General features: G+C 48.0%; 35 protein-coding genes, 5 long non-coding RNA genes, 4 other non-coding genes and 2 pseudogenes across 112 annotated transcripts; 22 read left to right on the top strand and 24 right to left on the bottom strand.

Moving 5' to 3' along the window:
• Positions 1–842: 842 nt before the first annotated feature.
• LOC105065076 (uncharacterized) lies at positions 843–34,871 on the bottom strand (annotated as a pseudogene).
• Positions 34,872–35,008: 137 nt separating this feature from the next.
• LOC105082456 (uncharacterized) lies at positions 35,009–35,846 on the top strand (annotated as a pseudogene).
• Positions 35,847–48,095: 12,249 nt separating this feature from the next.
• Positions 48,096–68,092, bottom strand: ZNF146 (zinc finger protein 146). Its single transcript, XM_010950163.3, has 3 exons — positions 67,946–68,092; positions 59,340–59,576; positions 48,096–50,516 (listed from the first exon to the last, which is right to left on the bottom strand). The coding sequence occupies exon 3, from the start codon at positions 50,387–50,389 to the stop codon at positions 49,511–49,513; it is 879 nt and encodes a 292-aa protein (XP_010948465.2). The 5' UTR covers positions 50,390–50,516; positions 59,340–59,576; positions 67,946–68,092; the 3' UTR covers positions 48,096–49,510.
• A 143-nt stretch (positions 68,093–68,235) lies between these two features.
• Positions 68,236–94,147, top strand: ZNF565 (zinc finger protein 565). 2 transcript variants are annotated; one of them, XM_045512893.2, is made up of 6 exons: positions 68,236–68,510; positions 70,627–70,824; positions 78,775–78,847; positions 82,597–82,723; positions 83,366–83,461; positions 89,521–94,147. In XM_045512893.2, exons 3-6 carry the CDS (start codon positions 78,839–78,841, stop codon positions 90,789–90,791), a joined length of 1,503 nt encoding a protein of 500 aa, XP_045368849.2. In that variant the 5' UTR covers positions 68,236–68,510; positions 70,627–70,824; positions 78,775–78,838; the 3' UTR covers positions 90,792–94,147. The 2 variants fall into 2 exon arrangements, with proteins under 2 accessions (XP_045368849.2, XP_010948439.2); XM_010950137.3 differs by lacking the exon at positions 70,627–70,824.
• TRNAN-AUU (transfer RNA asparagine (anticodon AUU)) lies at positions 89,172–89,247 on the top strand. Its single transcript is given in 2 exon segments — positions 89,172–89,208; positions 89,212–89,247. It is a non-coding gene; the product is annotated as a tRNA-Asn (tRNA).
• Positions 94,148–110,899: 16,752 nt separating the features above from the next.
• On the top strand, positions 110,900–117,492 carry LOC141578733 (uncharacterized). The gene is made up of 3 exons (XR_012509397.1): positions 110,900–112,559; positions 115,028–115,162; positions 117,410–117,492. It is a non-coding gene; the product is annotated as an uncharacterized LOC141578733 (long non-coding RNA).
• Positions 117,493–117,695: 203 nt separating this feature from the next.
• COX7A1 (cytochrome c oxidase subunit 7A1) lies at positions 117,696–119,062 on the top strand. The gene is made up of 4 exons (XM_010950136.3): positions 117,696–117,751; positions 118,259–118,345; positions 118,471–118,555; positions 118,947–119,062. The coding sequence occupies exons 1-4, from the start codon at positions 117,737–117,739 to the stop codon at positions 119,000–119,002; spliced, it is 243 nt and encodes an 80-aa protein (XP_010948438.1). The 5' UTR covers positions 117,696–117,736; the 3' UTR covers positions 119,003–119,062.
• Positions 119,063–119,716: 654 nt separating this feature from the next.
• On the bottom strand, positions 119,717–127,919 carry CAPNS1 (calpain small subunit 1). The gene is made up of 11 exons (XM_074371177.1): positions 127,567–127,919; positions 126,663–126,880; positions 125,634–125,667; positions 125,259–125,348; positions 125,033–125,090; positions 124,876–124,940; positions 122,581–122,649; positions 122,401–122,479; positions 122,145–122,261; positions 120,406–120,464; positions 119,717–120,221 (listed from the first exon to the last, which is right to left on the bottom strand). Exons 2-11 carry the CDS (start codon positions 126,860–126,862, stop codon positions 120,195–120,197), a joined length of 798 nt encoding a protein of 265 aa, XP_074227278.1. The 5' UTR covers positions 126,863–126,880; positions 127,567–127,919; the 3' UTR covers positions 119,717–120,194.
• A 12,986-nt stretch (positions 127,920–140,905) lies between these two features.
• Positions 140,906–142,689, top strand: LOC141578735 (uncharacterized). The gene is made up of 2 exons (XR_012509399.1): positions 140,906–141,036; positions 142,477–142,689. It is a non-coding gene; the product is annotated as an uncharacterized LOC141578735 (long non-coding RNA).
• Positions 142,690–144,467: 1,778 nt separating this feature from the next.
• Positions 144,468–152,697, bottom strand: TBCB (tubulin folding cofactor B). The gene is made up of 6 exons (XM_010950133.3): positions 152,442–152,697; positions 151,906–152,049; positions 148,782–148,878; positions 147,888–148,079; positions 144,918–144,990; positions 144,468–144,742 (listed from the first exon to the last, which is right to left on the bottom strand). The coding sequence occupies exons 1-6, from the start codon at positions 152,553–152,555 to the stop codon at positions 144,628–144,630; spliced, it is 735 nt and encodes a 244-aa protein (XP_010948435.2). The 5' UTR covers positions 152,556–152,697; the 3' UTR covers positions 144,468–144,627.
• TRNAT-GGU (transfer RNA threonine (anticodon GGU)) lies at positions 145,237–145,308 on the top strand. The gene has a single exon. It is a non-coding gene; the product is annotated as a tRNA-Thr (tRNA).
• A 132-nt stretch (positions 152,698–152,829) lies between the features above and the next one.
• POLR2I (RNA polymerase II subunit I) lies at positions 152,830–154,446 on the top strand. Of its 2 annotated transcripts, none has more exons than XM_010950129.3 (6): positions 152,830–153,294; positions 153,373–153,427; positions 153,731–153,804; positions 153,892–153,966; positions 154,068–154,119; positions 154,344–154,446. In XM_010950129.3, the coding sequence occupies exons 1-6, from the start codon at positions 153,236–153,238 to the stop codon at positions 154,404–154,406; spliced, it is 378 nt and encodes a 125-aa protein (XP_010948431.1). In that variant the 5' UTR covers positions 152,830–153,235; the 3' UTR covers positions 154,407–154,446. The 2 variants fall into 2 exon arrangements, with proteins under 2 accessions (XP_010948431.1, XP_010948432.1); XM_010950130.3 differs by having other exon boundaries at positions 152,830–153,225.
• A 53-nt stretch (positions 154,447–154,499) lies between these two features.
• On the bottom strand, positions 154,500–158,778 carry OVOL3 (ovo like zinc finger 3). Its single transcript, XM_045512927.2, has 4 exons — positions 156,182–158,778; positions 156,043–156,107; positions 155,152–155,353; positions 154,500–154,708 (listed from the first exon to the last, which is right to left on the bottom strand). Exons 1-4 carry the CDS (start codon positions 156,273–156,275, stop codon positions 154,500–154,502), a joined length of 570 nt encoding a protein of 189 aa, XP_045368883.2. The 5' UTR covers positions 156,276–158,778.
• Positions 158,779–160,622: 1,844 nt separating this feature from the next.
• On the bottom strand, positions 160,623–203,016 carry WDR62 (WD repeat domain 62). Of its 4 annotated transcripts, none has more exons than XM_074371070.1 (32): positions 202,454–203,015; positions 199,512–199,603; positions 198,505–198,567; positions 193,706–193,763; positions 193,304–193,474; positions 192,296–192,433; positions 191,700–191,882; positions 190,203–190,363; positions 188,592–188,781; positions 179,055–179,192; positions 177,372–177,550; positions 175,844–175,935; positions 174,114–174,239; positions 172,713–172,780; positions 172,510–172,631; positions 171,604–171,679; positions 170,717–170,828; positions 170,558–170,621; positions 169,875–170,003; positions 168,716–168,849; positions 167,979–168,031; positions 165,893–166,111; positions 164,711–164,784; positions 164,294–164,397; positions 163,831–163,941; positions 163,402–163,536; positions 163,022–163,136; positions 162,776–162,917; positions 162,634–162,694; positions 161,770–162,450; positions 161,065–161,222; positions 160,623–160,971 (listed from the first exon to the last, which is right to left on the bottom strand). In XM_074371070.1, the coding sequence occupies exons 1-32, from the start codon at positions 202,628–202,630 to the stop codon at positions 160,708–160,710; spliced, it is 4,590 nt and encodes a 1,529-aa protein (XP_074227171.1). In that variant the 5' UTR covers positions 202,631–203,015; the 3' UTR covers positions 160,623–160,707. The 4 variants fall into 4 exon arrangements, with proteins under 4 accessions (XP_074227171.1, XP_074227169.1, XP_074227172.1 ...); XM_074371068.1 differs by having other exon boundaries at positions 164,711–164,838; positions 202,454–203,014; XM_074371071.1 differs by lacking the exon at positions 161,770–162,450 and having other exon boundaries at positions 164,711–164,838; positions 202,454–203,016.
• A 221-nt stretch (positions 203,017–203,237) lies between these two features.
• On the top strand, positions 203,238–213,862 carry THAP8 (THAP domain containing 8). 6 transcript variants are annotated; one of them, XR_012509365.1, is made up of 5 exons: positions 203,238–203,454; positions 210,996–211,188; positions 211,426–211,809; positions 212,112–212,245; positions 213,256–213,390. XR_012509365.1 is itself a non-coding variant. In XM_074371172.1 (5 exons), the coding sequence occupies exons 1-5, from the start codon at positions 203,372–203,374 to the stop codon at positions 213,394–213,396; spliced, it is 921 nt and encodes a 306-aa protein (XP_074227273.1). In that variant the 5' UTR covers positions 203,238–203,371; the 3' UTR covers positions 213,397–213,862. The 6 variants fall into 6 exon arrangements, 5 of the variants coding, with proteins under 5 accessions (XP_074227273.1, XP_074227274.1, XP_074227275.1 ...); XM_074371172.1 differs by having other exon boundaries at positions 203,238–203,440; positions 213,256–213,862; XM_074371173.1 differs by lacking the exon at positions 212,112–212,245 and having other exon boundaries at positions 213,256–213,862.
• On the bottom strand, positions 206,671–227,719 carry LOC123615357 (uncharacterized). 4 transcript variants are annotated; one of them, XR_012509376.1, is made up of 4 exons: positions 227,540–227,719; positions 225,861–226,033; positions 225,467–225,615; positions 206,671–206,851 (listed from the first exon to the last, which is right to left on the bottom strand). It is a non-coding gene; the product is annotated as an uncharacterized LOC123615357 (long non-coding RNA). The 4 variants fall into 4 exon arrangements; XR_012509374.1 differs by having other exon boundaries at positions 225,861–225,964; positions 227,540–227,709; XR_012509375.1 differs by having other exon boundaries at positions 225,861–225,935; positions 227,540–227,706.
• CLIP3 (CAP-Gly domain containing linker protein 3) lies at positions 214,851–227,456 on the top strand. Of its 2 annotated transcripts, none has more exons than XM_010950126.3 (14): positions 214,851–215,540; positions 215,856–216,077; positions 218,846–218,985; positions 219,071–219,164; positions 219,346–219,507; positions 219,928–220,046; positions 220,915–221,151; positions 223,359–223,494; positions 223,636–223,764; positions 224,412–224,555; positions 224,624–224,747; positions 224,890–225,035; positions 225,448–225,520; positions 225,905–227,456. In XM_010950126.3, exons 2-14 carry the CDS (start codon positions 215,915–215,917, stop codon positions 225,957–225,959), a joined length of 1,722 nt encoding a protein of 573 aa, XP_010948428.1. In that variant the 5' UTR covers positions 214,851–215,540; positions 215,856–215,914; the 3' UTR covers positions 225,960–227,456. The 2 variants fall into 2 exon arrangements, with proteins under 2 accessions (XP_010948428.1, XP_010948429.1); XM_010950127.3 differs by having other exon boundaries at positions 214,859–215,540; positions 224,971–225,035.
• A 147-nt stretch (positions 227,720–227,866) lies between the features above and the next one.
• ALKBH6 (alkB homolog 6) lies at positions 227,867–233,500 on the top strand. Of its 6 annotated transcripts, XM_074369756.1 has the most exons (8): positions 227,867–227,947; positions 228,714–228,796; positions 229,095–229,163; positions 230,424–230,484; positions 230,838–230,989; positions 231,195–231,311; positions 232,492–232,761; positions 233,364–233,500. In XM_074369756.1, the coding sequence occupies exons 2-7, from the start codon at positions 228,743–228,745 to the stop codon at positions 232,753–232,755; spliced, it is 717 nt and encodes a 238-aa protein (XP_074225857.1). In that variant the 5' UTR covers positions 227,867–227,947; positions 228,714–228,742; the 3' UTR covers positions 232,756–232,761; positions 233,364–233,500. The 6 variants fall into 6 exon arrangements, with proteins under 6 accessions (XP_074225857.1, XP_010948426.2, XP_045368872.2 ...); XM_010950124.3 differs by lacking the exon at positions 233,364–233,500 and having other exon boundaries at positions 232,492–232,939; XM_045512916.2 differs by lacking the exons at positions 230,838–230,989; positions 233,364–233,500 and having other exon boundaries at positions 229,095–229,183; positions 231,117–231,311; positions 232,492–232,939.
• On the top strand, positions 233,371–237,150 carry SYNE4 (spectrin repeat containing nuclear envelope family member 4). 7 transcript variants are annotated; one of them, XM_045512901.2, is made up of 7 exons: positions 233,371–233,501; positions 233,674–233,824; positions 234,331–234,474; positions 234,959–235,207; positions 236,001–236,078; positions 236,781–236,839; positions 236,934–237,150. In XM_045512901.2, exons 1-7 carry the CDS (start codon positions 233,374–233,376, stop codon positions 237,109–237,111), a joined length of 987 nt encoding a protein of 328 aa, XP_045368857.2. In that variant the 5' UTR covers positions 233,371–233,373; the 3' UTR covers positions 237,112–237,150. The 7 variants fall into 7 exon arrangements, 5 of the variants coding, with proteins under 5 accessions (XP_045368857.2, XP_045368854.2, XP_045368855.2 ...); XR_012509044.1 differs by adding an exon at positions 234,693–234,887 and having other exon boundaries at positions 234,959–236,078; positions 236,273–237,150; XR_012509043.1 differs by adding an exon at positions 234,693–234,887 and having other exon boundaries at positions 234,959–236,839; positions 236,934–237,023.
• A 5,556-nt stretch (positions 237,151–242,706) lies between these two features.
• Positions 242,707–243,833, bottom strand: SDHAF1 (succinate dehydrogenase complex assembly factor 1). The gene has a single exon (XM_010950123.3). It carries the CDS (start codon positions 243,731–243,733, stop codon positions 243,377–243,379), a length of 357 nt encoding a protein of 118 aa, XP_010948425.1. The 5' UTR covers positions 243,734–243,833; the 3' UTR covers positions 242,707–243,376.
• Positions 243,834–244,068: 235 nt separating this feature from the next.
• Positions 244,069–259,967, bottom strand: LOC141578597 (uncharacterized). The gene is made up of 4 exons (XR_012509045.1): positions 259,675–259,967; positions 256,073–256,949; positions 251,306–251,782; positions 244,069–250,328 (listed from the first exon to the last, which is right to left on the bottom strand). It is a non-coding gene; the product is annotated as an uncharacterized LOC141578597 (long non-coding RNA).
• An 8,317-nt stretch (positions 259,968–268,284) lies between these two features.
• LRFN3 (leucine rich repeat and fibronectin type III domain containing 3) lies at positions 268,285–275,388 on the bottom strand. Its single transcript, XM_074369758.1, has 3 exons — positions 274,246–275,388; positions 271,282–272,724; positions 268,285–268,912 (listed from the first exon to the last, which is right to left on the bottom strand). Exons 2-3 carry the CDS (start codon positions 272,706–272,708, stop codon positions 268,447–268,449), a joined length of 1,893 nt encoding a protein of 630 aa, XP_074225859.1. The 5' UTR covers positions 272,709–272,724; positions 274,246–275,388; the 3' UTR covers positions 268,285–268,446.
• A 23,020-nt stretch (positions 275,389–298,408) lies between these two features.
• On the top strand, positions 298,409–301,408 carry TYROBP (transmembrane immune signaling adaptor TYROBP). The gene is made up of 5 exons (XM_010950122.3): positions 298,409–298,543; positions 298,931–298,957; positions 299,123–299,257; positions 299,438–299,481; positions 301,180–301,408. Exons 1-5 carry the CDS (start codon positions 298,489–298,491, stop codon positions 301,243–301,245), a joined length of 327 nt encoding a protein of 108 aa, XP_010948424.1. The 5' UTR covers positions 298,409–298,488; the 3' UTR covers positions 301,246–301,408.
• A 140-nt stretch (positions 301,409–301,548) lies between these two features.
• Positions 301,549–303,047, bottom strand: HCST (hematopoietic cell signal transducer). Of its 3 annotated transcripts, none has more exons than XM_045512915.2 (4): positions 302,858–303,047; positions 302,454–302,477; positions 301,921–302,052; positions 301,549–301,705 (listed from the first exon to the last, which is right to left on the bottom strand). In XM_045512915.2, the coding sequence occupies exons 1-4, from the start codon at positions 302,898–302,900 to the stop codon at positions 301,668–301,670; spliced, it is 237 nt and encodes a 78-aa protein (XP_045368871.1). In that variant the 5' UTR covers positions 302,901–303,047; the 3' UTR covers positions 301,549–301,667. The 3 variants fall into 3 exon arrangements, with proteins under 3 accessions (XP_045368871.1, XP_010948421.1, XP_010948422.1); XM_010950119.3 differs by having other exon boundaries at positions 301,549–301,708; positions 302,858–303,031; XM_010950120.3 differs by having other exon boundaries at positions 301,549–301,708; positions 302,888–303,024.
• A 962-nt stretch (positions 303,048–304,009) lies between these two features.
• NFKBID (NFKB inhibitor delta) lies at positions 304,010–311,662 on the top strand. The gene is made up of 12 exons (XM_010950118.3): positions 304,010–304,427; positions 305,805–305,905; positions 306,085–306,145; positions 306,546–306,763; positions 307,026–307,216; positions 307,298–307,403; positions 307,530–307,676; positions 307,792–307,843; positions 307,936–308,084; positions 309,764–309,880; positions 310,191–310,355; positions 310,999–311,662. Exons 1-12 carry the CDS (start codon positions 304,010–304,012, stop codon positions 311,050–311,052), a joined length of 1,779 nt encoding a protein of 592 aa, XP_010948420.2. The 3' UTR covers positions 311,053–311,662.
• A 3,154-nt stretch (positions 311,663–314,816) lies between these two features.
• APLP1 (amyloid beta precursor like protein 1) lies at positions 314,817–323,777 on the bottom strand. 7 transcript variants are annotated; one of them, XM_074369759.1, is made up of 18 exons: positions 323,531–323,668; positions 322,744–323,214; positions 322,478–322,621; positions 321,523–321,655; positions 321,198–321,310; positions 320,835–320,968; positions 320,540–320,724; positions 319,949–320,079; positions 319,514–319,588; positions 318,486–318,644; positions 318,279–318,407; positions 317,283–317,382; positions 316,486–316,593; positions 316,201–316,227; positions 315,947–316,017; positions 315,661–315,723; positions 315,386–315,529; positions 314,817–315,268 (listed from the first exon to the last, which is right to left on the bottom strand). In XM_074369759.1, the coding sequence occupies exons 4-18, from the start codon at positions 321,653–321,655 to the stop codon at positions 315,170–315,172; spliced, it is 1,671 nt and encodes a 556-aa protein (XP_074225860.1). In that variant the 5' UTR covers positions 322,478–322,621; positions 322,744–323,214; positions 323,531–323,668; the 3' UTR covers positions 314,817–315,169. The 7 variants fall into 7 exon arrangements, with proteins under 7 accessions (XP_074225860.1, XP_010948419.1, XP_045368844.1 ...); XM_010950117.2 differs by lacking the exon at positions 322,744–323,214 and having other exon boundaries at positions 316,201–316,224; positions 323,531–323,777; XM_045512888.2 differs by lacking the exon at positions 322,744–323,214 and having other exon boundaries at positions 323,531–323,777.
• A 976-nt stretch (positions 323,778–324,753) lies between these two features.
• KIRREL2 (kirre like nephrin family adhesion molecule 2) lies at positions 324,754–334,290 on the bottom strand. Of its 9 annotated transcripts, XM_010950116.3 has the most exons (16): positions 332,303–334,290; positions 331,923–332,072; positions 331,206–331,355; positions 330,885–331,045; positions 330,331–330,481; positions 329,953–330,058; positions 329,683–329,831; positions 329,218–329,345; positions 328,996–329,128; positions 328,595–328,695; positions 328,210–328,429; positions 327,631–327,735; positions 327,226–327,329; positions 326,861–326,926; positions 325,688–325,726; positions 324,754–325,418 (listed from the first exon to the last, which is right to left on the bottom strand). In XM_010950116.3, exons 1-16 carry the CDS (start codon positions 332,352–332,354, stop codon positions 325,347–325,349), a joined length of 1,887 nt encoding a protein of 628 aa, XP_010948418.1. In that variant the 5' UTR covers positions 332,355–334,290; the 3' UTR covers positions 324,754–325,346. The 9 variants fall into 9 exon arrangements, with proteins under 9 accessions (XP_010948418.1, XP_045368830.1, XP_045368831.1 ...); XM_045512874.2 differs by having other exon boundaries at positions 324,754–325,726; positions 328,387–328,429; positions 332,303–334,279; XM_045512875.2 differs by having other exon boundaries at positions 324,754–325,726; positions 327,226–327,290; positions 328,387–328,429; positions 332,303–334,278.
• A 1,203-nt stretch (positions 334,291–335,493) lies between these two features.
• NPHS1 (NPHS1 adhesion molecule, nephrin) lies at positions 335,494–355,894 on the top strand. Of its 2 annotated transcripts, XM_010950160.3 has the most exons (29): positions 335,494–336,066; positions 336,173–336,388; positions 336,465–336,587; positions 336,786–336,914; positions 337,427–337,508; positions 337,892–337,995; positions 338,184–338,311; positions 338,400–338,571; positions 338,759–338,916; positions 339,175–339,319; positions 339,422–339,546; positions 340,764–340,950; positions 341,200–341,329; positions 341,486–341,658; positions 342,095–342,235; positions 342,317–342,457; positions 342,954–343,075; positions 344,041–344,212; positions 344,308–344,464; positions 344,560–344,711; positions 346,124–346,235; positions 346,319–346,500; positions 348,088–348,144; positions 350,049–350,168; positions 350,309–350,333; positions 350,440–350,515; positions 350,676–350,769; positions 350,866–350,981; positions 352,990–355,894. In XM_010950160.3, exons 1-29 carry the CDS (start codon positions 335,916–335,918, stop codon positions 353,119–353,121), a joined length of 3,822 nt encoding a protein of 1,273 aa, XP_010948462.3. In that variant the 5' UTR covers positions 335,494–335,915; the 3' UTR covers positions 353,122–355,894. The 2 variants fall into 2 exon arrangements, with proteins under 2 accessions (XP_010948462.3, XP_074225863.1); XM_074369762.1 differs by lacking the exon at positions 336,173–336,388.
• Positions 355,895–362,635: 6,741 nt separating this feature from the next.
• On the top strand, positions 362,636–374,579 carry PRODH2 (proline dehydrogenase 2). 2 transcript variants are annotated; one of them, XM_045512896.2, is made up of 10 exons: positions 362,636–362,905; positions 362,982–363,178; positions 363,269–363,407; positions 363,487–363,573; positions 368,392–368,463; positions 368,552–368,707; positions 368,786–368,952; positions 372,796–372,906; positions 373,293–373,378; positions 374,333–374,579. In XM_045512896.2, exons 1-10 carry the CDS (start codon positions 362,732–362,734, stop codon positions 374,515–374,517), a joined length of 1,374 nt encoding a protein of 457 aa, XP_045368852.1. In that variant the 5' UTR covers positions 362,636–362,731; the 3' UTR covers positions 374,518–374,579. The 2 variants fall into 2 exon arrangements, with proteins under 2 accessions (XP_045368852.1, XP_010948417.1); XM_010950115.3 differs by having other exon boundaries at positions 362,637–362,905; positions 368,392–368,472.
• A 149-nt stretch (positions 374,580–374,728) lies between these two features.
• On the top strand, positions 374,729–383,634 carry LOC105065103 (inactive serine/threonine-protein kinase TEX14). 9 transcript variants are annotated; one of them, XM_074369767.1, is made up of 16 exons: positions 374,729–377,127; positions 379,423–379,537; positions 379,938–380,103; positions 380,183–380,340; positions 380,422–380,482; positions 380,558–380,682; positions 380,818–380,910; positions 381,360–381,495; positions 381,586–381,707; positions 381,785–381,942; positions 382,018–382,211; positions 382,295–382,367; positions 382,458–382,546; positions 382,636–382,791; positions 383,293–383,342; positions 383,440–383,634. In XM_074369767.1, exons 1-16 carry the CDS (start codon positions 376,995–376,997, stop codon positions 383,624–383,626), a joined length of 2,016 nt encoding a protein of 671 aa, XP_074225868.1. In that variant the 5' UTR covers positions 374,729–376,994; the 3' UTR covers positions 383,627–383,634. The 9 variants fall into 9 exon arrangements, 7 of the variants coding, with proteins under 7 accessions (XP_074225868.1, XP_074225866.1, XP_074225867.1 ...); XM_074369765.1 differs by having other exon boundaries at positions 374,729–376,326; positions 376,910–377,127; positions 381,360–381,707; XM_074369766.1 differs by having other exon boundaries at positions 374,729–376,142; positions 376,910–377,127; positions 381,360–381,707.
• Positions 383,635–383,691: 57 nt separating this feature from the next.
• ARHGAP33 (Rho GTPase activating protein 33) lies at positions 383,692–396,762 on the bottom strand. Of its 2 annotated transcripts, none has more exons than XM_074369763.1 (21): positions 396,602–396,762; positions 394,474–394,571; positions 394,308–394,392; positions 393,871–393,951; positions 393,623–393,760; positions 393,110–393,202; positions 392,413–392,535; positions 392,247–392,324; positions 392,096–392,162; positions 391,953–392,012; positions 391,709–391,861; positions 391,523–391,625; positions 390,195–390,339; positions 390,032–390,114; positions 389,840–389,947; positions 388,290–388,435; positions 387,500–387,653; positions 387,270–387,415; positions 387,123–387,197; positions 385,424–386,095; positions 383,692–385,334 (listed from the first exon to the last, which is right to left on the bottom strand). In XM_074369763.1, the coding sequence occupies exons 1-21, from the start codon at positions 396,605–396,607 to the stop codon at positions 384,076–384,078; spliced, it is 3,873 nt and encodes a 1,290-aa protein (XP_074225864.1). In that variant the 5' UTR covers positions 396,608–396,762; the 3' UTR covers positions 383,692–384,075. The 2 variants fall into 2 exon arrangements, with proteins under 2 accessions (XP_074225864.1, XP_074225865.1); XM_074369764.1 differs by lacking the exon at positions 396,602–396,762 and having other exon boundaries at positions 383,692–384,858; positions 384,943–385,334; positions 394,474–394,589.
• Positions 396,763–397,753: 991 nt separating this feature from the next.
• On the top strand, positions 397,754–397,826 carry TRNAS-AGA (transfer RNA serine (anticodon AGA)). The gene has a single exon. It is a non-coding gene; the product is annotated as a tRNA-Ser (tRNA).
• Positions 397,827–398,130: 304 nt separating this feature from the next.
• PROSER3 (proline and serine rich 3) lies at positions 398,131–409,313 on the bottom strand. 3 transcript variants are annotated; one of them, XM_074369769.1, is made up of 11 exons: positions 408,753–409,054; positions 407,810–407,918; positions 407,300–407,502; positions 406,354–406,481; positions 406,139–406,248; positions 405,399–405,481; positions 405,157–405,296; positions 399,749–399,924; positions 398,646–399,633; positions 398,467–398,548; positions 398,131–398,318 (listed from the first exon to the last, which is right to left on the bottom strand). In XM_074369769.1, exons 1-11 carry the CDS (start codon positions 408,761–408,763, stop codon positions 398,261–398,263), a joined length of 2,088 nt encoding a protein of 695 aa, XP_074225870.1. In that variant the 5' UTR covers positions 408,764–409,054; the 3' UTR covers positions 398,131–398,260. The 3 variants fall into 3 exon arrangements, 2 of the variants coding, with proteins under 2 accessions (XP_074225870.1, XP_074225871.1); XR_012509048.1 differs by lacking the exons at positions 398,131–398,318; positions 398,467–398,548 and adding an exon at positions 400,004–400,068 and having other exon boundaries at positions 399,471–399,609; positions 399,749–399,874; positions 408,753–409,313; XM_074369770.1 differs by lacking the exons at positions 398,131–398,318; positions 398,467–398,548; positions 398,646–399,633; positions 399,749–399,924 and adding an exon at positions 399,985–400,068 and having other exon boundaries at positions 408,753–409,313.
• A 584-nt stretch (positions 409,314–409,897) lies between these two features.
• HSPB6 (heat shock protein family B (small) member 6) lies at positions 409,898–412,516 on the top strand. 2 transcript variants are annotated; one of them, XM_074369772.1, is made up of 3 exons: positions 409,898–410,157; positions 411,161–411,283; positions 411,379–412,516. In XM_074369772.1, the coding sequence occupies exons 1-3, from the start codon at positions 409,960–409,962 to the stop codon at positions 411,562–411,564; spliced, it is 507 nt and encodes a 168-aa protein (XP_074225873.1). In that variant the 5' UTR covers positions 409,898–409,959; the 3' UTR covers positions 411,565–412,516. The 2 variants fall into 2 exon arrangements, with proteins under 2 accessions (XP_074225873.1, XP_074225874.1); XM_074369773.1 differs by having other exon boundaries at positions 409,901–410,157; positions 411,394–412,516.
• A 47-nt stretch (positions 412,517–412,563) lies between these two features.
• LIN37 (lin-37 DREAM MuvB core complex component) lies at positions 412,564–417,442 on the bottom strand. 2 transcript variants are annotated; one of them, XM_010950111.3, is made up of 9 exons: positions 417,156–417,417; positions 414,598–414,673; positions 414,364–414,414; positions 414,016–414,045; positions 413,849–413,934; positions 413,597–413,763; positions 412,932–413,072; positions 412,771–412,844; positions 412,564–412,686 (listed from the first exon to the last, which is right to left on the bottom strand). In XM_010950111.3, exons 1-9 carry the CDS (start codon positions 417,187–417,189, stop codon positions 412,605–412,607), a joined length of 741 nt encoding a protein of 246 aa, XP_010948413.1. In that variant the 5' UTR covers positions 417,190–417,417; the 3' UTR covers positions 412,564–412,604. The 2 variants fall into 2 exon arrangements, with proteins under 2 accessions (XP_010948413.1, XP_045368862.1); XM_045512906.2 differs by lacking the exon at positions 414,364–414,414 and having other exon boundaries at positions 417,156–417,442.
• A 1,059-nt stretch (positions 417,443–418,501) lies between these two features.
• Positions 418,502–419,922, bottom strand: PSENEN (presenilin enhancer, gamma-secretase subunit). Of its 3 annotated transcripts, none has more exons than XM_010950107.3 (4): positions 419,769–419,922; positions 419,478–419,595; positions 418,962–419,066; positions 418,502–418,774 (listed from the first exon to the last, which is right to left on the bottom strand). In XM_010950107.3, exons 2-4 carry the CDS (start codon positions 419,536–419,538, stop codon positions 418,635–418,637), a joined length of 306 nt encoding a protein of 101 aa, XP_010948409.1. In that variant the 5' UTR covers positions 419,539–419,595; positions 419,769–419,922; the 3' UTR covers positions 418,502–418,634. The 3 variants fall into 3 exon arrangements, with proteins under 3 accessions (XP_010948409.1, XP_010948408.1, XP_010948410.1); XM_010950106.3 differs by having other exon boundaries at positions 419,478–419,632; positions 419,769–419,918; XM_010950108.3 differs by having other exon boundaries at positions 419,478–419,568; positions 419,769–419,900.
• A 29-nt stretch (positions 419,923–419,951) lies between these two features.
• On the top strand, positions 419,952–422,261 carry U2AF1L4 (U2 small nuclear RNA auxiliary factor 1 like 4). Of its 2 annotated transcripts, XM_010950109.3 has the most exons (8): positions 419,952–420,108; positions 420,254–420,341; positions 420,721–420,787; positions 420,871–420,920; positions 420,995–421,093; positions 421,271–421,404; positions 421,517–421,612; positions 421,991–422,261. In XM_010950109.3, the coding sequence occupies exons 1-8, from the start codon at positions 420,065–420,067 to the stop codon at positions 422,073–422,075; spliced, it is 663 nt and encodes a 220-aa protein (XP_010948411.1). In that variant the 5' UTR covers positions 419,952–420,064; the 3' UTR covers positions 422,076–422,261. The 2 variants fall into 2 exon arrangements, with proteins under 2 accessions (XP_010948411.1, XP_010948412.1); XM_010950110.3 differs by lacking the exon at positions 420,995–421,093.
• A 144-nt stretch (positions 422,262–422,405) lies between these two features.
• On the top strand, positions 422,406–425,016 carry IGFLR1 (IGF like family receptor 1). Of its 2 annotated transcripts, none has more exons than XM_045512904.2 (5): positions 422,406–422,558; positions 422,954–423,176; positions 423,668–423,852; positions 424,173–424,557; positions 424,643–425,016. In XM_045512904.2, the coding sequence occupies exons 2-5, from the start codon at positions 422,990–422,992 to the stop codon at positions 424,966–424,968; spliced, it is 1,083 nt and encodes a 360-aa protein (XP_045368860.2). In that variant the 5' UTR covers positions 422,406–422,558; positions 422,954–422,989; the 3' UTR covers positions 424,969–425,016. The 2 variants fall into 2 exon arrangements, with proteins under 2 accessions (XP_045368860.2, XP_074225872.1); XM_074369771.1 differs by having other exon boundaries at positions 423,002–423,176.
• Positions 425,017–425,425: 409 nt separating this feature from the next.
• Positions 425,426–446,441, bottom strand: KMT2B (lysine methyltransferase 2B). 2 transcript variants are annotated; one of them, XM_074371067.1, is made up of 38 exons: positions 445,313–446,441; positions 444,122–444,194; positions 443,684–443,878; positions 441,849–443,539; positions 441,500–441,613; positions 441,255–441,405; positions 440,695–440,974; positions 440,478–440,533; positions 439,950–440,228; positions 439,562–439,656; positions 439,201–439,299; positions 438,957–439,070; positions 438,670–438,816; positions 438,471–438,566; positions 437,882–437,999; positions 437,233–437,346; positions 436,878–437,062; positions 436,714–436,803; positions 436,518–436,622; positions 436,318–436,391; positions 435,624–435,739; positions 435,437–435,528; positions 435,217–435,354; positions 434,324–434,482; positions 433,963–434,083; positions 433,807–433,885; positions 433,545–433,705; positions 432,210–432,437; positions 430,819–432,115; positions 430,642–430,731; positions 430,455–430,564; positions 427,383–427,520; positions 427,226–427,300; positions 426,944–427,121; positions 426,534–426,641; positions 426,342–426,425; positions 426,095–426,224; positions 425,426–426,004 (listed from the first exon to the last, which is right to left on the bottom strand). In XM_074371067.1, the coding sequence occupies exons 1-38, from the start codon at positions 446,084–446,086 to the stop codon at positions 425,729–425,731; spliced, it is 8,430 nt and encodes a 2,809-aa protein (XP_074227168.1). In that variant the 5' UTR covers positions 446,087–446,441; the 3' UTR covers positions 425,426–425,728. The 2 variants fall into 2 exon arrangements, with proteins under 2 accessions (XP_074227168.1, XP_074227167.1); XM_074371066.1 differs by having other exon boundaries at positions 441,849–443,878.
• Positions 446,442–446,672: 231 nt separating this feature from the next.
• ZBTB32 (zinc finger and BTB domain containing 32) lies at positions 446,673–455,491 on the bottom strand. Of its 3 annotated transcripts, none has more exons than XM_045512894.2 (7): positions 455,202–455,491; positions 450,728–450,841; positions 448,240–448,287; positions 447,919–447,992; positions 447,732–447,800; positions 447,444–447,608; positions 446,673–447,260 (listed from the first exon to the last, which is right to left on the bottom strand). In XM_045512894.2, exons 2-7 carry the CDS (start codon positions 450,730–450,732, stop codon positions 446,977–446,979), a joined length of 645 nt encoding a protein of 214 aa, XP_045368850.1. In that variant the 5' UTR covers positions 450,733–450,841; positions 455,202–455,491; the 3' UTR covers positions 446,673–446,976. The 3 variants fall into 3 exon arrangements, with proteins under 3 accessions (XP_045368850.1, XP_010948405.1, XP_010948404.1); XM_010950103.3 differs by having other exon boundaries at positions 448,240–449,225; positions 455,202–455,485; XM_010950102.3 differs by lacking the exons at positions 450,728–450,841; positions 455,202–455,491 and adding an exon at positions 450,313–450,440 and having other exon boundaries at positions 448,240–449,225.
• Positions 455,492–472,219: 16,728 nt separating this feature from the next.
• Positions 472,220–475,819, top strand: LOC141578598 (uncharacterized). Its single transcript, XR_012509049.1, has 3 exons — positions 472,220–474,012; positions 475,003–475,083; positions 475,682–475,819. It is a non-coding gene; the product is annotated as an uncharacterized LOC141578598 (long non-coding RNA).
• Positions 475,820–477,678: 1,859 nt separating this feature from the next.
• UPK1A (uroplakin 1A) lies at positions 477,679–492,064 on the bottom strand. 3 transcript variants are annotated; one of them, XM_074369776.1, is made up of 9 exons: positions 486,097–492,064; positions 485,909–485,990; positions 485,519–485,607; positions 483,859–484,086; positions 481,512–481,586; positions 481,277–481,384; positions 480,072–480,251; positions 478,323–478,406; positions 477,679–478,240 (listed from the first exon to the last, which is right to left on the bottom strand). In XM_074369776.1, exons 3-9 carry the CDS (start codon positions 485,597–485,599, stop codon positions 478,196–478,198), a joined length of 801 nt encoding a protein of 266 aa, XP_074225877.1. In that variant the 5' UTR covers positions 485,600–485,607; positions 485,909–485,990; positions 486,097–492,064; the 3' UTR covers positions 477,679–478,195. The 3 variants fall into 3 exon arrangements, with proteins under 3 accessions (XP_074225877.1, XP_074225876.1, XP_074225875.1); XM_074369775.1 differs by having other exon boundaries at positions 483,859–484,059; positions 485,909–486,009; XM_074369774.1 differs by having other exon boundaries at positions 485,909–486,009.
• TRNAS-GCU (transfer RNA serine (anticodon GCU)) lies at positions 478,807–478,879 on the bottom strand. Its single transcript has one exon. It is a non-coding gene; the product is annotated as a tRNA-Ser (tRNA).
• A 152-nt stretch (positions 492,065–492,216) lies between the features above and the next one.
• Positions 492,217–500,415, bottom strand: COX6B1 (cytochrome c oxidase subunit 6B1). 2 transcript variants are annotated; one of them, XM_010950099.3, is made up of 4 exons: positions 500,258–500,415; positions 498,559–498,675; positions 497,483–497,583; positions 492,217–492,405 (listed from the first exon to the last, which is right to left on the bottom strand). In XM_010950099.3, exons 2-4 carry the CDS (start codon positions 498,662–498,664, stop codon positions 492,352–492,354), a joined length of 261 nt encoding a protein of 86 aa, XP_010948401.2. In that variant the 5' UTR covers positions 498,665–498,675; positions 500,258–500,415; the 3' UTR covers positions 492,217–492,351. The 2 variants fall into 2 exon arrangements, with proteins under 2 accessions (XP_010948401.2, XP_045368880.1); XM_045512924.2 differs by having other exon boundaries at positions 500,179–500,307.
• A 1,462-nt stretch (positions 500,416–501,877) lies between these two features.
• On the bottom strand, positions 501,878–504,140 carry ETV2 (ETS variant transcription factor 2). Its single transcript, XM_074371218.1, is given in 6 exon segments — positions 501,878–502,092; positions 502,331–502,443; positions 502,805–503,263; positions 503,521–503,580; positions 503,848–504,004; positions 504,006–504,140. Coding segments are annotated over 6 exon segments (1,110 nt in total). The 5' UTR covers positions 504,126–504,140; the 3' UTR covers positions 501,878–501,891.
• A 3,689-nt stretch (positions 504,141–507,829) lies between these two features.
• On the bottom strand, positions 507,830–515,939 carry RBM42 (RNA binding motif protein 42). Of its 3 annotated transcripts, XM_010950097.3 has the most exons (10): positions 515,700–515,939; positions 515,314–515,458; positions 513,212–513,296; positions 513,038–513,112; positions 511,373–511,438; positions 511,120–511,295; positions 510,326–510,658; positions 509,998–510,115; positions 508,167–508,361; positions 507,830–508,074 (listed from the first exon to the last, which is right to left on the bottom strand). In XM_010950097.3, the coding sequence occupies exons 1-10, from the start codon at positions 515,825–515,827 to the stop codon at positions 507,962–507,964; spliced, it is 1,434 nt and encodes a 477-aa protein (XP_010948399.1). In that variant the 5' UTR covers positions 515,828–515,939; the 3' UTR covers positions 507,830–507,961. The 3 variants fall into 3 exon arrangements, with proteins under 3 accessions (XP_010948399.1, XP_045368851.1, XP_010948400.1); XM_045512895.2 differs by lacking the exon at positions 511,373–511,438; XM_010950098.3 differs by lacking the exon at positions 511,373–511,438 and having other exon boundaries at positions 511,120–511,274; positions 515,700–515,938.
• Between the last annotated feature and the right edge of the window lie 2,986 nt (positions 515,940–518,925).

Here is a 518,925-nt window from a genome sequence, read left to right on the forward strand (position 1 = left end):
CATTGTGGGTGGTCACAGATTCCAAGAAGTATAACAGGGGGTTGCCAGAGCTTCCACCATGAAGGAGTCTCCAGGAGGCAGTAAAGGAAGTAATGTTATATGGTCATCTGGACTGACTCTGGTGCCTTCTGTTATAAAGGGCCCCCATTCACAGTGGTTTGCAAATGAAGCCATAAATAAGCTAGCAAATAAGTTACTAATATTGGTAAACAGGAATATGTTGCTTCTAGAAGCCAGAGAGACCTAATAGGTGTTGGGCTTGGTTGAGAGTGGTTGGGACTGATAAAGTTAGAAGTTGCCTTTTAACTGCATCAGGATTGGAGTTACCTTCAGCAGACCAGATGAGCCCTAAAAATCTAACTGAGGTGACAGGCCTCTGATTCTATGTGGGGCAAAAGCCATCCCCTCCCAGTAAGCGCAGTGGTAAATGTTTGTTTGTCCTGTGTCCATGTCTGGTGAGTATCCTAACCTGAGAATGTTGCCACACCTGGGAACATAGGGATTCCTGGATCCAACTGAGGTCTTACCAGCAGAGATTATGTACAACAGCCAGGCTACTTAGGTACCCTATGGGCAACTGAGTCAAAATATATAGCATCCTTTCAAGGCTGAATTTGAACAGAAAGGTTGTTGAAATTGGTACTGAATGGAATGTATTAGTCTAATCTATAACAGCAAAGTGTTTGGTATTGGAAGATTGAATGATGTTGGTCATTTCTTCTCCCTACCCCAGCTTTATTAAGGTATAATTGACAAGTAAAATTGTATATATTTAAATATATATTTAAAGTATACAACATGATTATATATATACATATGGTTATATATATATACTTATACACACACACATATATATATAGAGAGAGAGAGAGATACATAGAAATGGTCCCCACAACCAGGTTAACACATACATCATCACATATAGTTATCTTTTTGTGTGTGTATGTGGTGAGAACACTTATGATTTAGTGTCTTAGTGAATTTCAGGTATACAATACAATATTACTAACTTTGGTCACCATGCTATACATTAGATCCCCACAACTCACTCATCTTATAACTGAGAGCTTGTACCTTTGGTCATTTCAGTTTTGTTAGGTCCTATTTTAATGACTGGGGCATTAAGGTTGTAATAATTCACTGTAATGTACCATTCATTCTTTCCAGGTTTAAGACAGGCCAGACTGGGCTGTAAAATGGAGACAGTAGAGATAATCACCTCTTTTCTTAATAGATCATGTTTAATGGACCTCAACCTATAAAGGCCCTGTTTCAGTTTATATTGGCCATATCAACAATTGTAATGGGTTGGGACAGATCCACAAGGTCCCATTTGATAAGACCAACACTAAGGGCCAAGGTTTTAATTTTATTCTAATGGCCACTCAACAGGTAAGAGCATCCATCCTGAAAATGGAAAATCCAAAGAGGGTGTGAGATATGGCCACTGGAAAATGAGGCAGAGTTACTGTGCTCTGAACATTTCTATAGAGCAGAGGCCAATGCCTAGTAGAGACACATGACCAGCAGTCCCAGGCTGAGTCATTTCCCTGAGCCTAGCATCAGTCACAGCTTACGTTGGAACTGAGACACACAATTCTAAGACCCATAGAGATGTATCCAGGCCAAGAGCCTCCTTAGGGAGGGTCCCCATCATGCTACCCCATCTCTAAAAAATTATTATCAGAACTTTTGACTTAAGTTGATTAAATGTATAACCAGGGCTCCGTAGGACACAGCAGATGTAGCACAGAGCAGCACAACTCAAGAGCAGCAGAACCATCTCCCACACTATTTAAAGTGGTTTGTACCCAGTTAGTAAGCAAAGAGCAAGAGAAGAAAGATCTCAAGACAGTGGTGATCACAGCCTAGAGACTGTGCTGCCAGCTACACAAACTTGTGGTCACTCCATGGAGTTGGGATTAACCTCCCTCTCAATTTTACCTTGAATGTTGAGGCTGACACCACACATCAACAGATTTTGAAAGTTTGTTCCAAAAGGGCCTCCTGGGCGGAGTGAGCTCTGTCTGCACAAGCAGGTCTGGAGGGGCTTGAGCAAGACAGAGAGAACAGATCGGCGTTTCAACAATGGGTAGGACTGGATGTAGGATGGAATTTGCAAAATTTAAATTTCCCACTGGCCCCAAAGGATGAGGTACACATAGGCTTTCTTGTCAGCCTTTTTAGATGTAGGGCCAAAGTGGATAGGGAAGATGAGGCTCGAAAGAAATCAGTGGTCATCCAAATGTCAAAACTTGAGTCAGGCTCTTTATTACAGATAGATACTATTACCATCAATAGTTTACCATTTAGTAAAATTAAGCACAAGGAAGTTAAGTAGTTTGCCTAATGTCACATAAATAGTAAATTTTCTCATTCACTACATTCTCTTGTATGAATCTGTAGAATTTTAATAAGGTTTGAGTCATGATAGAAAACTCTTCTACATTATCAGTTTTTTTTCAGTATCAATTTTCTGGTTCTGAACAAATTGAACATCAGGTAAAAGGAACTGGCACATCCACTGTATTTTACTCATGATCCATGACAAATAAGTAGCAAAATGATATTAGATTCTGAATTCTCTGATGTTGAGTAAGGTGTGCAGTCTGTCTGAAGGTCTCCCCAGTTTCCTGACATTCATGGGGTTTCTCACCAGTATGAATGCTATGATGTCAGGTAAGCTCTGAGACACAGATAAAGGCTTTCCCACATTCCTTGCATTTATAGGGCTTCTTGGCAGTATGAATTTGCTGATGTTGAGTAAGTTGTGAGGCACAAATAAAGGCCTTCCCACATTGTGAGCTTTCACAGGATTTCTCACCAGTATGAATTTGATGATATTGGAAAAGTTGGAAACCACCAATAAAGGACTTCCCACATTCTTTACATTCATAGTGTTACATACCAGGATGAATTCTGTGGTGTTCAGTAAGTTGGGAGCCACGAAGAAAGGCCTTTCCCACATTCCCTACACTGATAAGTTTTCTCACCAGTATGAAGTCGCTGATGTTGATCAAGTTGTGAACGCAGTCTGAAGGCCTTCCCACACTCCTTACAACCATAGGGTTTCTCACCGGTATGAATTCTCTCATGTCAAGTGAGTTCTGAGCCACAAATAAAAGATTTCCCACATTCCTTACATTTATAAGGTTTGTCACCAGTATGAATTCTATCATGTCGAGTAAGGTGTGCAGATTGTCTAAAGGCCTTCCCACATTCCTGACATTCATAGGGTTTCTCATCTGTATGAATTCTCTGATGTTGAATAAGATGTGAGCCATGAATAAAAGCCTTTTCACATTCCTTACATTCATAGTGTTTCTCATCAGTATGAATTCTCTGATGTTCAGTAAGATAGGAAAAATGACTAAAGACCTTCCCACATTCCTTACATTTACAGGATTTCTCACCAATATGAATTCCTTGCTGTCCCATAAGTCCTGAGCTACGGCTCATGTGACATTTATGAATGAAGGCCTTGCCACATTCTTTGAATTTATAGAATTTCTCTCCAGGATAAATTTGCTGATGCAGAGTAAGACATATTTGCAGGCTGAAAGTTGGTATTTTTTCATAAGTCATTAACGCTTGCCCCAAATATCCCTCCTGATTTATCTGTTGTGTCTCAAACTACCTTTGCACTCCCAGTCATCTCTGATACTGGAGCCCACAAGGCTATGACTTTTTCCCATAATCATCCATTGGGATGATGTTTCTTCATAGATTTCTTTTTGCCAACACAGTTCATTGGTTTTACATCTGAAATCCAAGTCTGAAAGATAACCAGAAAGTAAACACATGTTGTTTCCCCTTTGGGGAGAAATGAAACTTCTGTGGTAGAAATGGGGGGAAAACTGAAAATAATGTCCATAAGAAGTAAAGATGGTATACATGGCTTTCGATTTGAAAAAGAAGTCAAGAGCATAAACACTTAAGGTGAGGGAGTTTGTTAGGAAAACAGGTTAAGTCAGTAGTTTCCAAATTCAGGTGTAGACAAGAATCACCTGAACGGTCTATTAAAAGATTGGATGTCAGTGTGCCACCTCACATCAAGTAAATAAGAATTTACACCAATATGTCTTGGGTTTCTTATTTTTAAGACATTCAACCAGCCAATTCTAACGTTGTACAAAAGTTAACAACCCTCCCTAAAACTTTGCAGTGGTTTCCAGCTGCACCAGAATAAAATCCAGGACTCCTAATCACAGTTTATGAGATTCTCCATAATCTTTTCTTTGACGTATCTCAACCAAAATCCTATCCAACATCTTCTCAACCCACTTTTCTCCACTGTTCATTATGTGTGAAATATTCATCACTTCAGAGCGTCTGAAATAAGCCCAGTCCGTTACCTTTTCAAAATTTTCCAGACTGTTCAATCTTCTAGAAATTCTCTAAATTTAGTTCTTTGCATGGCTGGCTTCATATCATACTGTAAGTCCCAGGTAAAACTTTACTTCCTTAAAAAGTGTGAGCTAGACAACACTATTTAAATTCACTTCATTCTCTGTCTCATCATAGTATTTTCTCACTTTCAGGTTTTTAGAATTATACAATCACTTACTTAGTCATATGTAATCTTTTTTTTTTTTTTACTGTCAAAGCTCTTAAGGGGCAGGAACAATGGCTGTTTCATTCAACACAAAATAACCAACATTTACTCATAAAAGTTGTTCCATAGATAACTGTTTAATGAATGAGTCACTGGATTAATGAAAAAAGATTACTATAAGGATGATAGGAAATACTATGCAGACATGGAAGTAGGGAGGCACTTAAGAATAGTAATGATCATTTGTGCTTATAGTTATAGAGTAGTTCTACACATCTGTCCCTGATTTTAATATCTCACATCTCTAAAGGATATGTCCCTTACTTCATCACTTCCTTCAGAAACTAAAACAAAATCACAACCAAAACTAGATTATTACATTGTGCAAATAGAAAAATGATACTATATATACCTAACCACCCATCCATCCAGTTGTTTCTCCCTTTACTTCTACCAGTGCTCACTGCCGTTTATGTGTAGTTATGACTGTCTTTTCCTTTTTCTCTATTTCAATTACTATAACGTGGTGCCTATTTTCTTAATCTTCACTTGAATTTGTAGTATTACTCAGCCTTTCTTCCAATACTCAATCTATTTTGTCCCTCCAGGCCCTTTCACAGGACTTCCCTTCCCTCCTTTATGTCCAAGACCACTGTATTTGTACTTACCAGAAAACTGTATTTTTTTTTTTTCTCCAGGCATCATCACAGGACTGAAGGATAACAAAAGGGCTACATAATGTTAAGCAAAGGGACTTGAGAATGTTGGGAGACTAGGATCACCAACTCTTTGGTAGAATAAGGCAGGTAGATTGGAGCGCTAGGAACTATAACAAAGGGTATGCTGGATGGAAACTGAAGGAAATGGAGGACTTTGAATATATCTTGCCACTCCCTTCTGGCCTGTAGTGTTTGTGTAGAGAAATCAGCTGAAAGCCTTATGGGGGTTCCCTTGTAACTCACTCTTTGTTTTTCTCTTGCTGCCTTTAGGATCATTTCTTTATCCTTGACTCTGGCCATCTTGATTATGATATGTCTTGGTGTTCGTCTGTTTGGGTTCTTCCTGTTTGGGACCCTCTGAGCCTCCTGTACTTGGGTATCTGATTCCTTCTTTAGGTTTGGGAAGTTTTCAGTCATGATTTCTTCAAATACGTTTTCAATCCCCTTTGTTCTTTCTTCCCCTTCTGGAACCCCTAGTATGTGTAGATTGGCACACTTTATATTATCCCATAGGTCACTTACATTGTTTTCATTGCTTTTTATTTGTTTTTCTCTCAGCTGTTCTGATTGGGTGCTTTCTGTTGTCCTGTCTTCTAGGTCACTTACTCATTCCTCTGCATTATCTAGTCTGCTTTGCACAGCCTTTAGGTCAGTTCTCATCTCAGCAAATGAGTTTACTAATTCTACTTGGTTCTTCTTTATAGCTTCTATTTTATTTTTGACAAATTTTATATCTCTAAACACTATTTCTTTTAATTCCTTCAGTACTTTGATCACTCCTTTTTTGAAATCTTGATTTAATAGGCCATCAATATCTATTTCCTTGATCATGCTTTCAGGAGATTTCTCTTGATCTTTTAATTGGGAGTGGTTCCTCTGCTTCTTCATATTGCTCATATCTCTCTGTCACTGTGGCCGGTGGGTGGGCGGGTCACTGCCCCTCCCGGTTTTGCAGTCAGATGCTGTGCTCGGGCAAGGCAGGTGGGCAGATCGCGCCCCCTCCAAGCACCGTGGTCAGGTGCTGCGTTCCTGCCAGGAAGGCAGGTGGCCACCTGCCCTCTCCTGGCATCAGTCGCTCCACTGCTCTGTGCAGCTGCCCACTCCGCCTCGGGTTGGCACTCCGTAGGCGGGCTCGGGGAAGACCGCGGAACAGCCCCACCCCTGCTCTGTGCCAAATCTCAGCTCCTTGTTTGTCGTGGCAACGCGAGTTCTCTGAGGTGCCAGGGCAGAAAGATCTTATCTGCCTCAGGCTGTAAACAAGTCTCAGTCCTGCCTAGGAGGTTGCGGAGCCCCTGGGTGTGGATTCAGGGCTCGGCCCCGCCCCCGCCTGGGCACTGCGCACAGGAGGAGATGGCGGCTGTGGCTGAGCCCCACCTCTCTTCTTGAGAGAAGTGCCAGCAATAGCGCTGCAGGTCTGAGGAGACAAAGGCTACGGTGCCCCTCCTCCCAGGGCACACCAGCCTTGTTGCTTTGCTTTTTTCGCAATTTATGGGGGACCGAGGTTGTTCTGCTCCGTATCCTCTCCCAGCCACAGCACGCAGCACCCTGCAGTCTCCGGGGCTGCCTCAGTGCTGCCGCCCCAGTCCTCCACCCGGCTCAGGCAGCCTGTCCTGGCCCCCACCTGCCGGCTCGCATCTCGGGCTCGGTGTCGCAGGGAGTCTTTGTGCCCATTTAACTGAGTTCTGTTGGTCAAGGGGTGCTCGAGGCAGATCTGAGCCTTGGAGGCTCCCCCCCACCCCGTCCCACTGGCCTCTCCGTTGGAGGGGGGAGACCCAGTGAACGAGCGCTATTCATCCTTTGCTGCTCCCTCCCTGTGGGACCGGTCCCACACTGTTTTGTTTTTTCTTCTTTTTTCCTTTTCTCCTACCAGAGTTTTGGCATCTTTGTCTTTCGAAGAGGGCGATGTTCTGTCGGAGTTCAGCAGGTGCTCTGGTTGGCTGAGTGGGTCCGTAGATGTGAGTTTTGGTGTATTTGTGGGAGAGGATGAGCTACAAGCGTCCTTATGCTCCGTCATCTTGCTTCTCTCTTGCTTTCCTTTTTTTTTTTTTTTTTGCATTAAAATAGTTTGCCATAGAAAAATGTAAACTTAAGAAAGTGAAAAAATGTGCCTGATATGACAGTCACTCAGTTTCAACAATTCTCAACTTACAATCTTGTTTATCCACCCACTTCTCATAGCTAGCTCCATAGATTAATTTGAGGCATCTTATAATTTTATCTGTAGGTATTTCCACATGAATCTCTAAGACCAGGACATTTTTGCAAAAACATAACAATGCAGCAGTCACACCTAGAATTTAACAGTAATTCTCTAAGGTCAAATATCCTATTTCCCCAATTGTCTAATTATAAATGTGTATTTTTTAGTTTGAATCAGGATCCATGTGAGGACTACATATGAGACTGGTTGCTATCTGTAAGACTCTTAATTTATAAGATATATAACTAAAGATAAAATACAGCTTGAGTTCAAAGTAATCCTTCCAATTCATCTTCAAGACTGCAGGGTTTTTACTTAATGTTATCAATCTTACATCTATTTCCTTTTTCCCATACTGGAAGTCTCAGTTTTCAAGACTCCAACTAAATTTCTCATTTATTTTATGCCACAGTCTCAGAATAACAATATCAACACTGCGACCACTAATATGTTACTAAAAACAATGTTAGGGTGTTTTTTGTAGTGTCTTTTTCTTAGGATGTATAACCAATGGATACACATTTAGATTGAATTGTTTCCTTTTTCTTTGGGGATTTTTCTAAAGTTAATATTGTTTTATAATTGTGTATGATATTTATACAGTTCCCAACTCAAATCTACCAAAAAGTATAGTGAAAGAAGTACTCTTCATTCTATTCCTTTCCCTCTGCTTGTAGATAACAATTAAACACTTTATCTCTATTTCATTTCCTCTCTGATCTTTATTATTTCCTTCCTTCTGCTGACTTTAGATTTTGTTTGTTCTTCTTTTTCTGTTCTTCTAGGTGATAGTACATTAGGTTGTTGAATTGAGGTTTTTCTTATTTTGTGAGGAAAGCCTGTATCACTATGACTGTATCACTTAGGACTGCTTTTGCTGTAGCCTATAGATTTTGTATGGCTGTGTTTTCATTGTCATTTGTCTCAAGGTACTTTCTGATTTCCTCATTGACACATTGGGTTTTTTGTAGCATGTTGTTTAGTCTCCATGTAATCATTTTTTCCTCTAATTTTTCTTTCTGTGGTTGATTTCTAGTTTCATGTCATTTGAAAAGATCAATCAATGATGCTTGAAATAATTTCTATCCTCTTAAATTTTTTGAGTCTTATTCTGTGTCCTAGTATATGGTCAATTCTAGAGAATGTTCCATGCATGCTTGAGAAGAATGTGTATTCTAGTTTTTTTTTTTTTTTAGATGTAGTGTCCTATAGATAATTAAATCTAACTGTTCTATTTTTCATTTAGAATATTTATTGCCTTATTTTTAAAAACTGTTTAGATAAATAACAGCATATTTTAATATAATAATCAGTGTTTAGCCTTAGTTCTCTAATTTTGATTTATGATACATAAACACTCGAACATGCACACATCCATATGTTTTATCTACACAGTCTTTCACTATGTATACCATTTAAATTATTCTCTACTTGGGGACATATCTTTTCATATTTAGACAAGTTTATATTTTTACCTAATGGTTAGTTTTAGCCTAATATATTTATATAATAACAGTTGTCTTCCTCCTCTTTTGCTATTACCTATTGGTTTCCTAATATGAGAAATATAAAAAATAATTATTAACCTCTCTTTCCTTCCTCTGATTTGAAAGACTTACTCCCTGTTAATATCTGTAAGGCAATTTACAAGCTTATTGTACCTTCCGTATACCCCCCATTCTCATCCTGCTTGGATAATTGTAACTACATATATCTACTAAACAATGTAAGTAATAATACTATACTCTCTCCCTTAATACCACTACTTGGTATTAGAGATACAGGTTATTATATACTTAATGCTAACTCCAGTCCTAGGTTGATGTCTCTCTACTTCCATTGTCTGAAGCTTGTTTTCTGGTTGAGTCCTTGGGAAAAGGTTAGGGGAATAATACTCCCTGAGCCTCTGCATATATATAACAACTTGGCTAGGTATCAAATTCTTAGTTCAAAATGTATATCTTTGTATAACTTAAATAGAAAAATAGACATTGTCTTCCAGAATAAAGCTTTGTGGTAGAAAGGCCAGATAATCTGATTTTCCTTTCAAGTGACTTGGTCTTTATGCTTGCATGACAAAGTTAAGATTTTCCTGGACACATGGTGTTCTTTTTTAAAATACAGCGTCAGTCCTTTGTTCTTAGTTTTAGTTCTCTTTCATCATTTTTGGCAATTGTTCTGTTTCATTGCACTCTTGTTGGACCTCTTTAATGAAGATCTTGGTCTTCCCTGCCTATCTTCTATATCTATCATTCTCTCTAACCCCTTTTCTCTCCTCCTTCCTTTCTTCTTGATTTTGAAATTTTTTCCTTTCCATCTCCTATTTCTCCCAAGGCATTATCTGTCACACATTTTAATTTTTATTTTCCTTCTAGTTTGGTCTTCACCTCTGAAATTTTTTGTTTTATTTCTAATTGTTTCCTGATTCTGTCACCATCTTTTCAAACTTCTTCTCCAATTGCCTCATATCTGAGTTTTTCTAATTCTGTTGTATTGCTCTTTTAGAGTATCTACCGTTCTCTGAAATTTTTAGCTAGTTTTGAAACATCATGACAGTTTGTTGATATGGCTTGCTGGTGTGCCTTTCACTGTTTATAGGAATGTTTTATTCTTTACTCTCTTTTAAGTCTGTGTAAGGTTAAACTAGTATTTTCCTATTACTTATATTTAAGCTGTTTAAATTAACATACAACAAAGTTTTCTTGTGCACAGTTCTATGAATTTTAATGCATGTAGAGATTCACATGACTACAATAATGATTCAGAATAGTTCTGTCACCCTCCAAAAATTCCCGTGGCTATCATTTTATACTCCCTTCCTCCCTTAGTCCGTAATCTCTGGTAAACACTGATCTGTTCTCCATCTCTACAATCTTTTTTTCATTTTCAGATTGTTATATAAATGAAATCACAAAGTATGTAACCTTTAGAGATTTTTTTCCCATTCAGCTTAATGCCCTTGAGATCCACGCCAAGTTCCTTCATGTACTTATAGTTTGTTCCCTTTTATTGCTGAGTACTGTTCCACTGTGTGGGTATGCCATTCATATGTTGAAGGACATTTGGGCTGTTTTCAATTTTGGGCAATCATAAACAGAGCTACCACAAATGTCCATGTATAGGCTTTTGTGTGAATATAAGTTACCATTTCTATAGAGTAAATAGAAGTAGGACTGTTGTTTAACTTCGTAAGAAATTGCCAAACTCTTTTCCAAAGTGTCTGTACAATTTTGCATCCCTTCCAACAAAGTATGAGAGTTCCAGTTGCTCAGTATCCTTGACAGCACCTGGCACTGGCAATATATTTTATTTTAGCCATTCTAATAGGTGTGTAATAGTATCTCATCATGGTTTTAATACACATTTTCCCAATGGTGAGTAATGTTGAACACCTTTTCATGTGTTATTTGCCATCCTTGCATCCTCTTTGATGAAGTTCTGTTCAAGTCTTCCTCTGACTTACAGGTTATCTAGAGGTGTGCTGTTTCATTTTGAAGTGTTTGGAGGTTTTCCTCTTTGTAAATTGATTTCTTGTCTAATCCCATTACGTCAAAGAAATTATATGGTTTCAGTTCTTTTAAAGTTTGTTTTATGCTCCACGATATGGTCTGTTTTGGTGAATGTTCTTTGTACATTTGAAAAGACAGTGTATTCTAGTACTGTTGGCTAAAGTATACTATAAATGTTGATTATATCCTTTTGCATAATTGTGTTATTTAGTTCTTCCATATACTTGCTAATTTTCTGTCTACTAATTCTATCAATTACTGAGAAAGTCATGTTGAAGTCTATATAAAATTGTGGATTTACCTATTTCTCCTTTCATCTCTGTCAGTTTTTGTTTCATGTATCTTGGAGCTCTCTTGTTAGGTACATACACATTGAGGATTAGGTCTTCTCAGTGAATTGACGCTTTCATCACTATATAATATCCTTCTTTATCTCTGGAATTTTCTTTGCTCTCTAGCCTTTGTTTCCTGTTAATATAACCATTCAAGTTTTTTTTTTATTACTGTTTGCATAGTATATTTTTCTATCCTTTTACTTTTAATCTACCTATATTTGAAGTGAGTTTCTCATAGATAGCATATCCTTCAGTCATGTATTTTTATCCATTTGGACATTCTGTGTCTTTTAATTGGTGTACTTATTAGTCTATTTGCATTTAATGTAATTATTGATATGTTTGGATTCAGGTGCACTATTTTGTTACTTATTTTCTATGTGTATCCTGTTTTTCATTCCTCTTTCCAATTTCCTGCCTTCATCTGCACTGACACCTTTTTTTGGCCCATTACCCTTTTCTTTTTAATGGTGGTAAAATATACATAACATAAATTTCACTATCTTAACCACTTTTAAGTGTACATTCACAGTTTTAAGTATACATTCACATTGTCTTGCAACCAGTCTCCAGAACTTTTTCATCTTGCAAAACTGAAACTCCATACTCATTAAACAAACAACTTCCCATTTCCTTCTCCCCACAAGCCCTGGCAACCACCATTCTACTTTCTATCTCTGAGTCTAACTATTCTATATACCCTAGAAAATAAAATTATTCAGTTTGTCTTTTTTTGTTACTGGCTTATTTCACTTAGCATAATGGCCTCAAGTTTCATCCATGTTGTAGTATATGTCAACATTCCTTCCTTTGTAAGGCTGAATAATATTTCATTGTATGTTTATACTACATTTTTATTCATTCATTTGTTGACAGACATCGGGGTTGCACCCACACGTTAGCTATTGTGAATACTGCCGCTGTGAACGTGGTTGTACAATACCTGTTTGGGTCCCTGCTTTCAGTTCTTTTGGGTATATACCAAAAAATAGTATTCCTGGATTATATGGTAACTGAACACTTTTTAGTGTTCCATTTTAATTCTCTTACTCATTTTTAATTGTAATTAGTGTTATTCTATACTTAGGAGGAAGAGTTGGGCCAGGGTAGATTTTATAGCTTCATATAGCGTTAGATCTCCCTCTCTGTGGTTTTCTATGAGTGCTCAAAACTGTAGTCTTAAATTTTAACATCTTGAAATCTCCTCTGCTCCCCTCTCCCACTTTTAGACTACCTTCTTCCTTTGCCTGTATCATCCCTGTCCTGTTCTTCAATTTGGATTCCACTACCAGAAATGTCTCCTGAGTAGTAGGTGTTGTCCTAAAAGGCACCTGTGGTTTGGTTTCTAGAGTTTGTGGGGCCCAGGCTGCTCTAACACCTTTAGCTGTGCTGTGTTTATGTTGCATTTACCTGCCTCCGGGAGGATGCCTTCTGGTCCCAGCTGCTGCTCTCAGAACTGGCCTGCTGTACTTTCTAGTGAGTAAATTTACAAGTTGAGGGTTCTCTTCTAAGAGCTATCAGACAGTCCCTTGCTTTGCTTCTACTTCATTCCACAAAGCTGCAGACACCAAAAGGGTCTTAGGGCTGTCAGTTTATTCCCAATTAATCTCCTTTTAGGGTTTGAGGGGAAGACTTGTCACTTACCTTTGATGTAGATGTTACTGTGGATTTGTATTTTGCTCTCTTAATTTCTCTTCTTTGGTTTGTTTGTTTTGTTTGGTGGGAGATGGGAAGGATTGAAGGAAAGCAAAGACATTATACATCCACTTCCACCATTTTCCCGGAATTCTCTTCCACTTTTGAAAAAGCCATCTCAATCAGGAATAGTTTTTACTTCATAACGCCACTGAAAAACCACTCTTTCTAAGACTACCAAAACCCTCCCATTTGTTAAGTCTGCTGGTCAGTTACTGTTGTTGATCTACTGTTACATCCACAGGTACCTTGGTCATTTTCCTACTTTGCTCACCAGTCTTTCTCATTCTCCTTTAAGATACCATCTAGGGTAATCAACCATCTCAGTTTGCCTGGGATTTTCCCGGTTTTAGCACTGAAAAGCCCCACATCCTGGAAAACTCCAGACTTGGGCCAACCAGGACATCGGTCAACCTAATGTGCCATCCTCCTTTCCTGACTTCTAAGTGGAGGAAGGTCTCAGAGCACAGTCTTCGACCCTCTTCTCCTCTCAGTATTTAACTCATTTATTAAGTGATCTCATAGCTTAATGAACTATCCGTATGCTGACGATTCCCAGCTCTACCCTCTCCACCCTGCCAGAAGCTCACATATCCAACTACTATTGATCCAGTTGGCTCAATCTTCTAAAAAATAAAATGCTGAATCTAATAATTTCTCAAGATTTCTACTGTTAACATCATTAAGTGTCAGCAAATTTTTTCTTAAAGGGCCAGAGAGTAATAAGTATTTTAGGCCTGCAAGCCACAGTCTCCATCGCAACTACTCAACTTGGCTACTGTAGCACAAAAGCAGCCAAGGACAACATATAAATGAATAGGTGTGGCTATGGTCCTTTGAAACTTTACTTACAAAAAACAGGCAGCTGGCTCACAGGCCATACATAGTTTGCTGACCCCTAGTCTAACCTATCATCATCGCACGTGTGAATTACTAACCCAGCATCCTAACTGGTCACCTTCTTCCTACTTTTAGCTTCATTAGTAGTCAAAGTATTTTTTTGTTAAATACATACAAAAGCGCGTGTTTTTGTGCATTTGTATATTCATATATTAAAAAGGTATGAAGAATAATGTACACCATATATCCATTACTAAGCTTAAAAAAAATGAAAATGAATATATGCATATTCATGTATGAATGACGCATTGTGCTGTATACCAGAAATAGACACAACATTGTAGACTGACCATACCTCAATAAAAATTTTTTTAATAAAAACTAAAACATTACAAATATTATTGATGCTTCCTGAATATCCCTCCTAAAACAAACTGTTCTCACTTTCCTGTATAGGCAACCACTATTTTGAATTTTGTATTTCTAATTCCCTTTCGATTACTGTTTTACTATATATATGTGAATTCTTATGTAAAATACTACGTAGTATAACCAAATATGAACACTATATAAATAGCATCATACTACTGGTATTCTATGACTTTTATGCTCAACCTGATATATTAGCTATAATTTGTTCATTTCATGATACTGTGGTTATTTTGGCATACAATAGAAATTGTATGATTTATTGATATATTCTGCTGTTGATAGACATTTAGATTATTTATAGTATTTTGCAAAACATCACTGGTTTGCAAAATACTGATATTCTTACTAGTCTCCCATTGTAACCTCTGCTTTTAGCAGTATGCTACACTATTTCTATTATGAAAAGTAGTCTTGTGTTGCAAAACCCCTAAAGGCTGGATATGTCAAAATAAACATATCTTTAAACTTACCGCTGAGTTTTCAAGAAAGTGAGGGAAAGTCCCTAGAGACAAAAGCAATATAAACAGACAAAACACAGAAAGGAAAACTGAAACTGGAGTGGCAAGCAAATCTGAAAACTGAAACTTTCTTGGGGAGAAATCCCAACAGAAACCAAGAGCTCTGTGGGTTAATATCCACATGAGGGAACAAGGTTAAGCTTCAGAACTGTGCAAGGTGAAGAGCAAAACTTGAGACCACAGCATAAAACCCAGATCTTAAAAACAGTGATATGGGGGAAAAGTCTTCTGCTAGATAAGGGACTAACAGGTAAATCTGCTTTCCTTGGCCATGGTTCTAGATTTGACCACCACCAAAAAAAGTCTCACCTGCAAATTAATATTTAAGATCTGCCCTCACATAGGACTGGGGTTCAAATTTACGCTCCCTGTGATGGACACCTCAAGCTGAGATATTAAAGAGTAGCCCTGGTCTCTGGTAGAAACAAGTAAATAATCTTCTAGAGGAATGCTTCGAACCCAGATCCGTCAGTACTCCCACCTATCAAATTAAGACACAAAGAAATTCACAATCAAAAGTAACCAAGGACTAGCAGAAATAAGTCACCATGTATGAGCATTAGCAGAGGTAACAAAACAGAAGATTTAGGCCACCAGCCACTTAAGATACTGAGAGAGATAACAGAAACTCACTAAATATATACATATATTGTTTTGTTTGTTTTTAAGATGGAGTCAAAAAAGTGAGAAAATACCCAAGTATCAACAGGTATACCAAGTACCCAGATCTTGATTTCTAATAATATTCTCCAATAAATGGAACCAGGGCTATTTCAAGAAATTGTTGATTCTAGGGCTGGAAGAGTAAATACACAGGAGGAGTCTGGAGCATCTTGTATATCAGAAGTAAGGAAACCCACAATGATAGGGTACATCAAAGGGACACTGAAATCCCTTGAAAGAGCTCCCAGTGGTCAAAACTGGAACAATCTGAGCAACAAATAATAAAGTAGCATTAAAATTGTAACTCAAAACATAAAACAAATATTCACGAGTCCATACTGAAAAAAATAAAATATTGAATAAATAAACGGAGAAGAATAGACAAATCTCCTGTGTAAAAGAATTCTAAATAACTTATGTAGATACTCTGCCCCAAGGAGGTGGAACATAATTCCCATTCCTTAAGTGTGGATTGTGCATAGTGTCTTCCTTCCAAAAAGTGTAATATGGAAAGGGGGGGAAAAGTAACTTTACAGCGGAGAAACCTGACAAACACTACCTCGGCCAGGTGAGCAAGGTTAACGTCATCAGTGTTATGTTACCATGTATGGAACCATGATATTACGTGATGAGAATGGCACTTTACCTCTGTGGTTTTCCTCCCAAAAAACCCATAACCCCAGTCTAATCATGCAGAAAGTACCAGACAGGTCTCAATGAGAGACAGTCTATAAAATACTTGACCAGTACTCCTCAAAACTGTCAAGGTCATCACAAACAAGGGAAGTCTGAGAAACTGTCACAGCCAAGAGGAGCCTAAGGAGACATGATAACTAGATGTGTGTGGTATCCTGGATGGGATCCTGGAACAGAAAAAAAAAGGACATTAGATAAAAACTAAGGAAATCTGAGTAAAGTATGGGCTTTCATTAGTAATAATGGATCAATATTGGTTCATTATGACAAATGTACAAATGAAAGATGTTAATAATAGGGGGAACAGTGTGGGGTATATGGGGACTCTCAGTACTTTCTTTACAGCTTTTCTGTAAATTAAAACTAAAAGTTTATTTTTTTTTTAAATGAGAAGGTAACAACTGATTGGCAAAATGACCAGGCAAAATTTTTTTTAAAGATCCAAATGGAACTTCTGAAAATAAAAAGAAAAAAAAATGAAATAACTGAAATTTAAAAGTCAGTGGATGAAAAATGTGACAATGAATATATATATATGTTCATGTATAACTGAAAAATTGTGTTCTACACTGGAATTTGACACAACATTGTAAAATGACTATAACTCAATAAAAAAATGTTAAAAAAAAAAGTCAGTGGATGAATTGGAAATACGAGAATGGAGTCATAACATGTTTCTTAAAAATACTTCCTAGTCTCATCCACTGAAGACTTCCTAGTCTCATCCACTGAAGTCTTAGAAACAGTGACCAGCCCAGCAGCTTGAGCAGGCTAATGACTAGTCTGCTGTCTCTAAGTACCATTTCCCACTCCAAAGAATTAGGGCTCCTTGGAGCATCTCTGGGACAGGGCAAAAAATGTATATTATGAGCTTGGAGCAAAGTGCCATATTAGAAAAACAAAAAAGCTATCAAAACTTCCTAGGATCATGTCAAAAGGACTCAGAAACCAATTTGAAGAGGTTCCCACTGGTCAAAGATGGGACATTTTGAGTATAAGTTTGATAACTGATGAAGCACAAAATATTTGTTAAATCTATGAGTTTATAATGATAATTTTTAAATTATTTGGTAATTTTTAGAGGATGAAATCAAGAATGGCTGCTAACACTACAAGAGAAACAATTGGACATAAGCTTCCTGATAAAACACACAATACTAATACAGCTTGTTTATAGAAGTAAAGGGAATGAAGTGGAGAGAAGTACATGTTAAATAACAGGAAAATGATCCAGTTTCTTTAGCACATAAATTACAGGAAAGAGAAAGAAAAGAATCAACAACAAAATCTCACTGGACTGATGAAGTAGCAAATCAGATACAACTCATGAGAGAATCAGTGACTAGATGACGGCTCTGAAGAAGTTTCATATCACATAATATATAGAGAAAAAGAGACTGGAACTATGAAAGTGAGGTTCAGAAGCGTGAAGAAAAGACAAAGATCTTATCAGTCTTCCAAAAAAGAACAGGAATGAAACTATAGTCAAAGATGTAAAAGCTAAAATTTATTCAGAACTGACGAATTTTTCTTTCTGGAATCATTTGAATTTTTTTCTAAAGTATATGCTTAGAAGTTTCTTTCTGTTCATGGTTAATTCTTAATTCTGTTCATCTGAAAATGTCTTTATTTTACCTTGGATCATTTTCAGATAAACAGAATTATAAGAGTTTCTCAAGAACAAAAAGAAACTTCTAAGGATTTACTTTAGAAAAAAATGAAAATGATCCCCGAAAGAGTAACTAAGAAGAAAATGTAAGAGATTGGAAAATGTAAAGAGTCAATGTGTGTAATAAAACAGTAATGTTTACCTAATAACATTAAAATTCTGAATAATAGCAGCATATGAGCCAGAAAATGGGGGACTGAAATTATAACATTTCTTAAATCTATAATTGCTTGAGAATAGTATGATAAAGATACTGATTTACACTTTAATTACGTATGATGAAATTTCAAGAATAAGAACTAAAAGAAAAGGGAAAAGACTAACAAACTGTGCTTGCCATGGGCCAGGAACTGCTTTACACATATGAACTAATTTTAATTTTTTTTATTGAAGTATACTCAATTTATAATGTTGTGTCAATTTCTGGTGTACGGCACAATACTTCAGTCATATAGGAATACAACATATATTTATTTTCACATTCTTTTTCACCATAAATTACTACAAGATATTGAACATAGTTCCCTGTGCTATACAGTATAAACTTGTTTATTGAACTAATTTTAATAAATCTCAAGAATCCTATGAGTAGGTATCACTACCATCTATGTTTAGAATGAGAAAGCAGAAGCCCAGAGAGGATAAGTGAGTCGCCAAAAATCATAGCTATTAAATGGCAGAGCCAATGACACAAGCAAAGGCAACAAAAGCAAAAATAAACAAATGGGACTACACCAAACTAAAAGGATTCTGCACAGCAAAGGAAACCATCAACAAAATGAAAGGCAATCTACTGAATAGTGGAAAATATGTAAATCATATGTCTGAGGTTAATATCCAATTAACCCAGGACCTTGTGCATGCAAAGCAGTAGCTCTACCACGGAGCTATATCCTCTCCACCCTCCAAAAAATATATTAAAAAAAAAATGACACAGCCAGGATTTGAATACAAGCAGTCTGGCTCCAGAGTCTGTGCTTTCAACTTCCTAATCAGTAGAGTAAAAATAAACACTGGAATAAATTTTATTTTTTAAACTTCAAATCCAAATCAACCCAAAACAGTACAAAATGAAACAAACAACAAAAAATAAAAACAGAAGAAGTACGATAAATAGCACAAAGTAAAATGGTTAACAAGTTCAAATACATCAGTAATTTGAATAAACGAAACAGTTAAGGAAAGAGAATACTCCAGTCTCATCAAAAGAAAAAATAAATACATGAAGACAGAAAGTTGAAGTTAAAAAAAAAAAAAAAGCAACAACAGCTACTCCTAGAGGGATCAGAGGTGATGTACTTACTATATTATATGAAATGAGTTTTCAACAAAAATCTTAAGACACACAAAAAACCAGTAAGTAGGACCTATTCATAAGGGGGAAAAGCAGTCACTTGAAATTGTCTCTCAGGAAGCCAAGAAGAGGACTTCAAAGCAGCTATTATAACAAAAGTCCAAAAAAACTAAAGGAAATCATATTTAAGAAGTAAGGAACAATGACTCATTAATTAGAGAATATCAATAAAAATTATACAAACAAACCAAATGGAAATCCCAGAATTGAAAAATTCACTAACTGAAATGAAAAATTCACTAGAGGAGATCAACAGTAGATGTGAGTTGATGGAAAAAAAATTCAGTGAACTTGAAGGTAGAGTAACAGAAATTGTACAATCCGAAAAACAGAAAAAAGAGACCTGTGAGACATGACCAAGTATAGCAACATGCATGTAATGGGAGTCCCAGAAAAGGAAGAGAGAAAAGGGCAGAAATGACATTTGAAGAAACATACCACGTTAGATGAAAAACAATCTACATTTCCAAGTTCAGTGAACTCCAAATGGGATAAATACAAACAGATCCACACTAAGTCACATCCTAGCCAAACAGTTAAATACAAAGAGAAAACTTTGAAAGCAACAGGAAAAAAAAAAAAAATACTCAACATGTATATGGTGAAATGACAATAAAATTAACAGCTAATTTCTCATCAATAATAATAGAAGCCAGAAAACAGTAGAATGAAATACTTGAAGTGCTGAAAGAGAAGTGTCAACCAAGAATCCTCCATCAAACAAAACTATCCTTCAAATATAAAAGTGAAATAAAAACATTTCCAGATAAAAACTGAAAAAAATGTGTTGTTAGTAGGCCTGCCTTGCAAGAAATAATAAAAGAAGTTCTTGAGGCTTCTTGAGAAGAGACCAAATGGTAACTTGAATCTAGATGAAGAAATGAACATCCCTGGTAATCATGTAGGTCAGTATAAAATGCAGTATAAATATGTAATATTTTCTCTTAACTAATTTAAAAGGCAACTGCATAAAACAATTAGAGAATTGTATCACTGGGCTTATGGCATATAAGATGTAATATATATGACAAAAATAATACAAAGGGTAGAGGAGGAGGAGGAACCTATATTTGGAGCAAGGAGATGACAACAGAAAGTAACTTGAATCCACAGGAAAAAAATGAAGAGTACCAGAAATGGTACTCTTGTGCATGCAGAATTAAATGTTTTATTTTAATTACTTTATGAAGTTCAATTTAAATAGCCACATGTAGCCAGTGGCTACTGCATAGAACAGCACAGCCCCAGAGGATTTTCTATTCACAGTGGGTGGCAACAATCTGTTAATCCCTTCATGTAAAAAATTTAAAGCTTAAATTATGATTCATGCCTTCTGGGTTTATTATGGATGAACAGTAAGGCAGATCTCCAAATAGGAGACCCATTTTCAAAGAAAATGCCTGGCCCTGACATCAGAAAATGGGTGGAAAAAAATCCATAATTAAATGATTTCAGTTAAAATAAAATGGTTGTGGTATATCACACTTTTTCACTTTGCCCTTAACTTTTAGGTAAGGCGACAGTTAATACCTGGCTGAATTGATTGATTAAATCAGCTTCCCTGGATCATGCATTTCTGTGATAGAATGTCAGGAGCTTTAAAAGGTTTAAACTTTTTTGGCCCAGAAATCTCACATCTTAGAATCAAATATGAAAATACTCATCTAAATAAAGATACATCAGAGTAGTAATTTTAAATGGAAGAAACTGTGAAAAGCAACGTATACATTTAATAGTACTTAAATGTATGAAGTCTGGTACTTGCTTTAAAATACTTCAGGGGTGGGGGATGCAGAGGTCAATGGGGATAGCTGAAGTGAGAGCAAAAACATGTTGATAATTGTTGAAGCTAGGAAATGAATTCATGGGATGTCCACTCCACTGTCCGTAAAAAAGTAAAAAAGTGTTAAAACACATTTGTAATATTCTGTGAAAAAAACTAAAAATCATCTATATCCTACAATTAGAACACTTTTTAAAATGGATAGTGTTCCCGTTACTTAAAAGCACATTTTTAAAAAATAAAAAGCCTTATCTTTTCTCATATTGCAAAAGAAAATTCCCATCAGCCTTTGCTACTTACAACCCAGTCTCTGCCCACTTTAGAATGTCACCAAGTTATTTGAAAATGGATGTCTCGCTTTTCCTGGACATCTAAATCTTCTACAGTTACTATCTTCAATCACTTCTGTGTGCTTTTTCCTCCTAAAAGCAGGCATATCCTTTTCTCCCAGCACTCTCCCATATTTATATCTTTAGCTCTTTATTCTCAGCACCATGTTAGAAGTCTTATAGTTGAGTCTATTTTCAGGAATTTATTTATGGCCATATTCTAGACCCTTTATTAGACTATCTCTTAATAGTATATATATGAAAAAAAATTTTTTTAATTTATGTATTTATTATTTGTTTACTTGTCTCTTGTTTTTTTGGGGGGAGGTAGTAATTAGGTTTTGGGTTTTTGTTTTTTTTTCATCGAGGTGCTAGATTAAACCCAGGACCTTGTGCAAGCTAGGCATGCACCCTACCACTGAGCTGTACCCTCCCCCACAATAGTTTATATACTTTAACTCCCACCTACCAAGAAAAGAAGACACATGAATTTTTTTAAGTTAACAGATGCTGATTAAAAGTCAATGAATATCCATTAATGCACAGAATTGCTGCATCAAAGCAAAACTAGTCAGGAAAAAAAAGGTCAGTTATCAGTAGGAAAAATGAATAGTAGGCCTTAGAAATGCACTTTAGGAGATTTAAAAAAAAACACACACACAAGTTTAAATTTAAAAGGGAAAGAAGTGGATCCAAGTTATGTGATATAGGATGGCTCTTAAAGAAAAAGGGCTTTGAAATGGGAGGGAATTATGACAGATGAATCGCACAGAGGGTACAGGTGGGGTAAAAGGGGAGGACTTCACTTTTTTCCATGTGTCTTAAGCCTTTTCTTCACAGCCCTTGGATGGGCCTTCAAGGGAGAGATTCCTCAGTCAATACCTTTAAAGTGCTGACCTCCCTCACCAGCTGGGCTCTTAACTGCAGCGCCTTTCCCCGTCTGTTCAATCTGCTCACCTGGGCGCCATCCTCCCGCCAAGCTCCTCAAAACCATCCAGGGCTCCTTCCCTTGCTCCAGTAAGAAAATCACATCAGGCTTAGGAATAGAGAGTCCTGTTTGTAAGAAAAATAATGAGACATAATCATGCTGTTCCTGAATTCAAACCCAGTCCTCAAGAAAACTGGCAGCTACATGAAGGACAAGAGGAAGGTATAAAGCAAGGAGATAAAGGTACCACAAAGAGCTGCTCATCTCCTTATCTGCAAAGTGCAAAATAATTCCCAAGAGAAGAGGTGAAAGTCCACCCAGACAATTGAAAGATACACCCAAAACTCACAACTTATTTGGGGACAGAAATCCATACCCAGTAAGACCAGGTTGCTGTAATTCTCCATCATCACATCTCTGTATAAACCCCTCTGAGTAGAGTCCAGGCCCTCCCACTCCTCCGTCCACAGCCACGTCCCTGAACATCACCAACCCCTGAAATGACAAAACCACGTAGTGCTGTTGAAATTAAAGGAAATGTTTTTCAGATGAAAGAAGACCTGGAAGAGGACACTGACGGATGGAGAAAATACACTGAGCAACTGGGCGAGGCCAAGGATGGGGCAGAGTGAAAAAAAATGAGTGTAACTAGAACAAAGTACCTCCATCTTCTTGAATATTCTTGTTGCTATAGACAAAGCTTCGTACAGTGAGACATTCTCATTATCCCACGCCTCGGCTAGGAATGAACAAAACACACAGTTGTCTGCAGTCTCCCAAATAAATGAAATAGAGTAGGAAAACACACAGCAACCTGCAGGCCTGGCAGATTACTATTTATCTTATGAACATCCATGACTTACCAATATTTTTATTGTGGAGATTTTCAAACATACAGAAAACTGAAAGAATTTTGTAGTGAACATCTGACATGCTAATTACTACTTAAAATCAAGTCTTAAGTATGACCTCCTCCCTTCTGTTTTGTTTTTTTTTTTTTTACTTTGTAAAGGAAGAAGTCAGAATCTTTCTAAAATACTTACCAAATAAAGAAAACCTCTACTGTACATAATAGGACTTTGATATAGTTAAAGTGTACACCAAATACTAAGGATCTTCATTTTTAGACAAAATCGTAAGTATTTTTCCTTATAATGCAAGTTCTTTTTTTAATATCATCAAATATTTAATCTCTATTCAAGTTTTCCAGTTTGTTTCAAGAATTTTTTATAGTAGCATACATATATTCATTTTCATATTCTTTTTAGCAAAATTTTTAATAAACTTTAACTGAATGTATCTTTCATCTTAGGAAGGCGAGACGTAACCATTCCATTATTTCAGATATTGACACTGAACAAGATCTCTAAGTTACTTCACAGCTTTGAAAGAATAAAATTCTCAAAAACGTATACATCTAGCTAATCTTACTTGTTAAAAAGTTCAAAACTATGGAAAACCTAACAGCATATTGTTTAGGGATATACAGTAAAACAATTGTGAAAAGCAAGAGAATGATGACTGAAAAATTTTCTTTACAGGTTACTCCTGAGAGAGCAGGTATGAAACGGGCTTCAATAGTCCTTCCTGTTCTAGCTTCTGTTATTTTTTTGTACTTCATGAAATACTTCATTTTTTTAAAAGGGGAACTCAAAAATTAAGGAAAAATAAACAGGCTTGTGAAGATGAGTTATTCCACTCAACAATCATTTCCACTTCATTAAACCACACTTCTGATGTGGGAGGCTCAATGGAATGTATTTAGGCTCCATTGTAGAGCACTGCACATAAATGGGAACACTGTTAGAAAAGATCTGGTATACCAGAACAGAGAGCTCAGAAATAAACCCACACACTTATGGTCAATTAACCTATGACAAAGGAGGCAAGAATATACAATGGGGAAAAGACAGTCTCTTCAATAAGTAGTGCTGGGAAAACTGGACAGCTACATGTAAAAGACTGAAACTAGAACATTCTCTAACACCATATATAAAAATAAACATAAAATGAATCAAAGACTAAATGTAAGGCCAGAAACCATAACATTCCTAGAGGAAAACATAGGCAAAACACTCTGACATAAATCACAGCAATGTTTTTTTGGATCTGTCTCCTAAAGCAAAGGAAATTAAAGCAAAAATAAACAAATGAGACCTAATTAAATTTAAAATCTCAGGGAACTATGCTTAATATCTTGTAATAATGTAATAATGAAAATAATAATGAGACATAATGAAAAAAATATGAAAACGAATATATATATGTATATGCAAGATGGGGACATTGTGCTGTACACCAGAAATTGACACATTGTAATTGACTGTACTTAAATTAAAAAAAAAACTTTTGCACAGCAAAGGAAACCATCAAAACAAAAAAAAACAACCTACAGAATGGGAGAATATATTTGCAAATGATTATGACCAACAGGGTGTTAATATTCAATATTTATAAACAGCTCATACAACTCAACATCAAAAGAAAAAAAACCCAATTAAAAAATGGGCAGAAGATTGGAGAGGGTATAGCTCAGTGATAGTGTGTGTGCTAGTGTGTTCATGAAGTCCTGGGTTCAATCCACAGTACCTCCATTAAAAACTAAATAATAAAAAAACCTAATTACCTCCCCTCCTCACCAAGAAAAAAAAATTTTTTTAATGGGCAGAAGACTTGAATAGATATTTTTCCAAAGAGGACATGAATATGGCCAACAGGCACATGAAAAGATGCTCAGCATCACTAATCATCAGGGAAATGCAAATCAAAATCACAATGAGATATCACCTCATACTTGTCACAATGGCTATCATCAAAAATCACAAATAACAAACGTTGACAAGGATGCAAAGAAAAGGGAACCCTCATACACTGTTAGTGGGAATGTAAATTGTTGTGGCCACTCTGGAAAACATTATGAAGGTTCCTCAAAAAGCTAAAAATAGAATTATGTTATGACCTAGCAATTCCACTCCTCGGTATATATCCAAAATAAACAAAAACACTAATTCGAAAAGATACATGCACCCCAATGTTCACAGCAGCATTATTTACAATTGCCAAGGTATGGAAGCAACTTAAGCGTCCATCAGCAGATGAATGGATAAAGAAGTTATGGTGTATATATACACAGTGGAATACTACTCAGCCACAAAAGAATGAAATCTTGCCATCTGCAACAACACAGATGGACTTGGAAGGTATTATGCTAAGTGAAGTAAGTCAAAGACAAATACTGTATGATATCACTTACATGTGGAGTCTAAAAAATACAACAAACTAGTGAATATAACAAAAACAGACTCCCAGATATAGAGAATAAACTAGTGGTTACCAGTGGGGAGAGAAGGGGTGTAGGGAATTAAGAGGTGCAAACTGTTATGTATAAAGTAAGCTACAAGGATACAACACAGAGAATACAGCCAATATTTTATAATAACTATAAATGAAGTATAAACTTTAAAAATTGTGAATCACTATGTTGTACACCTGTAAATTATATGGTATTGTCCATCAGCTATACTTCAGTTAAAAAAGAGAAGAAAGGAAAAGAGTGGGACACTAAGGGACAAGACCCTGCTGGGGGCCATCACTCACTCCCTGACAGAATGGGAGGATCTGGGGTGGGTTCATAGATAAAGCTCAGCTGGGCAAGAAAGTCTAGATGAAGAAATGTTCATGTAAATTAAAAAAAAAAAAAACCAAGAGACAGGATTTCAAAATAAATAAGTTATGGGATGTAACATATAGCATGGTGAGTATAGTTAACAAAACTGTACTGTAGACTTGAAAGGTGCTAAGAGAGTAGATCTTAAAACTTCTCATCACAACGAAAAACATTTGTAGCTATATATGGACATGTTAACTAGACTTATTGTGGCAATCACTCTGTGATACATACAAATATCTAATCATTATGTTGTATGCCTTAAACTATGTAATATGTCAATTACACCTCAATTTAAAAAATAGTTTTAAAAAAGACATTGTATTTCAAGGGAGAAGAAATAACTCACCTGGTGCATGGCTTTTAAAATTGTAAACCTGAGTTGTATTTCTCTGGAGTCCTCTCCTGGAAAAGTACAGCATGGCAAGAAAGCAGCTGTGGAGAAGGAAAAAATAACTCCCAGATATGCCCCCAGATAACGCCACACTCCCCTTCCCATTTCCTTGCTATGCTGCCCACCCAGCTTCCCCCACCCCAACACTTTCCCTCTCTCCATCTCTCTCTCTCTCATAGGAACTGAAAGGGGTACATACAAACCTCAGCCCTTCCCTAAGCCATGGAACTCAGGAACAACAGGATGGATTCAGAGCAGATAGGCTGCAGCACTGAGAAAGGCACAGGTGCCTCTGCAGAAGGGATTCAGAAGGACCATTACCTTAATCGCAAGATGTTACTCTGGACCTCAGGTGGGTGTAATAATAACACAGCCCCGTGCAGTTCCCCCTTTGCAGGTGCAACTGGATTTCTCAAGCCGAGTTACCCAAGTAACAGCTGAAGTCAAAGATAGCGTCCTCAAGCTAGAAAACCAGTATGTTTGCACGTGTTCACCACCTAGACAAAGACTTCCAGAGGCTTCTAGTATACACCAGGCCAAAAGATATAAAAATCACTTGGCTTCTCCCTGGCTATATTTTGAACCACCAAATTGAAGAAGGAGCTGCCCAGCCCATGCCAGAGACCACAGGCACTGAGTACCTGGCCACACAAACTAGAAAGGAAGCAAGACAAGGGTACAGACACAGCTGGTGATGGACACGTGGTATGAATGAGAAATAAGCCTGTCATGTTAAAAGACTGATAATGGGTGTTGTTAACACTGCATGGCCTAGCCTATCCTGCCGCTGCTACAGTAATAAACACCCTGTCCTTAGGACGCCACAGAGATACACTTCAGTTTTGTTGTAGATGGGGGACACAAACATGTATGTATTTTCAAAATGGTATGCAAATCAAAACCACAATGAGATATCACCTCACACCTTTTAGAATGGCTGTTATCAAAAAGACAATAAAAAACAAGTGTTGGCAAGGATATGGAGAAAAGGGAACCCTTGTACACTATTGATGAGGATGTAAATTGGTGCAGCCACTATGGAAAACAGTATGGAGGTGCCTCAAAAAACTAAAAATAGAACTACTGTATGATTCAGGGATTTCACTTCTGGGTATTTATTCGAAGAAAAAAACACTAACTTGAAAAGATATATGCACCCACATGTTCACTGCGGCATTATTTACAGTAGCCAAGACATGGAAGCAACCTAAGTGTCCATCAGTGAATCAATGAATAAAGAAAATGTGGGACACACACACACACACACACACACACACACAGAGGAATGTTATTCAGCCATAATAAAGAATGAAATTTTGCCATTTGCAACAACCATGGATGGACCTTGAGGGCATTACACTAAATGAAATAAGACAGAGAAAGACAAATATCATATGATCTCACTTATATTTGGGATCTAAATAAATAAATAAATTCATAGATACAGAGACTAGACTAGATTGGTGATTGCCAGAGGTGGTGGGTAGAGGGCGGGCGAAATAAATGACGGTAATCAAGAAGTACAAACTTGCAGTTATAAAAGAAAGAAGTCCTGGGGATGTAATGCAAAGCATGGTAACTATAGTTAATAATGTAGTATTATACACTGAAAGTTGCTAAGAGATTAAATCTTAAAAAGTTCTCTCATCACAAGGAACTTTGTAACTGTGGTGACGGATGTGAACTAGACTTATTGAGGTGATCGTTTCACAGCATATGCATCTATTGCATCATTATGTTGTACACCTGGAACTAATACAATGTTTTATGTCAATTATATCAGTAAGAAAAAAAAGGTACTAAGAGCTATGGAAAAAATAAAATAGGATAACAGTGATAGGAAGTGTATTGGTTGAGATGTTATTTTATTCAGAGTGGTCAAAGAGGGCTTTTCCAGTTTGGTGGCAGGTGAGGAAAGCTCTTGAAGAAGTGAAGAGTAAGTGCTGCAGACATCAGGAGTGAGAAGACTCCAGGCAAGGGAATCAGCAAACTCAAAAGCAGAGGGGGCAGAAGTAAGTTATGAAAAATATAGAAAATCAAGTCAGAGGGATAAGTGGGAGTCAGATCACACAGGGCTATGGAAGCCACTGTAGAAATACTGGTTTTTATTCTAAGATGGGAAGCCACAGAAAGTTTTAAGCCAGGGAGCGATATAACCTGACTTACATTTTGGAAGAATCACCCTGGCCACTCTGTGTTAAGAAGTAATGTCAGGCAGGCAGTGAAAGAAGTAGGAAGACCAGTAATAGGCTATTGCAACAGATTAAATGAGAGAGGACTATGGCCTAGATGTGGACCAGCTGAACTTCCACATGATTGACAGAAAAGTGGGTCTTTGAGTCTAACCCCAAGGCCCCCATTATGTATTCAAGTAGGAAGTACGAATCCCCAGCTCTCCTGAATGGGCTTTTGGTAGTCAGGAACTGTCATAAAGGGGGCGAAAAATAAGATTTTAGAGAAGAAAGAAAAAACCTCAGAGCACCTTGATCTTGGCCTTCGGATGTTCAATAACCATGCTTTCCTCTTCCTCTTAGTGACAGAACTGAGGAAAGAAATTGATCAGCCACTTGGCTTTTTTTGGAAACCCACACTTCCTCCAGTCCCCTCCCCATCCACACACACAGAAAGGTCAGGGAAGAGTGAAGAGTTCAGCCCAATGCAGTTACAGGAAAGAGCTGCAATCTATCCTGAGCTCACAGCTGACTCCTAGGTAGAGTGAAGTCACATCTGCACAATCACAACACTGCCACCATGTGTACACATAGTGCTGTATGTACCACATCAGCCGGCTACATACAATCCCACATACATGCCTAGGGGACACACAATCCCTGTCGCAGTCACAGGAGTCTCCGCACCCACACACCAAGGTCACACTAGTCGCACCTGCACAGACACAGACGCCTACCACCACACAGTCACAGACCTCCAACTCCCACACACACCCCGGGACCCACAGTCCCAACTGCACAATCACTGGCCCTCTGCATCCCCATGGCGCACGATGCAGTCACAATCACGTACCCATTCCAGGAACACGTAAGAGTCACAAGCATCCTACTCCATCCATCACCCAGTTATCATCACTTACAGTTATAGTCACACAGCACGAATACACACAGTCACACACACTCACACGATCTCCATTCTTCAGCTCGTTCTGAACACGAAAGGCCCGGATCCACACTCCTCACCTTAGTCCTTCCCCGGTTCCGGTCCGGTCCGGTCCAAACTGGCGGAGTGGTACAGGATTCTAAAGGTCCCAGAGCAGGTAACTCCGCGCAGCCAAGGCACAGCCACTCAATAAAGGAGCGGCTAAGTTTCGCGGGACACAACGTCGGCCTGCGGGGTCCTCTGGGAAATGTAGTCCAGAGGCGGACAACAGCGCCTCCGTTCCCCGAGTCCATCCACCGCACCAAACAAAACTGCGAGGCCTTCACGCCGAGCAGTTCGCAGATAGAACCCGTCGGCCTGTTGGAGTTGTCAGTCCTCCTCGTCCCTGGCAGCCCAGTGAGCGCCGGGGCGCACTGGTCGGAACGACCAGTTCGCGGAGGAAGTAGCTCCGAGCCACAAGTCCTATGGAAAATGTAGTCCCGGCCAGAAAGCAGGCGAACTGATTCTTCTCAGCTCCGAGGTCGGTCTTGGCAACCGTTACAATGCCCGCCGCGCCCGGAAGATTTCTATAGGTTCTGGTTCGCCCTCGGAATGCAGAGAGGTTGAGACATTGACTTGACATTTCATCTTTGTCGGTGGGTGAGTCCAGGCCTCGGTGCACGCAGCGCTCAGGGTGAGAGTTAAGGTGGCACCTGATGGTCCTCAGGTGAGGAAGAGGGCGCGGCAGAGGATGCTGAAGATGCTGAGTTGTGGCCGCAGGTGTGACTGGGTGTTGTGTATGTGTGAATGTGGATCACCTGCTTGGGAGATCTGGCTTGCATCTGTGTATCAGAAATTAACCTCTGAGCCTCATGTTGGGCGTTTGTAAAATGGTAAGAAGAGGGCATCTTTCTGGGGCATCAATTTAATTTGAGGGTTGACAGAAGAAAAATACCTATTATATGATAAAGAACATTAACTGATTTCTGTGTTTAAATAGGCATGTTTATTGTGGATTAGAATGCAAATTCAACATGCTTTTAAAGCAAGAAGGAATACTGCAAAATAATTTGTTAACAGATGCGTGGTCTCATCTGTCCCAGACCCCCAAGTATAGACACATACTCTCCTCTACATTAAATGAAACTACTAAAATATTTGGGTTTAAATCTACCACCTTACTATTTGCTGTTTATTCCACCTGTTCACAATCTTAACACTTTCAGAGAGTTCAGGTTACTTATTTTGTGTAATGTTCTTCACTTTGGGTTTATCTGATGTGTCGTCATCATTTAACATTTTGGGGAGGAAAACTCCATCAGGAATACTGTTCTATTCTCAGTTTCATCAGGAGACGCACAATGTCAATATGTCCCATTACTGATGATGTTAACTTTTATTACTTAATTTAAATGGTGTCCATAAGGTTTCTCCACTCTAGAGATAATTAATGGGTATGTTGGGTTTGTCAGTGAATAAATAAAAAGAAGCCAACTGGTAAAGGAGCCTGGGAAATGTAGTATGCAGACTCCCAGTCCCAGCATTACAGACAAGCATATAGAAGGCTCAGTGTGGGACTGAAAAAAATAAACAACCAGCACATGTTCATCTTGGGAATTTCCTTCACCTCTTAAGTTGGAGTACTGGTTTCCTGGAACTTATGCCTTCTCTTTTTTTCTTGGTTTAGTCCCTCATTTTTGTTTAAAAACAAACAGAGTCTTCTGTTAGCACTTTTAGAAAGGTTAACTTGGAATAAAATTGGGGGCCCTTACAAGTCTAAAATCATCCTTATTCTACCTCTTTTGGATGATAGCTTAACTAGGTTGGAATCTTCGGTTGGATATAATTTTCCCTTAGAATTTCTAGAGAATTATATATACCTTTGTCTTCTAGCTTACAGTTTTCATCTTAAAGTATGATGACAGTTTGATCTGTATTTTGTTGTTTTTATTTTTCCTCTTTGCAAGCATTCTTAAATGCTACTCTTCTTTCTGAAACTTCACAAAGGTGTAGTTTGGTATGTTCTTTATTTATTGTACAGGGTACTCAATGGACCTCATTATTAGAAGAATCATGATCTATATTTCTAGGAATCTTTTATTTGTCCTCTGAAATTTTCCTCCATTCAGTTTTCTCTTCTTTCTTTCTGGGACCTTCTCTTACTGGGTGTTGAAATTCTTGATGTCATTTTTTTTTTTTTACTCTTTTTTCCCCCCTATAATTGAGTGATTTCCACTACTCTTTACCATATCTGCTATAAAAATTTTAACAATATTTTATTTTTCACTTCCAAGAGCAGTTTTTATATAGTACATGTTGTTTCCTTGATATGACATCTGCTCTTTTCTCTTTGTGTTATTGTAGGGGACTTCTGGTGATTTTGGGGTGGGGGAGATGTCTTTTCCTTAGCTGTATCCATTTCCTTAGAAGTTCTTTTTTAAATTGTTTTTATCTGTCTTTCATATTACTAGGTTTACTTTTATATTATATTCACATATTGTTAGATTTTCCTAGCTTGTTGATTAATATTAATCTTTTATTAATAATGCACTAAAAAGATGACTATTGTTGGGGCTTAAAGCAGGCCACCCCCAAATATGCCACAATGGCATATTGATTATTTTGAATTAATGTTACCTGAGAAACAGCTAGTGAGAAAAATGATATAAGAAAACACTGTGACCTCCTTTCCCCCCTTGAAAATAGGAAGTAAATATCTCATGTAAAAGTATCCTTCCTATACCAGGAGGATAAAAAGCATCCTCATCACCAGAGTGAAGGGATTCAAGGCTAAGAAAGCTGTATAGACTTTTACTTCTTCATAGTCTGCTACCCTAAGCACAAGCCCCTTTGTTAAATCTTCACAAATAATTGTTGGTCTAAAATTGATATATAAACAGCTGCTTTGGTCATTTCAGGGGTCCCATTTCTATCAGGCTTTCACACATACGAATTAAACTGGATTTTTTTCCTGCTGTTAATCTGTCTTATGTCAACTTAGACCAGCCAAAAGAGCTCAAGGGGTAGGGGGAAATGTAATGTAATAATGATAGATAGATAGATAGATAGATAGATAGATAGATAGATAGATAGATAGATAGACAGACAGACAGACAGACAGATCTGTTGACTTGTCAACTCTTGGTCAAGATTTCAGACATTTGTCAGCCCCAAAATGTTAGTATTACAGGTTTTCTCCTGGGCTATTTCATTTCTCCAGAGAGTCTTCTCATTTCTTAACTACCAGAATTTTGGGGGTCCAACAGTGATGAAGTCCCACTATTTATTTTTACGATAATTTTTATTAAAGTTTAGTTGATTTACATCCCACCATTTAATCTTTTTGATTTCAGCTTGGTGCCTCTCCCTGCCATCTGTTCTTCACATCCTTGTGTCTGAAGCATCTGATTCAATTTCTCTAAAGAATAAATTTCTCTAAAGAATAAATATTCTTTTCTTTGCCAGTGGGATGTGGTAGTGTATTAGTTATCTGTTTCTGCATAACAAATCGTCCTACAACTCAGCAGCTTAAAACAACAAATATTTATTCTCTCAAATAGTTTCTGAGGGTCAGTTTCTGAGGGAGATAGCTTAGCTGGGTGATTGCTGCACAAGCTCTCTTGGGAGGTTGCAGTCAACCTGCTGGCTTGACTGGGACTGGAACATCTACTTCCAAGGTGGATGGCTCACTTCACATGGCTTTTAGTAGTTCCTTGCTGGCTGTTGTCAGAAAGCTTCAGTTCCTTGTTACATGGGCCTCTGCACAGGCTGCCTGACAACTGGCTTAATAGTCCCTCCCCCCCATCCCACCCCCAGATCAAGTGATACAGGAAGGAGAGAGAACATAGTCAGGAAACCACAGTACCTTTTATGATCTAGGTTCAGAGGTCACATCCCATCACTTCCACCATAATCTGTTCATTAGAAATGAGTTACTAAGTCCAGCCCATACTCAAGGCAGGGGCCAGGGAGAGTATAAAACATGTGTGGACGTAGTTGAGACTTAGCACAGGTGCTAATCACTTGGCGTGAATGGAGGTGGTGGAGGTGGTGGAGGTGCTGAGTTTCAAACTACTTAATCCTTTTTTGAGCTCCATGCTTTATCACCACCTTTTGGGGCATTTGGTTCCTCCAGTCCACGAGTTGTCGCAGTGATTTGTTTATACCTTGTTTTCATTGGCATTCTTTTCTGTGGGCACTTTTATTGAGGTACCTGGTCAGCTAACAGTCTTCTTTCTGCTGCCATCTTATGTGTTGACATAACTCATCAACTATCAATTCTCTTTTAAACTTTTTTGTGGGGAGGGGGAGGTAATTAGGTTTCCTTATTTATTTTTAGAGGGGATGCTGGGGTTTGAACCCAGGACCTCCTGCATGCTAAGCGTACCCTCTACCACTTGAGCTATACCCTTACCCCCCACCAATTCTTTTTTCCTGTAAGTTTATATTGTCCCACCTTCCCATTTACATAACTTTGATGAAGTTGCTGGAGGAATCAAAAATAAATGCATGTGTCAGTCTACTGTGTTTAATACACTGTGTCCTCTGTGTATGTTTATCCCTCTGGTCATTCTCTCCTCTTGTCTAGTCTTTTAAATAGATTCTTTTTATAAACTTACTCTTTCATCCTGTTGTTACTTATTTTGTGATCACTTCATTTTGCTGATTTCTGAGTTATGGAAGGTTAATTTAAAAACATTCAAAGCTGTACATACTAATCAAACGTCAGTGTCCTACCCAAAGTTCCTCAGGAAGTTTCCTCCTCAAAATTAGAGGCCAGTGGATATTAGCACTTGTAACTTCCTTCATATTGGGTGATTCTTTAGGCCTGAAACTGGAGAGTCTACCTTATAATAGCAAATATCTGAAATTTTATTAATAATATAGTAGTGGGAAAAATTTTAAGTGGTGATGATGATGATTACAATAATAAGTTTTTTTGCATACTTAGTACATACTAAACAGTGTTTTAAGCAATTTTCACATATTAATTTTTAATGCTTCCTCTCTTTGTACTCCATTTTAGAAGAAATCTTAGAAGTTATAAAGCAGATAGAAAGGCAGCTGAAAGACTTGTGAGTCAAACTGTATGCATCTCCAAGAAAATAGAGTTTGAAAAAAGGCAGTGAATTTGAGTGAATCAGAAAGACATCCTCTCTGAATTCAGCCATTATTTCTTTAAGACAAGGCCTGTATCAATGTGACTCACTTGGAAAGAGCTGAAAACTTATTTAGATTTAACATATCATGAAGGAATCTATGTAAGAAAGAAATGCCATGACTGTATGTAGTATATTATAATTCATCTTGTCTTATAGTAACCCCCATTAAGTGAAATCTGTATAAACAAGGATTCAGCAATAAACCTCATCAAATACCTGAGAATTACACAGTGAGGAGAAATCCTACAAACCTTGTCCATGTGGGATCCTTATAGTCACAAGCCTAATCTTACTATAGCCACCAGGGAAATAATGCAGCAGAGGAAAGCTGTACATGTAAGGACTGTTGGAAAACCTTCAACCAGTTACTCAAACTAATTGAATATGAGAAAATTTAAACTGTGGAGAAACTCAACGAATGTAATGAATTTGGAGAACTGTTTTTCCAGTAGCAAAACTTCATAGAAATGAGAAAATTTAAACCTTATGAATATGAGAAAGCTTCCATTCAGATGTCAAACCTCATAAGTCACCAGAGAATTCATATTGGAAAGAAATCTTATTCATGTAAGAAATGTGGGAAAGCCTTCAGCCACAAATCAGGTATCACTGACTGTGAGAAAATCCATAAGGGAGAGAGTCCTTTGAATATAATGAATGTGGGAAAACTTCATCCAGAAGCAATACCTCACCGAGCATCGCAGTGCTCACTATAAAGAGAAAACCTACTAACGTAAGGAATGTGGAAAATCCTTCAGTCAGAAAGAAAATCTCATTACCTATCAGAAGATTCATACTAGAGAGAAACCATTTGGATGTAATTACTGTGAAAAGGTTTTTATACAGAAGTCAAGCTTCATTAAACACCAGAAAATGTGTAATGGAGAAAAATCCTATATGTGTAACAAATGTGGGAAAACCTTCAGCGGCAAATCAAATCTGACAAAGCACAAGAAAATTCATATTGGAGAAAAACCCTTTAAATGTAATAAATGTGGAACAGCCTTTAGCCAAAAGCAGTACCTCATTAAACATCACAATATTCATACAGGAAAGAAACCCTTTGAATGTAATAAATGTGGAAAAGCCTTCTCTCAAATCACATCACTCATTGCACAAGTGAGAACACATGCAGGTGATGAGCCTTTTATGAAGGTAAGGTATGTGGGAAACTCTTCTCTCAATTCTCAGCTCTTGCTTTATACAGGTGAGAAGCCTAATCAGTGTAGCAAATGTGGGAAAGCTTTCAGCCAGAAATCACACCACATTAGGCATCGAAATCCCTACTCATTAAAGGTAACATGAATGCCCTGAATATAGCAAAACCTTCAGTAGGAATATGCACCCACACATCAGAGAATTCGTTCTGGGGTAAAACATTATGAGTTTAGGAAAGCCTTTAGCAGGAACTCAAAACATCTGGGACACAGGACATTCTTAGGAAGAGAACAATAAAATAAAAAGCCAACAGAGTTTCAGTAAACATCACAGTTAATGCTGAATCCTTGGAAACATTCCCATTGAAGTCAGAGACAAGACACGATGCCTGATAGCAATACAACAATTCAGTTAATCTGCAGACAAGAACCAGTGCAGTAAGATGAGGAAGAGGTATAGGATAAAGGGATAAATCTTTTCAGACAATATGATTTTTCTATATAGTTATTATTATTAAAACTTTGAAATGGTATGCATTAATAGAGTTGAATACGAAGCCTAGATGCCTAGATACAGCCCAATTCAGTAAAGAAATGATGACCTATTTAAATGGTATTTGGGTGATAATTAGCCTTCCCTGAAGAGAGAGGTTCCTGCCTTATATCTTACATTAAAGAAAGAAGAATCCAAATTGAAAAAAAAAAATCTAAAACTTTAGGAAGATGACTCAATAAACTGGGATAGAGAGGTTTTCCTAAGGTGCCCCAAAACTTCTTTTAGTATTATTATACCTCAGAGAAACTCTGAGACATACACCCAGGGATGTGTGTACCTTGATGTTCTGTGCAGTGTGATTTCTGGTGGTCAAAAACAATTAGCATGCTTTCCACAGCCAGATATTGGGGGTGGGGGAACTGGAAATGCCTATCATTAGGGAACTGGTTGAATAAAATGCATTATATTTACACTATGGAATAATGTACAGCAGTTGACTGAAACAAATGGTATCTATGTATTAATAGGGAAAGATCTCAAAAACATGATGTTGAAAAAAAGGGCAGATGATGCAAATAATATAATCATCTTTTTTTGGTAGGACAATTCTCTTTATGCGTGTAATGTAGCTTTTTGTATATATATTTTTTCGAAGTTAATTGTATTTTTAATTGGAATAAAAGCAACATTGATATTGTATATTGGTTTTGAGTATAGATGTGTATGTAAAAGTATAGAAAAGGATTGGAAATTTGTTTGCTAAGTTCATGATGGTAATTGCCTTTGGAGACAAGTTAGGAGGGAGAAGAATGGGAGAAGGGTGATGGGCAAAGGAGATTTTTGCTTCACATCTAAATGTATGTTATTTTAAAACTACAAAGATTACTGTAGCTCTGTAGTATTGTCTTACAAGAGGCATAAAATGTGACTTTTGGACAATCTACACCATTTGTACCCTACATCAGGTCCAGGCCCTGATTAATTCTAAGGGAACTGAATGGCTGTCGCCTGGGAAATCCATTCAAGTTCAGGCCAAGTTGTTGGACAACCTTGTCGTAACCATAAAAACTGGCCAAACCCTGAACCCTGTGAGTCAAGCAGAGTCGGGAAATCTAGAGAATTGTATAAAGACAATAGCCACAGTTTATTCCAGCAGCCTGACCTGAAGGCTGAGCTAATCCCCTAGGTGGAAGAAGAGTAGATTACAGACGGTATTAGCTTTATAAAGGAAGGGAAGAGACATGCAGGTTATGCCACTGACACTTTGGGAGAAGTAAGAGAAGCAAGTGCCCTTCCCCTGGGGACCTCTGGTCAAAAGGCTGAGTTAATAGCTCTACCCAGATGCTAGAGCTGGGGAAAGGGAAGGGGAAAGGGAAGCGCCTCGACATTTATACCGACTCTTGGTGTGCCCGGGCCAGTGTACGTGCCCATGGCACAATCTGGGAAGAAAGCGGTATGCTGCCACAAGCAGGTTAAACGCGGAGCAGAGATCCTAAGGCATTCACAAGCTGCCATACCGCCCGGAGAGGTGGCAGGTGTTAGTCACTGCAGAGGCCACCAAAATGGAGCTGGGGAGGTAGTAAAAGAGCACAGAGCAAATGCAGCAGCTTAGGAAGCTGCCCTGAGATCTGACTCCCCTGTGGTCCTGCCCTTAATGCCAATAAAACCTGACCCGCTCCATTACACCCCGGTCTATGGAGAGGAAGAGCCCGGAAGCCTTCCCAGGGTGAGTGGCTGACCACCCAACAGGGACAGCACTTCTTCCCCAAACCCGCAGCCCACCAGGCAGCGAGAGAAGCCTATCAGGGAGCCCAGGGAAGGAGGCCCTCCATAACTGGCTCGTAAGGATGCTGGTGACACCCAGCCTGAGAGACCTGACAGAACGAGAGGTCAAGTCCTGTTCCAGGCCCGAACACTGGGCCTCTGCCCGGGCCCAGTATCCAGGCAGGCCAGGTAAGGGGTAACTACCCTGGGGAAGACTGGCAGATACATTTCACTGTCACACCCCGAGTGACAGGAAATTTCAGGTACCTCTTGGCGTTAGTGGACACTTTCTCTGGGTGGACAGAGGCTATTCCCACCAGAAAAGAGATGTCCAGAGAGATCTCCAAGATATTATTAAAGGAAACAATCCCAAGGTTTGGGCTCCCCAGTTCTCTTCAGAGTGACAACAGGCCTGCCTTTGTGTCCCCAGGTCAGCACACATCCTGCCCAGGCTCCTGATGTGAAGTGGAGGTTGCACTCAGCAGGGAGACCTCAGTCTTCTGGAAAGGTTGAAAGGACAAATCAAACCCTTAAGAGGACACTGGCTAAACTGTGCCAGGAAGCCCACGAAAGCTAGATTAAGCTTTTGCCCATGGCCTTGCTTCGCTTACACCTGGCCCCACAGGGAAAGTTAAAATGAAGTGCCTTGAGCTAATGTATGGTAGGTACGCCGATTCCCTGTGTGGAAAAAGAGGGGCTCTGGAGTCCTCATGAAGTGGGACAACTCCGATACAACGCCTCTCCAGGTGGGAGAAGCTATGAAGGCCGTTACTGCCTATGGAAACCAGGGGGCTCCTGCCCCCAGATTTCATGCTACACCCATTGCAGCCAGGGGACTGGGTTTTTCTAAAAACTTGGAAAATTGGGAGACCTCAGGACCAATTATCACCTAACTGGAAGGGACCATATCAAGTAATTTTGACAGCTCATTCTGCCCCAAAGCTGTATGGCATTACTCCGCGGATACACTACAGCAGAGGGAAGGGCACCCCTAAACTCAAGACAGGAGAATCGCCCTCACAGTATCCCGTGAACCCCTTTCGGACCTGACGCTGAGTAGGTATACTCCTCATCTGAATCTGTCCATGTTTTCACTCATGATCCTGTCCCCTGCACCCACGGCAGGTCCATCATTGAGATATGAGGGGAACTAGATTACTTGTATTTGGAACAGTAACCCTCGTCAGAACCTTGATTGGTCCGGCTGGGGGGGGCTGTTTATACAATAATGTGGTTGCCAAGAACCTCACCGGTGTGGTGGCAACCAGAGCTCAGGAAGCTAGGCAAGACTTTAAGATCACACAAAAATCCCTAGCTTATCTGGCCCGGATGGTGACTGTCCAGCCCATTGCTCTGGATTATCTCTTGGTTGAACAAGTCTGTGGATGTGCACTGGCCAACACTTCTTGCTGTTTCTATATTAATGTAACAGGTGAAATCGAGGTTAGTGCAGATAACATTCTGCAACAAGCCACCTGGCTGGGGAAGATCAAACTGCCTCAACCATTTGGGAAACAATGAAGAAGGCAATTCCAGGCTGAACTTGGTTCGTCCCTTTTCTGGGACCCTTAGCGGCCATTATTCTTCTGTTCCCTTTTAGATGCTGCCTTCTTAACTGCCTGTGTCTTTTGTCAGCAAGAGGCTGGACTCCAGCTTCAAGTGGTGGTAGCTCAGGGATATGAGCAGTTGGGCCTTCAGCCTGGTGGCAACCGAATCTGTCTGAGTTGGCTAGGGAAAGGTTCTGCTCCTCCACTGGGCCCTAGACCTCACCAATGTTTCAGCAGGAAGCAGTTACAGAAGTTGGGACGTCGCCCCTCAGCATCCCTCAAGACTGAGTAGCAGGACACAGAGGAGGGATTTTGTCACTGGAAAGAGACCCCCACCTGTGCAGAGACTAACCTACTTTATTTTCCCCCCACACCACAATCCGTTAGTCATGCCCACAGCTGTGCTTGCTTAACAGAAACTAAGGCAGATGCTACATAAGCAAAATCACAGAACCAGCCAGAGCCAGAAAGGGCCCAGATGGCAACAGTCAACTGCCCCGAACCCGTTCCCACCTGACCGCAGGGGCAGCGCCTGCTCAGATGAGACCCAAAGGGTCTGAAAGTTGTCTCTGCCTCATTACCATGCTAAGCTCTCTGCCCAGAGGAGGGCCTTACGCTTTGCCAGGCACAATTAGTGACGGGCAGAGGAGCCCAAAGGACTGCACATGCCCCAGCTACTTCTGGAAATCGCCGCCCCTCTCCCAGAATTCTGATGGCTTCCCCATTTCTTACCCCTAAAAGCTTCCCCACTTCCTCCCCACAGGGAGAGCATGAGCTCTCCCTTCGCCATTTGTTTATCTACATGTAAAGTTTCTGCTCTTGGCTGAACTTGGTCTCGTTCAATTGGCACGAGTGGCACTGGGCAAGGAAAGGACCCAGCTCAGGGCCCACTTGATCCAAGATCGGTAACACCTGGAAGGGCCTTTGCTCCTAAACCTTTACTCTGGGTTCATGTTCCTCTGGCCATTTCTAGGAAACCGAGGCCTTTGTCATAATAAAGTGAGAACACAGAGGAGCAGCAGAAACCCCACGGTCACAAGCTCCTAGAAACTCCAGCACGCACAGCTAGCCTCAGGGTGCCCATCACTCCCCTACCGATCTGTATCAGCTCCTCGCAGGACACAGGAGTAGGAGATACCAAGAAAAACTCTACAGGATCTGCTCCCATGAGGGTGTGGAGGCACTACTGTGAAAATAGGGGACAGGCCCTGAGAAAAAAAACAGCAGAACACAGACACTAGTACCAATCCCAGAAGTACAGAAAGGAGAATCTGTGCCCATCCCCTGCCGGTTACATTCCTAGAGTCAACATCGACCAATGGTCAAATGCTCCAACTTCCTTTAGAGTCTCAGAGATCCCCCAAAGTACCATAGCACAGCCAACAGAGGTCTCAGAAACACTGAGATGAAGACAGGAACCTCCCACACCCACTCAATTCACAGCCAGACCCCTACATCACTACACAAAGTAACAACCATACTCACAGAGACACAACAGCACCACTACAAACCACAAATCCACCATTAGAAACACTGAGATACGTACACCCTCCTCCATACTCTCAGCCCGTTCACAGCCAAATTCCCACCCAGTCAGTAACACAAATGGTGACATACAGCCACACAAATGATGCTCACCATTCTCAAAGGTCCACAAAAGCACTGTAACACTGCCACAATTCCAGCCAATATAAATCCCAGTGACACAAGAATGACGAGTCACTCTATCTCCACCTCCCTTCATCGCCAAACTTAGTAGAGCCAATAACACAAACAGGCGCAAGCACATAAAATTACATTCACACAGTCGTACTGTCACACTCACAACCTGGACAACACAGATAGAATGACAGTCCCTCCACATGACACCAAGGACTAGATCCATTAAACTATAACTTGCTTATCTAATAAACAGTGAATTGTAACTTGCCTTCACTTACCAAGCTCGCTTTAATTGTTCTTGCAAATTGCGTACCCTCCAAGCTTCACGCAGCTTAGACAATATCACAAGACTCTTCTAACCGCTCCCTATGGATAAAACCTCTGAGTATGGGTCACTATGGTTAACAGTTGCCTAAGTTGTTTTTCAGGAACCTGGAGCTAGTTCTTGCCCAGCTTAAGCCGGTAGAGACCACCAACCACTCAAATGGGCCTGTATGAGTGTCAGATGGATGGCCTTTTGATGACCTTTTGACGTCAGAGGGCCAAAAAAGCCACTTTCTGAACACGCATCCTATGAAGAAGCCTGAAGCTCAGTTACGCCTGCACGGAAGAATGATTACCTCACCTTTTCCTGCACCCAATCACTCTCCCCTGCGCCTGTGACCACCCATAAATATCTCAAGCTCCTAGCTTTACAGGAGTCAGATTTGAGGCTTATTCTCCTATGCCCTCTCTTGGCTTCCCCTTGAATAAACCCTTTCTCTGCTACAAACCTGAGTGTCAGGCACCTCAGCATTTGGCTCGCTGCAGGTGGGGCAAATGAACCTGGTTGGGTAGCACACATACATAGTCAATAACATAAACAAGAGGCACACACAGCCATGGAAACCCCATTCACATCGTTGCAAACGGCGACAAACATAAACCTGCAGTCACAATCATGCACAATGTTACATAACCTGCACACACTCCTCCCCTTCCCCAGCTCCAGCACCCGCAGCCTTCAGATCCCCGCCAGGGCTCCCGGCTTCCTCACGAACCACCGGGTAGGTTTAGTCCGGATCGGCCTCAGCTGAACCCTCCACTCAAGCGGACCTCCAACCGCTGACCCGAGACATCGACCCGGGGACGCCGGCTGCCGGGCCGAGCGCTCCAAGGCGAAGGAACTGAGAGAGTAGCCCCGAGCACAGAGGCCTCCGGGGAATGTGGCCCAGAGTCCAGAATTGCGGGACTTCGGGAGACAATGAATTCACTCACGTCGTGTACCAGAGATTTAGCTGAAGCACCAGCTTGCGCAGGTGGTTGCCTAGAGGCGGAGAGAGTTCTGGGAAATGTAGTCCAGGACGAGACGTCACAGAGGGGCGCGGTGGACCCTGGGAAATGTAGCCCCATCCCCATGGTCCGAACTTCTCTCCGCACGGACCTGCTGCGTTGCAGTGGCTTTCGGAGCGCGGAGAGGTCCAGGGCTGCCGTTAGAAAACCTGGACCGAGACTCTTCTCCCGGAACTGAGCTTCCTTTGTTGGCTGTGGTCAGTTCACGCCCTCTGGGAGCGAGTCAGTGCGTCCCTGAGATGGGTGGGAGTCGCCGGGAAGGGAGAAAAACTTGCAGCTCTAAACCGAGGGAGGCTCTGGTATGGGGAGTGGAGGGAGGCAGTTGCCGAAGGGATTCAGAGGAGAATGTGGGATCCTGAGTGACATGAGCGTGTGATTCTGTGCAAATGTGATACATCGCTCCTGTAGTGGGCATTGTGGGAGGCTGCATATTTGAGACCGTGGGACATAAAATCAAAAGAAACTGTTTTTAAAATGTCAAATGATAAGAGAATTAGAGTTTCAAGTCTTCTAGACACTGAATAGAATAATAGGAATCCGAGAAGAGAGAACAGAGAAAATAAAATGGTGAAAATTATCAAATATTCTGAGAAAATTTCTCAAAAGTAACACACATGGTTCGAGATGAAAGTCCATCAAGTTAAGCACCAATGGATGAAAAAGAGCCATTGTAAGGCATATAATGGACAATTTCAAAGTATCTGGGTTGGCAGACATCGACTGCTAGCCAACAAGGAATAAGTCTGTTACAGCATGTCTCTTCCACTAATTAAAACTTAACACTCTGGACCAAAACCAAAAAGCAACTACCCTATGGCTCAGAAGTGTAAATAACAGCAAGTAGAAGAGAAAAGAAATAAAAACTGAAGAATGAACAATATGGAGGCATGTTTACTGGGATATTTACCTCCTTTATTTCCTGGCTTTGACTGGACGTGGGCATGTCCCAGAACCGTGCAGTGGGTGCAAACAGCAAAAGCTATGAGAGAAAACCCTTCTTTCTAGACAGATGACTAGAAAAAGAGGCTCCTGGAAGGGGTGAGGAATCCCCCTCCCTTTTTCTCTTTTCTTCTTTATTCTCTACTGACTTTGCACTAACACCGGCCCCAGTCTGAGGCTGCACTGCCACTACAGTAACTGTCAGCAGAACTAAGAGACTGGTAGGGTCCAAAAAGGGTGTATTACTGTTTCTCTTTCTCTCTCTTGCTACTCTTACCTCACCCCAAAGTGAGTTGTCTGACAGCATAGAGAGGGGAAGCAGACAAAATTCTGACAGAAACTCACTCTTTCTAACCAGAGGACTAGCAGAAGGAGCTCCTGGAAGATGTAGAATGTGGAGGAAATCCTGGATAAGAGACCTACAGGAGGACCCCCTAATTCTGTGAATGAACTGACACAAGACCCACACTTACCTGCAAGCTGTACATGAGTGACAGACCCAAAGAAGCATAATAAAGGCTCTGAGAACTGAACTGTGATACAGACCACTGTATAAGTCCTAGTCTAACAGAGTGGGACATGTGCAGGCATTCTCAAAGTAGCACAGCAAAACCTTTGAAAACTGAATTGATGGCTCCACTGCCTACAGAAGGTTAAACAGAACTTTCAGTCTGGATCTAAGTGGGTATATTGCCTACTAAAATTAAAAAAAATAATTATACAGCTGCTTTTAACAGAAAACAGACTCTCAGAAAATATGTTAAATGTCCAGTATACAATCCAAAAATAATATACAAACAACCAGTAAAAGTAATCAATTATCAAAGGAAAGGAAAATCAACAGGTACCAAAGTAAAGATGATTCAAATGTTAGAATTATCAGACAAAAGCTTTAAGGCAGTTATGACTATGCTACATTTCACTCTTTAATTGAATGGAAATACAGAATTTCTCAGACATAAACACTATAAAAAATCCAAATGGTAATATTAAGACTGAAATGGGCTCACTGCAGAATGAAGATAACAGAAGAAAAGAGTCAGTGAATTTGAAGGTTGATCAATAAAATTTACCCAAGCTGAGGAACGGAGAGAAGATTGGCAGGGGGCTAGGGGGAACAAAGAACAGATCCTTAGCAATTTGTGGGACAATATCAAATACTCAAAAATTTATGCCATTGATCCAAATTGGAAATGGACTGTATTTTTTAATTAAGTTATGTACATTATTTTTTTAGACATATTGCTGTTGTACCTTTAATAAACTACAGTATAGTATAAACGTACCTTTTATATACACTGGGAAACCAAAAATTTGTGTGACTCGCTTTATTGCGATACTCGCTTTATTGCAGTGGTCTGGAACGGAACTCAGTATCTCCAAGGTATGCCTGTATTGATTTTTACTCGTTGAGATTTTCCTGTTTCTGTGAAATTTCCTAGATTTCCTGTAATTTTTCTATTTTTGGTTTTATATTATAATACTAGATCTTACTTAAACCTTCAGTTTTAGCTGGCTTCCTCTGACACTGTCATGGCTGGGAGAGCTGGAGACACTACCTTGTTTCTTCCAGCTGTGGGTACAAGTCTAGGTTCCCCACTCAGCCTCCTTTGACTCCTGAGGAGGGGAAGGCTTCCTTGTTCCTGCTGAACAGGGAGGGAAGTTCCAGCTCCCCATTAGACGTCCACTGGTGACCACCCCGGCTAAGAGGGGTAAGACTGTGTATCATAACCATGCCCTGGGCAGTCTCCACTGACGCTACAAGGGTGTGGTCTCATTAACGCTGAGCAGCGGTGAATGTCCTGACATTCCAGTTGGCCTCCCTGAGACCACCCAGTAAGGCTGAGGGATACAGGTGCCTCATTACTGCTGCGCAGAATTCCCAGCTCCGCAAACGGTCTACACTGACAACACGGGTGGGAGGGCTGTCTCACTACCACCCAGTGGAGATAACAGTCCCAACCCCCTAGTCATCCTTTTCTGAAGGGGACGTAGGGCTGGAGCACCTTTTCACAGCCTGGCAATGGTGGAAATCTAAGCCCCCAACACAGCCTTTGCTGGTACAGGTGTAGCCAATCTTTTCTATGGTGTTTGGCTAGAAGAGAGCAGCTATTATCTAAAATTCTTCTCTCAGGGGAAGGGTCGTAGCTTAGCGGTAGTGTGTGCTTAGTATGCACAGGGTCCTGGGTTCAATCCCCAGTATCTCCACCTAAATAAATTGTATTCAAGTTTTTTTTCTAATTAAAAAAATAAAAATTTTGTTTTACTAGGCTGTCCCTTTACTTGTTCTCTGGTTAGAGAGCAAGCTTGTTGGGGCTTTACTGTCCTAATTGGCATTTCTGGGTTGCCAGCTTCTTCAGCTCCAGATCTTGGATATTCAAGGCAAAAAGAAAACCGAGCACTAACCACCATGTTATTCCTTAGGTCCCATGGTCCCAACCCTGCCTTCTTTTTTCCACCTTTCAGTCTTATGTTTGTTCTCTGTAAACATCCAGGGTTTTTATTTGTACTCAGTCAGGGAAATAGGGAAAAGTACATTTATTCAACCTTCCCTGAAGCATTAGTCCCTCTTCTATTATTTTTAAATTACTTCTACCTTATACATCTGTTCTTTTCTTGCCCTTTAAGATGTCTATTGTACATATAGAGGTATTCTAGCAATACTTCTTTCATAATTTCAGTGTCATTTTCCTTGGTCCTGTGAACTCATCAAGCTGTTAAGGCTGACTGACTTGGTACTCTGCCATATCCATTCTGCTAATTATAGTTCCTGAGTCCAACTGCTCCATTTTATTGTTCACTTCTAAAGGGATTGGACTGAATAGTCTTTAGCCTCCCAATTTATCTCTGAAGATGTACTATTATCAATCCAATAATGGTTTGAGAACTAATGGTTAATTCCTAGCCATGTAAATTTCTCTCATCTGTAAGATGAAAATGATTTACTAGCTATGTTAATTCTATTTTCATCTGTAAAATGGAAATAAATGACACACTTCAGAGACTTGATGTGAGTATTGACACATTATAAGACTCAATTATTGGTAGTTATTATTCAAAACCCTATGATTCCTGAGGAAAAAACGCAGAAAGGAAAAGGAAAGTGTCAGTGGAAGAGGGACAACGGATCTCTACCTCTGATGAATACATTTGGATAGCTGGTAGTTAAGAGTTATAATGGATGGACATTCCGAGCAGAGGAAAAGGCAATAAAGGAAGATGTTTTATGGTCCCTCACATGGTAGGGTACAATATAAGGTAGCTATTAATATGTATCCAGGCAACACAGGCAATGTGGGGTTAACCATGACTAATAAATCTTGACTAACAATGACTCAGGTTTCCAACAGTCAGGTCACTTATATCTACACTCTATTAGGATGGAGTAAGACGTACTCAGGGAGTTCAGGTCATCTGCCTCCTGATACACTGAGTAAAACGACAATTTTGAATTTCAGACTCAACTTCCCTCTAAGGGTCAACACTACCAGCCTTGCTGGGGGTGGTGCAGGCAGGTACCTTAAAGGATGGCCAACAGACACATGAAGGTATTCACCTGGTTTTGTTTTAGCAACAGGCTTTACTCGGTTGATGCCAAAGCTGCAAAAGCACAGGAACATAGTTAAGAGCTAAGTAAAACATAAGAGATGAAGGAGAAAAAAAGTAGTTCAGGAAAATTTCTTCCAACAGAAATCCTTACAGAGAATCTTTTTCCTACTGTGGGTGATAAGTGGAGGCAATTTTAAATGGTGTACAAACATCTGGTGCAATTCCTTAGTAGATTTACTATGTAACATCCTTTTTTAAAAACGGGTTGGGAACTTCGTATCAGAAAGGATCAAGACTCACAAAGACATTTAAGTATATAAGTCATGGTCATTCTTCCAAAAAGGCTAGTAAAAGATATACAGTGATGCTGTGGTGTTTAACTGAGTTTAAGAGTTTTTTAAAAAGGTTTTTAAAAAATCAACCTCAAATGCTGTATCACTGATGTTCATCATTCAAGAAAACCTTTAATAACATTATTTATATCAAGTTACATTGTGATGAGGGACTAAATAAAAAATACCTTCAGGAAAGATCGGCTTACACAGCAGAAGTCTGTCCAGTGTGAACCACTTTTTTCATACCTATCCCATCCTCTCCACTTTGTAAACAGTCACTTGATGGTGAGAATCCCTTCATAATGTGTATGTATATCAAATCCTCATGTTGTACCCTTCAAATATCTTACAATTTTGTCTATTATACCTTAATAAAGCTGGAAAAAACAAACAAAAAACTATTTGTGTCAAAGCAGTGAGAAGAAGGAAATAATCTGCAGGTTAAAACAGATCCAAGTGTTGGCATATAACTCAAACTGTGGAAGTTCTGGGAAGCTAAAAGGTTTTCTCTTTTTAAAAGTGAAACAATCAAAAACTTAATTTTTAATGCATATGCCGTTACCATGGAAATTTACAGAGCAGGAAAATGAACATTCCAAAATCAGTTTATTGGAAAAAGACAAACTATATGAAGTCTGTCCATGTATCCTTATTTAACTAAATGTTCTTAAAAATTCCTAAGCTCAAATGACATATCACAAAAGTGTCAGAAATGTGAAGGCAGAGCATATAGTGTACACTATAATGTAAAAATAAAATAGAACAAATTTGGATTATGCTGTCATTTTTAATTTTAATAAAATAGATATTCATACTACATAGAGAGCAAGTCCATCCACTCGATAAAATTTTAGAAATATCTTCTATAAAAAGTTTAGTAGCTGATTGGGAATGAATCCATCAGAACGTGGTTTCCATTGGTATAGTGTTCCCATCCTCACACCCATTCTTATTAATTTTGAGAAAATTTAAAAATACAGAAAAGTACAAAAAATAAGACAAGATATCCATATACCACAGTCCAGAATTAACCAGTATTTCGATATATTTACTTACAGTCCTTTTTTTTTCTTTAAAGAGAAATGGATGTTTATATATAAAACTGAAGCCCCCTCAAGCCAACCCCTCCCCTCCCCCACACGCATCCCCCTCCCTTCTTCACTCTTTACAGGCAACCACTACCAAGAGTTTGGTCTGTATCCTTCCGATCATTTCAAAAACAATTAAAAAACATACATACAGAAGGTATTCATTACCAATATATAATAGCACTGAATTTTGTGAGAACTTTTACTTCAAATTTACAAAAATGTCATCGTATTATATGTCATTCTGCAACTTTCTTTCCCCTTAATGTGATATTTGAGATCTTTCTCTGTAATACACATAGATCTCATTTATTACATTTTTACAGATATACAGTATTCCATCTTAAGTATTTCCCATTTTGTTCCTGATGGGCATTTAAGTTGTTTCCAATTTATGACTACTACAGATCATGCCACAGTAAAAAGCCTGGTACGTATTTTCTGAGCACACAAACTCAAGAGTAGAACTGCTACGTACTTTTCAATTTGCTGTTTAAGGAATGTTCCCCAACTCCCAAGGTCATAACCATTTTAGTATATAGCATTTTCATATTCCTCTTTTTAATCCCCTTGGCTCTTACCTTTGTGTGTAAGTTCAGCATCTACTTTTCTTTTTCCCTGGAGAAGAAATTACCTCCAAATCATTTTTAAAATAGTCCCATAATCTTCTCATCTCCTGATGCCGTTTCTATCGTATTATAAATTCTAATAAATGCATAGGTGTTTCCAAGAGCTCTTCTGTTCTGCTAAACCAATACTATAAGTCTCTTCCTTTCTAATACTTCCAACTTATTTTTATTACGTTGGTGAAGATCTCCAAATCTATGCAGATAGCAATGATAAGCGTGTTTTCCATTTCCAGTTTTAGTGGAAATGTACCTAAAGTTTCAGCATCACTTCTGCTGTAGGTATTTTGTTGGATACAGGGTTTTTATCATACAAGTGTCTCTCTTCAGGCTGAGTTCTCTGGTGTCCTTTTAAGTTTTTAGCTTTTGTTTCCCTCATTTGTGATGTTTTCCTTCAGAATGATTATTTCTCATGTGTTAGGAGGTGTAAATTCCTCATGAACACTTATCAATTTTCATGATATCCACAGGTTTTTAATGAGTATGAATTTTCTGGTGTCTAATGTGGTGTGACTTCTGGCTGAAAGCTTTCCCACATTCACTGCATTGATAAGGCTTCTTACCTGTGTGAATTCTCAAATGCAGAGCAAGGGTTGAGAACTGAGAGAAAGCTTTCCCACATTCATTACAACCATAGGGCTTCTCACCTGTATGGCTTCTCACATGCACCGTAAGAGATGAGCTTTGAGAGAAGGCTTTTCCACATACATTGCATTCATAAGGCTTGTCACCTGAATGAATTCTCACATGTACAATAAGTGATGTTCGCTGAGAGAAGGCTTTTCCACATTCATTACATTCATATGGTTTCTCTCCAGTGTGAATATTTTGATGTTTTATGAGGTACTTCTTCTGACCGAAAGCTGTTCCACATTCACTACACTTAAAGGGTTTCTCTCCAATATGAATTTTCTCATGCTCGGTAAGGTTTGATTTGCCACTGAAGGTTTTCCCACACTCCTTACATACAAAGGGCTTCTCTCCCGTGTGAGTCCTCTGGTGTCTGATGAGGTTTGACTTCTGAATGAAAGCTTTCCCACAATCCTTACACTCAAAAGGTTTCTCTCCAGTGTGAATTTTCTGATGGGTAAGAAGGTTTTCCTTTTGGCTGAAGGATTTTCCACATTCGTTACATTCAAAAAGCTTCTCTCCAGTATGGGTGTTCTGATGTTTAATGACATACTGCTTCTGGCTGAAGGCTTTTCCACATTCATTACATTCAAAAGGTTTCTCTCTATTATGAAAATGCTCATGCTCAGTGAGATTCGATTTGTGGCTGAAGGCTTTCCCACATACCTTACAGGCAAAGGGGTTTGCCCCACTACAAATTCTCTGCTGACTGAGGTGTGACATCTGAATGGAAGCTTTCCCACATTCACAAGGTTCCTCTCCAGTATGAATTTTTTGATGAATGAGAATTTACTTTTGGCTGAAGGTATTTCCACATTTCTTACATTTGTAGGGCTTCTCTGTGTATCACCTTTCAAATGTAGAGTAAGAGATAAGGTTCAAGAGAAAACTTTATCATACTCAGTACATTCAAAGCTTTCTCTCCAACTATAAATTTTCTAATACTCAATGAAGCTTTGTTACATTCGCTGGTTTCTCTCCAGTATGAATTTTCTCCTGCTCAATGAGATCTGTCATCTAGCTAAATAAACACTTCTCAATACTCCTTAAAAGCACAGGGTTTCTCTCTAGCCTGACTTCTACATTTAATGATGTGTGACATGAGTAAAAGTTTTCCCACAATTCAGTAAATTCATAGGATTTCTCTCCAGTATTAATATTCTGATATCAGATGGGGTTCAAATTTTTTTTAAACGAGGCATTTCCCCACTGATTTACACCTAAAGGGGATTATTACCATAAGGAGTAAGCTGTGGCAGAATTTCCAAGTTAATTAAATTGATGATTCTTTCCTACATAGCTAAGTCTAAATTGTGTTTCAAAACCCTTTCTAGGTTAAGCTGAAAAAGCTGTTGCCTTAAAAAGATATACTGTTCGAAATCAGAGGAAGTATTTTTCCAATTTTCTTAGATTCACTGCTTTTTTCATTAGTCTGTACTTTACTGGAGCTGGATGCAACTTGCCTCCCAAGTTTTGCTGCCTCTCTATCTGCTCATTATCTCCTCAGGCTTCTTCTAAAATGGAGTACAAAGAATCATCATTTAAAGGAGTTACTGTATAAGGTGCTTGGAACTGCGGCTGACACATGGTAAGCACTCAAATGATAGCTTTCAGTTAGCAGCATCACTTATGAATTTTCCCATTACTAGTAATTTCAGACTCTGCTTTTGGGGGATAAACTCTGGTAGCCCATCTCATAGTATGAAAGAATGCTCATGACCAATGTTTCCAACTAAATTTTGAGAAGAGGACCCCTGGTTGAAAATTAACCTTCATAGGTACACGAAGTTTAGATTACTCTTGAAAAATAACCTAATTTCAAAATCCAGCAAGTTGAATGTAACAAAAAGTGAGGAATTAACAAATAGGATAAAGAGATGAGCACATAACACTAAGAAAGTCTACCTGGAATTCCTAAGAAAGGGAAAGAAAATACTAACTACTTCCTTCTAAAACTCCATTAAAATGACAAGAAAAGGGAAAACGGCACAAACCAACAAGAAAAAAAGAATATGATAGGAGACATCAACACACAGAAATATTAACAAAATTTCCGATACCAAAGTACATGGAAGATTTCCAACACAGAGAATAGCTGAGCAAGTTCAAATAACATAAAGGTAGTGCAAAAGAGGACACCACTGTCAAGCAAGCCAATTTGTGCCACAAAATAACAGAAAGATTCAGGAAATGGAGGGAAATCAAGTACTTCAAAAGACGGAATAAAGGATGATGGCTGGAAAAAAAAGGATTGTCTGAGGTGCAGCTGAACCTCTACTGTCAGTCAGGAGGCCAAAGGACCACTCCTCTGTATGAAATGGAAATTATTCTTTGCAGAAATTTAATCAGTGAAGCTCCAGTCTCAGGAACACTCAACAAATGACAGGAGAGAGGTGCTGTAAACTGAAATCAGTGGGAGCTATATGTAATGTGGTGAGACCTCCAGGTCTGTCCGCAGCTGAGGCCAAAAAAAGTTGGCAACTTGTGAGCAGGATATGAAAGAATTCTCTGGACAAACTGAAAGGCCCGTGAAAAACTTAAATAGGATGTCCTCCCTCCAAAATGATATTTGTCTGTACTCATATTTTTGCCTAAACAAAGGGGCTGGCCACATGCAAGTTCATGAGAGGAAGGCAGTATAACCCTTCTGCAGGGAGGAGACCCTGAGTCCATGAGGCAGTCCACTTTTCACCCACTGAAGTCTACCAGAGACTAGAAGCACCCAGGCGCAAAAGAGCTTACCTTTCAGTCAATCACCCTTAAATATGATTGTGCAGCCAATATTCCACACATATTTGAGGAACCCCACTAAAATGAAAGATCAACATTAAGAGGAAAAAAGACTACAGAAATAAAGGTAAGGCACAGCGAACAACCCTAAAACCAATCACAGACAGTTATGAGAAGATGTTTTATCAGTGAAACAATAACAGAATTTTGTAATCAAGAAATGGAGAGAAAAGGATCCCACAGAAATTAAAACGTTGGGGTGGGGGGTGAGAGGGAAGGTGAGGCAGACTGTGTTACCATTCACCAGTAACAGGGTCTCCTTAGCGCAGGATTATATTGCTTCACTCTAGCACACTCACACATGGCCAGGCACCTCATCTGGCCAATGAAATATGAGCAGAGGCGCAGCGGTCATTTCCTGGTAGAAGCTTTAAGAAGACAGTTCGGATAATAAGCCAACGTAATAGCTGAGTAAAAGAAGTCCCAGAAAACACAAGGAGAAAACTGATTAGAGGAAATATTAAAAGAACAAAAAAAATTCCCTCTCCTCTAAGTCATGACCCTCTAGACTTCTTTGCTGGTACCCTGCGCAATGAATGTAAGATGCATACCTGGAAACATTACTATGACATTTCAAAACAGAAAAGAGGCCATAAATGCTTTCAGAAAAAAGAACATATGTCAAAGAGGAATCAGAATCAAATTTCTCAACAGAAAGACAAGAAGTTAGAAGACAAAATTCTTAGGGAAAAATTTTAAGCTTAGCTTATCAGTCTAATGAGATAGTCAGATGAAGGCATTTTTCAAATATGCAAAAGCCCAAAAATGCACCTTTTCTCCCAGGTTACTAGTAGAAGATGTGTTCCACCAAAATTAGTAGACAGAGAAGGCAAAAGGTACAGAATCCAAAAAGGAGGAGATGCATGGGGGGAAAAAATGAAGAAAATTTCTACGGTAACTATGATGAAAGCTGCAACGTAAGAGCTGACTATCAGGTCAGAGTACAGCCAGTCTAGACTGAAAGAGCAGGACAAAAATTCTAGAAGTAATACCTCCAAGAGGAGAAATGTAAAGAGATTTCCCAGTGCATTTGACCACGTGGAAACTAGCACCGAGAGGGCTTTGATCTAGTCTGAAGAAAGTCCAAGGGAGCCTGTGCTAAATACAGGAAACCAAGCAAGCAAACAAAAAGTATGGTAAATATCAGTTATTTACATATGTAAAGAAATATAATTTCATACATATGCACATATACTTCTGTTGTACACCAGAAGAAGACAGTCATCTCAAGGAAAAGCACTTGGGCAGATCATTTAAGTTGTGAGCTAAATTTAGCCACTTTTTTCATGGGGCACCATTTTTACTTTATTTCACAGAGCACCATTAATTTGCTTTAAATAAATTAATAAATGCCTCACAAGCTATGGTTATTAAGATTTGGGTATTGTTTGCTGAGAACTTTCTTCAGACAGAATAAAGTAAGATAATCATCTCAAGGGAAACAACTGACAGCCCATGTTGCCAATGATTGAATTTGAGTTTTCAAGCAAAAATCGGAATTTTGGAAAACCTGTATCCTCTACCATGAGACTGATAGTTTCCCAGTACTTTAAAGATTTTTCTAGTAAGATTGGTGATGTTAACAAAATACGATGTTTTGATATTATGAGATATGTCAACATTTGAAAGATCTGCATAATTCAGTTGACCAATGTGTGATGTTACAAAATCATGCATGAGTAAGAGATCCATTCAAAGTTTAAGACAAACCAATGGATTTTATGTAAGAGAACAAAAATATAGTTTAAAATTTCACATTACAGCTAATCTTGAAAAAACTACCACTTGTCAAGTGTTGGTATAGTACCAAAGGCTATTCACAGTTATCTGAAAAGGCTACTAAATCACTTCTCCCTTTTCCAACTACATCTGTGTGAAGCCACAATTTTTTAATACACTTCAACCAAAACAACAGGTTACAACAGGAGAAATGAGAATTGGCTGTCTTCTATTAATCCAGACAGTAAAGATATTTACAAATATGCAAAACAATACCATTCTTCTCACTAAACTTTTTTATTGTGGAAAACTGTTTATTTAGAAATGTAACTTAAGTTTATATGTAATTAGATTATTATTTGCAGTATTTGTTAAATTAATAAATGTTTTTAGAAGTTTCTCAATTTTACTTTAATGAAAGTAAACGCCACAGAAGTCCACAGAAACCAAAGCTCTCTGGGGGTCCTCAAGTTTTAGGAATACAAATGTTATTGCTAATGGGCTCCAGGTTTCCTTTTATGGTGATGAAAATGTTCTGGAAATAGATAATGGTGATGATTGCACAACTTTGTTAATATACTAAAAAATCACTGAATTGTATACCCTGAAAGGGTGGATTTTATGTTATCTGAATTATATCTTAATAAAGCTGTTATTAAAACAACAACAAAACATGAAGAGATCCTAAGGCCAAGAAGTTTTAGAGAACGGATACTCAAAACATTTCTCATTATTCATTCAAGAAATACCTTCTTCTCCCCCTTACTATGTGCCTGGCACAGGTCTAAACTTCAGGGGTAAACAGTATTGAACAAGACTGACAAAATTCCCTGCCCCCATCAAGTTTACACTCTAGTGGACAGAGAAAAATAATAAACAAACTAATAAAGGAGGTTTGCTATCAAGTTTTAAGTGCTATGGGAAAAAATTAGGGAAGGGATAAAGAGTTTCAGTTTCAGATGGAGTGGCCCCTGAGAAGGCAAGATGCAAGACATGAAGAGTGATCCTTACAGTATCTGGAGGAAGAGCATTCTAAGCAGTAAAGTAGTTCAGGGCCCTAAGGAAAGCCTGCCAAGCATGTTAAGGATGCAGTCAATTAGTCACAATTACACACACTATGTTCCTCATGTCCTTTGGCTTAACCTGATCCCCTCCTACTTTTTACACTTCTTAGAAGCTAAAGAACCTCCTGGAAGCAGCTCCAGTAACGTGCTCCTAAAAAGACTTCTCCAGTCTTGTCTCTTACTTTCCCTTAACTTCTAACCACAATCACATTCACTTTTCCTAAAATATTTCACATGCAGTATTTTTAAACACAAATTCATACTTAGCTAAGTCTTAACATGTATGCTATAACCTGAGGGGCTGAACTGTAGTGACAGCGCTACTCTTCTCTTTGAATGGCTGACAGGAAGTATTTTTTAAATGCTGAGGGCAATGTCAAGGGGGGAAAAAAGGAGGAGAGGACAGTTTTAGAGTTTAAAAACTAAAAAGCCTTAAACCTAGACTGGATTCTGGCATTTGGGGAAAAAAACGTTATAGAAGGTATTTTGGAAGTAAGTGGGGAACCCTGAACATGGACTATTCCATAATGTTAGCACACTATGACTAATCATCGAAGGTGTGATAATGGTGTTTTTGTTATGTAGGGGGAGGCCACTACCTCTAGAAAATCCACACTTAATTTTTTAGGATTCATGTTCCGGTACACACAATATGCGTGCACTGGGACAGACACATCAAACATGGCAAAACACTAATTACTGAATATATGTGATGGGTATACAGAAGATCGGTGAACTCTTCTTTCAATGTTTTTAATGTTTGAAGATGTTAAGAACTGATTTTTTAAAAATCCTACCACAACAATAATTCAAGATTATTTAACAAGTTACCACAAGATTATTTAACAAGCTTGTGTAATCAAAACTGCAGACAGAAAGAATAAAAGAGGCCTCCCTTTCAATAGGTTCATAAGACAGATTCCAGACATAAAAATTTAAAAACATGTAAGATGTTATTTACTGAGGACTTTTGAATTTCTATGGAAAATGTGAAGGATGGAGAGGGGTAACAGGTTTAAATGATAAGCAGGAACTGGATGGGTGGGGCATTTCATAATCAAAGGCCAAGATTCAAAAAACTTTACAGAAAAAGGAAATAGGTTCACATTTATATTCACAAGGTTAACATGTCATCTCTTAATTAGAGCAAAGTATACCTTTTAAAAGGTTTGACTGACCATATCACAAGGACCATGAGAAAAGAAATAATCCAGATATAATCTGAAAATGCTCTGAAGTGATGTCTGGACCTGAAAATAATGAGCTGAAATCTCTAGTTTGGGTGGGATAATGATTTCACTCTCTGACACAATGAAAATGAAGCCAGTTGGACAGCTGTTTATTCTGTAAACAGGTGAAATTATGGTGGGCAAGACGGAAAGCCTACGGGTGCCAAAATAAAAACGGGTATTTACAGAAAGCATTACTTCTGACTTCAGAATGGATGAATCCTTTTTGGAAATTAATTTATAAAAGGCAGGAGGAAAGGCAGACTGCAGACTTCCAGCAGCCACCTCCAGTAAGAGGACAGAGAAAAGGGGCAGGGGGAGCAGAAGATGAGGAAACACTTAGATCGGTAAAGCAACATCTCAGGTCTTCAAAGATACCAATCAAGCCAAAGAGGGAGAGAATTCCTAGAGGGATGACTCAAACATAAATAGGTCCTTTCTTCTAAAATGGTAAAATAAAGACACCTCTGCTCATTTTATGTCTGGGAAGAAGAAAGAGGAAAAAAAAAGGGGGGGGAAATTGCATTGCTGGTAAGAGTAGTAGGTAGCTATAATTCTAATGTCTTATGAGGAAGGATATGAGCTGGCAGCTGCCATTGCTGTTTTTAGAAGACATATCACACAGTGCTCTCCAAAAACACAAGGCACAGCTCCAAGGGCCACATCACTACCTCCTTGTTAACAACAGAACCCAGGAATGGAGGCTGGATGCAGGAGACCAGGTGGACCCACTACCCTCCCTGAGTGGTAAGAAAAGTAGGACTGAGCGAGGAAATGCAGAGACACCATGCCGAATAAAGCAGCTTGTCAGTATAGCAGAACAGAAGAGCTCACAACTTTCTAGCTCCCTGAATTCCTGACTTGTGTATCCAAACTGCCTACCTACATGTGTATGCACTGACATGATGGATCAGTAGACATGTCACAGTTAACAAGTCCAAAAGAAAACTCTTGATCTGTCTCCCAAAATTCTTGAAGCCCCTCCCATCTCAGGAAATGGTAACTCATCCTCTTCCAGTTAGAGAGTCACCAGTGACTCCTCTTTCTCTCATAACTGACATAAAATCTAACAGTCAGCTATTCCTTTAAAATACCTTAAGAATCTGACTACCTGTCACTAACTACAACTACTACCGATTACTGCGGGAGCCTCCCATTATCCCCCCAGCCTCTGTCCCCTACACCGTACTTTATAGCAGCCAAAATGTAATTCTGATCTTTTCATGCCTCACCTCAAAACCTTTTGACGGCCTCCCAAATCACTCAGAACAAAGGCCAAGTCTGTGATCTGGCCTGTTACTGAACCACGCCTACTCTTACTCCCTTTTGCTCCCTCTGCCCCAGCCCACTGCCCTGATTACTATTTCTTGAACAGGAAGCTCCAGCCTTAGGGTTTTTAACAATTTTAGTTCCTTGTAGCTGAATGCTCTTTGCCAAATGCCGGCATGCCCCACTCTCGTACTCTTCAGCTCTTTTTTCAAATGTCATCCTCTTACTGAGACCTTTCTGTAACCAACTTTTTTAAAATTATAATCCCCAAATGGCCCTCTATGCCAGTTTTCCTTACTTCATTTTTCTCCATAGCACTCAGCACCATCTGACAATATATTTTTTACCTATTTACTTATAGTCTGTTTTTCCTAACCAGAATGTAAGCCTCAGGAGGGAGGAATTTTTGACTGCTATGATCACCTACATCTCCCTAGTACCTGAAATGGTGCCAAATACAAATCGTTCAATACTTACTGAATACATAAATATACTATGTTGGTAGCAATGTAAATTGATTTATTTCTTTTGAGAACTATGTGCCTATTTTTATCAAATCTATAAACGTAACTTTGATCCAGCATTTCCACTTAGAGTAAACTATAACGTGACTGTATCTGCACATCTCTGCAAAGCAATACAGACAAGTATACACACTTGTACCTTCAATCCCATAAGCCTGGAAACAACCTAAATGTCCATTAGTAGGAGACATGTTAAACAAATTAAGTGTTGATAGAGAAAAAAAGAAAATTCTGGACACAATAGAATACATACCACCATTTATATGAAAAGGAAAACTGAAGGCTTATATATATTCATATTTGCAGCACAGACACATAATATATGCTGGTTTATACACAGACTACCTCAAGAAGGATACACATGAAACTCTTAAAAGTGACCGCATCTTTGAAAAAGAACTACAGGACTGAGGGACAGAGATAAGAGACTTTCTCACTGAATATCTTGATGTTCAAAAGTTGTTAGTAATTCATGTATCATATTAAAAAATACAGACTCGTACACTCATACATACATACACGCACACAGCAGAAAGGCAGAACTGATTTCTAAGGCAAAAACTTCTGAAAGAGGGGTGGCAGGGAGGGAGGCAGGAGTTTGTTGATGTAAAATGGGGCACTGGGTAAGAAGACAACAGAAAGGATGATCACAGATGTGAAACATAATGCCAAGGCATGTAACCACTGAGAATGAGAGGAACTGGTAAGTAATAAAAAGGAAACTAAATACCAGACGACACGTAAAGATCTAAGACATATAAAAGACAACGCACGAGGAAAGGAGTCTACACACATCAGGAGAGGTGAGACTGAGGGTGTCGTGAAAGAACCATCACACAGAGGCAGCACAAATGAGTGCGAAGTGTTGACATGCAGAATAGAGATGAGGGGGCACGTGGCCCTCGGGAATCTACTAAGAAGTAGACTACTGAAAGAAAAAATGTCCTTCAGGTATCCAAAGAATTCATACCAACTGATACTCTAGGACTAGGGCCTCTAAGAAAACATCCTTAAAAGCATTTCAGAGGTGGCAATGCTGACTGCACAACTGTGACCTGCCTGGCTGTGATTCACTCACCTGCACAAATTTCTGTTCTACCTCTTCCTCCACCATCCAGAGTTCGTCTTCTTGCTTCAACAAAGGATCACACACAGCTTGGGCAGTTTATAACCTGCTACTGGGGAAATGACACAGCACTAGAAGGTTAATGCTGGAGCCAGAGTCCTGTCCTAGAACTCGGGCTGAGCCCTGGGCCGCCGGGCCTTCTGAAGGATGAGGAGGCTGCGGTTCCCAGGACTTCACGAGGAAGAGGCCCTGTGAAAAAGAACAAAGTAGTGACTTTCTGCCTTAGAGATTAAAGCACACACACAACTATACGAGCAAAGAGACTAAGACTATTTGGATTCCTGAATCTCAAAGCCATACTCATTAAACCACTTTAGGCTCCACAGATCCAGAACGGAGGAAGAAAGAGGGAATTTATTTTCAGAATTTTACTTACATAGGGAAAGCTGCCCACACCTTACACGACTGGTTCCTACAGTTCTCTAGCACCACACTCCCACACAGCTTCCTGAGCGGATTACCTGGCAACTTCTTCCTGCATGAATTCAATACTCTGATCTATGACTATAACAACATAAGCCTATCAGAACCAAGCCACATGGATGCAGTGCGTAGGAAGTTTTTCTTGACAGTATTCAGGAAAAAAAACAGCCAAAGTTTTCGTAGAGTCCTAATATTTACTTTGTTTGCAATATACCCTGAATGAAACTACATATTTAAAGTGTCCTGTAAATATATGTTCATCCATACATTCAAAAAGATGTTTTTAAGGACATTATTAGGACAATGGACAGAATTTGAATGTGGACTTTGGATTAAATAATAGTATTGTACACTTTCTGGTTTTGATTACTATACCGTGGTTAAGAATGTCCTCGTTCTTAGAAAAACGAATGCTGTAATTACAGCTATTACAGTATTATAGTACATTAGATATTACAGATATTACAGTATTCACAGATAAAGGGATAATGTATACAACTTAGTCTTATAGTTCAGTAAAGAAATTAAACACATATTTGGAGAGAGAGAAGGAAAAATAAAGAAAAAAAATACCAGTGTAAATGGTAAATTTGGGTAAAGGGTATATGGGACTTCTCTGTATAGAGACACCCTTCTCTAGAAAGGGTATATGCAAATTTTCTATAAAGCTGAAATCATTTTAAAAAAAAAAAGCAAAACCCTAAAAAAGCATAAGTTACTACTCATACACTCTATCTACTATGTGTGTTGAAAAAGCTTGGTCACCAATTTGTACTAGGGTGGCAGGTGGAAGGCTTAGAGCTGATTTAAACAGTAATGCACACAGAGATAAACACGAGAGGGCGAGTTGCCTAGAAACCACCTGCAAGAGGAAGGAGATCAAGTTTGATCTGGACATTCAGAGTGTCAGGTTTCTGAGGAACATGCAGGCAAATGTATCCAACAGACAATTGCATATATAAACAAGGAGCTCAGAATAGGCCTAGAATGGAAGCAGGAATTTGTCAGTTGTCAGAATATCATTGCTGCTGAAGACCAGGGAGTAATGTTGCTGTGAGTGTGGAGACAAGGAAAGGTTTCAAAGAAGGATGGAGGCTGCTTAGTTTGAATCTTCCAAGTACTTCTGAAAACCATATAGAACATCAAGAATAACAGGGTGACGGGTGCGTAGCAAGCAGCTAATCCATACACTACAATTTTAGTGAAATTAGTAGAGAGAATTTACACTAACTCTAAATTATACATAAGTATGGCTCAAAATACTCAAAATGGCATAAGTGGTGCAGGAACCACAACAGCGTGATAGGTGTAGTAAGAAAGACTAGACAATGGTGAGAAGTCTTTGAGGTAACAGATCCCAGAAGTAACCAGCAAATATTCATTCTCCGAACTGGGGATTCACCCTGATAAAAATTATTGTAATCAAGTCTAATAATGAACAAAACTGGTGACCAAAACCCCTCCCAGACTCCACGTGTCTCTGTGAAAGGGAAATTCAAACAGGAGGCCTAAACAGGAAGTTGCAAAGAAGCCCAGGAAGAACTGGGAATGCTGAGGGAGAGTCTGAGGACTTAGGGAGTTCAGAAATCTGCAGCTAATACTTCCTTACAGAATGAGTAGGCCTCACCTAAGAGGGAACTGATGAAAGCCAGACCTAGATTAAACCGAAAGAGATTGCAAGGGAAGCAGAAAAAGTAGGCTTAAAAAGTACTTGGGAGTGGGGTGACCCCAGATTTAGCAACTTCTAAAAGTGAATGCATCATCCTAGAAGGCAAGTTCCACGAAGATTGATGGGAGGTGGAGATAGAAGTCAACCTCAACCAGGTTAGGGTCATGGAGCCAGAGTGGTGCGGCAGTCCTTTGCTATTAGACACCAGAAGAGGCATGTGAGCTTTGAAGCACAGAATACTACTATGTACTGCATACTAGGAGAATCTACCTCAAACAAACAGGAGTAACAAAATATTTTGTTTGTTTATACTGTTTGAAGAGTATAATTTTCCAAGTTAAACTCATCTGAAAAATACTGTCACAAGCAGATAAAAAATGAAACAGAATGTAACAAAACTCATTTTTTAAAAAGACATAAAAACTTTTAATACGCAAGCAAAGCTATAAAAAGAACACAAAGATAAATGAAGGAACTGAGTTAAGAAATGGTCACCAAAAGGAGGAAATGGAAAGAAAACAAAATAGGAATGGACATCTTACTTTTGTTCTGTTTGACTTTTTAAAAAACAGCATTTATCAGAGTTTAGAGGGATTTGTGTTTTCTTGATTAATGTGATCTTTCGTGGTTGTTGCATCTGACGCACAGCTGTGGCCTCTGCCTTAAACTTTTTGTCTCTACTCACATCCCCAGAGACACAGGCAGCACTGGCACATATATATATTGATAGTCATAATCTATATCTCATCACCAAAGCCAGCATCTTATATAAAGCACAAACACTGGCAAAGGCATTTCTATTAAATTCTAAATAAAGATAAGGATGCCCACTGCCTCATTATTTAATATAAGTAATAATTCAGTAAGTTAAGCAAGGAATAAAATCAATTTATAGAAATCAACAAGCTTTATATGTATCACAACAATAACTCTATTCATACCAGCAATATAAAAGATAAAGTACCTAGAAATAAACTTAGCAAAAAGTGTCTAAAACTTTAATGAAGAAAATTTTAAAACACTCTTAGGACCCAAAAGGAAACTGGAATATATAAAAGACATGTCATGTACATGGACAGGACTATTTAACATGACAAAGAGCTAATGTCCCTTTCCCTAAATTATTTCATAAATTTAATACAGTATCAGTAAGTTTTCTTCCTAGCAAGCTGATTCTAAAGTTTACATAGAAAAAAAAAGCAATAGCTAGGTAACCAAAAAAGACAAGAAATAGGAGGAAATTAACTACACTAGATATTAAAACAAAATTATAAAGCATATTTAATAAAAAGATAAATATTGGTATGTGAATATAGACCAGAAGATGGATGAATATAGTCCAGAAATAGACAAAATACATGAGAATTTAGTATATGATCAAAATGGAATCTTAAAATAGTGTTTAGGCCTTTTAATAAACAGTGTTGGAAGAACTAGGTTTCCTAATAGAAAAATATAAACCTGGATGCATACCCAATATCATATGCCAGGATAAACTCCAAATGGATTAAAAATATAAATTGAAAATGAAGTCCTAAAAAATTATAACTGTGTGAGGATCTGAAAGTATAGGTGAAACCTGGAGTGGAAAAGGCTTTCTATGACCATAAATGAAGACTGATAAATCTAACTACATAAAAATAAAAACTTCATGATTCTGCATGGTTTAAAAAAAAAAGAAATGAACAATGTGAACAAGGTCAAAATTTAAAACTTAGAAAAAAACTGCAACTCATTTCACATAGGGCTAACGTTTCTAATGTAATGTAACAGCTCCTAGAAAAAGCACCCCATAGTACAATGGGAAAAAGGATATGAACAGACAGTTCCCAGATAAATACATGTGGTCCTCAAACATATGAAGATACTCAACCTTACTCATAAAAGAGATGTAAATTAAACCCACACCGAGATACCAATTTTCACTCATACCTTTAGCAAAAAAATCAAATATTCAGCACTACAGTTTGATGGTAAGGTCCTAGGAGGAAAGGTGTTCTTGTGGACTGCTAATGGAAATGAAAGTACTTAGCTCCACAGGCAATTCCACTTGTAGCAACCTACTCTGGAGATAATCTTGCATAAGTACAGATGACAACAGAAAAAAATTATTCACTACAGTAACAGCAAAAGATTGGAAACAACCCAAGTATCCAACAGCAGAATCAACTACAGCACACACACACAATGGCATCTTATTTATACAGCAATTAAAAAACAAGAGAGATGACTAAAAAAAGATCTCCAGGACATATTGTTAAGTGAAGAAAGTGAGGAATACAAATGTACACAGTACACCTTTTATGTAAGGAAGGTGGGGAAATAGGAGGGAAGAACAAATATACATTAATGACCTAACAAACAAAAAAATACACTTGAAGGATAAACAAGAAACAAACAAACAAAAAAACCCTGGAAACTATATTTAATTGCGAAAGAGAAGAATGTGATGAGGGAGGGGAGCAGAATGAGATTATCTCTGAGATACCGTTTTCGTTGCATCATAAAAATGCATTACTTATTTTTTATATAATCAAATTCATTTTCTAAAAGCAGTCCTTGAACTTGAAAACAAATTGAAACAAATGACTCAACTGTACATTAACTTGGTAATACAATTCCTCAAAGAATTTATTTCAAATCACTTTAGAACAGAGAACTTTGACTAAACATCTTTACTGGGATGCATTCTAAGGACAAAAATAACTATAAAGAAAATTTTCAACAAGGTCCTACTGAACAGCACAGAGAACTATATTCAGTATCTGATAATAACCTATAATGAAAAAGAATATGAAGAATATATACATATAACTGAATCACTATGCTGTACACCAGAAATTAACATAACATTGTAAATCAACTATACTTCAATTAAAACAACAAATTAAAAAACTTTTTTTCACATGATATAGTATGTTTATAGTTACTATTACTATCAATATTGTTATTTTCAAACCGTTTTCCTTATACTGCAGGATAAAAGAAATAAGTACATATTTATGTGAAGCCATTTAAAATTTTTTTACTATAAAATACTGTTAGGAGCTAATTATGAGGTAAAAGTATTAAACCATTTAAACCGAATTAGAAATACTAATATGAACTCATGTTTTTTAAAAATGGATTTTCTACCTCGGTCTCTGAAATGGCCTTGAAACAACGTTACCTCTGCAGCCATGAGAACATCAAACACCCAGATCTTGGTCTCCAACACCATTCTCCAGAGAAAGGAACCAGAGAAACCTGGAGAAATGGCTGATCCCAAGTCTGGGAGGGAAGGAGCAAGGTGGGCTTTTAGTGCAAGAAAGCTTTCAAAGTTAAATGGTGGCAAAGTTAAATGAGACGAGGAGTCAGCATGAAGGAGCCTCTTTTAGCTAAAACTATGACAATATGACTACCAGAAATAAAACTAGTTGTAGTTATTAGAATGTAGCTTTAAAATGATGCCTAAACAAGAAAAAGCCAGGACAAATTTGACACGATTTGAGGTAGCAATCAAATAAATGTAAAAGAAATGAAAAAATTAGAAAATCATCACTTTGCTACCCTGAAAAAAATCATTGATTCAGCTAAGGATTATTTATTGGTGTCAAAATCTTCTATTAAATGACTGATGGGGAATGGACATTTGTATGGTGCCAAATTATGAAACCATGCAGATTACATTTTTGTTATAAAGGGAAAAATACAATCACTAAAGGTGGACCAGTCATACAGTACTTCTCTCCTGATGTTCTGCAATTTGAAGATCATCTCTGATATAGTCTGGCCCAAATTAAGTCACAACTGGGATTATAAAAAAAAATCTCCAAGGGAGGAGGGGTATAGCTCAAGTGGTAGAGCACATGGCTAGCATGCCTGAGGTCCTGGGTTCAATCCCCAGTACCTCCACTGAAAAATCAAATAAATAAGTAAACCTAATTACCTCCCCCCTGCAAAAAAACAAAACAAAACAAAACAAAAAAAGAAAAAAAAATCTCCAGCGGGGAGAATGTAGCTCAGTAGTAGAGGGGCCTAGCATGCACGAGGTCCTGGGTTCAATCCCCAGTCCTCCATTAAAAAAAAATGAAATAAATAAGTAAAAAACCTAATTACCTCCTCCCCCCAAAAATTTTTTTAAAAAAAAATCTCTGAATTAGAATCACGAGAAAATAACCATCATAGAAATCAAAGAACAAAGCTCATGAAGGAGGTAGTGGAGTTTCTAAAGGTGAGTGTAACTTGAACACAGAAGCTTAACTTCCTCATTTCAGTTACAAAAAGAAATGTCAAAAAAAGGATTTAAACCTGAAAATTGGAGCATCTAAATATCTGAATCTTTCAGAAATTTTTACCAGAAACAGTACCATTTTTGAGGAAATATTATTTTGCCAATAATAGTAATAACCGCCCTGTGAATCAGATACTGTTATTTCCCTTAAAATACTATGAGAAACTGAAGCAGCACAAGGTTTAAGTACCTAAGGTCACCAAGGTACAAAGTGGCAGAAGGGGTCTGGCTCCACGGCCTATGTCCTCCTTTTAAAAAAAATAACTACTTTGACTTTTAAATATATACTAAATTCATAAAGTTAGGGAAAAAAAGCATAAAAAAGTATTTGCCTTTGTTCTATATATGCCAGTACCTCTACCCTCACCAGAATATGATAGCCACTTTTATGTTTCCTGTGGATCTTTTGAGTTTTTTAAGAGAAACAAACACAAGTATATTTATCTATTCTTATCTCTCCTATTTCTGACTCCAAATGAAGCATACCATGCATTCTGCATCCTGCATTTCTCACTTAACACATGTTTAAAGTTATTTCAGTGTCAGTATATAAAAAGCTTCCACTTCATTCTTTTGCTCAGCTGCAAATCATTCTATTGTATACATATACTACAATTTTATCAAACCAATCTCCTACCGATGGGCATGAATTGTTCTAACCTTTTTCTCCATGAAACATTGTTGGCAGGAGCAATCTCCTACCTGTACCATTTCATGCAAATTCAGGTACATTTGTAGAATGAATTTTCATATGTAAAATAATTAGATCAAAAAGAAAATACATATACAGATACTATCGAACTGCTCTTCATAGGCCTGCTTCCTAATAATAGTAATACTATTTCAATTTCTGAGAATTTAAAGTGTTACTGATGGGCTCTCAATCTCCCCACACCCGAACTGCTTTCCTTTTGCATTTTAGATGCAAATAAATGGCCACTCCATTTAGATGCAAATAGATGTCTATTCTAGCCCGTCTTATTTTTCCATATGAACTGCAGAATGAGCTTACCTAGTTAAAAAACAAAACAAAAAAAACCCCTGCAAATACTTTCATTGGGATAACATTAAAATAAGGTTACTTAAATTTGCCCACATTTGTTTTCCTATTGAAAAAGATACATCTATTTGTTCACATCTTATGTTATGCCCTCTACCAGTATTTTAAGATTCTTTTCCAATAGTTTGCACATTTCTTGTTTATTCCTCAATTTTTTTAAACTGTCCTTGTAAATAGTGGTTTTCTTCTATAATATATTCTAACTGGCTGTTGTTTGTCTATTTAAAGGTTACTGATTTATAGCTACTGATTCGGTACCCAATTATTTAACTCTTACATAAAATGTGAAGGATGACTATACGTAGATTCCTTAGAAAAAACTATCCTCGTTACTTCACAAAATCCATACAACCTGGGAACACTTCGATGCATCTAGGAGTTAGGTCACCGAAAATCTAGTCCAGATTCATGGATAAACATTGCAAGAACCAAGTTTTTTTTTAATAGAACGAGGATAACTGTCTAATATAGAACCCCAAACCCTTGACTCCCTAACTCTCGGCTTTCTATGCTATATAACACTGCTTCTCAAAGTGTAACGCTGCTGTTTACCCCACGACTTAATAGCAGCCCTATTAAAGTAGCCTAAAGATCAGGATATTTGATACCGTTTGAGACTGGCTACCCCTAACAAAAAGTTCATTTGAATATTCTTGCTTGTTAAAAAAAAACAAACAGTGATTTGTATTCTATCCCAATTTTTAAAATGCGCTTTTATATAACTGTCCATCTTTAAATTATTTACCACTTAGCTTTTAACCTCCTTCAAATCTGCAAGTAAATTAGATGTTTCAGGAACATGGCACCGTTATTACCAGCACTTTCGACAAGGGAAGGGCGGCTCGGATGTTATTATCTCAACGCTGGTCTCTTACATCTCTCTCTCAGACGCAATCATACACAACCCTGCATCCACAGTTTCTCACTCAAAAATCTTAAAACACCCGGTCAAACTTGCGGTCAAACTCTGGGTCACGCACGCTCGAACCCTCCTCAGAGGCCCCCACCCCCACCCGACACGTAGGCCAGAAGCACTTAAACCCACTCCCGATCTTCACGCCGCACCCCAATAGATCCGGAATCCTCCCCTTCAACCTCCCCGACCCCATCAGCCCAAGACGCCCACATCCCACCTCCTATTTTCGCGCCACGTGGACCCAGGGGCCGGACTGACCCGCGGACAAAGACCAAAATGTCCACTCGGTGCGCTGCGCCTGCGCACTCTGAGGCCGAACGAGCACTCCCAGAAATCTCCGCGACGCGGCCCGCACGGTCACAGCGGCCAAGCCCAGGCTGGTATCTGATTACCTTCTATCAACAGCCACGCCTTTTTCCGGCCTTGGACTACATTTCCCTTAAGGCTTTGCCGGTCGACACCCTGTCTCCCACGCGAATTTGGCGGCCTCTTCCTGTGATTATGAGGCTATTGGGGTGAGGAGTCCTGCCTTGGAGGAAGATCAACCCAAGCCTGGTAGGAGGTTTGAAGCGGATACTCCCCTCTTTGAAATTTCTCGGGGGCAGTGTCAAACGGGCCAAGACCAGACCCTGAAGTAAGAGAACGCCATCTTGTTGGTGGCTAGTCTGGCCCAGGACTACATTTCCCAGAGTTCACGGCGGCCCAGCTTTACGTCTCACTTGACGTCGTGGCGAGATCGTTAATTCCGCAGAGACCCGGACGCGACCAAGGGGAGGCAGAAGGTGAGGGGTCTGGGAGTCCGGGGCGGGGACGGGGCGTGTCCAGAGCCTTGGGTTTGTGCGCGTTGGCGGGAGCGGGCTGAGAATGCGCGATTCTGAATGTGTCTTTGTTGTGTCATGGTGGTGAGCAGATTGTGTGTGTGTGTGCCTTAGTAGGTGTGAGACTGTGACTGTGTATAAGGGTGTGGAGGTGTCTATGATTGTGTGATTGTATCCTTATGTGTCTTAAAAGTGGATATGTGGTTATGTTTATGTGACACTGACCATTTGCGCAGCCCCAAGTGTGGGTGTGAGGTGCCTGTGACTTAAGTGCTCTGGCATATTGTGGCCTTGGACAGTGATAACCTCACCCTTTTCCTGTAACACCTGGCTTGGGCATAATGTCGTTTCCTCTACCTTTCCTCCCTGGTGTGGGAGGATTGGGCGATAATCCTTTGAAAATGCCTTGGTCCCGCATGATTGCTTTTTTTTTTTTTTTTTTTTTGACTCTTCTCCAAGAAACATGTTGGGAGGAGAAGGAAAGAATTGCTGTCGAACATCCAAAATTCAAGTTCCCCGTGCATCACGTTTTCTTCTTTCCCTGAAATCAGTATTGTTTTTCGTGATGTATGTTTTTAAAAAGCAAAAACTTCAGCCAAATAAATTTGAAGATTAATTGGCTTTATTCAACAATTCATGAATCAGGCGACATCCTGTCCAGCAAGTAGAGAGGTATTCACTCCAAAGAGTTGTACAAAATGGGAGGTTTTTGTAGGAATTAGGAGAGTGGGGCAAGGAAATTATTAGCAAAAGAAAGGATTGTTTTAGGCCTGGATATCTTCTTTTAGGGGAACGGAATGGCAGGGGGCTTATCATGCAGATTACCTCACTAATGCTAATCAAGAAATTTCACATTGTTAGTTTAAAAATCACATTCTTGAGAGAGACTGAAACTGGAATTAAGTTTCAGTTCGCTGTTGTAGGGGCAAATGACTTCATTTTGGGTTTGTTATTTCTAGACGTGCTTTTCTTTCCTTCTTCTGAAACTTCTTGCCTAACAAAGACACCACCCCACCCCCTCTCCAGTATTTGCCATAGGAGTAAATTACTGGGTGCCCTGGAGGTGAATTGAAAGGCTTATACCCTCCATGCTCCCAGCACAGCTAATGTTTATCCAAAATTTTTCAAAGTTTTCATCTTGAATTAGCTTTAGACTTAAAACTGTTGCGAAAGTAGAATTCCCAAATACTCTTAACCCAACTTCTTCATATGTTACCATCTTACATAATTACAGTACATGATCAAAACCAAGAGATTAAGACTGATACAATATTTATAACTAATCTACAAACCTTATTCCAATTTCATCAGTGTCCTTTAGTGTCCTTTTTCTAGACAAGGATACAGTCCAGGATCATGTGTTGCAGTTAGTTGGTAACTCTCCTTAATCTTTGATCTGGCACAGTTAATCTTTGTCTTTCATGAGCTTGACACTCTTGAAGAGAACTGGTCATTTATTTTGTAAATTCTGCAATGTAGAATGTTCCCCAATTTGAGATTGTCTGATACTTACTCATAATTAAATTCAGATTATGCAGTTGAGGGCCGAATACCCCAAAAGTGATGTGTTAGTGCATCTAATTGGGAGACCCATTAGATCAATTTGTGTCATTGTTAGTGGTGTTAACTTTAATTTGCCAGGTTTCTCCACTGCAAAATCACTCTATTATAATTAATGTGTCTTATGGAGAAATATTTTAAGTCTTTATAGATATATTGTTTGTCATCCTACTTCCACAATTATCCATTGATAATTCTTGCCTGAAAATTTATTACCAGGTATTTGCCAAATGGTGATTTTGTTTTGGTGTCTGTTATTCCGTCTACACTTAGTAATTAGAATCCTCTCAGAAGTAGATTTACCTTCTCCCCATTTATTTATTTACTAAATTACGTAAATATAGTCTGAATTTTTTTACATACTATAGATTATAATCCATTACTGCCAACTATTTTATTGCTCAAATTGTCCCAAATTTGGCCATTGGGAATCCCTTCGGGTTGACTCCTGTGTCCTTTCAGTGTGTCCCCTTTATTTACTTTTTTTTTCTTAGTACTTCCTTATTTTCTTGAATCACAGGAGGTTCCAGTTTGATACTATACCTTTTCAGCCCCAGTCCTGGAATCAGCAAATTGCCCAGGGATCATTGACTCCTTTTATTAGAAAATTGTATTTGGAAACCAAGATTAGATGTGCTCATTGCTACTGGGATGTAATTGCCAGTTGACTTGACCAGACGTGAAATATATGCATCTGTATCGACACATCTGTATCTATGTATGTATACCTGTATAGATAATCTGTGATTTTATACGATATCTCCAATTCCAGTTCAATCATTTGAACTGGGTTCTTCTAGCCTTCTCCATCTCCTTTTCTGTAACTCCTCTCTCTGACAGTGAAAAACTTGGCTCTCATTAACTACAATATTTTTATTTGCTCAGTCTTGAGTAGAAAGTAGTTTAAGAATTGCTAACCCAAATACACATACAGTTCTTTTTGCCTTTAGTTTTACAGTTCATAGTAAAAATACAGTCCCCCCCCCAAAAAAATGAAAAATACAGTTTTTCTTACATCTTTCTGTATGATAATGTTACTCATTTATAATATACATAGGTTCAACATCCTGGTTGATTTTAATTATTTTTTGAGTATGTGAGACATTAACATATTTCTGAAAGTCAGAATTAGATCAGTACTCAGTAACTCCTCCATCATTCCTTCTCTCCCAATCCCATTTCCTCATTCTTTCCACAGTGTTCTCAATCACCCATTGTAGGTAACCAATCTCAGTTTGTTGGAGGTTTTTATGATTAAATATACATAACAAAATTTACCATTTTATCTATGCTGTTCAGTAGCATCAAGTCCATTGACATTGTTGTGCAGCCATTACCATCATTCATCTCCAGAACTTTTTTCATCTTCAGAATCTAAAACTCAGTGGAGGAGGACATAGCTCAGTGGTAGAGCTCGTCCCTAGCGTGTACAAGGTCCTGGGTTCAATCCCCAGTACCTCCATTAGACATAAATAAACAAACCTAATTAACTTCCCCCCAACAAAAATTTTTTTTAATTAAAGATAAATAAAAATAAGTATTTTTTAAAAGAATTTTTAAAACCCTGAAACTATACCCATTAAACAGTAACTCCCTTTTCCTCCCCTTCCTCCAGCCCCTAGAAACCACCATTATGCTTTTTTATCTCTGAATTAGACTTTCTAGGTACTTCACTTAATTGGAATCATACAGTATTTGTCCTTTTGTGACTAACTTATTTCACTTAGCATTATAGCTTCAAGATTCATCCATATTGTAGCATGTGTCAGAATTTCCTTTTTAAGTCTGAATAATTTTCCATTGTACATGTATTACTACATTCTATTTACTGGTATCAATGAACACTTGGGTTACTAACATCTTTTGTCTATTGTGAATAATGCTGCTATGAACATGGGTTTACAAATATCTGTTCAAGTCCCTGTTTTCACTTTTGGGTATGTATCCAGAAGTTGAATTGCTGGATCACATGGTATGTTTACTTTTTTGAAGAATCACCATACCGTTTTCCACAACTGCCCTATTTTACATTCCCACTGGCAGTGCACAAGAGTTCTCTGCATCCTTGCCAACACTTGTTATTTTCTGCTTTTTAAAATAATAACCATCCTATTGAGTGTGAAGTAGTATCTTATGTTGTGGTAGAAAAACACTCCTGAGTCTCAGAGGTTTACAAAATAACTTTTTATTTCTCGCTCATGCTGTGTGTCCAGTGTGCATCAGCATAGGCAGGGTCCCAGCCCAAAGGAGGCTCCATCGTCCTGAGCTGTACCATCTGACAGGCACAGCCTCCTCTAACAAAGATTAGAGAATTGTGCAGTCTTTCCAGTGCCTGAGGCTGAAGTGACACCCATCACCGCAGCTCATGTTCCCATTGGTCAGAACCAGTTTACGGTTCTGCCTAACTGCAGGGGGCTGGAAAATGTCCAAAAGGAAAGACAGACAGCACAATGGCGAAACGTTAGTAATTAAATCAGCGGTGTCTACCACACTGGCTAAGACCTCTTTCTTCTTCAATGTGTAGGAAGTTGCTTCTGCTTCTGTAAATTAGGTGTGAATTACAACTATTTTTGGAGCAAGAAGACATCTTGAATGGTGGAGAGAGGTTGACAAGAGGCGCGTGCACAAGTGAGTGAGGAGACCAAGGACACAGGAAGCCTTTTGTATGAAAACTCACCTCCTCGGTGGGAAGTTAGGAACTTTAAGTTATTATTTGAGAACACACTCCTCAAAGGCTCTAGAACCATGGAGAAAATAAAGCTCCTTCAGCATAAAAGTTCCCAAAGGCACCTCACTGTTCCTCATATCACTCCATTCATACTTCCTTTTATAATCTATCCGCACCCAGAAGGATGGGGTTACTTGTATTATTTATGATTGTAAAACATATGCTTAAGGTAAAACTTGAAAATATAGAAAAATAAAGATTCCCCCATAATTGTACACCTAGAGACAAATCTAAAAATTTAATTGAAAATCCTTTCAGTCCACTTTCTGTGCATATACACATGCATATAGATATTTTTCCCATAAAAATAAGTTTACACTACACATACCATTTTATTACCTACCTTATTCACCCAGAGTTGCTTGTTTAACATCTTAACATTGACAAAGATAGGTATCATTCTTTTTATGGCAAGTGTTTCCATGGTGTGAATATGTTATCATTTATCACGTATCACTGACCTTCTGTAGAATATTTAAATTCTCTCCATGTTGTTTCCATCGTCAACTATCTCCATCGCATTCTCCATACTCACCTTTTAGATAGAGTCTCAGATACAGAATTACTTCATCAGAGGATATACAAGGCTTAATTTCTGCTAAGTTGCCTGGTTGCAAGTACGTGCCAGCTCTAGTCTACTATATGCTATGTCTGTTTCCTCACATCATGCTATTATGAAGTGTCATCATATCTTTTAAATCTTTGCCAAACTGGTAACTGTAAAATGTTTTTTCCTTATTGCTTTAACATGCATTCCCTTCATTACTAGTGAAGTTTAAAAACTTGTTTTAAAATCAATATTTCTTTTTTTTTTTAATATTGTTTGTGGGGCAGGGGGAGGTAATTAGGTTTATTTATTTTTAGAAGAGGTGCCAGGGATTGAACTCAGGACCTTGTGCATACTAAGCATGCGCTCTACCACTTGAGCTACACCCTCCGCACTGAAGTTTAGAAACTCTTGATTGGTTGATAAGCCACTTTATCATCTAGTGAATGACCCATGCATATCCTTTGCTCATTTATCTAAAATCACTGCTTTTTTCCTGAAAATTTAATTTGAAAAGCACTATCCAATAAGTATTTTTGTCGTTTATCTGTGAGTTAAAGACATTTTTTTTCCCATTTTATCATTTGCCTTTCATTTTGATTTTAGTATTTGGGGGTAGAATTTCTTAAATCTTCTCAAATAGATTTTTTTTTTTTCTTTTTGATTTTCTGCCTTGTATGTTATGTGCCCACAAAATATAAATATATTATATTTGTTTGAAATACTTCTACAGCAATTTAATTTTTATATTAACTGTTTATCAAATTAGAACTTTTTGACTTAAGACCACAAAAAATAGGGTGAGAAATTGCTACTTTGATAAATTCTTAAAGTTTTTGTTGTGATCTTGCACATTCATTGCAGAGTTTGAGTGCCTCCCATGCAGTATTTTATGTCCTGAGGGATTAATAATGAACAAAACCAGCAAGATTTCTGCTTTGAAGTTTAGTGGGAAGAGTCAAATAATTGACAAGCAAATATAAAATGTAATGTTTAGTAGCACTGAGTGCTATAAGGAAAAATAAAGCAGAGAAGGCTAGAGTGGATGGCAAAGAGTAGTATTTTAATAGTTCGGTCATAGAGGTGACATTTCAGAGGAAATCTTCATGAAGGGAGAAAGTGAGCTCTGTAGCTGTCTAGAGGAGCATTCCAGAAAGAACACAGAAAGCCTCCAAAGGGAACATTGCCTGGTGTTGTATGATGAGTTCTGAATAATCCATGGACATTTCAGAGTAACGAAGAATTTCAGGATCGTTACCAGGATACCTTTAGGGGTGGCCCTTTGTGAATTTTTATAAGCGCTCATGGATTCTTTTGAATTTAAAGATTCAAGTATTTAATTTCCTCTGGAAAATCTTCTTTTATTCACTTTTCTTCCTTGTTTTCCTGCAGCTGTTCTGTTTTATTCTCCACTTTTATACATGTTTTAGGGCTTCTGAATCTCTCTTCCATATCACTGACCTTTATTTTCGGATTTCATTTCTTCTGTGTCTTTTTCCCTCTGAATTCTGAGATGTTCTTTTAGGCTCCCCCCCTCCCCGATTTCTAACACATCTGGTTCCTTCTTGTCTAATAATTCTTAGAAGAAATTACTACTTGTCAGAATTGTGTCCTGTGGCAAAGCGCTTACAAAAGGTTCCATTTTCTTTCTCCCGTTAACCCCTGACTCTCTTAATTGGTCCCTTTCTATTTAGGGATTTATTGTTCCTTCCCCCATTGATGGCAGTAACCACAGGGAGGCAATTTACTCTGATGGAAACTTCTCTGGGCAGTAAAATAGAACACTTGGGTTCTTGTCCCACCCAGTGTGGCCTTGGGTGAATCTCCTAACCTCTCAAGTATTTTAGCTCCTCTTCTGTATAATGTGGGGAATAAAGTCAACTTTATTTAACTGACAGGGTGGCTATAAGAATAAAACTACATGTAAGTGTATATGAATGGCACCACACACTAGAATCCTGGGGCTCATTCCTGTACCTCGGTACTAGGCCTTCCCTAGGGATGAACTAACTATCTGAAGTTCTGTAATTCAGCTCCCAATTCAGCGTCAATTCAGTTGGGTGCTGGATCCCATCCGCTCCCTCCTACTCAAGATCTCTGCTCCTGTGCAGTTGTCTCCTGTGTCCCTGCCTTACTCATTTTTCTCCATCACTATAAAACACACTGTAATTTCTCCCACATTCAGAATAACCCTACCTGGATTCCGTATCCACTTCTAGCTCCATTTCTCTCTTCTTTTCAGCAAAACTCTTTGAAAGGACTGGCTGTTCTGTCTCTACTTCCTTTTCTTCCATAATCTATTGAACCCACTCCAGCCAAGCTTTTGTGTCCTCTGCTCTAGAGAATCAGCTTTCGTCAAGACTTCTAAGGATCTCTAATGCCAGATCCAGCAGACAGTTCTCATTCCGCATACCACTCGACCTTTCAGTAGCACCTGACTGTTGTCCTCACCTTCCTTCTTGGTATCCTTTTCTCATTGGAGCCCCCCCCAGGCTCAAGTCTTGGACCTCTCCTCTTCCTTACCTTCACTCCCTCTGTGGGCAGTCTTATCTAGTATCAGAGCTTTCAATATCAGCTGTACATCAGTAACTTCCACTTTTACATTCCGACATTTGGACTTTCCCCTGAACTCCAGGATCAAATGTCTAATGGACACTTGGCACTTCCACTTGGATGTATAATAATCATCTCAAGTATTAAGGTGAAACAGAACTCATAATTGGTCCATCAAACCTGCTGCTCTCACAGTCCATTGTGTTAAAAAACGGCAGCTTCATATTTCTAGTCGCTCAAGGCAGAACCCTTAGCATCCTCTTGTTCTCTTTTTTTTCTTTTATACCTAAAATCAGCAAATCCTGTCAACCCTACCTTCAGAGAATATCTAGAATCTGATTTTGGCTCGTGTTACCTCCCCTGCCACCATCCCACCCTAATGCGAGCCCTCCTCACCCCTTGCCAGGATTCCTGCAGTAACCTCACTGGTCTCCCTGCTTCCCCCTTGTCCTCCTAGTCCATTTCCCTTGAGTGATCCCTTTAAAGGTAAATCAGATTATGCCATTCCTTGGCTTAAAATGTTTCAGTGGCTTCCTGTCTTACTCAAGAGTTTTTACCAAAGTTCTCACAATGGCCGACAAGCCCCCTGTGACCCAACTTCCATCTCCCTTGTTGACCCTCTTTTTCCTGCAAACCCCATTCCAGCCTCTCTAGTCTCCTTCCACTTTGTCGTCAAAGAAAGCCTGTTCTTGCCTTGAGGACCGAGGACTTTGTAGTTATTGTTCCCTTGGCTAGGACTGCGCTTCCCATAGACACCTGTGTAGCTCACACCCTCCATTCTGTCTGTGCTTACACATCACCTTCCCAATGAAAAGCCTTCTCAGGCTGCCCTCCACTCCCCCAACGCTCCCCATCCCCTTGATCTTTTTTTCTCCATGAGAATTTGGCCACTTGACATATAAATAGGAATATCAGGGTTACTATATCAATATTTGTTATTGTCTCTTTCCATTAGAACATGAGAGCCACTGGGACAGGGACTGGATTTGTTAACTTCCTTACATGTAGAACCATGCCAGTTGAGGTGGGAACTCAGTAAATGTGAAAGAATTCCTGACTCCTCTTTCTTTCTCTGTGTCCATATCCAGTTAGATGCCAGAGCCTGTTGATTTTACTTCTCTGCACCTTGAATTCATCCTCTTCCTCCTCATTTCCACTGTCACTGTCCTGGCTGAGGCCCTTTGTTGACTTGGGAAAGTACAAGCACCATTCAGCTGATCTCCCTGACTCCAGTTCCACTCCTCCCCAATAAAATAATCTGGCCATATGGGCCCTGTCACTTCCTTCTTTAAATTCTTCAGTGGCCTTCCATTCATTAATGGGTGAAAACCAAATTCAAATGTATTCAGTCAGTATTCGTTGCTCACCTTTATCCTTCAGTTACTGTGGCAGGTGCCAGTTACAGAGATGATGAGACCTGGTCCTTTCCCTCATAGTTGCTAATTTCATTCATACATCTTCGTTTTCCAACCCTTAGTGTCATCAGCATTTTCTTTCTCTAGATTTTAGAGTTAATTAAACTTAAATTAATTAAAGTTAAATTAAAAATTCAGTTCCTCGGTCATACTGGCCACACTGCAAATGCTTAGTAGCCACATGTGGCTCATGGCTATGTAATTGACAGTACCGGATAAAGAGAGTTTCACTATCACGGGAAGTTCTGTTGGACAGCACGGTTTAGACCTTTCCCTAAACTCTACAAGTCATTCCCACTTACTCTGTGCTCTCCAAATCCACCGTTTACTTTTGGTTCTCTGTTTTTGCCACTGCTCTTCACTGTGCTCAGAATGCTTTTCTCTCCCTTTTCTGTTTAAATTCTCTGATTTTTAGATCTCAAATCGTATTCTATAATGTAGAGGAAATTTTCCTTGACACCACCCCACCAGTGATTAAACTAGTCTTCCTTCAGACCCCCCACCATGGGTAGCTGCTTGCACCTCTAACTAGAACCAGCTTTACTGCCCTCCTTAAAACCCCTGAGTTCTCATTACCTTGAGGTAGGCCGAACTCCACACAACTCCAGCCTCAGCAGCTGCCAGCCAGTGAGGAAGTGCTGTTCTGCAGGGAAGCAGCAGTGGGGGGCTTAGAAGGAAAGTAAAGAGTTTAGGGCCATGAGGCTTCCAGAAATCAAGTTTCCCCTTGGGTCAATACTCTGGATGTGCAGGTATTCTTGTAAGATGCCTTTATTACTGTGGTTTTCTTGCTCCTGTCTGGTGAGTACAGCTAGGGGCTTTGATGGAGCCTCTGGTGTGGACAGCCTGGCCCCTTTTTGGACTTTGAAGAGGCAAGTAGAGGTGCCCAAGAGGTTTTGCCAGTTGAGCCCAGAGAAGCTGGAAGACTTTACTTAAGGATGTCTTTTCGGCCAGGTTTGGCCTGCACACATATGCTGTTCTCCTAGCCTGTAGGCACTGTCCTTGTCCTTAAGGTGTAAAGTCTGAGTGAATCTGAGTTGTGATCCTTCCTGTTGCAGCTGCAAAGGAAGGCCTACTTGGAACAGGTAGGAGATGTCCAGGCCCCATCTAGGGTATAGATTAGCATCAACAAATGGGGGGCTGTCCAGGCCAGAATCCCTCCTGCTGAGGTGCTTGGATTCTGTGTCAGTGCTGGAGCACATCCCTGCCTTGGAGCCATCTTTCAGTTCCCTAGGGTTTGGAGAGGGGCTGGGTTTTGTTAACTCTGAAGTCTTAGTATTGGTGTCATGTGTTGGGACAAGGGGAGGGGAGAGGGAGCAGAGCAGGGACACTGGAGGTACAGTTGTTTTAAGCTCATCTGTTTAGGCGTGCTGTGGCAAGCTGGTTTATGTGAGATCTGTCCCTTCTCCCCCAACTCTGCTTTTTCAGGACTCTGCCTTGTTCAAGAGAAGAAGCTCAAGAAATCCAAGCGGGTTAGGTAGTTCTAAAAGCCATGACCCAGGTAAGTTGAAATTTCCTCTATCCTTGAAATAACGTCTTATCAACATTTGTGTTCTTTATCCTGAAACTTCCCTGTCTTGCTGAGCCCCATTCAGTAACCTGCTCCCAGTGCCTCTATTCCAGGGAATGAGGGATGGTGCCCCACCGCCCTTGGTGGCCCTCTCTTCTCCAACGGTTTCCACATATGTGCTCAGTGCTCTTTCCAGAGCACGGATGAAGCAGAAAAATGTTCTTTTTTAATAGAGGTACTGGGGATTAAACCCAGGACCCTGTGCATGCTAATCACACACTCTACCACTGAGCTATACCCTCCCCACCAGAAATATGTTCTCTTGAGAGAAATGTAAGAGCCACCTTTATAAGAACCATGGTTGAACAGAGCTGCAGATAAGATAACTTTGATCTTTTCCATTAACCCAGGTAGTTTCCTTTTTTCTTCTATTTTTAAATGTCACCCCCTCTTTAAAAATCGTAAAACATTTCACACTATCAAAGAATATAAACAAAAAAAATCTATGACGTATATATGGTATAAAGAATAATAAAATGAGTATTGATATATTCATCACCCAGATTAACATACCATCTAAGCCACCTTTACACCTTCCCACAGCCCTTCCCATATTGCATTACCATTCTTGCCAGTGTTAATGACTGCTTTTAATTTTGTCTATTGGTACTTTGAGTCTTACAGTACTTTTACCATATATGAATGCATACTAAACAGTATACTGTTGAGTTTTCTGTTTTTAAATTCGATTTACAGTTATTACACTCTATATTTTTTACCAGATTTTTTTCACTCAACACAATGTGTTTTCAAATCATTCACGTTAAATTGTATAGCACTCGATCAGCAGGTCTTAAAGTGTGGTATAGGAAGACTTTGAGATCCTTTCAGGAAGTCCGGGGGTCAAAATTACTTTTATAATAGTATTAACATGTTATCTGCCTTTTTCACTCAACTCTAAACAGTGTATAGTGGAGTTTCCCAAAAGCTACATGACATGTGTTATCCCAACAGATTGAACACCAAAGTTGTGAAAATCTAACTCTTTCATTCAGCCTGTCATTAAAGAGATTTGCAAAAATGTAAAACAATGCTACTAAATTCTTCTTTATTTTGATGTTATTTTTCATAAAATGTATATTATTTATGTTACTATATAACAGGTTTATTATTGGTTGTCAAATAAATTAATATTCTTTAAATTTATCACTTTTAATTTCTAATATGGTATATATTGATAGATATAACCAGCATTCACAAAAGTTCTTTGAGGTCCTCAGTAATTTTAAAAGCTTTATTTATTGTGTATATATAATTCACATACAATGAAATTCACCCATATAGGTGTATAGTTCAGTGGTTTTTAGTGTATTTGCAGAGTTGTGCAACCATCAGCACAATCCATTTTAGAACATTTACATCACCACCCAAAAAAAAATCCTGTTTGTGTTAACTGTCACTCCCAAATCCCCCTCATCCGCTGGCAACCACTAATTTACTTCCTGACTTTAGGGATTTGCTGATTCTGGACTTTTCATGTAAAGGGAATCATATACTATTTGATCTTTTGTGTGTGATTTTTTTTTTTACTTAGCATAATGTTTTCAAGTTTCATCCATGTGTTAGCATGCATCATACTTGGTTCATTTTTATACCAATCAATTTACCGTGAATACGTATAGACCACATTTTGTTCATCAATTTATCAGTCTATGGACATTTGAGTTGTTCTGTTTTTGGCTGTCATGAATAACGCTGCTATGAACATTGGCGTATAACAGTGTTTTTAAGTGGACATATGTTTTCACTTCTCTGTGCCTGGGAGTGGAATTTCTGGGTAACATGATAACTCTGTGTTTAACATTTTGAAGAACTGTCAAAACTTTTCCAGAGTGGCTGCCCCATTTTACATTCCTACCAGCAGTGTAAGAGGATTCCTTCTAGTTTCTCCTCATCTTCATCACTATGTATTATTTTGGTTTTTTGATAATAGCCATCCTAATGGGTATGAAGTGGCATCTTATGGTGGTTTTGATTTGCATTAGTGATTTGATTAGTGATGCTGAGCATCTTTTCATATGTTTATTGGCCATTTGTATATCTACTTTGGAGAAATGTCTCTTCAGATTTTTTGCCTAGTTTATAATTGGGTTGTCTTCTTATTACTGCGTCATAAAAGTTCTTTATATATCTCTGGATTCAAGTCCCTTATCAAGTATACAATTTGCAAATATTTTCTCCCAATTGTGGGTTGGATTTTCACTTTCTTGATGGAGTTATTTGTAGCACAAAAGTTTTTAATTTTGATGAAGTTTAATTTATCTTTTAGTTCTTTTTTGTGTTGGTGCCACACCTAAGAAACCATTGCCTGAGCAAGGTCATGAAGTATACTCCTATGTTTCCTTCTAAGAGTTTTATGGTTGTAGCTTTTACATTTAGATCTATGATCTATTTTGAGTTAATTTTTATATATGGCTTGAGGTGGGGTCCACCTTCTTTGCATGTGGGTAGCCACTTGTCCCAGCACTATTTGTTAAAAAGACTAATCTTTCCCCATTAAATTATCTTAGTTGATTTAACATGTAGTAGTCCTTAGGGAGCTGGTAGAGACGATGCCGTTCTTCCGAGAGGTTTTGCACCTAGGAGTGTTCTCAAATTCAGCACACTTTAACTTTTCTCCTGGGGTTTCCCCCAACTGCATGAATGATGTTACTTTGAATTCCAGACTTACTTGAGAGTAGGCCTTTCGTTATAGACTGGCAGAGGCAAGATTATTGGTAGTGATAGTACTATCATCAGTAATAATCCTTTTTTTTGTAACTGGAGTGCAGCAGGTTCCTTGTCCCTCTTTTCCAGCCAGGTTTTTGTTGGAACCCACCATTTCACTGAGGGATTAGCTCTTCTAGGATGCCAGCTTTAAGTGAGGGTCACGGGTTCACATCGCAGTTGGTATGTGTCCCATTTCCCAAAGCATTTCCTAACATATTTGCTTATCTCTCTGGGTTCAACTGTGTGCATGTGTGTTAAAGGGTCTGTGGGGGCTGTTAGAGATTTGAGAGACTTTAGGAAATCTATCAGCTAAGTTGTGTGGACTTTGTTTGAATCCTGATCTGAACAAACCAACTGGAAAAAAAAATTTCTTTTGAGAAAATTGGGATTTTCTGAAATTTGAAACTTGATCTGGAAATTATTGTTAATTATATTAAGTATGATAATAATATTCTGGTTATTATGGCTTTTTTAAAAAGTAATCTGTTAGATACTAAAGTATTTGTGGGTGAAATAGTACAATGTTTGATATGTGGGATTTTCCTCAAAATACACCAGGAGCAAAAAACAGAAAGGAAGAAATGAAACAAGATTTGCAAAGTCTTTTCTTTATTTTTAATTTAAGTATAGTCAGTTACAATGTGTCAGTTTCTGGTGTACAGCATAATATCCCAGTCATGCATATGTATATACATATATTCATTTTCATATTCTTTTTCATTAAAGGTTATTATAAGATATTGAATATAATTCCCTGTGCTCTACAGAATAAATTTGTTTTTTATCTGTTTTTATATATGGTGGTTAACATTTGCAGATCTGCTAAGTCTTGTTAAACTGTTGAAGCACAGTGTTGGATTCATGGGGGTTGTGAGACTATGCTCTGTACTTTGTGTATTTTGAAAACTTTTTGTAACGAATTTAAAAAATAAAAGTCATTTCGTTTACTAGTAATTCACGGGCTCTTTCAGGGATTGGTGACCTTCAGGGATGTGGCCGTAGAGTTTTCTCAGGAAGAATGGAAGTGCCTAGAACCCGCCCAGAGGGACTTGTACAGGGATGTGACTTTGGAGAACTTCAGTAACTTGGTCTCACTAGGTAAGGCCATTGTATAATACAGGAGCAGCCAGGAAACAAAGCCTCCAGGGGCTACCTTTAGATGGAAAGGGTAAAAGGAGGAAGCACTACCACCGGAAGGGGGTGAGAGCTGGAGTCACGAAGGGCCAGCTGGCAGCAGCCCTAGAAACCAGGGTGCCTGGGCCAGAGGAGGGGTGAGAGGTTAAGAGATGTCCTGAACTCTGTCTCTTCCTGCCCGCTGACCTCCTACTGATGCTTTCCATCTACCAAACCCAGTGAGAAATGACAGGGCCAGGGTAATACAGTCCTTACAGGTAAGCTGTCTGAAGCACAGAGCCGGGCACGGAGCAGGGCCAGGAATAGCGAGGAATGGCTTAGGGGGATGGAGAGGGCAAATGAAAAATAAAATTTCTGGTTGCTTCATGGTGAATTTCTAGGGAGACTTTAAGTTTCTGGCTAGGTTTCTGCTCTCTGTTTCCAAGGGAACTGTTTTGTGCTTTGTGGAAGCGGAAATGGGTAGTTCCATTGGCACCGCCATTTCCCATCCTTTGGGCAACCTTCACAGCTTCCTTCATGTAGTTGTCTCTCTTCCTTGGTGACCAAAGGACTGGGTTTGAATTTTGGAACAGCACATTAATGCCCCATTTCTTTTCCTATAAACAGGACTTTCCATCTCTAAGCCCGATGTCATCTCCTTACTGGAGCAAGGAAAGGAACCCTGGTTGATTGCAAACGACATGACAGGACCATGGTGCCCGGGTGAGTGAGGCAATGGCAGGAGGTCATTGGGAATAACAGCCAGCGAGTCAGTCAACTCATAGCAGTAACCTTAGTTGTTGTCAGGAAACTCTCTTCAAAGCCCTTCCAAAAACTGAGGAATAAAAGCCTAAGACATGAAGACATGAAAAGCAAAGACCTTGCAAACATCAGCTTCCAAGGGAACCTTGCCCTCATCCCCATTAATTCCTCTCTGTTCTTCTCTCATATTTTCCTCCCCTTTCAAACAGAGACGTGCCCCCTTCTTGCCCAGTCGCAGCCGTTTTACCTGGGCTTTGGATCCTTTTTTTCTACAAGTGTCTTAATTCCTTTAAAAAATACTTATTTTCTTAAAACAGCTTCTCACTTTACCTAATTCATTTACTCTCTTAACTTTTGAGAGGTGAGGATGTGTGGTGGCTGAGGGAAGACTCTGGAATCAGATTTTCTGAGTTCACAACCAGGCTCTGCCACTTACTAGATCTGTAAGTTTAGGTAAATTTCTTAAATTCTCTGTGCTTCAGTTTTCTCCTCTGCAAATGGGATAAAAATAGCACCTTCCATGTACAGTTATTGTGCCTTTTCATGACTTAATATGTGAAAATGCCCAGTACAATGCAGGCAATATTGACCACCAAATAAATGTTAGCAAGTGTCAGTAATTGGCACTTGCTGGACCAAATTAGAGCCTTTGAATACATAGTTATCAGTTACCCCCTCCTGACTTCTCTGTATTGTTGTCATTTATTTTCATCTGGGATCACTTTTTTCTCTATCTGAAGAACACCCTTAAGTGTTCCTTTTGTGTGGGTCTGCTGTTGACGGAATTCTCTGTTTTCGATCACATGAAAATGTCTTTATCCTGCCTTCTTTCTTGGATAGGCAGGATATTTTTACTGAGTATGGAGTTCAGTGTAGCCCAAAGAAGAACTCATTCCACTGCCTTTTCTCTTCCAGTGTTGTCAACAAGTCAAGTTGTTCCAGTTCTGGAAAATGTTCCACATATATTTAAAACTAGTGTTCTTTGGATGGGGGTGCTCACCTCTTTATAACCCTGTTGATGATATGATTTAGAGTCTGCTTATCCTTTTAACTTTCTCTGTACTTGTGCTATCAAATCTGAGAGCTGTTTCTTGTGTTATGTATTTTGCTACATTTTACATTTTTATAAAGGTGAAAAATAGATCCTTGTTTCAAATTGTGTTCTTACCAGTACAGTCCATCCTTCATTTTCACACTTAGTACTTTTAACCTTGAATTCTATTTTTTTCTGATATTAATATCAAATGCCCTGTTTGTGTTAGTTTAAAAAACTACGATGTATCTTTGCTTATCCTTTTAAAAAAGTGATTGCCATTTTAAGTGTGTCCATTGTAATCAGAATTAGTTGCCTTTCTTAATCAAGCTGAGATTCCTTGACTTAGATAGAATTTAATCCATTCTCATTTATTGTGATAATTAATGTGTTTTGATCCTGCCATTTTATTTTACATTTTCTGTTCCTAATTCTTCTTACCTTTTCTACCCTCAAGCAATTTTGAAGTTGTACTTCCTATTGCTTTATAATAGTCTTTGACTTTAAGAAACATGCTTAAACCTGTATTTCTCTTCCCAAGACTGAAATAGAATTTTTTTCTTTTTAGTAAAGTTTTTTAAGAAATATTTTTATTTTGAAACAACTTTAGGTTTATAGAAAATTTACAAAATTATTACAGAGAATTCCCATGTACTCTTCACTCAGCTTTCAAAGGTTAACATTTTACATAACCATCGTACAGTTATCAAAAACAGGAAATTAACACTGGCACACTGTTAATAACTAATCTACAGATCTCATTAGAATATTATTGGGTTTTCCCCAGTGTCTTTCTTCTATCCCAGGATCCAGTCCAGGATTCCACACTGGATTTAGTTGTTGTGTCTCCTTAGCATCCTCCCATCTGTGATGGTTCCTTTCATGACCTTGAACCTTTTGATGAGTACTTTTTTGGAGACTGTCTCTTACTTGCCTGATAGTTTCTCACAATTAGATGGAGATTCTGCATCTTTGGCAGGAATACCACAGGAGTGATGTTGTATCCTTCTCTGGGCATCACACCAGGGTTTACCTCAGGTTGATATGGCTTATTACTGGTAGTGTTAACCTTGATCACCTTGGTTAAGGTGTCTCTCATGTTTCTCCCTTTTCCAATTGTAATTGTATCTTGGAGGGAGATACTTTGAGACTGTATAGATTTACCATTTCTCCTCATTTTGCCCACTGGTTTTAGCATCCACTGGTGGATCTTATCTGTAACAGTTAATGCAGTAGTGCTGCCTAGTGTTGATTTTCTATGTCCCTTATTGCTTCTACATTTATTAACTGGAATTTTTCTGTAAGAAAGGGCTGACCATTTACTCAGTGATTTGTTTCTATCAGTATGGGCTACTTATTTATTCTTGTATTCTATGAATTACAGTCCAAATTTATCATTGCTTATTTTGTTGTTCATATTGTTCAAGCTTTGGCCATTGGGAACACCTACAGGTTGGCTCCTGGGTTCTTTTGGCATGCCCTCATCCTTTTTTGACTACTTCCTTATTTTCTGGTACTTAACATTTTCTGGGCTCGTGTTGTATTCTTCATGCCTCATCCCTGAAATCAGCTATTCCTCAAAGGACTCCTGGTTTCTTTTATTGGATTAATAGTGTGAAAATAGTATTTTTGAATGTCTTTTTCTGAGCAAAGACAGACCTGAAGACTTTACTGTATATAGTATGACTCCACTGAACTTCTTTATTTTGTTGCTAGTAGGCCCATTACTGTTTATTCCAAAACAAGTATTAGGATCGTTCACAGAATATTTGGTTGGTGTGTTTTCTAAGTCCTTGTAGTTCTTGGTGGGAGAGTAGGGGACTTTTAAAATTAGATTTTTAAAACTTGTGATAAACATTACACAAAATTTACCTGTTTGACTATTTTTAAGTATACAATTCACTGGCATTAATTACATTCAGTGTTGTGCAGCCATCATCACTGTCCATTTCCAGAACCTATTCATCCTCCCAAACAGTAACTCTGTACCCATTAAACAGTAACTCTCCATTTCCCCCACCCTCCTGTCCCTGGTAACCTCTTTTCTTTATGTCTCTATGAACTTAACAATTCTAGGTACCTCGTGTAAATGTAGTCATGCACTTGTGTATCTGACTTCTTTCACTTAGCATAGTATCTTCAAGTTTCATCCATGTCGTAGCGTTTATCAGAATTTCATTACTTCTAAAGGCTGAGTAACATCCCATTGTATGTATGTACCACATTTTGCTTATTCATTCCTCTGTTGATAGATACTTGGGTTCTTTCTACCTTTTGGCTGCTCTAAGCATTGCTGTATAAGTATCTGAGTCCCCGTTTTCACTTCTTCTGGGTATGTACTAGGAATGAAATTGCTGGATCAGCTGGTAATTGTATGTTTAACTTTTTGAGGACATTTCTCAGTTTTTAAGAGCCTTTTATATACTGTGAAGATCATCCCATTATCTGTGATATAAGTTTCAAATACTTTCTCTGTCATTTGTCTTTTCACTTGGCCTTTGGTGTTTTTTGTTGACATTGCACGTTTTTTGTTTTGTTTTTCACCTTTACACAGTGGGATTGATCAGCCTTTTCTTTTGGTGCTTTTGGATTTTGAGTCATTGTTTCATTGTTAGAAGGCTTCCCTAAACCTAGTTTATAATCTAGTAATTAGATGATTATTATTAAAAATAACCTAGTAATCTACATGTTTCCTTATAGTATTTGTCTGGTTTCTATTTTCTTTTAACATTAAAACTCTATTCAGAGTTTATTCTGGTATATGGTAGCATAACATATGGATCCAATTTTATTTTTTTCCAAATGACTATCTAGTTGTCCCAAATTATTTATTATAAAAACTATCCTTTTCTCAATACTACTCAGTGATAAAAAAGAATAAAATGCCATTTGCAGCAACATGGATGGACTTTCACTTCATTCTAAGTGAAGTAAGCCAGAAAGAGAGAGAAAAATACCATATGATATCACTCATATGTGGAATCTAAAAGTAAAAATAGAGGGAGGAAGGTGTAGCTCAAGTGGTAGAGGTGCATGCTTAGCATGCACAAGGTCCTGGGTTCGATCCCCTGTACCTCCTCTAAAATAAATAAATTACGCCCCCTCCAAAAACTAAAAAAACAGGACACTAATGAACTCATCTACAAAACAGAAACAGACTCGCAGACATAGTAAACAGTCTTATGGTTACTGGGGGAAAGGGGGTGGGAAGGAATGAATCTGGGAGTTTGAGACTTGCAAATGATAACCATTATCTATAAAAATAAATTAATAAACAAATTTCTTCTGTATAGCACAAGGAACTATATTCAGCATCTTATAGTGGCCTTGAATGAAAAAGAATATGAAAATGAACATACGTATATGTGTGTGTGTGTGTGTGTGTGTGTGTGAGGGAATGGGACACTGTGCTGTACACCAGAAATTGACACGTTGTAACTGACTATACTTCAGTAAAGGAAAGGGAGGGGAAAAAAACTGTCCTTTTCTCCTTTGAGATACCACCCTTATAATACATTCAGTTTCCGTATAAACTTTAGTCTTATTTCTGGCCTTTTTATTGTGTTGCGTTGGTCTGTCTTTAGAATCCAATATTTATTCATCTAACAATCCATAATTAAAAGCCTACTGTGTGCTAGGGTTTGGTGACCATGGCTAGTGAGAAAGGCATTACTTCTGCCATCAGGGAGATAAGAAACCAAATAATCAACAGATAAGTAAGTAAATGGAACTCTTAAGTGCAACTGAGAGAAGTGTTATGACAATAGGACCCATATGATGTGGGAGAGAGAATCCAGGTGTACGCTTAGGGTTGTCAGTCTGAGAGCTGTTGTGAAAGTGTGAGTTTTAACCGGAGACCTGAAGAGAAAAGTAGCTGTACAAAGAGCCCCGGGCAGGATTCCTGATAGACAGAAGAGGCTGATGAGCGGCCTGAGATGGAAAACACCTAGACTGATTCTAGATGCTCAGAGGAGGCCTGTGGTTCGTTACATGGGGAGGAAAGGGGAAAGTGCTCCCAATGAAAATGCACTGTCCTTGGTTGAGCTAGAGCGACAGAGTGACAACAGAGACAAGCAGGGGACCCTCTTTTCCAAGAACCGGTGAACTGTGGCATTGAATTAGGATTTATTCAAAGTGCGATGGGGAGGCTGTGAAAAAGAGATTTTCATTTTGATTGGCAGCAGCATCAAAATGTTAAAAATATAGATGCCTTATTTATATGAAATGCCCTGAACAGGCAAATTCAGAGACAGAATTAGTGGTTCTCTGCCACTGGTGATTGCCAGGGGCGGGAGGGAGTGGGGAGTGGCTGCTTAATGGGCGGCCAGGTTTCCATCTGGAGTGATGAGAGTGTTCTGGAACTAGACAGTGGCGATGCCTGCGGGACACTGGGAATGTACGGCAGACCACTGAGCTGTATACTTTAAAATGGCCAAATGGGAAATCTTATGTGAATCTTACCTCAATTAAAATGCATGTATTACTTTTAAAATATGTATGTAGAAATGTCTGTACACACGTTCCTTGACCCTCTTCTTGTACGTTCTGACTCAGTGTGGGGTGGTTCTTGGACATTTGTTTTGTTAAAAGGCTTCCTGGATGATTCTGATCTCTCCTAATTGAGAACCACTGGTTTGGGGAGGGTGTAGCTCAGTGGTAGAGCGCATGCTTATTAGCATGCACGAGGTCCTGGGTTCAATCCCCAGTACCTCCTCTAAGAATAAATAAATAAACCTAATTACCTCCCCCAACCAAAAGAAAAAAGAACCACTGGCTTAACTTGTTTTCTTTCTCCTTTCTGGCACCATATGAGCCATCATATTTGTGCTTTTGTGTGCTTTTAGAAGTTGAATGGCAATATTTGAGACTTACACAAGCAATTCATCTATTGTGGTTATAATTTTCACTTTGTCTCTCTAATCTGCTGTAGAATTTCTTTATTTCTCTTAAAAGAGAACAAGTTGCATGTACTTTTTTTCCCCCCCAGATTTGGAGTCCAGGTGTGAGAAATTTCTACAAAAAGGTATCTTTGAAGTAGAGTCATTCAATTGGGAGCTAATGGAAAACCTTAAATGCTGTGATTTTGAGGGCTCCAGTTTCGGAGATGACTGGGCATACAGAGGCCAGTTTGAAAGACAACAAGTAAATCATGAGTGCTGTTTCAAGCAAGTGAAAATCGCCTATGAGAACATGCCCACTTTTGAGCATCATATGTCCCTCCCCCTACGGCACAGCAACAAGACTGGCGAGAAGCTGATAGAATGTCATGAATGCGGGAAAGCCTTCAGCCGTGGCTCACACCTTATTCAACATCAGAAAACTCACACTGGTGAAAAGCCCTTTGAATGCAAAGACTGCGGGAAGGCCTTTAGTCGTACCTCCCACCTTGTTCAACATCAGCGAATTCATACAGGTGAGAAACCTTATGACTGTAAGGACTGTGGGAAGGCCTTTGGTCGCACTTCAGAACTCATTCTGCATCAGAGACTTCATACGGGAGTCAAACCCTACGAGTGTAAAGAATGCGGAAAGGCCTTCAGACAGCACTCACAACTTATTCTGCACTGTAGAACTCATACAGGTGAGAAACCCTATGTATGCAAAGACTGCGGCAAGGCTTTTATTCGTGGTTCACAACTTACTGTTCATCGGAGAATTCACACAGGGGCTAGACCCTATCAGTGTCAGGAATGTGGGAAGGCCTTTAGACAGCATTCACAGCTTACTGTCCATCAGAGGATTCATACTGGGGAGAAACCCTATGAATGTAAGGAATGTGGAAAGGGCTTTATTCATAGCTCAGAAGTTACTCGACATCAAAGAATTCATTCTGGGGAGAAACCTTACGAATGTAAGGAATGTGGGAAGGCCTTCCGACAGCACGCACAGCTTACACGACATCAGAGAGTTCACACTGGTGACAGACCCTACGAGTGTAAGGACTGTGGGAAGGCCTTTAGTCGTAGTTCATACCTTATTCAACATCAGAGAATTCATACAGGAGACAAGCCCTACGAATGTAAGGAATGTGGGAAAGCCTTTATTCGTGTTTCACAGCTGACTCACCATCAGCGAATCCATACCTGTGAGAAACCCTATCAGTGTAGGGAATGTGGAATGGCCTTTATTCGTAGTTCACAACTTACAGAACATCAGAGAATTCATCCTGGTATCAAACCTTATGAATGTAGAGATTGTGGGCAGGCCTTTATCCTTGGCTCACAGCTCATTGAACACTACAGAATTCATACTGGTTAGAAAGCCTTCATATGGAATCCACGCCTGACTCAGTATTAGATAATGCTTAATGTAATGTGATTATTGGCAGAGAACCTTCATTTGTCACTTCCATTATGGAACATCAGATAACCCTGATGAACGCAGAAGAAAATTCAATAAATGTGGGAATTTTTTTTTGCCTCACACTCACTGTTTACTAAGCATCAGAGAGTTTATATGGAAAAAAAAGTAATATGAATATAGAAAAGCCTCCTGTTACCACTTAAAGTGTGTTAAACTTCTGAGAACTCCCAATAGAAAATGACCCTCTTAAAATATTTTGTGAATGTGCCTTTCGCCATACACCTTACTTAACATTATCTCATTTCCACCAACTACTGACTGTATAGCATTGGGCAAATTACGCAATGTCTCTGTTCCTCAGTTTACTTATTTTTAAGCAGTAATAATTATACCTACCTAATAGAGTTTTCACGAGGACTGTCAGATATTTTATATAAAGCCTATGCTCAATAAATATTAGTTATTGTCAATAACAGTATTACTTAATAGTAATATTTAAGTAGTAATAAACTTAAGGCGTGTGAGGAGAGCCTTATGAATGTATCAAATATCAAAAAGCCTTGTTAGGATGATTCATTCTGAAGAACAGTAATAAAGTGTCATTATCATGAGAAGGTCTTCATTTTTAAAACATTAAAAAAAATTTTTTTAATGTTATAAATTTTGAAGATTAGAAATTAACAAAAGAGTAGCAAAAAGAAATCTGCCCATTTAGAAATCTAAAAACACCTCCAAATATAACTACATCTCAAGAGAATCAAAACTAAAATTACAAACTAGAAATGAACAGGGGTGAATTCTGCATTTCAAAACCAGTTCAGTGTAGCCAAAGCTAAACTCTTGTCAGAACCCAAGGACTGAAGGTAGGGCCTTTGTTCTACAAATACAGATCTCCAGAACCTACTCATTGCCAGTAACGTGCTAAACACATTAAATGAATGAGTAGTCAACTCTAAAAGTTAGGGGAGGGGGGGTATATAGCTCAATGGTAGAGCACATGCTTAGCATGCATGAGGTCCATTTAAAAGTTAGTTAATTAATTAGCCTAATTACCCCCAAAAAAAAACAAACAAAAAAAGAAATTACCACATAAACCCAAGTCAACAGTAAGAATGATTATTAAAATAGAAAAGGAAGTGGGGGACGGTAATAGCCCAGTGGTAGAGTGCATGCTTAGCATGCACGAGGTCCTGGGTTCAATCCCCAGTACCTCCATCAAAAAAATAATAAAAATAAATAAATAAGGAAACCTAATTACCTCCCCCAGAAAAAAAATTTTAATAATAATAAAAATTAAAAATTAATTTAAAAACCCAGCAAACTTAATCTAAAGGTTGTTTACTTAACAATATAATAGACAATTGACAACTCTGATATAAAAAAGGTATTTAGGATTATGAATGAGGAAGGGGTGGATTTTTATTTTAATAGCTACTATGCATGACTTTATTCTAATATATTTAGGAATCTAGAGAAAAAATGGATTTTTACAAAAATATCAAAGTTGATTCAAGAAGATGTGGGATTTCTGGAAAATCAATGGTTATAGAAGGACATGAAAAGTCATCAAAGCTCTGTCCCTTTAAAGAAAACAATTTAACCTACAAAAACTTTAGGGAATAGATAATCCCTGAGAGGAGCTTACCAGTTCATCTTCAAGGCTAAATAAAATTATTATTAAAAACTCAACATGGATAGCTCCTGAAAATCAAATCATAGGTGATTATCACTTGTGAAGATAAATATAAATGAAATTTCTGCTACTTTAATCCAATCTATTAAGATTAATTTTAGATGAACAGTCTGGAATTGCGTCCAGCGCAGCTCGGGACCCTGTCTGAGGACGGGCGACACAAGACTTAAGAGACAAAGTAAAGAGCAAAGATGGGACCAGGCGACTCAAGATCTCATGGATCCAGAGTGCCGAAAGCCTGGTGGACATCATATTTACTAGGAGTATAGAGCTCAGAAAAAAATGTGATCAAAGAGGTGGGGTTTAGATATTCCATGCGATAAGCACTAAATTCTGCTTGCTGGTTAACTGATTAATTTCAGGCCCATCCCTTCCAGGAACAGTCACCCTCCTGGGGGTATGCAAAATTTCTGAGTCTATCCTGTTATTGCCTCCAGGACATCTCAAGATAGCAAGTACTTCCCCTAGGTTCAACCACATGCTTTCATGCCTGAACAGAGTTCTGTTAATGGATGATCTGGCTTCCAAGACTGTCCATTGTTTCACCCTAAGGAAATATCTGCCCTCCTTCGTGCCCTTATGGTCAGTCTCAGGATCGCTCACCACAAATTTTCTTTAGCATAATCCGTGCTATAGATCATCTACTGCGCAAAACATAAAAACAAAGCAAGCATGTGCATTTTAAGCAAGCAAGTGTGAATATAATATTTTAAGCTCATGGAAATTTAGGAGTGGCTTCTTTTCTAGCTGCTTGTAGTCTAGCAGCTTGTTTTCTGGCAGCTTGTTTCCCAGCGTGGAATGTCATCTATTTTGGATTAAATATCTTTTCAGAATTTTGATACTGTAACTCCAGGACGAGACAATGATGGGGAAAAGAGCCTTGGTCCAGCTCCAGGGATATCCAGATCAGGGCTTGTGAATGAATCTGAGAAATCTTAAAAAAAAAAAAACAAAAAAAAAAAAACAGATCCCCTCAGCCCTTGTGGCAGGCAGTCAGCATCTGGGGCAGAGGACATACTGCACCCATATGCCGCTCAGTCATCCTGAGTGTTCAGTAAAAGCACCTGCATTTTCTGCACATGCCACAGCCTCCAAAGGGTGAAAGCAATGTTCTGGATGTGCTTTTTTTTTCTTTTAATGGTTTAACGATTAGAATCTACCGCTGGAGGGGCTTAAAGCTATGAAATTAAAAATTACCACTCTGAATAGTTAAACCATAGGTACAAGGTAAAAACTTTCAAGTTAAATTTTGTTTACAGGCATAAGTGAACCTCCACACCATCTCTGCCCCTTCCCACCCTGTTACCCTTTATTTAGCAATTACTGCTATCAAGTTCTTATATATACTTCCTGATTTCTCTGCTTAAGTACAGATGTAGACGTAACACTCTATAAAAATGTTTTACGTAAGTGGTAGCAAATTCCTATACATTGCTATTTTTGCTTATCCGTACACATTAAAGACTGGACCATATCAATACATATAAACTGCCTTATTCTTTTTAACAGATGCATAGTATTCCATATGTGTGTTTCATAATTTATTTAACCTTATCAATTTAGTTTTTTATTATTTTTGCTCTTTCAAACAATCCTATAATAAATATCCTTGCCCATACATTATTTTGTATATGTGTGCTGTATCTTTAAGATGAATTTCTAAATGTGAAAATGTTAGATCAAAATATGTACACTTTTAAAAAACTTTCTATTCTCACAGAATCATACAGTGTACCCCAGGGCCTGTGTGACCGGCTTCAATAATTTATCAGCTCATGGCCAGGCTTGTTTTATCTGTATTTCCAGCCACTCTCCAACCTCCATGTTATTTTTGAAGTAAACCCCAGATACATCATTTCATCTATAAAAATTTGTATATACCTGTAAAATATATCACAACTTTAGAAAAGACGTTCCACCTTTAAAAAATTGACAATACTGCCTTAATGCCATTACATATCTGACAGCCAGTGTTCCAATTACTAATTGTTTATTAAATGTCAATATTTTAAAAAGTTTTCAGGATCCGAATGTCCACAAATTGCAGTTGCTTGTTAATGTTTCTTAAGTCTCAATCTATGCATTCTCTTTCATCCTTTTTTTTTCCCCCACTGGCAATTTTTTGAAGAGACTAGTTTGTTTGCCTTGTAGAGTTTCTCAGAGCTTTGTTTTTGCTGGCTGCATCCCCTCGGGTAGTTTAACCTGCTCCTCTTCCCTTGGTATATCTTATAAGTTGGTCATTATCTACAGGCACGATCAACTTTGTTGTTGTTGTTAACACTGAGAGACATACTATTCAGATGCCTTTGTTATGGTGTTAGCAGCCATTGATGTTCAATTGATAAATCTGTTTATTAGGGGTTGCAAAATGATATATTATCTCTTCCTTTATTAACAAATATTTTTATGAAGAAAAACTTCTTTCAACTACTCTTTGGTTACCCATGTTACAATAAGGAAAAGCAGGATAAATGCTTCTTTCTTTCTCTTTATTGGTTTGCAAAATAATGACTTGGTTCCCGAGCATTCTGGCATGGTAACCAGTGAGCTTGGGGGACTGTGTGTGTGAAGCATGTGCAGTATGTTTAAGTCCGTTTAAGCTGTACTTTCACTGATGCTCGAATTGTTCCGTGCTTAGTATGTGGCATCCTCTTCCAGTTGCTCCTCTGTTCTTTTTTTTTTTTTTTTTTTAATGGAGCTACTAGAGATTGAACCCAGGACCTTGTGTATGCTAAGCATGTGCTCTACCACTAAGCTATACCCTCCCCACTCCTGTGTCCTTTTGATATGACCCCACTAGTCTGATCACTGTCTGCCACAACAGGATGTTCCAGGCTCATCTTGTTCATTTCCTACCTCCCACCTTGAAGTAGCCATTTTCCAAGGAGTCCTCTTTCCTTTTGGGATTTTGGTACTTTCCAAAATGGTATTTGCAAACCACAGTTGGGTCACTAGGACTGCTTCATTCTCCTGGTTGGACATTTTTTAGATAAACATACATTTTAAGCCATTTTATACACATTGCTCAAGTGCCTTCAGGAAGATTATGCATCTGAGTGTCTGCCCACTTTAGAAGAGATCCCAAAGCACCACATTCATCTAACCTTGAGAAAACATCACTGATGGGTGAAAAGTTGCTTTTGTTTTCATTTGCATTCCTTTGATTGATTTGTTCACGTATTTGTTGACCATTGGTGTTGCTTTCAGCATGGTACCTAAAATATAGTAGGTGCTCAATAAATATTGTGAGTTGAATAAGTCCATTGTAAGTTCATATCCTTTATTCATTTAATATTGAGGTAGTCATATTTTTCTTACTTAAAAGAGCTATTTTTGAAAGGAATAAATATGTATAAAGTTCCTAGTACAACGTCTGAAACTCACCAAGTGTTAGTTCCCTGCCTTGTTACTTGCCTGCATCGTCATTCATGTCTGACTTGGCTTATTTTTCTACTTTAAGATAAAGGAATTGAGAGTCAAAGAGATTAAGTAGTTTGTGCAAGGTGTCTTAAGTGGCGAATCCTAATTTCAAAGACAAGGGCAAGACAGGATAGGATAAAGGTCCATGTGTACAACTTTCAGAGTGTATGACTGAAAAGGATAAAAGTCGGTGTTTCTTCAGATAATCTGTAAAATGCAGTCAGTTCATGGTCCAAACACAGAAAGTGGCAATGCTAGGAACTAAGGTATGAAAGAGATTAATAAGGATCATTTTTAAGCTTTTTTTTGGCCTTACAAAAAAGTAAAAATGCTCAAATAGAATACAGAGAATATAGAAAAATGGGAGGGAAAAACACTTTTATCATACCTTACCCATAAATGTTATCATTTTTGCATATTTCCTCCCAGCTTCTACTTCTGAAAATACACGTTTTGTCTTTATTATGGAAAACTTCAAACATACACAAAACTAAGTATAGTACAGTGAACCCTCACATTCTCATCACCCTGTATAAAAACCACCAACTGATGGCCAGTAGTATTTGTCTGAAGCCACATCTACTAATTCTTTCACTGGATTCTTTCCAAAGTTGAACTCAGATGTTATATGATGACATCTGAAAATATTTCATTAATTATCTTTTTTTCTTTGTTATGGAACTATAGTCAGTTTACAATGTTGTGTCAGTTTTTGGTGTACAGCATGTTTCAGACATACATGTGCATACATATATTCATTTTCATATTCTGTTTCATTATAGGTTACTACAAGATACTAAATATAGTTCCCTGTGCTATACAGAATAAACTTTTTAATCTATTTTATATATAGTTTTTAGTATCTGCAAGTCTCAAACTCCCAATGTATCTCTTCCCACCCCCTTTCAGGAATTATTTCTTAATGGGACTTAAAAATATCAGTAAGAATTTATAATCCTGAGCCATTAGTAGGGAGAACAATAAAATTTTCTACCAAATCCAGTTTAAGCTGATTCTCATTGTGTTGGCAGAGAACGTTGTTTCATATGTATTCGGAGAATTAGGAATTTAGGAAAAGGTTTTCCTAGAAACAACATTCTTTTCCAAAGTTCTCTCTTTTCTTTTCAAAAAAGAAAAAATTTCAGACACAATTGTGGAATGTGAAGGGGTTTTTTTGTTTGTATTAAAAAATATTGACTAACTTGGTACAACTTTTAGTATAATTCTTAATCTTTGATGTGTTGAGAATTGTATCTGTTTCTTTGCTTGTAGGAGGCAGTCAGGTATTTGTTGGATGACTGAGTTAATAAATTAGGTTAATGATAGAGTATTTTTATGAGGAGAAGATGTAAGTGGAGAACCTTCCTTTCACAAAAAAATAATAAAAAAAAAGATATAGATGTGAAATTCCACACTTAGAGGTCACCATGCCTTAAACCCTGGCTAAAGAAGAATTTCATACGTCATTCCAAAGACTTCATATATTTTAATTTTGGAAATAAAGTTTGATATTTCATCTTTGTTAGATTCGTAAGCAACATTAATGATGGACCACGTTGCTTCACGACTCCAGCTAGAAATCCCACAGGCATCTCAAATGTAGTATCTAAAACCAGGTCTATCATTTCACTACCCTCACCTTATAGCCCCCAGATCCTCTTTTTCTTCCATGTTTCTAATACGTCTTATCTAATGATGTCACAGTCTCCCTAGTCTTCCCCGTCAGAAATAGGCTGTCAACTATGACTTCTGGTACCTTATCTTCCATATTGAAAATATTAGCTTTAGAATTGGGTCTGGACTCTATCACTAGCTAGATGATGATAACCTAGCATCCCTAAGCTTCAATTTGGGGCTCAAGATAGTACTTCAGGAAGTTACCATGAAAGCTTAAAACTGAAGAAACTGGCAGAGTTTCCAGTACATAATAAGCCTAAAACCAGAAAGGAAAGTTTGATATTACATAACAACTCAAAAGTTTCATAAGTTACAGAAATAACTGCAGACATACCTAAACAACTGAGCCATTCCTAGTCATAAGTAAGTTCCTCTAACTCGGTCCTTTCAGCGAATGGCCCCCCCATTGCCCACCTGGTTCCCCAAGCCAGACACTCAGGAACCATCCTCGGCCTCCCTCTCCCTGATGATTACGAAATCTCTTTTGCTTCTACTGCTAGGACATTTCTGGAACACACACCCCTTTCCTGAGTACCACAAAGAGGTACTTTAGGGTGACGGGTCCTGCAGCCAGAATTCCTGAGTTCAGATTCAAGTACTGCAGCGTTACTTGCCTAGTGGCCTTGAACCGGTTTCATAATTTGTACCTAGATGGTAATTTTCACGTGAGGAGATAAATGATCAATGCTTTGAACATGCCTGGGCCATAGTGAAGGTTGAGGACATTCACTTTTACTGCAATTCAGTTCAACAATATTTATTGAGGGGGGAGGGTATAGCTCAAATGGTAGAGCACATGCTTAGCATGCACGAGATCCTGGGTTCAATCCCTTATCTAAAATAAGTAAATAAATAGACTTAATTACCTCCCTCTCTCCCCCAAAAAAATTTTTAAAAAATTTTAAACCAATATTTATTGAGCACCTACTATATGCCAGGCACTCTTCTAGGCACTGGGGATACAGCAGTGAAAACAAACAAAAAGCCCCACCTTCATGGAGGCTGTATCCCAATGGGGGAAGAAGGACCACCATAAGGAATACATTTTGTAGCGTGTTGGAAGGTGTTGTGCATTAAGGTGCAAAAAGATCAGGGTAAAGATCAGGAAGGGGAGGGAGGTTGCAGTTACAGTGATTACTATTTACTATCATTACCAAGTATTTGATAATTTATTTAGATACATTCATACTTACACATGTTTTTTCTTTATTAATTAATGAACTGGTATTGTTACCATTTATAATGACTAAGTGCTAATTATTATGGAGTAAAATCAGCTCCCTCTTCCCTTCATGCCCACATTGCCGGGGGATGTGTAACAGCCCCATTTTACAAAGGAAGAAACAGACATGGGGTGGTTAAAGCTAAGCAAGCAGCAGGACCAGGATCTGAATCCACATTGGGATTCTTAGCAAGCCCAGTAAGATACCTCCAAAAGATAGTCAGAATATTAACAGGCAGTGGGAAAAAGCAAAACTGAAGTGATTTAAAGCCAGAACAGTCCTCAAGGCTAGCACCATTTAAGCACTTGCCGGGCCAGTCCCTGTGCCAGGCCTCCATTTTCAGTCATGCTCAACCACAGGGTTACAGACAGGACCAAACCAAAGCAGCTGGCTGTTAGGCTGAACCATGGCTTCCCAAAGATGACCACATCTTAATCCCTAGAATCTTATATGGCAAAAGGGACTTTGCAGATAGGATTAAGGGAAGGGTGTTGAGATGGGGAGATTGTCCTGGATTATCGAGGTGGGCCCACTGTAATCACAAGGGCTCTTAAAAAAAGGAGTCAGGACATCAGAGTGAGTATTAGGAGATGTGACAATGCAAGCAAGAGGCTGGAGTGGTTCAAGAAGAGGTCACAAGCGAAGGAATGCAGGAGGCCTCTGAATGCTGGAAAAGACAAGGAAAAGGACTACCCCTTCCAGAACCAGCCCTGCCAACATCTTAACTTTTGCCCAGTGAAACTGACTTTGGACTTTTATCTCCATAACTAGAGAATAAATTTGCATTGCTTTAAGCCAATCTGGTAGCAGAAAACTGATACAACAGCCAAAATTTGAAGGATATTTGTTTGGACAAAATTTCAGGAAGTTATTCCTTAATAAGTAACTATATTATAAAAATAAAATATTATATACTAAAAACAATACATTATAAAAGTATATTTTATATATTATACATTATATTATGATTTCTATAATAGTAGGCTGTGATGTTTAATAATATGTAAATAATAATTATGTTATCAAGAGATAACAAAATGATATATTGTTTTTGGGATAGTCTTGGGAAGCAAACTTGAAAAATATGTCTTAAGTCCTATTTATATGCTCACAAATGCTAGTGTAAAGTTAGGTACATTCGATATGTTTTCAAAATACAGAATAAGAAAACAAAGAAAAAGCTGAAAGGAATCAAATTTTCACTCTCCAAAATGCATAAGTAAAAGTAGAAATCTTGCCTTTAGGAAATAGTAACATTATCTTGGAAAAGCATCAGAAAGGCTTTAAAAGCATACATTATCAGAAATATAAACCTAGTTTACAAAACACTGGGACCATTTTTAAAAAGATGATTCTCTCTCTCATTGGATGCTCTTGGCACTATACACTTGTTTATCATCTTATTTTTGACCACAAGGTTCACAACTGTCTCTGGGTATGAGGAGGAAAGGAAGGAAGGAATGGTGACTACTAAAAGGCTTTTTGGAAATTTTCAGAAAAGTCTGCCCCTTTAGTCAAAGTTCTGAGTTTAATTTCATACTGGCACTTCCACTTAGTTATGAAATGAAATTCAAGAGAATTTTATCTACTGCTAGCAAAGTAAGTGTTCAACTGAATTTCAGTTACAAACTTTCAGAGCATTTTTTGGAAAGGAGGTTATCAAATGAGACTTTTAAAAAATCCAGATGTGCATCTTATTTGAACTAATATTAATTGTCCTTAGAATGGATGGGTTTATTATTAGAAGAAAAAGAATGATGACATGAAGAGATGTGTTCAAGTTCCACTGCTTGTGGAGGCATAAATGATGGAAATACTGAGAGACATGATTGATTCAGCAGACTTCTTGGAGCCACATTATAAAAGGAAATCAATGCAAGACTTTATAATGAATATTAGTTTAATGGTTTTATCAAATGTATAAAATTCAGTGAAAATGTCATGCCCTGGTATATTTCTCTGTAATTATATTATTGCAAAAAATTTTCATTAAAGATACATGAACAGACAGCAACCACCTGTTGATATGTCCAGAGGATGCTGTAATATGCTGCCCAGGTCACTGTTTCAGGACCAAAGCACTCAGTCCTTCATCTGCCTGGAGCATTGGCTAGCGATGCTTTGCAACCGGGTTCCTCTCAGTGAATGCTCTCAGCTAAAGAAAGATTTCCGTGTAATATCCCCTTCCCAGAGATCGCTTATACATGCATACATCAGACACTGTGAGTTCGGTTCCAGACCACCACAGTAAAGTGAATACTGCAATAAAGTGAGTCACACACATTCTTAGTTTCCCAGTGCATATGAAAGTTACATTTATACTGCAGTCTATTAAGTGTGTAATAGCACTATATCTTGTTTTTAAGTACATATCTTAATTTTAAAATACTTTATTGCTGAAAAGTGCTAAGCTTCATCTGACAACACAGGGTTGCCATAAACCTTTCATTTGTAAAAACCACAATAGCTACAAAGCTCCATAAAGTGAAGCACAATGAAACAAGGCATGCCTATATCCAATTACTAGTTGATGCTGGGGATTCCAGACCCATTGTCCCAACTTGGAAAACTCTGTGGGGCCATCCAGGTTCCACAGCTCACCTAGGCCTGATACAGAACACTCCAGGAAGAGGCCCTCCCAGGGCTGAGGTCCAGATGTTGTTGGAGAGGACATGGCATAGCTCACCGAATGGCAGAGAAGTGCTGGTGGATCTTGCTGGAAATCTGCCCTTTGGAACTTGTTGGAAATCCACCTCCAGTGTGTCAAGGAAAGCTGTTTGAGGGGAAGTGTCTCACCTGGGCACTCTGCTATAAAACCACCCAAGGGCCATACTAAGGAAAGCTGCTGGCCACCAGGTGTTGCTTGGCGGACATGCCCTGTGGTACAGAACCCGGGTGCTGGAGAAGCTGGGAACGCTGTCAGAACCTGGTGCTAGAGAAACTGCCCACACTGCAGGAGCTGGGCACTAGGGAAGCCAAGCACGCTGTAGGAGCCTGACAATTGAACACACTAGAACCAGGACACAAACCCTTTTTCACCCTGCAGTCTCTCTCCATCAACCTCTACGGGTGAAGCTTATCAACACACCAGCTGGCAAAGGAAAAACAGTTTTTCAGTGGGCCCATATTCACTTTCACAGAGCAGACAAAAGGGCAAATTTAGAGCTAAAAGGCAATAAATCAACAATCAGCACAATCGACCCCTTAGACTAATTAACATCGATATGCACCCTCTGCACACGTGCGAACCCCTATCCAACAGCAGCAAGAACTTCTTGTCTCTAACAAGCTATAGCTGTCCTCCTTCCAAATGAAGAAATTATCACTCTCTCCAAATGAGGAGATGCATGGACCCAAGAGTCACTGTATCCATCACTGGCTATATTCACTACTCCTCAAATTCTGTCAAAGTCTGACAGAATGCTACTCTAAGGCCCAATTGTAAATTAAGTTCCAACAACTTGCTTATAAAATAAAAATGAATGAAGGAGGCAGTGCGATCAGCGGTCCTGCAGATCTGTCTCTTGCTTCAATAGTGTTTGGACAAATAGACCCAGGAATGCCACTTGCTCAGCCGTTTTTTCCAGTCGCAACCTTCACAACCAGCCACTCTGCTGTCCTCGGCCTCCGGGACCAGCCAACACCATTTTTAGAGCTTAACTTCTTATTACCCATCAACCATGAGCTCCCAGATTCGTCAGAATTATTCCACCACGGTGAAATCCACCGTCAACCAGCTGGTCAACATGCATCTCTCTGCAGGCCTCCCACACCTACCTCTCTCTGGGTGTCTATTTCGGCCGCAATGATGTGGCTCTGGAGTGCGTGGGCCACTTCTGTGAACCGGCCGAGGAGAAGTGCAAGGGCGCTTGAAAATGCAAAACCAGCACGTCAGCCACACTCTCTTCCAGGACGTGCAGAAGCCATCCCAAGATGAATGGGGTAAAAACCAGGACGCTATGGAAGCTGTCATTGTCCTGGAGAAGAACCTGAACCAGGCCCTTTTGGATCTGCATGCCCTAGGTTCTGCCCACGCAGACCCACACCTCTGTGACTTCCGGGAGGGCCACTTCCTGGATGAGCAGGTGAAACTCATCAAGAAGAAGGGCGACCACCTGACTCACCTCCGCAGGCTTTCTGGTTTCCAGGCTGGGCTGGGTGAGCATCTCTCCCAAAGGCTCACCCTCAAGCACGGCCAGGAGCCTCTGCAACCCCGCGGCCTTTGTGGAGCCCCTCTGGTGTCAGGGCTTCTGCCTGAAGCCTCTCTCTGCAGTCACCAGGCCGCTTTTTAACCATCCTGGAGCCCTCTCCCAAGCCTCGGACCAACTAGAACAATAAAGCTTTTGCAGAAAAAAAAAAAAGGAAAGAGAAGAAAATATTAACATAAACAAATAAATACACACATATAATAGGGAAATAGAAAATAGCAAAGCCACTACAATCCTCACTTTTGTAACTGATCACAAGGCTGCAATTGATTTCTTCCACAGCCCATTCTGTATTTCCACCACCCTCAGCCAGAACCTCAGCTCCTCTAGGTTCGTCACCTGAGGAATGATCTGTTTTGATTGCTCCCAATAATGAACAGATGAAATTCAATAGCATGTTTATTGATCAAACATACTCATAGCCCCAGAGGAGGACACAGAATGCCATGCAGGGCCCCGAGGGGTGGCACTAAGGAATAGAGTGAGCAAACAGTGGCTGTGGACGGCAGGTTGTGTGGTAACCAGAGGATGGAGTGACCCCCAGGTACCCATGGGAGGATATGATTGGCACTCAAAGAGATTCTTCTGACTCTTACTAAAAGTGTTCAAAAATGCAGCAAGAATTGCTCAAATGAAGTTCATCAAAGAACTGAATTTTTGAAATAATATATTTTGCTCGAAGATTGGAGCTGTCATACTGAAATTTGTTGATTGTCTTGAGGGGCAATACTAAGTAGGTTAACTGAACTCAGTAATGAGACGCACATTTTTCTGCTTGAAAAGTAATTTCACTTGGGAAGTATTTTCAAAGCTGCTGATTTGACAAACAAAATTGACACGTTTAACTGTTACTCTGGGCATTCTTAACAGACTGCGTTGAAAGTACAGGGGAAATTATATGTTTCAACATGAGGAACATATTCAAGGACTCTAGAGAAAATTATTATGATAAGCAAAACTTAAAAGTAATCATCAACATTGTTGCAATATATTGGCAAGAATAGTGTTAAGATGGTTTGAATGAAATAAAACAGCAAATATTGTTTAAAATCCTGTCTGTTATATCTCATTTCTGTTTCAAACTTTAATCATTACCTTCCAGAAGAGAATTTTAAACATCAGAGAAAAATGTTTAGATAAAAGATTATTTTGCTTTACAAAATCCATACTCAATAATTATGTTAAACTTGCTGCCACATGAAGAGAATGAATATTATAACAAGTTTAGTTTGTATTGAAGAATGATTCATCTGTATTGAAGAATAATTGAAAGGCATGAAGTGTCACCATTTTAAGTAATATTAAAGAATAATATCAAGATACATGAAAAGTGTGTTGCTATTATTACATTTATGGCCAATTATTTGTGTGGCCCAGTATTTTCATCTTTGCACAAATTAAAAATAAAGGACCTGTTGATGGATGGATGGATAAACAAAATATGGTATAATGGACTATTCAGCCTTAGGGAAGAAAGAAATTCTGACACATACTTTAACATGGATGAACTTGTAAGACATTATGCTTAGTGAAATAAGTCAATACAAAAGGATGAATATTGTATGATTCCACTTTACATAAAGAACCTAGAGAAATCAAATTCATACGAACAGAAAGCAGAACAGTCCAGTGACGTCAGGGAAGATGGCAGAGTCAGAAGTGCCAGGAGTCCACTGCATAGACAATTGTACTTGCAAAATCTTTCTGCTGTAACTATTCTGGAATTCTGGAGTCTATTTGAAGGCTCATAGCTTCCAGAGGAAGGCTTGGCTGGCAAACTGTGGGAAATGTTCGTGTATTTCAGCTTAGTTGCTATGGTAGCAGCTACCCATCCCCTGTCTCCTAGCCCCGTGGCAGGCAGCCAAACCTGCATTTTTAGAGTGGCTTGAGGGAGCCAGTGGGGCAATGAGGACCTTGTCCTCCAAATATCAGGGCTCTGCATTTCTATTGCCAATTAGTGCTTCAGATCATGGAAATGCAGACGCAGAAGCAGGCCACCATTGTTGCAAACCCATGAGCTGAAGAAGCTTCCAAGAGTTTTAAAGTGACAGTACCTGTTTTGTTTTGTTTTTGTTTTTTCCCTTCATTTTGTCCCTTTTTCCCCTTCCAAAAGCTATACATTTAAAGAGCAGGGTATTCAACATCAAACCAATATACGAGGGGATTTAGAAAGTCACTGCATGTGCCCAGGGGAAAACACAAGCTCAGAAAAGACCTGAGAAGAACCTAAGCTTGTTGCTGAACCTGGACTTAGGTCTGCTCCCCACCAAGCCAATCTACTGGCACCAGGTTGTGGTGAAGGGAAGCTCTGAGTTTATCTGCAGGGCACCAAGCAAGGAGAATGGCCAACTTGCACTCGAAAGATCAAACTCCCCAATGGTTTTCAGTGAAGAGTTTTTAAAGGGAGTATGAGGGAAGGGCTTGCAGAGTATGCGATCAGCTTGTGCTCAGTTCTTGGATTGATTGTCATCAAGGTGAAGTTTCGAGCATCATCAATCTTCTGGCTTCAAGCAATCTGGGGTCTTCATGCTTGTGATGGGCAGTTTTCATCTGGTGGGGGTCTGGTTTCTGTACAAACAACTTAGGAATGTGTGTCAGACCTTTGTGTCTTTCAGGGAACTTGGAGTTCAGTGACTCTGCTATGTGGCTGATTTACAGTGTAAACTGCTACCAGTTTCCTGGCGCAAAAGCTGTCCTTTGTTTCTACATCTTCACATTTCCTAATTATTAACTCTTGAGCCAGGCTTTGACATTCAGGGGAGGCCTGGGAGACTAAAGCAAAAGCCTTTTACTTCAAAAGACAGGGACATGGGGGCTTGTGTACCGTTTCAAGCTCCATATCACCCCTAAAAAAAAAAACCATTAATTTCTTCATAGAATAAAATATCCAGTCAGTGTTCACATTTATCTATTGGGTCATATATTTTTTATATTTTTTCGTTTGTTCAAAACATACATATTTGTTTGTTCAAACCAGGACCAATAAATATTGTTGAATGAATTTGCTGATTTCAGGAACAAATTATCCTTTTGTGACTAGAGAAGGCTGGGTTTATTTTTGTGGTTTTGTTGTTGTTGCTGTATTTGGGGGTTTGGTGTTTTTGGTTTGTTTGTTTTTTGTACATACATAAAATAACATAGAATAGTTTCCCCGGAAAGGAACTCAGAGGTTCCTCGGGGAAAGAATTCTCTTCTTCCTGTTCACCTTTATGAAATTTAAACCATGTGAATTATTTATGATCTATTCAGTAACTGGGTGGACGAAAGTTTAAAGTTTTTTAAAAGCAAGTCCTAAAACATCAAACAGAATGTGGGAAGGTCCCTGTAGGAGAGGCTGGGGTTTGAGATCTGCCACAAGATGGCAGCAGAGTGACACCAAAGCTTGGTCTGGACTCTAGAAGGCTGCCTGGCTGGGAGCAGTCTCCCTCCCCACACACAACAGGCAAATCCTGGTGGGTTCCTGCCCACCGCTAACCCAAGCTGTGTGTAGCTGGGCTAAACCATGCCCGGATTCCTGACCTACAGAAACCATGAGATAATGTTTATTGTTGTTTTAAGCTGCTACATTTTGGGGTAATTTGTTATTTGGCAGTCATACCTTAGACCTCATACCATTCCATTCCACCAAAAACTATTTGGGTATGTATTTCTAAAATATAGGGACTCATTTTTTTTAAGAACACAACCACAATATCAATATCATATATAAAAATTTTAAATTATTTAATATAATCAAATATTCCAAGCAGTCTAGTCAATGCTACATGCTGAAGTATTTGGAGTAAGAACATTGATATCTGCAATCTACTTTGAAATGGATCAAAAGACAGTATGGATTGATGGACTGATAGAGGCATAGGTGGCTGGTTATGGGATACAGCAAATGTAGCAAAATGTTTATAGAATCTGGGTGGTGGGTACATGAGTGTTTACTAAAAGATTCCTTCACCTTTCCTGTATCTTTGAAATTTTTCATAATAAAATGTTGGAAAAGTCAATCATTGTTCAAATTTCCAAATGTCTCAAAAATGTCATAATTTTTTTTTGTTTATTCATATCAAGATCCGAATAAGGTCCAAATACTGACGTTGGTTGGTATGTCAGTTCCATGTGCTTTAAACCACAGTATTTTGGTGCCTTTCTATTACAGCCGTAAGTGTTTATGCCAATAAAGGGCGGAAGAGCTTACACCCCCAGTTGGCTCTGTAGCCTGAGTTTGAGCCCTTTTGTCCTTAAAGTTGAGGAATCCCTTCCTAAAGGAGACCTGAGGGATGGCAGCAGCAGCTTCTTGACCAGGGCTTCCTGACCAAGGTCAGTGCTGCAGGGTGTGTTCTCAACTCCACCCCTGCAGGGCAGACTCAGAACAGCTTTCCCAAGTCAGTGTTTAGAAGTCCTGGGAGTCATTCCCGCAGGACTAGCCTAGAAGCAAGAGCATGCAGCTAGTGCTGCTGCACAGAGCCCACCCTCAGGAGTGTGGGGTTTAATGCTCTGCGGTTGCCATCTGAAGATTCTTAATAATGTTATCTTTGCATTTGTGCTTTTGAAGTGAAGTCTGCTGGGACAATGGAGCAGGCACCAGGGACTTGGAGTCTGACCTGTATGCATTCTCTCCTCCCCCCACTCTCCCTCTCCCTGAGACAGGCACTTAGCTGCCTATTCTTCTGCCTGCTGGGGGCCTGGGCATAGGGAGGGTCAAGGTCCACCACACACATGGCCTCTGAGATCAGGGCAGGGTGGCAGCTACCCCCTCCTCAGCTGTCACTCTGTGGCACATTTAGCAGGTGACCCAGCAGGGACAAGTGTGCTGCCCACCTATTGTACTTAGTCCAAACTCATTCTGCTTGCCCAACAACAGGCCAGTAAATCTGGAGACAAGGAGTTGGGACAAGGAATAATGACTTTATTCGGAAAACCAGCCAACTGAGAAGATGGGGGACTGATGTCCTAAAAGGCCATCTTCCCCAAGTCAGAATTCAGGCTCCTTTTGTACTAAAAAGGGGAGGGGTTGTGCTTGGTTGTTGCAAACTTCTTGGTGTCAGAATCCTTTGGAAAAGTGTCAGAGCCCTGAGAATGAGCTATCCTGTAAATTTCAGGCTATAGGCAACATTCTTTTACAAAAGGTGCAGAACCAGTCTGACAATGCATAGGAGACAGAGCACAGGGTTACAAAGGAACAGCTCTAATATGGAGTCAGATTTGTTCTTCCCTCTCACACTTTGATCCAGGTTCCTGACTCTTCTTGGCAGGGAAGTTGCGTTACCCTGTAGGGAGCAAGCGTGTGTGGAAAGGAGAGATGCCTTGTTCGACTTCTCCACTTCTGGCCAGGGCACAACGAGTTGGTCCAGTGGCTGGTGGGAGGGGAGGAGGCCAAGGCCCAGCGTTGTAAGCACACACAAAGTTGCAGGGCAGGTCCCCCAGGTGACTGTGGGAGGGCATACTCACCCCTGGGTATCCCTTGCTCTAGAGAGCACGACACTGAATAGTAAATTAAAAACGCCATGACAGGTTAAGGGCAACCATGGAAGAAAGAAATCAGCTTTCTATTTTAGTATTTTTAATGGCGATTTTTGTCCCATGCCATTTGAATGAGGGTTCCCACGTTTTCATTTTGCACACAGCCCCATACATTAGGTAGCAGGCCTGCTTAGAAGGCACTCCTTCAGCCTTTCCAACCTTTCTGGTATCCAGTCTCCAAAGCGATTTCTACTTTCTTCCCTGAACACTTACCGCTGCAGATTACGGGGGTCAGCTGGGTGACTGGGCACATGTGCAGTCATTTCCTGGGGATGACCAGAAATAGCTAGATGGCTAGAATCCAGGAAAAGCACTGAGGTCCTGCTTTATTAAGTGGGTGGGAGGGACCAAGTTAGAGAACATTTGGATTATACTGTATTTCCTTAAACAAACACTGGTCAAGTCCACCCACGTACCGGGTGCTGGGGATGCAGCGGCATCCAGAGTCAACAACAGACAGATAAATAGAGCAGCTATGCTGTTCTCCAGGGGGGAGAACTGAGCGTGGAGGTGGGGTAAGACAGGAAGAAGCAAAGGCAGTTTCTATGCAGCGGAGTCATTTTGCACACATGTTTAACTTATGCAGAGCCAGCTCTGTGGATTCACAATAAACCAAAAGAGATCATGAAAAGTATTTATTTAAACAGAGAAAATTATCTTGCCCTTCGTTCCAGAAAGTCAGCAGCACACGCTCCCAAGTAGGTACGAGATGTGGGTATAATCAACTCCTTCCTTGGTTCCCATCTCTTACCTGGATGAGTGAGGTGAGTGCATTTTTCATACAACACGGTCCCTAAACCCAAAATGAACATCAATATTTAGCCAAAGCCGCAGTCATCTGTTTCAACATGGGAGGAAAAAGGACTGTTCTTGATGTTAATGAAAAATGGTATCTCACCTTCCAATGTGGTGCTGTCTCAGGGGACTTACATGGGAAGTTTTAACTACACGCTATTTTCACCTCAGGCACCTAACCCAGGTAAAAGGAGATGCCACAGCCCTGAAGCAGCCATCTGTTGCTGGTTCTGGCCACCCCCGCCCCTACCCACCACTGTTTCTGCTGCCTAGTCGTCCTGAAGTCCTCAGTCAGTGCTGACTGGACTTGGCCACTCGTGCCACACAGACCAACGACATGGCCAAGCACAGAAAGAGGATCTGAACCAATCAAGCTCGCGCATGCGCACACACACTGTCTCTCTCTCTCTCTCTCTCTCTCAGCATTCTGAACAAAAGCTATAGAAAAGTTGGTCAATAAGCTATTATCATCTGAAATGTAAAGATTGTGCCAAGTGGGAGGGGTAGCTCAGTGGTAGAGTGCCTGCTTAGCATGCACAACGTCCTGGGTTCAATCCCCAGTGCCTCCATTAAGAAATAAATCAATAAACAAACATAATTACCTCCTCCGCCCAAAGTTTTTTAAAATAAAATTAAAAAAAAATAACGATCATGCCATAAGGGTCACTAAAGAGATCATGGCAAGCCAACCTCATAGGGGAGCAGAAATGATAAATAAGCAGAACTTGATGGCTTCAGGACAGAAAGAAGCCGACAGCGTGGAATGTGACTGAATCACATGGTTAGGTTATTAATATTCACCTTCATTTACTTCATCGTGAAGGGGGACATGAGGTGTAATGGATCAGAGACAGATTTCTTGTGAAATGCCTCGAGGTAAATACTAAGTCCACCTTCGCCCTAGTCCTTCCTTAGTGTGATGTGATGAGATCAGGTCAACTGGTCTATGCTAGGAGCTGGCAGCCCCATAGCAAGAAATAAAGAAAGATCATTTTTCTCTGCTTGAAAAGGAGGAGGCAACTGTCCCACCTCCCTCATGAAAGTCCTCCTTATACCAGCTCTTCCATATATAAACAAAATCTCTCCAGCAGCCCAATAGCCTCAGGCATCCTAGCTTTTAGGACCTAGAGATGCCTCTCAGGTCTGGGGCGTCACTGTCTTTAACAGGTAGATACTGTTCCAGACTTCCTGGTACCTTGGGGCTTAATCTAGGCACATTGCCTGGGCCATAACCATTGCCCTCTTGTTGAAGTAAGTTTTATTACCCTCTTGAGTCACAGCTGATTGCTAGATAATGGTACAGATCTCGGCAGGGAGACCAGAAAGGAGACTGGTTCAATGAACCTGGAGAAGATCAGGTGGTCTGGACCAGGGTCAAGGTGCTGCAGAGGCCGGGAAGTGCACAGAAGTGACAGACCCAGGATTCCTCCTCAGAAATGAGGGACGGGAGAGTAGGGAGCAATGCTGAAGTTGGGCGCGTGCTTCCTATTCCATGAGTGGTGCAATCAAATGCCTACAAGGCAGGGAATATAAATGAGTGAAATAGATCTGAAATATTAGGGGTTGGTGGGGGCTTTGGTGAAGTGGAGTGTCATGTCCCCATGTCCTTATGTCAATTAGTTTCTGTTGGATAACAAGCCACCCAAAACTTAGGGACTTTAAATAATACATATCTACTATTTCTCAGGATTCTACAGGTTGGTTGGGCAATTCTGACCTGACTCAGCTGGGGCTTGGTGGTCTAGGATGCCCTCACTCCTGTCTAGTGATTGGCTTGATCTCAGCTAGAGCAGTGGGGAGTGCTGGGCCTGGCGCCACTTGTCACCCAGCAGGCTAGCCTGGGCTTTTTCACATGTTGTTGGTCCCAGAGTTCCCAAGAATATCAGCACAAGAGGGCAAGTCTCAATGCATAAACATCTTTTTTTTATACCCCATTAGTGTCAGAATGGATAATGTGTGATTGTTTTTGGCCAGGGCAAGTTATACGGCCAAGCTCGGGTTCAAGGGATCGCAAAATTGGGATGAGCTGCAAAATCATATTGCAAAAGGACATCGGGGTCGTTTCCCAATCTGCCACCCCCATTTAAAAGGGCAGTTGACTCTGCAGCTACAGCTGATTGTTGGCCTACAGGCCTGTGTTTATTTTTATATAGCTATTTGATAAATTGGCAATTCCTTGTTAGAAAGGTTGGTTCTAATTAACACTCCTTTCAGCCACATAGGATAGTCCTCATTTCCATGGCTTCACACATCCTGAAGGTCAAGTTAATGATGCTGTCTAGTTAATAAAGTATTTGGGGAAGGAAACTGGTATCTGCAATTTATTTCAAAATGTATCAAAAATAATATCTTGGAGAATGACTGTGCGGTACCGTAAACTTAATCAGGTGGTTACTCCAACTGCAGCTGCTGTTCCCGAGGTAGTAACTTTGCTGGAGCAAATCAACAGACTGGTACTTGGTATGCAGATACGGACCTGGCTAGTGCCTTTTGATCCATACCAATTTCAAGGATCACCAGAAGAAGTTTACTTTTACCTGACAGGCCCAGCAATATACCTTCACTGTGCTGCCTTGGGGCTGCATGAATTCTCCTGCTCTTTGCCATAATATTGTCCTGCCAAGATCTCAATTATCTTGACATTCCGCAAACCATCAGAATGGTCCATTATAAGAAAGACATTATGCTGATTAGTCCTGATGAGCAGAAAGTAGCAAGTACTTTAGATGCTTCAGTAAGGCATATACTCTATGAATGAGAGAATGGGGGAAAAAACACCACTGAAATTCAGGGATCCCCCTTCAGTGAAGTCTTGGTGGTTCAGCGCTCTAAAGCATATAAAGATATCCCTTATGAGGTGAAGGACAAGTTGCTGCAACTTGCACCACCTGCCACAAAAAAAGAAGCACAGTGCTTGGTAGGGTTTTGCGGGTTTGTTTGTTTGTTTGTCTTTTTGGTGGGGGTTAAAAATTGAATAATAGTCAGTTACAATGTGTCCATTTCTGGCATACAGCGTATTGTTTCATTTTTGTTTGATTTTTTTTTCTTTGGAGGCAACACATACCTCAATTAAGTGTGTTACTTTGACCCATCTTCAGAGTCACCCATAAGGTGGTTGGCGTTGAATGAGGACCAGAACAAGAGACGGTTATGGAGGCAGTTCAGGCTGCAGTACACGCTGCTCTACCTCCAGGTCAGACTCCTTCAACACTAACTCCTGTTGCATTTCCTCCTCTCCCTGAATCCAAGTCTGTTGTCCTCTGGCGTGTCCCTTATGATCAACTGAGGAAGCACAAACTTGAACCTAGTTTACAGACAGTCTGCACAGTACGCGGGTACCAGGCAAAAGTGGACAGCTGCGGCATTATAGCCTCTCAGGGATGAACCTGAAGGACAGCGGTCAAAACTTGAAGCAGTGCATCTGGTTGTCCACTATGTCTGGAGTGAGAGGTGGCCAGGAGTATGGATCTGTACTAGTTTATGGTGTGGGCAGACGGTGAAGGGCTTGGAAGAGCCAAGTGTGAAAGACTAGTGACAAGGAAATTTAGGGAGGAAGTATGTGAATGAACTTCTCAGAACATGCAGATCGTGTCTTGTGTGAATGCCCACTGAAAGGAATCCACTGCAGAGATGATTCTTTAGAATCAGGCAGACAAAATGACACTTCCGTGGATGACAGTCAGCCTCTTTCCCAAACCACCCCAATACTTGCTCAATGGGTCCACAAACAAAACAGCCATGGTGGCAGGGATGAGGTCAACAAGGACATCCCATCACCAAGGCTGGCCTGGCTACTGTTAAAGAAAGAACTGTCCTGACACTTGTTAAAATGGTCAGGCAGACTTTATTCAGGACAATCACAACAGGAATAGGGAGTACTACACGGAGTGTTTTTTGCAGGAGTGGAGAGGGATTGGGCTCAACTCTTGAACACAACAAGGGAAAGTGGGAGTTAGAGACAAGGAACAGGGGACGGAAAATTAACAAGAGGGTAAGAGTAATTTGTTGCTAAACTGATCTAATGGGATTCTGGCTGAAGGCAGGTCAGGGTGATCAGGTATTATGTGGGGGTATATGGTTGCGCGGGGCCAGGGTGGGTAAGGAATTTGGACAGATGTCAAGGATGAGCAGATATCAAGGGTGGGAGATTTTGGCTATACTGACTTAGCAGGATTCTTGCTACAACTGGATTCTATAAGGATGGAGACAGAAGTCCAAGGTCATCCTTAGCCAGGCAGAGGGCTCGGAGGAGTCAGACTCAGGTTTAGTCCAGAAAAGAATCTTTGTCACTACCACTACTGTCCAGTGCCTGATCTTCCAACAGCAGAGACCAATATTGAGTCCCAAATGTCACCATTCCCTGGAGAATCAGCCTGCTACCTGGTGGCAAGATGATTACATTGGACTTCCTCCATTATGAGAGGGGAAGAGATGGGTCCTTGCTGGAATCGACAGATATTCAGGATAAGGACTTTCCCTGCCAGTAATGCTTTTGCTACTGTCACCACATGTGGACTCAAAGAATGCTGATCCACGATCATGGCATTCTTCACAGCATCAGGTCAGATTAAGCCTCATTTCAAAGTGAAGGAAGTGCAGCAATAGGCCCAGGACCACAGAACAAACTGGTCTTCCCATGTACCTCATCATCCAGATGCAAATGAAAGGTACAATGGCTTATTAATGACTCAGTTCCAGCGTCTACAGTGCCAGCTGGGAAGCACCACCCTGAGAGGGTGGGATTCCGTCTTACAGGATGCACTGCATGCTTTGAATCAGAGATCACAGTATGATGCTGTTCTTCCCAGAGCTGGAATTTATGAATCAAAGGGAAGAAGTGAGTGGGAATGGCCCCCCTCACTATTATACCCAATAGCTCGGGGAGACAGTGGGCAAGACTGCCGTGGCGCCCTCTCCTTCACAGGTCCTCGCCTTGCCCGGACATCCAATACTGTGGAAAGTCCAGTCAGAGGCAGCGGGCAGACACGCATGATTTTCAGTCTCTGATCCCCAGTGATGCCACAGTATGACCCCTCGAGGGGGCACAGTCTGGATTACGCTGGGGGCTGCGTGTACAGCACACCCGGGTATTGGGCTGCTGGGCAGAGTTGCGCTGAATTCAGCCAAAGGCTGCTGCCGCTCCACCTCGTCAGAATGTACTCCAAACCCAGGGTCAATCATCCTCACGCTAACCTCCCAAAGCCTCTGCCATCAGCCTGCTGGAGCTGGGGCAGGCCTGGAGCCTGGTGGAGAGATGCGAGCGAAAAGGCCACGGTCCATTCCATCTGGGTCGCCAAAATTTGTTACTGATCCTTTCCAGTCGAGCCCCAACAAGGGTCTTTCTGCCTGATGTCACTGGCACCAACAGATCAAAGCTGAGGTTGGTTCTGAAGCAAGGGAAAGTTTTATTCTTTGATCAGAGTGGAGAGGTGTGAGCTCACGCTCTGGAGTACACACTCTCCCCACGACAGGCTGTTGGCAGGGTTGCTTTATTGGGACCTCCTCTGCGGAGGGAGGAAGGGCGGAGCCCTTGCGAGTAGGGCTCTGGCCAGCTGCTCACCGCCTCTGCACACGGCCCTCTATAGGCTGGTAAAACTCAACTAAGCACAAAAGAAGAGATTACACTGTTATCACCTAGATTCCATCTTATTTTCCCCACAGACTCCAGTGGTCTTTGCCGGTGATACTTCCACGCTCAAGAGTAAAGGTTAATGTAAAACTACAACAACTGAGAAAAAGCAGGATGCCTGAGGATTTGAACCCTTTGAGAACGAAGGAGTGAGTCAGCTCTATCAGGTAAAGAACTTAGAGCAGTTCAAGTGATGGCTGAGGGCGAGGGAACAAAGGAAAGGGTGTTTAAAGAAGGAAGCCTCAGATATCAACTCTGACCTCCTGACCAATCACAGAAAAAAAGACTGCATATTTCCTCTACACTTGTTACCTGCAGGGGTTTATTTGTATATATCAACCATTCTCTTCTTTCTCTTTCCTTTGTTTTTTTCACTTTTATACATGAGTTACTATACTGGAGGTTAACGTTACAATTTAGTCTTTAGGTAATGGAATATTCAGTGAGACTGACTAAATCTGAGAAGTAATACAATACTCCTATGAGTATAATACAGACTGTGATGGACACAATGGCTGTTGGGACTCTGAGTCTTCTCATTCCGGGAAAAAGTAAAACTTCTTCACTTGTAAGAAGGCTAGGTAAAAATAGAAAGTTTTTTTTGTTATTTTAAGGGGGTCCAAATGTGTGTAGACGGGTGCAGATGGGAGCTGAGTAGTCAACGAGGTGGACTGTGTCCATCATCTGTTGCCTCTCAGCTCCAAATGCTCCCTTCAATATGGGTTCTGTGATAAACAAGAGAACTCTTTTAGGTATGTCTCTTTTAAAGGCAGTACATTGTTAAGCTTTCTCAGTGGAGGGCACTGGAGTGACCACTGCAGGAGAAAGAGGCTTCTTCCAAGTTCCAGGGCCGGCAGGGGTGCAGTGTCAGTGGGGTGAGTGTGAGGACTTCCCACAGAACCTGCCCCCACCTCAGCTTGCCAATAATCTTTCCAGGGCCACCTACCCAGACTCCCTCGACAAGCCCCCCAAGCTGCACACAGCCACCTTCCTGGGCTCCCTCAGAAGCCCCTGTGCCCCCTGCAGGATGTCACCTGCTGAATTCCCTTGGCAAGCCCTTTGTGGCCTGCACCCAGCCACCTGTGTCCAGAGAGTCCGATAGCAAGCAGTCATTCCTTCTGCAAACACCCTCCATGACCTGCCCTAAAGGCCTCTGCCCTTGCTGGCACCCAGATGTCCACTGCATGACCATCAGTGGCTAACTGCCTGCTCCCTGACTGCTCTCCAGTAATTTGTCCAGCAACTTCAGACCTGGCTAAACTAGCAAACTTCTCTGTGATCCAGTGGTCAAACCATACCTTCCCCAACAAGGTCTAAACCCTTTCAGCTCTCTCCTTCCTTGGGTACCCTCCCTCGACTCTAGGGTACCATATAGGGTTTCCTTATATCTTATAGTTGCTCTTTTATCATAGTCAATAATTCTTGTTCTTAACTCCCTGTTTAACCTATTGGGTGATTTCTATCCCCTGACTGGACCCAGATTGCCACAGTGGCTGCACCAGTTTGCATTTTTACCATCAGTGTGTGACAGTTACAGTTGACAGGGTTGAGACAGCTCAACTCTACTGTACACAAGAATCATTTAGAATTAGATAGATATGGATATAGATATATCATTTTTTCTTAACCATTTTAGGGGAAGTTACAGGATAGGATACCCTTTTTACTCCCAAATACTTCAGCATGTATTTCCTAAAAACAAGGACATTCTGTTACAAAACCACTGTACAATCATCAAAACCAAGAAATTAACACTGTTGACTGTTACTGTCTAATCTACAGATTTTTAAATTTGCCCGTTGTACCACAAACCAAAAGAAGAAAACTTTTAAATGATTTTTTTCTAACCCAAGATTCAATCCATAAATTTTGGGTTGTTAGGTTTTTCCTTTTAAAGTCCTTATCTGTTAGAGATATATATTTAAATATGACATATGATGTTGGAATTTGCTTTAAAATACACCAATTAAGAAAAAGAGCTGAGTAGGGGAGATACATGAAAAACATGATAAGGATGACAATTATTGAAGCAGGTGATGGGTCCAAGATGGAGGTCCATGATACTTTTCTGCTTTTCTCTCAAGTTTTCCATGATAAAATGAAAATTAACTAAATATAAAAATATTTGATATATGAAACTTACCGTGGTAGAAATAAGGGCTTTTTTCCCCCTGCGAAATAACTGTTAGCTCGGTCATACTCTCACATGAGCTCATTTAATGCTTTCAACGAAACTCTGAGGAAGATCCTGCCTTAGTCCCGTTACAGACAGGAAACTTAAGGCTCAGAGATGCAATCACCCAGTCTATGTGGACAGAACAAGGAGTTCGAACCCCAGTTTATCTGAGCTCTCCAAAACCAACCGGGTAGGGAGAGACCCGAAGGGCCTGACTGAGGAATTGCACTTACCCCAGGCAGATGCCTCTTCGGGAACAACTCGAAAATTTATTCTCTGGGACCGCTTGCCTCTCCACTTGGACCAATAGAATTCCAAGGTGAGTTAACAGATGGGTGCTCTAACCATTTGGCGCGGGGGCGCGGGGGCGCGGGGGTGCGGGGGCGCGGGGAAGGGGTTGCAGCGTCGTCTCCGCCGGCCTATTGGACGAACCCGAGCGCGCCGCCGGGACAGCGCAGCCGTGAGGCCCGCTGAGGGCGTGGCCTGGGATTCCCCGGGAGGGGAGGGCACCGTCTGTCCTTGGGCGGAGAGGGGAGGTGACTCAGGCCGAAGAGGAGGACTCAGGATGAGGGCCCTGCGGGTGAGGGCCCCCATGGGTCGGGCTGTGGCCCCCAACCCGGAAGCCCTCTCCCCCATACCAGACTCCCCAAACATCCTGGGATCTTCAAGGCTCGGGACTCCGTCCTAAAAAGCCTAGGAACCCTCCTCCCGGCTCCCAATCCAAGAGTTTGAGACAGCCGGGGACTGTTAACTTGGCCCAAAGCCTTGGGTTTGAACTTACTCCCCTCATTCAGGGGTCCCTGAACACCTTGGGATCTAGGCACTGGGAACTTAACACCTCTTCCCCTCCGGACTTTTTAGACAGCCGGGAAACCCCCTAGGTGCCCCCTATCAAGTTCTGACGTTCCCAGGTTCTGAGTTCCCCAACTCGTGCTGACTTTTCGGAACCTCGCCTTTGAGACGCTCCCAAGGGACGGGACTATCCCCAAATCAGAGCCTCGGAGAGTCCGATACCCACCCCTCAGCGGAACCCCCTACGGGACGCCCCTCCAAGTGCCTCCAATACCCATTCACCCCCTCCCCACAGGTCTCCCAGGCACTGGTACGCTCCTTTAGCTCTACCGCCCGGAAACGCTTTGAGAACCGAGTGCCTGAGAAACAGAAACTCTTCCAGGTAGGCGGGGCGAGGGGAAGACCCCCGGCCAATGGCTGGCACCTGAAGAGAAGTTGGGGGTGGCGGGAGCTTTTCATCTACGGAGCAGGCAGCGCCCCTTTCTCATCGCATGCTCCAACATCCAGGAGGACAATGACCTCCCCGTGCACTTGAAGGGCGGTGCGACCGACAACATCCTGTACCGAGTGACCATGACCCTGTGTCTGGGGGGTGAGTGCAATGCCGGGCTCAGGCCGTAACTGCAGGAGGAGAGGGGCTCCAGCTGGAGTGGAGGGGCTGGTTCCAGGGCTGGGGTTTCCGGAGGGGACTGGGTCCTGAGCTTGCCAGGTGTGGGATGGTAGGGGATTCCGGGCTGGCATAAAGGGAAAGAGCACCCTGGGGCTTGGGCTTCTGTCCCAGGAGGGGGCCTGGGCTAGTGATGGGTCTAGGGAGAAAGCCTGAGGCCTAGTCTGGATAAGGGTCCAAGATTTCCCACTGGATACGCAAGTGGGGCTGGGATCCAGGCTGGTGACTGGGGAGTCTGCAGAGGGGCTCAGAAGCCTGAGATGGGGTTCAGGGAGGGGATCAGATTCATTGTATATTCCCCACACTCCTTCCCTAGGCACTCTCTACAGCCTGTACTGTCTTGGCTGGGCCTCCTTCCCTCACAAGAAGTGAGACCAAGTCTGCAAGACCTGAAAAAGCATCAATAAATGTGCTGGCTTCTTGGGGAACCCAGCCCAGTTCTGGCCTCTGTGTGTGTGCCCCCCGCCCCAGCCCTTCTTCCCACCAGCAAGTGACCTCTGCCCTGTGGACAGCCCATTACCCCAGCCCTGAGTCCCTCATGCTAGACCAGGGCAATTCCTAGGATGTTGCTGCCTCTCAGCCCTCCCAGAGGGGCTGGGAGCCCCAAACAACATACCTCTGGGCTGCCCTTCAGGGCCTGGGGACTTGGAGTGGGACTGTGTATCCCGGGATGGCAGCGCCTCCCCTTGCAGAGGCCCAAGGGTGTGAAGGAAGATGCTAAGCATGGTTCATGACACCACAGAAGTAGAGGCAATGGAGGGCAGACTCACTCCAGCACCAAAGCTGAGAGGGACAAACATGGCCTTGGGGGACAGAGCCAGGAGTGGCAATGAAACCTCCCAGCAGCCCAGCTCTTGCAGCAGAAGCAGAGATGGCCCAGGCTTCCAGGTCCCGGTCTTGGTCTTCACAGGACCTGTGAAATCTCAGCAAGAATGAGACTACAGCTTAACTGGGATCCAGAATGAGGAAAAAAACCAGGACTAGAAGACCTGCAGAGACAAACCCACCTCACTCCCCAGATCTAGAATCCCTCTGCCCCAGACAGAGCCAGAGTCATCCCCCAACTCTCAGAACAGGAGGCAGACCTCAGAGAGAACAGCAACTGGGGTGCGTTTATTTCCTCCTGGGCCTGGCAGGCTGGGAGCAGAATACAGACAAAGGCACTGGGGCATGTGGGCCTGTTAATGGCCTGGAGTTCTGCTGCCTAGGTGGTAACTGGGTGTAGCGACCGGAGTGATACTCTCAGAACTGAGAGAAGGGCCCTTGGGGTGTGGAAGCAACACAAGTACTGGGCTTGGCACAGGTGCAAGAGAGGGGTTACGGAGTGGGTGTGAGATGGGTGTGCCAGGGCTGGGGTAACCCTCGGGGCAGGGCATGTTGGGGCACGTTGGGCTCTGGCTTTTGACTGAGAGCCGGGTATTGAGGGCTGGGAGAACGGAAAGGCCTGTGGGTCAGTGGGACCCGAGAAGATGTGACTGCAGACAGGATCAGCCCTGGGAGAGACTGAAGAGTCCAAGCTGACTCCTACAGCGAGGCGATGAGGGGGCAGGTCTGGGGCTCCCCTTCAGGAATACATGGTCAGCTGCAGCCACTGGGGAGAGGAAGGCACCGAGAGTGAGGAGCAGGGCACCTAGCAATACCAGCAGCCCTTCTCTGTCCTCACCCAGGGCCTGCTGGGAAAACAGGAGGGAGGGAGCCCCAGCCCAGAGCTGGCACACGGGGCTGAGGGGAGAGTCCCCTGATGGGCCCCCACATCCCAGGATTGGGGTTCTTACCTCCTGGATGTTCACCTGGATTTGTCCAGTACCATCTTTGTCAAGAGATTTGAAGGCACCTGGAGAAACGAAGAGTTGGGATTGGCTTTTAGGATAAAAATATACTAACATGTGGAATAATGATAATAATGGCTAGTACTCTGTGCCAAGCACATAAAGTGCCTCCCATATATTAACTCATTTAATCCAGTTCTGTGAGATGTGTCATTTTTAAAAAGGCACAGAGAAGTGAAGTGATGGGCCCCATGTCATCTAGCGAGAAAGAGGAAAGGGATTGGAACCCGGCTGTTACCCACCTCAGTGATGGCCTCCTTAGACTGACCTGCACGCCCCTCCCCCTTCACCCTCTGCCCGAGCCTGGAGCGCCAGCCTCCCATCGTGCTCTAAGCTCCACACCCTCCAGTTCCAGCCTAAGCAAGCTACTGGAAGCAGGCTCTGCACTTCCCGCTCCTAACAGTCTGGTGTGGTCCCTGCTCCTGTCCTGAAACTCGGCTCCATGTTCCCCATTCACAGCCAAACCTAGGCAAAGGGTGCCCACACTGTCCTGCTGCTTCTGTCTCACCCGCTGCTCAGTTACCACTCTCAAGTGTCCACATGCGTGATGTCCCGGACACTGCACTCACTAGTTACTCCTGGCCCCCCAGCTGGTAAGTCTGAGGCCATTTCTTGGGCTGAGAAGAATACATGACTCATACATGACTTGTGGCATCAACTGCCCTATTGTCCACTTCCATCTTCCGTTTGTGTCCCTGACATACCTGCCCCTTTTCCTCTACCCAAGCTCCTCATGCATTGTCCTCCCTGGGCTCTTGGGAAGCCAGGAGATCTTCCTAAAGCTCAACCTGAGACCCTATCCTCCCCCTGCCTAGAACCTGCTGTGGCTCTCCATTGACCCCAGCAGTGTCAGAGCACCCCTGAACTCGGCATTCACAGCTGGGCATGGCCTGAGCACGCCCACTGCTCCTGCCTCCCTTCACTCAACTCTCTCAGGCAAATCTGAGTTCAAATTCTAGCTCTGCAGCTTCCTAGCTGAGTGGCTGTGAGCAAGAAATTTTAATAAATGTTGCCTCCTTGAACCCCAGGTTCCTCCTCCAGAAAATGGGGACAATAATTCCCACTCCTCAAGGCAGTCTTAAGGATTCAGTGCATTAATGTTCACAAGGACCCTCGTGATCCAGCCCCTACCGGCCTTGTGTCTCCCCATCACCCCTTTCCTTTTCAGCACTCTGAACTGAGTCCAACAAGAAACACCCAAAGCACCATCTTCTCTTTCCTTTCTAGGCCTCCACATAGGCTGTTCCCACTGCAACACTCGTCCCCACCCTCTTGCTGGGGTCACTCCTCATCATCCTTTGGTCTCAACGCACATGTGCCCTGCCCTCCCCTCTCCAGGAAGCCCCCCCTTGACCCCGTAAGCTGCACCAGGTGTCTTGTTAAGTCTGAATAGCTGTTAGAGCTCCCCTAGTCCCAAATCTAAACCCACTCTACCCTGAGCTTGTCCTCACAGCCCCCATCACTGTCTAGGCCTCCCCTATCCCAGACATAACCATTCTGAGCCGCCCTGTCGGGCAACTTGCCTCCTGCTCTGGACTGTGAGCGACATGAGGGCAGGAACTACAGGTGTTTTAGTCTCTTCTGTGCCCCTGACATTGCCCACCTCAGGGTCAGGCTCAGAGGAGACTTGGCCAATGGAGGTTGGACAAATCCCCACCCAGGAAGAGAGGTGAGGTGTCACTCACGGAACATGGCATCCAGTCTGACCAGGCAGCTGATGAAATTGTCAAAATCCATGTTCCCTGCCTCGTCCGAGTAGCGTCGGATGATCATATTGTAGAGATGCTCATTCAGGTGGAACCCTGAGAATGTTAGTCTCTCAGGCATGGCGGCCTCAGGGCCCAACCCACTCCCAGCCCCAGGACTCAAGCTCAGACCAGCTCAGTGGGGGCTGCCTCACCAGTCCCACCCTCAGCCCCACCATGTTCCCACCAGCCACACCTGCTGCCTCAAAGGCTCCTGGGAGTTCACTGCTGCCAATGGTCCCTGAACGGTCAAAGTCAAACTGTTTGTATACGGACTGTGGGGACAGAGAGGTCAGGGTTCAAGTGAGCATCGTGGGGCATGGCATTTCCATGGCTTGGGGGTCCTCATGCTAGGAGTTTCAGAGGTTGCACATACCTGCCACTTTTTGATGTTGTTCCACAAGTACTTGAATTCCTCAAAACCCAGCTTGCCAGTCGTGTCACTCTAGCAGGAGGGTGTTAAGAATAACTACCCAGATGTGTGCACTGTGCACCCTGCATATGTGATGATGATCACAGCCAAGCAGGGGAACCTGGGCTAAAACCTCAGCTCTCATTCCCACCCCCACCCCCAGTCATGTCACCTGGGGTGTGGCTTCATTTTTCATTTCACCCATACCTATTTTAACTTACATTTCTAAATAATAAGGACTCCCTTTTGAACATAACCACATGGAATTCCTCATTTATAAAATTCCTTGATAGTAATTCAGCTTTATAAATGTAAGGACATGTAAAAAACAAGGGTATCAGAACTCCAAGGAAATAAGGTGGTGACTAAATACCTATTGGGCTTGTGATAAAAAGTGAATGATGCAAAAATACATGCACCCCAGTGTGCACAGCAGCACTATTTACAATGGCCAAGACATGGAAACAACCTAAATGTCCACTGACAGATAAAGAAGTTGTGGTGTATTTATACAATGGAATACTACTCAGCCATAAAAAAGAATAAAACAATGCCATTTGCAGCAACAGGGATGGACCTGGAGATCATCATTCTAAGTGAAGTAAGCCAGAAAGAGAGAAAAATACCATATGATATCACTTATACGTGGAATCTGAAAGAAAGACACAAATGAATTTATTTACAAAACAGAAACAGACTCACAGACTTAGAAAACAAACTTATAGTTACCAGGGGGCAAATGGGGTGGGGAGGGATAAATTGGGAGTTTAAGATTTGCCAAAAAAGAAAGAAAGAAAGAAAGAAAGAAAGAAAGAAAGAAAGAAAGAAAGAAAGAAAGAAAGAAAGAAAGAAAGAAAGAAAGAAAGAAAGAAAGAAAGAAAGAAAGAAAGAAAGAAAGAAAGAAAGAAAGAAAGAAAGAAAGAAAGAAAGAAAGAAAGAAAGAAAGAAAGAAAGAAAGAAAGAAAGAAAGAAAGAAAGAAAGAAAGAAAGAAAGAAAGAAAGAAAGAAAGAAAGAAAGAAAGAAAGAAAGAAAGAAAGAGAAAGAAAGAGAAAGAAAGAGAAAGAAAGAAAGAAAGAAAGAAAGAAAGAAAGAAAGAAAGAAAGAAAGAAAGAAAGAAAGAAGGAAAGAAGGAAAGAAAGGAGGGAGGGAGGGAGGGAGGGAGGGTTGGAAGGAAGGAAGGAAGGAAGGAAGGAAGGGAGAAAGGAAGGGAGAAAGAAAGAAAAATGAATGAGATATTGGTATAAAGCCCTTAGCAAAGGGGCTGGCATTTGATAAATTCTCAATAAATAGCAATGATGGCCAAGTGGCCAAGGCTTATCAAACGACCTAGTACACATCAGATAGTTCTATTTCTCAGGAGCATTTGTCTCACTAACTCCTCAAGACGCCAGCCCCACCAGTGTTATTCCCTAGTGACAGAGAAACAGATTCAGAGCTGAAAAATCTACCTGGATGAGATCATGTAACAGCTAGTGTGTACAGACCACTTACTATGTGCTATGCACTATGTGAAACCACTTGCAGGTAACTCCAATTTGTTATCACCCTTATGGTTCACCCAATTTTACAGGGAGGCAAATTGAGGCAGAGAGGCTCAGTAACCTTGCTGAGGGGCAGAGCTGGAACTGTTTAACCCTATGCAACACATGTGTGTGATCATGTGATACATACATACATATATATAAATATATAGGTGTGCAATGCTGTGCTGAGTGTGCATGTATCCAAAATCAGTGAATGATGGGCCTATGTGTGTTCCCATGCACATGCCTTCACATATCTTCATGTATGTGGTGTGACCTTGTCAACGTGTGTGCACGAGGCAGTTTTAAGCTGAAATTCTCAAGCTCAAAAGACCTGAGTCCAAATTCCTAATCTGCCACATACTTTTTTTTTTTATTGCGGTATAAATTGATTTACAATGTTATGTAAGTTTCAGGAGTACAATATAGTGTTACACAATTTTTAAAGATTATACTCCCACTTATGATGTATAACTTCAGACAGGTGATTGCCTCTCTCTGAGTCTCTTCACCTATAAAATGGAGTATAATAATTGTGCCTAACAGGGTGGCTGTGAAGTAAATGTAAGTAAGTCACCAGCTGTGGACAGCTGATATTATTATTTATTGCCACATGGCCATGGGTGGGTGTGTGTTTTGATGTATACATGTCCACATCTACACCCTGTCTGCTCATCATGCCCTCAGAAAATCCCCTCTTTGCCAAGGCCTCCCCTAGACTGCCCTCAAGGATACATCCATCACGGCCACCATGCTGCGACAGGTGTCGATGCCAAAACCATCAGTCTTCAGATCAGGATCTGTGGGAAACAGGTTGAAAGTCAGAGGCCAGAGATCACAGTGAACGCCATGCCTCTGAACCTGCCCTGTATGTTGACCCCTGGTCACTCACGTCTGGTCACGACTTTGTTGAGAATATTCATGAGTTCTGTGGCACTGACCTCCATGTCCTGGGGGGAGAAGTTAGGGATGGGTCAGGGGTGACTTGAAAGGGTCTGGGCATGTCATGAAGGAGAATGGGAACTCTGGGATTGCTGTGGTAGGGTGGGTATGTAAAGGGCAGCCCAAGGGAAGGCATGGAAGGGTCAGGACGGGTCTGGGGGCCCCATGTTACTTACGTCTCCAGCCAGCTGGGCAAAGAGCCTCCGGAACTGGCGGACCTCCTCGCTCTCATTGGCTTCGATGTTGGAGTAATGGGTGCGAGGGGGCTGCAGAGGGAGGAGATCTCAGAGCAGGTAGGGGGAGGGGTGCCCTGGCCAGGACAGCCCTAGGTGGGAAAGTCACAGTGGGCTGGGCGGCTGAGTGACAAAAGAATGAGAGGTAGTCGGTGAATTGGGAGTGGGGTAGAGCTAAGTTTAAGGACATGACGAGGGAGAGAATTAATGAGGAATTTCATAAGGAGAGGTGTGGGGCTTCTCCAAAGGGATATGAATGGGTGCTGGAAAAGGCCTTGGAGTGAGAAGAGGGGCCTCTGGTTGCAAAGGGAGGCTTACCGGGGGCTCTGGGTTGTACTGCGCAGCCGCCTCACTGAAAGGATCCATGAAGGGAAACATGGCGGCAGTTAGCGCCAGGGGGCGGGGCCTCCAAACGGCAGCACCAGCCCCCGTGCCCCAGCCCCTAACCCCCACCCCGCCACCCTACCTACCTGCTCCCTCCGCCTCATTCGTCCTCCTCGCCTGTCCCTACCCTTGCTGCCCTGGTTGCGCCCCCACGGTAGTTTTCTCTTGCCAGGGCACACCTACCCAATGGCAGACTCAAAACACCTAGTCCCTCCGAGGGCTTGCTTCATAGAACCTCGGCCCCAACCTTCCCTCGACTCCACCCTTCTCAGGTCCCACCTGTCTAGGAACCTACTTCATCTCCATGACTTCTGAACAGTTGTGTCGTCCTAGCATCCCACCCCAGCTCCAATAGTTCTCACCCCTTCAAAGGATCACACTCTATGCTGTACTCCAGAAATTAACACAACATTGTAAACCGACTATACTGCAATTAAAAAAAAGTTCACATTCAGTGGCCAAGACTAATTAGGCCCTTATGGACCACATGCCCTACCTCCACCTGGACATTATTCTATTTTAATCCAGCCGGTTCCCAGCCAGGCTCTGCCCCTTCAAGGTCATTTCCTTACCTCATTAGGCCTAGACCTCTTCTAGGTACACCTCCTCATTAACCCACCTATATGGAAAGCCTTGCCCCCATTAAGTGATACTCAGCATCATTAGCTCCGCCCCCTTAACGTTTATCTCAGGTTAGCGGAAGTTAGCCATGTGAGACCCATTAAGCCCCACCTCCCAAAGCCCCGCCGGGTCCCATCAGATTGTGTCCCCTCAACAGTCAGACTAAGTCCCTGTCAAGCCCCGCCCCCATGAACTCATTAGGGCCAGCCCCCTCAAGGCCAGTCTCCTAGCCCAGGCCCGGCCCAGCCTAAAGTTACTGGTCAGGGTCCAGGTTGCCCCATTCTATTCTTGCTGGACAAGCCTTCTCCTCCAGGCTTCGCCCCTCATCAGGCCCCGCCTTACCTGATGGCGCTAATGACCCCGCCCAGGATGCGCATGGCAGTTCCGCCACCACCACCGCCGCCGCCGCCGCCTCCGCCTCCTCCGCCGCCTCCTCCGGCCCCGCTGATCAGGCCTCCAAGCACATTCCCCAGGCCCCCGCCCAGGCCCCCGCCTCCCCCGCCGCCGCCGCCACCCTTCAAGAACGAGTTAACCAGGAACATGGCTGTGATTCCAGATTCCTGTAGGGGAGAAAAAGGGGTCAAGTCCTTGTCCCGTCCGTCAGCCCGCCCCCTTCCCCACAAAAATACGCATTTCTGGCTGCTGGACGTGGAGGGGAGTAATATGAAGCCTCTAGGAGGAGACCTATCCTCCAGCTGGGGCTTGAGGATCCTTTCGGAATGGGGTCTGGGCTTCTAGGGGAAGGTTGTTCTCGGGTGGATGGCATAGGGACGGATGATCAGATTTGAAACCTCCTCCTGGTCCAAAGTGTCAGCGTCTGGCTTGGAGGACCCTGGACTGAATCTACGCATAACCATCACTAAGCACCAGACACCAGCCAAGTCAACTGGAGTTTTAAAGATGGGGGCCCTACGTTGGCACTCGAATCTGAGATCCAGAGCCTCAGAACTGATTTAGGGGTCTTGGGCGGGTCAGGGGCGAGGATCGGAAATTCTCCTCCTGGAGGCCCCTGGAGCATACTTTCAGAAATCCAGAATGTGGGCTTGAGAGTTTAGATACAACGAACAGCGAGATCACAGTGTTATCGTTGGGTCTGTGGGTTCGGGTCTAAGATTGTGGGTGTGAGCCATGGGGCCCGAGATAACGGAGTCTCTATTAGAACTGAGAGCACGGATCTAGAATAGTGCTTCTGGAGGCCGCACCCAGGGCTGAATTTACAAGACCTCTCAAGTCTATGAGCTCGTACTTTAGATCCTGAGAGAGAAGGTGGAAGAGTCCGGGGCGGGATAACTGAGGCCGGACAGGTCTGGGAGTTCGAATCTGAGATCACGGGTCGGGGGGTACCCCCGTGCCCAAGATTTTAGAATCTCTTCGGATCTGAAGGCCGCCAGGGCCGGGATCAAGGAGTGCAGGGGGAATCCGGACTGGGCGCTCACCGCCTTGCTCACACGTCCGCCGGTCCGCTGGTATCTGCTGCTCCGGGGCCTCCGGCTGCGTCCGGCTGCTTAGGGCGGGGCTGATGACTCAGGAGGCCGCAGCAGGGTTAGGCACAGCGGAGTGGCCCAGTCGGCATCCGCGCGGTCCTAGCGCCAACATTGGAACTGCGCATGAGCATGCCGGCCCGCCTCCTGCAGCGGGCCGCGGCCGCCGAGGCTCCGCCCTGCGTTTCCGGTGCCGAGCGGTCCGACTCCGCCCTGACTTTATAGAGCTGCGGTCTTCCCCTGCAACCTCTCGAGTTCAGGTGCAGGCACCCCGAGGTGACCTGGGCAGTCACCGTGCCCAAGGTCACCCCCGCTAATGTTGTAGTGTGAATTTTCTTCCCAAAGCCAGCCTCCACCCGCCCACGGATGTGGTTTTCTGTCCTCTTGGAACTTGTCCCCTGACCTAGCCTTGTCTCGATAAACACCGACAAGTCTGGAGGCCCCGACTTTTGTCTGGCCCACAGTCCGAGGACAAGCGCCCGCATATGTGGCGGGGACACTGCAGGCACAGTCCGGGTGGCGTTCCAATTCCGCCTCCGAAATCCGCCTCGTGCCTCCTCCATCCGCACCCCTTTACCCCCCAATTCAGGGTCACCAGAATCATTTTCCCTGGATGGGCCCAAACTGTAGTCTCAATCTTCCAGTCTCTAAAGAGGGCCCCTGACACAGTAAGAGTTCGCTGGCCACAGCCCAGTTTCTGAGGCTAGATGTTCCCAAGGTCGGGTGGTGGGCTGGGTGGGGAATGCAGCTGAGAGGGACATTGGCGACTGAAGCCACCTTTGAAGCCCTTTCGCTTACTCTCTGGTTCCAACCTCCAACCTGTGAGCGCCCAGTACTTCTTCAGGGCTCCTCGGATGAAGTTAAATCTGGCTCCCGCAAGCAATCTGGCTGTCTAGCCCTTAGCCTCTTTCCAGGAAGCTGACTCAGCTTGAGTTTGAATCCTGGTTCTGCCCCTTAATAACTTGGGATCCCAAAACAGTGACTTGAGCAATGGTTTTTGAATCTGTACAATGCGAACAAGGGTTCCCATGGCCCACTTTCTAGGCCCCTACCAGAATTAAGTGATAAACACTTAGTAAATAGTAGGTATTATCCTCTGGGTCTGTAGCTGTGCTGTTCCCTCTGCCTGGATCCCACCCCGAGGTTCCTCAGGTGGTTGACTCTCGCTCATCCTTAGAAAATACTGATTAAAACAACAGCAACAACTGCCAAGCACTCCCTTAAGTACTTTACATATATTAGCTCAAATGTCCTCAAAACAGTCCATCAGGATGTATGCTCTATATTATCTCTATTTTACAAATAAGTAAACTGAGTAAACTACCTAGTTTGTATTCTTAAGCACTCCTCTAATGCTGAGTCTTCCATAATATAATAGCTCAAATAACAAGATCACAACAGTCAAAACCCCAGTCACAGCTATGCTTCCTGAGGGCTTGCTGCGGCCACTACACAAGCCTTGTCTGTGAGGCAGAAACTAGCAGGAGAGAAAATGGAGGCTCTGAAGGCAGAGGTCACAGTGGGTGGCAGGACCAGGTCTGTACTTGGGCTTGGCTAATGCCAAAACTTTTGGTGATGACTAATCTGGATTCCCTTCTCACCACACCCTTCCCTGCCAGACTGTTAACTTCCTTCTCTGTCCTCTCTGGGGCTCACTAGCTGCATGTGCTGTGCCCTCTACCTGGAACACTCCTTCTGCCTTTATTTTTTTGGCCTGGTTTTGTAGTGTCTCTACCTCTGGATGTCAGCTCAGGAGTCAGCTCTTCTAGGAACCCCTCCCATTCTGAACCTGAGATTAGGCGAAGCGTGCAGTTACAATCTTGTGAATTTCTCAAAGCACTCACTGCCAATTACAATCATACTGTCATTCAGGTCTGTCTCCCTGAACTCTTAACCCTGGCCAGCTCCAAATCTTAGCCTTGGTTCTCCTCTCTAGCCCACACCGGCCACAGTGGATCTCCCCACATGCATGGCTTAAATTCTACCTTGAGGCTATCAACACCGCAGTTTCTATCTTCAGCCCAGATATTTCTCTCTCCAGGTTCCTACATTCTCCATCCTGCTCACTATCTCCATGGGGATCTGAGAGATGTCTCAAGCTTGACACATCCTAAACTGAGCTCCTGACCTTCGTCCTAAACCTGCTGTCTCCTCACCTTCCCATCTATGTTAATGGCACCTCAGTCCTTCTAGTGACTGACACCAAATACCCTAGGTTTGTCCTTGACGTCTCTTTCAGACCCACTCCAGCCTGTCAACAAACCTTGGTGACTCTACCTACAGAATCTCAATGCTCTCCACCTCCCCCGCCCTCAACCTGGTCCCTCACCTTTCCTGAACCATTAGAATAGCCTCTTCCCTGATCTCTGCTCCTGTGCCTGCCCTGGAAGTCTTTTCCTCAAATGCAGCCAGGGGGAGCCTGTGAGCACCTGGGTCAGATCAAGAGCATCCTGGCTGAGATTATATGTAGCATCCATCCCATAGGACTGTTATGAGGACATTTGAAGACGTATGTAAAGTACTTAAGGGAGTGCTTGGCTGAGCTCTCCCTTGCCTGCACCCGCCCTCAGATGAGACGAAGTCCTCACCATGGTCACCAAGTCCCTAGTGATCTGTCCTGTCACCTCTCTGCCCTCATCTCCTCCTCCTTAAGAAAGTAAGTGGCAGCGCAACCTGGATTTTTCTCAGTTGAACACAGACAAGACACAGATAAAGAGGCCCTGCAAACCCAGTGACATTCAAAGAGCCCCTCTCTGGGCATACTTGTCGCCAACACTCCATTACAAAGGCATCTCTAGACCCTCCTTAGTGCCTCATCTCTTTTTTTTTTTTTTTAACATTTTTTATTGATTTATAATCATTTTACAATGTTGTGTCAAATTCCAGTGTTCAGCACAATTTTTCAGTTATTCATGGACATATACACACTCATTGTCACATTTTTTTCTCTGTGAGTTATCATAACATTTTGTGTATATTTCCCTGTGCTATACAGTGTAGTCTATTCTACAGTTTTGAAATCCCAGTCTATCCCTTCCCACCCTCCACCCTCCTGGTAACCACAAGTCTGTATTCTCTGTCTGTGAGTCTATTTCTGTCCTTTATTTATGCTTTGTTTTTGTTTGTTTTTGTTTTTGTTTTTTAGATTCCACATATGAGCGATCTCATATGGTATTTTTCTTTCTCTTTCTGGCTTACTTCACTTAGAATGACATTCTCCAGGAGCACCCATGTTGCTGCAAATGGCATTATGTTGTCGGTTTTTATGGCTGAGTAGTATTCCATTGTATAAATATACCACTTCTTCTTTATCCAGTCACCTGTTGATGGACATTTAGGCTGTTTCCATGTTTTGGCTATTGTAAATAGTGCTGCTATGAACATTGGGGTGCAGGTGTCATCCTGAAGTAGATTTCCTTCTGGGTACAAGCCTAGGAGTGGGATTCCTGGGTCATATGGTAAGTCTATTCCTAGTCTTTTGAGGAATCTCCACACTGTTTTCCATAGTGGCTGCACCAAACTGCATTCCCACCAGCAGTGTAGGAGGGTTCCCTTTTCTCCACAGCCTCTCCAGCATTTGTCATTTGTGGATTTTTGAATGACGGCCATTCTGACTGGTGTGAGGTGGTAACTCATTGTAGTTTTGATTTGCATTTCTCTGATAATTAGTGATATTGAGCATTTTTTCATGTGCTTTTTGATCATTTGTATGTCTTCCTTGGAGAATTGCTTGTTTAGGTCTTCTGCCCATTTTTGGATTGGGTTGTTAATTTTTTTCTTATTGAGTCGTATGAGCTGCTTATATATTCTGGAGATCAAGCCTTTGTTGGTTTCACTTGCAAAAATTTTCTCCCATTCCGTAGGTTTTCTTCTTGTTTTATTTCTGGTTTCCTTTGCTGTGCAGCAGCTTGTAAGTTTCATTAGGTCCCATTTGTTTATTCTTGCTTTTATTTCTTCTAGGAGAAAATTTTTGAAATGTATGTCAGATAATGTTTTGCCTATGTTTTCCTCTAGGAGGTTTATTGTATCTTGTCTTATGTTTAAGTCTTTGATCCATTTTGAGTTGATTTTTGTATATGGTGTAAGGGAGTGTTCTAGCTTCATTGTTTTACATGCTGCTGTCCAGTTTTCCCAACACCATTTGCTGAAGAGACTGTCTTTATTCCAATGTATATTCTTGCCTCCTTTGTCAAAGATGAGTTGACCAAAAGTTTGTGGGTTCATTTCTGGGCTCTCTATTCTGTTCCATTGGTCTATATGTCTGTTTTGGTACCAATACCATGCTGTCTTGATGACTGTAGCTCTATAGTATTGTCTGAAGTCTGGGAGAGTTATTCCTCCAGCCTTTCTTTCTCTTCAGTAATGCTTTGGCAATTCTAGGTCTTTGATGGTTCCATATGAATTTTATTATGATTTTTTCTAGTTCTGTGAAATATGTCCTGGGTAATTGGATAGGGATTGCATTAAATCTGTAGATTGCCTTGGCCAGTGTGACCATTTTAACAATATTGATTCTTCCAATCCAAGAGCATGGAATATCTTTCCATTTTTTTAAGTCTTCTTTAATTTCCTTCATCAATGGTTTATAGTTTTCTGTGTATAATTCTTTCACCTCCTTGGTTAGATTTATTCCCAGATATTTTATTACTTTGGGTGCTATTTTAAAGGGGATTGTTTCTTTACTTTCTCCTTCTGTTGATTTATCATTAGTGTAAAGAAATGCAACTGATTTTTGAACGTTAATTTTGTAACCTGCTACCTTGCTGAATTCTTCAATCAGCTCTAGTAGCTTTTGTGTGGACCTTTTAGGGTTTTCTATATATAGTAACATGTCATCAGCATATAATGACACTTTTACCTCTTCTTTTCCAATCTGGATCCCTTTTATTTCTTTCTCTTGCCTGACTGCTGTGGCTAGGACTTCCAGGACTATGTTGAATAGGAGTGGTGATAGTAGGCATCCTTGTCTTGTCCCAGATTTTAGTGGGAAGCTTTTGAGTTTTTCACCGTTGAGTACTATGCTGGCTGTAGGTAGTGCCTCATCTCTTAATGCCTCAAGTCTACACACCTAGCGATCTCAGGAGGGGCCTCTCATGTCTCCACTTTAGCCCCCACGTTCCCCATCCCACCTGAAACTGCTCTTAACCATTTATCACCTGCTAACCTACTGTAGAGTTCACTTATTTATTCAGTTTCTTGTCTGTCTCCCCCTTGGAATGTGAGTTCCTTGAGGGCAGGGATTTCTGTCTGTCTTGTTCACTGCTCTGTACCCAGTTCCTAGAGCAGTGCCTGGCACATACTAGGTACTCAAATATTTGCTGAACGAAGGAAATGTTTTGTGTGGATTTTCTCATTGAATTTCCAGCATCATCACTGAGATAGTAGAGCAAGCATTACTAAAATCTTCCACCATCTTCCAGATCCCTTTGAACTCAGACAGGGTTATGTGACTTGCTTTGGTCAATAAAATGTGAATGAAAGTGTTGGGTGTGTCACTTCCGAGTAGCAGCATTTGAAAGCCAGTATAGGACGCTCTATGCGCTAATTCCCTGCCTAGGCAACCCTGGTAGTTATGCAAGCATAGAGATGCCACATGAAGGATGCCAGCTGGATCAATGAACCATGGCATGGAGGACATCTGCCACTTCTGTGGGCAAGAAATAAATTTTGAGGTGTTAGTCCACTAGGGCTAGAGCTCATTTGTTACATCAGCATAACCTAGCCTGTTCTGACTGATGCAGATAGAAGTTTTTACAATGCCACCAGATAACCAGAGAGATGAGATTGCTTGCCCAAAATCACACCGCTAGTAAGTGCCAGAATCAAGATTTGAACCCAGGAGATGGACTTTGCAACACATGCTTTAAATCCTCACAATTTGTTGCCTCAATGATGTTAATGTTACAACGCCACCAATTAATAAACTCAAAATAGTCATTACTACCCTAGCTAATGCCTCCCGAGGGTTTGATGGAGTAACTGCATTACAGGCGTGTCCTGCAAGGCCTCTCACAACCCTCGGAGAAAGGAACTAACATGAAAGGAAGTGGAGATTCAGAGGGGTGGAGTCACTTGCCTGAAGGGATGGCAGAGCCGGGTATAAACCCAAGCATGATTGATGCCAAATAGTCCTGTGATGACTAACCCAGTTTACTGTATCTTCACTGCCTTCCCTTCACTGGTATATTAGTCAGGGTTCTCCAGAGAAACAGAACCATAGGCTATATGGAGAGACAGAGAAAGAAAAAGATTTACTATAAGGAAATGGCTCTTATGACTATGGAGGCTGGGAAGTCACATGATCTGCCACCTGCAAGCTGGAGGCCCAGGAAAGCCAATGGTTTATGTTCAGGTACAAGTCTGAAGGCTGGAGAACCAGGGGAGCCAGTGGTGTAAGTCCCAGTCTGAGCGCAGAAGACTAATTTCCCATCTCGGTAGTCAGGCACCGCGTGAATTATTCCTTCTGAAACCGAGCAGAACCCAGCAGGGCCTTCCCAGGGACAGACCCCTCCCCCAACCCCCGTGTCCCTTGCCTCTTGTTTGTAGAAAAGCTTTAGCCTCCTCTGTCTTCCCTGGGTTCCAAAGAGCAAACTTAATCAGAGAAGCGAGAACACGCAGAAACAAAGGAAAACATTCAAGCAAGACAGAATAGTTAACAGTTTAGCCATAAAACAAAGTCAAGGACCTTTAGTTCCTCCTCAAGGGCTACAGATAATATCCTTGAGTTGTTTTGCAGATACCAAAACCCTCATCAGGCAGAAGACAACCATGTGCAGGGAGCCCCCTGACTGGCGGGAGCCTGAGAATTGATAATGCTGACCCCTGTGACCTCATGTGTTACCTCACTACCCACCAATAAGAGAATTGTGCATGAGTTGATCACCTACCCTGCAACCCTCTCCCTCACTTTGTCTTTTGTTTTTCATTTTTCAGTTTTATTAGGTAGAATTGTTATAATTTGACTGCACATATACAATATATGGCATGTAAATACATATACACAATATACTGCACATTTTAAAAAAATACACATATATGTACTGTTCATTGTTTCTAAGAACGTTTAGAGCTTTAGCTTTTTAAACTTACACAGTTATCAAAGAAATAAAGCCAACAAAAAAATAAGAATTAATTTAAAAAGATACATACACCCTGCTATTAACAGCCACATTATTTATAACTGCCAAGATATGCAAGCATCCTAAGTGCACATCAATAGATGAATGGATAAAGAAGATGCAGCATATATATGTAATGGAATATAACTCACCCATAAGAAAGATATTTTGCCATTTGCAGCCCTTCATTCACTTTTTTTTTCCACTTCAAAAACCAGAATTTTATAACTGACATAAACATTTCCATTGCATCAAAAAGAACAACAACAAAAGAACAAAAATACCTAGAAATAAACTTAACTAAGGAGGTTACTTATACTCTGTAAACTGTAAAACACTGACGAAGGAAATTGAAGATGATACAAAAAAATTGGAAAGGTATCTTGTGCTCTTGGATTGGAAAAATCAACATTATCAAAATGGCTGTATTACCCAAAGCAATCCACAGATCCAACGCAACCCCTGCCAAAGTACTCACAATATTTCTCACAGAACTAGAACAAACAATTTCAAAATTTATATGGAACCATAAAAGACCCCAAACTGCCAAAGCAATCTTTTGTAGGTCTTTTTGTTTCTTTCTTCTTTTTATTCTTTTTTCTTATGGCTTGATGACTATAGAAGTTCCTTTAACATTTGTTATAAAGCTGGTTTCGTGGTGCTAAATTCTTTTAGCTTTTGTTCATCTGTGAAACTTTTGATTTCTCCATCAGATCTGAATGAGATCCTTGCTGGATAGAGTGTTCCTGGTTGCAGGTTTTTCCCTTTCATTACTTTAAATAGTTCTTGCCACTCCCTTCTGGCCTGTAGAGTTTTTGCTGAAAAATTAGCTGATAACCTTATGGGAGTTCCTTGTATGTTATTTGTTGTTTTTCTCTTGCTAATTTAAAATTTTCTCCTTATCCTTAATTTTTGTCAATTTGATGACTATGTGCCTTGGTGTGTTTCTCTTTGGGTTGATTCTGTGTGGAACTCTCTTCCTGGACTTGGGTGACTGTTTCCTTTCCTAAGTTGGGGAAGTTTTCAGTTATTATCTCTCCATAATTTTTCTCAGGTTCTTTCTCTCTCTCTTCTCTTTCTGGGACCCCTATAATGCAAATATTAGTGTGCTTCCTGTTGTCCCAGAGTTCTCTTAAACTATCCTTATTTCTTTTTTCTGCAGTAGTGATTTCCACTAATCTGACTTCTAGCTCATTGATCCATTCTTCTGCCTCATTTAGTCGATTCTTGGTTCTTTCTAGTGTGTTATTTATTTCAGTGATTTTATTTTTCAACTCTGGATATTCTTTGTATTTTCCAACTCTTTGCTAAAAACTTCACTCTGGGCATCTATACTCCTCTTGATTTCTCTGAACATCTTCGCTATCATTACTTTAAACTCTTTCTCAGATAAATTGCCTATCTCCTCATCACTTATTTCTTCTGGGATTTTATCTTGTGCCCTGGCCTGGGAGATAGTCCTCTGCTGCCTCATACTATCTATTTGCATTTCTAGGTAGGTTGGTTACATTTCTCGACCTTGGAGAGGTGGCCCTTTGTGGGAGATGTCCTATGTGTCCCAGCAGTACACTCCTCTCATCACCCAAGGGCTAGGGTCCAGCTAGTCCTAACACAGAGTCTGGCCTGTGTTTGTGGATTCCTTCCACAGGCTTTGGGATTGTTGTTTTCTTATTTCCAGTATCTGCCCCTGGTGGATGAGGTTGGACTAGAAGCTTATGCAGGTTTCCCGACAGGAGTCGGTTCCTGCCCACTGCTGGGTGAAGCTTGGTCCTGGACCTCTGGTGGGTCGGGCAGTGTCTAGAGGCCTTTGTGGCTTAGGAAGTCTGCTGATGGGTGGGCTGTGTTCCCACCCTGTACATTGCTTGGCCTGAGGCTTCCCCATTCCTTCCTGAGGCTGTTGCGTGGGGGCTAGGTCTTACTGCTAATGATCCAATCAAGATGTCAGCCTCCAGGAAAGCTCATGTAAATGGACACTCCCAGAATGTCTGCCAACAGCTTTTATGTCCCCTGGGTGAGCCGCAGCCATCCCCCATGTCCCCAAGAGACCCTCCAAATTCAGCAGGCAGGCCTGGCCCAGGATCCTATGAAATCACTGCACTGACTTTGTACTTGGTGCGCCCAAGATTCTGGGTATGTTTCCCAAGAAAGTGAAGTCTCTGTATCCCCCAGGCCATGGGGGTCCTGGAGCTAGGCCCCAGTGGCCTTCAAAACCAGATGTCCTGGGGTCTCCTCCTCCTCCCAATGCCAGAACCCTAAGCCAAGGAGCCTGACATGGAGCTTAGAGCTCTCACTCCTGTGGGAGGGCCTCTGTGACTTAATTATTTTTCAGCTTGTGGGTCTCCCACCCCGGGGGGTATGGGGCCCAATCATATAGTAAGCACGCCCCTCCTACCATCTTGCTGTGGTTCCCTCTTTATGTTTCCAGGTGAAGACGGTCTTCTTTGCTAGGTTCCAGTCTTTTTTTTCAATGGTTGTCTAGCAGTCAGTTGTGGTTTCGTTGTAGCCTCGCGAAGAGGTGAGCTTGTGGCCCTACCACTCTGCCATCTTGACCTCACTTTGTCTTTAGAAACACTTCCTTGAAGGAGTTCAGGTCTGTGACCTGCCTGTTCTCCTTGCCTGGCCCTACAATAAACCCTGTATTTTCATTCACCACAACTCCATGTCCATAGATTAGCTTTGCTGTGCTTAGGATCAAGTTTGGTTCAGTAACAATCCTTCAGTCTTTTTATTCTATTCAGGCCCTCCAAGGACTGGGTGACATCTCCCAGGTTGGGGAGGGCAATCTGCTTTGCTCAGTCTACCAATTCCAATGCTAATCTCATCCAGAAACATCCCCACAGACACACCCAGAAATAATATTTAGCCAAACAAATATCTGGGCAGCCTATATCTCAATGAAGTTGACACACAAAATTAACTCAACAGAGGGGACTCTGAGGACCTACAGGTGGGCAAAGCTCAAGATGGAAGGAACTTGGGTCTCTGAAAGACTCTGTGGAGCTGAATGACCCCACTGACTTGACTATGGTGTGAATTAAAAAATAGATTTATTAAGCTACTGAGTTTTGGGAGGTTTTTCAGTTAACAGCAGCTAGCATTATTTACTTTAGGTAATACACTCCATGAGGAAAGGGCTCTGTGGGAAGACTGCAAAAATAGCCCTATTTTCCACCCCTCCATGTATACTTGCCTTGTACAATCTGATTTTGCAGCTTCTCACATCAAGGGGTGGAGTCTATTTCCCAACCCCTTAAAACCAGATTGGCTTTGTCATTAACCAGTGGAACACCTAGATGTACCTCTGTAGTACCTAGAAAGATGCCCAGCGCATGACTGGATCTCAGTAAGTATCTGTTGAATGTATGAGTGGAAGGATGGGTGAATGAATACAATATTCCAGGCCCTGCACTGGAATTGTGATTGTTTATCTTGTGAAAAACATGTGATCCCTTCTTCTGCAAAGCCCACAGGTAGCCAGAAAACATTCCCTTAATCCTGCCTCAGTTAGATTTTGCCCCTAACAAACTATGCCAAAATTAGTAGCTTAAAGCAACAATGATTTTTATTATTCTTCGTGATTCTGTGGCTCAGGAATTTAAACAGGCACAGCTTGGTCTCTGAGGTATCTAAGCAACACTGAAGACAGGAGCAGGGAGCTATCCAGTTGGCAACCAATGTGTTCGGCAAGAAAGGGTCTGAGCTGGAAACAGGGCTGGGAATCACATGTAGCTGGTGATTAAGTCACAAGAATGGGGGGGGGAGGGCGATGTAGCTTGGCGGTAGAGTGCCGTGCTTAGCATGTGGGAGGTCCTGAGTTCAATCCCCAGTAACTCCATTTAAAAGACTGGGGGGAGGGATTAGGTTCATTTATTTATTATTATTATTATTTTTTAATGGAGGTACTGAGAATTGAACCCACAACCTCGTGCATGCTAAGCAGGAACTCTACTGCTGAGCTATACCCTCCCCTGCCAAATTTTTTTTTAATAAACAAATAAACTTAATTCTCTCTCACTGACCAAAAAAAAAAAAAAAACCTTACAAAAACAGTCACAAGAATAGATCAGAGGACAATGTGTAGAATGAGGACAGAGAAGGACTCAAGTTAATACTTTAAAGAATGTTCTTTACAGCAAAGTGGAACTGTTTTAAAAATGACCACCAGGGCTCTGATTCCTTGCATCAAGAATTTGGATCCACGCGGTCTCCTCTTAAATCTGGGTAGGTTTGTAATCACTTTCATCAACAGACAGCAGCAGAAGTGATACCATGTGACTTCTGAGGCTGGGGCGGAAAAGGCTACGTGGCTTTTGGCTAGTTCTCCTAGAACACTTGCTTTGGAGAAAGCCAGATATCACGTAAAAATTCCGGCCACCCTGGGACTACCACGATGGAAAGAACATGTGAGGTGCTCTACTTACAGTCACTGCTGAGCTGCCAGCCAACAGCCAATGTCACTGCCAGCTAAGCTGCTGAGTCACTTTAGACATCCAGCCTGGTCAAGCCTTGAGATGACTCCTGCCCCAGCCAACTTCTGACTCAAACACAGGAGAGATTCCAGGCCAAGCCCGTCCCAAATTCCTGATGTACAAAAACAGGAAATCAGGGAAAATAAACTGGCTGTTTTAACTTGCTGAGGTTGAGATAAAATTTAATGCAGTTATAGATAACTGGAACACAAGTCGTGAGGTAGCTATTGCTGCTAACAAATTAAATCCAAAATCTAATCTCTTGAAACAATATTTATTATCCCACAATATTCTATGGGCCGGGAGCTCAGGAGTTCCCACTCTTACTGGCCGCCTCCTCCTGCATGGACAGCGGGCTTCTCTCAGAGCAAGTGGGCCAAGAGAGAGAGCAGGAAGAAGATATAATGTCTTTTATGACTTGGTCTTAGAAGCCCCTCTTACTTCTGCCAAGTTCTATTCCTTAGAAGCAAGGCACAAAGTCCAGGCTACACTCAAAAACAGGGCTCTTAAAGAGAGAAGTGTCAAAGAATTTGTGGACGTATTTTAAAAATTTATTTATCTGTTTATGTTCTCTTTTTTAAATTGAAATATAACTGACATACAATATTATGTTAGTTTCAGGTGTGCCGTGGACATAACCAGAACAGGGGTTATAAATTCAGTCTCTAACTCTAATCCTAAAGCAGCCAGGCATGCCATGTAAATCAGTGAGCAGGGCCTGGTGTAGAATAACAGGTCATGGGGAGAAACTCCGGTGCAGGGTGGAACCTGCCTGAATCTGACTCAGTTTTTGGATCTCCCAGTTTGTAGAACATATGGGGAAAGAGGAATATATTAAAGGTCAGCACAAGGTACAACCAGCTGAACCAAACTCTGGGAAATCCCAAAGGAAAACTGAGAGGAGGGAGAACTGTTATAGAATAAAAGACCCAGAGTAACAGCAACCAAATGCGGGCATGTACACTATTTAGCTTTTGATCTGAACAAACCAACAGTAAAAAAAACATTTTATGAAACAGTCGAAGACCTTAATACCGATTATATCAGATAATCCCAAAGAATTGTTGCAATTTTTGTTAGGTATGAAGACCTCCTATAATTTAGAAATACTTACAGACACAGAAACTTTTCTGGGTAAGATGATACGTTGCTTGAGATCCGCTTTAAAATAATGGCGGGGGGGGTGGTGCAGTGGAGAAATAGGGGGAAGGCCAGAAAAATTGAACACAACTGGCCATATGTTGACAATTACTGAAGCTGGGTGACAGATAAGAGGGGAAAAGGGATTTTTTTCTTTTTCTTTTTTTTTTTTTACCTTTAAGATGAGAGCGCCCTGACCCAGCTTGAGAGTTGACCAGGAGCTCGGGAGAGTGGCAGGCTGAGATGCAGAAAAGCGGAGGGAGGGAAGACAGGCCAGCCGGCTATGGGTCAGTAAGAGCAGTCGTCTCTGTTCTTCCACTGCAGCCAGAAAGTCAGCTCTGGCGCCCCCTCCAGGGCGTCGGTTCTTACTCTGATTAAACCAAGGCGGGTCCCGCAGGCCGTTAGCGCCTGCGCAACCCCGCCCTCCCCATGGGAGCCAAATCCCCCCACGCTACATTTCCCGCGCCGCAGGGAGGGAGCGAGACCTCCGCTTCCAGACTTGAAATGGGTGAGTACAGTCCGCGCTTTGGGCTGGGAGACACCGCCCAACGCCAGTGAGACTACGCGCCCCAGAACGCGCCGCGCGCGGTGCGCAGAGCAGCGCGCTGCTGCCCCCACGCGGCGGCTCAGCGATTATTGCCCGCGTCTGGGGCCCTGTGGAGGCTGGGGGCGCTGAGGCTGCGGGGACTTCGGGAAGGGTGGCCCCAGATTTGAGCCAGGAAAGATGGGATGGGGAGGGGAAAACGGTGAAGAAATCGAGGACAGGACCCGCTGTGAGGATTAAATGAAGCCAGCATAGAAACTGCTGACTGTATATAGGCGTTTTTATACCTACAGCTAATACAGCATTTACCTGCGTGCCTGGCTCTGAATTTAAGTGCTTTACATGTATTAGCTCATTTAATGCTCACAACAGTCATTTGGGGGAGGTACTGTTATCGGCCCCAATTTACAGAAATGAAGCTGAAACCCAGAGAAAAGGAACACAAATAATTCAGTGTCCCAGCTGGTGAGTGACAGGACTGGGGTTTGAACCTAGGCCGCCCGGCTTTAAAGTCTGTGCTCTAAGGTTACACCACCTCTTGACCTACTGAATGATTCCAAGTTTGTAACTGGTACACGAATGAACGCAACTGGGCCATTAGCGCGTTGAGTTAGCAGTTTAGCCCAGCTCCAGGTCAACGGTTCCCCGTATTCAGCCTAAATTTGTGTTTAGCGCTGGGATCAGGTTTCTGATCAGCATGAATCACCGAAGGGACTACTTCAGGCCCTGCCCCCTTTTGTTTGGGTCTCCTGTTCAATCTCCTCCATCGCATCCTTTCCCTCATACCAGCACCACTTGGTGGATTCAGTGGTTGTGTTCTCCCTTTCCCTACTGCCAGCAACCTCATTCATAGTATCACAGTCCAGAAAAAAAAGAAATACTTGGTAATCCTGTTTGTCTGCTTTCAACTCCCAAGCAAGTACTGTGTTCCATTCATGAGTGTGTTCCCAGCATCAAGCCTGACATACAATGTGGGTAGGGAAGGCTCGAAAATTGAGAGGAAAGGGTGTTGGACGTTCACTGTCTTCCATTTGCAATGACCTGAGGATTAAGGAGGGTGGTAGATGTGGCAGGTCAGCCATGGGCAGTTGTGCCGGGAACAGGACGATTTGATGGGTCTGGTGGACCCGACAGCCCCTTCCTGCTGCTTCCCCTGGGGTTATGGATCTGGTGTCTCGGTACAGATTGGTCAGTGTTGAAGCCGCCAAAATCCGTGGTCCCTTTTCATTGTAGTGGCTGGGACAAAGTTGCTCAGCCCAGGAGTATGTTCCAAAGCCCCCTCTGCATCTAGGGTAGCTGCAAGACTGACAGATTCTCACCCATACAAGCAGAAGTGAAACGTGTAGATCAGGTTTTTAAAGAAAATGGTGAAACTTCCCGACGCTACCTTCTCCTGTTTGCCAGCTGGAAGCAGATAATTCCGAGCACACGGAAAGGATGGAGCCCCAAGATGGAGTCTGAGTGTGCGAATCATGGACATTGCTGCCAATCAGCCAGAGCCTCTGCATCAGACTGTAGTGGGTATTTGTTACAACAGCTGGTATTACCTTAACACATTGACCACCGTCCCCCTTTCCCTTCTGGGTCCCTTGATATTAAAGCTTATGTACCAGGTCATTCTAGTTTCCAATCTGTAATTGTGGTTGACTTGCACATAGCAAGTGGAGGTTTCCTATTTAGAAATTACCAGCATGGTCCCTTCCATTGCCATCAAAAACTTAAATGTTTCCCCATGTTGTGATGGGGAGAGCTTCTTCCATGCTGACAGCTGGACAGCATTCCAGCACACCCTGCCAGTTTGTGTTTAGATCCCCCACTGCAGTTTGGCAGATCCTCATATACAGTGATGCTGTGACCCTTGCTTGGAGCTCAAAGGTACGATCTAGGGTGACCAGTGTGTCTCGGAGAGCACGTGATCATCTTCCTGCCCCTTTCCTTTGGCCTCATCACATGGAGGTGCACACGGGGCCTAATCTTAAAGTGAGCCTCAGGTCCTCAACACTGATCCATTAGCTGAGCTCATTCTGCTGAACTTTGGCTGATCTTAGGTTGGTAGGTGCTGGGTGAGAATGTGGGGATATCCCCGCTGACGCTCTTCATTCTGACAACTCTGTCCCATGGAAGGACCTAAGCCTTGGGGTCCTTTTATAAAGTAACCAGTTTTGTTTTGTTTTGTAGGTTGACAGCTTCATTGATTTGTATGTGTGTGTGTATCTAGCCCTGGTAGGTGTTTGATGTGAATCTCTGTGTTTGTGTGGCTCCCCTGTGTGTGAGGGAGAGACTCTGTGCATATGTGACCTCTAGCGCCTGTGTTTTGGATGTGTCTCTAGTGTCTGAGCGTGAGTCCAGTGTGCGGATGATCTGTATACCTGAGTGTGTCCATGTACATTACGCTGGGCATCAGATATGTACACATCAGGCTGCCTGTGGATGTGAGCAGCTTCCTCAAGGATCCCTTCCGCTCTCAGGCATTTCAACCTCACGCTGCTTCCTGTGGTTGTTCCCATCACTGCCAGCAACTCCAGAAGTTGTAATTAAGTAACTGCAAAAATCAGGTAGAATCCCACAGATAGTCACCCCATCAGGAATCCCTTCAAGTTGCTAATGAGGGGGTACTGCACACGCAGACACGTATGTGGTGGATCAGGCTCCCTAGAACGCACGGGCCACATGTGCACACATCACATACCTGAGGGCACAGGGCTCTCTGCCTAGCTTTGCAATGTCTGAAGGACCTCATGCTACTTCTAAAGACTTGAGCTTTCTGTCTTCTTTCAAGTATTAAGTGAACGGTAAGGTCCCCCATACACAGGGACAGTGAGAACCACCTGCTGACCCCTCGATATCCCTTTCCCTCAGCTTCTGTAGTACAGGAACTTCTGAGAGGTGTCTAGGCGATGGCCACCCAGAATAAAAACTACATTTCCCAGCCCTCTTTGTGACCACAAGTGGTCATGTGACAGAACACTGCCCAATTAAATAGGAACAAGCTTTGAGTTGTTGGTACAGATTCCTTAAAAGCAAGAGTCTCCCCTCTCCCTCCTCTCTTCCTGGCGCCTGGAGCAGCGAGGGTGGGAGTCAGGAGCGGGAGATCCGTGGAGATGGAGGCTGGCCTCTGACATGGAGGGGTCACCATATTAGATCTTAGTGATTACATGAGAAAGAAAGAAACTTCAATCTTGTTTAAGCCACTATCATTTTGGGCTTCTTTATCATAACTGCACATTACATTAACTGATAAAGGACAAAGGAGAGCCTCATGGGCCTCCAGCTACTAGCTAAGGGATAAAGCCTCACCCTGCCCAACCTTGATTTCGCCCAGCCTCCTAGTTCACCTTCACCTACCCAGCTGTCCCCCAGCCCCTCTTATAATCATCAAGTCCTCCAAACACCTCCCAGGTTTCTGGCAGATTTAATACACAGGTCTCAAAAGTCAATGGCAACGGTGATGAGAATAAAATAAAAACAGGGTCGGGAGAGAGGGCCATGGGCACACATACGGAAGGGCAGTGAGTAGCAAGTCAGCTAGAGCAGGGGGATGCCCTTCCTTGGGCGTCACATCTCGTCCAACCCGTAGTCCTCCTCGGGGAAGTCCCCCACTGTCACAACGGATGGCTTGATGAAGGCGCCGTACTTGGCCTGGCATTCGAAGTAGCGTTTCCCATTCACGCTGCAGAGCACGATGAGGGAGGCGGTGTCAGGGGGCTCGTACACCGGATGCAAGTACAGGCGGGTTCGCCCAGCAGCACGCGCACGCACTTACACATCAATGCACACATATTCGTGTGCAGGCAGACACACACACACACTCACTCACCCGCTCACTCCTCAGTGGGCATCTTTACCTGCCATCGTTCTTCCCGAGTGGCTCATCATAGCGGACGCCAATCCAGTAGCCAGGCTTGAAATCTGTGAGTCCTGCCCAGGGGAGAAATGCCATTGAAACCTCTGGACATAGCTGCCCCCAGACTCGTGCCTGCCTGCTGAGTGTAAAGTCTGTCCTGGCACAAACACTCCCTGCTGCCACCCAGGACAACCGCCGTCTCCCGCCCACACCAATATGGTAGCCCCCTTCACTGGTCTCCCCATTCCTACCCCTGACCCCCTAGTCACTCAACACCCCCAGCCAAATGGGGCTTTGTAAAAATCAAAGCGAAGGGGGCAGGGGGTATAGCTCAGTGGTAGAGCACATGCTTGGTGTGCACGAGGTCCTGGGTTCAATCCCCAGTGCCTCCGTTAAGGGGGTAAAAAAAAATTTTTTTTTTAATTTAAGGGAAATAGTACCACGGCCTTGCCCCCACATTCCTCAAGGGCTGCCCATCCCACTCAGCATAAAATCCACACTGCTTATGGTCAAATGATTTCTGACAAGGGTGCCAAGATAGTTCAATGAGGGAAAAACAGTCTTCAACACAACACATCGGGACAAGTAGATATCCACGTGCAAGAGAGTGAAGTTGGACTCCTATGTCACTCCATACGCAACAAACAACTCAAAATGGGTCAAAGACCTAAAGGCACAATGCAACACTATAAAACCCTTAGAAGAAAATACAGGTATAACTCTTTGTGACCTTGGTTTAGGCATTGGTTTCTTAGCTATAATACCATAGGCACAAGTGAGAAAAGAAAAAATAAACTGGACTTCCTAACAGTTTAAAACTTTTGTGCTTCAAAGGACACTATCAAGAAAGTAGAAAGACACCAACCCACAGAATAAGAGAAAATATTTGCAAATCATATACTTGCTAAGGGCACTGTATCTAGAATATATAAACATCTCTTACTAGTTGTTATGGGCTGAGTTGTTTCCCCTCAGATTCACATGTTGAAGCCCTAACCTCCAGAACCTCAGAGTGTAACTGTATTTGGAGACAGGGCCTTTAGAGAGATGATTAAGTTAAAATGAGGTGGGATCTAATCCAAGCTCACTGGTGTCTTCCTAAGAGGAAATCTGGACAGACTCCAGGGATGTGCTCACATACAGAGGAAAAGCCTCTGTCCTTCTGAGGACACAAGCCGTGGTGAGGGGCGTCAGAAGAAACCAAACCTGCCAAGGCCTTGATCTTGGACTTCCATCCTCCAGAACTGTGAGAAATAGATTTCTGTTGTTTAAGCCACCCACTGTATGGTACTTTGTAATGGCAGCCCCAAGAAACAGCAGCAAAAAGATGAACCACCCAATTAAAAAATGGGCAAAGGATCGGAATAGCTATTTCTTTAAAGAAGATGGCCGTTAAGCACCTAAAAAGAGGCTCAGTATCATGAGCCATCATAGAAATGCAAACCCAAACCGTAATGCTCTCCCACTTCACATCCATTAGAATGGCTATGATCAGGAGGGAGGGTAGAGCTCAGTGGTAGAGTGTGTGCTTAGCATGCAGGAGGTCCTGGGTTCAAGCCCCAGTACCACCATTAAAAAATAATAATAATGAAAAATAAATAAATGAACCTAATCCCCCTCCCCAAAAAACAAAACCTAGAATAACAATTATAAATTATTAAAAAAAATAAAAAAGAATGGCTATGATCAAGAAGAGAGTAATAAGTGTTGGTGAAGATGCAGAGAAATTGGAACCCTCATTATTGCTACTGGGAACGTTAAATGGTGCAGCCACTGTGAGAAACAGTGTGGCGGTTCCTCAAAAGGTTAAACACAGAGTTGCTATGGGATCTAGCAAGTCACTCCTAGGCAGAGAGAAAGGAAAACACCTGTCCACCTAAAAATTTACACAAGGATATTCATAGCAGCATCATTTATAATAGTCAAAAAGTGGAAAGGACCCATCCTTCAGCTGATGAATGAATAAATAAAACGTGGTACTGCATACAATGCAACATTATTTGGTAATAAAAAGAAATACTGCTAAATGCTACAACATGGATGAACAAAAGGCCACATATTACGTGAGTCCATTTATATGAAACTTCCAGAGTAGATAAATCTAGAGAGACTGGACGTAGATTAGTGTCCACCTATGTGGACTGGGGGAGCTGGCCTTTCAGAAATGGGGAGTAGCTGCTAATGGTTATAGGGTTTCTTTTTAGGGTGATGAAAATGTGAATTGACTGTGGTGATGGCCGCACAATTTGGTGAATATACTAAAAACTAATGAATGGTACACTTTCAATGGGTGAGTTTTATGGTATATAAACTATATCTCAATAAAGCTGTTATTTGAAAAAAAAAAAAAAAAGATCCACATTGCTCTCCACTATCTCCGAGGCCCAGGATGGCCCAGCCTCACCCAGGCCCTGGATCTGACATCTTACCTCTCCCCTCATTCCCTCCCAACTAGCCATGCTGACTTCCTTTCTCGGCCTCAAACAGGCCAAGCTTGTTCCTGCTTGTGGAACAAGCCTTTCCATGAGGAAATGGCCTTTGCACTCTCTGCTCCCTCTGGCTGGGATGCTCTTCCTTCCTTTTCTCCTCCACTTATCCCTTTCTTTCAGTCCTTCCTCCAGGAAGCCTTCCTGGATTACTCTCAAGGTGGGTATTTCCCCTCAGCCCACAAAGTCCCCTGAGATTCCCTCACCCCTGTCCTGGTCACTTCAGCCTGTGCTCCCCCCATCACAGACCTAATAATCCTGTCTGTTTCCCCATCTCAGCTCTGATCATTGTGCGCCAGGCTTTCATCTCAGAACCGATCACTCTGGCCTCTGCTTCCGCCATCACAACCCAGGTCACTCTGCTTCTGCATCCCACCTGCCTGCCGTGAATGTACTGGGTGTCAGTCAGCCCCTGGGTCCGTCTCCCCTGCTGCAGGTCTCCTGCAGAGCTGGGTCCCCCGACTGCCCACCCCAGGGCTGCGTACCTACATACATGACGGTGCCCCGGCGAGGGGGCTGCCCGGGCGCCCGCACCTCACAGCGGCTGCCCACGGCGATGGCCCGGGCCTGGGCCTCCTCCTCGCTGAGGCGCTGGGCGCTCTCGGCCTCCTGCTGTGCCCGTTCTTCTTCGTTGTATCGGCCCAGCTTGTTGCGCTTCAGGAAGGAGCGGACTGAGTCTGTGGGGGGAGGGGGAACGGGAGTCAGATACGGTCTCCCAGGGGCGGGGTGGGGCGCTCTGGTCTGATGAGATAACCTGCCAGCCCCACCTGGCCAACATTCAGAGAGAAACTCTTCCATTCTGGGTGTCGAAGGGCTGTCGCCCAAGCCCTCCAAGTCTCCCACCATAGCCCTGGCCTCTCCCCAGGACCCCTGGGGTCCCCACAACTGAGAAACTAAAGGGAAGATGCCTGTAGTCTTTCACATTTACTCCCTCTTCCCACATCCCTTCAGTATCATAGTCTCCTCCATCCAGCCCAAAACCCTCATCTGCCCCACTACACATTCTGATGTGTCCCCACACGCCTGCACTGACCACCGCACGGCCCTGTCCTCCGCATACTCTGCGTGCTCTGTCCCCTTCACCACGCCCTCAATGTGACCCTGACCATCCCACCGCCCACTAGACCTTCCTCTCCACTTTCCCATGGCCCTGCCTGCTCACACCCCCTCACACCTCCCAGCCCCGATTAGCACCCCACGCCCACCTACCCCCTACTGCTCTGAGACCCATCTGTCCCCAAATCAACCTCACCCCAACCCCTCCACTCTCTCATGCCTACCTGCCCCCACTGCCTCCGCCACTGACTTCCTCTCGATGTCCCTGCCTATCCTATTTGCCCCCCACAACTCTGCCCCCCACCCCCGTGTGCACCCCGTACCTTGCCTCTGGTCATAGGCTTCTTGTGAGATCTTGTATTTCTCCACCTTGGACATGTCCTCATACTCCCCAAGGCGGGCACCACTGTGGTCAATGACCTGCAGAGAGGGGAGGGAGGTCAGTGGGGATCAGGGTCTGGCCAGGGAGGCCAGGATGCTGTGGGGGGTGAGTGTGGCTGTACACTGGAGTGTTTTGTAGATTTAAGTCTCTCCTGTCTTGGAAAAACTGCATTCCTCTACCCTCACCCTTACTCCAGCCTTCTCTCCTCCCCTGAGCCCAGCCGAAGGGGTGAGAGCAGGTGTCTACAAATGGCCAACTTCCCTTCGGCGCCTGCCTCCAGATGACCCCTACATGCTGGCATCCACATCCCTAATGGCCCCGGGACACTGGAACTGGAGGGCAGAGCTCGGGCCTTGCTCATGAGCCCTGCGGGCAGCGTGTCTATCCCCTCTGGGCCTCTGTGATCCACTTAGGCTGGCCCCAACTTCCAGGTCCTGGAGCATCTCTTCCTGTACCCTCCCCAACATTCATTCACTCATTGCCTGCTGAGCTCCTCCAAGGCGCACAGCTGGGCCTTGGGCTGGGTACCATGGACACAGTGCAAAACAGATCAACCCCTGCCCTCAAGGAGTACTCATTCTGCTGGGAGATCCATCACAAACAAATGCACAAAGATGTGTATTAAACCCTAGATGATAACAAGGTTCTATGCAGAAAGATACAACAAAGAGGCTTCTGAAAGGAGGGCATTTCTGAGACAAGGCCTGAAGGAACAACAGGCACAAAGTCTCAAATGCAGAAACTTCCTTAGCCCTTTGAGGAGCAGCAGGGCCAGTGTGGCAGGAGTAGCGTGAGCCGTGGGGAGGTGGGGAGACACAACAGATCATTGTAGACTCTGGCTTTTACCCAGAATGAGATGGAGCGACACAACAGATCATTGTAGACTCTGGCTTTTACCCAGAATGAGATGGAGCCAGGGAACGGCTCAGCCAGGAGTGCACTGATCTGACTCAGGGGTTCACAGGCTCCTTCAGCTGAGTGTGGAAAGCAGATGGAGGGGCATAGGGACAGGAGCCGGCAGACCAGGGAAGAGGCTGTGTGATGGTCCAGGAGGGAGAGGATGGAGGCTGGGCTTGGGTGGGGGCAGTGAGGAGAGGAGAGTTTAGATTCTGGATAGTTTTTGTGGGTGGAGCCCACAGGGTCTACAGAGATGGGATGCGGGTGTGAGGAAAAGAGGGGGGTCACAAAAACTCTGAAGTTTCTGGCCTGAATCACTGGGCTAATGTGGCAAAACAGAAACGACCCTTATCTCTGGTCAAGGATTTTTAAGAATTTCTACTTTCTATATTAGGGATTTTTGTCAGTTTGAAATTGCTGTCATTCATTGCTGCAAGAAATATAAGTGATATGTATAAATAGAAAAACAATTTTAGAAAAATTACAAATTCTCCAGAGGCCCCACCTCTGGGAAACCTTCCTTGTATGGCCTCAGTAGTCAGCAGCCTGTCGATACCTGAATCCATGTGTGAAACCTTCCTGTTTGAGGATGCCACTGCCCATGCCTGACCCACCAGTATCCCTAGGCTGAGACTGCCCAGTTTAGCTCAAAGGTAGTCCTATGGGCTCAGCACAATCCTGACCTGCTCCCACTATGGTCCAGGACGCATCACCTTATCTGGGCTATGGAAGCAGCCTCCTCCCAGGCCTCCCTATTTCTCTTGTCCTCCATAATCTGCTCTCCACACACAGTCAAAAGGAGCCCATGAACAACTGAATCAGACCAGGATTCCCAAGTTCAGAGCCCTCCCCTCACTCCCACTTTCTTCCCACAATAGGAGAGGTCACTTTTCAGCCTCTAAGCCCACTGTGCCCCTTCCCACCTCAGAATGTTTGCACATGCTGTGCCCTCTTAGAGTACCCTTTCCCCTTCTTCAGTTAACTCTTCCTATTCTTCAGGCAGCACCTCCTCCAGGAAGTCCTCCTAGATCTCATTGCTGGGTCAGGTCCCCTAGTATAGAATTTCCTGGCTCTGTGATCTCCTCCTGCATGGCCCTCATCTCACTGACTCTTCACATTTGTTCCAGTGAGTATTTAGCTAACACTGACCTCACGCTGGACAGAGCTGAAACAGAGACCTCATCAGACTTGGTTCACAGCTATATCCCTGACATAACACATGTTCAATGAACAGTTACTGAATAAATGAAACAGATAAAAAAGAACCAGTTCTCTGGGTACACTGACTTCTAGAGCCATGCAGAGTGAGGTAAAAATTCTAGCTATAGTTCCTCCTTAGGAAAGTAAATTCCATCCCGAAACTAAGTTTCCTCTTCTGCAAAACAGGGTTAATTATACTATCTTCCAACTCTTATTTAATGGACTCAACTCATGATTCAACAACAATTTGCTGAGCATCCTCTCTGTGCCAGGAACTGTTCCAGGAAAATGCGCAGTATGTCACAGTGATTAGTATGAAGGACAAAAATCAAAGTGCAAAAGGGAGGAGGTTTAAATTTTATACTGAGGGCAATGAAGCCCTCACACTCAAAAAGTGACATTTAAATAAAGACTAGAAGGAAGGAGTGAGGCATGTGGGCACCGAAAAAAGAGCCATTCAGGCACAGGGAATAGCACATGTAAAGCTTACTTGTCTGAGTTTTTTGGGGGGAGGCTGAGGATAGAGAGGATGATGTGAGCTGATGCATGCAGAGGTCCTCTGTGTCCTGGCTTCTCCCAACTTGTTCAGCCTCATTGCTCACCCTGACCCGCCTCACACTCTGTTCCCCCTGCCTGGCATGCCCCCTCACCTCTTCTCTTGGGTTGCCCTTTCCTCATCCTTCAGGTCTCAGCTCAGGCATCCCTCCCTTCGGGAAGCCCCTCCTGATACTCCCAGAGGGAGTCAGGCACCTCTTCTGGATGCCTCTAGACACCCTAGGTTTTCCTCAGCCCAGTCCAGACCACTCTGGCTGCCAGTGTCTGGTGATGTGTCGGTCTCTCTCCCTGCTAGACTGGGAGCTCCGTTAGGTTAAGGCCTATTGTGGTTATCACATGGTGCAAAGCACAGCAAGCAGCGGTTGAATAAATAGAAGAATGGAGGGGAAGGATCCCAGATAGGAAGGCCTCACATGGATGCGACAGCCATCATCTACGGGGTAAGAGCCCAGCAGTGCATCTTCCTGATCCAGCTTGCTGTAGAACTTGTCGTCAGGTCCATACAGTTCCAGTTCCATGCAAGAAGCAGGGCAGCCCACAATCAGCTGTAGTTTACCCTGTGGGGGTACGAGATACGGAGGAGAGAGGAAGAGGTGGAAGGCTGTCAGTGGACCCGCCCATTGCCATGAGGCTCTGCCCTTTGTATCAAGAACCATCCTTGCTCCCCCAAGAGACACACCATTTTGGACCCACCTGGTTACCCCTGGCCCCGTCCCCTTGGGTCTCGCCCCCTCACCCCGGAATATCTGATGTTCCCTGGCTCCGCAACCATTCTCTGGAACTTCAAGTTCCCTCTGGCCCCGCCCGGCTAAGGTCGCGTTCCCCAAACTCCGAAACCTCGGTTCGTCTCTGGCTCTCTTCCGGCGTAGGGGAAGACCCCCTATTTCTCCTTGGCCCCACCCCTAAACACTACGCCCCGCCCCTCCGTACCCCGCCCCCACGGCCACACCTTGAACTCAGCTATGGTGAGGCTGCGACTGTACCGCTTCTGGGAGCGGAAGCTGTTGAGGGAACTGCTGATGAAAACGGTCACTGTGGGCGCCGACAAGCCCGTCACCTCCATCTCGCCGCGCCCTGCCGGGGCCCGCAGCCCGATCAGCCGCCTCACACCAGCTCCGCAGCAGCCGCCGCCGCCGCCGCCGCTTCTGGGATATTAGCTCCGCCCCCTCCTCCCGGGCCTGGCCAATCCACGCTCTCAATCCAGGAGGGTCCGCCAGTAGCCGCATCTCTTTTCCGCCCAGGAAGCGGGCTCTCCCGTGGTCTTGGGTAGGCCCAGCCAATCCTGAGAGAGCTTCCACGGTGCGCAGTTTTCCCAACAGCCACAAGGGAAACAGCCGGGGCGGACGAAGGCTGAAGCCGAGAAGGACTGGCAAGCGCTACCCGAGTCCCCGAAGGGTAAACTCGCGCATGTGCACTGGCCTTCAGCCTGCAGAGTAACGGCTTCTTCATTTTCGCCCAGCGCTTTGCCGATTACGTGACGCATGCTGTTGGCCCGGCTCTGGTATCACTCTATTCTGTAAACTGGAGAAGCCCAGAAGGTGGAAGCAATTATTATGATATATCAAAAGACTGAAACAAGTAATTAATCAAACCTCAGGTCAGGGAGCCAAGCGCAAACCCGCCGGGAGCCAGTACGTGTGCGCAGCTCCGCCCCTCTTTTGGCGAAGCTACGAGGTCTGATCCTTCCCGCGACCTGTCGCGCGGCGGAGCAAGCGCGGAAGGCCGTGAGGGCGGTGAGTTGCAATGGAACCCGACGGGACCTACGAGCCGGGCTTCGTGGGTATTCGATTCTGCCAGGAATGGTGAGGCCCGGCCAGCACGTGTGGAAGGGGAACAAGTAATGGCCCCAGAACTGACCTCTGACCTCCCCTTCCCCACAGTAACAACATGCTTTACCCCAAGGAGGACAAGGAGAACCGCATTCTACTCTACGCGGTGAGCACGAGCCCGCCTGGCGCCCGGATCTTCCTTTACCCGGCAACGCGTTGCCAACGTGGCCCCGCCCCACTCCCTGTACCGCCCCCGATGCGCCGTTGTCTAGCCTCCCGACTGTACCCCTAGAGAACCCGACCCTCTTGTCTTGACCATCCGCGAAGTGATTCTCGAGTACACTCCATAATCCCAACCTCGAGACTCCATCCCCTAGTCTTCCTCTCCGGGGAAGACCCTGCCCTCCCTTCCAAACCCCATCAGGGATCTCTCCGTGACCCTCTTCCCGCCACATTCGCCCTCTGGCAGTGCCGGAATTGTGATTACCAGCAGGAAGCCGACAACAGCTGCATCTACGTGAACAAAATCACGCACGAAGTGGAGTAAGTGGCAGGACCGGAGCTTGGGGACGGGGTTGTTTACTTGGGAGGCCTGGTCCAAGCGTAATTATTCACCCTCTATTCCCTCAGCGAATTGACTCAAATCATCGCTGACGTGTCCCAGGACCCCACGTTGCCGCGGACCGAAGACCACCCGTGCCAAAAGTGAGCGCGCCGCTGGTACTGGGGAGGGAAAGTGGCTCGTCCTCACCAGTCGGAGAAGGGAGGAGGGAAGGGTATGGCGGGCTGAGTGGCTGTTCCCTTAGGTGCGGCCACAAGGAGGCGGTGTTCTTCCAGTCACACAGTGCCCGGGCCGAGGTGAGTGGCGCGGGCCGGGCTTTCTGGGTGATCTGGGTCTGGTCCTTCCCGGCGGTAGGGATACCAGTATTGGGGGGACCCTGCCCTTCCTGGCAACCTGAGGTGGACCTTTAGCAGTGGGGAAAGCCTCCTGGTCGGTTCTTCTGGGGTGAGGCTCCTCTGCATGGAGGTGTTGTACTTTCCTGAGGGTCCAGACCCTTCCTAACTGTGCATCCTTCTACCAGGACGCCATGCGCTTGTACTACGTGTGCACGGCCCCACACTGCGGCCACCGCTGGACCGAGTGAACCATCCTCCCCCTGTGTAATAAAAGCAGTGTTCTGTGTGCGCATGTCTTCTGTTTATTTGCCTCTCATGGGTTGGATGCGAGATGCACCGTGTCAAGCAGCGCGGTGCAGGGCGCGATGCTGCGCATAGGCGTCGGGCCTCGAGCTGGTGAAGCCGCAGTCCTCGCACACGTGCAACTTCTCACGCCGCTCACGGTAAGCGTAGCTGGCTGGCTGCCCATGCACCTTGGCAAGATGTGCTTCAAGCGAGCAGCGCTGCGTAAATGCTTTCCCACAAGCTCCACAACGGAATGGTCGGATCCCTGCGCAGGTGGGCAGGGAGAGAGGACAGACAGGGCAATGGCCTCCAGACCAGAGCCTCCTCCTCTGTGAGCATTCCCTCCTTCCTCTTCCAGGGTCGCCAGACCTCTGCCTGCATCCCACTATCTGCTACTTCACAGATGCAAACATAGACCTGTATCCCCACCCTCCTCACCGGGATGTTCCTTCCCCTGGAAGAGAGGCTTTCTCTCACACCTTTCTATCTGGGACCTGAATCCTGTAACCAGTCCCTGTTTCACTCTATATCCCTCAGCAGGCCACTGCCTTGGCACCATCTTACACCTACAGGTTGGCAGCTGAGGTGGGTGGTATTCCCAGCCTCCTGATGGCGGAATCTCTGCCCCATGAACACAGGTGTCACCAGAAACTCCACATCCCACTCCATCCCCGCCCAGTAGGCCCCCCAGTCCCTGCCACTGCTCACCTGTGTGAGTCCTCATGTGGCGCTTGAGGTCGAAGGCATCGTGAAAGCCCTTGCCACAACAGCGGCACACGTGGCGGCGCGAGGGGCTGTGGCACTTGAGGTGCCGGGTCAGCATGCGCTGCAGCGGGAAGGCCTTGGGGCAGAGCGGGCAGCCAAGTGTCCCAGGGCCCCTGGGAGTGGTGGTCAGAGCGCCTTGGGAAGGCTATGGGAGGGACATGGAGTCAGGATCCCCACCCCCCACCTCCCGCACTGGAGCAAATGGAGTGCCTAGAACTGGGAACTATGGAGGTCTGGGAAGGCCAGAGACTATGATTTGTGCCTGCAAATGCCACCCCTTCTCCAAGGTCTTCCCTGACCACCCCCATCGCCCTTACCTTGTTTTTTATTTCTCCATAGTACATATCACTTTTCCAACATAATATATATTTTTCTAATTTTATTGTCTATACCTGCAGCCCCCACCAGATTATAAACTCCAGGAAGAAATGAGTTTTTGTCTTACTCCTAAATACCCATTGCCTAGAACAGTTCTGTTTCTCAATAAAAACTGAAATAATCTCCAGCACATTTACATCCCATCTAGGGCTTACCCTCTTCCAGTGGGTGCACAGCTGAGTATCCTCTCTGAGACGCCCCAGGCTCCTCCCTCATCCCCCATCCCTGGGGGCAGGGGCTGTGGCTGCCCACCCTGTGGAAACGGTGCTTGGGTTGCAACCTAATGGTGAACTCACTGCTAAGAAAGGAAAGTCATTCCCAGCAGAGAGAACACTGGAGGGAAAGGTCCTGAGGCTGGAGGAGCATGAGGGAGTGAGGGGCAGTCAGGTTTTCCTGAGGCTGAGAGCAGGCAGGGGTGGAACTGAATAGGGTCTTGTGGACCAGCTGCAGACTCACCGCCACCCAAGAGTCCCCGAGGCCAGAAGTCTGGTGTGCTGGTGGCCCCCCCAGGCTGCTGCAGTCTGAGGAGAGAAGCCAGATGGTGATGCTTTGTGTCTCCCCTGCCCCCCAACTCCAGGCCCAGTGAGGGGCCCACCTGGGACATAGGCATCTCCCCGGAGCTGGTCAGGCAGGTGGCCCCAGTCGGGTGGCTGTGGACGCCGACTCCTGACCAGGAAGACACGGGGCATCACCTCCGGGAATAGTGAGACAGCTCCACGTACACGGCTGCCTTCTCCACCTGCTGTCAGACCTCAGGCCCAGGATGACTCTCCCAGGTGGGAAGGGAGGGGACAGCCTCGGAGGAGCCTCATTCTCTCCATGCAAATTTCGTGACAGGCCCAGGAAGCAGACTCCACTGGCTCCAGTTACCTCTGCCTTGGGCGCTGCCATTTCTCTCCCTTTTCCTCTGCCAGGATCCTGAAGGCAGTCTCCAGTCCCCACCAGTGCTAGGGCCCCCAGCAGAGCAAGCAAGGGCAAGACTAGAGCCTAGGTGGCTCTTGAGGGGTAGGGAGAGAAAACAGAGACCCCAGTGGGGCTGAGTGTCCTCCCATAGTACTAGTAGGGCTAAGGACCTGAGAATCTGTTTGCCAAGCAAATCAGTCACCACCGGACATCCAGCAGCCTGCTTGGTTATTCAAATCACAGGAGCTGTCTGAGGAAGCAGGGGAGGGGCTGGCTGTGATTGCCTGCTTCAGAGGGTAGAGGGACAGCAGGGTCTAACTGGTATGGTCAAAGTGAGGATCCAGGCTGTGCATCTTCAAGGAGGAAGCTCCACCTCTCTGATCCTCATGCCCAGAACTGATGTCCAACCAGAAGCAATGTTCAGGGGTACAGGGCATTTAAAATACAGGCCTGTTAATAGTTGGGCTCCCAGTAACGGCCTGGAACACCACTGCCCCACTCTCTCATGGTCTAGGAACTAAAGGGGGTCACCTGACACAGCCAGCAGCTCCCAGGACCCTTAACCCAGCACTTTGGCCAGGCTGTGTTCTAGACTGGTCATTGGCCTCTTAGTCAGGGGTTAAGGATTTTGAATATTCTCCATGCAGTTACTTTTTCTCATTTATTCACCCAACAATTTTCAGAGCTCCAATTACAGGCCACGCCTAGCTCAGCACTGAAAATGAAGACATAACTTAGTCCAAGGCTAAGGTGGGGACACACAGGCAGAGTGACCCAGGCTTCAATGGGGAGAAGTGGTGAGCTCAGGAGACCCAGAAGAGGCTCCTGGTCCAGCCTAAGGGTTCCAGGACGACTTCCTAGGTGTGAGCCCCGAAGGAAGAAGAGGTTTCTGGTAAAAAGGGTTTTCCAGCCAGAGTAACAGTCTACGGAAAGGCTTGGTGGTGAGAGAAGCAATATTATTCATTTCTTCACATTCCCTGAGAGTCAATCCTGCTGCTTCCTTCGGGGAAGCAAGCGAGGCAGTGCTGAGAGTCTGTTGGCCTAGAGCTTTGCCACATCTCCGCAGGACCTGGGGCAAGTCACGTTTTGCAGAGTCTCAGTTTATCTGGAAATGGGACTAATGAATCTCCTTACCGCTGGTTTGTGTTGAAAATCTGTGTGGATCACATGGGGAGAAAGCTTCACATTGGAGCTGGCATGAGGCAGAGATACAAACAGGGGGCTGTTAGAAAATCTTGAAATGTTGAGTGGCTAGGCAAGCATTTGAGTTTCAATCAGCCCATGTGAAAATGGGGTTTTAAGTGTCTCCATCTCCCAACTGTTGGATTTTATGCAGCTGTGACCAGTGTGCCCGGCCCGGGTCTGGTGGGCCAGTACCTAGGACCCATCTGATGTGGAGTGCGGGGCGAGTTGCACTGGACTGAGAGCTGGTGAACGGGTTATGGGAGCCATCTTGTTTCTCTCAGGTACCCAGTTCTCCATGCCCAAGACCGCGTCTCTTGGGGCAACTGGTTCCCAAGTTGTTGCTGAAAACACATTGGGAAGAACTCTGGGCCTGGGTATCTTTATTTGCCCCCAGGTCCCTTCTCTGTCCTGTTCTGCTCTGCTGTGTCCTGGGAGGCTGACCTGGGTGAGCAGCATCATCTGAGCTCCTGTGCCCTCCAGCTTCTAGGAGGGTTTGGATAATGAGGAGCCCTGCAGAAGATGGGGGAGGGGGCTCCCCCAACTCCCTCCCTGTGGGGTTGCCTGGAACACAGCTTCCCTCAGGGCAGCCCTCTCTCAAGGATTTGCTCTTCTGGGTTCCACTTTGTTCCCTTGTGTCTTGTGGCCTGAGGGGGGAGTAACAGCTCTTCTCTGGTTCAAGCCCAGGGGACTGGACTGGACTGGTCCTGAGGTTTCCCTAGTCCCTGCCCACCCCTTTGCAAATGATCCCTTTGCTAAACTCTCTTTGAAATATTCCACATGAGCCTGCTGCCCTCTCCCTGCTGAGACACTGTGTCATGCACACACATTCATCAGTGGTAGTTTCTTAACAAGAAGTCTGGTCCTTCCAGGGCTGAAGAGCTCAGCATTAGGAGGACATAGAGTGGCAGACACACTGGATCCTCTCTACCAGCTCACCCTCCTTTTGTGCTGAGAGAATCCAATTTTCTTGGAACAGCACATGCCCAGAACAGGAAGAATGGCTGGTCTAAGCATATGAAAGCCATCTCCATTCCTGTTGCCTGCTTTGAGAGGTGAGGCATCTAGGAAGGCTTTGCACTATTTTCCCACTATCCTGGTGGCTGCCCTGCTTTTGCTCCTGGTTGGGTGAGGGTGTACTGCTGGAGCTACGGCAGCCACGTTGCCACTGTGAGGGCCTAAGGCAGACAGTGAAACTCAGAGAGAGTGAAATAGGGCAGGAACGGAATCAATAATAACATGTCCCTATAGCTTGGACCCCCTTAAGCCAGGTGTTGGCTACCTGCAGCCTTCACTATGATACGGGGTGTGAGGAGGGGTAAAATCCACGAGACGGAGGCTCAGGGTGGTCCCAGAGTGTCATTGCATCAGAGATCTTAGGCATCTGTCGCCAAGCTAAGCAGCCTGTGGGCCTGGGCAGGGAGCCTGGCAGAGGTGCTGCCTACCTACCTGGACCACCTAGGTTTCCTAAGGCGGGGAGAGGGAGCCCTGAGAAATAAGCAATACTGGGCATCTCCCCAAACACCAAGATCAGTGATTTTTATTTAGGGAAATAAATTGTGCTGTGAACGTTTCCTGGATTGATATGTCATGAAGCAACAAGGCCCTGCCCAGTGGGACCCATTCCTCCTCCCACCTTGTCGCCTACCCTCACCCTGAGCTCACTCCATTCCAGCCTCCTGGCTTCATTGCTATTCCTGTCATGTATGTTTGGTCCACCATGAGGCCTTCACGCTGGCTACTCTGTCTGCCTGGATGCTTTCCTGAGTGTCCACATGGCCTGTGCCCTCTAGAAAGCCTCAGCTCCAATGTCACCTAGGCAAGGCCTTCCCTGACCCTTCAACAAGCACAGGGAATTCCCTCAGCTCACCTGCAGTTAAGACAGTTATCAACTCCTATTGTGTTTTGCTCTCTAGAAGGTAGCATACCACGAGGACAGTGGCTTTGCTTGTCCTGTTCCTCACTCTACTCCTAATACATAGAACAGTGACAGGCCCCTGGGGGCCAGCAGGATTTTTTCAACCGCACGACTGGTTCTGATGTGTATCAGCATTTAGAGGGGCAGCAGAGGGCCACGTCCTTGTGTGGAAGGGTCTGGCTCTACCACCAGGCGAGCCAGGGTTTGAATCTCAGCCCTATGGGACCCCAGGCAAGACACTGGATCTCTCTGAGCCCTTTTCTGGTGGGCCACCCTCACCGAACAGAGCAGGGAGGAACTCACAGGCAAGCAGGGGTTCCGCATGGTAGGACTGAGCTTCAGCAGAGGGCCCTGCTCCTGCTGGCTTCCTTTTTATAGACTTGGGATGGTGAGGGCTTTTGTGGTCACAAGGGTGGCCTTCTTAGTAGATGTGCCATGTGGCTAGATGCCTGCTGCCTGGGGAGGCTGGTACCAGTGCTGGGAGCTCAGGGGATGTTGAAGCTGGACATAGTCCTGCTGGGGAAGGAATGATTGGTCCTGGCCACTGGGCGTGCTGCCTGGATTGTCCAGTGGGTGAGCCTGTCTGTCTTTCCTCAATTTCCTGTGCTGCAAATGGGAACAAGAGCCTGGCCCTCAGAGGATCCAGCAGAGGCCCAGGGGCCATAAGCCAGTCATTTGGCAACATGTGTACTGGTGGCCCGGGTCTGGCACGTGGTCATCACAGCGGCTCCAGTGGGTTCTTGGGATCAGCGGGGGGCAAGGAAGAAGGGCTGGCCCCTCCCTGGGGTATGGCTGAGCCCCACTGGGCAAGGACCACAGGTGACTCCACAGCAGCACAGTGGGGACAGGAGACTTGGGGGCCAGGTGCTGGGTGACCATTACCGCAGTTCCCAAATAGTCCTGTGTGCCCCACAACGGGGTCCTGGAACAGGGCCCGGCACTGGGGCATCTGTGAGTTCCCTAGGCTCTCTACCCTCTCTCCCTGCATCCACCTGAAGGGCTTGGTGGATGCGCCAGGACAGGCACCAGGAACCACTCCTCCAAGCTGTCAGTTTATTTGCTTAAGACACCTATTTCTTCGGAAGCAGCAGGGCTGCGGTGGAGGGGGCTGCAGGCCCTCAGTCCCCCCGTGCCTTCCTCCGCACAGCCTGCACCAGCAGCTCCGAGTAGTGTTCCAGCAGGGCACGCAAATCTGGGCTGGCTAGGGGGCACAGTGTGGGTGGGGAGGGGGTACCCAGGCTGGGCAGGGCCTGGGCTGAGGCCACGTCAGTCCCCACCAGCCAGTCGTTGGCCTCTAACTGGCTGTGGATCCAAAGGAAAGTGGAGGCCAGCTCAGTCCTTGCCTGCTGCCGCTCAGCGCTCACCTCGTCACTGGAGACCATCTGCAAGGGTGCCCACCTTGTTAGGGGCCACCGAGGCCAGGCGGCGCCAGGGAGCCCCTCAGCCCTTTCCCCTGACCCTGGGGCTTGGCTCACCAAGTGGTAAAGGTCCAGGGCTTCTTGGAAGGCAGCCTGCAGTCTGTGCACGACAGTCCCCACGTTGCTCAGCTCAAGGGGATCTGGGGGCAGGACCCCGGCTGGTGCCCTGGGTTCCCCACAGTGTCCAGGACAGCCCTGGTCCAGACTGAGTGCATCTGGGGGTGGAGGGGAGAGAATGAGAAAGACGCCTCCACTTTCTAGCTGGTCTAAGAGAGGCCAGGGTGGCTGGGCTGATCCCAAATGTAGTCCCTCTGCCTGGAGCACTTCCCTCAGTCCCCAGGGCTCCCTTCCCATCTCTCCTACTCAGGTCTTTGCTCAAATGCCACCTGCTCCCTGAAGCCTTTCCTTATCATCCTGTTTAAAATGAACCATTCTCTCCACTTGTCACCCCAAGCCTTTTCTTTCTCTCCTTAGCACACATCACTTGATGATCCACTTAACACCTTCCTTATGGATTCAGTCTGAGCATCTCCCCCTGTTCAGGTGTCAATTCTATGTAATCTTGTTTGCCACCAGGTCCCATGTCCCCAGGGCCTAGAACACAGCCCAACACATATGAGGTGCTCCCTAAATATTTAAGGGAATGAATGAATGAAGGGTGCGGCACCTGGGGCCTGATCAAGTGCCCATCTTTGGAGCTGAGCCAGCTGTTACATGGGATGAGCTTAGGGGACAATCCCTTGTCCCAAGGGTGGTACTCACCAGGGGCGGGCTCCAGGAGGGAGGTGATGCTGCCAGGGACCTCAGGCCGGGCCTCTGGAAGCGGGGGGCTATTGGGATGGGTAGGGGTATTGAGGGGCTCAGGGGCCAGGAACCTTGGGAGAAAAGTGGAGTTGTGGAGCCTTGGGGAGCTCACATCCACGGGGCTGGGGGCTGGGAAGCTGGCTGTTGTGACCGTGACATTGGGCTGCGTGGCCACAGGCTCCTGGGACCAGACACATGTGGTGGGAGGCTCCAGCTGGGGTGGGGGCAGTAAGAGCCTGTCACAGATGCTTGACAGGGTGAGTTTCAGGCTGGCCCGGGCCTCATGGTTGCCCCGGGAGGGCAGGGCAGGTTCTTGGCCCTTGTTGCCAGAGCTGGGTGTCGCTGTGGTGCTGATGGCCTGGAGTTCCTGCCCTAGTGAGGCCAGTTCCCCCAGGGATGAGGGCCTGCAGGGAGGCCTGGCCAGCTCAGCCAGGACAGGGCCCTCACTGTCCTCAAGGGAGATGCTGCGTGACATCTTGGCACGGGAACTGGCAGTGGCTTCCATGTAGGAGCGGGTGGCAGGGGTGGGGACACCCTGAACCAGGCCTGGAGTGGGTAAGGCTGTGGGTGTCGGAGGCTTCTTGTCTGTGGGCAGCACTGAGGAGGGGACACAGGGCACCAGGCCTGTGAGGTAGGGGGCTGCAAAGGAAGCGGACAGCTTACTCTCACACCCCAGCTGCAGAGCTGCTGGACAGGGCCGCCCACCCAGGGTGGCTGCAGGGTCTGAGTGGACCCTGTCCATCCCCACCCTGGCTCAGCTGGGTCCCCAGGGCAGCTTGCTGAGAAGCCCAAGGCTATTCATCTGGGGATGGAGACACTCACTCAGTGGCGATTGGGCCTCCAGGGTCTCGAGGGGATCCTCAACCTTCTCCCCGGAGAGAACCTGCAAGCACAGCCTTGAGGTGAGCACAGGGCCTCCCGGCTCCCAGCCCTATGTCTTGAGGGAGGTGACCCCAGTACTCACGTTGGTCCTGCCTGGGGAGGTGTAGCCAGTACCTGCTCTCAGGGACTCTGCTCTGGGCTGGCTCCCCGCAAGGTCCATGAGTTTGACCTCCGGGGACTTCACGAGGTGCAGGGGCAGCCGGGAGGGGAAAGTGTGGGTGAATCTGTAGGGAGGAAAAACAGGTGGTTGTGGCTTCCCTGGGGGTGCCTGAGGGGGAAACAGAGAGCTGGAGGTGGGGTGGAGGGTCACTTATTCTCCAGCTCCCACCTGGATGTCTTCTGGAGGCGTGAGAGGAACTGGGCTGAGATGCTCAGCCGGGGATTGAAGAAGTCGTCCTCGGACTCGGAGGCCTTCAGGTCTTTCAGGGATCTGTGGAAGAGCTCTAGGGCAAGATGCCGAGGGAGCCCTCAGAATCCCTCCAGACAACCAGCCCTGGGCCCAGGCAGACCCACAGACCAGCAGACAGATCCTCAGAAACCCCCAGCAACAGACAACACCCCCACCTTGGGCACAAATGAAGCAGAGGAAACTGTGCAGCCAGGTCACTAAGCAAGACGTATGCCCTGTCACCACCCTCAGCAGCCCTGCCGGGGAAAGCCCTCCCCGCGCCGGGCCCAGCCCTGATGGCCCGCCCAGGCAGGGCCTACCCTCAGGGTGGGCGTCAGTGAGCGTCTCAAAGTGGTGTCGGAGGAACTTCTCTTGCTCAGGGGTTTGGGGCAGGGAGCTGCTGGATACGCCTGGCACCTCAGGCCGGGACAACTCTTCTGTGGTACCTGGGCATCCTAGGGAGAGACGGAGAGGGTAGGGGAGAGGGAGTGGGCAGGAGAGAACCATCAACACCATGAGTCATAGCAGACACCAGACGCTTAACAATGGAGAAAGCTGGAGTCGCCCATCACACACCCTGCCGCAACCAGTTAGAGAAGGGAGGGCTAATGGCTCTGTCTTCTAGGGGAGGAAACTGGGGCTCAGTGGCCACAAAGTACAGGACTGAAGTCAGGCCAGTGGTTACACATCACGACCAGCCCCTGGCCAGGCCCACGCACTGGCCTGGCCCGCGTCTGGCCCCTGCTCACCTGGTGTGGGGGGCACCGGCACGTCACACTGAGGGTCTGGGTCTGGCCGTGGAGGGGAGGAATGGACGGTGGTGAAGCTGCACTCCAAGTCGGCCTCCGGCTCCCCCGAGTCTGGAGGAGCAGAGCAGGGGTCAGGAGCCCAAAGCTGGGCCCTGACTGGGTGAGCCAGGTATGGGGCTCAGGTTCTCAGGGCTTCCATTTCCTCATCTGGAGAAAGGAGACAATAATACCTGCCCCCTTATTTTTATGGACTAGCAGGGCTATGCTTTGAGGAAGTGTGGAGCTGGGCTCCCACCAGTAGGCACCTGGGCTCCAGAATCCTTGGGTAACAGCAGGGACTGTGTCTGTCTCTGTGTGACACTCTGAGCTTCAGGAAGACTGTGTCAAGGTCACATCAGTGCCCAGAAAGGGGCCCGGCCGGACTGACAGACTACTGCAGGACCCTCGCCTGGTGCTCACTCACCCTCTGGTGGGCTCTGATCCTTAAAGCTGGTGGAGGGGACCCTGAGGTAGGAGTCATCTTGCTGGTCTCTGGGCGCCCTCTCTACCTCCTCCGCACAGTAGTTCCTGCAGTGCCCAAAGGGGTGGGGCGAGGGAATGATAAAATCCTCATTAGTAAACAACCAGCCGCCACCCAGAAGCCCCAGGCACCTGCACCTGCTCCTACTGGGAGTACGGCCTCGCCTCTCCTGCCTCCTCCAAAGGCTCCCTGCGCCTCCACCTGGAACCTGGGAAACAGGCTGCAGCAGAGGCTGTCCAGCCTCACCCCCTCTGCCTCCCTCCCACGGGCCACCCCGGGAGAGCGGAGAGCAGTTCTTCCTGCCCATCAGCTGAGGCTTCCTCTCTCCAACGGAGGTTCCGTGGCGAAAAGGATTCCCACCTGTCTGTCCCTGTGACTGTCATTTCCGCCTCCAGGGAGTAGATGATGAGCTGGCTGGCCTCAGAAGACTCCCCCTGTAGGCGAGGTGAGGAAGGATGCCTGCAGCCATCCTCCTGGGGACTCTCTGACTGCGAGCGAGGAGAGCACAGCCATCAGAGGCAGCCGTGGCCACCGCAGCCCTGGAAAGCTGCTAGGTGTTCCACCAGCACCGATGGTCAAAGAAAAGGCATCGGTGGCGATGGCAGCCTTCGCTGCTGGCTGCTCCCCATGAGCCAGGGCCCAGGCCATCATGCGCTCCCTCTCTGCCTCCTGCATTATCACCAGCCCCTGACAGATGAGGAAGAGGCACGACTCCAACCCTCATATGAAGTTCAAGATCAGGCAAACCAGTCCATGGCGAGTGAGGTCAGAACGCTGGTTGCCTTGGTCGGGGCGATGACTGAGAGGGGCACATGGGGATCTTCCAAGAGGTAGAAAATGCTCTATATTTTGACTTGGGTGGTGGATGCCTAGGTAACAATTCGTCAAACTGTATATTTATGATCTGTGCACATAATTGTATGTGCATTATGCCACGTAAAAAGGAAAACTTATATAATACAATAAAAAAGACTTCTGTTTGGAAAATAACAGAATAAGAGCTAAAGTTGCTTCAGCACCTCCAAGGGCCCAGGCCCTGTTTTTACCACTGGATTCCTGTAAATGCCTTCCCAGGGCATTTTTTAATGGCCATTTTAATAAATGACTATTTTTTTAGAAATCTTGTTTCTTGGTCATCTTTCTTTTTTTTTTCTTCTTTCTTTTTTCTTTTTATGAAATGACCATATTTTTGAAAACCAAAGCCTAGCGGGGCAAACCTTGCTGCAAGTCACACAGCTGGGAAGGGGTAGGGCCAGGGCTCCACCTGCTCCAGTGCTCACTCAGGCACAGGCCTGCCCCCCTGGGCCCAAGCTCTTAACCCCCAAGCAACCGCCTCCCGGACTCCTGGTCTGAATGGGAAGTTGCACTGCGCACCAGGCCTGGGGCTCACCCTCCTGCCCTCCACCATCTCACGTAACCCTCTCGCACCCCTGGAGTGGGACAGTGAGCCTTATTTTCAAAACGAGAGGGCTAAGGGCCCAGGTCCTACTGTGGCAGGCGTGCTGCAGGGGCTGCAGGCCGGGCTGGGCAGGCAGTCCCTACCTCGTTCAGCAGGCCCGCCAGTCTCTGTGACTCCACCGTATCCAGAACCAAGTCCTCCAGGCTCTCGGGCTTCATGGGGGTGAAGTAGCAATCGAGGTCCCGGGCATCCAGGATAGTCTTGAGAGGCTCCTGATCAGCCCGCTCCGCCCAGCGGCCATGTGGCTGGTAGCTGCGCTTGGTGCGGAAGGCCGAGCCGTCTGCCACGTCATCATCTCCTAGCTGAGGGTGACAGGGATGGTCAGGCAGCTAACCAAGGGTTCAGCAAGTCCAGTCAGGGTCAGGACACTGCACAGACCCTCATCCAGCCTCTCAGCTTTAAACACCACACAGAGACAATTTCCAGCTATTTGTCTCCAGCCTGAACCTTGCTCTTAAACTTCAGAAGCACACACGCAACTGCTCCACATCTCCGCATGGGTGCTTAGTGATATTTCAAGGTGAACATGTTGATGACAACTGACCTTCCCCTTCGACCTACTCCTAAGACCTTCCCTATCTCAGCTGTTCAGGCCCCAAACCTTGCGGTCCTCATGGATTCCTTTTATTCTGCCCCTCATACTCCTTGTTTTATTTCTTCAGCTCTGCCATCCAAACACGTCCAAGATATGGCCACTTCTCTTTCACCGCCCCCTACCCTGGTCCTGCCCATCACAGCCTCCCACCAAGATTGTTGCTGGAGAGACAGTGGAGGGTGGGTGCTTGAGAACTCCAGCTCTGGAGCCAGGCTTCCAGGGTCGATCTCACCTCCTCTAATTTCTAGCTGTGTGACCCTGGACTAGTTACTTAACCTCTCTGGGCCTCAGTTCCCTATCTATGAAATAACGGGATGTGAAAAACCCATACAGCAATGAAGATTAAATGAAAACCCATACAGAGTAAGTGTGCTGTGACTATCTGTTGGATGTAATTCCAACTGTAATATGCACTGAGGAGGGGAAGCTTGGGGGCCTGAGAAAGCACAACCAGATGCCCTGATTTGGTCTGGAGGGCTGGGGACGATGGCAGGGAGGATTTCCCAGAGGAGCTGACATTTAGGCTTTGATTTGAGGCCTGACATTGTTCCTAAAATAAATGTCTCAACCTGGGGTTTAGGATTCTGCTGCCAGCTTCCAACACACTAGCTCCTGGCCGACCCTTCCCCAACGTTAATGATCCCTCGTTCAATCCTAACTTCATCTTGGTCCCTCTCTCTCCCTCACATCTGTTTGGCTCCACCTTTAAAATCCATCCAGAATCCAACCCTTTCTCACCACAGGTCCAGCCTCCAACCTCTCCTGCCTGGATTATCACTGTGGTCTCCCCCCCTGGTCCCACAGGCAGCCCCAGGGACCAGTTCACTCCTGAGTTAGAACATGGCCTTCCTCAGCCCAGAGCCCTCCATCCAGTCCACCTCACTCAGCGCTACCCGGGAGAAAGTAAGAGGAGGAGGACGATGAGGGGCCCTCACCACCAGGCCCCACTGCCTCCCCCAGCCCTTCTCCCACCCTCATTCACCTCAGCCCAGGCCCCCGGCCTCCCTGCACCTCCTTGACCACGCTAAACTAAGCACAACCCTGCCTCGTGGCCTTTGCCCTTACAGACTGGTCTCTCTGCCTGGAACATCCCTTTCCAGGATTTGCATTTCTCACTTGCTCCCACTCTGTTCAAATATGATCTTCCAAGTGAAGCCTCTGCCTTTTACTCTAAAATTGTTACCCCTCCCCCATCACTTCCTTCTCAACTTGTTTTCCCTCCATAGCAGCAATCATCAGTTCCCCAAAACCATACAGTTGACCTGTTTAATGTGGATACTTCCACCTCCCACACTAGAAAATGAGCCTGTGAAGGCAGACTTCGTCTGCCCTGCTGGCTACTGTATCCAAGGGCCAGAAGGAGGCCTAGCACAGGGTGGGCGCACGGTAACTGCATGAATGAACGTGTTGCATGAATGAAGGGCTGCCTAAGCAGAGACTGGAAGGATGATACGGGTTATCCAGGGAGAGGAGAGATGTGGAGGGGGAAAGGGTTCCCAGAAGAACGAGGAGCATGGAGGAGGGCGCAATTACTTTGGCAACCCCAGGTGTCCCACTCTCCAGGGCCCACTCACCAGCCGCTTTGCCCAGAGTGGCAGCTTGCCGTTGGTCAGCAGGCACCGAGGATCTAGAGAAACACACAGAATCCATGAAAAGAGAACGAACCCAACAGACAACGGGCAACATCAACAGGCAGCTCTCCAGAGACAATGCAGGAAACGACAGACATCAAAAGATTGTCAGCCTCGCTAATACACCCCGGGCCTTTGGTCATATGGTTAGAATGGAACTGGTTAAAGTCTCTGCCCTCGGGGATGACCACTTGGCTCAAGCCTGGCCAATCACAGAGACTGGCTCAGAAGCGGGCACGAGACTCATACCAGGAACGGGAGCCATGAAGCCAGGACTTTGCTTGAGCTACTGGGAAAGAGATACTCCCTTCTCTACTGAGTGTTATAACCATGAGCTGCCGGGGGACACTTTGCCCCTTGTACAGGGAGAGTCTGCCTGAGAGCAGAGCCAACACAGAGAAAAGCAGAGCCAAGAGATGGAGAAACACCTACTTTAACATCACCTGACTACCTGGATCCAGCTATGCCTGAACCAACACTCTCCAATTTTAATTTACAAGAACCAACAAATTCTCTTTCCAGCTTAAGCCAGCGAGAGTCTAGTTGCTATTACGCTGTAAGAGTCGTGGCTGATGTGGTCATTGAGCTTCAGTGTGTGCCAGGCTGTGAAAACAAAGTGGTTGCCAAAACCCAGCAATGATCCCTCCACTGAGAGTCCGAAATAGGGCCCCTTTCCCAACCTGGATCCAAGCTCTCTTTGGATGGGGTCTTTAGCAACTCCTCAGGTTCACACTCGTCCTCCAGCTCATCCTCTGTCTGCTCTCCAGGGCTTAGGGAGCAAATCTCGCTGGGCATCGATGCATATGTCTCCTGCCTGCAGCCAGGAATGAAGACAGCAAGGAGTGAAGTGTAGGTGAGTGGGGTGGCAGAGGGGACCTGCCAAGGGCTTGGCCCTGCGCTAGGTTCCATATGAACATACTCTTGGCTTTTGGTTAAGATGGTGCTGGGAGGTCCCACCTGCCACACCCCCTCTGCTGGAGACATTCTGCCAATAAATGAGATGCAACAAAGGCTGGGCTCAAAAAGTAAGACAAACTCTTCAAGGGCCACAGCAATGGAACAGAAAGCAAAGCAGATAGTGGGGCGAGAGTCCTGAGCTGCTGGGTTCTGTTCTGGGAAGCGAGGTTAGCAATGAGATTTCAGCTCCCAGGGCCAAAGAACTGCCCACTTCCTCGGTGCCTAGATCTGTTACCTCCAATACCACTGAAGGACAGGTGGCCCATGTCAGGCCTGGCCCAAGCCAGGGAGGAAATGACCAAGCCTCAAGACAGGGAGAGAGAGACAGGGACTTCTCCAAAGGCAGGAGAGAGAAAATCTGAAACCTTTCACTCAAATTCAAACCTCCAAACCAAAATCCCAAATGAAAAACTAGGACAGGAATTCAAATTCAATTCCAAATAAAACTGGTCTTGCAGCATAAAGACTTGAAAGAAATATGTTTTAGAAAACTCAAAGACATGAGTGAAGGAATAACTTTCACTTAAAGATGAAGAAGACATCTCAGCTCCACTGGATCCTTCCCTGACCACCGCCCGCCCCACCTTGGGCTGGGTTGGGGGCCCTCTCTGGTCCCTACTGACCTCCGCGGCTTCCCCATCAGTGTATTCACGGGTTCTCCAAGCACTTTGGCTTTTCCACTTCAAAACCCTTCTCGTGTGCATTACTGCAACTTCGCATTCAAAGTCCACCTCCCCTACCGGGCCCTGAGTGCACAAAGGGCAGGGCCCAGGGCTGTCTGGGCCATGGCTGGGTCCCTGCCTCACGCCTCACGGGGCCCATGGCAGGAAGACATCCCTCTGGTGAATGGACAGATGGGGGTGGACAGGCGGCTGCCAGGACCTGGGGCGGCTGCTCCACTCCCCGTCGTTCGTGCTCTGCTGCTGCTGCTGCTCCCGGTGGTTGATCTCCAGCAAGTGCTGCTTCATGCAGTTGGTGATCTCCGGGCCCAGGTGCCAGATGAACACGCAGCTGCAGAGGCCAAGGAGGGATGTGGAAGAGGGAGAACAGTGAACGGGGAAGCCATCTGACTCTGGAGCCACCTGGGTCATCACAGCCAGGACTCCATTCCCTGGCCCAGAAAACACACCCCATGAGTTTAGTGCAGGGGCTCCGGACCAAGTCTGGGCTACACCCCAGGTGGGGTCCAGGCATCCCAGCAAACCAGGGCTGCACTGAAGGCCTTGAGACCCAAAGAAGGTGGCTGTGAGGAGGGACTGTAGTAAATCAAAGAGAGTGACAAAAGGGACTTCCTTGAGTACCAACCACGTGCTAAGGAACTTATTTTAAATGTCACCTCATTTGATTCTCACTGTACAATTTTCAAGGCAGTCAGGGTCATCTCTCTTTTACAGAGGCTCAGAGAGGGGAAATGTCCTGCTCAGGGTCACAAGCAAGCAAGTGGCAGATCTGGAATTTGAACTCCCGGCGCTCCCGGTGTCTGAGCCCTTGCTCTCCCCAACAGGACAGGCCCACCCTCTCCCAGAAGAAGGCACAGCCAGGGGCAGCCTCCAGGCCTTTCCCACCTGTCTCCAGATACTGTGATCAAGTGACGACAATCGTAGGTGAACTTCATGCCAGTGACGATTTCTGCAAGCAGAGCAGAGAAGTTGCGCTGGCCTTCCGAACCAGAAGGCTACGTGGGGGCAGGTGGGGAGGTGTCCCAAGCAGGAAGGTACACTCACCTGAGTGGCCAAACATCTTGGCAACACACTCGCCCGAGTAAAAATCAATCACTGAGATGCTTTTGTCAGAGCAGCTTGTGGCCAGGAAGGTGCCTGATGGGTCCACATGGACCTGTGAGCAGAGGAGTCATGTGACACTTGGGCCGCCTCCCTCCCCTGACCCAGAGGCCTGGGTCAAATATCACAGCCCCACTGACCGAGGACCCCTCAGCTGGGTGCTTGGCACGTGGTCCCGGGTAGCCGTCACAACAGATACCGTGGTCGGCTGAAGCCCCTGCTCCATTTCACAGGGGAAGAAATTAATTACCACCACAGTGGTGCTATCGGCGACCAGGCCCTGTGCTAAGCACTGCACGTGTATGGACTTATTTCCTCCACAGAATGCTGTGATAGAGGCTTTTTAAATTTGCATTTTACAGATGATGAAACAGGCTCGAGAGGAGATAACATCTGCCCAAGGTCACAGTCAGCTCCAGGCAAAGCTGTAGGAGGGTCTGACCCCAGAGCCCAAACTCATAAAAACTCCCTCAGGCCAGAGGCTCCTGAGAAGGTTCCCACCTTGTTCTGGAAAACATAGGCAGGGGGCAAACCTGGAGAGGGGACCCCAGGCCTCTCTAATTCTTCCCACCATACTTCATTGCCACTCAAAATGGAAACCCCTGCAATGTCCCCGCTTGGGGAAGGGCTCAGTAAATATGGTAGAGCAGCGGGAGGCCATCCCCAGCTCCCGAGCATCCTTGGTCAGCCAGGCCTGAGTGGATGCTGGCCAGTGTGTGACCCTTTGATCAGGTGCCAAGGGAGACACAGGTCTCAGGTGGCCCAACAGGGCAGGAGACAGATGGGGGGGCCTTGTGTGTGGTTTTCACCCGGGGGCCCCAGCTCCTCACCTTCAGCAGGGACCCTTCGTCCCCCTGGGAGCCCTTGTAGCACTTCTTCTGCTTCCCGTTCACTGTGTTGTAGACTCTGGGAAGGTGGGGACACAAGTGGCCAACACGGCCCTGGCCACCTGCGTTCTCTTGCCCACTGGTTCCAGCCTTATCTGCTGCCCCCCTCCCCTGGAAGCCCCCCACTTCCTCTTGTCTCCCATCCGATGCCTGGTCTGAAACCCACATCAGGGAGTGAGACCCCGTCTCAGGCTGAGGTCACAGAGGTCATGTACTGAGGTGTGTGTTGAGTTAATGTCTGTCTCCCGGCCACACAGCAAGCTCAGTGCCTGCCACCCAATTTGAATGAGCAAATGAAGGAGGTGGAGAACCTTTTTGCACATGCTCATTGCTCTACATCCTTCCCAGTCTAAGCTCAGCTGTCTCTTCCGGTAAGTCCTGTTTGAGCCCCAGGTGGGGTTGGGATCTCCCCAGGGTCCCCCAAAGCCCCTGGGCTCCCCTCGTCCCAGCCCTGACCACTCTGTACTGTCACTGTCTGGTGAGGTGTCTGTCTCTCCTCCACTGCAGTGAAGGCAGGCCTCGGGCTGCCCCGTCACTACTGTGCCTCCCCCACTGTCCCTCCCCGACAGGTGCTCAGGGAACGAGGGTGAATGAATGGGTTTGTGAGCCACATTAGCACCCCTCAGTCACCCCACACAGGCAGGCCCCTGAGAGCCAGGGGAGCCCTCTGCTGACCTGGAGGCTAGGCCCAGCTCCTAAGAAACACCCAGTGGGTCCCTCCACTCCACCTAGCTTCTCAGGCACCAGACGAGCAGAGGAAGAAGGCAGACAGCTCAGTAGAAGACAGACCCAACTGGGCCCCATACAGGCCCCCCGCAGAAACCAGCCCGGGCCTGGGCAGCTCCTCACCTTACGTTGCGGTCCTGGCAGGCCACGGCCACGTACTTCTGGGTGATGTCAATGTCCATGTCATACAGGGTGGTCTTCTCTGCCACATGGTGGGTACGGACAAAGTGTAGTCCATCTGAGGCCTGGCAGGGCAGGCAGGGCCTTCAGAGGACACCCCTGTCAAACCCCCAACCCCAGCCCCCAAGGAGGCCACCGCACCCTACCCGCTGGGCACTGCGGAAGTAGATGCTCTTGTCAGCCCCGCAGCTGATCATCTGGATGTCTCTGTTGCCTGGAGGAGGAGGCAGTGCATTAGGCAGGGCTGGGCCACTGCTGGGCCCATCTGGGGCCAGGGATCCTAGCCAGGGAACTCTACCACGAGGGAGATCTCCTGGGGGTCAGAGAGGGCTTCCCGGAGGAGATGAAGTGAGTGCTGGGCGCCAGTAGAACTCTGTAAGCTGTGAGCTGTGTGTGTGAGGGGCACAGATGGAGCAGTCGGCAGGGCAGGCCTCTACAGACAGGGAGGCAGAGGCCAGGGACACAGCGGGGCACCATGTTTAATCTGGGATTGGGAAGGTGACTGGGGCAGCAAAATGGAGGCAGGACTGAAGCAGGGAACAAGAGGAAACAGGCGGTCTTCATCAAGACATAGCAAACACTGTTAACTGGTTTTTGCCCAGCTCCTGGCTACCTTGGTTAGAGAGAGACAGGGCAGAAAGTGGGGAAGGCCAAGGGACAGTAACACATTCAGTCATAAGATTGTATGTTCAAAACTCTTCATAGTCAAGAACTTAGAGTACATGAATGTGTTCTTCTTGAATATAGTTTTGAACGTGTTTCTGGGTTCTGATCAGTTAAAACCCCACAGGGCCTACTTCTTCTCTTGGAATCCTTCACGGCCAGGGATCTCAACACAGAATCTTTCCAGTCTTGGAAGGAATGCCTTCAATTGCCTGGCTGAGTGTGGGCTTTGGAGAAGGGCAGCCTGAGGCAAAATACTGGGCCTGCAACCTACTGGCTGTGACTCTGGCTATAAAATGGGGTAAGGAGGGGATAACTGCTGGGACAGTGCAAGGATCATCACCTGGCACAGAATTAGCCTCCAGCAATTGTCGCTGTCACTTATTTTTCTGCCAAGGTCACCAGCACCCATTCCACCCTGGACTGACACCCTGATTTCTTTCTGGGGACGTGCACTCGCCTAATGTCAGTCCTACGGGATTGGGGTGGAGGCAGGTGGGGGCTGGGGGCACATGAGTCAGACTTGGCCCAAGAGAATGCCCCAAAGCCCTGGCACCAGTAACTGTTCAAGCCAGCATAAGGAAAGTCAGCTCCCAATTTCTGCCATAAATGAGAGGAAGAGGGGAAGGGGAAATCTCTTTCCAGTGGCACAGTGACCACTGAGACCCCGCCCACCAGAGAAAGGCACAGTTGACAGGGGGAGAGGGCCTTGATAATTTTTAAAATTTCAACCTCTGGACCCAGCTGTGCCTGAATCCAGAGCTTGCTTCTCCCTTTTTTGTTTAAGCTGAAGTTTTGGGTTTTTTGGGGTTTTTTTTTGCTATTCCACGTGGCCAAAGGAGCCCATCTAATGAGGCGCAGGACTTGGGAAGGAACGGGCTCACCAGCAAACTTGATGGCCGTGATGGAGGAGGAGTGGTCGTCCAGGGTCTGCTCCAGGTTGTAGTTCTTCTCCACGTTCAGCACGTGAATCAGTCGGTCCCGACTGGCCGAGGCCAGCAAGGTCAGCCCTGTGGGTGGAGAGGGTGGCCCTGGGTTCCCGGGAGGCTGCTTGAAGCCTTGGCCTCCCAGAGAGTAGTGTGACCAAGCTTTCCTGGCCTTGAAGAAAGGGTCTTTGGTTCCATAACTGCAGCCAACTTGTCTCAAAGCCAGAAAGGGGACATTCCCCCTTCTGTGGGCTCTTTCCTCAAAGCCCCAAACCGTGGCATTTTACCTCCTTGGCCACCAGTCTGGGTGGGAAGAATCCTGACGTTCACATGGACGCTCCTCCACCTGCGCCCATGGCAGACATGCCAGCAGAGCCCAGCGTGCCTTCCTGCCAAGGCCAGCTACTTGGCATGCCCTGTGAAGCCCTGCAACTTCTCAGCCTCCCCTAAACACTGCCCCACCCCTGAACTCCTGCCCCATGGGCCTCATCGAGGCCCTATTGACCACCTGAGGCCTTGCTTCCTTCAGCCACTGGGCCTTCCGTGCGGGCCCCTCAGACAGTGCCTGCCCTGGGCACCTGCCATGTCTGAGGCCTGGGGTGGAGGGGAGCTCAGGAAAAGTGGACTGAATGAAGAGAGATTTAAAGAAAACCTGGTGGGGCAGAGGGTGAGTGGGGAGGAAGAAGGAAAGAAAAGCATGGAAAAATCATTAACCTATCAGGATGTAACTCCATCTCTGTTATATTTCTGCCAGAAACGTACCATGAGTCAAATCATGAGGAAGACAGACAGACAAATTCGAATTAATTGAAATTCTATAAAATGACTGGTCTATACTCTGTAGAAAGCCACCGTCACGAAGACAAATTAAATAAGACTGTGGAAATATTCCAGAATAAAGGTGACCAAAGAGCCATGGTAACTGAAGTGTGAACCTGGGCTGGAAAAACAGAAGTGCTATAAAGGACAACATTGGGACAACTGGCAAAATGTGAAGAAGCAGCCCGAGACAGATGACAGTACAGTATCGAAGGGAAATTCCCACATTTGAGAAGCACACTGCGGTCATGTAAGTGGATGGCCTGGCTCCCAGGAAACACTCAAAGAAGCATTTAAGGGTGAAAGGGCAGCATGTCTGCAACTTACTTTCAAATAGTTTAGCAAAAGAAAAAAACAACGTATGTGCTGTTATTTTATTCCATGCGTCTATGTACACACATGCACAAACACAGAGAACGGGAAAGAGGGGAAGCAGATAAAGTCATAGGTACAGTCACAGGGTCAGACAGGATTTAAAAGAAACAAACTTGGGGAACCTGGGAGAAGAAGATACAGGTATTCATTATAATATTCTTGCATTTTTCTGTAGGCATCAAACTTTTTCAAAAGAGTGTGTCTGACTGTCGATCTAGCTTCTCCGGCAAAGGATGAGCTCATTCACACATTCACTCATTCAACATTCATCTCTTCGGCCCGAGCACGGTTCGGGGTGCTAAGGACGGGAAAGCAAGTCGAGTCCTGCCTGCTGGGGTCTTGCTTTGTGGAGTCTCAGCCACCCTGGTCCCAGGGTCAGGCAACAGGGGTCCTTATTAAATACAGTACCCTCATCTGTCATTTTCAGTCCCACCAGACCCCCAGCTACTCCTCTCTGTGACTCTGTCAGGCAGGCTGCCCTGCCGTGGGCTCACCGGTCTCCGGCTTGGAGTACTCCAGGCACAGCACCTCTGCGTCATGGGCCTCCACCTTGACCAGCTCGTCCATGAAATGCAGCTCGTGGATCCTAGGAGACAGATACAGTGCTGTACCCCATCCCGAGCCCCCACCCCTCGGCTCCAGCTGCTTCGCCACTACTAGGAGAGGTCAGAGCAGCCAGATAGGTGCCATGGGGAACACCCTACCCTGGCCAACTGGTTTAGAGGTCCCCCATCACTCTCCATCTAGAAAGCTGCCAACTTAAAGGAAGCAGTGCCAAGTTTGGGAGCACCTTGGCGGGCACACAGCCCTGCGTAGTTCCACAGGTAAGACTCAGGCTAGGTCTCAGGGGAAACAAGGCTCAGGGTGGGGTTCCATCACAGGTGATCCATGCCGAGGTCATACTCAAGGGTAAGACTTATGGGTGGGAACATTTGATTCCGATTTCTCATTCTTAGGGTCTCAAATCTGGACTTTCCTCATGTTCTTGCCAATGAAATCAGTGAACAGGTCACCCAGGACTGAAATAAGAAGCAGTCACCCCAGCTTCCCGACTCTCCACCCGTATGATCTTAGAGCCACTGGTCTCTCTTCCCTCAGTTCACCCACCTGGAAGTGGAGCGATGCCAGCACTCACAACAGAGGGGCTGTGAGAGGACTAACTCAGTCCCTGCAAGTGGCACTCAGGCCAGGGGCTGGCCTGGGGGAGGGGGACATGCCCGAGTCAGCGCTCCTTACTGTCCTTGCCACTCACAGTGCTGCCAGCGGGAGCAGCCCCTTGACGTGCTCTCTTTCCCTCAAGCAGTGGCTGACATCAAAACAGTTGCCAGCATTTAAAAACCACAGAATTTCAGAGAAACAAAACAAAACTACACTTTTTGGTTTTCCTGGATAACAGGAAGACATGACAACTTGGAGCCTGTATTCCTCATGCTGCGTAGTGGCTGCCCGTTTACGGGGCACACGCTCTCCAGTTCCCTGTGGCCCCTTTCATCCCTCAACAGTGCCAGCACCTAGGTAGTCAGGGCTGTCATTCAGGATATTAAACCCGACCCCTGTGTCAGGGTGCATATCCTGGCAGCACCTATTGGGCTTGTTGCATCCTGAAAAGCCTCTGCAGTGCGGTAAACAGCCTGAGCCCTCAAATGTCCCATCCTCTTAGCCCTCTCCCAGGGCCACCAGGAACCCCATAGCTCCAGCTGGCATCTTCTCTGATGGTTCAGCCATGGTACCATGCGGCTGAGAAGGTGTCAACCTGCCCTAAAGTCATGCAAGTTTGCCTGTCCACTCTGGAGGCAAAGTTCACACACCCCAGCTGCTGAGGTCCCGGTAGCTACCCTGATCTCAGCCTTTCTGGAAGCTCCTCAGCTTAAGTCCCAGGGGCAGGCTGATTACCAGATTGCTACTCACAGTCCCTCATTCCCAATGGGTGGCTGAGGTACCAAGGCCAGAGCTGCTCCCCACCACCCTGTGTACTGGAGCCCAAGCTGGGAGGTGTACACTAGACACCACCAGGCCACTTGCCTCAGATTTCCACTTCGGTCGCCTGAAGCCAAGTGTTGGCCATCAGGACTGACCTGCATGACTCGCACCCCAGCTTTCATGTCCATAGGCATCCCGTTTTCACTCCCTCGGTCTGGGAAGTGTGACATGTCCTGCAGGTGCTGGATGTCATTCTCCACGTACACGACCTTCAGCAGGGTCTGCAGGAAGGAAAGAGCTGAGGTCAGTGCTATGAGAAGCTCTGAAGCATTTCTGCAGTGTTGTCTCCTAATAGCCAGCCTCCTATTCGTTACTAACAGAACTCCAATTCTGACCTGGGAGATTCCCCACTCAGGATAATAAATATTCCCCAGCCTTCCTTGCATCTAGATGAAGCTGTCTAAAAAAATTCTGGTCAATGAGACGTAAAGCAATTGAAAACTCTTCTGCTTCCTTCCTTCTGTCCTGCTGCCTGGAATGTGGATGTGATGACTGGAGCTCCAGCAGCCAGACTGAGTCATGAAGACAAGAGTCACTCTTTCAAAATGGCAGAGTGGAGAGCTAGAAGACTCTTGGGTCTCTTAGGGCTTCCTGCAGCTGCCGAAACAGCGTGGACTGGTTACCTCTAGACACCTTTTATGAGTCAGAAAACCAAACTTTCACCTCTTGTTTTTGGATTTTCTATTGTGTGCAGACAAATGTAACATGTATATCACAGGTGCAGAAGAGAACATGGTAGTATGGGGATGGGAAGTAAGGGGAGTAGTAAAAAAGCATCTGCTCCACACATGCTGCATTACAGGGCTTTTTTGTTCCAGCCACACTGAAATCTTTCAGGTTTTCCAACTCTTGAAACTCTTTCCAACCACAAGGCCTTTGTCCCTTGGTGTGGGACACTCTCCCCTCCCCTCTTTACACCTCCCAATCCTCCATATTTCAATTCAGTTATCTCCTCCTCCAAGAGGCTGCCCTAATGCCATAGATAAAAATCATATGATTCTGTTAATACATCCTACTCACATCTTACAATTTTCCTTCATGGTGTCTATTGTGTTTGTGACTATATCACAATTTACGCAGTTACTGACTCACTGCCTCCCTCCACTAGACTGTGGGGACAGGAGAAGGGTCTGTCTTAGCCACTGAGGGGGCCCCAGCATGCAGCACAGCACTAAGCACAGAACTTAGTAAGTATCTGCAGAATGAGTGAATGCGTGATTCAGGTCCCAGCTCCTCAGAGAAGCTCCCACACTGACCTAGCAATACCAACCATTTCTTCAGCAAAGTGTCTCCCCCCAGCCTCTCATCACGGCTCTCTTTGGGATCCTGCCTGCACCCCCATCTCAGGCCTCACTGCGGGGCAGCTGGTTAGACAAGGGACTCTCCTGCCAGGTTTGGCCCAGTAGGTGGTCTCCCAGGGAGTTCTAAGTCAAGACTTGGGGAGCAATTTCATTTTTGTTGAGTATGTCAGGTTGCCTGGAGTGGCTGTGTCCACACGCACCTGGAGAGCAGGAGCTGACTGGTAAAGAAAAGCAGAGAGCACAGACCATGTCTCCTCAGAAAGAAAGAGAGAGAGAGAAACAGAGAGGAGACATAGTGACCTGCCTTGGTTGCTGGTTCCTGCCCCTAGTGAAGCCTAACACTAAGGTTCTATAAAGCTCCCTCCGGCCCCTGTATCCTAGCTTTTGTTCCTCCTAAAACATAGCTCACAGTGAAGGCACTCACATTACTGAAGATGTTCTTCTGCCAGTGAGAGTCGGGGCTGCGATCCATGTTCCAGAAGCGGATGGTGTTGTCTGAGGAACAAGTCAGAAAAGATCCTGATGGCAGACAAGCTCTCTGATCTTCAAACTCAGGATACACCTACAGTTCCCAGAGAACAAGGCAAAGGGCCATTCATTACAACCACTTCACTGACAGCTCGATGATATACTATTGCATTTTGGCGAACAAAAAGCAAGGTGCAGATAAACAGCCCTAGTGCAATGCCTTACAAGGAAAAAAGGACACAGAATGTGACCATATAACACCCATGCCCCATCTTTAGCTCTGTCCATAAAACATCCCAGCAAATAAATTTCTAAGGAAAATGGGCAGCTCAGTCAAAAATTACTAAGCACGAAAGGAAACAAGGTATCATGAGCAAGAAGCAGCAGAAACAACATAGTCTAGCTTCAAATATTGGAATTATCCAACAGAATATAAAATAACTATGTTTAATATGTTTAAAGAAATAAAAGAAAGGAACCCTCCTACACTGTTGGTGGGAATGCAGTTTGGTGCAGCCACTGTGGAAAACAGTATGGAGATTTCTCAAAAGACTAGGAATCGGCTTACCACATGACCCAGCAATCCCACTCCTGGGCATATATCCAGAAGGAACCCTAATTCAAAAAGACACCTGCACCCCAAAGTTCATAGCAGCACTGTTTACAATAGCCAAGACATGGAAACAACCTAAATGTTCATTGACAGATGACTGGATAAAGAAGCTGTGGTATATTTATACAATGGAATACTATTCAGCCATAAAAATGACAACATAATGCCATTTGTAGCAACATGGATGTCCCTGGAGAATGTCATTCTAAGTGAGGTAAGCCAGAAAGAGAAAGAAAAATACCATATGAGATTGCTCATATGTGGAATCTAAAAAAAGAAAAAAGAAAAAAAAAACAGAAGACAAATGAACTTAAATATAAAACAGAAAACACTCAGAGATATAGAATACAAACTTGTGGTTGCCAGAGGGGGAAGTGGGGTTGGTAGGGACAGACTGGGAGTTCGAGATTTATAGATACTGACAGGTTTATACAGAATAGATGAATAAGTTTATACTGTATAGCACAGGGAAATATAGTCAAGATCTTGTAGTGGCTTACGGTGAAGAGTATGAGGGCGAATATATGTATATCCATGGATGACTGAAAAAATGCTGCACACCAGAAATTGACACATTGTAAACTGACTATAACTCAATTAAAAAAAAAAAGAAATAAAAGAACTTTGGCAAGATTAAAAGTATGTGTAGCCAGCCAGAAACTATAAAGAATAACCAAGTAGAACAGAAAAAGAACAAAATTACTTCTAGAAATGAAGAATAAAACATATTAAAAACCAAAGATTTGACCCAGAAAAAGAAAGAGAACAAAAGAAGAGAAAAAAAATAGAAACCACCCCCACCCCAAACCCAAAGATTCGACACAGTTGAAAACAAGATTAAGTGAACTGAAAGACAGAACTAAAGACATTATTCAGAATGCAGCTCAGGGAGACAAAGAGACAACTTATATAGAAAGTTCCAGATATTGAAGACTGGGCTCTGAGAAGATGATGATAGAAGCAGCAGAGATTTTTAATCCCAAATCGCCACATGAAAAAGAGGAACCTGATAGCAAAACCAAAACCCCATGGCAACATTTATTACAAAAGTAGGTAAACAAGATATTCTCCTAAATCCCAAAATACAAACAGATAAAAAGCAAATGACCTCTAGTCATAAGACCTACATGTTCTGAACATGTATATATGGGAGAAAGCAGAGAGAAGCAATGAGGAATCCTAACCTCAAAGCAGCCAGCAGATGTTCACTGGAAAGCACAATTGGCCAAAATGAACAGTAGTTGACACTGGGGGGCGGGGACAGGGTGGGTGTTGGGTGGGTATTCACTTCAATAGTGGTTGAGTGCAAGGGCTTGCTGTTAAGGTCTGAAGGCTGGAGCAGTCGAGGTCCTGAGAACTCTCAAAACTAACCTGCCAAGGCTCCCTTCAGGACAAAGATCTGCACTGAGGGGAAACTGCTGGGAGAAGAAATAAAACTGATCAGGATAGGGACAAGAGAGACCAAGTAAAGAGGAGGTGCAGATAAAAGCAGGGATGTAACACATAAATAGGAACATAATAAGGAAATACCAGAAAGCAAACTGCCACATTTTTAAACATTTTGGGATGTTAGCTGCCCTGAACCACACCAACTTCTAAAAATTCAGAAAATCTAGTATCACATAAAAATGAACAACAAAAAAGGGACCAAGGCCAACCAAGACCAAACAAAGTTATTCTTAAAAATAAAAGGGAAAAAAAAAAAAAAAGGAAAAGAAAAAAGCACACCCTGAAACACATTTCCCTAAAACAGACCAAAACAGTAATTTCTATTTCAAAATATATTAACAAAATGATCTCAGGTATGAAAAACAACTTAAATCATAATTAGAAAAACCCAGAGATTAAGATGACAGCATTCAAAGAGTTAGAAATAAATGAAGAAATAATTTCAGAAATAAAGGCCAAATGAGAAAGAACCCCAGAGTAAAAAAAAAAAAAAACACACAAAAGAGAAGGCATTAAGAAATAGGTGAAGAGGAGGAAATTATTGAAAATCAAAAAGAAATGATGAAAGAGCTAATAGGATTTGAGGAAAAGTGACAAATATTGAACTTAAGCAAAGAAGATCCAACATACAGGTAACAGAAATCCACAAAGAACAAACCAAGGACATAGGAAAAAAAACTAAAATATGTAATTCAAGAACATGTCTACTATAAAAACTAATACCAAGATACCCTCTTGAGTAAAATTATCAGTCTTAAAAAAAAAAAAAGAAAAAATTTTGGGCTGCTAGGCAAAAACATCAAATGACTTAAAAGGGAAAAGAAAGACATCAGACACTTCAATAACCGTAAGAAAATGGAGTAACATTTAAAACACACACGGAAAGAAAATGTGAGCCAAGCATTTGTGATCCAGCAAAAGCGATTTCCAAGTATAAAGGGCACAAACTATTATCAACATGCAAAAGCTCAGGAAATATTGTCCCCATAAACTGTTCCTGACAATCTTCTGAAGAATGCGCTTCAGACAATAAAAATAACTAGAGACATCAACATAAAGATTCAATAGAGAGTTACATGTAGAATGTAATAAATAAGGGTCAAGTGACATCACAGAGTAGGGAACTCCAAAAAGCCGTCTCTCCACCAAAGCAAACTTAAGCTGGCATAAACTGTCAGAAGCAACTATTTCAGAACTCTGGAAGCTAATTTACAACAACCAAGAGAGTGCTTAAGGAAGAAAGCTGCTGAATTTTGACATTTAAGGAAATTGCTGTCAAATCACTAACTGACCACTGAGAGAGTGGAATGGAGACTCCAGTGACCACACATGAAAAATAACACAATCTTTATAAACATAGTTCAGAAAAGTCACTAAACAATTACAATCCACAACAAGAAAACTGGGAGAGGGAGAGAATTTGATTTCCAGAGTTACTACATTATAATAGTCAAAATATCCAGTTTTCAACAAAAAGACTATGAGACAGGAACGTAAGAAAAGAAGAAAGTATAGTCCATTAATAGAAAAAAGAAATTAAGAAGATTGGACTTATTAAAGAAAGACTTTAAATCAACTATTTTAAAATACTGAAAGAGATAAAAGAAACTGGACAAAGAACAAAAGGAAACCAGGAGAGTGAGGTCTCATCAAATAGAGAATATTAATAAAGAGACAGAAATTATAAAAAGGAAACAAATAGAAACCTGGAGCCAAAAAGTATCATAATAAAATGAAAATTCACTAGGGTTCAACAGCCAATTTGACAAGCAAAAGAAAAGACTCAGTGAACCCGAAAATAGGTCAACTGAAATTGCCCAGTATAAGGAACAGAAAGAAAAAAGTATAAAGGAAATGAATAGAAAGGAGAGTGGGAACTGGCAGAAAAAAATTTGAAAAAAGATATGAATCATTACCTTCAAGAAGCTTAAAAAACTCCAAGTAGGATAAACAAACAAAAAGAGATCCACAAAAAGACACACCACAAATTACTCAAAGCCAAAGCCAAGAGAGAGAAAATCTTAAAAGCACCGAGAGACAAGTGATTTATCCCACACAAAGGATCCTCAATGAAATTTACAGTTCGTGTCTTATCATGGAAACCAGAAAGCAATGGGACAACATATTTAAAGTCCTATAGGGAAAAACTGTCAACCAAGAATTCCACATCAAGCAAAACTATCCTTCAAAAATGGAGAAACTGGACATTTTCATGGATAACAAAAGTTGAGGGAATCTGTGGCCAGAGAACTGCCTTAAAAAAATGCTAAAGGGAGTCTTTCAGGGTTAAGTGAAGGGCCATGAGACCTTCATATGACCTGAAGTCATATGAAGAAATAATGAACACTGGTAAAGGTAACTATATGAATAAATATAAAAGCCACATTATTGTATTTTTGGTTTGCAATTTGTCTTTCTTTTCCTTTTATGAGACAAAGGCATAAGACAAAAATTAAAAATCAGTGGTAATGAGAAAATGTAATTTGTGACAATAGCAACATAGAGGGGGAGAGACAGAGCTATATAAGGAACACATTCTTTGTATACTACTGAGGCTAAGTTGGTATTCAACTAGTTTGTTAAAAGTTTAAAATGTCACTTGAATCTTCCAGTAAGAAAATAAAATATACAAAAGAGGAAATGAGAAGGAAATCAAAACAGAACACTACAAAAAAAATCAATTAAACACAAAAGTAGGCAGAGATAAAAGAATTAAGGAACATTAAAGATATCATACAGAAAACAAACAGCAAAATGGCAAGAATAAATCCTACCTTATGAACAATTATTTTAAATATAAATGAATTAAACTCTGATCAAAAGGAAATAGATGGCAGAATGCATTAAGAAAAGATCCAACTATATGTTGTCCACAAGAGATTCACTTTATATCCAAAGATACATACAGGTTGAAAGTGAAGATATGAGAAAAGATAATCCATATAAATAGTAACTAAAAGGGAGCTTTGCATGTCTATAGTAATGTCAGACAAAACAGACTTTAAGTAAAAAATTATTACAAGTGACAAAAAAGGGTCAATCATCAAGAAGATATAATAAATATAAACATATATATACCTAACAGAGACCCAAAATACATGAAGCAAAAATTGACAGAACTGAAGGAGGAAATATACAGTTCTACAATAATAGTGGGGAACTTCAATATTCTATTTTCAGTAAAAGATAGGTCTAGAGAGGATATCAATCAGGAGACAGAGGACTTGAAAAACATTATAAACCAACCAGACCTAACAGATATATAAAGAATACTCCACCCAGTAAAATAGAAACACACATTTTTCTCAAATGAACATGGAACATTCTCCAGAATAGACTACATACTGGCCACAAAATATGTCTCAATAAATTTAAAAGACTCTAATCATACAATCTTTTCTGACCACAACGGAATAAAACTACAAATGAATAACAAAAGAAATTTGGAGAAGTAACAAATATGCGCATATTAAACAACATACACTTACATAACCAGTGGGTCGAAGTAGAAATTAAAAGAAAAATTAGAAAGTACTTTGAGACAAATAAAAATGAAAACATAATATACCAAAACCTACAGTATACAGCAAATGCAATGCTCAGAGGAGAATTTATAGTTGTTACTTGCCTACATTAAAAAAGAAGATCTCAAATCGATTAACTTCTCACCTTAAGGAACTAGAAAAAGAGCAAACAAAACCAAAAGCTGATAGAAGGAAAGAAAGAAAGATGACAATGGAGATAAACAGACTTTTCTTGTAGAAATGGAAAAGCTGACCCTGAAATTCATATAGAATTGCAAGGGATCCCCAGATAGCCAAACCAATATTTATAAAGAAGAACAAAGTTATAGGACACACACATCCCAACTTCAAAATTTACCACAAGGCTACAGTAATCAAAACAATGTGGTACTGGCATAAAGATAGACATACATCAATAAAATAAAACTGAGAGTCCAAAATTAAACCCATATATCTATGGTCAGCTGATTTTCAAATGTGTCAAGATCACCCAGTGAGGAAATAGTCTGTTCAACAAATAGAGCTGGGACTATATACCCATATGCAAAATAAAGAAGTTGGATCCTCACTCACACCATATACAAAAATTAACTCAAAAGAGATCAAATACGTAAGTGGAAGAGCTAAAATAATAAAACTCTTAGAAGAAAACATAGAGGTAAATCTTCACGACTGTGGATCTGGTGATGGTTTTTGAGAGGACACCAAAGGCACGAGCTACAAAACAAAAAATAGAAAAATTCAACTTTATCAAAATTAAAAACTTTTGTTCATCATCAAGGAAGTGAAAAGATAACATAAGAAATGGGAGAAAATATTTGCAAATCATGTACCTGTTAAGGGGCTCATTTCCAGAATATTTAAGAACTCTTACAACTCAACAGCAAAAAGACAAACAACCCAATTAAGAAACGGGCAAAAATCTTGAATAGACATTTTTCCAAAGAGAATATACAAATGACCAACAAGCACACGAAAAGAGGCTCAAAATCATTAATCATTAGGGAAAATATAAGTCATAACCACAATATGGTACCACCTTGCAAATACTATACCACCTTGCAAACACTAAGATAGCTATAATTTTTTAAAAATCAAAGAGAAAAATACCCAGTGTTGTCAAGGATGTGGAGAAACTGGAACTCTAATACATTGCTGGTGAGTATATAAAATGGTGCAGCTGCTATGGAAAAGTCTGGTGGTGGTTCCTCAAAAAGTTAAATATGGAATGATCAAACGACCCAGTAATTCCACTTCTGGTATACACCCAAAAGAAATGAAAACAGATGTTCAAACAAAGCTTGTACATGAATGTTCACAATAGCACTATTCACAATAGTCAAAGGGTTATTTTGGCTATTGTGAATAGGAAATAAACCAAAAGGAAACAACTCAATGTCTATCAACCGATGAGTGCCTAACAAAATATATTATCCATAAAACAGAATATTATTATTCAAACTTAAAAAGGAATAAAGTACTGAAGTATGCTACAACATGGATGAACCTTGAAAACATTATGTTAAATGAAAGAAATCAGACACAAAGTTCACATATTCTGTGATTCCATTTACTTGAAATATTCAGAACAGGAAAACCCATAGCAACAGAAAGCAGATTCGCTGCTGCCATGGGCTGGGGAGAGTGAGAATGGAAAGTGATTGCTTAATGGGTACAGATTCCTTTTGCAGGGATGAAAAAGTTCCAGAACTAGATAGTAATGATGGTTGCACAACATTGTGAATGTACTAAATGACACTGAATTGTGTATTTTAAATGATTTAAATGATAAGTTTTATGTTATGTGTATTTTACCACAAAATATTGTACACTTAGACTCCCTTCCAAATAAATGGGTCAAGAGGAGAGAATATAGTATATAATGGCTATATGATCAGATCATATAGATACAGTACAATTATTTTAAAAATTGGGGGAGAATGGAGAGAACATATGGAAAAAAATTGTTTTAACTATTTTCAGAATTGAATGATTATCATTCTTGGACTGTTGTATTAAAAAAAATTCAGGAACAAGGAAATGATTAACTGTGGATATTCTAATTCCATCATCCCCTATGACTTTGAGAATTAGGATTCTGGAAGGATCAGTCCAATAGCTATGAGCATCCACAGCACCCAGAATGTGATTCTGAAATACTGATTCACACTGAAAAAAACAATACAAAACAAAAAACAGGGCTGCTTCAAGAAATGGCTAATTCCAGGTCTGGGGCAGGAAATGTACAAGATGACACTGGAGCATCTTGTTATCCCAGACAGCAAGGTAGCTTTCAAAGACTACTGGGGTCATGTCCAAAGGACTCAGGAGCCAACTTGAAGAGGGTTCCACTGGCCGAAGATGGGACAATCTGAGCTCCAATAATGTTAGTAACTGCAATGGATTAAAATATGTCCAATATATTTAAATATATGAGTTTATAATGATATTAAGTAAATAAAAACAACTAGTTACCTTTAGAGGACAAAGAACCAATTCATTATCTTGAAAACTGGTAAATAAAGAGAAAGAATCTAGCATTTACCCTGCCTTTCCTATAGGAAGTGTACCATTGGGTGACCAAATGGAAGTGAGGGGAAGTTTCTCTTCATGTAAGTAGTCCAACTAATAAAAGAAATGGTGGAATTAGAGTATCACCACATTGCAACCCCCAGTGAATAAATGGATCCAGGCACTGAGCATCAACAGCTGCTAACAGCAATCAATAAATCTGTTTTTTTTTAAATATGAAAGATAGAGAAAGATAGGACATTAGAGTAACAGAAAAAGAGAGAATGGGGGAGAGGCAATTCTTAAATCCACATTGGCTGAGAACGCTCCAGAACTGATAAAAAGATCCCTTCACAGATATTTCTGTTAAGAACACATATACACATATAAATAACAGGCAGATGCCAAGAAAATGGACTGAAAAAACATAATAAACTGATAACAAGAGTGAGGGTGAGAGAGATAGCCGGGTTGCAGGGTGGGGAGGGGACCAAAATAGACTTTAGATTTATCTGTAATATTTCACCTTTTTAAAGAGGAGAATATATGTAAATATAAATTTTAAAAATTATTTTTAAAATATTCTCGTTAAGTGAGAAAAGTGCTACCAACAGAAATGTCAGATCCACGAAGGCAGATGTATTCAAGCAAGGGGCTGAATAATGTTTATTCAACAGAATAAAGTTATTTCTCACAATCCTGAATTGGGCCATGGAAAATGTAATTTCTCTAGAATAAACACTCCTGGCAGTAAGAAATTTTTGGCCAAAAAAAAAAAAAAGAAGTAGAATACAATTCTTTCTCTACCAATTGTCTTATCTGCAAGGAGTTCTTAAAACAGCTTCAACTTCAGAGAATGAAAAAACCTCACAGATTCATTCTCAGAAAATAAAAACTTCAACACACATACAAAAAGCAATAAACTACACAAATGTCCTCCACAGACAGCTTTCTGAGGTTCACATGAGGACTGTACCCCCAGTGATGGTGGGCCTCACCCCTCACTTCCTGCAGGTCTCTGCTCAAATGTCACGTTCGCAGAGAGGCCTTCCCTGACCACTCTCCTCTCTAGAGTATCACCCTTGATCCCCTTTCCCCCTAGGCTGCTTTGTTTTTCTTCAGAGAGGCATTGCACTTGGCATGTTCTATACTGATGTTAGCAAGTTTTCTCTACTACCTGGATGTGAGCTCCCTGAGACCAGGAAGGACTTTTGTCAGTTTCCTGCCCAGCTGTGTCCCCAGCACCCAGAACAGCATCTGGCACACAGCAGGGCATCCGTGAGTATTTTTTTTGAAGGTATGGCTGAATGGGTTCCCCAAACTCTGTAGAAGCTTCCTCAGCTGAGCCCCCAGAGGGAGGCTGAGCAAGGCCAGGCGGAGGGAGAGAGGGCCTCACCTCCACGTTCCAGACGTAGGAGCTGTGGAAGAGCTCTGACCAAATCTTGCCTACTTTGTTGATGTCTCTGACATCCCAGATGTAGATGCTGTGGTCCTTATAGACGCAGGACAGCCACTGGTGGACGGGGTCGAAGGTCAGTGCCACTGTATCTGGGTAGATGGCTTCTGCCTTCCTGCGGAAGAGGAAGCTAACAAGGCCACATGAGTCATCAATCACCGTCAATGTCACTGTCAGTAGTGACAACTGCCTCTGGTGACACTTGACTGCCTCCTGTCTGGCAATGCCACCCCTTAGATATTTGGGGTGACCCATCTCTCCCACTCCAACTCTAGTTCTCCTTCCTCCATCTTGCTTTGCTTTGCTTTGCTTTGCTTTGCTTCTAATACAGAGGAGGTTGCAAACTGGAAGCTTCTGTCTGGCCCCTGAGAGTGTTTGAATTTTCAACTCCTGTTAACATTTCTCTCCCCTCATTTCACTTGGTCCAAGCTCCGTCCTTTCTCTCTGATCACAGAAGGATAATGGGCACGAAGCTCAGGCCTTCTCTCTTGGCCTCACCAACACAGATCAAAAATCCCCATGGAAGGGGACTGGGGCCTTCCCACCAAGGCTACAGTTTACTGAACACTTACTGTGTGCTGAGCCGAGAGCTTTAGCTGTACTGAATGCCCACAGCCTCCCTGAAAGGTAGCTACTATATTTTACAGAGGAGGACACTGAAATTGAGGTTGACACAGAGACCTGCCTGAGGCCACACAGCACACAGCAGAAGGTGGCAGAGCTGGGTACCCCAGCCATTACTACACATTGCTGTCTGTAGGCTGCTTACCCACCTTCTCTCTCCTTTGCGATGTAGTCACTCCCTCCAGGAGCTCTCTCAGAAAAGGCACCCAGGAGGTAACATCCAGGCAGCTCCAGTTACCCAGCATCTCCTGGTTAACTAGCCCCCGACCCCCGCAAAAGGGAAGATACACCACAGCTCAGCCCTTCTCTCTCATGGCACTCAATCCGCTTTCAGCACAGCAGCTAAAGGGATCTCTGCTCAAGGCCTGATCATAACACCAGTAACACCAGTGCTTGAAGTCCCAGTGGCTGCCCACTGACCTCAGAATAGACCACAAGCTCCCCTCACCAGCTACTATAGATGCTCACACCGGTCTCCTGCCATCCTCCCCCGGCACACTGGGCTCCGGCCGCACAGCCCCAGCTGTTCCTGTGACACGCCAAGCCCAGCGCGCTGTCCTCCTAAGACCTTTACACTCGCTGTCGGGACCCAGCCCTCCACACAGCTGGCTTCTTCTCGTCAGAGGCCACCCCTGGCCACCCACTCAGCCCAGTCCCACCCCCTCTCCCCAGACACTCTCTTTCTTGAGTCCCTGCTTAATTTCACCAAAGCATTTCTGACCAACTGAAATGATCTTGCTCATATACTGGTTTATCATCAAGCACCCTCACTAGACTGCAGACTTCAGGAGATTCTGTGGCCTCATTAGAGCCCGCAACCTGCTACCGGCCCGGGACTGGCCACAGGTAGACGGATCTGGAAACACGGACGGACACCAGCAGACAGATGCTAGGTAAGGCCCTCTCCCTCCCCGTGCCGGGTAGTACCTGGGCTCCAGGCCCTGGGCCACATCCACCCCGAGGTAGTGCGGCTTGGGCAGGTTGGCGAGGTAGTGCAGGCTGTGGGCTTGGAAGATGCGGACTATCCCATCTGTGCAGCCACAGAAGATGAGGTCCTGGCTGACACAGAGGCAGGAAGACAGGGAGACCTGTGGGTGCAAAGGGGATCCAAGTGAACTTGGTGCTTCATGTGGCCCAGTTTAGGGACACAGGGGCTGACAGGACAGCTTTGCCTCCAGAGAAGCAGTTTCTTGGGTCTAAGAAGCCCAGTTTTGCAAATTTTAAGATATTTGAAATCAGGATATAGTGTACAGTCACTATTGAAGGAGAGGTAGCAACAGGCCGACAGAGACACCAAATGGGGTGGAGTTGTCATTGTTACAGAGGCCTCAGCTGTGTGGGGAACATATCTCCATAGCTGAGTGTGACTTCACATAGGCAGTAACAGCGCTGAACTCTAGACTTCAATTTTATTCCCCATTGCTTACAAATAACTTCACAGGGATTACACTTCGAAGCAGCACAGAAAAAGAAGTTATTACATGCAGGAAGGACTGTCTATCCTGCCAGGACACACAGAGAGAAGGGGCAGGAAGTGTCAGACCTCTGGATACAGCTTAGAGGAGTTTTTCCAGATCGAGAAGGACTTAATTTATGGTCATTTAAGACAACTGCTCAGGGGCTAAACAGCTGTTTGTCGAGAGCATCTGACTTGCTTAGAAACTGCATGGGTTGTAGCAAGAGGATTCAAATGAGAAAAATAAATGATGTTTAAGCAAGTGGGAAAGACAGATAAAACTCGGAATTCTCCCACACGCCAGACGCCATGCCATCAGTCCTGAAGCTGAGCTCTGGCGGGGAGGCGTGGGAGCAGGAGCAGGAAGAGGAGGAAGAGCTGGATGCTCCTGCCAACAGCCACATATCTGGCCCCGGCGTGGGGAGAAGCCTGGAACAAACCCTCAGATCCTGAGAAAACGTGGTTCTGCAACTTATGAATGTATCACTCATTAGTTTAAAATTTTATGTATTTTTGTATAGTTTTTTTTTTGACTGAAAAATCATTAAGTCAATGATACCTTAGATTAAAAAGAAAAAGAAAAGTAGACCTCCCACCAGTCAGGAGTGCCCAGTGAGGAAAAGAAATGTGAACTGGATCAAAGAGTGATGGGAAAGCAACTGTAACCTTGACCCCCATCATAGGGGTACCAGGTACTGTGCTGAGTGTCTTACATGTGTTATTTCATGTGACTCCCTTGTCAACTCTGAGGTGGTTGTTCTGCCTGGCAGTAGTTCCATTTTACAGATGAGAAAACTGAGGCTCAGAGAGGGAAAGTCATTCACCCAGAGTCGAACAGGCAGAACAAGAAGTCAGACCCAGAGCTGGTGCGACCGACTAAGACGCAGGGGCACTGCTGAGTGTCCCTGGAGACGCGTGTCTTGGGAAGAATGCTTCCCCCACTGATGGCAAGAGGGAGGCTGGGGTACCTTCAGGTTGATCCACTTCTCCAGCACCCTCTTCTCGTTGAACTGGCAGAGGAGGCCCGAGTAGGACACACAGAAGGTGCTGCCTGCCATCTGGCCCTGGCCACAGGCCACACCGCAGAACACGTTGTCATGCAGTTCCCCCAGGATGCCCGAGCGCCCGACGAGGGGCACCGTGCCCGTCACCTGGAGGAACAGCAAGGCACAGTGAGATGCTGGCCGCACGGCCTAGCCCCCAGCAAGGCCACGAGGGGGCCCCTCATGCCCAGTGGATATAACACAGCGAAACAGGAGAACTCGAAGAAACCCCTCCAAATGGAGAAGACCCAACAGAAAACACACTTCCAGGCAGGGTGGTGGGAGGCAGCGGGCCAGGAAGGAGGTCTGGCCCCGGGGTCTGGCGGGGGAGAAGAGGTTTCCGAGCAGGGCCTGCCAGTCAGCCACACCCGGAGAGCAGGCCCAGAAGCGGGAGCCGCACCCTGAGAGGCTGGACAGCCTCTGAGACCACTGCCTCCAAATCTGAGGTAGAAACAGGGGTCCCTACTGCCCCTGACAGTTCCTCCCCTGGGCCTGGCAGAGGGCCGAGGACAGAACCTCACCTTTGCTTCAGTGGAGACTTCCAAGAACCAGAACCTCACATGCCGATTCCCAACAGTGACGAAATAGCTGCTGTCCTCTGAGAAGGAGAGGGCGATGACTCGGCACGATACCTTGTTGGAGGCGACCACGATGTCTTTCTAGAAGAATCAGAGCTGAGAAGTTCACGCCGGCACCCACCCCTTCGGACTGCTTGAGCCTTTGCCCTGAGCTCTGCGCCTCCCGGCCCTCCCCTGCTCCAAGTCTGTTTCCCTCGGGCCCCTCTTCACGGGGAAACCTACGTGTGGCACTCTTTACACTCCCGATACAGAGGAGCCTGAGGCTCGGGGGGTTCCCACGTGACAGTGAGCTCCAGTGCTCTCCTCAAGAGTCCAAGCCCGGCAGCCCACACAGGGTGGTGAGGACAGCCACAGCTGGAAGGTAAGGACGACACAACCCGCGCTGCCGGAGCTCGGGCTCTCATTCCGGGCCCCATGCAGCCCTTGACAGGGTAACTCACGGAATCCCCTCAACAGGCCTATAGGGAAGGTGCTTCTCCCCCGCCCCGTCATGCTCAGAGGGGACTGTCGCATGCGCAGGGTCATAGAGCAGGGTATGAACAGAGCCAGGACTGGGTACCCACTTCTGCTGACTCCAAGTCCTCCCCAAGCTGTTCCAAAGTCCAGCCTTCCAGTGCATACCAACTCACTGAATTCTCACAACTGAACGAAGCAGATACTGTTATATCCATTTTACAGATGAGGAAACACACTCACAGAGAGGTGAGGTCACTTGCTCAAGGTCACAGCTGGTCAATATAAAAAGAATAAGGTATTCCACTAGTGGAGAGCTTGTCATAGGCCCTACAGTAAGTGCCTTGAACAGGGATCAGCATGTAGTAGGTATCAATAAATGCTTGCTGGCTAGATGAGCACCTTCACCGAGTTTTCTCAGCCCGTGCTCCCCATGCCCGAGACTCAGGGGTTCTGGCAGCAGGCCGCCCACCCACACACCCACCAGTCAGCAGTTACCTTCCAGTCCCAGACGTTGAGGACCATGTCATGCTGGTAGCCCATGGACACGATATGCTTCATGTTGGGGGAGAAGGCCACGCAGGCCACGCCGTACTTGTGGCCCAGCATCTCCGCCACCTGACTCTTCTCCTCCACGTCCCAGATGCGCACAGCAGGCCTGTGCCCGTTCTGGGGAAGAAGGGGCCGTTACTGCTGCTGGGTTCTGCACCAGGCAGGGCTAGAGGGGCTGTCAGGGCTGAAGCTGGCACTGTCCAGGGGTGTGCCCCAAAGCCACCTCCCCCATCTGCCACCGGGCTTTTCCAGCCCAGGAAGGAGCCATTCCAGATTCCTCAGCACTGCTAGGGGCATACAGAGTGGCCCCAAGTCCCCTCCCCACCCACTCAAATGATCATGACTCACCTCCCCCGTCACTATGTACTTCCCATCAGGGGAGAAGGCCAGAGCACTCAGAGACTTCCTGGGGGCAAGGAAAGGGTTGATCAGTGAGTCCACTGATGGTGGCAGGCAGACCCCTGCCCTGGTTGTGCTCACAACACTCCATCCAATCCTCGCTCCCAAGCCTTGAAGGGGCCAGGAGAGATGAGCAGCGGCAGCTCCCATAGGGCCAGTGTGGCGTGTGTGCCTGGCACTGTGAAATGAGGTTTTGTAAAAGCAGAGGCCCCTTCGTCCCTAAAACCCCAAACCCTGATGGGGTGGACACTGTATGGAGACCCTCCTTCCCTTTCCCTTGGCAGCAGTGGGCTCCTTAAGACCCCAGTGACCTACCCTATAACCCTGAGAAATTCAGATGCAGGAAATGGCCCAGATCTGGCCTAACTATGGAGGTGGTGCTGACTGGAGGACCCTGGCAGACATCACACTGGGACAGCCTGCAGCGTGTGCTCCACTGCTAAAAGCTGATGAAGGCGTCCTGGAAAACCCGCAGACAACCGACACGCTTCTCTCTGATGCTCCCAGCTAGCCTGCATGAGCACCGGATGACTGGTCTAGTTTGCATGTTTTACCAAGTTTCACTGTTGCTATACTGTGTTGTTTTTTCCTCTCCCTTTTAATCTTGTTTTTACTTCTGTTTCTTATCAGTCTAGTAACTGTCCCCCTCATATGAGTAAACTGGTGTGCAGATAACTAAGTCAGTGCCTCTCAGTGAGTCACTGACAATCTCAAAGAACATTTTTCATCATCAAATCAACCCTCTGGCGGCTTCCTATCGCTCCTTAAAGTCGCAGACCAGGGGCGCTGCCTGTCCAACATCCATACCCCTCCTCCCGCCCTGACAAAATCCAGTTTTAATAGGGATGCCATGCTCCAGCTGGAGTACATTTTCTCACCTCACCTACTACACAGGCACAGCTATGTGACGTAGTCTGGCCAGGGAGAGGTGAGGTGAAGTGCTGGGGGACTTCCAGAGAAGTTTCTCAAAGGGAACTCTTTGCCCTGATCCCCACTCAGTCCCCTTCTGAAACAAGGATGTGACAAGCCAGAACTCCACCTTGGGCCATGAGGTGACCTTAAGAACAAAAGTCTCCCCGGGGAAAGGGGATGGGAGGGGATAAATTTGGAAGTTTGAGATTTACAAATGTCAGCCACTATATATAAAAATAGACTTTTCAAAAAAATTTCTTTTGTATAGCACAGGGAACTATGTTCAATATCTTGTAAAAACCTTTAGTGGAAAAAAATATGAAAAGGAATATATGTACGTGTATGCCTGACTGGGATGTTGTGTTGTACACCAGAGATTGACACATTGTAATTGACTGTACTTCAATTAAAAAAAAAAATAAAGAACAGAAGCCTCCCCAAAAGCCTGTAGATCGGAAAGACAGAAGACGTGGGGCCCCTGATGCTCGCAGACACCAGCCCCCTAAATGCCTACTTCCAGATTTCTCATGTGCAGGAAGAGTAGTCCCCTGTGTTTTAAGTCATGCCTGTTGGTGGGTTTCTGTTGTCTGCAGCTCTCCCAGCCTGACTGCAGCATGCCGGAGCCCAGCCTGGCCCTCTGCCAAATGCCTTTGGGCATCACTGTACTGATCCCTCACACATGCCCTGTGAAGTCAAGGCTCTTATTAGCCAATTTTGAGATGAGGAGACCTCAACACAAGGGAGTCTTGCCAAGGTGATCTAACCATATAGAGCACACGAGAATTCCCTTGGGAGATTCTGAAAAATGTCAAAGCCATGCTAAGACAAGTGAGTGAGTTTGGTGAGGAACAGGATAATCTATGCACAATTTCAGAGAAGCTTCCCACAAGATACCCACTAACTACAAAGAGAAAAAGAGAGGTTTCGCGGTGGAGAAGCCTGGTAGACACCACTCTAACCAAGGGCACACGGTGATCACCACCAGCCAGGGAAAGAGCAACGTCACACATTTCCCGATAAAATGCGCTGAGAAGAACGCAGCATTCCTTCTGAGGTGTTCCTGCAGAACCTGAATCTACCCATGAGGAAAGAGCAGACAAACCCGAATATTGGGACATTCTATCCAGCCTGCAGTCATCAAAGGCGTCAAAGCCATGGAAGTCAAGAAAGATGGGGGAAACCACTTTAGACTGAAGGAGACTGAAGAGAAAACTCAAGGCAATGGGTGACTCTGGACAGAATCCTTTTCACTATAAAGAACATTCCTGGGACAAATGGTAAATCTTGAATGACCGGTAGATGGTAGTGATGTACCAATTTTAACCAGATTTTGCTCAAAATATTGTGGTTTTGAAAGATCATATCTTTTTTCTTTCCTTCTTTGTGCAGTAAATTCATGCTGCAGTATTTAGAGTTACAAGGGCTTCGTGTCTGCAACTTACTCTCAGATGGTTCAGAAAAAAATTACTATGTATGTAGACAAAGAATGATAAAGCAAATGTAGGAAAACGTTAGCATGTGAGAAATATGGGTGAAACGTGTATAGGTGCTTTGTACTGTTCTTAATAGGTCTGAAATTATTTCAAAATAAAAAGTTAAGCGGGGATGGTAAAGCTCAGAGGTATAGCGCATGCTTAGCATGCATGAGGTCCTGGGTTCAATCCCCAGTGCCTCCATTAAAAAAAAAAAAAAAGACCAAATAAATAAATAAACCTAATTACCTCCCCTACCCCCCAAAAAAATTAGCTAAAAAAAAAAAGTTTAAAAATTGCCAGTGCTTAGGCCTTACTGATTCAGTCTTCTCTGAAGGTGAGGCCCGGGGATCAAGTGACTCTGAAATGCAGCCAGGGTTGCATTTCAACGTCTGCTCCAGCCACACTATCTCCTAAGACAGACAGACCCACCAGTGGTTGAGAGTGGACACTTCTATGCCATCCGCTTCAGGTCAAGGTTACCTCCTCCACCGCCTACAGGAACCAGGGAGGCAACAGGGACGATGGGAGGAACTGGCCAACGGGAGCTCTGACAAATGCCACCTAACTCTAGCCTGTTGCTGTCGTTAAGGGAATGTGGGCCCCTCACTCTTTCAAAATGAGAGGGCATCTGGATTTTTGTGTAGAAAACTTTAAATGTTGTCAACAAAGCCCAATACTTAAAACAGACTGCCAGACACGTCTGTGGGCCTCTAGTTTGTGACTATTGCCAAGGAGTGTTTCACCTGAGATCAGATAGTGAATAAATGCTTAAGCGAGGATTAGAACCCACCTCTTCCCTCACCACCAATGACACAGTCAGAAGCCAAGGGTCCAAGAAGCGCCTTCCAAGAGGGAATCTGTATCTCCTAAACCGTATCTTAAGGACGATGTTTTAGGGACCATAAGGGAAGAAGAAAACCCACGTCTTATCCATCCACCTGGAGAACCAGGCCAAAGGAGCTAAGCTTGAGCTATCTGTGCAGTATTTGTGGAATAAAAAGATGTGGTGGGGTGCCTCTCAAAGGTCACAGCCCAGCTGGGACGAAAGCCCCAGGATGACACAGTGATCAATCAGCCCCAAGGCAGACCCCTAGGCACTGACTTGGGCCGAAGGCCTTCCCAATAAACTAGTGGCTGGAGTAATCTTTCTACAACCCAAATCACACTCATTCATTCTGGAAACAGTAAGTGCCATCAATGTGCTGGACACTGATCTAAGGTACAGGCACATAGAAATTAACTAAGAAAAAGTCCTGACCTCAGAGAGCTCACAGTGTGGAAAGAGACAGTAAATATCATCAATGAGGAAATCAGACAGCGTATCAAAAAGGAGCACATTTTGTGGAGAAAAGTAAAGCAGGGAAGGGAAACAGAGCATGTTGGAAGGCTGCGGTGTGGGAAGCACATCCTTAGCCTCTAAACGCCCTCTAGTGGCTTCTCTTTGCAACAGCATGATGTCCAACCGCTCTCCAAGGCAGGTGAGATGTGGCTTCTGCTGGTTCCAGCCTCGTCTCCCCCTTACCTACCGAACCCTGACTGCTTCTCAAACGACCTGTGATTCTTAGCCACTGCAGGGCCTTTGCTCCTCCTATTCTCTCTGCCTGGAAAGCTCTCCCCACACCTCACTTTCTTCAGGTCTCAGCCTCAGGGAAGCCTTATCACTCCTCTGATCAGAGTCCTCTGATATGGCTTCCCCTTCACCCTCTGCCTATGAACCTGCCCTAACTCATTTCCATCATTTCTTCCATAGCAACAGTTATGGTTGGCTAGTAATTTGCCAACTGGTTTAGTCTGTCTCCCCGCCACTGAGCTGTCAGCATCACGAGAGCAGAGCCTCGTCTCTTCTTTTCTCTTCTTCACTGCTGTGTCCCCAACGCCTGGAATAGTACCTAGCACAGAGCAGACCCTTGGTGACTGTCACTGAACCACGGGGTAAGTGAATGAATGAGTCACCCACCCACAAGCACTTCCGGGCAATGTGGGGAAGGAGGGACCTGCCAGGTGTTCAGTATCTTGTAATAACCTTTAATGGAAAAAAATATGAAAAGGAATATATGTATATATATGCCTGACTGGGACATTGTGCTGTACACCAGAGATTGACACATTGTAATTGACTGTACTTCAATTAAAAAAAAAAAGAGAAGAACAGAAGTCTCCCAAAATGCCTGGTGATCGGAAAGACAGAAGACATGGGGTTACTGATGCTCATAGACACCAACCCCCTAAGTGCCCACTTCCAGATTTCCCACGTGCAGGAAGAGTATTCCCCTGTGTTTTAAGTCATGCCTGTTGGTGGGTTTCTGTTGTCTGCAGCTCTCCCAGCCCTCCACCCCCACCCCATGCCCATGCCCAGCTTACCTGGCAGTATTAAAAATGTGCTGCTGCTTGTTCTCCTTGGGGTTCAAAATCACCACCACACAGCTGGGGAGAAAGAGGAAAATGTGCCCAAACTGAGGGGAGTACTGGGGTCCAGGGATGACTCTATTCCCAACACAAGAGCCCACAGAGAAACAAGGCTCTTTCTGAACAGATGATTCTCTCTTTGGTCTCCTCCTCCTCCAGGTATCTATGCTGAGAATTCTAGGGCACTTAACATCATTGCTAATATTAATATATTCTTAAAGAGAAGCCAACACTTGCTCTGTGGTCACTATTCTGTCAGGCTCTGGGCTAATAAAGACCTACTGTGCACAATCTCTTTAAATCCTCACAATCACCAGGTGAGGTGAGGAATCCCATTTCATAGATGATGAAACTGAAGCCCAGAGAAGGAAGTCCTTTCCCCAGGACTACCCAGCAGGCCAGGGGCAGGGTGGGGATGTGAATCCAAACCTGTCAGATTCAAGAGCCCACCCTTGTCTTCTATTCTGGCTGTTTCCCAAAGACTCAATAACAGGTACTGCTCATTGGGAATTACTATGGCCCTGCCCTGCCCTGCAGGGGTGAGGGGGTCCCTTCAGTGCCTAGAAAAATGCCAGGCTAGACCTGTATTTGTGAAATAAATGGTTGCAGATGTCCTTCAGTCCTCTCAACTAACTACGCTGTTTTATAGAAGCAGAGGCTTGGGGAGGGACATACATGGCGGAGCTGGGACACAAATCCAGGTTGCCTGACACCAACTTAACCACCTGTCTTTCCCAGAATCACTGTCACCTCCCACCCACAGTCACAATATGACTTTCATAGCACTCACACATGCCAGGTGCTGTGCTGCCCACAGAGGGGCCTGTGGGATCCTTCCCACAGCCCTCAGAGGTCGGCAGCATTATGTGCATTCTACAGAGGGAAAAGCGAGGCCCAGAGAAGACTTCAGGCTCCAAATTCAGGACCAGTGATTAGAGGGCGAGGCCCAACCACTCACTCACCCTGCCAGGTAGGCCACATTGCCCGTGCTGGGGTCACAGGTTAGGCCACTGCTGTTCTGGGCTGTGATGCCAAGCACCTTCTCGAGTGATACCTGCAGGGAAAAGGCCTGAATCAGAACCACCTGCCCCAGCAGGCGTCAAGTGGCACAGCCACCTCAGCCACCCATTCAGTCCCTGTTACTTCCCACATGCCCACTGAGCTTCTGCAGTCATCAACCAGCAGCCACTGCTTATTCTCCTCAATGTCATTGACAAATACAGTGCTAGGTGAAGGGCACAGAATGGTGGGGAAGACAGACAAAAATCTCTGCCCTCCCGGAGCTCACATTCTGGTGGTGATGGAAAATGAACCGAAGAAATATATAAAACAGACGTCAAGTGACGATAGGAGCATTTGAGAAAAACTCAGCAGGGAAAGAGACTAGGAGTGCAGAGGAAGGAGAGATGGCGTCACTGAGGTGACCTCTAAGTCTCTAAGCATTTTATTTGGATGAAAGAGAACCCACAACAAGCCAAGGAAGATGGTGTTATCACCCCTCTTTTACAGATGAGGACACTGAGGCCGAAGGTCCCACACCTGGGGAGTGGCAAGGCTGGGATACAAACCCAGGCAGTCTCTGGCTTCAAAGCCAGCACTCTGTGCAGGGCAGACACAGTGAGCAAAAATGGACACTGCCCATTCCCTCGCTAAATTCACAGTCTAGAGCTTCAACAAGTAAAGAAACAAGTGAATAATCACACTTGAAATCTGAAAACTCTCTAAGCAAAGTCAGTCAAATGAGCCAGTCCCCATCATGGTTGATTCAACACTTCAGAATTGTGGTATTTGCATATTTTGAAGAGACTAGTTTCTAATTGTTATAAAGTAAAATATTCTCAAGCAAGGTGTTGGCCTCAGAAATGAGAGGCAAACATAGGCTAGTAATAACTAATGTTTACTGAGCACCCAACCAGGAGCCAGGCACTCTCTGAATCCCTATAACTGTATTAACTTGTTTAATGCTTACAATAACCTTGTAATGTGGTCATTATCATCATCGTTATCTCCACCTTACAGATGAGGAAACAGAGGCCCAGAGGGGTAACCCATCTGGAAGGAGTGGTGCCAGGACTAACCCAGGCAATCAGGCAATGGCAGGCACTCACGCTGTTTTTTTAATCTGTTAATCAGCATTATTGGACATTAGCAATAGCTGGTCATTTTTAGACTAGGTCTTTTGCAAGCCAGATGGACCCTGCACTGCCAACCAAGAAAAATAAATAAATGACATCAGTCACCCAAAATACACAATCCTAACACCAACAGAGTGTTTGCAATGTGCCAGGTGTTCTTCTAAGTAATTAAGATACGTGAGCTTACTTAACCGTCACAAATACTCTATAAGGCAACACTGACATTATTATCCTCATTTTACAGATGAAAAACTGAGGCACAGAAAAGTTCAGAAAAGGAGGAACAGAATTAAGATTAAACCCCAGGCAGTGTGAGGGAATAACTCAGTGGTAGAGTGCATGCCTAGCATGCACCATGCCCTGGGTTCAATCCCCAGTACTTCCTCTAAAAATAATTAAGTAAACCTAATTAACTACTCCCTCCACAAAAATAAATAAATACATAAAGCCCAGGCAGTCTGGGTACAGAGGTGGTGCTCTTAACCACCTGGCTATACTGCTTCTCTGAAATGACTACTGTTTTCCTCTTCTTTATACAGTTTAGACCTCACAAGGCACTTTCAGAAACATACAAGATAAGGGCTATGAAGTAGAGGGTGCTGGGTCAGAGGTTAAGGTGGGTGTCTGCTTGCGGCTGGGGTTCAAGGCCTCTCAGGGTAGGGATATTCAGGCTGAGACTCCGGGGATGAGGAGTCAGCCCGGTAAACTGCAGGAAAAAGCCCTGGTGAAAGAAGGCTCACCAGACACAAAGGCTAGGAGGTGGAAAAGAGCCTGGAGCCTCCGGAAAACAGAAAGCAGGCTAGTGTGAACCTTGGTGAGAGGGAGGAGCAGGGAAGTATGGCCAGAGAGCTGGGCAGAGGCCACCCGTCTAGCACCTTGCAGTCAGGTGTGGGTGATATAATCAGAGTGCAGCAGGAAGCCACAGAGCAGGAATGAAATTCACCAACAGTTACCACTTATCGACCCTTTATCTGGACTTTGTGCCAAGTAGGTCATATTCACAATTTCATTTCATCTCCCTGCAACACCATGGTTACTGTTTATCTCCATTTTATAAAAACAGACTTTGTTGCTCAGGGAGTTGGAGAAAGTTTTTTAAATTATTGCTGTGCTACTGGAATTTCTTCTACCTACTCTAAAATCTGTTTCTGAGTCTCAGGATTTAGGGAGATGTTCTATACGCCGCCCCCCACCCCCACCCGGGGCCGTGCTGCTGAGATTTTACAAATATTACTCACATATTTTCCATAATTTAGGGTGGCAATACGGAATAAGAATCCCACCTTGGTAAGGAAGAAGGAAAGAGAAAGCAGGGGTGAGAGAAGGCAAGATAGAGCTGAGGGAGAGTTGGAATAGGTTGGACTAGGGACTGAACGCTGGTAGGGATACGAAAGACCCAGTAGGGGGTGAGATCAACGAAGGTGGAAGGGCCCAGAGAGACGTCTAATGGTGACGCAGGAAGGTTGGACTCAGAGGTGATTAGCAAAACTAAAGTGCCCTCCGAGGTACAGAGCCAGGTAGGAACCCCGGGAATACTCCAGGGGCTGAGGGTGGGGCCAGGAATGATGAGCAGTACCCCAAAGAGGAGGAGACGGGACAGGAGGAGGAGCCTGGGCTCAGGGGGCGGGGCTCAGGGGACCAGGCGGGCCAGAGAGCAGCTTGAAGGGTACTAGCTGGGGGCTGATGGGCGGGGCCAAAGATCTAAGGGCGGGACCAAGGAAGGCCAAGGGAACCTGGAACTGGGATGGGTAGGGCAAGCAGCTCCTCACCCGGTTCTGCACCGTATCCTCGGGCGCCGCCAAGAGTCGCGTCCGCCGCCGGAGGCAGACCGGTGGAGCGGGGGGCGGGGAGGACTGGGCCCTCCGCGCCGGAACTCCCGCCATGACGGATGGCAGCTTCTCGACTACATCGTTCCGTGCGTAACCTCCAGGCCCCAAGGCCGCCATCGTCGCGCCGGAGTCAGGCGACCGTTACACTCCTCAACCGCCGCCGCCGCCGCCACGGCTCACTCGAATAGCGAATGTCCGCGGGAAAGCCGGCTCCGCCGCCCATTGGACGCAGCGGGCCGCTGGTCTAACCAATCTCAGGGTTACCGGGCAGCTGTTTTGACCAATGAGGGCTAAGGGGCGGAGCAGAGTGTCTGGCAAGGTGGCGCCACCGTCCGTCAACTTGATGCTTGATCGAGCGTTGTAGGTTATTTTTTATCCCGTCTGTGTTTTCATCATTCACTAAATATACAGGTCTTTCGACGCTAAGGCCAAAGCCGTCTCACCTCTCTTTTTGCTGACCTCCACTCCACCCCAGAGTGACTAGCCCCACAGTGGCAATCGCCCGGATGTAAGAGTAGGGTGGAGCTGAAAGAGACTTAAGAGTTGGCGCAGACTCAGAAACGCCGTGACGCTGCCCTCCCTCGACACGTGATAAGGTCCGGTTGGCTAAGAGCTGGCTTTGCGCAGACGTGCTGGCGTTTCACCATCTGCCAAGTGACAAGGGCGTAGCTGTTGTAGCGCGGCAGGGTGCGTAGTACGCAGGCGCTCCCTACCCTTCCCCCACGGCACGTGACGAGGCACTACGAGCCGTCACGTGAGGCAGGCAGAGAGCACGCGGGCGGGGTAGGGTTTGGCGGCGCTCGGCGAGGACCAAAGTAAGGCTGCAGACCCGGCAAAACCCAATTGGGTTGGACAGCCATGCCCAAGTACTGCCGGGCTCCGAACTGCTCCAACACTGCGGGCCAGCTGGGCGCGGACAACCGCCCGGTGAGCTTCTACAAGTGAGCACAAGCGAGGGGCGGGGCTTGCAGGGAGGCGGGGCCCTGTGGGGGCGGGGCCCGAGGATAAATGCGCTGTGCGGGGCACCTGGCCCAGCTTGCAGGCGTCTAGTAAACAAGGTGGAAATATGGTATTCCCGGCGTTTCACTAGCAGTAAACACGGTACCTGTAAAGGTGCAGATGTGTGAAACAGCAGGGGTAGACGATTAACTGCAGGTGGTGAACGGGGCGAGCGGAAGAAGGGGAGGGTTGTGTAGAGAAGTGAGTATGGTCCAGGCTCGGTAAGAGCCTACAACTGCCCATTCACCATCTCTACTAATTAGAGTCATCTCAAACTCAAAACACCCGAAACCAAGCTCCTGATTTTGTCTCTCCCAAAACCTTCCATAACGTTTCCTATCTTAGTTAATAGCTTTCCATTTTTCATGTTGTTCAGGCTAGAAACCCTTAGCGTCATGCTTATCTCTTACCTTTCCTCAAACCTGAGAAAGCAAAAATTAGCCTGAACTGTTAAAAAAAAAAAAAAAGGCACACCCCCATCATTTATTTAACAGACACGGGAAAAGCCAGCTGAAGAGTTAATAGGAAAAAAATATTGTTATATTTTTCTCAGGGACGTTGCTGCACATGTAAAGTGAAGAAACTCCCCATCTTTGAATGACTACTGCTTTCTTACTAGGAAGCTTTGTTCTCTAAAGTCATAGGTTATCGCAGACTTTGCTGTTTGAAATTACATCAGTAAGAATGAAACATCTTACCTAGGGCCTGGAAAAGTTGTCACTTTGACACAGAATAGCAACCTTGATTTACAATCCAGGTGCTGAGCTTTGCGTAAAGGGGTTTCTGGACACAGTATTTCACATCTATCCAAACTTTATCGCTTCCAAGGAGACAGGCCCCTGAGCCCACTTTGCCATCTAGACCTGATTTTGATCCCACAGTTCTCTTTGCTTTGAACCTATCTAAACTCTATTTCACTTACACCTCACCTGAATTTCACTCATCTCCCAAACTCAAAAACTCTTTTCCTCTGTTTGGCAAGACTTCCTCACAGGACCTCTGGTGTGCAGTCTCCCTTATTGCCCTGGTAAATAAACCGATTTCTTGGACTGCACCTTCCAGTTGCGCTATTTTATTGGCCTCTTCATTCGTCAGCCTGCTCCCACAGTCTGTCCCCCACACACAGTCACAGGGAAACTGTGAACACCAGAGTCATATCAGGGCCCTCCTTATCTCAGATCCCTCCTCTGACTCCCACTTGACTCTGTAAAAGCCAAGACAGTGAGGCTGGCACAGGCACAGAACAGGCCTACAAAGTATTACAGGAGCTGATCCCCTCATCTCCCTTCTGCCCCTCCGTCAGTCTGCCTGTTGGATATTCCGCTAGCTCATCAGGCACATTATTGCTCCAGGGCCTTTGCCTGTGCCATTTCCTCAGCCTGGAAAGTTCTTCCCTTTATGACCACCACTCTGTAAAATGATAGCCCTCTCCCAGTCCTACATATTCTCCCTACTTGCCTCCTGTTTTATTTTTCCCTTTAACACAACTGTCCGGCATACCACATACTAGATATATTCATTTATTGCCTCCTCCACTAGAATGTCAGCTCCAGGAAGGCAGGGATTTTTGTCTGTCTGACTCCCTGGAGTGTCCTCAGCACTTATAACAGTGCCTGGCACATAGTGGATATTTGGTAAATTCTTTTTGGATGGAATAAATGAATGCATTTCAGATGGGCTCCCCAGGAAACCCAGCACTGTGTCCCAGCTATCCCGTGAGGGACCCTGGTTCAGGGAAGGAGGAGTGCAGAGGAGTCTTTGAACATGAATCAGTATGCCCAGACCTGCTTTTAAAAATCTATCACTCTGGCACTGTTTATTAATTCAGCAACTCTAGGCGTCTCCTGGAGTAAGTAAGCCCCTGCTGGACACTGGGACCCTGACAGATCTTGCTCTTGCTCTTGCTCACGAGTAGGTGAGGGGTCAAACACTGAAGAACTGAGTACACAACTTGATTCTTTCTTTTCCTCAGCACTACTGCTCCCAATCTAGTCCCTTAACCCATCCATTGACTCTACCTACCAGTGCATCCCCAACCTGCAGCAAGCACAGCAAAACACCTAACACCTTGGCTATACAGTTATAAATGCAAATGGCAGGCTCCTAACTAAACTATTAGGAAATAAGAGGGAAAAACCCACAATCCAGGTCTGACCACTTCTTAATCACCTCCGCTGTCGCAGCGTAGTCCAGGCTACCATCATCTCTTAGCGGGACACTGTGATAGCTGCCTGCTAGTCTCCCTGTTTCCCATGCTTGCCTCCCTTACAGCGACAATAGCTTACTTAGAGAACACTTATTGTTTGCCAGGTACTGTTCTCAGTGCTTCACATATAATAATGAGAACAGTGACAACTCTACTTAGCAGCCAGTAACCATATAAAAAGCAGTTCCTGTCTGTTTAAATCCCACCAGGCTGTTCCTCACCCAGGCTAAGCCATTCCCACCTCAAGGCCCCTCCCTGAATCACTCTTGCAGAAGCCATTTTGATAAGAGTTGAGTGAGAAGCAGTTTTCAAAGGAGATTCAAGAGCAGGCGTAGATGCTAGCCCAGAACAAGGTGAAACATTGAAGGAAGTGACTGCTAGGAAATAACTGGAAAGTCCTGCCTGGGTGCCAGAGGAAGCGTTCATTAGCTGTGTTTTAGGCTCTTTCAGGAACAACTGACAGTCATCTCTCATGGGGGAGCCTGTCATGCAGGAATTGCATCTGTCTGGCAGTTCACAAAGTCCTGAAAATGATAGCAGCTTAACCAAATTATGGGGTCTGTAGGAATCAGTATGGTTACGTTATGCCACAGTAACAAACTCACAAAATCTCAGTGGCTTACTGCAACAGAGATTTATTTCTCACTCACACTAGTATCCTTTGCAGGCCATGTGTGGCCCTGCTCTGCTGTATCTTAATTGGGGACTCTGGCTGTAGAAGCTGCTCCTACATAGAACATTGCTGGTCTTTTTGTGTGTGTATGTGGAGGGGTGGATAGGAAGAGAAAATAGGGAGAATCACCCCATGGCTCCTGGTAAACTGTATGTTTAGAAGTGGCCCATGTCACTTTTACTGCTCTGGCCAAAGCAAGTCTATGGCAGGCCTCAGGTCAGTGGAGTGGAAAATGTGTATCTTAGTGTGGGGCAGGGTAGCAAATGTTTTCAACAATAGTACAGTCTACCATAAGGTTTATTTTTCTCTCATATGCAACAAGTAGAGAGGTTGGCAGACCAGCACTGGTGTGGCAGCTTCACAGTCATCAGGGACGCGGTCCCATCTTTCATGTCATCCTTGGCATGAGCTTCTGCCCAAGATGGCTGCCGGGTGTCCCAGCCATCAGGCTGTACGATTCCTGTTAGAGAGAAAAGGGAAGGGAGGAAGAGCAAAAGGGGCTCAACTCTACGCTGAGCCAGTCCCCTTACAAAGCCAACCCAGCAAGCCAACCTGAGGGTGAGTTCTTCATCATTGGTTACACCCAACTGCAAAGGAGGCTGGGAAATGTAGTCTTTTAGCTGGGCATTTAACCACCCTGAAGACATTTTGAGTTAGGTTAGTAAGGAAGAAAAGAACTAGCAGTGCTCTAGATGGGATGACCAGCAAGACTGAAATATTCTACAAAAGAGGAGGACACTGGTTGTCCACTTAAGGTAGATTTTTAGAGCAGGACATTTTCCACTATAAATGTTAACATCCGGAGAAACAAAAGAGAATGAAAACAAGATCAAATTAGGAAGAGTTGTTTGGTTTTTTAAAAAATGATACTCGCTTTCCTCCTTTGCCCCTTGAGCTACTTCTGATTCCATTTGAGAACCCCTTCACGTTCAAGGTACCAACCCAGATGTCCCACACAACACGCAAGTATTCACTGGCCAGAACTTAGTTACAGGGCCCCACCGATGGCAGAGGAACCTAGGAAACAGTTGTTCAGCAGGGCACCACATTGTGGCCTCGGGAAAAGTTGCAGAAGTTGCAGTTTGTTAGTTAAGGAAGAAGACGAGCATGCATACGGAGTAATCAGTTGGCAGTCTCTGCCCAGGAGCGGGTGGGAAGTGCTGCTACAAGGGATTTTTATATGCCCGTCCAGGCAGAATGAGGCCGGTGAAAGCACTTGGATCTCAGATTGAGGCTGAAGGAACTGCAGCAGCCAGAGTCCCTGGCTCTGTGCCTGGGGGTTCTGCTCTTTGGATGCTGCGGCTCTTCTCTGAGTCAGCCCTTGCCTCCCCCCCCCCCCCAGCTTCCCTCTCTTCTGCCTTTTGCCAGAGAAGTCTTACTTTTCTCCCCCTGCCACCAACCTCTGCCCACCCGATCCACCTCCTCCCCAAGAATGGCCTCTTTAGTTTCTTATGTGTCTTTCCCAGTGTTTCTCCATGCAAATACAAGCAAATCTGAATATATGTTCTTATTTCCCCCTTCATTCGTTTTCTGTAGCTGCTGTTACAAACATGGTGACTGAATAGGAATTATTCTCTCACAATCCAGATCAGTTTTACTAGGCCAAAATCAAAGGGTCAGCTTTACACACACGTATGTGCATATAAAACTGGCAAAATCTGAGTACGATTTGTGTATTTGTACCAACGGCAATTTCCTGGTTTTGTTTTTGTTGTTAAGACGTTACTATTGGGGGAGACTGACTGAAGAGTACACAGGACTTCTTTGTACTTCTTTTTAAGCTTACTGTGAATCTATTTCAAAATAAAACAATAATAATAAAAAAAGAAATCTTGTGAAATCAAGGTGTCAGCAAGGCTGCATTCGCTGGGAGGCTCAAGGGGAAAATCTGTCCCTTGTATCTTCCAGTTTCTAGTGTCAGGCATTCCCTGGCTCGTGGCCATCACTCCAATCTCTGCTTCCGTGGTCACATTGCCTTCCCCTCTTTCATCTGTGGTAATATATTCTTCTGCCTCCCTCTTATAAGAATACTTGTGATTGCATTTAGGGCCAACCGGGATGATCTAGGATAATTTCCCCATCTCAAGATCCTTAACTTAATTACATCTTTTGTCATGAGTTGTAATATTCACAGGTTCCAGGGATTAGGATGTGGATATCTTTTTTGGTGGGGGGCATGACTCAGCCTACCACAACTGCTAAATGCTGATATATTACTATATTTGGAACCTTGCTTTTTTCACATAATATTTGCCAAAACAGTAGCATGTCAGTTCATACAGTGCCTTCATAGTCTGTTTCACAGCTGTATAGTATTCCTTTGTGTTCACATGCCAGAGTTTATTTTTCTCCTATGGATGGTGCTGTTCCCCACTCTCTAACACTCCTTACTCTTCCTTTTTAACAAAGAGAGAACAGCCAGTAAAGGTATCCAGGTGTTTTTATGGTTAACTCCTATTTATGGAATTGATACTGGTTTTCCATTTTCAGTTGGGGTATAAAGTTTCTAAAAGGTATCCTTGTTTAATACTTAAAGTTGGTCCATTTTAAGAAAAATCTTAAGTAATGTCACAGATATGGAAGACACTATGAAGGTGGAATGTGGATGACGGACTGTATTAGTTACCTAATGCTACGTACAAACTATCCCCAAAATTAGCAGCTTAAAATAAACCTTTTCTCACAGTTTCTGGCAGCTGCCATAAAACAGACTTGCCCAGCCTTAATCATGTGGCCATCCCTAGCTGCAAATGAACCTGAGAAATGAGCTCTTTATTGTGGGCAGCCTTGAGCCCAGGTCTAAACAGAAAGTATATTGCTATAAAAGAGGGCAAAAACAGATGTTGGGGACAATGGCACCAAGTCACAGGAGTAGTGGGACACCTGTAGAGGGTGCCTTATCAGATAATCCCCACCCACTCCCACTGGGAAAGCTTTTATTTAGTTCATTTTATAAAAAATTTTTAATTAAAAAAATTTTTAATTGTGGAAAGAAATATAAAATCTACCATATTAACCATTTTAAAGTCCATTAGTATTAAGCATATTCACGTTGTTGTGCAACCCATCTCCAGAACTTTTTCATCTTGCAAAACTGAAACTCTGTACCCACTGAACGAGAACAGCCCCTGGCAACTACCATCCTACCTTCTGTGAATCTGACTACTCTAGATAACTCATACAAGTGGAGTCATACAGTATTTGGGGGTTTTGTGACTGGTTTATTTCGCTTACCATAATGTACTGAAGGTTCATCCACATTATAGCATGTGTCAAAACTACGTTCTTTTTAACGCTGAATAATATTTCATTGAATGTATATACCACATTTTGCTAATCTATTCATTTGTTGATGGACCCTTAGGTTTCTTCCTACCTTTTGGCTATTGTAAATAATGCTATTAACACGAGTGTGCAAATATCTCTTCAAGAAAGACCCTGCTTTCAGTTTGGGGGGCCTATATCCAGAACTGGGATAGTTGGATCCTAAGGTAATTCTATTTTCAATTTTTTGAGGAACCATCATACTACTTTTCAGAGGCTGCTCCATTTTAGATTCCCACCAACAGTGCCCAGGGTTCCAGTTTCTGCACATCTTTGCCAACATTTGTTATTTTGTTTTTTTTAAATAGTAGCCATTCTAATGGTTATGAGGTGATATCTGTGGTTTTGATTGGCATTTTCCTAATGGTAAATGATGTTGAGCATCTTTTCATATGCTAGTTTGCCATTGTATCATTGGAGAAATATCTATTCAAGTCCTTTTCCCCATTTTTTAATTGGGTTATTGTTTTTGTTGTTGTTGTTAAGTTGCTTAAAAACCTTTTAAGATGTGTTTTCAAGCATACACAAAAAATAGAGTTGTTTAAATGAATCCTCATGTATCCATTACTCAATTACACCAGTTGTCAACATTTTGCTAATCTTTTTCATATACCTTCCTCCCACATATACCTTTAATGCAATATTTTAAAGTAAATTCCAGACATTAGGTATTTTATCCATAATTATTTCAGAATATTTTCCCAACAGATGACTATTTTAGAAGCTTAAACCAATACAATTATCATGCATAGCAAAATCAATTTCTTGCAATTATCTAATACCCAGTTCATGTTCAGTTTCCCCCAACTGTGTTAAAATGTCTTTTTGCAGAATAGTTTTTTGCAACCCCTGCCTTTGGGTTGATGTTTCTGAAATCTCTTTTAATCCATAATCCTACCCCTACTGCCATGAATGTGGAGTCTTCCACATTCTAGATTTGTCCAATTTTGTAAACTGCTCCCTTAGGTTCATGTGGAGGAGCAGATTGGGGGCCCAGGGGTGGGAGGGAGAGTGGCAGTGGATAGGGAAACTAGGAAGGGACTGTTGCAAAAACCCACCCAGGAGAGGGACAGCCAGGGTGGGAGAGGTAGGCTGATGCCGGGTGTTTAAAAGATGGAGAGCCTAAGGAGTGGATGTGGGTAGGAGGTAAAGAGCCTGGTTGGGAAGCTGGGCCAGATTCTGGCCCAGGGGAGGCCGAGATTTGGAGTCCATGGACCTCTGGTGTTTGTGGGGCGTGTCCGCAGCGAGGACCTGATATCGCTGACCCCGCCCCCCGGCAGGTTCCCACTGAAGGATGGCCCCCGGCTGCAGGCCTGGTTGAGGCACATGGGCCGGGAGCACTGGGTGCCCAGTTGCCATCAGCACCTGTGCAGCGAGCACTTCGCCCCCTCCTGCTTCCAGTGGCGCTGGGGTGTGCGCTACCTACGGCCAGATGCTGTGCCCTCCATTTTCTCCCGGGCGCCGCCCGCCAAGGTGAGTTCAGGGAGGTCCCGCTGCTGGAGTCTGATCCCCAGGCCTCCCCTCCTGCGGAAGTCCCTCCTGGAGTCTGACTCTCAGCCCTCCCTCCTAAGAGAAGTTCTTCCCTGAGGTCTAGCCTTACCGAGGGAAGTCCTTCCTGGAGTCTGACCCCGAACCCTCCTCTCCTGAGGAAATCTCCCCTGGAGCCCGGCTCTGATGTCCCCCACCCCCACCCCGTGCTTTGTCTTCCAGAGGCAGCAGAATGCTCGGAGCGCCGAGAAACCAGTCCTGCCTGCGCCTCCGCAGGAGGCCACGTCCAAGTCCCCTGGCTCAGCGGTCCCAGCGTCTGGCCCTGTACACCTTGTGGTGCTGGGGCCAGCATCCGGAGGCCCCGAGGCCCCCGCCACCGTGTTCCTGACGCCCCTGCCGGCTCCCAAGGGGCCGCGCCCTGGAGTCTCGGCCCAGCACCCCCGGGCGGGGCTGGGCGCGGCGCTGGGAGCGCTGCAGCGGCGGGTGCGGCGGCTCCAGCGGCGCCACGAGCGGCACCAGGCGCAGCTGCGGGCTCTGGAACAGCTGGCGCAGCAGCTGCGCGCCGAGAGCCTGCTGGCGCGCGCGCGCCGGGGCCTGCTGTGCGCGGTGAGTGCCCCCGCCTGGCCCACCCGCCTGCGGTCCCCTTTAAACCAGTACTTAGAACATTTCACTCGTCTTTCCAAATTTCACTCGTCTTTAGAACATTTAGAACATTTCACTCGTCTTTCCAAATTTCGGGCTTGAAAAAACCAATCTGGCAATGGCAAGCAACTATCGGTAGGAGCTGAGTAGTGGCCGCCCCGTTTATTAATAATAATATTTAAGAAGCCTTTATTTCTCTGGCCACAGTTAATAACTCATTGAAAGCTCTCCATGACCTTGATGTTGCTCTTGTGCCCATTTTCCAGATGAAAAAACCAAAGCACAGAGTGGTCCAGTAATTTGCCCAAAGTCAGTAAGTGGCAGAGCAGGGATTCAAACCCTGGTGTCTGGCTCCAGAGGAGGCCTGTGCTTTTCTCTTGGAGCGCTCCCTGCCTGGCAGGTAAAGAACTTGAGTTTGCAACTCTATCCTAGTCTTCCAGGCCAGATCTAAGGCCCCTTTGCCCCTATATTTTACTGCTGAGTATTTTCCAGGGCTGGGGGTTGGGGGGATCATGTGTTTAAAAATCAAAGTTTAACCAGGCATGTTCCCTGCTTCAAACTCCAGGGTCAAGCTTGAGGTCCCAGGTCCCAGGTCCCAGGTTCCTGCCGGGACAAGGGAGGTGGGAGGGGGTTTCAGAAAGCCCCTGAGGTCCCTTGGTAGCTGACACCAGTGGGTTGGACCTAGCCCACAGACATGAATTATTTGGCCTCTACAATGCTTTAAAATATTTTCTGGTCTTTCCTGAAGGCTCAGCAGACCTAGCAGCAGGGGGTTCCTATCCCCAGATAGTAGCAGTCAGCTGGAGCTGCAGTGGCTGCCCCTGGAGACCGGGGCCTGAACCATGCTGGGGCACAAGAGGGACACACAGTGGGGCGAGGACAGAACTCAGACCCAGGCCTGGGGCTCTTCACCGAGCCTGCTGGGGCCCCTGGGCTGACAGCGTCTTTCTCTGCCTCCCCTGCCCCCATTCCATCCCTGTCTCCCCAATCTCTTCCTCTCTCCCCCACATTCACCTTTGTCTTTCTGCCCCCCCATCTCTCTGTCATCCATTTATCTTCCCCCTTCCCCATGTCTCTCTTCTTCTGTATCTTTGTCTCATATCTATGTCCCTGTCTCTCTGTGCCTACATTTCTCCCATGCCCCATATCTCTCTCTCCCTGTCTTTGTCCCCCCACATCTCTCTCCCTGTTTTCCCACACCCCTTAATTCCCTCCTGAGTGTCTCTCTGATTCTCACATCTCTTTCCTCACATCTCTTCTGTTTCCTGACACCCTCCCTTCCACCTCTACCTCTCTGTTTCTCACCACTTCTCCCCCTGCCAAACCTTTTCCTTCCCTCCTTCCCTCCTCTCACTCCCCTCGTTCCCCTGTGTCCTCCATCTCTACCACTTCTTTGCCTGGACGGCCTAGCACCCTGGACCTGAGGAATCCGAAGCCTTCACCATCATCTGTGGAGGGCCCGACATAGCTGTGGTCCTTGCCCAAGGTCCTGCACCTCCCACACTGGACACCAAGCTTGAGCTCCTGGACACTCAGACTCCCAGTGTATAAGCACCAGGACAGAGAATGTCGTGGGACAGATGATAGAAGAGAGAGGAAGAGAGACGTGTCACACATGGAATTGGCCCAGTCCCACCACCCATGCCGGGGGCATAGTAGTGCCTCCCTCCAGGGCCTGGCTCCCACCACCTCCTCTTATGAACCCCTTGCACCTACCTTAGGGCCAACCTGGGCCTAAGACCCGACCCCTGACAGCAGCGATTACATGGGTACCAGGTCCCTGCCAACCCCAGCTGGAATCTTTGCAGTCAGTAAAACATCCTCCCAGCAGAACAAGGGTTGAGTGTTTGGGGAGAGTTGTACCTGGTTTTGAAGAGCACCTCATAACCTTTGCTGAGCCTGGTGCCAAGCTGGGGATACAGCAGTGAACACAGCTGACAAAAATCCTGTTCTCATGGTGCTCACATTCTGCTTGAGTAGAAGATGAACTAGTAAACTAATAAACAAGACAATTTCAGATTGCGATAAGTGCTATAAAGATGAATGAAAATATGGGCTGGGGGAGGGGGAGGACTGTCTAAGGAGACAGTGTTTGAGCGGAGACCGGGATGATGAGAAGGAACTGGCCTAGAAGTTCCAGGGAGAAGAACCCCTGCACATGCCCCAACATCTACGGTGTAAACTGGGGAAGGGCAGCATTGCTATGGAGAACACTAAAGCAGGGAACGAAGTGAGTGTGTCGGGGGGAGAGGGGGAGTTGGGATGCAATTTTTGATGGAGCAGAGAAGGTCTCATTGAAAAGGCACCAATAAGCAAAAACCTGAGAGGAGAAAAGGAACCAGGTATCTGGGGGCAGCACATTCCAGCAGAAGGAAGAGCCGGTGTGAAGGTACTGGGGTGAGGAGGAGCAAGTGAGGTCAGCGTGGTTAGAGTGGAGTGAGAGGAGGTGAGATTGGAGAGATAATGGGAAAGTTCATATAGGGTCTTGTGGGTTGTTGTTGGGAACATTGACTTTCACCTGGAGTAGGGTCCAGTAAGCAGATGCCTCAAGGAGGACGCTGATGTAAAAGGTGTTCCTAGGTACCTATAGCTGCATATAGGGTGGGCGTGGTGAGGAGGGAGCAGGGAGAACAGAGGAGGCTGCTGCCATAGTCCAGGTGGTAGAGGATGAAGGAAAGACCAGGATGAGGGCCTGGGGTTAGGGGTGAGGGATGAAATTCTGGAAATATTTTTGGTGGAGCTACTGGGCCTGCCCATTAGAAGGATGAGGGGTGGAAGGCAAAGTCAGCTGTTCTTGTTCAGTTTGGGAAGATTGTGGGCAGTCCAGGCTACAGACAGCCAGATATGATAGCTAAGCCATGATGATGGAAACAAGAAAGCCTGGGCCCTGGGCTAGCTCCTGGAGGGCCTTCTAGGGGAGGGGTCCACTGGCAGATCGATCTATCCCCTAGACACCGCCAAAGCCATGTAGCATGGGGATTAAAAGCCCAGACTCTACAGCTAGGCCCCTTGGATTCAAGTCTTAACTCCATCACCTACTTGCTGTGTGCCCTTGGGCAAGTGGCTTAACTTCTCTGGGCCTGGTAAGTGCTGTGTGGGCACTATGCGATGATAATGACGATGAAGCTGATTAGAGGAATCTCTACAGAATCATCTGAGACATCCCTTGTATAGGGCGAGCACGGAGAGGGGATCAGGTCTGATATGTGAGGGAGATAAAATACCCATCACCATCACACACTTAGACCTCTACCCTAACTGGCCTGGTTCGGGGGCCCGCGGGAAGGCGCTATAACAGCGGGATGGGCAAAACGAACTGTACCCATTTTCCCATCCCTCTCTTTGCGCTCTGGCCCCTGCTTCATCTTTCTCCTGTCTCCATGTCTCACATCCTTCTTCGTGGCCATTGCTTCTTCCTCTCCCCATCCTAGGTGTCTATCCCCTTTGCATCGCTGCCTCCAGCCCTTTCATCAATGCGACCAGCCTGGCGGTATCTCCGCCCCCGCGCCTGGTTGGGGGTGACATAGCGCATGCGCCTTCAGCGCCCCTCCCTCTCCACCCCCACCCCTCTTCGGCGTCTGGGCCTCGTCCCCTTCTCTCTGTCTCCTTCTCCCCCATCACTTCTCCCGGCACTGACACCCCATTACTCCAATTCCCCGGGTCTCAGCTTTGGTCTCCAGCCCCATCCACCCGAGGTAAGCTGGGTAGAGGGAGGCCTGCGGAGAAGGGGAGGGGCAAAGCATCCTGCATCCTGAGATAAACAAACCCGGGGAGGGGGCGGCCTATACTGAGGGGCCTGACGCGGGAGAAGAATGGGAGACAGGACCGGGTAATGGAAGTGGTAGGCGTTGGACCCATATACCAGGGTCCTCTGATGGATGACTGGCGTCTCTGTGATGCCCCCAAATCCAGAGCTGGGGGCGTGGGAGCCATCCGGAGCCCTGGAAGCGTCTGGGGTCTCAGATTCCGGAGACCGTGGGGCACCCTCTCTAGCTAACCTCTGCCCCTAGGATTTGCCTGACGGCTGCCCCCAACTCTGCTCCTGCCCCCCTGAGGGCCACCAAGGACCATGACTAAGACAGATCCCGCCCCGATGGCCCCGCCGCTCAGGGCGGAGGAAGAAGAGGAGGAGGAGGATGAGCCTGTCCCGGAGCCCCCCAGCCCCACCCAGGAGCGCCGGCAGAAGCCTGTTGTGCACCCCTCGGCACCTGCCCCCCTCCCCAAGGACTATGGTAACCACCCTCCCCACCCTGCAATATGGCCTGGAGCCTTGGGTGGCCAGGGAGGTTTGGCTGAACTCTGCTGGTGGAGATGGTGGGAGGATTCTGGAGCATTTGATGGTGGTCTGGAGGAGTCATGGCCCTTGGATCCCCACCCCCTTCATTAATTCATTGATTCACCCATTGGAGAATAGAATTGGGATAATCCTAATCTTTGATTCATGACACATCATTCAGTCATTTAGTCATTCAACATTTTTGAACGCCTGCTGTGGACCTCGGAGCTGGGGGCACAGCATGGAGCATGACAGACCCAGTCTTTGCCTGAGAGAACTCACAGGTGGCCTCAATAATGACTGCACAAATAAGTATAACGATATAAGTATATAATTACAAGACGTGATGAGAATTGTGTTTGCCAAGAACAGGATTCTACAAGAGCTTTTTAAGATATGGTTTCCCTGAGGAAATAACATTTAAGGGAGACCTAAGGATGAGTTGGGGGTTAACAAGGGAAAGGCTCAGGGGAAGGGGGTTACCCAGGAGAGATTACCACAGGAGTAAAGTCTCCAAGAATGTAGCGCTGAGAGGGTGGCCTCTTGGAGAAACTGAAAGTGTCTACTCATTCACCAAGCAATATTTATCCATCATGACTACTCTGTGACAAGTCTTGTGTTGGGAGATGGAGATTTAATGGTGAGCAATCCAGGCATGATCCCTGCTCTCAGGAGAGAAGGTGAGACTAAACAAGTAACAAATGAATCAGATAAGTTCAGACGAGTGAATGATATGAAAGAAATTAAAAGGTGGAGATATAATAGAAAATGGCTAGGGAGCAGCATCTTGAGGCAGAGTGGTCAGGGTGGGTCTTTCTGATGAGGTGGCATTTGGGTTGAGACCCAGAGCACGAGGAGGAATCAGCCATATAAGAGCTAGGGAAAGAGAGTTCCAGGCTGTAAGTGGCAAGTGCAAAAGCCCTGAGGCAGGATTGAACTTGGAACAGAGAAAATCATGGTGCTACCCTTAGGGAGTGAAGGGAGTTAAGGTCAGAGGTTGGCAGTGCCTAGATCTGGAAGGACCTTAAAGGCTAGTATGAGGACTTTAGATTTATCCTGAGTGTGATGAGGGGAGAGCAGTTGTAGGGGATGGGTATTTGAAAGCAGACAGGTGGTAGGTCTGATTTATATTTTTAACAGCTCCTTCTGGCTACTGAGCAGGAAAGGTGGAGCTCAGCCAGGATTGAATACAGGAAGGGCTTTTAGAAGATGTTGGCTGGGAATCCCCAGCAGCTGTAAGTTCAGAAACTAGATTCCAAGTTTTGAGAGTAGGCATCACCAAGATAGTGCAGGAGGGATGACATCTGTGGACATGTCACCCACTAGAGGTGGGTCGGGGTCAGGGAGGCCACAAGTTGCCCTCAGTCTGATAGAAAAATAAGAACTTTATCTGGGTGTCCGGGGTTGGATATTCACCCCAGGAAACTGGAAAATCTTCTCTGGAAATGTGGCTGGGGCCTGTGGGCCAGAGGGAAGTCTTAAAGAGTCTAGGGTGCCTGTCCCCTGCCCCCAGAATCCTGCCTGTAGAACAAGGAGGGTTTGGTTACAGAATGCAAAGGAATCTGAAAATATGATCTAGGACAGAGAGAAGGCTAAGGTGGATTCCAAAAGAAACTTGTGTATTTATTTAAGAAATTTGTACATTAATACCGTCAAGACTGACTGAGCACCTAGTGCCTGCCAGGTGCTGTGCTGGGCCCTGCGAATAAGGGAGTGAACACGGCAGCATGGAAACAGCCAAGTGACATTTTTAAAGAAATAAAGAAGGGCAGAGGTGCTGATTTAGCCAAGATGGTCTGGGGAGGCCTCTCTGAAGCCTTCAGAAGATCTGAGGGAAGACTGGCCCAGGCAAGAAAAACAGCAAGCACAAAGCCCTGAGACAGGAATTTGTCGGGCGAGTTGGAAGGACAGAAGGAGGCCAGTGTGGCTCGAGGGGAATGAGTGAAGGGGGAGAGGGCAGAGAACAGAGGAGGCCAGTTTGTGCAGGGCCTGCGGGCTGGCATGAGGACTTTGGTTTGTAATCTGAGTGTGATGGGAGCCAGGGTTCCCAGCCAAGGAGCGCTGTGCTGTGACTGGGGTTTTAATAGGCTGATTCCTGGAGAACCCTCCTCCGCAGCTCTTCTCTGGGCTCTGTATCATCTGGTCATTCATTTGCTCATCCATTCAACGTGCGCTGCACTCCTGCCCTGTGCCAGGCCCTGTGTTGGGTGCTGACGTTACTACAGAGTCTAAGAGGGGAGATGCAGTTCCTCGGGGCACCACCCTGGCTAGTCACAGCTTGGACCCTGCTCATGGATATGTTTTGAAAAATTGGGGGAGATTTTTCATAAAAACTGTGATCTCTGGCTTTTTAATTTTCTTTACTCTGGAGATCTGGCCAACCTGTGCCCATGCTCTGACAGGGCAACAGGGGCCAGAGCAGCAGCAGCCACTGTTGGGCATGCTGGGCACCCCCTCATTTCAAGGGGTGGAGTTTGCTGCTACATAGGAATTGCCTGATCTTCCAGTTTTTCCAGACATGCTGGGCACCCACATTTTTAGGTGAAACCCTCCCAATTTTGAAACCCCGTGCTGGCCACACAGAAAATGCCTGTGGCCCATGTGCCACCAGTTTGAGACCCTGCATTAGAAGGTCTTAAAGGCAAAGACCTAGAACTCCCCTGCCTCAGGATGGAAGGAGGGGGTCACTTTGCCTGGGTGACCTCGGACCTCTCACTACCCCAGCCTTCACCTTCTTCGACCCCAACGACCCTGCCTGCCAGGAGATTCTGTTTGACCCGCAGACTACCATCCCTGAGCTGTTCGCCATTGTGCGCCAGTGGGTGCCCCAAGTCCAGCACAAAATCGATGTCATTGGCAATGAGGTAAGAACGCTGGGGAAGCCAGGGAGGAGACAGTGGGGTCCTTCACGTGTTTGGGTAACCCTGCTTGGTCCCCTGGTACTCCCAGATTCTGCGCCGAGGCTGCCACGTGAATGATCGTGATGGGCTGACTGACATGACACTGCTCCATTATGCTTGCAAGGCTGGGGCTCACGGAGTCGGTGAGGGTCCCAACCCCCAAACGACAAACCCAAAACCTAGGCTCCCACACCCGACACCTTCAGAACCCTGCCCGTGGACCCCCAACTTGAACCCGCAGCCTAAGATCCCAAAGGGTCTTCCCCATGCGCTGGGTCCACACTCTAGAGGAAGGGACCCAAGCTGACCCGGGCTGTCGCGCAGGGGACCCCGCGGCGGCTGTGCGCCTCTCTCAGCAGCTGCTCGCGCTGGGCGCGGACGTGACCCTGCGGAGCCGCTGGACCAACATGAACGCGCTTCACTACGCGGCCTATTTCGATGTGCCCGACCTCGTGCGCGTGCTGCTGAAGGGCGCGCGGCCCAGAGGTGAGGAGGAGGGGCTGGGCTGGGAGGGGACAGGACCTAGACGAGGAAGGGGATCTGGAAGCAGAAGGAGGGTGCCCGGATGTGGGGAAAGGAGACGTGATGTGAAGCAGGCAGGGCAGGTGAGTGATGGGGCCTGGTGGGAGATACGGGTGGGAGGGGAGGCTGCAGGCAGAAGGTTGGCGAGATGGGGCTCAGTGGTCCATAACCCCATGGCCTGGCAGGAGCTGGTCAGGAGGGGAGTGGCCAAGGAGGGCAGGGCTCTGCGGTGGGGCGGGGCTCTAAGGCAGAGGCTGCGAGAGGCACTGAAGCCTGCGGTTTAAGAGATGGATGAAGAGATGGACTTCCGGAGGCTGGAAGGTACCAGGAGGGCTGGGGTGCCAAGGGCGCTCACCCGGAACCCTCCTCTCACCCACTTCCCAGTGGTGAACTCCACGTGCAGTGACTTCAACCACGGCTCAGCCCTGCACATCGCTGCCTCCAACCTGTGCCTGGGCGCGGCCAAATGCTTGCTGGAGCACGGCGCCAACCCAGCTCTTCGGGTACTGCCACCCTGGCCCAGCCCTGTTGTCTTCCTTCTCCTTCTTCCCCAATCCCTTTCCCGGCCAGCAGGCCTATGGTGGGGAGGGAGCAGGACCACTTCAGTTTCTTGAAGCTCTCAAAATATGGCAAAAATCATCTATACATTCAACAAATGTAACAGCTGACATTTACTTAGTGTTCATGATATGTCAGGTGAACCCTGTTTTGAGCCCTATTTTACAATGGAGAAACTGAGGCAGAAAGAGTGATTTGTCCAGGGTCACCCTGCAAGGAGTATCTTCTTTAAATCTGGGCTGGACCCATGGCTGTGTGTACACAGAGACCCTTGGCCCCCCATAAGCCCTCAATATGATCTTTGACCCCTGACCCATCCATTTCCAGGTCCTATCCCCAACATCAGTTTCTCTGCAGCATCCCAGGCACAGATATCGCAGGGGGACATGGCCTGCGCCCCTGAGGTTCTGCCTTTCCCCATTCTGCATTGGCCTAGCTGGACCCCTGAGCCAGTACCACACAGTACCATTTTCAGTGTTTGACCTTCACATGGTCCCATTCCAGGCTTGGGGTCTTGGCCTTGAGGCCGGACCTACAGCTCCGAAGTGGGACCTTCATTCCCTATTGGCTCCACCCCAGTCTGACCCTCAATTATTTGACATCCCCAGCCTGAGGTCTTGAGTGGACTTCCCTGGGGACCGTGGTCTACACCTTAATGTCACACCCCTTCTATTTCCATGTTGGTCCAGGGTATGACCTAGGCCCACCTCTGCTTCACCTAGACCTGGGGTCTCTTGGTGGGGGGAAGGGGCTCAGTGGGGGTGTGGATTACATCACTGAGTTTTCACCCTCTCTCTTCATGTTGATGCCCAGAACCGAAAGGGACAGGTGCCAGCGGAGGTGGTCCCAGACCCCATGGACATGTCCCTGGACAAGGCAGAGGCGGCACTGGTGGCCAAGGAGCTGCGGACACTGTTGGAGGAGGCTGTGCCACTCTCCTGTGCCCTCCCCAAGGTCACACTACCCAACTATGACAACGTCCCAGGCAATCTCATGCTCAGTGCACTGGGCCTGCGCCTGGGAGACCGCGTGCTACTGGATGGCCAGAAGGTCAGGGACTGGAGCAGGGATGGGAGGGCCGGGCTCAGCCCTCATCCCTCAGAGATGGGTCCTTGGGCAGAGTGCAGCCTCTCCCCTTTGTCTGCCCACCCTCCTGATCATTCACACAGTATTGATTTCACCTCACAGTTGCTCTGTGAGTGCCTCCTTTGTGACCCACCCTAGGCTGAGCTCTCAGTCCATGTTGGAAGACAGATCCAACACCTGACAGTGACAGCCCAGAGCAGCCATGGCTATCATGAGGAAGCACAAGCAGAGTGATCAGTGCAGCTCTGCCCCATTTGGGTCCCCCGGGCCTTTTAGTCCCCATGCAGGGCCCACTTGTGCTCCCAGGGTGATCAATACTTTGATTAGGAAAAAAGTATAAGTCAGAGTGATCAAGGGTGTGATGGGGAAGACACACTTGAAGATGCAGATGAGTGAGCCAGGAGAAGAAAGGAAGGGGGGGGTCTAAGGGAAAGGGAGCAGGTCTAAAGGCCCAGAGGACAGAGAGAATCTTCACTCATCCAGGAATTCCAAGTTTTATTCATTTACCTGGTGTCCCTCAGGCTCCATGCTGGACCCAGCCCATCCTTGGGATAAAGGGCTGTGTTGGCCCCAGCCCTGCTCTCAGAGTTCCCTTTCTATTGAAGAAGAGACAGTCAATAAAGTAAGCCCATAGTTAAGATAATTTCTGGTAGCAACAAGGGCCTTGAAAACCATTAAATACTTGGATTTAGTAAATTGTCCCTGGCTGAGGGCAGAGGTTGTTTTTAGCTAGGGTGTTCTGAGACGGCTTCTCTGAAAAGCTAGGGTGGTATCTGATTGGAAGGAGCTCATCTTGCAAAAATATGGAGACACAGGAAACAGTAGGTACAAAGGCCTGGAGGAGGGAAGGGGTAGTGTAACAGGGGAGTTACCAAGGGAGGGTGAGGTGGAGAGGTTAGCAGAGGTTAGCAGATGACACCAGACCTGCAGGCCACTGAAATGAATTTGCATTTTGTTTCTTTGCACAGAGAGAAACCCTAAAAGTCACATTTTATTTCCTAATCAAGAGTTTTGCATGAATTAACCCCATCTAGAAAGCTTCTATACATGATCTGATCAAATCCACGTGTGACAATTTTGAAAGCAGGATGGGTTGACTTTTCCCATTTTACAACACAGAAGACTGTACGAGGCTCAGAGAGGTGAAACCCTTTGTCTGAAGACATCACAATCTCTGCCCATAGAGGAGCAGCAGAGCACAATGGTTATAAGCTCAGGCTCAGGGATTTGCTCAGCCAAATCTTAGCTTTGCCACATACTAGCTGTGGGGCTTGGGGCCAGTGATTTCACCTCTCTGGACATCAGTTTCTTCATCTGTAAAATGGAGCTAACAGTAGCCACTTCAGCAGGTCATATGAGGTTTAAATGAGTTAAAATGTGTAAAGCCCTTAGAACAGGGCTTGATGCACACTAAGTGCCCTTTGTGTGTCAGGCAGTGCTCTGATCCCCACACCACTTCTCCAAAGTAGGCATTATTATTTAGCCCATTTTACAGACAAAGAGCTGAGGCTTAGAGAGGTGAGGGAACCTCACACAATGATATTAGTCACACTCAGTGCAGCTAAGCAACTTTGTGTATATCAAAGATGTTTCAACCAGACAACCAGCCTATGAAGTGGATTGTTTTCCCCATTTTCCAGATGAAACTGAGGCCTGTGAGTTATCAAAGTCACAGGATAATAAGAGTCAACACTTACTGATCCCTTACTCAGTAGCAGATCCTATTCTGAGGGTGTTAATTTCACTATAGCATTCATGTCCAATAGACCTTGTGATGATGGAAATGTTCTGTGTCTGTGTTATCCAATGCAGTAACTACAAGCCACCTGTGGCTATTAAGCACTTGAAATGTGGCCAGTGTGATTGGGGAAATGATATTTTAATTTAATTTTAGTTAATTTAATTTGCCATATGTGGCCAGTGGCTATTTACTGCTTCCGACAGGGCAGCTTTGTAATGATCCTATAAGGTGGGTGTGAATTCTGTTCCCATTTTGCAGATGAGGATGTTGAGGCACAGTATGGTTAAGTCATATGGCCAGTGAATGGTGATGTCCAAGCTGAGATTTGAGCCTGGGGCTTCCTCACCTGCCCCACCAGCTGCCTGTGTATCAGTGATCTGTGATGGCCTCCCAAGGCCCACCCAAACTATACCCTCCCTTGTTTCTGCAGACGGGCACACTGCGGTTCTGCGGGACCACCGAGTTCGCCAGTGGTCAGTGGGTGGGCGTGGAGCTGGATGAACCTGAGGGCAAGAATGATGGCAGTGTTGGGGGTGTCCGGTACTTCATCTGCCCTCCCAAGCAGGGTGAGTCCCACAGGGGCTCAAAAGGGTGGTGATGGTTTCCACTCAGTAGTTCTGATGCTGCCAGCTGAGGGGGTTGGGGGGTGATGGTGGGGCAGAGGGCAGAGGCTTGGACAACTCCCAGCCCAGGCTATGTCCCCCCAGGTCTCTTTGCCTCTGTGTCCAAGATCTCCAAGGCAGTGGACGCACCTCCCTCATCTGTTACCTCCACACCTCGGACTCCCCGGATGGACTTCTCCCGCGTCACTGGCAAAGGCCGCAGGGAACACAAAGGTCAGAGCGGGAGCCCTGGGGCTGAGGAGAGCCAGTCTTGAGCATCTTCTGTGGGTAGCCCAGCTTCTGTGACTCAGTTTCTCCTCAGGCCCAAAGTCCCATTTTAGAGGACGATCTCTGAGTCCCTGACTTCTATGACTTAGTGTCTCCTTTGACTCAGTACTGGCCCCACCCGGTTCTTGAAAGGACCTGTGGGTTCCCTGCCCACTGTGACACAGTTTCTCGTCAGACCCAAAGGTTTTCTCCCAGTTTCAGGGAAGAATCTATGGGGTTCCTGGCTTTAGTGACTTGATTTATTCTCAGACCCAGTAGCCACTTCATTGTGAAAGGATAGTTTCTGGGTTCCTGACTTCTGAGACTCAGTTTTTCCTTTGGCTTAAGTAGCCTCAACTTTGAGAAGGAGTTTTGGAATTCTCCAGGTTCTTGACTCAGTTTTCCCTCCGGCCTAAAGCCCCCAGCCCCAGTTATCTGACAACTGGGGATGTTTCCTTTCAAGCCCACCCACCCCCCAATTTGGAGGAAGGCTCTGCTTTTCCTCTGATTGGAACCAGGCAAGAGCTTCTACCTTGTGGCTTTCTGGTGACACAGGGTCCCCAGGGCTGGCATTTAGAGGCCTCTCCCTCACCCCTTGTACCCTCCAACCCCAGGCAAGAAGAAGCCCCCGTCATCCCCATCTCTGGGCAGCCTGCAGCAGCGCGACGGAGCCAAGGCTGAGGTTGGAGACCAGGTCCTCGTTGCAGGCCAGAAGCAAGGGATTGTGCGCTTCTATGGGAAGACAGACTTTGCCCCAGGTGAGGACAGATATCTGGGCTGGGGAGCAGGCAGGACCTTGAGGCATCCTGACACCCTCCTGCCGCAGGTTACTGGTACGGCATCGAGCTAGACCAGCCCACCGGGAAGCACGATGGCTCTGTCTTTGGCGTCCGGTACTTTACCTGCCCCCCAAAGCATGGAGTCTTTGCTCCAGCATCTCGAATTCAGAGGTGAGTCCAAACTCTGATCCCAAAACAGGGCGCCACCCAGAGCCCTGATTTCTCCCTCAGGTGCCCTGGAGGGGTGTTCCTCCTCGTGGACCAGGAGGACAGTGTGTATACCCACCCCCACGCCCTAGCTCTTTCCTTGTAGGCTCCCTGGCGCACAGCTCCTGGCCAGACCCTGCCTGACCTCTTGTGGCTCTGACTCCTCCCACCCCTCGTGTCTCCCTAGGATTGGTGGATCCACCGATCCCCCTGGCGACAATGTTGGAGCCAAAAAAGTACATCAAGTGACAAGTGAGTTGGGGGCTGGGTATGAGGAGGAGTGTGGGTTTGGGGATAGGAGGGAAGGTCATGGGTTCTCAGGTCTATGCTGGAGCAGAATCTCCAGTGTTCATTTGGGACACAGGATCTGGGAAAATGATGAGACAGGATCCCCCAAAGGGTGGGTGCTATGGGGATGGGGATGTTAATGACAAGGCTCTGGGCAGGCACTGGAGACATGGGCAGGTCTTGGAAGACACAGGAAATATTATTGACGACAGGTCTAGATGGCTGTTGGGAATGCCAGCCCACCGGTAAGCATGATGGCTTTATCTTTGGTGTCTAGTGGGATGTGGATAAGTATTAATGACAAGGAGTCTGGGTGGGTGTTGATAGACAGGTGGGTCTGCCATCCCCTCACCTGAGACCTTGCCCTTCCCTTCAGTGTCGCAGCCCAAACGCACCTTCACAACAGTCCGGACTCCAAAGGACATTGCGTCAGAGAACTCCATCTCCAGGTGCGTAGCAACCCTTGGCCCCCTCTCCTGCGGGATATTCAGGAAAAGGCAATCACCAGGCCATTGGACACAGGGGTCTGGAGCTCTGGGTGGGGCTGGAAGTAGAGGTTAGGAAAACTTATGGTGAGTTAGCTTAGCCAGACACAGTCTTTACAGAGTGAGGCCCCACACTGAATTCTGGTGACTTCAGCTTTTTAGGGGCAGGTAGAGGAGGCAGAACATCCTCCGCCCCATGGGAGCCTGAGAAGGCACAGCCAGAGAGGCAGAGGCAGAATCCAGAAAGGCCAAATCCCAGACACGTGGGGAAGAGCTGGGGGGTGATGGGTCCAGATGCTCTCACCTGCTGCACCCTGCACCAGGGTGTGACACAGTTCTCTTCCCCAGGTTGCTCTTCTGCTGCTGGTTTCCCTGGATGCTGAGGGCGGAGATGCAGTCTTAGAGGCCCTGGACATCCCACAAAGAGACACAGAGTCCCCTCTAGTGTCTCCTGACACAAGGAGCCCCCGAGTCACCCTGAGATAGAGATTCCCAGTAACACATCCAGAATAGAGACCCCCCCAGTAGCCAGCCCTCGATCACTGAGGCCCCATTATTAACAGATTCCCCCATGATAACTCCCCAAATACAGACCTTGTGTTACCCAGAAAGAGATTCCCTGAGTGTAGCACCTTCAGGCTAGTCCCTATCCCCAACCTCTCAGAGCAGACCCCCCAGTAACAGATTTCCTCATCATTCCAAATGACGGTGACTTTCTCTACATAATGCTCCACAACAGAACATTTCTGAGTCACTTGTCACTGGATCAGAACCCTTACCTATTAACAAAGACCCACCCCATCAAGTCCCCTTGAAAGAAACCCCTCCAGAACAACAGGGTAACAAACCCATATTTAATTTCAGTCCCCTCAAGATGCTGTGACCCCTGTGGTCACCCCAAACCCTTACACTACAATCAGAGACCCCCCTCCACTGACAAAAACCCCTGCTCTTACCCCTCAAGAAGAGACCCACATTAACCAGCCCACTGTCACCACCAATTTACAGACACCAAAACAGTCCTGGAAGTGCTAATTACAGGACCCCCAAGTCTTCCTATCCTCTGTACCCTCAAGAAACCCCCAGTGCCTTGTATGAAGCCCACCCCATGTGGCCCACAGTACCTGTGCTGGCCAGGCTCCCAGAAAATTCTCTATTTTTAAAGCAATTATTTCCCCCTTTGGGGGACCCCAAAATTTGGAGGTCCCATTCTGGGACTCTAAGCATCCTAAACCCCAGATTACATGTCCCAAACTTCCCTGTGCCCCCAAGTCCTACATCCCCTAGGAGACCCCAAAGCCCTAACTCCCAGGACCCCCAAATCATGGAATCCCCAAATCCCCAGGGAACCCCAAATTTAAAAATCCAATCCCAAGCCCCGAGGAAACCCCAATCATGGAGGTCCTTGTGCCTGGGATGGAGGAGACTGCAGTCAGGATATGTATCCTGGGCTCCCAGGGCACCTTAGGCCCCATTCATAGGCCCCAGGAGACCCCAAACAGGAATTCTCATCCCTGGAACACAGAGGACTTCAATGCCCTGCGTCAGTAGATCTCAAGACACCCAAATTCCAAGAGCCCTAGCCCCAAGGGAACCCCAACTCCTCAAACCTCCATCTCTAATAAATGAAGGGCACCAAGGCCTTGAGGGGATCCCAAATCCTCCACTGCAGTCTACTTTCTGGTCACAGGTCCAAGACATTAAATCTTAAGTTACTGGCCCCGAAGGACCTCACAGCTCCCTGGCCAGACTATGCTCGAGGGAGACCCTGAAGGCCCAGGCGGTCCACGGCAGACCTGGGGCCCTGAACACCAAGGACAGCTCACAACTGCCCCTTCACTGCATGTCCCCCAAACTCAGCATGACCCCCGACTCCCTTCAATAAAGACGTTTCTATGGCTCTCTGCGTTGGGTCTGTGTTTGGCGAGTTACGGCCTTGCCTCTGTATCCTTGCTGGGGGAGGATGGCAGAGGAAGTTCATACCTCAAGCTCGCCTCCCTGCGGCTTGGATATAAGATCGCCTAGCCTGTGGGAAGTCCATCTAACAGTCGCGTTTTTCCTGAGGCCGCCACAGCTGCCCCTCGGCGCTGGGCTCTCTCCGCAGTGTGGACAGGTTCTGTTCTGGCGCTCTGATTGGCCGCTGCCAGAAGAAGACGCGTTTCAGAAAGATCCCCAATGGCTCAGAGGCCAGGAGGTACAGCCTATCACCGAACGAAGCTGAAGGGGCGGGGCAATATTGTGTGAGAGCGCCGATTGGGTGGAAGGCGGAGCCTTAGAGCCTTTGAGAACTCCCATTGGTCCGAGGACTCTGCGTCAGGCATGTGGGGCGGAAGTGGCTGGGAAGGGAATGGGGGTGTTGAATTTGGATTTTGGAGGGGACACTGGTGGACGGTCAGTTCTTGGGGGTGGCCGAGGGCGGAGATAAGGGTCTGAGAGGGCTGAGAGTGAGGATTCGGGAAAGCTCAGACGGGAGTCCGAGGGAGTTCAAAGCGTGGGATCCAAGGGTTTCAGGGAAGGGGAGGTGTGAGGAGTCAGGCTCCGAGTCAAAGGTCCAAGGGTGCTGCAGTGAAGGGCTCTTGGAAAGAGAGGTCTGAGGGGAGCCTAGAGTTGGGGGATCCGAGGAGACTGCAAATGGATGTATCTGAGGCGGCTTAGATAGGGGGCACGAAGGTGCTCAGAATGGGGCGTCTGAAAGGGCTTAAGGCGGGAGGAGGGTCCACGAGGACCTTGAATATTGTTAGAGAGTCGGGCTCAGAGTTGCAGATCCGAAGTTTTTAGGATGAGGTCTCAAATCGAGGTGTCTAAAGGGGCTCTAGGGTGCAGCCCTGGGGGATATGTGTGGTGGAGCTCTTGAGAAAGGCTCCCAATGGACTCAGGGGTTGTTCTCTGTGAGAGGCTTGGGAGGGCAAATACGTGTAGCCTGATAGGCCTTTGGTGGATGGCGTTTGGGGGAGTGTTCTGGGTGCTCATCGTGTCTAGGCAGGGAGCCTGGGGGTGCATTGGGTGGCTTTTGAGATGTTGAGGACTTAGGTTTTAGAAACCAAGTGAGTTTTGCTAGATGGCTGAGGTGAGGCCCTGGCCCATGATAAGAGCCGAAGGCTGGATCATATCCTGAGGGTGGCAGTCTTGGTGGCTTCAGTGTGTTCTCTTTCCACAGGACTGACTGGGTACTCAGAGTTGCTGTTGATGGAGGATCAGGACGCCAGGGTCCCAGCACTGGAACCATTCAGGGTGGAGCAGGTTGTCAGGACTGGGGGTGCAGAGGGTGATGGTGGGGACTAGAGGGTGGGAGATAGAGTGGGGATGGCAGGCTGACTCCTGGACTTGTGGGCTGGACTGCCCCTCCCTCTAAATTCATTCTTACCCTCAGGGTCCAGCCCCACCCCCATCCCCCAAATGGGCATTAGTCCCTCGACTTCAGGCCCTGGCCTGTGTGGGGACATCTTGAGCCTCGCTCTAGAGGAGAGGCTGCTCACTGATGTAAGCACCTCTGTGTGGGTTGAAGGGCCACACCTTCAGGGGGATCTCTCTGTCCTAGGTACCACCTGTAATCTACTATGTCCCTGACTTCATCTCCAAGGAAGAGGAGGAGTATTTGCTTCGACAGGTGACATCAGCACCCTTCTGGTCTGTTTTTTTCCCCTCTTCCCAGATCCCTCTCCAACTCCCAGCTCCTATGTGAGAGCCCACAAGGCCACAGTGAAGATCCTGGCAGGAAGGAGAGGATCATCCAGCAGCCATCCCTTACCTTCCCTCTTCCTTTCTCAGCACCTGCCTGTCAGAAAGAGTTTTTCCCAGAGGTGTAGGAGAAACCAAACTGATTCTTAGAAAAGAAGTGGTTATGATGGAGCTCAGACTCCCTGTGCTGAAACAGCCCAATCCTGCTACCTTAGAGAAGAATTTACAAACACAGGCTGAGATAGCCCAGTTCAGGCCCTTGGGATTTGGGGAATGAATAATTTACAGTGTTCAGATTTCTGTGCTGAGATAGCCTAGGCCTCAGAATGTTACAGAGTGAACGCTTCCCTGCACCGATAGCTCAGCATAGACCCAGAATCTTGGGAACAAGTTTCCCAAGCACAGAGCACCTGCGTTGAGATAGCCCAGCCTATATTCTAGTCTTAAGGTTTAGGGAAAGAAGAATTTACAAAGCTCAGAATCTTTGCACTATCTTAGTGCCCTTTGCTGCCCCAGAGCCTTAGTTACAGAGCACAGATCTTCCCTGTGCTATCCCAGCTAGTCCTGTCTAGTTGGAGTCCCAGAAATGAGTTAGCTACAAAACTCAGACTCTCCTGCTGAGACAGCCCATTCCAGCCCCATAACCACGAAGGGAATAAGGAGATTATCGAGTGGAGTATAGATTTCTTGAGACTTTTTGAAGACAGCCCATTCTAGACCCTTGGAATATTGGCAGTGGAGAAATTTCAAAGTCCTCTCTTTGCTTTACGGAGATAGCCTGGTTTAGCACATTCCCTCCTCCAGGCAATAGCAACGAGGATGTTCTAGAACTCAGACTGTGCTGAGATAGCCCAAGAATCAGGAAATTACAGAGTGCAGACTCTTTGCTGGGATGAAAGAGTCCAGTCCATGCCAGAGCTCTGAGTAGATTCAGACCCCGATTGTGCAGCCCTAGGTCCTTTTCCTCCATCCCTAGACACAGGTGAGCTTTGAGGCCAGCAGCCTCCACATGGCAAAGGGCAAACAAACAAACAAACAAACAAATCCTGGGAACACTATCAGAGAATGAGCCCACAGACACTGAGATGACCCATTTCTATCCCCAGGTGAAAACCCCTATGTTGGCCTGGGTGGGAGAATCAGAGAAGGTGGTCCTGAAAAAGCACTGACCCCCCTTCCCACCTCCCAGGTCTTCAATGCCCCAAAGCCAAAGTGGACCCAGCTGTCCGGGAGGAAGTTACAGAACTGGGGTAAGTGTCCTGGCTGTGGGCGTGAGTGATTTAGGGATGTGGGCTGGGGAAGGCGACTCAGGTTGGATAGTATCAGGAAGTTGTGAGGGAGGGATGTCCTTGAGGATTCAAGGAGTCCTGAGGGCCAGGAGGATTCTGAGGGGTTAGGAAGTTCCTAATGAGTTGGGTGTATCTTAAAAGGTCCAGGGGTTTGGAGAAGTCAGGAAATCTTTGAAGGGTGGAGTGATCTCCAAAGAGTTTGGGGTCCCTGAGGCGGTCAGAGTGCTACCAACCACTGAGATATCCCTAATGGGGGCTCCACCTGCCAGAGCGCCTTGATTGGGTGCCCTCAGCATCCCATTACCCTTCCCCAGGTGGGCTGCCCCATCCCCGTGGGATGGTTCCTGAGCGGCTGCCACCATGGCTCCAGCGCTATGTGGACAAAGTGTCTGACCTCAGTCTTTTTGGGGGTCTCCCAGCCAACCACGTCCTTGTGAACCAGTATCTGCCTGGGGAGGGCATCATGGTAACCACACTTTCACCCCAACCCCCAGACCTCAGATCTGCCATGGGGCAGGGCATCATGTTGACCCTTGTCCACTCTCATTAAGCAGCCACAAACCCCAACCAAGCATTCACCTTCCTGTCCCCAGTTGGGGAGCCCCACTTTCACCCCCGAGGGTGGTGGGTGTGGACTACTGCCCTGTCCAGCCCTGGTGCCCCCTCCCCAGCCCCACGAGGATGGGCCACTGTACTACCCGACTGTCAGCACCATCAGCCTGGGCTCCCACACCATGCTGGACCTGTACGAGCCTCGGCAGCCAGAGGACGATGACCCTACAGAGCAGGTGGGCCCTGAAACTCTGCCGCAGCCACTTGTGGGCGCTCTGACATCCCATATCCTCCAAGAGGCCCCAATCCCACTCGCCTGCAGGGTACCACTGATACCCTTCTTCCTCTCTACCCTCATGGAGTGCACCCACATTCTCCTAGGTGCATGACCCATCTGCTTGCAGGGTGCCCTAGAAATCATAATATTAATAGATACCCTGATACCACACCTGCTGAGTGAATACCATGACATCCTCCAGATCCCCTGGCCCCACACATTCAGAGCGCTGCAATGCTGCACACAGGGCTCTAACAGACATTGGTATCCTCAGATAGCCCAATGCTATTCACTCATGGGTGTCTGACATCTCCCAGACACCCTGACTCTCGATGGCCACTGTACAGGCACCCTAACACTGACCTCCCTCCCACTCCAATAATGTGATCTGCCAGGCATGACACCCCCAAATTCTCCTTGGTACCTCAACACATGACTCACTGCTCAAGGATCCCCAGATATCCTGCCTCCTTTCTATGAGGGTTGCTCATGACAACAGCTTCCCAGATCCCTTTCTTTGATGCATTTCTGACACCCCCCTGTTCACAGAAGCTCTTCTGGACACCCTGACCCCAGCTGCTCCTTGGGGCTTCCTTTTATAATCCTACATGCTCCTGGATACCCTGACACCCCCTCCTCTCTGCCAGTGTCCTCAAACATCCTGATATCCACACAAACGTCACCTGCATCCAGACCATGTCTGCTCATCTCTTCCTCACTTCCTGGCTTCAGCCAAGTCCTCAACCTAGTTCCACCCAGTTTCCTGCGACCTCTGATCCCTCAGTCCCAGCCCCCAGCCCCTTGCAGATCCTAGCTGCAGTTCCCACGGCCTGCAGACCCTTAAGACACCCCCATCTGCAGCCTAGTTCCTGCCCCTGCCGAGGGCCTGCTGACAACCCCCTCTACTGTCTCCACTTACCCCCAAGCCTGGCCCTGGAACCCTTGGGATTTTCACTCCAAAGCCTCCATCCCTGGGAGCACACTTGCTAGCCCTAACCCTAAACCTCAGCCTTTGCCCCTGGGACTCGCTGACCCTCGCCCTCTGAACCCCCAAACCTGCCCACCTCTCCCCCTCCACGCCCCTCCCCCGTCCCTCGCCCAACTTCTGAGGACCCGCTAACCTTCAACGTGCCCCGCAGCCCCGACCCCCGCCGCAGCCAGCCACCTCGCTGCTGCTGGAACCTCGCAGCCTGCTGGTGCTCCGTGGCACCGCCTACACAAGCCTCCTCCACGGCATCGCACCCGCTCGCGTAGACGTGCTGGACGCCGCCTCCCTGCCGCCCAACGCAGCCGCTTGCCCCTCGGCGCAGCCGGGAGCCCGCCTGGCCCGCGGCACCCGCGTCTCGCTGACCATCCGCCGCGTGCCCCGCGTGCTGCGCGCTGGCCTCCTGCTCAGCAAGTGACGCCAGGTCCCAGGATCCGGCCTGATTCCCGGGCTTTCGCCTGCTCTGGACAGCTGCCACCCTGTGACCGTGAAACCCTGGGGCAGAGGCAACTCCTCTCCTCTCTCTCGGGGTTATTTTCCCAGTAACTGTGTGGGAACCATAGGAAAAGGCCCCATTACAAATAAACCAACAACAAAAAATACCTTATTTTGGTTTTGGACATGGCAGAAGGGAGGGGTCAGATGCTTGGGTTCCTGAGGGGCGCTGCGCCTGGCACCTTAGAGGGAGGGTGTGGGCCATGGGGGTCAGATGTATGGGTCACAGAGTGGAGCAGAATCCAGGGCTTTTGAGGGGGGAGGGTTATATCTGGAGACCCCTTATGTGGGTGGTGCGAGCTTGGGAGGTTCAGCTACTGGTCTGCTGGGGAGGAAGGAGTTAAGTGATACTGCTGTCACCTGAGCTGGGCATCAAATTACCTGGGTCCAGTTTCCACCTGGGAAGAGCCTGGCCCTGGGCTCCTGGCTACCTCAGGCCTGGGTGAGTCCTACTGAGGAGGTCTAGGGGTGGGTACCCCTGGCTGGGAAAAGGGCTCCTACTGGGGATCCTCACTGAATCTCTGTTCCCAGGCTCCCGAATATGGCCCTGCCCCCACCTCTGAGCCCTAGGCCCTCTTCTGAGCCCTTCAGCCACCACCCTGGAGCGCCTAGGGAGCTGGATACTGCTGAATTCACCATCTACCCTCCATCTGGAGACGAGAGAATCAGGTAGGAGCTGGTGTTTTTGAAACTTGGGTCCCAAAAGGGTGGGGGCAGTACCCCTTTTGAGGGTAGGAGATACTGTGAGTATGATCACCTGGGAACACGGGAGAGGTAGCTGGGATAGGGTGGATAATGGGCACCTACGCTTACCCAGGGACCTGTCAATGTCCCCTACCAGGTTGGAACAGGCTCAGAAGCAGGGGCAGGTCTCCTTGGACCCTCCTGAGCACTTCCAGAGTGGACTGAGGGGCACCAAGCCTGCTACTGGCCTCCCCACATTGCCAACATCCTCTTCCCAGGAGGACCCAACTGGGGCCAAACACTGTAAGGTGAGCTGAGGTGACCTGGGCCCCTCCCTGTGCCAGCTCCTACCTCCTGTTGCTCTCCCAGAATTTTGCTTCCACACCAGGGATGAGGTGATGATTCTGGAAAAATGTTGGGCATTTGTGTGGGGAGGGATGCTCTGGACAATGATTCTTTACCAACCACTGTAGAAATATTTCAATATTTTCCAGCTGAGAGTTATTTTTATCATTGGCCCATTCCTTGGCGGGGTTATCCAGCTCCATCACCCCTTCCCTGTCCAGACCTGTAGGCCCTCCATATACACATTTCCAGGAACCTTGGAACCTGGAGAATTTGAACTAGAGGTTCTCAGGCCTGGCTCCACTGGGAGGTTTCTCTAGGTGGGAGCAGCCCTGGTGCAGACCCAGTGATAGACTCTGCTGCAGAGAAGCATCCAGAAGGCAGGAGCCTGCAGAAGAAGGGTGCAATGGGAGTGGGGGCACATCTTAGTTGACTCACCAGCCCTGACTCAGCTCTTTGTGTTCCCCAGCACTCCATCTCTGGCCAGGAGGTATTGGAGGCTGAGCAGGACAGCCTGCATCTTAGCCTTCTGGGGCTGGGCCTCCAGCTGCAGGACCTGGAGCGAGGCCTGGGGCCCTGGGCATCAGCCCAGAGCGGGATGGTCCAGCTGCAGGTGGGCAATGGGAAGCTAGGATGTGGGAGGGTGGGCAGGGCCTCAGGAGTGGGTGCCAGCTCCCTTTGGTAGGAAATGGGTTTATTCCATGTTCTAGGTTGGGAAGGGGAGGAGGGGTTGTAAATCCAGGTCCCAGGTCTCTGGTGCCCCTGGTGTGTGTGTGTGTGTATGTGTGTGTGGATTGGGGAGGGGAGTGACGTCCAACTCTGTGTACCCAGGCCCTCCAGGCAGACCTCCGTGGGGCAGCTGAGCGTTTAGATGCACTGCTGGCATTCGGTGAGGGGCTGGCACAGCGGAGTGAGCCCCAAGCCCGGGCACCCCTGGAGCAGGTCCTGAGGGCCTTCAGAGCCCATCGAGACAGCATCTTCCGGCAGCTGTGGCGGCTGCAGGCCCAGCTGGTCAGCTTCAGCCTGGTATGGACCACCCTGGTGGTCCCTGGTGCAGGCACCAGTCCCAACCCTCATGACCTCTGTCCTCTGACCAGGTGTTTGAGGAGATCAACACACTGGAGCAGGACTTGGAGGTTGAGGGGGACTCAGACGGGCCAGGACATGGTAGGATCTGGGGGCCCTGGGCATCCGGTAGCCTCCCCACTCCTGCAGAGTTGGAGTGGGACCCGGCGGGGGACGTTGGGGGCCTCGGGCCTTTGGGGCGAAGGACAGCCTGGACACCAGGGGCTCCCTGTGAGCTATGTGGCCACAGGGGCCCCTGGGGCAGGGGACAAAGCCTCGAGGTAAGAGCAGGTGGGGTCACCTCCCCCCAGGCACCCATGGACCCCTCTGTGTGCCTCCTAGCAGGGTCCTTCCCCTTCAAGGTTTTCATGGCTCTGTTTCTCCCTCTATCCCTCTCGGGGTCTATTTCTCTTTTGCTATCTCAGTGTCCCCTCCCCTCCCTCCCTCTGCCTCTCTTGGCCTCCATGCCTTCCTCCATCTCACTCTGTTTCCTTCTGTTGTATCTACATTTCCTCATTTCCTCTCACTCTCTCCCTCACTCACCCCTAGGGGCCACACTATTCCAAATTCACTCCCATCTCAAAGCCCCCAGTGCATGCCCAGCTTACCTCCTCATTCATTCGTCTCTCCTCAGATGTTACCTCTTCAGGGAGGCCTGCTCTGCCCTCCAAATATTATTGCTCCTCATCCTTTGACTTTATTTCCTAACTGCACTTACCACATCTTGACATTATACATTTGTTTATTAACTTATGGTCTCTCCCTCTCTCCTGCTAGAATATAAACTCCATGGATGCCAGGACTTTGTCTGTTTCTACATCCACTGTGTCCCCAGCTCCTAGAACTGTGCCTGGCATGTAACAGACACTCATTAAATATTTGTTGAATGAATGAATAAATAATGTCTCCCTTCTCTTGGTTTCTTTGTCTCTGTCCCTCTCTTCATCTCTCCCCGTGATCTCTTTCCCCAGAGTCTCATCTCTACAACACCCACCCCCCATCTAGGTCCTTTCCCAACCTTGTGTGTCTTTGTCACTGGTTCTCCAAGGACCTCACCACTCTCTTCTCTAAAAGGACATGCTCATGTCAGGCCTCAACCATCGGAAACACTTAGCAGGTCACCGAAGACGCTCCCTGCTCCGGAAGTCCCAGGTGAGCTGGTCCTCAACCAGGTGTATCACTCAGGAATCTCGATGGCAAGTGACAGCAATCCAACCCAAGCTGAGTTGCACAAAAAAGGGGGTGCTATTTTTTTCATGTGACTGAAAAGTCCAGGTGCTGTTGAATTCCAGACCACAGCTGCTGTCAGGGCTGAGTTCTCCCCTTTTGGACTCTGCTTCTCCAAGGTGGATTCCTTCTCAGCAAAATGGCTGCCCCAGAAGCAACGTACTCACTTCCCACTGGCTTCCCCACCCCAGGAGGAGACAGTGTCACTGTACCTACCTGCAGTTAAAGTCCTAGGGCTGACTCCAGCTTCCCCAACTTGAGTCATGGCCTAGACCTGGAACCAATCACAGTAGCCAAGCTGATGGAGGGCTGCTATTGGCCAGGTCTGGGTCACATGCCTAATCACGGAAGTGGAGTCGTGAGGTCAGGAGAGTGGGGAGGTATGACACCCACCCCCACCAGCTGAACCACTGTTACCAGGAAAAGGGGGATTGGATGGAGGGCAGGCACAAACAGACATCCACTACACTTGGAGGTATTCCAAGCCTGTGTGGGGTCCTGGGGATGGAGGGGGTGCTAGGAAAGGAGGAGAAATAAGCTCAGCTCTGTAGGTCTACAGCAGCAAGGGAAAGACCACATTAAGTGCCACTTCTACCCATTCTAATGCTGGCTGCTATCTACCCTTAGGACAAGGTGAGGCAAGTATCTCCCAATCTCCAGGATGTGATGCTAGAGGTAGACCCTGGGTGAGATGCCTGGAAGATGGGTCTGGGGGGTGTGGGGGACAGGGCTCACGGTGGCAGCCCAGCCACACATTTAACACTACATTTCCCTTCACAGAGCCCCCAGTTCTACATCCAGGCGGCCCCTGACCTTCCTCCTTCTCTTCCTCTTCCTTCTCCTGGTGGGTGCCATGTTGCTCCTGCCCACGTCAGGGGGCTCCTGCTGCTCTCCTGCCCGACTGGCCAGGACACCTTACCTGGTGCTCAGCTATGTCAATGGTCCTCCCCCAATCTGAGTACAGTCCAGATATACGTAATAAATAGTTGCCATCAAAGGATGTGTCTGTCTGTTCCAGCTGCTGTAACAAAATGATGTAGACTGGGTGGCTTATGAACAATAGAAATTGATTTCTCACAGCTGAAAAGTCCAAGATCAAGGTGCTGGAAGATTCAGTGTCTGATGAAGACCCTCCTCCTGGTTCATAGATGGTCATCTTCTCACTGTGTCCTCACATGGAAGAAGGGGCAAGGAGCTGTCCAGATCTCTTTTATGAGGGCACTAATCCCTTTCATGAGGGTGGAGCCCTCATGACCTAATCACCTCCCAAGGGCCCCACCTCCCAATACTATCACTTTGAGGATTAGGATTTCAAGATATGAATTTTGAGGGGACCCAAACATTCAGTCTATAGCAGGATGTGTGAGGACACTGGGTGCCCAAGGATTGAGAATCTAGGAAATGGTCCTGATACATCTGGACGCCTCCTCCACAGATCCCTTTGCCTTGAGCATAGAACACAGAACGGAATCAGCCCACATTGGGTTGGGTTCCCCCAGAATCTGAGACAAAGATTTAGGCACAGGTAGCTTTTTCGGGGAGGTGATCCTAAGCAGATTGACAGGGAAGTGGGAAGTGAGCCAGGGAAGGGAGTTAATGAGCTGGTTGCTGCTCTGGCACCGGGGGTGCCATCCCCCTGGGGAACTCTGGGAGACTAGAACACATTCAAAGTTGTTCTACCCAAGAGGGAAAGAGGTTGTGGCATGTGTACCAGCTCCCATCTCTCATTGGTTAAGGACTGTTCCTGGAGATGTTAACTCCCAGCACTTCCAGCCTCTCCTGCCTGTAAAAGACCCTTAGGCAAAGAGGCACAGATGCTTGCCACAGGAAGCTAGAGGAAGGGTGCAAGTGTACAGGAGGGGTGCAGGTGATGTGGGTGGGTTGCCTATGGCCCCTGACCTGCATTCAACCAGGAGCTCTGTTTAAACATTCTACATGGTGGGCTTCCAGGCTGGCCAGCACTGGTGCAGGACTGTGAAAGCTCCCCTCTCCCAGGTCTTGACGACACCAAGCTGAATTGCCAGGGCTTAGACCCGGAGTCCATTCCCCAGCCTCAGGTATCTAAGCTCATCCTGTCCCCAGAGTTTAAGGCATCAGGACAAGAGGTGGGGCAGACTCAGACTCAGGAACAGAGGCAGGAGCCCTGTGCTAGGCTCCTGGATATGCCCTTAAGACAGATCCCTTCACCTTTAATTCTCATAACCACCGTGATGTGTCCCTCCTTAACAGAATGGGAAACTGAGGCTCTAGAGGGGAAGCCCCTAGTCTGAGGCCACACAGGGAGCAAGTGACTGAAGCCTAATCCCCATGATTTAAAAAGAAATGGGAATTTATTTTCGTGAGTAACAGAAAAGGTCAGGACTGCAAGCATAGCTGGATCCAGGGGCTCAGTTCTTTCCTCTGTTTTGGCTTCATTCTTATCCAAGTGGTGGCCAGAGTGCCCCGCAAAGCCCCCAAGCAGACATCCCACCAATTTGGCAGCTGATAGGAGAGTTACTTGTCCCTTGCAGTTCCAACCAAAGTCCCACGTGCTTCGCTGGCCCTGCAGTCAGCCTTGCCTGAACCATGAAAACGGGGAGGAGTGGTTCTCCAAAAACAGTCAGGGAACTGTTACCAGATGGGGAATGGACACTGAGGGAGTGGGGCGGGAAGCAGCAGATGCTGGGAGTTACTCCAGGTTCTGGGAGAAGTCAAGATGCAAACCTGGGTCTGTTCTGTTTCAAATGGGAGACTGGGTCTCTGTTCCCAACCAAGGAGGAGACATGGTCTCCCTGGGGTCACCAGCTAATAAGATAGTCTTGGTAATACTGACCCAACCAACCGGGCAATGGAGCAAGTTGTACCATTCATTCACTCATTCATTTAATATTGACTAAATGTTTGCTATGAACCAGGTCCTGGTCAAAGAGCAGGGCTATGACCCCGAACAAGGCAGGCTAAGATCCTGGTCCATGTTGCTGACATTCTAGTCGGGGAAAGCTAACAGTAAGTAAAAGAGATAGGCAAAATCTGTCACAGGTCAGGTAGTGAAAGATGCTAAGGAGAAAACTAAAGCGTGCAAAGGCAGGGTGTGTGGGTGCAATTTAATTAGGATGGATAAGGAAGGAATCAGGGAGACAATTATTATGCAACAATTATGTCATTATATCAAATTGCAGTGAGGACACAAGCCACAGGGACTCCTAGAGGGGGGCTGTCTGATAGAAATACAATGTGAACCACGAATATAATTTTGAATTTCCTGTCACAGTAAAACAGTAGAAACAGATGAAATTTATTTTAATAATTTAATTTATACTCTAACCCAACATATCCAAAATATCACTTCAACATGTCATCAGTATAAAAATAGAGGTCTTTTACAATCCTTTTTTTTTCTTACTGCATCTTTGAAATCTGGTGTGTGTTTTATACTTTTTAGCACGTCTCAATTTGGACACCTTAATTTGCAACAGATAAAATGAAATGTAGTGCTACCAATACAATACAGCTGTGTTTAATGACAAACTATTTTACACTGCTTCAATTTTAAATTTAAATTATTTAAAGTTTATAAAAATTAAAAAAAATTCCCTGGTTGCAATAATCACATTTAAAATGCTCAAGTCACAGGTAGCTCCCAGCTACTGTACTGGACAGTGCAGACCTGGAAGAGCATTCCAGGTAAAGGGAACAGCAAGTACAAAGGCCCTGAGGTAGGATTTTGCCTGGCACATGGGAAGGCCAGTGTGGCTGGAGCATGAATGGTGGAGTGGGCGACTGGAGAGAGGTAAGGTGAAAGAGACAATGGAGACAGATCAGGTGGACTGTGGACCACAGTGAGGACTTCTAGTCTGCATGAGATGGGCACGGGAGGGTTTTTGGTTGTTGTTTTTTCAACTTTCATTCTGGGAATTTTTGAACTTGTACAAAAGGGGAAGGAACAGCATTACAAGTCCTTGTGGACTCATTACTGACTCTGATCATTAGCGACTCAGGGCACCTCTCAGGTGCCCACTCCCCTCTTCCTAGATTACTTTGAAGCCAGTTCTAGATATCATATCCTTTTTTTCACCAACAATTCAAGGAGCGTCTCCAGAAGATCAATTTTGTTTTAAAACCCAGTCACAACACTCCTATCACTGTAAAGACAATTCCAGTCACTCCTCCACATCATCATCCCTCAGATGTCGCTGTCGGAGGGAGCTGAGCAGGAGAGGTGGGAACTCATGGGTGTGCCTGGTGACTCCTCATGGGGTACTGTGAGTGTCCCAGAATTCCCCAAGGCCCCACTGGGCCACCTCATGCTCCTGGTCATTGTCTTGGCCCCTTTGGGACCACTGAGTTTGTGACCCAAGACAAGGACATATTCTAGTGACCTGTCATTCCTAATAGGGTGGAGATCAGAATCTGTAAGGGAGTGCAGATGTTATTATTTCCAAGCTCAGAAATTTAATTGAAACTGATGGCTAAGTCTGTGAAGAAGTTATGTACAGAAGTTAATAAAGTCTCAGAAAATACAGGCTTTCCTTTTCTCAAATCTCTTGAAAAAATGCGCCCTCTGTACAAAGATCTCTGGTGCTCAAAGATAAATGACCAGTGACACATTGATATGACCATTGTCTATTTTGTTTTTTGTAACTTTTAGTTTTGTTTCAAGTTACTGAAAAGTTTTAAGACTAGTACTACAAACCCCCATACACCCTTCACCCACATTCACCAATTGTTAACATTTTACCTCATGGGCTTCACCACTCGGTCTCACTGATATGTATGTGCACATATTTTTGGAACCATTTGAGAGTAACTATACTTCAGCGTACAGTTCTTAAGATCAAGGGCATCCTCTTACGCAACTAGAGTACAATTACGAGAATTAGGAAATGTAGTAACTCAATTCATTCAATGACGGCTGTCCCTCACAAGCTTCCGTTTGCTCCTGAGGCCATTAACCCACCTCACATAACTCAAGAAAGCCCTCAAGCAGAAGAGCAGAGTTGCAGGGGCTCAGAGTAGGAAGCTGGCAGCCTCTAGAGAACCCTCTTGTGCAGCTACAAGTGAACACAAATAGGCAGGAGGGTTATGGGGTTGGGACATTATCATCTGCTGCCACATGTATTTCACTATATCATCATAACAGCCACATGAGGGAGGCACCATTAGCACGCCCATTTTGCAGATAAGGGTGTTGAGGCACAAAGAGGTTAAATCACTTGCCTATGATCATGTAATCAGTAAGCGTTGGAACTGGGGTTTAAACCCAGGCATTCCATTTCCAGAGTCTATAATCACTGCTCACTCACCTACAATCTCCTCCCTCAAATCGGGCATTCTCCTCCCCCATCCTCTTTACCAGGCAAACTCCATTCACTGGTAATACCCAGGTGAATGTCTCCCTTCCTGACCAGGATGCCCGGCCCCAGTGGGAACTCGATCACGGCTTGCAGCCCTGCCAGAAGCTCCCATCCTGGAGTTTATTAGGGCTCAAGATCTTGGAGTCAGAAGTGAGCAAGACGGGGGAAAAAAAAACAGAAGTGAGGAAGAGGGAGATTAAAGGTGGAGACGTAATGGGGGTGAGATGGGTAGGACCCCATCTCAACCCCATTACCCACTTTCAAGACTCTGATTTTCACTCTGAAATGGAGCCAGGCCAGGAGTAACTGCATCACCCTGCTGAAAAACAGGCTGCGAGAGATGAACGTGGCTGCGGAGGTCTGAGTACCAACCAGAGACAAAGCTGAAGTAGAAGCCACATGCACAAACCTCACAGCCTGTGCTCTGGGCACTCCAAGTCCCAGCTGGGCCCCTGCATTTCTCCCTTTTGTCCTCTCCAGGCCTCTACCCACACTGGTCCTCCTGCTTAAAAGTCTATCCCTACCTTCTGGCAAACACCTTATAATTCTTCACATTTCAATTCCACCTTATAACTATTCGAGTACCTCCTCCCCCACTGGGATTGGGGCAGAGATTGTTTCTCATCTGTCCATCCTCCCTTTGGTCCAAGGTCTGGGCTCCTTTCCTAAGGCCTTCCTCCTCCTCTCAACTGCATCTTGCTAAGAATTCAACTGCTTTCCATTTATTTAACAGACATGGGTGCAAATACAGCTGAGGGCTGCAAAATGCAGTACCCCAGAGAATGTCTAGAGCAGGTCCATGTGAGGACATGGGAGGAGGTACGCCTGTGGCCCATGGGTCTCTCTCTCCTCCCCTACCCCTGGGCGTTGCTAACAAAAATCTCGGCCTATAGCTGAGGCTGGACTCAGTCAGGTTTGAGGGCCCCGCCACTGCCTCAGGGATTACCAGCCAGGCCTCCTCTGCTCTATCATTTCCTCTCCTGCTTCACTACTCTCCATTAAGGAGTCAACTGGGGCTTCTTTGGGGTCAAGCCAGGGTAGGTTCCCTCCATGGGTCTGCTCAGGAGAACTATGCTGCTCCAACCAATCTGCCAATCTAGAGGCTCCAGAGGGGGAAGAGACAGCTCCCCACACCCATCCCCTCCCAGAGGGTCACTTCTGGGTATGTTGGGGGGGGGGACACTTCAAAAACCCCCAAACACATTAAGACCACCAAAAGGGAAGTAAGCAAATCCCCAATTTTATTCCCTTTGTCCAACAGTCCTGAGCAGGAAAGTGGGCAGGAGTTGCGGCTCCCCCTCAGAACCATCATGTAGAGGTCTTGAGGAGGTCTTTAATTGATTAGCTGAAGTGAAAGAACCCTAGCCCCTTCCTCACCGGTCCAAGTTTGTCACAATGGGGCAAAGGTTTTTCTAAGGGGGATTCCAGACTTCTCATCCTCCATCAGGGCATCTTTTCAAACTCCTCAGCAAAAAGTCTGTTCTTTTCAGAGTTAAATACAGGAGAAGGGAGTTTCCTTGAGGAACCAGGAGTAGGTATGTTCTCAGGAGTCAAGAGAGGGGCATGTCAGTTTCTTTCTGTCCAACAGCCGGGCGTCCCGGCTCCCCAGGCCTGAGGGTAAGTAGCTCTCAGCTTGAGAGTCCAGCCAGCCGGCGACCCAGGCCGCCCCCAGCCTTCATGGGGAAGTTTGACCCGTTACCATACATCGGGCAAGGTCGGGCATCTCTCGCCATCGGACCCTTCATCATCAAGAAGGCACTCCACTATCCCCAGTCTGTCGATCTAGTCTCTTAAGACCGCTCACCTTCCATCAGGCGGGTTCCCTTGTCCCCCCACGCAGTCAGGCGGGCCCCTCGTTCCCCTGGGCCATCGGGCGAGCCCTTCTGCCAGTCACCGTCCTTCGGACGGGGTCTCCGGTGCCCCCATGCTGTCAAGCGGTCTCCTTGGACCGTCATCAACGTCAGGCGGAGTCCCTGGGGTTCCCGCGCCACGGGTCTCCTCGATCGGTTCCCCCAAACGCACGAAGGCGCCCATGGCCTTGGCGTGGCCGGAGCGTAGCAGCTGGAGCTGGCGGCGCCCGCGGCGGTACAGGTACTCAATGCGCAGTACGTCGGAGCGTGGCAGGCTGGCGTGCTGCCGGAATTCGGCCCGCACCCGCGCCTCGGCGCCCGGCTTCCCGCGCCCGGCGCGCAGTAGCTCGCGGTACAGGCTCAGAACTTGTCTCTGCAGCCGGCTGGGGCGACTCATGGTTACAGCTGGGCCGCGGGCGCACACAGTCAACGCGTCACAAAGTCGTGCGGCAGCACTGTTGGGAAAAGCGGCGTTGCAAGGCAACAGGCACTTCCGCCTCCTGCTTTGAGGCACCGTAGCGTCCCATTGGCTGTCGCTGTAGTTGCATCACAATGTCGCGAGTAAGGGGCGGGGCCTCTGAATTACTGGCCCGCCCAACAGGGAATAGGTGTCCTTGTGAGGACAGTAGTTCTGAGGCGGTCAGACTCTAAGGTTTGGGGTCGGAAGGAAACAGGGTGTCCTGACTTAACTCCCGGGTCCTGGGAGAGAGAGAAGACAGGCACAAGCATGTTTTTTGCCACGTTATTTATTAAAGCCATCTCCGTGCGTTCTCACCCCCGGGGCAGGTGTGCGTTGAGGGTCCCAACCCTGGGGACGCACAGAGGGACGATGTCAGGCGCTGAAGCGTTGGGTCATAGCCAGCACTACAAGCTCAGTGCTGTAGGAAGACGTCTGAGCATAGAGAGATGGTGTGGGCTGCAATCCCCTAAAGGCAGCCTGTAGCGCAGGGAGCTGGGCTGGTAGCGCCCTCTGCCGATGTGAGTCTGACCCGGGGGTAGGAGAGGGAGCTGCCTCACCAGCTGTTGAAGCCCCAAGTTGAAGGGGCTGTTGAAGCCCCAAGTCCAGCATGCTTGGGACACGTCGACTAGGCTGGCACCCCGGTGTCCTCCAGGGAGTATCAGGTCATCGGTCGCAATTCGTTGTAGTCCCCACAGGATACGCGGAGGCATCCTCGTAGCACTGGGGAGGCCCGCAAGGCCACGGCCCCCTTGGGCCCTACCAGCACCTGGAGCGTAGGGGACCTCGCTTAGCTTGCGACCACGCCTCCGCACACCTGGGCAGCGAGCTGCGTGGGGCGTCAGTTCCTTTGTGGAGAGTGGAGGCGGGTCAGGGGCTGGGATGAGGGCCGGAGTCCGGGAGTCAAAGGGGAACTCAGAAACCACTGTGAATCCCGCCCGCCCGTGTCTCTATCAGAAATGCATATTCGTCTGGGGGGAGGGTATAGCTCAGAGATCGAGCGCATGCATAGCATGCAGGACTTTCTGGGTTCAATCTCCAGTACCTCCATTAAAAAAAAAAAACACCAAAAAACCAAAAAACATAAACCTAATTACCTCCTGCCCCCAAAGAAATAGATTTTTAAAAAATAAAAATAAATGCATATTCAGGTCTTTGCTAGAGGAATAAGTTCTGAGATTTTCTTCAAAATCCTCCAACACAAACAAAACAAAAAGAGTGGGAGGAAAAGATGCCTTAAAGCAAGAATGGCAAAATATTTGTAACCATAATGGGGTTTCATAACACTCTTCTCTCTTCTTTTGTGACGCTTGAAATTTTCTATAATGAACACTTTCTTAAAAGGAAGCTTGAGAGAGAAAAAAAGCCTCTAGAATCTGTCATATCTCTCTCACCTGTGTCTTCATAATCTAATAACCATTTACTGAGCACATACTCTGTTCCAGGCACTATTCCAAGGGCTTTATAAATATTTATCTTATAATGTGTAACACAGTATGTTAACATAATATGCAATATAATAGAATGCAATTGATTTTTTAATATATTGTCACCTAATTTATATTTTATGTAATACATTTATTTTAAAATAGTGACTATTTAAGGTAGTTTATTAAACATTTAATATTTTAAGTGATATTAAATCCTCACCAACACTCTGACAATCTAGATCTGCAGCACCATATGCCTTCTGCCTCCTAGGAAACTAGGGCCAGAAAAGTAACATAGCCTGCCTAGGTTTACATAGTTGTTAAGTGGCAGAGTCAGGTTTTTGAAACCTAGGGGTCTGACTTCATGACCTGTGTTTTTAGCCACTCTGCTATCTATACTGCCTCTCCAAAAAATAATATAAAAGTGGCTGCTAGAGCTATCACAGCTTATACTTGTTGAGTACTTATGCCAAGCCTCTTACTTTATCTTCACAGCTACCCTATGCAGTGGGTAGTGTTATCACCACTTTTAGTGGATGAGGAAACAGGCATAGAGACTGAGTCACTTACCCAAAGTTACACTAGAATTCTAAGAAACATAGTCGGAGTCTCTTGACCCTCTAGCCAAAGGCTCTGGCTTAGCTTACCTGCTAGGTTGTGGCAGATACCCAAGCAGTTCTCTTGCTGGTCCATTCCCCCATTCCTACAAGTAGCCTTGAACTCACAGGTGATTCTATTTCTCATCATGGGATTTCAAGTTTGTTTTCCCCTTATAATTACTACCCATTTTGCCTGCCTGGATTCTAGTTCTTCTGTGGCTCTCCTGCTTCCGTGTTCCTTGGGGACCCAGGGATCTCTACCCTGGCATCTTTCCCTGCTGGGTTTCCAACCTCTCCTTGTCTGGCTTCTTCCCATTAGCACTTAAACATCCCCAAGTTTCTCCCATCTCAATAACAACAACAACAACAACAACAACAACAACAACAACAATGATAAATCAGCTCTAAGATACTCTGCCTCTTCCTAGCTGATCTTTTTTCTCCCCTTTCTGCATAGACATCTTGTCAAGAGAGGGGTCTATGCCTGCTGTCTGTACTTGTCTCATTCCTCAGCCCTGCAGTCCAGGAGATGACCTCTTGATGTGATTTCTTAAATCACCAACAGCCTCCTTGGTCCTAACTCCACAGACATTTAGTGGGATATTTTATACTCATTAGTTGACTTTTACCGCAGCCCCAAGTGTAGCATCTCCCTTTTTCTGGCCTTGTCTTACAGTTCTCCTCCTTGCTCTCTTTCCCAGCTTAATGTCAGGTCTCAGCTCATTTGTCATCTCCTTCAGAAGGCCTTGACTGATCCCCTAAACTGGAGGTACTGCCTCTGGGTTCCCACAGCCTGCCTATTCAAGCCCTGATCACTCCAACATGTGCTGCCCTATTATAGCTCTGGTCACTCAGTCAGTAGTTTCCAGGAGTTCAGCAGCTCTCATGTCAAGGTGGGGTCAGCGGGTCCTGAGAAGTCCAGGGTGAGGTTTATGTGGGGTCTAGAGGGTCACGGGAGATCAGGGCAAGGACATTTAGTCAGTGGAGGTCAATGTGAGATCAGAGGATTATGGGAGAACAGTTCTACATGAAAAGGGTATGGAAGGTCAGTGAGGGGTTAAGAGGCCCCTGAGATCAGTGCTAGGTTACACAAAGGTCTTGGCTGGAATTGAGGTAGCCCTTTACTCATATTTCCCAATTGGGTCCCACAGCTGCACAGCCATCTCTGAAGCTGATGATCATTTGTGGTTGGGAGCAGTGCAGCCAGGACAGTCTGGGAAGTCAGAAATTACATGGAACCAGTCAGGATCTCGGGGCCTAGAACCCACCAATGTGGCTAGCTCACAGGCACAGGGTGTGATAGGCATGGGTGTGAGCCCACTGAAGCCATCAAAGGTGGTGAAGAGGCCCCCAGGTGCTAGATCGAAAAAGTGACAATTGCTAGCCTCTATAGAATTGGCCGCCTGGAGGCATCATGATGCCATTCTAAGTCTTCTGATGAGAAAATGATTCTTTTGATTGTTATTGATGCTTTATTGTTTGAGCCATGGCTATATAACCTACCCCATCCCCAAAGTGGGTTCACAGTTTTGAAGGCACTAGCCTGCTGTGAGTACCTTTTGCCCAGCAAAGTAATAGAGCTACCTCTTTTCTTCTAAGCTCCAAGACCCAGTCCCTGAGTTATTTGGCTCATCAGGGACAGGGGCAGAACTTTCGGCAACAACAACACTGTACATCCTCACCCAGGATGCAACCTATGGTTTGTGGGCAAGAAAAGGGCTGGCACTGAAGGCCTTGGCCATGTAAGCACATACAGCACTCTTGGCAGTCAGGCCGGACCAATGCCTCCCCAATCTGCAGAGACAAAGACTCAATATCGGGTCCAAAAAGCCATCATAAACATGAATGGACAAACAATGAAGCACCTGTGTAGCACATATCACAGACAAAGGACTAATTTCCCTAAATATGTAAAGAGTTCCTAGAAATCAAAAACAAAAAGACCAACAACACAATATTTTTTAAATGGGCAAAGGCTATTCAGAAAGTTAATAAAAAAGGAAATAGAAATGTTTCTTAGATATATGAAAAGATGCTCAACCTCCTAATAAGACATACAAATTAAAAATCTATTGAGATATTTTGTGTGTCTATGCAGAACAGACAGCCCCAGCTGTAGGCTCGGAGGTAATGGCCACAAAAGAAGGACAGTGATTCCAGAATTCCGTCCAGCTACAGAGAGGGCATGGGGGGTGGGAGAACAGCCAGGGAAGGGAGTATTGGCAGTCAGCAGACATTCTTGGAACTGTCAATGAAGGATCAGAGAGAGATCAAGGAGAACATTCATTAGGGATCAAAAGAGAATTCAGTGGGAAGTCAATGGAGGCTAAATGGGGGGGTCACCAAAGGATCCAATGGGGGATCAATGATAGAGTGACTGAATGGTCAGAATTAAAGAGAGGTCAATGGACAATCAATGAAGGTGGTAAAAAAAAGAATGATTAGGGAGTCAGTGGGAAAAGTCAGTGAGGAATCAAAGGGAGGATCAAGAAGAGGGCAAATGGAGAAAGTGAAATGAGTCACTGAAGATCAAGAGAAGGCTTTGGGTGGAACTAGGGGTGCTGCTCAACTGGAGGGTAAATGAGGGTGGAGTTAGAAGGTGAGTCGATGAATTAAATGAGACACTATGAAAGGCTCAATGGATGAGATAATGAGTCAAAGAGGCTCAGCTGGGTAACAGAAAAGCCTGAGAATTCAATGGAGGAGTCAGTATCAACAGGAAGCTCAATAGCAAGATCTGCAGTGGTGTAAGTGGGGGCATTAATGGGCCAGTCATGGATCACTGGGAGTGTCAATTAGATAGCTCAGCACGGATCAGTGGGGTAACAGTGTGGGGTGGGGTCAACAGGGCAGTAAATAGGGTTAATGGGTGAGTCAATATAACAGTAGTAGGATCAGTTGGGGAGGGGCAATGGGTTAATGGGATATTAAAAGGGGGGTGAAAGAGGGTCAATGGGGAGGTCAGGGCTGAGCCGGTGGGTTAAAGGGGAGTCAATCAGGGAGTCAATGGAAGACTCAATGGAGAGTTAATGGGAGGGTAGTAGGAGTCTCAAGGGTGGTTAAGCATGAACAAGTCAGAGTCAGTGGAAGGAGTCGACAAGCAAGTCAGTGAGAAGGAGGGTCAGTAACCACCAGTAAGGGATAAATAGGGCCACTAGGGAATTGGAGTGGACATATTTGAGAACCAGTGGGAGAGGCAGTAAAAGAGGCATCAACAGGAAAAGAAGGGTCACTATGGGTTATCTGAGAATAGTGGGGACAGTGAGGGATGGTGGGTCAGTGTGGGCCTTTGGAACCTCCCCTAGAAGTAGTTGAGATCTTTCAGACTCACATCTAGCCTCAGAGCATAGGCTGAGGGGGTCAGGTCCTTGGGCAGCCACATGGCCACAGAAGTGGGGTCAAATTGAGGCTGAAGGGCTCAAAGTTGGCGTGGCCTGTGTCACAGAGACCTGCCAGGTGGTAGACGCAGGAACCAGGGAATTCACAGTGGGTTCCTCCAAATGTGTGGAAGTGGAAGTCTCCAGTGGCAGTGCAGACCAGTGGCTCCTCCAGGGTGGTGGTGCTGGGTGGGGGCTGGGCTAACAGGTAGTGATGCCAGCCACCTGTGGCAGCCTTGCAGCGACCACAGCCCTTCTCAGGCCAGCAGCCGGTAGACTGCTCACCAGGGCCCCAGGGGCTGGGCAGTGGCAGTTCTGAATACAGTTGTCTGTCCAGAAAGTGCAGCATTGGCACAGGAAGCAGGAGCAGTGGCACGGAGCACACATCAACCCTCCAGCAGCGAAGAGCAGGCAGGCACTGGCAGGTAGGGGCACAGGGGTGGCTACAGTGCTCTGGGGCTGAGGGATTGGCACATGTGGCTGGATGTGCAGAGACACATGGGAAAAAGCAGGAGTTTGTCAGGCACTGGGGACTGGGGCCAAGGACCAATGATGGGGAACCAGCAGTGGGGCCACCGGGCTCAGGGCAGGGGCCAAGGTGGCTGAGGGGGAGAACAAGGGTCAGGGACCTATTAGTTGCAGGAGTCTGGGTCACCAGTCCCCTCCTTCCCAAGACCCAGAGGTCACGCCTCTATCTCTGACGCCTCAGACCACAGCCCTGCTCACCTTGCAGTAGAGCCTAGGAGTCCATCTGTGATGCCACAGACCTCCTCCGTAAGGCAGCTGAAGGGAACACAAGCCAGGCGCCCTCCAGGGCTGCACACTGGCACCAGCCGTCTGGCAGGCGGCCACATAGGCTTGCAGGCAGGCCACAGAGCACTTTGTGGTTCCTGAGGGCACAGCCCATGTTGACCACAGAGGTCTGGAAGAAGGGCTCCGGCGGCAGGCATGCGTGGCAGGGCGCCAGCAGGCCGCTGGGCTCACACGGAAGGCCACAGGTGCTGTGTCTGGGCTCTTGTCCTCGGTGGCTGCTGGACAGCTGGCATCTGGGCAGGGATGCAGTGCAGGCCTAGGCCTCGGCTGCTGCAGGTTACCTGTCGAAGTCGCCACAGAGGCTGTGCACCCGCCCCTGTCAGTGCAAGGACAGGCAGCCGAAGGTCAGTGGTGGGGGTCAGGGACTGGGGTGAATCAAGGAGAAGAGGGGTTGGCAGTGGTGTGGGGAGAGTGTGCGGAAGCTAAGAGAGGTGGTGTGCTGGAACACGGGGAGAGTGGAGAGGGAGGGGAAGAGGGAGAGGAGGGATGTGGGGGTGAAGTAAAGGGGGAGAGGGAGTCAAGGCGGAAGGGGCAATCACGGCAGCTCTTGGGAGTGGGTACTGAAGAGTAGGAAGAAGACCAGGAAAGGTGTGGGAGGAGGTGTGTGGAGGTTAGAAGAGGGGAAGGAAAATGAGGGGAGGCGAGTGGTGGGGTGGGCACGGGGGTGTAGGATAGAGGGAGTATTCCTATTTGGGGACAAGGGAGAGACCTAGATGGCATCTGTGGACCTGGGGGATCAGGAGGCGGCAATGGAGGGCTGGAGAGCCAGGGAAGATGTTGGGACAGGAGGAGGGGAGAGGATGCGAGGCAGGAGGAAAGGCAGAGGTGAGAGAAGGGCATGCAGGGAAGGAAGGTGGTCAAGCAGAGACTGGGGTTGGGGATGCCAGGTGGGAGTTGGGGAAGAGGTAACGGTAATCATGGAGCATGGAGGGCACCCGGAGACCCAGGCAGAGGAAAAGAGACCTGGAGATGAAGATGCGGGGGGTGGGAGAGACAGGTGGGGTGGGCATACTGGGGTGAAGAGAAGTGGGGGAGGGAAGTGGGAGAAACAGAGAGCCTGGGCAGTATGGAGAAGGGACATGTGGACCCAGCTGTTGGGAGAGGGGCTGAAAGGAGAAAGGGAAGGAAGAGAGGGAGGAGGAGGTGGAGAACAGAGAAGGAAGAAGGAAAAGAGAGTGGAAATGAGGGTGATGGGGGGAGGAAGGCCTCAGTGGGGGGGTAGGCAGAGATTGGACCGCCAGAACAGAGACTGGATGGTAGCTGAAAGGAGGCAAAGAGGGGGTGGGATCTCACCTTGACGCATCCCTGGTCCAGGAGGAAGCGGTGGAGCAGCACGTGGTGGAGTTCAGGCATCCATGAGCCGTTTTCCAGCACTACCTTGAAGGGCCACGTACCCGAAGGCGACATTTCTCTGTGCCCACCAATGAATAGGTGCAGGCGTTGGGGAGGTGGAAGGTGGTGCCCTCGAAGTTGCGGTAATGGAGCCTGCCTGGGGCAAGGCAGAGATCAGGGCCATCCATCCTGCTTGGCACAGTTTGCAGGCCATCTGGCCGCCAGGTGGCAGTGGCAGCAGCGGCTGTGTGCGGAGTGAAGGGCGGGCAGCGGCGCCGGCGCAGCTCAGCACAAAGCCCGCTTCGCACACGCAGCCCTCGTAGCCCTGGAGGCAGCACCCGCGATCCTCGCAGCCGGGTGGCCGCTCCTGTCCTGCGAAAGTGTCTGGGCAGCTCGGAGCACACAGTGTGTAGTGTGAGTGTGTGCGGCAAAGCAAGCCTGCGAGGAGTAGGAATGGAGGGTTACTTGATGGCAAGTGGCTGCTGGAGTCTCACCCTCACCTCTGGGGCTGGGCTGCGACATCTGGGGCCTTGCAGGGGTAAGGGATGGAAAGATTGACTTGGGCAGAGCTGAAGCTAACTTTGAAATGGGTAAAGACCAGGTAGCTAACCATGAATCAGAAGCACAGTTAATCCCTAAGGGTTTGGGATGGGTAAGGGTTTGGGGGCTGGACCATGAACAGGTCTGAGTTTCTGAAGAGGTAAGGGTTGAAGGGCTGGACCATAATCAGGGCTAAGAAGTAGGAAGGATAAGAGCCAGGGGAAGGACTTTCGTCTGAGATGGGTTGACACTTTTGGATGGGCAAAGTATGAGGTCCCCGACCATGACGGGGAGTGGAGAAGTGGTTGGAGGCTGGCACTGTGGGAAGTATGGGTCTCAAGGACTAAATTGTGTGTGGCAGGTGGGGGGTGGGGAGGCTGGCACACTGAGATGGGCAACAAGGAGCTGAACTGGGGTCAGGAGTGGGTCAGAGAGGAGAGGCTGGACCGAGGCCCTGGACACTCACTGCACAGGCTCAATTTCTGCCAGGGGAAGACCTGGCTGCCCAGCAGCTGGCAAGTTTCACGGTAGACAGTTAGCATCTAGCAGGGTACAGTGCCCAGGCATACATCCACCATGCAATCTTGGACATAGGGGTTTGGGGCAAGCAGTTTACAGCACAGTCAGAAGGGCCCCAGTGGGGCCAAGAGGATGTCACATATGTAGACAAAGTGGGCTGGGGTGCTGGTGGTTGGCAGGGTGACACAGGATGGTAGCAGTGGCAGCATCTTGCCAGCAGCATCCAGGTACCCAGCGCGGGAACCCACCAAGAAACTATGGCCGAAGGCCCAGGCCAATGCATCCTCAGGCAGCTTGGTGCCCCCTAGAGTGGAGGCTTTGCAGCCCCCAGCCCCAGCAATCCTCACCTCACATAGTAAAGTTTCTGTCTTCAGAAACCAGAAGTCCCTTCTCCAGAACATAAAAGTCAAGCCATGGGACATGAAACCCTCACTGCAGACCCTGGAGTCTTCACTGCCTAGAGGACTTTTCCATCCACCAAATCTAGGAATCTTGCCTTTTAGAACTGCGTAATTCTGGACCCCAGAAACTATGTCTTCACTTTCAGGACCCACAGACTCCAACTCCAAGACCCAGGTGTTCCAGTCCTCAGAACCCAGAAGCCCCACCCCTAGGGTGGAGGAGTCTCCACCCTCAGACCCAAGAAGCCCTGGCTCCAGAGCCTCAGCAGTCCCATCCCTAAGGCCCGAGGCCAACCCCAGGGACTCTGAGCTTTGCCCCAGGAATCAACTCTAGTATCAAGGAATGTCCCCTCTAGTTTCCAGAGTCCCTTTCACCAGCAGCCCATAGCCCTTTACTTCTAAGGCTCACTCAAGGCAACCAGCCTGGAATTTCCAGGGGTGGACGCTGATACTCAGGTGCTGACAAGCAGGCATATAGACCTGGAGGGCCACGCAAAGCCCAAGTTGGTAGTTGGGGAAGAGACAGATTGACAGGTCCAAGCACTGCAGCTGGACTCAAAGAGTGTAGGCTGCAGCAGATAATCGCAGTGGCCTGATGACCTGTTCAGAGTTCCTAGGACAGCACAGGGCCCTGGGGTCTCTGGTTGGGGTGCGGGCTGGGCACAGGAAGCATCCCAGAGGGTGTGGCATGGGGTAGCAGGTGGCTGCAGGGCCCAATTGCACAAGAAGACACGAGGCTTGGGACCTCCCACATCTTCGGGAGTTTCCCAGTTGAAGTTCCCGCACAGGCCTGCCATGTGTGCACGTTAGCTGCTGGTCATTTGCAGAGACCACATGTGCTGCCAGTTGGTGACGAGGCACAGTTCGGGTGGCTCTTGTTTCAGATTCGCCTCTGCTCATAATTTAGAGCTGTGAGGGTACAACCACAGCTGCCCATCACTCAGGGTCACTGGCTGCCACAGCCACTGCTGGGCAGGGCGACCCAAGAGCCAGAGTCACCAGAAAGGCTGTATTCCTAAGCATTTGAGGAGGGGTGAGGGTTGGAAGCTGAGGGAGTTGAATGTTGGGGTACTGAGTGAGTGGGGGTTTCAAGGTCTCATCCTCAGCCACTAACCAAGAGTCTTGTTTCCACACCCAGATGTGTCCTCACGCAAAACTCAAAAGTCTTTCTCTGAGGAATCCAGATAAGTTATTTCCACTAAGGAGCTAGGACTGCCCACTTCCTCCAGTTCATAGGAAAGCCTTCAGCCAGAACTCAAATGTCTTTCCCACAATTACCAAGAGCCTCTGCTAAGAGCTTCCAAATCAGATGGTATCTCCCTTCTCTCAATCCATGATTTCCTTTGTTATCCTCTATCCCCCAGAAGGTTTCCAACCCACCTTTTAGTCTCCCTCACTGCCTCCATCCTGGCCCAACCCCCATCATCTCCTGCCAGGACTACTGCAGCAAACCTCCTCACTGGTCTCCCAGCACTTCCTTCTCAAGCTCCAGAGTCTGTCCCCCACATGGCAGCCACAAGGATCTTATTCACATGCAAGTGATAGTTCATCCCTCCTCTGCACAAAATCTTTCCTTGGCTCCCACCTCACAAAGAATAAAAGCTAAAGTTGCTGTGAGAGCCCACATGGCCGTACACAATCTGACCCCCGTGATCTCTCCCTTTTCTCGGCACCATGATCCCTCCACTTCAGCCTGGACTTCTTGCCGTTCCTCTAATGCGCCTGGCAGATTTTCACTTTAGGCACTTGCTGTTCCCTCTGCCTGGAATGCTCTTTTCTCAGATACCCACATGGCCCTCTCCCTCACTTCCTTTAAGACTTGGCTTAAGTTTCATCTTCTCAGCAAGGCCCTCCTATTTAAAACTGTACTCTCAGAAATCCTGATCCCACTTTCCTTGCTCTATTTTTTCTCTTTAGCACGTATCATCTTCTAACATACTATAAAATTAACTTAAATGTGTGGCTTATCTCTCGCCGCTAGAATATAAGCACCGGAAGAACAAGGATTTTGTCTGCCTTAGTTGCTGATGTGTCTTCAGTTTCTTGAACAAGGTCTGATACACAATAATTAAAAATATTCCTCAATTAATGAGGGAACTCAGGAGTGTCAGGTCCCTGGGAGATGGGGGCCCATGTGGTGAGAGTAAAAATCTGGAGCCCTGAGAATTTGAGGATGCTGGAGACCTGGAATGGAGGCTGAAGGATGCTGAGGAACCACTAGAGCACTTGGGGGAAGTCCTGACTCCTGAGTGTCAGGGCAAGCTCTCAAGGGGTGTGGAGGGGAGTATGGACCATCATGGGCTCCCACAGCAAGTCAGCATCATACACTTTCTGAGCTTTCCATGTATTCTCATTTTTGTCCTCAATACAGCCCTATGGATTAGGTCTTTACATCATTCTGATTTCACAGATGAAGAAACGGAGGCTCAGAGAGGTTAAATAATCTGCCCAAAGTCATACAAATAAATAGTCAAGTTGGGATTGCACCCATGCCATATGGGTCCAGAGTCTGTTGTCCTTCTATAGTGCTGAAAGGTGGCTTTGCTACATCCATAACCTCCATGAGTTTTCCCCCTCTAGCAACTCTGATTAAATATAGTCTAGCCCCCACAACCTTCCATGCAGAGCACTGTCCCTAAATCTTCCCTGAGGAAAAATGTGGGACATACCCGTGGCTGCATATGGTCCGAGGACATGACCAAAGCTCAGAGAATTTGGAGGCTCCAGATGCCAGTGTTAGGGGGCAATAAACATAGCAAACATCCTTCACATGACACTTACCATGAAATGGACTCTGTTCCAAGTGCTTTTCATATATTAACTCATTCCCACCTTACAGCGACCTGACGAGGTGGGTGCTAGAGATCCATAATCCCTTAACTACAATCCCCCAATGCAAAACTGGTCTGAAGACAGAAAGATGTTTTGTGTGTTTGATGTTAAAACTAAATTGGCAGCGAAAGCTGACCTGAACTTATGAGTGGCTGCTTACTGTCTTAACTTATTCCACTTGGTATGAATATTCAGACATGTCACTGCAGAGATATTAATATTTGTTATTTTTAACACCCACTAGGAGTATTATATAAAATACGTGGCATTTGCATGATATGACCATTTGAAATTCCAAAATCTGAAATGCACTTGGCCCCAGTCATTTTAGATAATGGACTGTGGACCTGCATAATTGCCTCCATTTCTGAGATGACAAAACTGAGGGACAGAGAAGGATAGGGCTTCCCAGGATTCCATACAGTATGATTCTTACCGGAACAAAGCAGAACTCATGTTTGACTGTAGCGATGGTAATGCCAAAGATGTGCCTTGTGACAAAGCATGGGCTGTCTCCCTCCAGAGTAGGCAACACACAGTTGGAAGGCAGGGAGGCCACTGGGCAGGGTCTGAGGGTGCAGCCTCAAGGCATGGGGAAAGAGTAGCCATCAAAAGTGTAGATGTATGGTAACCCAGAGGCCCAAAAGTTACCCCTTGTGATGGACCCCTGCCCATTACTAGAGACAGTTGCTATCTCTGATTTGCACAAGTATCATTTTGGACCCAAACACAGTTTCAAGTTCTGGTTTCTCCACTGCTACAGCCTCTGAGCTTGGCTCAATCACTGGCACCCACCTTGAGCCCCAGCTTGGCCACTGAGGCAATTTCTGACCGAGACCAATACACTGTCTTGGATTTGGGCTCTGGTTCAGCTGAGCATGGGCAGGGAGATAGGTGCAGGTGCTGGTTCAACTACAGCTGCAGATTTAGGCCAGGGTTCATTCACAGCCCCTGTGCAAGCCCCAGATAAGCTGCAGCCACAGGTAAAAAAAAGCCCTGGTTCAGCTTCATGTATGCTCTCTGATCCTGGTCTGACCATTACCATGGTTTTAGCTCTGGACGCTGTTTTGGAGTCCTTTAGAGATACTGTCTTGAAACTGGACATGGTCTTGGATCCAGATGTGTCCTGAGTGCTGTGTATACACTTCGCTTTGTGCTTCACAAGGTGACTTGTGGTCCCATCAGAGCATGCATAGTCCTTACAGGAGAATGGAACTGGAGGGGCATCATCACGGAAGATTCTAGGCATCATTAGGGAAGATTCTAGGAAGGAATGGGATTCCATGGGAGGGTCCACAGCCGTCTCAGAACACCTGGAGATGAGAGGAGAGGATGCAACAGAACTGAATCCTGGCATTTAATTTCATCCCTGACCTGCCTCCACACCCTAAGCATCCAGGGTCCCTGGCATTGAGGACTCAACATTCAGAAGCTAACAGGGTTCCCAATCTAAAATGAATTGGGGTCCGTATCAGCAGAAAGAGAAGGGTGGGGCTGAGGGACAATACAGAAATGATCAGCACAGCCTGGGTGTATAATAGGACTTTGATAAGCCAGTGAGAACAAGCTTCCTCTAAAGACAGCTATACCAATTATTTAAAAGTATCTGTGCTAGTAAGTCCAAACACATCTGTAAGTTGATTTTGGCCAGTGAAGACTTCCATCTTGTCATGTTAAGCAGCCTTAAGAAGTGTGTGTGTGTGTGTGTGTGTGTGTGTGTGTGTGTGTGTGTGTGTATGCATTCTTTGGGGGAGGGATTGGAAACATATATCCTCCCTAATTTCTAGGGAGAGGATTTATTTTTCATAATTGTTGGTGCGTGAAGTTAGCCATCTACAAAGTAAACTTGAAAGAAATTATTTGTTCTGTAGGATTTTGTATATTTTCCATCAAGATGAAATACAGAGTTTTGGTGTGGATTAGAATGGGAGCTTAAGTATCAGCTCCTCAGGGTAGGGATGTTGTCTATGTTGTTCATTGCATTTCCAGTGCCTAGAACAGGCCTGGCCTGAGGGAAATATTTTTAAAACTTACTGAAAAATAATGGCAAATATTTACTGCATGCCAGACGCTGTTCTATTAACTCATCTTTTAAAAGGCAAGAAAACCTTATGATGTTGTTGGTATTATTACCCACACTTCACCGAGGAGAAACTAGAGGGTTCGAGAAGTGAAGTGACCTGCCCAGAAGCACACAGCTTATTGCAAGATTTTAAGCCTCTTGGCTCCAGAGTCCAGCTCTGAGCCATTATGAATAAATGACTTGAAGTATATATCTTCGTTTCTAAAATACCCTAGCCTCTCTGAGTATTCCCTCACGCCTGTCTCATCTCCCCGGTCTCCTGCTGTTTTTCGGAACTGGAAGATATTGGATGGGAGCCCCCTGATTCCAGGGTTACGGGGAAATCCCGAGTGCCTTGGCACAATTCAGGACCATGGTCAGCGTCCAGTTACCATTTACACTGAGTCAGCGCGGAGCGCAGCGCTCACTGTGGCGATGCGCCTCTTTGGAGCAGCCTGAGAGAATGTGGATCGCGGCTGCCACACTCTCCGTGTGTAGATTTGGGAAGTGATTTTGCGACTTCAACCTTCAACTGCTCCCTCTATAAAATGCGGATTTTATAAAAATCTGCCTCCACGGTGGCTACGAGGAATACATTACATAATGTACATGCATTTTATATATATATACATATATATATACACTTAACTCATAAATCTGGACTATAAGTGTTTGTGAGGCAGTACAAAAAGCAAACAAAAGAAAAAGACGGTTAAACAACTTGTGTGCTGGAAGTAAGTGGACCAGGGTTCAAATCCTGACTCTGCTCCTTTCTAGCTTGGCAAAAGATTTGAGCTCCAGCCCTTCCCCTTCCTTTCTCCAGGAGAAAAAAAGGAGGGGAATTATTATAATATTATTATAGCGTCTACCCTAAAGGCTAGGAGGAAGGTTAAGCATTCAATATTAACTTTGTTATTTTATCTCTCCCTCCCCATTGTTCATATTTTACACTATAATAAAGAAAAAGAGCACGTGACCATCAGCAATAACTTCCCCTTGAGCCCAGTACCTGGTATAAAAATAATGTGGCACACATTTAATAAATCATAGTTATTATTATTCATTCCATAAATGTTTACGGAGTGCTGGGCACTATCATGGGTGCTAGTGATTCAATGGTGAACAAAACACTTTTGTAAAAATCTGACCACTTGAAGCTATTTGGGGTGACAGAAATATTCTATAACTTGATCTAGGTGATGGTTACACGGGTGTGTATATATATGGGAATATTAATCAGGCAGGTTACTTTAAGATTGTGCAATTAACTGTGTATCTTAAGCCTTACTTTTTGTTGTTGATTTTAGTTTGTTTTTGTGGGGGAGGGAGGTAATTAGGTGTGTGTATGTATATATGTATGTATGTATGTATTTAATGGAGGTACTGGAATTGAACCCAGGACCTCATGAATGCTAGGTACACACTCTACTACTGAGCTATACCCTCCCCCCTTTAAGCCTTACTTTAAAAAAATTGCTCTCAAGGAACTAATGTGTAGCAGAGAGAGAAAATAAGTTAAGAATAAAGAAAGTGACATGCTTTATGGGAAAAAAAGCAGGGAAGGGCTAAAGATTGTAGGGCTTGGAGAGTTGCTATTTTAAATTGGGTGGTCAGGTTGGCCTCAATAAGAAGATTCAATTGAGTAAACAATTGAAGGAGGTGAGGGAGTGACCCAAAAGTATATTATGGGGACAGCCAGTGCAAAGGCCCTGGAGCAGGGAGAAAAGAGTAAGGTGGCCAATGTGGCTGCAGTGAGGGAGGACAAGAGAGGAGATGAGATCAGAAAGGTAATGGGAGCAGGTCGTATGGGGCCTTACAAAACACTGTAAGGACTTTTGTTTTTTACTGGGAGTGAGGTGGAATGATTGCATGGGAGGGACGTGACTTGGCATTTTAAAACTGTCTCTTTGGCTGCTAGTTGAGCAATCGAGTGTAGTGTTATGATTTTCGATCCTCATCCCCTGAAATCCCATTACCTGCCCACCGCCTCTCTTGGGCCCCAGAGCTGGTCACCCGCTGCCGGGAACCCCGCGGCTTGGGTCCGGAAGCCAGCGCCGTGGGCGGTGCTGGAGCTGAACTACGCCCGCCGCGTCTCCTGGCTGCGCACGGCATCGCGCCAGCGCCTGGGCCCATAGGCCAACTCGGTAACTCGGTCGAGGCGAAGCTCTGAGCCAAGACGTGCTTTGGCCAGAATACTGCCCGGGATGAGGCTCAGGACCAGCAGGAATGAGACTCCAGTGCGAGCTGGGCAGCGGCTGCTGATTGGAGAAGCCTGGCAACGCCTCGAGCGCGAAGCTCAGTCTGAATGCGCCCACTGGGAGCATGAGGGCAAAAAAAAAAAAGGATTGTAGGTGACGCCCGCGCAGGCGGCGGCTGCAGCCAGGAAAGTATCTGCTGGTGGGCGGGGAAGCTCAGCACTAGCGGGCGCACCGGATCCACGTCCAAGCGCAGCAAGGCGCCAGGGCTCAGAGCCCGCGCTCTTTTCGGGGCTGCCCCCCGCGGCCAACAAGCGCAGGCCACCGGGACCGAGAACCGCCAAGTACACAAGGTCTCCGGGCCCGGGATCCAGGAGGCGCGAATGGAAGCACGGCGTAGACATGGCCCCAGCGACTCTGGGGCAGCAGCTGTTCGCACACGTGGCCACAGGCTTTGTCTCCGCTTGCCGGCAACTGTGATCGGCTAGGAGCGCGACGGGATGAGTGGCCATGACGTGGGTGCCCCACACGTCTCCTGAGCTCTAACCCCCTCGGTGCCTGGAAGGGCTCGAGGTGTACGAGGAGGGGCCGGCGGGCAGCGTGCTCGGGGCCGTCCAGAGGGACCGGCACCGGAGATCTGAGACGCAGGCACATGGGCCCAGCGCCGGGCACCACGGCAAACTCCTTGTGCCCGTCGTGGGGCTGCAGAGATGGCGTCACAACCCCGTAGAGAGGACCCAGCGGGCAGTGCGGAAGAGCCAGGGAGAATCTCAGGAGGCTCGCTCACCATCACAGTCACTCCCACCGACCGCCACGCGCTGCCCGCCGCCCGCCCCGAGCCCCGCAGCTCCACAGCGCGGGGCAGGCGCACGGACGCACTGGCGCTTGGCCGCAGGCTCAGCGCGCGCCGGAAGGGCGGCGCCCCCACCGGGGGCGCTCTCACTAGCACTGCCCTTGCGGGGCGGAGTGGGGGCCCTTGGGCGGTGGCGACACTTACGGCCGGAAGTGGGGCTTCTCAGTGCTGGATTTCTCTAAGAAAGCCGTGATGAAGTAATGGCCCTGGAAACTCATAAACGCAGCCATTGGGCTTGAGGGATCTGGGAAGACGGAGGAAAGAGTCAGCATAATCCTGTGGATTTTGAGGCCAAATAAATCAGGTTTTAATTCTGACTGCCACTCCCCGGCCATTTGAACATGGGCAAGGTATTTAACTTATCTGGGCCTCATTTGTAAGAGGAGTTCTTAGCTCACACTCCACAGGGCTAAAGGGAAGATTAGATGAGATAATATACGTAAAGGCCATGGAACAGTGTCTGGTATATAAATATCAGCTTAAAATACAGTTGTTCCATTGGGCCACCGTCCCGGAAAGGCGTGACTGGCCCCCTTCCTACAAGTAGTTTGGCCAATCCCTCTCCACAGAGTCTGCCCAAATAGTCCCTTGTCCCAGCTGGCCAGGGCCCTGTCCCTAGAAGCTCCACTGTGGCCAATCCCAGAATTTGCCAGGCAGCCCCCCAACCCTAGCCAGCACAACCAGTCCCTGCTGCAGACCCAGACCAGATCACCAGCCTACTGGGTCTCCCATGGATCCCTCACCCCGTAGGAAACTCAGGGCCCCTAGGCACAGCAGGGCCGGTGTGACGGCAGCCATGGCTGGAGAGAGAAGGGATGGATCCAGGCTAGTCAGTGCAGTCTCTCCCCCAAGTGTGCCCTCCAGCCCTCCTACTGCAGGAGCAGAAGGGGACACAAGAGGAATTCCAGAGAAAGGCTTGGTCCTCAGAGCCAGGGGAAAAGGCAAGGTTGGGGGTCTCACTTGCCAGGAGCTGGACTAAGGCCAGGCATATCGTGGGGGCATTTATAGTCCCAGATGCCTGGGCCTGGCCCTCAGCACTCTTGCAGGGTCAGCACACAGATGCCCCCATTAGCACTGGCTCCAGCCTGACCTGGTGCCATTGATCATAATGTTGGCGGGGTCAGGGAGAATGGGCAGTGGAGAGACAGGGAGGGGAGGGGAGAGACAGTGAGCAGAGACACTGAAAGAAGGAGAGGGAAAAAAAATGCAAGAAAATTACTGTGAGATGGAGAGATGGGTGTGGGGCAAGGGACAGACAGGGTGAGAAAGGTAGAGAGAGTTCAGAGTGGTGGACAGACATAAGGACCAAAAGAGAGACAAGAAAGATATTTCTTCAAGGAGGGCCTTCGAGTGTGGAGGAAGTGGTTGTGTCTGAAAGGAATGACTGCTCCAAGCTTGAGACAGAAAATTACACATTAGGGGATTGAAGTGGGCCAGGCAACAATACCATGGTTCCTCAGAAAAGAAGGGCTCCTGAGCCTGCTGAGGAAGGAGAGTTTTCAGGCTTGAGCTTTGGGGATCTTGGGGAAGAGGGTGCCAGGAGCCCACACTCCTGGATTCTGTGCAAGGAGGGACTGGAGACTGGATTTCTGTGTCTGAGGGAGGAGAACTGGGGACCTAAACTCCTGAACCTGGGGAAGGAGGGAGCTGCAGCCTGGACCCTAGGCCCTGGAAGTGACTGGAGACAGGCAGGAGAGGACACCATGGGCCTGGTATGTGGAGGGCTGGAGGATTTGGGGATGGAGCTCCCCAAGGGAAGACAATGGCTTCCAGTCACTCCCATCCTTCCAGAATGGTCCTGAACTGAAGAACAATGAAGCCACACCCTCCACCCTCCGTGGAGGATCTGGGAGGAAGGACAAGCTGGGGCTCTAGACAGGGACCTTGGATACAGTTTCCAGCCCCTCCCTCCCCCAGGTCCCCGGAGCCTGTGCCCTTAGCCCTTTCCCCCCAGAACCCTTGCCTTTGGTGGGAGGAGTAGGGGGAATATTCAAGAAGGAACCAAGTTTCTTTCAGTAGTTTCATTTCTTACCTGCTTAAGGTCCTGCCGGGCTCTTCATCACAAGCTGAGGTGAGGGAAGGCTCTGCGGAGGGCACAGGGAACAAGGTGAGGGAGGGTGTGGGAGTGTAAAGGTGTGGGCCTTTCAGGGAGCAGTGATTTCCTTCCAGCCTGAGGTGGGGAACGTATGTGCTAGAGATGCAACCAGGCAGGGGCCGGTGGGGGGAGGGGGCAAGGCCTGTCCAGCCCTGCTGAGGAGCTGGGACACTGTCCCATGAAACTTGGAGATCCATGGAGGATTCTATGTAGAGGAGGGTCAGGTTTGGCTTTAGGAAGATTCCCTGGACCAGAGGGTGAGACTTTTGGACAGAAACCCAAGGGAAGGAGGTGCAGAGACCCGGGTGGTTGACCAGAGCTAGAATGGGAAGGGGCCAGAGAAAGGAGGAAGAGAAGGTGGGTGGGATGCTCAGGAGGCCGAGTGAGGGTTGCCCTGAGACAGGACCAGCGTGGGACCCAGTGTGTGTGAGAGGCCTGAAGGATGTCCAGGAAGCCAAGGTCAGCCAGGCCTGGGGTTTCGGAGAGGGGCCAGGGAAGGGGACAGAGATATGGAGGTTGTCAGCAGAGAAAGAAAACAGAGGCGTCGGGGTGTGCCGGCAGATGATGGCCCAGAATGAGGTGAGTGGAGAAGCAGGAAGAGGGTGAGTTCCCAGCCCTGGGGACCACAGCATTCAGGGTCATGGATGCAGAGGAAGTTCCTGAAGAACTGATGTTTTATCCAGAGGACCAGGCAGAGTGAAGTGTATCCCAGGGGTTCCACAAAGGTGAAGCCAGAATATACTCAGAATAAAGTCCTTTGAAGTCTCACATTTTATACTCTAAATTCTTGCCAATTTTGCATTCACGTCCATTGGTCTATCCATGTGAGTTCTCATATGAAAAGGTTTCTAGTATTGCCAGTGACACCCTTTCATCCACCCTTGTGTATTCATCCCTCCCCCCGCAACCAGTGAAAATCTTTAAGTGAAAATGAAGCTCTGGGTTCAGCCTGTGGCTTAAGGATCTCCCTGGCCAGTCTCCTGGTGCACTGAGGTGTCTGTCGCCCAAGCATTTCAGGCTCCTCACAAGCCTGCCCAGTGGCCAGACATTCCCAACCCCTCGACAGGCAACTAAGCCTCCCACCCCTGACCTTGTTCTTTGCCATGTGCCCCTAACCATCCTCCCCACCATAGCCTAATAGATCTTTCTAAAGTCCATATCTGACCCTGTCCCTCTCTTGGCTCCCCAGTGCCCCTGGCGTGGAGTCACAGTTTCTCAGTCTGGCATCAGGTGCCTGCCCACCTCGTGAGCTCACCTGTCACCATTCCTTTTCTCCCACTCTGTCCTCCAGCTACACAGAACTTTGACCAGATCTCCAAGCGCACAATCCTCTCTTACCTTTTGCATACAATGGCCTCTCTCCTTGGAAGACCCTCTCTTTTCCAGAGAAAACTTCAAGTGTGCAGGGCTCAGTGCTAAATGGAAATGTGGAGTCCCTTGTTCAAAAATCATTAAGAATTTCACAGTGGTGACAGCGGGGCATCAACCAAGCACAGAGTCCTTTTAAACATAGGGTGCTGTGCGACCGCACAGGTCACACTGCCGTGAAGCCAGCCCTGCCTTCAGGAACTCTTGGACTCTCCCCACCTCCCTCCCACGCGCAATCAGGAGCTCCTTCTGGATTCCCAGAGCCTTTGGCTTAAACAAGTCCCAATCATTCTTGCCTGTGCTTCCCCTACCCCAGCCCTGACCATCCTGGGCTGCCACTGTTTGGTGACTGTTTATTTCCTCCACTGGACTGGAACTCTGAGAGGGCAGAGTCTGGGGCTGCACTGGTCACCACTGTGTTCCCAGCATCACTCTGCACAGGTCAGGGCAGCACTGAACACTGATACCTCTCCCTGCTTTTGTGAAGCGGGAAAGGACACAGGCACCAGGGAGGAACCAAAGATAAGAGCCATTCCCAAGTTCAATCTAGAAAAAAATATCCCCATCCTGAGGACACTTTATCTGATTCTCCCACATGTATGTCCAGGAAAAGAGCTGCAAAGGCTTGGTATTAGCTGAGGCCTTACGAGGGTCTGCAGGTATGTCATCACTCAGGGCCTGTGATGGATGACCCACACCCAGACACATGGGTTGGATCTGGCAGGAAATAGGGGAGAGCCCTGGTATCAGGACTACAGTGTCTTCAAGAAAATGCTCCAGTAGCCTGGAGCTTTTGGCCTCTGGAAAGCTAGTCTCAAAAACGTGCAGAGAACTCTCAAGGCCAGGTAGAGCATGGACAGTGGAAAGATTATCACTCCCTGAGCTTAAGAAACTGGTGGACTCACTGGGCAATGTCAGACAAGCTGCATTTTAACTTTAAATTCTAGATACATGTGATAATTTGTCCACAGTCATATTGTTTCTGCATGGGGATGGGGGATGGTCCAGGCATCCTGTGGGGGAGGCAGAGGGGGACCACGCTAGAGGGACCAGCTTGCCCGAGTACCTCCTCCCACCCCCCTACTTCCGAATGTGTAATAAGCTACCACTGAGTGTGTGTCCCTGTTCTGGTCCTGCATTTCCTGTGTCCACATTCCCCACAACCAGTCATGGCCTTTGTCTTGCAGTCTCAGTCCGAGTCCTTGAACCTGGAAAAGGTCCTTAATTCCTGTACTACAGAGAAGTCAGCTCCCCCATCAAAGGGATAGATCCTTGGATATCAGAGACCAAGACCCCACAACTCTTCTTCCCCAGTCTCTCTGCAGTCTTGCCTGAGAAACATGTAGTTGGTCAGTGGTCCACATCGTCCACTTCTGTGTAGGAGATGGAGGCCTCTGGTGAGGTGATTTCAAATCTCTCAATCCAGACACTTCAGGTCCCAACCTCGTCTGGTCACTTTTCTGCCTGGACCATCGCCTGGCCTCCTCCCTCATCTCCCTGCTTCCCCTTTGCCCTGCATGTGCAAACAGAACTGCCTCTGGAGCTTCCTCGAGAGCAGGGAGCACTACTCTCCTCACTGCTCAAAACCCTCCAAAGGTTTCTCATGCCACTGAGAATAGAACCCAGGCTCCTCCCAGTGGCCTAAGGGTCCTGTGTCATCCGCCCCTTTCCCACTCTCCAGCCTCAACATGGCGTCACCCCCCTTCCCTCACCCCATTCCAGCCTCCTGGCCTCCAGTGATGCTGTCGCAATTGCCTGTAATGCCCTTTCCACCCCTTGCGTAGTAAACTCCAACCTGAGCATCCTTCAGGTCTCAGCAGAGGCGTTACTTCCTCCAGGAAGCCTCCCTCAACCTCTCTTCCTGGATCCAACCCCCTGGTGATAGGGTCTCACAGTTCCAAGGCGCTCTCCCCCATGGCCCATCTTGTCACCACAGATGCTTTACACTTGCTTCATTATTTAACGCTGTTTCCCCCACCAAATGGTGAGATATGTGAGGGCAGGACAGGCCTGTATTTGTTCAGTATTGAATCCCCGGCACGTCGCACACAGTGGGCACGCAACAAATTGTTCCAATTGAAAAAGGAGGGTTGAGGAATGGCGCCCTCTAGCTCCCCCTCATGGCAGCAACTGGTATTTTGTACCTGGCATTAGGTAGCCATCCAATCCTCCCACTCCCTAGGCACCTCACACTCCCTGGTGGCTTCACCTGACCTCAGCCACAGAGGGTGACAAACAAGAAGAACCTCAGGATGCTGCTGGAGTACTCGGGGGTCAGACCAGGTCCCTGGGACTCAGATGGTTCCCTTGTCCAATGGGGGATCATTTGTAACCCTATACCCAACAAGAAAGTGTGGCAGAATCTAGGATGTTATCTCACAGGGACAAGTCATGTGTGCACCGAAAATGATCACGCAAATGGTCAGTCCAATCTTGGGCCCTCTTCCCCATGCCCCTCACACATCACTACATAGAAGAATGACAGGACACGTGTTCCCTCTGCATCTCTGCCTCTGGATCATCAGAGGTGGCCTGAGGTCAGGGAGCGCTATTCCTCTGACTGCCGATCCCATTCCTGGATCTCCACTGAGGCTCGACATTCCCAAGGCCCAGGGTTTGGTTCCCCAAACCTCTGAGCCTGGTGTTGTGAGGGCAGCCTAGGGCAGTCCTAGGCAGAGTGAGGACCAGTCCTGGAGAGACAGCATGCGGAAAGGCCCGGATCCACCTGAACTAGGCTCTAGGCCCCCAGAATTGCAGGGTCTACATGCCCTGTCTACACTTTCTCACCTCCTACTCTCAAATCTGCTGAATCTGGCACCTGCCCACCTGATCCCCTAGCACTGCTCTCACGGAGGTCACCACAGCCTTGATGTCATTAAACACAGAAGTCACTTGGGTCTGACTTGCCTGGTTTGCTTTACTCTGTCCCTCCACTTAATGCCCCTGCTTAGTCTGTCTTTTTTAGTTTAGGCTTTTCTTTGCCTGTCCTTTACATATGAGAAGTCTGGTTGCCTCAGTTCCCCATCACAGCTGACAGAGCCCTCATTTCTGTTCCCAAGCTCCTGTCTTAGAACATGGGTCCTGAGGCCCCCTGGCTGCCACCTCTTGGAGGTATCCTTGGTGACATGCCCATTCTCTGGGCTCCCCATATCCACCAAGTCCCACACTGGTCTCAGTATCTTCCCCAACCCCCCCACCCCCATCCTGCATCAGGGCAGCTCTACTGTCCCCTCCCCTGGCCAGAGCCCTGGGCCTTACCCTGGACACTTCCCTCCCCCCCAAGGCCCTTCAGCTCCATAACCCACCCATTCAGCTTCTTGACTCTCTTACCCACCCCTTGCTGCTTTCGCCCAGCCCTGCCCTGGTCCAGCCTTGTCCTCACCCACCCAGCTCCCTGCCCTGGTTTTCCCCCAGGCTCCCAGCTTCAGTCTTCTCCTGTGGTCTTCCCTCTTCCTAACAGCTAGAAGGATCTTAAAGCCCAAACCTGACCCTGTCCCTCCCTTGCATAGACCCCTCTGTGGCTCCCCAGTACTATCAGGCTGGAGTCTGAACGGGAGTTCTGACCCCTCTCACCCCTCCTGCCTCACTTCTACCACCCCCAGGGCCTGGTACTTCCTAAGCCCTTGCTTGTGGTGTCCCTCTGCCTGGCACATCTTTCCCTCTGCTCTTTGCCCAATTGTCTCCTTCAGATGTCACTCTCAGATCACATGTCTCCTTCATGAAGCCCTCCCCGACCACACCTGTGCTGAGTCAGGCCCCTTTTCTGGGCTCCTGGAATCTCCTAGGCTTCTCTCATCCCCAGGTCTCTGATCACTCTGAGCTATCACTGTCTAAGGGGCAGGGCTTGGGGCTGCCTGGGTCACTGTAGCATCACCCAGCACAGGACAGGCCCAGAGAGGATACTCAAGGAATGTCTGCCGACTGAGGCATAACCATCATCAGCCCCATCCAGGGACCTCAGATGGAACTGGGATGGGGAGGTTCTCTCACCAGAGGAGGCACCCCAGCTCCAGACCCCTGAACGATCCCCCAACCCCAACAGACAAGAGACAAGGGCAAGGGCCCAGGCCCAAGCTTAGAAAAATAGGACTTTCTTGTTGTGCCCCAGTGCCCCGACACCCTCCCCATCAGAGTTTTAAAAACCATGAGCAATTTGGTGAGTCTGAGGCCAGATCCCATGGGGTGTCTGGGTCCTGCCACCCCAGGGGCCAGAAGGGTCGTTGAGGTGGGCTCCAAGCTAGGGTCCCGTGGGTTCATGGCTGGGCCCCCAGGGCTCACAGTCCAGCTGGACCACTGTGTGGGCCCTGGGTGCAGCAGGCTCAGGGGCCGGTGGGGCCGGCACGGTGCCCAGAGCACCATTGGTCTGGGAGCAAACGCTGCTGACAGGCGCTGATGCCTTGGCCTTGCCTGGGGGCTGGCCGCCGTGCACCTTGTAGCGCATAAGCAGCACGAAGATGAAGACCAGTACCGAGGCCACGATGACCCCACCCAGCGCGATGATCATAGTGCCGCCCAGGAACGGTGCGTGTGGGGCCCCGCAGGGCCGCAGCGCCGGCTCAGTGGAGAAGTGGTTGCAGCCTACGGGCCGCGTGGCCGTCAGCCCTGTCGCGCTGTCCTCGTACACAGCTAGCACACACAGATCGTAGGTGCGGCCTGATGCCAGGTCTGTCAACAGGAAGGAGCTGCTGTCGGCCGGGATCATCCTGGAGGGACAGGCAGCTGGGGGTCAGCACTCACCCTACACTCTGCCCCAACCCTCCAGTCTGGAAGATTTCTCCCCTGTCAGCTGCCTCATTTCACCCTAGACCCTGAGTTCCCTCTAACCACTACTTGAATTCCTTTAGGTCTGATAGTCATCAGCTGCCCGGTGTCCCTCCATTCTGTTAGCCAGTTCTACCCAAGCCCACTCTCTCGCTTCCCTGTTGCCTGCTGCTGAAATGCCCGTTTGATCTCCCTCTGGCTGCAATGCACAAATTCCCTCCAGTGCTGCTGCCCACCTTCCCTCCGCTCTGCTGCCCAGTTTCATGCCAGCCCCATTGCCCCCCAACCCCCACACCGAGTCCGTCTTCATTTTATACCCAGCTGCCAAGTTCCTATCCTGCACTGCCACCTGATTTCCCTGCAGCCCAAGTTCTCTAGCTTTGCTGCCCAATTTTGCTCCGTTCCCCTGCCCTATTTCACTCTGTCCCACTGCCTGATTTCACTTTGGTTCCCCCACCCTATTCTCCCCTAGCTCACTGCCTGAGTCCCTCCAGCCTACCTCCCAATTTCCCACCAGCCCACTGCCCAAGCTCCCTCTAGCCTGACAACTCTCACTGCCCCGTTTTGCTCTAACTCTGATATTCCTCTAACTCAATGACCTTTTCCTTCTGGCCACCCCCATTCACTTTCCTTCTAATCCCACCTCCAAGTCTCCCTCCAGATGCTCATCCGATTTTCCTCTTTTCTCCTGTCTGACTTTCCTCCAGCCAGTGCCTTATTTCCCTTTTCCAGCTGCCTGACTTTCCTCTAGTGCAAAGCTAGAATTCACTCTAATCTAACCGCCTGACTCCCCCATCAGGCTGCTGCCTGATGTCCTTCTAACCTGCCAATGAATGTTCTCCAACCCTGCTGCCGTATTATTATTACTCTAGCTATAGACGGCTTTCCAGTGAGCCCTGTCTTCTGATTCCGTTTTCATTAAACTGACGCGCCTCAGTCACCACTGCTGATTTCTTTTTCTCCCTGTTGCCTTATTTCTTTCCAGCTCTGTCTCCCAATTCCCTTTCATCTCTGTGGCCTGGTTTCGATATATCCTTATCTTTCCCATTTCCTTTTATCCTTAGTACCCAATTCCACTCTATTTCCTTTTATAGCAGAACACCCTGTTGGAGATTTAACTTGTTTTATAATCTCTGTTTTATTCCTAAACTGCTTTAATGAGGGAACTCTGTGATTGTCTGTAGGAGAGCATTGTGCCATCCCCTGCCAGGCAAGGTGGACAGGACTTGTGTGATTTTCGGGTGTGGGCCCTCAGTGGAATGTACTGAGTACTGCTGTCTTAGAAAGAGAGTGGAAAAAGCTCACTGGATTTCCAGGACTGAAAAGGAAATCAAGTGACGATCTCTTGAGGTTTGGGCCTCTGAGGGGGGAAAGGGAACTCAGGTCCTGGGTTTACAAGGTGCAGACCCTACGCCTTGAGAGGCCTGGTCCTCTGCAGCCAGGCCTCAGGGCCTGAACCCTTGACCCAGCCTGGCAGTGAGAACAGGGAGCCGTGCATGCAAGGTTGGACTTAGGTCAGAGGTGTCAGCAGCCCCTGGGTCAGAGAGCCACCATGAGTGACCACATGTGGCCACAGCAGATGTTCCAAGTGCTCTCCAGCTAGGGGGCAGAAATTATGCTAATCCACCTCTTGGAGTGTGTAAGCCCCAAGTTCTGTGTTTGCAACCAGAGAACAGAGAAGGGAGTCCCCAACAGTGGCAAACTGAACATTCCTGTTCACCCAGCGGTGGAGCTTGAACTAGGGTTAATTTGATTTAGAGAACCAAACGTTGATATATCACCATGTTAGACCTCCAGACACGTGGAGCAGGTCACACCACAGAGACCTAAATCATAATCGCTATGTAACTTTCTCCCCCATTTTCTTTTTAACCTCTGGTCTGAGTTCCTTGGCAGCAGGGCTGGCTCATTTCATTTCCCCATGATCCCTGTACCTTCCTGCTTGATCTCTTTTTCTTCCTGCAGCCTGGCTTGAATCTAGCCCTGTTACCTGGAAACACCTGGTTTCCTTTTCTACTTAAATTTGTATCCCCTCAACCTTACCCCTCACCCTCCAATTAACTTTTTACTCTCTGGCTTGATTTCTTTTACTCCTGCTGCCTGATTTCCTCTTTTCTGTTACTATTTACTTCTGCTGCCTTCTTTCTTTTTACCACTGCTGCCTGATTTCTTTTACCTTTGCGATCTGATTTTCTTTGTAACCTTGCAGCCTCATTTCCTGTGCTGCAGCCTAGGGTATCAGTAGGTGTACCTCCAACCCTCCCTCCACCTCACTCCCCCTCCCAAATTGCCCACCACGTGGACCCTGCACCTGTAGACGAGGATGTCGTCGGCTGAGCTGTTGTACTGGATCTGGTACATGCGGATGCCAGGGATAGGCCGCTGATCTGGCCACTGGATGAGAGCAGCTGTGGCCCCATGCTCAGTCACCTGGACGCCACGATCAGTAGGGGGCCCAGTGTCAGCTGCCTTGGCGGACGCAGAGGCAGAGGCAGCGGCAGCAGAGGGCGGGGTGAGGGTATCAGGATCCCCGTCCCGCGGGGGGTCACAGCTGGTGCTGTTGGCTAGCTGGGGGGGCGGCGGGGGACCCACGGTCAGCTCAACTGCAGCTGTGGCCTCGCCAGCTGCATTGGCCGCAATGCAGGTGAAGATGCCGCCATCGCCCGGCTCGGTGACCAGCAGCTCCAGCGTCCCATTAGGGAAGGCGCGAGCCCGGCTCGAGTTGCCCAGCAGCCGGCCCTGGGGTGACACCCAGCGCACACGGGGCTCGGGGTCCCCCACTGCCCGGCAACGCAGGGCGGCTGGCCGACCGGCAGGCACCGCCAGGGGCGGCGAGCGGTGAGTCACCACGGGCGGCTCGCACACGAACTCCTCCTCACCCACCGCCCAGAAGTAGCGGCCGCCCAGAGCCGGCGGGGAGGCGCAGGCCTCGAGGTCGTCCTCCCGCGCCAGCCGCCGCAGCCACACCAGCTCGCAGTTGCAGTGCAGGGGGTTCCCGCCGAAGGCCAGCACCAGGGCGGATGCGGGGGAGCCGCGGGGCCGGGCTAGCAGCGGCAGGCGGGAGAAGAGTGGGTCGGGCGGGATGGTGGTCAGGCGGTTGGAGGTCATGTCCAGCCGCGCCAACTTGTGTAAGCGGGAGAAGGCGCCGGCGGGCACGGAAGCCAGCAGGTTGTGGTCCAGGCCCAACGTATTGACGTTGCCCAGGCGGCCCAAAGCCTCCCAGGGCAGCTGTTCCAGGTTGTTGTAGGAGAGGTCGAGGTCCTCGAGGGTCTCGGCGCAGTCGTCCAGGGCGCCGGCCGCCAGGGCTGCCAGCTGGTTGTTGCTCAGGATGAGGTGGCGCAAGTTGACCAGGCCGCGCAGCTGTCCCTCGCCCAGCGAGGTCAGCCGGTTGCCGTCCAGGTGCAGAGCGCGCAGGGCCCGAAGGTCAGCGAAGGCGCCGGCTGCCACGTGGCGGATGGTGTTGCGTGACAAGCTCAGATGCAGCAGGCCCGTCATGTTGGCCAGGTCGCGGCGCCGCACGGCCGCAATGAAGTTGTCAGCCAGGCGCAGCTCGGCCGCCCGGCGGTCCAGCGAGGGTGGCACAAACAGAAGGCCTGCCCCTGGGCACAGCACGCTTAGGGGCAGGGATTGTGTCTGGCAGCGGCAGCGGCGGGGACACGGGCTGGCTGTGGCTGGCTGTGGTGGAGACGAGGCAGGGGCCAGCGGCAGCAGGCAGAGGAGCAGCGGGAGGATGGCCATCGCGGGCAGGGGTGGCCTGCGGGGAAGAAGGGGGATGTTAGGGCAGGCGGAGGTCAGAAGAGGGGTTTCAGAGGGGGTGAGGTGGTCCAAGACCAGAAGAGAAAGTCACAGAGGGCTGAAGCATAAGAGTTGGTCAAAGATGGTCAGAGAGAGGCGTGGTCAGACAGATCAAAAGCCAGAGGAGATGGTCACAGACTCAGAGAGATGTGTCACGGGGGAATAGAGTTAAGCAGAAATGAAGAAAGATGGTTAGAGGGAAGGAGGTGATTAGAAATGATCAGAGGCAGTCAGAGAACAGGAGCAGGGGTCAGGGTTGGTGGAAGGTAAGCCAGAGAGCTTTAGACGTGGTCAAAGAGGGATGCTCCAAGATGGCCCAAGAGAGAAGAGGTAGTTAGGGCGGTGGGAATGATTAGAAGTAGCCAGACATGACCAGACAAGAGAGGTAGTTAGAGATGATCAAGAAGATGAGAAGTCAACAGAGAGAGAGGAAGTGGCCAGGGGCGGTCAGGTCCAGGAGAGAGGGTCTGAAATGGTCAAAAGGCAGAGAGGCAGTTAGAGAGAGGAGAGAACAGACATGGCAGAGACAGTTGGAGATGGGACAGATGGGTGTGGGGAGAGAGGAAAGGCAGCCAGAGATGTTAAAAATGGTCAGAGAACACCAATGAGCAAGAAAGACAGAGAGAACAGAGGTGGTCAGTAAAGGCGAGAGGTGGTCAGATGGTCATAGACTGGCAGTTTAGGGTCAGGAGTGGGTGGAGGGCAAAAGAGGTGGTGAAAGATGGTCAGAGAGATAAAAGGCCGACAGAAGAAGCCAGGAGGAGAGACAGACAGAAGCAGCTGGAAAGAAGATTTAGAGAGAAAGATGTCAAAGATGGTCAGAGACAGTCATACATCAAAGCTTAAAGTCAGGGGTAGACACTGGCAAGAGAGCCGGTAAAAGATGATTAGAGAGAGGTACCGCGGACAGAGATGTCAAAGGTGGTCATTGAGTGAAACAGTAGACAGAGGTGGCCAGAGAGAGGAGCTATGGACAGGGGTGTTTAAGATGACGATCAAAGACAGAAGAGGCAAACAGAGATGGTCACTGAGAGGAGTGGTAGCCAGAGGGGCCAGAGATAAGAGCAGTGGACAAAAGTGTCAAAGATGATTAGAGAGAGGAGAGGTGAATAGAGATGGTCAGTGAGGAGAGGTGGAGAAAGGAGACTGGAGAGAGGAGTGGTGGACAGGAGAGGCGGCTGGAGATGATCAAATAAGACAGATGGTCGGGAGAGGCTGGAGTGCCAGGGTGGAGGTGGTCATAGACCTGGAGATGCCATCACCTGGGGAAGACGAGGTCAGAGAGGGGCAGGGCTGGCCAAGTGTCCATAGAGTGTTGGAGGCAGAGCAGGAGCTGGAGGCAGATACTTGACGGGGTATGGCTGTTATCTGGGGAAATTCTAAGGGTGTCTAGGGGGACCTGGTCCTCCTTACCTCCACCCTGAGCCACAAAGTTCCTCCCAAGTCCCTCCCCACCATGGGGGTCTCCCAGTAGCCTTACCTGAGCTGGAAGCTGCCCCAGGGAGCAGAGTCCTCAAGCTCCAAGGGGGTCAGGGGTCAGGACTCTGGAGGGGGTGCCTGGTCATGCCTTCCCTGTCCCCAAGTTCTCTGCAGAGGGATTGTCTGTTGTATCTCAGTTCAGATTTGTGGCCACAGAGTCTCTCGATCTTGTCACTTTGGGTCCTAGATCTCCAAACATTGGGCCTCTAAGGGTCCAGTTTTAGAGACCCAGGCCCCAGTGTGGGTTGCTCAGAGTCAGGGTCTCCCAGCTCCAGGCTTGGGATGCTAAACAGACAAAAGGAGAGTTTAACGTCTGAGTCCCAAGCCCAGTCTTGGGATCAGATATTGGGGTGCTAAATCAAGATTTGCCCCAAATTTCAGCATTCAGTTTTGCAGCAAGGACTTCAGGCCCAAACTCAAGTTTAGGCCCCTTTGAATGCCAGGGTTCAGATCTTGGAATCTGAGGCCTAAAACTCAGGGTTCAGGTCCCAAAAAGCAGGTTCCAGGGTACAGAAATGAGAATCCAGTCCCAGATTTCAAGGTCCCAGGCACACAACTCAGAGTTTAGCTCCAGATTTGGGGTTTCAGATGCCAAATCTTGAGGTTCAGGCTCCAAATCTTGGGGTCCATATTACAATTCTTGGGGTTCAGGCTCCAAATCTTGGGATCCCAGGAACTGATGTTGAGATTTCAGCCCCAGATATGGATGTTCAGGCTCCAGGTCTTGGGGTCCCAGCCCCAGTTTAGGCTCTCAGGCTTGGGTGTCCAGTTATCTGGATCCAATCTCAGGGTGCAGGCCCCCGATTTCGGGGTGCAGGCCCTGGGTCTGGAATCGCGGCGTCCTGGCTTGCTTCCCCGGCTGAGGTGGGGGCTGGCCCAGAGGGAGGGGGCGGCTGCGGAGGGGGTGGGGGGGCGGCCAGGCAGCCCCGGGGGCCGGAGTGGGGCGAGGCCGAGAGGCGGACAGACGGACAGACAGGCACAGGCAGGGTACGGGTACCGCAGCACAGGCGGGGGCGCAGGGGGGAGGGGCCGCGCTCAGAGACCCCTCCCCCGCCGGGGCCGGGGCGTGGGCCTGGCGGGGGCCGGGCAGGCGGGCCGGGTCCTGGCGCTCCCGCGGCCTCCTCGCCGGGAACCCAGGGCCCTGCGCGCGCCCGCGCTTAAAGGCGCAGGCCCCGCGCGCGCCCGCGCTTAAAGGTGTAGGCAGGCCCCTCTCTCAAAGGCGAGTCCCTGGCCCCACCTCCCATGGAGTCATCCTGGTTTTGCCTGCGAGAGAGAATCCTTGGATACAGAGTCAAGAGAGACAGAGAGACACACAGAGGTAGAAAAAGACAGACAAAAAGATAGGCAGGCTTAGACTGAGCGAAAGAGAAGAGCAGAATGAGAGGGGCAGATGGGTAGACAGAGAGATAGAAAGACACACATATTCAAGGAGAGATGGAAATACAGAGACAGTGAGAGACCCAGAAAGAAACAGACAAGAGACAGGACAAGTTAGAGATAGACAGAGAGACATAGAGAAAGTCAAAGAGACAGAGACACGAGGAGAGAGAGAGAGACAGGGACAGACTGAGCGACTCAGCTGTGAGGATGGGGATGTGTGTGTGGGTGTGTCCAGATCTCATTCACAGCTTTGAATCTGATTCTCCATCTCAGAGCCACCTGCCCCCCATGCCTGTCTCCTTCTGCCCCTCTGTCTCAGCACCACCGTTCTGGGATGTCCTTCCCACAGGTGGAGTCTCCTTACTTGGACTCTGCTCAGCAACAAGCTTGATCTTTCAGGCCAGAGGGTAGACTCTGCTCCTTCCCAAGTCTCCTTGGCCTGGATGCAAGGGGAAAGCTTGGCTCCAAGTCCCTGTGCCTCTGGAATTAGAGCTAGACCTCAAGACACACTGGCCAGATATCCCATGGAGGAAGGGGAAGATAGGAACTGGGACAGAGGCAGGGGGCTGGTCAGACTGACCCAGAAAAGTATGTCCACTGCCTTCCTCTCTCCCCAACTCAGGTCCACTGCTCTGCAGGGTACCCTACTAGAATTGTACTAACACATGACTCACCGGGAGTGGTGTCTGCCTGTACTGATGCTTGTGGAAGATAGTGGAGGGGAGCAGGGGGGAGGGGTCCCACATGTTTCCTGACAGATGGTATTGCAGGAAGAGGGATGTGGGCCGTGGTCCACAAGCCTGGCTTGGGAACTTGGTTATAGCAACACGGGGACCTAATCTTGGGAGGTCTGGTCCAAAGGGGCCACCGCTTTTGTTTGTGGTCGCAGCCCTACCCTGGGGAAATCTGATCACGCCAACCCAGGGAACGCCCATCTGAGAGGAAGAGTAAAGCAAACTTGTTGGGGGCAGGGGCATGAATGCACATCCACCCTGGCATCCCTAGCTCTGCTGAAGGTTTCAGAGCAGACTTTTGGCTCCTTCCACTTCTGTGTATTGAAAAATTGCAGCTAAAATTAACTCAGCTCAGGGGCCCGCCTTTCTCGATCATTAGCAAAGTTCATCAGTGCTCCTGGCCCAGCATAGCAGATACTGGCTTCCCAGACATTCAGAAAAAGGATGAGACGTTTCGGAGACGCTACAGAAGTGGTGGAGGTGGGTGAGATAGAGGGAAATACCTGGAGACAATCCCGAAAAGACGGGGATTAGAATTCAGTGGAACTGGGCTGATTTGGGCGTGGCCCCAGGAAATGGGCAAGGGACGTGGAAGAGCGAGGCAGAGGAGGAACAGTTAATAGGAGGTTCAGATGAGGAGCAGGTTATTCCTTTGGACAACTGGGGCTCAGTTCTGCTGGGGAACATTTAGGTAGAGAGGCTGGGGCATTTATCCACCGAATCTTGCCGCATTTGGTGATGACTGTCCATTTGGTGAGAGGCGGTGGTGCTGAGAGCCATCTGAAATTTGAGGTGAAAAAGCAGAGAGGGATGCCTTGCGGGAGCTGGACCAGAGGTCCTCACACTGTAGCTGCATCAGGATCACCTGGAGGACTTGTTACTGTAGATCTCCAGGCCCTAGTCCCACAGTTTCTGATTTGCATTTCTAAATTCCCAGGCAATGGTAATGCTGTTGGCCTAGGGACCATATTTTGAGACCCACTGGGCTAAACCAGGAACATCAGCAGTGTGCATGGTTCTGTCCACCACAGCTATGCCAAAATGTGGTGCTCTGAGGGCATGTTACACCCTAAGTGTGTGCCAAAGAAACCAACATGTTTAGAGACATAAAATGGGATTTGGCATTAGAGAGAGGCAGAGGCAAAGATGCCAGTTCAACATTTACTTTGGATTTCTGGGCATGGTTGTGTACTAGATGACACTGCAGTAAAAGTGTGACCAAGACAGCATCAGGGCCGGCTTCATGGAACTCACATTCCAAAAGGGAGAAAGACACATCTCCAGACAGCCCAGAGTGGTCAGGGCCAGGATGGGAGAATCTTGGTGTAAAAAGATTGGGACTGTCATGACAGAGGCCTAGGCCACAGTGGTCAGGGTGTGATCAGGGAAGCAGAGGGCAAAATAATAAGGGCTTTGATAACAAAGCACAGGCCAGAGTGATCAGGGCTCTGTTGAGGGAAACAGAGTGTGTGGGGCCCCAAAAGCAGAGTCTAACCCTTCCACCCCCTCCCCCCAGAGTCAGGAGGGCTTCCTGGAGGAAGGGAACTTTATACTGAGACCTGAAGGATAAGTACGAATGAAGCCGGTGGCCAAAGGGAACCCCTATGCTGTTTGTGTGTCTTCATGCCATGGCATGTGCAGTCTAGGGGTCCCTGTGGTGCCTGAATGGTACCACGAGTGTGTCTGCATGTGCTGTAATCCCTCATTAGCTCCCGGAAGGGGATCCTAGTGGGATGGTTGTTTCGGGGACTCCGCTTAATTGCTGCATTTACTTAATTGCAACATCTGGAGAAGGGGACAGAAGCAGCGGAAACAGCCACAGCAGGAAGAATGAGGTTAAACTGCCTGAGAGCTGAGGGAGCTGAGGGAGGAAGGGAACTGCTCATATCCACACACGGAATCTCCCTGAAAATATACATGCATACTCACACATGCACATCACATCCTCAGAGGCTCACCAGAATACACACGGACACAGCAGACACGTGGAACACACATCATCTGGTCTCCTGTTCAAATATAGGGGACATACACAAGTGCACACTTAGACACACACTTCCAAAACACACACAGACTCACACCCAGACACGTGAGAGGTCACACATGCCGAAACACACTGCACGCAGATTCTCTTGTACACATGCGTGAGACACATGCCCACACATATACACAAGGAACATATTCAGAGTCACATCAAACACTGTAAGGGTTGGGCTCAAACACTGTAAGGGTTGGGCACACACACCCACACACACACACATTTCCATGCATGTATACACTAAAATCAATGAAGTCGGTCTGTCTGCCAAAAAAGCGTCAAATAAACTCAGGCTGCTTCCAAGTCAGGGGGTTGTTAGACCAAGAAGGGTTGGGGGTAGCATCTCCTCATACTCAACTGGTTCCCACCAACTAGTACATCCTACGTCCAGCCGGTGGGGTTCACTGAAATTAGCTCAGCTTTGTAAACAGCACATGAACCAGAACTGAGGACTAGGAGTCACCTTAAAGATCATGTCTGAAGGTGCACCCCGATATGGAGGGGTCAGGGGGGCAGGAAGATGAGTAAGTTCTTCCCACCCCCACCCCCCATATACATACACTGATCAGACTCATGGGTCCCCAGCAAGCACAGACTTCTACACGGCAACCACAAGACCTGTGCAGGAGGTTCTGATTAACTATGGTAGAAGACGGAATGCAGCTTTCAGGGGCTGCTTTGATGACTGCCAGCTATCACCATGGACGAAGACTTCGGTAAGAACATGGGGAAAGTTTACATTAGTGCAAAGAATGGAGGAAAATATGCTGAAAACTTTTAACTAGCAAATGTAGAGACTTTGGGCCATTGTATAGATCTGCTCTGTGAAAGCCTGAACACCACAGTTGGGGATTAGAGGCTCATTTTACAGAACGACAGGGGGGCTCAAGCCTTACTCATATCTGGGGCCCAGAAAGGAAGGATCAGTGTATTAGTAATGCCAGCTGCTGTAACAAATAACCTTCTGAATTTCAGTGACTTCAATACAAACAGTTTATTTCTCCCCGCAGGCGTCCTGCTTGGTTGATAGCTATCTTCCATCTGTTGATTCACACACCAGACTTGTTAATCTTGTGCCTCCATTATTTCCTGGGGCTTAGAATTATCTGCTTCTACTTGGCAAATGGGAAGAGATAGGGTGGAGAAGGTTCACCAGCTTTTTAAAAAACTTGGCCCAGAAGTGACCTTCTACAAATTTCCCTTCTGCCCATATTTTACTGGAGAGATGCAAGGGGGGGGGTGAGAACATATTCCCAGGCTGGGTAACTCCCTTCCCGTCACAATTATGCAAAGAATGTGGATTATAATGGACCAAACATCAACCACCACCAGATCCACAACCTCAGGGGAGGCAGCAGGAAGAGGCTGTGGGATCTCCTTCCAGTCACTGCACCGAGTCCTGCTGCAGGGGGAAGTCCCCAGCCCCACTCTGACTACCCACTCACCTGCCCTGATCTCCTGCCTTTGGAGTGGGTGACCACAAATTTGACTCCTTTGAGGGCAAAGAGAATCTGGCTTGATCTGATCATCTTTAGGTTAGTGCTGAAGGATAATGGTGAGTTCAGTGTTCTTTTTCCAAGCACTTATTGAGCCCTTACTGTGTGCCAGGCCGGATGCTGGGAACGTGACCGTGAATCAGATACAGTCGAGCTTTGGAATTGTGTCTCCTCATAAAGCAGAAAGAGAACAGATAATTTCTGAACCTGTGGTTGTCGCTGTGATATTTCATTACGAACAAGATGAGGAAGAGAAAAGGGGCAAGGAAATCACCAAGTCTGCCTGCCTAGTTGGTGATGGTGGGGGTGGGGTTCAGGAAATGGATGGAAACATTTGAAGAGGAGGTCACCTGGACCAAAAGGGGGTAGGGTTTTCTAGGCAAGAGCATAACCCCTATGTGCAGATCCAAGTGCTAATCAGAAACCTAGTGATTCCAGCTCTTAGCACAAACTACTGCTGATTCAAGTGCTAATCAGAAATCTGACACCTGTGAACACAAACCTGTCTGATTCATCTGCTAATTATAAATCTATGCTTGTAAACTCTGTCCTGGAGCAGGGCTAAATCACAGACTTGGGCAGGAATAGATACTGATAGTCATCAACCCAAAGATCCACGTTGCTAATGGCCATCTTGAGTTGATTCATGTGCTAATTACAATCTTAGGATAATTTAACAGTGATCAGAGGGTGTCATATTCACAGTGGAAAAGGGCACAGACTCTGAAGCCTGACAGCCTGGGTTCAAATTCCATTCCTGTAAAGAGGGGGCTGATAGTACTTCAGATGTCTACTGGGAGGACTAAATGAGTCAGTACAAGTAAAGAGCTGGGAGCAGTGCATAGCACCTAAGTGCTGACTCCGTCCCTAAGTACTAGCTGTAATAAAAATGATAATATGCAGCCAACAGTTACTGTTCTGATTTCATTTAATTCCGATAGCGGGCCCTACGTACAGTTTTTCACCACCGTAATCCTTCCTTGGCCCAGGTCTGAGGGTCTCACTCTCTGCAAAGTCTTCCCAGAGTTTCCCAGAAGTCCCCAGTCCCGCCCCCGCCCACATCCCTTTCTGCACCTTTCCCGGGCCGGGGCGAAACCTCCCAATCGCCACGTGGGGGCAGCAACACACCTTTCAGCAACTGCGCGCGCGATGCATTGTAGGATACGTAGTCTTGCGGACAGGTTAAGCGGTAACTGCGGTTGGGCATGCGAACTGCATTTCCCAGAAGGCCACGCGACACCCTCTGCCTCACCTTCCTCAAATCTGGAGGCGGAGGCCTCGCCCCCTCAGAGAGCGCGCCTGCAGAGCGGCGCGGGGAGTTATGGGGTGTAGGGGCTGAGTCCGTTGCACCGAGGACGGGGTGCTGCGCAGGCGTGGGTAGTCTGTCGCGCCCGGGGGACCTTAGCTGGCGGGTGGCCCAGGTGCCACAGACGCCACAACTACAAGTTGAGGCAGCGGTGGAGGCTCTGCCGTTCCTTACTCGAGGGAGAGCAAGACCCTCACACTGTGTTTTGCCCCAGAGCCAGCTCAGCCGCCTTCCGGCTCACCTGCATCTCCTCCACCTCTGGAGTCTGTTCATGGCGCTCCGGTCTTAAGAGGAAAAAAAAAATTCCTTTCCCCTATTTCTCTTCTGTCCTTCACAACCACCCCCTCCCCCCTTAAAAAAAGAAAACCTTATTATGCTAATGTTCAGCTGTGCACAAAAATAGAATAGTATGGTGATTCTCCAGGTACCCATCACTTTTCTTCAACAATTATTAACATATGGCCAATCTTACTTTATTTTTTCCGCTTCCCTCGGCGCCAAATTAGTTGAAAGCAAACCCCAGACAGCATATGATTTCATCCATAAAAACTTATGTATATATCTCTAAAATATGAGATTCTTAAAAAACATAACTATAACACCTAAAAATGAATAATTCCACAATATTATCTAATATCCAACCCATCTCCAAATTTCCCTGATTGTCTCCTAAATGTCTTTTAACTCTTGGCTTTTTCAAATCAGTATCCAAACAGGATAGTGCATTGCATTTTGTTGATATCTCTTAAAGTCTTTTATTTTATGGTAGTCCTCCCTCACTCTCATTCATCTCACAGTCTGATCTGGCTGGTTGCACTTCTTGGCGTACTTTAATATGTTCTATCCCCTGTATGCCCTGCAAACTGATAAATCTAGAGGCTGGGTCAGATTCAGTTTCAGTTTGCGGGTAAGTGTACTTCATGGGTGATGTCGAGTTCTTCCAACAGGAGACATATAATAATGTCTGGATGTTTCTTTCTTGTGTGTGATGTTAATATTCAGTGTTGGGTTTGAGTGTTGCCAATCCATTATTATTATTCCATCCATTATAATGCCACACAGCCAAACTTCAGGAAGGAAGTGTCTCCATGCTCTCCCTGTCTATTTCATAAATGTTGCTTCTTGTTGCTAAAGTTCTTCCTTGTTGCTAAACTCAAGAGGCAATTCTCCATCTTCAACTCACTGGTCCTGCAATAATAGGCCTGTCTTCTTGTGCTGTGTAGTAGGGTAGCGGCTAGCCATGCAACTGACTTTTGAGAGCTTAACTAGTCCTAATTGTGATGTGCTGTAAATATAAACAAATACACTGGGATTTCAAAGACTTAGGACCAAAAAAAGAATGTAAAATATCTCAAGAATTTAAAAAATATTGATAATATGTTGAAATGATAGTCTTTGGGATATATTAATAATATGCATGAATGAACTATTTTATTAAAATTAATTTCACTTGTTTCTTTTTACTTTTAAAGTGTGGCTACTAGAAATTTTAAAATCACATAGATGGCTCGCATTGTATTTCTATTAGAAAGTATTGCTCTAGACCAGTGGTTTTCAAAGTGTGATTGCTGGACCGGCAGCTTCAGCATCAGCATCACATGACAACTTGTTAAAAATGCAAATTGTCTGTTGCCTTAAACCTACTGAACCAGAATCTCTGGGGATGAGACCCAGCAGTCTGCATTCTGACAAATTCTCCTGACGATTCTTGTCTGAAAACTCCCCTCCCGTGACACAGGGCTGTCCCAACTGCACCCACCTCTCACCCCGCAACTGTTAACACCTTGGTCTGAGAACCATTCTCTTCTACCAACTGGTTTGCTGGCATTTAATCTTTGGTCCTACTTGTAATCCTCAAACCACAGCTCTCGGGCTGATTCAAAAACATAAATCAGATCACATTACTTCCCTGCTTAAAACCTTCCAATGGCTTCTTATTACACTTAAGGTAAAATCCAAACTCCTTCCTGTGATCCTTGCAGCCTCCTTGTCTTCACATCATCCTCTGATTCCCTTTCGCTCTTCATGCCCCAGCCTTGCCACTTTTCTCGCCGTTACTCGCACACTCCCATCTCTTTCCTACCTCGGGGACTTTGTGATGGTCATTCCCTCTTCTGAGAGCATGGTTCTCCCTTTCTAGGGCTGGCTCTCTCTTTTCCTTCAGTCTCAGCTTAGATGCCCCCTTCTCAATACAGCCATTGTGCCACTAAAGCCCGACTCTCCCACAACCACGTTCACACCATATCAACCATCTTTCATTCTCTGCATGGCATGTACCACACACTGTTCTTCCTCTTCTCCATTCATCTGTCTGTCTGTCTCCCCCACTATCACGTACCCATATGAGGGCAGGAAGTCATCTCTTGAGCCCACCACCTTGTCTCCAGCTCCCCCCACAGTGCCTCCACACAGTAGGTGCTCAGAAAAGGTCTGCTCACTGACCCAGCACGTAAACTGCTGCAGCTGCCCCTCCTCGGTCTCTCTTCCTGCCTCCTCCTCCTCTGAAGTCAGAGGACCGTTGGCATTCAAAATGTTTGAAATCTCGGAGCATTCCCCAGGACAATCTGATTTCTGGCTTCTGCCACACTGGGATAGCTGATGACACAGAGCTTGCTTTCCTGCTTGGGCCTAGTAGGCTGGAGTTGCTAGACCTGTGAGGGCCCCATGAGGCTACAGAAACCACTCCCATATTAGAACAGAGGGATGTTAACACATCAGGGTGGTTATGCTGCGGATGGAGGAACTTAAAGCCATCATCTTCTTTTCCCTCCAACTTTATGGATCAGAAATACACCAAGGGCTCAGTGGGACTTTTCTCACTGAGTATCTGTCCTGTGGTTGAAGTCAGAGTTGACTGGGGCTGGAGGTGTTTAAAAAGCGACTGGGCTGATGTCCAAGATGGCTCACTCACACTGCTGGCAGTGTTGCTGGCTGTCAGGTGAGAACTCAGTGGGCTGTTGACCAGAGGAACTACACGTGGCCACTCCACCATGATGACCTTACATGGTGGCTGATTTCTTCCAGAGCTTTTGTCCTGAAAGATCCAGGTGAAAACTGTATGGGGTTTTTTCTGACTCAGCCTCAGAAGTCACAGTGCATCACTTTGGCAGTCACAGACCCACCCAGACTCAACATGACCCCACCTCTAAGTGTGAGGAATTGGTGGCCACATCTTGCTACAAAGAATGTTCTTTAAGGCACTGATGAGTCTTTTTCTCTCCTGACTCTAGACATTCTCCTTAGATGAACTTCTCCATTATGTTCTGGTGGCTTTGATAACAAGGCTACGATTCCCAGTCCTGTTAGCTGCCCAGATCATCCTTTGATGTGTAGAGTGGCTACTAGCTGGACATCTTCCTGACCCAGATATTGCTCAGACGCCTCAAAATATTTAAACTTGGGTAATTCAGATACCCAGTTGCTGGTTGGGAATCACTGTTCATCAAGATGAAGTCTGGACTCAACAAAATAAAAAGACTTAGCAGGCTTCAAAAAAAAGATGAATTCCAGATTTCTTACTGTGGCATTCAGGGCCTCCACCTCCCCTATTATATGGACCCTGATTTTGCCCCAGCCTTGTATCTCTGCCTTGGACTTTAGGGATTCACCAAGACAGTCTCTCAGTGGTTTCTCACCTGTGTGCCTCTGTACACACTCTTCCATTTGACTGACTGTGTTCTCCTCATTTTTAAGACACATGTCTGGGGTTACCTCCACTGGAAGTCACTTCCTTTCTTGGGCTTGGAGAGGTACTCCCTCAGGGTCCAGGAATGGCCTGGGCCCCTGCATTCACTGCATTTAAGGAGCCTATGTCTGTGTGGTCTGCCGTTGTATCTGCATCCTGCCTGACCCTTGTGAATGGTCAATAAGGAGCCATTTAATGGATTGTGGAAGTCAGTTACACTGAGATTCCCAAAGAACTAAACTTCCCTATTCACAATCTTATATAGTGCTCCCCCCTTGAATCTGCCTTGGACATATAACTTGCTTTAACCAAAAGGATGAGAGAGAAGTCACACTTGGCCAGTTTTGGCCTAAGGCTTTTGTGCACTCAGGAGCCCTGAGCTCCTTGTTGGCGAGACCACATGGAAAGGCCATGTGGAGACCTGTAGAAGCCACATAGCAGTGAGAATTGATGCCTCTGATATATGAGCCAAGTCCAGCTGTTCTAGTTATCCCTTAGCCATTCAAACTTTTCCTGAAGCACCAGACTTGCAAGTGAAGAAGCCCTCTTGGATGTTCTAACTGTAGCTGACATGACATGGAACAGAGAAACAATCTCTGCTGTGTCCTATTCAAATTCTTGAAACACAGGGCATTGAACAAATAATAACATGGTTGCTCTTTTAAGCCATTAGTTGTGGGAAATTTTGTTATGCAGCAATAGCTACCTGATACAGCCTGAGTAAACTGTTTCCTATTTATCTGCAGGCCTCACAGAGGAAGGGGCAGAATATTATTCCCAGCATAAATACACTCACTGCCAAGATCAGGGCTAGCATATTGTATGCATTCATCTATTTGCTCACTATTCATTCATTCACTTACTTATTCTTTCACCAGATAGTTATTAAGATTCTGCCATGTGCCAAGCTCTGTTCTATGTGCTGTGAATACACTGGTGACGAGACAGACAAAATCATGGAGTACACATATTATAAAGTGTGATTTCAGTGTAAGGGCAAGCATCCTGGGTAATGTACCGGAATGACTGGCCAAAGACTGCGTAAAGAAAGCAAGAATAGATTAAAGAACAGAAGCATAATGTCACACCAGTTGGGTTTATGTCTCAGCCATTTGGGGGAAAATATCAACTTAGAGCCTCATCTTGCATGATAAATGAAAATAAATCCCAGATGGACCAGAGCAAGATGTGGGAAGAAAATTACACAATAAAAATCTTGAAGATGAAATAAATATTTAATGACCTCTGGGTTGGGAAAGACTTTCTGAACTTGAAAGTAAAACAAAAAAACAAAACAACAACAACAACAAAAATCACTAAGGAAAATTTTGATGGGTTTGACTGTCTAAAAAAGCTGAATATTCCATTTGCTCAAAAAGGGCATGACTAAAATTGCAGTCAAACAAATAATAAAGAAAAATATTTGCAACAGATATGATAGAAAAGTGGTTAACATGATGTAATAAAGATATTAATAAATGAATGTGGAATTAGCATGAAAAGCCAATCCCCCAAAGAAAGATGGGCAATTAATATAAAAAGACAATTCAAAGAAGAACTACAAATAACCAAAAAAAGTTGAAAGTCAAGTTTATCCCCAGTAATAGTCAAATAATTTGCCACTTGAAACACTGAGATGTTGCCCTTTGCCTGTCAAATCAGCAAAGATGTTTGAAATATGGTTGCCTTTGGCTGAGAAGAGTTCAAGGCAATGGGAGACCCCATTCACCATGAATGGGATGTGAATGGAATCCGAATTGGAATGACCCTTCTGGAGATAGATTGGGCAGCCTGAGTCCAGAGCCTGAAAATATGCATATCTGTTAATTCACCATTTACACTACTAGGAATTTAGCCCCTGGAAGGAATCCAGCAAGTGGAAAAAGATTTCACTAGAAGGATTTTCATGGCACCATTTAAAAAATAATAGCCAAACAAATAAAAACAAACTGGAAATAATTTGATTATGTCCTACTAACACTTGACAAAGATCCATGGGATGTTAATTAGTATTTGATAATAAAAGGCTCCTTGATAAAATAAATATGGGAAATGCTGGCTTGAATGAAGTTAGGTGAGTTGCAGGAATTTTCATCAACATGCTGGAGTCCATGATACCTGTACAAGAGGGGACGTCCTAGGCACTTTTTTCCTGAAATTATTTATTTCTGAATTTATTTTCAGTCATTCAGCTATTGCTGGCAACCGTCATGTTGTTTCTTCTGCCTCATTCTATTGACCACGTCAGGTCCCAAGACCCACTCAGATTCAAGGGGTGGGGAAATAGATTCCACTCTTTGGTGGAAGTTGCTGTGCAGTCAGGTGGCAAAGGGCATGGAGACAGGGAGGGGTGAAAAACTGGGGCCATTTTTGCAGTCCACTGGAGCCCTTAAAATTAAAAAAAAAATTTTATTTACTTATTTTAATTTTTAGGGGGAGGTAATTAGGTTTACTTATTTATTTATTTTTAGAGGAGGTACTGGGTGTTGAACCCAGGACCTTGTGTATGCTAAACATGTGCTCTACCACTCAAGCTATACCCTCCCCTTCTGGAGCCCTTTCTTCATGTGTGTTAGGTAAGGTAAACTTCTAGCAATTGTTAACCAAAGAATCCCGAAATCTCAGTGGCTTGATACAGTCTGTCTTCTTTCACATGATAGTATGATGTAGTCAGTAGGGTTTCAGGGACTCAGGCCCATCCCATCCGGCAACTCCGGGCTCCTTTATCTCCCCTGCTCCTGCCCCCAGTCTTCTCCATCGGTGGCTGTTGAAAGAGATGAGAGCCACAAGTGGGAAGTTTTTAGGATCACACCTGGTGGTCAGACACACATCTGCTCACTTGCGCATTGCCTCAAAGACCTGATTGCAAGGGAGGATGGGCAATGTGGTCCAGCCGTGTGCCAAGAGGCAACAGGGGAGCAGTTTTAGTGAGCAGTTAGTCTCTGCCACACATTTGGGAACATGCTGTATCTGAGTGTAGAGAAGGGATGTGTGTTTATTTGCTTTCTTTATCACATATCTTCCTCCACGAGGGCAGTTTTATTCACCATTGCATACCCATTGCCTATCCAGGGGCCCACTAAGCACTCAACCGATATGTGTGGAATAAATGAATGAATGCATGAGTAAGTAAAAAATTCAGTAACTTCAGAGGATATAATACTATGAACCAGTTAAAGACTGATATATGTAAGGAGATTTTTGGGAATGTGAGAAATTACTCACGTGTAGTGAGCACTTAGGTAGGGTCTAGGGTTAGGTAGGCTATGAACCCATAACAGAACTGAATGTAACAGTAGCCAAAACAAAGGAGAACTGTATTTCTGTCTCACCAATAGACCAAGCATAAATAGTCCAGGGCTTCATGGCATCAGTATGGAGATTTTATGACATCAGAGATCCAGATTGCTTTGACTACAGTCCTGCATCCCCAGGGTTCCTTGACCTGAATGGTCCAAGATGGCTCCCACCACATCCACATTCCAGGCAGTGGGAGGGTGAAAAGGGAAATGGAGACCCATCCCTTGGCTCTGTCTGAGCATAGGTGAATTGAGAAGTAAAATCTTAGCTTGATGCCTAATTTATTCTGAGGGTCATCTCTGGTTCCTTCCCAGGGCGAAGAGCAGATGTATAACAGTCATGTCAGGTCACAGGTGAACAGTCGAAGGGAATATAGCTGCTTGTTCCATCTTAATACAAGTTGTTTGCAAAAATGTGCAGGATGCAAATTTGCATATATGGTATGGTCAGAAATATCTAAAAATATTCCCAGTAAAATGACAGGAAGGAAATACAACAAAATATTGTAAGGAAGTTGTCTCTCTGAGGTAGGCGAAGTTTCTTGTTCATTTTGTATTTTGCTGTATTTTTCCAAATGAGCAAGCATTATCAGATCTTTAAATTTTATTTATTGTGACATGTAGAACACTGATCCCACAGTAGGATACTATGGGTACGCTGCAATGTCTGTACCCATTCTCCTGTGATGGGCATTTGGTTTGATTCCCCTGAAGGGCTTTGCAAACAGGGCAACCGTGAAGAGCCTCGCACAGCCTTCCTGGTGTCCACCCACCAGTGTCTCCAGGGTACAGATCCAGACGCAGAATTTTCAAGTCACCAGGAAAAGCAATGTTAAACTTTCCAAAGTGGTTAAACCACTTCCACTTGCTCTTCCAGCAAGTGTCTGAGAGTTTCTGTTGCTCCACATCTTCACCACACCTGGTATTGTCAGATTTTGCCACTTTTGTCATTTCTAGGTGAAGAGGGGAAGGTGTTTTCATTTGCATTTCCCATTGAAGTTGAGCACCTTTTCATACCTGTATTGCATTTGGATTTTCTCTTTTGTAAAGTGTCTGCTTAAGAGTTTTGCTCATTTTTCTTTTGAGGTCGGCTGTTTGATTTTTAAGGAGTTCCTTGTATATGCTGGGTATGTATCAAATCCTTAGTCTATATTATATGTTGCAAATATCTTTTCCCACTCTGTGACCATTTTCTAACGGTATCTTTTTTTTTAAGTGAAAAATCTTAAATATACACAAAAGTGGAGAGAACAGAATTCCCATAAACTCATAACCAGCTTCAACAGTTGTCAATTTATAGCTGATCTTATTTCCTCTCTACCTGTACTTACTCCTTCCTCCTTGGATTATTTTAAACAAATTCCAAATATCTTATTATTTTACCCCCCAAAATTTAGTAAGTAGGTATCTATATGTGTAAATATAAAAATATAACTGTATAACCATATCAGTCTAAGATATCTCTTTTATTTTATTTTATTTTTAAGATATCTCTTGAGAAATGCAAATTCTTAGTGTTAATTAGTCAAATGTAACCACGTCATCTTTTACAGTTAGTGCTTTTGGGGTCTTGATTAAGAAATCTTTTCTCTTCCTTGAGGTTATGAATTTATTATCCTACATTATCTTGTAAAAACTCTTGTTTTGCCTTTCTGGGTCCGTGATCTACCTAGAGTTGATTTTTGTGCATGGTATGAGGTAGGAGTCTAGTGTAATTTTCATCCATTTAGATAACAAACTAACTCAGCCTATTTATTGAAAAGACTGTCTTTAAAAAATTTTTTTCTAAGGCGGGGAGGTAATTAGGTTTTGCTTACTTATTTTTAGAGGAGGTATTGGGGATTGAACCCAGGACCTTGTACATGCTAAGCATACACTCTACCGGTTGAGCTATACCCTCCCCCCTGAAAAGACCATCTTTTTCTATATTGTTTTGCAGGAAAACCTCTATCACAAAGCAGGTGATCTTATGTGTATTGGTATATTTCTGGAATCTCTGTTCTGTGCTAGTTCACCAATCACTGCATTAATTCCCAAAGCTTTACAGTAGGTCTTGATATCAGGTAGGGTGAGACCTCTCACCTTGTTCTTCTCCAAGAGCATCTTTGTTAAACTTGGGTCTTTATATTTTTGCATAAAATTTAGGATCTGCCTTCAAGTTCCACAAGAAAAAACTTTTAGACTCTAGATTATGAATGGATTGAATATATAGATAAATTCAGGGAAAACTACTATCCAATCCAATAACATGATATATCAAACCATTTATTTCGATTTTTTAAAAAGTCTTTTATAAAGTTTCCCCGTACAGACTTTTCACATAGTTTGTTAGATTTATTGCTAGGTACTTGACCATTTATGCTAATGTAAATCGTTACTTTTCTCCACTTTTGTTTGGTTTATGGCTGGCACACAGCAATGAAATCGATTTTTATAGGTTGATTTTATATCCAGTAACTTAGCAAATTCTGATATGAATTCTAATAAATGGTCTGTAGAGTCTTCTGAATTTTCTTTAGCCAGAATCATATAATCTATTAATAATGAGGCCAATAACTTTCATTTCCTGCTTTACTGCAGAGTTAAGGTCTCTGGGATAAAACTGAACAAATGTGGTGACAACGAGCATCTTTCTTTTTCTTATTCCAAACTTAGGAGGAAAGCTTTAAATATTTAACTATTAAATCTTTTAATACTTAACCATGAACGATGTTAGCTTTTGCTAGTGCTTTTCATCAAATTTTAAAATACACTTCTAGTCCTAGTTTTCTGAGACTTTCATGAGTTGATGCTGAATTTTATCAAACACCTCTGGCATCTGTTGAGATAATCATACACTTCCCCCCTTAACCTGTTAACGTGCTGGTTGACATTAATTGATTTACTAATACTCAGACAGCCTTGCATTTTCACTATAACTCTAACTTGATCATGATCTAATCAAATATGGCTTCTGTCTCATTCTTCTAGGACAACAATAAACTTGAGTTAGAAATTCTCTTTCATCCAATCTTTCATATTTCTCTCTTTTTTTTTTTTTACCTCCACTGAATTCTGGAGAGTTTCTTCCAACCTACCTCCATTTTACAGCTACATCGAATCTCTGTAAACACTAATCTTTATTACCTAGTGAGTTATTAATTTCAGTGATTGCATTTTTCAGTTCTAGAATGCTTTTTGTTTTATATTCTAATATGCTCTCTCACTTTTTATAGTTTCCAGTTTCCTGATGAAAACTTCAAACTCGTGTTTTGTTTTCTTGAAAATACGTGTAGCTATAGTGCAGTGTAGGGGGTACAAGGACAAACTGTAAGTTCACATGAAGGCCAGGTGACTCCTGGCCCATTCTGACCTGGAGCGTGATGGCCTTCAGGTCTCGCTTAAAATGAAGAGCTGAGGCTCAGACTCTCCAATCTGGGGGGACCTGGGTTACTTTTGCTCCTCTGGTCCCAGGCTGCCTTTCGCGTTGGAAAATGCCTTTAGAACAAATGAAGTTTGGGGCTCCTCTCTTATTTTATTCTGAATTTTCATTTTGATTTCCTTTTCCTCTTACTAGTGTTTTACTGCTTTTAGTAATATTTTTTCTGCATAGATTTTATCTTGCATTTTTATCTGTTATCCAGTGAAGGGTGGTTTCTGATTTCTTTAGAACACCATTCCTTTCAGGAGAAGTCCTGTGTTTTATTCTTGTGCAGAATTGAATTTATTTGTTTGTTGTGTTTTCTGAAATTAAAATACCTTTCCCCCCCAATTATATAGATGGAAAATACTTCCCGTAAAAAAAAATTAAATTAAAAAAAATTACAAATAATCTAAATTCCACAGCCCAGAGATACCACTGTTGACATTCTCTTGACTACACATTCATTCTTTATTCTATGCAGATATACAGTTTTACATACATCATTTTATATTAACAGCATCATTATAGACACTATTGTTCTCATATAGTTCCTTTATTTTCAACCTTCTTTTGTGCTTGCCCTCCACCATCTCCTATCCTGACCCATGTCACCAGCGTTACCAACATTAGCAGCCTGGGCGTATCCTTACATAGCTTTCTCTACCACCACTCAAATATGCAAACATATATATGCATATTTATAAGAGATTCTTTTTGGTCATTGTTTGGACAGGAATTTCCTACCTTATGAGTTCAGCCTCCCGGATCTAGAAGCCAGAAACCCACATTCCCAAGCTTCCTTGAAGCTGTGATGCAGGCGTGTGTTCTGCATTCTGTCAAGCAAATGCGCTCATGTTTAATTTTTTTTTTTAATTTGGAAAATTTTGAAAAGACAGAAAAATAGAAAAGTGTGAGGAACCCTCAATAATCTATCTACCCTCAACAACAATCCAACAATCCAACCAACAATCCTTTCCCACTCATTCCCCTCTCCTGTGTTGTTATGTAGCAAGTCCCAAATACCATCTTTCATCTGTAGGTATGTTGGGACTCACAACAGAATTTGATTTGAAAGAGAGTGAGGGGAAGAAGGAGACAACCTGGAAAACTGATTCTGATGCAAATATCAGAAGTCTTAGCAGAAAGTGCTGGGTGGCATTAGGATTTGTGAATCCCAGGACTGATTCTCTGGCCCTCCTAGGGATTCGGACATCCTTGATCACATCCGCTTTTCTGTTTAAACTAGTTACCTTGGCTTCTATGGTATGAGGTGAAGAACCCTGACTGCTACATTGGAATCAGGCATAATATTGATTAAATGACCAGAGCCAGGGCATATGGCGTTCCTACTTTTAAACTGTGGAAGACGCGGGTTCTTTAAGAAAGAGGCGGGGATGGGAGCTGTCTTGGGCATCTGTTGTGCTGATGACCCAGTGCCCCTCTTCCCTTCTGGGAATTAAACTCCCTTTGTCTTAGTGTAGGTTCCCCCCAAAACCAGAACCTGAAAAGAGGATTCAAGTTTAAGCCATTTACTTGGGAAATTCAGAGAATGCCAGCAGGGAGTGGGGAAGGCAGACAGGGAAGGGGGAGCCAATGAAGAATGTGTTATCTAGAGCAGCTGGAGCTTAATCTTGCTGGGGAGTTCTGGAAGATGGTAGAATCCTAGAGTTGTTCATCCAAGGGGTGAGGGGGCTGGAATATTTATCCACCAACTCCCATCAGTTATTAGTAGAGGGCTGCTCCCAGAAGCATTAACTCCCTGGCCCCTTCCAGCTTGGGCAGAGTGGGTCCTAGCAGCCAGAAAGAGCCCTTGAGAAGACAGTCGCAGTGCAGGCAGTTGGAAGCCCAGTTGTGTGCTTGGAAATGATCACTGCTGAGGGAATATGGATGAGAGACCAACAGCATCCCTGCCATGCTGTTCCTCCCTCCTTCTCTATTCAGTGTTCTCAGGGATCCTGCATTTTCTCATAGACTTCACCCCTAACCACAGCCATAGGTGATTATTTTGAGATAGGCAAGTTATTTGTGCTGAGCCAATCTTAGCCCTTTCCTAGTGTATATGTGTATACTTATATATAGTATATTATATATGGTATAATATGCATATATATAAATCAAGGAATCAGCAAGAGTGAGCTATTGATGGCAGAAACTCTGCTTTTCCATAAGGAATGGAGAGGGATGAACAAAGCTGGCCCAGAGAGAAGCAGACACAATCTCTGGAAAGACAGTCCTGGAGTCTGTCCAGATCCATCTAAAGCTCCATCACCTCTTTCCCCTGATGTTCATGTGCTCAGCTTTCCCTTAGAGCACATGTGCGCTGGCCTCTGAACCTTCACAAACAGCACCCTCTAAGCTCAGCGAGTTCAAGCAAGGCATTCGAAACTATGTCATATAGGATATGGATTTGGCTGCAGTAACAAAGTCCCCCCAAATAACAGTGCTATTTCCATTGTCTCTTGCTTTGTAACAGGTTACCCTGACATGCAGTGGCTTAAAACAGTAAGACTGATTGTTTCTCATGATTCTGTGAGCTGGCGGCGGAGGTGGAGGTGCTTATGCTTCACATGGTATTGCCTGGGGTCATTCAAGGGGCTGCATTTAGCCGGGGGCTGGCATGGCATGGAAGGTCCAAGACGACTGGATTTTCTGGGGCTCTGGCATTTGCTGTTGGCTGGGCTGCCTTGGTTCTTATCCCTGTGGCCTCTCTCTACATGCTGCCTCATCCTCTAGGGCCTCTTTGTGTGGCCTCACTCTCCAGGAAGGGAGCTTGGACTTCCTTGCAGCATGGCAGCTGGGTCCCAAGAGCATAACAGTGGAAGCTGTAAGGCTTTTTACAGCCTTGGCTCAGGGCGAGCACAGCATCCCTTCCACTGCGTTCTTAGTCAAAGCGATCTCATGGTCAGCTCAGATGCAAGGGGAAGAAAAATGGACTCTATAACTTTAAAAATATACATATTTCTATTGAAGTACAGTCAGTTTACAATGCTGTGTCAATTTCTGGTGTAGACAATACTTTAGTCACATAGGAACATACATTAATTCTCATATTCTTCTTCACCATAGGTTACTACAAGATATTGAATATAGTTCCCTGCGCTATGTGGTATAAAGTTGTTGTTTTCTATAACTCTTTTTTTTTTTCTGTAACTCTTGATGAGAGGGATGGCATGTATATTGGGCAGAAGAAATTCTTGGTGACCGTTTTTGGAGACTACCTGCCTTGAGTGGCTTAAACGAGGGAGGAGGTCCTCTCTCACATAACAGTCCAGGGCTGGCGCGGCTCTTCCAAGGTGATGGGCACTGAGGCTCCTTCTGTCTTGCTGCTGTTTTGTCCTTATGATGGTGTCCTTACCCACTTGTTCCAAGATGACACTTCCCTTGTTCAAATTCTAGCAAATGAGGAAATTGACTATATCCTTCCACAAAAGCTAAGACCCATAAATAGCTCATTCACTTCCCATGCTGCCCATCAGCCAGAATGAAGTCACATGGCCACTCTAAATGCAAATGAGGCCGGATAATGCAGTCTTTAGTGACCAGACACTCTGATAAAAATTCTGTGCAAGAAGGAACAGGAGGATATGGGGGACACTACCGTTCTTATCTGGCAAATGATTAATTCCAGAAGAAATAGTGGGCATGTCTGGGATACCCTCAAACCTCTGCAGAGACAAGGAGCCATGTTTAATCCAACCTGTTGCCACTGGTGGTCATTCGGTCCAGTAGCCAAAGAACAGTGATTGAGCATCTCCTCTGTGTGCTGGGGAATACAACAGTGAACAAGACAGAAAGGTCCCTGTTCTCACGGAGTTTCCATTCTAGAGGAAGTGGCAGACAGTAGAAATGGGAATACCTAAGTCAGAGAATTTCAGGTATGGCCAATATGGGAAGAAAATGAAATTGGTGGGAGGTGACATGAGCAGCAGTGATCAGGGGAGGCCTCTGTGAGGGTGTGACATTTGGGCTGACACCTGGAGGATGAGAAGGGGTCAGTTATACAAAGACTTCGGGGAAAGTATCATAGGCAGGGGGCACAGCAGGTACAAAGGCCCTGAGGTGAGAATGAGCTTGACTTATTCAAGAAACAGCGAGAAGGCCAGCATAGCTGGAGTAGGGTAACAGGGGGAAGAGAGGCAGGAGGGGAGGACAGAGAGATGGGCAGGTCTTTATGTTGAAGATACGTTTTTATCTCTCTTGGGTAAATGCCTATTTTTGCGGAATGGCCAGATCTGTGAGTAAGTGAATATTTCACTTTATAAAAGAAATGCCAAACTCTTTTCCAAGGTGGTGGCTGTTTTCCACTTCCCCTAGCAGTGTGTGAGATTTTCAATGGCTCCACATCTCTGCTGACACTTGGAAGGGCCAGTCTTTTTAATTTTTGTCATTGCAGTGGGTGTGTAATGGTATTTCATTGTGGTTTTTAGTTTGTATTTCCCTAATGACTAATGATGTGGAGAGCTTTTTCACATGCTTATTGGCTATTCACATCTCTTCTTTTGTGACGTGTCTGTTCAACACTTTTGGCCATTTAAAAAAAGTGGGTTATTTGTCTGATTTTTCAAAAAGCTGCTGTGGGGAGGATGGGCTGGATGGGGGAAAAGTGGAGGCAAGGAGGGTGGGGAGGGACTCCAGCTTCCACAGAAGTGAGCTTGTCACAGGTTCAAAACATTGCCTGCTTTCTGGGAAAGTCAGCCTTGGCCTTCCCCAAGTCTTGGGCTGCTGCCAGGAGAGATTGAGACACTTTACAGATTTCGTGGGGGTGGGGGCACCCCTGCTTCCTGGATTCTGGCACTGTGAAGATGGTGGTGCCCTGCATTTCAGCTTCTTCCTTCACCAAGTGGGATGGGGACCGTGGAGCAGAGACCAGCCCAGGCTGGCATCTTGGGGTCTGCACCAGTTCGGTTGTACCTGTTGCTAAAATATTGCAATGTTTGACTTTTGGTTGATAAAGAGTCTCTACCCGACATCCCACAAGTATCTGCCAGCATCCCAGTCCACTTCCTTGGGACACCTTGGACTTCCCCACATCTCAGCAACAAACGGTGGTTCCAGGACTCTGACCCAGCCCTATGGCCACATCTGTTCTGATTGGATGGCGCCTGGGTGTGGGGGCTGTTAGACTGAATTCTGGGAACAGCCCGGGCCTGGCTGGCGTTGGAAGGATCACATCAGGAGGCTGAGGCTGAGAGGTGGTGGGAGGATTTCTATTGAGGTGAGCCCAGAGCAGGAGACTTGAAGCACTATAATAACAATAACAATAATGATGTTGATAATAATGAACATTCATTGAGCAGATTCAGTGTGCCAGGCAGGCATTATTCTAACAGACCTCCTCAAGTCCTCCCAATAAACGACTGGAACAGCAGGCTGGCCCCTGCCTCCCGCAGTCTGCTCCCCACCCTCAGCCAGAGGGGGCTGTGAACACCTGAGTCAGATCAAGGCCCTCCTGGCTCAGACCTTCCTCTCCTCCCTGATTGCCTGCTGCTCACTGGGCTTCAGCCACCTTGAGATGCCAGGTGTGCTGGTAAGGCCTGCAGGACCTGTCCTCTCTGGGCCCACTCCAGACAGACCTGGGGTGGGGGTGGGGTGGGGGCGCGGGTGAGTGTCGATTCTTCTGCGACAGGACTGCCAGGCCTTGTCAGTGTCAGCGGCGTTAGCAGCCAGTGCTCCCTGGGACTTGGTCCTGATGGTCTTCTGGACTCCAAGTACTCTCCCTCCCCAACCCCAGCAGACCATTCAGCGTCTGTCCCATGACCAGCATCCAGTTTCCCCTTTTCTCTCCTGAGCCCCGGCCCCAGGGGGAGCGGTGGGTGTGATGCCTGGACGGGGGAGGGCTTCCTGCTGCTAACCCATCCCCCCCAGCGCCCTAACCTCAGGTTCCTCCTTTCCCAGCCCCAGCTCAGGCTCCTGTTTGGGGCTAGAAGTCCTTGTCATCTCCTGCGTAGCCTCCCTTGATACTCGCTTCCAGCCACTTCCTCATTTGGTGGGGGCCGCCCAGCTTGGCTCATGCTGTCACAACCACGTTGTCCCCCACCTGCCTCACCCCAAAGCCCCAGTCCTGGGTCTGTGCTGTGTGCCTCTGTGTCACTGCCTATTCCTCTCCCTCTTTCTCTGCCTTGCCATCACTTTCTTCTTCCCTATCTTCCACCTTGCTTCTTTTTTCTTTCTCTCTAAGGGTCAAATATCTGTCTTTGGTTCCCGGGTTCCATTTCCACCTTTACTTGCTGTGTGACCTTGGCACAGATTATCTTTCTGTAAAATGGGGCTAAGAGCATCTCCCTCAGAAGGGTGTTGTTGGGGGTTAAATGCATTACTATTTGGGACAGAGTGTCCGCATGTCATTAGTATCCATATCCTGATGGTTCTCTTTTAATATCCTGTGAACATTACAAGGTTCTGATTATCAAATAACTGTAAGTGGTGCTAATAAAAAGCTGACAAGTGTCAGATCCTGTTCTAGAAATATTAACTCATGTGATCCCCGCAACACCCTACAAAGTAGGTACTATTTTACTCCTCATTTTACAGATGAGGAAACTGAGGCCCAGAGAGGTTGAGAGACTTGCTCAAGGTTGCCCAGCCAGGAAGAAGGAGAGATGGGTTCACTCGTAGTCAGCCACTGACCCTCCTGTTACGATGATGTCTGACCCCTGTTTGGAGACGAAGGCCGAGCTGACACACATACCCTTTGCCCTTCATTCCAGCCTGGGGGCTGCAGCCTGGCTCCTGGGGTGTCTGGGCCTGATTCTTTCTGGTGTTATCTGTCTCTGTTCCTCCTCCCCCAACGTCTCCTCCTCCGTCCTGCCGCCACCCACCTCAGACTTCCTCCTTTACTTGGTTGGACACTACGCCACATCCCATCCGCCGTGGACTGCAGTGTCCAGCACCGTCGCCTGCATCATGGGGGGCCTCAGACCCGCCAACTGCCTCCTGTCTCTCCTTCTGACTGTGGGTGGTGAGTTGGGGGCTTCTGCAGTTCCTCGGCTCAGCTTGGGACAGGGCAGGGAGCAGGGCAGAAAGAGAGAACCAAAAGTGGCGGGGGGGTGGGGGTGGGCAGGTTGGAACTGGAGCAGATTCCCCAGCCCCCTAAATTCTATGGGTCTCTCCCAGAGCATGTGCCCCCCAAGACGCGGCCTCTTGTAGAAGCAGAGGGAGGGGACTCAAACGGTGTTGCAACAGGACAAGTCGATGTAGAAATAATATAGCCCGGTGGCCCTGATGCCAGCCCACAGGTCCCATCAGACGTTGTTTTCCACCCTCCCTGGCTTCTATGCCCATCCCGCCCATTCCCCTGGCAAGTTATAGCCCCAGGTCTCAGCTGACCTTGTTTTTCTCTCCTCAGGTGTCAGCCTTGTCCAGGCCCAGAGAGGTAGGCCTAGACCCTGCCATTCCCCTCCCTCCCTCCCTTTTTCCCTCCCAAAGGCCACCCCATCTCTGTCCCTTCTCCAGTCTCTCCAAATCTCCCCCGATGACTGACACCTCCTCCCGGCTCCCACTGACCTCCCCAACCCCTGTGCCATGCATACATTCCCAGAATGCAACTGCTCTGCCGTGAGCCCTGGCGTCCTGGCAGGGATCGTGCTGGGGGACCTGGTGCTGACCCTCCTCATCGCCCTGGCCGTGTACTCCCTGGGCCGGCTGGTCCCTCGGGGACGAGGGTCCGCGGAGGGTGAGTGGGTCTGTCAGGGGATGGCCTGGGATGCTCTGAGGACTTGCCTGGAGGGGAGGTGTAAACTCCCAAGTCACAATTCTTCAAAGGGAGGTGACTGGAGGGGCTGATTTTGTAACAACAAAGTAGCCCCAACTCACACCCCATCTCCAAACTCTGGTGCTCCCCACCCCCCTGCAGTGACCCGGAAACAGCACATCACTGAGACAGAGTCGCCTTATCAGGTGAGGAAACCAGCTTCTCTTCTTCACACCTCAGTCCTGCCTTGTGGGTGACTGTCCGAGAAACCACCCCCGCCCTGCCCAGTCCCCAGTCCCTGCAGAACCTAGACCCCAAAGCCACTTTCTTAGCAGCTCCTCAAACGCTTGAAGACAGAATGCCCAAAACTGCTTTCAATGATAATCATGACCTTATGCTCAGCTTAAAATGTGTGGAGGGGAAATACAAGATGGTTTGCCTCAGCCAGAGGGCAGGCTCTGAATTCTTCTGGAAGAGCCCATCCCAGGACAAGCTGATTTCCCAGAGAAGTCCTCATAAGGGCAGAGGGTATATATACATTTCAGCCCTAGTTTGGTAACTATGAAGAGAGGAGTTCTAGAAATTTGGGGGGAGGGATCTGCATCCCTTTGAGAATCTGATGAGAGCTAGAGAGTCCTCAGAAAAATCCACCCCAAAAATAAAAATTGTGCATATAATCTAGGGCAGTTCAAGTATCCTTGAAACCCTTCTTAAGAACCACGATGCAGAGAGTGACCTTAATATATTTCTAGTGTGACCAGAGGGCTTCCCCACCCCCTCAACCCAAGGAGGTGATCAAAACAAAGGATGATCTAAGTAAGAGCTGTATTTTAAATATTTAGACAGTTACTGGTTAGTGGTTTCTAGTTGAATTGGTTATCTATCTAGTTAACCAATGCTGGAGTCATGCAGTCATCTATACACGACTGAAATGTATTTAACTGTGAAACGCGCTACCCACCAATGATGAAATAGACCTTTATGAAAACTGTGAAAAATTTCCATCTTCTGCCTCTCTGTCAGTGCCATTCTTAACTCTTCAGGGAGTCATGAGCTCCTCTGAGAATCTAACGGAAGCCAAACACCCTCCCCATAAAGATGCCCACTCAGACGGGGCATGTGCGTTTGAGTTCAGGGATTCTATCTGAGGCCTGCATCTTGGGGCCATAGACCACCCCCTGCCCCCATTGTGAACCCTGCTCTGCAAAGTCTGTTTTACTTGTCTGCAACTAGCTTCGCTTTGCCTTACTTGTGGATTAAAAAGTCTCTTTGTAAAGTAGAAGAATCTCAAGTTTCGCTCTTTGAGGTCCAGAAGACTGAAGGGGCTTTCCAGCCACTGGGGGCAGTGAGATTTTGATGGCAAAGCATTACCCCAATTTATTTACTCCTTTGCTGGAATTTGTTGGGGACCTATATATGCTAGATGCCGGAGACACAGCGGCGAGCTTATGTCCTAATTGGAGAGACAGACTTGATGCAAATTAACAAATAAGATCATTTGGGGAGGCATCACGAAGGAAATAAAGCAGGTTGATGTGGCAGTGACTGGGGTGTGGGGGGAAGAAACTATAGATGGGGGAATCAAGAAATGCCTCTCTGAGAAAGTGACTCGAGCTGAGACTTAAAGGGGGAGAAAGAACCATCCCTGGGGATATCTAGGGGGCCAGCGCTCTAGGCAGAGAGAATGGCAGATACAAAGGCCCCTTGGCTGGGGCATGATGATGAAGCTGAGGAGGAAGGGGAACATCAAATGCACTTGAATAAAATCCAGATCTCTTTCACAGCTACAAGTTTGAAGAAGCTGCCAGGGGCCTTGTAGGTCACTGGGAGACAGCTGGATTTTGTTTTAAGTTTATTTGGTGGATCCCTTTCACTGATGGTCCCTGCCCTGTCCATCCCTTTAGGAGCTCCAAGGCCAGAGGTCAGACGTCTACAGCGACCTCAACACACAGAGGCCATATTACAAATGAGGCCCAGCCAGGGCAGTCAACAACCTGATGCCTGGATCCAGTCATTCCTGACACCTGCCCAGCACCCTATTCGACTCCCACTACGATACAGATCCACAGTGTCCTCCATGAGATGTCAGACCTCTTCCCACTATTGCCCCCAAATAAACATGGAGCGCATAAACACTGTTGAGTTATTCGAGATCCCTGGGCTGGTGGGATGGGCATATGTGGCGTTCTGGGGGAGATCAAAGACTCAGAAATAGCTAAATGAGAAAGAAGGAGGCTTGGGGGACTCTGGGTTCTTTGAGGAAGAATTCGAACTTGAGGTATTTCAATTGTTTTATTCCAGCCTCAAAGAGGAGTAGGTTTCCTGTGCCACCACACACAATCCAGGATGAGAGGGTCAGAAGTCAAAGGTCTCAGTTACAGAGTTCCAGGGCTCAGCCCCTGCCAGGCATGTTGATGTAGATTTTGCCATCTTCTGGGGGTGGGGGAGAGAAAGCACGAGGCCTGACCACCCACCTCCCACCCACATCGCCACCTCCCTGGGGACCCCCTGCTTCAGGGGTTTCCTCAGGAGTTCCCCCAAGCACCGCCCCCAGGGTTTCCCCAGAACCTCCAGGGCTTGCCCGGGGGCCCCCGCCCGGGGACCCCCTCCCTCGGGACCAGGCCTGGCTCTGTCCCTGCCCCCACCTTGGGTGGGCCTGCCGCGTGGGCGGGCACACAGAAACACCACCACCACGATCAGCAGTGACACAACAGCATCTGCGGCCACGAGCCCCACCAGGAGTGGCAGGGAGAGGGGCCCACATCCGGAACAGGAACCTTAAGGGTGGGGGCCAAGACAAGAAGGTGGCTGAGGGGGCTTCCAGGCATTCAGGGCTGGGCTTTGGGTATAGGGGGCAGAGGAAGTCCCTGTGGGGGTGGGTATCCCAGATTCCCGGGGAATGAGAGGGGAGATGGAGATCCAGAGAGAGGTTGCGGGTGTCCCAAGGCTCTCGAGGCTCTGCTTTGGGTATAGTGGGTACACCTGAAGACAGGTCGGGGGTGGCCAAGTCCTTGGGCCTTCAATTTGGTGATGAGATGGGGACCCAGAGAGGGGATGAGAGGTAAGATGGTGACCTGGAGAACCTCTGGGGATGTTCCAGGACACTCAGGCCACACTTGACAGATGGAAGCAGTACCTGAAGCGATGCAGCAAAGGGGAAGGGGTGTTGATTTCTCACCTGGGGTCATCTGAGCGGCAGCCACTGTAGAAGGAGAGGGAAGGTCGATCAGCAGGGAGAGGTGGTTCCCAAAACAGGGTGCAGGGGAAGGTGATGTCCTGAGAAGTAACCTCCACTCCAGAGAGATCAAATGAGAAAAAGGGGCCCAATGGGAGGGGAGCTCCCAGAGACAGAGAGAGGCAGAAAATCAGAAGTAAAGGCAGAGACCCAGCAGTGAGAAGGGGATGAACAGCCACTCCAAACCCAGCTTCCCTCCCCCAAAGAACCAGGCCAGAAGCCTATCTCTAGAAGGGAAAGGGCACCCGGAGAAGGACCCACACTCAGCACCCCTCCCTTCAGATACCACCCAAAACCTCCCCTTTCACAAAACTCTGCCTAACACCCCCCACAGCTGCTGGCTTCACCTGGGAGCAAAAGCAGGAACAGGATGTCACCTGAAGGGACCATGGTAGGCTGGGGGCTGGAAGGGGTCTGGCAAAGGGCTTTGTTTCCAGAGAGGTCCTGAGGAACAGTGGGGGAATAGAGAGGCAGCAATAGCGGATGTCACTCTTGCTGGTGACAAGGCCACCTGCTTCCTGTGTGCATGTGTGGGAGGGGAAGAGCTGGTGGATCCCTGTGACTGCCTTTGGGGACAAACTGGGGGGAGGGTCAGAGAACCAGGGAGGCTGTTCTGATAGTTCAGATGGGAGGTGACAGATAGCCCAGGGTGTGGGCACTGGGGAGATTCTGGTAAGGTTTTGGAGTTAGAGCCAACAAAACTTGCTGATGGAGTGGATATGAGTATGTACGAGAGACAGCATTCCAGGATGACCAAACTCCTGGCCTGAGCAACTGGAAAGATGAGCATCCTTTGACCGGGTAGAGGAGGGGAAGCAGGTTTGGGGGGAAGTGCCAAGGTTTGGGCACACTGAGTTGGAAATGCCTGATGGATCTCCCTGTGGAGAAACTGAATGACCACAGCTGCCTCTATAAGTTCAGGGGATAAATCTGGTCTGGAGATGTAAATTTGGGGGTTGATGGCCTATGGATGGTATTTAAAGCCATGAGACGGGGTGAGATCATTGAGGAAGTGAGTCCAGACAGAGGCGCAACACCAAACACACCACCTCCCCCCAACACCAAGAATGGATGAAGAGGAGGAAACAGCCAGGAAAACAGAAGGGGCAGCAAGCGAGGGAGGAGAATCAGGAGAGCATGGAGTCTTGAAATCAGGGGAGAAATATGATTTACATCGTCACCAAGTTAAGAACTGAGAATGAGCCTCCCACTGGAATGTCAGTCTGCTAGAGGGCTGGGAATTCCTGCCTGCTGAGTTCATAGCTATACCATAGCACCCAGCAAAGTGCCTCCCTTGTGGTAATTAATTATTTTTAATGATGAATGCATAAAGGAGAACTGACCTCTGAAAAAGAAGGGGATGTGGGAAAGAGGGAGAAATTGAGTCCACCTATATCACTTTTATGTATACAGATCTTTCCTCTCTGGAGACCAGGGAGTCCAGAACCCCAGTCGCCTTCTTCCTCAGGACCCAGTAATAATGCCACCACCACACGCCTATGCCAGCCCAGGATCCAGGAGTCAAGGCCTCCAACACCCCCTTGGACAGAGATGCCAAAACCCAGGTCCCCAGTTCCCTCTTCCTTCAGGAGTCCTCCACCCCAGGCCCCTTCTCCCTCAGACCAAAGATGGGGCTCCCAAACCCCTCTTTCCGGGTTGACTCAGGAGTCTGGCCCTCAGAGTCAGCCCCGCCCATTCAGAGACTGGGTTTGCTACAGCGCAAAGTGGGGACTCCCGGGCCTGTGGGCGGGGCCCTGCCTAGGACTGGGCGGTGCCAGAACCTCAGTTTAAAAACTCGCGGGGGACCCGACACAAGATCGGGGACCCGGCGGCGGCTCCGCGGGGAAACAGCGAGACTGGCGCAGCGCCGAGGCCGGGGCCCTGGGGGCCCGCAATCCACGCCACGGAATCCCCGAGGTAACGGGCGGGGAGGTGAGGCGCGCTGGCCCCTAAGAGGGGCTGGGAGGCGGTCACTTGAGGCTCTAAAGGATTGAGCTGGAGCACTAAGTCCTGGGTCCTGAGAGTGAGGGTACCCGGTGTTTGGAGGGGCAGAAGGCCCAGACTCCTTGGTCGTGATAGAGGAGCGGCTGGGATTCTGGACTCCTGAATCCCAGGGGGGCGGGGGCGTTAAAGGACTGGGGATCCGGTATCCTAGGTCCCGCGGGTGAAAGCGCTGGGAGCCCGGACGCCTGGGTCCTGGGAGGAGGGGGCTGGCGGCCTGGACTCCAAGCTCCAGAAAGAGGCTGGATCGTGTCCTTGGGGGGCGTGGTTGTTTAAAATCAGCCAAGGTTTCAGTGGGGAAGGTCCGGCGCTTGGCCGCAGGGATCCACGCTGGTCGTGACCCTGCCTCCGCCTCGGGATTTCCCGAGTCACCACTCGACCTGGGTCCCGGGGCTGAGGAGGAATTCCCCACGTGCGCCACGCTTGGCCACGCATCGCGTCTCGGAGCCGGACACCTGGGGCGCGGGGCAGAGAGGAAGAGGGAGGTGGAAGATTCCCTTGCGTGAGCTCTGTGACGTCAGCGCGTCGCGTCTGGGCTGTTTCCGAGCCCGCCCTACTCCGCTTAACTCTTTCTCAGCCGGAACTGAGCTCGGAAGGGTGAGGGCTGAGGGCTGAGGGCCTGGCCCTCCTGGGTCGTGCGAACCAGGAGTCTGGAAACTGGGGCTCCCAGGACCTAGGGGGAAGTAGGCTGAGAGCCCGGACTTCTGGGTCCTGGGGAAGGGGGTGCGGGTCTCCCAGACTCCTGCGGATTGAGGCTGGGCTCCTGGCCCTGAAGAGAGGGCGAGGTCTGAACCTTTGGATCCCTGATGAGCTAGGGGGCTATCGACTTCGTGGTTTCTCGGAGATCGGGGCTGGGGACTCGGATGGCTGGTTTCTTGAGGAAAGGGTATCAGGGCAGCTTGCAGAGCAGAGAGATAATTGGGATATGTGCGTCTCTGGGAAGGGATGTCTGGCGACGTCCGGAATCCCTCAGTACTGGGAGATCTGGGGGTGAGGTGGAGTGGGATTTTTCACGGAAGTGGCGGGGGGGGGGGGTTGAGCAGAGGGCACCCTCCACCCCCTTCCTCATTTTCCACGACGCTGGTGGAAAGTTGGGTCAGAGGGGAAAGTGCGGAGCAAAAGGAAGGAAACGGCGGAGGCGGCGCAGCACTCGAAATCTTAGATTGGCTTTGGAGTTCTCAGGCGGCATCAGTGTGCCAGTTTTTCCGCGCGGGAGGGCGATCAAATCCACGCCCCCGCGTACTTGGGTGACTTAAGGACCCCTTATAACTTCCCTCCCACCTCACCCCGCAGTGAGCCGGAATGAGCGCAGCCACTGCCCATCACAGACGGTGAAGAAGCTCCTGGAAGAACAGAGGCGCCGCCAGCAGCAGCCTGACGCTGCTGGGCTACCGGTGAGGCCCGTGAAGCCCTGTAAACTACAACTCCCATGAGGCCATGTCCTGTTGGGCAGGGGCTTGCTGCCTTGCTGGGCCCTCAGGGCTGACTCAGATGACCTGTAGGTGGGGGAATGGGTGCTGAGGACTCTGCCAGATAAATTCACCCTTGTTTCTTTTTGCTTCTGCCTCTACAGGGACAGTTCCCGCCTCCCCTGGCCCAGCCTCTGACCCCATCTGTGAATGAAGGTGAAGCCAGTAAGTCTGGAAACTTACCTGGTTCCCTCAGCTCCCAGCCCCAGCTTCCCTCAGGGACTCAAACATCCCAACTCTCAGAACTTTAGGGAATTTAGGAGTTAGGCCCTCATTCTTGCTGAGACCTGGAAGAAGTTTGATCTCCCGAAGTCTCAGGGGCCCAGGCTCCCAGCCTTTCGGTGCTCTAGGAGTCTAGGCCCTCAACCCCTCAGTGTCCCAGGTGCCTAGGTCCTCAAAATCCAAACTTCCAACCCCTTGGTGTCCCAGGATTCTGGGTCCAAGCCCCGTGGTGCCCCAGAAGTACTTGCTTTCAGTAACTTGGGAGACTCCAGGTTCCTGTCTGGGCTGTGACTTCCCTAACTCTGGTAACCAGGCCTGCCCCTGCTCCTCCTCTCACATGCAGGCCATACTCACTTCCCAGCACACCAGGAGACTGTGGGTTCTGGACTTGGCAGCCTGGCCCCCTCCACGGGCTTTCCAGACTGGAACCCCAACACGCATGCTGCCTACACAGACAGCCACTACTCTTACCCTGCTTCTGCTGCTGACGTTTTCCTGGCTCCTGACTTCTACCCACCCTCGGACCCAGGGCGGCCGTGTCCGTTTCCCCCGGGGATGGAGGTGAGATTCAGAGTGGGAACAGGATGCTGAAGGGCCCCCAAGATTCCCAGTTGTCCTCATGCAGCATCCTGAGATGTCTGGGGCTAGATTAAGATCCCATTCCTCAGATGGGCAAAACGGAGGCCCAAAGGTCCAGGGTCACTTGGCACAAATGGGACACCCAACCACTCTACCTGGCACTCTGTATGTGTATATGTCTGTGGTGGGCTAGGAAGAGGGGATTCTCAGCTGACTGGCTCTCTCCACCACCTACACCCTTCAGGAGCCCCTGGATACCCGGCTCTATGTAGACCCTTCCCTGCCACAGACGGGATCCTGGAGAGGTTCTGGACTCCCCTCAGGACCCCCACAGTTGCCCCCTGTGGTCACCGGACCATCCCTGGACACTGCCCGTGCTCACATGCTGGCTTTAGGGCCACAGAACCTGCTGGCCCAGGATGAGGAGGGAGACACGTGAGTATAGGGGAGTGGAGTTTGCAGGCTTCCTGCTCAGCTAGGGTGCTGTGCTCACTGCTGCCTCCCGCCCATCCTCAGGTTCCTGCACCTGTTTGCGGCTCGGGGGATGCGCTGGGCAGCATACGCTGCAGCTGAGCTGCTCCAAGCGTACAGACATCTGGACATTCGTGAGCATAAGGGCAAGGTGAGGGCCAGGGGCTTGGATTTCTGGATCTGAGGGCAGAGGGTTTGGGGGCTTGGATTCCTGGTTTTCAGACGGGAAGGGGCTAAGGGGCTGAGGGCCCAGACTGATGTTTCCTGATACCTGCAGACCCCTCTCCTGGTGGCTGCTGCTGCCAACCAGCCCCTGATTGTGGAGGATCTACTGAACCTGGGAGCTGAACCCAATGCCACTGATCATCAAGGACGTTCTGTCTTGCACGTGGCCGCTACCTATGGACTCCCAAGGGTCCTCTCGGTATGTCCAGCTGGAATGAGATGAATGAGATGGACTGGTTGCCTAGATCCTAGCTTCCAGAACTAGGAGACCTGGGGAGACTCTAACCCAGCACTCTGCCTTCTTCTTCTCCCAGGCTGTGATTAACTCAGGGGTTCACGTTGACCTAGAAGCCAGAGACTTCGAGGGTAAGTTGGGTGGTGGAGAGGGTGGGTGTGGCTAGTGGGCTGGGTGGGATGAGAGCTCCAGATGCAGAGCCCTCCCTGTCTCTACTCTGCAGGCCTCACTCCACTCCACACAGCCATCCTGGCCCTCAATGTTGCTATGCACCCTCCTGACCTATGTCCCACGGTGCTGAGTACCCAGGCCCAAGACAGGCTGGCTTGCGTCCAGATGTTGCTGCAGATGGGTGCTGACCACACCAGCCAGGTGAGCTGGGCAGTGGGCAGCTGGCCCCTAGGAGGGCATGTGGGATGGGGGCTCCTGGATGTCCAGGGCCTCTCAACAAATGCTGACTTGTCTCTTCCCAGCTGTGAGACCTTAAGCACATTACTTGACTTCTCTGTGCCCCAGTTGTCAGCTGTGAATAACATTACTGACCTTAGCTTATATTTATCAAGCACTTACTAGTCATCAAGCACTGAGTGTCATGGATTAGCTCATTGAATCTCCACAAACACCCTTTGATGCGTGTGCCATTATTACTTTCTCTGTTTCACTGATAAAAAAACTGAGGCACAAGGACTCAGAAATCTTATTGCTTATGAGTGTCAGAGAGGGAATTAAAACTCAGGTGGGCTGACCCCAAAATCTAGCTTTTAATAATTATACCCTCCTCCTTCCTGACAGTAACTCCTTCACAGGCTGGCTGAGAATTAAACATCCACTCATTGTTTTGGGCTTTTTTTTTTTTTTTTCAGTTAAAGAATTTTGAACACAGATAAAGTACAGAAAGTAATATAATGAGCTCATGTACCCAACATCAATAACCAGCAACTCATAGCCGGTCTTGTCCCATCCATTTCTCTGCTCTCCTGTATTATTTTTAGGCAAATTCAGGCATAAAATTTTATCCATAAATGTCTGTATGTCTTTAAAAGATAAGAAATATTTTTAACCTCAGTACCATTATTCCACCTTAAAAATAATTAACCATCTCATACATAATATCAAATATCCTGACGGTGTTCGAATTTTTGTTTGGCTCTAAAGTGACATATGTTTACTTTTTTCATAAAACAAACAACTAGGATCCAAATAAAACCCACACATTGCAATGATATGTCCTTTTACATTGACATTTAGAACTTACTCTCCATCTCTTTCTTTTTTCTACATAATTTATTTAGTGAACCAACTAGGTTGTTTTGCCCTATATAAACACAAAATTTTTAATGTTTACTGTCATTACAGACGCTTTAAAGGCACATAATGGGGGGAGGGTGTAGCTCAGTGGTAGAGCACATGCTTAGCATGCACGAGGTCCTGGGTTCAATCCCCCGTACCTCCTCCAGATATAAATAAATAAATAAACCTAATTACCTCCCCCTCATAAAACAAAACAAAAAAAAAAAAAAAAAGAAAGGCACATAATAAAGTCTCATTATGGAAAGTGCCTTTATTTGCTTCAAAAGATGAAGAGAACAATTCAGTATGGAAGTAGATACAAGCTTAGGTTGTCCACTGATTAATGCTGCTCAACTCTCATCCTTGTAAAGTACAGCCCACGTGGGATGTGGGTGCATTTTACTGTGTTTAATAGAATGTGGGGTGGCCAGTGCAGCTGCTAGTCCAGAGAGCTCCTTTGGAGGAACAGAAAAGGAGTCTTTTTCTTAAAGATGCTTGGGCTGGAAAATTGTCTTAATAAATGTACAGTTCTGTGATGCGTGTGATCTGAATGGTACCCCCACAACCTGGTGTTCTTGTACAGTGCACAACACATACAACCATATAGGGCCGCTTCTACAGCCCAGGTCAGCTAAAGCTGAATCCTTGGTACCTGCGAGTGCTTGCAAAGGGGAGACAGGGTCTCTAAAGGCTCGCGGGTTCCATGAGAGAAGGCCTGGGTGTGAGAACTAGCCTGACCTCTACCATTCCCCACCCCACAGGAGATCAAGAGCAACAAGACTGTTCTGCACTTGGCTGTGCAGGCTGCCAACCCTACTCTGGTTCAGCTGCTGCTGGAGCTGCCACGGGGAGACCTGCGGGCCTTTGTCAACATGAAGGTGGGGGCCTAGGCTGGAATGTGCAGATGGTGTGAGACATGGCAGACAGGGGCAGGGGGATGTTAGGAGGCCTGTGGGCTGTGGCTGTGGAGGGGACAATGCATGGGACATGGGCGGGGACTACATAGGATGAGGATGTAGACTGGGGGCCTGTGTCCAGCATAGGCCGAGGGGTGTGTGGAATGTGGTTGTGGAGGAGGTTCTGGGATGTGAAAGGGGGCATGAGGGATGTGGATGAGGCAGAATGTGAGGGTGAGGCCCAGGCCAGCTGAGTCTGAGTCCTTAGCAATCCTCCCTTCGCTGTCCCCAGGCCCACGGGAATACAGCCCTCCACATGGCAGCTGCCCTGCCCCCAGGGCCGGCCCAGGAGGCCATTGTGCGGCGCCTGCTGGCAGCTGGGGCGGATCCAACACTGCGCAACCTGGAGAACGAGCAGCCTGTCCACTTGCTGCGGCCCGGGCCGGGCCCCGAGGGGGTGAGCACTGACCCCGCCCTGACTGCAGGGTGACCTAACCTGGTGAACTCCTGACCCCACCCATTCCTGCCTTTAGAGGGTGACCTGTAATCTCAGGAGGAGACTTTGACCCTTATCCAACCATGACTTCAAAATGTGCCCCTTGACCTCAGTGTTTGATCCCTTGCCTTGTACTGGTGGCTCCTCCTGACCTCTGTTTCAACCCTGACCTTAAAGTATGACCTCTACTTCCAACCCTGAATCCTGACCTCAAGGAATGACCTTTGATCCTCAAGTATGACCTTTAGCCCCCTGCCCCTGAACTCTTAGTCCTGACCTCAAAGTGGGATTTTGTTCTCACCTCAAATATGACTCTGACCCCTCGCCTCTCCTGTTTGACTCCCCGTCCTCAATGCTAGTCCCCAGGTGGGAACCTCCTACCAGCCACACCTTTCCCTTCGTCCCCAGTTCTGGCTCCTGAGCCTTTACTCTGTGTGAATGAACCTTCACCCCCAAGCCCACGTCTTGCCTCAGAACCTCTGAGCTTCAAACTCAACTAGCCCCACTCACTTCTCCTCTCTAACCCCCAACTTCATGGGGTATGTCTGCCCCACCTCTCCTTGCAGCCTCCCAAACTCCTCCCCCTGCTTTGTCTTGTCCACAGCTCCGGCAGCTGTTGAAGAGGAGCCGTGTGGCAACCCCAGGCCTGTCCTCTTAGGACTCAAACCCAGAACCTGGACTGATTTTCCAGTCCCCACCGTCCTGTGGGACAGCCAGCGTATGCTAATGTTGCAAATCCATGATAATGTATGTGGAATGTCCTGCCATTGGGGTCTTACATTAAAACCCCAAAATGGCTGCTGGGGGGTAAACAGTCCCCAATATTTGGGGTGGTATGTTACCCCTCCCCCACCCACAAGGGGCCCCTTTGATGATTTCTGTGAAATCGAGGCCCCTTGATTGTTTCTGTGAAACACCCTGGACCCCTAACCCTTTCCCCACCAGGATTTTTTGGGGTCCCCTCCCCTAACTCAGTTCTTTACACCTGGAACCCCACATGTAATTCCCCTGCATGGTACTTGGGTTACTCCTAAACAGCTTCCAGTACCATCCCAGTAGAGCTCCGAAGATGACCCCCTTAACCTCCCCAGGACCCGCTCCCTTCAGGTCCTTAGCCCTAAGACAGGAAAGCCTCTCCTGGGTTAGGGTCCCCTAGGTCCTACTGCTTCTTAATTCAGAACCCAACCAGGCCCCTGTCCCAGAACTCAGTGTTTCCGGTGAATCCCTCCCCTGTCTGAAAGCCCCTATTAAACTCAATTTGAACTAGAGCTACGATTGTGTAATCTCTAATCATTGGTGCAGGGAAGCGGCTGAGGAATCATGTTTGGACGAGTGTGTCTGGGTGGGTGTTACAGCAGATGCCGTGGGTGCCCAGTCCATACCCCATCACCCTCTCAGCGCCTGCTGGTCTGACTGCCAGAGCCAGCACAGGAATCTGCCTGTGGGCATTCTCAGACCACCCGTGCCCAGTTTGCCCTGGGTGTGAGTGTGGCAAGAGCCAAATGCCAGGAGATTCTTGCCGCTTGCCACTCCAGCAGCCCTCAAGCAGTGACTGACTGGCAGGAGACGGTACGTGAGTAGCCCAGGCCCCTCGCCTCTATGGGGACAGCTTGGAAGTACGTGTTCTGCTTGGGCGCTCAGAGCTCCCCGATGAATGAAGATCTGGCTCCCCACAGTGGCTCTGGCTTGAGAACGTACCGTTTCTTGGGTGCTTTCCCCTTTGTGTGTCACTTCCTGCCTCCCCTAGGAATGTTCTCCACCCCTTCCAGATAATCTTGTCCCCAAAGCCTTGCCTCAGCCTCTGCTTCTGGAGAAACCCAAAGTAAGAAGACCTCCACAGCACTCCTTTCTCATACCTGCCCCGCAGCCTCTGCTCTGGCCTCCATCCCAGTCTCTTCACTCCAGGAAGCCCTCAGACTCACTGTAGCCCCTCACTGCTCAGAGCCTCCCAGACCACAAACCAAGTACACTTCAGGGTATGTGCCAGTATCTGTATCCCAAAATTTAAGGCTTAAAACAACCACCACTTTTTTGTTCATGATTCTGTAATCTGGACTGGGCTGAGCTGGGCAGTCCTACAGTCTTGCTTTGGTCACTCATGTGGCTGCAGTCAGCTAGACGCCCGATGGGGTTGGACACCTGCACTCATGTGTCTGATAGCTCGGCTGAGATGTTGGAACCCCTGAGAGTGAGCTGAGCATCCCTTTCCATGTGGTCTCTCCAGGAGGGTAGGGGGATCTCTCCACGGGGTGGCTCCAAGAAGTTTTCCAAGAGAGTGAGCCCCTGCTTGCATCCTGCTAGCTGATACCCCATTGGTCAAAGTCAGTCACGTGACCAGGCCCAGAATCAATGAAGGGAGGGGTAGCACATAAGGACAAGAATATTGGCTGGGTGGAGTTATCAGTGGTGCCAGGACAAGTCTTCCACATCTGATGCCTTGGACCAGTACGCGTGTGCTCTTCCGTGTGTACTCACATAGTGGCAGCTGACCTATGAAAAATTCATAAAAATATGTTGTGTTTCATCAATTCTAAGAAGAACTTAATTTGAATTCATCTTACAGTCAACTATGTGGCATAATTTAACATCTGCTTTTTTTTCCTTTGTGGTACCTAAAATGATAGTACTTCTTATTATTTATGGCACTTTTGATTCTGTTGACGTACACGATGTATGTCCTGACGTATCAACACACACACACACCACTAACATAATAATAAATGAACTAGTTAATTAATTAATTTTAATGGAGGCAGTGGGGACTGAACCCAGGACCTGGTGCATGCCAAGCACACACTCTACCACTCAGCTATACTCTCCCCCCACCCCCAGAAACTTTGCATTATTAAAAGAAGAATTAAATCGTTTTCAGTGGGAAAAGAAGAGTAGCTTGGGGGCACAAAAGCAACAAATGAGCAATAGCGAAGTTATTTTTCCTGCTGGAATTTCAATAAAAACAGTGTTTTTAAACTAATTACTGTAAGGATTAGCATTAAAATGCAATATTATTAAGGAATCATGCACTGAGCATATTGAGCAAAATGGCCTTTTATTGTCTATCCCACCTGCTTGGAGCTCCTTACCCATTGTTAGCCTATTAACCACCCTTAGCTATGAAAATACAAAGGCAGTTTTCCCCCTGCTTGTGGTGTTAGTTATGAGTTTCTGCTAGGGTACACTTGATGGTATAGCCAGTATCAGAATAATGTTGCAAACTGGGTTCGTAATGAAACTGGGGCCTTGTATCCAACTTGCATCAGGTAGACATCTTCCCCCCAATACCTACCCTCTATATTTAATATATGTGACCTATATTTACGTGTATATATTATGAAGAGCCACTGTGAGCTCATAGATCTTTTGGGAGAATTAAAAATAGGTGGTCCCTCCCTCAGCCATCTGTCAGGAAATTGTGCAATCCTGACATTAGAACAAGGCACACTACTACCATCTGCTGGGAAGTTGTAAGAATACAAATCTGCACTGTCTAACCGATGAATGGTATCACCTGAAATTTTGCAGTGCACAACCAGAACACCATATGGGACAGTCACAAATTATTAGGCACCAGTTTAGCGAAATGGCCAAGAGTATGGGTGCTGGAGCCAGGTTTCCTGGGCTGAAATCTTACCTCTGACCCTTCCTAGATGGTGATCTTGGGAATGTGATGTAAACTCTTAGCCTCCATTTCCTAATCTATAAGAGGATAGTCATGGTACCTAATTTGTGGGGTAGAAGTAATGGTTAAGTATGCCAATGCATGTAAAGACCCTGGAGCAGTGCCTGGAACAGGATGAGTGCCATATGAGTGTTCGCTGCCATGACATTTTAGAATTTATTCAACAGACACTTGTGAAGAGGCAGGCACAGTTCTAATGTCTCCACAAATATTAATCCTTTTAATCCTCATAACAATCCTCTTGAGACAGGTAACAGCATAGGTAGAGAGACAGTTCCAACATGTCACAAAATGGACGCAGTTGCAGACATCACATAAGCCTCTCTGGGACACGTGGTTGGATTTCCATGCTCCAGGGGGATTCCTATGGACTCCCCAAGAAGTGCAAACTTGGGACTGGGAAGAGGGATTCAAGATTCCTTGTTCCTCATTGGGCTTACAGGCTGGGGGTGGATGCTGCATGTGATTGTGTGTGGGGGTGAGTAGAAGGCAGGGGAAACTTGCTAGAGCCCAGCCTCCTAGGAGTCCACTCTGAAACTCAGCGGATAGAGGCTTAGAAATCAGCACCGCGGAAAGCTCCTGGATACAATCCCAGCTCTCTGGGCCCTGCCCCCTCCCATAGGCCCCACCCAGATTTAAAGAGCTCTCCTACAGTTTAAAGAGGTGAAGGAGGCCTAATCAAAGATGCACACCAGCGTCCAGAGCTTGATACACATTGATTCCCCCAGAGAGACACAGGATGGTCTGGTGGGGAAGAGAACTTTATTGGGGTATTAGTGGGGGACATGTGGGAGGATGGATTCCAGGGAACAACAAACACTAGGACCAAGTTGGTAGCCACTTTAAGAAACAATAAATTAATGTACAAAATAAATTAAGGTGAGGAGGTCCTAAGCGGGGATGCAGCTGGGAATACCTAGGGATTTCTCAGGGATGGAATTTGAAATTGGAAAGGGGAAGTGAGAATTTCCAGCCCCTTCACAAAGGATGTGTAATGAACTTTTTCAAGACCCCTCCTCCAGGCTGGGAGTTGGGGTTCTGGGGCTCCAGGAAGAGAGACGGTCTGGGCTCAGCCGAAGGGGTGAAGGGGGCTGGTTCAGGGTCGTTCCTCCAGGAAGCGGTAGGTAGGGTTCTCGTAGCCATGACGCTGCAGTTCACGCAGCTGCTGCTCCTCCAGGGTCAGCATGGGGTCCACCTGCAGTAGGGGCGGGAGAGGGATAGTGGGGCATAGGGACCTGACCGCAGATCTCACTCCACCCCCAACGCCCAGGGTCTGGAACTCCTCCTCACTCCAGGTCTTTGTGCCTCTCACCTCCACCACTCCGTGGCTGATGGCCCCGTAGGGCTTCTTCCTGCGCAAAAGCAGCATGGAGAGGACGATCAGGGAGCCCCCACCAGCTCCCATGATCAGCAGACCTGACACAGCTTCTCGGGATATGCCTGTTCCAGCTGGTGCCTGCAGGGAGAGGAGATAGGGCGGGGTCATCTTTGAGGCTCACCAGGGCCCTGTGTTGGCTTTGGGAGTTGCAGCCTAGCCACTGTCGTCTGACCTCTCCCCCTAGGTACACAGAATATTCCTCCTCTTACCAGCTCATCTCTCTGAATCTCCGATGAGTGGAAAGGAAAACCCCTTGGAACAGACACATTCACCTGGGGGAGCAGGAGGTGTCAGGGAACCAGGAGTCTGGGTCCCAGCCTCCTCCTCCCCTGAGCCCCAAGAAGACATCCACCAGCCCTTTTCTTCCCTGGGACCCTGAAGTCCACGTCCTCAGTTCCTCCTTCCCTCAGGTCAAGGAATCCAAACCCCTAGCACCTCCTCCTTCAGACCTAGGAGACCAGTCCCCGTCTCCAGGCACCCACAGGTCTAGCTTACCTTTCGTTCATACTGCTCCAGGGGGGACATCTTCTCTTTCCCAGAGGATGCAGCATCTTGTTCTGTGGACCCTACCCCCCAAATCCTATCTTATTTCTGAGACTCCAGAACGGTGCTACCCCTACCTGAGGAGGGGGTCAGAAGGGGCACTGGACTCCACCCCAGGAGGTTCCCAGTGCATGGGCCCTTTTCCAGCCTGGGCTCAAGGGCTCAGTGGGATTTGGTGGCTGGGGGCTACTCAGTGAGATACTCACCTTTTGGAAGGGCCATGGGGGTGTCTGCTGGCAGCCAGAGAAGGCAAGACAGGTGGAACAGTGAAGAGAGGAGAGCATCACTGAAGAAAGTATGGGGAACACCCTCCCAGGGGCCAAGGAAGGAGGAGCAAGGACCCTGCAAAGGCCTCCACAATCTCAGACATCCCTTCCCATCCTCTCCCACTCACTGCGGTGGCTAAGACCCCTCAGACTTCAGGGGATTAGAACTGAGGTTGGGGGCCTGTCTCCCAAAGTCTGAGATTCTTTATAGTTGGGTTAACTCACCGTCCTTGGAATCCAGAGGCTGTAGCCCACCCTTGTCCTCACTGCTGCCCCCTGGGGCAGGGGCTTCCAATTCATTGGGACCCAGGTGTTCAGAGTGGAGGAGCTCCTCTGAGGGGAACATGCAGAGAGGTGGTGAGGTCATGAGCACAGGGATCCAAAAAACAGAACTGGGTGAACGGATGGCACCCCAACAGTAGAGTGATTGGGGGTAGCCATACAGGGATCATGGGAAGTGGGGAGCTGAATGGAGGAGGATGGAGAAGTTCAAGAGAGTGGCCTTAAAGAGCAGGAGAATTAGGGTTAGGCATGGGACATCCAGGAGGAAGTCACATTAGATCTGCGGGCTGTCACATTCTTGAATCTGGACTGGGCTGGTGACTTGCTTTAACCAGTGGAATGTGGACCCAAGCCTTAAGAAGACCTGGCAGTTTCCACTTTCGTGCTTTGGGGAGCCTCAACCACCATGTAGGAGGTCCAGGTGCCCTGCTGGGGAGACCACATGGAGGGGCTCCACAGAGGAGAGAAGCCCTGAGCTTTCACGGAGAGGGAGAGAGACTCACTTGTGCCAGAGTCCCAGCCCCCGGCTGACCTGCTAGCCAGTGTAGCTCCACGCTTGACTGCTGACAAGACCAGCAGAAGAAGCACCCAGTGGAACCCAGACCAGACAGCAGAATCATGAGCAAAGAAAGTGCTTGACTTAAGCCACTATGTTCTTCAGTTTTTTACATAGGAATAGATATTGGAAATGGCGGGTGGGGTGGGGAGTCAAAGGTCGGGGGTCAAGATGAAGTACTCACGGATCTGGGGCCGCAACTCCTGAGCGAGCTGGGGGTTCTGGTCAAGCAGCCCCAGGCTCTGATTCATTCTTTCTTCAATTACTTGAAGGTGGGTCTGCACCTGTTGGGGAGTGAATATGAAGGATGAACTGAGCAGTGCAGGCTAGAGACGGGGAAACAGAGGCAGGGTGCAGGGGGAGGTCAGTAGGGCTGAAGGAAAAGTAGCACATACTGGACAGGAAATAGCGGACAAGGGCCGGGAAGTGGGCCACAGGAGGCAGGAAACTGAAGGAGGAGCAGCAGAATACAAAGAAAAGGAAAAGATGTACAGAAAACAGGAAGTGAGAGTCTTGGAAAGAAAATAAGGGAGAAGGAAAAGGAATAGCTGTTAAGAGATAGACTAAGTATAGGATGCAAGGAACATGGTTTAGAAGACAGGGCGTGGTGGTAAGTGGGTAGGAGGGGCAGAAAGTACGGTCTGAGGAATCAAAAGAGAGGTTTGACGGGGTTCAGGAGAAGGAAGTGGGGTTGGAGGGTCATATAGAAATGGTGTGGTTCAAGGGCGAGGCTTGGGGTTCAAGAGCATAGAATGGAGTATTCTGGGACAGGAAGAGAACACCCAAGACACAGAAATTAGGATCTGAGGGCACAGAAAAAGGGTTCCAGGGAGAATAAGTGGGGTTGGGGGAAAGAAGGGCTGAGGGACGGGAAAAGGGTTCAAGACACAGGAGGGGGATCTGAGAAAGGAAGTAGGAGACCAAGGGACAGGAAGTAGGGATTCAAGGGACAAAAAAGGGATCAAAGCGGGTGGGGGAGACAGCGTTCCACGGTCAGGAAGTAGGGATCTGAGGGACTGGAATAGGTCCCAAGCACAGAGAGGGGGTTCCAGGGGTAGGAAGGAGGTCCAAGGGACAGAAAGAGGGTCTGAGAGGCAAGAGAAGAGTCTGAGAGATGGAGGCCAAGAGACTGGGGTCTGAGGGATAGCAGAGTACTTGGGAGCTGGAAGATTCTGAGCACCTGGAAGCGCATCTGCTGGGCCTTCTCGGGGTCCACGGCGGCCACGTGCTGGTAGTGTCGCAGCGTGTGCCTTTGCTCCTTCTGCTCCGCACGCAGGTAGCGACGCAGGGCCAGCAGGACACGCTCTGGCTGTGGGAGGGGTGAAGGCTGTCCAGGTCTGCCCCAGCCCTTTTCACCCTCTGCTCTCTGCCCCGACGGCTCCCACACCTGAGGCGGATCCCCCTGCAGCGCCGCCAGGAAACCTTCCAAGGCAGCCCGGCGCTGGTCGTTGATGAGGGCGATGACTCGGGTGGCATGGGTCTCCACCAGGCGCTGTCGCTCACCAGACACCTGCTCCTCCAGGGTCTGCAGAATGGACTGGAAGTGCTGGCGACGGGGTGGGCACCGGGTCAGGAGAGGCAAAGATGGATGAAAGCACGGGTTAAAGGGGGTCTGGAAAGGCAGGGAGCTAGGGCCAAGTGGGGTGGGGGTGCAGTGGATCCAGGCCTGGGCAGAGCCAACCTGGGGCAGGACTAGATCACAGCAGGTGATCACAGACTGGTGGGGGTGGGGCTGCAGGGCCAGGTAGAGTAGGGGCAGGACTAGGTCTACTGGGAACTCAGCTGAAGGTGTAAATGGCATTGGATGGGAACAATCTTAGGACAGCTGGCCTGTGTTATGGTGAAATGGACCAAGTGCTGTAGGAAAGGTGGGGCTCCAGGCCTGGGAAGGGCCAGATGGAGACAGGTTGTGCCTAAATGAGACTGTAGGGGGTGGGTGAAAGAGTCTGGGAATGGGGCTAACTGAGCAGGGTCTGCACAGGGCAGGGCTGTACCACGGTGAGGCTGAGAGAGGTGGGTGGGAGTGTCATGAGGCCCACTGAGGAAGGACTAAGTAAAAGTGAGATTGGAGGGGCAGGACCAGAGTCAGGGGGCAGGGCCTAGCATCAAAAAGAGGCTGAGAAGGACCTGGCTGTTTTTGCAGGGGCCCTGCCTGGGAGAGGGCTCCAGAGCCAGCCCTCAGGGGTTGGGATCAAGTTAAGGCAGGGGAAAACATGGCCAATCGGAGGAGGGCAATGTCAGGTTGGATGTAGGCCAAGAAGGTGGAGCCAAATGCAGGGGTGGGGCCAGGAGAGGCCCATATAAGTAGAAAGAGGTGAAACTGGCCCAGGCCAGACAAAGCCTGAGCAGGGCTGAGACCCCGTGTGCCCCAGCTGGTGGACAGGTCTGAGCAGGACCCCCTGGAGGCTGTGCTACCTCATTCAGGGCCTGTCTGTCGGCTTTAGGCAGGTTCTTGGACTGGTTGTCCGCCATGGCCCATTCACGCATCACCTGGGGAAAAGGGGAGCTTCAGGATCCTCGAATCCACCCTATTCTACCCAGTGAGTCCTTCAACCCCTCTTCAGAAGTTCCAGATCCCTTAAATACCACTGCCTCTTGGATTCCCAAGAGCGAGGATTCAGAAGGAATTTAAAGTGGAAGAGTGTCATGCACCGGAGTTTGCACAGAATCTGTCAGTGGGATTCTAGACGGGTGAGGGATCCCTGATCAACTTAGGGGTGGTGTTGAGGGATGGGGGTTGATGGGGGCTTGGGGAGCCTTTAGAGATAGTCTCAATGTGTCCCTGAGAAATTCCCTGGTATTTAGGGAGCTCTGTGTTATGGGGGATCCTGGGGCCCCCAGTACCATCACCTCATTAATCTGGCGCATCCTGCGCTCCTCCAGATCCATCTTGGCCCGCAGGAACCCCTCATGCTCGCTGATTTCTCCAGGCATGCCAAAGTACACGTCCACACCATCTGTGGGCCTCGGGGTGGGAGTCACTGCAAGGCCACGAATCAGGGAGTCAGCCTGAAGCCCACCTCCAGGTCACCTTCCCTTCCCAGAGAAATGCATTTCCCGGAGCACACTGGAGACCATCATGTGTTCACTTTAGCCATGGTTGCTGCCTGGCATCATATGAGACGGGGTTCTGGACTGGGCCTGTTCTTGAGAAGCTTAGGAATCCATTACACTGTCCTCCAAGGTTTCCTCAAATAATCTTCAGGACCTAACAAATGGCTCCTCTACTTCCAGGTACCCTCAGACCACCCTCACTCTTTGCATACTTAGCAGGTTGGCCCTTCCACCTCTACTTAACGCAAAGCCCCTCCCATTCCTCTCATTTCCTCCAACAGGGCTTCTCCCCCACAGGTCCCTCCCAAAGATGCCCCTATACCAAGGCTCCCTTAAAACATCCTCCTTCCAGGGTGGAGGGGACTAGGGGTTCAGAGACTGCCTTACCTTTGCTGACCCCTGCAGGGGTATGAGAGCTTGAGGGTGGGACTCTTTCCTCCTCTTCTTCCTCTTCAGCCCGTGGTGGCTCCACGAAGTAATCATCTACTGGCTGTAGGAAGGAGTCCTCCTCTTCCTCGTCCTCACCCCCCTCTACTCTGCCCCCCAGGGGCCAGGACCGGGTGGAGGGGTCACTGAGGGAGCAGAAGACCCGAGGCAGTAAGAACCTGGGCCCAGGCCCCCAGGCTTCCATCTTCTGCCTCAGGAGCCTTGGGTTGAGCATGGAGGGTGCCCTCCCACTCACCCAACTGCTGTCCCAGACGGGTTGGGGGTCACTGGAGGGGGGCAGCACACATACTCCACACCTCGGAACCGATCTGTGCCACAGGGCAAAAGCATGCCCGAGCCATGCAGGATGAGGCCCTGGGAGCTGCAGGCCTGCGGGAAGAGTGGGCCCAGATGCCAGGACTGTGGGGTAAGAGAGGGTAGACAAGGAGCCAGGATGCCGGGGGTTTGGGGACTGATGGGGCTGGGAGCCTGGATTTCTCATTCTACCCCAGTGGGAAGAGGGGGCTGAGGTCCAGACTTGGGTTCTGGAGGAGGAAGGTGTTAGAGGACTGTACCCCTGGGTTCTGAGGGGATGAGAATGAATGGGCGGGGTCCTGACCTCCTGTGCCTCCTGATGCCTCCGGGTTGAACTCTCGCACTGGTCCATGCGCTCCTGGTGCAAGAACCGGCAGCCTTCAGGCACCAGCAGGGCCTCGCTCACGAATTCACCCGCTGGCAAATGGGGGCATCAGAGTGAGACACTCCCACAGCCACGAATCCTACCCTCCTCAGAATCCAGATCTTTTATCCTCAGAGTCTTCTCTGCCCCACTCTGGACCCAGGCATCATCCTCTCTAATGTGAGCCGGAAACCAGGGCCAGAATTTCACCCCTTGGATACACTCTCCCACCACTTCCGTTCCCCTCCCTTAGCCTGTGACTCACGCAGGCAGCGGAAAGGCACAACCTGGTGGTGGGTGTGGGCACAGTGGCCACCCCGGGCATCCCCGCACCAGCGCTCCATGGGGATGGCCTGCGTCGCTTGTTCCACACGTGCAATCTGCAGCTCCGGGTACATCTGGGGGCACCAGGTGGAGGCGATCAACCCCCTGCCCTGTCCCTGCCAAAGGCGCTTCTGCACTGGTATGTCCCTTTTCAAGACTCTGGTATTCATAAGGATATTTCCTCCCCAGGTTCTTCTGCTCTGTGGAACCAGTCTTAGGTATCTAAGCCCCTCAAGCGCATTGACCACGCCCCCTAGTAGCACTCTTAAAAGCCACGCCATCCTTAGGCTCCGCCCATTTGCCTGTCGTTTCTTTACGAAGGTCCCTCGACCTGCCCACATCTCAGTCCCTCCTAGCCCATCTCTCTTGTAGTCGTCTCTGCCCCCTTCCGCAATCAGATTCATTTCCCCCTAGATTCCACCCTTTAAGCCTCGCCTCTCTCGCCGTTAGGCCTCTCAGTAGATAGCCCTTCTCTTTGTGTTAGACCTGCCTTTTCATAACCTCTCCCGCACTGGGGTCCACCCCTTTCCTAGTCTCGCTGGTCCAGGTCTTTTTGTTTTAGCCCCGCCTCTCCTTTGGCCACGCCCATCTACGACCCTACTCTTTAAAAAGCCCACCAATATGTCTAAACCCTGTCTCTTCACTCGACACTTCCCTTAGGTGGCTGTCTTTGCACGGTTCTACCCTTTTCCTGACTTGGTTTCTCAAAAAACCAGGTCCTGTCTTACCCTAACTTCGCTTCTTTGTTGGCCACGCCCCCTAGCTTTCCATGCCGCCTTGGATCCCTCATCTCCCTGGACCTTGCCTTTTGCACTACTAGCTTCTTCGGGGGGACCCGGCCCCAAGTTGGACCCGCTGTCCTGCTGGCCACGCCCCTCCCGGTAGGTCCCGCCTACCTGTCTGCAGTACTCCAGCACGCGTTGCGGGTCCCGGAGGCAGCGTCGCGAGCGCTGTGGGTCTGGTTCCCAACGGCCGGTGCGCAGGTCCCGGTGAAGGGTTAGGCGCCCGCACAGTCCAGCCACCTGGGCCGACCCAGGGGCCTGGGGGTGGGGGCGGAGGGGTCAGCGAGGGCACGGGGGACGCTGGCATGTGGGTCCCCTGGTCTTTGCTCCCTAGGACCCAAACGTTCAGACCCCCAGCACCAGCCCTCTCCACCACGCACCGCGCACCCGCCTCCGTAGAGGTTCGGTTCCCTGGGAAACAGCTCCCACAGGGCGGGGGCGCCCCAGCTCTGCCGTTGCTAAGGCGACCCGGGTCCCCCGGGATTCTCGCAGCCTTGTTGCCGTGGAGACAGGCTCCGCCTTCACCCCAGCGCAGTCGCACTAGAGCCCGAAGGGGTTAAACCCAAATGGCGGGGGAGGAGGCCAGAACCCAGGCGTTCTGGCCCCTCCTCCCTACATCCCTAGTTCAGGCTCCCATTCTCGGGTGCAAAGACCACAAGGCCTGGCTTCAGGGCCCTGCAGGCCTGGACACCAAATCCTTGAGGGATGGAGAGCTACATCTTGACTTGGGTGGCGGTGGCAGGAGGCCTAGATGCCTGGGTCCTGGGAGGCTTGCGGGAGCCCTCATATGGGTCCAGAGGATGCAAAGGGCCCAGGTTTTTGGCTGTAGGTGCCTTGCTGCCCTGTGAGTCCTGTTCAGGTGGGAAAGGGCTGGGGCTGAGTCACCAGGTCGATAGGGTCTGAGGGGGCTGGACTTCTGGGACCAGGGGCTCTAGAAAATCCAATTTCTATACTGGGGGCAGGAGGGGGCTGGGACTGGGACGACAGATGATGGGGGAGATGGGGCCTGGACTTCTGGGTTCATGAATGTCTAGTGCTGTTAGGGGCCCTGGGAACCGGCCACCTGGCTGGAAAGACTACGTTTTCTGCTCTGGACGTGTCCGCGTCGGTGTCCAGAGGCCCAGTCCCGCCCCTTCCCCCATCCCCCAGAACCCAGTGGAGCCTCACCTCGGCGGCGCTGGGGCTCCCACCGGTCAGGCTCCCGACGGCGAGCTGCGCGCGCAGAAGCAGCAGCAATAGTGGCAGCAGCAGTAGCAGCGGGCCCAGACGACGAGCGGCGGGGCTGGCGGGCCCCATGTCCCGGCCCTCGCGCCCTCACGTCCCCTGCACTCCCGCCCAGCCCGGCCCGGCCCCAGCGGTGACAGGAGCTCCCAGCGCCACCGCCGCCACCTCCTCCTCCCGCCGCCCCCGGGCTGCGCCGGCGCCGCCAGCCCCGCCCCGCGCCGGCCCCGCCTTCCTGGCCAGGACAATAGCGTGGCAGCTCTGCGCAGAGTGGAGCGGCTCGGGAACCCCGGGTGGGAGCCTGAGCCAGGCGTCTGCCCCCTTGAGAGTCCAGGCGTCCCACCCCACGCAAGGGCGCAGCCAGGAGTCTGGGTCATGGACTCTGCAGTTGTGGATTTCGAGTTCAGACCGCTCACCCCAAGCTTTCTCCTCCCTCGGACCCAGACACTAACAAATCATCTTCCTTTTCTTCCAGGGGTGCCAGCATTGGATACCACTCCCTACCTCCTCTATCCTCTCTTGAGGTCCCAGGAATACAGGCCTCCAAAATCTCCCCAGTCAAGAACACAGTGATTGAGACCTAGTCCTCTTCTCCCTCATATCCAGGAGTCTGGGCCCCAGGAACCTTCTTTCTCAGGGCTAGAGACCAAGTCCTTAGCCCTTTCTCCCTAAGACCCAGGAGTCCAGGCCGTCTGCTGTTTCCCAGGGGCCCTAGGCACCCAGGCCTTTAATTCCTAAATCAAAGATCCATGAACCAAAGCCTCCAGGCCCTTTCTTTAAGGATGAGTTGGGTCAGGTACCCAGCACCTCTGTATAAGGATCTGGACCCCCAACCTTGCTCTAAGCACCAGGGCATTTCTATTTTCCCACCTCTGGCCTCTCCCTGACCGCCTTCTCCTTCAAGGCTCACTGCTTTGTCTCCTCAAAAGATAGTGTTAGTGTAACTGTCTTCCTCAAGGGGACTGGGCCTTGTCATGTGTATGCATCTGTGCATACATGTTTGTGTAGATATGTATTAAAAGAGCTCAGAGCACTAAATAGGTAATAAAAGGCTGGGGGTGGCTCACAGTTTTTCTTATACCCATTTCATAGTCTAGAGGAAGGGCCTTGGGGCAGGTTTGATGGCTCTCTTGATGGATGGCAATGATGCCAGGAGAATCTCTAAGACATTCACTTCTTGACTTTTTTAATTAAACATAAATATTCTTATTCCTAGATTCTAACACCCCCTCCCATTCCTGCCATGGCAGTTCTCACCCTATCTTTGCTCCTTGGGTCCAGTTCTTTCTGGGCCTTTAAGGGAGGTAGAAGGAATTAAGATGGTGGTCATCTTGGGTTTCTGGAGAGTGAATGGCCATTTTGGCTGCATTTCCATGGATGAAGCCAAGTACCCCTTGGAAACAGCCAGGACAGGGCCTCCATCTTATTCTGCCTTATGTTGCCTTTCTTCTCAGTGCAGGTGGTCATCTTGAAATATCTTCTGTCAGTATCTGGAAACAACTTCCTTCTCTGCCCCTAATTTCTATCACCCCTTGTCCCCCATCCCTCTGCAAAGGGCCCATTTGCCATCTCGAATCTCTTTTACACAGGGGAATTGGGTTGGCATGGTGGCCATTTTGCTCCCACTTGGGTCATCCCCTTTGGCTGAGCTGTTTATCAATGACCCAGACAATTGTAATGAACTCTCCCTCCCCTCGATGTTCAATTTTGGAAGAGTAAGGTCGCCAACTTGCTCTGGTTCCTCAGAAGTCAGGATAGTCCATCAGGGCAAGTTGAAGATCCCAGGGCTCTTCAGTTGGAGAGATGTCACACGTGAGTCTGGAGACGAGGGTGGCTGGGTGTGGGGAAGGCAGCATATGGGAAGGGGGGAGTGCTGGGGGCCAGATCTGGGGGTCCAAAGGATGTGGGCTTGATGTAGCTGGTAAAAGCTCGAGGATGGGGTGTGGTGAGATAACCAGCCCGGGCTCTATATAGTCTGCAGGCGGGGACCATGCCCAGATGTGGGTTGAAGTCATAGAAGGTAGGGGTCCCTGGTGGTCCAAGGGGCGAGGAGGGTGGTAGGAAGAGGCCTCCTCCAGGGGCTTCTCCAAGGCTCAGGCTCACACTGACTCCTCGGACCTTGTAGTAACCATTGGTTGGGTCCTGAAAGGACAAAATGGGATTTGGTAAGGTATATGAGGGTATAGAGAGGCGAGGGTCACTGATGGAGAGACACACTGAGATAGAACCAGACATCAGGAGATACAGAAAGGGAGCAGGCAGAAACTCAGAGACATAGAGACTAGAAGAACAAAGCGAGAGAGAAAAACAGTGACAAGAAACAAAGGAGTCGAAGGAGATGGGCAGAGAAAGGCAGAGACAAAGGGATCCAGGCCTGCTGAAGGGTGGAGGTGTGGAAGGGGATGCAAAGGGAACAAGAGAGGGAAATTGAGATCAAGATATTAATTCATTCATTTGCCCAGTAGCTCAAGGCTTTGATTCTTTGTCATCCCCTGTGCTGCTGCTGGAGACACGTGTCACAAGGATAGACCTAGCCCTGTCCTCATGGAGATCCCAGGCCAAAGGAGAAATGATGAATCACCAGACAGAGCCAGGAAGGGTCAGGGTTGTGATGGGGGAAGTTCAGGCAGAGAGACTGGGACGGTGATGCGATAGTGATCAGACTGGGACGGAGAAGCTGAGATCACAGTGGTTGTGGCTGTTAATAGGTGAAACATAGAATGATCAGGAGGGAAGCATGCTTTCTGGAACAAGAAATGTTTGCACTGAGACCAGAGGAATGACAGAATTAGGTAGGTATGTGAAGAAGAGTAGGAGTGTTTCAGACCAGGGGAATAGCAATGTACTAGGTACAGAGAAGAGAGAGAAGGACTCTGGACTGGGGACGGGGGTCAATGGGGCCCTAAAGAGATGGGCCCCCAAAGGAAGGGCAGATCTGGGGAGGTCACTGTGGAAACTGGAAGGTGGAAGGGGACTGAGAGAAGCAACCAGGGAGAGGCATCTAGAAGGCCAGAAACAGGACTGTGATGGGAAAGCACAGGCAGAGTCAATCTTGATCTGGGATGGAGGCCAAGGCTGGAGCAGATATGTGGGCATAGACAGCAGATATACAAACTGAGACTGGGGAGGTGGATAAGATGGCCCAGGAGGTGGCAAGATGTGGGCAGAGGGGGTGAGGTGCCAGCTCTGGGGGCAACAGAATGAAAAAGGAGGGGACAGAAGTGAAGAGAGAGTTAGTGACACGGAAAAGGGAGCCCCTCCTCTCCCAACACTCACCTTTGCCTCCAGAGCCCCCTCCTCATCCAGCACCAGGTCACTGTGGTCTGTGTGCACGATGGGGCCCTGGGGTGGGGTACTTAGTGAGAGGGAGTGTAGAAGATCCTCCTTCCCTAGTGCCAGACCCCAGGGACCCTCAGTGGAACATCTGGGGCCAGGCAGGAGGGACCAAAGGCACCTGGGAGCTAGGGTCTGGGCTCAGGACAACTAGGAGCCCTGGGGACATATTTGATCTAGGGAATAATTGTGTCAGGGGTTCTATTTGAGTTGGGGGGGCCTGATTGGGAGGACAGATATCACAATTGAGACTGCATTACTATTTGAGACTTGAGGTACAGTCAGGTCTGGGGACCCTGGCATCCTACCTGGTCCTCACCGTTGCCTGTCTCCTCCTCCTCGTGGCCCCTTGAACTGGATGCATCGCTGCTTCCTAGGATTCGTACCAGGTTCTTTTGATTGGAGAAAGAGGCTGAGGCCAGGGACATTGAGGGTGGGGGCAGAGGTAAGCAATGGGGCTGGGTTACAGCTTGTGGAGGCCAACAAGCAGGAAGAGAGAGGACTGAGACAATCAGGTTGAGAGGCAGGGAACCAGTGAGAACTCTGGCCTAGGAGGGCAGGGGGTGTGACCCTGAGGGGGTGGAGTTAAAGCTTGAGGGAGGGATCAGGTCCCGAAAGCGAGCCAAGTCAAGGGAAGGTCTAGAGAGGCAGGGCTGGGACCAGCTCCCAAGGCCAGGCCCGTCAGTGGGCAGGGGTGGGGCCTAGGCACTGACCCTTGCTGTGGCGCCAGCAGCAGAGGACCACCCCAGTGATGATCGTAAGTAGAGTCATGGCCACAGCAGCCACTCCAGCCACAATCCTCACCATGGGCAGCAAGTCTGCAGGAAAGAGAGGGGTGTCCTGAGGAGGCTGAGCAGAAGACTGAGCAGGAACTGGGGGACTGGGCTCAGGGCTTGGGTAGGGAACCTCTGGGTTCAAAGGTCACCAAGTTTGGAGATTCCCAAGTTTTGTAGCCTGGGATCCCTATATTTAAGGGCTCATGAACTTGGGGTTTTACAAGTTTAAACTCCCTGACTTTAGGGAGTCTTAGAGTTTGAGGGCATTTTTACTTTGCAATTCTTAATATGTGGAGATTGCCTTCTTTGAAACACGTAAGTGTAGAGGGCTTTCAGTTTATGATCCCGTACCCGAGGGAACTTATTGTTTAGGGGGTCTCAGGATTCAAGGGACTCATGGTTTTGAGGCTCCCAAAGTTTGGGGGTCTCTGCATTTGAGGGTCCTCTGTTTGGGGATGGTGACATTTTGGAGGTTTGAAATCCTCAGATTTGGGGTCTTCAGGCCCAGAGTCTCACCTCTACGGCCCAGGCTGACCCGGGTGCCTCCCTCTCCCAGCCGGTTCCGGGCACTACAGTTGAAGCCCCGGCTAAAGTCGGACTCCTGGGTCCCGGAAATGTGTAGCACAGAGATCAGGCCTGGACCTTGTCCTCCGCGGCCCTCTGGGGCTGGGAACGTCTCCACCAGGAACCTACCCCGAGACCCCGCTGCCAGGAAGCCGTCATCCCAAGACCAGATCTGGGGGCACAAAAGAGGAAGATCACTGAGGAGACTAGGGAGGGCAGACAGGGGCGGTGGGCGCGGTGAGGAATGTCAGAGGTAGTCACAATAGTTTTGGGAGTCCGGCTGAGAGGTCCAGGATCATGGCTTGGATGAGTCTTGAGAGCGGGGACATTTCCTTACCACGGCTTCTGGGGCGGGGGAGGCGAAGACCAGACACTGGAGGCGGGCGGGGCCCCTCAGGAAGGCGGGCGCAGAGTGCAGGGCGGTCACTACTGGTGGTGCTGGTTTGGAGATTGTGGACCAATCAGAGGAGAGGCCCCGCCCTCCCTCAAGCCCGTCCTCAATCGGGCGGGGCCAGGCCTGGGCACTCCCCACTAACCCCAGCGAACCAGGCCACGCCTCTCCACAAATTCGAAACCCCACTGGGGCTGGCCTTCGCTAGGTCCTGCTGCAATCCCCAGGTCCCGCCGTCTGTTGAGCTTCCCCTCTAAAGGCCATGTTCACTCTCATTAGACCTCGTCCCCTCTGCCCACTCCTTATCTAGGACCTGTCGGTTCCACTAGGAAGCACCCCTTTCTCACCGTTCACAGTCAACCTAGCCTCAGCAGCGCCGCCCCCCAGGCCGGAGAGCCCTGGCTCAGCCTTGCACACGTAGTCGCCTGCATCCTCGGGCCCCACCGCGGGAAGACGCAGAGTGGGCCCGGAGGCCAGCACCTGGGATAGTGAAGGGGCGTCACGGCCAGGACCTTGGGAGGATCAGTGCCACTGCCAGCCACCGCCACAAGCCCCAGATCGGGTCTCACCTGCGCGTCCCCGCGGCGGGTCCAGGTTACCCGTGGGAGCGGATTTCCGCGCCAGACACAGGTGAAGAAGGCATCGTTCCCGAGGTCCACGGACACGGGTTTCGGCTTTGCCTGAAGAATCGGCCCGACTGAAGGAGAGAGTTGAGCGGGTCACATGACCAGGGAGGGCTGCAACTTCTGACTCGGGATCAGCTACTCAGAAACGACACCCACAAGAGCCCACTGGGTTTAAGCCCCTGTCCATAGCTCACACTCCCGGCTCACATGCCCGACTCACACCCCTGGGCCCCGCCTTCGCCCCGCCCCTGCTCCACTTTGGCTTGGATCCAGCACTGCCAACCCCCGCCTAAATCCTATTCTGGCCCCACCTCCTCCCTCAGCGGGACACAGCCACGCCCCACCGTAGCCCCCAGCTCATCCAGCGCGCCCCACTTTGGACACAGGCACGGCCCCGCCCCGGCTCACACTGCACATCCAGCGCTGTGCTGCGGTTGGCGCTACCCACGGCGTTGCTGACCTCACAGGACACCGGCGCGGTCAGGAATGAAGCGTCCGCCACTACCACCAACATTGGCCCGCGGGCCCCAAGCACCGGGGACCCCCCCTTTGCCCACCTGCGACGGTGATAGGCTGTTAGTGTTGTCCTTGCTCTTCATGCACACCTACTCACATCCTAGCCCCAGCCCTCCCCAAGCCCACGCTCCAGGCTGGGGAAGAGATGATCTTCGTCCTCACCTATAGCCGGTAACAGGAGGCTGAGCAGTCGCTTGGCATCGGAAAGTGACCTTCTCTCCCTCCTGCACTGTCTGTGGTTCTGCAGACAGAGTCACCACTGGGGGGTCTGTGAAGGTGAGTCAAAGGTCAGCGATGGGCAAGGACATGGAACACCCCCACTGACGACCTAGGAATCAAATTCTCAGCTCCTTCACTCCAGGAGTTTGAGTCCCCAGTACTCTCTTCCCTTTCAACTAGGAGTCTAGGCCTCCAGTTCCCAATTCCCTCAGGGACTTCAGGTTCACAGCCCTCTCCTTCCTCTTATCCTGGAGTCCAGGTTCCAGTCCCCTCTTTCCCCAAGGACCTCAGCCTCAAAGCCCAGTGTCTAACTGCACTCACACTGCAGGCTCAGTGTGACAGCTGTGTCCTTTCCTGCGGGCATGGCTTGGCTTCGGGCCCGGCAAACCAAGGTGGCTCCATCATCATGGCTGGAAGGGGTCAAGGATAAGATGCTCTCCACTGATCCAGTGGTTCCTTCCTTCAACAGGGTCTGAATAATAATAATAATCTCATCAGGTTATGAATAATAATAATTTCACCTACCCTTACGTAGTACTTTACTATGTCAAGCACTCTTCTAGGCATTTATAAATACTACTTCATTTAATCCTCACAACTACCCTAGAGGTGCATACTACAATTGGCCCCATTGTACAGATAAGTAAACTGAGGGACAGAGAGGTTAAGATCAATCAACTGGTGAATTGTTGGGTCAGAATTTGAACCCAGGTAGTCTGGCCCTAGAGCCCTTATCCTTAATCACATACCAAGGATCCCAGGCTTTGAATCCTTGCCCTCCCATTGCTTTTTCTCTTCTGGATGAGCCTATGGTCTGAATGGACTCCCAAATTTCCCTGAATGAGCAAGGGCTGGCACAGAGTGTTGGACCTGACCTGGTGGAAGGTGGCCCCATCCAGCCGGACCCCATCACGGAACCACAGCAGCTCAGGGGTGGGGCGGGCATCCCCACGGCTCCGACAGGTCAGATTCGCAGGAATCCCAGCAACCAGAGACACAGAAGGGCCTCCCAGCACCTGGGGAGCTTCTGGCGGCACTGTGGGGGTGGATCTGGGGTCAGAGCTAGATCCTGGGCCCAGAGACCCTGATCTTCCCAGCTCTAACCCGCCATTTTTCCATTCTCCTGGACTCAGACTCCCAGTTAGCACTGGTTGTGCCCAAAGGGCTCCCTGGGGACGAGTGGGCTGGATCCTCACCCAGCACGTGCAATTGGGCTGGTCGAGAACGGAGGCCTGCTTGTGTAGCCTGACATTCGTACGATGCTTGATCCTCTAGCTCCACAGGCCTAATGTGGAGGTCGTGCTGGCCACTGACTGCATTCCCTGATATCCAGTACCGGGACCACCCTGGAGTCAGGGAAGACGCAGTCACACCATGGTTGTGATTTCCTGGCCCCAGGCCTCCATTCCCAGACATCTCATACGAGAAAAACACTACCAAAGGTGGGTGCTGGGCCAGAGAAACAGTAACCCTCTCCCAATCCAGAATCACTGCAGCTCGGAGGTGACAAATTTAAAAAAAAAAATCAAGAAAACTATCGCCATAAAGGTCAAATTAGATGCCACCTCTTGGGTGAGAAGGGAGTGGGAAGGGACTGAGGAGGGCTTCTGGGAGCTGGCAATGGACCTCGGTAGTGGTTACATGCATGTCTATGGTAGAATTATTTGACAAACCTTCCACTTATGTTTTATGTGTTTTTCTGCATTTATGTAATATTTTACAATAAAAATTAAAATCCACAAACCCTGTAAGTCACCTCCAGAAAAGCTGAAAATACAGGACTCCCAAATGTTTACCTGAGCACATTAACTACCCCAACTTAAAAATGTCAAAATAGAAACTTCAGTTCTTGCACAAGACCAGCACTCTCACCCTGGAGCCAACCCCTCCCTGAACAGAGAAAACAGTCTCACCCGGCAGGTCCCTTTCGCCCCCGAGAGCCAGCCCATCCTTAGTCCACTGAACCAGCCCCCAGTATGCGCCCAGGGCACAGGGCAGCCGGGCCTCATCCCCTAGCAGTACTACCAGGTCCTCAGGCTGTTGCAGGAAATGGGGTGACAGGCCTAGGAGAAAGGAGTGAGGGGGGAGCAGAGCTGAGCTTGGCACATTCAAGAACTTCCTCATTCAGGACCCGGGAGTCCAGTCCCCAGCCCGCTCTTTCCTCAGATCCAGAAGCTAGAGTTCTCCTCCCTCAGACCTAGGAGTACAAGACCTTAGGCTCACCCACCCCAGTAAAGCAGCAGCTGACAAAGAATTCTCTCCTATGTTTATCTGTCCCCGCCCCTCCCGGTACCTGCACGCCCTCTGAGGCAGAAGAAGAGGACCAGGAGTGTGGGGACCAGCATCGTGAGCGTGTGTCCCCCAAGATGCAGCCGATTTGCTGTTGCACTGGCTTCCCTGCCAGCCGTTTCCTCGGGAGCACACCTCCCACCACTCTGGCCTGGAGATCCCTTCGGTCCCGACTCTTCGCCCCAGGCTAGCGGTCCCCCTTTCTCTGGCCTGGAGTTCCCCTAATCTGCTCAGCTGCAGGTTCCGAGGCTCTGAAACGCTGGCCAGTTCCGCGCGCAGGTTCTTGGAAAGATCCGTGAGGGCTTGATCCTACTCGCCCCGCCCCGCCCCGCCCCCTGGGAGACCCGCCCTCTTCCCATTGAGAAACTCCCGCGGCCCAGACGCGGATGAACGGGGGCACGCAGGGCGGAATCCCCCCAGCTGGTGGACGCAGTAGCCCCCTTTCGGTCTGGGAGCTGGAACACCTGGGTCGAAGGAAGGGGTCCCGGCTGGGTTGGACACCTGTACCCTGTCGGGGTTGGTGGGTGGCTGAGGGTGAAGAGGAGGGAGGGGATGGAGTGGAAGAAACTTGCTCAGCTCGGGTCCTGGAGGGACCTCGCTGAGTGGAAACGGAGCTATAAATGGGAACCCTTGGGGACTTGCTAGTTTCCGCGCCCTGGGGAGGCGGGGCCCAGGGCTCCCCTGGGTCTGAGGGTCAGGAAAAGGGCACCAGGTTTCTCGGGGGGGGGGCAGCTGGGACCTCTGAGAAAGGGGGTTCAGTTCTCCCCACCTCAAAACCCCTGTTCAGAATATTCCTCTTCCTGCCTTGTTACCGCTGCAAACCACAGCGTCCTAAGATCCAGGAATCCAGGCCCCACAGCCCCTCCGGTCCCAGGACTCCCGCAGGCCGGGACCACCCCCCTCGCCTCACTCAGCAGCGGTTGCTGGGCGACGGCTGGGAGGCGGCGGTGCCCGGGCTGGGGCAGGCCGGGAGGCTGGGAACTGCGCAGCTTGTCCTGACGGCTGCATGCCGCCCAGCTGGGGCGTTCCCACGCTGCGGGCTGGCGGTGCGCTGCGCAGCTGGCGGGACAGGTGGGTGGGACCCCGAGTCGACAGAGGGGGACGGGGCCGGGGGCCTAGGACCGTGGATCTGACTGACATCTTGGAGACTGTAGGGACTGGGGAGCCACACTCAGGTTCTCTGTTGTTTCTGAGCTCAGATTCTTGTGTCCCTAAATAGCGGGGCATGGACGCCCAGGATTCTAAGCCTGGGGATTCAGACCTCTGATGACTGCGACGCCAATGGCCTGAACTCCGAGTTTCTTAAGAGCTGGGGACTCAACTAGGTCCTCTGCCTGCAGCAGGGTGCAGTTGGGAGAGGATGACCGGGGGTCAGAAAATCTGATCTTAAGTCTTAGAGTCAGTGGATTTAACCACCAATCTCTCTCCCACCCCTACACAGGCCCAGGAGGATTTGAAAATCAACAGACAGTGAACATCTGCCCTAAGTCCTATGGGCGGGGAGTGGGAAGGGGGGAGGATTGGAGGCCTGAACTTCCCGGTCCTTGGGGAGAGAGGGCTGCAGTCTTGGAATCCTGAATCTGAGAAGAGTGGGTCCAAGGGGTCCCAGACTTCTAGAACTTCTGGCTTCTGGGTTTGGGGATCTAGTCCCTGGCTTTTGAAATAGGTTGAGCTTGGAGCCAGGACACCTGAGTCAGATAGTAAGGCTATTTTTTCCAGACACCTGATATCCCTTCCCCTTCCTGTCTCTGGGGCCACAGACATGGAAAGATAGAGAGCCTGAGGTCTCAGGAGCATCTAAGAAGGAAAGTATCCAAGGTGGAGGGTGAAAGGTTTGTGCTAATTAAAGATCCCAGCAATGGACAGCTCTGCACGGTGACCCTGAGGGACACCATCTGGTGACGACCTTATGACAGAACCCCCGGCTCTGTATCCAGCCCAGTCCCCAGGAGGCACAGGGCAGTTGGGAGAGGGGATGTGGGAGGCGGGCAAGGAGTCAGTAAGGGGAGGGAAGAAGAAATACCAGAGGGAGCATCAAGGATGGAGCTGTGGGGCTCAGGCCAGCTGCCTCATCTTATTCCTGGAGGAGGACCAGATGGGGGGTCATGGGGGAAGAGAGAGAGAGAAAACGGGCAGCTCCAATTCCTGTAGGAGATAAGCGGGCAGAAGAAGCTTATCCCCTGTGGGTGTGTATGCCCATGATGGGGTGGGGAGGGCAGGCCAGCCAGCATATGGTTATAAAATTCAAAGATGTGACAATCAGAAAGACTCAGAGATGGAGAAACAAATAAAAGGAAGAGGCATAGTCAAAGGCTGACTGAGAACAAATATTTATTGAGACAGAGTATGGAGTGGGAGAGACAGAGATGAGAACAGAGACAGAAAGAGAAAAACAGAGACACACAGGGGCCTAGACAGTGACAGAGTTAAAGGTGACTGAGATGTAACTGCCGAGTGTGGCGTGGCGGGAGACACTGAGACAGAGTAGGAAAGTCTCAAAGCGATGATGAGAGATAGGAAGATAAATTGAGGTGGGTTGAGGGAGAGAGGAAGAGACAGAGATACTCAGAAGAAGAGACTGGGAGAGACAGAGGGAAGCTACGTGAACAAGAACTCACGGCTCTTGCCAAAGGGTTCCCACCTGGGCTCAGCGCTGATGGCCTTAACCCTGCCTTTCACTCCCACCCCCTCTGACTGTGCTGCACACTTACTCTTTAGACACTTACCCGCTCATACACTCTGTACACGCTTCCACAGATCACAATTCACTCTCACCTTCCCCAGGCTCACATGCACGCTTATGCACTCATGTGCCCTTTACATACACACGTGCACACGGATACCTGCACTCTCCCAATCTCTCACACACACTTCTGCCCAGTCTCTGGCAGAGATCCCTGACATCAGAGAGTGAGGTGTCCACTCAGGGAAGGAAGGGACTTGAAGGTCACGTACCAGGGCAGGAAGAGTGGGGCAGTCCTACCCCCATGCCAGGCCAAGCTCTCTGCTCCCCATGCTGAGCTGGGACCACTTGGGTCTGACCAGCTCCCCCTCACCCCTGGCCCAAGCCAGGCCCTGGAGGTCATGGGGGCAGGGGAGGCACCCAAGAATGTGCCTGGCATGTGCTGACAGGGGATTTCTAGCTCCAGCTGTGCTGGGAGGAGCCTGTTGGGTAGAGGCCTGAAGCTGGAGACTTGGGAGTGTGCCTGGGGGAGGTAGCAGTGTGAGCATGAGATTCCACTGGGTCTGACAACAACTCTGCCGCTGACAGCATCATTGCTCTCTGGGGCTCATGGAACCTGCTGGACTCTGAACATTTTGTCCTTTCTGAGGGGCTGTGAGTAGTGAGAGGAGACCAGGGGTGGAGGTGGCAGGAGAGAAAAAAGAAAAATAGAGACTGACTAGGAGGGACATAGAGACTCAGAGAGAAAGAGAAAGAGAGCACCTTAGGCAGGGGGAGGAAGAAAGAGAGAATCCAGGAGGGAGCGTGCAGGGGACTTAGGGCAGGGAGAGAGAGAGAGACAGAAGGAGAGGGCTTGGGGCCAGAGAGACTGACTCCTGGGGAGAGAGACAAACAGAGAAAGAGAAGGAGAAAATAGAAAAAGAGAGACAAAGAGATGAGACCTAGAGAGAGGGACCCAGAGAGAGGCAGAGGCAGAAACAGGAGGCAGGAGGTGGGCCCTGAGGGAGCCACAGGCAGAGGACCTGGGATGGCCCCGAGGATCCCCATAATGGCTCCCCTTCTCCTCATGGAGCTGCTGATGACAGGTGAGTGGGTTCATGGCCCGTGACCTGAGCCAAATGGCCCAAATTCCCACCCACATTCTCCAGACAGACCCTCTGCCCTCTCCTCCTGACACCTTTGCGTCCCCAGGCCTGGCCCAGGTGCCGATCCCAGCCTCGGCCCCCCGAGGCTTCTGGGCTCTGCCTGAAAACTTGACAGTGGTGGAGGGGGCTGCGGCTGAGCTGCGGTGTGGGGTCAGCTCCCCTGGCAGCGCGGTGCAATGGGCCAAAGATGGGCTGCTGCTCGGCCCTGATCCTAGGATCCCTGGCTTCCCTCGGTACCACCTGGAAGGGGACCCCACTAGAGGTAAGGGACCAGAGCCTGAGATCTGGAGCCACCAGCAGAGACTGACTGTGGCCTTGACCTTGGGTCCTACCTGCAGGTGAATTCCACCTGCGTATTGAAGAGTGTGACCTCAGCGACGACGCAGAGTACGAGTGCCAGGTCGGCCGCTCAGAGACAGGCCCTGAGCTTGTGTCGCCCAGAGTGATCCTCTCCGTCCTGGGTATGGGTGAGACAGCCCCAGGACCCATGAGTTTAGACTTCCACCTTCATTTGCTCCAGGGCCCAGGAGCCTGAGCCCTCAGCCCCTCCTTCCTCAGACCCAGGGTGCAGAACTCATTTCAGGAGCCATGAGACTCCAAGCCCAAATCCTCATATCCTCCTCGCTGGTTCCTGCTTACCCCAGATCCTTTCTCACCAGTGCCCCCCAAGGTGCTTCAGCTGACCCCTGAGGCAGGGAGCACGGTCACGTGGGTAGCTGGGCAGGAGTACACTGTCAGCTGTGTGTCTGGGGATGCAAAGCCAGCACCTGACATCGCCTTCCTCCAGAGTGAGTGTGGGTGAACTGATGGGGATGGAGTGTGTCTCTGCCCCAGTCCCTCCTATGGGCCCCAGAAAAAATGGCATTCCTGAGATAGGGATGCAGGAGCAGACTTGGGGGAGATGCTGAGGCCAGTGTGGGACCTGGTGGATGGGAGGGGACATCCAGGGAAAATCACCAAGGAGTTCCTGAAACTGCTGGACTGGGACTCAGGGAAGAGGCTGAGGCTCTTAGATGGAGATGCGAATGTCCTTTTTGGTGCAGAAACAAGAAGCCAAGGTGATGGGGGTGGGCGATCCAACCTGGCAAGGAGGGGGTGGGAGGGGAGGGGAGAGGCTAGGACCCAGCCCTGGGGACTCCAAGATTAAGGGAGGCCTGAATGTGTGGAGGGAACGGAGCTACTGCTTTTCCTCTGGGACCAGGAGGGAGGTGGCCCCCTGAGGACTTCCAGGCCACACTCCCCAGGATCTACCTGGAGGGAATCTTGGCACCCCCCCCCCCAGCCCTCTTGTTTCCCCAAGGTGGAAAAACCATTTCTGACATCTCTGCTAATGTGAATGAGGGGTCCCGGGAGAAACTCTTCACCACAGAGGCTACAGCCAGGTATGGAATTCGGGATGCCCTCCCCTCAGCCTGACTCCCAAATTTTTCCATGAAAACCCCATATTCCAGGGATGCAAGCATGGCATCTTGGGTCAGGTATGAACACCTGGGACCCAATTCTTCACCTCGATGCTCTAAAGCTTCTTCCTGGGAACAACAGTTCCAGAGTACCAAGTAGAAATATTTTGGCCAGGGATGGGCCTGTGGGACCTCAGTTCTCACAGCTGACCCCCCAGATCTCTTCCATGGAATGCTAGAATCTAAAGGAAATCAGCAGAGAGACTTAGACCAGATGTGGGGACCTGGGATCCCCACCTCTTCATCCTGACTCCCCAAATTTCATAGGATGACTCTGACTTCAGAACCCCAACTTCCCACCCCAGGGTTACACCTCAGAGCTCAGATAATGGGCAGTTACTGGTCTGTGAGGCGTCCAGCCCAGCTTTGGAAACCCCTATCAAGGTTTCAGTCACCATGAATATTCTGTGTAAGTGGGGAACTGAGTCAGCTGTTGGCACTGGGGATGGGGAGCAGGAATTGGGGGTCCTGGGGAGCCTGGGGATTATGGAAGTCTCAGGATCTCAAGGGGGAAACATGAGGGTTCAGAGGCAGGTTGTGGGGTCTGGAAAGAATGGATGGGTTCCCCAGGCCCCCTGAGTGACTGCTGTTCCCCAGTTCCCCCAGGACCCCCCGTGATTGAGTGGCCAGGCCTGGATGAGGGGCACGTGCGGGCAGGGCAGAGCTTGGAGCTGCTGTGCACAGCCCGAGGGGGGAATCCACCAGCCACACTGCAGTGGCTGAAGGTGAGGGCAGAGGCAGGCATGGAGGTGGGGGGAAGGGCGGGGACCGGGAGCTGGCCCTGAGCTGGCCCAGGCCTGTCCTTATCTCCAGAATGGCCAGCCCGTGTCCACAGCATGGGGCACAGAGCATGCTCAGGCGGTGGCCCGCAGCTTGTTAGTCATGATCGTGCGGCCGGAAGACCATGGGGCGAGGCTCAGCTGTGAGGCCCACAACAGCGTATCTACAGGGATCCAGGAACGCGGGGTCACGCTGCAGGTCACCTGTGAGTCCTGGTGCCAGCTGCCCATCTGTTAGTCTGTGCCCCAGAGAACCATCTGTTCTTGCCCCCAAATCATGCCTGTCTGATGCCAAAGACCTCATCATCTGTCCCCAGTCTCCTGTCTGTCTGGGCTGATCTGTGAGCCATCCAGCCCAGCTTAGTGTCTCTCCTCTGTTCATCATCCCTGCAGTCCCTCCCAGTGCCGTTACAATCCTGGGATCTGCATCCCAGTCTGAGAACAAGAATGTGACCCTCTCTTGCATCACCAAGTCCAGCCGCCCACGGGTCCTGCTGCGATGGTGGCTAGGCTGGCGGCAGCTGCTCCCCACAGAGGAGACAGTCATGGATGTGAGGCGGGGGCCAGGCTCCTGGGTCTGAGGGAGGAGGGAGCTAAGGGTACAATTCCTGGATCTGGGATTGGGGGGCTGGCAGTTTGGATGTCTTGGTTCCTGGGGAGTGTGGACTGGGGCTCAGGCCTCCTGGGTCTGACAGAGGAGACAGTAGAGATGCTTCATGTGTCCTGCTGGTGTCTGGGGTGGACCCAGGTCGCTGGTACCACTGATGGGGATGCCCTAGTCTCCAAGTCTGAAGCTCGCTCTCTGCCAGGGCCTGTATGGCGGCCACATCTCCATGTCAAACCTGACGTTTCTGGCGCGACGGGAGGACAATGGTCTGACTCTCACGTGTGAGGCCTTTAGTGAGGCCTTTACCAAGGAGACCTTCAAGAAGTCTCTCACCCTGAATGTGAAATGTAAGACTCCACCCACGCCTGGGGGTGCCCTATGCTTTGGAGACCCTCATCCTCACCCTCCATCCCAGACAGAAAAGCCACTCTTCCTGGCTTTCCCCACAGATCCCGCCCAGAAGCTGTGGATCGAGGGCCCGCCAGAGGGGCAGCATCTCCGGGCTGGGACCCGGGTGAGGCTAGTGTGTTTGGCCATTGGAGGGAACCCAGACCCTTCCCTCATCTGGTACAAGGTTGGTGCCACACAAGGGTTGTGAGTGGCCAGGAATATGGGGGAACAGTGAAGCCCTTTCTGCCCTCCAGAGTCTTGGGAAATCTTGGAAAACTTGAATTTCTTTAAAAATACTGGAGATTTTGAGTTTTGGCAGGGAATTGGAAAAGACACAAATGCCATGAAAATCAAATGCAATCTTAGGAAAATAGATGAAATTCTAGGGGAAAATGTGAGAATTCTAGAGTAAAAGAAGGAATTCTGGATCAGGATTGGGGATTCTAGAGAAAAGGCAATTAATTTAATTAAAATTAAAGGAAATTCTGGTGAAATCTTGAAATTCAACTGAAATGGCAGAAATTTTAGAGAAAGACCAAGAATTCCAGAAACAAAGACAATGGTGGGCAAAGGCTAGAAATTTGGGGAGAAAGACTAGTAATTCCACAGAACATTTGAAAATCCATTAATATTAAATTGAATTCTTGGGATTTGGGGGTAAGACAATGAAACTCCATTAAAACTGAAAGAAAGTCTGACAGAATTCTGGGAAAATCTTGGGAAACTAGGAATCTAGTGGAAATTCTGGGGGAAAGACTAAGAAGTATAGGAGTGAAGTTGAATTCCATTTAATTGGATGGAATTCTGTGGAAATGCCCAAAATTGGGGTAAAGCAAAAGATTCTACTAAAAGACTAGGATAATAAGAAAATATTGGGGAAAGATTCAGAAATCTGCGGCCAGAGAATGAAATTAAGGGAAAGATCAAAGGAAATATTTGAGGGAAGTGGAGATTCTTAAGAAAAAGAACTAAGAGTAGGAAAAAAAATAATAAAGGAATTCTGGGAAAGGTTTGGGAATTCCAAGGGAGTTTCCTGGCCTAGGGTGTTCCACAGATAAAGCTGGAATGGATTTTGAGGAGTGGGGCTGAGGGTCTGCAGAGGGCACCAAAAATTGCAAGTCTCCAGAGAGCAGAGGAGGCAGGACAGTGGGACGTGGGATTGGAGGCAGGATCAGACAGCAAAATCTCAGGGCTCAAAGGGCTCAGTAGGCGGGAGAGATTCTCAGTGGGGTGTGCTCAGTTCCAGTCCCCCTCCTCTACCCTAGCCCGTGCCAGCGGAAGGGAACGCCATTTCCTCATCACACAAAGGCTTTATCTGGGCTGGCTGCAGCCAACCCAGTGGAGGGTCTCAGCGGGGAATGGCAGTTACCCGCGGTCCCCCAAGTCAGTCTCGACCCTCAGGACTCGCGCACCGTGACCGAACCTCGGTCGCCTCAGGAGCCACGGCGGGTGCAGCTGGGAAGCCTGGAGAAGTCCGGGAGCACCTTCTCCCGAGAGCTGGTGCTGGTCACGGGTCCATCGGACAACCGGGCCAAGTTCACGTGCAAAGCCGGCCAGCTCAGCGCATCCACGCAGCTTGTGGTGCAGTGTGAGGGGCCCACATCCGGGCCGGGAGGGAGGGCTTGGCCTCTGCCGGGAACTGAGCCCGAGCCGGGAAGGGGCGCGGGGAGTGGGCGGGGTGGGCGGAGGGGGAGGATCAGCGGGCAGTGGACGCCCCAGGGCCCGGACACGCGGGGCTGGGCGGGGCCTGGGTCAAGGCGGAGGCGGAGGCGGAGGCGGAGGCAGGCCAGCCTTCCTCCTCACCTCTGAGCCTCGCTTCTCCCACCGGTTCTTGAAGTCCCCCCAACTAATGTGACGATCCTGGCCAACGCGTCCGCTCTGCGCCCCGGAGATGCCTTAAACTTGACGTGCGTCAGCGTTAGCAGCAACCCTCCAGTCAGTTTGTCGTGGGACAAAGAGGGGGAGAGGTGAGACTGCGAGTGGCCCTGTCCCTCGCTGGTTCTGGTCATGCTTCTTTGCAGTCAGAATCCCACCCCCACCCTACCTGCTGTCCTGCCCAGTACCCAATACCTAGTACCCAGACTCTGGCTCTGATCCCACTCACTGCCCTGTCTGGTTCTCAGGCTGGAAAGCGTGGCTGCCCGGCCCCAGAGTGCTCCATTCAAAGGCTCTGCCGCCGCCAGGACCGTCCTTCTGAGAATGTCACCCCGCGACCACGGCCACCGTGTCACCTGTCGCGCTCACAGTACCAAGCTACAGGAAACCGTGAGCGCCTTCTACCGCCTCAACGTGCTGTGTATGTACCTGGCATTCTTCTTGATTCCATCCTGACCCTATACTTACATGGGTTTTCACCTTGACACTGTCCTTGACTTTCATCCTAAACCTTGAAACTTTCCTGACCTTTATCCTGACACCAGACCCTGAACAACTCCTATTCTGCCCACTCCCCATCTTGCCTTTGTCCTCTATCCTAACCCCGACCATGACCCCCATCCTGAACTCTCTTTCCATCCTTAAATCTGACTCTGGCCTCTACTTTTTTTCTAAACTGGATCCTAATCTCGATCCTGAACCTAATCCTGCATCTCAGCTCTGAAATTTTTACCTTGTCTACAACCTTAAACTCTAGTCGTGACCCGGAACTTAACCTTTATACTTGCATCTGATCTCAAATCCACTCCAGATCCCAACCTTAACAATTTTGAATCCTGGCTGCGCCTCCTCTGCAGACCCTCCAGAGTTCCTGGGGGAGCAGGTGCTTGTGGTGACAGCGGTGGAGAAGGGGGAGGCACTGCTGCCTGTGTCCGTGTCTGCCAACCCTGCCCCAGAAGCCTTCAACTGGACCTTTCGCGGCTACCGCCTCAGCCCAGGTGCAAGGAGGGGGGATGGAGAGGTCTCTAGAATGTTGGGACGGGAGGGTCTGGCAGACCCCTCACCTTGACTTTCCCCAGCTGGTGGCCCCCGGCATCGGATCCTATCTGGTGGAGCTCTGCAGCTATGGAACGTGACCCGCGCTGACGATGGCCTCTATCAGCTGCATTGCCAGAACTCGGAGGGCACCGCTGAAGCTCTCGTGAGGCTGGATGTACACTGTGAGACCCCTCCTAACCCTAGGAAACCGGGGAGCTCTGGGAGCCCCTCCCATCACGGAAACCACACCCACCCAGGGAATCTTGACCACTGAGGAGTCTCCTTTTTTGTGGAAGCTTCATCCACCCAGGGATATTCACCAGTGCTGGAAGCCCCCTACTCTCAGAGACCCCCACTGTGATGGAGCCACACCCACTTTGGGAAACCTGCTCCTATGTAGAAACTCTGCCCACCTATTTCCATCAGGAAGCCAAACCCACTATGGAAGCCTCACCTCCACACAATCCTAGAAGTCTACCAAAACCACTCTTCTCACCACAATGGCACAGTAGCTGGTGGGGACAGTCTCATTAACCCTGAGAACTTTACTCCAAAGGCAGACTTTATCACACTTGTAACTTTCCTGGGCACCTCTAACACACCTCTCCCATCTGGGACCCTCTTCCACCATGGCCTGTCTGGGCCCAAATGCCTTCCTCAAGCTCCTGCCTTCCTTAGATGCTCCCACTATTCGAGCTCTCCAAGACCCCACTGAGGTGAATATTGGGGGTTCTGTGGACATAGTCTGCACGGTTGATGCCAATCCCATCCTTCCGGAGATGTTCAACTGGGAGAGGCTGGTAAGAATCCAACCTTTGCCAAATGGAAGTGGGAGCTGGGGGATGTGCTTTCTTGACTGTGAGTTCCTTGGGAAGAGGGGATCACATCTATATGACCCTGTTTAGTTATGTATTTTGGGGGCATGCTCCAAGAACTAACTATTGAATGGCAGATGGGTGGGTGGATGAGTGAACAGATAACCAGGTGAGTGGGTGGGCAGGTGGATGGATATATGGATAGACATTAGTTAGATGGGTGGATGAACAGGATGAGTGAGTGAATAGAACAGATGGACAAATGCACAAGTGAATGAATGGATAAATGGATCAATAGATGGGTTGCTGGGTGACTAAATGAGAGAAATGAGTAGATAAATGAATTCAGTTAGAGAGTAGATAGATGGATAGATACACCATCAGTGGAAAAATGTTTGTGGAATGATAATGAATGAATGGGTGGATGGAGGGATGCATAGGTCAATGGAGGACAGAGAGATGAATAAATAGGTACTAGATGAATTGGTGAACAGATACATTGGTGTGTGCATATGTGAGTGAATAGACTGGGTAGATAGGTAGAGAGGTGGACAGGTGGATGGACAGATAGAAGGAAGACAAATGATTGAATGAATAAATGGATGAATGGGTGGAAGAAGAGGTTGATGGATGGATAGATAAATGGATGAATTGATGAGTGGTGGGTGGTCAAATGGATGGATGAGTGGATAGGTGGTTCCAAGAATGGATGGTTGGAGAAAAGGATGGGTGAGTGGTTGGCTGGATTGGTGGATGAATGGACGGATCTAAGCATGAAAGGTTGGATAAGTGGTTGGATGGATGAATGGGTGGATGACAAGGGGAATTTTTTTCCTTGCTAGGGAGGATGATTATGGCTGGGAGAATGAGGCTACAGATAGGACCCAGTTTGCAGGATAATGGAGCTGGAGACAGACTGGGGGCCCATTTGCTGTGTTTTGGGCCTCCAGGGAGAAGAGGTGGAGGATCAGAGCCTGGATGACATGGAAAAGATGTCAAAGGGATCCACTGGGCGTCTTCGAATTCACCATGCCAAGCTGACCCAGGCTGGTGCTTACCAGTGCATCGTGGACAATGGGGTGGCACCTCCAGCTCGAGGGCTGGTCCGTCTTGTGGTCAGATGTGAGTAACATCCAAAGCCCTGACTTCAAGACCTGCCATTAAATCTACATATCATGTCCTTCCATATACCTGATGTTGACCTACAACCCCTCTAGTTGCCCCCCACGTGGAGCATCCAGCTCCCCTAACAAAGGTGGCTGCAGCTGGAGACAGCACTAGTTCTGCCACCCTCCACTGTCGAGCCCGAGGTGTCCCCAATATCGTCTTCACTTGGAGCAAAAACGGGGTCCCTCTGGATCTCCAAGATCCAAGGTGAGTCCAGGCCCAGCCAGGTAGCACTCCAGCCCTAACATTGATCCCCCAGCCCCCATCACCCTGCCTAAGTCCCTGCCACACCTTCACTCCAGGTACACGGAGCACACATACCACCAGGGTGGTATCCACAGCAGCCTTCTGACCATTGCCAATGTGTCTGCAGCCCAGGATTATGCCCTCTTCACGTGCACAGCCACCAACCCCCTCGGCTCAGACCATACCAACATTCAACTCGTCAGCATCAGTATGGTGGGAGGGGGCTGGGAGGGTGTTGGGAGGGTGCTCCCCTGAGTCTCCCCAAGTCTCTGGTTGGCCCCAGAATGGCAACCTGTGAGGTGTTTATGAATGAAGATGGAGATTTGCCTGCCCTCAAAATTCCAAATGGAGACTGGATTTTTAGGAAAACCCACAACAAAGGAAAAAAAGGAGAACTACTTTTAAATTGGCCCAAGTAACTGAAAAGTAGTTTTTCGGGAGTCGCTGGATCTAGGTTCAGATGTCATCAAGAGCTCTCCATTTCTCAGGTCTGTCTTTCTCTGTGTTGGTTTTATTCTAAGACTTCTCATAGTGCTGCTGTTAGACTTTCCAGGGGAAACAAAAATTTTTCTCTTAGAACTTTTTCTCTTAACAGTGGTATGAAAATACTAGAATTAAGATTTATGGGCTCCACGTGGCTCCCAGCCCATCCCTGAACCAATCAGGTGGTGAGGGGAAGGCAATGCTCTGGTTGGCCAGATCTGGTCACATGTCCATCCTGTAAGGGGTGGGGTCACTTCATCAGAATCACCTGGCCTGAGAATGTGGGTGAGTGGTTTTACAAAGGATATTCAGGGCTCTGTAACCAGAAGAAATGAGAGGGGATGGACGTGAGGTAGGCACAAAAATCCACTGCAAGAAATATATATTATACAGTCAATTCTCATTATTTATCAGTCTGCATTTGCAAATTTGCTTACTTGCTAAAAATTTATTTGTAACCCCCAAATCAATAGTCATGCTCTTTTCTTGGTCTTTCAGGGGACTGAACAGAGTGGGTGAAAAATTTAAGTCACCCAATGAGTACATTCTCAGTTGAGGTGGGGCAGGACCACACTCTGCCTTCTGCTCCAGCTCTCAGATTGAAAATAAATGTCCTTTTTGTGGTCTATTTAGTGCCACATTTTTTGCACTTTTGTGCTTTTTGTTAGTGATTTTGCTGTATAAAATGGCCCCCAAGCACAGTGGTAAGGTGCTGTCTAGTGTTCCTAAGCTCAAGAAGGCTGTGATGTGGGGTCTGGAGAAAATACTTGTGTTGGATAAGCTTCATTCAGGCGTGCGTTATAGCACTGTTGGCCTTGAGTTGAATGCTAATGAATCAACAAGATGTACTAAATAAGGTATCTTTAAACAGAAACATGCATGAAACCAGATCCCATATTAACTGGTTGATGTAAATGTTGTGACTAGAGGCTTGCAGAAATCTAAGCCTGCGCTTCCCCTAGAAGGAATGGTTTGGTATTTGCTAACTGTGTTCACAGCAACTTTACAGAGAGTAACCACCACGAATAATGAGAATCAACTGTATGTTTAAAGATGTGCTTAGGAAAAAATCTGGAAAGAATCTTTCCAGAATCCTTCTGTATTCTCTGACTCTATCCCCCATCCTTTATCTCAAAGGCCGCCCTGATCCACCATCAGGATTGAAGGTCATGAGCATGACCCCAAACTCAGTGGGGCTGGAGTGGAAGCCTGGCTTTGATGGGGGCTTGCCACAGAGTTTCCGAATCAGGTGGGTCCTTGTCATGGCAGGAAGGGGTGGCAGCAAATAGGGCTGGGGCACCTCCCTGAATGACTTCCCTCCCTTTTGTGCAGGTATGAGGCCCTGGGGACTCCAGGGTTCCTCTACATGGACGTCCTGCCACCCCAGGCCACCACCTTCACATTGACTGGGCTGCAGCCTTCTACACGATACAGGGTCTGGCTGCTGGCCAGCAATGCCCTGGGGGACAGTGGACTAGCTGACAAGGGTTCCCAGATCTCTATCACCACCCCAGGTGGGAAGGGACATTCTTGGGCAGGTTGCAGAATTCCTCAGAGGACTTATAGGGTGGTATAGTGAAGGAGATACTATTATTTCCTTTTTGTAGATGGAGAAATTGAGGCCCAGAGAGGTTAAGCAATTTGTCAAAGCTCACACAGGTAGAAGGAGCAACAGATGAGATTTAAACTCAGGCAGATGAACTCCAGAGACTAGTTTTTAGCCACTAAACTATACTGTCTGAATGTGATTAATGACACAGGGAAATTAGGAGAGTTTGAATTGAATGAAAATGAAAACTGTAGGGGTGCATCTAAAGTGGTGCTTAGCAAGAAATTTATAGTATTAAGTGCTCATATTAGATTTTTTTTAAAGTCCTCAAATTGACTGTCTAAGTTTCCATCTTAAAAACTAGCAAAAGAAGACCAAATTAAACTCATAGTCGACAGAAGGAAGGAGATAATGAGCAGAAATTGATGAACTAGAAAAAAGAAAAATAAAGAAAAATTAGTGAAACTAAAAGTTGTTTCTTTGGAAAGATCAATAACATTTATAAAGCCAATCAAGGCAAAAAAGAGAGAAGACACAACTTAACCAATATCAGAACTGAAAAGGGGAACATTATTACTAATCCTACAGACATTAAGGGGAAATTAGAAAATATTATGAACAACTTCATGTTGATAAAGTCAGCAACTTTGATGAAACAGCCAAATTCCTTGACTATGACTGAGACCATTTTGACTCAGCTCTGCAGCTTCCTAGTTGTGAGACCTTAGGCAAGTTACTTAAGCCTCAGTATAATCCTGAGACTCAGTCTCTAAAAGCTAAGCTGTAACTCCAATCTCTGTATCTCGGTTTCTGAAAGTAAGGTCTATCTTAGACAGTTGTGAGGATTAAACAAATTAATATATCCAAAGTGCTTAGAACAGGACCCTGTAAGAAATATGTGCTGTGTAAATGCTAACTTAAACAAATGCCTCCTGCTCACCTTCCATTTACTTTGCCCGATGAAATCTCCCTCTTTCTGTCCTTCCCTTCCTGACAGAGCAGCGTTTATCCTCATGGGAATAAGGACAATTTTCCATCCCTACAATATTCCCTCCTTTTTCTTCCCACCCCCATTCCAATTTTCCCTTTAAGCACTAAAGCATAAACTAGTACTACACTCACCTCCCTTTTTCTAGAACTTATACCTCTATTAATGCATCCTGAGAATCCAGCATCTTTTTTGATTAATCCCGCAACTTGACAGTTCAGGTTAAAAGGAGTTTCCACACCATAGAAAACTTATCATCATCATCATCATCATCATCATCATCATCATCATCATCATCATTATTATTATTATTATTATTATTATTATTATTATTATTATTATTATTAGCATTATTAGCATTATTAGCATTAGCATTAGAATGGCTATGAATAGTATTGCCATCATCATCAGCAATTTCCAATTCTCTCTGAAATGTATTTAAGTCATAAATTAGTTCCCATGGGTCTCAAAATGGATTGAAAATCTTCACGGGAGACTGAGAAATATTTAAGGCTTATCCCAGATTGTTGGTGTTAATTTGCAATCTCTATATCCACCTCCCAGGTCTAGATCAACCTTCTGGAGAACCCAACTACCAGCTGCCCACAGAGCAGCCTGCAGGCAAGTCCTCAATCCCTGAACACCCCTGTCTCCCCTGAAAAAATTTTTGGTCTCTAATTCGATTTCCTCTGTCGTGTGGCCATAGCCCCTTAAGACTTAACTCTGCCCTGTAGGCCCTCACCAATATCCTTAGCTCTTCCTTTTGCCTAGATGTGATAAATTTTCTCTCTTCCTAGTTCAGTTTAATTCTTAAAGAATTAGTAGACTCCATGCCCTGTGCAGAGCCTGCATCAGCTGGTTTTTGCTGCATAACAAACCACCCCAAATATGGCCACTTAGAGCAACAAACATTATTTCTTGTGATTCTATGAGTGACTGAACAGTTCTGGTCTGGGCTACAGTCAGCAAGCAGCTCTGCTGGGACTGGTTGGTTTGGATGGCCCCCTCCTCTTAAGTCTAACAATCTGACTCTTGGTTAGGACAATGGGCCACATGTCTCTGCTTCTTCGCTTGTTCACGTGGAGATGGTCACTGGAGTCCCAAGAGCAGCAAGAGGGGCCAAGTTCTAATTTATAGGCACTTTTCAAGCTTCTGATGCTGTCATATTTACTGTTGTCTTATTGGTTGAAGCAAATGACATGGCTCAACTCAGAGTCAGCGTGGAAGGGGAATACTTGAGAGTGTGGAAACAGGGAGAGAATTATGACCATTTTGCAAATAATCCCCTATAGAGCCTGAGAAGGTTGCAAGGTTGCAAATTCAGTTGTTGTTCGCAATAAAAAGAATTGCTTGCCTCATGAAATTGAAAACTCCAAGTGTGGCTGCATTCAGGTGCTCAAAAATTTCACCAAGGATCTGTTTCTCACTCTGTCTCGACTTTGCCTTTATCTCTGATGATTTCCTTCTCAGGTTCTTTCATTAAGAAGGAAAAGAAGTCCTTCCACACCTTCAGCTTTCATTCTACTTCTTAGCAGCTAGCAGAAGAGTATCCTAAATGTTTTGGCAAAAATCCACTGTGAAGATGCGGGTGGGGGTATAGCTCAGTGATAGAGCGTGTGCTTGGCCTGCATGAGGTCCTGGGTTCAATATCCAGTGCCTCTGTTAAGGGAAAAATAAAATATGACCCACTAATGAATAAAAGTGAAATGTTGGTGGGAAGGATACTATAAAAAAAAATCCACTGTGGGTCAGATGCTAGTCTCTGAACTGATCACTGTGGGAAGAGAGATGGGTGCTCTTATCAGCCAGGCTGGGCCATCTGTCTTCCACGGAGTCCTGCAGAGCCATCCAGACTGAGAGCAGGGGAGTGGTTGTTTCCTTAAAGGAAACAGAAGGAAGCAGAAGATGGGGAAGTGGATTCTAAGCAGATATCTGCTTAGAGGGACTTAGTCTTGTCCTCAGGGATATAGCAGAAGATTCTGATATTGTCTGGGAAGGAAGTTTGTGCAAAGATGAAGTCACTTGAGATGGAGTTTGAAGGGAGAATAGAAGTTTGCTTGAGAAGAAAGGACATTTAAAGACAGACACTTGACTATTCAAAGGCTTAGTGGTGAGGGTTTGCCTCAGTGATTCTAGAAACTGCCAGTTGTTAGTTTGTGTGGCTGGAGGGTCCAATATCAGTGACTGTAATTGGACAAGCAACTATAGACAAGCAAGGCTGGAGATCTGGGAAGAGGCCAGATCACAGAAGGTCTTGAATGCCCAGCTAAGGAGCTGAAGTTCCTGCTTGAGTCCATACATGGGCCTTGGCTTGGGCAAAGGTAGGGCCCACTGTTAATGGCTTGGTTTGAGAAAGGAGCCATTTGCTCTGGGGTGGCAAGGATGAGTGGACATGGAAACTCCTCACTTGCTTCCCTGACCTAAGAGGAGGGCTTTGCTTGGTCAGGGACAGGCTTTTATAGAGAACCCTAATTGAGGTCTACCAATTGTTTTGGGCTCACTAAGGGGTAACTTCTGCCCCACAGGACCCTCAGAGCTGCCCCTGCTGCCTGTGCTGTTTGCTGTTGGGGGTCTTCTGCTGCTTTCTAATGCCTCCTGTGTTGGGGGATTCCTATGGCACCGGAGACTGAAGCGTCCTGCTGAGGGTGAGGAGAGCTCCTTCCCCTGCTGGAACGGAGGCCTAAGGGTGATGGGAGCCCTGGGGTTGCTGCATATCGAAGGTCTCCCAGGGCCAGGTGGGCCTGAGGGCGGTGTCTCTGACTCCTATTTTTCCTACTTCCCACAGGCATCTCAGAGAAGACAGAAGCAGGGTAAGTGGGGATATTTGTCTGTAAGGAGGCTCTGGGGAGGAGTTTTGAGACTGACAGCTGTCAGAAGGTCAACACCCAATTGCCCTCCATGCCTCCATCCTTGAAGGTCAGAGGAAGACCGAGTTAGGAATGAATATGAGGAGAGCCAGTGGACTGGAGACCGGAACACTCGAAGCTCCACAGTGAGTGGGGGTGGTCCTGACACCCCACTGATAGGGAACTGACAGTGACTAAAATTCCACCATTACCTTCATGCTAATCATTGCCCTTTCCAGGAATGATGGACACAGAAGGTGGAAAAGATTTTATCTGTTTTTTTTGGGGGGGGGTGGTTGTTGACAGGTTAGCACAACAGATGTAGAGCCATATTACCACTCCATGAAGGACTTCAGACCCCAGCTGCCCCCCATGCTGGAGGAGGTGTCTTATCCTCGAGGTGAGTCATGAGCACCTTTGAACTCCCCCCTCTCATAAATACCCTGACATCCAGACCTGGTGCCCTGATCATCCCTGCCTTTCACTCCAACTCCAGGTCTCACAGGTCTTGAATGGGAGGATATGGCCTTTCCTGGGCATTTGTATGATGAGGTGGAAAGACGGTATGCCCCATCTGAGGCCTGGGGACCCCTCTACAATGAAGTACAGATGGTAAGGAGATTTGTATCAGCAGAAGTCTTTCCTGGCTAGTGACAGAAGCCCACTTCCTACTGCTTGTATTGGTTAGGGTAAGCTGTCTGCTGTAACAAAGAGGCCTACAATTACCCAGTGGCCTAAACAAGACAATCTATTTCTTTCTCACATAGCCATCAGAAGTGAGTGGCCCTGCTGCATGGGGTTATTTCTAGAACCCAAATTCTTTCCATCAACTCTAGTGAGTTGACCAAGTCCGTATGGATGGGCCAGTTCACTGAGGGTTTCAACGGATGGGAAAGGGAAAAAGAGAGCATGGTAGAGGCACGACCTCAATTTATGGTCCAAGCCCAGAAATGGTACATTCTACTCTCATTCCACTAGTGAGACCTGGCCACACCTAACTGCAAAGGAAGCCGAGAGATGTAGTCTACTTGGCATCTATATGCCTTACTACAATTCTATTACTGTGGAAGAAGGAAGGTTGCATTTCATTGGATAATTAGTCATCCTCACTATATTGGTTAAGCAAAGAGATATAGAGAAATAATTTTTTGGTGCATTCACTTGAAAAGTCAAGGGATAGAATTGTCTTCAGGCCCACCCACCTGGACCTAAAATTTCCTCCCTAAAGATATCCCTAGCAAATCTAGGTTTGTATCCTATTAGATTAAAAACCTTCAAAGAAAAAGAATGTCTCTTTTTTTCCATAGCTCCAAAGCCCCAGTGCTGATACTTACTGGTTTAGCTTGGCTCACATTGCTGAGTCAGGGAATAGAATATGCCAATTTGATAGTTCTGGATCAGCCCCACCCACGGCATCAGGAAGTGGGTCAGCCCCACTCAATCCACTGGACTGAGAGTGGGAGAGGGATGGAGAGCCCAGAGGGAAGTGAAGATGGTGGCTGGGCAGGCAAAAACAATAGGCAAGCACCTTGACCATCCACTAATCCCCACCTACTGCCCCACAGTAAGGGTCGTGGGGCAGAACCCCTGACTTTCTCTGTGGCCTTGGCTAATGGTCTGGCAACTGTGGGCCAAAGAGTTCCCTCTGTAACATTGCTCCAGAGGGAGCACTGTTCTCTCCACCAGGGTGGGGGAAAAAAATCCACGTGTTTAATGCTGTCCATGGTGCTGAAGCACATGTGCCCCTTAAGCACAGATGCAGCCTGCACACTTTTTCTGTAAAGGGCCAGTTAGTAAATATTTTGAGCTTTGCCAGACATACTGTCTATCTCAAAACTACTCAACTCTGCCATGGTAATGTAAAAACAACCGTAGACAATACATACACAAATGAGTGTGGCTAAGTTCCAATGAAACTTTACTTTGGGACACTGAAGTTGGGACTTCATATAATTTTTACATGTCACAGTTTTTAGCCTTCTTTTGATACTTTCCCAGCAATTAAAAAATGTAAAGCTATTCTTAGGTCTCAGGCAGTACAAAAAAACATGTGGCAGGCCATATTTTCCCCACGGGCAAATCTGCTCTAAAGTTTGCTGAGCTAAAACAATCATTTTCTCCCAAACTCAAGGCAAAACACATCCCCAATAAGGACCACCCTACATGGTCTTTTTTCTTCTATTTTAGTGAGGAAATGCTTTGGAAATTCGTAAGACTAATAGAATCATGATTCACATTCAACAATTCATTCCCATAGCTGATACTGTGAGCTTTTAAAACTTTCGTATTTCTGACATTTAAATCACTTCTCTGACTGGAAATCATAGGATATCTTGGATATGCTTAAAAAATCCAGTTAGTGGGGGTGGAGGATGAGAAGATAGAAATATAGATAAATCAAGATTGACCAAATGTTGATATTGTTGAAGCTAGGTGATGTGCTCATGGGGAGGTCATTATTATCAATCTCCTTGTTGTATATGTTGGAATTTCCCCCCATAATTAGACGCTAAAATATTTTTTTCTCAGAAATTTGAGTATTGAGAGTGTATCCCTCAGAGCTGCAATGATGAGCCACAAGGCATCTGTCTATGGTTCTAACTCCATCTTTGCTTGTCAGGGCTCCTGCGACGTCCGCTGGCCTGAAGACAAGTATGAGGATCCAAGAGGAATCTACGATCAGGTGGCAGGAGACTTGGACCCTATGGAACCAGATGCTCTACCCTTTGAGCTAAGGGGACACCTGGTTTGAGAGCCTTCTCAACACCCTTTCCCTACATCTGCAAGACATAATTTTCCAGTGTTTCTTTTTATTCCAGTCTTGGCTGAGCTTCTTAAGTGGACTCCACAAGCCACAAAGGGACTGGACTCGTTCAGTGGAGGACACGGAGGGGTGTGTGTAAGTGACAGAAGGTGATTCAAGCTGGTGTCAAAGTATAAACAAGGCTCCTCCTGGGATTGGCTTTAGAAACCAAAAAGTCCAAAGGGACACAGTGAATTGTAAAAGACATTTCAATAATGAAAAGCTATTCTGAGGGTCTTTATGCTCTTTTAAAGTAAAAATTTCAGAAGTGGGGAAAGACATATTAAAAACTCGGTTCATTTTGAGTTCAACAACATCTGAAATAGCTAATAATAAGTGGAATTTATGAACCATTGTTATATCCTACCTGTATTATTATTTTCCACAGTTATCCAAACATAATGTGTAAGCTATGACACATATGTAAACATAGACTATAGAAAATAAAATAAATAGATTTTACTGAAACAAGCTAGAAAAGAATACACAGTGTATAATTTTATTTATAGAAATTCTAGAATAAGCAAAGCTAATCTATGGTGACAGAGCAGATCAGTGGTTGCCTGGGGCCATGAGAAGGAATTGTTGCAAAAAAAAGCATGAGAGAACTTTTTGAGGGTGATAGAAATGTTTTATATCATGATTGTAGTGGTGATTACATAGGTGTATAGATGTGTTAGAACTCATTGAACAGTACACTTAAAATGAGTGCATTTTAGGATACATAAGTTATGCTTTAGTAAAGGTAAGTTTAAAAACAGTGTCCAGGGGGGTGGGTATAACTTAGTGATAAAGCATATGCTTAGTACTCACGAGGTCCCGGGTTCAATTCCCAGTACCTCCATTATAAAAAAGAAAATACAAAGTGAAAACAGGGTCTGTAATAAAGCAGCCCAGCAAGAGAATTGTTATTCTTTGCATTCAAAACAGGAAAAGATAACTGGGAAATTTGTCTATTTCCATGGAGAACAGAGTATAGTTAAGTGTAATCTTTCTTTAGGCTTCCATTTGTACTTTATTAACCATATTATCAAAACTGTTTAGTTCAAATGCTTGTCCATATATTATTTTTTATCAACATAGGCTAAGGTAAGTTTTTATACCACAGCACTTGAATACACAAATACATTACAGTCCAAATGATTTCCCTTTAGTTAAACATTTATTCAGTTCCTAAGAGTAGAATTTTTCTAACTGTGTATTTTTCCTTTTCTAAGAAGAAAACTACCACATTCTGTTTCCACATTGGCTAAGCAGGAAAGATGAATTTATTGGCTCTTCTAGCTGACAATCCCAAGGGAGTGTTGGCTTCAAGCACCACTGGATCCAGTATGGAAACAAAGCTATAAGGGATCTATTTCTCTGTATCTCTTGACTTTGCTTTTCTCTGTGTTGACTTCATTCTTGGGTAGACCCTTCATATGGGAGATAATGAGGGCCACTTACAGTTCCAGGCTGGCATTCCACAAGTTCAGTAGTCAGAGTATTTCTTTTGCCAACACTTTTGGAAAGTCCTAGGACTGTCTTTCATCAGCCCAGTTTGATGTTCATTCCTGAACTAATCATTATGGCCAGGGAACAAAATATGTGGATAATCCAGGTCCTGGGTTGCTCAGCACCACATAAACCACCTGGGTAACTCCAAAAGAACCCCCAGGCTGCAGCTGGGTCTCTTCAGGCATTTCTGACTTCCTCTTTGCCACTGCCTGAATAAGTGTAACAGGTATCTATTGCTTCTGTCTGCTTAGAATTGAGTCTCTATTAATTTATGTAGATATCATTGAATAAGACAAGTTCCTAATTATGCTGAGCCCCTGGATCCAGCTATACCTGAAGTCAGAGCTACTCCTGGACTATAAATGCCCCTTCCCTCTTAGGTCAATATGAACAGTGTCTTCAGTTAGTTGCAACCCTTTCCTTTAAGCCAGTGTGAATGGGGTCTTTAGTAAACTGATACAGAAATGAACAATTTGCAAGGGGCAGAAACTCACTCAAACGAGTAGAGCATTTATTAGTTACTAAGAGAAAAACGGTAAATTTCACAGTGGAGGAAACCTGACAAATGTCACCTTACCAAATTATCAAAGTTAACATTATCAGATAGGGAAAAACTGGACGTCACGGGCCTCTTGCTCATGGGAATGTAAATTAAGACATTTGCCAAACTGTTTGGCTATATCTACTAATGCTAAACATACAAATACCATACAACCCGATAATTATACTTCTAGGTTGACGTCCAATAAAAATGCTTATAAATGTGAATAAAAAAAACATGAACTGGAAAGTTCGTTGCTACCAGAAACTGGAGACAAACCAAGTGTCCATCAAAGGAGAATGAATAACTATACTGTATATTCATCTAGTGGATGCTATGAGAGTGAGGACAAATGAACTACTGATCAACAACATGGGTGAATCTCTCAAACACAATATTGAATCAAGCAAGTCAGACCCCAAAGGGAACATATTGTATGATTTCATCTGCTTAAAGTTAAAAATGGTCTGAACTAATTTGTGATATTAAAAGTCAAGAGTGATTATCTTTGGGGAGAGGGAGACAGTGATTGGAAAGGGGCACAAGGAGAACTTCTAGGGGGTTGATAGTGTTGTTCTTTGACCTGGATGCTGGTTACACAGGTGGTGTCACTTTCTGAAAATTTATCACACTGAATACTTGTGATATGTGTTATACATTATTAAAATTTCATATTACATCTCATATATGGCACTATGGTTGGAATTATGATTTTCTGATATGACAAACAACTCATGGTACCATTCTGAACACATAAATTATAATTGTCACTCTATTTACATCATAGTTTATTTTCAGAAAAAAAGTATTTTAAACCATACCAAAACTTTTCATGCACGTGTATTCGTGTTATATCAACAATTTCAGATAATTATAAACTTTTCTTTTTACCCTTCTGAACGCCTTTAAGGGTGATTTCAAGTTGTTCAAGACTCAGATGGAGTTTCCAGCCTGCCTTGTCCCTGGCCTCTAAATCTCTATCGCGCCCTTTAAATCACTGAGGCAACCAAAAACGTTTCCGCAAATTTACAAAACTCCCACCAGGGGGCGGTACTACCCCGTTTGAGAAGATCCAATCCAGCAGGTTGTGTACTGGGATTTGGAGCTCCCAGGACAGTGCTGGAGATAAAAACCTGGTGATGGTGATGGTGATGGTGATGGTAGGAGTGTCCTCTGAATATTAGGTGGTTGCCGAGTCCCAGTTTAAAGGCTAAGTAACTGCGCAGGGCATGGAGGCATAGAGGACTGCAGGAGCACCGTTTCGGGCGGGATTTTCCTAAAATTGTCGCTAAAGAATGAAAATGAATATAGTATGTATATGTATGACTGAAACATTATGCTGTACACCAGGAATTGACACAACATTGTAAACTGACTATACTTCAACAACAACAAAAGAACTCGATCACCATGCTGCAAAGAAATCCCATCCTGGGACAGTCTGTACTTTTCACATTTGTAAGTATCAACATCAGACTGATAATAATCTCATCACCACATCCCAGTTCACCCCCCATGTCTCTACCATAGGAGAACTAAATTCTTCTGATTGGTTAACACGTTGTCAGAGGTCAGAGAGCAGGACTTCCTCTTCCTACTACAGGAAACAAGACAACCACACACATCACCAGTTCTGTGTACGTGTGGCTCACCTATGCCTAATTTGAGAAAGGAGCAAATTAGTTCTCCCTTCAATAATCTCCCTCTATCGCCATCAACCTTTGAGATCCCTAAATGCAAGCAATTCACCTGCTATGTTTGGTTCTATCTCCTTGAGAACAAGCAAGGGGGAGAAAACAGTAAGACTTGCCAGCTGAGAAATAAAAGTCTTCTACAAATGCTACAAAGGTGTTTTTTTCCACCTAGAACTGAGTTTTCCCACTGCTGTATATCTCCTTGAAACTTAATTAAAGAGCAGTCTGGGCCCCTCTGCCTATCCACCAGCCTAAATATCCTGGGAAAACATCAATCATGCCTGGGTAACTAAGTTTATCATGAGACCCTCTCACCAGAGAGAGGACGATCTCGGTACTGCCTTTGCTGGGGTGATGAATACAACCCCACAGCACCTGGATAAGCAATGCTGCTGTCAGCAACCACTCTCCAAGCAGCTCTATGTCTCCCAGCTCACCCTTACTCTGTCTCCTGCCAGGTCATGATTTTTTTGAGGGAGTGATGCTTGGGGCTTCTACTTCTTGCTGGATCAGCACTGACTCAGGAAGTGAGTCTTAGGGGGGGAGGGTATAGCTCAGTGGTAGAGTGCATGCCTAGCATGCACGAGGTCCTGGGTTCAATTCCCAGTGCCTCCACTAAATAAATAAATAAATAAATAAATAAACCTAATTACCCTCCACCCACAAACAAACAAAAAACAAAGAAGTGAGTCTTATCCAGCACCTAATTGTTCCAAGTCCCTTGTCCAGCAAATGCCAAAGAAATCACTAAATCATTCATTCCTTCAACAAAAATGAAGTCCTACACTAAGCGGGGATATATTAAGGGCAAAAACAAATGTGGCCCCCACCCTCCTGATGCTCACAGTGTAGTGCCCTGGGAGAGATGAACTAAGTATTCACTGGAAGGTGACAGGAACTACAAGGCTGGTATCAGAGTATGACATGGTTAAATCTCCCCTCAAAGGAGGGACTGCTCAGGGCAGGCTTCACTGGGAGGGGGGTGTCTTAATTCCTGAGACCTGAGGACATGTGAGAGTTAATTAGGCAAATAAGGAAGGAAGGAAGGGAAGAATTTTAAGGGAAAAGAAACAGTAAGTGCAAAAGCCCTGAAACAGGAGGAAGTTGGTGTGCTTGAGGGGCAGCTAGGAGTAAAAGAGGATGCAGGCCGGAAGCAATGTGGGAGCAAGTCAGAGAAGTGAGGGGCCAGGTTGTGGGGGCCACACTTCTTAGCTGGGGTGAACATTTTAATCACCAGGGGAGCTGGTGACACACCCAATGCCTGTGACCAGTTATATCAGACTCTCTGGGGTGGGCCCAAACATCAGAATTTTAAAGAACCCACGGAGTGCTGGAAACAATACAAATCTCCTTCAGCAAATGAATGGATAACCAAACTGGGATACATCCACACAGTGGGAAACCACACAGCAGTTAAAGGGAGCAAACTCTTGATACAAGCAACAACTGAGATGAATCTCAAAGGCATGTGCTGAGTGAAAGAATCCAGTCTAAAAATTACATACTGCATGATTCCATATATTTGACATCCTCAAAAAGACAAAACTACAGTGATGGAAAAGAGATGAGTGGTCATCAGGGCTTATGAACAGGGAGAAGGTGTGGCTATAAAAGGAGTTTTGGAGTGATGATGGAATTATTCCTATCTTGATTGAAATGCGGGGCTTAAGTGAAACTTTACGTGTGTCAAAACTCATTGAACTGTACACCAAAGGAAAAAAGTTATTTTTAGCATATGATAATTTAAAACATAAAATGTAAAAAATACCTCGCCAAGTGATCTCAAAGTCGAGACAATGGTGACAGGTCCTGGAGACCATTTGGAGTTTTTTCTTCATCCTCAGAGCAATGGAGAGCAAGAGTAGGGCATCCCTGAGATGGGAGCCCTGCAGGAGGATTCCTATGCTGAGCCTGGTCCAGGGAGTGAGACATTCATTGGTCTAAAGGTCAGAGGAGTGAGACACATTCTTAGTTCATTTCATCCATTCATTCAATAAAGAGTTATTCCGCAACTAATATGTGCAACTTGTACCTGGGGACTGCAGCTTATTAAGAAACAAAACAAAACAAAGCCTTTAGGGAAGGGGAAGGAGTAGTTTAGAGATTGCAAGGGGAAATTTGGGAAGGGGGTCAGATGGAGCCAGGTGTCTCTGATCCCTACATTTGGCTAGAGTCTCTATTTGATTCCTGAAAACTGGGGTTCCCATAGGAAAGTTTTGGGGGGGTCAGGGTAAGGGGACAGTATCCCTCATGTCACCTGATCAAAGTCTCTGTGCCTGTAACCTTTGGGATTTAGGGTTCCCATGAAGGATTTGGGGGGCTCTCCCCATCACCCAACCACACAGCCCCCTGTGAATCCCCTCCTCCAGCCCCACTCCAATCCAGCCTTATCCTTGTGCCCCAGTCTTGCCCCTCCCCTGGCTTCTTGCCTCAGTCTCTCTCTCTGACCTACTTTCTACTTGGCAGCCAGGGGGAAATCTTCCTAACACCTAAATCTGAGAGTCTGTCTTCCCTACCTAGAATCTTCCATGGCTCCCTACTGCCCTCAAAGTAAAATCAGCCATTCATAATGAATATTTAAAGTCCCTCATAATATCACCTCAAAAGATTATTTTGCTTCTGGCTTCTCTTCTCTCCCTACATTTTCCTAAACTCTTGTCCTCCTTATCCCCCAGTGAAACATGTGAAGACAGACTTTGAACTTAACCTCTCATTCTGCCCCCTACCCTCCTGTCGGAGATGGTCAGGCAGAGCTGTTGAGGAGTTTGGAAAGCAATCACATTATGGTTAAGAAACTGGGCTTGGGGACTCTGGAGACAACTTAAATGGTTACCAGAAGGAGACTGGCCAAATAAATTATGGCTTTAGATCCAAACTGTGGTTTACAGGAAATACAGAAGATAAAGAAACACATTACATGACATTATAAGGAAATAATCAGACAAATACAATATGGAGGACATTCTACAAGACAACTTTAAACTTTGCAGATTTTCATGGTAAATATCAGGGAAAGTGGAGAAATGATCAATGACAGGAGTCCATACAACAGAACAATCTGCAAATGTGAAAAATAGGGCAGATCAGCAAACTATAGAGGAAATGAGCAAAGCCAAAGTTTGAAAAAATCAACAAGATTGATAAAAATCCTGTTAGACTGATAAAAAAAAAAAAAAAAAAGAGAGAGAGAGAGAAAGAGAGAGAACAGGAATTACCAACACCAAGAATGAAAGAGAGGTTGTCACCCCAAATTTTATCATCATTAAAAGTACATAAAGGGAGGGGGAGGGTATAGCTCAAGTGGTAGAGCACATGCCTAGCATGTATGAGGTCGTGAGTTCAATCCCCAGTACCTCCTCTAAAAGTAAGCAAATCTAGTTACCTCCCCACCAAAATAAGATAATTAAATAATACAGTAATAAGTGACTAAAATATAAAAAAAGGATGTAAAGGGAATATTATGAATGACTTTGTGCCAATAGCTTTGACAATTTAGATGAAATGACAACTCCTTGAAAACCACAACATGTAAAAGCTAGCCCAAGATGCAATAGAAAATATGAAGAGCCTTGTATTTAATAAAGAAATTGAACTCATTATTAAAATTCTTCCCACAAAGGAAACTCCAGACCCAAATGGCTTCACTGGTGAATTCTATCAAAGATTAAAGGAAGAAATAACATAAAATCTTTCAAATTTGATACACAGTTATATGTGCTGAGATGGGAATGATCCTTCAAAATATGTTAAGTGAAAAAAAAAACACGCAAAGGGACAAGTAATATTTTCTCATTTATGTAATAAAAAGGAGATACGTAGGTGTGTTTCTACTTACAAACTATCCTCTGCAAGGATACTCCATTGCCTTAGAGGTGGAAAATTGAGGGAATGAAATTCAGGAGTGAGAGAAAGACTGTTTCACTCCATTACCTTTTGTTCTTTAATGTGAACTGTGCATGTAATAAAATAAGTTTAAAGACTTTTTTTTTTTGCTCAGGATTTGCTGGATTTATAGTCTGACTCTTGTCACTTGGTTCTGTGAATTGGGTACTGAAGAAAAGACTGCAGAAAGGGGTGGTTAAAATCTTAACCAACTGGCTGTGTGACTTCAGATAGGTATCTCGACCTCTCTGAGCCTCCACTTTTACCATTTGTGAATTGGAGGTTGTGCAGTAAAGCATTAGTTTTGTCCAGTTCCTGGGAGTTTAGCCCTTGGAATATTCTGCTTGGTGAGAGTGTCTTTTTAAACCTAGGGTCCTTGGGTCATGCAGTCTAAGCTTGACCCTTGGGATGGGGCTAGAGACTAAGGTCAGTCATGTGGGAGGTCAGCCATGCCCACGTAATTGACCCCCAGTAAAAAACCTGGACGCCACTGCTCACGGGATTGTCCCTGGCTGTGGTGCTCCATGTGTGTTGTCACATGTTGTTCCTGAGAGAATTGAGCACCATTCGCTTGGCTCCACACGGAGAGGACAACGAGAAATTTCAGCCTGGTGTCTGCAGGACCCTCTGGGCCTCTCCCCTTTGCTATGTTTAATCTGTATCTTTTTACTGTAATAGATCAAAACTGTGAGTGAAATGAGTTTTCTGAGTTCTGTGAGTCCTTTTGGTGAATCGGTGAACTTGAGGACATTTGGGGGATCCCTAGGCATGAGGCTGATTAATGGCGTATACCTCAGCAGGGGCACGGGCAGCAATGAGGTTGTACATACACAGAACTTAATAATCACAGTCAGTACTTACTGAATACATACTGTGTCCTGGGCTGTGTGTGTCCATGAGCTCCCTGGATCTTCAAAACAACTCCGTGAGACTCATATCATGATTAATTTCGTTTATTTTATTGTGAAACGTACATTTTGGAGTATAAAATATAGGTGTATGGCTTTAAAAAATATTTATAATGTGAATAACTGTGAATCATCATCAGGTTAGGAAAAAAGGACATAGAAGTTCCCATGAGCCCCTACCCAGTTAAAAATCCTCTGATTCCTTGAGGTAACCACCTCTCTGCCTTTTGTGATAATAGTTTCTTTACAGTGTGACTACTTATGTATGTATCCCCCACACTATTATTGTCATTTCATTTTCCTTTTTTCAAGTTTATTGAATAAAGTAATATAGCATATTGGTGTCTAGTTTCTTTCCCGCAACGTGTGTGTGATTTATCCATGTGGTTGTATGTATCAGTAGTTTATTCTTTTTCATTGTTGTATAGTATTCTGTTGTGTGAACATACCACAATGGATTTATCCAGTCTCTAGTTGATGGAAATTTGGGTAGTTCCCACTTGGGGCTATTGCAGACAGTGCTGCTATGAGCATTCCTTCCTGTATGTTTCCTGATGCCCATGTTCAAGTTCTCTAGCATATGTACTTAATATTGAGCAGGTGGGTTAAAGATTATGTACCTTTTCAAATTTCTTCAATAGCACTACACTCTTTCCCATTTTAAGATGAAGCGATTGCAACAAGAGAGGTTAATAACTTTCCCAAGAGCACAAAGCCACACTGCCTTCCTCCCAGGGCCCACACTCTCACTTAACACCCATTGGCATATAATGGGCACCAAATAATTATGAGCTGTTACACTGAGGGTCTTTGAGGGCTGGTATTGGGGGTTCCTTTCCTGTCTCCATTATTCTGAACTATGTCCCCATAAGTTAATAATTAACTGCCCCCCAAAGAGCCTGTGATCTTAAAGATTTGCCTTTCCCTGGCCACTGCCTGGTTAATCAGTCACTGCCCCTGGCCGGGCAAGGGGCACTTGGTAGACCTACTGCCTTCAAAGCCCCTTTACCTGGTGCAGAAGTGGCAAAGGATTCCTGATGCTCCGGACCTGTCACGTTCTCTACTCCCAAGCTGGCCCCTCCGCTGGGGGCTGGCAGCCCCTGAGCTTTGATGGTGGGGCCTTCCACCTCAAGGGCACGGGAGAACTAACCCGGGCTTTGCTGGTGCTACGGCTGTGTGCCTGGCCCCCTCTGGTCACCCACGGCCTGGCGGTGAGCACTGACCCTAGGGACTGGCCTTGGTGATTCCCAGGGCCAGCCTCTGAGCGCTCGCTCCCTGTCACCCCAGCTCCAAGCCTGGTCTCAGCGACTCCTGGGCTCCCGGCTGTCGGGTGCGCTTCTCCGAGCATCCATCTACGGGCAGTTTGTGGCCGGTGAGACCACAGAGGAGGTGAAGGGCTGTGTCCAACAGCTCCAGACCCTGGGCCTCCGGCCCCTGCTGGCAGTGCCCACTGAGGAGGAGCCAGACTCAGCTGTTAAGACTGGGTGAGTAGGGGCCCAGGGCCCAGGGAGGCTGGGAGGATGGCAGGGAGGGGGTTAGTGGGTTCCAGGCCCTGACGTCTGCTGGCTGGGCAGTGAGGCCTGGTATGAGGGGAACCTCAGTGCTATGCTGCGATGTGTGGACCTGTCACGAGGCCTCCTGGAGACCCCTGGCCCAACCGGAAACATCCTCATGCAGCTGAAGATTACGGCGCTGGCCAGCACTCGGCTCTGTGTAAGGGACTGGCAGGGTGGGAGGGGAGGGTGTGGCAACCCAACAGGTCCCCTCACCATCCCACCACCACCCTTTCCAGAAGGAGCTAACCTCATGGCTCAGAAGGCCATGGGATTCCTTGGAGCTGAGCCCTGAGAGACTGGCAGAATCCATGGACTCGGGGCGGGTAAGGACCGCAGGCTGGGGGAGATCGAATGGTAGGTGGGGGAAATTGGGGGAGAGGAGTCCCCTGGACTTGGAGGCAGCAGGCATTTGCAAACAAGATGTTCAAAATATTTAACTACCTCTGCTTCTCAGGCTTAGAAGGGGCAGAATAAATGTGGCTATAGCCCTGAGGCATGGCTGGAATAAAGGGAATATGGGCCACCTGGGGACTTTAGAGGATGAGCCTGGGGGCTGGGAGCTCTCAGAGGAGTGATTGAGACACTAGTTCTTCACCAACTGGAAGGAAATAATTTATATTTTATCAATCAACTCAGCTACGCTAGTTGGGGGTTATGATTAGACCAATGGGGTTTGGGTTCATTCATTCATTCTTTCATTTCTTCTTCTTTATTTCCCTGTCTTATTTCTATCCTTCCTGCCATTGGCAACCACTCCATCCTACATAACATGTATCTCTCTGTTACCATGATTTTGTTTTGCCAAGTATATGCTGTTTGGGGGCATATTTTCCCAACATTTTATTATGAAAATTGTCAAACATACAGAAAGGTTGGAAGAATTTTTCAGTGAACACATGTATCTGCCACCATTAACATAATTTATTTTTGTAAATTTTTATTTATTTATTTTTGGGGGGAGGGTAATTAGATTTATTTATTCATTTTTTAATGGAGGTACTGGGGACTGAACCCAGTTCCTCATGCATGATAAGCACACACTCTACCACTGAGCTCCACCCCCCTTAACTATACCTGCTTTAAATCACATCTCTCCCTCTATCCATTCCTCTACCCACCCATCAACCCATCTTATTATTTGATGCATTTCAAAGTAAGTTGCAGACATCAGCACATTTCTTCCCCAAAGGCTTCAGAATGCACATCTCTAATTAGAGCTCAGTAATTACTTCTCTTCAGGTAAAATTTACATACAATGAAACGCACAAATTGTAAATGTACCCTTCAATGAGCTTTGACAAATACACACCTGAGCAATTCAAATCCCTATCAAGGTACAGAACATTTCCATCACTGCATAAAGGCCACCTTGTGCCCTTCTCCATCAAGCTGAGGGGTAGAGTTTTATTTATTTCTTTATTTTTAAAAGTTGAAGTATAGTTGATTTACAGTTGTGTTAGTTTCTGGTGTACAGCAAAGTGATTTGGTTACACATATATATTCTTTTTCATATTCTTTTCCATTATGATTTATTATAAGATATTGAATATAGTCCCCTGTGTTATACAGTAGGAACTTGTTTTATATATAATAGGTTTGTATCTACTAATACTAGACTCCTAATTTATCCCTCCCCTACCCCCTTTCCACTCTGGTAACCATAAGCTAGTTTTCTATGTAAGTTTATTTCTGTTTTGTAAATAAGTTCTTTTGTATAATTTTTTTAGTTTACACATTTAAGTGATGTCATATAGTATTTGTCTTTCTCTGTCTGACTTACTTCACTTGGTATGGTAATCTCTAGCTCCATCCATGTTGCTGCAAATGGCATTATTTTATTCTTTTTATGGCTCAGTAGTATTCCATTGTATGAATATACCACATCTTCTTTATCCAATCATCTGTCGATGGACATTTAGGTGGCTTCCACGTCTTGGCTGTTGTAAATAGCGCTGCTATGAACACTGGGGTGCATGTATCTTTTCGAATTATAGTTTCCTCAGGATATATGCCCAGGAGTAGGGTTGCTGGATCATATGGCAACTCTATTTTTAGTTTTTTAAGGAATCTCCATACTGTTTTCCATGGCGGCTGCACCAATTTGCACTCTGAGGCTTATAGTTTTAAATGTACACAAGTGGAATTACGTTGTCTATCTTATTCTATTTCTTACTTTTTCCACTGAGCACTCCAATTTTAAGATCCATCCAAATGTCTCTGTGTACGTAGAATCCATTGTTTCTAATTGCTGCTTCTGGCTGCTTGGTTTACCTCTCCTGAGATGGACACCTGGGTGGCCTGTGAGTCTCCACCTCCCAAAACAGTGCTGCCCAGGACCTGCTGATGTGTCCTTTTTTAATCTGTAAATTTTAATTGTGTCACAGAATGCATAGAAGCAGGATTTAATGCTTCAAAGGATCCGCTCTGAAGTGTAACGAGTTTCACCTCTTCATGTGAGGACAGTGATAGTAACTTCTTCCCAGGGTGCTTTTAAGGACTAAAGCCCCTGCCAGGCTGGCATTTGCATGAGGAACAGAGGGGCCCTCCTCCTTCTGCGTCCTTTGCTTTCCTTGGCTGTCCCAAGACCATCACACCTGCTTTCCCTTTTCCATCTCCACCAGCTCATTCTCAATCTTTGTTAGGTTTTACTCCACCTGACTCTTAAATCTGGAGGTTCCCCCGGGCTAGGTCTCTGCTCACTCCCCTCTCACTCCTTACTCCCCTAGAAGGGGCCTTCTCACCTACAGCCTCAGTTTCTCCACTCTACACTCACAATTCCCTCATTTCTGTCTCCAGCCCCAGCCTTTCCCCTGAGCCCCCTGGACACCTCCCACTGGATGTCCTCCAGACCCCTCACACCCACTGGGTCCCAAGCTGGCTCAGTGTCTCCCAACTTGCCCCTTCTTCCCGTCCCCATCTCAGCCCAGCCACCACCATTACAGATCCGAGCCCCCACCCATCCTCGGTCTTCGCATCCACTGGTTCCACAGCACAATTCATGACTGTTCCCTTTCACTGCCATATCCCCCACCCCCGGCACCGAGATAAGATATGACAAACAAATGTTAAATATATGAATAAATGCACAAAGCAAGTGAGTTTGAACCCACAAATTAATGGTAGAAAAACTTCAGATCACTCACAACATGCCACGCACTGTCCTAAGTGATTTCTATATGTTTAGGGGAAACATTTACTCTCTGCCTATGAGCAGGTGTATAGGGTGATGGTTAGGAGGTCAGGCTCCGGAGAAGCTGAGGTTTAAATCCCAGGTCAAGCTGTGTGACTTTAGAAAAGTGTCTTTGCTTCTCTGTGCCTCAGATTCCCCCTCTGTAAAACGGAGGGGGAATAGCCCCCACCTCAGAGGGTGATGAAGGGTAAATGAGTACCTGAAATAGATACTTATCTGGCACTGAGTAAGCCCTGTGTGAGGGTGGCAGCTTCACCAGCTGTTTGTACCTAGAACCCCCTGATCCCTGGGGCGATGACTCAAGCCAGGGGGAGACAATTCTGATTAGGGAGAACTGGGCAGGTGTCTCTAGCTCTTCCCTCCTTCTAGAGAGAGTTTTCTCCCCCAAGATGGGGTCCCTATTGATCCTGTTGGCTATAACAGAGCACTAAATTCCACCTGCTCCTCTTTCTTTAACTTCCCAATTTCTTTGACCCCAGCTGGACTCCCAGAGTCAGCAGCAGCTCACAATCACCCTTGAATCCCCATAGGACTGTGAGTTAGGGGCAGTAATTATTTCCACGTTACAAATGTATTTATTTCCTAAATGTTTACTGAACATCGACTATGTCCCAGGTGCTATGCTGGGGGTGGAGTTGATGGCCAAGACAAGCAAAATCTCTGCCCCTGAGGCACTTGATGGCCAGTCAGTAAGGACCAGAGACAATCAATCATTAAAGCCAAAGCTGATATGTAACAAGTTAGGTATAAAAAAGCATTGAACAGAAAAATAAGGCTGAGGAAGCAGAAAGGAAAGCCCCAGGTAGGGAGTTGCACATTTAAACCAGGGAAAACCTCGTGGAGAAGATGAAATTGGAACAAAGACCTAGCGGAGAGGTAGGCGGACATCTGAGGGGAAGTGTTCCCAGCAGAAGGAACAGCTGGAGCAAAGCCTCTGAGGTGAGAAGGTACTTGGCATAGTCGAAGACTAGCAGGGAGGCCAGGGAGGCTGGAGGTGGGTGAGTGAGGTGGAGGGTGGGAGGAGGTGAGAGCTCGGGGCCGGACAGGGGAGCCTTGTGTGTTACAATGATGCCTTTGGAGTTTCATGAGGAAACTGAAGTCCCAAGAGACTAATATGAGGTAACACTTGTGGCACTGATTATGAGCTAGCTACTGTTCTAAGCACTTTCTTTTCTTTTCTTTTCTTTTTTTTAAATTGAAGTATAGTCAGTTTACCATGTTGCATCATTTTCTGGCGTACAGCATAATGTTTCAGTCATACATTTACATACATACATTTCTTTTCATATTCTTTTCCATTATAGGTTACTATAAGATATTGAATACAGTTCCCTGTGCTGTACAGTAGAAACTTATTGTTCATCTATTTTATATATAGTAGTTAATATTCTAAGCACTTTCTACATGTTATTTCATTCCATGTCATTTCACTTCTCCCAGCTTCGGTCTCACTGGAAAAGGGAGCTTGGAATAACATCTGCTCACTAGGATCATTGTAAAGATTAAATCAATACGATAGTGTATGAAGTCACCTATTACTGTAACAATAAGAACATGTACTGAGTGCTTATCATATGTGGCCACTGTCCTGTCCTGTCCTGTCCAGGCACGTCTCACATACGAACCCATTTTTATCCACACAGCAACTCTATAAGATTGATGCTATTAGCATCTCCATTTTACAGAGGAGAAAATGGAAGCACAGAGTGGTTATCTGACTTGCTCGAGGCCACGCAGTGTAAGTGGTGGAGCCAGGAGTCACACTCAGATTCTGGGCTGTTAGCCGCTGTATTACACGTCAACAAACAGTATCTATGTGACATAGCTACTTTTCAGATTTCTAACAATTTCTAAGCTTTTTTTTTCCCTTCTTGGTAGTGGGGAGAGGAGACTTAGGACCCAGAAGTGCCTAATAGCCCTAGCTGCTTTCATTTCCTCGCTGCCCCTCCAGGACCTCCAGGTCTCCTGCCTCAGTGCTGAGCAAAACCGGCATCTCCAGGCATCTCTGAGCCGCTTGCACCAGGTGGTACAGGTAACACCTCTGCTGGGATTTGGCTCTGCTGCACCTGTTGCTCACCTAGGGGCCCAACCACAGACTCTCCCACCCTCAGCGTGCCCGGGCCCAGCACGTGAGGCTCCTGGTGGATGCCGAGTACACCTCGCTGAATCCTGCCCTCTCTCTGCTGGTGGCTGCCCTGGCCGTGCGCTGGAACAGCCCCAGGGAAGGAGGGCCCTGGGTGTGGAACACTTACCAGGCCTATCTGAAGGTGTGTGGTGCACTCGGGGTTGGGTAGGGGGACTGCAGGCCGGGGTCCCAGTGCCCTGACCCGAAGCTGCGCCACCAGGACACCTACGAGCGGCTGAGGCAGGATGCTGAGGCTGCAGACCGGGCTGGCCTGGCCTTCGGAGTGAAGTTGGTGCGAGGGGCGTATCTGGACAAGGAGAGAGAGGTGGCCCGGCTCCAGGGGACTGAAGATCCCACTCAGCCTGACTACGAGGCGACCAATCAGAGGTGGGACTGGGCTAGACTGGCCTCTGAGATGAATAGTGCTAATCTCTAACCTCTCATTAGAGCTCACTGCCTGTGGTGCTACGTGTCCCATGTGTGTCCTGCCTGTGTCTACAGACCAGTCCTGCTCCCTGGCCCAGGACACCGCCACTTCCCACCTGAACAGCAGCCTCCTCCATCCCTGCTCCCCAATCTGTTCTCTTGTGCAGCCAGAGGGATCCTGTTAACACTTGAGTCAAATCTTGTCCCTCCTGAGTTCAAACTCCTCCCGTGGCTCCCTGTTCACCCTCCATAAGCCCCAGATCCCCTCGCTCACTTCACTCCAGCCACAGTGGTCCCCTTGATGATCCACCCCAGGGCCTTTGCACTTCCTGTTCCCATTGCCCAGAATGGTCTCCCTCCAGACAGCTGCTTGGCTCAATCCCTCACCTCCTTAGGTCTTGTTGGTACCTTCTCAGGTGACCTTCCTGCCCTCCCTATCAAAAAACTCCCCACACCCACTTTCTCCCTGGATTAATTTTTCTGCGGGATTTATCCACAGCTGAGGTTCTATACAGTTTCACATTCAGCTGTTCCTTGTCTGTCTCCCTAACTAGACAAGGCCCAGGAGGGCAGGGCTTTCTGATTTGTTTTTTCACTGCTGAACCCCTAGTGCTTAAAATCATGCCTGCTGCATGGTAGGTGCTGGGTACAGACCTGTTGAGTGAATAAATGAACAATCCCAAGTAGCAGATACTATTATTATCATCCCCACTTTACAGACGATGAAAACGAGGCCCGGAGATGTGGGATCACTTACTCCAAGTCATAGAGTTAGCAAGTGACAGCGCCAAGAGTTGAGCCTAGGCAGACTGGCTCTAGAACCTGCATTCTGACCCACCCCAAATCACCCCTTGCTGGGGGTGAGATGTGGGTGAGTGCCTTAGACCGCCATCCTATGGCAAGGAAGGAATGTATTCTTTCAACACATCACAATAAGCCTAATTTTCATTTGTCACCATACAATGACATCATATTGATATGGACTATATTGACCTGTGTTGGACCCTGATCACAGCAGCCACCACAGTGGCCTCCAGGCCCTGTCCTCATGGAGCTGTCAAAACCCAACTCCATTCACAGCGGGTCAAGGCGGGGTCTGCAGAGCCGCAGGGACGTACCCAGCTTCCAGAGCAAGCGGCCAAGCTGTGGTTGGAACCTAGGCTCGCATCCAAGACCCATGGAGGCTACTAGGCATGTTTCTGTCCCATAGGCTTAACCACTGGCACCATTATTTCTTTTTAATGAGATATAACTCACATACCATAAAATTTGCTCTTTTAAAGCATACAATTCAGTGGCTTTCATAGTCTATGTGTAAGATTGTGCAGCCATCATCACTATTGAATTCCAGACCATTTCATCACCTCAGAAAGAAACCCCATATCCATTAGCAGTCACTTTCCATTCGCCCCCTCCCCTCAGCCCCTGGCAACCACTAATCTCCCTGTCTCTAGGGATTTGCGTATTCTGGACATTTCATGTTAATGGAATCATATAATATGTGGGCTTTCATATGCAGCTTCTTTCATTCAGCATAGTTTTCAAGGTTGAACCATGTTGTAGCGTGTGTCAGTGCCTCATTCCTTGTTATGGTTAATTAATAGTCCCTTGTGTGGATAGATTACATTTTATTTATCCATTCGTCGGTTGATGGACATTCGGATTGTTTCCACTTTTGTCAACTATGAACATTTGCCCACACATTTTTGTGTAGACATACATTTTCAATTCCCTTAAAAGTTCAGTTCTCTAAGAGTGGACTCATTGGGTCATATGGTGACTCCATGTTTAACTTTTTGAGGAACTGCCAAGTGGTTTTCCAAGATGGCTGGTGCATTTTAGATTCACATCAGCAAAGTGTGAGTGTTCCTATTTCTCCACATCCTCTCCAGTAATGTTTTAATATAGATTTTGAATAGATAATACATTCACATGATTCAAAAATAAAATGATATGAAAATGAACACACTGACACATCTCACGTCTACCTGCACCCCCTCTAACCATGGAGTCTTCCCGCCCTACAGGGAACCACTTTTGTTAGTTTCCTTCATGTGTTTCCTGAGATCCTTCATGCATCTACAGGCAAACACCACAATTTTTGAGAATATATATGTAAAAGGCATCATGTCTACACACAGCTCCTTGCCTTTCTTCTCAACTGCGTATCTTAGAGGCAGAATAGTCTAGTGTTAATGAGCCCTGGCCCTGGAGCATGAGACAGCCTAGGTTCCAATCCCAGCTCGGCCACTTCTAGCTGTGTGGTGACAAGAGACGTAACCTCTCTCAGCTGTGTCTTGCCCTCTGTAAGATGGGGTAACTGGAACTGCTACCTCACAGAATTGATTTGAGAGTTAGATGAGTGAATGTATGCATGTCAGGCCAGGTCCCAGAGGAAACAGAATTCCAAGCAAAGGGGTTTAGCTAAAGAAAATTTAGTGAAGGGTCTATTTAAGGGGACTGGGCAAGGTTAGGGGAACCCACAAGGAATGCTGAGGTGCCCAGGACCTCACAAGAGCAGGAAGCTGTTACGACCCATGTGGTACAGCTGAAGAAGAGGGGCCACCCCAGGGGCGGTGTGGCCACACGGGGAACAGTGAGGGTGGGCCAGGGAGGGGGCTTAGGGGTGAAATACTCGAGTTCTCTCCCCTCCCACCTCCTGATCTCCTGCCATGACTCCATGGGTGATGCGGTGATGCAGGACATAAAAGCCAGCTTCCTCAGGGGCAGAGACAGGCGGAGCACCCATCTCGAGGGCAGTGGAAGGAACCAGTGCAGTACGTGAAGTCTGGAGGTGGCACCTGGCCTACAGCAAGCTCAGAAAGCCTTTGCCGGTCTTTCTATGTTTCCACATCAGTGTCCCGAGTGCCCTTGTTCCTTTACAGCTGCGTGCACGCCACTATCCTCTGGGTGTTCGTTTAGCCAGTCCCCCACTGTCAGTCATCTGGGTTGTTGCCAACCCTGTTCTGTAGACAATGCTGCAGTGAATGACCTCAGGTAAACGTCATCCCGAGTGATGGGGCCCTTTGCTGTGAGACTGGTGCCGAAGGCTATCTGTCCACTCTCATCTCACTCCATCCTCACAACAACGCTGTTAGATGAACTTGCGCTGTTAAAGAGAAGAAACATTATAGGGTTATTTGTTCTAGTCCTATGAAAAATGTCCTGGGTAACTTGATAGGGATCACATGAAATCTGTAGATTGCTTTGGATAATATGGCCATGTTAACACTCTTAATTCTTCCGATCCAAGAGCGTGGGATATCTTTCCATTTCTTTAAATCATCTTTACTTTCCTTAATCAATGTTTTGTAGTTCTCCACGTATAGAAAACAAACTTACGGTTATCAGCTGGGAAAGGAGGTGGGAAGGGGTAAATTGGGAGTTCGAGATTTGCAGATACTAACTACTATATATAAAATAGATAAACAACAAGTTTCTACTGTATAGCACAGGGAACTATATTCAGTATCCTGTTGTAACCTATAATGAAAAAGAATATGAAAAGAAACATATGTATGTATATGTATGACTGAAACATTATGCTGTACACCAGAAACTGACATAACATTGTAAATTGAATATATTTCAATTTTTTAAAAAGTTTTAAAAAAAAAGAGAGAGAAGAAAAAGGCCCAGAGGGGGGATGTCCCTCACAGCTGAGGAAGGTGGGGTGCCAGCACTTCCTGACTCTAGGGTCCCTGCTCTTAGGCACCCCACTTCCCAAGGACAGAAACTCCTGGTCCTTGGTGCCTAACCCTCACGTGCCAGGTGCTATAAGCTGAATGGAACATCTCCCTCCAGTTACAGCCGCTGTCTGGAGCTGATGCTGACCCATGTGTCCCATCGTGGCCCCACGTGCCACCTCATGGTGGCCTCCCACAATGAGGAATCTGTTCGCCAGGCAACCAAGCGGTATGAAGTGGGGGAATGGGAAATAGGTGCCCAAAGCGTAGTGGACGTGGAACAAAGGGAGGAGCAGTGTGGGCCGGTAGGTTCAAAGGGGACCTTGGGAGAATATTCAAATTACTTAACCCCTGCTACACCTGTAGGTCCCATAGGCCCCAGCTGAACAAGGCATTTCTCCTTATTTGCTGGGGCCTGGGAGGTCTGAGGCTTCCAGGGAGGGAGCTGAGACTCACTGGGGAGCTTTCAGGGGGCCCAGGGCAGTGGTTATTATCAGTGAGTTTGGAAGTATGTCAGTATTTGAATGCCTGGAACAGCCATGTGAGTACAAAGTGGCTGATTTCCAGCTCCAGATCCGGTCACTGTCTGGATTGATGATGTGGCTTTTTCTGTAGCATATGGGAGCTTGGCATTCCTCTGGATGGGCCCATTTGTTTTGGACAACTTCTGGGGATGTGTGACCACGTCTCCTTGGCACTAGGTATGTGAATGATCCATCCCCCCCACCCCCACCCCCAGCCCCAGGCCTCACTCTCTCCCAGCCAGACCCTCTCTCCCATTCCCAGACAACGCCTGGCCAGGCTCCCATGCAGAGACTGCAGCCGGCCCAGCTGCCAGACCCTTCCAGATAGATCTGTCCCATATCTGAAGGCCTTGCAGGCCTGTATCTCTGTGTCTGCAGTTTGTTGTTTTTGTCGGTCTTTGGTCATGGTATCTTGTTTCCTGTGAGATCTTTACTATCTTGCTCCTCGGGGCCTGAGACCAGAAGATGTATGTTTCCTTCTGCCAGGTGCTAAGGGGTACAAAACCATTGCACCCTAAATTCACTGCTTGAGGTTTCTTGAGACACCCCAGAGATGCAAATTTGGGCTGCAAATGTGTTAGGGGACTAACCCATGGCCACAGGCTCTCAGAGATGGATTTTTCTGTTTTCTTCCTTGCTCTACTTATGGTCAAGGCCATTCTCTGGGAGTAGGGGAAGGTGGGAGTGTTGACTTCTTGTTAACTGTTACTCTGAAGGTCTTGATGTTTGGGTTCCAACTTAATTTGGGGAAATTCTCCTTTATAATTCTCACTCTGGTCAGGCTTTGGGCCTTCATTCCTGTACCCCCTCAACTTTGAAGTCATCGAATAGCAGCTCAATTTTATCTTCAGGGTAGAAATGACTCTAGTGTATCCCTTCCTTCTCTCGGTCCCCATTTTCTCTTAATTCTTGGATTAGTAAATTCCTTATTCACTTGGCAGCATTTTAATAACTTGGAGAAGATTTTTAAAAATGTCTACTCCAAGATTTTTAGTTTTTTTTCAGTGGGAAATTTTGTCCAATACACCTAGTCTGCCATTTTCTCAGAAATGGAAGTCTTTGTTCCATGTAGGGCCTGGGGGAGCCTCTCCTCAAACATGAGCCCTCACCCTGCCAATACTCTCCCTCCAGGGCAGGCCGGCTATGCCGTGTACAAGTCCATCCCCTATGGCTCCCTGGAGGAGGTGATCCCCTACCTGATCCGGAGGGCCCAGGAGAACCGAAGTGTGCTGCAGGGTGCCCGCAGGGAACAGGAGCTGCTCAGCCAAGAACTTCGGCGGAGGCTGCTGGGGCGGGGCCTGAGGGCATCCCATTAGCACCCCCAGGGATCACATGGTCAATAAAGGTCCTGAGTTGCTGCCCAGGGGGCTGTCTTGCACCGAAGCCAACTTCGTGGGGAAGGGCTAACCTCCACCTTGCCCAGCCCAAGCTAGGGGGCTCTGCAGCTCAAGAGAGAGCTTTAGCTGACCCTAGAAGATGGCAAGGGTGTTAATCAAAGACTAGTGAAGCCTCCCCCTGAGCCCTGAGGTAGCCTGTCCTGAGAAGGGCCCGTGGTCAGCTCTGTTCAGCCAGTTAGTGGCTGATGTGAGAACTTCTTTTACTCCATGTGAAGAGCATAGTTTATTAAAGAGCAGACACTGAGGCACTGAAGTCAAGAGGCAAGGCTAAGGTCACACCTCCAGGGAGGGACAGAGAGAAGAGCCAAACCACTTTATTATTTAATAAGCATTTACTGAAGCCCCTTTTAAGGTGAACAATGCTGAGGACACAGCAGAGGTAAAGACAACCCCAGGCCCAGACTCATAGGGCTCTTGGTCCAGTAGAGGGAGACAGGCCCATTTTCAGACGGTGACAGCCAGGATGGACAGGGCTGTGATGGGGGGAGCCCACGTGGAATATCAGGGCAATGTTGGGGAAAGCCTGGAGGCTGTGGGAGGCCAGAGGAGACACCTGGTGACCAAGAGGGCTTCCCAGAGAATTCATAAGAAGAACCAAGTGAATACTGAAAAGAGCATTCAAAGGGAAGGGCATGTGTATAAACAGAGAAGCAGAAAACAGACTGCGGAGTGGGGAGACAAGGATGGAGGGTGGCAGGGGCAGATGATGTCGTCTTAGATGCCACACTGCAGAGCCTGGACTCTGTCCCAAGGGCACTGGGGTGCCAGGAGAGTTTGAAGTGGAGGAGGGACAGAGTCAGGTTGCACTTTAGGAAGAGTCCGCTGGCTGCCATGTGGGGGATGGACCCTGAGCTCTCTGTGTGAGAGCCCAGAGGAAGCTTCGGTAGGGAATCCTGGCAGCTGGGTGGAGCTGGGCAGGCTGTGGGGAAGGGAGGAGGGGGCTGGTGGAAAGAACAATCAGGAGGCTGAGTGGAAGGGCCATGGAGCCGACAGGCTGGATTTGAGGGAGACATTCAGGGCAAGGTCAGGGCTCTGGCTTAAAGAGGGGGCAGTGGGGACAACTCTGAGATGGGGTTCTGGGGGGAAATGCAGTTTGGGGGAGATTCTAAGGCTCGTGTGGGACCTGGTGGGTGTGAGGCTCCCAGGGAACATCCAAGGGGGGGTGTCCAGGGCACTGTGAGGCCACAGATGTGGGGCAAAGAAGAGAGCCTGAGGCAGGGAAAAAGGGAGAGAAAGCCCGTGTGGGTGGGTGAGGAGCGTGGGAAGACAGCCAAGGACAGGGATCAGGAAGGACCCACCATCCCAAACAAGAAGGTGGTAACATGCAGGGTGCAGCCAACAGTTCTGCAGTGGACGTTGCTGTCTCTTCTACCGGATCACCTCGAGACCGGAAGAGCAGCGCTCACGGAAAAAGGCTACTGCGCAAGTGCAAAGGTGGCAGGTGACCACTGATGCGCATGCGCTAAGGATTCCCGCCCAAACCGCCAGAAGTAGTGCGTGGCGTCATGTAGTGGTCACGTGGTGATCACTGTAGGAGGCCAACGGTAGGTGTAAAGCCGTGTGGACTGGGCCCTCAGCTCTCCACCAGACCCCTTCCCCAGCGCGAAGACCCCGCCTTCAGGCGCCTCCTCCCTCATACTCCTCCCTTCCTTCGGCTCCTGGGCCCTCAGAACCCACGTGTTTATCAGGCCCTGTCAACATTCAGCTCGCCCTCTCTGCTGCCCACAGGTACAGCCCTCAGACCCCTTCCTTACTTCTGTCCCCTCTCCTAGCCCGTAGACCCCTCCGCAGCACATAGATGCTTCCCTAAACCTCAGCCCACGCCCCCAACCCTCCTACCCTCTCCCAGCTCACAGACCCCAGCCACTGCCCTCAGATCCCTCCCCCGGGCTCTTTCCGCAGCAGCCGGAAGACCCTGCCCTCAGACTGTCGTCCTCCCTTGGACACTTCCCTCTCACAGCCCGTAGACTCCACACCCTCTCTGGTCCTAACCCTCAGGCCCCTCTTCCTCCAGCCACTAGGTAGTCTTCAGACCCTCTTCCTAAGGCCTCAGACTCCTTTCCTTGGCCCAAATCCTGTCCCTTTAGCCCTTACACAGACCCCATCTCCCAGATAGAGCACCTAGCCCTCAGATTTCCTTAGATCCTCTTCATTCTCAGACTCCCTTAGATCCCTGACCTTGTAGCTCTCTCAGAGCCCACCTTTTTTTCTCATTCAGACGTTTCTCTCCAAATAAGACCCCTCCTGAATCACCTTCCTTTCTCAGACTGTCCCCTAGGACTCCCCACCAGTCTGTCTTTATTGTCCCCAGAGACCTAGTCCATCACTTCCTCCTGCCTTCATGAGAACCCCTAGCTGATCCCTGGCCAGAAGCTGACTGAATCTGGAGCCCACAGATGTCTTCGCTGCGTTCTCACTTACCCGTGGAGCTGGGCTCCGTTAGGAATCCAGAAGGCCAGGTGGGCCGTCTGCATCGCCTTGCTGTGGCTGGGGGCCCAAGCTGGGGTCTCACCCGGCTTCTGCAGAGAGGTGAGAGTCTGGCTACTGGAACTACCGGGCAAGGGGTTCGGGGTGGGGGGCGGCAAGATCAAGGGGCGGTATGGAGGGTGGGACTTCAGTTAGCCAGTCAACAGTTGTGTTGACAAAACTGTGTTGACACAATAGGTGTGTGTGCTAAGGCTCTGTTGTTTGTGATGGGGATTTACGGGTGAACATGACCTTCTGGGTCATTGTGAATGTAATCTATTATGGGAATTTAAGATGAGGTAGATACACTGGAAAGGATAGCTTTTTGGATAAGGTGATATTTGAGTCCAACAGTTTAAGAGCCAGTCATGCAAAAACCTAGGGGAAGCGTACTTCAGAAAGATGGAATAACCATCACAAAGGCCTTGAAGTCAAAACAAACTGGGTATATGTAAGTAACAGCAGGGAGCAAGGGACTTGGGGAGAGAACTGAAGCTGACGGTTTTGGAAGGGGTGTGCATTTTGTTGGATTTTGTTCTGTGTGTAATTGGAGACCATTGGAGTTGTGGGCAGGAAATTAACACTATCCAGTTTACAATTTCTGTTTTTCATTGATTTATGTAAGTTGGTTGTGTATCTGGTCACTTTCTGAACTTGCTTAACAGTTGTAATTTATGTTGATCCTTTCACTTTTTTGTTATCAGCAGATGGTGACAGTTTGGTCTCAGCTATTCAGTCTTTAAATTCTAATTGCTTTTTCCTGTCATAAGTTGTTGGCCAGAACTCCCAAACTTAGTTGTCAATGGACATTTCTTTCTTTGTTGTTGTTATTAGAGAGATGAGTCTGTGTTTCTGCATTAGGTACTATGCTTGCTCTTGGGTATTGGTTTATAATTTTTATGAAGTAAGGAAGTTCCCATTTATTCTTAGTTTTCTGAGGGTTTTTTTTTTTTTATCGTAAGTAGGTATTGAATTTTATCAAATGCCTTTTCTGTATCTACTTAATTAAACATGATTTTTATCCTTTAATCCTTGAATGTGTTTTGTTATGTTGACAGATTTTCTTTTGTTAAATCATCCTTGCAATCTGGGAATAAATCAGTTGGGTTACTGCTTTTCTTTTTAGGGGCTTTGCATATATGATCATAAACGGAATTGATGTATAATTTCACTTCTCATTCTGAAAACTCTCATCTGGTTTTGGAGTTAAGGTCACACTAGCCTCATAAAATGAGCCTTGCCCTCTTTTTCTATTTTTCTTTTTTGGAATAACTTGTATACGATTATCTATACATGAAATGAAGTGATTATTGTAAAGATTGTCTATATCCTGAAATGATTTGTATTTTAAGATGCTCCCTCTGCAGGGTAAGACAAATGTAGAAAACCAGTTAGGATGCCATTGCAAAAGATGGTAGGCTATTGAGTAAAATAGGATATAGTAAATGTGATTTTCAGAGGTTCCTGAAGTACTGTATTTGGAGGGATGTTTATGGCAGAGACCAAGCTGGGTTGGTCCAAGTGCATGACTGATTAGCTGTGTCTCCCAATTACATAGGAATGCAAGGACAAAGACACCATGCACTTGCCCTCCCTGGGTATATGGGATCTGGTCTGAAATAAGAACTCAGGGATGACGGATGCAAAGAAACAGGACTTAGGGCATGATGATTGTGGAGATGAGGGATTGGGAGGGGGGATCTGAGCAGGATGATGGAGGCGAGGGGATTGGCAAGGGCATGGAGGCTGAATCCAGAGGAGTTTACTGCCTTGTGCAGTGTTCAGAAATAAACTTGAGAGATTTCCTGATAAAATCCAGAGTTTGGTGGAGGGGTTAGTATGGCTCAGTGGTAGAGCGCATGCCTAGCATGCACAAAGTCCTGGATTCAATCCCCAGTACCTCCGTTAAAAAAAAATTCAGAGAGTTTGCTGATCTTGAATTTGATGCTAGCCACATGGGACCTGTACGTACACTGAATTAGAGCTGGGTGGGGCCTGCCTGCCCTAGACAGTGCACGAGGCTCCTGTAAGCCCAAGTGCCCATGAAGTTCACTTCCTCCTGGCCCCTGGGTACCTTCGTGTGACTTTGACAGCTCTGGGATCGGGGATAGATATTGGCAAAGCAGGTGGATGTCACCTTGTTCCAGTTCTGTGGACTTAGTGGTGGGCACTGTGTTGAGATGGATTCTGAGGCTGAAACTGGAAGGCGGGGGTTTTAGGACATAGAGACGGAACCTGGCGTCAAGGATCACCCAGTCAAGCAGGGACTGTGGGGGCTGGGAACTGGGAAAGGTGTTTCCAGGACCTCTGCCCCCAGAGTAAGGGGCAGAGACAATCCTAAGCCTCGCTGCCCCTCAGTTGTCCAGGTAGATGGTGAGAACTCTGCTGGGCAGACGGCGCTCTTCCTCTCTGCGCTGCTGGGCCACAGCTCTGCCGTGCGGCTCCTGCTGGCCTTTGGTGCCAACCCCAACCAGTGAGTGGACAGGTGGTGATGCCCCCACACTCCCAGGGCCCTGAGTCTGAGCCCCAGAGAGCCTGAGAGCCAGGGCTGTCTTCCCCAGAGGCCTCATTTCCTCAGACCCCCTTCCATCCCCTGATGCCCCTCCCATCCCTGTGACCACCCCCCACTTTGTTCACTCAGTTAACCCCTTCTTGTCCTCCAGTGTCTATTCCCATTCTTCCGGTGCCCCATGCTCCCAGCGATCTCTCATCCTCTCAAAGACTCCACTGTGTCCCCAAGTGACCCCCATCCTGATATCCACCTCCCATGATCATGGTGACCCCTTTATCCCTCAGTGCTCCCATCCTGCCACCTCTTGTCCCCCGTCCTGTCCCCTTCCTAGTCCATTCCTGCTCTCATTGTTCTGTTGTAGCCGCTGCCTCGATGGCAGCACACCCGTGCATGCGGGTGCCTTCTCCGGCCGCAGCCTGGTTATGCTGCACCTGCTGCAGGCAGGGGGCGACCTGCGTCTGCATGACCAGCAGGGTCACACCCCATGGGACTGGGCAGAGCAGGGTGGTGCCAAGCAGAGCTGTGAGGTGAGCCACAGCCAGGGTGGGGTGAGGGCATCAGGGCCAGCGCTCCCACCCTGCCTCACCCCACACGCACCCCATCCAGATGCGGGAGCTGTTACAGCTCTGCCGGGCCAACATATCAGCACTAGTACACGGCAGTGAGTTGGCACCCACTGCATCCGTGGACCAGTTGCAGGCCGGCTCTGGACACAGCCTGTGTGGTGGTTCCCTGTTCTTTCTGCGGCTGGTGCAAGCGGACAGGTAACAGTCCACACCCTGAAGCCTGCCCACCCACTGCTCCCAGCTACTCCGGACTTACCCTCGGACTGCCCTTTACCCCAGGGCACCATGGCCGGAGCAGATCAGGAGATCCCCCCAAATTCCAGCCTCAGGGTTCGGCCAGGTAAGAGGGGGATGTTGAGGGGAGCAAGGACCACCTGTCCTCTTTGTGCCTCATGGTCTCGCTCCCCATCCCCAGCTGAGCAGCCTGTGGCCACTGGGGCTGGTAACAGGCATACCCCTCGCAGATCCCAAGGAGCTACTGCCAGCCCAGGGCGAGCCCGACCGCACCTATGAGAGCAGCTCCCACACCCTCATGGCCAAGTGAGAGATCGCCCCCTCCCACACCCCTGCCTGGCTGTCCAGCAGAGCTCTGGGGAGAGTCCAGCTCTCCTGCTCCCCTCACAGGGACACCCCCTGGCTCAGACCTACACTCTCTCCCCCTCCCAATTTTTCCAGCCTCCTGTGGAGGGGCCACCCTGTGACCGTGAGGCAGCTGAAGGCACCTGGAACCCAGCCTGACGTGCTGCTGGCTGACCTTCAGCACTGCAGGTATGTCCCCCCAAGCCTTCCCTCTGGGCCAGCCCAGGCCCACAGGCCAGTCTCCTGCCTGCCCTCCTGACTCAAGTGTGTCATAAACAGAAGACCAGGGACTGTGGCAGTGGCCTTGTTTACAGGCTTCCCCTGTGGGCCAGTACTTGGCATGGAGCCCTCCTACTGGAGTGACTACCCCACCGCTGGAAGGTGGGCACCCAGTTCAGTGTGCGGCCTTGTAGGCCTCAGAGAGGAAGTGGGTGTAGGGAGGGGTACCAGGGACAGGGTGTAAACTGGTTGCTGCCTCTGCCACCGCCAGGCTGTGTGAGCCTGGGTCTCGGTTTCTCTTCTGTCTCGTGGCTGAGGCGGATCGTCAGTCCCTGGCGTCAGTCTCTGTGCCCAAGAGCAGCCCCCACCCCGTGTGGGTTAGGGCCCCCTCGTGAGTGGCCTGCTCTCCTCCTGCCCAGCACCCTGCACCACCCCAGCCTGTTGCTGCTGATGGCATTGAGCCCCTCGGCGGACCTGTCGGGGCTGTGCCTTCTCTTCGAACCCGTGTGGCTGGGCTCCCTGCATGTGGTGCTGCACCCACAGGGACCTAGAGAGGTGAGGCCCCGTGGGGGGCCCCGCCCTGTGCCAGGCCTGCTGCCCGGCCGCCTGCTGCTGCAGGTGCTGGAGGCCCTGCTGTTCCTGCAGGCCCGCTGGCGTGCTCACGGCGGCCTCAGCTCCCACGCCGTGCAGCTGGTGCGGCCAGGCCTGGCCAAGGTAGGCAGCCTGGAACACGGGCGTCCGCTGCATCAACGCTGGCTGAGGCCCAGGTGAGTGCCTGCCTCACTTGCCTGCCTGTGTCCCTGCCCAGAGGCCACTGGCTCACCAGGTGCCTCGGCCTCCACAGGCCACAGCAGGGCTACCCCTGGGGAGGCCCAGGCCCAGGACTGCCCCCACCTCCCGAACTGTATCCATGGCTGCCACTTGAGCTCATCTGTGGTGACACGCCTGCCGCCACCTCAGACCTCTACAGCTTCTGCATCCTGGCCCAGGAGGTCTTCACTGGTCAGTGAGTGACCCTGCTCCCCACCCCACTGCAGCCCCCACCCGTTTCGGTCCTCCAGTCATGCTTCCTTACAGGAGAGCTGCCCTGGGCTGGACGAGAGGGGCCTGAGGTGAAGGCCAAACTGGAGGCAGGTGAGAGCCCGGCCCTGGACCCGCTGGTGCCAGCCCCCTACCAGGCCCTGGTTCGGGCTGGGCTGGGCCTAGGGCCTGCTGACCGCCGGGGCAGCCTGCAGAGTACACGATACCTGCTGCGGGAGGCCATGGCCCAGGTATGGGACTGGCAGGCAGAGGAGGGTGGCAGCCATGGAACGTCAGGCAGGCCCACGTCCCACACCCAGTCTCCTCCCCACAGGACTCGGCTCCCGAGGTGAGCTCCCCGGTGGACTGGACCACACTGTGCCCTTCACGCCAGGGTTTCCCACCAGGTTAGAGGGCAAGGGGGGATGGTAGCAGGTGCTGAGCACAGCTCAGCTGTGCCCCTGCCCCATTCCAACCAACTGGTCTGTCCCCCCCAGAGACACTGTACCCTGATGTGGCTCCCAGAGCCAACACTACACCCAGGCCTGTGCCCCCCGTGATGTCCCTAGGCCCCTCCCCACCCCAGGTAGGAGCCAGGACAGGCATGTGGAGGATCAAGGGAGCTGCAGGGCACCTGGGCCACCCACGCCAGCTCTCTGTCATTGCTCTTTGCAGGTCATGGGCCACAGCAGAGTCCAGAGTGGTGCAGCCTGGAATTCGGGCAGCAGCCTGACTCTAGGCAGCAGCCCAAGTCCCAACCCTAGCCTCTGCCCAGGCCACAGCCCCACGGCCAGGGTCAGCCTGCACCGCTGCCTGGAGCCCAGATCCACAGTATGGATACCCTGAGCCCCGCATGACTGTCCATTCACTTACCTGTGACCCCTCTCCCCAGTCGTCACCAACCCCAATTTCCCTGGCTACCTCTTCTCTGACCAGGGAGCCCCTGTCATCCCCAACTGTCCCCTCACTGATCTGTGACCCCCGACTGACCCTGCTTCCCCCAGGGCCCTGCCCTGCACTCCAGCCTTCAGGACTCAGCCTTCTGAGTTCTGAGGAGCAGTTTGAGAGGAAGTTCTCAGCCAAGATCCAAGCCCTGCAGGGGCTGAGGCAGCACACACACAGGGCCACCCTGCTGGACCCCCCAGCCCCATGAGCCCACCCCCTGTCTACTGGCCTACAGGGAGGCTTCCCACATCCTAGAGGCTGCTGGCAGGGAAAGCCACGAGGGCAGGTGAAGCAGAAGACCCTGAGCCCAGGCCCTGCCCCCACCCCCTAGGCCCATCCTGAGCTCTGTGGCCACCTGGTGGCAGCTCCAGTCTTTTTCTCCTGCAGGATCCCAGCTCTGAGCTAATCAGAGGAAGTCTCTTCTCCAGCCTGCAGAAGTGAGAAATGGGGCCCTGGTGGGAGGGTCCCAGGCCCCTTCTTTATCCCTGAGGTAACCCTCAGTCCACCCCTACCCAACTGTCTCCCCACCCCCAGGATGGATCTGCTGGAGGAGATCATAGCAGAGATGAAAGGTGGATACCAACTTGAAGACAGACCCAAGCTCAATCCCACTCCTGACACAAATTGTCAGGGCATCCATGGCCCCGCCTCGGCAGATATCGCTCCTCAGAGCCTCCCAGGAGGGACTCCGCACTTGGCACCTGCTGAAATGATAAAATGATAAAGTGACCCACCTGTCACTGCCTCTTTATTCACTGAGCCTGGCCCCAGCATGACACTAGCAGCCACGTTTTCACCATTTTTATTCATTAATTTTGTCAGATGGTTTAGTGGGGTATGTGAGGGGAGATGGGCAGGAGCTGTCCCCCCACCCCCTGTGCACAGGTCAGGACATGCTGAGGGCTCCTGGAAGGAGAGGGAGGACAGGGAGTCAGCCTAGTCCTCAGATTTGTGCGAGAGCCCCCAGGATGGAGGATGGTGGGAGGATGGGCGAGCCCGTCAGCCAAGGGTAGGGAAGCTATGGTCACAGGTTAGGGACCCACATCAGAGGCAAGTTACAAAGTTAGAAACCTGGGGTAGAGGTCAGGATCTCAAGAATACAAAACAAGGGACTGGGTTGGGCCAAGGTCAGTGAGGGGGAAGAGAAAGAAGGTCTCTCCCAGCTCTGGCTCAGCAGTAGCTTCGGGTCTGGCCCTCAGAGTGGAGGGACCAGCTGGGAGTGGGGTAGGGGGGTGGGGGACCAGCCCCCTCCCTTACTTGCCCCCCATTCCTGTACAAGGACCCCCGGTGGTGCTCAGCCCTCCTCCCATAGGCTGGTGGGGCTGCCCTGTAGAGCAGGAGAGGCTCCGGAAGGCCCCAGGGCCCAGGCACCCTATGAGGGGCGTGGTGGCCCCAGGGGGCCCGCTGTTTCTGGGGGAGGCGGGGTGCTGGGGGACCAGGATCAGAGCGGCTTCGGGGGTGGGCCGGAGGGGAGGAGGAGCTGGAAGAGGCAGGTGAGGGACCCCTGGGCCCTAGGGCTAGGTTGACATAGAGGGGTTCAGGTCTGGTGGGGCGCCGGGCAGGGTGCTGGGGGGCTGAGTAGCCAAGGGGGTCATGGGGAAAGCAGGAAGGCGGTGGTGGGTAGCTGAACAGGAAGTCGGGGGACCTGTGGAGTGGCGGTGATTGGCCAAGCATGCCATAGGAGGCATTGAGCCTGTCTGGGGGCATGGAGCGCAAGGGACTCCAGGACCGGCTGGGGCCAGAGTAGAAGGACCCCTCGCCCGCCTCAATCTCATAGTACAGGTTCTCTCCCCTGTCAAGTGGTGCAGGAGGACCTAGAGGACTCCTCCAGACTGGGGCTGGGGAGCTGGGCTGGAAGGATGGGGAGCTGAGGGGGTACAAGCCTGGTTTGCGGACCCCAAGGAAGGGCGGCAGGCACTCCCGAGGGGCTGAGAAGAAGCCAGGGGTAGGAACCTGTTGGGGGACAGAAAACAGGAACTGGGCTGCTGTCTCTGGTGCATCCCTGTACCCCCAACCCCTCCTGAGCTGGGCACTGACCTGGGCAGGGCCTCTGGGTCCCCTCCTTGAGGTTCCCATGGGCCGCTGGCTCCTGACCAGGCTCCCATCACTTGGTTTCCTTGGAAGGGAGGGTGGGGGTCCTGGAGCCCAGGCACCTGGGTGGGCTAAGGACTGGGGAGGCAGCCCACTCCCTGAGGTCCCAGGTGGTTCAGCGCCCACCTCCAGGGACAGGGAGCGGTGGAAAGGGGAGTGGGGAGCAGATGGGGTGCTCTCCTGTTCCTGTTGGCTCTGTCTCTGGGCCACCTGCTGAGCCCGCTCAGCCAGGGCCAGGGCCATGAGGCGTGCTGGGTTCTTGGGGGGTGGGGGTGGGGCCCCCCCAGGGCGCAGGAGGGACAGGGGTGGGGGCAGCAGCGGTGACTCCATACCAGGACCTAGGAGAGGAATGGGAAGAGGAGTCAGCGGGGTCTTGGGCATAGCCTCAGGGTCTGTAAGGGTGTGGGGTGGGCTGGACAGGACTTACCTTGCTGGCCTGGTGCTCCACGGGGACCAGGTAGTGCCAGCTTGCTGCAAATCTCCTGTTGGCAGGTGTCACTCAGCTGGGCCTCAGCTCCACGTAGCAGCAGGGGGATGAGACGGGGGCGCAGGCCTGGGCTGGGGCTGAGGGCTGGCGTTGGGGTGGCCGAGGCGGGTGTTCCCCCAGCCCCCAGCAGCTCCAAGACAGCGGGTGGCACCGATACAGCCAGGGGCTCTGAGATGTCCAGGGCAGTGGGTGAGGCAGGGCTGGTGGGCCCACGGGGTGACAGAGCCTGGGGGGTTGCCCTGGGTGGGAAGGCAGAGGCGGGGGCCGGGGGGGCCGGGCTGGCGGGAGGTGCAGGGTCCCCTGGGGTGGGGCTGCTGCAGCGAAAGGTAAGGGGATCGAAGTCAAGCCCCCGGAGCCCCTCCAGGCAGCGGGGTGGGCTGAAGTCCAGCTCATCACCATCATCTAGCCAGGCTGAAGTTCGGTGTGAGGGGGAACCGGAGAGTGCCCCCAGCCCAGCTGCTGAGGACGAGGAGGACGAGGAGGAGGAGGAGGCAGAGGAAGAGGAGGACTCAGATGACGACAGGCTCTCGCAGGAGCCAGCTGGTGCTGGGCCCACAGGGAAAGCATCACTGCTGGAGTGGGGTCGCCGCAGCCTGTGCAGCCTCTGGAGGCCTGGAAGGGCAGTGTGGGGGGCAGTTAGGGGTCAGGGGACAGAACGTTACATACCCCTATACAGCAGTGAGAACAGGGCACCCCTCAGTAAGTTGGGGGAATAACAGGAAGAGGCATGTCCCCGGCGCCCCCAGATAGTGTCACAATGGCTGGGAATCCAGGGACAGCTGTTCAGACTCACGGGTGATAAAGGAAATGAATGGCAAGTCCATGAAAAGAAGCATTCCAGACGCAAAGACAAGAAGGAAGTGTGACAACCCCATGGGCTGTGAGCATGAGACCAGCAGGATCTTGTACCCAGAAGCTGGAGGACAGTCTGGGGCCACCACCCCTGGGAAACTCTTGGGCCTTGTTTTGTAGAGTTGGATGTGAGCATACCGTACAGTATGCACCTCCACTCCTGGGTGTGCTCCTCAGAGCCCCCAGATGCATCGGGAGGAGGAAGGACAAGCAACTCCCAAGGGGATCCCCACACCTGGAACACTAGAGAGTGATGCAGAGGAAGCAGCCTGAGCTACACTCAGCAGTGCGGGCGGCAGCCTGTAACGTAGTGGTGAGTGAATCCACTTACAGCACAATACCCTTTTTAATGATATCTTTCAATTAAAGTTTCAAAACAACTAGGACATCACAGTGTTATTGGTGCCTACACTTCTACACCTGTACGTGATAAAACCCGGAAAGCAAGGGGATGAAGACATCAAATCTAGGGGATGCTTCTGGTAGAGAGGCAGCAGGTGGGAGGGGGATGAGCTCACAGGTGAGGTAGTGGGGCTCTTTTAGTTCTGGTTCATGGATGTTCATTATATTATTTAAATTGTTTTTCAAAAGGAATGATTAAAAGACTGAAGGGACTTTGCCTGGACCAAGGGTGAAGCTTTATCCAACTCATTGTATGTACGGTCCAGATTAAAAATGAAAAAACCTTCAAGATCCCTGTTTCTGAATACATCATTTGGAGGCCAGCTTGGGGCCCCAGTCCTTCCCAGCACCACCTGGGCACAGGCATGGTCCACCCAGTGCTCACCAGCCCCGCTGGCCTGTGATGACAGAGACTCCTCACTCTTGGCGGATCTCAGTGTGACTGTGTCAGGTCGGTTGCCTGCAGAGAGTAGAAAGGTCACAGGGGCCTCCAGAGCGCCTCCCCAACCACCCCAACTGCTCCACCTCTGACCTGAAGGCTGCGGTCGGGCACGGGTGCCCCCTAGCCAGGGCAGAGGCTTCTTTCGGGGGATGCTGGGGCCCCGGCCCAATGCAAAGAAGGTCTTCCAGCTGCTACCCCCAGGCTTCCGCTGTTTCTCGCCTCTCTCCCCTTTCCTCCTGGGGTTTGAGTGAGACACAGGAAGCAGGCTGAGGAGCTGGGACCTCCAGGCTGGCCCCTTCCATCCAGGGCATCCCACTCACCTTTCCACAGGTGAAGCTGGGGTCTTGGGTGTTGTGGGCTCGGTGGGTGTCCCCAGCCGGCCCTGGGTACGAGCCTGGGCTTCCTCCAGTGTCAGCAGGCGAGTGGAGGGGCCACTGCCCGCAAGAGACTTGGGCCTGGGGAGGAGGCAGCGGCCTGGGGAGTCGGGAAAGGGGGCAGCTATCAGCCCCAGGGCCATTCAAGGTCACAGGCAAAGCCAAGCGCTACAGCCCAAGCCCCGGCCCGCAGCGTGCCCACCCGGGCTGGCAAGGCAGGGGGCCGGGACGGATCAGGCGGGAACGGGTGGGCAGCAGGCAGGTGAGGAGGAGGAGTGAGGCAGAAACGAGCTGATGAGGAGGCAGCTCCCAGCAGCCAGCGAGGGCAGCGGCTCTGGCTTCAGTTACCTCGGCCCAGTGGGCCCTCCGACGTGCTGAATCCTGACTGGGCTGGGGTCCGGGGCAGGGCGGGGAGTCTGGGTGGGGCCCAGGTGGGGTCAAGTCTGGGGACCTCCCACCTCCTCCCAGGTGGACCCATGGCCCCACACGCCCCCAGGAGCTACAAGGGGTGAAGGAAGAACGATGTCCGGGCCAAGAAGTGGGGATCCTGAGCGTAGGAGCTGAAATGAGAAGGGTGGGGAGGGGAGGGAGAGGCCGGGGCGGGGTCCTCAAGGAGCCAGGGTGGAGGTCTTGCTTCAGTGGGATAGGGATGGGGCTGGGAGCCCACCTGCCCTCCCTCTGCAGCCCTGACAATGAGGGGCCAGTAGCCAGGACATCAGGGCTGGGATGGGCATACCTGCAGGGTCGAGGCCAGCGGAGGTGAAGGTGTCACTGAACAGGACGTCCACGTGGGTGAGCAGGAATTCCACCACCACTGACTGCACCCGCACCTCCCGGAAGGCTGCTGCCCCCCCCAGCCCCACTGACTCCAGCTCCATGGACCTGAATGGGAGGAGGGGGAGGGTGGCCGGGTGCCTTGAGCACCAGCTGGTGGGTTCTGGCCAGGCAAGGTGGGGAGCCATGGGAGCAATGACTGTCATTCAATGTCTCTGACCTTATCAAATTGATCACACCTAGAACTGGATTCTCAAGCTTTCCCCAAACCTGCTCCCTCTCTGCCTATCCCATCTCAGTCAGTGTAGTTCTTCTAGTGGCTCAGGCCAAGCACCTTGGAATTGTCCTCGACCCCCCTTTCCCTTACACCCACATCCAATCTTAGCAGACCCTATGGGCTCCATCCACAAAATCTATCCAGAATCTAAACGCTGCTCTCCTACTGCCCCCACCGCAGACTAGCCTCCATCCTCTCCCTCCTGGACCATCATACAGCCTCCTCACTGCTCCCATCCTGGCCCCTGCAGCCTGCTCCCCACGCACAGCCAGAGGGATCCTGTGAACCCTTAAGTCAGCTCAGGGCCCTCCTAGCTCAGAGCCATCCCCCGGCCACACCTCACTCCTGAGAAAAGCCAAAGTCCTCACCAGGACCCACGACCTGTAAGTCACTCCCCTATCTGGTCCCCCGTCACCTCTCTGACCTCATCATCTCCTCCCCCTCAACCCCTCACTCACTCAGCTCCAGCCACACTAGCCTCCCTGCTGTTCCTCCAATATACTAGGCCTTGACCCAGCCCCAGGACCTTTGCACTTGCTATTCCCTCTGCCTGGTTTGCTCCTCCTCAGATATCCACATGTCCCTCCTTCACCTTCTGCAGGTATTAACTCAAATGTTACCTTCTCAATAGCATCTTCCCCATATACTTTATTTAAAATTCTAAGCCTCTACATTCTATGTCTATCTTTATTTTTCCCCTTAGTTCTTATACCTACCATCTGATGTACCACCTATTTTATTTATTTACTTATTTGTTTCCCGGGAAGAACTGAACTCCTCCAGAACAGACAGCTTGCCTGTGTTGGTCACCATCAAATCCTTTGGGGCTTACCCTGCTGCTGGCCACAGAAGACTTCTTACTGAAGCCTTCCCTACCACTCTATCTAAAAACTTCAAATGCCATAATCCTGCAACATCTCCCGTCCCTGCTTTGTAATCTTTCTCCTTGCCACTCGTCACCATCAGACAGTATACTGCATTTCTCTCTTAACAGTTCACTGTCATCTTCTGCATGAGAATGCGAGCCCAGAGCACAGGTTCCTGCTCACCACTGTGTCCCCAGTGCTGAGAACGGGGCTGGCATACAGGAAGTGTTTAATAAGTATGTGTTGGGTGAAATGAGCAAGAGAACAAAAGCTGGGTGGTTTTCTGGTGTGGGGTAAGGGTAGGGGGAGACTGGAGGCCCAGCCTATGGCAGAGAGGCGATGGGGGAGGCTGGTGAGCTGCCAGCTTACCGTAGCAGGTTGGGTGCCCAAACGATGGCCAGGTTGCGGGCATGCATGCTGGTGTTGGCACTGTGTCTCGCCATGCGGGCCAGGTGCCTCAGCAGGTATTCCAGGGTCCTGGGGGTGGGTGCAGAAGGGGCCACCTGAGCCTCAGCTCCCTTGGGAACCCACCATAGCCCTTCCCTGACCCTTCTGGTTTACCTGTAGTGCGGCGGGGGCAGCTGCTGGATGACGTCGTGGACCCGCACCAGGCGTTCCTCCTCCCCGGGCACTGACATGGCTTCCTGAGATTGTGCATGGGTGTGATGGGGTCCAGGCTGTTCGCAGCCCAGCGCCCTCCCCCCTTGCCAGCTCCCTTACTCACGCTGAACTTGCCGTAGAGCTGGTACGTGAGCAAGGGGTTGGGCAGCTCTCGGAAGTAGAGCTTGCAGAGGGAGGATACACTGTGGATGTCCTGCAGGAAGGCGGGGCCGGACAGTTCCGGGATCCTTTCACTGTCAAACTCATGCCTGAGGCCACCAGGTCAAGGAGGGGAAGATTCGGGTCAGAGCTGGCCCACCTGGCGGTGTCCTTCCCCTCCTCTCACAGTGTCTACAGGTGGGTGCCACCCTCTTCCTGTGCTGGGCTCTTCAGAAGCAGAAACTTACTGAACCCCCTCCCCACCAACAACCCTGTGTGCCAAAGACAAGGGCACCCCATTTTACAGAGGAGGACGCTAAGGCTCAGGTGGGAGATGCCTCTGCTTGTAGCCACCCAAGGCTCTCTGCCTGCAGAGCGTGACTGTGCTCCTTCCACCAAATTGTGCCATTTTCCTGGCTCCAAGAAGTCACTGGAAAATGCAGGTGAAATCCCAGCGGGCCCTGCTCACAATTCTGTGGGGTGTCCCACCCTCCCAGGTCAGAGCTCTGCATGTGACTTCTGCCTCATCTCTCACTGCCCCAGACTCTGGGCTCTCACCTGTCAGACCCTTCACCCTGCCTCACTGCTTCCCACCTCGAAGACTGTCATGCACACTGCCCCACCTCAGCTCAGAACCCCTCCTGTGGTTCCCTCCTCACTCCTGGGAAAAGCCAGAATCCTAGCAGCCATCCAAAAAGCCCTGCATGCTCTGCCACTAGCTGCTTTTCAGACATCATCTCCTGCTGCTTCCCCTTGTGCTGGCTGTTCCATCCACCGCGGGTACCCATGTGACTCGCGCCCTCACTTCCTCCACGTGAGGTCTCCTCCAGCAGGCCCTCTGTGCCCACCCTATTTAAAACCACAATACCTTTCCCTGATTTCCTATTATGATCTTCCTCACCCTGGTCTTCTTTGCTCCGTACCACTTGCACCTATTGTAAACTCTCTCATTTCCTTGTCTCTCCCTCCAGCACACGGACCCCACGAGGGCAGGAGTCTCTGGCTGTCTCCTTCACCACTGCACCCCCAGTGCCTAACGCCTGGCGTGTGGCAGGTGCTCAGTGAAGGCTGACCCCTCCGCTTCGAATGCTCGTTCTATGCTCACCTTTCAGACCTCAGCTGTGGTGTCACTTCCTCAAGGAAGCCCTCCCTGCCCCCACCCCGCTCCAACCCCGCCCTATGCCCTCCTAACTCCCGATACCTCTGTGTCCCCAGCACATGGCACAGCGCCTGGAACAGAATTGATGCTCAGTAAATGTTTGTGGGGGGACAAGGTTGGTGCAGGGCCCTCACCGTAGCCTCTGGATGTTGGACGACACGCCGGAGAGCCGGTAGATTCCATCCACCACCCCGTGGGCCTCAATAAACTCAGAGCAGCAGCGAAGGACCTGGGGCACTGGGAGAAAGCAGCGGGGTCAGGGCTGGGCAGGTCACATCATGGATGGGAGAGGTGGGCAGGGAAGGTGGGCCCAGCCTCACCGTCCTGGCCTGAGTTGCTGAGATGCTCTCCTAGGTCGCAGCCAAACACCCTCTGCCGCAGGATGCCCCGCTGCCGCAGCCGCTGCCGAGAAGGGCGGGAGCGCATGAAAGTGCGGAGGAGGCCGGCCAGCTTCCCACGCGGCCGGGGCACAGCTGTGGGGGTAAAGGCAGGACACACAGGGTCAGGGCAGCCACCAGTCTGGTTGAAGGGGAGGGCAGGGGCCTGGCCCGTAGTTTGCATTACCTGAGGTCAGAGAAGAGATACCCTGGGGAGCCGGGACACCACCTGGGGGACCGTCAGCATCTGTGGGGTGAACCATGGGTAGAAAGGATAGCTGGCAGACAAAGGATGCAGAAGGGCCTCCCCGCTTTGCCCAGGGCACTCACCACCCTTCAGTCCTGGACTGGGCCTCTCTGTGAACAGCTCCACACATTCACTGGGGAAGAAACCGACCTGAGGAGGGTTCAGGGTCAGTGACTGGGCCACCTGAGCTGGCAAATGCCCTGACCCTGCCTGTCCACCCCATGCCAGGCTCACCTGGAAGCCCCGCTTGCCCCGCCACCAGCTCCGATCCTCCGTGGGCGGCATGTCAATCACTGAGACGATGTCTCCCACCTGGGAGTGGGCAGGTGCGAGGAGGGAGGGTCAGAGAGGGCAGGGCAAGTGGGGAGCCTCGCTGGGGTCTGCTCCCCTACAGCCTCACCTCAAAGGACAGCTCGTCCGGTGCCTGAGCTGTGTACCGTTTTACCACATGGGCAGCGGCCACCGCGGGGATATTGAGTGAGGCCTCCTCGCTGAGGAGCAGCCGCCGGCCGTGGTTGTCCAGCTGAGATAGAGGGGGAATGTGGCAGGAAGAGGCCAGAGGAAGGCGGTAATAAAGACAGAGAAGGTTCCTCTCGGCCAAGTGGAGGTCACCACCTGTCCCCCACCTAAAAGCCCCTGTCACTGAGAGCTATTGATCAAACACCTCCAGTCGTGCATCTTGCAAAACAAAGCCCCTTTTGGTCCCAGGACTCCCCTGCCTGAAGTCTTCCTGATACACCCCTGCACCCTCACCCTCCATAGCTGACACTGCACATCTGCTCTCCAAAAACCTGCTGCTTTAAGTCACTCTTAGCTTGGCATTTTGTGCGTTAGAGCCAAGCCTATTTTTATTTTTAATTGATATACTTTGGAATTCTTACATCCCCATAACCCAATATCTGCATGTGCACATGCACACACACACACGCGCGCGCGCATTCTCTTTCACAGGCATGCGCCCACGCAGACACTGAAATACCACTGCCTCCTCCACTCCGGCTCATTTCTTTCCTCTGCCCACACACCCTCCCAACCTGGTTCTTGCTCCTCAGACATGCCTCATGCACTCCCAGCTCCAAGCCCCCTGCCGGACCCACCTCCATCCAGGTGAGCACAGGCCCACAGTTGAGGTTACTGTCCACCAGTCCTGACAGGGTCTCCAGGTACTGTAGCAGCAGTGGCACCAGCATCTGGGGGCAGGTTGTCAAGGTGGGCTTTGTGAGGAGACCCTAGGAAAGCCCACTGCCCTCCTATACCACCCGGGCTTGCCCCTGGCAGGGCTGAAATTCAACTTGAATGCATGGGTGTCGCTTGCTGTTAAGTCCTGAAATGTGCTCATATCAGTTGCTAATTAGGCTATGCCAAGCCCCTGTGTGCCCCCACTGGTCTGGCCCTGCTGACGCTCCCATGGAACACCCTGGAACTCTCCATGATCCTAAAACCAGAGGGAGTCTCCAGAACCCTGCTGCAGTTGTAAGACCTCTGATTAGTTGGGACTCGGGCCATACCAGTGTTTAAATATTTATCTATCCTCCTGTCTTGATGGTTTCATACATCGCCAATGAGAACACACCATGGCTGAGGTAGGGCTGGGACAAAAAGCAGTTTACCTGGGCAGCCCTGGCACCCTCCGGGGGTGGAGGAAGCTCTGGGAGGCAGGAAAACCTCCGGTCAAATATGCACCGGTGGAGGTGGGCGTCCAGGGAACGGAAGTCATCATAACTGCGGAGAACTGGCCAGGAACGGCCCTGTGGGTGTAGGGAAGGACAGAAGGGAGCAGTGGTTCCACTACACTGAGCTGAAGACCATGGCAACCAGTCTGCCAGGCTAAATGAGGGGCAGGGGTGGCTGGGCTCACCTGACAGGTCACCTGTACCCCAAACACCAGCTCATTCTCTCCAGAGAAACCGGGGCCTTCACGCTCTGGAGACAGCAGGAGCTGTAGAGGGATACAAAGGCCCAGGCGAGGGCCTCACTCTGGTCCCAGTTCCAACCTCTCCAGATTGGTATTATCTAGGGATGGGTCTGTGTCCCCCTCCTGGGCCTCCCCAAAGACAGGGCCTGGTGATGTATCAGTCAGAGTACAGGGTCCTGGCACAGAACACACACCTAACAAAAAGTTGTCATTGAACTGATAAAGGAAGAAATGAATGAATGAATGAACAGCTCTCCCCTTCTGCCCTGCGGCTCTTGCCCAGGAGCAGCCTGTCCCAGGGATCGGTTTCAGGGGTAAAGTGGCTGAAAGTGCTGGGTTGGGTGGGATCTGACCTTCCCACCTGGGTACAGACCCCATACCTGAATGTGGCCAAAATCAACGTTCTCGTAGTGAAAATGGGCACAGTCTGCCAGTCGGGGGAAAGGACCCCGAGGAGCCGAGAGCCTGGGGGACAGGTGATAGATGAGCAGTGGCTCCTGTGCCTGGCGCCTCCCTCCGAAGCTGAGCCTCTCCCTCACCTCTCACCTCTTCCCAGGTTTCCCCTTCACACTGGGCCCGCCAGTGGGAGGCAGGGGCTGCACGGAGCCCTCCCCTGGGCCATCCAGGCTGTCAGTGCTGCGAGCCTGGAGAGTAGAAAGAAGAATCAGAGGCCCCCAGAGATGGGAGCAGAGAGACAACGGGCGCATTGTTATCTGTCAGCCTGGGCCCGCAGGCCCAAATTGCTCTACACACTGCCCTAAGCATGGAGTAGAAGGGTAGGTCAGGGGAAGGTGAAGGCGGGGCTGAGGGAAGGGCTGCTTCTTCGTGTGTGGCCTGCGGTGGGGGGCTGGAAGAGCAGGGACCAAGGGTGAGTCAGGGAAAGAGCAATCTGGTACCACCTCTCCCTGTTTAAAACCCTTCCATAGCCCCTGCAGAGCACAGTCTCCCATATGCGCCTCTGCATGCCTTTCACTGATGTCAGGACAATCACAGCTCCCATCTTATCAGTCTTCCTGCCTCCACTCTCCCTTCCTGCCAGCTTCTTCGCAGCAAGAGCCAGTATAACTTTCACGAAACACAAATCTGCCTCTGTCTCTCCACAGATTATGGCTCTTCAATGGCTCCCTGTTGTCTTTTAAGATGAAGTCTAAATTCTCTGGTCTGTTTACCTCTCCAGCCTCATCTCTTCACATTGCCTCCACTTCCAGAGCTCTCAAACTTCTGAGAGTCCAACAAAAGCACCATCTTCTCATTTCCTTCCAGGCCTTTGCAAAAGCTGTTTCCACTGCATGGGACACTCTTCCCTATCCTTTCACTAGGTTCACACCTCCTCATCCCTTAGGTCTCAACTCTCCTGTTCCCTCCACTTTGAAGTTCTTCCTGACCTTTCAGACAGTGTCAGGCCCCTCTTCTGGACCCCTGCATCCCCTGAACCTCCCCCATCCAAGGCTTGAGGATGCTGCCTGAGCTTCCCTCATCGCAGCCCTGAGCACTGAGATGTCACCGTCTGGTGACAAGTCCATCTTCCCCCACTGGACTGGGGCTGAGTTCCTAGTTCCCCAGCATTGCCCAGCACACAGCTGGGCACAGAACTGATGTGCCTTACAGGTAGGGTTGTGTCTGATTCCACTCTGAGTCCCAGGGTCCAGTGCCAGTTCGGTCGAACAGGAGGGGCTGGGTAAAATCTGATGAATAAATTAACCATCTGCCAGATGAGGATTCTCCAGACTGGGCTCTAGCCTCTCCCTCCTTCATATCCCTATGACCCTGACTTCATCCTTTGGGTCTCACCCTTGGGTCTGCCCTCCTCCAGCCCATGAAGTTCCTTCCCCAAGGCAGGATGGGATCTGACTCTTTCTGTGCCTGGAGCAAAGGGGCTACACAGAGGTCTCAGTGATAGTGAAGTGAGCGAATGAGAGAGGGAATGGTTGAATAAGCAGGAGCAGCATGGTGAGAGAGGGAGACAGCCGGGGAGGGTAGATGAGGGTAAGAAAATGGAGAGGCCCCTAAGGATCACATTGGGGGTACAATGCAGGCTTGGGATTGGGGTGGAGAAAGGAGGAGGGGAGCAGCTGGAGAGGCTGAAGTAAAGGTTTAGGCTGATGGAGGGTAGGGGAGGGTTGGTTGACAGGGACTGGGATGGGGTGAGAAAGATGAGAAGAAGAAAAGGGTCAGGCTGAGGATGGAGCCTGGTGGGGGTGGGGCTCAAGGATGAGAAAAGGGCTGGAGGTATGAGGAGAAGGGGGCTAGGCCAGGGAAGGGTGGAGGTTGGGATGAGGAAGCCGAGGATGGCTCTGGGATAGGGGCTGGTGAAGGACCAAGAGAGCCTCAGCGGGCCCCTGCTGGGGCCACTTGGAAGGATGAGGGATCCTTCCCTGAACCAGCCCTTTTTCCTCCCAAGTCTGGGGCTTCAGAAACAGTCACCCCCATCCAGGGCGTGGAAGGGGGATGCGCGCAGAGGGGGCGGGGCCGGGATAAGGACTCGGGCCCAAGACCAGGCCGGGGGTCTAGAGGGACAGCGATGAGGGGTGAGGGGCGGCGCAGGGCGCAGGGCGCAGGCCGCAGGCTCGGGCGGGGCCGGGGGCGGGGCGCGCGGGGCGTGGCCCCGCGCAGACAGACTGACTCGCAGACAGACTGACTCGCCGACAGACTGACGGCCACGTGGGCCCCTCACCACCATGGTCGCGTAGCCTCCTCAGGCGCCGGCCGCGCTGGACCCCTCGCTCGTCGTCCTCGTCGCCGATGCCGCCGCCATGGCGACACAAAGGGGAGGGCGCGAGCCGCGCGCGGGCGGCTGCAGGCCCCGCCCCTAACGGCTGCCCATGGCTCTGGCGCGCGCGCACCACGGGGGCGGGAGCAGTGGGGACTCGGCGCCGCTTCTCATTGGCTCCACCGTTGGCCTTAGGACTACGCCCCGCCCACCTGGAGGCTTTTCATTGGCTTCGGCTTGGGTCCCCTCCCTGGGTCTGTCTCTTCCGTTCCCGCCCCGCGAAGTTTGACAGCACCACGCCCATGTCTGCTTTTCATTGGCTGTCATTCCCCTCCTGAGACACACCCCCAGGTTCTTTATGCTTTGCTTTCAACATTTCTATCACTAAGCAGTGGGCCATCCCCATAGTTCGCTGTCAGTGACCGCTCTTCTGACACTCTTAATTTGATTATCCCATGGCCTCAGGGCTTTTCTCCATCCCCTAAGTATCTCTTCAAAAGTCTCAGTCCTCTAGCCCCACTCTGTCACTTCTGCCCCGCCCCGGCCCACAGAATACTGTTTGCCCATGGATGTTTTTCAGACTCAGATGCCCTGCCTGGGACATAACCCTAGGCACTCTGCGACTTGGCCTCCCCGTACCCCCTGGACATTTTCCTTGCTTCTTCCTTTAGTCTCTTCCTCTACTGCTTCTTACAGGCTGGCCTCCAGCCTTGACTCCTTTTTCCTAGGAATAAATTTAGATCTGATGCCAGGATGCGATCACTCCTCCCATAATGCCAATCCCAATCGTTCCTGCTGTTGACTGCGGCTCAGAAAATACTCTGTACCAACTCTTTCTCCAAGAGGACCTTCCATTGGTCATGTCCTCAACAAAGCCCTCACCTCAGAAGGTACACACTTGATCCATTCCTTCATTCATTCAAAAACTCTGATCACTTAATTTGTGGATATATCAGTAACCAAAACAGGGGGAAATATACCCCGCCCACATGGAGCTCAAAAGTTAGTGGGAGAAGACAATGAACAAAATAAATGTTTTAAAATATAGAATATTAGAAAGTGATTACGTTCTATGGGTAAAAATTAAGCAGAAAATTAAAAAAAAAACTTTAGGGTGGTGGGTATAGCTCAGTGGTAGAGTGCATGCTTAGAATGCATGAGGTCCTGGGTTCAATCCCCAGTACCTCTATTAAAAAACTTTTTTTTTTTTATTAAACAGAGATTGGGGAAAGTGAATGGTGAGGATCCACTCCTGAGTTGAGAGTCAGATAAGGTGAGTCCTAGTCTTGCCCAACGTCTTGCTCAAAACCCTCTCCTGCCCTCAAAGAGGATGAAACCAAGAGATTTTGCTTCAATGGTCAGAAACTAGGATGAGGTGGGGCAAGGCAGAGCCACGGGGTGTGTGTGTGTGTGTGTGTGTGTGTGGTTGGGAGCCATTTCCCTAAATTAGCATGACCCTTGGCCTTTCCAGAATAACTCTCAAAAACAACCAGTAACCTGAAAAAAAAAATTTATTAGGAAAAACAGAATTTGTGCAATTCAAAGTCGTCTGGCCTCAAAAGAGTCTCTCTCCCTCTGCAGCCGCATCCTTGGGGATCCAGGAGGCGACCTGTCTAGAGGAGACTAAGCTCCCATGTCTTCAGTCTGGCCCAGCAAGCGGGATAATTGGGCATCCACTTTCCTGGAAAAAAGCCAGGGCAGTAGAGGCTGAGGTGTATGCTCAGGATTGGGGTCTGGAGCTGTAGACAGTTCTGGGAAAGGGGCTCAGGAGAGGTGCACCAAATGAGGATCTCAAAGGATTGGGGGTTTTTTATCCCGGTGATGTTCACCTTTTCTGCCGCCGCAGCTCCGCCCTCTGAACCCTTAGCACCTGCAGTACAGGGTCGTCCTGGAACTCGCTGCCGTCGGAGTCTGGAGGAAAGAGATTCGTGGGGGCGGGAATCATAGGGTGCCGGACTGCCAACCAGATCTGGGCAGCCACGCGCACCTGCGGCGCACATCTGCTCACCTTCCGCGGCCTGCAGGAGTCTGGCAGCCTGGGAGAGCAGGTCCTCTGAGGGGGCGTGGCCACCACTAGATAAGGGCGTGGCCACGACCTCAAGCGACCCAGTCTTAAGTGGAGGAGGCGGGGTCTTGACACCTGTGGCCGCCTCCTCAGCTGGAGGGGGCGGGACCTTGGGCTGCAGATGCTCGGCTTCAGCAGAGGGAGTGTCTTTGTTCTTTCTAGGCACAGACCCCGATAGGGGGAGCATGGTCTTGGCATTCGCCTTAGACTGACTCGGCGGGGTCTCTGCCTGTGAGAACCGTGATTCAGACAGAGGGGCCGTGACCTCTGAGCGAGGGGATGTAATCCTGGTTTGAAGGTGTGCGGCCTTGACTTTCCAAGATTCAGCCTCCCGTGGAGGAGGACCGCCAGGGAGAGGAGGCGTGTCCTCCAGGCTATCGGGAAACAGCCGAGCCGTTACTACCTGGCCCACGGCGCCTCTGAGCTGCGGCCCCGGCCCCTCGTCCGCTGCCGGCCTCCCGTCCGCTGCCGTGACTCGCCCAGCAGACTCCCGGCGGCGCGGGACTCTGCTTCTCCAGGGCTTGGAATCCTGTCTCTCGAGCTCGGCAGGGATGCTTGGTGCAGGGGTAGGCGAGCTCTGGGGGGTGGCAGGGGGCGCAGGAGTGGAGGCAAGGGTCGCAAGGGTGGAGGCTGGGGGAGCAGGAACGGAAGTCGGGGGCGCCGAGGTGGAGACGGGGGGCGTGGGAGGAAGGACCCCAAGAGATACCCAGGGACTGGGCTGCGGGCCCCAGAAGAACCCATGATGACTGGGGCCCCAAAAGATATGTGGAGAGAACCCCGGAGGAATAGGAGGTCTTTCCACATGGAAGGCTTCTGGGGGAGGAGGCAGAGCCACACTGCTCCCAAGTGGGATGTAGTTAGGCTGGGTTCTCAGGGAACCAAGGGTCTCCGCAGGAGCAGGAGGGGTCTGTAGACAGATGGGGGTAGGAACCTGAGAGGGAGAGAAAGGATAGGGGGTCCTCAGTCCCCCTCAGCCTCCCCCTTCCTCCAATTTCTCTTAGGATCCCCCCTCCAGCCCCTTCAGGCTCCTCCCTCCCCAATCTCACCGTAGTGGTGAGGGCAGGGGTTCGGGGTAGCACCCAGGTTCCATCACCCTGGCTTCCTCGAGCCTGTTCAAGTTTCCGCCGCTGCCGCCACTGGTACAGAATGTCATCCTCTGGCCGCAAGGGTGCCTGGGAAGAGGCCGGGGTTGGAGAAGGGATGGGGGCAGGTGCTGGGGTTGCTGTGGAGTAAGGAGAGGGAAGAGGGGGTAAGGCAGGGCCTGGGGTGATGATTACTGCAAAGACAGCCTGAGCACATACCCTTTGCACTGGAAAGTGAGTCATTCAGACAGGCTCTCCAGATAATGTCCCAACTCCTCTGTAGACTAAGAAGTGGGGCAGAATCAGAAAAGAGAGCACTCATGGGCTTCTCAGCCTGTCATCATTCAATTCTTCATTCCTCAATAAATGTTTATTGAGCTCTTACTATGTGCCAGGCACTGTTCTGGACATTGTAGTTACAGCAGTGAACAAGACAGAGCCTCCAGAATCTGCCCAGTTTCCCCTATATTACTGCCCTCACCTGCCAACCCCACAGCAACCTCCTCCCTGGTTCCTGGTTTCCCTTCTCGCCTGTCCTCCCAAACTCTTCCTGCCTGCAGCCAGTGGGAGCATGTGAACACCTGAGTCAATTCAGAGCCCTCCGGGGTGAGAATCCTCCCCAGGCTGCACCTCTCTCTTTCCTCAAAAGCAAAAGCCTTTGCATTTGTGGTCCCCTCTGCCTGAAATGCTCTTCCCTCGAGTACCCACAGGGTTTACTCCAAGTCTTGCAGATATTTGCCCAAGTGTCACCTTCTTAGTGAGGCCTTCCCTGGCTTCTGTACTCAAAACTGCAACAATCCCAGCCCTCCCACTCTCTCTCCTCCTTTCTGTTCCATTTCTCTCCTTAGCACTTATCATCTTCTAACTACTAAATATCATACTTCTTTGCTTATTTACTGTTCATCTCTCCCTCCACAATGCCAGCTACATGAGGGCAGCAATTTTTTTTAATTGAACTATAGTTGATTTCCAGTGTTGTGTTAGTTTCTGGTGTGCAGCAAAGTGATTCAGCTATACATACATACATACATATATTCTTTTTCATTATAGGCTATTACAAGAAAGATATTGAATATAGTTCCCTGTGCTATACAGTAGGACATTGTTGTTTATCTATTTTATATATAGTAGTTCATATCTGTAAATCCCAAACTCCTAATTTATCCCTCCCCCACCCCCTTTCCCCTCTGGTTTGTTTTCTTTGTCTGTGAGTCTGTTTCTGTTTTGTAAATAAGTTCACTTGTGTCATTTTTTTAGAGTCCACATATAAGTGATATATATTTGTCTTTCTCTGTCTGACTTACTTCACTCAGTATGATAATCTTTGGGTCCATTCATGTTGCTGCAAATGGCATTATTTCATTCTTTTTTATAGCTGAGTAGTATTCCACTGTGTTTATGTGTATATACATATATGTACCACAACTTCTTTATCCAATCATCCATTGATGGACATTTAGGTTGCTTCCATGTCTTGGCTTATAAATAGTGCTGCTATGAACATTGGGGTGAATGTATCTTTTCAAATTAGAGTTTTCATTTTTTCTGGATACATGCCCATCAGTAAGACTGCTGGATCACATGGTAACTCTACTTTTAGTTTTTTGAAGGGATCTCCATAATGTTTTCCATAAGGGCAGCAATTTTTTTCTGTCTGGCTATTACCATATCCCCAGTGTCAAGAACAGGGCCTAGTATCATTATTAGTGGCATAAATGCAAAATGAACTGTTTCTTGTGCTCCGTCCCAGTGCCCAGCCCTTGCTAGGGATACAGCAGTGACTAAGGGCAAGGCCACTGGCTGCCCAAATAGCCATCATACCCAATTACCCAGAGCATCATTTCATCAGTCATGATCTACCATTACCTCTCAGAAGTCCTGCCTCCTGATGCTGCACAGAGAAGGGGGCATCATCCAGGATTCCTCCTCCCCTCCCCTCTGTGTCCTGTGATTCTACTTCCCAACCTGGCCCATTCCCTCTACTCTGCCCCTCAGGCTCTGGCCCAGGCCAAACTACCATTTTCACTAGGTGTTGACAGCAGCCAGAGGGGGTTTGTCAACACCGAACAACGATCATATCTCCTCCTTGCTTAGAACCCTACTGTGGCTCCCCAAAACATAATCACCAAACGCCTCACATGCCTACATGGCCCCATGTAATCTGATCCCCCCCCCCATCTCTTCCAACTTATCGTCCACTACTCTTACCCCTGGCTCTTTCCTTTTCTAGTCCATCGTCTGCATCATGTTTCCTCTCACCTCAGGTCCTTTGTACATGCTGGGGGAGGCTACTGTCCCCACCTTCATCATTCAGGTCTCCACTTCAATAGCACCTCTTCTGGGAAGGCCTTTTCTGACTTCCCAGCATCACAATCCTCTCTGGCATGCCCCTTATTTCTGCTTACATTCCACATTTGTTTGTGGGGTTATGTAGCTTTTCTTGGCCCCACACTAGCTATGCCATGAGGACCATGAAAGTGGACCCACATATGTTGGTTCACTAAGGAATCCCCAATCCTGCTCACAGGCTCATACACAATAGGTAGTCAATGTTTGTTACATGAAGGAATGAATGCATTTAATTTGCAAAACAACCATGAGGGAGGTAGTAGTTTTATCCCCATTTTACAGATGAGAAAACTGAGGCTCAGGAAGGAGACATGAATAAAAAGAGAAGCTTAGAAGGAGCAAAGAATCAGACAAGCAAGTGTGTGGACAGGATCACACAACATGCACAAACACTGCTCTGTTTTCTGTGCTTGCCTGTCCCCCCCTCACGGGAGTCCCAAGAGATGTGGAGAACATCTGTCATGTTCACCACTGCATCCTAGGACCTGGGGCACAGAGCAATAGTAATGACAATGATGACAGTAATAGTAACCCAGGTCCTTAATCCAATCTCTGAAATCCTGGGGACAGAAATTTGAGAGTTCAACAATTTGCATGTTTTAGCAAAGTCGCATGGTATGTACAGTGTTGATAGGAGTCTAGGTCAGTACACCAGACTCAAAAACGTTGATATTTGGTTGAACAATATGAAATTACCAATATTCAACCATTTTTCACTTACAAAGACACAAACTTTTTTTAATTAATTTTTTTTTTACTTTTCATAGTTTTCAATTAAAAGTTACTGTATAAATTTATGACTGTTCAGTGCAGCATCTATGGATTAAAAAGTAAAAATGACTTTCACCCCTTCCCTAATAACACTGCTCTCCCCAGAACAACGACTAACAATTTAATTCTTCCGTGTCTTTTTATATTTATATACAGGTATTTTTCTGTTTACCTTATTTCCCCTTTCTACACTTAATTCCCTTTCTATCTAAACAAAGACAAATTTTATATGGCTCAATATTATATATCCATAGTAAAAAGTATGACTATGTATTCCCTAACTTCAGACTATATTACAAAGCTACAATAATCAAAACAGACACATACATAAATGGACTAGAATAGAAAGCCCAGAAATACACCCACACTCTTATGGTCAATTAATCTACAACAAAGAAGGCAAGAATATATAATGGAGAAAACTCTCTTCAGTAAGTGGTGCTAGAAAAACTAGACAGCTACATGTAAAAGAATGACATTAGAACATTTTCTAATACTGTATACAAGAATGAACTCAAAATGGATTAAAGATCTAAATGTAAGACCTGAAAACAAAAATCCTAGAAGAAAACATAGGCAGAACACTCTTTGACACAAACTGTAGCAATACTTTTGTGGATCTATGTTCTAAGGCAAAGGAAACAAAAGGAAAAATAAACAAGTGGGACCTAATTAAACTTAAAACCTTTGTATAGCAAAAGAAACCATCAACAAAACAAAAAGACAACCTACTGAATGGAAGAAAATATTTGCAAATGATATGACTGATAAGGGGTTAATATCCAAAATATATAAACAGCTCATATAACTCAATATTAAAAAAAAAATTTAAAAATGGGCAGAAGACCTGAATAGATATTTTCCCAAAGAAGACATACAGATGGCCAACAGGCCTATGAAAAGATGCTCAGCATTGCTAATCATCAGAGAAATGCAAATCAAAACTACAATGAGATATCACTTCACACCTGTCAGAATAACTATTATCCAAAAGACCACAAATAATAAATATTGGTGAAGATGTGGAGAAAAGGGAACCCTTGTACACTGTTAGTGGGACTATAAATTGGTACAGCCACTATAGAAAACAGTATGGAGAGTCCTCAAAAAACTAAAAATAGAACTACCATATGATCCAGCAATTCCACTCCTGGGTATATATCTGAAGAAAACAAAAACATTAACTTGATAAGCTACATGCACCCCAATGTTCACTGCAGCATTTTATTTACAATAGCCAAGATATGGAAGCAATCTAAGTGTTCATCAACAGATGAATGGATAAAGATGTGGTGTATTTATACAATAGAATACAACTCATCCATAAAAAAGAATAAAATTCTACCATTTGCAACAACATGGATGGAACTGGAGGGTATTATGCTTAGCGAAATAAGACAGAGAAAGACAAATACTGTGTTATCACTTATATGTGGAATCTGAAGAATAAAACAAATGAATGATGTAACAAAACAGAAGCAGACTCACAAATACAGAGAACAAACTAGTGGTTACCTGTGGGGAGAGGGAAGAGGGAAGGGGCAAGATAGGGGTAGAGGATTAAGAGGTACAAATCACTATGAATAAAATAAATAAGCTACAAAAGATACATTGTGTAGCATAGGGAGTATAGCTAATATTTTATAATAACTTTAAAAGGAGTATAACCTATAAAAATTTTGAATCACTATGTTGTATGCTTGAAGCTTTTATTAGTATTATAAATCAGCTATGCTTCATTTTTAAAAAGTATAAATATTCACCCTAAATAAGATAGATATTTCTTTTATTTTTATTGCTATTTTTTAATGGAGGTACTGGGGATTGAACCCAGGACCTTATGTATGCTAAGTATGCGCTCTAGCACTGAGCTATACCGACCCCCCGAGATAGATATTTAGATCATAAATATTCTTCATACTATTTAAGTCAGATTTTGCTGGCAAATCAGGTATGGTGCCAAATTTGCAAAAATCCTGATTTTGGAGCTCTGTGGTCAGAACTACAGACAGGGGTCAGAGGGAGAACCAGCATACTGGTGATAGCTACTGTTAACAGAGCCGTGCTAAGTGCTCCACGTACTCACCAACTCATTTACTCCTCACAACACCCACAGCAGAGAAATACAATCATTATTCCTGTTTTAAAGTTGGGGACATGAGGCTCAGAGGGGCCCAAGATCACACAGCTGGTAAGCTGCAGAGCTGGGATTCGCACCCAGATTGCCCTCATCCTTGCCTCCCAGAACTTACCTTGTGCCTTTGGGTCAGAGCCCTTGATGGAGTCAGGGTTGAAAGTCATGGAGAAGGGAGAGAGGCCATCAGAGCTGATGGGGAATGAGGAGCTGCTGGCATTGCCAGGACTGAGGGAGAAGGAGGAGATGGAGGCCTTGCTGTAGGGAGAAGGCAGAACTGAGGCAACAGGGGTCTCAGAGACCCTGGGCCAGGCCTGGGGAGGTAGGTGTGGGGAGGGGAAGATGGGGCGGGTGATGCACCTGCGCTCGAGTAGCTTGGCAGCTCTGCTTTGCAGGCTCAGTGTCTCCAAGTCCAGCAGGGATGAGTTCCACGTGTTCAGGCTCTGTGAGGTGAGAGGGGTCAGAGGCCAGCCCCTCTTCCAAAGGCTGCAGGGAAAGGGGCTCTGGACAGAGGGACTGGAGGCAGGTCTGCACTGCACCTCATACCCTCACATGCTGACTTAGAATCTGCTCCTCCTCAGGAAAAGAGATCCAGTTTTCCTCTGTGGAACCTCACCCCTCAGTGCAGTCATTGTTATGGTAGAAGGGCTGACTCTACCTTCCTGACAAGGCCTGGCTAGTCACAACTTTCTGTCCTCTGGTTCACAGTGATCGGCTCAAAGATGAGCGAATGAAAGTAAGCCCTGGGGCTTTGGATGGAGCTATTGGAAAAGCCTTCGTTTCCACTGGAGTAACTAAGTACGTTAGAAATGTAGAGCTACTGGGGCCATCTTAGCTATTTTGAGGGGAAAGCCTACCTCAGATTGAGCCAAACAAAGAGGAACAGAGCACCAAGAGAGTTGAGTTCCTCCCAATATCGTTCAAACACCTAGATCGAGCTATGCCTGAAAGCATCTCTTTTGGATTTCTTGATTGCATTAGCCAACAAATCCCCCCTTTTTTGTTTAAGCTCCCTTGAATTGGGGATTGACTCTAGTTCTATTCCAGGGCTGGTGCTGTCAGTTAAGGTGTGCAAGGGAGGGAGTAAATGGGGGTGTCACCTGCTTTATATCCTGAAGGGGGGCCATAGCCTTAGCCTGTGATGTGCTGGCCACCTTGGCAAGAGTTGGAACTGCTGTGTTGGGTCTTCCTTCTGGTTCACTGGCTCCTGCTGAGAAGCCCCAATTGATTTAGGGGAGGGAGGCCAGGAGGAGTAGCTGGGAGTATCGCTCAGGAAAGGTTATAGGTCAGGAGAAGATGAGACTGAAGAAGGTACCTGCTGCAAGTTGACTGCTAGGGTCTGGAGATTCAGGCTGTAGCCACCAAAAGTCAGCTGGGGTTGGGCCTGCAGGCTGGCGTTCCTCTCGGCTTGTGGGCTGAGCCTGGCGGAACCGGTTTATGTACCTGTGAGCATCAGAGAACTGGGAGGTGGGTGGGATGAGGGGGAGCCAAACAATAATAACAAAATAATCACAATAGCCAATGTTTATCTAGCACAATGGCAGCACTTGGGAGTTGTCCCTCAATATCTTGTTCTCGTTTCTTATATGGTAACGCAATATTATATAAGACGATAAAATCCTGGGCACATAGCTATTTTTCTATAAATACATTTACCAGGTGCCTTTGTAGCTTTATGGCCACATAACTATGTCCTTGACCATCAGATATGAGGAGATGTGATCCTGGAAAGTAAATGTGGCTTGGAGCCATTATGGTCCATGAAGGAAAGGGCAACAGCCTAGGGAAGGGAGAGCAACAAGATAGAAGGAAATTGTGCCTCTGATGCCTCAGTTAGGGGCTGCCATATCAGTCCTGGTTGTTTCTGCCTGGACCATTAGGTGAGGGAGAAATACTCTCTTGTTTAAGCCAGAAGTAATTTGGGACTCTTTGTTACAGCAGCTGAACTTGGATCCTACAAATCCAAGTGCTCACTATGTGATGAGCATTGTTATAGATGCTGTGCAAACAATAACTCATTGAACACTTAAAACGGCCTTAGAGGATATGTGATATTAATATTCCTAATTTACAGATGAAGAAACTGAGGCCAAGATCATATAGAAAGTTAGTGACAAGGCTGGGGTTTGAACCTAGCTCCAGAGATCTTAATATCATGTATGAAATGTGATCCCAACTCTGGCTCTGGTTATTATCATGAGATGTCTGCCCCCATTCCCTGATCCAAACCCTTCTTTCCCCCTAGGGTTGCTGGGACTTACTTGGCCACTACGGAGTCCCCACTGTCAGTCAGGATGGGTGGTGGGGAGGCTCCCATCTCTCCCTCAGTGGTGCTGGGTGGGGAAGAGGTCCCTGAGCTGGATGGCCAGGATTCCTCAAACAGCTCAGGGGAGTTAGGACCAGTGGCCAGAGCCTTGGGAGCTTCTGGGAGCCTGGATTTCTGGGACCTGGATGAACTCAGGGTCTAAGATAGGGGAGGTAGGGAGAAGAAAAAGTGAGGCCTGAGTTATCCCTGTAAGGGAACAAAGTTACATATGAAGTGTCATTCCAGAGGGGAGGAAACACCTCTCACAATGGCAACAACTCAGAGTGATCAGGGCTGTAATAGGGGATCCAAGTGGTAGAAGACAGAATAAGGGCAGCGCGGTGGGGAGGAGAGGAGACAGTCTTTTAATCTCTCACCCCCATCTCTCATCACATCTTCCTTGCCTCTAGTCATCACTCCCTTGCTACTGGGCTGGCACACAGCACTCCCTTTGGGGTGTCCTCACCTTGGACACCTTGGGGTGCCAGTTCTGGCTTCGGGATGTCCAGTAGTGGCTCCGACGACCCGGGGGAGCATCCCCAAAGGGTCTGTCTTGGGTGGAGAAAATTGGCAAGCTGCAAAGAAAGAGGGGTTTGGGAGGCAGAGCATGGTCACTGCAGCCCTGTTAGGGGCAGTGTAGTTGGGCGTGGCTGGGAAGAGGAGGGCTGAACCATGCAATTCCCATGGATCCCTGGAAGAGATGAACTAACTCCCACGAAGCACCACTGCACATTCAAAATAATGATACTGGAGGCACGATTCCCACCAGCCCTCGGAGCGGCCTCAAAAGTGAAAACTCCAGGAACTGTTAGCAAGTGATTCTTAACCCTGGATCCAGGCTAGAAGGAGTCTTTTAAAAATACAGGTGAGCGGTCCACACTCCAGATTCAAAGAACCAGGATATCTGGAAGGGGTCTAGGTATCCACATACATCTTTTTCTCAGAGCCCCAAGTGCTTCTGAAGCTCAGGTTAAGAGCCAAGGCTAAACCCGATCGCTGTACGTTTCCCATAAGCCCTTGGGACTTTAAGACGAAAACGGTAGATGGACTACAATCCCTATAGTCCCTGGGATCCGCCTAAGAAAGAAAGGTAAAAAATAACACCCATGGGAGTCTGGGGACAATTTCAAAATTAAGAAATTTAATTCTCAAGATGCCCCTGGACACTCTTAGAGGTAAAAAAGCCTTTGGGGCCACTTAGAGGAAAGTAAAACGCTATGGGACCCACAGGATGGTGAAATTCAAGGCAGAAGCAGTTTAAGGCTGTGGAGCACCTTGGGAGTTGTAGTTCCAGTGCGGCTGAGAACGACAGACTCCGGACCCTAGCAAGCCTGACCCAAGGCTGTGTTGCTCTCACCCTTGGTCCTCTCCAGGTCTCCTGTAATCCCCGGAAGAGTGATCGGCCTCACCTGCGGTCCATCCCGCAGCTACCTCGGCGATTCCGCTTACTCCGCTGGGTCACCGGACTCAACCGGAGCGCATCTCTGTCGCTTAGCAATGCCCTATCAGTCCCTCCCCTCTCTGAGAGTGCCCGCGCGGGAAGAGAGCGGCCTCCAAGGTGACCAATGATAGAGAGGAAAATAAAAGTAATTTCTCACAATTGGCTGTAACGTGAATGAGAAAGCATGTTTGACTGGAGAATCGTAGGGCGCTGCAGTAATTGGCAAGCCAGTGGACCAATGGAAAGGATCTCACAGGTAGGCGGGGTTCCAATGTACTCTCACTTTTCTGTAGTCGTGTATTCTAACCACTCCCCTTCTTGCCGCATAAATCTCAACCAGACTCCAGTCTAATGACGGTTTTTCCCGTTGCAGGGGCAGATAATCTAGCCCCTCTCTATCGCCGTCTCTCCATCAGTCCAGCTAGCCTACAAATCCCACCCGATCATCTAACCCCTTCCGTCTTGCTCCATGAGCAGCTGGTTGCTCCAAGTGCCAGGCCTGGGCTCCTGGCCGAGGTGGCAGGATCAAAATGAGCTATTTCGGTCCCCTGCTCGCGGCCCCCGGGGGGCCAGCCTGGACTCTTCGTGCCTTCGCCCACTGGCTGCTGCTCACCTGGCAGACCCCGCTGCCCTACACACCCGAGGCTGAGTCAGAGGCACAGAATTAGGCCCGGCTTGCTGGGGGGCTGGGCCCAGGGCCCTGCTGAGATGGGAATAGGGTCTGTTCTGTGTCCTCCTGACAGCCTGGCCCGGCTACCGCATTCCCTGTACCCAGGGATCTGTTCCTAAGACCGCCATCTGCGTCATCCTCAGAGCGCCTTCGGGGCGGGGGTAGATTAAAGGGACTGGGAATTCTTCGGTGGGCTTCTCAGGCCGTGGGTCCCAAACGCCACGCTGTGCTCCCCACTCTGGCAAGGCTCCGCCTCCTCTGCCTTAGTTTCCTCTGCGGAAATTTGGAGGATGATACCTCTCTGGCATCCAGCAGGCGCTTAATAAATGGCCAAGTCATTGTTGGGCTTTCTAAATAAGGCTCTATTAATGGCCGGCTCTGGCCGCGGTCCCAATGTCCCCGGGCGGCCCGCCGAGGGGCGGACGCAGGGCGTTACTATAAAGCAGCGGCGGCGCTAGCGGGGGCACTGCGGAGCCTAGGGCGGCGGCGGCGGCGGCGGAGCAGGATGGAGATCCCGGTGCCTGTGCAGCCTTCTTGGTTGCGCCGCGTCTCGGCCCCGTTGCCCGGGGTTTCGGCTCCCGGGCGCCTGTTCGACCAGCGCTTTGGAGAGGGGCTGCTGGAGGCGGAGCTGGCTGCGCTCTGCCCGGCCGCGCTGGCCCCCTACTACCTGCGCGCACCCAGCGTGGCGCTGCCTACCGCCCAGGTGCCAGGCCTGGGGGAGGAGCGGTAACCCGACCACTTCCGAGGCTGGGGTCCCTGGTCTTCCTGAGAGGGGCGGGGGGGTGGGCGGGGGTGGGTAAAGGAATGTCCCTTGACTTTGAACGGGGTGGAGAATCCGGCCACTCAGAGGGGCTTCCGGAGTTCCCTGCGTATGGATTCTCGAAGACCTGATTACTGAAAGCGGTGGGAGGTCCCCGTGGATCTGAGGAGGGTCTCAGCTCCGAGAGGAGTGGAAGGGCTGGGTCACTAATAAGGTGGGGGCGGTTACTCTGAGGGGAGTCTTGGTAACTCCGCGGGAGGCTGATGACCCAGGGAATTTGGGGGAAAGGGGAGCCCAGTCATTCTGAAAGGCGGAGGGCTCCCGGTGACTCCCGAGGGTTCGGAATGTTTTGTTATTCTTGAGGGAGAGTTTGGAGACTGTCTTTTGGAAAGGTAGAGAGGAGGGAGGGTCCTGCGACTTGAGAAAGGAGGGTCTGGCCAGTCGGAAGTGGGGGAGTTGTACTAGTAAATGCTGAGGGCTCAAGCAATCCCGTGACTCGAGTGGGAGGGTAGAAAGGGGACTCCGGAGACTGGGGGAGGAGGCATCTTGGTGATTTCTGGCAGGGGTGGAGCAGTAAGGGCCCCAGGGGGTCTGAGGGGAAGGGAGCTGAGGAGTCAGTGTCCAGAAGGACGGGCTGACTACGGGGCTGTTGACACTGCTGGAGAGGGCAGGCCTTACCCTGTGAGGGTGGAGGTCCCTGACCTTGCAGGGGAAGGGGGCCTCATCACTCTGGGTGAGAGGGGAATCCCAGTGATTACAAGGGGATGGATGATCCCATTTATTCTGGGTGAAGAGATTCTCGGTGGCTGCGAGTAGGAAAGGGGACATCCAGTTACGGAGGCCAGGATCAGCTGCAGCACCAGAATGGACAGGGAACCGACGGGGGAAGGGTCTTGCTGGGTCCCTAGAGACTCGTCCCTTCCGATGACAATCGGGCCGTGCGCAGGTGCCGACCGACCCAGGGCATTTCTCGGTGCTGCTTGATGTGAAGCACTTCTCGCCAGAGGAAATCGCCGTCAAGGTGGTTGGTGACCACGTGGAGGTGCATGCGCGCCACGAGGAGCGCCCGGTGAGCCCGCTGGAGGGGCGGGACCAGAACACGTAGGCGGGACCCGCAGGCCGGAGGGGCGGGGCATCTACTGGGAACTGACAGAGCCGCTCAAGCCTCTTTCCCTCCAGGATGAGCACGGATACGTCTCGCGCGAGTTCCACCGCCGCTACCGCTTGCCGCCTGGCGTGGACCCTGCTGCCGTGACGTCCGCGCTGTCCCCTGAGGGCGTCCTGTCCATCCAGGCCGCACCTGCGCCGGCCCAGGCCCCACTTCCGTCGCCGCCGGCTGCTGCCAAGTAGAGGTCCAGGCCTTGCCTGAATCCCGGGAGCCCCCTCAGGCCCCGAGTTTTAAAGCCGACCTGACTCCACCCAGCCAGATGTCCCGGAGAGCGCGCCAAGACTACCCGCCAACCCAATCTGGGATCCGCCTTGACCCTTCCAACCTAGACTCAGCCCTGAAAACCTAGACCTTTCCACTGAAACTCTCGCTCTCACACCCTCTCCAGCTTTCAGACCCCCCTCACCCCTCTAACTTCCAGACCCTACAAGCACAATCCCTCAGCCTACAGTGTCTCATCCCCACGGATCTCACTTGGCATATAACCCCACTCCAAACTCCCTTTTTCCTTCTGACTCCTCTACAAAAAGATCTCCACATCCCGTTTCAGTCTTCCCTCCTGCACCAGCACATAGTGTAGACAGCCCTGCCCCCTACCCTAGGCCTAGGCCAGTTAAGTATAACCCACCCGCCCTTGCACCCAACCTTTCCCTCAAATGTCCCAGACTCTGCACAGACCTCCTATCCTGTACCACCCTGGCCTGGTCCCGAAGACTCGGCATCCTTCCCCTCATTCCAACCCCACACTTCACTTCCCCCAACCCTATCTTCTGACTTAAAACCCCAGCCAGACATCCCCAGACTCCTGAACCCCTTTTCTGACCCTCACCCTTGTAGACCTAGACCAACCAGCACCCTCAACCTCAAACTGTACAGATACCCACCCCATCTCCCAGACTGCACGGATATCCCAGGCCCCCATCCCCAGCTCTAACCAGAACCTCTCCAGTCACTTTCTCTTGACCCCCAAGTCTCCAACCACATCTCCCAGGCAATCCACCTTCCACACCACTCCCCTTCTTCTCAATCAAGCAGCCACTTTCTTTGATTCCCTGCAATCTTTCTCCCTCCTCATTCCTAACTGCCCCATCCCCTCACCTAGGCCCACTCTCCTAATAAATGTACTAGAGCTGTGCCAATGGCTTTATGTCTAGGCCAGGAAGGATGGGCTGGAGCAAGTGTGGAGGAGCGGAATGTTTATTTGGCGGGGGACAGGGGAACATCACTGTCGCTCGTACATTTCCCGTAGGATCTTCATGCTTTCTGAGTAACGAAGCTGGTTCCGATGAGATGCCTCCTTCCACCTGCAGTGGGGGTGGGAAGGCAGAGGGAAGACTCAGTAGTTGGAGCAGAGGCCATGGGGAACAAGCAGGATGGTGGATGCTCACCTCTGCCGGATGCGTTTCCAGCGCTGCATGTTTCGATAGATGAGTGTGGAGGGTGAGGGCTCAGGCTCAGGGGGCTGCAGAGATAGAGAGGTCAGGCTGAGTGGCCATGCCCAAGCCCCACAACATATGCTCATCACCCCAGCCCAGCCTTGCAAACCCACCTCGTCATCGGGGGTACCCTGGGTCTCAGGCTGCAGTGGGGATGGAATTCGGGATCTATAGGCATCTCCAGGTGGCCCAGGGGCTGTGGGTGGAGGCAGCTTGTACACATCACGACTCTTGTTATTGGTGACCTCTGAACCCTGGGGATACAAGGGCCCCAACCAGAGAATCAGAGAGGAGGGCCAGGGGTACCTGTGACAAAAGAGACCTATGGGACCTACACCAGGGACCTATGGTGAGGAGTCATGTCTGTCTGCTCCAAGGATCTCTGTTTTCTCCTGTCGCAACCCAGGGACCCCCGGTTACCCCTGCTCAGCATAGAGACCTCCACCTACCCTTCCCAGCCCAAGGGGTCCCCACCTGCTCCCCTATGCCAGGTGACTACACCTGTACCTTCCCCACTCCCCCAGCTCTTGGGGACCCTGATTTTGGAGGTCACCTCTATCTGCCAGGGGAACCATGTCCCCTCTCCCTTCCAGACCAGATAGCCATGTCTGTCTGCTTTAGGGCGCTCCAACCATTCTCTTGGCCTAAGGGTTCCTAAACGTGTGCCTCACTGGATCCAGGAGTCGCTTGAGGGACTCAGAGCCCTGTCCCTGTCTATCCCATTAGCTTGAGGGGAGGGTACCTTGTGACTGTCTACCCACTGTCCCCCCAATCCCACCTCCTCATCCTCAGGCAGTGGGGGCAGCGGTGAGCTGGGTGAGCATTCCCGTTCGCGCACTGTGGGGCTGTTGCGCATCCAGGCTCGGCAGATCGGGTACAGTGGTGTGTTCTCACTGAACTGAGCCAAGTCCACGCTCCGGTCAAACAGCTTGATCACGTATGTGTCTAGGGTGGTGAGAGTGGGAGGGATGTGAACATCCTCACATAGCCCTATACAGTTGCCCGCCCTCTAGGGCCACTGCCTACTCACTGGATCGTTGTGGCCCTCCCTCGGCAAGCCCGTCATCCATCTCTCTCCTCTTCTTCCTCCGCTGGTGGGGGAATCGGGCAGATGGCCTGTGCGGGGAGGGAGAACATCAGGACTGGGGCGGAAACTTGGGATCTCTCTTCAGTTGGCTGGGGCCCCTGCCACCTTACCGTTTGCCAGTGGCCGCGATGGAGCAGTCCCTGTGGGGAGAGACCAGGCGTCAGCAGGCTCACCCTTGAACAACCAATGCCTGCTCAAAACCCCCCAAAAGGAACCCTGGAGGTGCTGTGATCAAGCTCACAAGGACCCCTTGACTCCTTAGGTCTTGTGTCCCACCCCCTGGGGCTCAGGATGCCATCATGAAGGCACCTAAGCTTTTGCTGCCCCAGGGCCTTTGTACAGGTAGAGTGGTTAGGACTATGGTGGAGAAAGTATGGGTCACAGTGGTCAGGGATCTGATGAGGAAAGAAGTTAGCCACCATAAACCCTCGGATACAGATCCCATCAACAAAACTTACTTGTTGTGGGTGTCTGAGGGGGTCCTCCCAGGTTCCTCATCCAGACGTTCCCTGGTAGCAGAAAAGAACTGTGGGCTCAAGGTTCCAAGGGCCCAAGAGTGAGAAGGCACCCAGTAGCCTCACATTGGGCCCCTTCCTCCCTAAGCCAGTGTCTGGGGTCCCACCCAGGGCCAGAGGATCCAACCTGACAGGGCTCCCCATCCCCCATGACCCCCTGCTGGGCCAGATCCCAACCTGTCCATGTGACTCTTCTCCAGCAAACACTGCAGAACAGCATCCAGTTGGTTCCGGGCCTTGGCCATCTCCAGCTCTAGGGAAGAGGGTACCGAGCAGGAGTCACTTCCCAGGCCAAAGGCAGGTGGGCAGCCAACAGGGCCAGGGAAGGACATGCATATCCCATCCTTCGGCCAGGCCCAGGCGTGCTGGGAGGGTCCAGTGGGCAGAGACTACTGAAGTGATGAGCAGGAGCTCTGGGTTCCATGGCTGACCTACCTGCTCATGTGTGACCTAAAGTAAGTAACCTTACCTCACTCAGCCTGTTTCCTCATCTTGAAAATGGGTCTCTGAATTATACCTACCTACCACAACTGTTTTGAGGTTCAAACAAACTTATGTTGTCTATGACTGTCTTAGCAGGATGCAGTAACACATGCAGAGTGCTTCTTATGTGTCAGGCACTGTTCCGAGCATGTCACATATATCAACCCATTGAGTTTTTGCAATAACCCTGGCAGGAAGATATGATTTTTATCCCCATTTTACAGATTATGAAACTGAGGCACAGATATGTTAGGCTACTTGCCCTGACCTGCACCCAGGTCATCTGGCTCCACAACTGAAGTTATAAGGTAGGGGCTCAAACTGGGTGCAGAATCCATCCCCCAGAAGTGCTTTGTTTGGCTGAGGTAGTGGTGTTATTTTAAATCTGAGTTAAATCTGAATGAGATGACTACATATAATAATTGAGAGATTTCATCGAAAATACCCATTTTGGGCATCCCCCCCGACCAAGAAATGGAGATCTGGGCCCCTCTTCCTGCACGTCACAGGCCCTGCCTAGCCCTGTTTGCCTGTGTGTTTGCCTCTTTTCATCACAGAACTTATGGAAGTGATGATGTTATAAATATTCTCCTCTCACTTGTGGGAGTGTTCATACTCCTCTTCCAACTGCTAGGAGCTCTGACCAGTGCTCAGGGCCTGGAAGGACACCTGAAGTCATGCTTTGCCAGCCCTGAGACTTCCAGAAGAGACCAGGAGATGTTGCTCAGAGGAGAGACAGGGTGGGGATGAGGGGTTGGGGGCAGCTGAGATTCTAGCAAAGTGCCTTGGGTAAGAGCCAAGGTACGGCTCATGTCCACATCTCTTTCCCTAGTCCTGCCTCTCTCTTGAGCCTCAGATGTTGGGATTCCAGGGACTCCTGGACACCTCCCCTGGACATCCCCCCAGTCTCCTTCCACCTACTGGGCCCACAGTGGCCTCAGTGTCTCTCTAAATTTACCCCTTTTCCTGGAGCCACATCTCAAGGGTAGCCCCACTGTCCCTTAGTCCCTCCCTGAGCCTCAACATGGTCACCTCTATCCCTCCCCCACTCACCCCATGGCATGCCTGAGTGTCTCCCACATACCCACTTCCTAGCCTGGCCACCCAGGTCTTTTCCCTTCCTCCCCCTGGGCTCCTCGTCTCAGTCTCCCCTTCTGATCCACCCTCCACAAGTTGGCCAGGGGAATCGTCCTAAAACCAAACCTAACCCTGACTATCCCCTGCTTAGAACCCTCCATGACTCTGCAGTGCCCACCCCCTTGCCCCCTTGCCCCTGCCAGAGACAGAGTCTGAGCTCTTCAGCCAGGTGTTCACAGGCCTCCATGACCCTGCCTGCCCTTTCCTCACTACCATTTTGTGGTCAGGCCCCCTTCACTTTTCCACTCACAATTTTGTTGGCATTTGGGGGGCATCCCGTAAAACTCCCTACTTGGTTCAGAACCCTCCCTTTGTTCCCCATTTCCCTCGGAGCAAAAGCCAGAGTCATAACCTGGGCTCACAAGATCTGACACCCCCCACCCCTGCGCTTTTGCCCCCATCTCCTCACACTTTCAACCTCACTGGCTCGGCTCCAGCCTCACTGGCCTACCTACTGGTCCTTGAACATGCCATACAAGGCTTCCACCTCACAGCCTCAAAGCTATTTCCTTTGTCAGGTCCCCTGTTCCCTTAAGTTCCTCATGGCTCTCTCCCTTATCTTGCCTCACTCCTGATCTCCTTACCTTCTCCAGTTTCATTTTATTACCACTTACACCATTTAACACACTACATCATTTTACTTTTTTTATTTGGTCTGGATTCCGTGCCTCTCCCACCGCCCTTAACATGCCAGTCCTGTGTTCCCATCAGCTTGACTCCAACCCATTATTGGGATACAGTGACTGCCAGGATTAAAAGCTTCCCGGTACTTCAGGTGCTCAGCACAGTGTCTGACCCATAACTTCTGCTAGAAATGGCGACAAGGAGGCAGAGCCAAGAAAAGAGTCCTTCTCAGACTCACAAGGCTAGGGATCCCCATGTCTTACCGCACCACACTGCCTGAACCACCACCATTCAATCTCAAAACTATCCTGAGCATAGACCGGCAGGGTATACAGGTGGCAGGAATCGCTTGATGCCTGATAGTGATCGTCAGATGGGCTGCAGGGAGCAGTCGCGTAGCCCGCCTTATCGCGATAATCCTGTCTATCAGGACTCCCATACCCTGATCAGTCCGGTGCTCCCCTACAGGCCCCCGACCTCGGGGTCCTCACCTGATTTCTCCACTTTCACCTTCACCGGGAACATGGTTTGGGGCTGGGGTCTGGCTAGCTGGGTCAGAGGAGCCCAAAAGAGCCTAGAGTCACAAGTCCAGGCCGGAGGCAGACGGGGAGAGGTCAAATGTAAGCTTCTTGTGTGGCCAGTCCTCCACCCTGAGCTGTGTAGGGCGGCGACCGCCGCCGATGCCGCGACCGCCGCCGATGCCGCGACCGCTGCGGATGCCGCCACCTCCTCCAGTTCCCCTTCTGTGGGCGGGCCCCTTCGGCAGCCGCTTGTTTCCATTAGTCAGGGGAACCGTCGATCTCGCATCCTGACCAATTGACAACTGTCGCTGTCGGCTCCCAGTTCTAAGTCCCACCTTTCTGGGGCCCCGTTTCCGGAAACAAACTAACGACATCCCAGAGCGCTTTCTGGGAGGTGTAGTTCTAGCTCCCGAGACTCAGCCGGAGTAACGGCGCCTGCGCCGCGCGAGGCACGGTGGGAGAGGAGGGATCGGAGCGTCGTGAGGCTTCCTGGAACTTAGTGTTAGAAGCTTTGAGTAACACCAATTTAGCTAATGACAGGAGTTACTTAACCTTGGGAGTGCCTGTTGATCCCCAAGAGGAAAACAAGCCTGGAGTTAGGCTGGGTTGCCTCTTACTGAGCACTCGCTAAGTGCCAGCTACCTGTTAATCTCTTTTCATATGCGACTCATTCACTTGGCAAATATTAGTGTTCCAAGTACTCTCCTAGGTACCTGAACACCCAGGTGGACAAAACAAACAAAAACCCTTGCCCTAATGAGCTTTATTTTAGAAGATGGAAGATAAACAAGTTGAACATTTTAAACTAAATGTAATAGGAGAAAGAACATAGAGCTGAAAGGAACATAGGGAGTATCAAGGTGGGGATTGAAATTTTAAATAGGATGGTGAGGAAAGCCTTCTCTAATAAAGCTCTTGAATACATGTCTTATTGCTGCAGACAATCTCCTTTAGAAGATAGGGAACTTCCATTTACCACATGTGCCTTGGCCCAGATAAATTCCAAGGGGTAGCATTATGATCTACATTTTTGATGGTAATAGTGAGGCCAAGTGGGAAAGTAATGTTTTCAATTCACACACTACCAGTACAGGATAGCAGCCCCTAGTAATAGAAGTATTACTCCTTTCTTGGTTCCAAAGCTGTAAATTAGTGTTCCCAGGAAAGAAAGTTCCTATTTTTGAGGATTATGAGTAGTGTACAGTGAAATAGTACGAAGCACTAAGCCTGGCACAAAGTAAGCAATCAGTAAATGTTTCTGAATATTAATAATCATTTTATGCTTCAACCTCCAAAAGATTGCAGTAAGTCAACACTGAGAATTAGGGTCCTTTATTGGGGGATGTCAGCAGAGAACACAGGAGATAGGAACAAGTCAGAGGGGCTTGAGAGTGGGCTTGGAGTAGAGAGGAGCCCATCCTGGTCCTCAGACCTGCGCAGAAGATGTTATCAGGGGGTACCCAGGGGTATGGTGAAGGAGAGGTAGTCCCCAAGGGCGCCCCAACGTGGCCGGTAGATCTGGAAGATAGTGATCCAGGTGGTGAGTACAATTACCCAGAAGAGGAAGCCCACAGCTGAGCGCCAGACATCTGTCAGAGGGAACAGGAAGGGGGAAGGTTGGCCTCTATCTGCTCTCTGGTCTCCCTGAGACCAACCCCCTCTTCTCTTCCGTAGAGTCCCAAAATTCTGGAACCTCCATCATCTCCTCCCACCAAGGCTCCCCCAGTCCCCCTCCCCACACATGATGGCTTCCCTTAATCTGTGCCCTAGACTCACAGCCTTTGATTTGGCTCTGTTCTGTGTATGCCGGGACAAGGAAGGCCTCTCGGAAGAACCAGAAAATGTTGACCAGCCAGAGAAAAGGCAGGAAAGCAAACCCACCTAAAGAGTGAAAAACAAACTGGGACATAAGGCAATGAAAAGTCCTCCCCAGTGCCCACCTAGATGAACAGTTTGGAAGGTCCTCTCCCATACCTAAATTCAAATGGAGATCTCGCTATCAGGGACTCAGGAATCCTGGCTCCTTCCTGGGATCCAGGAATCCGAGTCCTCAACCACTTCTTTGGAAGAATCAGGAGTCCAGCCCCCCAACTCCCTTCCTCTCTTGGTACCTAGAAATTGAAGGCCCAGTCTCCTCCATCCTCAGGACTCAGGCCCCTTCCTCTCTTGGGACCCAGTAGTCGGCGTCCCCAGCCACTTCATCCTCTAGACCCAAGAATCTAGGCCTCTTCCCTCAGGCACTCTACTCCAGTCCCCTCTCTTCTCTAGGGACCCTGGGATACCGGCCCTTACCCAGGTAGTACTTCCGGCAGAGGTTCAACTTCTCCTCGTTGGACACCCGCTCCAAGTTCATAGTTGCGCTGGGGCCGGGTCTTCCGAGGGTCTGCGGGGCAAGACCCAAGCCCTGACCCTAAGTGATAGATGAAAGGACCGCAAACAACCACGCCCTTATTATGACAAAAGGGAGAGAAAGTGAAGGATGGGTTTTCTGAAAGAAGGGCAACCCCGCCCCTACTAGGCAAGCTGACTAAGTTGAGATGCTCTTTATGTTTATTGGGGTGCGCGAAACGACCCCCAACTCACCGGTGGAGTCTTACTTCCTCCGGTTTGAACCCCTTTGCCAGTTTCAACTACGGACTTTTGCGCGAGATGCCGCAAGTGTCTCTGGAGTTTGTAGTCTTTTTTGGTGAGGCAACCCTGCACGCATGCGTCTTCAGGCAACTCCAGTGGGTGAGTCCAGGAGGGCGCAGGCCTCCAACACGCAAGCGCACTAGGGAGTTTCTGAGTGTCCGGAGGCAGCAACGAACTACGTTTCCCAATGCTCTTAAGCAACGGAAAGTGACGTAAATAGCAGACAGAGTTGGAGGGTTCGGGTAAAAATGGCTGAATATTTAGCTTCGATATTCGGGACAGAGAAGGACAAGTGAGAACGGGCGCAGGGAGTGGTCCCTCTGGGGTGCTGGGGACAGGGCACTTGGTTTCCTGGTGGCTGGGCGGCGTGGGGCGGTGTTTCTGGGGTGTCCGGCTCCCCGGCCCTCGGTTCACCTCTGTCTTTGCACCTCTTCCAGGGTTAACTGCTCTTTTTACTTTAAGATCGGGGCCTGCCGGCACGGGGACCGGTGCTCCCGGCTTCACAACAAACCGACTTTCAGCCAGGTGAGACCCGGCAGGGAGCCTTGGGGGTTAACGCCTCCCCGCCATTCCCCTTCTGTTGTCCATCATCACGAGGTCCCGCCTTTTCCGGATTTCTAAGGCCCTCCCCACTGCCCGGCTTTTTTCTTGTTGGACTTCTGCAGGTTCCTCCCCCAACCTTCAGGCCCTTCTCCCAAGAACTTGGCCACGCCCCTGTACGTACAGACTGCACCCTTGGGCTGTCCCTCACTGCCAGATATCCCCTCTTCTGGTTTTCTGAGGCACTCAAGATATTTATGCTTCTTCTCTGGTGCAAGTTCCACCCCCAACCGTCATAGCCGACCTCTTTGCATGTAGCCGTGCCCTCTGAGCTCAGGCCCCGCTCCCTTTAAATTCTGTTCAGACCATAGTGCTGCTCAACCTGTACCGGAATCCACAGAACACCGCCCAAACCGCAGACGGATCGCACTGTGAGTGAGGGACAGGTCTTGGGGGCAGGGCGGACAGCCCTCCCGCAGGCCACTCCCTAATTCCAACCTGCCCCCTCCTCCAGGTCACGTGAGCGACGTGGAGGTGCAAGAACACTATGATAACTTCTTTGAGGTGAGGGTTTGCAGGGGTGGCTTGAGTTTCCTGTGGGCCAGGAGCTCAGCTGAGTTCCTCCTGGTCTTCCGCAGGAAGTGTTCACGGAACTGCAGGAGAAGTACGGGGAGATTGAAGAGATGAATGTGTGCGACAACCTGGGGGATCACCTCGTGGGCAATGTTTATGTCAAGGTGCCTGCTGTTACCCCATTAGAGTCCAGAGGTGGAGGCATTTCAATACCTAACAGCCACCACTGAAGCCTCACAGCTTGAGATCCATCACTAAATCCAGTCCAGCCCCTGAGCTGCTAGCTAATCCCCTGAAGATTTCTGAGTTTGATTGCTGACCCTGACCGACTTTCCCTTCAGTTTCGGCGGGAGGAGGATGCAGAGCGAGCAGTGGCTGAACTCAATAACCGCTGGTTCAACGGGCAGGCAGTGCATGCCGAGCTGTCTCCTGTGACTGACTTCCGGGAGTCATGCTGTCGACAGTATGAGATGGGGTATGGTAGTACAGGGGTGAGATGGGCACCTGGAGTCCCGGACTTCTGTGTGTGTGTGTTAGGGTGGCTGTCAGTGATAGTGCCCTCCTCCATCTATTCATCCTCTACCCAGGGAATGTACTCGCGGTGGTTTCTGCAACTTCATGCACTTGCGGCCCATCTCCCGCAACCTCAGGCGGCAGCTCTACGGGCGAGGACCCAGGCGCAGGTACCGCAGGACCAGCCTTCTAAGACTTCCTCTTACCCCAAGTTCCCTATACCCCCTGAGATGAATCTGATCCTATGCCCTAATAACAGTGTCACAAGCCTCTTATACCCTAAGACTAGCCCTGATCCCCATCCCAAGACCAGTACCTAAGTCCCAAACCCAAAACCAGCCTGAACCTCAACCCAAGACCATCCTGGATCTCCAATCCTGACATCAGCCCTTATGCACCTATCCTGAGACCATCCCCAGAAACTCTAGTTACTTCATCAACTGCCCTGCTTTATTCCAGAGCAAAGAGGCAGACCTGGGGGGTCTGCAGAGCTGGGGGGTCTGCACACCCCTCCCCACAGCTATAACCCTCCTCTCTCCTGTCCCCAGGTCACCCCCAAGGTCCCATACCGGCCACCGTCCCAGAGAAAGAAACCGACGACGGTCCCCAGACCATCGGCATGGCCGTTTCTAAGACCCTGACCCCCTTGCCCTCCACCTCTGGCAGGCACAGATGTTCCTGGCCAAGACCCCTCCTCAAAGCTCCCTAACTCCCCAGTGCCATCTTCTCCAGGCTACAGGTCTCCATGATGTAATAGATTCAACACAGGGACCTTCTCTTGCTGCCCCTCCACTAATAAAATTCTGTATTGAGGATTTAGATCTTTTTTGTTAGCTTGAGCCTAGCTGTGAGCTGGTTTCCTTCCACCCCCACACCTCATGATGAGAAGGGGAAGCGGGGCTGAGCTCTGGCCACAACCTCAGCCAAGGAACTTGTAACAACAGGTGGCAAAGCAGTGAGTTCAGGTCCTAGAAATCCCCAAGTGAGGGTGGTTAGGTGGGGCTGCTTTTGTGCTGGAAACAAGCACATCCATCTGAGGCTCCTCAAGGGGGTGACTCTTGGTTGTGGCAGATTGGAGGGTTCCCAGTCTGGAGGAGATTGGGATTAGGAGCTAAGGTAAGATTGCTGGGAGTTGAGAGGGAGTGTCCGGTGGGTGAGGGCCAGGTCCTCCATATCTGCTGCCCTGAAATGGGAATAGGTAGTTCCTAATACTTATGCTTACTCTATGTTGTTGTAAATACTTTACTTCTCCACAATAACTCTATGAGACCGGTATTATGATTATCCCATTTTACAGATGGGAAAAGATGGCAGAGGTGGGATATGAATCCATGCAGTCTGGTTCTAGAATCCTCACTCTAGCCATCTTGAGGCCTTGTGGCCTCTCTAATAAGGGGCCAGAAGCTGGACTGAGGGTTGGAGGTGGGTAGATTCCTGGCTTCCGAAGGGGCCAGAGGATCCTATGCCCCTACCTCCACTGCTTCCTTCTTCTGCCCTGGTTTCCTGGCAAGTGCGGCAGAGGCGCTGTGGCAGGAAGTCCTGTGGTCATGGCCCCCCAGAATACAGGTTCTGCTCAGATGGGGCCCCCACGCCTCCTACTGACTACTGCGCTGCTCCTGGCCCTGGCGGTGCCCCGGGAAGCCTCCCAGCACTGCAGTCGCCTTGAGTACTGGAACCCTGACAACCTGTGCTGTGGTAGCTGCCTGCAGCGCTTTGGGCCGCCCCCTTGCTCGGGTGAGGAGCAGGGACTGGGCTTTTGCATATGTTCGGGCGGAGGTAGGGGGTGATAGGGAGCGAGGAAAGGGGCGAGGTCCGTGGGATACGGCTGGTGAGGCTTTCTTCGGGGTAGGGGCGCTGTGCCTTAGGTAGACAAGGCGGGGATGGGGGTGTGCTGAGCTTGCGAAGATCGGGACGGTGTGAGTTAAGAGAGGGTCGTTGTTAAGGGGTGTGGCGGGTTAGGAGGAATCCGGGCGGTGAGGAACAGGTGGGCGGGGAATGGAAGGGGCGGGCAGAGAATAGGGGGCGGGGCCTGTGTAGAGAAGGCTGGGAGACTGGCAGGCTAGTGTGGCGCGGATGGAGAAAGAGTGTGGGGCGCGTCCGCTGATAGGTTGGGTGAGTAGAGCATAACGGGCGGGGCCTGTTGGGATTGGACAGACGGGAAAGGGCGTCGCTAGTACTAAGGAGGCGGGCTTGGCGGCCGAACGTTAGACTCTGTCTCCCATTAGACTACGAGTTTTCGCAAAACTGCGGGCTCAATGACGCTGGCGATCACGTAACGCACCCCTTCAAAGAGTGTCCTCCTGGGCAGTGCAACCCCAAAAGCGCGGAGCTATGTAGCCCTTGTGGCGGCGGAGTAACGGCCCCCACTCCAGCGGGGAGTCACAATGGAAACCGGCGGCGCTGCAGAGAGGTGCTACTGGGACTCCGGAGAGCGGGGCAAGGGTGTAGCTTGCAGAAAGTTGGGGGTGTGGAGTGGGGACGGGACTGGAAGCGTGGCTTGGGGTCGGGTGGGCGAGGTCTGTATCAAAGGAAGGGGTGTAGCCAAGGGAAGACGCTAGGGATGCGGGCATAGCAGTATCAGGTGACCTGCCTGGGTTAAGGAAGTCCGAGAGGGGGATGAAGGGACTGGGTCAGGTGGGATGTGCCCCATTGCGGGTTATAAGGTTGGGAGGTTTTCGCTGAGGGGCCAAGAGTAGGGCGTGCCTCCCACTTTACTCCCCTTATTTCCAGAAGCCTGTCCCTAACAAGGAGCCCTGCCCCCTGACGCCTGGAAAACCAAGCATCCTTGGCTCCCAGGAGCCCGGCTCATCGGCGATTCCCAGGCTTTTGTGGACAACTGAGCAAAAAGTCCCTCAGCAGGCCTGGCCAATTCTGAGTTTTGCCCTGTCCCTGGTGCTGGTTCTGATCGTGACTTCAGCCATGATCCTCCTCGCCCTGCAAAGGCACCGCAGTCGCCGCCACCAGGGGAAAGCTGTCCAACACCCCAATCCTGGCTTGGTTTGCAGCGATAACACCCACACCCTTTTCTTGCACTCGTCCTCTCCAGGCTCCCTGGAGGATTCAGAGGCAGGGGACTCATGGAAGGAGGTCTCTCTGCCTCTGCTCCTAGGCAAGGGTTAGTCAAAGATACACCAAGGAGGGGGAAGGTGGACTGGAAGCTTGTACTTCCTCCCCTCCACCCCTCCTCCTCTGTTTCCCAGAGCTGCAGAGTCTGGAATCGCTGCCCCTGTCTCGCCTCCTGGATGAGCTGGAGGTGCTGGAGGAGCTGATCGTCCTGCTGGATCCTGAGCCTGGGCCAGGTGGAAGGATGGCCTGTGGTACCACCCGACACCTGGCTGCAAGATATGGATTGCCTTCAGCCTGGTCCACCTTTGCCTACTCACTGCGGCCCAGCCGCTCACCTCTGCGAGCCCTGATCGAGATGATGGTGGCAAGGGAGCCCTCTGCCTCTCTGGGCCAGCTTGGCACACATCTGGCCCAGATAGGGCGGGCAGATGCACTGCAAGTGCTGTCCAAACTTGGCTGATCTGGGGCTTGCCTGGCCCAGTACTCAATAAAGTTTCCCTTGAAATAAGTGCCTGCTGTCTCTGGGCCTTATTAAGGGGTCCTCTTAAAATAGTCTTAATTGGGCCAAAACCAACAGACATCCTCAGTCCCCTGCCCCGCAGGGAATGGGCCAATTCCACTATATACACAAGACCAGATGTGGGTTGCCTCTGGGCAACCACATTTCCATCTGAGAAACAGCCCTGCTATCCCTGGGAGAGCTCATCTACACGCACTCAGCGGGGTTCTAACTTAGAACAGGTATTACATTTATACTCTGAGCTGTGAAAGACCCCACAAGTTGCTTCTAATTCTGAAAGATGGCTTCTCACCGACCTGTTCAGGCTGATGGGCTACCCTGGCTTGGGATGAGTATGGGGCACAGAGAAATGAGCTGTTACCTGCCCCCAGCACCATACAAACAGGAAGACCACCTCTCCAAACATTGACAGACTTTATTGTGGGGGGTTCCCACCTGGGATTCCCACCCTCTTAAATAAAAAAGTGCATAGAAAAGAAGGGATTTAGAAACCTTTGTACAATATCTACATCCTGGACCCCCAGGACAGGAAGGGGGCGATTGCTGGGTGGGCTGGAAGGATGGAGGCAGGGCCCTTGCCACCTGCATGCCCACATCCACCCTGAACATGAGAGTGGGGGTGAGATGCTCTGGGAGGGACGAGGGAGCCCCCAGGCTAGGGGCAAGATGGCAGCAGGGGGCGTGGCAGGTAGCCACGACTTCAGTTAAGGAACCGACGGCAGCGCTTGGCGCCACAGTTGCAGGGCAGCTTGTTGCTGGCATCCTCAATGGGGAACTTGTAGTCATAGGTGAGCTCCTCACCACGCAGGATGCGGCGCAGGGCGAAGATGACGATGTGCTTCTGGCCCTCCACGTGGATGACTCGAGAGAAGCAGTTGGGCTCACAGGAGTGGTTGATGAAGCGGGCGGCATTGCCATGCATGGTGGCATCCACCACGTCAAAGTCATCCATGCGGAACATGTAGCATCCAATGCCCTACAGGGACAGGGTGGGACAGTCAGGGGCTCTGTTCCCATGGACCACCCTGTTTCACCCGCCTTATTCCCATGGCCTCACAGAGCTTACCTTCCCATCATAGAACTTCTCCCGCTTGTCAGTCAGCACAGAGCGAATGACAATACCAGAGTACTCAATGACCATCTCGCCAGCGTCAATGTTGCGCTTACAGAACAGTCCCCTCCCATGGATGGCAGATCTGCAGGGTAGGACGGGCAAGGGGGAGCTCAGGGGGCAGGGGGACAGAATCAAGGCAGCCCACGCTAGGGCACCTGTCCATCCACCCAAGGGGCATCCTCCCCCCAACCCCACTAACCTGTAGACACCCACAGCCTCTTTGGATGTCTTCTTGAGGTGGCGAAAGCGCATGGCCATGGGCAGCTCCAGACTCGTGGCGCGTCTGGTGGGGGATGGCAGTGTCACACCAGGAATGAACTCTCTCTTGCCCTGGTCACCCTCTTTAGGACCCTTCCAGACCACCCTCAGCACCCTGATCTGCCCTCCATACCTGGTTGACCTGAGCTGCACCTCATCCTCTTCCTCATCACAGGTGGCTCCCTCAGGGAGCACCCGGTGCTGGGAGGCCAGGAAATTGAACATGTCAAAGGTGCACTTCCTGCAGGTGGGAGGGAGGAAAGGAGGGAGGTTCACGGCCATTCTTTCAAGAAAATGCTACCCCTATCTATTCTTTGGCCTGAGTCCACTGCTGGTAGGGTAGGAGGAATACTGCTACTATTGAAGACAGCAAAATGGGCAGATGAGGTTCATTCTGCTGATGCGAACTCCAGAAATACTTTCTGGAGTAGTCCAGTGTCTTCTCCTCAGACTTCAGTTTCCAATCCGTACAGACTTAATTCCCATCCTTGAGAACTCCTACAGGGCTACCCCAACCCAGGCACCACACCCCAGACCTCTTACCGGAGATAGACCTCAGCGCGGGCAGCCCCATGGGGATTCAGGGGTGGCTCCTCCTGGCCCTCTCCCTGCTGGTGGTAGCGGAACTTATAGTGCTGACAGCGCTGGGCTCCAGGCAGTTGCTCTGCCAGGAAGATGACAGCATCGTGGTGGATGCCCAGGAGCCTTGCCCCACTCATTCCTAATAAGAGTCAAAGGTGAGGACACACAAGTCATGCTGGAGGCCCATCTTGTCATCCAGGAGTCGTCCCAGCCCCCAGCATCCCTGTGGACGCCCTCAGGTACCACTAAAGGAGAGATGTCTGAGCCGGGCATGTCCTCGGGCCTCTTGCACCTTCTCAATCAGAGTTCTCCACGCCCCTGGGGAGAGGGCAGGGCCAGAGCAGTCAGGATGGTGTTCTATGGGAACCTTCCCTCCCTGTCACTGCTACTCCCAACTCACCCTCCAAGCTCTCTGCCTCCACGCTGAACCCATCCTCACTGCTGATCTCGAAACGGAGATGTGGGCCAGCTCGTTTAGGAGCCTGGTTCTCTTTGTCTTCTGGGGACGGAGGCTCTTCTTCAGAGCTTGAAGCCTCACCTGGTCCCAAGGAGCAGGTCAGAGTTGGTGAGGATCACCCCTCCTGGACACAAAAGTCCCTGGTTCCCCCTCTGCCTTCCCTTCCTCCCTGTGCTTATACGCACAGACAGTGGGTCTGATGGCCCTCCTCCTACAATATTTGCCCAGTGAACCCTACAGAAGGGACATTATTTTTTCTAAAGGGCTTGCAGTCCCTTTTCTGCAGGACACACTTAATGGCTTACCCAAACGCAATCACCATAAATGTCCATCTACCCCTCTTTCTTCTCTATGTCACACAAAACATAAAATACTGGAGAATTATTATATTTTGCACGTGCATTTTTTTGAGTGCAGTACATTTCTGTAGACATTACCAACATATTATTATAAAGACCTATACTCAGAGAATCAAGTGTATGTACACAATGAGGGATTTCTCAAGGGCTAAAAATTTTAAAGCTAGAACTGACATGACTAGCTGACATAGTTGATGTAGCTATGAGAGAAGGTGGCAGTGGTGGCGGGGTCAAGGACAACTCTGAAGTGTGGACCCTGAACAACTGGAAGTATGAAACTGCCACTGACTGAGATGGTGAGGGTGAGGGAAGAATGAGCTTGGGGTGAAGGTCGAGAACTCAGTTTGGGACACGTTGAGTCTGAGATTCCCCTTAGAAAGCCTCCCGTTTCAACTTGCTGGTGGAGATGGCGAGCAGGCAGCAGGATATAGCAGCCTGGCTAGTGATCTGGGGGCTCTCAGAACTGAGATGGGATTTAGAGCTAAGAAGCCAGACAGGAGCACCTGGGAGTGAGTGAAGACAGAGAAGTCAAGGCCAGGGCCCTGGAACACACCACAGGTTGCGGCAAAGAGGAGGCATAACCAGAAATGAGGAGGGAGGTGGGCTTTATGGAGGGAGGGATCAGTGCACCAAATGCTGCTGCTGGCTCAAGTAGGATGTGGACTGAGGGCTGACCACTATACCTGAGTTGAGGGGGGCAAGGGGCAAATATTTGAGTGGAGCACACTTTAGGAGAGGCAAGACTCATGTGGCCATACTTTATCCCCACATCACTTGTCTGGGCCAACCTGTCCATGTGCCTTCACGGCCCTAAGCAAGAGTCTAAACCTCTTACTGTGGGACCCACATCATCTCCAGATCTCACACTGCCCCGAGGTCCACCTCTGACTTCTACCTTTCCCCATCCTCACTTCCATTCTGTTCCTCGAACACAACAGGACAGACTAGGGAGGCCTCGCCCAGGCACACTCACTGTCTTCTTTCTCACAGTGCTCACTCTTAAGTGAGAGTGCACTTGCTAATGCACGTGTCTGTTTTCTCTAGCAAAATGTAGCCTAGTCCCTAAGGGCAGGGACCTGCCTGTCCTGATCATTGCCATATCCTCATGCCATCTCTGACCCCTGTAAGCAGCCTTTCAGTTAAACAGCCTCAGTCTATTTCATTCCACTTCCATACTCAGCAGCTGAGCTCTCCATAATGAGAAAATCTACACATCTAGACAGGACTGAGGTCACAAGAAATCCCAAGCTTCAGACTACGCAATTACCAGCTTACTTGGCTGTAGCCCACCCCCTCTCCCACTTCCCTCCATGACCAACAGAGAACTGCCCTTCCAGTTTCACTGAGTCTATCAGCCAAAACTGCTCCAAGTGCTCCCAACCTGCATACTGATGTCTCATACCTCTCCAAGTAGAGGCATAACTCGGAGATACTGCAAGTTCTGTTCCAGAGCACCACAATAAAGTGAATATTGCAATAAAGCGAGTTACACAAATCTTTTGGCTTCCCAGTGCATAAAAAAGTTATATTCACACTACACCATAGTCCATTAAGTGTGCAACAGCATTGTCTTAAAAAACAACATATATACCTTAATTAAAAAAATATTTAATTGCTAAAAAATGCTAACCATCATGTGAGACTTCAGTGAGTTGTAATCTTTTTTTTTGCAATAGTAACATCAAAAATCACAGATCACTATAACAAATAATGAAAAACTCTGAAATATCATGAAAATTACCAAAGCATGATTCAGAGACATGAAGTGAGCAAATATTGCTAAAAAATGACAGATAAGACTTGCTCAATGCAGGGTTCCCACAAACCTTCAATTTGTGAAAAATGAGATAAAGCGAGTTATGTCCGTACACCTTCCTCACCTCCTTTCCTCCATCTCAGGAGTCTCCTATTCAAACCTGACCGCCATGCCTCCTCCCATCTCCTTTTCCATCCATGAGTCCCCTTTGCCCTCATCCTTGACTTTGCTTTCTCAGCCCTCACACCAAACCTCTCTAAGCTTCTGCCCCACCTCCTCCCCCCGACTCTTAGCTGAGCTTTTTGGCAAGGTACCTGGGTGTTGTTCTGGCTTCATCAACCACTGTCTTCAGTTCTGAACTCTTAACACATCCTCCCCACCCTGTGCCTCCTGCCTGGACAGTACACCACTCCTAGACCCCACGTGCCTGGTGTCCTCTGTGGCAGCTAGAATCACTGACTACTCGCTTCCCTGAGCCTCTGGGACACTACTCTCCTCTATCTCCTTCCTACTGTTCCTATCCCTCCTCTGGGTCCTAAGTGGGCTCCATCCTCACTGGATGATCCCCAGAACTTCATCTTTGGCTTTACTAGGTACCTAACCCTCTGACCCTGGTACACTAGCCTCTGAAGCCCCTTCCTGGACTCTTGGGCACACTGGACAGGCACTTTCAGAGGACCTCTCACATCAAGCTGAAACTTCATCTTTGTGTCTGTTTCTGCCACAAGCCATAAGCTCCCAAGGGTGTCTCTAACTCTAGCACCCGGTCTCAGGCTCATACCCAGCATGCAACAACCAGTGGATGTTTTTTTTTTAAAATGGATCAATTCTGTATGTCAGTTACTCAACTGAGGCAAGCACAGGGAAGGAGGCAGTTGAGAGGGAAAGGCTGGTCCCTACCTGAGTAGTGGTGCCACTGGGACTCAAGCAGCAGGTCGGGAGGACCATCGGGGGCCCGGGGAGGACCAATTTCTGGGAGTGGCAGCAGAGGGGACCGGTCCTGGAGGGGCCTGTGAAGAGAGACCTGTCAGAAGGAGGAGGGGACAGAGGTCTTGGAGCCTTCAGGGAAAGGATGCTGGCCACTCACCGTGGGCTTTCCCCCACAGCGGGCTCCCCAGGATCATCCAGGTCGAGAACTCCACGCACAGTGGGCGTTTTCATCCTCACTCGGCTAGACCTGGCGGTGGGGGGAACCGTGAGAAGGCTCAGTTGCTTTCTCCTGCCCACCTCTCTCCCGCTCTGCAGCCTAGGCACACTTACTTACCCAATGCCACAAAGCCCTGGACCCTGGGGGTGGTCCTCCAAGGAATCTCCATCTTCCTCCAGCCGGGGAGTCTTGCTTGGGGGAGGCGCTGGTGGGGAACGGCCAGAGAAGGTGGACACCCTTTTGACGCGGATGGCCTGCCGGGGTGGGCTGGGGGGCCCACTGCTCAACACCAGCGTCAATGGAGGTGGGGGTGGGGGCGGGGCAGGACGGACCACCCCTACCACTGGCAACACCCCCAGCAGGGGTCCTGGGGGCAGAGTCCAGGATGCAGGGGCGGTGGGGGGGATGGCAGGGGGCAGAGGTGGTTGCTTCACTGGGGGTGAGACAGGTTCACCCTCCCCAGCCATCTTCACAAACACTTGCCCCAGCTTGTTGACAAGGATGATCTTGGATGTCGCGGGTTTAGGGGGCTCAGGGGCAGGGCCCAGGCTCAATACCCGGACCCCTGGAGCCCCAGGGAGCCAGGCAAACGTCCGGGTGGGGTCAGCTGGGCTAGGGGGCAGGCCCTGAGGGGGCTGGCTGCCATTGGCCAGGGGAGGTGCTGGGGGGAGTGGCTCCTCTCTGGGCCCAGCACCCCCCTCCCCAGGCCCCCCTAGGTTCTTCAACACAAAATCCACAATTTCTGATGGCAAGTCCTCAGGAGGTCGGGCTCTGTCCCCTGCAGCCCCAATGACCCCAGCCCGGCCGGCTCCTGGCCCTGAAGGAGGAGTTCCCTGGCCCCGAGGCTGCTGGACTGCCTCAGCCTCGCTGTCTGTGCCGTCATCCACTCCATCCAGCTGTTCAATGCGGGGGGCTCCAGGGAGGGCTCCAGGAGCCAGCGCAGGGCCGGACACCACAGTCACAGGGAAGTGGACATAGCGGGGGGTGGGGCTGGCCTCCTCCTCTGAGCTGTCTCCTGGGCCCCCGTGGCTGCTCCCCACTGCCCCTGCGGCCACAATCTCTTCCTGGAAGGGCTCAGTCCCCAGCAGGCTGGCCGCAAAGTCCAGGTCAGCAGCACTCAGTCCTGACACCACCTCCATGTCCTCAAAGTCTGGGCCCAGGTCTTCAGGGGGTGGAGGAGGAGATGGGGCCCGGCCAGGGGGAGCCAGCTCCCCTGAGGTAGGTGTGAGCGCTCTAACAACTGAGGTAGGAGGGGGCACCCTGAGCTGAGGAGAGGTTCTGAGAGGGGGAGAGGCCCGCCGTGATGGTGGCAGCCTAGGGGCCAGGGGGCTGGGACGACGGGAGCGTCTGGGGGGAGCTGGGAAGTCCAGGTCTCCCACTGTAGGGATGTGGTGGGTCAGAGAAGATGGACTTCCTGTGGGGGGAAGGGTCAGTGTCAGCCTCCTCATTCAGAGGAGCTCCTGCCTCACCCGGCCCCACCCTTCTCCCGGACACTCCCAGGTACACACCAGGGGAGGGCAGGGGTCCAAAGGAGACACCCCCCAAGGGCCTCCGGGATGGTGAGTAGTTGGGCACTTTGATTCGAGCCCCCGAAAAGGAGCGAGGGGCTGGAGGAGGGGCGCTGCTTGGATCCGGCCGAAGTGTGGGGTCCAGGCTCTGAACGGGTGAGTGGTGCTCAGGAGCTCTAGGGATAAGGGCATCTGTATCTGGTGGGGGGTCCACATGATCTGGGGGCTCTAGAGAGGCAAGAGAACGACATCACTGGTGGCAGGGGCTCTTTGTGAAAGCCTCTCTTCACATTCCCTCCCTTCTTTTGAGCCAACTGTGCCTTCTCCTCCTGGCTCCTGACCTGGGCACAAGATGCATGGGTTCCCAGTCATTATCCAGATCTCAGACCCCTCTAAGGCTTCTGCAAAACATCCACACTGGGGTTGGAGTTCCTTTGTGATCCCTCTTCACCCATCCTTTGCCATCTCCCCATTTCCTAGCTGCCTACTGCTCTCTGATTCAGGCCCCACGCAGGGCACTGCCCTCTCTCCAGCACGGCAGGTCCTACCACTCTCTTTCCTGCTCCACACATCCCTGCCATATCAAACGCACCCACCCCATCTTGGCGCTTGCAGCTCCCCATTACCTGGCTCCACCCAATCTGTGCAAGCTGATCTCTGCCGCCTCCTCCCAATACTCCCTTGTTTCCAGCCAGGATGCTGTATCCTACTCTCCTCTCTACTCCATGTCATGCTCCAACCCAGAACAAACACCTTACCTGCGAGCACATAATCCAAATCTCTTCCTCCTCCCACTCAGCCCACAACTACCACTCCCTTTACCTATCTCCAAGCCCGTTCTTTGCTCTGCGCCCTCCGGCCCTCAGCTACATCCCTCAGTGATAGCATGGATGTGAGGGTGCCAGTTTGGGAATTCAGTAGATCTAGGCTGGAATCCTAGCTCTACCACTGTCATTGTGGAGTGACTGCCCTTTTAAGCTGCAAAGCCAAGCTTATACCTTCCTCAAAGGGCTGTGGGGAGCATTACACAAGCAGGTAGCCCCAGGTCAGGTGGCCATAAACACTCCCTCCATTTGTCCAGAAGTTGCCACCCTCAACAAGCAGGTAGCATGGTATTCTCCCCTCATCTCCTCTCACTTCTACTGAAATCCTGAGCACACCCCCAGCACACTGTGCGTAGACATTAAGTTATCTTAAGTTACTGCCGTTACAACAAATGGAAGAACGTCAGGCATCCTAGAGTTGCTTTAGGGGACACGAGAGTAAGAGTTGGTAAGAAACCATCTGGGGAGAACAGCCTTCAGGGAAGTAAACAAGGGAGTTCCAAGGCTGTACCTGAGGAAGGGGCGGGGCTGTGCACAATGGTCTGGTTCTCCTCTGCTGCCTCCAAGTGAACCGGCTCTTCCCTTGGCCCCCATGGCCGATATTCCAGAATTCGGCACCGATACCAGCAGCGCCGCCGAGCATCTACCGTGCTCCAGTACAGACGGGAGCACCTGTGGGGTGGACAAGTGTGACAAGAAAGTCAGGACAACTTTAGAAACAAGATCCAGTCCTGGAGGCCCCCAACCCCACCTAGGCCCCCTGGACAGCTCACTGGTAGCCAACGGGGAAGAGGCGTCCCTCGCAGTCAGAGAGATCAGACAGAGTGCCCAAGGAGTCGATTCGGATGGAGCCTACGGTGCAGAGAAGAGGTCAGGAGGGTGGGCCCAGGCAGGGTGAGGAAGATCAGGGTAGAGAGCAAGTTGCTTACCAATAAGCACATTGATGGCATCAGGTTCAAGTCCCGTCAAGAACTTTCGCTTGAAGTTGATGCCCTCAAAGTCCACATAGACTCGGCGGAGAACATCAAAACCATCAGGGGTCACGATCTCCTGGGAGGTGGGTGGCAAATGTGGCTGCTGGATTTGTGAGGGGTGAGGGGGAAGCGAGGGAAGGCTCTGGAGGCAGACACTGCAAAGTCAGGGGCTTGGCTAAAGGACTGGGGAAGGGGCTAAGGGAACAAGGAGGAGACACTGAGGCAGCTGGCACCAGGTCGGAGGGGCTGCAGGGGTTCCTGAGTGGAGGAGGGAGTAAGAGCAGTGAGGAGCTCCTCCCCCAAGGTGCGGGCCCACCTTGCCATCCAGCAGGTCTGTGTGCTTCTGGCAGAAAACTTTCTTGTCATCCTGGAAGATGCAGTAGCTGGCCCGGGCACACATAAAGTGGAAGTTGCTGAGGCAGGAGGAAAGGCAGCAGCCCACCGTGGCTCCAGGCTTCAGGCAGAGCTCACAGCGCTGCAGGTGGAAGGGGCTACTAAGGGGGGAAGCCAGTGACTGGGGCCAGGGTCTGACACTCAGCACCATTGTCCTTGAGACTCTGCTTGGGCCCATTTAGCGCAGCACCTCAAACAGCAAAGGCACTCACCAAACATAAGCCCTCCCCTAGCTGCATCCAGAGCCAAGCGCACATCAAAACTGTCTCAGAGCTTTTAAACAGAGTTGCAGTAGGAATCAAAATAACAAGAGCTAAGGCTGACCGGCGCTTACCATCTTCCTCACCTCTTCTAATGTGGAATCTGTACTATTTCATCTGATCTTCAACCTGCCCCCTGTGTAGGTATCCCCACTGTCCTACTTCCTGATGGTGAGCTAGAGGCATTCTACAGTAGCCGCTCAGGTCCCACACTGGTTGAGGGGGGATTCTAACCCAGGCAACACCTCACCTCACAGGGATACAGTAAGAGCTAAATGCTATATGATATAGAAAACATCTAGCAGAGATTTAATCGACAGGAAGTCATCTAACTTTTAGTCTCGCAGGCTTTAGGCCCATATTATGTCCGGGAGCACAAACAGGAAAAGAATGGCTGCCACTGCAGCACTAGGATCTTGGGACAAATAAAAAGGGTACTTGGGACCAGCAGTGAAAGGACAAGCCGTGGTAGAGAGTCTTGTGACTGTCTCCACTGGAAGAGGGGCCCCATCTAGGGCCCTGAGGGCTGCCCACCTCTCCACGCCCGTGCCCTCACCATTTGCCTTCCTCGAGCCACAGCAGCGTGTACGTTCTTGAGGGAGCCATCATTTTCTTCAAACACTTCGGCTGACCAAATGGCACAGTTGACGTGTGTCCACTCGTTCTGCCCGATGTACAGGAGCCGCCCTGCCTCCTGGGGGCAGAGGAGGAGTGACCTGAGGGGAGGCTCCACAGACCAGACCCCACAACCTGGGGCTTCATGTAGTAGCCCTCACCTTAGAATCTGCATCCCCATATTTGAGGCAGAGTGCACACTGACGGGGGTCGTCCAGGTGTGAGAAAGCAGCTGAATCCTTGCCCTGGAAGGCTGGAAGGGGTGTGGGAAGGGAAGTCCAAGAATGAGGATGTGGGGCCCGGCCACCAACTCAGGGTCTCTGGCTTCCAGCCCCCACTTCCCAGTACCTGTTGAGGGGTCCCCTGGAGGCTGCCCTGATTCCGGGGTCTCTGGTTCCTGCTGCCTCCACTGAGCATAGACATGGTCCAGGGATGGGGGCAACACGGCATTGGGAAGGACTCCGCTGTGGACAGGCAGGGTCAGCATCTGACATGTTTAACAGGGGTGGCTGGACTGGGGCCCACCCACAACATCAGCCAAGACATGCCATGACACCCTTGGTCCTCTCTCCATGTAGAATTTCTCTTAAGTCTCCCAAGCAATCTAGGCCCTCTTATGCTACCTTTGGCACATGAAATATTGTTCCCCATGCATGGAATACTCTTCCTCCACACCTCAGCTTGGATATCATCTCTTCTGGGAAGGTGAGGCCCTGGGCTCCTAGGCAGGGCTCCCATAGCTCCCTGGGCTTTCCCATCACCGCCCTGACCTTCTGGGTCATCAGTGCCTGCCCAATACCCGCCAAACATGGCTCGCTCACTGCTGTCTCTAACACTGCCTAGCACAAAGTAGAAACAAAGTGAGAACTAACTACACAATCTGAGGCCTGCTCGTCTAGAAACACTGGGCATACTCATTCTGGTTCCACCACTCTCTAGACCCTAACTCTGCTCCTTGTCTATTCTCAGCCCAGCTTAACCCTGATGCCCTTGCCTTTGCCCTCACTCCCTGGTTCCCCTCCTGCTACCCAGCCTTGCTCACTTGGGCAGCCGGGTACTCCGTCGCCAGTACTTGGGGTCATGGGCGTCGAACCAGCCGAACGCAGACTCTAGCAGCTGGGGAGTGGGTTAACAGGATGAGAATTGGCTTCCCCAGAAAAGCTGGTGGGGGCAGGGTCTGAAGGACCCACTCCTCCCCACTATCACTCAAGCCACCCTTCAGGCATCCTCCAAAGAATTCACCTTCAGTAGGAGCCCCTTTGTCTGGCCTCCAGCCCGGCGCTCCGCGGTCTCTCCCTCTTCTGAGTGCCTTATCAGGATGCCCACCACATCCTCCATGAAGCTGTGCTGTAAGGGGGTTTGTCAGGACACGAGCCCCCACCCCAGCCCCAGCCCTCTCCTCCTGGAACCCACCTGTTCCTCTCAGTGTCCCACTCACCACGGACTTGTAGTGGCCCTCCTCGAAGCGCTGGCTCACAGCATGCAGATCACAGGGCCCTGGGTGCAGCTGCTTTCCATCCTGCCCACACTGCAAAGAGGGGAAGTCAGTAGGGCTGGTGCTGGGCTTAGCCCCACCTCGTCCTGCCACCCGAGCCCCCAGACCTGGGTGCACAGCAGCAGTGGGCCTGCCACCTTGGAGCTCAGCAGGCCCTGGAGCACCTGGCGCAGGCCTCCCTGCAGGGCCCCACTCAGGGCCTCTCGCCAGCGGGGGTGTGTGGCCCCAGCACATGGTCCACAGGTGTACAGCACCGAGTCTGGCAGCCCCGAAAGGATCTCATAGTCTTCATCTAGAACAGCCAGAGTGGGAAAGGAAAAGCCGTTTAAGAGGATGTGAGAGCTCTCAGCAGTCCCCAGCTCACCAAGAATATTTAGCCCTGTCCTCTGAGGGCCTATGGTGGAGGGTAGGCAGGGATCCCCACAGGGCTGAGGCTACAGCCCATGTACTCTGCCCACTTACCTGAGAGCCCCTCGCACTTGGCGTGCACCCAGTGGTCACACTGTGCACACTGCATCATTTTGCTCTCATAGTCGTTGTCTTCATAGCAGCGTGTGCAGATCGGGCAGTAGTTTCCTGGAGCAAGAGCAAAGATGAGGCAAGTCAGAGGGGCTGGGGCCACCACTGTCCCTCAGAGTCCCTGTCCAGAGGCCAGCCATTCCTTGACTGCTGCATGGGCTGCCTCTGTCATGTCCCATCTTGGGTCCCTACAATTCCCAAAAAGCTGGCTGAGAATAAGGCTTCTTCTTCTAACTCTGTAGCCCCAACACCCCACAAAGAAAAGTTCTGATAAACATGCTGCCTGAGTAAATGAGGAAGCCCAGGTTTTCAAAGAGCTCAGTGGAGACGTGAGGTTCCAGGAGATATCTCAGGGGCCCCCAAAAGGGTGGGGTCCAGGCCCTCCACTCCCACTGCCCTGAGAGGGGCTGTGTCCCTCCTTTGTGTACTAGATGGGCTTCTGCGAAAGAGTACTCTGAGTGAAAAGATAGTCCCATAGCTAGAAGAGGGTATAATGCCACTAGAAAAGAGTATCTGTTCTAACTGCCTCTCTAGGAACCTGGCCCAATCCCCAGGTGGCCCCCAGGGCTCCAGTCCCCTGCCAGGTCCCCACCTTTCTCATAGAGCTGGGTGCACCTGGGGCAGAGGCTGTAATCTCCCGACCACTCGACGTCCCAGTTCTTGCCTGGAGTTGCTCCACAGCTCTTACAGCGCACGCAGGCTGAGCAGATCTGGGGGGTCAGGGTGATGTTAGGGGGAGAGCCAAACACCAGGCTGGAGCAGTGGGAAAGGAGGATGGGCAAAGAAGAGTGGACAGTGGGCAGGAGACAGGTGAGGAAGGATGGGTAAGAGGAGAAAAGGTGTGCAGCAAAGGTGAAGAGGAGGAAGAGAGAGAAAAAGCAGCAGGGCAGGAGAGAAATGAAGTGGGGAGACTCGCAGAGGGAGATGGGAAGGACTTTAGGCTAGAGCAGAGGGTTCTCAGCCCAGGGGAATCCATGAGCCCCCAAAACCATCACATACAAATTCTGCACATAAACCTAATTTAGGAGAAATTCTTGAAGAGAATATGTGATGATTATCAAACTCTCCAAAAGACCTCTAACCTTTCCCTCCTCCTGAGAACCCTGGCCCAGAGCAAGTCTAGTGGTGGTGGCGGCATTAATTAGAACTCCAAAGCAAGGGGTGTGGGCTTCATCTCTCACCCAGTGGCGCCGTTTGCGTGTGGCCCGGGTTGGGTAGCTGGGCCCCAGGCAGGCTGGGTGGTAAGCATGGCGGCAGCGCTCACACTCCAGGAGGTGCTGTTGGATGTTTGAGAAGGACAGCAATGGCAGAACCTACCAGCGTAGGGATACCACTTCTCCTCTATGCCTCCACCCACATCCATTGCCCTTGGGCCCAAACCTTGGATCCCCGGCCTTTGCGCCCACAAACATGGCAGAACTTGCAGCGGCGACAGCACCAGGTGTCATGATGTTGGGGCAGGGGCCGCTCGGCCTCCTCCAGGCAGAATGGGTGGAAAGGGTCACAGCAGACTTGGCAGAACACCAGCTGAGGGTGGGGAGAGTGAACGATGGGCACGGCGTGAGGCCAGGAGGCCGAGGAATGAGACCCTGTTGAGAGGGCCCAAGAAATCAGGCAGTAAGGGCCCACGAAGACATGGGGGCTGTGAAAAAAGGCAGGGATCCAACCTCATGTAGGCCTTTGCTGGCACACAGCAAGCACACCATCGGTGGCCCCCCTGGCACGGAGGTAAGTACACTCAGGCCGCCCATCAGCCACACGTTCTCCAGGTCACAATCCTCCTGAGGGAAGAGAGGACATGGAATCAGAGAGCAGCCAGGAACACACACCAGGTGCAACTTTAAAGCTCTGGCTTCTCAGACATAATCAACATAGCCACAGTCCCTGCCACATGCCCCTTCAATGCCATACCTTAAAATCCACACGAACCCGGTGCACGCCATCAGGGGACTTTTGTTTTCCAGTCCAGCCATTGGGAAAAGAAGCAAAGGGACCAGGGGCCAAAGCATCCTAGGGAGGGACAGTCATGCTCAGAGGGCTGCCAGCCCAATCCTACACCAATTTCTCTCCTTATTGCCCTCTTCTTGAATCTACCTGACCCCACCTTTTGCCCAGATCCTACTTTGCTTTCCAGAAAGACAGGCCTGGCTTCACCCCACAGGGCCTGTCCTCTGGCGTGGACACACCATGGCACTCAGGTGAGCCTGTCACTCTGACTTGCCAGAAAGCTCCTCAGGGCGAGAGCCATGCCTTCCACAAGGGCTATGCTGACCTTGTCCAGGCGCCTCCGAGCCTTGAGCTGCAACACAGGCTGCAAGGTAGGTTTGCGGGGCCGGCTCTGCTCCTCAGGTTCCAGCACTGGCAGCTCTAGGAAGGACATGTGGGCGGTGAGGTTCCTGCTCTTCTCTGCCCCATTCCCTCTCCCCTACAACCCTCAAATGTAACCTGGATGCCCAGGGTTTTCTTTAATTAGCCAAGGCCCACTAGGATGATCTAGGCCTTATTCAATAAGCTCCTGAAAACCTCTGCACCTGTTCTCCCTGTCCACTAAGACCACCCCCTTTTCTGTACTCAGCTAATTTCTGAGACTGATAGAACCCTCACCCTAGCACAAAAAAGACACAGAATTAATGACAGAGGAAGCAATAAGAAATTCGCACCATTCTCTCGCGGGGTCCGACGCCGAGGAGCAGGAGGACCCCCGGGCTCTGAGTCATCCGAGTCCTCGAAGATATCATAGGAGGGTCGCTGTTTGACGCAGCGCCGGGCTGACTTGCGCTGCAGTAGGAGGGAGTCCTGCTCCTCGGGCCCTTGGGGGGCCACCACCTCCTCCCGGGGCCCCCCAGCTCCCGCCCCCCGGCGTGGGCCTGGAGGACCAGGGGAGGCCTCAGGAGATTCATCGGAATCCCAGGGCAACAGCGTCTTCACTATCGTCCGGCCTGTGGGAACAGGGGACTTAGTAGGATCTGAGCTCAGCCAGGGACATGGGACACTTGGATGGAGGAAAGCCAGAAAAAAGTGGGGCAGAAGAGAACAAGTACAGGAAAGATACAAAAAGCACACGATGGAAAAGAAAACAAAGATGGTGGGCTGCAAAGATAAGGGGAGGAAAGCAAAGAAAACATGGTTTCCTCCATACCATGAATCTCAGTAAGACCATGTAAGAAACACTTCTCAAACCTTGTTACCTTTTTTGGCCAGCCGTTCCATCTTCCGAGCCTCTATCTTGTCGCACTTCCGGTATCTGGGGAGGGGAGCAGCACGTCACCAGGGTAGGGGACTGGTGGTCTGAGGGAAGAGAGGAAGCTCTCCACAAGGATGCCAATCCCACTGCTCTGGTGGGGCAGGAGGCCTGGGTGACTGACAACCACGGGTGGGAATGGAGGCTGCACCCCAGCTACTCACACACAGCACTGCTTCTTGGTGTTGGGGCCCCCAAACTTGGGCTTGTCCAGGCAGTTGACACAGGACCCACAGTCCTGCACACGCAGGCAGCCCCGACAGTGTCCACACCGTGCCATCCGCATCTTCTTGCCATGATGGGAGGGCAGTGAGCGCCGGGGTGCATGGGCCAGGGTCCCTCCAGACCCTGCAGGCTCTGAGTCTCCCCCAGGCCCTGCTGACTCCACCTTTCCCCGCCGGGACCGAGATGGGACACTCTCAGTCTCAGATGCTGATGACGTATCTAGTGCAGTGGAGAGGTGGGGATGGAGCCACAAAGCCATCAGGTGTTCCATTTCAATTCCCTGACCTCCCCGAGATCCCATTAAACTGGCCCTCTGGCCCCCACTTTTCCACAGTGCTCAGGTTCCAAGTGCTCCCAAGTCCACTCTGAGACCTAGCACTCCAACCCACTTGCCACCTAGCCCCAACACCCAACTCAGCTCTCCTAGGATCTTGGTGCCTTCGCTTGCCCCCAAACTTGACACAGCTGTCAAATCTCCCCACAATACATCCGCCCCTACCCTCCGTGGCGAGGTCCTGCCGATCTCGAAGAGGGAGAGCACTGAGGCGGGGGACGTCTTCGGGCACCATGGCCCGGGCCTGACCCAGGGCCACAGCAGCATGACGGCAGACATGTTTGATGCGGGGGCCTTGCACAGGGGACTCAGGGCCCTGGGGGAGAAGAAACCAGGAATACATGTGGAGAGCTGTCCCTAGTGCTCCTATAACCAGCCTTCTTCGGAGGGGGCTTCCTCCCTCTTCATACCGATGGCCTCTCTCTCTTAGTTTCCATCGATTCATCTTCGGACTTGACAGAACCTCTATCTGGGATCTGCTTGACAGTCCCCACGGCCTCCTCCATCTGCCCTCCAGGGCTCGGCTGGAGGGGGAATAAACAATGTCAGAGGCTAAAAAGTGAGGAAAAATGGGGCTAAGAGACTAGCACTGGGAATGGATGGGTCCAGGAAAGAAACACAGGCAGCCAGGGGACAGGGGAAGGACTGGTCCTGGGGGGTCCCTGCAGTGCTGGAGGGTGTCTAGGAAAGGTTAAGGGGCTGCAGAGAATCGAGGCTGGCTGACCAGGTGCAGGGGTCTGGACAAAGCACCATGCTCACCGGCATCAGAGACGCCACCTTTTGCTGCTGCTGCTGCTGGTCAATCTTGATTAGCTGCACTTTGGCTCTCTTGAGGAGGCTGAACATCTTCTCCTCCACACCAGACAGTGGTAAGGAACCAAGGCCTGGGATCCGGGCCTTTTCTGGTGGCGGAGGCTGCTGTGGTGGCGGCGGCTGCAGCTGTAACTGTGGTTGCAGCTGTGGCTGCTGTGGTGGCTGTGCCTGGGGCAGCAGTGGAGTTGGCAAGGCCTGCAGGGGTTGCTGCAGCTGAGCCTGAGGCTGCTGCCCACTGCTTGGAGCTGGAGGCCCAGGAGGGGGCACCTCGGCCTTAACAGGAGTGGCGACCACAGGGACAAATCGAGGCAAGCTGAGGTGGTTCGTGCGGCCCACTGCCCGTGGCTCAGGTTCAGCTGGAGAGTCATCGGCAGGAGGAGGCTCTGGCTCAGGGGCTTCAGGGGCCCCAAGAGGAGGAGTAGTAAGCACCGATTCGTAGATCTTCAGGTGGGCTTCACTTGGGGTAAACTGAGGGGCTCGAAGGAGCAGGGGCCTCCGGGACGGAGTGACAGGGGTAGGAAGTGGGGGTGGGGCTGGTGGAGGGGCAGGAGGAGGAGGGGGCAGTTCCCGGGTCAGGGAGGTCCAGCGAAATGTAGGTTCCCTTAGGATGGACCGTCTCTTCTCAGGGAGTGGGAGTGGGACTGGGGTAGGTGGAGGAGTTGGGGCACGCGGCGGAGAGGGGGCTGGTGCTGGTTCCTGGGGGGTGAGTGGGGAGGTGGCAACGGGAGGCCGTAGAGTGGGTGAGACCTCTACCTTTGGGGGTTTGGGTGGGTCTTCATCCATAAATCGCCGGGGTGTCTTGATGACACGGGAAGAGCGGGCACTCACCACAGGCATAATAAACTGCCGGATGTTCTTCAGAAAGGTGGTACTTTTGGGGGCCATAGTGGGGCTGTCTTCCAGAGGGCCTCCTGTGGTGGTGCTGGGGACTGCAGTGGGAGGAGAGGTGCCCTCTGGCCCTGCCCGAGCAGCTTCCCGCTCTGCTCGCTGGCTGGGAGTCAGGGGAGGCCGGCCCCTCTTCCTGGAGCATGTAGCTGGGGCAACAGGAGGAGGGGATTCTTCCTGCTCCTCTGGGGCAGGAGGCAGTGGAGGGGATGGTGGGGGTGGAGGAGACACTGGGGGTGGTGGAGGGCAAAGTGGGACCGGGGGAGATGTTGAGGGAGGTGGGAGGGATGGAGGAGGTGGAGGGGCTGGAGGAGTCAGGGGTGGTGATGGCAGCTTTGCCTCTTCCTTTTCCTCAGCTAGCACCATCTCTTCCTTGGCTACAGTGCTCTCTTCCTTCTCTTCCTCCTCTTCCTTGTCTTTCTCTTCTTTCTCCTCCTCTCCCTCATCCTCTAGCTTCTGTTCCTTCTTCCAGCAGGGGTCCTCTCCCTGTCCAGATCCAACCTTTCCTTGGGGGACATCCTGCCAGCTTTCCTCATGTTGATCTTGACCCTGACCTGATTCAAGTCCCAAGGACAATTGTCCCATCTTCATTTTTTTGGCCTTTGAAACAAACTTGATCACGAGGGGGAGCCCACCTCGGCCTCGGCCCCTGCCTCCACGGCCTCCTCGCCCAGACTGTCCTCCACGCTTGAAGGTCCCAGGTCCTGGGCCGGGCCCCTCCTTGCACTTCCAGCTGCCAGTTCGGTGTTTTACTGGAACAACAGGAGGTGGGGGCTCAGGTTTGGGGATTGTCACAGCTGCTTCTGCCACCACTATGGCTTGTTGCTTCTTCCTGCAAGGGCCTGCTGGCCGTCCTGGGGGCCGTCCCCGAGACCGACGGGGGGTGGAGGACTCACATGCCCGGCTCCGGGGGGCTGGGGGTGCCTGGGCCCGCCGGAGAAGTTCAGTCAGTGCCTGCACCATCCGTTCTGTGCCCTCCTCACCCCGTTTCCGGGCAGGAGTCTTTGGGGGGGTAGGAGCCACATCTGCTAGGCGAGGAGGTGGAAGGGGGGTCGTCTTATGCTTGCGGCCCCGACCTCGGGGGGCTCGACCTAAAAGGAGAATAGGTGTGGGGAGATGGGTCAAGCTAGCCCTGCAGACTGAGGAAGACTCGAGGAAGGCAGGGACTAAGTCTTACTTGTCTGTTTCACCCACAGCCCAGCCTAACTTGGGTTTTGAACACAGAACACACTTGATAACTGATGCAGACTCGAGTTGAGCAGGGAAGAGCTGACATGAAGAACAAGAATAACATTCCTGTAAAGCTATAGAGGTAGAGTTTCCCCATCACTCACCTCGCTGGGATCGGAGCGCAGAGCGCAGGGAACTGGGGGCCACATCTTCATCTGAATGAAAACCCTGAAACTCCTGATTTAGGGGACCAGGGGTGGAGGGGAGAAACAGCAGTCAGTGCCAAAGCCCTAGTTTTACCTGAGACTCAGGTACTGAGGAATATCCCCAGCTTCCCCCTTAACATATCCCTATTTTAAAAGACTGGATGGTGAGGGGAACAGAAAACATGGTCTCTTCCTGGGGGTGGAGGCAGAGACTATTTTGAACCTCCATCCCCAGTTCCAGACCACACCAGCACAGCCATAAGTGGTTCACTGGCCCAAAGGGAACAAAACAGGGTCTTCTCAGACCAGGCAGTAGGCACTACCCTCAGATTTCCTCATACACCAACTCAGGAAAAAAGTGGGACCTCCATCTACATCCTCTCAGGCTGTAGTTTCTTTCTGAAAGAAGGTGGGAACTGGGGCACCCAAACGGGGTGTCTGTGTATGTATCAAATGATTTATCATATTATGATCTACCCTGAGCCTTCAGGTGGCTACAAACTGTCCTAAGTAATCCAACCCACACTTTCCTGCCTCTTCAGAAAAGCTGGTGCGGATAAATCCTGAATTGAACTCAGACCTGCTAGAGTACCCAGACAGCCTTTACTCCATTTCTCTTCAACCTGTGCCCCGAAGAGGAAGCCCTCCATCATTCTATCATCTCTCCACTTTGAGTCAGAGAAGGAATTGGGGCACTGGCGAAACCAGGGATGTGTTGCGGAGGTTATGAGGCCAAGCGGGGCAGCCTACAGGTAAGAGCCCAGAGAGCCCTAGGCTGGGTCCACTAAAGCCAGGCTGCTGCTGTCAACAACCCTTGGTTGGGCATGAGGTCCCCACAGCCTCCTCACCCAGACCTCTCCTGCACTAGCTTTGCCAACCACCAAGGATGAATCCAGGACACCTCAGCAGGACCTGCCTCGGGCCCAAGTGCCCAGCTTCAGCCCGGGCTTCTCTATCCACTTTTCAGAGGCCCCTTCCACCGACAGCTCCGTGCAACCTAACTCCTCCCATGCCTATTTCCAGAGGCCTTTCCCTCCTCAGGGGCCCTGAGGACCCGCTTCCCCACGCCACCCCTCAGGGCCACCCAAACCCCTGGAAGCCCCCGGCCTCCGCCCCGCCCGGCGCTGGGGACGCCTCCGACTGCCTCACCTCATCGTCGGACTCCCCGTCACTGCTCTCTTCCTCCAGTAGGCAGCCCCGGCTCGGGCCCCAGCCCCGGCCGCGGCCGCGGCCCCGGCCCCGCTGAAGACGCGGGCCAGCCCACAGGCGGCGGAGCCGGCGCAGGCCCCGGCGGAGCCCCAGCAAACGGAGCAGGGCCGTGTCCTCCCCGGGCTCGGCTCCACCCGGCCCCGCCGCGCCGCCGCCGCGCCGCAAAGCTACCCGCACTCTCTCGGCCCCGCTGCCCCGTCCGCCGCGGCCCCCACCCCCGCCGGAGCCCCGCGGCCGGCCCGGGAAGCGGCCCCGCGCGGAGCCAGGCCCGGGGCAACTGCCGCCGCCCGCCGCCGCCGCCATCTTGGCACCGTGAGAGGGGCCGGGGAGGCGGGGGGAGGGGCGGCCCGTGCGCAGGGCAGGGGGGAGGGGAGCAGAGGAGGGGCGGGGCGGCTGCAGCTCACGACAACAAGCAGCGCCGCAATGGGGTCGGCGGGAGCCGAGGGCTGGGTCGGCCACGCGCGGGGCACCACGGGAGTGGAAGTCCGAGGCCGGCCGGCCGTCACCCTGAGACCGCACCTGAAGAGCACAGACCCCGCGTCGCGGCAGGAGAGGGTGAGGCGCAGGGGCCTTCGGGGAATGTAGTCCGAGCGCTTCGCTCCTTCCTCTGGGAGCTAGGGCCGCGAGAGCAGGGACTATGGAGTCCTGACCGGACCCAGAAAGCCATCTCTCGGGCCGCCGGGAAGTGTAGTTCTCGCCCCAGACTCCTCCCATTGCTCTTGTCGAGGCTAGCGGCCCGCTTGAACTACCACTACCAGAGTGCAGTGGGCTTCGGGCCCTGGGAACCCCCAGAGACACTGGGAAATGAAGTTCGCAACTGCAGGAGGCGTGTGCTGGGGAAGGGGCGGCGGCAAAGGGCTAGTCTCAGTTCGGGGCTCGACCCGACAGGCGTTCCGTACAGCGTGGAGGGAAGCTGCCAGAGAGGCCGCGCGCGGGCCTTTCGACCCTTGTGCTCAAGGAGAGGCGCCGGGTGGCCGAAAGCAGGGCGGAGCAAGCATTCCTCTCGAGCCCCAGGACGGGGATCCAGACTCCGACTCCGCGTTCCGTTGCTTGCTGTGGAAGGGACGAGTAACTTGGGTTCTGACAGCTTCCCCCTACAGGACTTGCTGCTACGTCGGCCTAGACGCCAAGCCCTCGCGGCCCGCTGCCTCCGGGGGAGGACAGGGAGCTCTGGGAGATGGACAAGGTGGCCGCCGCGCTGAACAGCGGACTCACTGCCACCAGGGGCCGCTACAGGACTAGGGTCAAGGCTGCCCCACGCGCGCAGACCAAAGTCTGGACTCAGAATTCTGATCCTTAGAGGAGGGCACAGAAAACTCTTTATTTTGGTGATGAAACTGCCAGGCCCCGCACAGTTAGCCTTCACTCGTGCAAACTTCACTGTCCTAACCCCACACGGACTCGTTGGTCCAGGCTTCTGCGGCCTGCGGTCATCTAGGAGAGGACTCTAGGCGACCTTCTTGGCGGCACTTCTTGGAGCTGAGTTTGCTAGGCTGCTGGAGCCGCATTGCGGGGGTCAGAACCCGCGGTGTGGGCCCGCTGGCCCGTCGTTCATTCTTTAATTGGGCCCTTGGCTGAAGCCAAAGAAGCTGCTGACACCCCCATCAGGTGGTGGAGGAAGAGGGCCTACAGGGAGAGGTCGAGACTCGAGATGGCCTCGAGGAGGAAGAGGAGGAGTAGAGGAAGGTGGAGCGAATGGTCCATCCTGGCGGGAGCTGGCTGGGCGAGTGGCCACGCATGTGCGTCTGCATGGAGGCCAGGCTCGGGCAGCCGGCCTGGCACAGAGGGCAGCGGTAGGGTGCGGCCCCGTGCGTCCGCAGGTGCTTGGTCATGGCCGAGAAGTCCCGGGAGCGCTGAGGACAGAGGCTACAGGAGAAGGGCTTCTCTCCTAGGGCAAGTGAAGAGTAAGGCCCGTGAAGGAAAGAAGAAGGGGGCAAAGGCTGGCCTAGGGATAGGTTGGGGCGACTGGGCAAGGGAGTTGCACAGAAGCAAGGCACGCAGAGAGGGACCTAGGAGTGGGTCCACTGGAGTGAGGGAGGAGACACAATTCAAATGGGCAGGGCGCCCATACCTGTGTGGACACGGTAGTGCGTCTCCATCTGATGTTTGAGTGAAAATCTCTTCCCACAGACAGAACAAGAATAGGGCCGAGACCTAGCAGGAGGGGGCGGGGGAGGGTGTCGGCGAGATGGGCGGCCTGCTGTGCCCACATGACCCACACAGGTTGCAAGTTTACCTGTAGGGACAAAAGGGAAAGGAGGGCAGGGCTGGGAATCCAAGAGCCAGATTACTGGAGCACCCAGGCAAGACCTCAGGGGCTACAGTGGGGCTGAGGCAAAAGTGCCCTCACCCTACTCACTTGTGTGCCTCTGATCAGACTCTTCCATCTCCCCAGGGCTGAGCTGTGTGGGGCCCTGGGGGAGGGAACCTGGAGGGAGCAGAGTGAAGTAGAGGCCCTCCTCAGGCTGGACTCCTGGGCCCTAGCCCCAGCCCCCCCAGCCAAGAGACCATGTTACAGAGTGCATGCAAGGCAGTGAGGGGCTTACCTGGGGTGGGGCAGGAGGAGGCCAACTGGTTCTGGCTCCAGAGGCCTTTGTGGAGGTTTAGGGACAATGGGATCCTGGGGGTGGGATGGGGAAGAGTTATAGCCTTGACAACACCTGGGATCCTGGCCCATCCCTTTCTGGGAAGGGTGGTGTCATGAGTCCTCACGGGCTGGGCTTTAGCTTTCCCTGTGGTGGGAACTTCTTGTCCCACCTCAGGAAATGTACCGTAGAGATAAGCTATGTGATACCCTTCCGCCCAGCCCATCACCGCTGCCTCTCCTGAGCCACTCCCTCCCAGCCAGAGGTCTTCCTTCAACTCACCTCTGTTCCTGAGGCCAGACCTCCTGCCAGGCTCCTGTGATGGGGGTGCTATGGGAGAAGGGAGTGCCATATCTGGGTGGCAACAGCAGGATGCTCCACAGGGCAGACTGGCCCTCCCCTGACCAAGGGGCCTCAGCCCACCAGGGCCTAGGGGTGAGGCTGGTTTGGAGGGAACCTGGTGGGGGAAGGGGGCCAGGGAACTCCCGCAGGCTTTCCTCAGAGCCCCCTGGACTGTCCCTCACCCACGTGATCACTTCTTGCTTCCCACCTACTCCCCCATGGCTAATGGGGGATTGGTCGAGTTTCTCCTCTGATCTCATCTGCTCCCCTTGACCCTCCCACATTGCCTCTGCCATTTCAGGGCTCTCTCTTGGTGGCCTGTGCTCATGCAGTGTCTCCTGTTCTTTCCCGCCAGCTCTAACAAACTTCTCTGGTCTCTGCTTCTCTCCAAGTTCCCCCAGTCCTCTCTTAGAATCCCTTGTGGGCTTTTCTGGCTCCTCCTGTTGTTCCTTCAGCCCTGGGCCCAGCTCTTCTCTAGCCATGTCCCTTCGAGCCCTTCTGCATGCCTCTTCCAGAGACTGCACCCCCAACACTCTGGCTGCCTCCTCAAGGGGCCCCAGTTCCCCAGGTGGCAGCTCTAGACTTTCCCCATAAACAAAGTGCAGGAGTTGGGCAAAGGTGGAAGGGCTGATGCCTTTCACCAGAGCCCAGCGGCCCCTGTGGCCCAACTGTTGGCTCACACCTGCCAGCACCAGGCTGTGTGCAGAGAACTCCTGGCTCCCCACGGTGATCAGGGTATCACATAGTGCTGGCCGGATCCTGGCTGCTAGCCGTACCAGCCGATCAGAGCCATAAGGACTGGGCAGTCTTGTCAGGGACAGGGGCATTGTGCCTTTCCTGGGTACCAATCTCAGAAATTCTGAGGGAAAGGCCACAGTGTGGGGTCCGTGGTGGAAAGGGGAGGGAGGAGCAGCATATTCTCAAGCCTGTGGAAGTGAGGGGAGAAAGAGTGAGTTGATGGTTCTGGATCAGAGCCCTGTGTCCTGAATGGAGCAAATAAACTAACCCAAGAGAAGACCTGAGCTTATCCAGAATCATAACAGGGGTCGGGGATGGTGGGAGGATGGAAATTAGACCAAATTCAGGACTTAAAGAGCAAGAACCAGACAATTAAGAACTCTATCAATTGGTGGGTTTAAGACTAATATAAATGTGTCCCACCAGTTGGCAATGTCTGACTTAAAGGATAGCAGACACTGATACTGATGCTTCTCCAGGCTCCTCTGCAGGGAAAGACCTCTGAGCAGGCCAGACTGTCCTCATTCCAGACAAAAAGGTCACAAAACCCAGTCATCCCTGGGAATTAGGGATGGAGCAAGACACAGCTTCACAGGCGAGTTTAGAAAACTCGTGTGTCCTCCCCCTGCAAGCCCGTCATGTGGAGCTGAAGGTCCTGAGAGGAAGAAACGGCAGCGAAACAGGGGTTGTAGCTGCAGGAGGGCAGTCTCTAAGGCATCAATCGTCTCCCTGAGGCCGAAACTTCTAGAGCACATCCTCAGAGAAGGAACTGGAAGAGACCAAAGACTCCCATGCAGTGAGTTAAGAGAGCAGGTCAGAAGCCACAGGAGAGAAGGCTCCCCACCCAAGGATGGAGAGACTTTGGAGAAGGCTTTGACCCCTGAGGAAGCGGGAGAATGGGAAAGAGGAACTATAGAGGGAGAGGCTATTTCCTCTCAAGATTAGGATAAGGAGATGGTTCAATTTTGTTTTTCGTAAGCCAAAAGTGAAGACTAGAAAGACAGAACCCAACAACGCAGAAGTTTATCACACATCAAAACCACCACATTGGCTTTTAAGAAGAGAACTGGGGAACCCAGATACAGAGACAGACCCAAGTGTCCCAGAGCCCGGCAGGCACATTCCTAGGTGTGGGCTCACGGCGAGTACGGACCCTGGAGGAAGTAGGATTACTACTTGGACATCTCAGGGAGAGGGCTGCAGGTTGGCAGGAAGTGGACAGAAAGAGGGGTGTAATGGGAGGAAAGTCTCAGGTGGGGAGAAGCAACCACTCACCGATTGTAGCTTCCTCCTGGACACCGCATGCTCTGAACTGCTGTTGGGGCTCCTGGGGCCCCCCAGGGGCTAGCCCCGCCCCTGACCTCACAGTCTTCCATTGGATGTCCCAAGTATCAGTCTGCCACACTCCCCTGAGGGGTGTGGTTTTATACCCCTGGCTCTGTTTCACCCCTCCAGGAGAGACCACTCCTCTACTTCCAGAACCCAGGCATTCTGCCTCCTAACCTCCTGTCTCATTTCACTTGTGAACTGTTAGAGGCAAAGAAGTGTATCTGAAGCAACAATAACTTTGGAATAAACAGACCTGCATTTGAGTCTCATCTTTGCCATTTACTAGTGAAGTCACCTTGGGTAAGTCACCTCTCTGAGTCTCAGTTACCTCAGCCATGAAATAGGGATAACCTCTGCTTACCTCATTTGGAGGAAGGGTGAAGATGAAATGACATGATGAATGTGAAAGTGGTTTCTCGGTACGTGGCATCATTCAAATAGTTTAGTTCTGTTTCTTAGAGGTGTCAGTAGAGCTCTGACAAAAAAAGAAATCGAGTCTCTCAGAAGCAAAAAGGACTGAAACATCTGGGTTCCCGGGAGAGAGTGAAGGAGGCCAAAAGCATGCCTGCTCCTTCCTCTCCCTGGCTCAGTACTAGGAAGCCTGCACTGCTCTGTGGGAATGACCCCTGTCATCTGGGGCACCAGTGGGGACTGGGTGTGTGACTCAGATCCTCCCTCAGGCTCTGAAGGGGGCAACCCCAGGAAGGGCCTGCGGTGGTCTTCGAAGAGAAAAACTCCTTTTCTAAGGCTGATGACAAATGACATTTCTCTGAAATTAGGACTCCGGGGTTTCTTTCACTTCCTGCCTAGGGGGTGAAGCTCCTCAGAGATTTCCCCTCTTTTCACACTTTAGCACTCCTTAACCTGGGGAAGAGGGGAGGGCTGAGAGACTCAAATTTCTTTTTTTCTGTTTCTTGCTATTTCATTATTCCTCATCCTATGGCAAATTTTTCATGATAGAACAAGTGTCAATAAATTGATTATGATAGTGCCTGGCATATCACATATGCCTGATAAGTAACTGGAAGATGAACAAGTCAAGCACTGGCAGGCTGCTCCGGTGACAAGACAAGACAAGACACATTCTGGTTCCCCGAGGCTTCTAGTCCCCTCCTAGACTCAAATACTCAAATGTCTCTAAACTCCTGTTTCACCTTTTGGCTCCAGGACCCCACAGTGTTCAGACCAGCCTTCTCTCTCTCCAGACCTAACATGCCTTTCCTCTACCTCATTCTAGCTTGGGTGCAAGCAGATGTTAATCCTTCCTAGATCAGACAGGGTGTGCCAATGGGTGGGGCTGGTGGAGGGGCAATAATAGTGTGGGGAGAGGGGAAGATGAGTCAGAGTGAAAGGGAAAATGCAAATGGGCAGGCTGTATTCATTTGCTACTCTGATCGTTAAATATTTTCCATTTCTGAGCTTTCTAACTCCTCACACCACCACACCCAGGGACTCATTAGCTACCCATATAAGACACTTGACTTGGACACAGAAGAGCTCCAATCCCTGACTCCTGCGTATACAGAGGGAAACATCCTTCCTCCAACACAGAAATCCACCCTCCCTGAGGATATGGAACAAGTAGGGGAAGACACGAGGGAGAAACCCCACGTGGGTATAGGGGTCTGGAAGACTATTACGTCATCACCCACTGCAGTGTGGTCCCTCACACCTCCCAGGCCTACATCGTGCATCCATGACTCAGGTCGCCCACTGGAGGTTTGCCCATTGCTGATCAAAAGAGTTGGAGGCTGTGCTCAAAGGGCAGCATCCTCTTATCCAAATGCAGTTGACAAGGAGTGTCAGCGGGCTTTCAGGAAACCTAAAAGGGAGGGGAAGGGGCAAGGGGACTCCCCATTCAGTGAATGAAAGCCCCCAAGAATGGGAAACCCCATCTTTCCTCCCACTTGGTGTCTACCCCTACCTAAGGATATCCCTTTAGAGACCGCCTCCTTAGAGGTATCTCTAGGGCCTTCTGCACGTTAGCCCTTCTTCCTACATTCTTGACTGCACAGCCCAAACCATCTGGCACTGAGTAGTGACAGCAGAAGCAGAAACAAATAGCACTTTGACTTGGAAGGACAGGGACACTGTTGACCGTTTCCATTCTTGAAAGGGCTCTCCTCCCCAGTCTCAGAAGCCTTGCCCACCTTCTACTTCCCAGGCTGATTCAGTAGGAATTGCCTGTAGTTGTCTCCCAGGTGTGGGGCCAGGAAAGCACAGATTATGAGGACACAAGCCTGCATTCTGGGAGAGGGTAGAGTGGGTAGGAGAGATAAGGTGGGATATAATTGGAAGAGAAATATATGGGAAAGTGAGGTGTGATTTTTGCCTCAGTCCTTTCTAATTCTCATATTAGTTAATAACATTTGAAATCTGATTTTTTAATTCTTACTAATGGACTTGACCTGCCTTCAGGCACAACCCAGCTTGATGTAAAAATGTCAACACAGCAATACAAGTATAGATTCTCTTTAAATATTATAATTAAAACTAAATCATCAGAATATGCCAGTTAGAGGGATGATTGTTTTACAAAAAAATTCTCCCTTTATCTCATGTATTAAATATTGAGTACCCCCAAATATTGAGTACCTCAAAGCCAAGCTAAACAAGATTCAATTTAGAAAAGTTCTATGAACTCTCCACTCTTCCAGAACACATCGCTTTCCGCAAACTAGTTAAATTCTCCACAGCATTTTATATAGATTAAGAGCAATTATCCAAATTTTATATGAACTTTCAAATAGTCACTCTTTTTAGTTAAGTACATCCAACACATACCAGAGAAGAGACAACACAGGGTGAATTAGTTTCTTTCTGAAACATAATTTAAGTCTATGTTCTACATAACACAAGATCCAGATATAGTAATAGGCAGGTGAGCTGAATCTATGTCACAAACACCCTATCAACACACCTTTTGTGGATTAAATGGCAAAAGGACCAGACTAGAACTAAAAACAACCAAGGTTCCACTGCATCCTCGCAGTGGATGGACTTTTTCTACAGTCCTAATATGGGGCTAACTCTTATGAGACCCTCAGCTTCCTTACAGGGACTGTTTTCAAGACCAGTATTGAGTATCAGCATTGCCTCAAGCCCAGGCAGAGGGCCTCACTCTGACCTCCTCTAGTTGTGTCCCTCCCTGTGGACTGAAGAGTGCATGGGTATCTAGGAAGTGCCCACCTGGACCCTGTGCCCCTCAATTCTAGACCATGCTCTGGAAACTCAGAACCCTGGACCTCCTGGCCCAAATGGCCCACTTCCAAGGCTTACATGTGCCTCAGCCCCAGGTCTATACCCTTCAGAGTGGACTGTGTGACTGATGTATTTGTGTGGCCCTGATTGTGTGGGAGGGACATGTAGACTGAGCTTGGACATGCAGGCTAGTATACGAGACACCTTGAAGTGTGTGCCAACACCAGGTATGGGGAAAAAAGGGGAAATCTCTACTTCTAGTCTTGCCTAAGCCCCATAAATAATGTGGGAGCCTGATTTATTCCAGTGGTTCTTAACCTCTCTGGAGGTCACTAGCCCTTTAAAAATTGTAAGTCATGAAATCAGCTCTTTACATCAGAAAACTGTAGATTCTCATACTGTTTTGCTTATGAGTGAGAAGAGAGTTGCAGACTGCTCTGAAGCTCATCCTTGGACAAGTTATACTCCTTCTCACTTAGCCTTGTGGCTGCTTTTGTCCCCTCTCCTGCCAGACAACATGCATACAGTTTTTCTTAGTATTTCCAGGAGTCCATAGACCCTTGTAATCCATTCATAGACTACCCCTTTGCCCCCTCACCCTTGGTTTAAGAACTCTGGGTGTACATGAAATCACCCTGAAAGCTCTAATACCATGCAGAGCTTGAACAGCTGAGTGAAATTAGGTATCAACATCCTGCCCCATAAGTATAAAAAGATCTTCAGTAATGACAACCTGGGTCATTTCCTAAAGAGCAGGATATCTCACACGTCTCTTCTGGGCTCTAGTACAGCATCCACCTTACCCATGCCCTTGCCCCATGCTTAGAGCCTGATATCTCCTGGGCATGACTAGATAGGGTTTGGGGAAGAAGTGGGGACAGGGACTAAAAGGCCCCAGACACAATTCAGTCCTGGTTCTGTCCAGAGCCACCACAAAGCAATAATACTTCATGGAGGGCAAATAATCTGCTGGGATTTGGAACCTCCAGAAGATCATGAGCCTAATCTCCTGGCCACATTGCCCAACCTGGACCCAGTACTGGAAAATCTGCCAAAAGCACATCAACCCAGAATCCAAAGACCCCCCAAAGCCTTGCAGTCACATGTTCCCAGCACAGCCTGGATGCAATTTCTCTTTACAACTCCACATTGTGCTTTTGACCTCGTTAACACTTACTCTCAGCCTGGGCTGGATCCAAAGATCCCAGAAAACCTCTCAAGTGCACACTAGTTTCATTTCTTGGCCAACGACTCATAATAACCTCTGGAGAGTCATAGACCTCTCCTAGTCACCAGATCTGGGCTCAGTCCAATTTCTCACAGTTCAGAGGCCATAACTCATGGCCAGTGACCCCACACAGAGCTCCAAGGGCCTCCCAATGCCCCACAACACATTTTCAAACCAGGCTGCCTCAGGGACCATGGAACAACTCACATGAGACTAGCCTGGCCTCTGCCCAGCTGGGCCCAAAGTTGCTCAAGAGGCCCCATTTCCAGCCTCTGTAGGGCAGAGGGTGTCCGCAGAGCCTAAAGCTCTTCCTGACCCTCACGGCGACCACTCAGTCCCCCATATGCCATCTTTGCCTGGGCCAGGCCCAAGCCCAAAGAAAAGTAAGAAAATCCATGGCACTCACCGACTCAGGCCTTGTTCCTCTCCCCACTCAGCACCACATACACTCAGGGCGGCCCAAGCCCTAGTGGCCGTTAGGAAGTGGGGAGCAGCTCGAGGCTTGGAGAGCGACGCTCGATCGCGTGCACAGTTCGCCGGTTGCGCCTGGATCCCGATGCAGACGCTGATTGGCTGCAGCGCTGGCCACACCCTCTTTGGGGTTCCCGCCTGCTGAGCGTCCTCAACAGCCTGGGAGGCACCGAGGACAGCTCCACTTCCTCACTCCTGCCTCGTTCCCTCTGCTGATTGGCTCCAGAGCTCGTGCCCACCTGGCTGGCGCTGTGGAGGGACAGGACCTTAAGTCTGATTGGTCCGTGGACTTAAGCTTCAGGCCTCTAACGCTGAGATCTCATCTGCCACTCCGCTCTCAATGCTGACTGGCTGCGGAGTTGCTCTGTCCTACTCTCTCTTTGAAGAGACTGGGTGCTGAACCCCCTCGCCCACCTAAATAGCCTTGGAATCTCCCTCCGCAAGTGCTCAGGGATACCACCACTTTCCTGCGTCTGTCATTACACCCTGAGTAGCTCTCTTTGCAACCCCCTTCCCCTTTGTCTCAACCCCTTACAATCGGTGAAGAAGAGTTTGTGATTGGATGGGAGGCCCTGAAGAGCCAGCCAGGCTTTGGGTGCCTGTGGCCAGCTCCCCTTTACCGCATCTTCTCCTGCCCTACCATTGGACTGGCACCCTGCCTCACCCGGAAATATACGGGGACAGAAAAGACTCAAGAAGTGGCAGTGCCTTGACCCCCTCACTGGCCTAGATGCTCACATTTCAAATACTCATTAATGCCTTGACTGACAGCTGAGCCAGGATTAACTACATACTTCATGTACCGGCCCCCACCGTAAAGAGAATGGCCCATGGCGTTGCCTTGCCTTTAATTGGCCAGCGGTTAAAGCCTGGCCGGTGGGCTTTCTGACGAGGCAAGGCTTCGCGCTGACGCACCGCGCCAATCTCTCACTGGCGACCAACTCTCTTTTCTCGCCAGCCCCGCTGCGGTTGCACCGTTGATTGGCTGACCCAACTTTCTGGCTTAGCCTGGACACATCCAATGAGGAGCGAGGGCGCTTTACGGAGGCGGGCATTGCTCCACCGCTGCCACTTTTGATTGGTCCAGAGGCTTGCATCTTTGCCTTTGATTGGTCAGTGGACCGGGAGGCGGGAGCCCAGCCCAACGGTTTCGGGCCGTGGTTAGAGTTCTGTCCCTTTGCTTCTGCTTTTCGGGGCTCTGGTGAGTGCTGTCTGGCGTCTTCTTTCCTGCGGCTAGCTGAAGAACTGGGGGTGGGGAGTGTGGTGAGGAAGGAGTTGGAGAGGCCCTGTTGAGGAGGCCGAGACTCAGAAGAGCCTGGGATAATCGGGACCGAGATCGCCTAAGGCGAGTACCGGGCACGCGAGATCTATCCCTTCAAATAGGGGAAAAACAGGCGCTGTAGTAACAGTGAAAAGAGCTCCAGGTTGCTGAGCCCTTTCCGTGTACTACACTTTGTGCATCATCTCATTGAATCCTTCTAAATATACCTGTGAGGGAGCAGATTACTATGTCGGACTAAATGCTAACGATCAGAGGTGAAGTCTCTTGCCTCAGATCCCACAGCGAGTGTGGGCATTGCTGGGACTCCGACCTTGTTCTGGTGAGAGTCCAGCATTCAAGCTACACTACCATTAAGTAGGATTGATCTTGTAGCTGTGGAATGGGATCTGATGTGGTCGTGGTTGACCTTGGTTTACTTCATTTATAAATGAGGAGGTTTTGTTTGGTTGGTTTGGGATTTTTTTGGAATTGAATCTGATCCTGAAGGATTCAGCACTCAGCACGTATTTTCAACAACTCAAACTTTCGGGCAAATGCATTTGCGTTTTAGAAAAGGATATTTTTAAAATTAGTATAATAATATTGAACTAGGCCTGTTGCAGTTCGACTCCAGAATCTAAGCTCCTAAACATCGATACACACTGTCTCCCATCCTAACAGCTACAGTGTCCAGAGTGTGGGCACCCATGGTCTTGGGAAATCCTCATAGCCACCCTAGGAAAAGGAAAGATAACAACGCCCACTGAAACAGACAACTGAGGCTTGTGGAGCTGAGATACTCATCTCAGCTCTCATAGCTGGTCCATGGCTGATCAAGGAGTATATATATAATATATAATCTTCTGAATCCAAACCCACATTCTTAATCATCTCTCACACTGTTCCCTTCCCATTTGATGGATGAAGAAACAGGCCCTGAGGATACATCAAAGCTAGGATTCATAACCAGTTCTATCAGACCCAAGAGATCACCCCCTAAACCACATTGCCTCCCGGAAGCGCTTGTCTTATAGATCCTGTGTTGGGTCAGGTAAGAAGTCCTCTCAGCCAGCCAGCCTTGTCTGCAAGCAATGAGGTCATCTGGTCCCAACTTTGGTCCTAAAGGTGGTTGGGACATATTTCATAGCCTCAGACCTTTGGGAGCTTCTTATTAAGAAGCCTTAATCATAATTGCTACAATTTATTGAGCACTTTTTTTAAACAACCAGTTATTGAACACTTTTTATGAGCCACGTGGGGTGGAAAGCATTCTGAGTGTGTCATCTCACCAAATCTTTTAATGATTCCAGGATATATGGATTGTTATTGTCCGCATTTTACATGTGAGGAAACTGACACCTGGGGAGGGATGCAACATTTCTGTGTTTACAGGGCTAGTGAATGGTGGAGCTTGGACTGGAACTCAAGAGCCTTGGTATAGAGCCCTCAGTTCCAGCTACCCAACGTGTTCAGGCCTGAGAGGATGGAGTGAGGGACCCTGGGTTCTGGCAAGATGGAGTAGGAAAGGCTATTGGCTTCATTCTGGAGGCTGGATTGTAAGATTAGACGAGTAGAGAAATAGCTATGGCTTATTGAGCAACTACCTCATGCCAGGCCCTGTGTCAACTACACTTTAATGTATACTGAGAAACAGAGAGCTTTGTGGCTAAGAAGGTGGACACTGGTGGCTCACAGTGAAAAAAACTGTGACAATGAATATATGTATGTTCATGTATAACTGCACAATTGTGCTCTACACTGGAATTTGACACAACATTGTAAAATGACTATAACTCAATTAAAAAAGTTAAAAAAAAAAGAGGCACGTGGAAAAGGATTTGCAGGAAACTACTCAGCAATGTAAAAGAAGCAACAACTGAGACAACAAAGTGGCCAAATCCAAAAACAACATGATGAGTGAAAGAAACCAGACACATAAAAACGCAAGATACATGATACCATTTCTGTGAACCTCCAGAAAAAAACAAATCTTTCATACAATGGCAACAATAATGACAACATCTCAGTGGCTTGGGTCATCTTGGGACCCAAGTTGGGGTGATGGAAATGTTTTGTATATTGAGTTTAGTGGTGGCTACGCAAATAACATACATTTATCAAATCACATTAAAGTTTACGTTCAAGAATCCACAAAAAAAAAAAAAGAAAGTGGACAGTGGATCCAAACTGCCTGAACTCATGTCCTGGTCTTCCTCCTTGCTAATGGTGAGAACTTTGGCAGGTTACTTAATGTCTCTTGGCCTCAACTTCCTGATCTGTAAGGTAGGGATAGTGACAATAAATACCTGTCAGGACTGCCGAGAGGATTAAATGAACTAATAGAACAGTGACATCTCTTCCCTTCCCCAATGCCCTGAAACCAAACTGTTTCCTTGCAATCCACATCACCTGCCTTGACTCTGGTGTAGACACTGAAAATTAAGACCAAATATTTACGATGGGAATGTCTAGATGAAGTGTGTTCCCAGAAGAGGTAGCAAGTGCAAAGGCCCTGAGACAGGAGTAAACTTGGCATGTCTGAGGTGCAGCTAGAAGTCTGGCTGGAGTTAGGCAAATGACTAAGACTCAGGGGCTCGGCTCAACTGTATACATTCTTATAACAGGTATCAAAATGACCCTGTACTTTCCAGAGCATCATGCACTTTACCCAAGCTTTGATCTCTGGAGGAACTCAAGGCCATGATTATTTTTGAGGGTCAGTGCCCCAGGTTGCACAGGAATTTAGATATGAAGCTTAGAACTCAGGTTGTCTTGAACCAGGACTTGAACCAAGGCTCCAGAGGTCAGGAGACTTGCATTTACTCAATTATTTGTTAAACTCCAAAAGCATACGCCATCTGTGCTGAGCCCTGGAGAAGACTCAGTCCCTTTGAAATCTTTAAATTCAAAGATTTAAGTGGGGAGGATATAGCTCAGTTGTAGAGTGCATGCTTAGCGTCCATGAGGTCCTGGGTTCAATCTCCAGTATCCCCATCAGAATAAGTAAGTAAATAAATAAACCTAATTACTCCCCCCAAAACAATTTTTTTTTAATTCTAAGGTTTAACCTCCTACAAAGGAATTAGACCTTAAAACGTATCCTTCCAGAACCAAGTGGAAAGTGTAGCAAATAAAGCCCAGAAGGGGCACTTAAGCCAGGGCTGGGGGAGGGAGAAGGGGAAGAGAAAACTTTCCAGAGAAGATGGTGACACCTAAGTATATATTTTTGGAAGCCCTACTATATGCTAGGCATGGCATTTACCCCAAGGTATATATAATGGCAAGCAGAAGAGACCAAGTGTATTAGTCTGCTAGGGCTGCTGTAACAAAATGCCACAGACTGTGTGACTTAAACAACAGAAATTTATTTTTCCCAGTTCTGGAGCCTGGAAGTTCAAAATCAAGGTGCCAGTTGGTTTGGTTTCTCCTGAGGTCTCTCTCTTTGGTTTGCACTGTGTCCTCACGTGGTCTTCTCTCTGTGCATGCTGTCTCTTCCTCTTTGTATAAAGTGTCATAAACAGAACGCTTCTGTCCCTCAAAAAATTCGTATATTGAAATCTAGTCCCCAGTGTGAGGATATTTGGAGGTGGGGCCTTTGGGTAGTTGGTTAGGGGATAAGGGTGGAGCCTTCGTGAACGGAATTAGTGTCCTTCTAAAAGAGGCCCCAGAGCACTCCCTTGGCCCTTCCACCATGTGATGTTACAGTGAGAAGACAGTCATCTATTAACCAGAAATTGGGCCCTCACCAGACACCAAATCTGCCAGTGCCTGATCTTGGACTTCCCAGCCTCTGAAACTGTGAATAATCAATTTCTGTTCCTTATAATCTACCCAGTCTATGATAATCTTTTATGGCAGCCCAAACAGACTGAGACAGAAGGACATCAGTCCAGTTGGATTAGGGCCCGCTCTTATGCCCTCATTTAACTTAATGCCCTCCTTAAAAGCCATATCTCCAAATACAGTCACATTGAGGGCTGAGGCTTCAACACGTGAATTTGGGGGCAGAGGCACAATTCAGTCTATAACACCAAGTATCTACCATTGAGGAATCACAGTCTGGTAGGAGAGATGCATATTATTCACATCACGCGGAAAGAGCAGAACAGAATGGTTAAGGTGTCAGCTCTGGAATCAGACTGACAGAGTTTCAGTACTGCCTCTATCATTTACCAGCTGTATGACTTTGAACAAGTTTCTTCCACTTTCTGTGCGTTGAGAGAATCAAATGAGCAGATACCCATGAAGTCCTTAGGACAGCCCTTGGCACAGAGTAAGTGCTGGCTATTGTTATTAATTAAAAATAAAATTAAAACTGTGCTAAATGCTCCAAAGAAAGGCCACAAGATAGATTAAGAAAGTAAAACTCTGATCTGGCCGGTGTTCTCAAGAAGGACTTCCTGGAGGAAGTGATGCTTGCACTCAGATCTGAAGGATGAGTACTCACTAACCAGACTAGGGAGAGGGTTCCAGGCAATAGGAAAGTAGGTTCCAGAGCTCTGGGCTGGGAGGAAACATGGCCTGGAAGTCCAATGTCTCTGGAACAGGGAGAGCAAAGCAAGGAGGAACAGGGGAGGCAGGGGAGGGAGAGGCTGGATGTGGTCGGCAGGACCTGGTCTAGTTGGTCATGCTCAGGAGTGCTGGCATTCTCCTAAAAGCTGTACAAAATCACAGAAGTGTCTATTTTTTTTTAACAGAGAACAGTTTAATGAACCCCTATGTACTTATCACCCAGATGCAAGAGTAATCAACATTCTCTTAGTTTTTAAAAATATATATTTTTATCAAAGTATAGTCAGTTTACAATGTTGTGTCAATTTCTGGTGTACAGCACAAGGCTTCAGTCATATAGGAACACACGTACATTTGTTTTCATATTCTTTTTCAGCGTAAGTTACTACAAGATATTGAATATATTTCCCTGTGCTATATAACATTCTCTTAGTTTTTCATCAATACACTCTTAGTTTTTTTCTTTTAAGTATTTTTCTCCCTGAACATAGTCTACTCAACAGTGAAAGCTATTGGGACAAAAATCTCTTGAGAAGGAAATATACAAACATACTTCATTAGGGAGAAAATATACACACAGTTGGTTTTATCTAGTGATAATGTACACTTTTTAAATGACACATTTTGTGAAATACGTTGAAAACGCCTTAAAAATGTTTGGCACCAACCAATAGCATTTAAAGTACAAGCAGACCTCAATTTATTGTGTTTTGCAGATACTTCATTTTTTTTCACAAACTAAAGGTTTGTGAAAGCAAGTCTATTGGTGCCATTTTTCTAACAGCATTTTCTCACTTCATGGTTCTGTCTCATATTTTGGTAATTCTTGCAATATTTAAAACATTTTCATTATTTTATTTTTATGGTGATTTGTGACCAGTGATATTCGATGTTACTATTGTAATTGTTCCAGAGCACCACAAGTCGCGCCCACACAAGGCAGCGAACTTAACTGATAAATGTTGTGTGTGCGCTAAACGCTCCACTAGTCAGCTGTTCCCTCGTCTGTCTCTCTCTCCTAGGGTCTCCCAATTCCTTGAAAAACAACACTATTGAAATTAGACCAATTAATAACCCTACAATGGCCTCTAAGTGCTCAAGTGAAAGACTTGCACGTCTGTCACTTTAAATCAAAAGCTAGAAATGATTAAGCTTAGTGAGAAAGGGATGTTGAAAGCCCAGACGGGCTGAAAGTGAGGCCTCTTGCGCCGAACAGTTCACCAAGTTGTGAGTGCAAAGGAAAAGTTCTTGAAGGAAATTAAAAGTGCTATTCCAGTGAACATATGAGTGATAAAGTGAAACAGCCTTCTTGTTGATATGGAGAAAGTTTTTGATAGAAGACCCGAACAGGCACAACATTTGCTTAAGCCAAAGCCTCATCCAGAACAAGATCCCTAACTCTCTTCAATTCTGTGAAGGCTGAGAGAGGTGAGGAAGCTGCAGAAGAAAAGTTTGAAGCTAGCAGAGGTTGGTGCGTGAGATTTAAGGGAAGTCAATGCCTGGCTTTAAAACTTCAAAGGACAGGCTGCTGACTTGTTAGGGGCTAATGTAGCTGGTGACTTGAAGTAGAAGCCAGTGCTCATTTACCATTCTGAAAGTACTAGGGCCCGTAAGAATTATGTTAAATCTCCTCTGCCTGTGTTTTGTAAATGCAACAACAAAGCCTGGATGACAGCACATCTGGTTACATGGTTTACTGAATACTTTAAGCTCACTGTTAAGACCTACTGCTCAGAAAAAAAAAAAAAAAAAAAAAAGATTCCTTTCAAAACATTGCTGTTCGCTGACAATGCACCTACTCACCCAAAAGCTCTGATGGAGGTGTACAATGAGATTCATGGTGTTTTTATGCCTGCTAATACAACTGCTAATACAACATCCACTCTGCAGCCCATGGATCAAGTCGCGTTTTGACTTTCAAGTCTTATTATTTAAGAAATACATTTTGTAAGGCTATGCTTCCGTAGATAGTGATTCTTCTGATGGATCTGGGCAAAGTAAATTGAAAACCTGGAAAGGATTTGCCATTCTAGATGCCATTAAGAATATCGTGATTCACTGGACAAGGTCAAAACATCAGCATTAACAGGAGGTTGGAAAAAGTTGATTCCAACACTTACAAATGATTTTGAGAGGTTCAAGACTTCCTTGGAGGAAGTGGTGAAAATAGAAAGAGATCTAGAATCAGAAGGGGAGCCTAAAGATGTGACTGAATTGTGGCAATCTCATTGTAACATTTTCACGGATGAGCAGTTGCTTCTAATAAACGAGTAAAGAAAGTGGTTTCTTGAGATGGAATTGACTCCTGGTGAAGATGCTGTGAAGATTGTTGAAATGGCAACAAAGGATTTAGAATATCACATAAACTTAGTTGATAAAGTAGCAGTAGAGTTTGAGAGGATTCACTCCAATTTTGAAAGTTCTACTGTTAGTAAAATGCTATTAAACAGCATTGCATACTACAGAGAAGGAAGAGGCAGTTTAAAAGGAAGAGTCAGTTGATGTAGCTAAATTCATTGTTGTTTTATTTTAATAAATTGCCATAGTCACTCCAATTTTCAGCAACCACTACACTGACCAGTCAACAACCATGAACATCAAGGCAACCTGCTCCATCAGGGAAAAAATTATGACTCTCTGAAGGCTCAAATGATGGTTACCTTTTTTTAACAATAAAATATTTTAAAATTAGGATGTATATCTTGTATTTTTATACATAATGCCGCTTCACAGTTGATAGACTACAGTATAGGTAAACCTACTTTATGTGGGGAAACCAAAAAATTCCTCTGACTTGCTTTTTTGCAGTATTCACCTTATTGAGGTAGTCTGGAACTGAACCTGCAATGTCTTTGAAGTATGCCTGTATTTTAAAAGAATGTTTTTGGAAGATTAAATTTGGGATTTTATCACTCACTCTGCTTGAGGATTAATATAGTAAGCATTCTAAATATAAGTATCTATGTTCAAAATAGGGCTTATTACCCAGAAAGTATCTTGATATTTAAATTTAAAACATATTATGGGAATCATGGTGTCTTTTGACCTCATTTCTTCCTTATCAGAAAATTTACCTTTACTGAATAAAATGTTTGCTGCCATGGCATGGAAATGAAGCATAAACTAATCTATTTTTGGCCTGATTGGTAGTCACTTCCTTAAGGAAGATCAGGAAAGTCTAATAAGGAATAGCACTTGTGTCTCATGATTGTAAATCTCCAAAGTGTCAGTGATTGCACTTGTTATTTCTAGATCAATCCTTTTTAAGTCTGAGTGGTATCTCAGTTGATATTAGGCAGGGATGTGATCAACAGATGTAATGCTGGGACTAGCAATTTGGTCTTTTATATATTAACCTTGTATCCTGCAACTTTGCTATAATTACTTATTAGTTCTAGGAGGGTTTTTTTGGTCAATTCTTTTGGACTTTCTACGTAGCCAGTTATGTTATCTGCAAACAAAAAACAGCTTTATTTCTCCTTCTCTATCTGTGTACCTTTTATTTCCCTTTCTTGCCTTATTGCATTAGCTAGGGCTTCCAGTATGATGCTGAAAAAAGTGGTGAGATGAGACATCCTTGGCAATTTGATCTTGGGTGTTCTTTTTGTACAGCAAGAGGAACTTGAATACTAGGGGCCTTCACATATATATGTATGTGATATATATATATATATATATATATATAGTTTATATATATATATATATATATGTATGTGATATATATATATATATATATATATATAGTTTATTGATGTCTAGTCAGTTCACAATGTTGTGTCAATTTCTGGTGTACAGCACAATGCTTCAGTCATACATGAACATACATATATTCGTTTTCATACTCTTTTTCACCATAGGTTACTATAAGATGTTGAATATAGTTCCCTGTGCTATATAGTATGAACTTGTTTATTTTATATATATTAGTTAGTATCTGCAAATCTTGATCTCCTAATTTATCCCTTCCCATGCCACTCCCACCCTAGTAACCATAAGTTCATTTTCTATGTCTGTGAGTCTATTTCTGTTTTATAAATAAGTTCATTTGTCTTTTTTTTTTTAATTCCACATGTAAGTGATATCACATGGCATTTTTCTTTCTCTTTTTGGCTTACTTAGAATGACAATCTCCAGGTCCATCCATGTTGCTGCAAATGACATTATTTTTTCTTTTTTATAACTGAGTAGTATTCCATTGTATAAATATACCACAGCTTCTTTATCCAGTCATCTGTCGATGGACATTTAGGTTGTTTCCATGTCTTGGCTATTGTAAATAGTGCTGCTGTGAACATTGGGGTGCATGTGTCTTTTTGAATTAAGATTCCCTCTGGATATATGCCCAGGAGTGGGATTGCTGGAACCTATGGGAAGTCTATTTTTAGTCTTTTGAGGAATCTCCATATTGCTTTACATAACAGAACTACATTCTCATCAACAGTGTAGAAGTGTTCCCTTTTCTCCACAGCCTCTCCAGCATTTATCGTTTGTGGACTTTTTAATGATGGCCATTCTGACTGGTGTGAGGTGACACTTCATTGTAGTTTTGATTTGCATTTCTCTCATAATTAGTGATGCTGAGCATTTTTTCATGTGCCTATCAGCTATTTGTATGTCTTCATTGCAGAATTGCTTGTTTAGGTCTTCTGCCCAGTTTTGGATTGGGTTTTTTATTATTATTAAGTTGTATGAGCTGTTTATATATTCTGGAACTTAAGCCCTTGTCAGCCTCATCTTTTGTGAATATTTTCTCCCATTCTGTAGTTTGTCCTTTTGTTTTGTTTATTGTTTCCTTTGCTGTGCAAAAGCTTATACATTTAATTAGGTCCCATTTGTTTATTCTTGCTTTTATTTCTATTGCTTGGGTAGACTGCCCTAGAAGAACGTTGCTAAGATTTATGTCAGATAATGTTTTGCCTATGTTTTCTTCTAAGAAGTTTATAGTGTCTTGTCTTATGTTTAAGTCTTTAAGCCATTTTGAGTTGATTTTTGTGTATATTGTGAGGGAGTGGTCTAACTTCATTGATTCACATGCAGCTGTCCAGTTATCCCAACACCATTTGCTGAAGAGATTGTCTTTATTGTATGTTCTTGTCTCCTTTGTCAAGGATTATTTGACCAAAAGTTTGTGGGTTTATTTCTGGGCTCTGAATTCTATTCCATTGATCCATATGTCTGTTTTTGTACCAATACCTTGCTGTTTTGATTACTTAGCTCTGTAGTATTGTCTGAAGTCTGGGAGAGTTATTCCTCCAGCTTCACTCTTTTTCTTCTATTGCTTTGGCAATTCTAGGTCTTTTGTGATTCCATATAAATTTTAGGATTATTTGTTCTAGTTCTGTGAAAAATGTCCTGGGTAATTTGATAGGGATCACATTAAATCTGTAGATTGCATTGGGTAGTATGGACATTTTAACAATATTAATTTTTCCAATCCAAGAACATGGGATATCTTTCCATTTATTCAAGTCATTTTTAATTTCCTTAGTCAATGTTTTGTAGTTCTCCGTATGTAAGTCTTTCACTTCTTTGGTCAGATTTATTCCTAAGCACTTTATTTTTTTGGATGCAATTTTAAAAGAGATTGTTTCTTTCCTTTCCTTTCCTTTTTTTTTTTTTTTTTTTGATAAAAGCTCACTGGCTCTATTTTACTTTCCTTTTCTGATATTTCATTGTTAGTGTAAAGAAATGCCACAGAAGTATGTTAATCTTGTATCCTGCTACCTTGCCAAATTCTTTTATTAGCTCTAGTAGTTTTTGTGTGGAGCCTTTAGGGTTTTCTATATATAGTATCATGTCATCTGCATATAATGGCAGTTTTATCTCTTCTCTTCCAATTTAGATCCCTTTTATTATTTTTTCTTCTCTAATTGCTATGCCTAAGACCTCCAATACTATACTGAATAGAAGTGGTGAGAGTGGGTATCCTTGTCTTGTTTCAGATTTTAGCGGGAAGGCTGTCAACTTTTCACCATTGAGTATTATGCTGGCTGTAGGTTAGGTTTGTCATAAATAGCTTTTATTATGTTGAGATATATTCCCTCTATATCCACTTTTGTTAGAATTTTTATCTTAAATGGGTGTTGAATTGTATCAGATGCTTTTTCTGCATCTATTGAAATAATTATGTGATTTTTGTCCTTTCTTTTGTTGATGTGGTGCATCATGTTGATTGATTTGGATATGTTGAACCATCCTTGTGTCCCTAGGATGAACCCAACTTGATCGTGGTATCTAATCTTTTTTTATGTGTTGTTGGATTCTGTTTACTAAAATTTTGTTGAGGATTTTTGCATCTATGCTCTTCAACCATATTGGCCTACAGTTTTCTTTTTTGGTAGTGTCTTTGTCTGGCTTTGGTACCAGGATGATGGTGGCTTCATAGAATTAGTTTGGGAATGTTCCCTCCTCTTCAATCTTTTGGAAGAGTTTGAGAAGGATTGGTATGAGCTCTTCTTGGTATGTTTGATAGAATTACCCAGTGAAGCCATTTGGTCCTGGACTTTTGTTGGCAGGGAGGGTTTTTTTTTTTTTAATTGCTGATTCTGTTTCACTTCAAGTGATCAGTCTGTTCAAATGATCTATTTCTTCTTGATTCAGTTTTTGGTGGACTGTATGTTTCTAGAAACTTGTCCATGTATTATAAGTTGTCCAATTTGTTGCCATATGATTGTTCATATTATTCTCTTATGGGTTTTTTTTTTTTGCATTTCTGTGGTATTGGTTGTAATTTATGCATTTTCATTTTTTATTTTGTTTATTTGTGTCCTCTCTTCTTCTTGGTGAGCCTGGCCAGAGGTTTGTTAATTTTATTTACTTTTTCAAAAAAAATCAGCTCTTGGTTTGATTGATTTTTCTATTATTTTTAATGAATTTTATTTATTTCCTTCCTGATCTTTATTATTTCTTTCCTTCTGCTGACTTTAGGTTTTGTTTGTTCTTCTTTTTCCAATTCTTTTAGGCGGTAGGTTAGGTTGTTTATTTGAGATTGTTCTTGTTTTTTGAGGAAGGCCTATATTGCTATAAACTTCCCTCTTAGGACTACTTTTGCTCCATCCCATAGATTTTGTGTGGTTGTGTTTTCATTGTCATTTGTCTCAAGGTATTTTTAAATTTCTTCTTTGATTTCATCTTTGACTCATTGGCCTGTTAGTAGCGTGTTGTTTAGTTTCCATGCTATCATTTTTTTCTCATTTGCTTTTCTGTGGTTGATTTCTCGTTTCATGTCATTGTGGTCAGAGAAGATGCCTGAAATAATTTCTATCCTCTTAAATTTGTTGAGGCTTCTTTTGTGCCTGAGTATGTGGTCTATCCAAGAGAATGTTCCATGAACACTTGAAAAGAATGTATATTCTGTTTTGGGGAGGTATAATGTCCTAAAAATATCAACTAAGTCCAATTGTTCTATTGTGTCATTTAGTATCTCCTCATTTATTTTCTGTCTGGAAGAGCTGTCCAATGATGTTAGTAGAGTGTTAAAGTCTCCTACTATTATTGTATTCCCATCAATTTCTCCCTTTATGCCTGTTAGTATTTTATATATTTAGGTGCTTTTATATTGGGTGCATATATGTTAACAAGTGTAATACCCTCACCTTATATTGCTCCTTTGATCATTATATAGTGTCCTTCTTTATCTTCGCTTATAACCTTTGTTTTAAAGCCTATTTTGTCTGATATGAGTATTGCTACTCCCGTTTTCTTGTCATTTCCGTTTGCGTGAAATGTCTTTTTCCATCCTCTCTCTTTTAATCTATGTATGTCCTTCACTCTAAAGTGAGTCTCTTACAGGCAGCATGTTGTAGACTTTTGTTTTATTATCCAATCTGCCACTCTGTGTCTTTTGATTGAAGCATTTAGTCCATTGACATTTATAGTAATTGTTGATAGGTGTGTGTTTATTGCCATTTTGAACTTTGTTTTCCAGTTGATTTGGTATTTCTTCTTTGTTCCTTTCTTGTTTGTTTTTCTTTTTGTGGTTTGATAATTTTCTTTTGTATTAGCTCAGTTTCTTTTTGGTTTTTGTGACTCTACTGTATGCTTTTGATTTGTGGTTACCCTGTTTTTCAAGCATGTTAACCCATTGCTATATCTGTTTGCTTTACACTGGTAGTCATGTAGGCTCAAACACATCCCAAAAAGAATGAAGTGAAAAAAAGAGAGAGAGAAAGAGAAAATCTATATTTTCCTGATCCCCTTTCCACCTTTTATGATTTTTCTGTCCTTTTTTTCTTTTTTACATCTCTGTGTTTGTTCTCTTGCAAATAGTTGTAGTTATCACATTTTCAATTATGGTTTTCTCATTTCTATAGCTTCCTGCTTCTTTTCTATTAGAGTAGAACTTTCAATATTTGAGACCTTCTTTTAATTACATGTCCAACAGTACTGAAATGGAAACAAAAAGACCAATTTCTTAGCTTTTTATCTTTTATATGTTATTTGTTTCCATTCCAGTGCCCACAGCATCTGAAGAGCCATCTGAGAGATATCTAAGGGAAACTAGATGTCTTTAATAGATTTCCCACTTGGGTTTTGAAACATGAATTTAATAAAAACATTGTCTCCTTAACCTTCTGTGATATCCAGAATTCAGAAAAAGGCAACTTTTCATAGGACAACTCTTTGGAGGAATGGCCCAAGGTCCCGGCTACTGTTGGCATTACATGTTTCCCATCCAGCTTCCTCCTGGAAACTGTAGCAGTTTGAGGAGGTCACAACTGTGGGACACTCTCAAATAAAGGCATTTGACTACTTCTGCTGGGGACCGCTGACACCTTTTTATCATCCTGGATCCCCTGTGTGGTAGATTGTGAGTTAAAATGGACTCCGTATTTCTCCTCCCTCCTGCACACCTTCCACACTAAATCTGGCCTTATCCATTGATTTGCTGCGACCATTGGGACAATAGCACATGTGACAAAAGCAGAGACTTGAAAATTGTTTGCATACTTTCGGACTTGTCTTTTCTTGCTGCTCTTGGGAACCCTGTAAACACCACCGTGTGAATAAACCTGGGCTGGCCTGCTGTAGACATATGGCCCAGTCAGAGCCATCATCCCAGCCATCTATACAAATTCCCAGCCAGCCATACATGGAGGGAGGCCACCCTAGATCAACCACCAGCCAACCCGTTAGCCGACTGCAGCTGCATGATTTAGCCCAGGTGAGAAAAAAAACAGAAGAACTGCCTGGCTGACTGAGCTCAGCCCAAATGGTTCCACAGAATCAGGAACTAAAAAAAATCATTATTTTAAGCCACTGTATTTTGCAGTGGTTAACAACTATTAACCAGTGGCTTCTAGACAACAAATATCACTTTCCTTGGCTCTGGGTAGAGCTCTCAAAAGTTGAAAAATTCCTTCAGTTTCCAGACTTGTTTCCTCACTTTTCTGAATGAATCTTTATGTGATGAACGTTAATGCCAGGGATCAAACGCCAGGATCCTTTTATCATTTTTTCCAGCAGGATTGGAAGTGGCTCTTCAGAAAGACCATTTTCTCTGTTTCACATCTTTCTATTTCCATTTTCAGAGCATCTGAAAAGATAGTCAATTCAGTGGGAAATCCTGATTCTGTTTCATGTTTTCAATAGGTTTCTTATGTGGGTTAAGTGGTGTGTCCCTAGCTAGGCTCAGGAAGGTATGGAGAGGAACCACAGCCACCTGCTGGTCACAGCCCAGTAGGAACAAGAAAAAAGCACTGGAATCTAGAGACGCCCCTACCTTCTGCAGTGTCCCTTCAGCGCCCTCTACTGACAGGCCTAACCTTGTGCCAGCTGATAAATGTTGGAATTTAGAGGCAATAAATTGATAACTGGCACAGGTGAGTGATGGGGGCCCTTGATATTAATAAAAGTGACAGTGATGATAATAACTAACATTGAATTCTCAGTGCTTTATGTGGCATTTATCTCCAAATCATCAGGAGGAAGGTTTAATGGGAAGAGGGGACAGTGGTTCTTTCTGCCCCCAGGGTCTGTTCACCTCTTCCTAGACCTGAGCAGGCTCTGGGTATCCAACTCCCCCCTGCTCCAAGGCCGAGCCCATGGGGTGGCACTGACTCCATTCCTGCCCCAAGGTAGGCGTGTACCCCAGGAATGGTCTCCCCAACCCCCAACACATGGTGAGGGGACAATGGGAAACAACCCAGATGGGCACTGGCCACTGTCGGAAGCTTATACATCCAGTCAGGATGCCACAGTGGTGCTGAAACTCCTGCCTCCCTTCCCCACTGATTTGTAAAAATTCTTTTATTTTTATATTTTATTTCTCTCCTTAGCGTTCCTTATCCTCTAACATGTCTATTTCCCCTATTGGTTTTCTCTATCTCCCCCTCCAGAAGGCAAGGTTTGTAAAGGGAGAGCCTGGGGGTTGGTTCGTTCCCCTGGGTCCCCAGAACCTAGAACAGTGCCTGGTGCCCATGATAAGGTTAGCAGTAATATCTGAAGGCATGAACGAGTCAATGGTATTCACAATTTTACCACCTAGGACAGGGGCAGGTGCAAACTGTCTCAACATAGCTTTCTGGCCCTTCAGTCCTGGAGGCATAAGGCATCAGTGACATAGTCTGCAAAAGATAGGCTGTCACCAGATCCGGAGAGTTCAGTTCTTCTAACTACTGCAGCCCTCGAATATCCAGGACTCGCATCATCACTCTGGAAGACTTTCCATAACACTGTCAACTTTCCTAATTAAGGGCGGTTAACCCACATTGGACTCCTGGTTCTCACCCCCAACTTGCCAAGACCCCACTGGGGAGCCAGGAAAGTCAGTGGATTTTCCCAAAGATGATTATTGCCTCCAGATTCTTACCCTTCTGGGAAGCCCGTTCCCTGCTGTCGGCTCTGTCTCTGACTCCAGGCTCTTCGAGCTCAGTTGTTCTGAGAGGACCATAATCAAAAATCCATTTCCCCCCAGCTTGTGAAACTATTCTGGTTAATACTGATAAAAGCATTTTTGATAGATTCAGTGAGTGGGCCATTTTGTAACCTGAACATTTTGTGAGTTGGTTTCTAGAGAATTTGCCCTGTTTTCTCACTTTCACTGCATTCTTCAGCCATTTCTCTCTGCAATCCTAAATGAAGGCATTCTGAAATAACGCCATCTGATAAAAAATTTTAAATAATGACATTGTGTGCTCTGAAAAAATCATGATGCAACTGTGGGTGTAAATTATTTTTAAAATATTCATTAATTATCCAACTAGATAATCATTTCTGAAATAGGGAAATTTAATCATAAAAATAAAACAATTTATAAGAAACGATGTATCTTATGAATCCATAAATTTCCCCCTTTTTCTCCTCATCTTTAGTGCTCTATAAATATAGAAATATATATTCAGTTTTTTTTCAAATAAACTTTTTATTTTGGAAGATTTTTATTTTTAAAATTTTTTTGACTTTTTAAAATTGAAGTATAGTCAGTTTATAATGTGGCGTCAATTTCTGGTATACAGCATAATGTTTCAGTCATACATATACATACATATATTCATTTTCATATTATTTTTCATTGTAGGTTACTATAAGGTATGAATATAGTTCCCCCTGCTACACAGAAGAAACTTGTTGTTTATCTATTTTATATATAGTAGTTAATATTTGCAAATCTCGAACTCCCAATTTATCCCTTCCTACTTGCTTTCCCCCTGGTAACCATAAATTTGTTTACTATGTCTGTGAGTCTGTTTCTGTTTTGTAGATGAGTTCATTAGTCTCTTCTTTTTTCTTTTTTTAGATTCCACATATGAGTGATATCATGTGGTATTTTTCTTTCTCTTTCTGGCTTACTTCACTTAGAATGATGGAAAGGTTTTTAGATTTACAGAAAAGGCACAAAGATAGTACAGAGAATTCTTGTATACCCTTCACCCAGTTTCCCCTAATGTTAACGTATTACATAGCCATGGTATGTTTATCAAAACCAAGAAATTAACACCATTAACATTACAAGACCATTAACTAAACGCTGGACTTTATTTGGATTGCAACTAGTTTTCCCACTAATGTCTTTTCTCCTGAGGATCCAGTCTAGGGTACCACGTTGCATTTAGTATACATTCAGTTTTGCGCTTTGCATTTTTCTCAGTGAACAATCTATCTTGGAGATTATTTCATATCAGCAAATATACATGTAGCTCCCTTTAAACTTAGCTGCACAGTATTCCACGGTGTGAAAAAATGAATTCTATAACTAGTTCTCTTCTGATTTGATTTAGGCTATTTCTCATTTATTACTTTTCAGTTACCCTAGTCTTTGTGCACGCTCATGAGTGTATGTGCAGAATAGATTCCCAGAATTGGAATCAGGTGGGTCAAAGGGGTGTGAGTTTTACATTTTGGTGAGTCAGCCAACTTACCCTCATGGAAGGATATAGTTAGAGTCATGTGCCTGCTTGATTGCTATATGACATCAGTTTATTCTTTCCATTCTATGATCTCCAATGGTGAAAGAGAGGTTGACTCAGTGGGACAGAAGAAAGGGATAAGCTTGTGCGGAGATGGCAAGAAGACAAGCCACAGGGGCCCCTCAGTGCCAGGCTGAGGAGCTGGACTTTGTGCTGAGGGCACTGGGGAGCCATGGATGGTTAGAGGCTGGATGCAGCTCTGGACAGATATGGTTATGTAGAAGTGTGGTAGGAATGCAACTGAGTGGCTGTGTCTCTATTCCGTGGTCCTGGGAGCCTCACCTGGCCCTCATCTCTTTGCTCCCCTCTCACCCACAGGAATGGGTCTCTGAGTGGAGGGGCCAAGGCAGAAAAACCCGTCCTGCTGGCTGAGGCCTGGCTTGGCCCGGCCACACTGCTGCCAGTCTGGCTGAGCTGCACTCTGCAAAATACGTGACCAGATGAAGCCATAGGAGATAGTGGCAGTTGTGGAGCAGAGGTGCAAGCCTGCCTACCTGCTGCCCAGAGACCGGCTTGACTCCAAGACCCCAGTGTCTGACGAGGCTTGACCTGCCTTAGCTGCTCAGGTACAGTTTGAACATGTTTAGCAAAATAATTCTTTTCTCAACGCACGTCTTATGTCCCACAGTCACATTTTTATTAACACACATTTCTTGAATTTTGTTGGAAGACAAAAGGATTAGTTGTCATAGAATGTTTGGAAATTACCAAAATGCCCCAGGAATGAAATAAAAATCCCCTGCAAGTGTCTCCTCTTCCTTAATAACCAATGTCAACCTTTGAGAGACTTTGATTTACAATTTTAACACAAACACACATATATTTATGTTTTTATCAGAAAAGCAATCATACTTGGCATGCTTTTTTGTAATCTTTCTTTTTTCATTTATCAGATTCCCAGGTATTTTCTTATGACATTAAATATTCTTTTACAGAGTGATTTTTTTTAAGGGAAAAAGTGATTTTATGCATATCAAGCTCCAGTAACTCCACAAATGTTCTTTAAAGACCCTCAGGCAAAAAGCATCGTATTAACTCTAATGTATGCTGAGCCCATGGGTTGAACATCTCTCAGTGAAAGCACCAAGCATTTTCAGGTATGGCTTGACTTGTTAAAGCACAAATATGTGAGTCACTTCAGTGAATCAGCTTCAGCGCAGGGAGGATGGTGGAGCCCCACACATTTGGAATTGGGGTTTAGCGGATGCAGCAGCAGCAATTACCTAGCAGTTTGGGTTTTTTTTCCCCAGTTTAAGTTTTTATTCAGAGTGAGAAAGCATTTGAAATTTATTTTTTCCTCAGACAAATACCCAGTTGTCTCAGCCGCTTTAAAAAAAATAAAACCTTATTAGGGAGTGTTTAGTCCATTTATATTTAATGTAATTTTTATATGATTAGGTTTGTGTACCACCCTATTACTTTCCATTTTGCACCTTTGTCGCCCCCTCCTTGCCTTCTTTAGATTTCACTGAGTAATCATTAGCTTTCCATTTAATTTCCTCAATTGCCTTCTTAGCTATCACTCTTAATTTCTGCATCTGATTCTGATTACACAGGATTGAGAAAATCTCTGATTCATAATAAAATGGTCTCCGAGTTCCCGAGCTCTTAGAAAGTACTGGAACTTATGCTATAAGGTAGGGACTTCTAGGACCCCCATTTTATAGAGGGGCACACGGTGGTGGGGATGGTGAGAACCCAGTACATCCTCTTTGCCTTTTCAAGGAATCTGAGTCACAGACTAGGTCACTGTGAACTTGCTCATGAGCACATACCTGGATTTAAAAGTAGATTGGAACGAAGTACCCTCTTTGCTTGACATGTTTACAACGTGGTCAAATATGTGCTCAGGGAAGGGGGAGAAGTTTCATTCCAGGGCCTGCAGAAAAGCCTGTTAGGCCGGTTAACCTGGAGGGGCTGTTGGGTGTTAAAATATGGTACATATAACAACTACGTGGCCTTTTTTAAAAATTCTGGCTTGAAAAGCAAAGCTGTATATTGCTTAGTATTTTAGAAACCCCTTTACTAGTTTTTGTGTTTGAAATGTAATAGGTTATCTTTACAGAAATTTTTTTCAAGCATTATAAAGATGTATACGAAAATTCCCCTTCCTCTTGGCCTTGCATCACATACTCTTCTCAAAGGGGTCCTTCATAGGAAATATGTATGTGTCAATTTTATAAAAATGCAATCACTTATGCATATTGTTCTGCTGCTTGCCTTGTTTACTTACAGCAGAGCGTGATGACCTAGGATGCATTTACACTGCAGCAGTTAAAAAAGAAGTGAATTCATACATGCTGACATGGAAAAATGGCCAAAATACATAGTTACGTGAAGAAAACAAGTTGCAAAGCAATATTTAAAGCATGATTCTATTAAACGTGTGTGTGTTGTGTAGTATACTATCTATACTATGCAAGTGTATGTAGATGTGTTGATATACATGTTTGAAAAGCCAAAAAGGACATTTGTCATGTTACCAGTTATCTACGGCGTTGGACCAGATTTGAGGGGGAGGTAGTTTACTGGGGAGTGGAACATGGGACACTTCCATTTCTAAATTTTTATCATCTTTCAGGTGGAAGAGTTACAAATGATTTTTGCTTTTTAAAAAGTATTTCCAACCCCCCCCCAAAAACCCACAATGAAAAAAATGAAAAATAAAAACAGAAAAAGAAAAAGAAAGAGGAAAAGTAAAATAAAGAAAAAAGACCAAAAAAAGAAAAAAATACTACAAAAAAGAGTAAAAACTATTTTCCCTATTCTTTTTTATTTGTTTTGTTTTGAAAACTACTTTCCAGCAGTATCCTACTTTATTTTATTTTTTTATTGAAATATAGTCAGTTTACAACATTGTGTTAATTTGTGGGGTACAGCATAGTGATTCCATTTTATATACATATTCCTTGTCATATTCTTTTTCATTACAGGTTATTACAAGGTATTGAATACAGTTCCCTGTCCTGTACAGTAGTTCCTTATTGTTTATTTATCGCTGTTCTTTCAAACATGATTTTTAAAAACCTTGACCCATTTCTTTTTTTTTTTTTAACATTTTTTGATTGAGTTATACTCATTTTACAATGTTGTGTCAAACCTTGACCCATTTCTTTAAAAAGAAAAGACCAACCCTGCATATGTATCTACAGGAATAAAAGTACTGAAGTTTTCCTACTCTGCGTTTCTTGGAGATTTTTCCATGTGAAAACTTGAGTTTTTACTACTGTGTGGTATTCTGGAGTCTAGACCTAGCACAGCCAATTGAACCAGTCGCCTGGTGATGCTCACTTAGGTTACTGTAATGAACATCCTTATATGTGTGCTTTCCAGTTATGTATACCGTCATGACATCTTTTTCTATCAGCTCACATAGACCTCTCATCTTTTTGACAGCCACAGAGAATTCTAGTCCAAGGATATGAGCTTACAATCCCTCCCCGCCGATGGATGTTAGGTTGTTTCCAATTTTTCACCCTAACACATTTGACCATTATAGATCTTTTAACAGTGTATTTCAAAAAGCTGACATCTGAATTTAGCATTTGCAGACCATCTGCCGACCAGTGGAGTAAATGAGGACCCTGAGAAACTTCATTAGATGGGGAAGGAAGCCAAGCTCTCCATGCAGGGCCTAATGGCTATGAAATGGCCAAAGCATGGGCGTGCTTCAGAGAGGACAAAAGAGCAATGATGAGCTTCTAAACCTGCTGTCATGCACCCCTAGAGAACTTGCCGGAAGCTGTAGCCCCTGGTAGGAGGATGTCTGTCACCTGCACTGGCCCTGCAGCCCTTGCTCTGATTTTCCTTTGCTAAACAACCCCCTCCCAACACCACCCCCCTGGATGCATCCTTAGCAAGAATGTTAATCCAGGTGCCCTCCCTTCCCCAACCGAAGGGTGGGCCTAGAACCTAAACCAAGACAGTGAGATTTCATCCCTGACCTTGGCAAGAGCTATTGGGAAAGAGGCCCTTTCTTGCTGCTGTGTTGCTGAGCTATGGAGGTGTAAGTCTGGTGTCGCCAGAGAAATTCTGCCTGAGAATGAAACGGGCTTCCTGGAAACCGAGACTGAACCTCTGGATCCAAACATGCCTGAAGCCAGCCCTACTGACTCAGTTACATGAACTAGTAAATTCCATTTGATGTTTTAGACAGTGCCAGTTGGGTTTCTGCTCTTTTCATGGGAAAAGTTCTTCTTCATTCGCCTTTGCTTCATAAGAAAACAAATCAACACATTCAAGCAGTGTTTATTGAGTATCTGTGCTCAGCCCTGTGCTGGGCGATGCTGGGGACAATAAAGTGACCATGACAGAACTCGTGCCTCCCCACACGGCAGTCTCAGTCTACCAGAGCTTAAATAGACAACCACATTGCCATTCAGTGATGGTGGCAACATCGACTGTGAAGGAGGAGCTCAGGGGGCTACAAGAGGGGCATCTGTGAACGGGGTGGGGGGTCAGGGAAGGGCCCCCGAGGACAGGACTTTAAGTTGACACTGAAAGATGGGCCAGGAATTAGCCAAGTGAAAAGAGGTTAAGGGCTAAGGGTCTGTGCACACATGTCCATGGGGTTCAGGGCACCCCAACTTCCAACACAGCTCAGAAACCTGGTAAAGGGTCTTTGGAGTAGAAAGAGGGAAGAGACGGGGGGTGGGAAGGGGAGAGGTGAGGCGGCCTTCCGGGCCTCAGCCGGAGGAAGTAGGGCAGGAGGAGGCCTGGGCTGCGCACGTGGCCTTGCCTTCTTGTTCCTCACAACGTGGTGTAGAAATACATGGCGAGCAGCATCACAGGGAGCTGGGAAGGAGACAGTCAGGCGGGGGGGTGCTCCAGCCCCACACCCACATCCCACTCAGCCCCTGGGCTCCCCGCCTCTCACCGTCCACATCAGGATGGCAAAGCCAAACCATGAGATGCCCCACGTGTAGCTATCAATGGCGTGGCCAATGTGTTCGAAGCAGCCCTGGGCAGGGGGGAAATGGAGGTTTGAGAAAAGACCGAGGGAGGCTGGCTGCTGAAAGCAAGAGCCTCTGTGCGCCCTTGGGCAAGTTGCTTCCTTCCTCCAGCCTTGGTTTTCTTACCTGTAGGATCACTGTGGGTGTGGCTTTCCCACCACGCAGATCAGGGCAGTGTCCACCCCCCAGGGTGGTTTCAGGGAGCCAGGGATGTGGTGTCACCCTGAGCCTGGCACCCAGGCCCTGCACGAGCAGGTGCTGTCAGGATGGTGGCTATGACAGTCTGAGGGTGATTTTGTTTAGGGCCGGCTTTCTATGCTGCCCACAAGTTCCAAGGGTTTGAAATATGCCTTTAGGGTCAGTTCAGTTTTTTTTTTCTTTAACTTTTTTTTCCCTTGACGGAGGCACAGGAGGCACTGGGGATTGAACCCAGGACCTCATGCACAGCAAGCACGCACTCTACTACTGAGCTATAGCCCCCACCCCCTAGTTCTGACACCTCCTCATTTAGAGGTGAGGTCTAGCTGGGCCAGAGCCCCACACCAGCCACCTTCATGTAGACCCCTGCTTGGCCCGACGTGGAAGCGGCCAAGAACAGAGGTTCAGGCTGTGTGTCCTGCGGTCGGGCAGGACTGAGGTGGGGGCCAGCTCTGCCATTTGTTGGCTGTGAAGCATTATGATTCTGACTCTCTGAGCCTGTTTTCCCTTCTGTGACGTGGCCATCTGACAGCACTGCCCTCTGAAAGCAGCTGTGGGGTTTCTGGGAGATGATGCCTGGAATCCTGCACAGAGCCAGGGCCAGAGAAATGGCTGATGGCAGAAACTGTTTGCACTCTGGCTCCCCTCTCCAAGCCCCTGATCTAAGACATGCTCCTGAAGGGTCCCCAGGCAGCCACGAGTGGCCAGCGGGACCACAGGGACTGGTTCTCCTCCTAGTCTAACTTTCTCTGGCTTCTCTCTCTGCCTCTGCACTCCCCTTGCAGTAGTTAAAACACCTTGGGGGTTAGGGGTATAGCTCCGTGGTAGAGCGCATGCTTAGTATGTACGAGGTCCTGGGTTCAGTCCTCGGTACCTCTGTTGAAAGAAAAAAACCCCGCTGAATTAAAAATGAAAGGCTCCAATTAAGTTGTCTTCCATCTATTGAAAAACAAACAAACAAACAAACAGCAACAATAAAAAACACCTGGTTGGGGCCTGACTGCCTGAAATCACATCCCAGATCCATCCCTCACGAGCGAGGTTCACCATCTGTAACATGGGATCACGATGACATTTACCGCATAAGGCTGCGGCGAGAATTAAGTAAGTTAAAAATGCAAAGCACTTCGAAGGATGCCTGGTACCAAGTAAAGGCTCAGTACATGTTGGCTGCTGTTGGTGTTGCTCTTCTTCATTGTTGCTATTTTTATTGTTGCTCTTCTTCCCAAACAACCTGAGAAAAGTCTTGGGTGCCAGGTTTGGACCAGACAGAACCGGCATGCACCCCGCACCCCGCCGGCTTGCAGAGGGAAGGAGGGACAGATGGAGAGTTGGGAGAACTAGAGGGAGCGGAGAGGAAGAGGAAGCCAGATGGTTGGGGGAGATGACAGGCAGACAGTAGGAGGGAGGAAGAGACAGAAGAACCCTAGAGAGGGCTGGATAGAAGGACAGACACATCGGGGGCAGGGTCACACCTTGGTGAACAGGTAGTCCAAGTGGCCCAGGCGGCAGCCTTCTTCATTGAGGGGGATGAAGTTGCCTGTCCGCCGACAGCACAGTGGGGGCCAGGGGAACACCACCTCCGGGGTGGTGGCCCGGAAGGCTGATGTGAAGTTCACCCAGTCCATGGGACCTGACGTGCCACAGCACTCTTGCTGCAGAGAGAGGCAGGGGTCAGGCGGGCTCCGGCTCAGAGAGGACAGCCACTCGCCTGAGGTCACACAGCAGAGAAGGGCAAGGTTGGCCTGGGCCCCAGCTGGACCCAACTTCCCCGTGTCCTGGGCCTCGAAGAGGGGCAGCAGTGTCTGTGTGCGAGCAAGGAGCAGAAGACACTTATCCCAGCAACAAGAGGCTGATGGATTTGGAGCAAACCCACACTCCTGATTTATTTAAAAAATTTTTTTGAATTAGCTATCAACAAAACCTGAGGTAAATGACACCAAAAGACAGATTTCTGGCTTCTCCTAGACCCCGAGGGTGTTGCATTTGTGGCTCCCAAATGATGAAAACATAGGCTCCTTCAAACCTGGGTTCCAATCCTGGCTAGACGAACAACCTGAACCAGACTGGGACCTCAATTTCCCTGGGTCCTCAATATTCTCCTCTCGTGCTGTCCTATCACGTTGGTTTAATTAAGAATGTGGCTTCTGAGCTCTCAGGGTTCATTTTACAAAAAAAAAAAAGAAAGGAAGAAAGAAAGAAAGAATGTGGCTTCTGGAAGCTGGCAGCCTGGGTTTGAATCCTGCCGGTTCTGTGACTTACTAGCTGTGTCGCCTTGTGCAAGTCCTCAGCCTCCAGCCTGGGTTTCTCATCACTAAAGAGCTGATCTCCCTTCTGGGAGGTTGCCAGGATCAAATAAGCTCAAAAGTACTTTGAACAGCAGTAAACAAAAGATGGTGCTCTTTAAGGCTTGTTGTGGTTGTAATTATTAAGACAGCATGTGCAATGGTTAAGAGCAGAGGCTCTGGATCTAGGCTGCCAGGTTTGGATCCCAGCTCTGCCCCTTACCAACCACATGGACCACATGACCCTGGGCCAGTGACTTTCCCTCCTTTGGGCCTGTTTATTCATCCGGAAAACGGTGATGACCAGAGCCCCTCCCTGGGAGCCCTGTCCACGTCTGCGATCAGAGCCCCAGGTCCTCCAGCCCTCTCCGCCCACCCTGCCTCCCCTTGCCCACCTCAATCATGATGCGGTCCCAGAGGCGGGTCAGTTCCCGGCCCTGGTCCGAGTCTGCACTGTAGAAGGTCAGCATCTGCTTGGTGATCAGGGATGGGCTGGACACCATCTGCAGAGGGCCGGGAAGAACAGGGGCTGGGGGGGAAGACAGATCGACCTCCACCCCCAGCCCAACACCCTCACCACATCCCCACCCCAAGAAGTCATGCCCCTTCCCTGGCCTCCGCCAGACTCACGTAGTCTCGGTGGGTGTAGGACGTGATGCAGGAGGCGCACTCAAAGATGTAGACGATGAGCATGAGCACCAGGTACTGGGGAGAGAGGGAGGGAGGGACAGAGGGACCGCCCAGTCAGGGCAAATCCTGCGAAGTTACACCCCTCCAGGACCCATGGAGAGAAACACAATTTTTAAAAAGTCTAGGACACCATGGGTGGAAACATCAATGTGGCGGATATACACTGTTCAAGTCTTTCACCCTCTCTGTGTGTTTGAAATTTTCCCTAACAAAATATTAGGGGGAAATGAAATCAACAAAAAATAGCTAAAGCAGTCCCCAAAGTTAACTGTTGGCTTGGATGCAGTAAATGAATATCTACTGTAGAAAAGAAAAAAAATAAAGACATTCTCCAGACAACCAGGGGCATCTGAGCACAGACTGGGTATTGGAAGAAAGATACGGAGGGACCAGGGTGCATTTTGCAGGGTATGCCCGCGGCACAGTGATTGAGCGAATAAAAAAAAGAAAGAAAGAAAAAGTAGAAACTAAAGCTCTTTGACTGGTGTTTAATGGCAATTGTTTTCCTGGTCCTCAGTTGTCCTCACCCCTCAACCTTAAAGCAATAGGGGGTGGGGTGGGTGAGATGCTATGGCCCAAGGTGCCTGACTGCTTTAAAATCAATCAGTCCTTGTCACTTAGGGAAACGTGCACTCAGGTATTTACAAGTTAGTGACTTGGTGTCTGGAATGTGCTTCAGAATACCCCAGGAAAGAAAAATGCAGGCAGGCAGAGGGTGTGGTGGAGGGGAGGATGCTGGCCAGTCCATGGGTGATGCTGTTGAAACCAGGTGATAGGTACGCAGGGCTCATCGTGCCATTACTCTAGTCTGTTTGCAATTTCCCATAATAATTAAAAAAAAATATTCTGTGTCAGTTCATGACAAACTAATAGGGGAGATGCACAGAATTTTTTTTAAACTACTTGGGTGAACTTTTAGGGCTTTGGTTCAATGGTTTGGCCAGAGAAGTAAATGCAGGAAAGAAAAAAAAAAGAAGGAAAGGAAAGAAAAGGAAAAGAGCCCTTCCATGGCTCCGTCTCACTTACAGTGGAGCCAAAGTCCTTATCAAGGCCCGTAAACCCACCTGATAGGCAGGCCCACCTCCCCTCTCTTCCCCCATCACCATGCCCACCCTCTCTGTTCTCCCAGTACGCCCTCAGTTCCTCTCACTCGCTCCCACCTCACACTGCACTCCTGTCCCCTCTGCCTTCAGAGTCTTTTTTCTTGCTGTTCCTTCTACCCTGAATGCTCTTCCTACAGATGCACACACGGCTCACTCCCTTCCCCCAGGGGTCTTGGCTTTCTTGGACTGCAAGACCTCTCCCCTTCCCCAGCTCCAAATCTCCCTTCCTGGCCACTGCTCCCCCAGCAGAGCACCCTCCCCTCTGGCAAGAGGTTTCCTGGTTTGCTCTCTAGATAGCCCAGGGCCCAGCGAGGGTTTGGCACATGGTTCTTGCTCAGTAAACATTTGCACATTGAATAAGGAGTTGCCTCTGGAAATCCAAAAGGCCCTCATGGGTGTAGGGAGCCCCGTGCTGGATCTGTGTCAGTGGGGTGAGGATTGGAATTCCCGCTCTTCCTATCCCCTGGGCTGTTGGCCTTTTTAAACCTCAGTTTCCTCATCTGGTAAATGGGTGAAGAAGCACTAATTTCAGGGGGCTTCTGAGAGGATTGAGTAAGCTCATTTTCTAAACAGCTTAGCCTCATGTGGGGCGTGGGGCATGGCTGCAGGCAGAGGTTAAAGGCACAGGCTCAAGCACTGAAGTGCTCAGGTGTAAATCCTGGCTCTGTCACTCACTTGCAGTTAGCACCCTGGATACACGATTTCATTTCTCTGAGCCTCAGTTTCAACTCTGTCCAATGGGCTCATGATGACAATGATGGTGAGGAAGATAAAGATAAAGATGAGGATGGTATCTGGTGGTGGGTTGTGAGCAACAAATGAACTAATCCAGAGCACTTAGAGTGCAGGGAGCACACTCATTAAATGGCAGCCATGCTATTATTATTGTCGCTCTTATCCACAGAGTTCAGATCGTGGAGAGCAACTAGCTGAGGTTCAAATCCCAGTCCTGCTGCTCAAGAGCCAGCCTCCTGTGCAGAGCTTCCATTCCTGCCTCCCTGGTGCCTTTACTAAATGAGCGTTAACAGCCGAGCCTAGGTTATTAGGTTATGGGCCAATGAAATGAAATGATTGCCAAGAGGCTGAGCACACACACCAGTGGCTGTGGTGCGGTTGTCACCATGACACCGTGAGGATGACCTCTGTGCCCCACCCGACCCTACCCCTTCGTCCTGGGGCCTCACCGTGAGGATCATGGACCGGCGACGGCAGAGGGCAGCGGCCACACCGAAGCTGGCCACCACGAAGAAGGAGAAGCCGCAGAAGATGGCGATCCAGGCGCCGGCGAAAACGTCGTCCTTGCCGGAGACGCCCATCAGTGGATACACGCGGTACTGGTCAGCTGTCACCCACACCGTTTCGGCAAACAGGGCCAGGCCCGACAGCTGGACAGGGCAGGGGGTTAGCGAGGCCTGTGCAGGCGCAGCAGCCCCGGCTGCATGAGTCTCCAAGAGCAAGTGCCCCATTCTGAGCCTCCACTGCCCTCTTGGTAAAGTGTGCAAAGACATCACCTTCTGTGAGCAGGGACGCAGCTGGGTAGGAGGCCAGGAGGGAATGGCGGGCCCAGCCAGACCCCTGCACCCCCACCCTCCTCCCTCCTCCACAGCTGCCAGTGTCTTCAAGGATACAAGGAGATGCGACATGCAAAACCTGGAGCATGTGAAGATGTCAGGTCCACCTGCCTTCCCTGAAGAGTGTTGCTCTTCCCTCCAGGGGAGTTTGGCCATGGACCGACCAATGACAAATGCATCAGGCCAGCACTGATCCACTTGCAGGAATCAATCCCATGCAGGAAAATTACAAACCCACAAGGTTATTCCCCCAGCACCGTGGGTAAAGGAGCCAGGATGCCTCGCCACAGAGTGCTGTCCCGGCTGTCCCGGTGTGGAAAAGGGCAGGGAGGCTGTCTGAGGAAGCAGGTGGAGTGGCCTACAGGTGACGTGAGCCAAGGAAGTGGGAGGCATGGAACAGGACATGGAACAAGCTACATTTCGGGCAAGAAAGGGGAGAATATAGTATATGTGTTCCTGTTTGTTTGTATTTGCTTAAAGAAATATTGGAGAAACTGAAAACCTGGTTACCTATGGGGCCGAGGAACAAGGTGAGAGGAAGAGTGCTCAGTGGATACCTTTGAAATCAATCAAACGAACGCTCATAGATAGAGTGCTTACTATGTGCATTGGCCCTTGTCACTGCTGTCTGTGTGACAGTCAGTAATGCTGCCAGCTGTTGTCCTGACCAATGCAAATGGCAACCACGTGTGCCAAATTCTGGTCTGAGCACAAATCCAGTACTTCATTTTATCTCTCAGCATTCCTATTTTATCTCCATCTTCCAGATGAGAGCACTGAGGCCCAGAGAGGTCACATCACTGACTCAAGGTCCCACAATACAAGGTGACTTAGCTGGGATTCGAACCCAGGCTGTCTGGCTCTAGAGCCATGCAGGTATCACATAATTAAAAGATATTGTTATTACTCAATACTCTGGGCCTTCTGTGTGCCAAGCAGGCACTGTATGTCCGTATCATGCTGATGATTTTAGCTGGCACTAGTCACTTTTTCTGAGCAGAGGGCCATACAATGCACACAGCAATGCCCACAATGAGGACATCATCTATGGATGGGGAAACAGGCACAGAGAAGTAAAGTCGCTTGCTCAAGGTCACACAGCTGGAGAGAGGCAGAGCTGGGATTCAAATCTGGGCTGCTCTGACTTGAGAGCCAGGAGGCATTGGCCATTAGGGGAGTCCTGGGCCCTTAGCCACGCTCCTCCTCCAGGCTGAGGACCGATCCCCTCTTCCCCACCTGCCTGCCCACCTTCCCACCCTGGGGGATGTCTCACCAAAATAATGATGTTGCCAATGACCAGCAGTCCCACTACAACCGGAGACCCCTTCTCTGCCTCTGCTGCTGCAGAAGCCATAGTCCTGCCTGGGACACAAGCACAGGGATGAGACTAGTGGGGGGTTGGGAGAGAGCAAGGTCCGGGCCGGACCCACTGCCCTCACTCCACACCCCAGCTGCCAGGGGCTGCTCCCAGCTCTCTGCTGGGCCCAGACAGATATCAAGTGTGTCCAGCCTCCCACAACCCCAGCAGTGGGCCATTTTACAGAAGAGGAAACTGAGACTCAGGTGGGGCAGTCACTGGCCAGAGCTCAGCACTGGCCTTCCCTGAGCCTAAGCCCTCCCCAGCTCCCCCTGCCCACCCGGACCCCCAGAACCCCCTCCTCACCTTCTCTGCCAAAAGCCTCTCTGGCCAGCCCCTCCCGCAGTGGCTTCTTATATATGCTCAGGCCCCTCCTTGGGCCAGTTTCCTGGAAGAGGGGAGGGTGTCTGTAGGAGGGGACAAGAGGTCAAGCAGCAGACCAGTGTGGGAGAACAGCTTTAAGAGCCCCCCCCCCCACCAAGTGATTTATAGACCTGAAATTCCAGATCATGCTATATCTGGCCAAATGGGCAGGGTGACATGCCTCTGGTTCTCAGGCTATCGTGGTGGTGGAGGGGGCAGGGCGGGGAGGGTGAGACTTGCTGTCTCTCCTTAGGACTAGAGCCTTCCTGGGAGGAGGGGAGAGATCCAAGTCAAACCAGCAGCAATCCCGGAACTGCGTCTTCTGCTGGTGACTCCACCACTCCCAGGCTGGGAGCCAGGGGAAGTGGCAGGCCAGGACCCCAGCAGGCGAGGGCAGCTGGACAAGGAGAGGAGATAGGAGGAGATGAGGCAAGTGGGAAGAATACTCAGAAGGCTGATTTTCGGGCTCTGGGATGAGGGGCAAGATGGAAGGAAAATGGATGTGTCAGGGGATTTTGAGATGAATATCTAAAGAGCAAGCAGAGAGAGGAATGTGCTAGAAAAAGAGAGGGCGACACTGATGGGCTTGGTGCGAGAAACGTGGCCCCCAGCATCACCGCACACGAGCGGAGAAAGCAGGGTCAGAGCGAGGAGCCGTGGGTGGAAATGTCTTCAGTCTGCGGAATCAAAGGGACCTAGGTTCAAATCCAAGTTCCGCCTACTCCGTGCAGCGCGTCCTGGCATGTGCATTTGCCCATCTGCAGAATGGGTACCATCATACCACTTTCTTGGACGGCAGTGAGAACTGAGTGCGGGGATGTCTGCAAAGGGTGCCACAGGCCTGGTGCAGCAGGCGGCCGCGCCTCACCAGCAACGCTCGGGAGAGGCCCACGTTCCCTCCGATGGCGCCCCCTGGTGGCACAAGGCTAATTCCGCAGGCGAAGATTGTGGCTTGGGGCGCTGGTTCTTCCCCAGAACTTCTCAACCCCGAGGACTACGGCATTTGCAGCGTTTTCTCTCTGGGCCTTGGCTCCCCCAGTGTGAGAGATACGAGCAAACAAATGGAACTTAAAATTCCACTGTCAAGATACAGGCTTGGTAATAAGACACATGAGATGTTTTCCAGTTAAAATGGATAATTGATTTTTAGTCAATCCACTTTACATTTAAAATTGTTTTTCTCTGTTGATTTATATGTATATTAAGTACTAATGAGAAAATTTAAATAATAATCCATATAATCTGTCAAATACATTTTATAAACTTTAGCTAAAATAACTTGCAAAATAATAGGGCCAAGCTAATAATATGAAATATTTTTATTTTCAAATAGTTGATAACTGTAATTAGAAGTTTTATAAAATGTTTAGTAAGAGCAGAAAGTTGTCATCAGTGGGGGCAATAATATGTCACCTGTCATAAAAGAAATTCATTTTGTCCTTAAACATGAACTCAGTGTATTTGGGTGTTTTGAATTTTCACTATTCTTTCTTACTATTATATAAGCCAGAACAATAAAATTTGAAGTGCTAATTACTCAGATGCTCAGAAGGCTGATGATAAAAATCACAATGGCAAGATCTCCTAAGGATGATACACACCTACGCTATGATCCAGCTATTTGTCCCCAGAAATTCCCCCACTTCTGTCTACCAAGCGCTGGGAGTGTATTCCTAACAGCCCCAAACTGGAAACCACCCAAATGTCTCTTAACAGGAGAATGTTTAATGCACACAATGCTTGCACACAATGGATACTATTCAACAATAAAAGGGAACGAGCTATGGATTTGTGCAACCACGGGGTGAATCTCAAAAGCATTTTGCTAATTGAATAAAAGCCACACTCAAAAGGCTACAACTGTATGAGTCTAGATAAAAAATTCTAGAATAAACAACAACAACAAAAAAATAGGGGGAGTGGTCACCTTGGGGGCATTGTGACTGGAGGAAACAGGAAAGGAGCTTCTCTTTCTTGATTTGGACACTGGCTACATAGGAATATTCAGACTGTGAAATGTCATCAAGCTGTACGCTCACAATAAATGTATTTATTTATTACAATGCTTTCTAAAGAGGGTGGATCCTTTCAAAAGAAATATATTCAATGTGTTAAAAGTGGTGTTTTCCAAAGAGGGCGCACAAGTTAATTTTAGGTGTTTCATGGACATGAAATGAAATGGCATCGGAATGATACAAAATTCATGATGAGCAAAGGATTCATTTCTAACCAGTCCTTCTGATGGTACCATGGAGAAATATCAGCAGTTTGATGCTGCTGTGTCCTAAACACCTCTCCTTTCTTAAGAGCAGTTCTCAACAGGCCTCACTGACTGACTAGGATTTAATGATAACATATTGGCATTGTATTTATTTTTATTTTTTTGTACTTATGTTTTTAAAATAAGATGTTTTGTTTTCCATGGTCAGTGGTGAAAGGAAACTTTTCTCAAAAAAATTTTTTTATTATAAAACATTTCAAGGGAGGAGGGGATAGCTCAGTAGTAGAGCACACGTTTAGCGTGCATGAGGTCCTGGGTTCAATCCCCAGTACCCCCACTAAAATAAATCAATAAACTTAATTACCGTCCCTCTCCAAAAAATAAAACATTTCAAGTATACAAAAAATGTAGAGAATAACGTGACACCTACATCCTCATCACCCTGCTCTGTCAAATCTAAGCATTTTTGTGGATTCACTGCAGATTGGTTTTTTAAAGTGCATACATTGCAGATGGCATTTGAAGCCACTGTCTCGCCCCAGAGACAACTTCCCTACTAAATTTGGGTCTCATCCTCCTCCACACTCCTTCCCCTGTCTTCTTTTCAGATCGCAGGTGTCATGGGTTGAGTTAATACCACACCCTCAGTTTATAGCTCATTATTCCCCACAATACACCTCTTGATTTCATGTATTCCCTCATATCTCCCTATCTGCAATCTCTTTTGGTGCCCCCTACTGGCAAACATTGTAATCTGTTCATATATATCTTTTTTGTTGGGTGGGTTCTCATAAAATGGGAGCCATGGTTTCCTGTGCATGTATTTTCTAATTTACATACCCATGATTGTGTTAAATAGCTCATCCTATTTTTACTTTTCTTGCTCAGCACTACAATTTTATTAAGATCCATCCATGTTCCTCTGGGCACACTGGCTTCTGACGGTTGCTTGGGATACCTGTGGTCCCACAGTTTACTGTCTCTTCTCCAGAGAGGACGGTCAGGCTACTTCCAGCTCCCCGACCCCACCACTCCCACTTAAATAATGCTGTGGTGAGCACCCTCATGCATAGACCCGGAGAGACCCACAACCACGTGGACCAGAAGGAGGAACAGAAGCGTCAGTTTCCTCACTTGTGAAATACGGGTTATAATCATACGTGGCTCGTGGAGTTGCTGAAGGCCCGTGATAAATAAGGCAGGTAAGGTGCGTCGTAAGGTAGCTGTAGAGTTGTTTTATAGCCTGCAGTTACACCCCGAGGAGGAGTGAGGTGGAAAATCCTGTACTCAACTGACACAGGGGAGCTGAATGAGGAATGGTCTTGCGGCGGTCTTTGCGGGAGAGGGAGGCAGGTGGGAAAATGCCTCATGGTAGCTCTTTTGCAAGCCTGCTTACCTCCCTTTGTTTCAGGAGGAATCAGCAAGAGTTCTGCTATGGTCCGGGTCAGACCACAGTTAAATATTGCTTATGTGGAGATGTGCAAGGTTGTCAGGGAGCCATGGGGGAACCGTTCCCCATAGTCTCACCCCACAGGTCATCTGCCTACGGCAAAAAGGGGAAACAGATCTCTCCAGACAGCTAGTGGCCACCTACTTGCCTAGGGATTAGACTCAGCCACCACTAACGGAAGACATGCACAAGAAGGATTCTTGCAAAAAAACCTGAACTGCCTCTAATTAGGCCTTTAGAACTAACTTCCAGTTTATAAGGACTACAGATGGCAGCAGACGCTAAATGACCTGAGGAAACAATTAGGCAAATCCAGACTAGGGGACATTCTATGAGGCAGTGGGCCTGGCCTCTTCAATTCTTGCAAGAGTGGGTAGGGTGGAAGGGGAGAATTCTAGAATTTACAAACTACTAGAGACCTAAAAATCAGAATGCAGGTGAAACTTGATTGGATCCTGGTACCAAAAATAAACGAATTAAACACTAGTAAAAGAAGTTTTGAGGTACAATTTGGGAAATCTGAACATGAGACATTAGAGAATTCGTGTTAGTTTTTCTTAGGACTGATAACGGTATGAAGGAACATGCCATTTTTCAGAGATACACAGGTAATTATTTAGGAGTGAAGTGTCAGGATGTTTGGAAAGCGCTTTTAAGTGATTCAGTAAAAAATAAAATGTACACCTACACAAAGTAGCTATGACACAGTGTTAACAATTGTTAAAACTAGGTGGTGGGTATAAGGGCGAGTATTGAAAGAGTTGTCCACTTTTTCTGTACGCTTGAAAATTTTCATAAAATGATAAAGAGGTAATATACATATTTTAAAAATCCCTGCCCTTGTGGAAATTACATTCTGGTATTAGGGTGGACAATTATCAAGGGCGAAGAAGTAAAATATAGTAAATATTAGTGGTAAGTGCTTAATAAATGAAAGGCATGAGGGCTTCGGAGTGTTGTGTGTGGAGGTGAAATGGAAGGTTGAGTGGCCAGGGAAGGGCTCATGAAGTTGTACTTGAAGAGCTGAAGGCAGGAGGGAGCGAGTCGTGTCACTCTCTTGTGGAATGGCATTCCGGACAAAGCAAACAGCAGGTGCACAGACCCTAGGCTGGAACCAGTCCGGTGCCTTGAACATCTCATGAGCTCACAGGTTGTTACAATGAAGAGGTCAATGCAGTAGGAACTGCATGAGAAATGGAAGATCAAAAAGGAAGTGGGAGAACCATCTCAGATCTTTATCAAACCAAGTACAGACAAAACAGCTGTTTATAAATGCTTCTAGAGGCATGGGCTATATCTGGAGGAATTCACGGGTAACTGCTAATGGTGGCAGTGTCTGGACAGAATTGGGTGATTGGGGTTAGGGGAAGCCCTGCATCTCGACTTTTCACTGGACTTACTGTTTCCTTTTATTCCCCCCCAACCCCAGTATTTTTATCCATTTTTTTTTTTTTTTTGGCTTGGGAGGTCATTAGGTTTATTTACTTATTTATTATTATTACTATTTTTAATAGAGGTACTGGGGATTGAACCTGGGACCTCGCGCATGCTGAGCATGCGCTCTACCACTGAGCTCAACCCTCTTGCCCTGGACTTTCGTTTGAAATATTCACCATGTTTAAGTTCATTCTTATTTCCAACACATGACAAAAGCTTCTAGAGCCCCTCAGTCCCTCTGCAGGCACGGGGCTCCTCCGTTTACAGCCCCTCTTCCTCATGGGCAGCCATTTCAGAAGATTCCTCCCTAGAGCCATTTTCTCTCAATGCAAGAATCGTCTCTCTGCTCTTTTGAATACACCTCAGAGAAATCTGTTGCACAACTATTTGGTTTTGAGGAAACACCAATTTGGCCATAACACGGTGCCCTATCTGGTCACAGTGTCGCAGGAGCTCCCTGTTGACAAGATTGTGGTAGACGATATTTTGGACCGTTATTGTGCGGCAATTCATCTGGGGACACTGAGAAAGAACATTTAACTTGGCCTACTTAAATGACCATGGCCAACATGACAGAAGCCTAGAACATAGGGAGAAATTACACACTGTGCAGAAGACTGCTTGTTAAATATTAAGAACTTACTGTTAATTATTAGATATAATTATGGTATGATTATGTTTAAAATAAACCTGTATCTTGAAGAGATACATATGCTTACTTATTTCTGGATAAAATATGATCCCCAGTATTTGCTTTAAAATTACCTAGAGGGGGAGGGGAGTAGTTAGAGATGAAACTGGTCATTTGTTGTCATTGTTGAAGCTACGGGTACACAGGAGTTTTTATTATACTATTTTCATGTGCTTCAAAACCTAAGGTTTTAAAAAATTGTACAGATAATATAAAGAACATATAGATAAATTTTAGCACACAGGAACTCAAGGTTATTCTGTATAATCACTCATTCTATTGTCTGGTAAAGAAGAGGTGGTCAAAGTTTATTAAAACAAAAATTTTAAAAAAAGAAAAGAAAGAAAAAGAAGAAAAAAAACCACCACCCTGAATTCAGTCTTACTAGTCAAGGTCCTAATTCCACCTGAGCTTCTGGCCCCATCATCCAGCTCTTTTACACATACACAGCCTTACACTTTTCCAACAAGTGTTTATTATTAGTTAAGCCATGATTCAGGATCCCAGGGTGGGGATCACTATGTAGCCGGGTCTACCTTTACCACCCCAGGGAGAAGGACGGAGGACAGAGGTGGGGTGGAGTCAGTTCAGATCTTCCCAGGAAACGTGCCATCGGCCCGGCGTTCGTCCCAGGTCGTCACCTGTAGAAACACAGCCAGTGTTACTCCCTTCTCCCGTGGGGAAACCAGGCGGACAGACTTCTTTGTCTCCCTCACTTTGCCCACCTGTTCGGTCAACAAGTAACCCCAGTACCTGCTCTGTGCCAGGACTGGTAACTGTTCCAGGAGCTGGAGAACCAGTAGAGACCCAGAAGGACAAGAATCACTGTTCTGAATGAGCTGACATGAGCTGACCCACAGTGGGGACAGGAGGTGGGGGAGGGAGGAGGAGTAAGAGGCAGACTCAGTGCAGAGCTGTCCATGGGGAAAGGTAGAGCTTTGAGCGTATGACGGTGTCCTGCTTTAGAAGCCCCGGAGTCAACATTCAATGATGTTTGTCAGAATGGTAGAAAGAAGGACTACTAGGCAGCTGGGGAAAAAATGAGGCTGATCTATGCCCCAGCATGAATGGATCGCTAAGATACACAGTCAAGTGCAAAAAGGTCCAAACCGGATACAGTGTGATCCTACTATTGCTCACAGATGTATGCATATATATAAAAATGATGGAAAGGCCCGTACCAAACTGCAACACTCCCCAGAGGTAACACTCTGCAACTTGTAGACCTTCCTACAGGTGGTTAGAAGCATATTCATCTTTACACACTCACACATTCACATTCATATGCTATGTATTAGAGGAAGTGGATAAATGCACGGATAAGGAAGACTGACTCTGAATCCCTGTTCCATCACTTCCTAGCTGTGTGACCTTGGGCAAATTACTCAACCTTTCAAGGCCCCGGTTTCCAATTCTGCAAAATGAGAATACTGATAACAGTACCTACATCACCCCCTTTTTTAGCATGTTTGCCCTTATATGACATAAAGCACTTATGAAGTAGCTGGTCCACAGTAAATGTGCCTGTTTTATTTACAAACACACACCACACATCACACGTTCTCTATATACAGATTAGGCCATGCTATACAGACTGTCCTGCAACTTGCTTTTCCCACAAGTCTTAGAGCTCTTTCTGTATTCTGCCACACAGATCAAGATAAATACACTATCATTTATCAAACTTGGGTTATTTCTGAATGTTCCCCATTACAAACAACTCTGCAATGGGCATCCCTGTACACAAACATTTTTGTAGGATGTGTAGATGTGAAATTGCCACATCTAGAGTATGAATCTTTTCATTTTGAAAGATCCTCCCTCAGGACTGACCTCAGAAGTGACTAGACCAATTTACAGAACCACCAATACTCAGCACTATTATCCCCACCCCCACTCCTTTTAAATTAAAGGATCAGACTGCTCTGATCCTTTGGCAAATTAGTCTTTGCCCAGTAATCCCAATTCATAGAAGGGAAACTAAAGAAACCATTCAAACAGAGGGCAAACAAAACATTTCCTGCAATGGAATTGTACACCGCAGTATCATTTACAATAATGAAAAAAGACTTGGTGTTGGGAAAACTGGACAGCAGCATGCAAATCAATGAAGCTAGAGCACTCCCTTACACCATACACAAAAATAAACTCAAAATGGATCAAAGACTTAAACATAAAACAAGATACAGTAAACCTAGAAGACAATATAGGCAAAACATTATCTCACATACATCTCAAAAATGTTCTCCTAGGGCAGTCTACCCAAGCAATAGAAATAAAAGCAAGAATAAACAAATGGGACCTAGTTAAACTTACAAGCTTCTGCACAGCAAAGGAAACCATAAGTAAAACAAAACAACAATCTACAGAATGGGAGAAAATTTTTGCAAATGAAACTGACAAAGGCTTAATCTCCAGAATATATAAGCAGCTCATATGACTTAATAAGAAAAAAACAAAACCTATCCAAAAATGGGCAGAAGACCTAAACAAGCAATTCTCCAAGGAAGAAATACAAATGATCAATAGGCACATGAAAAAATGCTCAATATCACTAATTATCAGAGAAATGCAAATCAAAACTACAATGAGGTATCACCTCACACCAGTCAGAATGGCCATCATTCAAAAGTCCACAAATGACAAATGCTGGAGAGGCTGTGGAGAAAAGGGAACCCTCCTACACTGCTGGTGGGAATGCAGTTTGGTGCAGCCATGTGGAAAACAGTATGGAGATTCCTCAAAAGACTAGGCATAGACTTACCATATGACCCAGGAATCCTGCTCCTGGGCATATATCCAGAAGGAACCCTACTTCAGGATGACACCTGCACCCCAATGTCCACAGCAGCACTATTTACAATAGCAAATACATGGAAACAGCCTAAATGTCCATCAACAGATGAATGGATAAAGAAGATGTGGTATATTTATACAATGGAATATTATTCAGCCATAAAAACAGACATAACGCCATTTGCAGCAACATGGATGCTCCTGGAGAATGTCATTCTAAGTGAAGTAAGCCAGAAAGAGAAAGAAAAATACCATATGAGATCGCTCATATGTGGAATCTAAAAAACCCCACAAAACATAAATACAAAACAGAAACAGACTCACAGACACAGAATACAAACTTGTGGTTGCCAAGGGGGTGGGGAGTGGGAAGAGACAGATTGGGATTTCAAAATGTAGAATAGATAAACAAGATTATACTGTATAGCACAGGGAAATATATACAAGATCTTGTGGTGGCTTACAGCAAAAAAAAATGTGACAATGAATATATGTATGTTCATGTATAACTGAAAAATTGTGCTCTACACTGGAATTTGACACAACATTGTAAAATGACTATTACTCAATAAAAAAAAGTTAAAAAAATAAATAAAATAATGAAAAAAGACTGAGTTCAGCTAAAGGGAAAAGGGATATTTTTTAACTATTAAAGACAACAGCTACCCAATAACTGAGCAGGTTGTACTGATGTGAAAACAGGTACACAATGCAAGCAAGAAAAAAAAAGCCATGGCAAAACAGCACCTAGAATATGATCCCTATCTACACATAAATAGATATAAATACACACACACACGGGCCCACAGAATAGGAAGTGGAAGATTTACACCAAATTACTAAGGGACATTAACTTTGGACTCAGAAGGGAATGACTGAGGAGTTTTTCACTTTCTACATTATATAAATCCTTCATTTTGAAGATTTACAAAAAGCCACCATGTTTCTCATGGAGAAACTGAAGATTTTTTTAAATTGGAAAATAAAAGATGACTGGAAAAAATGTTTTAAATGTTCATATAGGAAAAGCACTGAACTCCCACCCCTACCCTTGCTAAAATACACACACCGGGATCAGAGACTAATTCTGAAAAATACATAGACGAAACTGACACAACATTGTAAACCAACTCTGCTTCGATTAAAAAAAAATACACAGGAAACATCTGGAAGATTTTACAATATTATCAGCCAGGTCAGGAGGATAAGGAATAATTTCCTGTGCCTTCTTCTATTTCTTAAGTTTCTGTGAAGTGGTTATATTGCTTAAAAAACAAAAACAATAACAAAACACTTATTTTTATTTCATGAAATTTCTGGAATAAAGAAGCCAGGGCTGCTGGGTATAAAGAGTGGGATCACATCCAGCCCTAAGAAGGCAGACACAGCGCGCACCTGATGGGAGGAACCACACAACCTGATGCTCCAGGTAAGGGTGGGCACAGGTCCCAGAAGCATGCTTCCTGGCACACTGTCCAGCAGGCACCTAATGCAGGCGCTGAGGCTGGAGACGGGATGTTATGGGATCACAACGTCGTGTTATCCAAGACCACCCAGGAACAAGGTGAAATGCTGGGAGGGCAGAGGGGACTCAAAAACATACGAGTGTGGTCAAAGAGGTGGGAGGAAAACTGAGCAAGCCAAGGATGAGTGCATTAAAGTAATCTGTTCTCAAGAAGTAAGCCCTGAAGATGTACATCAAAGATGCTTAAAATACTGAAAAATTAGAACAGAATCTCCATCAAAAGAGAGATAAGTAAAAGCATTGATAAATTAAAACAAATGAAGCAGATCTATACGCACTGTCATAAAAAATGGGGGCTCTAAGACACACTGATAAGTCAAAGGAAGTCACGGAACAGACTATATAGTGTGATCTATCCATAAAGGGAAAAGTTCCACAGGCTTATGCATGGAAAATATATATAGAGAAAAAGGAATCTGTTAACAGTAGTTACCTCGGGGGAGAGGGATTGGCGAGCACAGTGGACTTCTACTTTTTTCCTGTCTGCACACATTAGTTTTGTTTTTCAAAACCAGCACTATTACTTTTGTAATAGCATCATATCTTGATTTTAAGACACTTTTTTTTCATTTTAACATCTCTGAAATTAGCATGCTTGTCACATTCATTCCCGGCATTAAAAAAAAGGATTAAAACATCTCTCAGTGTTTCTTATTGTCAACGGGGTCTTTGGATGAAATAGATTTACTATTAAACATAAGTTTTTTTTTTAAACTTTCTTTTGGTGGCGGGAGGTAATTAGGTTGGTTTCTTTATTTTTTTGTTTAGAGGAGGTACGGGGGATTCAACCCAGGACCTCGTGCATGCTAAGCATACACTCTACTGCTTGAGCTATACCCTCCTAACCTGTAAGTTCTTTATTTAAAAAAGAGGGTATAGCAGAGAATATTGAACAGTAACATGTCTGATCAGATCAGGCCTAAAAGGACTGCCTTAACACAACACTATTTTTGAGAGCTGCACACTGAAGTAGGTAAGGGTGAAATGACATGTCTGGGATTTGCTTCAGAATACTTCAGAAAAGGAAAGAAACAAACAAAAGGGCTAGATTGAGGAAATGTGGAAAAATCTTGAGACTATTCAGTTTGGGTGATGGGGATATTTGGACATGCTCATATGAGAAAAGTACAGGATTCCCAAAGACGGTGATCCCCACAGGGACAGGTAGAGCGCCTGGGTGAGCCGATCTCGTTTCCTTGGCTGAGAGCCCTGCCTGGTTGAGAATATCGGTAAAAGGAGGAAAGAGAGGCAATTCTAAGAAGAAAAGGCCGTATCCACATCCAGTGATGCCCCATCCTCCCTCTGCCTCTCACAGAGGAGCTCCCACCAAGTCACCACACTCCCCTCTGCAAAGACGCCACCCCAGCATCCCAAGGGCCCCAGGAGGAGGCACATACCCAGGATATGGGGCAGAGGGACTTGTACACACGCTGGTACCATTCGCACACGGAGACATCCCCCCCTTTAGCAGTCATTGCCTTCTCACAGCGGTGGAAGTCTGTGAAGAAAGGGAAGCAGGTCAGCCCAGACCAAGGGCTAGAACACATTTTTGATCAAAACTCACAGAAATACTTTTAATACACAACTAATTACACACACACACCCCCCTCAATTTTCACAAAGAAAACATCCCCTTACAAGCGTAATACTAAAAAGGGCTAGACAAACCTCACTAACCTGATTTTGCAACCCCTAAAGAACTACTGTTCAATGGGAAATTCTGGGGTCAGAAACGGTAAGGCAACATGAGAGGCATGTGTGGGGATTATGGAAGTCCAGAACCAGGGCAAGGGAAGGGGAAGATGGTCTTGATGCTAAGATGCTGGGCATACACCCGAGAAAGAAAAGCATTATTCACATGGACATCAAATTACATTTATAAGGATGTTTATAGCAGCGTCATTTGTAAGAGTCCCAAACAGCATGGACCAATCTTCAAAACTGTTAAATGCAGAAATCCAAACACAAAGGAACACATACAGTATTAATAAAGTTCACAAAGAGGCAAACCTAAAAGCGGTGATAAAACCAAAATGTAATTGCTGTAAGTCTGTGGGGTTACACCTCTGGTTGGGAGAGTAGAGTGTCGTTTTCAAGACAGGGCATAGAGTAGGCAGGAGAGCTCAGGGTGCTGGCAGGATCTAATTTTCTTCCCAGATTATAGTTAACAAGGAGGATTCACTTTAGAATTATATATTTAGTTGTATGTACTTCCTGTATGTGCATTAGATTCCATACACACACACACACATCTTGAAAAAAAAAAATCATTGTGGGAACCAAAGTTTGCGACTCTGGCCCAGACCTTGAATACAGCTGGTATAGAGGGGCATGGGCCCTACAAGGTAGGACATCCAGGATGAAAGAGAAGAGGCCTGGGATGCACATCCCCTAGGAGGAAGCAAGAGGTGAAAGACTTGAGGTGTGGGACCAGGGGAAGGTCAACACTGCCCCTGCCCCATGCCCCGCTCACCCAGGTAGTTCTGCCAGCAGTTCCTGGTCTGGTTCTGGTTGGGGAAGCGGCTGTCAAAAGGGGCAGTCTGGTAGTTCTTGATTTTGATCTTGATGTCTTCTGCCATAGTGCTGACTCCTGGAGGCAAAGACAGTGGCTGTTGGTAGGCGTCCTAGGGGGCCTGGGCATGGAGATGTCAGGCCACCCAGGCCCAGCGGAGGCCTGACACAGAAGAATGGGCTGGGTGTGCACAAGCCACCACTCCTTCCCTTTCAACATACTGACACAGAGGAGAAGGGGAGGGCAAATCCACTTTAAGTGTGGAAGTCACAGCAGGGTGTGTGTGTGTGTGAGGGGTCAACTCCTTGGTAAAATCAGGCCTTATTTGTCCCAACATGACCCTAGCTGACATTCACTGAGTGCTTACTACAGGCCAGGCACTATTCTACACACTTCATTCCTACAGCCACTCTAAAAGGCAAGAACTATTAGTAACAGTTTCAGACAAGAGACAGGGTGTTTAAGTGACTTCCCAAGGTCATAGAGCACACATGGGGTGGAGCTGCACTCGATCACTGACATAATTACACTGCAGAGGTCCCTAATCTCTTTTGGTGCCAAGAACTCCTCAGGGGTCTAACGAACCCTTTCTCAGAATATGTTTAAATGCATTTAAAAGCTGCATAGGATCACAAAGAAAACCAATTATAGGTAGCTGAAGATTTACTAATCACCACAATTTTGAAATAATCATGAGTGCAAAAGGTATTTTGTGACATCTGCAACCATAATGTGATATAAGATGACCAGCAATTTTGACTGGTGACAAAGTCACTGATGATGCAAACACTACTAGGGCTGCTGCCTCCATTCCTACTGAAGGAACTGTTACATTTCAATTAGAGAGATTAGTAAACATCCAGGTGTAAATTTTCCTCCATCAAGCACTAGTACCCCTTGAATTCTATGATTCTGTGGACCCAGGGTTAAAAACTGCTATAATCTCTCTTATGGGGTGACACGCTGTTTTTGCTGGGGAATCTAAAAGAAACTGCCTCTATTTCAGATTATTCGACGAGTCGCGGGGTTACATAGAGGTGAGCAGACCAGTGATCCAAGGTAATGATAGGGATCGGGGGCACCAAAGTAGAGTCTTTCGGGGAGCGGAGAAATGTGGAACACCAGCCGCTGGGACACAGATGCAATCGGCATCGTTGTTTTGCAAGCGATCTACACCCATTATCCGGGAGTGAGGGTGGATCGGGGATGATCCCGCGGGCCTTCCGACGTCCAAGGCAGAGGAGGGGCCAGACAACAGGAAGCCAGGCTGTGCCTAGGACAGCCGCCGGGAGGACACCTGCGGCCTGGTGATTGAGAGCACTGCAGTCCAAACTACCGAGTCCAAATCCTAGTCGCTGGCTAAACTGCTTAACATCTGAGCCTCAGCTGCCTCCTTGTCAAAAGGGATAATCACTTGCCCTACCTCAGATGTAAAGGCTAGAGGGAGGATTAAATGAATTAATATTAACCGTCTAGAATATTAATGGCATTGAGGAAGAAGTATAATCATTAGCTACGATTACTAACTGTACAGGACCTCAGTGCCCCGGGAGGCCGGCCACTGCCGGCCAGAAACCTCACCTCGTTCTCCGGGAAGCAAGGGTCGGGCTCCTCAGTCCCCCAGGCTGGGGTTACAGGCCCCCGAGCCCTCGAAACTCACCTAAAGACGCCCCCGAAGCGGCTGGAAGCTCAATGTGACCCTCAGCAAAGACGCCAGAGCCGGACCGGAAGCGGAATTAAGACCGGCCGGAAGCGGGGCGAGGCGGCATATAAGGGAGTCTTCCGTGCGGCTAGAGCGCCGGCCCCCGAAGCCGTTCAGGCCACGCCCATGCGTGCGACCTCTGACCTCCTATTGGCCCAATCGCGAGCTTGCAAGGCACTTGGAATTGCTCCTAGCTGTGGCTGTTTCTAGCTGTGGACGCCGCTTGGTTACATGTTCTTGTCAACTCCGTGTCTCTACCAGGAGAAAGGGGTTCTGGGTCTTGGGGCTGGCTCGAGAGTAGGCCTGGGGAAAATATCCCAGCGGAAATAGTCATGCAGGACTTATTCATTGAACGCTTACCCTGTGCGAATGTTGTTGAATGAGTGAATAAAGGGGGCTTCTGGGATCTGAAAGAGGGAGTTATAGAAGAACTGCTTTCATCTCTCTCCTTAGTCTGGCCTTCAAAGCTTCCCACATACTGTGTTGGGTGCATTGTGCAGGCCTAACTGGTTCGGGGTCCTCTTACACATCCTGTGTTCATCAGCATTGTAATTATTTGTGGAACTACCTGTTTACATGCCTGCATTCACCCCCCCCCCCCTTTAATGAGATCTTCCTAAAGCCCAAATCTCTTCCCTGTTTAAACCCCTCTCTGGCTCCCCTGTGCGCTCCGGACAAGGCCAGGCCCTTACTATGGCCCACACATCCTTTGTGAACTGATCCATGGTCCCCTCTCCAGCCATACTGATATTTTAGTTCATTGAACAGTGCTGTGAGATCTACCTCCAGGCCTTTGTTTATGCTGTTTCTTCTGACTATAACATTCTTTGCCTACCTGATTTCTCAAATCAGCTATTTCCTTCTCCAGGAAGTTTTCCTTGACCCATTCCCCCACCCCCAGCCTAGGGCAGATCTCTCCTTTTGGGCCTCCTGGACTCCCTGGAGTTTCCCCATCCCAGCTCTGACCACTCTTGGCTGGCCCTGTCTCGTGATGGGTCTGTCTCCCCACTGGACTGTGAACTCCCTAAGGGCAGGGTGCAAGGTTGTCTTGGTCACTGCTGAATCCCCAGCATTACCCGCAGGAGGACCACTCAGCAGGTTCTGAGTAGACGCGGAGTAGGCTATCCTTGGGGGTCTGAATTCTATGGCCCCCAACTTGGAGTGGGGAAACAGAGGAGGTGGTTTTGCGGGGCAAGCACTAGGTCTAATTCCTTGATGATCCCTAGCACAGGGAGGGCATATAGTAAGACCTTTTTGGAGTCTGAGGCCTCCCTTCAAGGGGACGCAGTAGGTAGTTTGGAAAGTTAGTTACTGGGTCTGATTCCTGTACAAGTCCCAGTACAGGGCAGGCACACGGTAGGCAGGTCCTATGGGGTCTGAGGTTGATTCTTCTGCGTGTCCCATCACACAGTGAGCACACAGTAGTTTCCCTAAGGATCGGGGTCTGTTTCGCTCACGGTGCGTCTAGGGATCACACAGGTTGGCTAGGGGGCGATGTGGGGTGTTGGTGGTGCGCACAGGCTGTCTAGTGGATCTAGGCAATATCAGTGGGAAGGATGTCAGCACGCACAACGAGGCTTGACGGATTATTTTTATTGGGTCGCTGCTCCCTGCCCGCCCCCCATGCGGTCAGGATAGGCTAGGCCAGGCACGCGGCCCCCAAAGCGGTACGTGTACTTGCGCCGCCCGCTCTTGCGCACGATGTCACGCCGGTAGTAGTAGCGAAGGCCTCGGCTCAGCTTCTCGTAATTCATGCCGGGCTTCCTCTTGCGCTCGCCCCACAGCCGCGCCACCTAGGGCGGAAGCCCGGCTTAGTCCGAGAGGGTGGGAGGGGACGGGGCTAGACAATGGGCGGGTGGGGCGGGGTTCTGGTACAATCCACACAGGGGTTAGGCCTGGCGGAACCGAAATAAAATGGGAGCGAGGCTGGGGGCGGGGCCTAGGTCTGTGCTAAGCAGAGCGAATGGGCAGGGCTAAGTGAAACAGGAGGAGACCAGGGAGGGATTTGGCCAGCCTGGGAAGCTGCCCCACCTCTTTGGGATCGCACAGTTGGAACTCGCGGCTGTTGCCGGTCCAGCGGATGCAGCTGCTACGCGCCCCGTCGTGGAGCAGCTCAAGGAGAAACTGCCACAGCTGAATGGGACCTGCAGGAGGCAGGTGAACATTCAGGTTTCCTGGCCCCAGACCATGTCGCTTGGATGACCTAGGAGTCCGGATCTCCCTCTCCATATAAGGGACCCAAGAGTTGGCCTCGGGGACCCAGGCATCCGGACCCTCATCTCTTTTTTCTCACAAAATCCAGGAGCTTACGTCCTCATCCCTAGCTCCCTGGAAGACAAGGAGTGTCAATTCTCTCCCTCAAGACTCAGGAGTGAGGGCCACTGCCCCCTCCTCTCTGGAGCGCTTGCGTATCTAAGCCCAGTTTGCTGGGTCCCACCCCCTTAGGCGCCTAGGCCCCGCCTCACTAGACTCTGGCTTCGCTCTCCAAAATCTCGCGGGCCTCACCTCTGTGGTTACTTTTCGGATAACGAGCCGAGGTCGCGCTGTCCGACTGCTGGCTCGTTTCGGAGGATGCTGTGAGAGCTGAATTCTGGTACCCTTTCGAAAAGGTGGTGCAATCCGTTGGCAGCCCCGAGTCCCAGGAGGTGGTATAGTCCGAGCCCGCGGGCCCGCCCCACGAAATGGTAGAGTCGGCGCGCGGTCCTCCTCCCAGGCCCTTGCCCCAGTAGGTGGGGCCGTCGGGGCCCAGAGAACAGTTCCAGCTGGTGGAGCTGGCGGCGACCTGGGCTCGCGACCAAGAGTTGGCACCCCCCGTGGAGGTGGCGCAGTTCTGGCCAGCTGCCCCTTCAGAGCCAGCCAAGGGGGCGGGGCCCAGGGCCTGGGAGACGGGGCTCCAAGGGACCGAGCTGGTGTTCGCCAGGTCTGTCCAGTCTCCCGACCACGTAAGAGCCTGAGGGGCGGGCTCTGTGAGGAGGAACGGACCCCAAGTGAGAGGAGCCCAGATGTCGGGATCCCCGGCCCCCTTGGGGATTCTGGGAGTCGCAGCTCTCAGCTCTGGCTCCTGGGGCTCCCAGGCTCCCGTATCTAGGTCATGCCACCTGGAGTTCACAGGCGTCCCCCGTCCTAGCCCCGTGACCCCTCAAAGATCGGGGAGTCTAAACCTCTAGTCACAGTGGGGGACCCCGGTCCCCTCCACACCCCGCCTCTCCGCACACACTCACCCGCCCCGCATGGAGCTTCTGGGTACGGTAATGCGGAGGCCCAGTTCGGCTGTGGGAGCCCTGCGGGGTATAAGGACGTAGCTGAGTTTAGGGAAGGGTGTGAGCAATGACTAGAGACTCCACTCAGCCTCTCACCCAGTGGTCTTTATTTGTCGGGGGCTGAGAGTTGTTACCCCCAGCCACTACTCACTCAGACCTGGGACTCAGGACCCTGGTCCCCTCCTCCTTCAGCTTCAGGAATTCAAGCCCACACCACTCTCCCCATTCGACCCCAGGAATCCAGGTACGCCCCCTTGCTCCCTCAGACAGCGGAGCCCAGCCTCTCACCTTCTTCCCCAGCACTCAGGGGCCCCAGCCCACAGCCACCTTTCCAGTCTGTCTCTGCTGTCAGCGTGTCCCCTTGGAGTGCCAGTTCAGGGAAATAGAAGTCGAGTTCAGCTTCTGCAGGCAATAAGATTAGAGCCCCGTCAGGGTCGGTGGAGGCTGCCACATGGGTACCCTCCCCACACACATTGTCTCAGCCCCAGCAGCCTACCCAGCCCTGACAGCCTGTGCCCCAGGGGCACTTCCTGTGGTGATGCTTCATCCCAGTTCCACAAATCCATGGATGCCTGTTGTGAATATTCTGGGGGGGGGGGAGGGCACAGGGTGAGCTGGTGACACTTAGGACCCTGGAGTCTGGGTCCCATCCCTTGCTTCCCTCAGAAGGAGTCCAGGCTTCTGCTCCCTCCTTCCCCAGGACCCTGGAATCTTGGCTTCCAGTGTCCTTTTCTCTCAGACCAGGAATCCAGGCCCCCAGACACCCAGTCCCCACTTAATGGCTCACCTCTGGCAGGTCCCTCTGCCCCCAGCCAGGGGTCTCAGCCCCATTTCATACCATGCACACCCTCCCCTGGGGGCCTGAGCAGGGGGAAATTTTCCAAGACGTCAGAGCTTGGGGTCACAGCTGGGGTCGAGTTGCAAGACCAAGGCGGGACCAATCTATTCCCCCCGCCCCACCCCCTCCAGGGATGGCCACTGGCCTCCCTGGTAGCTGGGGCTGTCCTGCTGCAGGGGTGGCTTGTACTTGGACAGGAGCTTGGGGAACAGTGGGCTGGGTGAGACCTAGGGGTGCAGAGGGATGTTTCCGGGGTGACTGGGGTGGGGCAGGGGGTTTGGTGGACAGGTTCTCTGTCTTGGGGGCTTGATCCTGCGACATGGGGGATGGTGGGGGAGAAAGGCCTGGGGTCAGCTGGGCTGCGCCAGGCTTATCTGCAACAGGAAGGGGGATTTCCGGCCAGACCCTTGGTTGACTGACGTCACAAACCACAGGGGGCCTGCGGGGGATATGGTGGGGGTAGGTCGATCTGGGATCCTTGACCAGGCCCAGTTCTCCCCTTCTGAGGGCTTTGAGGAGGAAGTTCTGGGGCTGCTTCCGAGGGCTGTAACATCACAATATAAATGATAACAATAGTAATAGTAGCTAACATATATTGGGTGCTCATTGCATGCCATCAACTGTGCCATGGGCCTTTGTTTAATCCTCCTGTGTGGTAGGTACTAGTTTTATCCCTATATTATGAAAGGGGAAATTGATGAGGGCTTCCTCCCACTTTTCTTCATGTCCAGAATACACGCCCTTCCATGCTATAATAGTTTGGGATACATGGGAAAATTTGAGTATAGCTGAATATGATATAGAATAAGTCATTTTCTTAGATGTGCTAATGGTGTTATGATATGACAGCTATCTCTATAAGGAAATGAACACTGAGATATTTTGGGGTGAAGTGTTATGATGTCTGTAACTTGTTTCAAATGATTCAGAAAGAAAAAACAAGCCATGTATACATGGATCATATACATATGCATATGCAACATTTGGGACACACTTATTCTAAAAAATTGTTTGTTGTTTATCCTAAGTTCACATTTAAGTAGGTGCCCTGTAATTTTGTTTCCTAAATCTGGCAACCCTAAACCCAGGTAGCTTGGCTTCAGAGTCGGTGCTTGTACCCATCCTGCTATATTAATAAGTAAATATTTACCATTAAAAATAACCTCTTTAATATGGGCACATTCCAATATTCACCTAGCTTGATCACCAACCACTTGCCATTCTGGGGGTAGGAGGAGTTGGGGTGTGGGCCCTGCTTTTTTTTTTTTAATGGTTAATTTAATTTTTTAATTGAAGTATAGTTGGCTTACAGAGTTATGTTAATTTCTGGTGTACAGCATAGTGATTCAGTGATATATATGTATATGTATATGTATATGTATGTGTATGTGTATGTGTATATGTATATGTATATGTATATGTGTGTGTATATATATATTCCTTTTCATTATAGGCTGGCCACTGCTTTTCTGTCCATGTCACACGAGGGAGACAGGGCCTCAAGAGGGAGAGCCACTTACTAGGTCACACCATGGCTGGTTGGGGGGTGGTACTGGGATTGGAACCAGTGTTAGGTGAACCACGGAGCCCTCATGCATCACTGGTACCTCCATCCATCTAACCCAGGGGTCTGAAAGGAGTCCTGACGTGCTTTGCCCCACCAGGCCCAGGACCTCCTCTTCCTGAAGCTGGTCTCTCTCCTGTCTGTATGTGTCTGTCTCTCCATGTCTCTCTGCCTGGGGTTGGTGTCCCTGGCCCTGGGTCTCTGTTGTACTAGGCCAGACAACAAGGCCTTGTTACCCAGTCTCTCCTGATGTCTCAGTCCCTCCCAATCTGTCTTTGTGTTCCTCTCTCTAGCTCTGTATGTTTCCATCTCCTTCCCTCTCTGTTTTCTCCCCATCTTCCTTGCCATTGACTGCCTCTGGCCCACAGTTCTCATCTCTTCCTTTCTGCCTCCCTCCCCATCTCCGTCTCTGCTCGCTACATCCCCTCCATCTGTCTCTCAACCCCGTGATTGATCTCTCTCTCTCCCCTCAGGACTGAAATGCACACATAGAAAACCCTTCTTTCTGGAATCATTCCTCTTCCTTGCCCACAGTGAACAGAAGGGAGTCAGGAGTAGGGAGGGCTAGTGATGTGGTGGGGGGTAGGGTTTGAGGGTTCTGGGGCTGGGTGGTCCAGCCCAAGTGGCAGAAGCCTGAAGGACACTTCCTGCCATCGAAGGGAGGCCCTCAGCCCTCTAACCAGACTGGAAAATGTGACGTCAGAGGAGGCAGTAAGGGAGGAAGACAGGAACAGAGGAAATCTGACACCTCTCCTGGGTGACTGGCTTCCCTGAGGGGCCTGGGCATTGTTTCTTCCCTCCCCCACAATCCCCTTCCCAAACCAGGGTTCTGATGGCTATGCCCCTGGGAGACCCTCATCCCCTCCCCATGCCTGAACCATACCATCTTCCTCCTCTGCCCGGTCCTTGCTCCAGCCTCCTTCTAGGACCTGAGCCCACAACATGGGAGTCTCAAGAGCTTTTTGTAAAGTGCAAATCTGTGTTGGCCTGCTTGAACTTTGTCTCAGCTTCTGGTGAGAACTTTGTCTCTGCTGCCTTCAAGGTAAAGTCTGAGCACTTAGTTTGGCATTCAACATCCTGCATGGATACTTGTTCAGACAGGCAGAGACAAGCTTGGAGCTGGGAAAAAAAGTGAGGGAGAGACTCACAGATACAGAGAGAGAGAATAGAGACTCAGAGAGAGGCAGACACTTAGAAACAAGAAACAGAGGGGCACTCAGAGAAACAGGGAAAGAGACACAAACAGACACAGAGCAAGACAAGTCAGCTGGGTTTTGGTAGAGTGAAGAAACTGGAAGAGTCTCAGCAAGCAGAGGGTGAGAACTGCAGAGACTAGGAGGGTAAACAGCAAGAGAATGAGACAGTCTCAGAATTGGCCAGTTCCTTTAAGAAGCCCACCGTGACTCCCTCCCTGGGCTCCCCCATCCCAACCCCAACCACTCTGGACTCTCACTGTGCGGCAACAGGCTTCTTACCCCTGGACCATGAGCTTGGAGGGAACAGGGCCCATTCCCTGTTTACGTCATCATGTCCCCAGCACTGTCCAGACCTGCGGTGAGAGTTTGCTGAATGGACAAAAGCCTGGAAAGCTGTGAGCTCTGGGAGGTCAGGGCCCCTACCTTGGTACCGAGAACACAAGCTGGAGTCAGAAGATCACAGGTCTGAGCCTTGGCTTGGCTTTGCCAGAGCCTCCACTTCTTTCTCTGTGGAGCGGCTGCAATCAACATACACTTAAGAGCTCATGCGGCAGGGACCGAAAAATGCCATCTTCATGTTTGTCTGCATAAACTTTCAAGGCTCCCCACTACTCCCAGGTGGGGGATGCTAAGCCCTGCTCCCCAAAGAGTGCATCTAAGCCCAGCCAGGGATGGAAATGAACGTAAATTTATTGAAACTGGTTTTGGGGGAGGATGGGTGGGTGGATAGTTGAGGGTTTTCCAAAGAACTGCAGGGAGAAGCCAGCGCCCGGCCAGGTGGAAGCGGGTGCCCGGCCACCGACCCTATCTCAGGCCCAATTTCTTCTTCTCCTTCTGCTTCTTGCGAACCACGTCCAGGTTTCGGTCCTTCCACATGCTCTTGCGCAGCTTGATGGGGCGTGAGCCCACATATTTTCCTGGGGGAATGGAAGGTTCAAGGTCAGGCTTGGGGTCAGGCTCAGACCAGATGCCTACCATGCCCAGGGACCCTCGGGGAGGCCTCACTCACCATTCATCTCACGCATGGCACGCACGTAGTCGCTGGGGTCCTTAAAGCTGACAAAGCCATAGCCCTTGGTCTTGCCCGTGCGCTTGTCACGGATCACCTTAGCCTTAAGGAAGGATGGGAAGCGGCTGAAGGCTCGTGCCAAGATGTCATCGTTCACCTCATTGCCCAGATCCCCACAGAAGATCCGGAAGTCATCTGGGATTGGGAGAGAGGAGGTCAGAGGATGCAGATGTCTGGCCCAGTGCCTGCCTTATTTAAATAGCCCCACCTTCTCAGGAGGCATCCCTCAAGCCCTCCTCCCTCTGTATCCCCAGTGGTCTCTGCCTGGGGCCCCCTTAGTTGTAACAGCCAAAGCCTGTAAAGTATTTACCGGGTACGAGGCTCTCTGCTAAGCACCCATAAGGTTTTACACATCTGGCACTTCCAACAACCCTTTACATCAAAAACAGAGATCTAGTCACCTGCCCAAAGTTAATCAGGAAGCGGCAGAGCTGGGATAAGAACTCAGGCATCTGGCTCCAGAGTCCTCACTGCACCCATTCCCATGGGTCCTAACTTCGTCATCCCAGCCCTGGCCTGTCTTCAGAGCCCTTAGCATCCTTTACTTTCCTGAACACCTCCCTATGGATATCCCCTGGGTCTCAGATACCCACTGGCTCCCATAATGGCACCCCGGTACCACAGACTTCATCAGCTCTGCTTCCTCTGCAAAGCCCACTCTAATCCCCCTTTGAGTTCCTGAAAACTGAACACACTGCCCGATTCTTCTCCAAGGCCAACCTCAGTTGCCACTCCTGGACATATCCCCTGGGCTGGGCCTGAGCCTCAACCACATGTGCTCAAGCCTAAAGAATCCCTTCCCCCATGAGCACACACTATTATTATCCCCTTGTTGGAGATGAGGAAAATGAGGCTTGAAGGGCTAAGTGACTTGCCCAAGGTTACAGAACTAGGGTCTACAGCCTGCACTGGCCATATTTGGGCTGATGTTGCCAGGGCTCTGGCCTGGGGTGGACAGACAGTCCCAGGAAAAGAGGCAGAAGTCAAAGACTAGGGTGGGAGGTAGGCCCCTTTCCTTGGCTACCACTGTGGCTGGTCCACAGCTTCTGTGGTGATTAAGGACACTCTTTGAGAACAAGTTTGGCCACCCCAGGTGGAAATAATTTGACAAACTCAGAGGGTAGAAACTTCTACAAACCAACTGGCCTGAACACTTCAAAAAACTTATACACAGGACAAAGCAGTAGGAGGGAGACAATTCTCATTAAAAGATAATGGAATGACATAAAACTGGTTCGGGGAAAAACAGCTGTAATAAGACTGGGGACAACTGGGAAAATCTGAATATAAACAGAATATGAGATACCACAGAATTATTGTTAATTTTCTTAGATGTGTTAATGGTGTAATGATATGAAAGAAAATATCACTTAGATGAATACTGAGGTATTTAGAAGTGAAGTGATAAGTTCACTTATAATTTGCTTCAAATGGTTGAACAAAGACCCAAAAAAAGATACATGAAAGGATAAAGTGAATACAGCAAGATGTTATTTGCTGAATCCAGTTGTTCACTGTGCAATTCAGTATTTAAAAATTTTCATAAAAAGTTACGAGGAAAAAAATTCTCTTCCACCTTTAGCAAGCCAGGCCCCTGATGAATAAAACAGAGGCCAGAAGGTCCTGGGCACCAGTCCTCTCCACTGAGTCCTGTACAGTGGCTGGGTGAGGGCCTGCCCCCGCAGAGCCACAGTCCAGCCCTCCACGAGGTGCCTGGCCTTCACCTTCCTTTAGCTGAGCAGCGCAGGACCCTGCACTTGAGCCCACATACCTGCATCCCACTCCAGCAGGCTGGGGTCCTCCCAGCTGCTCCCAGCTGCAGTGCGAATGCAGCGTTTCAATTTCTCTGGCTTCCCTTTCTTCTTGTCCTCACCCAGAGGCTCTGGGACCTGCAGGGAAAGGGATGGGGTGCAAAGGGCTTGATGTTGGAGTCTCCTGGACTGATCTGCCTGCTTCAGGCTTTCCCACTTTGCTCTGCCCCATGGCCCTCCTGCCTCCATGGATAGAAGACGACATGTGTTTCTGTGTGAGGAAACCCATGGACTCCTCTCTGCCCAACCAGCCTTTTCTGTCTCTGCACTGCTCTACTCCCTGCTTACCTCAAGAGCCATGAGACCAGGGGGTGGCTCAGGTCGTGGGGGCCGGGGTCTCGGTCGCAGGGACAGGAGCTCAGGAATGCGCAGTGGAGGCAGCAGGCCTCGCACAACTTCCAGCGGGAGGGGCAGGGGCTCGGGCTCAGGCAAAGGCATGGCGAGGGCCAGTGGTAGGCTGGGCCCAATGACTGCAGGGCCAGCTGGGGTGCCTCCTGCCCCCACAGCCACTGCTGCGCTAGCCTCCTCCAGCCCAGCTGCCGCTGCCACCACAGCTTCTTCTTTCTCTTTCAGGCCCAACCCCAGGCCTAGGCCCAGCTCTCGGGGTGTTGCTGGCTCTTCCTGTAGACGAAAGGAGGGCATGAAGGGGGCCAGGTCACAGGCTAAGACCTTACTTCCATCCCCATCCCGTATAAGAGCAAAACCCTGGGGGCCTGAGAGCAGGCAAGAGACACCTAGACAGACAAGGGAGTCTCTAGTTAGAGATGGACACAGGGATAGTTCAAAGGAAAAAACAGATATACAGAGAGAGATATACACCTATAACTTGTGTTTCTCTCTTTAATTTCCCTACAAAAGAAAAAAACAAAGCAAAAACACAGAAAGATTTGGCCACAGAAACAGGGAAAGACAGAGACAAAGTCAGAGAGCGAGAAGGCAGAGATACAAAAAACCAGGGGAAGAGGCAGAGACACAAAAAACCAGGGGAGAAGGCAGACTTGGTAGACATAGCCCAGCAGGCCAGGATTGAGGGTCTCCCTGCCCACTGCACCTCTGACCCTCAGCTGCCTGTCCGCACTCACCAGAGGAGGCCTCAGAGCAGCCATTGAGCTCAGGGGGGGCCCCGGGGCCCGAGCCATTGGTGGCAGCATCATAGGTGGTCCAGGGGGCCCAGGCAGAGGGGGGCCCACCAGGGCCTGGTGAGGGGGCCGCAGGGCCATAGGGCGGGGTCCACCTGCTGCAGAAGAAAGAGCAGAATCTGTCAGGGTGTTAGTGGGGGAGTTGGAGGGCTTGGGGGGAGTTATATGGCAGGGATGATGACCCTGGCCCCCTCACCTGCTCTCTGTAGCACGTGAGGGATGAAGGCTGGACGCAGGATAGGGGCCCTCTGGGGGGCCACAGCTGTGGGAAAGATAGATGGGGGTGTGTGTCATGGGGGACTGGGGCACTTGGGGCAAGGTGTTTGCCTGTGAGTACTCTCAGCATCCAAGAAGTCCTGAAGAAGAGTCAGGGGAGCCTTCTGGGAGATGCAGGGGTCTTTTCACTTGTTCATTCAGTAAAAATTTACCAATACTGATCTCCTCTGGGCCTGGACCTGTCCAGGGCAATGCCAGGGACACATCTAAAGCCCAAGGGCTCTTTGCGAGCTCCTGGTCCAGAGTAGGAGGGAACAGACCCATCACAAGACAGTGACAGCCAGAGAGATCAGGGCGGGGATTGGGTAAAGCCCAGGCAGGGTGATCTGAGGCTGGAGGGGGAAGCCTGGGAAGCAGTAGGAACCCAGAAGAGCCCCAGGACCTAGCCAGGGGGACCATAGAGGCCTTCCTGGAGAAAGGGACCTGCCAGCTGAGACCCAAAGGATCAGGAAGAGTTGGTCAGGAAAAGAGTAAGTGGGAATATTACTGGCAAGTAGAACATTTTGAGATAGAAAATTTTCCCCCTTCAGTTTAATGCAATTGTAATAGAGCAAGTCAGGAGCTGGAAAGCATCATAAGAGAATGGTCAAGTCAGTAGGCATCCAAGCAGAGTCTAGTTGGCTGAGCTGTGGATGTCCTCCAGAGGGCACTGGGGAGCCACAGCAGGGCTGGAAGCTGGGGAGTGTGACTAGGTCAGATTTGCATTTTGACTAAAACCTTACTAAAGTGAGGAGGAGGGTACAGCTCAAGTAGTAGAGCTCATGCTTAGCATGCACGAGGTCCTGGGTTCAATCCCCAGTACCTCTTCCAAAAATAAAACAAGCAAACCCAATTACCTCCTCCTCAAAAAAACAAGAACAAAAAACCCCTTACTGAAGTATAAGATGTATTAAACCATCTCAGATAGCAGATTAAAAAGTGTAACAGGATTTAAGTAACCCAATTAACAAGTTTGATCCAATAGAGATTATACTAGAACTTTACAGAATGCATATCCTTTTCATACACATAAGGAAGTAATGTCACAAAAACTGACCGTGTGTATAAAGGTTATCTCAACAACAAAAAGTAAGAATGAACTATGGAGAGGATATTTTAGTTTGATTTTGGTTTACAGCAATATGGGGGGCTCCCGGGGAGGAAATGGAGATCTCTCTCTGAAAGGGACCAGGTGATGTAGGGTCTTGACAGCCAGGGGAGGGGCATAGGTGCTTGTCTGTTCATCCCATCAACAGAGAGCATGTAATTCTCACTAGGTGGCAGGCCCCAAGACTTTAGCCTCTCACAGAGCTTATATTTTAGAGAAAGCAAAAGATGATAACCATAATAAAGAAGCAAATTGTAAAGCTTGTTACAAAGTATTAAGTGCTGTGAAGAAACATAGCAAAGGTGGGGATTAGGAGTGACAGTAAGGGGGCTGGTTTGCAATGATCAAGTGCAGCCTTATTAAGGCCAAACTGACTAAGTACACAATCAAGTTGGTGCTTTAGAAAGATGATACCAAGGTGGGGATGAAGTGGAGAGGGTGAAGTAGTTGAAACAAGAGTGCTTAGTTAAACGTGGGATTCCTTGGCCCCAGACCTACCTGCTCGCCGCAGGAACATGGCTTCTCGAGCTTCTGGACTGTCCAGGTGACTCCGATCACCAGGGCCAAAGCCAACTGTTGGGAGGGGGAGATGAGAATGGTGGGAGAAGAGTCCCAGACATCCCTTTTCACCACCCTGCCTAATCCCCTGATTCCGACCCCACTGCTCCTTACCTGGGCCTACAAAAGGTGGGCCACCCACCATGGGAGGAACCACTGTGGCTGCAGCAGCTGCCCGGGCCTCCAGAGTCTGTTGGACCTGTTGGGGAGGAGGTTGAGGTGAGGGGCCTGACTCAGTGCCCACAAGCTGCCCTGGCTGGCTCACCCTGGGAGGCCAAAGGTTTCATTCTTTGCACTGTGTTGGGCTATCTGTCAACTTTAGGTCTAGGTCTTAGCTAAATGTCACTTTTCAGGGAGGCTTTTGGGATCACACTAGCTAAAGCTGTCCTCAGCCCCTCCCAGCTACAACTTCTCTCATCACCCTGTTGTGTCTCCCCCAAAGCATTCAGCACTATCTGAAATTATGTCCAGCTTGTCCTCCGTATCTCCCGTGTGACCATCCTGGTCCAAGCCACTGTCTCTTGCCGAGAGTGTTATGGTAGCCTCTTCTTCAGTCTCCTTGATTCTTCCCTTGCCCCCTATAGTTTGTTTTCCAAACAGAGAGCGACCCTGTTTATATCTAAGTTGGATCATATCACCCCTCTGCTCAAAATCCTTAAAAAAAAAAAATATCAGAGTAAAAACCAAGGTCCTTATGGTGGCCCACAAGGCTCTACTAGATGCGTCTCTATCACCTCTCTGTCTTCATCCGCCCACCCTTTCCCTTGCTCACTCTGCTCCAGCCACACTATTCCCCCTGCTGTTCCTTGAACATGTCAAATATGCATCTATCTTGTAGCCTTTGCACTGGCAGTTCTCTCTGCTGGGAATGCCTTCCCCCAGATACCTGCATGGTTCCCTCCCTCATGCCTTTGATTGATTGATCTTTTGACATATACTTGGTTTACAATACTGTGTTAGTTTCAGGTGTACAGCAAAGTGACTCAGTTATACACATATATATATTTCAAATTCTTTTTCATTATAGCTTATTACAAGATATTAATATAGTTCTATTACCTATACAGTAGGTACTTGTCATTTATCTATTTTCTTTATAGGATCTGTTAATCTCATACTCCTAATTTGTCCCTCCCCCTCCTTCCCCTTTGGTAACCATAAGTTTGTCTTCTATGTCTGTGAGTCTGTTTCTGTTTTGTAAATAAACTCATTTGCATTATTTTTTAGATTCCACATATAAGTGATATCATATAATATTGTTCTTTCTCCGTCTGACTTACTTCATTCAGTATAATCTCTGGGTCCATCCATGTTGCTGCAAATGGTTAAGATTTCATTCTTTTTTATGGCCGAGTAATATTCCATTATACATATACATAATGGAATTTTATACACACATACAGCACATCTTCTTTCTTCAGTCATCTGCTGATGGACACTTAAGTTGCTTCAATGCTTGGCCATTGTAAACAGTGCTGCTACGAACACTGGGGTGCATGCATCTTTTCAAATTAGAGTTTTCGTCTTTTCTGAATATATGCCCAGGAGTGGGACTGCTGGATCATATGGTAACTCTATTTTTACTTATTTAAGGAGCCGCCATACTGTTTTCCATAGTGTATCATACCCTTTATATCTTTGCTTAGATAGGCCTCCCTGAAAGGCCTTTCCTGATGGGGCTGAAAAACCTGTCCTTCCTTCTCTACTTTGATTCTGTCTCTCTGTAGTAAAATGTAAATTCTAAAAAACATAGTGATTATTTTTCTCTGTTTCATTCTCTGCTATATGCCTAGTGCCTAGAATAGTGCCTAATGCAGAGATGGCGCCCAATAATTATGTGTTGAGAAAGTGAGCAAGTTTCATTTACTTGCTTTCTTTTTAGTAGTGTCTCTCTCCACTAGTCATATATATAGTTAGGTATGGAGTACTTGAATGTGACTAATGAAGCTGAGTAACTATTTAACTTTAATATAAATTTTAAATAGATACAGGACAATTCCATCATTGCAGAAGGTTCTACTGGACAAGATGATCTAAAATATAAACTCCCAAAGGGCAGAAATATTGTTCTTCTTAGTCATTACTGTGTCCTCAATGCCTGGCACATAAAATATTTGTCATGCTAATTAATCAACAAGCCAACATGTCAATGGCTCTCTGTATAGAAACACTGTGTTGGAAACATCGTGCTCTTATATGCCTTAGTTCAGCCGTACCTGTTGGTATGTGTTGGTCGCGATAATTGGGCGGATCACTGGTGCTGCTGGGACTTGCATCGCTTCTACCGTGGGGACTGTGGGCACCGCAGGCACAGCAGCTGGGATTCCGGTTACCGGAGCCCCCAGAACTTCTTGCTCAAACCTGGGGGAGCAGGACAGACACCACAGCTCAGGACCCTGCACCAGTTCTTGAACGCTGGGTATATCGCGACAGGGCCGTCACCCCTGCCAACCTCTCCTTCTTACTCCCGCCCTCACAATCCCGAAAGTCCCATTTCCCCAAAATAGAGACATATGTAGGGGCCTATAGTGGCCTGAAGGCTCCAGGGCTCGATGGCTCTAGCTCGGGGACGGCTTTTATCGAGCCCTGTCGCGGGCCTTACAGGGCCATCTCCGCCTCCATCTCCTTCAAGCGTTCCTCGCCGCTCTTGCCCGGGATGCCGGCGCCAGGGCCTGGGACCACAGGTCCTCCTGCCCCCGGGAGTCCCGGGGCTGGCCCTGCCCCGGCCATCGCTGCTGCCGTCGCTGTCGCTGCTACTACCGCCTCAGTCAGTGGCCTCCGCCGGTTCCGCTGTGTACTCTGTGGCTTCGTCAGGGGGGGCGCCCGCGGATGACGTATCAGCGAAAGCGACGGGCGCCGGTACTTGACTTCATACGCCAATGAAGCTCGCCTTTGGAGTGAGGGCCAATGAGAACCTGGCCACACCCAGAGGGCCCGCCCCAAGGAGGTATATAGGCCAATCAGAGTTCCGGAAAAACGAGTCAAGGGAAGAACCCGGTCTCTGAAAGTGCAGCCAAGAGAGATGGCCAGGCCTTCATGGAGGAATACAAGCTGAGGGGAGGGCTGTGTAGTCAGTTGGCCCTGTCCGTAAGTGGTAACTGGGCCTTTGAGAACTCACGAAAGTTCAAAGATCCCTTCCGTCCCACCGCTAGACCCATTCCGGAAGTTTTAAAACATACGGAAATCCACATCATCCCAGGACAAGGCGAGGCTGGAGACAGCTGGGGGCAGTGGGTTCCTACTCTGAGGTAGACAGACATGCTACAGTGAGTCCCAGAAAAACCAGGGACATGATGTGGAAAGTTCAGAGGAGGCGCCTGATTCAAGCTTTCTGAAGGAGGTGACATCTGAAGAGTTTGTTAGATGAAAATGAGAGATGTTCTGGGTAGGAGGATTAGTTCATGCAAAGGCTGAGAGAATAGTCAAATGTGTCAACCCTGAAGCTAACGTGTGTAGGTTTTGTCTCTGCGTGCTTTCTTGGGACACAGCTGGCCTCTTTTTTTTTTTTTTTTTTTTTGGTCCTCAAAATGTTTTATTGTGAGTATTTTAAAAAATACACAACAGTAGAGCGAATAATATAAGAAACATCCATATATCTCTCAGCAGTTACTAATATTTTACCCTTCTTGATTCGTCTGTACTTCTTTTTATTTTTTTGCTGGAGTATGTAAAAACAAATTCCAGATAGCAGTCAGTTCACCCATAATTGCTTCATGTCTAACAGATAAGGAGTATTTTAAAAAAAATTTCCAAAAACAAAAACCAAAAACACTACACCCCTAGCATTTTCACACCCAAGAAAATTTCTTAGTAACATTCAACACTCAGACTATGTTCAATTTTCCCTGCTTCAAAATGTCTTTATACAATAGTTTTGTAAAATCAGGATCCAAATAACGTCCACACGTTGCATTTGGTTGGTTGGTCTTTTTTTTTTTTTTTTCTCTCTCTCTCTCTTTCTTATTTTTATTGTTTTCTTTGGCTTCTTGAAGTCTGTTTGAATCAGCATAAATGAATGCTCCATTAAAGCATTGTTGGTGTTGACTGAAATAAAATGCACAGCCTTCGGTGGACATTTCTGAGGACTTGAACTCCTTCGAGCCTGGGATGACAGCCTCTCAGATCGTTCTGAGAGACTGCTCCAAAGAGGTAGGGGAGGAACCAGGATATATAAGAGTTTTACAACAAAAATCAGTCAGTCAGAACATTAAAGATTACTGTAAAAGAAAACCAGACATCTCAAGTTAAAGGATGTAGCATTTTCTATATATGGGAAGGAGCAAACGTCTGGGCTCATTGAAATCATTCCTTTGACAAGCACCTAGCTATCTAGGGCCAGTATCCTGTCCTTTCACATTCTGAGTCCCCTCAGAGTGCACCATTGTGGGTGGCTTTGGACCAGGCTGCCTAAGCGCTTGTCTGTACCCTGAACTTACTGTGGGAGGTGGTGGCAGTGGCTGGTGACTTGATGGCTTCAGCATTCTTTGTTTACTGATATGGCTTACAGTATTTTTTGTTCACATTGGGCTTTGTTTTTTTTTTTAAATTTCTTTAATGTTTTTCTTTTTTTTTTATTTTGGGTTTTTAGAAAAATTTTTTAATTTGTTCACATTGGTTTTGAGTACTAGTCATGTATTTTGTAGAATGTTCCTCATTTGGGATCTGTCAGATGTTTTTCTAATCATTAGGCTGGGGTTTATGTTTTTTGGCGGGGGAAAGGCCATACAGGTAAAGTGCAGTTCTTATCATGAGTACATACTATCAACAGAATTATTATTAGTGTTAACTTTGATCTCCTATGGTAGCACTTGCCAGATTTCTCTACTATAAAGTTACTTTTAAAAAAATTATTTTTGCTATTTACTTTTTTAAAAATTCGTATTTTTTAATTGAATTGTAGTCAATTTACAATGTTAGTTTTAGGAGTACAGTAAAGTGATTCAGTTATATTTATACACACACACATATATATTCTTTTTTCAGATTCTTTTCCATTATAGGTTATTACAAGATATTGAATCTATTTCCCTGTTCTATACAGTAGATCCTTGTTTATCTATTTATATATAGTAGTGTGCATATGTTAATCCCAGACTAATTTATCTCCCCCACTTTCCCCTTTGGTAACCATAAGTTTGTTTTCTATGTCTGTGAGTCTGTTTTGTAAATAAGTTCATTTGTATCATTTTTAAAGACTCCACATATAAGTGAAATCATATGTTGTTTCTCTTTCTCTCTCTGACTTAACTTCCCTTAGTATGAACATCTCTAGGTCCATCCATGTTGCTGCAAAAGGCATTATTTCGTTCTTTTTTTATGGCCGAGTAATATTCCATTGTATACATCTTCATCCATTCACCTGTCAATGGACATTTAGGTTGCTCCATGTCTTGGCTATTGCAAATGTGCTGCTATGAACATTGGGGTGCATGTATCTTTTTGAGTTAGTTTTCTCCAGATATATGCCGAGGAGTGGGATTGCTGGATCATATGATAACTCATTTTTAGTGTTTTAAGGAACCTCCATACTGTCCTCCATAGTGGCTGCACCAATTTACATTTCCACCAACAGTGTAGGAGGGTTCCTTTTTCTCCATATAAAGTTACATTTAAAAACTCCCTTTTCATGCACTTTGGAAGTTACTATGCACAGCCCAAAATTAAGGGGTGGAATTAAGCTCCACCTCCTTGAGAGTGAAATATCTACATAAATTATAATTTGGAATACATCTGCACAGGGGATATCTATTCTACCCCCTTTGTTTAATTATTAAATCATTTATATCAGTGTGGACTCAAGGATAATTTGGGTTCTTATTCAGTACTAC

The sequence above is a fragment of the Camelus bactrianus genome, chromosome 9, assembly GCF_048773025.1.
Source record: "Camelus bactrianus isolate YW-2024 breed Bactrian camel chromosome 9, ASM4877302v1, whole genome shotgun sequence".
Taxonomy (NCBI): domain Eukaryota; kingdom Metazoa; phylum Chordata; class Mammalia; order Artiodactyla; family Camelidae; genus Camelus; species Camelus bactrianus.

Excerpts from the sequence above, each read along its gene's own strand:
- ARHGAP33 (XM_074369763.1), bottom strand. Across the intron at positions 393,952-394,307 it reads TTGATTTTGGCCACATTCAG|CTCCTGCTGTCTCCAGAGCG; the intron begins GTATGGGGTCTG and ends ATCCCTCTACAG. Across the intron at positions 386,096-387,122 it reads ATCACAGGCCAGCGGGGCTG|GCCTCCAGAGGCTGCACAGG; the intron begins GTGAGCACTGGG and ends CTGCCCTTCCAG.
- COX6B1 (XM_010950099.3), bottom strand. The coding sequence starts at position 498,664 with ATGGCAGAAGACATCAAGATCAAAATCAAGAACTACCAGACTGCCCCT. Across the intron at positions 497,584-498,558 it reads CTGCTGGCAGAACTACCTGG|ACTTCCACCGCTGTGAGAAG; the intron begins GTGAGCGGGGCA and ends CTTTCTTCACAG. Across the intron at positions 492,406-497,482 it reads CCCTCTGCCCCATATCCTGG|GTGACGACCTGGGACGAACG; the intron begins GTATGTGCCTCC and ends GTGTTTCTACAG.
- ZBTB32 (XM_010950103.3), bottom strand. The coding sequence starts at position 449,126 with ATGCCCCTGTCCCTGACAAGACTGCCCAGTCCTTATGGCTCTGATCGG. Across the intron at positions 447,993-448,239 it reads GTCTGGCCTCAGGAACAGAG|GATCCCATTGTCCCTAAACC; the intron begins GTGAGTTGAAGG and ends TCCCACCCCCAG. Across the intron at positions 447,801-447,918 it reads CTCCTCCTGCCCCACCCCAG|GTTCCCTCCCCCAGGGCCCC; the intron begins GTAAGCCCCTCA and ends TGCTCCCTCCAG.
- IGFLR1 (XM_045512904.2), top strand. The coding sequence starts at position 422,990 with ATGGCCCCCCAGAATACAGGTTCTGCTCAGATGGGGCCCCCACGCCTC. Across the intron at positions 423,177-423,667 it reads TGGGCCGCCCCCTTGCTCGG|ACTACGAGTTTTCGCAAAAC; the intron begins GTGAGGAGCAGG and ends GTCTCCCATTAG. Across the intron at positions 424,558-424,642 it reads GCCTCTGCTCCTAGGCAAGG|AGCTGCAGAGTCTGGAATCG; the intron begins GTTAGTCAAAGA and ends TCTGTTTCCCAG.
- TBCB (XM_010950133.3), bottom strand. The coding sequence starts at position 152,555 with ATGGAGGTGACGGGCTTGTCGGCGCCCACAGTGACCGTTTTCATCAGC. Across the intron at positions 152,050-152,441 it reads TCACCATAGCTGAGTTCAAG|GGTAAACTACAGCTGATTGT; the intron begins GTGTGGCCGTGG and ends GTACCCCCACAG. Across the intron at positions 148,879-151,905 it reads ATGATGGCTGTCGCATCCAT|GTCATTGACCACAGTGGTGC; the intron begins GTGAGGCCTTCC and ends CCCTCTCTGCAG.
- LIN37 (XM_010950111.3), bottom strand. The coding sequence starts at position 417,189 with ATGTTCCCGGTGAAGGTGAAAGTGGAGAAATCAG. Across the intron at positions 413,935-414,015 it reads ATCGCGGCCACTGGCAAACG|GCCATCTGCCCGATTCCCCC; the intron begins GTAAGGTGGCAG and ends CTCCCCGCACAG. Across the intron at positions 413,764-413,848 it reads GGGAGGGCCACAACGATCCA|ACACATACGTGATCAAGCTG; the intron begins GTGAGTAGGCAG and ends TCACCACCCTAG.
- ALKBH6 (XM_074369756.1), top strand. The coding sequence starts at position 228,743 with ATGGAGGATCAGGACGCCAGGGTCCCAGCACTGGAACCATTCAGGGTG. Across the intron at positions 230,485-230,837 it reads GAGGAAGTTACAGAACTGGG|GTGGGCTGCCCCATCCCCGT; the intron begins GTAAGTGTCCTG and ends ACCCTTCCCCAG. Across the intron at positions 231,312-232,491 it reads ACGATGACCCTACAGAGCAG|CCCCGACCCCCGCCGCAGCC; the intron begins GTGGGCCCTGAA and ends CGTGCCCCGCAG.
- APLP1 (XM_045512888.2), bottom strand. The coding sequence starts at position 323,659 with ATGGGGCCCGCCAGCCCCGCCGCTCGTCGTCTGGGCCCGCTGCTACTG. Across the intron at positions 316,594-317,282 it reads GGAGTTGCGGCCCCAGATCC|AGGAGCTCCTCCACTCTGAA; the intron begins GTGAGTACTTCA and ends TGTTCCCCTCAG. Across the intron at positions 315,269-315,385 it reads TCAGCCACGGAGTGGTGGAG|GTGGACCCCATGCTGACCCT; the intron begins GTGAGAGGCACA and ends CCCCTACTGCAG.
- RBM42 (XM_010950097.3), bottom strand. The coding sequence starts at position 515,827 with ATGGCCGGGGCAGGGCCAGCCCCGGGACTCCCGGGGGCAGGAGGACCT. Across the intron at positions 510,659-511,119 it reads CTGCTCTGAGGCCTCCTCTG|GAAGAGCCAGCAACACCCCG; the intron begins GTGAGTGCGGAC and ends TTTCGTCTACAG. Across the intron at positions 510,116-510,325 it reads CTGGTCTCATGGCTCTTGAG|GTCCCAGAGCCTCTGGGTGA; the intron begins GTAAGCAGGGAG and ends CTTTCCCTGCAG.
- U2AF1L4 (XM_010950109.3), top strand. The coding sequence starts at position 420,065 with ATGGCTGAATATTTAGCTTCGATATTCGGGACAGAGAAGGACAA. Across the intron at positions 421,405-421,516 it reads TGTCGACAGTATGAGATGGG|GGAATGTACTCGCGGTGGTT; the intron begins GTATGGTAGTAC and ends TCCTCTACCCAG. Across the intron at positions 421,613-421,990 it reads GGGCGAGGACCCAGGCGCAG|GTCACCCCCAAGGTCCCATA; the intron begins GTACCGCAGGAC and ends TCCTGTCCCCAG.
- NFKBID (XM_010950118.3), top strand. The coding sequence starts at position 304,010 with ATGCCAGCCCAGGATCCAGGAGTCAAGGCCTCCAACACCCCCTTGGAC. Across the intron at positions 304,428-305,804 it reads CACGCCACGGAATCCCCGAG|TGAGCCGGAATGAGCGCAGC; the intron begins GTAACGGGCGGG and ends CTCACCCCGCAG. Across the intron at positions 309,881-310,190 it reads GGGCCTTTGTCAACATGAAG|GCCCACGGGAATACAGCCCT; the intron begins GTGGGGGCCTAG and ends CGCTGTCCCCAG.
- UPK1A (XM_074369774.1), bottom strand. Across the intron at positions 485,608-485,908 it reads AGAGGCTTTTGGCAGAGAAG|GCAGGACTATGGCTTCTGCA; the intron begins GTGAGGAGGGGG and ends CTTGTGTCCCAG. Across the intron at positions 480,252-481,276 it reads GGGACCGCATCATGATTGAG|CAAGAGTGCTGTGGCACGTC; the intron begins GTGGGCAAGGGG and ends CTCTCTCTGCAG.
- COX7A1 (XM_010950136.3), top strand. Across the intron at positions 118,346-118,470 it reads AGAAACAGAAACTCTTCCAG|GAGGACAATGACCTCCCCGT; the intron begins GTAGGCGGGGCG and ends TCCAACATCCAG. Across the intron at positions 118,556-118,946 it reads CATGACCCTGTGTCTGGGGG|GCACTCTCTACAGCCTGTAC; the intron begins GTGAGTGCAATG and ends CTCCTTCCCTAG.
- PSENEN (XM_010950107.3), bottom strand. The coding sequence starts at position 419,538 with ATGAACTTGGAGCGGGTGTCCAACGAGGAGAAGTTGAACCTCTGCCGG. Across the intron at positions 419,067-419,477 it reads CTGCCGGAAGTACTACCTGG|GTGGGTTTGCTTTCCTGCCT; the intron begins GTAAGGGCCGGT and ends TTCACTCTTTAG. Across the intron at positions 418,775-418,961 it reads ACAGAGCCAAATCAAAGGCT|ATGTCTGGCGCTCAGCTGTG; the intron begins GTGAGTCTAGGG and ends TCCCTCTGACAG.
- SDHAF1 (XM_010950123.3), bottom strand. The coding sequence starts at position 243,733 with ATGAGTCGCCCCAGCCGGCTGCAGAGACAAGTTCTGAGCCTGTACCGC.
- KIRREL2 (XM_045512871.2), bottom strand. The coding sequence starts at position 332,354 with ATGCTGGTCCCCACACTCCTGGTCCTCTTCTTCTGCCTCAGAGGGCGT. Across the intron at positions 329,832-329,952 it reads CCTCCTGTTACCGGCTATAG|GTGGGCAAAGGGGGGGTCCC; the intron begins GTGAGGACGAAG and ends TCACCGTCGCAG. Across the intron at positions 329,129-329,217 it reads CCCGCCGCGGGGACGCGCAG|GTGCTGGCCTCCGGGCCCAC; the intron begins GTGAGACCCGAT and ends TCACTATCCCAG.
- LRFN3 (XM_074369758.1), bottom strand. The coding sequence starts at position 272,708 with ATGGCCATCCTCCCGCTGCTCCTCTGCCTGCTGCCGCTGGCCCCTGCC. Across the intron at positions 268,913-271,281 it reads GACGACATCCTCGTCTACAG|GATGATCCCGGCCGACAGCA; the intron begins GTGCAGGGTCCA and ends CTGTCCCTCCAG.
- WDR62 (XM_074371068.1), bottom strand. The coding sequence starts at position 202,630 with ATGGCGGCCTTGGGGCCTGGAGGTTACGCACGGAACGATGTAGTCGAG. Across the intron at positions 171,680-172,509 it reads TGCCAGGACCGCAACGTAAG|AGTCTACAACACAGTGAACG; the intron begins GTGAGGAGCTGC and ends CCACCTTCCCAG. Across the intron at positions 166,112-167,978 it reads CACTCTGGGCAAAGCGGCTG|CTAGGAGATGATGACGTGGC; the intron begins GTGAGTGGGCCC and ends TGTCACCCTCAG.
- CLIP3 (XM_010950126.3), top strand. The coding sequence starts at position 215,915 with ATGACTAAGACAGATCCCGCCCCGATGGCCCCGCCGCTCAGGGCGGAG. Across the intron at positions 216,078-218,845 it reads CCCCCTCCCCAAGGACTATG|CCTTCACCTTCTTCGACCCC; the intron begins GTAACCACCCTC and ends TCACTACCCCAG. Across the intron at positions 219,165-219,345 it reads GGCTGGGGCTCACGGAGTCG|GGGACCCCGCGGCGGCTGTG; the intron begins GTGAGGGTCCCA and ends GCTGTCGCGCAG.
- SYNE4 (XM_045512898.2), top strand. The coding sequence starts at position 233,374 with ATGGCCCTGCCCCCACCTCTGAGCCCTAGGCCCTCTTCTGAGCCCTTC. Across the intron at positions 234,475-234,692 it reads GCGGGATGGTCCAGCTGCAG|GCCCTCCAGGCAGACCTCCG; the intron begins GTGGGCAATGGG and ends CTGTGTACCCAG. Across the intron at positions 234,888-234,958 it reads AGCTGGTCAGCTTCAGCCTG|GTGTTTGAGGAGATCAACAC; the intron begins GTATGGACCACC and ends TCCTCTGACCAG.
- POLR2I (XM_010950129.3), top strand. The coding sequence starts at position 153,236 with ATGGAACCCGACGGGACCTACGAGCCGGGCTTCGTGGGTATTCGATTC. Across the intron at positions 153,428-153,730 it reads ACCGCATTCTACTCTACGCG|TGCCGGAATTGTGATTACCA; the intron begins GTGAGCACGAGC and ends GCCCTCTGGCAG. Across the intron at positions 154,120-154,343 it reads CACACAGTGCCCGGGCCGAG|GACGCCATGCGCTTGTACTA; the intron begins GTGAGTGGCGCG and ends TCCTTCTACCAG.
- NPHS1 (XM_010950160.3), top strand. The coding sequence starts at position 335,916 with ATGAGACCTAGAGAGAGGGACCCAGAGAGAGGCAGAGGCAGAAACAGG. Across the intron at positions 336,915-337,426 it reads TGACATCGCCTTCCTCCAGA|GTGGAAAAACCATTTCTGAC; the intron begins GTGAGTGTGGGT and ends TGTTTCCCCAAG. Across the intron at positions 344,465-344,559 it reads CTGGATCTCCAAGATCCAAG|GTACACGGAGCACACATACC; the intron begins GTGAGTCCAGGC and ends CCTTCACTCCAG.
- HCST (XM_010950119.3), bottom strand. The coding sequence starts at position 302,900 with ATGGTCCCTTCAGGTGACATCCTGTTCCTGCTTTTGCTCCCAG. Across the intron at positions 302,478-302,857 it reads GTTCCTGCTTTTGCTCCCAG|TGGCTGCCGCTCAGATGACC; the intron begins GTGAAGCCAGCA and ends CTCCTTCTACAG. Across the intron at positions 302,053-302,453 it reads TGCCGCTCAGATGACCCCAG|GTTCCTGTTCCGGATGTGGG; the intron begins GTGAGAAATCAA and ends CCCACCCTTAAG.
- LOC105065103 (XM_045512878.2), top strand. The coding sequence starts at position 376,995 with ATGTCTTCGCTGCGTTCTCACTTACCCGTGGAGCTGGGCTCCGTTAGG. Across the intron at positions 380,104-380,182 it reads GTGCCAAGCAGAGCTGTGAG|ATGCGGGAGCTGTTACAGCT; the intron begins GTGAGCCACAGC and ends CACCCCATCCAG. Across the intron at positions 380,341-380,421 it reads CGGCTGGTGCAAGCGGACAG|GGCACCATGGCCGGAGCAGA; the intron begins GTAACAGTCCAC and ends CCTTTACCCCAG.
- PROSER3 (XM_074369769.1), bottom strand. Across the intron at positions 399,925-405,156 it reads CTCTGACCCAAAGGCACAAG|CAACCCCAGCACCTGCCCCC; the intron begins GTAAGTTCTGGG and ends CTTACTCCACAG. Across the intron at positions 398,319-398,466 it reads GAGCTGCGGCGGCAGAAAAG|GAAAGTGGATGCCCAATTAT; the intron begins GTGAACATCACC and ends GCTTTTTTCCAG.
- PRODH2 (XM_010950115.3), top strand. The coding sequence starts at position 362,732 with ATGCTCCGGACCTGTCACGTTCTCTACTCCCAAGCTGGCCCCTCCGCT. Across the intron at positions 363,408-363,486 it reads TGGCCAGCACTCGGCTCTGT|AAGGAGCTAACCTCATGGCT; the intron begins GTAAGGGACTGG and ends CACCCTTTCCAG. Across the intron at positions 368,708-368,785 it reads CTTACCAGGCCTATCTGAAG|GACACCTACGAGCGGCTGAG; the intron begins GTGTGTGGTGCA and ends CTGCGCCACCAG.
- TYROBP (XM_010950122.3), top strand. The coding sequence starts at position 298,489 with ATGGGGGGCCTCAGACCCGCCAACTGCCTCCTGTCTCTCCTTCTGACT. Across the intron at positions 298,958-299,122 it reads CCTTGTCCAGGCCCAGAGAG|AATGCAACTGCTCTGCCGTG; the intron begins GTAGGCCTAGAC and ends ATACATTCCCAG. Across the intron at positions 299,258-299,437 it reads GGGACGAGGGTCCGCGGAGG|TGACCCGGAAACAGCACATC; the intron begins GTGAGTGGGTCT and ends ACCCCCCTGCAG.
- ZNF565 (XM_045512893.2), top strand. Across the intron at positions 82,724-83,365 it reads CAGTAACTTGGTCTCACTAG|GACTTTCCATCTCTAAGCCC; the intron begins GTAAGGCCATTG and ends TCCTATAAACAG. Across the intron at positions 83,462-89,520 it reads GACAGGACCATGGTGCCCGG|ATTTGGAGTCCAGGTGTGAG; the intron begins GTGAGTGAGGCA and ends TTTCCCCCCCAG.
- THAP8 (XM_074371172.1), top strand. The coding sequence starts at position 203,372 with ATGCCCAAGTACTGCCGGGCTCCGAACTGCTCCAACACTGCGGGCCAG. Across the intron at positions 211,189-211,425 it reads CCCGGGCGCCGCCCGCCAAG|AGGCAGCAGAATGCTCGGAG; the intron begins GTGAGTTCAGGG and ends TTTGTCTTCCAG. Across the intron at positions 211,810-212,111 it reads GCCGGGGCCTGCTGTGCGCG|ATGAAAAAACCAAAGCACAG; the intron begins GTGAGTGCCCCC and ends CCCATTTTCCAG.
- OVOL3 (XM_045512927.2), bottom strand. The coding sequence starts at position 156,275 with ATGCCCCGTGTCTTCCTGGTCAGGAGTCGGCGTCCACAGCCACCCGAC. Across the intron at positions 155,354-156,042 it reads TCGGGGACTCTTGGGTGGCG|CCTTCCCAAGGCGCTCTGAC; the intron begins GTGAGTCTGCAG and ends TCCCTCCCATAG. Across the intron at positions 154,709-155,151 it reads CCACATGAGGACTCACACAG|GGATCCGACCATTCCGTTGT; the intron begins GTGAGCAGTGGC and ends CCACCTGCGCAG.
- CAPNS1 (XM_074371177.1), bottom strand. The coding sequence starts at position 126,862 with ATGTTCCTGGTTAACTCGTTCTTGAAGGGTGGCGGCGGCGGCGGGGGA. Across the intron at positions 125,349-125,633 it reads AGTACAACCCAGAGCCCCCG|CCCCCTCGCACCCATTACTC; the intron begins GTAAGCCTCCCT and ends CTCCCTCTGCAG. Across the intron at positions 122,480-122,580 it reads ACAACATCAAAAAGTGGCAG|TCCGTATACAAACAGTTTGA; the intron begins GTATGTGCAACC and ends CTGTCCCCACAG.
- HSPB6 (XM_074369772.1), top strand. The coding sequence starts at position 409,960 with ATGGAGATCCCGGTGCCTGTGCAGCCTTCTTGGTTGCGCCGCGTCTCG. Across the intron at positions 410,158-411,160 it reads TGGCGCTGCCTACCGCCCAG|GTGCCGACCGACCCAGGGCA; the intron begins GTGCCAGGCCTG and ends GGCCGTGCGCAG. Across the intron at positions 411,284-411,378 it reads CGCGCCACGAGGAGCGCCCG|CCTCTTTCCCTCCAGGATGA; the intron begins GTGAGCCCGCTG and ends GAGCCGCTCAAG.
- KMT2B (XM_074371066.1), bottom strand. The coding sequence starts at position 446,086 with ATGGGAGGAGTCTGGGGCGAGAACTACACTTCCCGGCGGCCCGAGAGA. Across the intron at positions 439,300-439,561 it reads CTCGGAGGCGCCTGGACAAG|GATGCTTTGGCCCCTGGTCC; the intron begins GTCAGCATAGCC and ends GTCCCTCCCTAG. Across the intron at positions 435,740-436,317 it reads CGGAGTACCCGGCTGCCCAA|CGGAGTCCTTCCCAATGCCG; the intron begins GTGAGCAAGGCT and ends GCCTGTCCACAG.
- ZNF146 (XM_010950163.3), bottom strand. The coding sequence starts at position 50,389 with ATGTCACACCTCAGTCAGCAGAGAATTTGTAGTGGGGCAAACCCCTTT.